Genomic DNA, 576716 nt, shown 5'->3' with positions numbered 1-576716 from the left:
GCATTAACGTATCTTTCAAAATTAATATCTCAATTATGTATGGAAATTGCAGAACACTGTTTCAGTTGATAAAACTCCATCGTACCAAATACGTTGGAAATGGGACAGTCAAAGTTGTCTAGTAAAAGCTTTTAGATGCTTCTTTTTCTGTATCTCAGTTCCAACAAAAAAAGTGGACGATATGTCTGGTACGATTTTTGAAGTTTGGTGAGATAAAAACGGTGGAAACCGCGTTCCAAAATTTCCATATATAATTCAGATATTGATTTTTTAAAACACGTGAAAGTTTCAACAAAATTTAAAAAATATGAGATAATAAACTATTTAAATCATTTCAAACTACCGGGTGGGAAAAATTACACATCGTTTCGGGTGTAATTTTAAGGCCATGGGGTCCTCTTGGACCCCATGGCCTTATTTAGCCAAAATTAAGGAATTAATCAAAAATTTTTGGCGAATCCAAATTATTTATTAATTTTAAACACAACCAAGTTAAAAAAATTACATAACAATATTAAATAAGCATTTTTCGTTACAGTTTTTTGTTCCAGCATTCCTGACATTCAACAGTACGAGTAGAATGTACTCGGCAAACAAATCTTTTGTAGGAAATGCAAAAATTTCTTGATTTCTGTCCCCGTTACTTATATAGACGAAACAGCGTCCGCGGGATTGTACTGATATCGATTTTGATAAGGTGCCATTTATAAAACAAAATTTAATTTTTTTTAGAGATTAAATTGTCACACTGACACCGATACTGACGCTTGCAAGTATGTATCAAAACAGCAACGCCGTCTATAAACTAGTAAAGAATAAAACAATGGTTTTTGAAAGACTAAATTCTCAGAATAAAACCTGCAGGTGAAATAAAATCTCAAAAATATAGACAAAAAAATGGCAACAAAAAGAACCAGGTGGGGTCCATGCGGACCCCAAGAGACTAATTTTTTTTTTTTTGTAACAGACTGTTACACCTATACATACAATTGATATTTTTTGAATGCATAGCAAAAGGCCTTAATTGAAGCTACTAAAAATACCACTATCGTTAAACCAGAAAATAACGGGAAAAAATAGGAAATTGTATCAATGGGGTCCATTTGGACACCACCCGGAAGTTTGAAGGTTAAAAAAATTCTCATATTATGTAACGAAACTTGTGGACAGGTTACATTTAAATTTTCGTAACAGTAAATGTGTTAATAAGGGAGATATTAAATTCTGAATATATATTGACAATATCATAAGAACCAAACGTAGCGATTTCTCATAATTGGAAGTATTTATGTACCTTTAGATTTTTGGAATTCCTAGATATATTTTATTTTCTACATTAATAGTTTTTTTATAATATCTATTGTTCGTACAGTTGAGAAAGTTTTTCAAGCTGTTTGTAAAACTAGGTCATTATATAGTTGCATTTAATATCGAATTAAATGGAAATATTTATTTAGGTACCTTTAGTTTTTTGGAATTAAGTACAAGTATATTTTTTTGTCTTCTACTTTAATTTTTTGTAATAATCTTCAGTTGAGAATATTGTGCAATTGAATTCAGTAGAGATAAATATGTATGTATGTAGTGTTAGTTTTTTTGGAATTTTGTCATTTACCTTAATAATTTTCTTAATATTCTTTAGTTGTAGGTGGTTCACAAAAATTGTAGTTATATAGTAAACACAAAAAAATAAAATGTTACTGACAGTGATTGCTTTTTATTGCAGTATCAAACATTGAAAATTGTAAATTTTCCCGAGTTAAATATTTGATATGGAGCTTATATTATAGTTACAAATTGGCATAGTGTCAAACTGTGTGTATTGTGAGCTGCATAAGTTTGTTCGGTTCTTTTTAAAATTCAGGATAGGGTACATTTATAAAGGCAACTTTTATTATAATATTTAAGTTATTTATTAACAGTCAGGTACTTCTATGAAAACTAATTCTTTCAACGAAGTTAAAAGTTCGTTTAATTTGAAAGACAGTTCAACGCAGCCATGAAACTAGCCGTAAGATGTGTATAATTTAGTTAAAATTGTAACTGAACATTTTTGTGGCAAATGAAATTATTCAATCCAAACTCAAGAGAAATGGGTTTTATTAAGGACAAAAAGTTGTAGTTGTTCAACGTTTGGTAGTAAAATATTAACAACAATTTTAGAACAGTCCTTTCAAAAACATATTAAAGAATTACGATGATAGAGTAAATAAAAATTTTCAGTGTGTACTCTTATTTATCTATTTAATTTGAAATAGAGTTGTTAAATATTGAAAAATACTTAAATCTAAAGGTGACTTTCCTTTAAATTATGTTTAAAAGATATGGCTGTACACATAGTAGTCGCTGTTTTCAACCTTCTTTAAGGTCCTCCGAAAATTTATTCGAATGTTGTCAGTGTTCGCAACTCTATTAATTTCTTTAACTTTAAATACGGTTTGTTAAAAGCTTCACAACTCTTTTTATACATAATTTTAGATACAGTTTGTTAAATATTAAAATTACCCAAATCTGTGAAGTGAATGTCCTTTAACGTGAGTTTGAAAGATACAACTGTGTAAAATTGCCTGCATAAAATATTAGCAGAAGTTCAAACCGTTGATAATACAGAGAGCAAACCAGTATGTCCACCTATCGGCACATAAGAGAAATGCAAACTCTAAAATCTTGCGAGAGCACACACCCGCAAGGGGTGAAGGGGGAATAAGCAGCATGCTCTTGTAAAGTAACCTACATCATTAATATTATTATGACATTCTTTTCTTTGGAAAAATACTAACCACGTGTACATAACAATATTAACAATAAGTAAAATGAAACTGGGTGGTGATTTTGAAACTCATTTCGACTCGAAAAGGGTTTCGATACTACCATTTTTAGTGGAAATACGCCTCGACTCGATCTGCTGGTAAGATCATTAGAACAGGTTTACTCATTCTCGATAAATGATCTTTAATTTAGGCCGAATGATTTTTTTGTCACAAATGCATATTTCATGACTACATATTCCCCAGGATATATGACTATTACTGCTACTGACGTAATTTGGGCCAAACGAAAATTAGGTAAAAAAGAATTGGTCGAAGGTTATTTCGACAGTACTCCCCCCGCTCCTGAAGCACAATAAAACAAATCCAGCTTATCCGAAAAATTATAAAATTTAATTCTTCGAATTTTATTATTTTATGAGAATACTTAGAAGTAAAATAATGATATGTATGTAACATTAAAGTAAATGTAAAGAAGCGTGCTGAGTGTACGTTTCAAATGAGTTTTCCCTTAACAAAATTTTGTGATTGCGTTATTAACATTTTTGCAAAGACAGGCATATTACTTTGGATAGGTGCAGTGTAATACTAATGAGAATATAATTCATGTATCACATGACCTCATTTCTTCCAATAGAATTTGTTCATGCCCTTAGTTACATGTCTATTACAGCGATAATAATTTTATTGCCTTATTGTGGTCTGTTGCTACCTAAATTTAAAAACTGTCAAATTGACAAATTTTAGAATTTCATAAATTTGTTTGTCTTTTATGGCTTGCCAACGTTGAGGGCAAGCTCAAAACGACGAAATCAATTCTATTATCAAAAAATGTGTTCATTTATTATATTCTCATGTTGAATATAACTCGTGATATGATTAATAATCGAAGATATGGCTCGTGAAACCGAAGCAGCACATTCAACTCGTGCTTCGCACTCGTTGAATCTGCAGCTCGGTTTCACTCGAAATATTATCGATAATAATCATATCACTTGTTATATTATAATTGATAACAGTATTGTATATTCCCAAATTTTCGGGAAAATGGAGTAAGCCGTTCCTGATTTAACCAATAAAATAAATTGACTCATTTATTCATTTTATGAGTCACTCTGTATAAGCAATTGAAAAACTCTTAATGCAGTGATAAATCACAAGTATAGACTCATCATGTTTTGCACATTTTGGATGCGATTTATTCGGTAAAATTTTGAGATCAATTTTGGGGGGGGGGGATAAACAGATATTTTTCATTAAAAATTTACCATATTTACAATAAATTTAAAACGTTTACAAGATTTCAAAGCATTCGGATGTGCTGTTCCCAATTTAATCAAAAAAATAAATTGACTCACTCATTAATTTTTTTGGGTCACCATGTATAGGTAATTCTAAAGCTACGAGTGCGTTGATAAACTACAAGTATAGCATTATAATATTTTGCATATTTCAGGGAGGATTTATTCGGCAAAATTTTGAGATGCCGTCATTATTTTTTTTGAAGGGAATAAACAAATAAATTTTGCTTAACGATTTACCATAATTACGATAACCTTGAAATGCTTGCAAGATTTCAGAACATTCGGCTTTCCAGTTTCAAAGTTATTATCGGGCATCCCTCAAATAAACTGCATTGTTTAATACGTGTTAACGAAGGTGGATGCAAACATTACTTAAACTGAAGACATTTTCATAAGCAGTCCACCAGAAATTAATTTAGGCAGCGGAAACAGCAACTGTAAGTACGGCAAACGATTCCTTTTCGGAAGACGTTTTGTTCGCGTATTTTCGAAACGTGGATACCTAATTATTGTTTTCATTTGAAGTTGTAGAAAAAACATAGTAAGTATATCACACGTTTATAAACTTCTCTAGATCCTCGTGTTTTTAAACACTCGCTCCGTTCATGATTAAATATACTCATGTCTAAAAAGGCGTTTATAAAACTTGCTACACGTTTCATAACTTCTCACTCGATTTTTAAATAGTTCGTTAGTAGCACTCTCTAAACATTGATCCATGTTGACAAAAAGGGCTTTGAAAGTTGTCATCAGTTACACTAATATAGTCATGGACTCGAAACTGAGGATGTATTCTATGTTTACTTTGTAGAAGTATCACATTTATGTATCATTTTCTTACAGCCTAATTTTTTCTTACAGATCTAATATTTTTTTATATCCAGAATGTGAACATTATTATTTATTCTCGAAATGTGCCGCTCTAGAACGAAGCGTTTCCAACACCACCTTATTTTGATTTTGATCATATTTAATGTGTGCCTGTTGTGTTTATTTCATATGTGCTTTGTTTTATGTTATGCGGGGATTTGCTCCACGATCCCATCACGAACCCTGATGAACTCATTTTGACTTAATCAATTACTTCACTTAATGAACAATTTAGCATCGTGTAAATTTTGTGTCGTTTCTTACTATAATGTGACGTATTGAAGATTTGCTTCATTTGTTAGATAATCATCAGTGTACTTTGAGAGTACGTACAAATTTCAAATTAATATGGCCAGAAGTATAAAGAAATGTCGGCGCGGATAATTCTCTGCGGCCTTCTCTACTTAACAAATATAGGGACTTCTTTTTATTACCAATAATAATTAAATGAACGATTTGAAGTTCATCTGTTAATAGTATGGAGAATTTTTGCAGAAGTTATCTAGAATTTTTCCAAATTCTGTTCCGAACTGAAATACCCACTCACTGGCACTACTGGTAGTCCTCGAAAAACGTGAATAATGTGATCATACCTTGTCCTGCGCGGATATTGTAGCTCGTGAATCTCGAGACCATGATTGAACTGCGGATGGTCTTTGGTTTTTTGTTCATATTTAAATTTGTCACTACACCATGGCATCGTAATAACTTGACTCCAGTTATTTTAAATAATATTTATCTTTTTTGTGTGTGACATTCAAATATGCGTATCGATTTGTAACATTTGATTTTGGAAAGCTAGGGAGGCTTTTGCAGCTGGGTGAATAAGTGCTTTGCGGCTTATTTCACAGCTTTTCCTTTCCCAGAACGGAGGAATAAACGACTTGCCTTCCACATTTTGCATTTTGATTTCAGGTCACTTTTCCACCCTTGACGTTCACCACTTTGCATATGAACGCATCCCAGCGTTAGAAACACACACACACACAATGTGGGGTCCCATTTTGTTGACCACTACAACGCAAGGCCAAATTCCGAATTTTTCGCAGGTTTTATACTTTTATGCATTTTGGTAGGATGTTTGGGTTATCACAATATCAATTTAACTGATGATCACCTATTTTGTACAATTGACAAAATTGCGTCGTCGCCATTTTGGGAATGCCACGGTTATCATTGTTATCAATTTCAATTTTACCAAACTATCGGGAAAAAAACTGCACTAATTTCATTCGTTGAGGGGAACCGTGGCATCTAAAGTACTTTATTTTTGTTTAAACAATTGTTCTTTGGTAATACAAACAAAATTTAAACATATCCTCATTTTAACGTCAGTCGCACCACAAAACGAGAAGGTCAAGGAACTTTCTGGTTGCCATACGTCCTAAATTCCTCTACTAATCTAATAAGGGTGACATTCCGCTAAAACCCTAAATGTGCTAAAACAGGTGACTGCCTACATTATTGTTGAAACGATTTTTATTTTTCAGATGCGATTTCGCAAAAGTTTACTTTGTTGGCGCGAAATTTAATTTTTAAATCAGGATACCACACTTAAAAAAAATTGTGCTTCCTTGTTATTACAGTACTTGAATCAAATTGTATTAGTTAAAGTGAATTTTGATTTTTATTGTATCTACCTATGGAGCCTTTAATATCTATAATACTTTTTATTTTGCCTTCAACGTTTTTAACAGACTATAAATTGAAACTCGATAAATGTACACTTTAGAAGGAAATTACTCAACAATTTAAAGTTAAATGTATGAACAATCCGCATATTACATGCACATTCTATTGAAATTTAAAGGATAAAAAGCTGACGTATAAATTTTTTAAAGAGGACGCATATAAACAGAAAATGCTTTATTGTAACAATGAAGCTACACTAAATCAAAACAAATTCATTCAAACATAATACCTACAATTAACCTTTCAAAAAGAAATACAGTTTATAATGCATTAAATGTATGGATCACAGTTGTAAGGTACAAATACCTAAAATCGCACAAAAATACCAAGTATTAGGCCACAAATATTAAAATCGTAGATGCCAAGAATGTCCAATAATCAGAATGGAATCTTAAATATATACCTACTTTTCCCAAATGCCTACATATTTGTTACTTCTTTCCTAAAATGTCTGCCACAACCAACATAGCTATTGTTCCAAACACAAATAAACCTCCTGGTAATGAAGTCCTGAGCGTCTCATCTGCACAGAAAAAAATAGATAAATTGTGCTAAAATAAACAGCATGCCTGTCAGGTAGCATGCTATTAAAGGTAATAACATTAACACTATAGTGTACATAAAAATTAAAGCGGATGAACCGTACGCTTCACATTTTTGCACAATGCAATGAAAGCATCATTCCACTTCTGATGTTTAAACAATTGACTATATTGTTAGATTGCGGTAACTAAGAAATAAAAATGTATACAGAGCGACCAGAAACTGTGGAATAAACTGTAAAACGATCAAATAGGTTAACAGATAGTTATTTGGAAGCTTTTATTGATATTTGTGATTAGTAATGATGTCAGCAAGCTTTTGAAATAATAGCAGCCACTTTTTACCACTACTAAGAGATCTTGTAAATGTCTAAATAACTGTTGATTTTTCATTAATGTTCGACATATTTCATCTTCAAAAGTTTATCAAAATATTTAAAAAATGAGAGTTCCTTTTAAAACAATTAATAACAACGTTGTCACTCAAATACATGCATTTACAAAAATTATTCAAGTGGCCAAACATTGTTCCGAAAAATGAGTAGTTTTGATTTAAATCAATATCATTCCATAATTTTTGACCTCTGTGGATAAAAATGAAACATTAAGTTCATATGCGACATTAATGCATGTACAGACATAGACGTCACAATGGAGTTCTCTAATAAATGCACTGACCAGTGAAATGATAGCATTCTCAGTGATACAATTAAATACCTGAAATAGAGGTTTCAGCGTCTGACAATTCTGTTGAAAAAAAAACTCGTTTTGTAAATAAAAATTAAAAATTTAAACAACTTTGTAGACTTACCTGCAAGACCGTCACTATCCACTTCATCTTCTGCCCACCCTAGACTCCTAGAAATTGCCATTTTCCAGCGGGCATACCTGATATCCCTCTCTGCAACTTACTTTTAAGAAACGTTTAAGAAAGAATAATCATGCTCACGATCATCTGTTATGGAAGGTAAAAATGTATCACTAGGTACTGGTTGAATATTATCCAAGTCCCAAACTTCAACACCTTTTGCATTTCCAGCAGCTATTGCAGCTCCCAAACAAGTAGTTTCCGCCATTGTAGGCCTTACTAACAGTAAATAATTACATTTTATTGTCATTCAAACATACTTATTCATTACCCACAGGAATTCCACAATAATCTGCTTGCATTTGCATCAAAAAATCGTTAGCTGTCATACCCCCATCAACCAATAATTTTGACAAAGAGTAACCGCAATCTAATGCCATAGCTTCTAAAATGTCTCTCACTTGGTAACAAACTGCTTCTAAGGCTGCTTTCACCAAATGCTCTGGTTTCGTTTCTTCAGTGAGACCACATATAACACTACAAAATATATTTATTATATGTTTTTGAAATGGCATTCACAACCTTCTAGCATCTTTTCTCCAGTAGGGTGCATAAAGACCTGAAAAAGCTGGTACAAAATAAACTTCACCCACTTCATCTGCTGACGCCGCCATCTCCCCTGAGTGTTTTGAGTCTTTTAAAATCTTTAAGTTATCTTCGAGCCACTTTATAGCAATTCCTAAAAAAAAAAACTGTTTATACAGACTGTTTGAAATTTCCCTGTTATCACACTTGTATTTTTTTGTAAAATACTATAAGTGGCTTATTTCTAACTATGTAAAACACAAACCAAGCCAAAATGGAATTAGGAAGTTGTAAAAAATTGTTTTATTCAATGCAGTCAATGTCTTCCTGTATTGACTGTGCTATTTTAATGTAATTACTACATTACAACTTTTTTCATAAATATAATATTAGTTACTTATTTATTATTAAATTAAATATACCTGCTATAGCAATAGAACCTTCCAAAGCATATACAGGTGGTTTATCTGGCCCTAATTTATAACCTACTGTTGTTAGAAGACCATGATTGGACTGAACCATCTAAAAAAAGCGTATATTAGCAATAAAAACACATTCACTAAAATAAACATATTTACAGTTGTTCCAGTATTATATAAAAGAAAACATCCAGTTCCATATGTATTTTTAGCTTGTCCCTGATGAAAACACATCTGGCCAACTAATGCAGCTTGTTGGTCGCCTAATACCTACATAATATGTATGTGCAGGAATATTTTAATATTCATATCTATATTTAAAATGTAAGTATGTTCAGCATAAGACATTTACCCCTGAAATAGGAATGCCTGCTAATGTTGTAACATCTGTAATGTAACCATATATCTCAGATGAGCTTCTAATTTCTGGCAAAATGTGCATTGGAATGTCAAACACTTTACAAAGGTAAGGATCCCATTTCAATGTTTCTATGTTCATTAACATAGTTCTCGATGCATTTGTAACATCAGTTACATGAAGACCCCCATTAATACCGCCCGTGAGATTCTAATAACAGAAAGTTTAAAATAATTCAGTTAATAAATATACATTATAATACCCAAATTAACCATGAATCCACAGTCCCAAAAAAACATCGCCTCTCATCCATTGCTTCCCGTATGCTTTCTACATTATCCATTAACCATCTTATTTTTAAAGCACTAAAGTAAGTACTGATTGGTAATCCACACATACTTTGCAAAAAATTTTTATCTCGTTTACCATTTAGTAAAATAGCGTCTGCTGTACTTGAGGTTCGCATATCCATCCACACTACGAAATAAATTTATTTGAAATGACACCTTACAGAACAAAACAACTTCCTACCTAAGGCATTATATAACGGTTTTCCCGTTTTACAATCCCAGAGAATTGTGGTTTCTCTCTGATTTGTGATACCAGTGGCCACAATGTCTTCATAATTTATGTTAAGTTTTTTTAAATTATCACATGTCACATTAATAGTTTCAATAACTGAATTCAAAATTAACATGGGATCTTGTTCGAACCATCCTTCCTTGGGAGTGATGTGAGGTATTTTAATCTGGTGGTAAGTTAATACTTCAGCAGTCTTTGATGCAAATACCTAAAAAATAAAACTGATCAGTAAAACGCTAAGTCATTTTGATTTTAAACAAACTAAAAATCTTGTACTCGATGTTCCTTCATCAATGGATCCAATTAATGGCCCATATTTATCTCTAGTGTCTGACATAATTCTGTTATTATGTGCATTCAACACATCTTGATAAAAATTTAAACAAGAGTGTCCCTATCCGACGTTCTAACCTGTTCTAATCCTATTTCTAACCTTCACACAACACCGGGTTCTTGACAGATGACATAATGATTCTGACAGCTGTCATCATTTTCTAGCGCGCCAAAACACCAAGTTCCATACCGCCGAAGGGAAACCGGGACACCCCAGCAATGATCCGACTTGGATTGTCCAACCTCTTCAAATAATGAATTATTAATTTATAATCGAGTCGATTATTTGAACATATACGACACTGAGTTTACTCATAACTTTATTAAGTAACGGAATAACACTATAACCGTTCAAATTATATTTTGCTCAGTCCCGAAAGTACTTTTTTGAAAAAAAAAAATGTGATTTTCACTTTGGAACATCACATTAATTTATTTTGTATCTAACAATATTAAAATAGTATATTATCGAACCAGTTTCCGTCAAAGAACTTAATAATAAGAGTGATGGCATCTGAGAACAGATGGCGAATTTAGATAACCGCTTTATTATTATTAGCTTATGAATCAGATTTTTTTACAAGTGATTACTATAAATAGGTATTTTTGAAATAAATTTTTTATTGTTATGTCGTATGTAATAATAATAAGGAATGAGCTTTTTTATACATCCTCAACGTAAGCTCATGAAGTATTGTAGTAGGTTTTATCCGGCGAATAGACACTTTCATGTTTTTTCGACGTTTCATGAGTGCGAAAAAATATGTATTCAATTTTCGTTTGTCTGTTTGTCGCCATCTGTGTCGAGTTTTATTGCACAGATATTCTGCGAAACTACAGAACTCATTGTTGTCAAAGGTTATACATTTGTTGTAGATGGTAAAACGTTAACAAAACTTTGTCTAATCATCCCCACCAACAATATGATGATGTCGCCTGAAAATTGTGCATAGTACATGTTATTTACATTTTATAAAATAACATACTCCTACACACTGATTTACGAATCTGTCTTGAGTTTTTACCCTAGAAGTTCAGATTTTTGGAAAAAAAATAAAAATTGTGTAACAACATTTTACAGTGTAACTTTGAAACTACAAAATCAAATATTGCAAATCTTTTAAGGTATCGTAAGCATGGTGAATTTTTGATCAAAATATAGCTGTTTATCCCCCTTCCCAATTGATGGCGTCATCTCACAAGAATTATATTTAAAATCTTATGATTATAATATAAGAAAAAGTGACCAAATTTTAGAAATTTTAATAAGATCATCAAAGTTATAAAACTTTATTACAAAATTTTAGCTTGCACATTTAGAAAATCAGAGTCCAAGAATATTCTTAAGGCGTTAAAAAATTAAATAACGCATTTCATTGTGTGGGGAAATTTTTTGAAAATAATTTTAATCATATTGTTTCTTTTAATAATGAAAATATGTAACAAGAATGGTTTGTTTAAATAAAAATTTCAAATTTTGTTAATCCTGGTTTCATTCTTTTTTGCTTTTGATTTTGTTAGAATCTCGTATAATTGACGAGTGTAATAATAATTTTGTATTTATGGCACAAATAAAGATTGTTATTATTATTATTTCTTTAAACAGTAGCACTAACTTTTGGTGTAACGATAAGAAGATTATTAATTTTAATGTGAACAATAATATAACACGAAACAACATTTCGATGTTACACATATTATCTAAGTTAAAGGGGATACCGTAAAAATATCGGTTCATAATTTAAATTTCATTGGACATCTTGTATAAACAAATGTAAATAATGAGTATAGTTATTATGAAATGCAAGTAATAGTAATCCTTTTCAGAGTGTGTTTTTGAATATACAGTTATTTAATTTTTTAACGGCATCATCATTTTTTCTTTAACCATTAGATCCATGTTTACACGTGTGTTAACAAAATTTCCAACAAGTGTTTTAGGTACTTTTTTAGCTACTTTGTAAAACTTGATTTACGGTTTCTTAGGACAACATGTGTGAATGATGTTAAAATATAAATAACAAGTACCTAGAAATGAATGTGATGTTACACTGCTCAATAGTTGAGATTATTATCAAACATAGTTTTAAGATTACACGTGAACTTTTTGGAAAGAGCAAATACACAAATTTTTGTTGTTAATATTTTAACATCTAAATGATAAAAGATACACCTGAAATTACTGAATAATCAGTTTCTTTACTTTTTTTACCTATCTATTCAAAAATTTGTTAGTAACCTATCCATTAAAAAAAAACTTAGTAGTCATTTAATAGAAATTCACTCACCCCTAAAGCACATAGTAAAGATTAATTTATTAATTTTTCCTGAGGCTGCGCATTTTAATTTTAGGACGTTCTTTTGTTCTACGAATTCCAGGAAATTAAATGAAGTGCACTCAGTAAGTTCTTCGATGAACGATAAAATTTGATTCTGGATTTCTTTTAGGGTACCCTATATGTTAAAATATAAAATATGGTCGAATTATTAAATTACAGGTAACGCAGCATGATATACTGTGTGTTTTCTTAACAAAATCTCGTGACGATTTTTAGTACATAGGTAAAAATATGTTAACTTTTATACATACAGAGTTTAACATTAATAATAATAACGATACTGTATTTACTGAATTCCTAGGTTTAATAAAAAAATAAATTGCTTCCTTAATTAACTTTTTAAGAAGAATGTATAAACAGTTCTAGAAAATAAGAGTGGATTAAGAAATTTTCACCCACGTATACTTACATAAAAATGCTCTTTGGTAAATTTCAAATTGTACAATTTTGATCTTTTTCCTAAAAAGCTAAATTTACTCGTAAGATTAAAATTAAAGGTGTATTAATAAAATATATGTAAGTATAGAAGCATATTATTTTGCATATTTTATACCTATCACTATTGAAAAATTCGTTTTTTGCTTTTATTTCTTGAGATACAATACGCAGGATGTTAAAATATACGATAGCTTAAAATTATTTATCTATCGATTCTCTCGAAACAAATCATCTTATTTTGTTAGGGAGAGAATGATTACTATTACATTAATCAACACATTAAAACTGATATACTTATTCTCTTCATAAAAACTAACATATTTATTTCGATAATAAAAATTGACGATGTGATCTCAAAAAAATCATATTTTATTACTTATTACAGACAAAGGAATGGGATATAAATATCAGGAGAGATTTATTTAGCAAACGTTTGAGACACGTCATCAAATTTTTGGTAAGAATAAATAGACAAATTTATGGTTACCATATTAGCATCTCCGAGATAATGGTCATCGGGCGAACAGCATATAGTTAGTTTGTAAACGAGTCATCCTTGGAAAGGATTTAATATGTCGATGATTGAAGCACACTGATCAATGTCAAAAAAGGTAAAGTAAAAATGGCGGACACTTTTTAATAAGATTTTTAATAAAATAAGTGTGAAATTACAAGGAAAATTGGTACAAGATTAATTAATTTTATTGAATAAATGCAATTAAATTACACTAAATGTGGAAAATTTTGCCCATTTTGTTTTAATGTTTATGCCGTTAATTTCTTTTGTTATTCTCAACCTTAATTCCTCCAGATTATGGTCAAGTGTTCTTCAAATAGGGCGACAAAAAAGTCTGCAAGAGTAGAATCACAAAGTCTCGGAGGCCCGAGATTATTTGTATTCCGGTTGTTAAAAAAACTTATGTAAAATTGCTAAATACTGCGGTTCTAAATGAATGCGCTGTAGCCTCGTCTTGTTGAAAATAATCTACTTACATTTCATCGTCGTAAAGTTGGGATATAAAATCTGCCAAAATATCTTCCTGATATTTTGATAGCAGATGTTAAACCTTACCTTATAAATGCCTACGCCAGTTAATCACAAGACTATTATTGACAAGATTACCTTCAAAGAATTATGACTGTGTTAATTGGGACTTGCTACCTATAAACCTATAAGTACTATGGAGTTCGTGGTACTCCACTATCACTAATAAAATCTTATCTTGCGAATAGTGTCCCAGAGAACAGTGTTCTTGGGCATTGACTGATCATTAGGTAGGTAAACGATCTGTTTTTACCTGTTACTCGATAAAATATTAAAGTCTAGAACAGAAAGCTATTCACTTAGACAAAAAGCTCTGGATTAGTTTTTAGCAGACAAACCTAAATCACACAATGATAAATCGCAAAAAATTGTGATTGACATAAATCTGCAATAGGCATGTTGAGATAATATAGTAGATTGGGAACTGATCCATTTTTGTTTAGAAAACCACAGTCACTACTAATCTGTGAAGTTCTTTCACACTTTGGAATGTTCCATGCGCACTTAACGTATGTCGAAGTGTTGTGGTGTAACTCCTGCGCCGCCCACAAAATTTTTTTACTTCAAAAGAAAGTTATCCGAAACGTGCCTGGAGCCAAAGCTATAGGGATTCATGTCGACCATTGTTTATTAAATTAAAAATCTCTTCCACTAACGTAACACGCGCAACAAACATTTAACCAAACACCCAAGTACAAATTACCATGCTCTGTTACTAATTGTAATAATATTCCATTATACGAGTACATATAATATATGTATTACCTCAGTCTGACTAACCAAAATGAATCATGGAATTTTAATCTAGGATAAAAAATGTAGTTATCAGGACTCCTGTTTATTCCGCCGAAGAATTAGTTACTCTGGCTAAGAATGTTTTTTGTTTAGCCGTCCATAGTTACTATCGGACTCCTGATGTCTTAAGCCGGAATTCCACTGAGGCAACATGTAGCATGCGTCAGTGCCGCAGGCTACACACAGTCTTTCCATTGAAGGAACACACAGCTACATTAATTGAAATTTTGTGCCACATTGTCGCACGCCTACGACAGGTAATAACACTAGGCAACAAGTATCAAGCAACATATCGTTCACTGATGCCTCAGTGGAATTCCGGCTTTGACCGTTTGTTGTTTTTTTTTATCGACTGATAACAAACATGAACAAATACTATTAATATTATTGTTATTATTATTTTGAGAATTAATGTAACCACTCAAATGAAAGCAGGTTTCGTCTGTAAAAAAGATTTTCTTCAATAGCCAGCCATCAAATACGTCCGTAAACCAACCACTAACAATAGCCAACATTTGCAGCTTTAATTCTTGCACACCTACTCGATAAGACGATAAGGAAACAGTGCTAAATATTTTCGCAATGTTGCTGGGCAAGTTCCATACGATAGTTCCATTTGCTATTATTTACCGGACTAACATCTTCCATATTTTCGATATAAGTTGCAAAAACGAGCATAGTCGACGATGACGATGTTGAAAAAAAAAAATTCCAAGGATTACTGGATACAAATTATGTTGCTTGCCCAATACAATAAAATTTCTCAATATACATTCTCTCTCAAAAAATCAACAGACAAAAAATAAAAGGCAGACAAATGCGAGAGACAGGTTTGTTATATTTTACAAGCTATGACACGTCCAGAAAACATGGAACGAAGCATTTGTGGAAATAACTTACAATACTTCCTTAGCTTACACTTGGGAAGTAAAATTAATACCACAATTAAGAATTCCCAGTATTTGTTGCACTCAGAAGTAACGGAAGTTTTTGTAAATAACTTTACACATTTTTTTGTCATGATTCTGAAAATTTAGATTCCCCTTTCAGTTTTCAGGTCTTATTTAACTCGGAAAACTGACTAGATCATTGTTAGTATAAAATTTGTAACGTAATAATTAACTCTCAATTGATTTATTTTGGATGCCCGGCACCTCCGCCATTAATTATTTTATTGACTATGTTTTAAATAAATAAGTATCTTACAGGTTTAAATGTTATTCATTGGCACTGCACATTAAAAGTGAAGAATATTCAGAAAGTTGTATTTAATCATTAAATAATTTAATAATATGCTGATATTGGTTGTTAGAAGTAACCTAAATTATTACTTTAATAAATTTTTATATTATGTATATATGTATTTGACAACTATTAGTAAGCCCTTATTTTAACAAACTGTGAAACATTATAAATGATTACAAACATGGTATTATTTTTTTGTCGCTACACAATATCAATTAATTTTAAAAAAGATAACTTTTTCAAGACAAGTATTTCTTTCATTGAGAATTCTTCGAATAAATTAAATTCAGGAACCAGTATTTTATTATTTTGTTGTATCTCCTTATCTCGCTGGTTAGACTAAACAGTAGTTTCAAATATGTTGCAAAATTTTGTCGCAATTTTTCAATTGCAATACAGGTTAAATTCATCATCCAATAATTTGTTTACACGTTTTAAATCCAGTGGAATTAAAAAATAAAATAAACTGAAACAACAATCTATTAACGCGATGCTTAATCTCGTATAATTTAATCTAAATTTCTGATTAAATAACTCCTGCCAGTTGCCTTCGCAGCATCCCGGCAGATGTCCCTAGTTTGTCTCATCTCATTTCTAATGTGACTGCCAAGTTATCACACAACGGAGGGAAAATCGATAAAACATCTCTGTCTCCGTCTTGTAAATTTAAATGTATATACCCATCTCGTAGAAAATTTGGCTAACGCACAGACGTCGAGATGGGTTGTACCAAGATATTTTTACGTATATCAGCCTAATGATTGCAATTTTAAAATTAAAGACACCGCCAACGAGTATACACCGTAACACAAGTGCGTGCATAGTGTTGACAGTGAAAGAGCAACATATTATTTAAGAAAAAACAACATTTTTAAAATGTGGTGTATTCGTATGGCGTAATACTCAGTCAAGGTATCTAACACTTTTTAATTTTCACTTTAAATATTGGTGTTGAAAACATTGTTCGCGCTCTTATTACTACTTGGTAATTGATTTTTTTATGTTTTGTTTTTCACGGCGTTTTTCATTTTCCTCCTTACGCCATAAAGTACAAGTATTAAATATGTCGTGATGCTCTTTAGTAGTGTGACGGAAAAATCTTATTTACTATGTGTGTAATAGTTGCGACTGAAGCAATTATTAAAATTATCCTGTGCAACAACCTTATTTTCCCCCCGACTTTTGGACTAAATCCAAAAAATATGTTTGAAATATTAGTATAACTGAGATTTGTGGGAGTTAAAATTAATTCTCAATATGGCTTTCAGGTCTTTTTTTAAACAAATTAATTAAGGAAATGACTTTCGTAAAACATATACTAAAAAGATATTTATCAATAAGAAGTGTATAAAACAAAAAAATGGCTGTTACTAGTAGAATGCTCTTTGCGTTACTATTTTTACTTCAAAACAAAACAAACGGATGCAAGAGTTTAGTAGACTCGAACTCGAACATCGAATACAAAGAATTATCTCGATTACAGCCAACCCAGACTCCACACAATAGATTAGATGTTAGTTTAACAAAAAATGGTGCTGAAACAATAAGAAAACATGGCACTGATTTAGATATAAAATCAATCAAACGTCCAAATTTTAGCAATATAGAACAACAAATAAAAGACATATTCGAAGATTCTTATTATGAATCCACCCAGCGACACAAAAGAAAAGCTCCAGACAGAAGCCTGTTCAGTCTTTCCAAAAGACTGAATGAAGAGAAGAAGAAAGAAGAACTGATGGCTGCGGATGCCAATCCGAGGCTAGAACCCAATTATACAGGAACACCAAAAAGAATACAAGACGATTCTCATTTTGGTGGTATTAACACCGAACAACTTTATAACAAAAAGAATGACAAAATTCGGCTGTTGCATCTGCAGCATAAGGAGGAGAAGCAAAAGGAGGCTGAACCCTTAGATACTGATTGTGATTTCGAAAGTAACTGTGCCTGGACATGGAGAAAAGACATAGCCAATGGCTTTTTCGTTGCATCGGGAGACAAGTTTGCCGAAAATGACACCGGACCCAGGGTTGATGCAAGTGCTAACAAATTTGGTAAGTTTTTGATGTTGTGTTCTGTACAAAAATGATCACGTGCAATGTGTAGCTTTTTTTAGTTACTATTATATGTTTTACTATTATGGTATTAGGTACAAGCAATTTTATAGATCAAATTATTACATTTATAACAATAATAATAATTAACACATAGTCAATCTGAGGATATAATTTAACTTCAAAATAAAATTTTCAAATTGGCAGCTGTTCTCTCGTACTCATTAACAAGATACAATGTTGATATTGTAGATTCATCTTTCACACATGTAAACAATCGATGAAATAAATCCAATATTTCAAAAAGTAATAACTTTTTACAATGATTATCACGTTTTTTTAACTATATCGGCTACTTCTTTGTGACGTCGTTTATCTTTTTTTTTTTAATAAATAACTTAATTTTACTGAATTTTTGACTTTCGATATTTTCGAACAATTTTCTAATAAAATAATACCATATACCATTATCTTTAGTGCCACTTTAGCTAGTCATATTTTTACATTATATTCATAAAATTATTTATGCCAGTGAAATTTAACAAGCAATTTAAAGACTAAAATGCCAATCATTTTTGTATTGTCATTTTCAATCGTCATTTGAAATATTCAGTTAAATTATATAAACGTGTAAATATTTAGAGAGCTATTGGAGTTATTATAGAAATGTATTAAATGTACTTTTACAAGAACAATTTCGGAGAGTGTTAGGTATATACGTAATATGTATATATACAGAGTGAGTCACTAAACGTACGCTCCTCGATATCTCGTTAATTATTAAAAATAAAAAATATCACAATGTTGTACGCCTCTTTAAGCAGCACAAACTACAAAATTACTTTCAGCTATACAGAGTGTTTTATTTTTGAATTGCAACATATACATAAAACTTGTTTTTTTAAATACAGTCACGGCTGTGTTTTTACCTGAGTTAAATGGCATCTTAGGCGAGATAAACATATTTTATTTTTTTATTTATTTAATTCCCTTGCGACGGTGTCAAATTATTCGAATTTCCTTAAATTTTTTTTATTAAAATAATATTAGGTACATAACTTTACGGTTAGCTACAAAAAGGTGTCCTCAATAAAATTGAGCCTTATTGTACAATTTGTTTATAAAAACAAACTGAAATATTAGGTATAACCTTAAAACATCCTGTATTTTATTCTTGCATTTACTATATGTTATTTAGTACTTTCTAACCTTAAGTTAATACTTTTCACTTTTTTAACACACTCCTCAAAATCTAATCCTGTTTTTCATGCAACCAACTGTATCTTAGATGTTAGTACTTACTGGATTATACTGGATTTCATTCACCTTCACCCAGAACATAAGCCATGTCAATTGAACCTTCCTGACTAAATCTCATTTTGACACTTCAGATGTTTCTAAGCGCCGCAAATACAAATCTTCTCATAATTATAATGACATTTAATATTGTTTATTTGTCGTGGTTTTCAAATCACAGCATCTCCAATAAGCAAAATTCTTGAGATTTGCTGTGTCTGTTAAAAGAGTTGAACTTGAAAAGCGAATTTAACTTTGTTTATCTTTATTAATTAACGACATATTGAGCAGTAGGATTTAGTGACCCACCTTATGTGTAATACATATTTGTAAACATATATTCTTCCAATTAAAAAATAAAAAATGCAGATAATGTTATGCCTGAAACCTCAAAAGTTAAAGACATTTCAAACAAATATAAATTTAAAAAAGGAAATTTAAGACGATTACTGAACTGTTCCAGCATTTTTTATGTTATTAGTTTTTAAATTCTTGTATTTATTTTGTAACGCCACACAACATAACAAGAGCCCTGAATTTTTTCTCTAACTTTTGTTATTGAAGTAATTGGCTGGTAGCACGTGTTTATATATATAATAATGTATCGCAATATAACTAGATACAAGTTCATCTACCTGCGAAGAAACTATGTAACAAAAACATGTGATATGATCGGCAGTTCAGTTGTTTAAAATTTAAAACATGAAATATTCAAATCAGCTGAATTTTGAAAAAAATTGATGAGGTCATACATCAAGAATGAACAAAAATCCTGATTCTTCGTGTGATGTGGCCCAAGTTTTTTTCGGAAAAATGTTTTTTTACAAAATAACAAACTATTAAAAAACATTTTTATATTTTTGTGATCCGATTTTTTTCTTCTTTTAAAATATAAGAACTAAGATATTTTTTATAAATATTTATAACTTATTTGCCGATAAAAAAAAATTAAAAAATTTCAAATTTGATCCTATAGAACGTACTTCGTTTAAGAATTAAATGAATCTGTTCAGAGGTCTTTGTGAAATTTCATTTTTGATTGTCATCAGAAAATTTATCTCATACTGTATGGGTACACTCCATAAGTAACCACTGTCATCATGCAGTGGTGTTTTTCGTTTTCCCGCCGAAAAGTGTGTGGAATAAGGTAAGTGATTTTTCATCTGAAGTAAAAATTTGTAAGTATATTTATTACTGCGTGACAGTAATATTTTCTGGAACTAAATATGACCAGATGAAGAAATTCTACCACCGATTTAAAATGTTTTGAGTTGAACTGAAAATAAAATAAAGTATTAACGTTTATTGGATAATAAAATCACACAAATCGTTCTCATAGTTTGTATGTATAACAATTTGAATTTACTGCGATATGTATTACCTTGATTAACTATTTCATACGAGACATTATCAAAACACTAAAACGAAAAATATTTGTACAAATAATTACATATTAAAAATGCAAACTTAATTAGAAAATTAAATTCAGTGAATAATTTTATTGTAGATATACTTACGATGCATACAAGTGTTTCACGTTTTATTTAATTTAAGACTTCCGTCTTGCTAGACGTTAAAAGTTAGTGTTTATAAAAGCGTTCAATTTATTTAACATTAACACTCTCTAAATAAATTTATCCACTTTGCACAACCGCAAAGATTTGTGTTACATAGTCAAAATACAATATTGTGGAGGGAAAACAGATGTGAGTAGATATAATATAAGTAAAAGAGAAATACTAAAAAACAGCGAGAAAACAGTTAAATAGTATTTAACGGAAACATTCATCACTCCGTGTAAATAAAGCGCTTTTTTTGATACGTATACCGGAGGCATGGGTTATAAGGTTATGAAATCTCTTCTCTGCGTAGTATGTACAATATATCCACAATATTCCACAGAGTCCCCGGATTAAGTTTACAAAAGGTAAAAAAATATTTGTTCTTTTGATACTTAATAGGAGTATAGCTTATTTTGCAAAGTAAGTATAAACACGTATTTAAAGAAACAACAAAAACATTTTTTTTTATTAAAATCTGGACAAAAATTCAATTATTTTAAAAAATCTGCATTGTTTAAAAGTTTTTGTAGGTGAAAGAAATAGATATCAACTTGTTGTTTGTTTTAAGTAAAGCCAAAATTTGTATGGGTTTTACTTTTTTCTGTAAAATCACAAAAAAAAATCCTCTTGTAAACTCAGTCCGGGGGCATACTGTATATATACATCGAGGGAAATTCAGACAATTCGGTAAAAAAATTAATAAGTAGACGGGTTTTTACACTAAGAAATAAATTTGTTTTATAAGTAACACTTATTTTTGTAGCATAGGTATGTTTTAAACGAGATCAAAACTGAATATCATTGTGTAACAGTTTGAGTAACTAAATAGAACCGATGCTAAAAATGAGAAAGTAAAATATTTAGATATATCTACATTAAAAAATTTGTCTAAGATCATTTAGGTAGATTTTCCCTCTCCCCTGAACTACAGTTCAACATATCCAGGTTCTTCGAAATATTATAAAATTTTATTTTACGTAATTTAATTTATTTTGTGATAATAATCAATATAACTTAAAAAAATATAGATAATGCCATCACATTGTAAGAAGAAAAAAAATGACCCATGAGAACATCGAACCACCAATGTGTTTCGCATTATTAGTCGGCACGCTTAGCACTACGTTTGCCATGATGTCATCAAATTATTGGTGAGGATTATTAAATAAATTCTAGTTAGCATTTCCCCTTGTACAAGATATTCCTAAAATTTGACAATTTGATTATCTATTAATAAAAATCGACACCGACGACAGACAGACGGAAAAAGAGATCTATATTTTTGTACTTTCGAGATCATGAAACGTTGAGAAAATATGAAAACGGCCATTCGCTGGATAGATTCTATTATAATATTTCGTTAGCTTAGGATCAGAAAGTAAAAATACTTTGAAATTTTGACAAATCCGGTTTAAGAGTTTTAAAGCTGACATCGATATTTTTAAAAAATTGTGCAAGTAAAAAAAATGAAACGTGTATTTGATATATGCACTTGTTATCATAAAAAAATAATTCCTTAAAAAACTCCGTAATGTTTCAAGTCAAAGTAGTACATGTTTTGTTTTTTAAAAATTTATTTCCATTAATTTTTGGAGATCCATTCTATCCAAGTTTTTATTTAATTTGGGATAGTTGTCCCCCTCTTGAACGTCTGGACTGTATCATTGGGAGACTGAATGGTTATAGTTACGACATATTTCGACTTTGTTTAACGTCATCATCAGGTTATGTTTAACAAACTAGTAACATGGATATTAAAACTTAAGAGAATACAATGATAAAATTCACATGTCCGAGATTAATTGAAAATGGTGTAAATTTTATATATTTTTTCCCTTTTCTCTCTTTTGGAGAGAAAAATATCTTTATTAAATTGCCATGTTACGTTTAAAACACTCAGTTATAAGTTACGTTATATTGTAAGTTAAATGAAGCCTTCCAGATGAGTTTATCGCCTGATACATTGTAGAAATCCTGTCAAAATCAGTAGATTCAGGAGTCCTCTGCATACAACACGGTCCGATTTGACCACATCTGCAAGCCCCACTCTATCATACACAATACATATTTATCTAAATCAATGTCTAAGATAAGTAAAGTTCAACAATCCCCCACTTAACCGCCCACTATTTACATCGTTTTTTTTTAAGATGCAAAAAAATAATTTTAAAAGATATAATGATGAATAACGGGAATTTATTCATAACCCATGACGACTTTTTAAGGTTAGAGTTCACTAAAACAAATAGATTTTCCTCCAAATAATTATATTCGTCTTATGTATTAAAATCTGAACTTTGGTTTTTCTCTCCAATAAAGAACAGTAAGCATGAAAACAACCATCTTACGCTCTTGTGCTGTATTGATTGCAAAGCTATTCTATTTTTCAAAAAAAAAATTTGTTAAGATATAGAAGCTATCAACTTGAGATACAGAAATTACTCAGTAAGAAAGAAAGGGAATAAAAAACAGTAAACTGCAGTTATAAAATACAGGATGTTCTATTTGAAAACACTAAGATGCAAATATTTGAATCATTTCGTTTGTACGACTTGCACATTAAATTTGCTATGTTCTTTAAAATAATGTTCACAACGACAAATTATCCTTAAATCTATGTTAAAAACATACACTATATATAAACCATTTTGAAGTATGTAAAATTTTAAGCATTGGTTTTTGAGATGCTTAAAATTTTGTAAGACTACATCTAGTTTAAAGAGAATTTATTCTTTCTTTTATTATTTTATTCCATGCATAACATAATCAAAGAGTTTTCAGTAAATTTGGAATATTTATGTATTTTACAATACATAATAATTTTATATTTTGCTTTTGTTATGTGAAATGTCTGAAAAACAAAAATATTTAAGAATACAATTTGACAGTGTTTAAGCAGTTTTGACTGAGTTATAGTTTAAACTTTCTTCACCAAAAATTTATGCATTGAAATAGGTAGTGCTTTATTTTTTAACAATATGAGGTTCACTAAACTTTTATTCATTTTCACTTCGATTTATTATATAAAACTGAAATCCACAGATTAAAAAAAATTATGTCAAAAGTTTCAAGTAAAAAGGTTTAAATCTCATCTAAATATAACACAACACAAATTTCTACTAGGTCTGAACATACAAAACAATCGACTTTGTTTTGTTATTTACAGACACTCGTACATTTTTAAAAAAGAAGAAATTCCAAACCTTTTCACATATTACACACATTTATCACTTCCTCATTTTCCTCATTTTGTAATTTTTGTGATACTTAACTTGTGGCTTTAAGACAAATAGTAGTTGTAGTTCTTATACGTGAAAATGTAAAACACTTGTCTACTTATTTTTATAACTTTTGTTGCGGAATTAAAAAAAAATGCCTCCAACTATTTTACATATAAAAAGACTTGGCAATATACATTACACGCTTAGTACCTAAGATGAAAAAATCTGTATTTTACAACTACCTGGGACGAGTAACTCTATGAAATTTAAAAACTTTGCAAACAATGCAGCAAAAAAGTAAAACTTCTTAAAAATTGACTATGAAGAATTGACGTTTTCCCATCTAATATTTTGTATATCATAAAAATATATTTTTTTAGTTTCTAATAGACTGCTGCTCTGTATAAGAATTTTTTTCTCCATTATTTGTAGTTTTAAAATCTGACAAGTAAAAAAATCCTATTTTAATAAGATTTTTCTATTTTGCTTTGTATGATTTTTTTATCAATACTGAGTGGAGTTGCAAAACAAAACAAGGCAGTTTTATACATTCCTCAAGACGATTACGTTTTTCGTCCCGTAAATATAATTATATGGTATTATACTGGATTGGTTTTGTAAAAATTAAAAAAAAAACATTATTAGAAATAAAAGCACACACAGCAAGCTATTGCGGGTTTTCACTAGTGGTGTTTTCACTCTTCCAGTAGCGGTTGCATATCATAGGGTACATTTATTACCGTCATACTAACTTTAGAATCAGCTGTTTAAATGAGATAATTTAGACGTGTATTAAGCATTCTCTTTCAGATTTCTCGTAGTAAATTAACTAAACTAAATGCACCCTTATTATCTCTCTAATTACAAGAAATAACGTATTTATACGTAAAAATAATTACAGAAGAGCAAATAGTTTTATAGACTTTATTTATTTACTTTTAGAACTCGTGATGTCTGCAAAATTGTATACAGGGTGATTTATGTAATGTTCATCCCCGTTTTAACTGAGGAATGGAAGCATCTAGATATTATTTAAAGAAGCAGATTAGAAATGCTGCTATTTTATTGCAGCGTTTATCCGTAAAAAAAAACTTTAACCAAGTTGTTGTTGTATCATTTAGTTTGCTCTGAAAATGCGATATTTTATTTTCTCGCAAACTACAAGGTGGTATAGATACATAGATTCCGGTCTAAGATAAAAAAATTGTCTTTATTTTAAACCAAATTTTTATGTATTCAGCAGCATTACATTTTAATTTTATACACTGAACACTACGCTCGTAAAGTAGTTCTAAGCCTTAAAAAAACTCTTTGTGCCCCACCAAATCATGATGTACAATATTAAATATACGTTCATATAAAATATATAAAAAAAACCTAATAATAAATAAATAATAATAAAAATAATGTCAAAACTAAAATGCTTTCTTTAAAAATTCACAACTTACTATCACCAAAACTAAAGACTAAAGGAACAGTTTGTCAAACAAGTACCAAGTAATCGCTTCCGGTTCTGATTATAAGAAAGCGTCGAGGTCAGTTGTTTATTAGACCCCCTCGTAACTTAAAAATGCATCACCATGAGTTAAAGTAAGGTTTAAATTTTGTATATTCTTATGTTAGATGACAGAGGAAGTTTGAGGACAGACGATATAAGAATTTTTAATGTTAAACATTTTAAAAAGGAGATTCAAATCATTTTAAATATTTTCCAAGAAGCCTAACGGTTGTTCTGCATAATAATTAACGTATCGCATCTTTAGATTAAACTCAAAATACAACCAAATTTCTCAACCAAGACTGGCATAATATTTTCTATCAAATAATACATGGCGATCCTAAATTTCATTTGTGTAACTTAATAGGTAAAACAATATATTTGACAGTTGACTGTAGATTAGATTGTTAAGATAGTTCACAGACGAATCAAGAAATAAACATTGATCTATTTTTATAAGATTAAAAATATGTAGTTCTAACTTTAGCCTGAAATAAAGACAACTTTTGGTTTTTACAAAAAAGTATGGATTTGTAAAAAGTAGGTTTACGTTTTTCGCTTGTTCTGTAAATAAGACGTCATACCTATTTAAAACTACGTTTTTTTTTTGACAATTCACAATTTGCAGTAGCAGCAATTAATTAGACTAAAATTTTGTTTAACAGAAACTAATAAACGATGATTTTGTTTAATTTTAGTAGGTATTTTTATGAAGAAATAACAAGTCTTTTCAAAAAAAAAAACACGACATAATTACAACTAAAAAAGTCGTCTACATTTTTAATTGCATCACAGCGCTACTTTCTCACATATACGTGTATATTTTTTTATTTTTCACTTTCTAATCGATTTTGAATGATTAACGATGATAATGATCTTCTGATTTCTTGGCATTTTACAGTTTGTGAAATATGATAATTTATATTTTCCCTTTCCATTTGTACACTGAAAATGTGTTGGACATATAATTTTCGAAAATACCCTATCGATTTTCCTGAAATTTTACGCGTACTTAGTACCTATCATGAAGATTTGTTTGTCATCCTCTTCACAAAACAGTGATGCCATGGTTTTAAAATTTCCTGATGTAAATTTTAATATGCCCCAATATCGTATAGTTACAGTTAGTCCTTCTTAGCCAGATTTCTCCTACTTTTGTTCCTCTACATATTCTTGGTAAAATTTTCATTTTCCATATCTCTGATTTTTGTTCTTCGGTCTTAAGAGTGACTGGTCTTATAACACATATTTAAATTTTAGTATTTTCTTGAGCCCTCCTTTACTTCTGCTTCCTTTATTTATTCTGTAGTTGGTCTCATTTTTTCTTCTTTTTTACTATTTATATTTACCCCTAAGTAGGTAACGTTGTCTATTTTTACATACTAATAATAATAAATCTTCTGTACAGTCGTTCACTACCAATTTTTCTTTCCTTGTTCCTTCACCAGACCTCATGACCATATATTTGGACTTTTCTTCATTGATTTCTAGTCCCATTCTTTTTACAGCCTTTTCTAATCTTCTAGTTATACTCTCGAACTATTTCTTTGTTCTTGTTAGAAAAACCATGTCGTCTGCGTACGCTAAACATTGGTGCTTCAGGTTAATTCTGGTACCTTGTTTATGGATGTCACTCTATCTCTTATTACATCTATTTCGGATCACTTCAACTCAATCGTAAATATGAAGAAATAGTTAATAACCCTCTTATAGTTAGATACATTTTAAGGGAGTGCTTAACACAAGAATATTCGTTATCAGGATATTTGTTTTAGCAGAGATAAAACTACGCAAGAACTAAAGGAGCTTAAAGATCTTAAAGCTGCTCTTGTGAATCGTATGGAAAATGGAGAGAAAAATTTATCCATTAGAAGCTTTTCCACAATAACAGGAAAACTAATGGTGCCAAACAATCTCCTAGTTACTTTTTATGGACATAGGCTGCTATAAAAATTCATCAGTTTTATACATATATATTTTTCTGATTCTTACTATAACGCTATTATTATTACGGAAACTCGCCTCCGACTGTGAATTTCTTTCACAAGAGTATACTCTGTTTCGCTTTGATAGTTGATATAACAAGGTGGGTCGGTCAGTAGGCGGTGGAGTTCTTTCTGGTTTTAGGAATTATTAGTATTGTACATACCCTTTATTGATGTCATCACTTGTAGGGCAAATATTAAAAGAAATCTGTCTATTGTGGTGTAGCTTATATTCCCCCAGACATTTCCCATACAGATATGTTGTCTTGCTGATGCCTTGGTTAGTCTGTTCTTATTATTGGTTATACTGATGCTTATAAGAATATCATGTCTTAAAACACGATGTTTCATTCTCTACTTGACTTGGTACAATACCATAATGTTACGAACTGTAATAATAATATGCTTGACTTAGTCTTATTTCACTATGGTACCGAATTGAATGGCAAGAGAAGAAATGTCATTTACAACTGAAGATGCTAATCATCCAACACTTTCAATAGAAGCACGAATAGGAAATGCTGTTAACAGACTAGGCTTTCTTAAACAATGTTCTAGGTGTAGATGTCACTTTGAATGAATTCTATTCAAATACTTGATTCCTCAGTACCCAAGATAAGAACTAATAAGACTCCAACGTTTCCTGCCTGGTTTACCCAAGAAATAAAATCTAATATTAAGAGGAAAGAAACTAGTAGAAGAACGTGGAAACTAGCAAAGAGTGATTATAGTCATTGTGAATATAAATTTAAGACAAACAATAAAGAGACAGAGAAATCGGATACCCAGTGTTATGAAGCAGGACAATATTATTTAAAACAGTCCACAAAATATAGTTAATACATTGGCAATGCAATTCTCAAAAGTATTTCTTAATGAAGCTTCGTACCATTTTTGTGACGAATTTACATAAGTATATCTCATCTTTTAATATTACAGCGGTATCTGAAGATCAAGTTGAAATGAGTATGAGTAAACTTTGTAATAAACCAACTGTGGGCGATGACTTATTACCATCATACGTGATTAGAGATTGTAGACATTTGCTTGCAAAACTCGTAGAAAAAATTATAATATGTATAAATCTGTCATTCAAAACATCTACATCTACAAAGATTTGGAAAAAGGTTCGTACAGTTCCCGTATCAGGTGACAGATTAGATGTAAATAGTTACTTACATCTAACCTGATACTTAGTTATTAGTTAGATAGTAGACCGATAGTTATCGGCCAGTAGCAATAATATCTAATTTTACTAAAGTATTTGAACACATTATAATCAACCGTAACCAATTTAACCAACCTAAACTCGATTTATGTCGGACACTATAGAAAAAAGGGGTCAAATCGATGTAGTTTATATAGATTTTAGAAAAGTACTTGACATTGATCATGATATTCTTCTGAAAAAATAAGCAAATTTGGATTGTTAATTACGTCCAGTATAATGGCTTCTCAGCATCATTCGAAGACAACAATACCTCAAAAATCCAACCTGGGGCCACTATTTTTTTCGTTATTTATAAATGATTTGCTTATGAATCTCTCGCGAAACGTGATGGGTTTTGCTGATGACGTGATGACATTAAATTGTATCAATCAAATTCTACTGACTCATTTCTTCTACAGGCATACTGAAATATATTTAAGAATTGAGTAGGGTATCTAAACAAAAATTAAATAAAGACAAATGTTGCGTTGTGCCGTATAGTAGAAAAAATGAACCTACTTATTATAACAAATTATTTTATTGATGGTGTTACACTGCAGAGGAAACATCGTAAGTATTAGGGATCTTGATGTAATTTTTGATGAGCAACTAACTTTTAGATTTCATATAGTTGCGATTGAAGATGTTTGGATTTATTCTACGAATAACAAAATCTTTTTCCGAAACTAATGCAGTAAATTTGTATTTCTCGTTTGTGTGCAACAAGCTTGATTATGCATCGGTAGTGTGGTCACCTCTACATATAACCGACATATTTCAACTGGAAAGAGTTCAAAAGGGGTTTTTAAAATATCTATCGTCTAAGCTAGATATCAACTATCCAGGAAGGAATTACGAAACCCTTGTGAAAATACATAATTTCGTAGACCTGAGTACAAGACGTAAAAAGTAGTAGGTATGCTAAGTTTTTCGAAAAACTTATTTTTCGTGGATTGTCAGGAAATATTATCATATGTATATATTATATTCAAGGATTAATTCCCGATCGACGGTTGCATTCATGCTACCTAGGCTAACACAAATTTACTGAAAAATTCACCAGTGAGTCCAGCGTGCATTCAAGGGAATATCTTTTTTGACGATATTTTTATTCTTTAGACTTTATTTGTATTAAACGAGATTTTATTTTATTTTATATATTAATGCTATTAATACCCAGCAGGGGTGTGGGTTTTAAATGTTTGTCCTTTTTATCAATCTAATCAACTTCAGCGGTATTCTTAGATTCTCCATTCCGTTCTTTATTGAATATGTCATAATATTTATCTGAAATCTATAAACAAAACGTGCACTGATTATTCTTGCAAAGAATTCTTCGATAATACTTTTATGTGTGTTGTAAGTGTTAAAACAACTCAGTATTGGTTATTCTTTAGAAACAGGAAACATAAGATTAACATCTTCCGATATTTTCATAGTAATTTTCATCTGCACAATTTACACAAAACCTCGCCTACACATCCACTACCTATCAACTTCGCTCGTGGTAAACAAAACACAGGATCATCTCCTTAAGAGTAGATCATTGTAAAATCTGTAATCTGTAAGCAAATGTATCACAATATAATAAATAAAATTATCGAGACATATATCACCATATTTTGTAACTGAATGAAATTAACATTGAGAAAACCTGCGATTGATATGATTGTAGATATTTATTACGAAACACGTTTAGGCAGAACAGTGCGTAGTAGTTGCCAGGCGACGGAGACGTACTTTTCTCTAGATTGATCAAAGACGCAACTTTAGACCGTGCGTCATTGCTTATCACATTTACTTTTCAAAACAAATACCGAAATAGAAAAGAGAACACAAAAGAAACCTTTCAACCGTTTAAAACATTGTGCGGTGCATTCACTTTGTAGAATTAAAAAAAATCTGCAAAGTTACTGGGTTCTAACTTTCCCCATCTCTAAACCTGAATCAATGCCAGCGCGTTTTTAAGATTTACTTATTTAACAATTTTTAAAGTAACATCATGTTTTGTAGGGGTAAATATGACTGTTTTAATATAACGCATGCAATGCTACTAAGTTTTAAGAATTTCAGGCTTCAGGAAAATCAGATCCGCTGGTTCTAAGCTAATCAATAAAATAAGTCGTTCGTTTTTTAACGTTTTGGGGACGTAGGTCTAATATTTGCGCATTTGTCACTATTCACATTTTCCAGAATAATAAAATTTTAGCATGAGGTTTCCTTACGAAATTAGAAATAACATATATCTACAACAAAAGTCAGAATCTAACTTTTTTTGAATAAACACATACATATGAACCCGTCGTATCGTCTAGGTAAGCATTAATCAATTTATTCATGTTCAGAATTTTATTTATTTAGACTGTCCAAAAGAATGTTTGAAAGTGTTTGACTGAACAAGCACTCAAAGGATCTATTTATAAAACTATAGGAAATAATATGTCTCGATCTTGTAAACTAATTACCTAGATGAATTCCAGGTACTACGTTTAAACTTTGTACAAGCAAACAAAATTAATGAGGCTAAGAACGATAAAATAATATTATAATGCATTCCAATCGAAGATAGGAATAAAATACACCCTAGAGTAACAAGAACGCTGCGCCTCCGCCTTACATCGTAAGATCACTGATCTTGGATTTTGTTAACCCTCGAATCTGCATTAGAACTTAAACAAAAATGATACATAAATTTATCGCGCATTTACTTTTGTTTTTACCGTGAATATAAAAGACTGCATTTATCCTGTTTAGATTTGGTACATACTTTCCAACAGCAGGAAACATTATAAAAGAAAACGTATACTTGTTATCATGAAACTCAATTCTGTGCATTTTTAGCATTTGACAACTCAGATAACACAGAAATACAGTTGTTTTGTTTAATCAGATAACCTCGGAAACTACTAAATAAGTTATACTTATACAGGCTGTTAACAAAAGTGGCGCTCTTACGTCATATTCTATAGTCTATTGAGCAGAGAAAAAAATAATTTAAAAAATCCGTGGCCTCAAATGTAGCCCTGGCAAGTTGACGTTACTTTTTTGGTAAAAGAAGAAAACATTGCGAAAAACACATGTGTTTTATTAATTCATACTGTTGTAAATAACTGACACTTCCGTGTTGTCAGCTGTCATCGATTAAATTTTAGGTTTATTGTAGACATACTTCACAATGTTATAAAAAATCAACACCAACTTGATGACTTTTTCAAATGAACTTTCATTATTCAAAATAATTTTGGAGGTATCTTGACATTATCCATCATTTTCTTCGTTTTATTATATCACAAAAAAATTAAAATTTATTCATAGTGAATCTGACAACACAGTAATTTTTCAACTATTTTTCTCGAACCTGTGAACTATTTTTTGAGCACTCTGTATATGTTAAATGTACTTCAAAATTGTATTGAAGATTGTAAAAAATTAATGAAGATAAATAAATGTTCATCCACCAATTTCTCTTAAAATATGTGGTATAACATTCTCTGTCACCTTTGATACACAGGCTATTATTCATAATATATTTTGAATACAGTTTGAATAATAAAATTTTTTCACTAGCAGCCATCAAGCACGCAAATCCCGACTCATTTAGAGGTAGCAAATTCAACTTTTGTGACCACCGGTTCAAAAAGAAAAATTGAGGTTATGTACGCAATGTTTGATGTGATTATTTCTTAAAAAATGAACAAATGTGTGCTACAAACATTACTTGAGTTTACGCACGGTAGTTGGTAGACGGTAGAAGATAAAATGATTAACTCAGCGTCAAGTATAAACGGTTTTCTTTGTGTTGAAGATTTAGATCAAGTTTGATTAGAAATCAAAACAAAATCATGTTGCGTCAAAAAATTGAACGTTTATTTTTTCAGTTTATTGTCTCATGGTTTCTACTAGTGAAAAAAATAGTATATTAACCACGGTTGCAAAGCCACTTCTAGACCTCGCGCTTCAGAGCCCTCGACGCTGCGCGTCTCGGGTTCTAATTTGCGCTCGGTCTAGAATGCTTGGCTCTGCAACCTTGGCCAATAATATACTATTTTACGCCTAGGTTTTATAAAAACTTCTTTGGAATTTTGACATGAGTCAACATTAATTTAAATATTCCAGAACATCAATCAAAAGCTATTTATTCATCTCGTCCGGAAAACTAAAGGCCGTTCGCAAAATCGCTATTTGTGTATCAAGGCCATAAAGAACTTTTTTGTCCGATCTGAAATTTGAGGCCGGAGGGTAGCCGAGACCGAAAAAGTTCTGTTTGGCCGAGGTACAAACAACGTTTTTTAGGTGACCGTACAGAAAAGAATTGGTTATGTAAATGGTTTTGATCTTAGAAAAGTTTTTTCGTTGGTGGAGGAAAGCCCTGCAGATTTGCTAAAATCCAAAGTATTACTTTACTCCTCTACTAAAAAAAAATTGCTACGGTCATGTATCATAACATTCATAACGATATTCAGTATAGGTGTAGTTCAAATAACGGCGTTTTTGGCTTTTTTATAAAAAAAAATGGTCGAAAGTTATAACTTCAAAACGTCTGCAAGATTTCTAGGCATTCAGTTTTGCAGTTCTTGATTTAATCAATAAAATATATTTACAGCACATTGTTAACGGAAATAGTGCTATCTGAGCAATATGCGTAGTGTTTAAAATGTTGATGTTTATACATCGGAAGAATGTCGCGTAGACATTTGTTTGATTTGAATGAGTTTATCGCCTCAAAACAGATGACTAAAATTATTAATAAGCCCAACAAAATATTCTGAACGTTATTATTATAATTCCTACTTTATCCTTATTTTGTTGTTATAAAGACGAGCGCATTCTCACATTTTCGAGAAAATGGGGTGGCTCGTTCTTAATTTGATCAATAATAAATGGACTGACCCATTAATTTTTTTGAGTCAACCTGTATATGAAAAAATCCAAAAAATATGAATGGAATGATAAATTACAAGTACAGATTCATCATATTTTGTACAATTTAGGTACGATTTGTCGGCAAAATTTTGAGCTGACGTCATCAATTTTTTGGGGGGATAAGTAAATATATTTTTATTACAAATTTATCATGCTTATCGTAACTTTAAAACATCTGCAAGATTTCAAAGCATTCGGTTTTGCAGATCCAACTTGAAATTACAAAATGTTGTTTTGAATAGTAATACCTACTTCATGTATGACCATCTAGGTTACTAAATAGCACAAAAACTACTACCTCAATTTAAATAAAATTTCTGGATAGGAAGTTTCTTAAGTCATAAATGATTAGTCATCATTTATTCGTAATAAACAACAGTTCTTACGCACGTATATACACTGACTGGCATAAAAACGGCCCACCTTGAAATATTGCACTGTTTCTGTTACTTTCTTAAATTAAATTAAATTCTATATTTATGCATCTCTTGTTTTTAGCTAATTTCTACATCCTGTGTCAAGCAGTGAACAGTTCTCTAATAAAATAGCAATCACTAATTAAATTAATAATTAATTTTTGAAATGGTTTTGCAAAATATTTCAGGGTAGCCGCCTTTTTGCCGGTCCGTGTAACTTATATAGAAACAACATAAAAGGAAAACAGAAACACATAAATGTACTACAGTAATGCGAGAGCAAACAAACAATAATAATTAATCGTGAGCAAAATCATCGTTTTGAAATTCGTCACTATTTATTGTAATAGCCTTTAGTTAAGAACATAATTTATGTATATTTAAAAATTTTACAGAAGGTTGGGCAGTTATTTGTTAGGTAATTTGTTATAGAATTTGACAGTATAAGATTTAGCTATAGCAACACATCTACTTGTATGAAGCCTTAAATATTCTATACTTAACTGATTTTTTATTCCGGTATCGTGACTATGAATTTCTGCGCGAATACAATAATTTTAGTAGACGTAAAGGTAGAAATCTGTTTTTGACAAAATATGGTCTTGCTTTGTTCCTATAGCCTGTTCCGGAAATAACTCGAACAGCTGTGCGCTGTAATGCGAAACATCTTTTTGAATGTGCTGCAGTACCAGAGATAACAGAGATATGACAGCTTTTGAATGCTCCATAAGAAATGCATGGGAGCGAAGTGAACACAGAATTTGACGTAAAGGACGGTTGGGGGCACAACATTTGTGGTGGTAAACCTGATATCTTAATATCTATGTTAAATGTTACTAAATATATTACTAGTAAAAGTGACATAACGAACGAAAAACACGAACTCTGAGATAACCTCAATTAAATATGATGCGATGGTTTCAAATTATAAAAGAAAAGTCATGTTAACTGCATATGTATGTATGTATTTATTACAGTTACATACATTTTAACAAACAATATACTATTGGTAAGTACAGGAATAGTTCTATAAAAATAACATCGATAAGTAAACCGATGATTTTCTGCAGCTATAATTAATTATTAATCGATGAAACTGGCAAATGCTCTATAAATGGGACAAAATGATTAATTTACTCTGTTTTTTAGGTTGCTTCTGTAGTTCCCTATTATGGAATTTCAATGTATAAAATATACGTAATCGCACAAATAATGACAAAAGGTAATCAAGGGGGAGATTACTACATGGATGCTATTAAGGCCAGCTGGTTTTTAAGTTGTCTGGGAACTTGAAGCGAAAGTGTATTATCTACTGAAGGCATTTTCTAATTGTTCAATGTAATATGCAAACTGTTCATACGAAACATTAAGATTGCCATAAGATAAAGTTTCAGAATTGTGGGCTTGGAAACGACAATAATGTAGTTCTAGAATTTCTGCCACATGCATTTGTATATTCACAGCATATCTGAGAAGAGTGTTTTAAGCATGCATCCACTGAGTATCCACATATTTATCGTAAGATATTTTGTTCAGCTAAATCAAACTCTTTGTACTCTATCCTATCTATTTTTAGGGCATTATGAGATGGTTGGGAATTATTAATTATGGTGGGGATGTTGTACCTCTCACTTAAATTGGAGATATCTTCATTAGCAGATAAGAATTGTGGTGTGATCAGATGATTAAAAGAGGACTTGCGTTTGTGGTGTATTTATTTTTAATGTTGTCGGTTCAGTAGATAAGGGAAAAGTGAAGAGTGTTGTCTGTGATTTTGAAAATGAAAAGACAGGTCGGTAGAGAGCGGTGAAACGGTTGTGTCGAAAGGGTTCTTAGAAGGTACTCGAAATCTTCGAAGGATAAGAATTATTGGGAAGGGCGAACAAAAGATAGGTTTTACGACATGCAGGTGTACGAAGAGAAAGTTTCAGGATGATAGTGGTTGGAAGTCAATAAATACAGACTATACAAATATTACATGTTGCACAATTTTGTGGGATTTGTTAGCCCCCACAAAATGTTGCTAAATCAAAAGCACAATTACCAGTTGGGTTGTGCTGCATATATTTTATACAGAACAATAGCTTGTATTTGGTTATATTCTAATAAAGTGTGATGTAAATAACTATTAATAATATGAGGATAAAAATAATTTTATTAACACCCGCACAGAACTAAAAGTGACTAAAGTCATCTTCGCAATGAAAAGGTAACATTCAATATTATAACTGTATTTGTACCCCTTAAAGTGTCGTCCTTGAATTTCAACGTTAGGTTGTAATAACAATCTTTGAATGAGCTAGAGGGTACTTTTATTATTATCCTCGCTATAAAATTGTACAGTTTGTGTTGTGTATGCACATTTTAGAGTTTTAAAGGATAAGAAAAGTTAATACAAGCATTTTGAGTAATTTAATGTTTTTTTTTTATCCATTTACTATTAATCAGGATGTAAACATTACAAAAGCACCAACAAATGTTAGATATAATACAATCATTTTTCGAATAAACTTAATGATTGTAATTTTTTTAATCTTGTCTTTTTCCATTTATGAGCAACCTAGTATTTTTGGAAGAAAGATTAACCACTTTTGGTATATTCTTACGATTGGAAATATCCCTGGTAATCAAATAGCCGCGCTACGAAAGTTTCACTCAAATTTAAATAGCGCGCCCGAAAGTGACGGTTTGGGGCACAGTACATAAGGACTATTGTCGCTTAATTTTGCGAGCTGTCATATCTCTATTATCTCTGGCAGTACCGTGTGTGACATTAAACTCTGAAATAATGAATAATATATTAAGATTAGTATTTTAGCGCTTACTTTTTTTCTTAATATAGAAGAGTTATACCAAAAAACAACATTTTCAATGGGATTTACTGAGTCAATGTCTTCTCTTATTCAGTTGTAATATTTATTGGCGTTAAACCACTCCAAGACTTTCCACCACGTATTGTCCAGTTTTGTATTTCAATATTTTAGCACATTACAAAGATCTACAACTGTAGTATTACCAGTAAACAATTTAATTTTGTATTATGTAAGTAACTGGGAAGATCATTAATATAAAATAGAAAAAAGTAGAGGCATCAGTACGGATCCCTGGAGCATACCAAGTTCTACATGTCTTAAGCCAGAAATTACCATAACCATACTCTCTAATTTATATATTAAAATTGTTGGAGAAACGCAGTCAAAAGCCTTGGTTAAATCACAAAAAGTACTTCCGATATATTCTCCTTCTTCAAATTTATTGACAATGAAATTTATTAAATCTCTTTGTCTCTTGTTCAAGCACCTATGCAATAAGTGTAGCTGAAGATGAGCACACGTTCTTTAGAAATACCATAAATCGTTCTTTGGCTAAAGATGTTCTGGTGTGTATCTAGAAAAGTAAAAACTATTTTTAATCATTTACAGGTTTCTTACACTTGAAAATACATAATTCGAAAAATAGTCCTGATATATTTTCTCCCTAAACCACGTTTACCACGTCGAAATATGTATGTAAGTTTACATTTAATCTTTGATGTTCGATCGCTGTTAATTACCTTGTTTGTTTCAAAAAAATCTAGTGTAATTCATTTTTTTCTGTTCATTTGGAAAATTAATGTGTCGATCATAGAAGACATTCTGGGAATATGAACCACACAAAAATTAAAATACTATAAAAAATAATTGGTAGTATCTCAACGTATACGCTACTACAATATCTGAGTAAAATATATTTGGAGTAGAGTAAAATTGTCGAAACAACCCGTGTCAAACCTTTTTCCATTTCTATCTTTAGCACATTGACGACACAAAAAATTGTAAATTTTCAGGATATCGTAAATCAGTGTGTGAATTTCCCAACAACGTAAGAATTATTATTACTTTTATTATTGGTTTTTTTTTTTTTAGTGTAACAAGTAGAGCTGCGCGCCTACTTGAAAATCTTTACATATGCTTAATCCAATATAAATTTAATGTTATTATATTTAAAAACTAATCGACCAAAAAATAATATGAAGAGCAATTAGTAGACAAAAGTCACCTCCATTTACCGGGGAACCAGGAGTGCTACCTCACCTACTGTTAATTTTATAATGTTTTATTTTTTACAAAAATCCCCGTGTCATCCACGTAACTTAAATGTTATGAAAAACTCCTTATATTATGCTTTGGTGGCCGAATATGCATATATATTCATTCATTCATTGTTCTCTAATGTGTTCAAATGTGTATTTAATATTTACATTAACCTTAAATATCCATCTAAGACAAAATATAATTGGTTACCCCGGGCCTAGCAGTCTAACAAAAATATGTTGCTATCGTAATGTCAAATGTCGATAGTATGTGTAGGGTATGTAATAAATTAGGTAAAGTTTAAAGGGCGTTATATCCATAGAGCGTAGGAAGGTACGCCATGCGTGGGATTCTCGGAACGGTTAATTGAAATCTCCCGTTCCCACACAAACGCATCTTCTGGGACTTCCTCTTCAATACGTTACAATTTCATTCCGTTTAATGTTTTGTTTATAAATATTAATTAATAAAAAACAAAGGTCTGTGAGATAGTTGATAAAATTTACATAAATTCTTAAATGTCAAAGCATATGACGAATTCTTTCATCACATCGGCTTAAGATGAACAGCTGCAAAAACAAATCATTAAGTTTTTTACATATCTGGTCTGTTTTTACATAAAAAGACTAATCATAAAATTATAGACTAGCAATCTGAAATCATAATAAAATATTACTGTACTAGATATTATATTAAAGACCGATTTTATCCTCAGGCACATTAGATATATCTAAAGATTCTTTTCACAAAGCAGCAATTCCTGCTAATACCTAGTGCGTCAAATTTTGTAAAGACAAATTCATCGTCCCGATGCCTTATGTATGTACAATATCTTTTCGATTTTTGCAAATATTAATATCCTGTATATCTACAAAATGCAAAACTGAAGTCATTTAAAACATTTACTGTTAATTGTTGTGAATTCACATCCCCACAACTTCATAATTTCATAACTTGTAACTACGTACACACAACGTTAAATTTTCAAATCACTATAAATTTTATATAACTTTACCTCATTTAAGACACAGTAACACGTGTTTTGTTAGTAATTTTAAAATCAATCTGATTTTAATAATGAAATTAAAATCAAACAAAAATATCTATAACTAACTGCTTACTTTCTGTGAACTACTATTCTAAACTTCTGAATAAATCAATAGGCAGAACAGGGTTACATTCTGCTATGTTTCGCTTTGTTACTGATAAAATGATAAATCAGTACAAAGCATTTTGTTTCAAATTAAACAGATAATACGTGTGTACGGACATTCATAGCCATATCTCTGTTACATCTATGTTGTCAGGACCTACTTTAACTGTTTTTAACAATGCTACTTGAACGAAATATATTGTAGTTTTAATAGTGTAGTAAACTAACCACTTAAGTAGGTACATTTTTCTTAGTTACTTATTAGTTAAAATAAAAAATTAGTTTATAACATAATTTCAAGTAAGTAACTAAATACTTATAATACAATTAAAAGGAACACTTTTTCGGAGCAACAGTCTTATTTAACAGTTCTCAAACATCAGTAAATTCAAATATTAATAAGGTGTATAACAGCACTGAAAACATTTATTTCTTCAACAAGTTTGAAATGTGCACGACAACGGATTTGTGTCTTTGGAATATATTTTGATTATCGCATGAAATGTACTAAGTGCTTAAAATAATAACTTAATAAGATATGTATTTTTACCATCGAACATTAAGCAATATTATTGTACAATTGTTACTTAATAATGTAACTTGTTTATATAATTATTATTTAATCCAAATACAACTTTTTTACGTTTCTGTTAGCAATTTCAATCGTCACTTTGGAACAGAAATAAACATGCGCTTTTCGGTAAATAAAATATAGATACATACATGATACATTATAACGCGTGAGCAAAAAGTTTTCAGATTAGGGTAGACCATGGGAATATGTTTTATTTCTTTGATTTAACCGGTCAATCTTACAAATGTCAGTACCAATAAATTGAAGATTTTAAGATCAAAATGGAAAGCCACGATTTAAATTATTTAATGTTAGAACAGCGAATTTAAAATGAACTTTTTGCCGCCAAAGAATCGTCCTTCACAATTTTCGCGTCTTTATTCTAGGCAACCCATCATACATGAATTGGAAAACAAACATAACCTTATTCGAAGATTAATTTAACGACAATGGTTTCCGTAGTCTACCCTAATCCGAAAACTTTTTGATCACCCGTTTTCTCATCCTTTTATTTTAGGGCATAAATTTTGGTAACTTTTTTGACATGTTGAAGTGTTTTATACCGTAAAGATGATACTTCTGAGTTCTGACCTAACTATTTTGATGTGTCATAAAGTCACACGAAGAATGCAAAATCCGATTCTTTTGCACCTAATTTCATTCCACTCTAGCTACAAATAAAAGATCGGTGCCAACTGCAACAACTTTTAAACAAAAATTTGCATTGGTGGGAGATTTCATAATATTTTATTGGCTACGCAAATCTTTTAATCTTTAATAAAAAGGGTGTTCCTAAATATTTAGAAGGGGACTACAAGATAATGTAAACTTAAAAGTCTGTCTTTAATTGCCGCTTACTTTAAATTTATAAAATCTTAGAGGGTGGACACCCGCATAAAATTTTATTGTCGGATTATGAGCGGTTTAAAAGGCGGTTACCTGTTATAGATTTGAGTGGACCAGAAAAATGGCTAAAGTTTGCTTGACCACAAATTTTAAATATTCTACCCCTGTTTACTCAATTATTTATTGAGATATTTTATTTATGTCAAGCGCAATGGATTTGTTAATACAATTTCTACTAATGTACTTTTTTGAACATTTAAAATTGATCCATAAACAGCGAAAACCAGATAATCACAATTTTAACGCGTTGTAGTTTTTTTTTTGGACAACAAAATTTAAAAAACGGAAAAGCAGTCTGGGTAGGGTTGGGTTTTTTACGCGCATTTCATCAGTGTGAAGTTTATTACAATCGCGCGTATACTTTTGGAAAAAACTTAAGACAGAAGTTTCTATGTATTTTCCTATGCTGGAATATACCTTAGCTCTTAAAATGATGAAGAACTTATGTATATTATGGTTACCTGGTTTCTTAACAAATTCTGTGCTAAACTCGTTTTAGATTTTAACTCTCTACTGGGTAAATTTTCTCTTTGTGAGGACGAACCAGGTATAATAATCCCAGCAGGACAGGGAAACGATTTGTAGAGAAAAACAAAACAATATTTTTGAGTATTTGGGTTAAAAGTAACTGCAAAAAGTAATTGTAAAGTGACTGAATTACTCAAAAAGTAATTCGTTTCATTGCTTGAAAAGGAATTGAATTACAGCAATGACTCACTTCCAAGCACTGGATAGAGCCTTGTACATATAACGGTTAAGCGGTTTACAGACACGGCGGCAATGTAAAAGTAATACACAAAATTCATTAAATTTTTGAAAAACTGTTTGCAGGACAAATTACAACTTCACTTTCCAGGAACTGAACTGTTTAAATACCTACGTATACAAAAAAATCTGTAATAGGAAAATAGGTACTTACCTTTTTTACTTCCCGAGCGTAAGCAAAGGAAGTATTGTAATCGAGTCCGTCGGCCGACTCTCTACTTTTACGTTTTCTCGATCACTCATGACCCCTAGAAGACGAAGAAATAGGTCTCCCATTTCCGTCTGTCTGTCCGTCTGTCCGTCTGTCTGCCGTCCCGGATTTTTATTAGACAAATAATCTCCACTGGACCGATTATTGTGAAATTTTGTACTTATATTAGGAATATCATGTAGATGGTAAAACGCTAACCAAAATTTCTCTAATCATCCCCACCACTAATGCGATGACGTCACTTCAAAATTGTACATAGTAAATGGGTTTTAAATTGTATAAAATAACATAGTCCTACACATGTAGTTTATGACTCCGAATTGGGCTTTTACCCGAAACGTCCAGATTTTTGGAAAAAAAATCAAAATTATAAAACAACATTTTGCAATTTAATTTTGAATCTGCTAATCCGAATGCTTTGAAATGTTGCAGATGTTTTAAGGCTATAAAGAGCATCATAAATTTTTAGTCAAAATATATTTGGTTATCCCCTCCAAAAACTTGATGACGTCAGCTCAAAAGTTTGCCGAATAAATCCGATCTAAAATGTGCAAAATATGATGAGTCTGTACTTGTGATCTATCACTCAATTCATATTTTTTGAATTTGCATATACAGGGTGACTCAAAAAAATTAATGAATGCGTAAATTTATTTTACCGATTTACTCAGGAACTACAAAACCGAATGCTTTGAAATCTTGAAGATGTTTTAAAATTATCATAAGCATGGTAAATTTTTGATCAAAATGTATTTGGTCGTCCCGCCTAAAAAATTTATGACGTCACCACAAAACTTTGCTCAATAAATCCTAACTAAAATGTACAAAATATGGTGAGTCTCTTCTTGTGATTTATCATTCAATTCAAATTTTTTCGATTTGCATATACAGGGTGACTCAAAAAAATTAATGAATGCGTGAATTTATTTTATTGAGTTAATCAGGAACTACAAAACCGAAAGCTTTGAAATCTTGCAGATGTTTTAAGGTTATAAGAAGCATAATAAATGTTTAGTCAAAATATATTTGCTTATCCCCTCCAAAAAATTGATGACGTCAGCTCGAAAATTTGCCGAATAAATCCCATCTAAACTGTACAAAATATGATGAGTCTGTACTTGTGATTTATCACTCCATTCATATTTTTTGGATTTGCATATACAGGGTGACTAAAAAGAATTAATGAATACGTAAATTTATTTTATTGATTTACTCAGGAACTACAAAACCGAATGCTTTGAAATCTTGAAGATGTTTTAAAGTTATCATAAGCATGGTAAGTTTTTGATCAAAATGTATTTGCTCATCCCCTCTAAAAAATGTAAGACGTCACCACAAAATTTTGCTGAATAAATCCTATCTAAAGTGTACAAAATATGGTGAGTCTCTTCTTGTGATTTATCATTCCGTTCATATTTTTTCGATTTGCATATACAGGGTGACCCAAAAAAAAAATAATGAATGCGTAAATGTATTTTATTGATTTAATCAGGAACTACAGAACCGAATGTTTTGAAATCTTGCAGATGTTTTAAGGTTATAAAGAGCATAATAAATTTTTAGTCAAAATATATTTGGTGATCTTCTCCAAAAAACTGATGACGTCAACTCAAAAGTTTGCCGAATAATCCTATCTAGAATGTACAAAATATGATGAGTCTGTGCTTGTAATTTATCATCCCATTTATATTTTTTGAATTTGCATATATCGGGCGACTCAAAAAAAAAATGCATGTGTAAATTTGTTTGATTGATTTACGCAGGAACTACAAAACCGAATGCTTTGAAATCTACTGCGAAAAAAAAAACATAATAGGCATGCAGTCGTCACGTTTGCGACAGCGAGGGAAGTACTGTCTAAACTCTTTAGACCAATTTTTTGTATTTATTACATTCTTGTGGTCTAAAGTTTCGTGAGATAGGTAAGTACCAATTTCGTTCAGATTTGTCTGCGAAAAATTTACCTACAAATTAAAATATATGTTGACTATCGAAATCCCATATTGACGTACAATTGGTCAATTTATAGTTGTTTTTTTTTTAACCTTAGAACACTTAGTATTAAGTTATCGTACCGTCTAAAGCCCAAGATACAAACACCCAGAAACAAGGCGAAAATCGAACCCCCACGACCCAAGGTATACCAGTCAAGCTGGAACCCATCACGTTTACCCGGGCCGCATCAATTTGTAGTTGTAGAGTCAGTTACTGAGGTGTCTCTTTTGATGGTGATAAATTCCAAAAGAATCACTGTAGTATAAAGTTAGTTTTTTGGAATTTATACATGGGTGACGTAACAATCTTTTGAAACAGTAATGCTAAAATGGTATATTATGTAACAAGCTTTATAAACGCCTCTTTAGTCATGAGTTTATTTAAGCACGAGCGAAGCAAGCATTTAAAAACGAGTGTCTAGAGAAGTTTATAAACGTGTTACACACCGTACAGGTAGTGACAAGCATAAATATCACTATTCAAAATTAGCTCCATTTTAGATTCTTTAGCCAAGCCGTGTTTAATGAACACGAAAACTGCCGAACGTACTCAAGACGTGTCTAATGACCGCGAACGCATCTTCGGCCCATATTTAATAAGTCCAAAGCCACGGACTATGAAACTATACCTAATTAAAGCATCGTTAAACAAGGTTTTAGATTTGAGAGTAGAAAAAATAATATTAATTATCGCTTTAGAGGTTCAATTGGTTTTCTAAATTTACTTGTATCATTGTTATTTTTCACATTTAAGGGTGGCGTCTGGTTCGGTTTCGCCCAATACTAAATACATTGAAAACATCGTCGTAGTTTCCGGAATTGCATTTTTAAAATAGCGAAATCTCCAACCAAGTCAGAATCTAAGTAAACCTGCATTCTGCTACCGCATCACAGCTCGTTTAATGCCGATTTCTCGTTTCAATAGATTTTGACTTTTCGCGAGTTATTTACCTCAGTCGTGGATTTTTTAACATTATAAATGGTATCAAAAGAAAGCTGACGCTTTTCCCCAGGGGACCTCCTATCTCAGAATGCAAAAAACTTCAGCACTTCGTCAAAAAATGCATCAATGTGCCGGTTAAAATGTGATGTAAAAGTTGTTCAACTTTATAATTTTTTTTTGGAAAAACTGCATACTAGATATGAATATAAATATGGAGGTCCCCTGGACTGAAGTTTGTTAATTCAAAATATAATTTTTTAAAGCGATATATCTCATATTTTTAAAATGCAACTCCGGAAACCGCGACGATGTTTTCAATGTATTTAGTATAGGGCTAAACCGAACCAGACGCCAGCCTTAACTCTGCGGGTATAAGGCCACTACGAATATATTACCTTTCAAGGTGTGGCAAAATCCCCATATGCACGATTAATAAAGACGAACCTAACTAGTCTACCAGACAAAAAGAATGATGGCAGCAACTTTTGTGTTGTTCGTGTGTCACTACTAACGCATACAACAAGGACGACATGAAATCCCAGTAGTACTAACATAGTGACATAAAACACTATCACCATTTTTTTATATACGAAAATAAAGAACAGAGATATGTGTCTACTATATTTGTCGCACCTCCCACTACCCAGTCTCCTACGCATTTAGGCTTGGGAATGCCAACTTTATGTCAATTCGCACTTTACCCGTGATTTAGTTGTAACAAATTCCGGATTATTTTACTTCGTTTACAGCTTATTGTGAGAGGGTTTAAAATAAAATAAATTTTTAACATTAAAAGAATTGCAGCGAAAATTTATTGGCATAAACTTTTCCAGTTAACAAAATAAGTAGCGTCAGCACAGCCCGGCTAGTGATCTTTGTTTTTCACAAAAAAAAGGTACATAATACAAAAATGCTCCCGTCAATTTAGGTATCCATTTAGTGGCGATCAAATGGACCATAAATTAGATTGGAGGAATTAACAATTTTCAAAACTTGTGCATAATAAAATAGCAAACAGTGGCAGAATTTGACTTTTAGTTGAGGAGAAGCAGCTTTTAATATTTTTAAAAATAGTAGCAAATAGTAATAAGATTTCAAAATAACTACGCAAAAAAAAAAACTCGAAAACTATCTCGCGACCAAGTAGACAAACACAGTAATACTTTAATACCTAACGGTTATAAAGTCGTAATGATAACGCCGCGCCGTCTTGAAGCTGTTCTATATTGTAGTATATTTTTTTATGATCAGAACTTTTTTATAATATATATTAATTACATATGATATTCCATCAAATTGTTAACGTAAAGAAGCAATATCTAGACCTTTTTGTTATTGTTAGACCGAAATACACATTTACAATGAGCTTAAAACACATCTGATTTATTAATACTTAAGTTGCTTTAATGATCTCGTCTATACCTCGCATGCTGCATTAATTCTGATGTTCGGAATGAGACACAAGTAACACTAAACAGTAGTGTCTTTGAGAAATCCACATTTGTGTAAAAGTTAGTACAATTCAAATTTTTCTAGAAATTTTAAACACCATGCTTGGAGGTTATCGTGAACATTATAAATCACTAATCAAAATGTATGTGTTCTTCCCTTCCCAAAACTTGATGACATCATCTCAAAATTATATTATTAGTGATATAGTGTACGTATTAAAATTGGTATAGGCACCTATTTGTTCCAATTAAAAATTAATGACGTCATCACGACATTTTTGTAAGAAAACCTCACATGCGGCATATATAGCATGCTTCTGCACCTTCGCCCACCTCTATTTTCAGTCTAACATATATATCATTTTAAAAAGGTGAATATAATAATTCAAATTATGTAGTTTATTTATAGGATGAATCACTAAGCGCGCGATCCTCGATATCTCAATAATAATTAGACGTAAAAGACTAAAGTTCTTTAGGCATTATAGTTTAAAATTATTTTTAACTATATAAAGTGTTCTGTTTTTAAGGCGTATACATTTTTACATATTTTAATTCACCTGTTCTTAGGCTTTACAACCACAATTTATTTTTCAGATTCCGATGCGACGTTGCCACGTTATTTCAATTTTCTTGAAATTTTTGGCAATGGATTATATTTGTGGCCTAATATAATTACAAGGAATTACTTTGCCTCACAGAATACCAAATTACTGTCACACTATCACTCTGTCATTGGCGTCAAATAAAATTGTCGCTGTGAAAAGTGATGGCAGAGGAGAATTAGGTATGGCAATTGCGATAGTGAATTACTTTTTTAAAATGAACCCAAAGGTTGTAATAACCCAAATATCCCGCCAAAGTTAGACACGTGAACAAAATTTTAAAACCCGCGAAAAATACAAAATTTGTCCTGGAACAGTAAAGGTCAACAAAATTTAACCCTATCTTGTGTGTTTTTTTTATGGTAGAATGCGTTTAAATGCAAAGTGGTGAACCCAAAGGTCGGAAAAGCGTCCTTAAATCAAAATGCAAGATATGGGGGACAAATACTTAATCCTTTTTGGAAGGGGAAAAACTGTGAAATAAGCGGACTTATTTCCCAGCTGCAAAAACACTCTCCAGCTTCCAAAAATAAAATCAAATGTTACCAATCAAAACAATATCACGCATTTAGACAGATAAAAAATAAATCGTCATTAAAATAACTGGATGCAAATACTAAAGTCATTACGGTGGTGTGGCGGCAAATTTAAATATGAACAAAATCCGAAAACTTTCTGATCAAGGCGATCGAGCTCTCCTGTTTTCAGCGTTGTGTTCTAGCTCGAGATCTACGAGCTACAACACATACCCATATTACATAATTGACCGCATCATCTAGTCCAAGGAGGGAGGGGATACTGCAGTGGGAACAAAAAAAGACCCTCCCCCCTTGCTAACATTGTTGCATTTGACTGATGAACTTCAACTCGTTGATTAATAAGATCATCGCTTTTATACCGGTAACCGCATTAACCTAAAATTTGTACTCGCGAAAGTGGTGATGATGATGAATTAATGAGACCGCAAAGCAAACAAATTTTCGTCCCGCCACACTGTAGCTAGATCTTTAAACATCAAAGAATTTCGATGCTGTTAAATTATGCATTAATTCAAGTTAATGATGAAATCAAAATTAGTTCGTCAACATTACATCATTTAGCTTGAGAATTTCCACATCACATAAAATAAAGCATATATGCAATATAGGAAGGCATATTATTTTAAATACGGTCAAAATCAAAATGATAATTTGAGAATGAATGTTCAAATTCAAACTATGAAAAAATAATTCGGATCTAAGAAACTAACATTAAATAAATACAATACAAAATAAACATAGAATGCACTTCATAACTATTTCTAGTATACATCATAGTGTTAATTTAACTGATGTTAATTTTCAAATTCTCTCGAAATGGATCAACGATTAGTTTAAATGCCATAACTGAACTATTTTAAATCTCGACTGAAAAGTTATGAATGAAGTACCAAGTACATCCAGAACTTTTAGATACCCATTACCTAATTAAAAATAAATTGAACCTGAATAAAGTCAATTGCCGCCGTGTATATTTTTGTATGAACATGTTGCATTGTTATTGTTGTTGCAAAAATTTACAAAAAACTCATATTGTACTAATTAACTAACTTAATTATACTCATTGAAAGGAGATTGTGGCGTCGAATACGATTCATTTTTATTTAAACAATTGCCCTGTATATAAAATACAAACTAAATTAGGCGTATTTTAAATTTTAACACATGTTTTCACTACATTCACTAAACAAGAAGTGACACTGACGCCCGAAAACAGGGCATGAGACCATTTTTAAATTCTACCTGCCCTGCCCTTATTACATCCAATCCCCCTGCCTAAAACCAGGGGTTTTAAAAAAACGTGCATGGTTTTCGTTTTTAAACTGTCAAATGAGGTTGCCCGGTCATATTTTTTTCCGCATAACGCAAAATTTAAACTTCAAATTCAGGACTCCACAAGGTCAGGGACATAAGCAATCTTTTCACAGGGTGGTTAACATTTTACTAAATTTACCAGTTCTGACAACTGAAGATGTCAAGACTTCAAGAGTGATGTTTGATTAAGACTGTTTATTTTCTGCATTTTAGGTTCTAAATTTACAAATGCATCATGAAGAAATAAAACGGACATTGTGAATTAGTGACATAACATTAATTAGGATCTTGCAATAAAACTAAATTAAATAAAGCGTATACTTACTGATGTTATATTATTTATAAATAATAATCTATAACGTGTTACATTTGTAACTGTTTTTTAACGCAAACAACATTTTACATGGGTTCTGGTTCCGACCAACTACACGAAATTGAAAGTTGTGATCCTCGAAATATGCTTAGGTACCTATATTTTGAAAAGGCTTGTAGGTAATAAATATGTAGTTAATACGATAGTTAATATCTTTTAATAACTTATCATAGAAATACAACACAAATTGCTTTTAAAGTTAAAGCCACATATACAGAGTGATCAACAAGTACTATTTAAGTTGGCAATTATCATTAACCAATTGTTGAAGAATGTTCTTGTTCTGCTATTGCCAAACCTGATTCAAACGCTTAGCGCGATCTCACTTTTAAGCGTTCAGAAAGCTAGTTTATGACTTATGGCATTTTAATAATTGTAATCAACAACAAATTTTTATGTAAATTGAATATAATTTTAATCAAAATTCATTGATACCAACTGAAACATTACTTGTTGATCACGCTGTATTTTTTTAGTGAATGAACTGCTTTTAATAAAGATTCTTTCTTTAAAATCGTTGGATAAAACTCTAAACAGCTTAAAATTAATTTTTGTAGTAATCTTTGCTCTAAGTGTTTTTTCGATGGTCCATGCGACATGATAATTTCAGGATACACCAAGATATTGGTCAACCAGTATAAGTGACAAAAAAATAGAACATGTCCAGGCTAAACTTGGACCCACGGTCACTTTAGTTATTTCCCTCTCAACTCGTTTAACCTAACCATGGCCGACTAGTATAAAGATTATGGCCTGTCCAAGAGGTACCATACGTGTTGCCATCTATTAATAATTACACTTAATAATTTAGCAAAATTTTAATTTGACTTAACATTATGGGACTTCAAAACGTGTAATGGTGGTTTGTTTCGGTATGAATGCCTTTGTGGACTTTGTGCCTTTCAAAAAGTGTTAATAATTCTTTTGTCGTTTTTGAATTATTAATAGATGGCAGCACGTATGGTACCTTTGGCATTCCTTTGGACAGGCCATAATCTTTATACTAGTCGGCCATGACCTAACCACCCTGGGATTAGATTTTGTTTATTTTTGTGTCATGGATACTTTTCAGACATTTTGACATTCTGCGAATCCATCCCAAAACTTCACAAATGAGTGCTTTTTTAGTCAGAACCTGACTTTTAGATTACACACCTTATAAATTTGAAAACAATAAATTAAATGATCAGAACATTTTAATTTCTTTATTATAAAAATATTTTAAACATTTCGATATAATAAACACAAAACTAAAACTTATTTCAATGTTAAAATCAACTGATTACTTAAATAAATTTACTGAACTTTAACTCTCATGTGATTCCCTCATTAATGCTTTGGCAAATATGGCCTCCTGTTGTCTGTGCTCTGCTCTATCATTATCCAAATTTAACATTTCATTTGCTATTTCTGGATTTTTTGGTTCCATTTTGTGTGCTTTATCTAAGAATGTTTTGGCACTGTCATATTCTCCAAGATATCGTAAACATTTTGCATGATTAAAATATACCTTGGGATGAATTTTTATTAATTCCCCATTTTTTGTAACATCATAAATTTTTTTGGCATTCAAACAAGCTTTACGAAATTCCTTGTTACGAGTATAACAAATTAACAAATTTGTGTAAACTTTTAACAATAATTGTCGATGTTTCTCGATGTCATCTTTGTAATGAAGGGTGACTTTTTCAAGTTTAGCGGCACATGTATTGTAGTCTATCAAAGCTTTCAAATACTGACGATCACTAAATGATTTTTTCCCCCGTTCACACAAAGCTACACAATATTTATAAATTTCGGAGAACTCTTTTTGTTGGTCTTCTGGTAATTTTTCATATGTGAGTACAGCCCCAGAATGCACAATTTCCAATAACTCCACCTCAAACAACACTGTGGCATTTGAAGGCACACGTCCTAGTGAACAATTCCTACCATACGCATAGTCTGGATGAATCAAAAATTGGGATTTCTCATTGGGCTTCATTGATTGTACAGCAAAATCTAATCCGGCAATAACTCTACCATCATTCACGATAAATCCATAAGGTTTATTTCTCATATAGGTTGAATCGAAAGGGTTCTCATCATATTCCACATAAGCATTAAAATGAATTTTGACCATTGAATATTCAGTCGGTTTATCGCCCGCACCTTCTCTGATTACACGTTTCTTTATCTTACCATTTGGTACGAGACTGGTCATTTTTTTTCCGATTATTTCAAAAGGTTCACCTTCTTCATACACATCTTCGTCAAAAATCCCAATACATTCTGTGTTACACTGTTGGATCCCTTGTTCCGAATTACTCACTTCACCCTCTTCGTCTGACTTCACATTATCTCTAACGAAATCTGCATCCACTCGAAACTCTGTTCCTTCTTCAGCAAGTTTGCTAAAAATAATAGTAAACAATCAGTACACGAAAACAGCAAATATAAAAAAAAATACCTTAGGTCTATGGGTTCCAGTAAACGGGCCATTATTTACAAATTCCACTCGAAATGCGGTTTTCTGTTATTATTGCAGCAAGTGGGATTGAATTATTTGTTGCAGAAAATAAACAAACTTCACGTGCGACTAAACGCAGTACACGATTACCAAAATAACTGAATTTAAGATGAAGATATTTTGTAGCGCACCACCACTGCGCATGCGTTAAGAAAATCAATATACTGGTACGATTGCCCGCCACATCCGCCCGCGCCAACTTCCTCAATGTTCATCGGTTGTAATTACTTTTAAAGCAAAATAATTATGATTTCACAAAGATTTCGCACAACTAATAACTAAGGAAAACATATAATACATATGTATTCTCCCAGTCGCTACATTTATTCGACTGATTAAATAGGGTTTACATGTATCGCCACGTGCTAGATATAATATACAAGACAGTGGTGTATTAAATTTTTTTGAAAAAGAGATGTTGTTGACGATCAAGAACGGCTAATACGTTAACAGTACTCGGGCGGTTTTGCTCACACACAGAATACGGACATTCCTATTAGAGTTTAAATAACTGTTTATTTTTAGCCGCCTCTGTATGAGCACGACGCTCTGACTTGTGTTTTTCCGTTTTCTCCCCGTCCCTCAAGATCTTAAAAAACAGAAGCAATGCATGTACAGGGTTATTTACGAGGAGCTGCGTGCCCAAAAAAATTGTAGACGCAATCAGAAATACAATTTCAAAATCGTCCTTGATATTTCATACCATTTCAAAAAAAGCAAAACATAACTGTTTTGTTGTAACAACGTGGACATAATGTCCGATACTACCATGTTACAATCGACAGTCGACACTTCCACAGAATTGATGCAAAATGTATTAAAAAATTTCATACATGGTGGGTGCAAAGAAATGCGACTAAAATACCGCTCGCATTTAGGCTGATGAACATATCGTAATAAAATTGTAGATTTATTTGTTGCTCCCCACCAAAAAATGTGGTGACGTCCTTTCAAAATTGCTAAGTATATCGTTTTTAAAATGTGCAAAATAGCAGAAGCTTCTATACTTGTGATTTATCAATAGATCCTTATTTTTAAACTAACGTACATGAGTAAATTTTTGGAATAAAAAAAATTGTACAATCAAAATTTACAGTATACGTATTTATCTTAGAAATGACAAAAACCATTGTTCTGAAATATTGCACATGTTTTAAGGTTATCGTGTACCTACCTACATAATAAATAGATAATCAAAATATTATTCCTTCTAAAACTTTAACGAAGTAAATTTCATTTCAAATGTGCGAATTAGCATGTATCTGTACATGTTTTAAAAAAATTATACAGGTTATCTAAAAAAAATAAATTTGTTTTTTCTTATTTTTGAAATTCTGGGAACATACTAATGTTGTTTTGAATATTACACTATACGTATCCAAATTGATATTTGACATTATTAAAAAATTTAAAACAGATACCTACTTTATTATACACTATATCAGTGACTATATCATCATAAAAAAATTGGTCTGAAGACAGTACTTCCCTCGCTGGCGGAAATATGACGACTAAATGCCTATTATGTTTTTTTTCTCATTACATTTTTATAGCGGGGCAATTAAAAAAAAATTGCGATGACGTCATCAACATTTTTGCAAGGACACGTACATTAGATTGGATAGATGTAGTGTAATACTAAAAATAAAAGTACTGTATTCCCAAATTTTCGGAAAAATGAATCTGGTCGCCTTGAATATTGATTTATAATCTATAAAATAACGCAACAATTTACTCACGTATGCCGCGTGTATTAGCCGAGGGGACTGAAAATCATTTATGTATAAGCATTCTTATTAGTTTAAGACAACAAGCGACAACACTTGTTGAGATTGTACACGTGAGAGTCAAACAGAGAAATTATAAACAATACCGATGATCCCCCAGACTTTTTTATTGCTTCGACGTCCGCTTATTATATAAAACATTGGATTTTATTTTAATTAAAACAAAACAAATGCACGTCTGAAATGTTTAAGAAAATGTAAATAAGCGTGCTACGCCTATGTTTCAAACGAGTTTTTACTTTACAAAATTTTGTGTTTATCAAATTGGGTTAGTGCAATATAATACTAATAATAACAGTGTTGTATCAGAGATTATCTCTGGTTGTATCTTCAAATTTTCTGGCAAATAGAGTGAACTATTCCTGATTTAATCAATAAAATAAATTATCTCATTATTTTTTTGAGCGACCTGTTAAGCAAATATAAAAAATATGAATGGAATGATAAATCACACGTACAGACTCATCATATTTTGTACATTTTAGATAGGACATATTCAGTAAAATTTTGGGGTGACGTCATCAATTTTTTAGAGGGGATGAGCAAATACATTTTGATTAAAAATTTCCCATGCTAATGATAACTGTAAAACATCTCCAAGATTTCAAAGCATTCGGTTTTGTAGTTTCTGAAAATTAATGAATGGGTGAATTTATTTAATTGATTTAATTCCTAATATACATAAATACAAAATTTCACAACAATCGCTCCCGTACTTCGGAGATTATCTGTCTAATAAAAATCCGGGACAGCAGACAGACGGACAGACACACGGAAACAGGAGACCTATTTCTTCGTCTTCTAGAGGTCATGAAAGGTCGAGAAAATGTAAAACAAGAGTGTCGGCCGACGCACTCGATTACAATACTTCCTTTGCTTACGCTCGGGAAGTAAAAATCACACAATATTTTAAAGAAAATAATATTACTTGAAAGTGGAACATACGTATGCCCCTCTACGTCTAATTAATAGTCTATCTATTTACCATTTAAATTTTAGGGGTTATTAAAAAAAAAGAATTGCAAAATTAGAATTTATAATAAAATATATCGAAGAAACTTAACTGTTTTTGGTTCAGAGCCAAAGAAATTTCGGTCTGAATAAGTTTAGATTAATTTTTCAGTGCTAATTCCACTTTACATAATTATAAATTTATCGAGTTGTTAAATAGAAACGTTCCATAATTTTCTCTCCTTTATATAAACTCTGTAATGATCACCAAAGGTCGATACATTTTATTTTTAAATTAAGCTGTATATATGTATTAGTATTTGTTAAAATTTGCATAATTTTGGCGATCCTGTATCCAGTTTGACAGTTAATAATTACGGTTAAATAACTATCAAATAAAGGGTCAAACAGCTGCAATTTTAGAGGAATTTTTTCGACCATGTATGTACCAAAGTTTCTTTATAGAGGGGTATTAACCTCCTCCGCCTTCTCTCTGCGGGTTGTCATAATTCCCTAAACACTCTGGTAGAATAACATGGACAAGGACTAAAGTTTCCTTGTTTGATTACAAAGTACCTTCTTCAGGTAGAAACTGTGTTGTAATATCACACAATAAAATATGTTCAACTTAAAAAGTACTTTTCGTAAGATAAAAGTGAATTAATGGAGTTTACAAAGTAATCGCCACATGCGTACAAACCATTATTTTTTAACAAAAATTAATATTTACATTTATCTTCGGTAGATTTTTAACGGGAAGTGGTGTTTTTTTTTTATCAACCTGACTTCGTGAGAAATCTAATAAACTGACGAATATTGATAATTCGAAAATAAAACTAGACGAAACCTCGGAATGAAAGATATAAAAATTATCTTCTATATATTTCAATTTTGGGACTTTTAAATACTTCGACTTTTAAATTTTTCGATTTTTTGATATTTTAATTATTCGATTTTTCAAAATATTGCGACATTTTAAATTTTAGATTTTTTTTAGTACGTGTCACAACTGATATATACGTCCCTCTTCCCTCCTAAAAACTTAATGACGTTACAAAGTTATGTTTAAAAAAGTATCACGCGAAGCATGTGGTGATTTAACTATGGTTTATAATATTGTATCCCTATTTCTACTTCAAAATACACTGGTAGACACTTGAATATTTGTAACTTTACGTTAATCTTTTTTTACTCTTTTTTTTGTTTCCCCATGTGTTAGAATAAAGTTATGATTTCTGTTAAGGCCAGTCGCTACATTTTCTGAGTAGAATTTTCGGGCTATTTTCATGGTTCTGAAGTTTTAAATATATGTTGTCCATAACTTTCTTTATATAACGCAAGGGCAATTTTGTTAAAAACAGTTTGTGATCATATTTTTCTTTTAGTTTTAGTGAAATTTTTGCATAATGTATTTTTAAAAATCAATATCTCAATTATTAAAAAAAATTTCAAAACACGGTTTTCAACATTGTTTTCAGCTTACAAAACTCCAAAACTCATACCAGATATAAGTATCTCAATTTTTTTTTGTTAGAAACGGTACACATTCATAGAAATTGCTAACTTTTATTTTTACTATATCTCACTCCCAACAAATGAAGTCAAAAATAGACCTACTACGATTTCTAAAATTTTGCAAGCTGAAAACAGTGGTGACAACCCCGTTCCAAAATTCCCATAAGTACTCGTAACTGAAATATTGATTTTTTAAAATACGTGATGAAAAAATTTCAACAAAATTAAAAAAATATATGATAATAAATTGTTTAAAAAAAAACTGCGCTCACAGTTAAGTAGTGAAAATTGTGTACAAGTTACATTTAAAATTTCATAATCATTGTTTTAGTGATTGCAGGGCATTAACAACATTTTTAGTTTATTCACTGGTAAAGGATAGCCAAAACTTATGAATATATGAAACTGACTCATTTGTTTCAAGATTTCTCAAAAACATTTCATAGAAGAGAAGTAATGCAGTGTTAATGTTTGCATTAGGTACGTGCATTACAATGAAAATGTTTATAATACGATAAATAAATAAATATTTGTCGAACATGACGCTTTAACGTGTAAATAAAATTTAATACACTTCAAAGGTGCGGAAGTTCCGTCCAAACAACTTTAAACCAACTTTTGTAAATGCCGAAAATGCATTTTCATGTAAGAAGGCCTGCTTGAACACAATATACATACAATTAAACACAATATTCCTATTTGTTATTTTTAGATTATAATAAATTGGTTGAATATAGACAAAAAATGTAACAGATTTTCAAAACCAAATTAATGTTGACAATCTGTATGAATACCTCTACAAATGCAAAATGTAGTTACAAATAATAAAAACTATTTATTTATCAATTCGTTAAGGGTATAATATAAAATATATTTGTCAGTATTTCAAAACAGCAAAACTAAAACTAATAAATTTATGAAAGAAGTGCTTTTCCCAAACTTCTTTCATGACTTCTATGTTTTTCTTTTTCTTCTCTTAACGAGGCTAATTCCTTTTTTATTTCTAAATTATCGGGTTCTAACGCTTTTGCTTGAATGAGTTTTCGTTCAGCAAAGCTGTAAGCACCAGTACCACCGATCATCCTCTGACACTTCGCATGATTAAAATAAACTTTTGCACTGATTTCAAAAGTACCATTCTTAGACATTTCATATAATTTCTGTGCAAAGACACAGCCACGTTTAGGAATTTTAGCATGCGTACAGCAGATGAGTAAGTTGGTATACAATCGCACAAGTAATGCTTCACTTTTTATTTGATCATCATAATCATCTAAAACGGCATCCTCTAACTTGTTAACAGCAGTAGAATACACTTTAATGGCACCTTGATAGTCTTGCAATTTAAACATTTTTTTGCCTTTGACGCACAACGCTAAGCAAGTATTGTAAACTACTTGAAAATGCTTCTCATTAACTGCAGGTTCTTCTTGCTGACCCTGTTCTTGTACAACACATAATTCAATTTCAAACAGAACTACTGAATTAGGCGGAATTCTTCCTAATACTCCATTTCTATAAGCAAGTTCTGGGTCAATTAAAAATTGGGCTTTTTCTGTCAACCTCATTGAACGGACTGCTATTTCTAAACCTTCTATGACTTCTTGTTGCCCAATTTTAAATGTGTGAGGCGTCTTTCTAGCATGAGTTGAATCAAATGGGTGTGCTTCAAGCTGTACATATGCATTATAATGTATGATAACAGATGATGATTCTTCGGGTTTTGGTCCATATCCTTCTTTAAGTATTCTCTTTTTTATTTTTCCATTTGGCAAAAGATCTTCCATATTCTTAGCAATATTCAAAAAGGGTTCACAACCATCATATGAGTCTCCACAGTCAAGGCATTCTAACTTTATGTAATTTTCTAACTGTTGGTTGTATTCTTTTTCTTCTTCTTCTCCTCTGTCATCTCCATTGTGTGAAATTGACTGTACCTCAAATTCTGCCCCCCCTTCTGCAATGTCCCTAAAACAAACGAATTAATACATTTCTTGCCGAGCGTTCCTTTTTTAAAGATGTGACTCACTTAATACTTAATCCACCTACAATTTCTACTGTTTCCATATTTTCAAAAGGAAAAGCATTCAGTTTTTCACTGCATCAACACAACGGCATTCAAGATTGAAGTAGCTAATATTATCTGTGATATTATTATATTTCAGGGAAATCTAATATATAAATACATCACCAACTAAACAATACATTTACAAAACAATCCACAATTCCTGGATATTTCACCAACTAAAATCGTATTGTACGAGAATCAAAACACAAACCACCGTTGCTTAAAAGCAGGACGTGATCTGTCATTCAGTGCTTGGCTCCTTGGAGCACTTGTGGTAGGAAATTATATTTTCCCCTCCGCCGTTGTTGGTAACGTAAAAGCGCGAACGATTTAAATTTATGTCAATGATCTTTTAATAAGCATTCACGTTCGGTAGAAGTAACTGACAGAAATTTTTCTGTGGTTAAGTTGCAATCTTAAGATCACTAGAAATTAAAGATTGGCATCAACTGTCCAATTTTCTAATTCAAATGTCAAATCTGAATTGTGTGGAAAAAAAACCGAAGTTTTTCTAATTTCCACACGCTTCGTTTCAAGAAAATCCTTAAATACAGCATGGAAACAATTTCCATAAAAGTAGTCACGAGAAAGTCCATTTTAAAGGAAAAGAAACAAGAAATATTTCGTGGTTATCAAAAAATTGGGTAAAACGGAAACAGTTAAACTGGTGGCAGAAATATTCTCCGTAAAGTTCGCTGGTGTTGTCGAGTGTTTTTCGAATTTTAAAATAATACAGATACAACGGCGCTGGTGCCGTTAATATTATAATCAGAATCAGAAAGACGACTGCGCAGATTTATATACTTTGTTGGTTCCGTTCTACAATTGGTTTTTAAGTTTTATATGATCGTTATTGTTTTGTAAAAGGGAAAACACTCGGCTTTGAGAATAATTGTACGTAATACACGTATAAATTTAGGTTTCCGAAGGCGAAGTTTTTCACATTTTAAACACGTTATAGCTGCCAGAATCAAATTTCTAAGGCGGTACCTATCTCGAATTGCGTGATTGTGGTGAAGATTTACTTTTCATTTTCTTGGATGAGACATGGATATACCAGAACGGATCCATGGTGAAATTGTGGATCCATGATGATGACATCAAAGCTTGTCCTCCTAAAAAAACTAGTGAAGGGAAAAGATTCAAAATTTTACATGCGGGTTGCTCTTTGGGCTTTTAGAGGGATGCGATTTTCTCCTTCGTTCAAAAATAGATTCACCAGATTACCACAAAACCATCACATTTTCGATATTTGACCTTTACTTACTTACATGTCACATTTTTGATACCTACTTTCTGACATTCCAGTAATACATTATACACTAGAACAATTATGTCCGATCTTACACAGCTTAAAAAAAAAAGTTACCAAATCTAGTTACATCTACCGAACGTGAATTCCTTATATATGTATTAAGTGTGACTTGTATCTTCAAAAAAATGTTTATTACAATTTCATATTAATTAAATTTACAATGAAACCGATTTAGATATAAAACATTTAATCAATATTATTATCGTCGCATGGTTTTATGTCGCTGTTAATGTAAGAAGTTTGTACTATCGCATATACAGGAAGACAGATGTTCCAGGTATCGTGCCGTATAGTATTTCCACCGATACACAGCACCGATAGATTAGCTGACAGAAAAGTCACCAAATAGACCGCTATAAAAAGTAGTGCCAAAGGCGCTTTATTTGAAATACGTTTGAAATATAAGGAAATTTGAAAATAATGTTGAACTACGTAAAATTACTTTTAATAATAACACAATTTATTTCCAACAGACAATATTATCTATACTGGAACATACACTTCGAATAACATTATGTACTTTATATTGAAGTAACAACCTCTGTAGGGCATCTTAAATTAAAATTTTCCTTCTTGAAAGATGAATACGCATTGGCAATCATTTTCTGTGCCACGATGTTGTCAACAACAGTCATACTGCACCGGGTTGAAGAGGGCTACAAAATATAATGGTATATAATGATTGCACAGAATAAATCAACAACTCACTCTTGCGTAATTATGAATTTTATTCGTAATCTCCTCCATGGGGTCCATATGAAACGTTTTTTGACACAAACAACTAAACCTAAAATGTCCAAACTTCAGCCACTATACAAAAAACAGCACAAAGGTCTATAATATCATACCTAACAAATCAAAACAAGTAAAAAAACACAAACGCTAAACGCAAAAAACACACTTTTTAACTTTTTGAACCAAAATTTTAAATTAACGTCAATTAGCTGATCGACCAAAACACAGGTTAAACGAAACCGGCCGACTGGCGCAGGCATAGAGGCGTAGGAAATTCGTTGCGCGGGAAAAGGAACGTTGGTTGCCAACTTAAACTACAACTCTTTAACTGCTTTAAGCGTATAATGTTAGTATATTTTGGATTCTCCGGTTGGCGATTGTGAATTCAAAATTTTCCAATCTATCGCTGGAAATAGTATAGTAGTCACATTTTAAGAATTTGTTTCATTTTTGTTTTGCTGACATTCCTTGTGTTTCTTCGTGTTTACTTCCCGAGCGTGAGCTAAAGAAGTCCGCCGGGTTACTTTCATGTTTTCTCGGCTCAGATAAAAAAAATAAAATTATGTAACATTTTACAATTTAATTTTGGAATTGCAAAACTGAACACTCTGAAATCTTGCAAATCTTTTTAACGTCATGGGAAGCATGGTAAATCGTTAGTTAAAATTTATTCGTTTATGGTTCCCAAAAATTAATGACGTCAGCTTACAATTTTGCTAAATAAATGTTATTTAAATTTTATAAAATAACACACTTCTGAATTTCTGGTTTTATGAATCCGTGTTCAGTTTTTACCCTAGAATGGTTAAAGATCTTGCAAACGTTTTAAGATTATCGAAAGCATGATAAATCGTTAATGAAATTTTATTTCTCCCCTCTGCCCAAATTGTTGTCGTTATAGCCAAATTTTACCATATACATCCCATCTAAAATTTGCATAAATTTTTTCAGAGAAGCGAAGTCTGTTGTACTGTACTGTATACTTTAAACACCGTTATTGATTCACACTTATACAAAAAAAAAATGGTTTAAAGTTATTTAGATAGGCCTAAAGAAGATAACACCAGAAACACTTCTAGGCCCTCTGAGCACCCTCATTTTTCAAAACATACGATTGTACGAAACGGTGGATCCCAACTAGCAATCCGTGCTTGCATCTTTGTTTTCTGTTTCTTATTGACATAAGTTCTGTTACATATATTTGTTTCTTTCTATACTTAAATTATATGGTATGGTAAAAAAATGAAAAATATGCCTAAATTGATAAAGGAGACGTATATATTATCAATTTTATTTAGTACGCATTTTAAATAAGATTTACTTCACAAAGTTTTGAGGTGACATCGTCAAAATTTTGAAAGGGTGAATAGAAAAAAAATTAATTAGTGATGTTTCAGGTTAATGATGTGCTAAATTTCAGAGTTATTGTTTAGTATTGTGAATTTTGATTTTTTTCCAAAATGGAGGGGTAAAAATAGGGATGCATTGATAAATCACAAGTGTGGGCGCATATTACTTTCCACATTACTTTTTGTTTTACATAAATCTGAAAATGTTTGTCGTACTTATAAAATATTTACCAGTGGAACTGAGTATATATTTTTGTAGAATTTTTACTTTTTAATACATAGAAAAAGCGCAATAGTTCTGTTAGTATCTACTAACTAACAATAAAGATTAAACATTCAGGGAGGGTGCCATTACAAAAATAAGGGATTCAAAAAGAAAGAAAAAATAAAAAATTCTTAAATATGTAATTAAAATATTAAATTCGTATTTTAAAACATTAATATACGTTGTAATTTGTCTCCTACAGAGCCTTGAAGATGAAAAATTTCTTCGAAATTGGTTGGCTATTAAATAAATCAAAATACTGAAACTTTTTACTGGAGAAAAGAGACCACCCCCCATGTCTCGTTATTCAATAATGAATTTATAAACTTTTAGTCAAAAACAAAATAGAAAAGCATCAAAATTGTCGCAATGACTGTTGTAGAAATAGTGAAAAAATTAATCTTATACAACAGCTGCAATATACCTGACGTCACGTTTTTGCCTTTACAGTGTGAAAATATACCGCTGGTTTATTTTCATTAACTTCTATTTATAATTTTGAAATTCGCAGTAGAAAAATGTGATAAATATTTTACATATGAACACTCTTATTTCGTTCAAGCTTACTAAATGCTTCAATTCAAATGGTACTTAAATTAGGACTTTAAAAGTAAAGCTCATCCTTTTTGAATTAATAAAACCTCATTTTGTAAAAAGAAATGTAAAAGAAAATTTGGAATGGTTTATTTAAGACTTAATTAAAACAGTTATTGTTAAAAATGACTTTTTATCAGTATTAAGTTATGTTTTCAGTCTTCAAAGATTGAGTTTTGCATGTTTTTTATGATTTTATATATTGAATTAGTAGGTACATTTAGCACTTTTGGTAAAGTTTCTATTCTAGCTTGTATGTTGTAGATACTCATGCTTTACTCAAGTGAATGAATTTTCAAACTCGGGATACCTAAAACACCATGCACAATATACGAAAGGTACCGTATTGCCAAGAACATCAACAATGTGAAATGGACTCATTATGTGTTTGTCCTATTACTAAATGTTTAGAGTTTAGATTGACAAATGTGAACATAAATATATTGCAAAAGACGTGTGGCTATTCATTTTTCATTTGTATAAATTGCGTTGAAAGCAAAACTTTATAGCCATGAAAAATGAGTAATATTTAGTAATATTGTATTTTTTTCGCCCTAAATTTTGGCATGAATGGCGAAAACAGTAAACGAGTGAATACATGTGCTTCTCTTTTCTAGAAGTGGTTTCTTAAATCTACATAAACCACTCCAAGATTATTTCTTTATTATTATTTCTTCAGTATATTTTTTTAAACTTGTGATTTTTGTTTTCAATTGCCCTCTTGTAGTAAAAATATTGGTGCGCTATGTAGGTATGTTGTAAAACGATGGCACATTATAGAGTATACCACAAATTTCATATCGTATTGCGTGAAACAATATTGCAATTATTGTTTACAACAACACGACCCGAGTTTTTTGCTTGCACGTTTGTTATAGTCAGGACTTTGAGATAGTTCTTGTTGTTTGTACGCATATTTTAGATTTTCTAAATGGATTTTTTCATTTCAGGAAACTTCTTACTACTGCGGTTAGCATCAGCCGTTACAGAATTTCACGTAACCAGTCCACTCTTTAGTCCAACAAGAAATTCATGCAGACTTCAAGTTTGGATTTATCAAGAAAATATGAACGACGCGGAAATCCGTATTGTGGGTGATAAAACAATTAATCACTCGCAGTTCATAAATAATCACACGCAATGGGTTGTAGAAAAGATATTTGGAGATAACAGCAGAAAGTATGTTTGTTTTGATTAGAACTTTATTATTAGATCATTGTTATTATTACCACCTAAAGATAATAAGCACACGTGAAGAAAAATTAAGGAAGTTGTTTATGTCAAATACTTTAGAAAAGTTATGTGTTGTTATTTGCAGAAAAAGAGTTCTCACGTTTTTGTGTTTATGAAAAAATTTTAGTGGTTTACGTAATTTGTAAATTTATTTAAAACATAAAAAAATGCGGTACAATTTTATTTGTTAAAATTAACGCTCTTAGATTTAACATATTCTTCTATTAAAACCGATTAACAAAACAAGCTCATAAGCATTGTGGTACCGAACGTGTGAGGTTGTCGGTACTAAGATTTCTGTAGAGGTCCAATTTTTTTCAGGTGGACAAAATACGAATCTCCCATCGGCAAGCTATCGGAAAATTTTACCATAATTTTGGAAGTTGTTCCGTCGCTGACAATAACACATGGAGCTACTGTAGCCTTTGACAATATAGCACTGACTCACTGTTACCCTAAGACAGACGATACATGTACTGCACAACAGTACCATTGCAAATCTACAACAAATTGTATCAATAACACCAGTATTTGTGATATAACAAAAGATTGTCTACATGGCGATGACGAAAGTCAAAATTGCGGTAAGTTCTGAGTATTAGGTTCAATTTAGCTACATTGTATAATATTATTATGCAGATCGTATGCCCTTTGGTGCTCGATGCACTTTTGAAGAAGACTGGTGCGGATGGTATAATGTGGATGGGAAAATATTGGAATGGTCTCGTCACAATGGTTCAACCCCCACAAATTTTACTGGACCAAATTATGATCATACTTACAAAAATAGCACTGGAAAATATCTTTACGTGAACATGCTTAAAGAGGACGCAAGCTTTGCAAGTTCTGCGACTCTTAAAAGCGTTATCTTCAATCCACCTCCACGAGTACATGGAAATTCATCTTCGAGATATTATAATTCGTGTGCGGTGAGTTAAATCTCTGGAAGAAATATACAACGAGTTTGTTATTTTCTTTTCACACACAGATCCGATTTTATCTCCATCAGACGGGTAAACATAAGAGTGGCATACTTTTGCAAGTTACTGAATTAAAACGTACTGATAACTACTCAACTGATATTTTATGGAGTTATATTAATCATGGTGATCAGTGGATTCGACAAGTTATTATTTTACCAAATATTACTCATAGGTGAGAAACATCAATCACACAACGAAATTGAGTTAATCAATTTTGTGTTTCAGGTATTTTATAAATTTTGATGCTAAAAAAGGGTATAGATACATCAGTGACATCGCAATTGATGATGTTTCATTGAGCCCTGAGTGTTTCGGTCTAAACATACCTCCGGAAGAGTTAAATGGTTACAACTACTGGAATCCATTCATCGGTGAAAACGTAACGGGAAGAGAACCACATAAAAACTTTGTTAATGAAACCAGTACGTTTGAGTGATGTTCCTTCTACTTTGTTTAAATCATTGAGTAATTGTTTTACAGGTTATCACATTATAACATGTAATGCAAAAGGTCGGTTCGGTCCTACTCAAAACCAGTGTGACAGGGCCTATAACAACACCAAGGTAAAAGTCAAAGTTTTACACGAAACTGGACTAAGTGGTGTCCAGAAGTGGATAACTCCAAGTGATGGATTTTATACGTAAGTTATAGAAATGTTAACTTGTTCTTTTATTACCTACTACGAATTTACAGATTCATCTTACTTGGTGCTAGCGGTGGTAAAGGTAGTGGTGCTATGGGTTCATCAAGAGGTGCTATGGTGAGAGTTGTCGTCGACTTGAGAAAAGGTCAAGAAATCCACGTATTAGTTGGACAAGAAGGAACAAACGCATGCATAAAGGTTTTAACTTGGTATAAATATTTCCGAGATAAATTTATCTGATTTCTTATTAGTCTTTGGGCCATGAGGGTAACAGTTCATCCTGCGTAAACAATAACGACGTAACTATCAATGGAATTCGTGCCATTTTAAAGATGGACATTAAAGATGGAGGAGGAGGAGGGGGTGGTGCTACCTACGTATTTGTGGTAACGCCAAAGAAACAATTTTTTTTAACCATTTTAATGTTTCATTTTAGCGTAACAAAGCTAAAAAATCCATACCAATAGCGATAGCTGCTGGCGGGGGCGGACTAGGTTTAGGACGGTTTTTCGACACCGGAAAACAACATGGTCAAGCAATTAACATGTCAAAACCGCCAATTACAGGAGTCATGTATGGAGAACAGTGAGTGTTATAGCAAACATTCTTCTAATGCCGTTGTAAATATTGTGGCTTTTCACTAGATCTGCAGGCGCAGGTGGTGGTTGGGAAATGTTTAAAGGCCTTGTGGATGCTACTCATAGGCAAATGATGGGACGTGCTTTGAAAGATGGTGGTATTGGTGGTAAAGCATGTTACAATTCTACAGATAATCGTGGTGATGGAGGGTTTGGTGGTGGAGGTGGTGGATGTAGATCTGGTGGAGGTGGTGGTGGATACGCCGGAGGCGACGCATCTTCTGCAAATACTACAAACGGTGAAGGAGGATATTCTTTCTTAGATCCGACTCGCACAATACCCAGCTTGTCCGAGGCACACTCTGGGTACAATGTTGGTCCTGGTTCCGTTTTGATAATCCCTGCGATACCCGGCTGTGACTGCAACTACCGATGTGTAGCATTGGATTCTAGAATGTCGCAAACTGCTTGTATCTGTCCTAAAAATTGGAAGCTAGATGTTGATGGTAAAACTTGCATAAGTAAGTCTGCACTGTTTTAGTTGACAGTAATTTAATGTGAGACTTTGTAGCTGTTCCAGAAAATGCGACAGGTGACTCGTATCCCCCATGGTTTGTGATTATACTAATCGTTTCGGTGATCTTCTTGACAACTTTAGTAGCTATCATTTGCTTCATTTTATGTAAGTAAAAATCATTCGCCATTCGTTCAGTCCATTCATTTGCGTAAATTTGACAGATAACAGATACCAACATCGCGCATCCGGAATTTTAGGGAGAAAGATGCTATCCGGAGCTGATCTTCAACTTGATCGACTTCGAGTGGCTTCTGACAGTATGATGACAGAATATAATCCGAACTACGAATTTGGAGGAGTTGTTTACACACTGAAAGACTTGAAGGACATTCCAAGGGAGCAACTACGACTCGTCAAGTAAGCACGCATTAGTGTTAGAGTGACCTATTATAACTGTTATTTGTAAGATAGCATTGCCTGATTTATATTGATTTTGGTTTGTATTTGTGCAATAATAAATTTTTATTTTAGCGTGAATTTTTGTTTTATTTATTTTTTTGTTGCTTGACTTGAAGTTTGCAGTTCTTAGGTGTTTTCTTGTTACTGACTTTTAACGAAGAATAATTAACCTGCTTTTTTTCAGAGCTTTGGGACAAGGTGCCTTTGGAGAAGTGTATCAAGGTTTTTATCGACAACGGCCTTGCGATACTGTTGAAATGCCAGTAGCTGTCAAAACTCTTCCTGAAATGTCGACGTCTCAGGCTGAAATGGACTTCTTAATGGAAGCTTTAATTATGTCAAAATTTAATCACCCCAATATCGTCCATTTTATAGGAGTTTGTTTCGACAAACATCCAAGATTTATTGTGTTAGAATTACTAGCTGGGGGAGATTTGAAAAACTTTTTAAGAGAATCCAGGCCGAAACCCGTTAGTATTAAAATTATTAGGTGATCCAAAAAATCTCATTCGCGATGGCGTTACGAATGAATTTTTTTGGTCGCACCGAGTTGATACTTTGAACATTATTAACATCTGCGTCAACATTTTGTAGGAACGAAGTAGTCCTCTTAGTATGAAGGATTTAGTGCTGATAGCTGTTGACGTAGCAAAGGGATGTAAATATTTAGAAGATAACAGGTTTATTCATAGAGATATAGCAGCTCGAAATTGTTTACTGACCACAAAAGGACCTGGTCGTGTGGTAAAAATTGCAGATTTTGGTATGTCTAGAGATGTCTATAGGTAAGAATGTATGACATCACAAGTTCTGCATCTTATTTTTAATCAAAAAATAGATCCGACTACTACAGAAAAGGTGGTAAAGCAATGCTTCCTATAAAATGGATGCCCCCAGAAGCTTTCTTGGATGGAATTTTCACTAGCAAAACTGATGTTTGGTCGTTCGGAGTTCTTTTATGGGAAATTATGTCCATGGGTTATATGCCTTACACCGGCTGCGCGAACAGAGAAGTCATGCAACTTGTGACAAGTGGAGGAAGACTAGATCCTCCAGCTAATTGTCCAGGTATTTGCAAACTATCAACTTGAATTGTGACTACAACAGTTCTCTGTTAAAGGACCAGTTTATGGGATTATGACTCAATGTTGGCATCCGGCTCCTGAACAAAGGCCAACGTTTGCTACAATTCTAGAAAGGCTCGGGTACTGTGTGCAAGATCCGCAAGTGATGAACGCCCCTCTGCCTGTGTTCCACAGGCCTCCCTCCAATGAAAGGGACGTCACGGTGATGCGACCTTTAAGTTCTGACGAGAACTGCCTACAAGTGGTACCTCAATCTTCGGATTACTTAATACCAAATCATACGAATGTTTCGAATACGGTGGGATCCACATCGTCAGTTGAAAAATTATTGCCTGAAAATTCGGACAGCTGGGAAACTTCATTCATAATGCCACAGTCTAGATCTACACAACCTCTTTTGTTAGAATGCGAGCAGTCGAAAGAAGACGAAGGAACCAGTTCCGTAAGGGCAATCTCTTGGATGAGATTAAAGTGATCGTTCTACCTAATCCCATTTCAGATGGATAAGTTGGTAGCAATCGATGGGGCGGTGTCAAAAGTCTCGCCAGTTTCTTTGTCCAATAATATGGTTGGTAACCACAACAATAACGTGAAAGTAGACGTGAGCTCTCTGAAGTCTGGAATCTCGTTAGATGCAGGAGCTTTAGCGAAACAGTCCCTGACTCCCACTCAGAACAAATACTCAAATTTTAAAACAGGTGATGCCGTGACTGGCAATGGTGTTTTACAAAATGGACCTGTTTCACAAAGTAGTTACCTTAATGCAAATGCAAGCAAATATTTAAATGAAGCAGAAATAAATTGTTAAATCAAGTTTGGAAACAGTGTGCATTTTATTGGATCTGTTGGGATTTGCATATCTACGATTGGTGATTAATTTCAAGGTATGTACGTACAATACAAAAATGTATATTTTTTAAAGAATTGTACCTATAATTTGAAACATGAAGAATGCAATCATTTTAAGCTCATAAAAATTGGTTGTGCACTAGGAAAAAATCCTTTTTACTAGTTTTTGTTATACATTTTCTAAAACTGCGTGTCACGGAATTATAACGGTGTGAAACATTTAATGTAACTACCGAGTTCTCTGTATTGTGATGTATGAGATTTTGTATAAAATTCGTTTGATAAATTTTGCTCAGTTAAATAAGTATTATTATCAAATGAAAATATTTTACTGTAAACAGAGTATATTGTTAGAATAAGTAGTAATGAGTATGTATTGATGCAGGATATTTGTTGAAATGCCGCCTTTTTCGGAAAATTTCAAAATATCCTGTATTTTAATGTTATCACTATATTAACGTACTTAAGTAATTATTATTTAAGTATGAATGAAAATGTTGGGATGAATGTTTTGTTTAAATATTTTATACATGTGCAATAGTATTGGAAAAACTTTTTTTTAATAAAATGTTATTACATAAACTGGTTGCGATAGACCACTAAAAATAATATTTAGATGCTATTTGTAGAATGTAATTATAGTATTGAAGGCTTATGTTCTGAAAATTTTTTTGTGTATTACTCATTTGACACCAATTTATGTTTCAGTGTAAAAATAGGAGTAGCTCAATTTTTTATGGATTTTTACTTAATCCTTGTCCACTTATATGATATATGTATATTACAAAGGATGTATATTTTGTTAAAATTTTTTATAAATTACTTGGTACTTTCCCCGTTATAATATTTTGTAGAACATAACACAAATGAATAAAAAAATAATGCTTTAAGTAATTTTAAGAGATGTAAATAATGAATGTAATGGTATCCCAAAATGGAATGTTCATACTCTAGAGATTTGGAGCGTTCGTTTCAGAATTAAATAGATGTCCTGTAATTTGTTGAGTTTATTACTAAGCTTAATGTAAATATTAAGCATTTGTTTTAAAAGAAAGAAATATGTTACTATATAAATAAGACTGTTTTTAAAATATTTAATGTGGACGTGAATTTAGTTCCGAAACGAGCATTTCTTTTGATGTAACATTTTAGAATAGAGTGTGTTATCTATATTTTGTTAAATTCCGCAAAATATACTAAACAGACTGTATTTTAATGTCACATAAAATATATAGGTGTTATAACAAATTTTTAATTGTGTTGAACATATCGTATACAACTTGATAAAAATCTAGTTCCCCTGAATATAGCTTTAAAAAGAGTAAACTACGAACGGAAATTCAGTTTAATTCCATTGGTGTTATTATAAAAAGTGTCATGGAATAAATTACAGAAAATTCATTAAACAAAAGTTCTTTCAAAATTTGTTAAAATGTTTTGTAGCCCATACTTTACCATATGCCGATGTTTCAATAATTTTAGTAATTATACAAACTTTAGAATTCTTATCTTACAACTAAGTGAAGAGATTTGGTTTTAATTATTTTTCTGCTGTTGTAACTGCAAAAGTGGTAATAAGATAAACGAAAGCCATTTCTAACTAAAAGTTTCAGTATATGCCAACCGTATTTTATTTTATTGAGGAAGGAAATAATATGGAATATAATATAACGTGGTAGAATTTCCGGAATTACCTAGTCGAAAATAAACACTATATTCAATTGCACTGAAGTAAATAAAAACAAGAGGGAAACAATGTTTCAGAGCAAAACCAAGACAAATTGTTTTTTTTTTTACTAGAACATGATTATACTTAGTTTATGTTGGTAAACACACAACTCCACACTGCAGAATATTGCAGAGATACTGCCATTGTACTCAAAACTACACAGAATTAATACTGAACGAAGTAATGGTAAACCATGGACAATATAAAAAACGTAAAATACCTAGACATCGTTCAAAGTCTGACCTCGTTAAAAACCAAATAGGAAATTAGATTGTATAAAAGGCAAATTAATTCTAATTTATGCATAAATTTAGTTGACTCCATTCAATTTTCTTTCAGCAGCCAAGGTTATTGACAAAAATAGAGATATGTTTATCATCTTTATTGTGTTTTATTAAAATTTAAAATGAAAGTAATTTAGCAGTTAAAAAAATTGATGATGATCATATAGTAACTATGTAGCACTATTGCAATGATCCAATTTTGTCGACAAAACGTCATTACGGAAGTATAGTTTTTTAACTGAAATATACTGGACTATAGTGTATTTGTTTACAACAATTAATGTCAGTAGGGAGCAACACGCGTACCCAACAATAGCGAAAGGGCATGAATAAAAATTATATAGTTGAAGCAAGTATGCCTGGAGCTACAGTGGCCTGGACGTACGACTATTTTGTTGAGGAGTCGTAGAATGTCAGGAAGTGAATATTTTTTATTACCTGATTATTGCGTATAAATATTTAGTACATAACAGTAGTTAATTGGGGTGTTTCATAATCATAACACTCTCGTGACAATATAAAAAGGAGAACCACACACGGTGAAGGCTCAAATGCTCAATTTCAAACTCTCTGGAATCTCCCTTTTACATAATAGATTTTTGTAAAATAAAGGTGTAGTACTTTTTTTATATTCACATTTTTTTTATTGACTATAATGAAATAAACTTGTAAGTGTTTCATATCATTGTAATGTAATCGTAATTTAATGATCTATAAAAATACGTTATAAATTAGAATTATACCTTGCAATTAAAAAAAAAAAATAAGATTACGGCACGACGCCGAAGCCATATATCATATTTGTAATATGTACCTACTAAATTAAGCTTCCCCCTTCAAATTAAAAGCAATGGCGTTTCCAGAATTTCAATATCTCCATCTCTCGTTTTCTAGATATAAGGCCGCGGAGTTTTGTCTGGGACAGCCTGAATATGTATTTATAGAAATTTGATGAAATTAGGTATCGACAGAATATTTCTGATCTCGAAGTTTATTAGTCATCTAAATTCTCCGCTTTCCAGTCATACAAGCTTATTATCCGACAAGGGGACCGGCTGAATCAGTAGGTAAGTAGTCGTAGTCATCTATGATGTAAGAAACGATAATAGTGTAGTGGCAAAAAAGTCTATAGTGACACAAAAGGCATTTTTTTGCTGAGCTTCATGAGTTCAATACGCAACAAAACATTAGTTCTTCGAGTTAATCTGGAGGCGTTTTTTTGGGGCATGGTAAGTACTAAAACTATTTGGTTAAGTGGATACTTATCGACGAGTAGTTTACCTAATTTGAACAGACGACTAATTTGAGCCGGGGAAGGCACAATGAGCCCAAAGGCGAAGCCTAAGTGCCGGTTGACTAAGGTCAGCCTCCGTATTTAGAATCTAGAATCCAGGAACTTAATTTAATTTAATACTTTTGTTACAATTACCAGATATTCAGATTTGAAAAAAAAAAATGGAATGGAGCTGTCCACAGTATGGCCGAATTTTTGTAGAAGATATTATTTTAGTATTTTGGAGCCTTGTAGATCATCATCTTTCATCACACATAGCTAAGTAAGTAAAGCCGCCGTAGTTCGCCAAGTTAATGTTCAATACAACATCAAATAAAATTTAATTTAGAAGATGATATTCCTTGAGACCAACTAACTAAATCCTAAATCTACTATGGTTTACATCATTTAAGTATTTAAGACACCATCACTTTTTGTTGACTTTTCGGTCCAAGACAATCTTATCAATTTATCAATTATCACCAAATAGTGCAGACGAACAGGCACAATGTTTAATCATGTCACTGATGGTAATATAATCTGTATTTAGGTAGGTACATACATGATATACAAGTTTAATACAGTAAAATTATAATTTTACAATCTAATCCCCAGATATTTTGACAACGCTAAAAATATATCTGGAGGTTGATAAGCTGCTTGTAGGCAAAATGCTTTTTTATTGGTATATCAAGTAACCACAAAAAGGATTATTATTAGCTACAATGACATTACGTCGACAAAATGTATCGATGTAGGTATTTATCAGTTTTAGGGAAGAACAAAAAAAAACATAAAAACAAAAACTAAAAGTTTTGGAGCATATTTTACTGTAATATACAACCTTTGTTTGTAGAAAGCTGCTTTTATAGGGTACCAGCAAATCACTGTTAGAAATGATAATAAATATCCAAGAAAAAAAAACTGTTTACGGTAGACGTTGCCAAAAACTTCGTAACAAAGCTTAGAGGTCGTGAAAAAATGTTGTTGGATACACGTTATTTCTAAATGCCATGTGGGTAACAAAATCCCTAAGAAAAGTTTAAATGAGGAACTCATAACAACACATTACATATGATTTCAGACGCAACTACGGAAAGGCTGTAGAAAGAAAATAATTATTTCCCAAAGTACTGGAATTTCATTATTTAAGATACAAAAGTAGTGAGGCATTTTGTTCAAAACGATTTCTTGTGAATACTATTTGGGTTAATTAAAATCAATGGAGGCAATTGTGTATGTTTCAACAACATGTCGAACTAGATAGGTAATAGGTAATTTTTCTGTTAAAATTACCAACGTTAAACGGTCCGTTATATTGTTGTTGACTGTAAATTTTCCTTCAATTGATGAAAAGTTTGAATTATTATAACAGCGAAAAAAAGGACCGTAATTGTCAAGCTTTGTTGGCGAGAGTTGTTGAAAATTTTAAAAAGATTTCCAGACTGACATCTGCCTGACAATAGAATAATAAAAATGCCTATCTTATAAAAGAATACAAAATCGGTATAAATGCACACAAAACTGATTTCAACTCGGAAAGTAATAATAAAAAATTAACCATACTTGTTAGTCATTCACGAATGATCTCCCGCATATGAAGTGTGTCCCAGTCTTCCTCCTTATATGTTTTAACCCCTATTTGTATTTTTTTTCGTTAAGCCATACATCTTTTTCAGGCCGTTGTGGTAGACACCGCCAGCGTGAATCATGTGTCCTTAATTATAATTTATTAATATGAATATTTTCACTTATTGTGACAACAAGACCGAGACAGATAAAAAAGCCAATTGTTACAGTAATTAGTAATTACACACATATTTCCCACCATTAATTTGGTTGTTTGTAGGTATCTTCTCAATTCTTTTCAGTTTTATTTAGCAGTCATTTATGTGTCTCCTGATAGTTCTTTTGCTAATCTGAAATTACTTTTTGAAGGTCTAAAGCAAGTGTTACTGAATAAACCAACCTTATTTGTTGCAAATCAAATAAGGTTGATTTCTTCAATTTAACACACTACAAGAGTAACAATTTAACACATAATTCCCCATCTAGTAAAGATCACTTGTCTTCTATCTTTTGCAACTAATTTTACACAACGTAATTCTATATTCTATATGTACTAAATGCTAACATACTACTGGACTTAATTCTATCAAATTTTGATTGTAATATCTCGGCATCTCATGCAGAATTCACTTTTGTACCTGACTATGCTCATCATCCTGCTTTGACAATCACTGCTGACGTTCTTGTCCCTAAATAAAAGTGGAAAGTTATATCTGTTCTGTTAACTTTTTTCAATAAATCAACAGCTAGAGATGAACTTACACCTAGTGTTTGATATTCAGTTTGTTCTTGGCAAACCTCTTGCACTTATCATTAACTTGGCCATTAAATCAGCAATATTTCCAGATAAATGGATGGTAGCAAGAATTACTCTGAAATGTGAATACCACTTTATAAAAAAATCTTCTGACTTCGACAAAATCTTCGAAATACTCATTTATCGAATTTGTCATTATAACATTAAAAGTCATCTCTCCATTCATCAACATGGATTTCTGCCGGGTCGGTCCACAAAGTTTATTTCCACTTCCGTTGTTCCTCAACGGACTAATTTGGGCCTTTTGTTGTTCGTTGTTTTTATCAATGATTTTTCAAACCTTCTATATTCCTTAACAAGTAACATAAATATTGTCAAAATCTTTCAAACTAATTTTGATAAAACTGTTAATTACATGTTAATAGTATGTATTTCCCCAACGTCATTTAAGATGCTTGAATTTATATTTCAAATTTAAGTATATGGTTCCATCATCTGGAATTCCTATTATGCTCTTTAGGAATATTGTTACGAAATAAACCCATGGGCCGCCTCAGTACGACGCCTATGGGTTTTCTCGAAGGCTTTCTAGTATGTACGGCAATGATGGGTGAGTCATCATCGGTGACGGCGGCCGGGCGGCGTTCGCATAAAGAAGCGCCTAGAAACGATTCTCCGGAAGTCTCGGCGGAGGGTTCTAGAAGGCGCTCGAAGCGACGACGGCGAACTATCCAGAAGGAATGAATGGGTTTAAATAGAGATCACCGTTGGGAGCAGTCAGTGGAGTCCAGACAATGGGAGAAGAAGAATCTAGTCAGATCCATTCCAGTCGAGTCGGAGTACATAATCGCTGTATAGTTAGTCGTGTAGTTTCGTATTACTGCGAAATAAATTGTTGAGTTTTACGCACCCCGACTTTAATTACCGATCATCGTAACAATATAATAATTTGGTAGTTGGAAAAATTCGACGCCGTTTCTTCAAAATTGATGGCAACTATACTGAGGGTGACACAGAGTAGGTATGACTCTCTGTTATCAAGGTTCTTAGCCGGAGTAAACGAAGAGATATCCATAGTGAAAGATTTTTGTGGAAGTTTATACATGGCAAGACTGACTACCTCCATGTCAATTTTTACGTACCAAGATCTCTCTCTCGTCAGGCCCAGTTAGGTGAGGTACCTTCTTACTGCCAACACCAAGAACTAACCAATTTCGAAAAGCGCTACTGACGTATGTATACAGAAATGCTGGAAAATTATACAAAAATTTTTTTATTACTTTTATGTTCTACTTTTTCTTAATATTGTTTTACGAATTATAATATTGCCCTAGAAAAGGACTGTATGTTGGGCAATAAAGGTTATTATTGTTAATGTTAATATTATACTCGCTGCTTTGACTAAAAAAAAATATATTCTACCAATAATTTATTAATTAAATTCAGAACATGCACGTCTGCACGTTTCTTTTCCAATTTCTAATTTCTCAACTTTCAAAAACACGTTGAACAGTAGCAACAAAACTCTTAACGCACAACTTTTCCGAGTCCGCCTAAAGTAGGTTTTCTTTTGGATAGTTCTTGCCTTAAGTATCCAAAAGCGAAAGCAGAGGAAGCATCACGAGATTTGGCAGGAATGTCCTCATTTGCTATAAAGTTGATCATATTGATTAACAACTAATCTGACTTAAGTATGTAATCTGGATAACTGATTATATGATCTATGTGAGTTCGCCTCATCGTGACGAATAAAACCTTCCTGAACGTCCTCATAATACATTTTCCTTAATTCCTTCACACTTAGTTTAAAAATATACTCTACATAAAAGAAAGAATTAAATTTGGTCTTAGTGAAATCTTAATCACTGAACATTCTCGCACTCATTCTTCAGGAATTTTTTGGCCTGGTCTGACGTAGCATATCTTGTGAACACCAATACCTATCATATTCATAACTTAGTGTTCCGTACCTCGTCCAAATTCTGTTGCATTTCCTACCAAATATTTTTCAGTTTTCTTGTATTTGTTGTTGTGTCCTTGAATTTTCTTTGATCACCATATTTTATATCTATTTCTCTTAGGTTCTGGTTTATTTCAAAATTCTCAATTGAGACTTTAACTCAGTGTCTTTTGCCTTTATAATTTAACACATTAGATACAGTTTTATGTGAAACAAATTTACATTTTTCTTCTGGAAAGTTTTAATCTCCCCTTCAACAACAGAGTCGATAGTACGTCCCTTCCTTTTACTGACATATGTAACTGATTTAAATATGTACATACATTATACCGAGATGTACTTTATTCTGGTAACCACCGAGGTCAAAACAAACACAAACAACTTGTAACACACATTCTCATATTGTTGGTGTAAACTTAGAAATGTTGAGTCGAGCACAGGATTTCAGGATCTTATCATGTCTCACTTCTCAAGCAGCGTTTGAAGTGGTCTGCTTTGTTGAACTATCTGGACGCAACGTACGATGATACACCTGGTCCTCGTCAGTTTCAAGTTCACTCAAATAAATAAAAAATGAAAATAATGATTGCAGATGTACGCAAAATTCTTTCGTGTCCTGATACCAAATTTTACTAGGTATAAAAATAAAAATTGCGCCAAGTTTTGACGCGATAAGAGCATTTTAAAGCCCCAGTCTGCAAGGTTATTTTGGTGGTAGTTTTTAAGGATTGTTCGGTACAGGCTGAAACTTGCCATCATCACTCCTCAAATCAGTAAATGCCAAGCTTCAACTCGACTGAAGTATTTTCAATCTCAGTCTGCAAAGTTATTTCAGGAATACCTTTTAAGGATTCTTTGGAAAATGCATAAGTTTTGCGTTAGTTTTTTTCGTATAAAGGAATTGGATTCGATTGGAAGTCCAATCTGCAAAGTTGTTTCGGTTGCTTTAAAAACGGCTGAAATTTTGCATAACATTCCTCGTATTAAAAAATAAGCAAATATCAAGCATTGAGTCGATTGGAATATTTTTAAGCCCCAGTCTGCCAGGTTATTGTAGGGGTAGTTTTTAAGGGTTAGTCCCAACAGGCTGAAATTTTGCATCAACACTGTTCGTGTAGAAAGATAAACCAGTATGAACATTAGAACGCAGTTTGGGCTTTTTAAAGTGTCAGTTTGCAAGGTGAACAGCGGTTTGGAAATTACGCAAACATTTATTTATTCCTTAGATCATATAATGTGGTGGTATCTATTTATTATATGATCTAAGATTTATTCATGTTTCTTAAAGACGAACATTATAGTTTGAAATATTTACTGCAACCGCTAAAATTTATTTATTCCTTAGATCATATAATCTGGTGGTATCTATTTATTATATGATCTAAGATTTATTCATGTTTCTTAAAGACGAACATTATAGTTTGAAATATTTACTGCAACCGCTAACATGGCGTTATGTTGTTTTACAAAATTCTGAGAAATTAAATGAATTGTTGCTGAAATAATAAAAAAAACCCAAGGCGCCGAAGATCGAACCCGGACTTTTCACAATGACGGTTGTATCGCTGGGCCTTCATACTAAACGCTTTTCAAGTCCAGAAGATGTAATTTGTAGGACAGCCTGTTTTTCTAGTGTTTTCAAGTTTTTATTTGACAAAAGTAGTGAAGTCAAGCTGTCGAGAAGTATTCAATAATTTTGTCAAACAAAAAAGAATCATAATAAATTAAAAACTAGGTACCTGAGTAAACCATGAATATTTATTTGTTCGTAGAGGAAGTAGTGAATTTACTTATACTGATATTTATGGAAATAATAAATAGACCGAAAAAAAAGTAAAAATAAACTTCTAAAAATCTTTCATGCAGTACGTCTACCCGCAAAGCTTAGATCGGATTCTTTCGGATTTTATGTAAGGTGAGCGTTTTCCTGTACTTACTCGTAATGTCTTCTTTGAACACATGCGTTGCTACCTTTTGTCCAAAAAACACATGAAATACTGAAAATACAATTATTAATCAATGCAGTGTGTTTGACTTCAAGAATTACTACAAAACTTTCGCCGTTGCCGAAGTTACGATTCATCCATGATTCACTCAAGGTCGGTGCTGGTGTGCTGCTACTTGGGCTCTTCCCCTTCGCCTCTTGCCCCTCCCACCACAATCACACGCTACGCTATAGCCGAGTTTATTTGTGTTTTTATGACGTTGGGTTAATTTGCAGTTTGTACGAATTTATGTAAGGCGAAAAAGAGAAACATATTCAAAAATACTCGAAATGTTGTGATATTAGTGAAAAGAGTGAAGTTTTCGTTTAATTTTATAAGTGACAGTTTAGGTTAGGTAAGTGAAGACAATGGTTGTTATTTCTAGGTGAAGGTTCCAAAAATGTTAATGTTAATAAGCTAACAATTTGATATCTGCAGGCAAAAACCGAACGTTATGTTTGCGCATATTGTAGTGTTACATTTGGGATTTCATGGTTCGTGGCACGGTCAAATTGCACAACATGAATTCTGGATTAATAAAAATGAAAAGTTAATTAATTTCCACTGTTTCACATTACCACAGCCCCACCTAAATTATAACGATTTGCGCTTCTTTTTTCTTCGTCACAAATAGACCAACTTTTCAATGCAGGCATGTTTTTTGATCTTGACAAATTAAAAAAAAAAGTTCATATTGGTGCATATACCTACCGCATAGTTACATAAACTTTTTGTTATACGTTACAAGTATTTAATGGTTGATTTTCATTAAAACTAAAAGTTAAGTCATTTACTAGACTTCACCTGCTGTCATAAATTTATGGTACAACATTTAACGAAAAATCGGCTAGTTCAAAAAAATCTAAGCAACAATAGTGGTTAAACCCAGTTTCACATTTTATTGTTGTTATGGATGGATTTATTTGCAATACCTGCAACTGTAACACTTCTTGATAATTCGCGTTAGCGTTATTTTTATAACTATTACTTATCTTTAATCCCTGTGAGTCAACTTCACTCAGCACTAATTGCGAACTAGCAGATTCCGCTTATTACAAAAGCCTAATAAATGTACCTATTTATTAGCAGAGGATTATAATTATAAAATAAAAATTTGAATTAAACCGGTAAACCGGCAATTGTAAAGAATTATTGAGTTATATTTTTTACGGTATATATCACATAAATTGGTACTAAATTACAAACGCTTATTAAGCTGTTATTAGGAAGTAAAACGGTAAATGTTTCCTTGAAAATTGTCGGTAATTATTTTGGTAGTTCACCAATTCATTTATCAAAAGTTCATCGTTGCAAAGGACGATTTTTTCTGATTTTATTGACGTATGTACTACTGCCAAGAAATAAAGTAACAGCAAGACAAACATCTGTTTTGCAATAAAAAGTAATTTATTAATGAATTTTTTTTTAATTTAAAAGTACGCGTAGACTTTTTAGTTAATAAATTAAGATGTTTTACTATTTTTTTTGTTTATGTTGTTTTAAAAAAATGTAGATAATTAACAAGCAGCAAACTGGTGACAAAGAAAATAGGCGAAGGTTATTTCGACAGAATTTCCCTCACCGTGAACAACAAATCACGTTTGAAAGATTTTTGTTTTGTGATAACCTCTATGAACTAAACATCAGTGGCGTCCATAACACCCCCCTAGCCCCGCCGCCACGGGGCGCAAATTCCAAGGGGCGTGGTCTGCACAAGTGCAGACAATATGAAATACAGTGTCTATAAATGATATGCAGTACACGTTAGAATTTTTTTTTTAATTAAAGAATTTTGGCACTTGTAAGAAAAGATGTTTGTATTTACATAGTTTTATTTTTACAATCAAAATTTACATAAGTCAAAAAATGTTGAAAGTGGCTTACTATAAATGCAACCTAATAGTTTTACAGAGATATTGCGATGTCTGAATCATTTATAGACACTTCGTATATGAAAAAAATGTGTTATCAGTGCCTCTTTAACTTCGATTGTTTATACATTGAAAGAATGGGACGATTATTAAAAGGACATCGCAAGCGGCTAATTTGAATAATCTGTTTGTCTTCTCAGGCGCAACATTACAGTATTCTCTAATTTCCAAGAGTATGTGGTGAATCGGTTTTGATTTCATGAATAAAACAAATTATGACCCATTAGTTAACTGAACCAGCGACCTTCGCGTTAATAATTCAACATTTTTATCGCACAGTTACAGTTTACCAGACGTCAGTGCTCTTATACTGCTATAAAATGTGATGATGCAATTGAATTTTTTTGCGAAAATTTGGATACTTATAGTCAAAAATCAAGGCGGATTCATTAGAGATTATTTGTCTAATAAAAATCGACAGATTTTTTTTAGATAACACCAAGATAGACAACAGAAGAAAGACACGGAAATGTATATTTTTTCGTACCCTTGGGGTCATGAGAAAACATTAGAGTAGCCTGTGCAGCGATGGATCCCATTACAATACATACTTTCGTAGGTCATACTCGGGAAACAATACGGGTAAAATTCAAATAATCTATCTGGTCATGAAACAAAAGGCACAGTATATATCACCGAAATGTTTATTTTGTTATATAACTTCCCTCCTATTAATGCACTTAAGCCATTTTTTCTCCGACTGCTGAATACTCCCAAATATTGTATGTTGTTCTTTTCTTCAGCAACTCATCCGACCAAAATTGCTAACCTCTTGAGTGTTTTTTTAACCATAAATATTCATAGTTGGACGACCCTATGGTGGATGATCTAACTCCTGGATCAGGTTTTTCCTCTAACAAGTACAGATCTTATACATGTATCTTATTGACTCCTTTTGATATGTTTCATAGTATTTTGTAAACCTCCCCAGTAAGTGTAGGTCACTGGCAAATATTCTGTCAACTATTCTCCTTTCATATTGCAAAATTTCGTTTGGCTTGTTCGACCTTCGGAAACCGTGGTAAATTTACGGTGAAAGCGAAGTGCAAGAGGCATGATGATCCTGCTGGTGGCACTCAATGGGTTGATCAAACGAGTACCATGTTTTCTCCCCTTCGCATTGAGCATACGAGTGGGTCCGACCATCCTTTGAATTGGAAAAGCTTGCCTGGAAAGTTCTAAATTAGCCATGTCCGCGTGGGGGACGAAAGGACAATGCAGTTTTTTAAAGACAACTGGACGGGATGATTGATGCAAATATATAGCCCCTTACACGTAATGGGTCAAGTATCTCACTTAAATTTACTAATCCTGGATGTGATCACTCGTCGAACTCAGGACGCGCGGTACCGTATGGTCCTCCCGAAACAGTCCCACGTAAAATCAAGAATAATGTTGAGGGCGAGAACTTTCGACCAGACGAGGGCATTGGTGTCCAAGGAAGTTTGAACTTCTGTGACGCAAGCAGTTGGGATATTATGTCTTGCGGGTACCCACGACGGATCACTTGCTTTTCATATACTACTTCATTGCGACTGATGAGGAATTATATTCGTTTGAGACGTCGTAAGCTTTTAGGGTCCTTATGTGCAGACGAATTCTGGGATCCTCGAGACGTATCTCAGGCTCCACTTAGGCAAAAAGCCTTTTGATCATGTTTTTTTCCTGGAGGGACGCTTTAAAGCCTAAAAACGACAATGTGCAAGCTCGGTCTCGCATGAGTTTCGTGATGAAGGCCAAATTCGAGATTTTTTTGAAGATTCGCTCACGTTAATTTGGTCTCATGTCTATAGTGATACACCAAAATCTCATCACTAGTAGAGAGAAGGTTAGGATGTGCCTCTAAAGCAGTTAAAGATTGTTGATAAGTTTGTCTTCTCAGTTTTTGTTTAGGTGTAACTAATCATGGGATCTGTGCCACTTTATTCATGCGCAGTTCATTGTGGAAAATGTTCTAGATGCTTCCTTGTGATACGTTTTGGTCAGACGAATGAGCTAAATTTTTATTCGATGGTCTTCAAGAACTAGGGTTTCGACTTCCGTATTCATTGTTTCGTTTGTGGCTTCTGTATGTCTTCCAGGTTTTGCGTTATCTAACAGACTCCGTACCTCGTTTAAACTGCTTAGATCAAAATTTAACTTGATAAAGAGACAGTTTCAATTATATTATCTTTTGAATTAGAAATTATAATTATTGATGGATTACACTTGGACTTGTTACCTTCCTTTGTAACACATCGATCATGCTTCAATTTTCCAGTTTAGAATGACTCATTTTATAACAGAAACATTGTTTGCAGAAGAACCAATTGATAAAATTAAACAGAAGTGTTGAAGTACAATCACAAAAGATGAAACTATGTGACAGTAAATTTGGAAGTTTCTGACTTGTTTGTTTCATAGCTAGGTAGATTGAGTTCCCCTCGTAAATGACCGTGAAAAGTTGTTCACTGATGTTGCTGAGGAGAGTTCTCTTCAGTTTTCAGCCTTACGTTGTGTAGTGAAATTTTTGGGCCACAACATATACTCACTCTTACGCAATTTTAAACAACAAAGAATTTACACGATGTAAAATGACGTGTCATTTCATGTTTTTAATTATATCAAATCGCAATCACAAATTACCTTGTAGACCGCAAACGTCACATTACATACAACAACAAAAAAAAACACATTCAATACAGATAAAATCAAAATCATCAACCGGAAACACTGGGCGTACGTCGAGAATGCAGTCTCAGAAAACACTTGAGCCACTTTGAGGTCAAACGTAAAAATTTGAAAATTATTAAACCTGTAAGAAAACATTAAACTCATCCCGTTTTTCAAGTCTATAAGAGTATAAATTTAACCGCACTTTTCAAGGTCTTTTCTGTTAAATTGGACCAATTTTTAGATGAGTTGAAATGCTATAAAAAAACTATTAGCAGTGTCGAATTAGAAATTAAAAATTGTTCTACAATGTAATAATTAAGTAAAAACATTCAGAAACATAATTATACATAACTTGACAAACAAAAAAGTGAAGCCTGAATAAATGAATTTCCTAGCACGTGGTTTATTCGGACAATTTCGTGATTGTTAAATTGTGTTAGAACCAGAAACAGAACAAAATCTTAACACGAATTATGAATATATATACAAACAATAAACAAAATTTACATCACAAGTAGACAATCGGCGAAATTTCAGAATTAGAAAAACTGTTTTTACACTAGCGTCGTTGCATCAGAAGTGACCAAAACGAGTCAACCTTTTATGCCCTATTTATCACTATTAGTATCACCAACCCTTCACCAATTAACAGTATCAACAAATTCCCTAGGCGAGCCACCAAACTCAGATTGGACATGGTTGCCTATGTTTAACGATTTTTTTAATTTATTTTCCAAATGCAAATTATTCAAAGGCGGGTTCGCGCCGTTATTTTTTTTTCTCAGCGCGAAATTTTAATTCAAACTGGGACACCACAACTACCATTACAAAAACATTTTTGTATTGTACCTCTTTTGTATTTCCGAAACTAACAGCGTTAAACATGACTCGTTCGTCACTTATGAAATTTGTGATTAAATTGCGAACTGTTAGAATTCTAGTAAGTTTGTTATATTTTGTCCATACTGAAAAGTTCCACCACCTATTGAATTCTAATTGATAATGCAGTAAAACTTTTTGTTTACTGACAGTTTAGTTCGCATAAAATAACGCAACCGCATCAAAAGGTTTAAATGATAAGAAAAGAAAGGTTCGCTCGTTTCTGATGGATTAAATCATCGCTGTGGTGCAGTGCAAGAGCAAAGAGGAGAAATATTCAAGAGGAGACACTCCTGTCGGAATCTTTGATGTTCACAGCTCAATTTCATTGACCTTGAAACTCCATGTCCCTTTAAATCGGGGTAGAATTTCGGCGCGAAGTTCAAATTAAGCACGTTAGCATTCGCAAAAAACTTAAGATATTTTTTTGATTTATTGAGGGATAAACAATCTTGTAAACACTCTTAATACAGATAAGGGGAAGAAGATTGACTATTACTGTTTCAGAATTTAATAGGTCTTTATTTGGATAACAAGCATTACAAGTTCACAAACAAAGTTTTTTTGGTTAGGTCTTCTCTCCCACTCAGTTGCAGCCACTTCAAGGACCTTGATTATTTCATAGGCACATAATTAGTAAATTGGCAAATGCTGTTGTTCGATACTTACGTTTCATTGTTTGGAAAACGAAAGAATTTTATTGTAGAATCACATGAATAACTTTTATTTTTACACCCTTTGTAGGCGCACACTTTACCCGCTTTTTTCCGCTGACACTCCATTTTTTCCTCGGCTGTACGGCAGTGTGCAATACATCAGTAAATACAATTCATGTAAAAATTTAGGAAAACAAAACACCCGTACCGTAATGCACTTTTCGCTGGTAGTCTATTTCATAGGTCTATTTGCTTCTACTGTCACTGTCAAAATACATTGACCTGATAATTACGCGTGCTTTGGTCACGTTGCTTGTCTTCACCAATAAAAATCACTTCGAACCAGTATGATACGAATAGTGACGGCGGTACACGACAGGACTTTTAACTTGGGGTAGACTTCCTTTCTGCGTCTAGAAATGTGTTTCCTTGTTCGAGTGTCGTCTCTTGAATATTTCTCCTCTTTGGCAAGAGGTTACATTACAAATGTCGAAGTATGAGAGATGCTTGACAGAAAAACTAAGCACTAGTTTTGGCACAATTATCTTCGAGACATACAGTGCTGTTGGTGATAATTTTTAAAATGAGAATTTATCTGTAATCTACGCGAAAACTTGTAAAAACATATATTGTTAAACAAGTCAAGGGATATTTCACAATAAAAAGTTTGTTTGGAGTGAAAATATATTAGGCATATGTATAGGAATGTTTCTAAAATATGATTCATATTTTAGAAACATTCCCTGACATTTTTTTTATCGAATTTGTTTTATTTTTATGAACATAATGCCAGAAAACGCAGACGGTGTTGAGCTGAAGTATACATATGCATAAGTGCATTGTTCCGGTTATTATATTTCAGACGGAATATTTGTTGTTTCTTTTGCTCACATAAATGAATAAATGTTGGTTTCAGATTTTGCTTGCTTTACTACTTCGAAGTAACTTTTTTCAATTCATCCATACACTTTTTTAACGTTTGTTTACTTTCTAAAACGTTTTATGGCGTGTATTTTGCTTATGATATAATATTTTGCATCCGTTTTTTACGAAAATATATATTTACATAAGTTTTCGTGTCGTATACAGTGTTTAGTGTGTGTTTTCCAAACAAGGATTACACCACTAACACACTATGTGGAAAATTCATATAAAGCAGTGATAAACTCTGTATACATTTTCCTGTTGTTAATATGTAATTACGACCCCTACTTGCTGCGAAAAAGATTTGTTTTAAAGGCGTAATGTAGGTGGAGAAAGATCAGATTTGCAAAATCCCCTCCAGGGGTTAATTACACATTTCTGCTGCATCAGATTCGACTTTAAACAACAACGTCATAGTCATAACACGGTTAGTACACCTAAGTAGCAACATGATCTCATACATGCGTCATGCATATTTTATGTGAATGTATGTGTCTACGAGAATGACTTTTTTTTGCTAAAAATTCCCGTTTAAATATCGTTTAGATGAGTCAAAAAAGCGGTAGCGCGAGACAGTAGAATAAAGTGAAATGAATGCCGTTCTGTTATTATCATTTTTTTAATGGGATTTGAGAGTTGTTTCCCCATGAGCCGGTCAGTTAAATCTTTCCTTTTATGTACAAAATTAAGCATAAGTATCTCAACGAAAGTGAAAGTCAGTCGTTATTTCGCTTACCAATAAATGCTTTTATGTTCGGTTGCTGGTATTTAGGGTTCATATTATAATACGTAACGTTTCTGAGGGCTATATGTGCCGTTTAATGTGTGATTTCGCTTCGTCGTCAGTGGAGAATGCAACTCACGGAATAAATTATAGCAATGACTAAACTCTAAATATTTACCTCGTATAGTTAAGCACCGTTTATCTTTGTTTAGTGATTTTCTTTATAGTAGTATATAATGTTTTTCAGATAACAACGCAATTGACTAGAACTTCCAGTCCAAAATTTAGGATTCGTGAAAATCCGTGTTTTAAGGAACGGAATTACAACTAGGTTGTATTCCCTCCTAAGAAGATACCAAAGAAAAAGAGATTATTAAGTTATAGAATTCTATTATGAATTATTATCCGCCTTTAATTCCTTACCAACAATATAATGCTGCGTATCCAACACTTCAATATCATCAACCACCAAGTGCAGCTAATGGTTACGGTTGGCATGGAAATGGTTATGGGTGGCAGCTAGATCCGTCCGCCTGGAGAACTCCACCTTTATATCCAAATTTAGATGAACCCGCTGTTGCTGTCGAAGAGCCTGCGATTGAATCGCAGAAAGTCGATCAAGTTAACGCATGGGTAAGTTTTTCCACTTTACTGTTTTCTTTTTTCTTGGAAGACAAATTTTGACTGTATGTGTCAGATGAAGTGATGTAAACGAATCGATCTCTAATATTTCATAACAAAGCGTATTTATCTAAAAATTTTCTCGCATTCAAATTTTAGAATTAAAATAATTTTTGAAATGTCACGCTAAGAGCTACACGAAAACTTCAGAATCCACTCATCTACGACTGAAGCCGAAAGATAATTTGCTGATGTGTAAACATGTTCTTTTTGAGTACAGTTGGTATATGTGCACTATATTCATTACCTGATAATTATATATTATGCAATTTTTCCGTTAAATAATTAACACAATATAGTCTATGATTTATCACTAATTATTGCTTTTCAAAACTAGAAAATGACGCAGAAATTCTTACTAATTAATACTAATTCCATACAAATTACAGATGATTTTTCCTCTAACATAGGAGAAGCGTGCATGACTTTTTTTTAATTAAATGAAATCATTTATAATTAGACTTTTACGTTATTGACATGAGATCAAATTTGTGTAAAATTTAGTATTTACTATTGATGCTGCGTTTTCAAATGTCGTGCGATCAAAAAAAGAGTAAATTAAGGTTGGCTGAAATTTTTAAAACTTCATTTGGGAACTGTATCATCCTATTTTGAGATACCACATATATCCATCTCGTACTGTTGACATAGTGGATGTGTCATGCAGTTCCAGTCTGTTAAAGATTGCTAAACGCTATAAATTAAAAGTGATCGAATGAAGAAAGCTCTTGTATTGGGGCTTCCATATCGCAACATAAGCATATTTAATTTAAAGAATACGATAAGAATAATAAGATTTTACAGGAAGTAGTTCTCGAAACATGTACAACTCCCTATTTAATTTTGTTAATTAAGTAATTGTTTAAACTTTCAACATTGCTTGGTGTTTATTATTCTTTGGAAATCCTTTCATAGAATGTTAGTGCGGCTGGAAGGAGTAATTAATTGTGCATTTGATAATAATTATGTAAAAATTTATCAATTTTTGAGATGATACGAAACGCTAAAAGTTTGTAGGAAACTAATGTGCATATAAAACATGTTTTATGATAAAAATAGGTGTAATCGTGCTTAGGAACAGTGTTGATAACAACAAAAACCTGGAAGATTAGGTTCATAAATAACTAATGTTGCTTATTTTGTGAGCGCAAACGCACAGCCTAATTGAACAAAGTGGTGGGGTAAAACTTAATGCATCTAATAATTATTGAGTGAATTAATTGCTATTAAAGGCTGAGCAACGAGTAACACGCTAGTCAAACCCGATTGTTCAGGATATTTTCTGAAAGTTGACAGTCTGCATGAAGGAGATTAGCATAGAAATGGTGAAGCAACAAATACACTCTTAATGTTTTGCAGGTGTTTTTCCAACAGTTAAACCGCAAGAGTGCGTCACTTAAAAAGTAGATTTTTCAAACGTTTTTGTTATATCATATGATCTAAAAAAATCGTCTAGTAGGGCACAAAATTCATTTTTAAAATAATGATGTTGGTAACACCAACACGTGTCCTTACTTGGTTTTATAATTACGGACAAGTAACTCTGTCGAATGCCAACATCGTCATTTTAAAATAAATTTCATGGCCTACTAGAGAACTTTTTTCGATCTTACGGTATATGATATATGAAAAATGATTTTCCTATGTAAAGCGTTGTGTAAAAAATGGCATCGAGTTGGACTGCTAGCCCGCCTATATATTTTCAATTTGTGGTAACTAAAATTACCCTAGTAGAGTATCACTTTGATATTTTTACTTTTGAAGGCAAATATGTCTTCCTTGCTGGTACTGTTTTTTTTTACATTGCTTAGTTCATTAATCTTTTGCATCACTCGAAACCCAACATAAATTGAAAGTATTACACAACAAATAGGTACTGCAATTTTTCGATGGGCTGTATTTACCATTGTTGTTTGTAATTTTTGTCCTTAGCAGAAGTTGTCGACCTAACAAATATGACTATTTGTCAAACACAAAATCAATTTTCTATGGTCAAATCAGTTAAATGGAAACAACCAAGCTCGTTGAGAGTATAATACAATAAAATATTATAGTATCAAAGTATTGCCAAATGAAGTTTCATAATCACAACCTACTGAAATTTATCTTTTATCGAGCGCCGGTGTTTTAATATGAGTGATCCTATTCCAAACACAGCAATTTTTGTAGTCAAATAGACAAAAAGAGATAATAAAAAGTTGTATTTTCTAATTGCTGCATTCAGCTTGGACCAATAGTACAGGTAAGTTCATTTTTATAATTATTTTTAGTATCATGACATTTTTTGGAAAATTAACCAGAGTATCAAAGGCATACTTCTTGAAAAGGGACTTAAGAGTAGATTATAGTCTTTTTTTATGTTCTTGATAATGCTGTTCTAGTGCTTCCGTATTCGAATACATTTTTGCTTTCTCATTGATATATCATGGTGTACCATCGGGGACACGGAAAACTGTTTTATTAAATTTGTTTCAATTATATTAACATGCAGCACTGTGTGCTTTCAATGATTCTCGTAGTTGCGAATGCCAGCGGTCCTCAAATGACGGCGAGCCGTTTTGACATTGCTCGGAAAATTGGTAATTATAGTTGCACTGGTAAAAGGGCTCTCTCTGATTATATCAACCAAAGCTTCGTCTTCGCCAAGCTTGGACGACGTTCCACAGTCTGCTTTCGTCCGTCTTTCAGCACGATCAAATTCACCGTGCTTTTTGGAATCCTCAAAGTCACGGAGGCTTGTCGCTGTGACATCCCGCTTTGAATAAGAGCTACTGCTCGAGATTTGTTAACAATTGATACAGCTGGCATGTTGAACAAATTGATATATTTCAAAGTTAATTTGACACTTTTTTCGAAAATATCAATCATGTGGACGCTAAAGGTGCATTTACATTGACATTTTTTGAAATGACGAGAACAGACTGCCCAGTATTCCATGTCCCTCATAGTACCAACAAAACTTGTGGAACGTAAAATACTTTTAATTTTTTGAAAAAACAAATACAGGCTTAAATGACCCAGTTGCCTCTTTGTAACAGGCAAAACTCAACATACCTTATCCACTTATTTCTTGATTCAAAATTTAATTTCAGTCATTTGATTAACAGCAGTTTTTCAAGTTTCAAAAATACCTTCGTAAACTATATTAATCTACGGAGTGTCTCGTAAAAACACTGGACTAGCTGCAAACTTATACGCGAAGCAGTACAGTGAGTGCACTTGGCAAAATAAATGCTTCAAATTTTTTGTGGTGTAAACTTGAAAGCTTGGATCGAAGATATGGCATGCGCTATATATTGCATATGTTTCACAGGGCGAGGGCGGTGAGTTCTAGACCACTTTTTAAAGGATCTGTGAATATAAAAAAATCTTTATCTAATTTTTAAGAATAACATTTACATAATAGTAACCTTCTTTACTCGTAAAATATAATTTTCAATATGAGTGCGAATTAAACAAGTGCTGATTTCACCAATTAGTAGAGGCACGCTGATCTCCCATAAATTTGTCAGTAAAATATTTAAGGCGATAAAATTGTAGACACGACATATTAAATAAGAGGCGAATGATAGTGCTGACTGATATGGTCTACATCACCTATAAATTGTTTTCGGTTGTGTTAATGCCAGAGCAAGGAAGTTTAATACCTATTTTATTGAATGAAACAAGTATTTGAGAGGTATAGTATGTGTATATGTCAAATTACTAAAAATATCTAAAACGCAATTAATAGGTACAGTTTAAGTTCCGGTCATCGTTACGATCAGTTTTTTATTGTTAGTTCGGGCATGGCCGACTAGTCGGCCATGGTTCGGGATTTACGTCAATTAGCAGGCTTTGACTAGACAAATGTTGATGGAAATTTCAATAATATTTCAGAGGGTAGAGTTCAAATTCTTTTACTTGTGTATTAAATTTCAATGAGTTCTCATAAACCGTTCTAGCGATAATCAACTGCTTTCATACATACTGTATAAAATGCAGAGCTATCGGTCGTCTACTGTAAGCAGCCCAAGCTAAGTTTGTGTTGAGTTTTTTTCAGATTATGTATATTTTGCATTAAATTTGATTTAAGGTTTTTATTTATGATAATTTATCGTGTCGTATTGTAGAAAATAAAATGTACAAAATTAACTTGTATTCTATGGCGGCAATGATTCTATAACAAACAGTACCTGAGAATTTGGATGTATTTTGTTTTTCAGCGATAGTATTAAACAAATCCTTACAATGTTTTCGTTGATGACCATAATATTATTGTTTCCATTCCGTTTGCGTTTCTTCATAAACTTCTGTTGCTATAAAATTCAATAACAGAAATGACACTTTGTTCATTACAATAAAAATGTCTCGCCGTTGACATTTAATTTGGCGAAATTTTAAAATTCAAGTGATAAAATGAAGAATGAGTGTATCATGTTGCTCATATTACAAGCCTTCAAGTTGTCGAACCTCCTGTGAGAGTTATTCGCCATGTGACCGTAGTTGTTCAAGAATTTGTTTTAATCCTTGTACTTACGTCTGTGAACCATGTCCTTCAAGACCTAAAACCTCTTATAAAATATCATCATTTGCTGTAACAAGTTCAGGTTCTGCGTCCGATAGAGAAGGAAAAGGATCAAGAGGTGGCAGGGCTGGCTCTGGCTCTGGCTCCGCCAGAGGTAGTTCCGGTAGAAGTTCAGGTAGAGGTTTCAGAGGTGGCAAGAAACATGGCAAATCATCCAAGAGAGGTGGAGGAAGAAGTGGTGGAACCGGCGGAGGTCCCGGCGGCGCCTTTGGCGGTCCCGGCGGCGCCTATGGTGGTCCAGGCGGCGCCTTTGGTGGCCCCGGCGGTGCTCTTGGCGGTCCCGGCGGTGCCCGTGGCGGTCCCGGCGGTGCCCTTGGCGGTCCCGGTGGTGCCTTCGGCGGTCCCGGCGGCTCCTTTGGCGGTCCCGGTGGCGGCCCCGGTGGCGGCCCCGGTGGCGGCTTTGGCGGCGGTTTTGCTGGACCTGGTGGTGGCTTTGGTGGCGGTTTTGCTGGACCTGGCGGCGGCTTTGGCGGCGGTTTTGCTGGACCTGGTGGTGGCTTTGGTGGCGGCTTTGGTGGCGGATTTGGTGGACCTGGTGGCGGCTTTGGCGGTCCTAGCGGTGGTTTCGGTGGAGGTATGGGCGGCATGTTTGGTGGTGCAGGAGGTGGTTACGGTGGCCAAGGAGGAGGGTTTGGAGGTCCTGGTGGAAGACTCCCACCGTGTGCTCCAGGCTATGGAATGGAAAACAGAGGCAGAATGTCACCGCCATGCGCACCAGGATATGCAGCAAGTATTCGAACTAATATGTTTTCGTCATGTACTGCGAGGTACAACAATAATGCTTCCCACATGTCGCAACCTTTAAGTAGTGGATCTGCTTATCCGAACAGTTATGGTACATTACCGTATGCTACGTCACAAAATGTACCTATGATGAGATCTGCAGATGGAATGAATAATTATTTTGCAAATAGGTACAGAAATAATAATGGTAATGGAACTAATGGATATCCTTGCTACAATAATAAAGATGTTTCGAGAGGTGTTTGTGTTTCAGAAAATACATGTGCATTTAGACCGGATAAAAAGTCTCGTTATGTGGACAGTGCAGAGTTTAATGTTTCTAATCAGTATTCAACTTACGGGAATACTAGGAACTCTGACTTTTGTAGAAAGCCTAAAATATCTTTTTGTCAAGTATGTAGTACTTGCGGAACTGTGAAATCGGTTTCTCAAACAAGTGACTACGGAAGAGAATATTTTATGAAGCAAGACTTTTACGGAACTCAAAATGTAAATAAATCCTGTTACCCACCGTCGACTTCTAGAAGACAAGCCCGTTAATATGTGTTTACATAAATACTTTAACAATATAAAGTAAATTTTACATCAAATATATCATGGAGTTCATACGTTGTTTCTAAGTTTTAAGTTTTAACATAGATGTAGATTCACAGGTGTTTCAAGAATGGGAAAAGAATGTAAATGTAAATGCAATTTTTGAAAATTAGTCAATTTATTATTTATTTTTATTTATTTTTTTTAATATCAAATTGAAGTTTACATAGAAAGTGAACTTTTGAGGTTATCCAAAAATTAAAATGAATTGAGTTTTTTTTCTTCTACATAACACTTCCTTGGACAGTGCGTTTTACCGACATTAATAAAAATAAAATTTAAGGTCATAAATTTAAAACATAAAAGTTTAGAGTTCTTTATAGCTACGATTACATACATAAAAATTTGTCAAAAGTTATTTAGAGTTTGTTATATAAATTATAAAATTTTTACTTCCCAAGCTTAAGCTAAGGAACTATAGTAATCGAGTTCATCGCACAAAATGCCACTTTTATGACGTTTCATGAGCCTTACAGTACGAAAAAAGTAGTCTCCCGTTTCTGTCTGTCTGTGTGTCTGTCTGTCTGTCGTATCTGTCTGCCTGCCTGCATCCGTTTTTGTTAGAGACCTAATCTCCGAAACTACTGGACCGATTGTTGTAAAATTTTGTATCTACAGTTGCCTCCAAAAAATTTCAGACGTCAATGTCATTCAGGCGTCAGATAGTGTAAAGCAACCTTTAGATGCTTCTAACCTAAATATTTGACGGTCATTTTTAACTTTTACATTTGACATTTACATGAATGTAGCTTACGCTGGAATTTTGAAAGTTTGACATTCCAGCTGTCCGAAATAATGACAATAAAGCATAGACTACATTAAAATTTTTGACATGACAGAAAAGTGATGTTTGAAATTTTTTGTCGAAAACTGTACAGGGTGTTAGGAAATGCTTGCAACAAACTTTCAGAGCAAAGGCATTACAAAAAAGGGAATCTAAAATCTATGTACAACTTTTTTCAAAAATGTATAGTTTTTCTTTTAAATCGCCTTAAAAATAGGTATCACACCGTTTTGGAACTGCATGGAGGCCAATTTTTCAATAATACGTTCCATTATTAAAATTTCTATTGTTACTTAGCAACGAATTAGGAATGGCAATCTGCTTTCTATCTATCAAGGGAATCGTTAAAAAAAAGCATCGTTGCTTAGTTACCGAGATACACTAACATTGTTCAAATTGTTTCAAATATTATTGTTAGATTTATAACTGTCATTGTCAGTAATACTCATTGAGAAAAAATGCCAGAATACAGCATAGAAGAAATATGTAGACATGCATTTTGTTTATGGGGAGTGTGGAGGCAATGCTAGAGCTGCAGCAAGACGGTATGCTGAACGTTTTCCTGGGCGTCGACAACCGTATCGCGAAACCTTTTCAGCCGTGGATAGAAGGTTGCGGGAGACAGGATCAGTTTTACCTAAAAATCAGGAGATTGGACGAGGTCGAGATCCAGATATGGTCAACATTGAAGAGCACATTATCAATCGTGTTGAAGAAGACCCGTCAGCTAGTACGCGTGAAATTGCTCGAGAAGTAGGTGTTAGTCACTGGACTGTGTGGAGAACGCTACGAGAATCTCTTTTGTACCCGTACCACCTCCAGCGGGTCCAGAGTTTAAGTCCGAACGATTTCATTCCTAGACAAAACTTTTGCCGATGGGTAGTGAACAGCAATAATGAAACTCCCGGATTTCTTTCTTCCATACTGATGACAGATGAATGCTGTTTTACTAGGGATGGAATACTAAATTTTCATAATACTCACCGCTGGGCAGATGCCAATCCTCACGCGATTTACGAGACGCACTTTCAACAACGTTTTTCATTAAACATTTGGGCCGGAATAATAGGAAATCAAATGATAGGACCATATGTTCTACCGGAAAGACTGAACGGAGACAATTACTTTCATTTTTTGGAAACACATTTGCCATTGTTATTGGAAGATGTACCTTTAGACATTCGACGAAGGATGTACATTATGCACGATGGTGCCCCTGTGCATTTTAGTTTACAAGTGCGACAATTCCTGACGAATGTTTATGGTGAGAGATGGATTGGAAGAGGTGGACCCATCGCTTGGCCACCCCGTTCTCCCGATCTTAACAGTTGTGATTACTACTTATGGGGTTATATGAAATCAATTGTTTATCGAACTCCAGTTAATAATTTAGAAGATTTAGAAGCAAGAGTTATGATGGCCGCAGAACGGATTCGAAACGATCCTGAAGAATTAAATAGAGTCAGTAACTCATTACTCAGGAGAGCAGAAGCTTGTATTCGTGCAAATGGTGCTCACTTCCAACATCTGCTTTAATTTGCTTGTTTTGTTTTTGCGTTTTTTGTTTTTTATTTTCGCTTATTCGTTTTGTTTGTTTATTATAATTAAAGGTTATTTTTCTTTGTGTTGAAAATTATATTTAACAAATTGGCTTAAATTTTAAAATCGTTGGAAGATTTTGAACAAAGTTTTTAACTTATACAATACATTTCTTGTATTTGTTTTTCCGCAAAGCAAAAGTAGAATATAAATTTATTAAGAAAAGATAACTGCTGGACAATCGAAAAATAAAAAGATAATGTTGGACGTTGGAGTGCTAAGCTGTGTTTAACACCAATTTTTACCTGATTTTTGAGAATATTTCAACTGCTTAGACTATTTCTAGGATCTTTTTTTATTTCCTAATATTAAAAAAATTCTTAAAAACAAGAACAATTAGTATATGGTTAACCATTAAGAAGTAACAAAGAAAATACCTTAAGCGTTCTATGATTTCGGTACTCTAAGGGTACCTTTTTATTATCAATAATGAAATTACTTCCATTGCAAAGAGGATACTAAACGCAGTTTAAGATGAGGGAATTGGCAGGAAACCCGACAGTTATCGTACAAAGGGCAAATGCGTATAAAATGAGTTTTTCTGTCATTTCAGTAGTAAGTGTTCCTTGCTACGGTTCACTTTCGCGTACACGGCTTGCGCCGGGATTGTTTGCTGATCTTGTTCGTACGCAGGAGCCTCATGTACATTGTGTAAGTTCGGATTTTTACCTACAAGCGGCAAATTATTTTGTTGCAATTTTCATAACGAGTAGTATACGAACGATCAACAAGCGGAGTTAGTTGTCCTACATTCCCAACCGTTCCGCTGCTACATTAATGGACCACATTAGGCGAGTGATCAGACCGGACTCGGAAATATGGACCGACGAACTTAGGTCCTACAGACTCCTCCGAATCTTGGGTGGGGCGTCCTCATTTGTTCATCAAACAGTTAACCATAGTCGCTTTTTTCAAGATCGAACAACAGGGGTCTGTACTAATCAAGTCGAAGGGTAGTGAGGAGGATGAAAAGTTTTATCACGAGGTTGGGTGCCATGAGTTGTCCCTTTTTGCCGTAGTATTAGATCAACTGGGAGCGCTATTGCGCTGAATTGACGAACTATTTCAACATTTCATTTACCACACTGCTGAATAGATAGATTTTCCTAATCTTTCTAGTGTTTTCCTTCGGGATTTTTTTCAGGGGAAAAACGCAAAACCCCTTCTTTCTGGTATCACTGCAAGTTTTCAGAGGCCGTTTGTGGTGTTTTCTGAAATTTCCGTTAACAACCGCGTTGGTACCCTTATTAGCGTGTCGGAACGGCGTCTATTTCGTTAAACGTCCGAATAAAACATTTTAAAACTCAAGGTGTTTATTGTATTGACGTAAATGTGACATTTTTGTCAATTTTTGACAAATTAGATTTAATCGTTTCTAAGGAAATAATCATTTTAGTTCCAGAATTTTCACAACTACCTTAGAAAAAAAAGACAACGTCGGCAGTTCTCAAAATGTGGGGACTGATTTTTCGATACGCTTTTTAGAAAAAACTATTAACCTTTGAAAAAAGTGTTATTAGCATTTTTTGTTGTTCTCTTCTTCAGGAGCCTACCTTCAAATTTTGTTGCAAGCATTCCCTAACACCCTGTATATGTATTAAAAATATCATGTACCACCAACAATTTAATTTAATGACGTCATCTCAATGAATGGTATTCTAAAATGATTTGAATGTTACACAAAATATACTCACATATTTGTAGTATACGAATCCGCTTTCAGTGGCGTTCTCGAGGAACGGCGATGGTTTCGATGCCGAATTTGACCTTTAACTTTTTTTTTCTTGCATTGGTAATGCGCTGTGACTATTATGTCTGTTGATAACATCATCACAAATTTTTCATTGGTCAAATTAAGAACGAGTCACCCCATTTTCTCGAAAATGTGAGAATACTCACGTGTTTATATAATAACGATAAAATAACCATTGTAATATTCAGAGCAATTTGTTTGATTGTTGCTTAATTAATAAATAATTTTAGTACTCTTTTGAGAAGACAAACTCTTTCAAATGAAACGAATTTTTACATGCCATTCTTTCGATGTATAAACATAAACACTCGAGCCTCAGATTGTTATTACCTAGTGCTGAAGGACAAGGGGTGTTACTTATGCCTTTGGTTTTTGCTTTACAGCGGTTATCACAAAACGAAAATCGCAAAATCAAATTTCATAATTTTTTTAAAGAGTTGGCTTTGTCGGATTATACTTTTTGCCTTCGACCAGTTTTTTATTGATCAAATTAAGAACCTTATTCTTTAGCTTTGCTTATACAGGGTCACTTAAAAAAATTAATATGAATTAGTCAATTTATTTTATTGAATAAATCAAGAATTGCAAAACTGAATACTTCGAAATCTTGCAGATGTTTTAAAGTTGTTATAAGCATGGTAAATTGTTAATCAAATTATATCTGTTTATTCCCCCCAAAAAATTGAAGACGTCATCTCAAAATGTTGCGGAATAAATTCTACCTAAAATGTGCAAAATATGATGAGCTTTTACTTATGATTTATCGTTGCATTCATATTTTTTAGATTTTGTTATATAGGTGGCTAAAAAAAAAAAAAATGAATGAGTCAGTTTATTTTATTGATTAAATCAGAAACGGCCCACTCCATTTACAATACTTTTTTTTTTAGTATTACACTGCACCAATCCAAATTGATATATCCTTGATCCTTGCAAAATGTTGATGACGTCATAACAAAATTGTGTATTATTAAAGAAAAAACTCAACTCGAAAATGCTGGATATGGTTCATTGTACTTCAGGAGCGAGGGAAGTTTTGCCGAAACAACTTTCGACCAATTTTTTTCCAAAAATTTTAGAGCCTATACGTATTTTTATGAACTATTTTAATATGGCTAATAATGGCGAATGGGTATTTTTACACACATATGTTTTTTTACCTATAGTTCAACAATTCACATCTTTCTTTGTTTTCACTTATAAGGATTATTATAAAAAAAATCGCAGAAAATTTTATAATATCTCTAAGAAATTGGATTTGCTTAATTGTATTTCCGGGGAAACTGAAGTTCTGTCTATCAATAGCTTTAGATCATTTTTGCTGCGATATCAGCAGAAAAATGTAAATATTTTTTTGTTGATATTATTATTTTCATTTTTCGATTGTATACTAGTCAACAAAGTATTGATGGTTCTGATGAATCTCTATATGTTTTCTCTACATTTCTTATATGTTGAAATGAAGTACTTCCTACATTACTAAAAGACTTTGGATATCATATCCACCAAGAATAAAATATGAAGTTAGAAATAAATTACACGCATTAAAAAGCAATAAGATTGATAGAATTGGATTCTATAATAGAATTTCTTTTTAATTCAAATTCACAAGAAATAGCTCATATCGCCTAGATTTCATCGGAAAAGCACCGCTGAGAATTGGGAATTTGAATTCTCCGGGTTTCATTCCTAAATAAAGGGTGAAAAAGTTTTCAGATTAGAGTTGGCCATAACCTATTTTAAAGTTTAATCAAAGACATTACAAATATTTCCATGGCCAACTCTAATCTGAAAACTTTTTGATCACCCGTTATGACTAAAGTCACTAGATCTATTATTACTTTTAGAAAGTACGGCAAATTGCCTATGGTCGGCGGTCGACAGAGAGGAACCTAACCTATGTGCTAGACAAAGATAGCGCGAGACTAGTAATTTTCGCTATCAAATGTAGGAACTGTCAAAGAAAGTTTAATGTGTTTACGATTTGAGCTTACGACAGACTGTACTAGAATTATCGAGTCAACGGACCAAAAAGAACACTATTCCAGTCGAAAAATAACTCCAGCCCTATACAACGAGAAAGTGTCACCGGCAAACAGTCGTGGAGGACGTGTTACCAGCAAGGCAAATGAGAGTAACAGGATCGCCAAACTGGAAGCAAAAAATACCTGCTGTCAAAAAGACGGAGCATGACAAGGACACAGATATATTTCTATTTCATAAAAGTTACTAATTGCCACACATTTCAATATCGAGTCACATTAGTTAGAACTACATATCTAGTTCGTGGTAATAATGCGTTACAGAAATACTCTAGTAGACTAATGTCACACTCCAATAGCTTTCATTTTTGCTGTCGCTTTGAGACTTCAGAATTGTCACGGCTAAAAATGAAGATACTTCCATAGAACAAGGAACATGGAATTTCTAGGAATAGACACATGATCATACCGAAAATTACTTTGTTTACATCTAAAAAGAAAAATTGTGAAAACTGTGATAAAATCTATATGAAGACTAATAAAAATCAAAGATAAGTAGGTTTTTATTTTATATGGAAAAACTAGAAAACATGCGGAACTAGAAACATATGGTAACAAGCCACAACGAAAAAGTAACAATAATTTATTAAAGGTGATCTAAAAACAGATAAGGAACCTAATATTAACAAATTGTGTTTGTAATATTTACTCTTGTACAAAAACTAGTTATGATCATACATTAAAAGGAACTCTATAATTTCGTGCCACGAAGGAAAATGCTGATATTGAATGTGGATGAAAAATGTCTAATCGTTCAGGGAAGTTACAGGAAAACCCATCCATGAGACAGGTAACAGACAAAGAAGTACATTTTAGAAATGAATCTCCAAATGAATCTACATGCTCAAGTATTTATGCACCAGAAGTATGATTGTTTTGCAGACAGACTTTTTTTTCTTATAATGTAATCCTAGTTTGAAAACGGAAAATCAAAGTTTGTTGAAGTGGATGAAGATTTTATAGAAAATGTGGCAAATATCGTTGAAGCAAGTAGTCCAGCCACGCGTAGAAAAAGGTTTAACAAATTTTTAAAAAAGATACGTTCTTCTGACAAAAAACCTAGTTGCTGGCCAACTTTCGGAGTGAGTTATTTCCTGAGAACAGCACACGTTTCAGTTCTTTTGTTATAGAGAAAAACTAACGCCTTGGTAATTCGTCCTCAAGCACCACAGAGAACAAAACGTGACACTTCAGATCCATTTTTCAATCATTCATTTTATCACTATAAAGCGCAGTCTGGGTTGGAAAGTGCGTTTCACCCACGAAAAATGTACAATGTAAGTACAATTTTTAGTTATATGTAAACCGCCAAAGGTAAAATTTTATAAAGCATCAGCAATTAGTCACGCACAATGTCATTAAGGGAACAGTAAATTATTAATCTTTACAACAAAGTTTTTTATTGACGAGAATAGTACCTTTCCTACATAAGGGAAAACTTTTCTTCGTTATGTATACAATACATATATTATTAAGATATTATATTCGTTGAATTAAGTTGTTTAACTTCAAATACCTAACATAAATCGGCCAAGAGTAAGTTTTAAAAAATGTACTGAGGATAAATTGGTTATGTTATATAAATTCCACCGGTTGCGATTTCAACGTGACGGACACCTGTTACGATCCATCATCAAAATCATCATCTTCGATATGAAAGATTTGAAGCTTCATGATAATTATTATCATTATGCTTACCATTATTATGAATGGGTACATTTGATTAAAAAAAAACATAAATAAATGCACGCAAACTCACAGTAAACCGTCTCTACACACATGTTAATTATTTATTTTTGGTTATGGGTTATTTAACAGTAATAAATTTAATTCTTAACTTAATCAGTTTAAATGTCCTTCCTGCGAAAGTGGGTAATGCGATAATTTGGCAAGGATTCATGGACGGGCGATTTTTCGCCCATGACATTTTAATAAACGGCCAACGAAGACAAAATCAATATTTTATGGCGCCCGAAATCTTTTCGCTTAAGAGATTGTTGTTGTACACGTTTTAGTAGTGTTTTTGGTCAGTAGTGCGGTAGTTGTGTTTAACATTGTATGAACAATAGTGTCGGTATTGTGGTTTTATGAGGTTTTCGTCCAAAACTTTAAACAGACAATTCAGCGTGAGTTCTAATCATTGTAAAATTTAAAATTTTGTATATTTATATTTTCTCATTATTAAGTTTTAAAAATGTCTACTTTTGTGTTAATAAGATTAGAGGTATTTGTTGCAGTGCAGCTTAAAATGCCGTCTGCTGGGCAACCGATAGCAGTCAATAGATTTCAATGACAGAGAATGCGTCGGCATAGATTTCATGATGCATATTATTTGTCAACACATGTTTGGAAACCTTTTAATTAAGTTAAATTTTAAAACAGCTTTAGAAATAATTAAATATAAAAAAAAAAAATGCACGAAAACGTCAGTTTATTAACCGGTTTTTCATTTCAGCATTAGATTGATTGTAGATGCTGCAGTGCAATGTGATTGTTGAATTGTAAAAACTGATTTTAAATAAATCCATTTCCATTTACCATTAGTTCCGGACAAATCTTCTATGAATAATATAGTTATTTGTAAGATTCTCGAAACTCGATAAGGTCTTGCAAGGATCTGCAAATTCAAAACCATAGCAACATGTATTGTTGTTGCATTGTATTTGCAGTCTCGATAGCGATTTGCAAATTATCGGAGTTTCCAGAATCTCCCCCTTATTATATACATATATTTGAGAATGCATGACACATTTAAATTTTGGAAGGGCGTTGCTACATAGAACTGTACATTTAGGGAAGTAAAGAAAAGTAGTCATTCGGAGTTCTATTTGCACACTTCCAGAAGATCTTGAGACAAATCCATCCAGTTATTGCTTAGGTTGCATAATAATTATTTAATAGCATGAGGGCAAAGGGCACATGGAGATCTTATAGTTTTTAAATCGGCTGCTTATGATAGTTACTTAACGATCAAATGCCGTAAAGAAATCTAGGGGCCGGTTGCATAAACGCAAATCAAATTTAATCTCTGATTAACTCCATAGTAACGATTGTTATTATCATAGTTACAATTGTTCTTAATCAGAGATTAAATTTGATTTGCGTTTATGCAACCGGCCCTTCGTAAATCATCCGATTTCCCTATGTCAAGTTCTCTTATATGGTCAGAAAGGCAGCAAAAACGATTAGATACAATGGATTTGCCCGGGAGAAAACCATGCTGCTCTATTGGTACAAGCTGGTGCTCAGAAAAAAAATATATTGACTCATTAATTAATTATTATTATTGATTGATTCCATGATTTCGACAAACCGTGAAGTTGAAACTAATCGGACGATAATTGTTTGGACTAAATTTGTCATCTTTCTTAAAGATAGGCTGCCGTCCAGTCAGTCGGTAGTATCCCCTAAGCAAAGGACTACATTATCAGAAGACTTGGAGTTCAGAAAGAGAGTCGGCACAGTTTAACAAAAACGAGGCATTAATTTCGTCTGGACCAGGCGACTGGATACATTTTAATTTTTTCAACTTTGCGCAAACAACTTCTTCTGGGACTGTTAAGATGGAAATTGTGACTAAAACTAGTTAAGCTAGGAAGCATTTTATTCGGCATATTCGTAAATACACTGGAGAAAGTTTGTGTAAAAGTATGAGTCACATTAGCAGAATCCTCAGTGATACGGCCATTTTCATTTTTCAAGTGCGGCGTAGTAACAAGACCAAAAAATTGTTTGTGAGCAAAGTTCTAAAAACGTTCAGCGTCTTACTGACAGTGCGTCTCTCATAAGCAATACAAAACATCTTTAATTGTTTAGTCTGTAACAGTTCTCAACAGTGAACCCGTTCTCCTTTTGGAACAGCTACAAATCTAAGAACTAAATGATGAGAGTTACCAATTGGATCAAGATACTCTAGATTCGATAATGAATTGTTGTCAGATGTACTGTAGTAATAATTAGGTCTAATGTTGATGGTTGCTGGCCTGGTCGATATCTAGTAGATTAATCTACTAATTGATGTAGGTGACTGGAGAGTAACAAATCAACCAATAATTGTGAGGCTGCGATGTAGTGATGACTGATGAGATATCACTAAATGCCAAGTAACATTAGGCAGGCTGAAATCGCCAAAATAAATACTTCGTTATTATTGCCTTCCAATTCAGATAAGGATTGAAACAGTAATTTGTCGCCATTCAATACGTAAAAAATTAGGTTTGCGTCGCGAAGCCAGTGCCATACCTATATGCGTCATCTCTGCATCGTACTAAATTAAGCTTCCTCTTTCAAGCGAAAAACAATGGCATTTACAAAATTTTAATATCTCTATCCTTTCTCAAGATCTTAGGCCTCGGAGTTTTAGCTGAGATACACCCTGTATTGGCAGAGAGTGAGGATATCTTTAATCAATTCGAAATGTATGCCGACATTCAGATTATGTATTGATATCTCTGGTAATAGTTGGTGACAACTGCATCTATATCTGCGAAGCCAAGATAAATGCAAACTCGATTATTATACATAGAAATAATGTCATGTAGAAATTTGTTTGATTTGAATGAATTGTCACCTCGAAACAGGGGACTAAAATTATTATTAATTAAACCACAATCGAACAAATTGTTCTGATTATTATATTCTTATTTTATCATTCTTACAGAAAGACGTACGTACTCTCACAATTTGACCAATAAAAAATTTGTAATGATGTCATCAACATGCATAATACTAGTCACAGCGCATTACCAATGCAAGAAAAAAAAAGCAAAAGGTCAAATTCGGCATCGAAACCACGAGGTCGCCGTTCCTCGAGAGCGCCCCTGCGTCGCGAAGGCTTATATTCCGTGTTGGTAATTTAAAGTTACTATAACTTGCATATGTTTTTGTGAAAATTTAAACGTCTAGCGAAGAAACTGAAAGCGGATTCGTACACTACAAGTATAGTAGTATATTTTTGTATAACATTCAAATAATTTTAAAATACTATTCACTGAAATGAGATCATCAAATTGTTGGTGGGGATTGTAGGTAAGCTGAGAAAAATGTTGTTACCTCGGTGGGAATTGAACCCACGCCTCTCGCATTCCGGGCAAGCATCCAGACCACTAGACCACGAGGCGAATTATCTTTTCTCCGCTTACCGACGTGTTATTGTGCCGCCGCAGGGATGGTTATCCAAATTTTGATTAGCGTTTAATTAACCATCTACATGATATTTCTAATATACATATAAAATTTGACAGCAATCGGTGCAGCAATTTCGGAGATTACATGTCTGATAAATATCGATAGACACCAGACAGACAGACGGAAACGGGAGACTACTTTTTTCGTACTGGAGGGGTCATGAAACGTCGAGAAAACATAAAAGTGGCCATTCGTCTGATGGACTCGATTACTATACTTCCTTAGCTTACGCTCGCGAAGTAAAAAGAAAAGTTACCTTGTTTACAGATGTCACATCACACAACAAGTAACTTAACCTCACTTTCTTTTCGTTTTCCACTAAAAATTCGTAGCCATGTTTGCCGCTTATGTTATTGAGAGAAATTGCGACGTTGGTGGATTTAAAAAAAAAAAACGTACTTTAGGTTGACAGTAATATAAGCAGCCAACAATGCCTTCTGATGATTTTTTCAAAATGAAAAAAGAAAACATTATCTGTTGGAGTGAAAACACAGATAAGGTACAACTCGCTGGTAAATGGTTCACTTATAGATAATTCCAAATTATTTCCACACAACCAATCGATAATCATGTAAAGCACAGAGACAAGAAACACTACGTGGACTTATTCACTCCACGACACAATTTAATACTAATTGTCGACAACATATTCACCAACGTTGTCTAGAAAAATTTACTTTTTTATGATAACCCGCATACGTTAATATAGAGATAGACATATGTGGTAAAGAAGTTAGTTTTTCATGATAAAATTTTGCAATGACAACTTTCTAGCAAAGACACAAGGGCATCAATTTGGATCGGATAATTCATATTCCCAAATTTTTTCGGCAAAATAAGGTCAGCCGTTCTTGCTTCATTTATTAATTTTTTCACCCTCTATAAGCCATTCTAAAAAATATTAATGCACGAGTGAAATCAAACGTAATGGGACGATACTTGAAGCTCAAATAAAACAAATGAACGCAATGATGACTTGATGACAGTCAATGAAGAAAGTTTCGAAGATGAGAAGAGTAAAAACAAAAGTAACAGTGAAAAAGAATGCATTTCTTAATCAAATTTAAGTATATCAAGTGAAGAAGTTGGTTCTAATAACTCAAAGAGGAAGAAGAGAACAGTACATCATGTGATCAGGAGTCTCTTAGCGGAGACCGCATGACATACGAATAAGTCATTAGTGTAAACTTCATGAAAGGAAATCCTCGAATAAGGAAGTAGGAGGAGCGATTAACAAATATTGAGAGGGTAAAATTTCTCAAAAGAAATATAATACGAACGGGTTTGAGATGTTAGTTGACGAATTGAAAAAGAATCTCGCCGAAGTTTGCTGAATAAAAGTGATTGAAGTGAAGAAAAAAGAATAGGACGTTGCTTGTTCGCTCATTGGAAATGGAAGACCCTAGAAACGCAGTGGTTAGTAGTGTTACCGAAAATTACACAGTTTCAAACAAACAGTCAATCCGTAATTGAACTCGGATATAAACAAAGAAACGAGTGGAAGAGATAGTGTTAACTATTACTAGTCGTGGTTAAGCTTGCATAATCATGGAAAAACCAACACCAAAAATTACATCTATTGTCATAGTACCGACGAAACAACTCACCATCGTTTTTGCAATTGGTATAGTGAATGTATTACCACCATACTAGTAGCATATATTTTAATTAACTTGTATGAAAAAGCAAAACATAAGTAAAACTTAATAATAATAGAAGTAGTTTATTGTATCTATTATTGTGGCTTTTGATATCGTTGTTGACCTAACATGTTTTGATTAATTGTATCAAAACACGAGCAAAATCATAGAAAACGCGCACATTTTGTTAAGAATTGACAGATACACGTAAAATATTTTATTTGGGCGCTTTGTACTGATAAACCCGTAGGAAATCCAAATTGGAAAGAATAGATCATTTTATAATCTCACTGTAGTAAAGGGGATCAGAGTTGTCATTTCAACTAATTTTGAGAGAATAGACTGAAAAATATAATGGACACTACTATTTCGTTCCAACAGACAAGAATTTTGTTTTATAAATGTTGTGTACAGTTAAAGTTTTTTGTTTTCTGTTTTAATTTTGCACCTTCATGGGTGAAAAGTATCATGAGTAAAATAATCGAATAAATTGACGATAAAAACAATTATGTACTATTAAATATCTACAAGCTTCTTTTTAACGTATGTTGAGCCTTAAATTTGGTTATTTAACGTAAATAATATAAATTTCGTTGATGAAAAAAGTCTTGTTTTGTTAATTCCAAATATTACCTTCACAGTGGTCCTAGTAAGCCTTTTTATGCCCCTCTTTTCTGTAATTAGGATCAAATACTCAATTTACAATTTTTTTTATATAAACGTTCTTCATATCGTAATTTTCGTAATGTTTCAAATTTCAAGATTATAAATAGGAAAATTGCACTTTTCATCATCATATTAAACAGAGGTTTGCCTTATGCAACTTCCTATTGATCGAACCGCGATCGCAGATCATACTCCAGTTCAATTTTATAGACTTATATTATTTAACTAATATTACCTGTTGCATCGTTGCTTTTAATTCCAGGAACATATGAAAACAGGGAAATTGTAGATATTTTGATTAAAATCCATCATTAATCCTTGCAAAACTGCGTAATTACTCTAGTTTTTTTGTGAGCCACGATAAGGTTGTAATCTATATATGTTTTCCGTCCTGTGTTGATATGCAGGGGGAAAATGTTTCAGTTTAGTTGAAACGTTCTTTCAGTGCACAACGCGCAATGACTTCCAACAAGACTGTTTATCGTAGTGAAATCAAACTAGAAGTCACTGAACAATGTGTTAAACAAAAAAAAGCGACACAAGCATCTGCGTCTCATTTTAAAATTGTTAAACATAGTGTTGCTCCATCGGAATATACAGCAGCTTACGACAAAAATGTTTTTCCAAGATCCGTTTTTAATAAGGGAAGCGTCGATAAGGGATTGGTGATAATTAAACAACCATTGGCAAAGGCATTTGATCGTGAGCACGCGGAAAAACTTAGCTCGCAGCCATGGCGTTTACAACGTGAAGAAGTTTCTGTAAAAAAGCCTGTATACGTTGAACTACAACAAAGTGGTAATGAAGTTAAGCATCGGAATAATCAGAAGTTTCACTGCATAACTTCGACGAAAAAAACAGAAAGCGACGGTTTTCTTAATTATGTAGGAAAAAATCTGTACAAGGTAGTTGCATGCACTTTATTTCTCTGATACGCCACCATATCTTTCAAAAATAAATGTTCTGCTGCAAGATAGGTGGTAAAAAGGCGCATATACAACTTTAACAAAATACTCAAATTAAACTAAGAAAAGATACATAGATTATAAATTTCGACATGATGACGAACGATCTGAATGACTTGCATCAGGAAAAATTTGCGCTATTTTACAGTTAATATACTGGGTATTCCAGTTTCCCTGTTCCACTGTAATATCTCAGTTATTTGAAAATATGGAAGTTTGGAAATTTAGAAAGATCAGTTAACACAAAAATCTTTAAAATGAATGTACGAGTGGCATTGTATTGCTTTAGGTTTTTTCGGAAATGACTTCAATCTTTTCTTTTCAAATAGAATAAAGTAACCGTTTAAGTGTATTAAATAAATATAGCATTTTCTTAAATTTTAAAAGCTGTAGTACTGGATAAGTAACTTGTTTGATTTAATGCTATAAAATATGCCGTCGTCTAGGTCAGCTTCGACGTTAATATCTCAGTTACCTCAAAAAATGGAAGTCTGAAACTTATAACAAAAAGTTAATACAGAAAACGGTATAAGGTCAGTATAGTTTTAATGTTACATCGCCTTTGCTTTTTCTGGAAAATGGCATCTACTTCTTGTTTTAACTAGAATGGTATATTTTAGTACTTGATATGAATTTTTCCATTTGAAATAAGTATGTTATTTGTAGAAAAAAGAGCTCTGGTTTTGAAATATCTGAGTTATTAGCAGACTACGGCATTGCGGAAGTGATGCACATTGCCGTCCGATCGCCAGCGCTATTGTAGTCGTACAACTTCGGGAATTCTTAATAACAATTACTACTTTTTCTAGGTTTTCCTCAGTTATACGAGTTCTCCTAGATGTTAAAATGCTTTAAAAATTAGAAATGAGTGTTCAACATCACAACTTTCGTGGTGATCTTGATTAGATAAATCCTGATTTGCATAACTCTGGTTATTAGACAGATAGACAAAATACCGGAATTTAATAGACGATATATGTAAATAATATGATATAATAGAATATGTTTTATTTTCTTTTTTTTTTTAAGTAACCATTCTAAATTTCAAACTTCTGTCATTTCAAATCATGAGATATTAAGAAAAAAACGTTATGTGTATAATTATTATATTAGATACGTATAAGTAATTATATTTTGAAGTTTTGAATCTAAATGTCCTCACTGACTGTTTAATTTGTACGTTTGTTATTTAAAAAAGGTATGACACAGTACGTTAGATTAAAATTCGTACACAACTTTGATTTCACCGATATTCCAAGAAATAATATTATAATCATTACTACTTGCTTCTATACCGTGCCATTAAAATATTGTTTATAACTGCACATTAAAATAATTACTGCGATGTGTTTAGAGCAGAGCACTAGAGGTTTTAAATTTTTAAAAACTTAAAAATTAATATTTTAACAAAAACAATCAAGAGAAGTCATGTCTCTTGGTAGAAAGAGCATTTTAAAGACTAATTCTTTCAACATTTTTGATGGATTATTATTGATGAACTAAGATATAGTTTTGGAAATTTCATTCTACCCTATAAAATTTTATTGACGATAACGAGACGGACAGTAGTACAATGCTAAGAAATATTTATTGCTCACACCAGTTCACTCGAATTTGTCTGAGAACATTTAGCAGGTAGTTCTACTCATACAATAATGGTCATTACCGTTCATGAATAATGATGGTCCCTGTCCGGACCTTGATTATTCTGCTTTCTAACATCTGGGGATTACCGGCACGCGACAACTTAAGTTTTAAATATCTCTTGCTATTATACTACTGTCCGTCTCGTTATTGCCAATAAAATTGTATAGGGTAAATACAATGAAATTTCCAAAAATATACATTGTTTTACTCAGAATATTTATCTGCCATGTTTTTAAGTGACGATAGTACAACTCGGAAAAGGTAAATACATCACTTGTAAACGAATTAAAGTTGGCTATGAAACCAATTGAATAGGTACTACTGCACAACTGACATATCACACTATTCAATCACTTGCCAGTGTCAAAAAGTAATTACGAAGGAACACATTTCCACGTCCACTTTTCATCATTCTAGTGGTATGTGTTTTAATAAAAACATGACTAGTAATAGGTTATGTTGACATCGATTCATGTCAAATTGAGGACAGTAGTACCACCTAAAGTTGTACAGACAGTGTCAACTCTTCATTTATGGACATTACTTGAATGCAATGTTTACTTTTGAATTTACACTTCCAACGAAAGTAGATTAACAATAATAATAATATACATCCGTTTCAAATACGCATCAACCAACTTTAAATAATAAATAAATATTTTTTGTGCTGTAAATAGCAGAGAAAAATTATTAAAAGTCGCAAAATTTTTAGCGACCCAACTATTCAACTACATAGACAACGAGATTCACGGATGAAGAAGTGTTGATTTATGTTACTTAAGTTACTTAAAAGGTCTGTATTAGAAAGAGCACTATTTTAAACATTTTAGGTATTGTCTTTGCCATTTCTATTGAATCACCACCTGTTGATTTTGCTTAAAATTTAGCAATTGGTAACAGCTTTCGGTTAATTGACAACGGCTTTTAATTAGAAAATTGTCTGAATATGAACGTTGCCAAGTTTACAATTAACAAGTGGTGTTTCAATAGAAATGGCAAAGACGATAGTTAACTAATTTTTAAATTTTTGTGAGAATCAAATTGAATTTTTTTATGCTCTGAGAACAAAGAAAAAATTTGAGATTTTTGAGAAAACTTCTAAAAAATTCGGGAATCTAGATCTGGACGAGTTGATTCGAAAAACATAAAATATTAATGGTTCCGGACCAAAAAAGTGTTCTTTCGAGTACAAAGTTTTTAAGTAACTTAAATCGTCGTATAATGTACCATATTTTTGGTTAAAGAATATTCCACATTTTTGTCCATATGTGTATTAATCTGAAAGGAACCACTGCAATAAAACTGTCACCACACTTGTTTCTATTACGTGCACGTAGAACCAAAAGGTAACATTTTAACAAGTTTTATCAAGTCTGCATTGTATGTCAAGTTTTGGAACAAATTAAGGATAATCGCTGAAATTACGAACGTTGAAGTTGTAGATGTTCTTTAGAGACAAGGTAATCTTAACGTGCATTTGAATGGAAAGTAAAATTTGTCTACACATCCTTGCCAAACAACTGATAACATCTGAAAATTTTTACAAGTAAATTTCAGTTCCAATATACTGTATATTTGTTTTAGCTGTGTTCTAATGTATATATTTTTTAATTTATGACTACGCATATGGATTATAAAAAAAACATTTGTATCGGTAACATCAACATTTGTAATCGAATCATGCGGATTTAGCATGCCCGGCTGTGTTGCCAGACATAGCGGAATTCCGCAACCGGTAGCAGCATTTACACAAAAAAAATTCGAAATATACCGTCATTTTTCAGACGTTAATAATAATTAAATCATACAATTTAAAAATTCTTTGCTGAAAATCTGTAATTATAAGAAAATTCAGGGGACTTTTTCTTAATTGTATGTATGAAAACGGGTACTTTATCTATTTCTTTATAAATGTTATTTTTAATGGCGGGTATAAAATTTTCCTTAAAAAATATTTCCTGAGATGCAATGTTTGTGCATTGGTTTTATATTTTTACCTTTTAGAAATACTTTATTTCAAAAAAATTAATAAACTGGGCAGTGGCGGCGTAGCGTGGTTTGGCACCCAGGGTGGTTTTCTATTGAGCACCCCCTATATAATAAAACAAAATATTCTATGACGTTATCAAAATTTACTTTCCTCTCTTTGAGTTGATAAAATGGAAAGATTGTTTCGTCACGCTTAGCTCATTGTGGACCTTAAGCACGATTTTATCAATTCCAATTTTGAAAAGCTTCTTTCACATGAAGCCACCAAAACAACTGGTTAAGAAAATCTTAGATAAAGCGCTGGAATCGGAACACACTCAGAATAGCTCCACTTGACGATGAATCTGAAAAGTTCCAATGTAGTCCACTGAACCGCTTCTTGAGAAGAAATGCTGGCGGCTTCCAAGTGGCTCCAAAATTCGTTGTAGATATTTGCCAGATTTAGAACTATTCCATGAACATATTTTTTTGATGACGTTAGTAATAGGATTTATAAACTTACCGCTGCAGTTGCTGTTCCCGTTGACGTTGCTTTTAGAGATGAAAATTGTCATTTATAAACTCTGTTACCAAGTTGCCGTTGATAGTAACTTTGATGTTCAACAATACTTTTACCGCATTTAAAGGGGTTGTAGAAGAAAATATAAGCCGCGCCCACCCGCCCTATATCATTTGCGATGATTTTTTTATAATCGTCGAGAGCCAAAGGAGCGGAATTTAAATGCAAAATTCTTATTATTTGTCTCTCTACAAGAAACTACCATTTAAGACATTTTTTGAGTGTCGTGTTATTCAAAGGATATTAAGAAAAAATTAAAGCCAAAGATTAAGCCCCACCCATAACTGCCCTGATTTAAAAGTAATGAAGTTTTCCTTCGTTGGCAGACCTAGGGGCGGAGCCTAATTACAAAATCCATATTTCCTTACAAAAATTTACCATTTTAAACGCGTTTTAAATTTCTAAAAAAAAAAATCCTCACAATTGAGATGGGGAGGGTGGGCGGGGTTTATATTTTACCCTTCTTTCTTCATATACATAGTATTCTTTGAACAACACGATGCTCAAAAACATGTTTTTAATTTCTTGTAAAGAATGAGTATTTTGCAGTTAAGCTGAGTCCCCTTGGTTCAGGGCGAATGAAAAAAAACACCACAATTGAGATAGGCCGGTTGGCTGGTTTTACATTTTGCCTTTTGTTTAAACATGTGTGTAGACTTCTTTTCACAACATGAAACTTATAACATGTTTAAAATGGAAAATTTGTATAACGAAATATTGATTTTGCAATTAGGCTCCGCCCCATAATTGCAAAACCCATATTTCCATGCATAAACCATTTTAACCGTGTTTTAAGTTTCTTGTTATGAAAAGATGGCTATGTATATTAAGAAAAAAAAAATGTAAAATATTAGAAAGTATTGTAATGAAGTCCGTCGGCCGACTCTCTACTTTTACATTTTCTCGACCTTTCATGACCCTTAGAGTACAAGGGTCTCCCGTTTCCGTCTGTCTGTCTGTCTGCCTGTCTGCGATCCCGATTTTTTTTTGTATGTTCTTGCAGAGTGATTCTTCTGCAAGTATTCTCTGGCTGTGCGAGTGAGTTGTCGTTGTCACCCCTTGGTGCTTGGTACCCGGGGCGGTACCCATTTACGCCGCCACTAAAACTGGTTTATTTTATTGATTGAATCAAAAATGCAATAACTAATTTTTGGGAAATTCTAAAAATGGAACGGTGATTTTAATGTTACACTAAACATACGTATATCCGATCAGGGGTAAAAACTCGGAAAAAAATTCAAATAAAACCGGTAGTTAACATTTAAAATATTCATCGCCGAAAATTAGCGAAAAGTTCAGCTAATACACTGAAATTGTGTTTATTTCCCGTATTTTTAAAACCGTTATTTTATTTGATTATTTTTGATCTGATGTCAATAATGTGTTTTCACAATTACAGCAACATTATGTTGTATTAAAGTATGACAGATTTGGATCTTCATTATTTATTTTTAATAATAAGCGTTACATTTGAAAGTATTATCTACTGACGAGGTTGGAACAATGCAAGAATAATATTTTAATCATGTTATTTTTGTTGCATAGTATGGGGAAAAAGGTTCTGGTTTTTCATCCAAATCGGGAACACAAGATTATTACGAATTGCGGGACGAGTGTCTGGCCAATGGCACCCTGTTTGAAGATCCCGAATTTCCACCAACTAACTCTTCTCTTTTCTATTCTCAACGACCCGATAGGCGATATGTATGGAAAAGACCAGCCGTAAGTACTCTTTAAATTTGCATAAAATATACCCATTATTTATTCAAAATTTTAGGAAATCGTCGACAATCCTCAATTATTTGTAGAAGGTTTTTCAAGATTCGACGTCCAACAAGGAGAACTTGGAGACTGTTGGTTATTAGCAGCTGTTGCAAACTTAACTCTGTACAGACGTCTCTTCTTCCAAATTGTTCCGGATGATCAAAGCTTTGAGGAAAATTATGCAGGAATCTTTCATTTTCGGTAGTTTTAAAACAAAATTTGTTCGGTACGGTATTGAATTGTTTTTCTTTTTTTTTTAGATTTTGGCAATATGGACGGTGGGTAGATGTAGTTATTGATGACCGTTTGCCAACCTACAATGGAGAATTGATATTTTTGCACTCGACCGAGCCTAACGAATTTTGGAGTGCCTTGTTGGAGAAAGCCTACGCAAAGTATTGTTACTGCCTCCTCTTTTGAGTAATTTAATAAATAATTAAATGTTTTATAGATTACATGGTTCTTATGAAGCACTTAAAGGAGGTTCAACTTGTGAAGCTATGGAAGATATGACTGGTGGCGTTACTGAAATGTACGAATTGGATTCCTCTCCCCCAAACTTGTTTAAAATTATTGTGAAGGCTTATGAAAGATGGTCTTTAATGGGCTGTTCTATTGAGGTATGTGTTTGATTTTGATTTCTCTATTGCAGTCATTAAGTAAGTTCAGTGTAGCCTGGTCTTTAAATATGTGTCATTTTTTATACGTTTTTACAAGTTTTTTGAGTTAAGCTAGCTTGGTTAAATGGCAAGTAGCTAATGAGTCTAACAGAAAAAATTAATTTTATTTATCGTGACTTAAAAAAAATTATAATAAATTGCTTCTTCCCATGTTATTCCCTTAAGAGGCTTTGAATTTAAATTTTAGATATTACAGGACACACCTATCAATTTACATGTTTATGCTGATTAAACCTACAGAGGCTTTTATTCTCGTTATGTATAATTTGTAATAATTTAGACTTTCAACAAAATTATTTTGTTTTATAAAAAGTAAGTTTAACCTAATTTGATATTTTTGGGAACAGCCCGATCCAGACGTTTTGGAGGCCCAGACTCCGGAAGGCCTAGTCCGAGGCCACGCTTACAGTATAACAAAGGTTCAGTACGTTGATATATCAACACCAAATGTAAGCGGAAAAATTCCTTTGCTGAGATTGCGAAATCCTTGGGGTAATGAATCAGAATGGAACGGGGCCTGGAGCGATAAGTAATTCAAAAGTCTAAGAAATTAACATTTGTGTTAATTTTGTATTAAAATAATTACAGTTCCCCGGAATGGCAGTTTATTTCCCAAGAGCAAAAAGATGAGCTTGGGTTAAATTTCGATTTTGATGGTGAATTCTGGATATCGTTTAAAGATTTCCAGAAACATTTTCAACGCTTGGAAATTTGTAACTTAAATCCCGATTCACTCGCCGAAGATGAACTCACAGCAGACCGCAATAAAAAGTGGGTGATGTCTGTATTTGAAGGAGAATGGGTCCGTGGTGTCACAGCTGGTGGATGCAGAAACTTTTTAAGTAAATAAATATAAATATATAAAGACAGTTTATTTATCGATACGTTGCAGATACCTTCTCGCACAATCCGCAATATAGGGTTACTTTGGAGGAAGTGGATGAAGGAGATGATGACGATAAGTGCACTTTAATTGTTGCGCTTATGCAAAAAAATCGTAGACAAATGCGCCGCAGTGTTGGCGTGGATTTACTTACCATAGGCTTTGCAATCTATTATGTAAGTTGTGTTTTGTTTTGTTTTTTTGCTATTTTGCTGTACAACAATATTAGTATACAATGCAAAGAGCCGCAAAGTCTCAGAAATCACACCACCAAAATGTACTGAAAAGAGTTCTGAAATTTACGATTTCCTATAAAAATTGGCCAGAAAACGTGGTCGAACTGAGTCAGAACACTACCATACGGAAAACGCAGGGAACTAGACAGGGTCAACTAAGGTCAAAGTGAACCAGAACCCCCTTCATATAACTACTAACAATTAATGACTACGTTTCAGTTTAGTAGGTTTTGGTCATTAATTTTTAGTTACAGGAGTTAATGGGGATATAGTAGCCTGCATAGATATTGTAGCCGTCCATAGAGTCGAAATTTGCGAATAAAAATAAAATAAAACCGGTTCAAGCGGAGCCGACGGTGGCTTGCAAATTCTGACATCACTCTGGCACACGTTGCACAGAGACGTATTTAATATTAAATGTCATCTTTTCCGTTATGATATAATCTGTTTCATTTCTTAGCTCAATCTCGTCAATAAAAACGAAGCTCTGTTCACTGTAAACAAGTTGTGGTATGGTATATTCATCGTTGCGGAGGTAGGTGGAGCGAAAAACCTGATCATCTTAGCAGCAAACGCGGGTATAAACTAGTCCACGTGGACTGTTTGTTTCCTGTCATATTTTAGTTTGCTTGAACCAATTGCGTTGCACCAAACGGTTATTACACTTGATGAAATACATTTTCACACTTCCATCTTTCTCTAGATCGTGGGTTTCGTAGCTGTGTGACAAATCGTTTGTCGTAGATAGAAAATAGTAAGATTACAGTGACCCTTAAGATTTTGTGCAATCGGTCTTAAATACGCCCCTGTGTGATACGACGCGTGCCGTAGTGACAGAACTTGCAAGCCGTCGTCGGCTCCGTTTGAGCCGGTTTTATTTTATTTTTATTCGCAAATTTCGACTCTATGGACGGCTACAATATCTATGCAGGCTACTATAATATTCAAACATGCAATAGCATTGAACGAAAATAATTTTAAAATCATGGAAATTGCTACATTATACGTAACTTTTAGTGTACTGCAATTGTTGTATAGCATACGTACAAGCAAATACGATTTATTTTTAATGTTTTAGCTGCCATACCCTGACAGAGCTCCGAAACCGCTAGACCTCAACTTTTTTAAATATAATGCTTCCGTAGCTAGATCCCCGAGTTTCATAAATTTACGTGAAGTAAGCTGCAGATTCAAATTACCCAAAGGTACCTACTGCATAGTGCCTTCCACGTTTGACCCCAACGAAGAGGGAGAATTTCTTCTACGTGTCTTCTCTGAACATCAGAATAATATGGAGTATGACGGTTCATGTTCTGATAATATGCCTTGTCCTGTTCGGGACAATGAGGTTGACGATGAGGAAGATGACCATGACGATCGTCCATCTCATAACCCGTATCAGAATGTTCCTTCAAGTCCTTACCCTAGTGCACCTTCAAATCCTTACGATACACCGTCCAGTCCTTACCCATCTCAGCCTCCAAACCCATATTCTAACCCCTACCCTTCAAATCCAAATCCTTACCCTTCCAACCCGAACCCTTATCCTCCCCAAAATCCTTATCCTTTCCAAACACCATACGGACAGTATCCGTACCAACAGAATCCTCAGCCCTATAACTCTAATTATCCAGGTTATCCTCAATACCCTTCTAGTCCAAACCCTCCACCACGTACCCCTAGAAGTACCGATCCTATTACGAGTTTTTTCAATAAGTTGTTCCGTTAAGATCTACTCTTTTTTTATGTACAACGTTGCAGAGCAGGTGTCCTAACTGTAATTTTTTTCTTTGAAAATAAGTCATTCTCGAGATACGGTTTTAAAAATCATCATAAACCAGTTTTTAGTCTTTGAATATTAGAAAAACAAACTTGACAAAATGTATTATTTCATAAGAAAAGCTCCTTTTGTGTTAAAGTTGAGTACATATAGGACACCCGTGTACGAGTGAGTAACTTTATCAGGTGATGGAATAATTACGATAAGGTATCTTAGCCAACTAACATGATTAATCGTTAAATATTACTTAATTAGCACATAGTCGTTTAAATTTGATCCTTTCCTAGATCAGATTTGTTAGAGATTAAAAATGGTGCTAAAGAAAACATATATTTTTTAACTCATGATTTAATCATTTGTGTTATATGTTGTTTGATGTTGATTTGTGTTTTTTTTTTCACTTTCGAATTTCAATTTCTGTACAAAGTTCTCAGTGTAGAAGATAAAAGTTTTTAAAATGCCTCTACTGTTATACTAATATTTATTATGAATATATAAAAAGTAATCTCTACTTAGTATAGAATAGACTTTATAAAAGAAAAAGTAATGAATAATGATCTTGAAATAAAGATTTTAAAAAAATTATACATATTCTCATCATTCCTGAGAAGTTTGTTAAATTGATATTTTGTGTACATAGTTTGTTTTCTAGCTTGCGATACCATAATTAATGCTTATTTAACCGTCAAAACTAACCTTAAAATATCAGTTGTATTCTATAGACATGTTTCACATTTTTCCATAGTTGAAATTAATGAATCTCATAATGTTTAACGCAGTAATTAAATTTACGAGGAATAAATGTATCTCTCATGTAAACTATTTAAGCATTTTTTATGGAAGGCATTTAAAGTTTTACCTTTTGTATAGTCGTGTTTTCAGTGTTGACAGTATTTATTTAATTCTATTAAAGTGCAAATAAAACAATCGAGATGTACAGAGGTGTTATTTTAACCTGTTGTCAACAGTTAACAAGACCTTGTTCAAAGTCACTGTATGCTTTTTTATTTTTAGGGAAAATGACCAAGAAATAGGATTAAAAGACCAGAAAACCCCGGTAAGTTGTGACATGTTCTTGAATTTGATTATTTTTTCTGAGTATAGTATCTGCTGGGATCTTACGCCCTTTAAATTAAAAAATATGTATAATATTGTTTCTAGTGCCACGTTCAGAAAATTGCAACATACGAGATCTTTGCTGTTATAGTAAAATTTTCAACCAAAACAAATCATTTAATTGCAAGTAACCGTAATTAAGTCCAGAGCTTTAAAAGGTCTGCAGTTTTTTGGGCGCATTTGCATCTCCACTTTTTGTAAGATCCAAAATTTGGATGTCTTTTCTTGTTGGCACAATATTAAATTAAACGTTCGATTTATGTCTGTTAGAGTATGTTGGTTTATTTTATAAAAATTTATATATTTTGCAACTCTTGACATAAATTCGATATCTACTACGTTCAGGTGAAGTAGAAATTTTAGTACACTATAAATAACAACTCCCACCTTTTATTTCATGTGTTTGTACTGTACTCGACGACAATGCTGTCGCGTTTGAATTGCTTTATTTCGTCAGTTGTATAAGGAGCATGTTAAAGTATTGGTAAATATTTTTCCCACTGAAAACATGTTGAAAACTTACATTTATTGTAGACTGCATCAAAAGTAACGCCAGCTGAAGCAAAAGAAAACGAAATTGTTCTTCAGTTGTTTAAGCACGTTGCAGGAAAAGATGAAGAAGTTGATTGGAAAGAATTAAAAGAGATACTAGATTATTACACTAGAAAGGGTATGCACTTTCCGCTTATAATAATTCCTAAATAGGGCTTCTGTTATAAAGTGCATGCTTTCTGTGGCATACATTCTTCTGTGCTGCTTTTAATTGCATATATCTTTCTTTTAATATTTTTTAGAATTTATTTTTTTTAAACCAAGTGTATTGTGAAAAATTAGCATGATGTAAGTGGACACCTGACACCATTCTTTTACTATGTTCATGAAATTACGAGCCTGTACAATGTTTAATTTGTCTAAGGTATTAAAAGGTCAGTATTAACAGCAACTGTTATAATTCCAAAAACTGCAACGAAATATATATAGTTTTTTTACACTTACTTATGTTCTGAATTGAAACATTTCATTTTTACTAACGTCTTGTCTGTATGTACGTGTATTTACAAATAGTGAAGTTGGCTTTCTGCATTTGTGCTTATCAGTCATTTTTCGCTGTAGAACAGCCAGCTGTAGCAATGAACATGGATGGTGTTGGGGCTGCACCAGAAGCAAATCAACCAAATTCGTCGCAGACCAACTTGCTTACAGCCTTATTAGCTCTTCTTTGCGGAACTTTCTGCAAAGATACGCCACTGGCCGACGTTGTATCAGCCCCAACTCAAGACATCGCAGTAAATGAACAGCAGTCTGGTAGGTGCTTGGCATTTGTAAGTGCTAAAAACGTGCGTACATAGGGCAGCTCCTTCAGATTAAGGCAGTTCCCATAAAAATTTTATTAATGATTTCACAGAGACCAAAGCTAGAGGATTCTCCAAGGATGTATGTCGCAGTATGATAGCCATGTTAGACACTGATAGAACGGGGAAGCTGAATTTTGAAGAGTTCGAGAAACTTTGGACGTCTATTCGAGTTTGGAAAGTGAGGGTTGCGGTCTAATTTATCGATTGCGACAATTAAAATAATGTATTTTAGAATGTGTTTCTAAAATTTGACAGAAACAATTCCGGAACCTTGACTGGTTTTGAGCTAAGGGAAGCATTGTCTTCGGCAGGATATACTATAAATAACAACATTTTAAACATTCTGATGCATAGATACGGTAACAAGGATGGCGAAATAGAATTTGATGATTTTATTATGTGCGCGGTCAAGTTAAAAATAATGATAGGTAAGTAGTTAAATAAACTCATATGCAAACAAATATATTACATACGTGTTCAGTGAGACTGAAGTCACGTTTTTCGGACCATATTTCATATTTAAACTAATTATCAAATTTCAAAGTACTCCATGTAAGTTTGTTTGGATCAATTTTGATGTTTGATGAAAAGATGAATTCTGTAGCAATGTTTTGGTTTATTCAGAGGAATTGATTGTTTAGAAATTATAAGTGCATAAAACTAAACTGAGCGATTAAATATATGTTGTTTCTTGATGGTACATCAACTGAAATTACATTTTTAATTGTCAAGTACGCACATGCGCACGCTTATATCGCTAATACCGTTACCAAGAGGATAGTTTTCTGTAATATTAATAAATTCTGATTACATATTGTGATTCAAAAAGTGAAAATCTTATCAGTCTAATTTATTTACTGAAAATCTTTAGCACTAAATGCTTTTTTAATTGTGCTTCTTACATTACCAGTTGTCGGTAATTAAGCAAAATAAGAACAAAAAGAATTAAACACTTCACAAGTTTTCGTGATTTTCTGGTTCGATATTTTTTTAATACACTGTCTGTGAAGGAGCAAAGATTTTCTGTACAATACGAAATTACTGTGTACTTCAGAAGAAAGTTAAAGAAGTAAAGACTACTTATATTTTTGGTTACAGAACTCTTCAAAGAAATTGCTTCGCCCACGACCAATAATGCAACGTTCTCATTAGATGACTGGATCGAAAATACCCTTTATGCGTAATTTGCATTGAAGAATTTGTATTAATTGTATTTTGAAATTGTTCACAGTATAATAACTTCTGGGATATTTTTATATGCGAATCTTTGTAGTGACAAAAAAATGATACAAATATAGACAGTCGCTTTTTATTGTGAGTTTTAAGTTTAATAATTGTTCAATTATTACACTGTTTTTGGTTCAATACATTGTTATATACAGGGTTAGTCACGAGAGAATTACTTCTGAAAATTATTTTTACGCAACCCAAAATACTAATACCCTGTACCACTTGATATTATCTAAATTTAAAATGAAATGCCTAATCCATGATTGCTTTGACTTTAGCAGTGTCACTTTGACGTTAATTAATTTTTAACATTTTTTTTTCATCGTTGACTCGTCTCTAGAGCCCCATTGGATCGACGACATACAGTCAGATCAATCTGGGCTATACTGAAGCCGTAAGTGCTCTACCAATGTTGTTCGCCGCTAATGTGCATGTGTTAATTCGCCATCTCTGCGTCACCTAGAGCCTCTTCGAAGTGCAAATCTGCAACCTCTGGACTTCTTCGGCCATCCATTTACAAAAAAGCCGTAGCATCCCCCCAAAATGCCCAACATTTTCAACAGATTAGTAGTTAAATTATTTACTTACTTGTTTGAGTTTGTGTTGTAACCTTTGAATAAAATGCCGTAAAAGGAATTTTTAGAAATAATTTTCTCGTGATAAATCGGTTGCAAAAGATCAAGAGGCACACTGACAAATTTATTAGCGGCCCCGGAGGAGATTTCCGACTGGCGCGGTACCACCATGGACACTCGCATAACCTCCTTTTCCACAATTGTCAAAATGAGATTGCCAAACTAAAAGCAATCATGGATTAAGCATTTCATTTGAAATTCAGTTAGTATCAAGTGGTACACGGTATTCGTATTTTGGGTTGCGTAAAAATAATTTTCAGAAGTAATTCTCTCGTGACTAACCCTGTATATGGAATATAATGGTTTCTTGTTTCAAAGTTCAAATCTTGTGATGTTTCTTGAAGGTATGTGTGTTCAAATAGGTGTTCAGAATTCTTAAAACTATAGAAAAGGAAAAATGTTCCCTACTGCCGAAATTTCTTGATCAATTTTTCCAGCTTACGTTGCTGTTGACACTTGAAGACCCGGTTTATAGAACGCCAATTAAAGTTAACTTTTAATTGAGGTCTGTTGATAGGCAACCAATCATAGGCTCATATTCTCCATTTTAATCCTCTGTTAATTTAATTGACGATTATAGCTATTAACATACCTAGGATGTAATAAATGTCATAACAGCCACAAATGCCAGTTCGAAATCTGAGCGATAGCGAGCCAAATTGAGCGAAAAATTCAAAACAGTTAAATCTGGCAATTTGCGCTCGGATTTCAAGCGGACGGCTGCGGCGCTTATGGCACTCTTTACATCCTATGTGGTATGTTAATAGCTATAATTCGCTTTCTGTAAACCGGCCCTTTATGTGTTAAATTTTAATAAATAAGAAATATCCACGCTAAAAAGCATTGCAAGATCTTTTGTATACAGCTATAAGTATATATTTTATCCGTTGTTGTTTGTATTTGAAATAATTATACATTGTTACAAAAATATTCTGGTATTTTTAATAATTATGAAGTGGGAATACTGTATACATACATACAAACGTCCATTACTTTAGATATATCGTGGTTTAAAAAAATTTAGCCTGCATGAATTTGCACCACGTGTTTTGCAGGAACACTTTCCATGATTGTTAATCGTTTTAAAACCATGAACAATTAAAAATCCTAAAACTAACTCTGAACTTTAAACAATAAAAACAAAAATTACACGTTTGTGGAATAGTCAAAGTTTTCCACATTGCAGATTAGAAAATCACCAATAAACGGACATTAAGTTAATTACATTCGTTACGGAGGACTTTGGCGTCGAATTCGATTCATTTTTGTTTGAATAATTATCCTTTTATGAAATTACGAACTAAATTTAACGTACAAATTTTAACATGTGCTTACACTTAACACCAAAACAAGAATTAATCATATGCATTACCTGCATCTCTGCATTCCAATCGCCGTTCCCTAGGTTTTAAAATTTAAAAATGCATGTTACCTGTTATGGAATGAATTTTCCTTATTTTTGATTCTTTAAATGCGATTTAACGGAGGCGTTTCTAATTTGCAGACCACAGTTTATCTTGCAGACTGGGGGTTAAAAATGTTCCAATCAAGTCAAAACTCGATATTTCTTAATTTCTCAATACGAAGATTATTGACACAAAATTTCAACCCGATCGGAGAAACCGTTAAAAACTACCCCCAAAACAACCTTGCAGACTGGCACTTAAAAATACTCTAATCAAGTTAAATTTTGACATTCGCTAGTTTTTCAATACGAGGATTATTGATGCAAAATTTCAGCCCATTCGGAGAAACCCTCAAAAATCACCCCCAAAACAACCTTGCATACTGGGGGTTAAAAATGCTCCAATCAAGTTAAAACTCGATATTTGCTTATTTCTCAATGCGAAGATTGTTAATACAACATTTCAACCCGTTTGGAGAAACCCTTAACAACCACCCTTAAAACAGATTTGCAGACTAGGGGTTAAAAATGCTCCAATCAAGTTAAAACTCGATATTTGCTTATTTCTCAATACGAAGATTGTTAATACAAAATTTCAACCCGTTCGGAGAAACCGTTAAAAACTACCCCTAAAACAACCTTGCAGACTAGGGCTTAAAAATACTCTAATCAATTCAAAATTTGACATTCGCTAGTTTTTCAATACGGGGATTATTGATGCAAAATTTCAGCCCATTCGGAGAAACCCTCAAAAATCATCCCCAAAACAACCTTGCAGACTGGCGGTAAAAAATGCTTCAATCAAATCAAAACTCGATATTTGCTTATTTCTCAATACAAAGATTATTGACACAAAATTTCAACCCGTCCAGAGAAACCGTTAAAAACTACCCCCAAAACAACCTTGCAGACTGGAGCTTAAAAATACTCTGATCAAGTTAAATTTTGACAATCCCTAGTTTTTTAATGCGAGGATTATTGATGCAAAATTTCAGCCCATTCACAGAAACTCTCAAAAATCACCCCTAAAACAACCTTGCAGACTGGGGGTTAAAAATGCTCCAATCTAGTTAAAACTCGATATTTGCTTATTTCTCAATACGAAGATTGTTAATACAAAATTTCAACCTGTTCGGAGAAACCGTTAAAAACTACCCTTAAAACAACCTTGCAGACTAGGGGTTAAAAATACTCTAATCAAGTCAAAATTTGACATTAATTTATTTTTTTATTATTTTATTGTTAATTATTAATTAATTTATTAATATTTAAATTTAAAAAATATATAAATTACGAATATAGGAGTATTTGTTACAGATACGTGAATTGTGATAATTTGAGTTCATGTTTATCGCTGTTAGATAATTGTTGCTACTATGTAAGAATGCATAAGTTCGGCATTTTTTCGTCCAATCTCTCATTTTTTGTGCGTTTTTACACGTCATTTTTGTTGTTAACTTGGTTCATCAAGTACATACTATATGCTGGTTTTGAGTTCTTTGAGATAAAATTAAACTTTCATCATCAGTCAAAAAATACAAAGTTAGTGGTGTCCAGAAGTGAAAATTTAAAATTCAGAGGAAACAAAATCTTAAAGATATTTTAAAGAAAATTAGAGACATTTTTAATTTCCGAGAAACCTAACGTAAAAAAAAACGTTTTGAGAGAAAGTTTAAATTAATAATAGGAAGCTCAAACTTAATTTTATTTGAATTTCAAAAAGAACCCAGAAATGTGCTAATTTCTTAATTAATTATTATTAATGGGAAAACAGATAAAGATTCGTTATATTCAATACGACGCAAAATTGTCTTCATATGTAGGTCTTACAGCCTTTGGATGGTGTCCACGTCCATTTCTCTAACTGTCTGGTAAATTGTTCTTCTAAATTGGCTTCCTAGCCGTTGTTGTAAACCTTTCTACTTAGTATTCCCCAAATTTTGTTTTCGATTGTTAGCACTGGGGGACTATGGGGGGATTACCTTTTCTTAGGTACAAAACTTATATTATTGCTTTCTAACCAATCCCTGGACATTCTAGTGTAATGGCAACTTGCTAAATTTGGCCAAAATATTACATCGTCGTTATTATGGTGTTCCCATATATTGTTATGTATTGACCGCGTCACCTTTAGTACGACCAATGAATTGTGCTGAAACGTCGGCCGGAGATATAGCCCATCAAACCAAAATTTTATCTTCAATCTTTGCCTTCGATTTAAATTTTACTTGTAATTTCTTCTATATTGGTTGTATAAAATCCATCGTTACCTTCCATCTCGGAATGGGCAAACGTAACATATTTTTCATCACCCAGCACAACCACACGACTGTCCAGAAAATGATGAATTCTCAATAGCCGGCAACATCTACGAATTCTCTCTAGCTGCGATGCTGTATGTTTTGAACATTTAGCTCTTTTGCTGTATTTTAAGTTGTTTTTGCCTATTTCTCTAGAAACTGTTATATAGGAAGTATAGGAACTCTAAACAATCGAGCCAATCTTCTTGTTGATGTTCCAGGCTCTTGTCTTTCTTCTTAATCTTTCTAAACTTATTGTGGTATTGGTACCTCGCAGTCTTTAATTGTTCTGTATATAATTGCGCGTGTAATATATTTGGTCCAAAATATATTCACAATTTCACTTTTAGATACTTGGGTAATTAACTGGTATATGGCTCTTTGCAACTCTATTTTGTATGACATTGTTTAAGCGTTAATTGACATAAATCTATGACATAAATTGTATAAAATGGGAAATAAGAAAGGTTGTTTGGTTACGCTGTTGCAAATGTAACTTGATTCGATTGCATTTTAAGTTAAAAAAAAAAAAAAGATAGGAGTATATGTAAATTTTTCTCAAAACTCTTTTACGTAATAGCGGTGAAAGTGACATAGAATTGGAAAATCTTAGTAAAAGTAAAGACGACTACAGTTAAGGCTAATCTAGTTGAGTGCATGTATTTATGGAAATTTTAGTTGTATTGATAAATTAAATTCTTAGATGGAAATAACGATATAGATCTGAAAATTCAAGAAAAAAAAATAGAATTTGAAAATATACATGATTTTAATCTTTCCAATGGCACTACATACCTTATTTATAAACTGTTGACACATGATGTACAAATTAACAAAAAAAAGAAGACAAATAAACGCAAAATTTAATTTAATTTAACAAAATAACAGAAACAGATCAATTAGGATATTTTCTTAATTAAAATAATAAAGGAGGCTGTTGTCGTAAACAGTATTTTTCATCATTTTATTATAAGTTTGGCAGTTAATAAACGTTTTCACGCGAAAATAATGCCGTTAACTCTTACAGACATCTCCCAAATTGTCGCTTTGTTTCTGTTATTTTGTTAAATTAAATTTAATTCTGCGTTTATTTGTCTTCTTTTTTGTTGCTAATTTATACATCATGTGTCAACAGTGAATGATTCTTTAATAAAATAACGATCACTAGTTAAATTAACAATTTCTAAAGTTTGGTTTTGCGAAATTTTACAGCGTGGTAGGTTTTTCGCCGGTCAGTGTATATGCATTAAAATACAGTTATAAAAGGTAACAAAACAATACTTTTCATAATTAACAATGCATATTAAGATCATTAGATGATTAATTATTGTAGGAATTAGCTCGGTTTGCGCAAACGTGGAGATAACACAACGACCGTAGCAACGAATCTTAACCAATACTCAAGTAAATTTACTGCTGCTGCTTTTATATGCTTTCTTATGAAATTATTTTTCTTTTATGCCTAGTATCACGCAAACGCTTTCGAGCACGCCACTGGAACAACCAGTTTCTCGGAGGACCTGGAAGAACCATTTATGACCCTAGTAGAAGGCGCAGTACCAGGCATTTTTTCAAACAATCTTCCCTCCTCTCATTCTACCTCTATGGTGCGCACCTACTTTAGACATAATGTACTGTCTCTTTATATGTGTTTGAAATTTTTCTGCTACTTGTACTTTAAATCAATTTCAACTATCAATCATTTTTATAAGTTGCTTCAAGGTGACTAAAATTTGATATGCTAATTTTTTGTGTAAAGAACTCAGCAAGTGGTAACTTTCGACTCAATTGGAGTATTTTTAAGCTCTCGTATGAAAGATAGCTTTGGGGTACTTGTTAAGAGCAGCTTAAAAAAAGGCTGTTTTTTTGCATTATCACTTCTCGTATAGATAAAAACTAACCACCAAGTTTCGATTTGATAATAATATTTTTAAGGCCCAGTCTTCAAGGTTGTTTTGGGGGTAGCTTTTAACGGTTTCTCAAAACGGGTTGAAATTTTGCATCAACAATCTTCGTATTGAGAAATAAGCAAGTCTCGAGTTTTGACTTGATTGAAGTATTTTTTACCCCCAGTCTGCAAGTCTCTCTGGGGGTAGTTTTAAAGGGTCTTTGCGAACGGGTTAAAATTTTGTGCCAACAATCTTCGTATTGAGAAATAAGCAAATGTCGAGTTTTGACTTGATTGGAGCATTTTTAACCCCCAGTCTGCAAGGTTGTTTTGGGGGTGATTTTTAACGATTTTTCCGAACGGATTGAAATTTTGTATCAACAATCTTCGTATTGAGAAATAAGCAAATCTCGAGTTTTGACTTGATTGGAGCATTTTTAACCCCCAGTCTGCAAGATTGTTTTGGGGGTGATTTTTAAGGGTTTCTCCGAACGGCTTGAAATTTTGTATCAACAATCTTCGTATTAACAAATACGCGACTGTCGAGTTTTGACTTGATTGGAGCATTTTTAATCCCCAGTCTGCAAGGTTGTTTTGGGGTGATTTTTGAGCGTTTTTTCGAATACGCTGAAATTTTGTATCAACAATCTTCGTATTGAGAAATTAAGAAATATCGAGTTTTGACTTGATTGGAGCATTTTTAACCCCCAGTCTTCAAGGTTGTTTTGGGGGTGATTTTTGAGGGTTTTTTAGAATAGGCTGAAATTTTGTATCTATAATCCTCATATTGAGAAACAAGCCAATATCAAATTTTGTCTTGATTGGAGCATTTTTAATGCCCAGTCTGCAAGGTTGTTTTGTGGGTGATTTTTGAGCGTTTTTTCGAATAGGCTGAAATTTTGTATCAACAATCTTCGTTTTGAAAAATTAAGAAATATCGAGTTCTGACTTGATTGGAGCATTTTTAACCCCCAGTCTGCAAGGTTGTTTTGGAGGTGATTTTTAAGGGTTTCTCCGAACGGCTTGAAATTTTGTGTCAACAATCTTTGTATTGAGAAATAAGCGACTGTCGAGTTTTGCTTTGATTGAAGCATTTTTAATCCGCAGTCTGCAAGGTTGTTTTGGGGGTGATTTTTGAGGGTTTCTTCGAATAGGCTGAAATTTTTGTACCGATAATTTTCGCATTGAAAAACTAGCGATTGTCAAATTTTGACTTGATTAGAGTATTTTTAAGCCCCAGTCTGCAAGCTTGTTGTGGGGGTAGTTTTTAACGATTTTTCCGAACGGGTTGAAATTTTGTATCAACAATCTTCGTATTGAGAAATAAGCAAGTCTCGAGTTTTGACTTGATTGAAGTATTTTTTACCCCCAGTCTGCAAGTCTCTCTGGGGGTAGTTTTAAAGGGTCTTTGCGAACGGGTTAAAATTTTGTGCCAACAATCTTCGTATTGAGAAATAAGCAAATGTCGAGTTTTGACTTGATTGGAGCATTTTTAACCCCCAGTCTGCAAGGTTGTTTTGGGGGTGATTTTTAACGATTTTTCCGAACGGATTGAAATTTTGTATCAACAATCTTCGTATTGAGAAATAAGCAAATCTCGAGTTTTGACTTGATTGGAGCATTTTTAACCCCCAGTCTGCAAGATTGTTTTGGGGGTGATTTTTAAGGGTTTCTCCGAACGGCTTGAAATTTTGTATCAACAATCTTCGTATTAACAAATACGCGACTGTCGAGTTTTGACTTGATTGGAGCATTTTTAATCCCCAGTCTGCAAGGTTGTTTTGGGGTGATTTTTGAGCGTTTTTTCGAATACGCTGAAATTTTGTATCAACAATCTTCGTATTGAGAAATTAAGAAATATCGAGTTTTGACTTGATTGGAGCATTTTTAACCCCCAGTCTGCAAGGTTGTTTTGGGGGTGATTTTTGAGGGTTTTTTAGAATAGGCTGAAATTTTGTATCTATAATCCTTATATTGAGAAACAAGCCAATATCAAATTTTGTCTTGATTGGAGCATTTTTAATGCCCAGTCTGCAAGGTTGTTTTGTGGGTGATTTTTGAGCGTTTTTTCGAATAGGCTGAAATTTTGTATCAACAATCTTCGTTTTGAAAAATTAAGAAATATCGAGTTCTGACTTGATTGGAGCATGTTTAACCCCCAGTCTGCAAGGTTGTTTTGGAGGTGATTTTTAAGGGTTTCTCCGAACGGCTTGAAATTTTGTGTCAACAATCTTTGTATTGAGAAATAAGCGACTGTCGAGTTTTGCTTTGATTGAAGCATTTTTAATCCGCAGTCTGCAAGGTTGTTTTGGGGGTGATTTTTGAGGGTTTCTTCGAATAGGCTGAAATTTTTGTACCGATAATTTTCGCATTGAAAAACTAGCGATTGTCAAATTTTGACTTGATTAGAGTATTTTTAAGCCCCCGTCTGCAAGCTTGTTGTGGGGGTAGTTTTTAACGATTTTTCCGAACGGGTTGAAATTTTGTATCAACAATCTTCGTATTGAGAAATAAGCAAATCTCGAGTTTTGACTTGATTGGAGCATTTTTAACCCCCAGTCTGCAAGGTTGTTTTGAGGGTGATTTTTAAGGGTTTTTTCGAACGGCTTGAAATTTTGTGCGAACAATCTTCGTATTGATAAATAAGCACATGTCGAGTTTTGACTTGATTGGAGCATTTTTAATCCCCAGTCTGCAAGGTTATTTTGGGGGTAATTTTTGAGGGTTTCTTCAAATAGGCTGAGATTTCGTATCGATAATCCCCATATTGATAAACTAGCGAATATAAAATTTTGACTTGATTGGAGTATTTTTAAGCCCCAGTCTGCAAGGTTGTTTTGGGGGTGGTTTTTAAGGGTTTCTACGAACGGGTTGAAATTTTGTACCAACAATCTTCGTATTGGGAAATAAGCAAATGTCGAATTTCGACTTGATTGCAGCATTTTTAACCCCCAGTCTGCAAGATAAACTGTGGTCTGCAAATTAGACAGGCCCATTTAACGGCGTTGTTTTTCTCAGTGCGAAATTTGAATTTCAAATTCAGGATGCGACAGTACATTCAAGGATTGATTTTCATAGTTCATCCCTGACCCATTTCTAACCGCACAATGAACGTGATCTTTTAGGTTTTGTTTTAACATCTTTTCGCTTTAAACAGAATAATTCACACTCTAGCGAACAGAAAGCATACTTAAATCAAATACAGAAAAAAGGAATTACTGCCACCAAAATTCATAACGATAAGAAAACAACATTTGGGAACTCCTGGGTATCTTATATGAATCAGTTAGGAGATGATGCCGTGAATTTCAGTGTGTTAGAAAATCATATAATAATAAGCACGTCGAAGATCCACCAATCATAGTAACAACCCATGAAAACGGTAAAATTCTATGACTTGGTCTACCAAAAACGGACGAATGTCTATCAGAAAAATGACCCAGGAACGATAAATATCTCGAATATTCATGTAGGATTATTAAAAATAGTATTGAGTAATGATTGGTGAATAAAACAAATGTTCTTCGAAAATGTGAATGAAACCTGTATTCATCACTAGGCATGTTGAAAATAAGACTAGAGCAAGAGCTTTGTCTTGTTCACCACCACGAAAATTTAAAGTTGTACTGTTATTGGTGGGAAAAATTTTTATATCCGTTTTTGAGACGCAGAGAAAGTAATTTTAATAAATTGTTTGCAGAGGGGAGCCACAATTACAAGGACTTAAACGCTAATTTAATAACATCGTTGCCGTTCCATTATATTGTTACGTTGCGAATAAAATCGACATGGGTAATTTATTTCTTAATAACTCCAATAATTTACATGACGAACTACACATCGATTATGTACAAAATAATCCCGGCGCAACTTCACTGGGTTTTCTCGACACTCGTTGAACTCGACTTGTTAACTGAATTCAGCTCCCATGGTCTGGACTACTTTCGTGGACTCGATTTACTGAATAATCCTCGTTCCCGACTATTTAAACCTATGCGTCCATCTCGATGGTTCGCAAACGCCGCTTCGAGGGCTTTCTGGGTTGTACATCGCGACTTCCGCTTGCAGGCTTTTCGTCAGCGAACGCTGCGCCGCCCAGCCGATGAGTCATTACCGCCTTACATACCAGAATAAACACATATACATACTAGAAGACCCATAGGCGTCGTACCGTAATCTTCAAGACCTTAAAAATCAAGGATGTTCTCTTCAATTTCTCTTCAGACCAAAATAATAAAAACTATAACTTTAGAGTTGTGATAACCCAAACATTCCACAAAAATAGGGCATGTGCACCAAACTGTAACACCCTTGAAAAAAAATCAAAACTTGGCCTTGAAGTGTGATCGTCAACAAAGTGGAGCCCTAGATTGTGTGTGTGTTTTTTTTTTTTTTTTGTTTAGCGGATGGTGGATACTGGTGAATCCCAATTAAATCACAATGCAAACTATGGAGGGCAAATTGTTTATTCCTCCGTTTTGGAGAGAGAAAAGTTGTTGAAATAAGCTAGAAAGGACCTATTTCCCAGTCGCCAAAACCCTCCTCTGATGGAGCAATATTAAGAGTCCTCACGTTTGGCGCTTATGGATTCTTAATAGGTATATTTTCAGAGTATATCTCCGTAATTAACAAAGTTATTGTTATGACATTTTAAATATAACATGCCCACACCTTTCACTATATAACACGAGAACAGTTTTAAAAAAAACAGTTTACTATCATCTCTTTTTTATTTTCGTTAAATTTTTACATGACGCATCTATAAAAATCAAAATCTCAATTTTTAATGAAAATTTTAGAACTCGGTTTTCACCACCGTTTTCAGTTTATAAAACTGTATAAATTTAATGGAAAACATTGTTGACTTTTTTCACGCAAACTCTTTTCACTGTATCTCATTTCCGACAAAAAAAGTCGACAATGTTTCCCATGAAATTTATAGAGTTTTATAAACTGAAACCAATGGTGAAAACCACGTTCCAGAATTTCAATTATTAATTGAGATTTAGATTTTTTAAAATACGTGATACACAAATAAGTTTGTTAATAACGGAGGATCTTATATTCTGAAAATGTATCGACAATCCATAAGCGCCAAACGTGAGGACTCTTCATAACAAGCGAAACCCACATCTGTAAATATTTTCCTACGTCATTATACAGACAGTTAGTAGGCCACGTGCCGTACTAAAACAATTTTTATTTGTTACTTTAACAATAGGAAATGGTCTGGCCAAGCAGACAGAAAATTAATTCATGCAGCCCACTTTAGCAAAGTCATAAAAATTACCCCAAGTTGAGTAGCAATTAAGCCATAATCGCACAGATATTCCGTCATACTTTACCACATGATTGTTTACAGGGTTAGTAGATAACTTTTTCTCAGAAATCTGATGTATGATTGTAACGTAAATTTGTTTTTAATCTGTTTTATTTGTTTAATCAGTCATCGTTTGACAACATAATGGATATAAAGTGAGATAAATTCAAAATTAATATTGTGATTGTCTTTGTTTTGTACAACGTTAAGTGGGGTGTTTGATTTCGCTGGGAAACCACTTTAAAATATACGACAAATTAATATGATTAATAAGGAACTCATTTTTAAATTGTTTTGTTAATACTGTAAACAATTATTCCCAAAATGTTTGCAAAAATTGGAGTTGAAAACAAATATAGTCAGTCTTCGAAAAACGATGACTAATCTCTAAGAAGAGGGTGATGCAAAGTGTGCTAGAAAAGATTCGACATGGAGTTTTTGTATGAATTTTTCTACATCTTGGGCGTAAGTTAGGGAAGTATATTGATTCACAGACTCTAACGTTATATGGCTGGGTCCCATTGTTATACAGTCAAATACCAAATACCTCAACAAAAAAGGTGATAATAGAGATAATCTATAATACGACTATAAGTGTTGAAGCTTACAAAAGACAACCTGGACTTAAGAAACAGTTGGTCCAGTGTAGGTAATTTATGACGGGGTGAACATCCTTTCTCTGAGTCAGAGCAATACAACGTTAGAACATGTGGAAGAGTACACGTTATATTGCAGGATCACATTGTTATCGACTCAAATACCTCAACAAAGAAGACCATAATAGAGGTAAATATGGCAAATCCGACCACAGGGGTGTATCGTATTGTATTTAATCAGCCTATAGATGCAATTCTGCCGTCAAGTTTATATTATGCCTACTATGATCTTCTTTGTTGAGGTATTTGACTCCATACCAATGGAACCCTCCCATATAACTCGAGAGTCTGTAGAAGACTATATATTATAATAAGCTCCATTTGCCGAATGACGTTTTCATAACCAGAATACGAAAAAGTAGATATCCCGTTTCCGTTTGTCTATCGTCTATCGTCTGTTGTTTGTTGATTATATTATTAGACAAGTATTCTCCCAAATTAATGGACGGATTGTTGCGAAATTTTAAATTTTTTCACTTATCTTAGAAGTTACGACACCCGAGCTATTGCACTGAAACTTGATAACGTCATCTCAAAACTTTCCTTAGTACTTAAATCATATTTGAAATTAGGAATATATCGCATTTCTGTAATGAAGCATTGCATTTTATTGATTAAAATAAAAACAGCTGATCTCACGAGTCTTGAAATTTTGGAAATTGTGTACTTTTGTTATTACTAATGCATTGTACCTATCCACACTGATATATCTGCCCTAGTAAAATAAAAGTTGATGACAACATCATCAAATTTTATCTCAATCATAGGCAGGGTTATTTATCTGTAGTTTAATAGTCCACTTCTATTTCTTTTTGAACTTACAAGGGGTATCATATAAAATTTTATAATGTAGGGGAAGTTGGGGAATTGCTGCATCGTAAGGAAAACAGTGTCTGTTTTGGTCTGTAATGAGTTAATGACTAATGAGTCAAAGTTGTCATTAAAAAAGCATATTGTACCTTAGGTATTTCTTTATTATAGAAACTTTTGTCATTAGAAAAACAAATTAATAAACAGGCACATGACAATTAATTAAAAAAACATTGCAAAATCGGTATTACCTTAAACATACGAAAAAGATAAATGCGATAATTAATTTATCAGCAATTATCGCAGATATAACTTTCGACGGTGTCAGAATTAGAGCAAACCGGAATGAGCCCATTGGGAACATAAATTGCAACAAATTCATGCTCCTTTTTCTTCATTTCAACATGTTTTAATTATTTATTGTCTTTGGTTTGTCATCAGCTTTCAACTACTTATTTTCGTAGTCTTTTGCCATCAGGATCTTGTTTACTCTGCCCTTCATTGTTTTGAATAGGTTCAACAAATACAGATGGTTGCGGTTCATTTGCGTTTTGTTCAACAGTAACAGAGAATTCCCCATCACTAAAAATATATTTTTTTAAAGGATAAATACCTGTACTCTGAAAACCTTTCACGGGTTTTTCTATCGTTGCGACACGATTATAAGCTTTTGGAAAGTTTTTGTTTTTAAATAACTAGAGAATTCTTGGCTATAGGCTAATCTCAAAGGGGCTAAAAAAGTAACATCTAACGGCTGGAACTGATATGATAAATGAAGAATTATACCACAACTATGCCATTGTCTGTCACTGCGTAGAATTTTTTAATTCTGAAACTACCGAAAATATTTAAAAAAATTAATTTTATAAGTTAACTCAAACTATAGTTATTTATTGTACAAGACGATAAAGAGAATCTTCATATATGAGTGAAAAGTGTTTCACGATTGACGGCAGTCACGAGTGGGCTATTTTTCACGAGTAAGGATAGATGATAACTTAAGCAGATCCCTTAAAATGAAATCCCGTAAAAAATTCATTTCTACTCTTTTTTACCGAATTTGATATGTGGGTCTATTATGAAATGTCTCATTTTTACAAAAGTTTATTTTTGTTAAGTAAATATATGATCATTTGAATGAGAAATATAAAATCAAAGTTAAAATAATCAATTGTACTAGTAGATGATATACCGAAAATTGTTCTGCACCAGTAAATGATCGGTTTTGTGGTAGTAGATGATAATTCGAATTTCAGTCTATTAACTACCAAAACTTTTAAAAATATTGCAATTAAAACATATCATCTTGATTAAACAAAAACATACTTTTAAAAAATTCAAAAATATAAACAAAAAATTAAAGAAAAAGTTAAAAATAATTGTCAAACTCCTGTATTTCTTCCACATTAAACACTCCTCGATTATTTAGCTTCGATGGTGTTTCAATTTTTTTTAACAATATTTCTTTGTCGCACCATAAAATATTTATGGCATCCGGCCATTTCCATTTTTTGGCCTCTGTGTTGACACCATTTTTATACATAACATTGACTCTGAACTTTTGATCAACTATGTTTAAAATTTGTCCCAGGTAGTACATCTCTTCATATTTGATAATAACAAAATAATTCTTTTGGTAGGGTCATTTAAGTATCAACCTTTTTTCGTTTCTTCAAAGTATTTTCTTTTTTCCGATGATACATCTGCCAGTGGGTAGGGCTAGCCACAGAAGCAATCTCTTTTTTCCTTTCCGTTTTTCTTTTCCAGAGTTTTTGGCCAGAACAGAACCTTTTTGAAAGTCTATGGAACATAAGTTAGCATTTCATCATTCTCTTTTTCAGGAGTTATTGGAAGAATTTGAATATTTTGATTCTCACGTTCTGTTGTCTAACTATCCATAATGTCGCTGTGTAATTTCTTGCACGTGTTCATCAAAATTTTAAGCGTTCTCATTAAAATTACTCTTTTCAGAACTGGAATTTTGGAATCATCATCAACTGGTATAATGCGTTAATCCGCAGTGACCCATTAAATGGTACCTATTATCAACCACTGGTACACTGCAAGAGTACCAGTAGATGAATTGCAGTTTTATGGATTATAACCCAATTTTATTGAGAATTAATATATTTTAAATGATTTTTCAAACATACAATGACATGCTAGGAGGACAAACCTTAATTTGACTAACGCTTGAAGGCAAATAATAAAATTACTTTGGTACACACTTGCTTAGCGATCTACGTAAAAGAAGCTGTGAAATTGAGATGGAAAGTGATTTCAGATTTTTATTTAGACTGCCATCTACCAATACCTCATTCTACAAAATTACAATAAATGCAGATTTCATACAGACATCTTCAAGATAATATTTCTATAAAGATTTTACAGATTTCTGGTGTACAATACTTATTTTGCAATTACTTTTGCACGTTTGATCATCCACTGGGACCTTATCACTGACTGGGACTTTTACCTTATATATTATAAAGATTCTTTATCGTCGTGTATAATACTTTATTTGATTTTGTATGCACCAGATTTTAAATAAAACTTTCAAACTATTCGAATGTGACCATTGTAAATATTTTCAGTACATATACCGGGTGTCCCACGTAACACTTTCGGGCGCAATAACTCAGGTATTTTTGAACTGATTGTTATGAAATTTGAAATGTAGGTATTTTGATAGGTGAGGATTAATATGAACCGGTGAGAATAATCATTATTTTTAAAAAGTAAATTTTCCATGCCTTAATTTAATTTTGAATTAATTAAGTTTTACATCACTTGATTAAACATGAAAAATAAATACTGTATGCAAAAATTCATCTCCGAAATACGTCTGGTTAGACAAAAACCGATAAATTATTGCGCAAATAATTCCAAAAAGTATTAAAGGATAGGTAGCTATGAAACAAAAAACTGTATTCCTCGCATTTTGGACACCCTTGCGGCAATTTGATACCTGTTAAATTTTAAGAAAATACTAATTTTCAGTTGCTCGGCTACAACCTTTTTGAAGGTGCAAAATTGTTTTAGGTTCAGGAATTAATTCTAACTTGAATGGAAATAATTTTGCTAGGTGTATTTAACATCTTGTTTTTTTTCACTCGTTTTAGGTCTTGTACACTTCCCGTATCTTCAAATAAGTTTATTATTAGGTAGGTTAAAATGATTTCTGTTTTAATAATTAAAAAAAAGCGAACCATTTTCACTAACTTGTCAGATTTTGACAAAAATGTCAGGGGTGTACAAAATTGAACTCGACGACGCAGGTAATTGTTTTGCACCGACATCACTACTAAACCTAAAAAATCAAATTAATTAATTTTTGCGTTTTTATTAGCGTGATTCTTTTAAACAAAAACAGTGATTTAATTAATTTTTCGCGCACAGGCGTTATTTTAGTTGCTTAAAGTTATAACGCAATTTTGAATAATTTTTAACAACAGGAAGCTGTGTTAAAATTCATTTTTTGTACGATAAAATAGTTTTTTTTGGTATCAGCCTAACCTTTACCTTGTTTTAAATTTCATAAAAATCCCTTTAAAAATACCTGAGTTATTGCGTGTTACGTAGGACACCCGGTATAACAATTGTGTTGCCTTGGTTTGACTTTCTTTATTTGGTTTTACTTCGCAACCTTAACAAAGTACAAAATAAACAGTAGGTAAAAGACTTCTTTATGTACCGGTAGATAAAAGACTAAAAATAAGCCCAAACAGCCTACTTTTAATAGCTAGCACAAAATAAAATACATAAATTTGTAACTTTTGCCGTTTTGGCGCGTATTTCAACACAACCTCATATTTTTATCTATTTCCTAATGTAACTTTTGTAGTTTATCTTTTTATGTATAGATTCAGTTTCCAAATATTAAGTATTGTTGTCCTAAAAAGTGAAAGTTTGTTTCCGTAAATTTCTCTGAAACAGAAATTCTAATAATTCATAAAAATAATTCTCTTTGTGCACTAACGGATTTTATCGATTATTATCTTATCAAAAATGATTTCTACATAGTTTTATCTGCTCGGGTAAACAGTGTCAGTACGATTTAAATATCCGAACAATTAGTTTTGGCACTGGTTCTGAAAACTGTGCAAAAATGAAGAATATGAAAAGTGAGACCACATCGTATCACGTAGTTCCGGCATGCGATGAAACTTCTTCTGACTTATTTGACACCGACACAGTCGATGGTGGAGTGATCACGAATTATGCCGAGTTTGATAAAGTTTATATGGTGAGAGTTTTAAGTATTTTACAAAATTATACGTCACAACACTTGACAAAAACGATGTATTTGACTTTTACTTACAGTGGGAGTTAAAACTAAAATACGGTTTTTAAATTAAATATTACTTCTATTAAAAAAAAAATCAACCCAAAATGTAGGCCTTTAAGCCTGGAAACGACTATAATATTTCATTGCTTCAAGTCTTGAAATTTCGAAAATGTATTAAACAGCGGTGTTGTTCAGTGTACACTGCCCTTCTGAGGCCTGTCGATCCTGTGTTTTTTGTACGAACTGAAAAAATTGTCTTTTTTATTTTTATTCAGTTTCTCACAAAACACTGTCATTCTTTGAAGCACAATAATGAAATAAGGAAAAAATTAACTATTATTTTTGAGTATGAAAGTTTCAAAATGATAACTTTATAATAACACAACTAAAAACATACGATTGAAGTATAAATTTTAGCTGTTTTTAGGAAGTTTCAAATTCGTAGTTCCACTGTAGTAGTGCATTAAATTTAATTTTTGAGGTTTTTACTATAAACATAAGTATGATCAACATAACATTCGGTATAAATGAAGAACTGGATTTTAAAATATTATATGAGATTGGTAAATTTCTCCGGATTTCAGTTTGGAGAAAAAACTACTGGTTTTAAAATAACGGGACCACCACAAAATTATTTAAAACTACGACGAAGCCATGTACAAAATAAAACACTTTTTAGTGATGAAAACTTTGCTCCCAAAAACATAGCTATGACGAAGATCAAAGGAGAAGTTGTTTGGAAAAGGCCTTTCGTAAGTAAAGTTTTATCTAAAATTTCTTTTTTATTATCATTTGATAGGTTAGTCTCACTTAGTCTATATAAATAAGTTAAGTGTCAGTTTTGAAATCAACGTTTCGTTTTCCTTATTTCAAGCTTGCTTAGGGTTAAATTAACTGCATAGTGGGTTTTCTGTTGCAAAATCGGGTACCGTTATGACCGAATTTCCTGAAGTTTTCATCTATTTTGCTTTAATTAATCTGGTCCTGAAAAAGTTTAAAATAAAGAAAGCGCAACGTTGACTAAAAAATGCACTCATATGAGTCATATGCAGGTCATCATGATAAACTTATCAAGTATAATTTTATACAGTGCGGAAATTTATGAAATAAAGTCACTAATTGCAAAACTGATGGCATTTGCCGAAAACGCCGAAATAGACAACTTTTATTTCTGAATTTCCCATTATGCTGTTCTAAAGTTTGTCCACTTTAGAGCTACGACGTCATATTTTTTTTTTAAGTTTTTGGATAGCAAGTACTTACTCCTAATGATTTTTTTTAACAAAATCCGTCATTATATCTGCATCTTCAATAGTTTTTGAAATACATATTTTATCCAAGAAAATATTGTACATAATTTATATAGTTCACACAAATGTGTAAAAACACCTTAAATAAGAATAAAATCTTTCTTAAACTACAGCAACTTTTCATGCGTTTCCATTTTTTTCTTAATTGTGTAAACCATTTCTTTGAAACTTGAAAATGTAATAATCTTAAGAATTGAAAACATGGGTAACAATTAAAATAATAATTTAAAAAATCAATTGGATTCGTAAACCACAAGTACAGGAGTATGTTATTTTATAAATTTAAACAGGGTTTACCATGCAAAATTTTGAAGTGATGTTATAAAATTTTTGCTGGAGACGGTTAGACAAATTTTGAGTAGCTGTTTATCATCTATACGTTATTCCTAACATAGCTGATATACAATTTTACAAGAATCAGTCCAGTCCAGACAAACATCAGGCAAAAGACCGACTGAAACGGGAGATCTATTTTTTCATAGTCTAGAGATCGTAACTTACGTTCAAGAGCTTGCGTTCAAGCAGTAAAAAGTTCAATAGAACGAAGAAATCACGTGGAAATTTATTTTAGTGTTTAATTTAATGTTCATTAATCATTATTATTATTGCCGAAAACAAAGACGTGACAAAATTACGGTGTATAATAATCTACCTTGAATTTATAGTTTAAAAAATACAGTTGGGTTGACGTGGTAACCATAATTTTCAGGAAATTGTCGAAAATCCTCAATTTATTATAGACGGAGCTACACGTTTTGATATTGATCAAGGACAACTTGGTGACTGTTGGTTTTTAGCTGCTACTGCCAATCTTACAACTAATGAAAAACTTTTCTGCATGGTTGTACCAAATGATCAGAATTTTTCTCAAGATTATGCTGGGATTTTTCACTTCAGGTAATTACAAAAATAAAAAGTGGTGATAACGCCAGTGCTATGCTTATTAGTATTACTATTAAATATAAACAACAAATCAAAGTTTTATTTTTTATTAGCCTTCTAAAAGAAAAAAGCGACTATTATGTGTTGAGTTGCTGGCCATTTTTGAAAAAGTCCGGGTTTTTTCGATTCCGTTGAATTTGTACCTTGAATGAAAATTTTATATATTCTGACATCTTGGTGACAATTATAATTAGCTTGTTATGTAAACGAAGGGACAACTCTTAACTGGTGATCGGAATGACCAAGAGCCAGTTTATAGAATAGTTTAACTAAGATTAAGTTAATCACATATTAACGAGGCGTTTAGTGATTTCAATCAAATATTAAATTGAGCTTCTGTAAATCGGGTCTAAAGGAAGTAATATTATGCAGTTTTCAATTGTCAAAAGTCTTTCCTTCATAAATGAAGACTTAGGTATTAAATCAACCAATAAAACACCACTTGAAAATAAAACTCAAGACTTGGAATAAAGTAACCTGTTTATTAAAAAATCAATTTTAACGTGTCAACCAGTGTCGTAATATGTAAATAAAAATATTTTAAAATTTGTAGCAGATGTTCAAAACTACTCACTTTTTGTTGCAAACACGCTCTGTCCCTTCTCGTTAATGACATCCTTACTGACTGAAATACTAGTATGCCGAATACTAAGAGTTGGATATTCAATAATCATTTCCAAAATTTGTTCATCCCTTTCTGCCTCTAAGATTCCTGCAGTTCTTAAAAGAAGGGTTGTGTAAGAAAAGTGACGAGAGAATATTACTTTTTTTAGTGATCCGGGTCACCACTTAAGAGTTGTTCCTTCATTTACATAACAGTTCCCATTGTTGGTTTCGTATCATTTAATTTTTAATTTGACGGTAATTCCCGAGAACTAGCGCCAAATACACTGAAGAAAACGCTCTGTAATTTACAGTGCTCCAGAAAAAACTTAACCATGTGTTTCGCACTTCTTGGATTCAGAGATAATGCGGATATTTTTGTTTAGTTCAAAGCTTCATATCGCGGTTATCTGCTGAAAAAATATACATATAGACTTCACTCTATTCTATCTGTTACTTATGTTTGATCTTTTTTTCTGACTTTCCCACTGATGATTAACTTACTGAAAACAGATTTTGGCAATATGGACGCTGGGTTGATGTTGTGATTGACGATAGATTACCCACCGTTGACAACGAATTGGTATATTTACGGTCATCTGACAGACGGGAATTTTGGCCATCACTTTTGGAGAAAGCTTATGCTAAGTAAGATTTAACTTCTTATTACAAATACTTAATATATAAACTGTTCTTCAGATTTTATGGTTCTTATAAAAACATTGAGGGTGGACAAATCACAGAAGCTCTAGAAGATTTATGTGGCGGACTTTCTGAATTTTATAGTGCTAGCCATGAACAAATTTATGAAATTATGTACGTGTCGTACCAGAGGTCATCCTTTATGGGTTGTTCCATAGTGGTTAGTAAAATATTTTCTCTTAGGTGTCAACACATTTTTAAAACAAAATTTTTAGTCCCCGGAATTGGAAGGAAGACGGTCTGATGGCTTAATTACAACACATGCTTACAGTGTGACAGGCATGAAACCAATCAGAGTTGGCGATTCCGATATACGCTTAATAAGAGTAAGAAATCCTTGGGGAAATGATGCTGAATGGAATGGAGACTGGAGTGACAAGTACAAATAACCAAAGTAATAAATAACAACTAGTTTTCGAAGTATGCTATCCTTTTAGTTCAGATTCTTGGAATTTATTACCTAAAGAACTTAAAAATCAACTATTAACCAAAAGGGCTGACGGAGAATTTTGGATTGAAGCTGCTGATTTCCAAAGATGCTTCACATTTGTAGATATTTGTCACCTTAATCCAAGTTCGTTCTTATATTCCGATGGCGATGATAAGAACTGGGTTGTTAATATGTTTGAAGGTAGTTGGGTGCCTAATGTAACAGCTGGTGGAGGACGTAAATTCATGGGTATCCTCTGTTGTTCAGTATCGTACACATTATTGTAACAGTTCTTAATTTTTAGATACTTTTTCTAACAATCCACAGTACCATTTGACAATCAGAGGAGATAAAGATAAATCCAGTTCGTCTTATGCAGTAGTGATTGGTTTATTGCAAAAAGATAGACGTGCTCTTTGTGAAAATGAATTACCACTTGAAATTAACATCTATAGGGTAAGTGATATTCTGCATATGTATGTACCACGGTATAAAATACAGAAGTGAGTGGTATTTCAACATGTTTTTGTTTATGTATTAGGTAAAAACGCGTGCTGGTCAACTTCTGGACTCATCATTTTTTGAATCCACCGCACCAGTTGTTCAACGAGCAGAAGTTGGAACACGCCAGTTAACTGTCAGAGTTATGCTGCCTGTTGGAAGATACTGTATAGTACCAAGCACTGGATACCCAAATGTATATGCCAGTTATTTGTTGAGAATATATTCCGAAGTTACTGCAAATATAATGTAAGTTTATAATCTTATGAAATCACTCTCATAGCTTACAACAAGAATATACAATCTCGAAATTCTTTCTCACTGTAGTTAAAGATTAGAAAATATTGCGTCTCGTAAATCAAAACACTTGTGATGTATTAGATAAATGAGTACTGTATTTAATATCTCACTTTATCTTTTCAGCACACTGTTATAATCGACGTGGTGAATCACTGATTTTCAAGTAGATATTACTTATATACTAGTTCATTAAAAAAAAAAACTAGACAAGATGAGAATCAGGTTCTCATAGATCAATGAAAAGCAATGAGAATAAGACGTTCATGTCACTATCATTTGTCCTTTTTTTATAAATTTATACCTACATAAATAAATTAAAAAAAGACAAATTTACTAAAAAAAAAAAATACATTCTAAACCATGCTTATACATATACTCGTACAAGATATTTTTTTGCAGTGAAATTTGAGGTTTAAATGCTTGACTCAAATTTTAATAATACAATAACAGAATCTCTATAAATTTTGTGTAAAAAAAAAACCGACAATACTTATTTAAAATTTGCAAAATTTTTTATTTGGTTTCCTTGCCCTGAAAAAAGTTGGAACATGTTTTAACTTATTTATGCAGGGTAATTACAAAGGGATCCCACAATAAAGTAACATAATATATATTTTCAAGCTTATCTTCAACTAAGCTTTCTTTTGATACCAAATTTTTTAGAGAAAATGACGACGAAGTTGGATACTCTTCTAATGCTATCCTCAATGTAGCCGTAAGTCTTCTTTAAACAGCAAATAAGTAAAAATAACCGACCTATGTATTTAAGCAGAAAGACAATCAGTTCACTAATAAGTCATTATTTCAACAAGTAGCTGGTGACAAATCTGAGATCGGATGGTATGGAGTTAAAAAAGCTCTTAATAAACAGTTTGGAACTAGAAGTAAGCACCGACTTATTGTTAAAAAATATTGCCGCTAATAGTGTAATGCTCGTTTTAGGAATATTTTGTTTTACGAAGCCAAAATTCTCATTTTCAAAAGATACATGTCAAAATATAGTGGCGTTATGGGACGCAGATTATTCTGGCAGGCTTGATGATGAGGAATTTGAAAACTTAATGCAGGATGTTGCGTCGTTAAGGGTAAGAGATTTTATTTTCATTAATATGATGCTTCTCGCACGATAACAGTTGCATGCGGATATTCGTATCATTATTGGTTAACATTTGCATTTATGTTAGTATCGGTTTAAACAAGTGTTATTAATTAGAAACTCCCGACACAAAATCAATAACTTTTAAAAAGTCTGAAATTAGTTAAAATTCGCTGCGACGGCCGATGCACCTTCGTGAGAACCGAGCTGATTTCTAATGCATTGACATCGGTTCATCAATTTGGGTGCACGGTGCCACAGACATCAGACACACAGACAGACAAAGACTTCAAAGTTATTATTATAACATAAAAAACCTCTCTTTGCATCGCGGGTTGAAAAAGTAGAGTGTGAGTTTGGTTTCTCACTTGTGTTGCATTGCATTTTTAAAATAGAATTTAGTGTTTATTCTCTTTTGTAAACACCTACTCGCATTTTTTTTCCAACAACGTGGTAAGGAGTTCACTGTGTTCGTTTCCGTTGTAATTAAAAAAAAATGTGACCTCCGAAACCTGTTTGTTCTAGTTATATGTCTTGTCTCGGATAAGCCTCAAAATTTAAATATGTATAATGTTACTTACTAACTATAACTTCTTTCAAAAAAAGTAGAAAATTTAAAGTATACCTATGTTGTTTTGCATCAAATACAACACGACTGCACTGTCTTTGAGTTATAAGTATTCAAGTATTTATTTGCACATAGGAACAAGAGTTAACAAAAAAAAAAGGGAATAAAACCTGTTACGCCCCTATTTTTTTACATTTATAAATTTATTTTTTTTATCGACTGAGAATAAAATACACCAAATTATTTTATATCGTTGTAATCGTAAATTCATAATCTATGAAATTTCGTTAAAAAATTTATGTTGCAATTTAAAAAAATTGGTCGAAAGTTGTTTCGACAGAACTTCCCTCGCACCTGAAATACAATGATAATTTTTTTGAGTCACCCTGTATACTATAAAAAATATTAATGGAATAATAAATCACAAGTACAGAGTCATCATATTTTGTACATTTTAGATAGGATTTATTCGGCAATCTTTTGAGCTGACGTCATCAATTTTTTGGAGCGGATAAATAAATATATTTTGGCTAAACATTTATTATGCTCTTTATAACCATAAAACATTTGCAAGATTTTAAAGCATTCGGTTGAGCAGATTCAAAATTAAATTGCAAAACGTTGTTCTATAATTTGGATTTTTTTTTCCAAAAATGGACGTTTCGGGTAAAAACTCAATTCGGAGTCATAAAGCACATGTTTAGGAGTATGTTATTTGATACAATTTAAAACACAATTACTATGTACAATTTTGAAGTGACGTCGTCACATTAGTGGTGGGAACGATTAGACAAATTTTGGTTAGCATCTACATGATATACCTAATATCAATACAAAACTTGACAACAATCGGCCCAGTACTTTCGGAGATTATCTGTCTAATAAAAATCCGGGACGGCAGACAGGCGGACAGACGGACAGACGGAAACGGGAGACCTATTTCTTCGTCCTCTAGGGGTCATGATAGATTGAGAAAATGCAAAAGTAGAGAGTCGGCCGACGGACTCGATTACAATACTTCCTTTGCTTACGCTAGGGAAGTAAAAATATAAATTTTATATGCGTCATATTTGCAATGTACCAAATTAAGTTTCCCTCTTGAAATTAAAAACAATGGCTTTTACAAAATTTCAATATCTCTAGAGATCCGTTCTCATATTACAGTACTGTTCTAGAATTTCGATAAAAAGTATATAAAATATCGTTTTTTGTCGAAATTCGTTTTTCAGACATTTGTACAAATAATTCTAAAAAATATGGAAACATAGTTGAACCACAAAGAAATGAGCATGCTCTACTAAAAATTTTAAGCACATTTTTATTTGAAATGATTTCATCAAATTTTTGGAAAAGATGTGTTGTTTTTCAAAAATAAGAGAGTTAACCTTCATGTATTTATGACATTAATTTGGAATTTAAACTTGTTCCAGTATGAATTAATCTACGATCCACATAATACATAACTGTATTGATCATATGATACAAGGTAATATATTTCGTTAACTACGTTTTCTTAAAATAACAGCATCGGAGTTTTAGGGAGGACAAAATATTTTAATCTTATTGATTGCCACCTAATACTAATCTAGTAATTGTGTTACTAAAATTTCATTTGAATCCTATGGTCACTTTTGAGGTAATCAATAAATAAAATGTTTCGAAATATAGTTTTTTTTTATTGTATTAGGACTGAAATACAACTACCTAATATCGTATCTCAAACCGTCTCTGCTTATCGATATAGATTTATTTAATATTATTTTATTTGTGATGAGATCACAGGTTAAATATAATAATTCTAATGTGTACAATGTAACATTGATCCTTGACATTGATCATTTATAGTTACAGCGTTCCTTAATATTTAGAAACACTTCAACAAAAGCACAGTACCTAAATAATGCGGTCATGTACAACTTTTTAGAGAAAATTAAATCTGTATTTAAAAGTTATATCCCGATGAATTGAAAAATAACCGTATTGTTGTATTTTTTGCGATCTGAATGATTGATAACTACCCTACATACATTCATCTATTACTTTGTTATACTATATATTACTATACCAGTGACTATATATAAGTCACTGACTATACTATAGAGTACTATAGACTATACATGTACTTTATATGTACGAGATATTTCTCTGAAATGTTGGTTGCCTAACAGTGTGATCCTGTATAAAAAATACAAGGTACAAAAATGTTTGATGGTTAATAGAAGAGTAATTTCTATATCGAAAATTAGCAAAATAATGGCAACGATTAATCAAATGAGTAATATAATGACTAATGACTAAATAATACTCACTTGTTACATTGCTTCTGAGTTTTTAACACTCTTTATAAACCGTTTGTGACAGGTTATACGAAAACTATTTATAAACTTTTAGGAAATTCGAAATAACTTCATGGGAAAAAAATCAAAATAAAATAAGTTGACACATACCGAGTAACAAAATTCTCAAGTCTCTCTCTTTTGAATTTTGTGCACCAAAATACTTATAACTACTGTCCTGACACTTATCTACCAGATGCAATCGCCCAGGTATTGTGTGGCACTCTCCGCGCGCAGTAATGTCGACCACTCGATGCGGTCAGGTACATCGAGTGCAGTGGCGGGACCTGATACTCGCTTGATTGCAAATTATAAAAAACGTTTCTAGCTAATACGACCTGCCAAATGACCACTCTGCACGTGGATGTAAACACTGAGGGCCTCATGCAAGTAATAAACATCGACCATTGGGGTATCGCTGCTACCCCCGATACCTGACCGTCCGACACGTTTACGCCAAGGCATCCTCTCTCTTGCGCGCGCCCCTGTTACGTACTTGGTAGATAGTTGTCAGGACTTTACTTATAACCGTTGAAGTGTTTTTTTTTTTTATTTAGCACACGTTAGGTTTTCGATGCTTGGAATTGATTTCCGAGTTTATTCGTTAGTATGAATTATTGACTATTGACTCAAAGAAATTAAACACTACAAAAAGTTTATAAAAAACTAGTCAGTTTTTGTCAATACCTGTATATTTAAAAATAAAAAAATAACATCTTCATTTTTACTTTTACCTTTTTTTATTAAAAATTAAAAACATATATGTTTTTACTTCCTGAGCGTAAGGTACTATTGTACCTTAATATCACCCCGAAGGTACTAAAAAGTAGATCTCTCGTTTCCGTCGGTCTATCGTCTCTCTGTCGTCTGTGTGTCTGTCTGTTAAAGGAAAAAGGTAATTTCACAGAAGAAGTTCGTCAGGGCATCTACCAAGTTCTTCTTGAAGTAAGTGTAAACGGAAATATCAAGCGCGGAGCAGTGGCGGCTCCTCGGGGTGTTCAGGGTGGGCAATGCCCACCCTATTTGATTGTTTATGATACGAAGTAAAATATTGATTTTTTTTCTTTTTTAAAATATTTTATATGTATACACAAATAATTATCGTCGTAAACCGCATTTAAGCCAACGGATTTTCTTCATTACATCCCGCAGTTTCCGCAACTGAGAAATTGCAGTTGTAAAAAAGTGCGTCAGATCTCGGCGTTATACGGTTCATGTGAGGATGGGCTAGTCCACCCTGGTCCACCCTCTTGATTGTAAGCAACGACATACGTTCGGTTTTCTATGTACGTAATTGAGAGTAAAGAATTCGAAACGCGCGTCTTTGCATGTCCGTGTTTTCTTGCTTCAAGCGGGGCAGGACGCCCTGGCCTCAACGTGTATCTCAAACGCTGCAGAATCGGATCTCTCGATATTCGATTCAAGGATTCAATAAATTAATTTCGATTTTTTTACTTCTTCTGTATTGTAAAAGTATAGAGGTAATTATTTTTATTACTCTATTGAAATATGGGTAAGGTAGTAAGGAAAATAATGTTATGCGAAAATTCTTGAATACTATTGTTATAGAAAAGACCAACACCGTAATAATTAATAAATACTTTTTCATATCAAATGAAAATTTGTAATAACCATATTCTTGTATTATGACACCGTGTAAACTTTATAATGAATTATAAATTTAAAAATCCGAATAACCAATGATGAGAATAAGTAATACATTTATTACTGCAGTACGTATCTGACATGTGTATTTTTTTTATTATTACATATGCATTTTTGTTTCATTAATATAGCTGTAGCAGAGTCAACAAAAGTTAAATATACGCTTAATTTATTATTTAATTCAGACTGTCCGCACAGGTTTGTTACGCGTTCGCTCTAGCATGGGTGGGCAAATCCACCCTGAAAATCGGAAGCACTCGGCATGGTTCGTCCTCGTCGGAGACACGACTCAATTCAATTCAGTCAGATCAGAAACTGCATTGTGGATAGTGCATTTAATTATAAAATGTAACTTTTTCAAATTACCAAATAGTTGGGCGGGTACCAAAGTAGGTACTTTCTAGCAATTTTTTTTAATGGCAAATCCTACTGTAAGCTGTGCAAATAATATTAGAGAGGTGGTAAAGAAGGCATTAAAGACATTGAGTTTTTGTTTTTAATAAATAAATTCAGTAGTATGGAACTTGATATTTATGAATTATTTGTTTATAAATTAAGGTCATGTCCCGAAATGAAACAATTGGTCATCACAAACTCTCGTGGCAGTAATAAAGGCTTTAATCAAAGTTCGGACAATAAATATTAGGTACCTATTGGTTGATCGGTAGTGAAACAACAAACAAAACTGTTGGAATTATCTGCTATTTAACATAAAATTAAATTACGAATACTTTAGAATTCCACAAGAAGAGCGATATAAAATATATCGCTACTGCTTTACAAAAACATGACCAATCTGAATGAACGAAAATTACTTGGAAAACGAAGTGAAACTATAGAAAATTCTCTTAAATTCGGCGTTTATTCGATATGATAATTTTCTTGGCTACACAAAAACATACATTTCGGGGACAAGATGAATCGCAAATGTCTCTTAAAGTAAATTCGATGATAAATTTAAAAAGTTTTGTGGAGGAGTCTTTGGTAATTAGTGGTCTTCAGAACGATTATTTTGGAATTATTTTTATTTTATTTGTTATTGTTAACTTTGTTAGTATTTTGAAAATTTATGTTTTGTTTGATTTGGCATTTTTAATTTTGCTTTTACAATAATTTTCCAAATTGCTGCTTTTTCTAAGTGTAGCTTATCTGAAAGGTTTAAAATTTAATGTTATTTCAAAATCTTTACATGTTGGGATCATTATTTGAGTTTATAGTTCTATAAACTCCCAACAAATCTATTTATGTGCTGAACTTTTTTTTGCTCCTCTTTCCTCTTCTAGCAAGAGTCTTCGACGTTCTCGTTGGTTCTTGCTGACCGACATTGTAAGTAACATTTATAAAATAATATATATGTAATATACATAAAATATTTGTTATATTATATTGATTGACATGCAGCACCAAAACAAAAACATGTTCTCACAAAAATGATTAATTATATATATGTATATATATATTTTTTTCATACATGTTATAACCTACCTATAATGCTTTGCCCACCCATCAAAAATCACCACGAGCCGCCACTGGCGCGGAGCCTATGCTGGGGCTATAGGATATTCGGTTTCAACGAAAACTGTTAGTCGAATTTGGCATTGAGGACAATTTTAAAATGTCTTTTTTTTTGTGAATGCTGCTTTTATGTGATTCAGAACAGCGGAATAAAAATGTGAAATCTGGGACAATGTATTTTATTAATATGACAAACAAAGAGAACAAATTGAAAATACAATCCAAAATAATTTTAACTACAAGGGAAGTTCAATATTATATCAAAACTTATTATAAGATGTTGTATTTATTGTAACAAAAATAATTATTCTTTAAAAAACACATTTTTCCATTTATTAAAAAAATAGGCTGAGTAACATTTTTTAGAAGTCGGACATTTATTTTGGGACAAAATTGATTTCCAGATCGGTTCGAAAAAGGTGAGGGAAGTTCTGTTGAAATAAACCTCGACCAATTTTTTAGTTTAGTATAAATAACCATGAACAGCTATCAAACAAGTTATTTTATTATCCAGTTTTCTTCAAAATTATTCAGTTCTCGGTTTTCAAAATGAGAGTGAACTTTGCCCAGTTTTAAAATCTAATAGGAGTTTATCTATTTTTATAGATTGACATTATATTATATTAAATTATTTATTAATAATTTTTCTACAACTTACTAAATCACTTTCAAAGTAATGGAATTAAGTCATAATGAAATGCTTAGAAGGTGGAAACATATTTCTGTAACAAGAATAAACGGAAATTTTATAAATTAATTCTTAATTATTGTAAAACTATTCGAAATCTGAATCATGTTATGCTTACCTTAATTAAATATACATTCTCTAAAATGAGGAAACAAGGATAGACAAACTTTTTACATATAACAGTGGTGTTTATTATAAGTCTATCTTATAAACGAATCCCAATCAAATAATTTTGATTTAAAACTCATTTCATGATGATAAATTTTTTTATGTTTTAAGTAGTTAAGTTACTACTACTTTAAGACTAATTATAAGTGAGAAATGTATTGCCAAAGAAAGATTTTTAATGTGTCTCTTTGGCATTACATTTCCACTATAGTACCATTTACTTTATACCGTTGCATATTTTATAATTCATCATCAGATATACTGTAATTACTTTGATGTTATCTCGCAATTTGCATATACTGTATACTACAAGGGGTAATTTCTTGTTGAATAGTGGTAACCTGTGTAAAAAACAGAATAATTTTATTCTGCGTTCGAAGCAATGATTGTTTTTTTAACTGGTCTCTAATTTTAGGCAATATTTAAAAAATTTGACGCTGATAATTCTGGGAAATTAGATGGTTTTGAATTGAGAAACCTCCTCACTGCTTGTGGGTACAAAGTAAATCGACAAATATTGGTGATTATCATGTTGCGTTACGGTTTTAATGGTTCCATGAATTTTGAAAACTTTGTGGTATGTGCTTTTAAACTGAAAACAATGATTGGTGAGCATCAAAGTGTAAATATGTTACTTTGATATATATTTTTTAAATATTTGTTCTAGATGAATTTCACAGACGAAAAACTATTGACACCAGTGACCAAATTAACGTTAACAGAAGGGACTGGCTGCAGACTACGCTATATTCGTAATAAATAATGCAGGCATTCGCATTTAAGTTCCAAGGAAATTAATAATGTTAATACGGTTGTTTTTCAATTGTAAAGATATCTAACTGTGTATTTATTACTGTTTTGCATACGAAATTTTGAATACATTTTTTTTGTTGGCCTTTATTTTGTTTCTACACATCAAGTGCAGAAAGCGTTTTAAATTCATGAATAGTATAAATGAAATCACGTACATTTAGTTTGTCATGTAAAGTATTGCCTGCAGATTGCAATCAAAGAGTTGCGAAATGAGTCATCCAACGTCAGGTTAGGGGCCCCAAATGCCCGAAGACATCTGTCCTGTCTTCCATGATTCATAGAGCAGTAGTTTGTATGTAAAATTTTGATGAGGTAATCGTAAATAAATAGGAGCAGGTAAGTAATTAATGATCACTTTTCGACAAGACGTAAGCTATCCTCGTGTTGCCGTTTAGTCCATTTATGAGGGTACACTACCCCCGTCTCATACACGCGGTGGTCGCGTGTAGATCTGACATTCGCATCAATCTACATTAGGGTTAAAAGCTTTTCTAATGAATTGCATATAGCGTTGCGACTGCCGGCGTCAGGTCGGCAGACAGACGTCCAAAAGTTCGACAGACTTCTAAGAAAACAAAATATGTATTTACTATTACATTAAAATCGTTAGGGAGTGCTTTATAAGAATGTTTAATTGGTTCAGTTTATAACTGGTTGTTATTACCGATTTAATAAACTATAACGCTGTTGTTATTATGAAGTTTTATATTATGTTAACTCATAAATTTGACAAAAATTCGAAACTTTTTGCCGACGTGGTCTATATACTGATTAATATATTTTAATGACAACCATTTATTTCTTATTTTAAATGTGAATACGTGAAACTGCGAATGCTTAAGAAAAACATGTACCTACTTAAACAGGTGAATAAAATTACGGGAAAAAGTGGGGTCATAAACAAATCTAGGCCCAGAATTTGACAAACGCATTCATGAGCTAATTAACGTTAGTAAGCTGAAATTTCTTAAGAAAGACTGACTTTAAATAGACCGATATGATTTTGATATTCGGTGAGTCCTTCACGATTGAGTAGAAAATATTATCCGTACAGGAGATGCCCTGACGAGCTATTGTTTTGAATTTGTTTGTTAATAATAATAATAATAAAATTAATTCTGAAGACATAGGTAAACGGAAAGAATTTAATGAGAGTAATAAATACATATTTTTTGGAATAATTAAATGGTCAAAAACTGATTTGAAAAATTTAAGCATCTCAACAAGAAAATCAATTACACAATATAGAAAACATCATCAGAGTGACAGTGCAGTTAGTTAGCTCCGAATTTTGCTCCTTAATTTCTATGTATTTCCTCAATTTGATAGTGTTATATTGAGTGTGCATTAACCAGGCTATCACGGATTCTCTACTGGATCGTATACTAGTAAGGTATCTCTGTTTGATAATTAGGGATACTAATTAACTCGACATATGTGCGAATGCGAGGTCAATCCTACCAACTCGCTGTAAGTTATCAGGTTATCACTTTTTTGTCATACATACGTAGCGATACATTTATACCTGACACGAAATACTGTGTATTAGATATCCCATTTTCCTGTGTTTACCTCGGCTACTTCCGTGGTCTTTCTGTTTGTTTTTCAGTTAACCACCTTGAAAGACCCCTTGGTGCAGAAGATCTGTATCCCCTGTTAACTTCCTTCCTACCCTTGCTATAATGAATCCTTGCGCAAATTGCGGCTCTGATACTAAGTCATCGAATTCCACATCCATACCGTGTGATGTTTGCCATGGAATGTTACATCTTAATTGTGTAGGGTTGTCTGATACAGATATCAAATTTACTCGTACCAGATCAAAGTCACTTAAAGTGGTTTGCAACTCGTGCAATAATAATATGACGCAATTTAAGGATGTGAAGACTTTAATCTCTGCTCTTCAGGCTGAATTCACGGCCTCTATCAACAGTTTGAAACTAAGCTTTGAAACCCAGCTTAATGATCTTAAGGCATCTTTTATTCCTAAACAGGAATTAGCACCTACCCTGTTTGAAGATCTCGTTGGTGAAGTGATAGATCGCCAAAGTAGAAAACAAAATTTAATCCTCTTTGGACTGCCAGAACAATCAAGTAGTTTTTCTCGAGATCAAGTTCCAGAACTAGATCGGGTTGCGACCATTAAAATCCTCAAAGCCATGGATTCGTCTTATGATAATGATCATCTGCAGGTTCAACGTTTGGGTCGCCCTTCCAGTGAAAAAACTAGACCTCTAAAAGTCACTTTGCGTAGCGAGAAAGAAGTAACCAATTTTATTAAACGTGTGAAGTACCTACGAAGCTTACCTGAGTACAAGAATATTTCTATTTCCTTTGATAGAACACAAAAGCAAAACCAGTACTACAAGCAGGGTTGGGCAAAATACACTTTCCACTGTAATTGAAATACAAAATACAAAATACTTCAATTTAATGTATTTGAAATACAAATTACAAAATACATTTATGTCTTGTAGTTGAAATACAAAATACAAAATAGTATTTCAAATACTTTTAAAAATACAAAATACAGTGGCAAAAATAAAATTTTGATAGAAGCTCGTTCCTAAAAATTTTAAAGTTAACTGTCAGAATTCTTTCACTATCTTTATAAGTTGGCCCTGTATGTTACATTCCATGTCCACCCATGGCCGACTAGTATAAAGATTATGGCCTGTCCAAGAGGTACCATACGTGTTGCCTTCTATTAATAATTACACTTAATAATTTAGCAAAATTTTAATTTGATTTGACATTATGAGACTTCAAAACGTGTAATGGTCGTTTGTTTCGGTATGAATGACTTTGTGCCTTTCAAAAAGTGTTAATAATCCTTTTGTCGTTTTTGAATTATTAATAGATGGCAGCACGTATGGTACCTTTGGACAGGCCATAATCTTTATACTAGTCGGCCATGGTCCATCTAGTGTCAATTTGTCGAAAGTAAAACGCGTCGTTAAAAATATTGTGACATTTTTTCTAGTTAATTTTATTCATAGTTAGAACCAAACACTGCTGCCAACATAAATTGCGAAGTCCTCAACCGTCATTTAATTTAAATTATGGCGCTTCTCTATGTTCTCTGTTACAACCATAGAATATCCTGTTACTTCTCGAAGTACACGAACATACACGAATTAACACGATCGCAAAACTGTTGTAATGAGCGCGCCGTAGTTTGATAAAATGTATTTCAAGTAATTGAAAATACAAAAATACAAGTTAAAATGTATTTGAAATACAAAATACAAAATACATCTGTGTCATGTATTTGAAATACAAATTACAAAATACAATTGTATTTCAAATACTGTATTTCAATTACAAGTAGTTCAAATAGTGCCCAACCCTGACTACAAGCAGATCAAAGAAGAACTGAACAACCGGTTGAGCAGAGGCGAAACAAATTTGAGAATTCGTTATGTCAATGGCGTCCCTAAAATTTTAAACTAGTTCGCTCACCCAATTATTGCTACTCGTTTAAATTACTGTACCAAAACGTTCGAGGTCTCCGATCTAAGGTTTCACATTTTTATAATTCTGTGTTGGAAAATGATTTTGATTTTATTGGTTTATCAGAAACATGGCTTACTCCTGATATAAGTAATACTGAATTATTTTCTAATAATTACGTTGTGTTTCGAAAAGACAGGAGTGCTGAATTAACAGGACTATCCAGAGGTGGTGGTGTTCTGCTAGCTATAAAGCATATTTTTAAGTGTAGCGAATTAGATGTGAGCAGTATTACTAGTAGTTTTCCGTTCATTGATATGATATGCATTAAAGTTAGTGATTGTCGAAATATTAAATTCTTTGTAGTAGTATTATATATACAGCCTAATATTCCCTTTCTAGAGTTTGAACTTTTTATTGATGCTCTTAACTCATTAGAACCTTTGAAACATGAAAATAATGTTCTATTCATAGGCGATTTCAATGTACCTGACTATATTACTAGTATTGAAAATCGATTTTGTACCACCTTAAACCATTTTTGTAATCTTCATAATTTACATCAGTACAACAATATTCTTAATGTTCATGGAAAACTTTTGGACCTAATTTTTTTCAATTCTGAATGCGTGGTCGAGAAAGCAGTCTCGCCATTGGTAGATGAAGATTTACATCACCCCGCTCTTTATTTACGCATAAAAACAATTCTTAAGGGTTCCTCCCTTCCTTTTCGTTTGAATAGTAAAGATCGATGTTACAATTTCAAGAATGCAAATTATCCTCTTCTTTATGACATGCTTGCAAGCTGTGACTGGACTTTTTTAAAAGATATTAAGGATGTTAACATAGCATGCTCAATGTTTTATAACAAATTATATGCTTTATTTGATCTGCCAGTACCTAAATTTGCTCCCAGAAATCAGCGTCACTATCCCCCTTGGTTCACATCCGAAGTAATAACTAACCTGCGTGTTAAATCGTCAATGTATAAACAATTTAAAAGGACTAAAGATCAACACCATTTCAATTTATTTAAAACTCAGCGTGCTTTCTGTAAAAAACTTATTAGTGAAGCATATAAAGCATACTTGTGTTCTGCTGAGAACTCATTATCTAATGATCCTAAAAAATTATGGAGTTTTATAAATAATAAAAAAGGATCGACACGTATTCCAGGTTTACTATATCATGATAACATCGAGATTTCAGATCCTCTTGAAATAGTTAATGCTTTCGGCCGTTACTTTAATAGTGTTTTTATTCCTCCGTCTCCTCTTGCTGCTGACAGCATCTCTGTACATTGCAACCCCGGATCGTCGATAATCTCTGTAGATCATATTTCCATATCTGATGTAGTAACACACTTGCAACAATCCAAAAACTCGTTAACATCGGGAATTGACAATGTTCCTAGTTTTATACTTAGAGACTGCGCTCATGTCCTTGCTGATCCTCTTTATACTATTTTTACTTTAATTTTGCAACGTTCAGAGTTTCCTGGTATTTGGAAAAAAGTCATGATTTGTCCAATTTTCAAAAAAGGTAAAGCTAATCAAATTTCGAATTACAGACCTATATCCTTGCTTTGCAATTTTGTGAAAACTTTTGAATCAATTTTATATAAATACATCTACAGTTCAATTAAACATATAATATGTCCTTACCAGCATGGATTTATGTTAAACCGTTCAACTGTCTCCAACTTAACAGTATTTTCACAGTTCGTCTCAGAAACGCTCGATGCCAAAGGACAAGTTGATTGTATATATACCGACTTTTCCAAGGCATTTGATCAAATCGATCACCATATACTATTACAAAAGCTTCGTATTCTAGGTTTTTCTGATTCTTTACTAAAATTATTTTTGTCTTACCTCTCTAATCGTGAATTTAGGGTCAGATATCGTAACTTCACGTCCTCTGCTTTTTCTCCCACATCTGGGATACCCCAAGGGTCTAACCTGGGGCCGTTGATTTTTCTTTTATTTATTAATGACCTTGCAGATGTGGTATTGTGTGACAAATTAATGTTTGCCGATGATTTTAAACTTTATTCGAAAATTGAGTCTTTATATGATTGTGCATTACTTCAACGAAATATCGAAAATATTGTGCAGTGGTGTCTGGAAAATCGTCTGTCTCTGAATAAAAGCAAATGTAATGTAGTATCTTATTCAAGAAAACACATGAATATTATTTACGAGTATAACATTAATGGTTCCACTATTGAGAGATGTCATACAGTCAAAGATTTAGGTATAATATTTGATAGTAAACTCACCTTCGTGCAACACATTCATGCGTCTATTGCTGCTGCACTTAGAACCTATGGCTTTATATATAGGAACTGCAGCAATTTTTGTAATATTAGAACACTTAAAATATTGTTTTGTTCCTTGATTAGGTCGAAGTTGGAGTATGGTACTTTAATTTGGTATCCGATTTATGAAATACATTGCCGTCATTTAGAATCTGTTCAAAGACGATTCCTCAAATTTTTAGTATATTTGGAGGATGGTGTTTATCCCCCTCAAGGTTATGAACACTCCATGTTACTTTCTCGTTTTAATTGTTTGTCTTTGGCTGTACGACGAAAAGTAATAGCGGTCAGATTTTTATATAATTTATTTCACAATAAAGTAGACTGCATTGATATTCTAAATAGATTTAATATACTTGTACCTAGACTTAATTCTCGTCAACAAGTTCTGTTTTATATTGATTCTAGCCGTACAAACGTCTCAGTTCGCTCTCCAGTGTCGGTTATGTGTAATTTATTCAACAAAATTGCACATTTATGTGATATTAATTTTGATTCTAGTGTTAGTATTTGTAATTGCATCGTTAATTTGGGTTAATGTTTAATTAGCTGTAGATACTTTTGTTTTTTCAATATTTATACCTTTTTAGTTACTGTCATGAATTAGTTTAGTTAGTTTGATATTATTCCTGTAATTGGGTGTTACCTGTAGGAATAAATATTATTATTATTATTATCATCCGAAGTCATCAGTTGAGAGATTTTTCATTACCAAGACAGAACGGAGGAAGGGGATTCCAGAACTTAGAAAATTTATTCAAAAGACAAATCTCGGAATTGAAGAAATAGTTCCTGAGACGCGCAGAAAGAAACGAACTATTTCGTACCATAACAAGGGCAGACTTGAACTACACACCTTTACATCTATCTAATACCGAAGAAATCCCCACACCACAAACTAGACAACATAATAAGTGGGCCCAACCAAAATAACTTGTTGGAAAATTCTTTGAAGAGCTAGGCGAAATTTACATCAACAAGAAAATCAAAGATATAACTATGCCGAAACAGAAGGGTTTTTGTTTGCTATTCAAGACCAAATAGTTAATACCAAGAATTGCAGCAAACATTTAATCAAAGATCCAAGTATAAGAAACGATTGTTGCCGACTTCGTAAAGAAAAATCCTAAACAATTCAGCACATAACTTCATCCTGTAGCGTCCTGGCACAAATTGACAACACAGCCAAAATTATTCACAAAGGCTTAGCAACAAATCTAAAGTTAATCTAAGATACGACACTCTATTACACTTACATTCCATCTCCAATTGGCGATGGCGAGCAAGACTGGCGTGCTGTCCGTGAAGCTGAATGAAAATTCAAAATGCGCCTTAATGTCGTGTAACAAAAAAGTTGCAAAAGGTGTTATTTGTGCGTTGTGCAATGTAGTGTACCACTCCAAATGTGCCACTAGTGCTGGAAATACCAACCCAGACGAAAGGCTTACTTTTTGGTCCTGTGTCAAATGTATTCCTAATCCAGATGCCGCGAGAAAGTTGGCGGATATACTCCATATGACGACATCGCTAAGTAGGGAAAATGCAATATACGTGAAATTGGTAAACCAACTGGAGGAAAAAATAGAGTATTTGCAAGGAAAAGTTAATAAGATAGCCACCAGCGAAGGAAGTAAAAACTCAATCGCAAAAACTACCAACCAGGTAAAAACTGTAAACAATCATATCGATCGTGAGACCAAAGAAGTGACAGTCAGTACAAACATCCGAGATGAACCATTCATCCCGGATCATCAAAAAATCAACGGTAATGATAAAAGGAGATCGGGAGAAAGAAGACTGCGTAATCAAAAAGGCATTTATGGCACGGCAAAAATAGAGGAGAATACGGGAGAAAATGTTGAAGGGAACAAGTCTACTCAAACATCTTTCGCAGCTGTAACGCGACGGGCATGGCTCTACGTAGGTCGTGCAACGAAGAACTCGACCGCTGAAGGGTTGCGAAACTATTTGGTGAGCAAGTGTCCAAATCAAGACTTTAGGGTCGAAAAACTGGATTCCAGGGAGGAGGCCCAAACACTTTCCTTTAAGGTTGGCTTTGACTATGATCTTCTAGATAAGCTGAATGATAGTAACTTCTGGCCGTCAGGTCTATTAGTTAGGCGATTTAATTTTTTCCGGAAGATGCCAAAAACTCAGGAACTGACTTAGAATTTAACAAGCTATTAAAAATTTTGTATGTAAACATACAGTGCGTAAGAAATAAACTATTAGAATTAGAATTGTTAGTAGGGGAAAAAAATGTAAACATAATCTGTCTGACGGAACACTGGTTAAAGACGGAACAACAAGATACTTGTAATCTCAAAAATTTTATATTAGCAGATATATATTGTAGGCAAAACTTTGCACATGGTGGAGCTGCAATTTATGTAAAATCGAATTTAAGATATAAAAAAATTATGGTCAGCCAATTCTGTGTTGAGAAATCGATAGAAATAATAGCTGTGAGTTTGTTAGACCTAAATAATGTTGTTATTACAATTTACCGCTCACCATACGGTGACTTTCAAGTGTTTTTGTATAACCTAGAGTCACTATTAAACTACTTACTAGAGTTGGAACCTAAGAAATCCTTTATACTGGCGGGTGATTTCAATGTAGATTTTTTGAAATCTAGTGTAGACAGAAATAAATTACTAGATTTAATGGCTTCGTATAATCTGAAGTTTTTGGTGAAAGAGCCAACTAGATCAATGTCATGTCTTGATAATGTATTTATAAATTTACCCGATTCGCTAGAGGACTGTACAGTAACAGATCCTACGCTATCCGATCATTCTGCCATAGTCTTAAAAATGAAATGTGAACTCTCAACGAACAGCGTGGTTACAACGGAGCGGATATATCGTCCCATAACTATCACAAAATTAGAAAATTTCTGTGAAAATTTACGTAATACTGACTGGTCCTTTATATATTCATCTCAATCTGCTCAAACTGCTTTCAGTAGTTTTTTCAGTAGCTTTTTAGATCTGTATTATCATTGCTTTCCTATAGTAACTCTTAAACTACATACTCAAAAGCCTCAGTCAAAATGGTATAACGACGAACTAAGAAACATGAGAGAAAGTCTAAAAGCCGTTGACATAATGCGGAAGTCTCCAAGAGCAGCTGAAGGGGCAAATCGGGCGTATCAACAAATACGGGAAATCTACAGAGAACGTCTTGTGTTAGCAAAAAAAGAATACAATAAGAAACAAATTGAAAGCTCAAAAAATAAAAGTAGAGCAGTTTGGGACCTCATTCGTTCGGAATTAGGTCAAAGTAAGTATAAATCGCAAAATAATAACTTGACCGCGGATAATCTTAATGACCACTTTTCAAATGTAGTAAAACAATTAGTTAATAATCTTGTTCCACATAATTCAATCAGGCGCGGATACAGGATTTCGTTCAGGGGGGGGCAATTTTTGTGTGATTTTACCTAACTACCAGAAATTCGTTCTAAACAAAAAAATTTATTAAATTTTAGCTAGTATACTCTTTTTCACATAACATGGGTGACATTTGGTTCTTTTCATTACACGTATAGTGTACAGTAGAACCTCTCTCTATAATCCTAATTCCTAATTGGGAAAAAGGTGTGTTCGGATTAACGATTTGTTCAGATCAGCAATTTTCGCAAAAATCTGAAAGGGAATTGAATAACAACTTCATACACAACTGAAAACAAACTTCAAGAAATAAACCTAAATTTTATTAAACAAAAATTAAAGAATTCTTAAGCAACAATGAATAATAGATACATTCTAAAAAAATATTACTCCGTGACCATAAACACGCTATCTTTTTAGAATAAACACCCCGGGATCTATACCCTGAAATTTTTCAGAATTTTTAGATGAATTTTTCAAAAATGAAATTTTCCATTATGTATTCGTATTACCTCCATTATGCAAATTTCGACCCATTCTCGACGATTTTCGAAATTTAACTAAATATATTTTCTTGTAGATTTTGGACCTCAGAAGTCACTTCTGGCTTCATTTCTTCGATAACTTAAACCATTTTTCCAAAATCGTCCAGTTGAAATATCGCAATTTTTAAAAATTTCGAAAAATTCGAATTTCACAGCGAATTTTCCGAAAATATTGCTCCGTTACCATACACATGGTATATTTTTGGAATCAGCACGTCGGGATATATATCCCTGAATTTTTTTAGAATTTTTAGGGAAATTTTTCAAAAATGAAATTTTTCTCATGCAAATTTCGACCCATTTTCGACGATTTTCGAAATTTAACCAAATACTTTCTCTTGTAGATTTCGGGTCTCCGATAACTTCATCCGTTTCTCCAGAATTAGTTAATTAATTTAGTGCTTTGAAATATCGCAATTTTTAAAAATTTCAAAATATTCCATACAACATATGCAGAAAGATCTTGCGTCATTTTTGGAAGTAGATACATGTTTTCAAGTTCAGTTCGGATTGCAGAGTTTTTGTTCGGATTAAAGAGGCATCGACTTCAAATAGCCTCTGTTCGGATTACTGGATGTTGAGACAATCGTGAGTTCGGATTATAGAGGTTGTACTGTATTTACAAAATGAAATATGATTTCAAAATTTTGAAATTGGTCAAAATAAAGTACCTCGGTCGTGTGTCAGGGGGGGGCAATTGCACCCATTGCCCCCCCCCTGGATCCGCGCCTGAATTCAATATATAATTACCTATGTAAAATGACGTCGCCAGGGAAGTCATTTGGTCTGGAATATACTGATCCTGTGGAGATTTCCAGTATAATTAGCGGCTTAAAGGCGAGTGATGCTAGAGATATTTACGATCTAACTATAAACACGGTGAAATATATAAAGGACTGGCTCAGTCCAATTCTGGCTCACCTATTTAACAAGTGTATAGAAGAAGCAACTTTCCCTGATGAACTAAAAATTGCAAAAATAAGATCTATATATAAAAAGGGTGACATTAATAATTGTCTGAACTATCGTCCAGTTTCTGTATTGCCGGCGCTTTCTAAAATTTTTGAAATACTGCTTTATAGGGGACTTGCATCATTTTTTGACAACCACAACTTACTTGTAGACAGCCAATTTGGCTTCAGAAAAGGGCGTTCAACAACAATGGCATTGTTAAAATTGGAAAGCGAAATTTTAACTGCACTGGACGAAAAGAAACTAGCATGTGCTTCTTTTCTAGATCTTAGCAAGGCTTTTGATAGCATAGATCATCAGTTGGTATTAAAAAAATTGGAGTTCTACGGCATTCGGGGGTTGCCTCATGACTTAATTAAATCCTACTTCACAAGCCGATATCAGTGTGTAGAGGAAAAAAGGGAGAAATCACAGTTGGCTAAAATAGAGTGTGGTGTACCGCAGGGGTCTGTCTTAGGGCCCTTGTTTTTTATAATGTTTATAAACGATTTGCCTATGGGGATTACAGCGCAAAGTCATATATTATTTGCCGATGATACCACTTTGGTAAACTGCGCAAGTGATATGGATAACCTAAAACTTATGCAAAAAAACAGTATGTGCTCAGCAAAACAGTGGTTTGACGACAATAGGCTAGTTATGAATGCAGAAAAGACGACATCATTAACTTTCTCATTGAAAATAGACAATTTAATTGGCGAACTTAACAAAATAAAGTCTCTTGGAGTAGTAATTGATAAACGTCTCCTATGGACCGGACATATAGATTATTTAGCAGGCAGACTATCTTCAGTTGTGTATCAAATACGGAAACTTTTAGACTACTGTGATCTCGAAACCGCTTTAGTTTTCTACAGAGGTAACTTCGAGAGTCTCTTGCGTTACTCCATTCTCGTATGGGGAAACTCTACGAGTGCAGTTAGAATTTTTTTGATTCAAAAGAAAGCTGTTCGAGCCTTGCTAAAGAAATCTAAATTTCAATCATGCCGTGAGTTGTTTAAGAAACTGAAGTTACTACCCCTGGCATGTTTATTTATCTTAGAGTCTGTTGTTTTCGCAAAAATTAATGAGACCAAATTTAAAAGGAATCTTAATTATCATAGTTATGACACTAGAAATAAAGATAATTTCGTAATCCCGTATCACCGTATTAAAAAAGCACAACAGTCAGCGCAATACACTAGTGCTATTCTGTTTAACGCCCTCCCTAAAAAGGTGAAAGAAAAGCCTCTTCCTCTATTCAAGTCAACCGTCCGGGATATATTAGAGGGCAACTGTTTCTACACGGTAGATGAATTTTTAGTAGCTAAGCTGGCAACAATTAATGTCTAAGAAAAATTGTTAATATATACGTTATTAATGTTTGTGAAAAATTGTGTGTGATTTTAAAATGTATGCTCTGTTACGGTTCGGTTTACTATAGTTGGCTCCTCCTTTTTGGTTACATTTTATATTGAATAATTAAGTATGTACATATTGTAATTAATTGACATGTCCTCCTGTTCTGTACAATATGAGGCGAAATATATATTATTATTATATTATTATTATTATTATTATTCCTTGAAAACACCGAATACAAGCTATATTGGGATCCTACAATACCTCCAGACAGAAACTGAAGAAATGAAGGCATTGCTAAATCTTGAGAACATTTCAATTTTATCTTTAGTTATCTTCATTGATGTAGTTGTAGTATTAAATAGTTTAGTTGAGAATTTGAAATATTTACACTTAGATGATTCAATAATTGTCAAAATGCAAAAAGCTGTTTTATTAGGAACATGTCATATTGTTCGTAAGTTTTTCGAACAGTCTGAACATGTTAGTTAGAATAGGTTAGCACCAGTAGGTCAGAGTAGTGTAGATCACTTTTCAAGTGATGTGCGGATAAAGGATCGGTAATTACGGTAGGCTTTTGGGGATGGAGTGAGATTACAGAATAGTAGCAGACGAGTTTGTATGAAAAAAGTTTTTTAATGAGAGTTGCATTTCCCATTCAATAAGTGGAGTGACATGGACTGAGTTTAAGGGTATGATTTACAAAACAGGGTTTCAATATTTAGTTTTAGTTTGTGATGCTTACATGACTCATAAAATTTAGGTATTAATATTTTTTTGAAAGTGTAAAATGTCAGATTCGCTATTTGTGGCTGAAAATAATTTAATGCCATCAGCATAGCCACATACTTCACAACCCGAAAGATATAATAAATCGTTAATGAAAATAATAAAGAGAAGAGGCCCAAGTTTTGACCCTTGTGGTACCCCGGATGTAGCCACATAAGTGTTGGAACTAAAACCATTATCAAAAACATAACTTGCTGTATTTGTCGAGTAAGAAATCATAAGTTGCAAAAATTTTGGAGAAAAACTAAAGCTGCTTAATTTCTCAATTAGTTTCTGGTGATTTATTGTATCGAAAGCACTGGACAAATCATTATATAAGGTACGAGACAAAAAATTATCACGGTGCAGAATTTTTGCCCAAATGTATTAAACGAAAGTAAAGATACCTGGTTGATAGAGCAATCCCATTTTTAATTAATTTAATAAAACATTTTCAGAGAACACACAAAACTGAACGAAATTTATTGGAAATAAGTAATTTTGTTAACAGATTTATTATTGTGACAAATTTTATTATCACGTTTTAAAAGAAAACTAACTAACTAACTAACTAACTAAATGAAAACTAATTTAATACCCAATGTATTTTCCACCTGCTTCTATGAGATTGTAGATGCGTTTCTTTGTATAATTGACCAAATACATAAAGTAATTGACGTCCAAATTCTCCCAAGCCGTCAAGATACCATTTTTCAATTCATTAACTGTTGCGTACTGCTTCCCATCCTTGTAACCAATCGTACAAGAGAACTCCATACATTTTCAATAGGGCTGAGATCCTTTTCGCAGCTTTTCGCAGGCCAGTAGCAAAGCTATATTTTCTCGTTGAAACCACGTTTTTGATGAATTAGACACACGAATCGACGCATTATCTTGCTGAAAAATCACTTTGCTGTCTTGGGATGCACTTCCAACACATCTTGGTAATCCAGAGAGTCCATTCAATTTGAAATAAATGCTAAGTTAGCAAAGCTGTTCATTTGTGAACAAGAAGTCCTAGGGTCGTCTTTATCCTTTGGGACGACATGTTATCCTTTATAGCCAGAGTCACAATGGGTCTTTCTGTACGTGCAGTGAGTTTTTCTTTTCTTCCACAATTTTGTCGTCCATTTTCACTATATTTCTTTCTTACAAACTTGGAACTTGTGGTCCGATCTCTTCCAATCTTTTTTCTTACTTCAGCAAAACTCTAACCTTGGTCATAGTATGTCGCAATCTGTCCTTTTTCACGTTCTGTTAAATAATTTTCTTTGCCCATGACGGAAGACAATTATTATAGCTCAGCCAAATATATTTCGACATTTTGACAGTTCTAACAGGCAATTGCATGTTGTACAAATAAACAACAATTACACATACTACGTTTTTCTAATTAACTTTTATACAGCGTGTTATTGAAAGGTACGTGCAAAATAAAATCGGCAATTGGTCTCGAAGTATGGGTGCTAAAATTAAAAAAAAGTTCAGGTAAAAGTGTTCTCCTTTTAGAGATAAAAATTATTAAAATTTAGGCCCAAATTCGTTGTACGCCTCTGATAAAAAGGTCGTCTTTTTTTATTGTTTAACAACAATGAAATGTTGACAAATTAAAATTGACGTTTGTCAGATAAAAAAATGGCACGTTATAAAAATGCTGAAATAGCTGATATGCATTTAATGTATGGTAGAGCATTTGGGAACGCCCATGAGGTTTACGGTGAGGCATTTCCTCAACGGAGATTACCCGATCATCGTACATTTACTTCGATTGATCAACGTCTGCGGGAGAACGGCACATTTACTCCAAAAACTGCGAATTGGGGTCTCGAGCGAACAGAGCATATTCTAGATGCGGAGACAGAAATTTTGGACATCGTTGAAGAAGAACCAGGCATCAGCGTAAGAAGACTATCTTATCTTTTGTTGTATGGCGAACATTACATGACCAAGAACTGTATCCTTACCACGTGTAACGGGTTCATACTTCGAAACGAGAAGATCTACCGCGCCGAATGAGATTTTGTGAATGGTGGCTTGAGAGGAATAGAGCAGACGTACGTTTTGTAGCGACGATTTTTTTCACAGACGAAGCGACATTTACAAGGGACGGTATATTTAACGCGCGAAACACACATATGATCAGATAAAAAACCTCACGCTATCCAAGAAAGACATTCTCAGGAACGGTTTAGGGTAAATGTATGGGCCCGAATAGTTGACAATAAAGCATATTTGTAATTTCTCAATGAACATTTGCCAAATCTGTTAGATAACATCCCTATAGCTACCTGTCGAGATATGTGGTATCTCCAAGATGGAGCACTTGCTCACAATGCTCGAGAAGTGCGACGATGGTTTGATCAACATTTTCCAAGACATAGGATAGGAAGGAATGGAGCATTGCCACCTCGGTCGCCGGACCTTAATCCATGCGATTTTTTTTGTGGGGACATTTAAAACAATTGGTTTATGAAACTCCCGTAAATACAGTTCAAGAACTAATAAATCGGATTCAGAATGCTGCAGCGGAGATTAGGAGCAATCCTGACATGATAGCCCGATTACAGCCGTCATTAATTCGGCGTGCTGAGGCATGTCTGGCTAATGAAGGCCGTCATTTTGAACAATTGCTTTAATTCGTTAATTTTATTTTTATGCTATTGTCGTGTTGTATGTATGTATTTTTCAATCGATTTTTACCAGTTTTCATATTTTTCGACTTTTTACTTATTCTGTATTGCTCTTAAAAAAAAACCTATTTACTTCAACCAAAATAAGTTTTTCAATTCTTTAGACAAAGCAAAAAGGTCTCATATATTTTTGTTATCGTTACAGTTGCTAGGATTTACTAAAATAAATTAATTTTACCTATTTATCCTTCAGCAGCTTCTAAAAATGTTGGATAAGGGTTAATTTTCCCCTTATAATTTTGATACTTAACACCAAATACGTTTTTCAGACTTCTTAGACTTCGCGAAGAACTATCAATTTTGTTGTACGTATCTTTCAATAACACCCTGTATAAGAATTTGCTACTACATGAGCATCTATATTGAAGTATCACAGTTATAAATATTCTAGCATGTTTCTTCAAAACTGATTTCAACAATAGACAGATAGACAGTTTTCATGCAAACCGACGAAAAAACCTGTTATCTGTTGTTTGGAGACTAAAAATATTCCGTTTCGCAACTGTAAAAATGGTTCCAACTTTAGTTCCCAGCTTTGTTTGTGGTATTTTGGCTCCATTGGTTTTCTTGAGTTCTTTATAATATTTTCCCGCGACTTCAATACATTTTTGTCACCTGCGAATTTTTATAAATTTCTTGTCAGTTCCATTCCTCTGGTGAATACTGCCTGAGCACTTTTGGTAATGAAATGACAAATTCTTAACACACGAGTACAGTGCAAATGCAAAGTCTGGAATTGAATTTTCTACAATCGTATTATAGATTTTTGCCAAAATGCTGGAATAGGTCAACGTTTATTTTTAATGGCACATAATTTAGTAACAACATTACACCTGTCATATTAACAGGCCTGGCAATTAGATATAAAAAACTGGTGTAATTCTGTCGCCACTGAAGTACTGTACAACATAATCAGCTTTATCGAAAAATAAAAAAATTTTAATTGACTATCGATGATTAATTTTAATTTTTTTAGATATAATAAATTTCTTATCGGCGTTTTCTAGTTAACACTATCTATGGTAAATAGTAGTATGTATAGTTTTAGTTTATTGTAGCTGAGACGTTCCATTAAAATCTGAAAAAAAATCACCACCTAACAAAAAAGAATGTTTGTCGACAACGTTACTAACAATAATCGTTTTCAACATATCCGTTTCAAGTGGGCGGCCTGTTGGACACCTGTAATTTAATTAACAACATTAGGTTGACAAACATGTTAATTGAACAACATGGGTTTTTGCTGAAGTATTTTGTTTGGAGCGAACAGCTTAATTTCTAGGCGGAGTGCCATTGAAATTGGAATATGTTTAGTTTAACAGCGCGATGACACCATTGTTCGCTTCGTGTAATAACTACAATCTGTATTACTTGATGGTGTGGGGTCTGCCCCTTGGTGACGCAACGGCAAGCCGGTCCTGTAATTTTCCACCTATGGGTGACAATTAGGCCCATTACATTTACAACGCCATTCAACGTGTGTTTACATTTAACGACGCTCCGACAATCATTTTGTTTGTTATTTTTTTCAACACAATAATTTGATAGATACGGCCGGTATGTGATTTATGACAAACTAAATTATAGTAGATTTTATAAATTTATGAACTATGCGAAGAAATGAAATTTATGATGGCACTTAAAAGTATGTACATATATTATAAAAAAATGGTCTTTTTAATGTCATCACCATCTAACGATGATTCGATTATTACAAAAAGTAAGTAGTCCACTATAACCACTCCCTCCTGTATGAAAAATGATTGTTACCTATGTTTAGTGCTCACAATTTTAAAATGTTAATGAGGACGTTGTCCTAGGAAGTCGCGTAGTTCAAAATGACATTTTCACCGTTTGCTGTGAAGTTCTCAGTTGTGTCAAATAATCAAATTGTTATAAGTAAGTTCCCGAGAACTAGGGCTAAAAAAGCCAATAATAAATAAATGTGAAAAGATTACTCAAGAAAAATTTCAGAAAACTGAATTTTTATACATGATAGTGACATAGGTATTAGAAGCTTAAATTGCTCAATACAGCAGATATAAAAATTATACTGTTGTATTTTTAGGACAGTAGTGACTACTTTAAAATGTTAACATAAATGGAATTTATAATAAAATATTATTTCTTTCGAACATTATTAAATTAATTGTCCCTGAAATTCCAAATACCTATACCAATAAATAAAGTAACAATGAAAATTATTTACCGCAATTAATTTTCTTTCCTTGACGGTATGTAATTATTTATAAATTCGCTTTTAAATATCAGGTATTTATTATTGTGATTTATGGCAAGAACAATATTTTTCATAATAATTCTACGAATTATTAGTCTTGTCTATTTTTTTTTTTATTTGGAACGAAACGACTTTCATGAGTTAGTATTATAAAATTTTTCTTCGGTTATTGAAGATGTTTTTAACACCTTGTGGAAACAGATTGTCATCAAACTATCAAATTAAAAAAATCTAGTCATCGTTTTCCTAGCTTTGACAATATAATATCTCCTGGTTGTGGTGGCGATTCGATACAAATTTTACGAAAATGAAAGCTAATGTACAAAAATTTTGGGCAGAATCTCAGACAGGAGTATTCTGCGTTTTGTCTTTTGATTTTGAAGTGAGAGGTTGATTTTTCGCGTTCAATGATATGCTATCACGATAAACAAAAACGCATGTCTTAAGTATGGAAGCATATGGTCTATAGACATAAAAGATCATCAGCTTAAAAGAGTACTGTTCTTTACGCATTATCGAAGGTTAGATAGCACTGAAAATTATCCTTAAACAAATTTCTTAACATCAGTGAAAAAGGCAATGGAAAAAACATTTATAATTGAAAATATCAATACTTATACAGGGTTTTCATTAATGTTTGATATCTAGTACGCTATGGATTTTTAAAATCAGTTGGTACTTCCTGCACATCACTGTGCACTGCTTAGCCTGAAATTCTATTAGGTCAAAAATACCACAATAACAGCGACGCGCAATTTTAATATCAAACGTCAAATTTCCAACTGTATTTGAAAATCCTCTGTACAATGTCAAAAAATAGTGTATTCTGGTTTACATTTATATTACCTAAATTATCGCACCCCTTTTATGGTTTTTCAAGACTGTCAGGCCTTAACTTGCTTTGGACGGGATCGTAAAGGCAACAACATTTTGTCTTTAGGAAACTATGTCGATAATGTTTGTGCAGCAAAAGATTATATTTATTTGATATGATTATCTTAAAACAAAAAAAAAAAAAAAGAGTTTCGCCTCTGGTTGGTTGACATACTGAGTTACCGTGCTTTTGCCTTATTCTTAACCCTGCTCCTGAAGATGCCACTTACGAAAGTGTGCGAAACGTTGAGCCCAAAAACTCGGTTCCAACCCGGAAAATGATCATGTATCTTAAAAAAACGTTTATTTCTTGTTACTAATTTGTATTTTATGTGATAGCCTGACACATGACTTAATCGTTTTTTTGAATGATAGCATTGATAGCATATAAAGCATTCACAAGCTTTTTTTTTCTTGGGAAGACTGACATTCTTTATTGATTGAAATTACTTTTGGCATTTTGATGTTAGTGCCTTTAAAATTTTACTTATTTAAAAAATTGGTCGACAAAACTTATCTCGCCTTCGTATGTGTGAAAAAATAGATGTAAAAAATTGGTACACAGTTGTTTCGGACAGAACTTCTTTCGCTCCTGAAGTACAATGAAACATATCCAGCACTTTCGAGGTGATGTTTTTCTTTAATACACAATTTTGTGATGACGTTATCAACATTTTTGCAAGGACAACTTGGATTGGTGCAGTGTACTACTAAAAATAACAGTACGAAATTCCGAAATTTTCTGGGAAAATGGAGCCGTTCCTGATTGAATCAATAAAATAAATTGACTCAATCATTAATTTTTTTGGGCCACCAGAGTTTAAGAAAATTTAAAAAATATGAATGTAATGATAAATCACGAGCAAAATTTTGAGATGACGTCACCAATTTTTTGGGGAGAATAAACAGATATTTTGATTAACAATTTACTGTGCTTATAATCACTTTAAATCTGCAAGATTTCAAAGTATTCAGTTTTGCAATTCTTGATTTATTCAATAAAATAAATTGACTGATTCATTAATTTTTTAGAGTCACTCTGAATAAGCAAATCTAAAAAATATGAATACAATGATAAATTACAAGCATAGACTACGCATATTTTGTACATTTTAGATAGGATTTATTCGACAAAATTTTGAGGCGAGGTTATACATTTCTAGGAGGATGATGAATTACCCAGCGCAATAAAGTGAAAAGTAGAAATATCGTGTTCTTTTTTTAAAAAGAACTTTAGAAAGGCAAATGAAAATTTTAAGTATTTGCCACCATATAAAGACAAATATAAAATTCTAACTTTCATGGCTTCTTTTTCTGCTATTGCCAGCGAGTCCCCTCTTCTTCGTATACGAACCCACTGCAATAAACGATAAATTAACTTAAATTTTCTTAACGCCCATTCTTAAAAACGATGAAGGTCAACATTAAAAAATTAGATTTAGACACACAGTATTTACAAATATTAAACAGAAAAAGGTTTTATTAAAAACAGAAAAAATCATCAGGTTATTGACACTTCTGTTTTAAAAAAAGTGGTCTAAGGATATATTTAAATAAAATTTGTTTCATTCCTGAGATTCGACCAGTCTTAAAACACACTTTTAAAAAAATTACTTTGTAATTTTTAGTAAGATTAGTGATTTTAATAAATAATTTAAATACAGATAATGCAAGGTTAGGCATAACGTTACCATCTACTACAAATTTTAAAATACTTAAATTTATAGAACAGGTACAGTTCGAACTTAAAATATTAACCGCAAATTCATTCAAAAATGTTTGCTAAATATTTCTCTTTTTCAAAAATGATTTTAAAATATGATCTAAAACTCTTCTGCTTATAGACTTTAAAATTTTCAGTTACTAAAAAGAAGCCACCATGCTAAAAATTTCAGTACACGTTCAGTGCAGGTAACAAAGAAACACATTTTTTCACTTTAAAGGGCTTGATACAATAAAAATTCGATTGTTAGTTGGAATCAGTAATATTCATTTAGTACTATGTGTAAAATTTAGTCAAAATTAGAAATGGATTCTGAAACGTCACAGAAAATTGTAATTTTAGAATACATAATATGAAAACTCATGTAAAACTACGATTTACAGTTACTACTTATTAATGAATAAAAATTTAAATTTAATGACAAATTTTAAAAAAAAATTTTCAGTTCATCTACCAACTATAAAGTAAAAATTGTAGCTTAAAAACGAACTGTGTCGATAAAGAAAACAAAGTCGAGTTTTTTTTTTTGTGAACGCTGGTGTTTCTGCTACTCGGTCGGACTGATATGAATTATTGAAACTTGGTTTACTTTTTCAATATTTAACATTTACAATTGTTAAATTGTATTTAAAATGATGAACAATGAGCTTAGTTTCAACAAATGTACCTATATTTATTAAAGTTACTCAAATTTGCTTAAAATACCTAATTCTGGTTATACAGAGTTAAATAAAAAATCTGAATAACTCTACAACAAACGGATAAATAAGCGTGATAGCAATATTTACCCTTTAAGTCCGGACTTCCTTCCCTTCTGCGCCGATCCCTGAACATCCCTCACGGGCTCACGGCACATTTTATTTTAACACAGAAATAAATTATTTTTAACAAAATTAAATCATATGAAGAAACCACGTTGCGAACCGGACACACTCTCCAAAGTCAAAAATGTACTGTGCCAAAACTCATTTAATTTCGTTGCGCAACATGAAGTAACAAAATATTTCACCGCACTTCTTATCAGAGATTTTTTGTTAAACTTTTAATTGACTCAGTATAGAGCAAATAAATGTCTATTAAATTATTGAAAACGTTTTCTACAAATAAAGCAAAGTTCTCAGGTTTTATGGGTGAACTGAATACTTAATACGAAAATCTGCTGACAATTCGTCAAAAACAAGTGGCAGTAAACTGTTTACTTACATAACGGTGTTTTTGGGTATAAACTCAATCCTTAGCAAATCCAAGAAAATTGAAAATAATATCATTAATTAAAACTGATGAAAATAATTTTTACTGCAAAAATCAGAATACATTTTATAAATATTAACAAATTAAATTAAATGTAATGAGTTTATTGTCAGGCGGTGCAAAGTAATAACATGTAAGTGAGTTTTTAGAAAATTGGCCTAATGTGATTTAGACAGAACTTCCACTTCCCTCGCCCCTAAAGGTGCAGTCCGACAAGTTCCGTTTCTTTAAAGATCCCTTTTTTTGGTGATAATTTTCTATAAATTAAAAAATATATATATATAAATAATAAGAGTCACGGTTCAAAAAAAAACTTTCTCTAATATATGCGTTTCAAACGCGGGACCTCCGAGTTACAAAGCGGAGACGCCGTCTCATCGGCCATTGATGTAATAAATTAATAATAATTCATGTGCCGCTCAAACTAGTATAAAATTTTATACAATTTGGATTTTTTTTCGAAAATCTGGATGGCAAGGGTAAAAAATCAATGCGGATGCATTAACTACAAGTGTAGGAGAATGTTATTTTATAAAATTGAAATGACGCTTTGACGCTTACTAAAAAAATGTGGAGACATTATCAAATTGTTGGAGGGGACGATTAACGAAATTTTAGTTAGCGTTGTACCATTTACATGATATTCGTAATATAATTACATGCAAAGTTTGACAACAATCGATCCAGTAGTTTCGGTCTAATAAAAATCAAGACAGATAACAGACAAACAGACAGACAGACAGATGGAAATGAGAGACCACATTTTTCCTATTGTAGGGGTCATGAGATGTCGAAAAAATATAAAAGTAGCAAGTCGTACGATGGACTCGATTACAATACTTCGCTCGGAAAGTAAAAATAGAAAAAAAAATCTGGTACCTGAAAGGTGGCAAATTAACATGCATGAAAAATATGTGTCAGATATGACAGAAAAAAAAAACACGTCAATCAGGCATGGTAGCCAATAAAAAAAAAGAAATAAAAATGGCCAACCAAAGAACCAAGGTCTTAATAGATCGTGAATATATATAATATACCGTGCGACTATCGTACTATTAATGGTTGTAACAATTTTTTGTCAATTTTGAATTATTAGTAGCAATGTTAGTATATGTATATCTATGGTCAATTTGACAATCGGGTATGCTATCAAAAATTTTAAAAATGTTGCCAACCTGAAAAAAATCATATCTTATTATAATACCGACAGAACAACAAAAAACACAATTAAAGACAATCATGAATTTTGAAGGTTGCAACTCAAACTTTCAAAATACGCTTAATCCGACAAGATGAAAATTTTGAAAATTCTATTAAAGACAAATCTTAAAAATCCCTAGCTGTTGTTGATCGTGATTCTTATTGCTGTCTCGATGTCATATTTTCTGTTTATTACATTTTCTCTATGAGTGACAATTCAGCTACTTAGTGGGTGTATTAAATGTTGAATAATAAGATACAAACATATTATTGACATTTTAATAAAGAGCTTTAGATTTTATTTTTTTTTATAATGGGTCTGAAAATGCTGGACACGTTGGAGGAGTTTGTTTAAAAGTTGTGCGGTTGCGATGTTTTTGCATCCATTGAATTTTGTTTGCTGTGATTTAATAGAAACATTTTCTCTGCTCGTACGTTCTTTCAGGGTTTTAACTTGCTGTTTTAAAGCTAGTACTTCTTTATACAGAGACATAACCATAATAATTTCTTCTTCCTTACTATTCAGTTCTTTATCTAAAGTTTCCAATTGTTTTAAGACTTCTGGATGTGCATTTCCTCTCTCTGTTTTTTTCGCTAACTCGTCATATGTTCTGTAAAAAATAATATATGAATTAAAGTTATTCACTAAAATAGCAAAAAAGGAAAACTTGGGTCAAGAGGAGATTTCCTTAGCAAGTAGGTAAATATGTATGAAGTAAAGAAAATTGTTCAGAAAATTCCGACCCCCATCTATAAGCTATAGGTGTCAAGTTTTAGAAGAATTTTTCTTCTAAAATATAGATACACATTGGAACTAACGAAATATCCACTTTAATTTTGAAATTTATTCTTACGATGTCATTTTTTCAAATTCTTCGTGGAGTTTTCCTAAAACTTCTTTTAACTTTTTTTCTTTATTTTGCAGTGGAGTAGGCTCTGATTCTTCACCACCACCTCTATTATCTATTTTTTGTTCTTTAATTTCAACGGAAGTTACTGGTGGTACAGTGCAAAATTGCTGCAGACAACGTAATAGAAGAAAATATTAGTTTCGTATTTATTTTACCTTGGAGTTTTTAGAAATAGTGTTATTAAACTTGTTGACGATTTGCTGGAATCCCACACCTTTAGAAACTACACAAGTACATCGTTTTTCATCTGTATTAGCGCTCCAGACAGTCTGTTTACGATTCTTTACTTTAACATCACCAGATGGTCCTGTTATTATTAGAGATTGTGTGTCGGGGGATGGAATGTCTTCAATTTCTTCTGGTTCTTCTATAATTTCTTGTGGAATAGTTTTTGCTATTTCTTGCAACTGTTGATAATTAACGGCACTTCTGTTTAAAGGGCATTGTAAACTGCGAACGAACTAATTGCGTAAGAAACGATTGCTGTAAAGTGTGATTTACCAGAGAGACCTTGTTGCTATACTGGAAACTAGGAAAGGAAACTGATTTTGTTCTCGTTTGCCTGCCGCTAAACCAATGTTGTAAGCAAGTGTAGGAGATAATCTTCCAACTGGTTGATTACTTTTAACCATACTCATTACTTGCTGAATGTTAATGCCAATATTGTGACTGGGCGATGTAGAAGTGACAGGACAGAATGGTATCGTCTTTATATTAAATGAATTCATGTAGTACTTTGCTGCTTGTTTCATTCTAGAAGAAATTGTTGGTTGTGTGTAATTTTTATAACTACTGCTAACGATTTCTTGATTATCATTTTCATTTCGCTCAATTTTGAGTGGTGGGATTAAATTAACATCCGTTTCGGCTTTTTTGGATTTTGATGAATTTCTCTGTTTGGGGATGTCGCTGTCACTAGATTTGGTTTCTTTGACTGCTGTATTGTGATATATTTCAACTAAGTCAGCATGTTGTGGCGTGTACCTACGAATGGAACTGTATGTGTCTTGTGATGGGTCACAATCAAGTACTCGATGTTTTGAATTTAAAACCATTTTTCTGCTACGTGTTGTCATTATTGGAACGCCTGTTTTAGGAGCATTTACTTGAATATCGCTTCCTATCGTATGTCGTTTCTCTATCGAAAGTTTGATGGGTGTTCTTTTTGTTTTCTTTAAATTAGTTGATGAAGTTATTGACACAACTTTAGGTTTGCTTTTTCTGAGATAAAATTTTGCCTTGGATCTAACACGAATTGATTGCTTCGATTTTGTATTAATTTTGACTTCTTCAACTCCATGTAGTGGATCTTCCACATTCTCTAATTGCTCAGAAATTTTTTCATCCAATTTTTTGTGAATTTCTGGTTGGCTAAATTCTTTCAAACCTATAGGTTTTGTAATTCCTGCGAAAATATTGTTTATTGTACCTAATGCAGCGCCGGTGTGATCAGTCCTAATTGCCTGCGAGTTTTGTCGCACCTTTTTCGTCGATTTCATAAAATTATAGTTTTTCATGTCGAGCATCCCTATATAAGGTTCCAAACATATGAAATCAGGACTGAACAAATATATTTATGCGTAAATTACCAACTGGTTTCATTAGGCTAGCGTCAGCAGATCGAGCTGTGGAATTTCTCGCAGCTTCACTTTGATTGTTGTACATTATTCTCATCCTTTCAAGTTGTCCTTTCAGTTGAGAGCACTTGTTTTCCGCAGAGGAGACCATTGTTTCGTACCCTACAAAATAATAATAATTGCAAGAATTATAAATATCAACCACATTACGTAGAAGCTGCTGATTATCTTCACATTGTGATGGAGTATGTTCTAAATTCATATTGTCCACTGTTTTGTTTTCTACAACATCTGTTATGTTTAGTATAAGAATGCCTTGAACTCAGAAAAATAGTAAATTTACTTGACGAAGAATTTTGTTTTTAAAAGTAAAATAATGTAGGTAGTTATTTTACAGTTCCATATAGACTCACCTTTTTTAGACGTATGTTCTGTGGACAAATTCTTAGCAGAATAACACTCTCCACTCATTTTTTGTGTATACAGAACATTAGTGTTTTACAATTTGTACTTTACTACAAACAATTCACAATTCTAAAAAAATGTTTCAAAATAATTGTGACATATAAATGTGTCAAAACTTCAAGGGCATCTTAGTTTGAAAATTTTTTTCCCTGAAATTTACTGCAACAGAGCATATTAAAAAAGAACATGGAAACTTCCGTTTTTTTAATTCCACTGAGTTAGCGAATACTATCTTACTCGCTTATTACTGATTTGTGATTATTCATTAATTATACAGTGACTTTGATTGGTACATACAGTAATAAAACAAAAACAATTCACTAAATTCACATAAATTTTTATTATTTTTGGAACTGGGAAATTTGACATTAAAATAAAAAAAAATCTCAAGAACATACAGTTTTCATGATACAGTCGTATTACAAAAGTTCTCAACGTTTAGAAAATAGAGGGAGGATTTATCCACTTTTATGTTTAAACGAGTTTCGTGAGGATTTTTCCGAAGTGGTAGTAATTGATGATTGAACACACTGGTAGTGTAGTGAAAAAAAGGGAGCTGCTAGAAAACGAGTTGAAAGTGAACATAAGAAAAACATCTTAGTTACGGTACAAACCATTTAACAAAAATTGGTCGAAAGTTGTTTCGACATAACTTCCCTCGCTCCTGGAGTACAGTGAAACATATCTAGCATTTTCGGGTTGAGTTTTTTCTTTACACAATTCTGTGATGAGTCATCAACATGTTTGCAAGGTCATGTACATATCTCAACATTGGTGCAGTGTAATACTAAAAATATATAGTGTTGTATTCCAAAAATGTCCTGGAAAAATTCCTGATTTAATCAATAAAATAAATTCACTCATTCATTAATTTTTTTGGGCCACCTGTATAAATAAACCTAAAAAATACGAATACAATGATAAATCACAAGTAAAAACTCATCATATTTTGCACATTCTGGGTAGAATTTATTTGGCAAAATTTTGACATGATGTCATCAATATTTTGGGGGAATAAACAAATAAATTTTGATTAACAATTTGCCATGCTTACAATAACTTTAAAACGTCTGCAAGATTTCAAAGTATTCAGTTTTGCAATTCTTGATTTATTCAATAAAATAAATAGACTGATTCATTAATTTTTTTGAGTCATCCTGCTTAAGCAAATCTAAAAACTTTCAATGCAGTAATAAATTACTAAATTAGAAGTATATACTGACCATAGTTTGCATATTTTAGACAGGATATATTCGGCAAAATTTTAAACTGACGTCATCAATTTTTTGGAGGGGATAATTAAATATATTTTAATTAAACATTTATTATGCTTACCATAACTGTAAAACATCTGCAAGATTACAAAGCATTCGGTTTTGCACATTCAAAATTAAATTGCAAAATGTTGTTTATAATTTTGATTTTTTTTTTTTTCGAAAATCTGGACGTTTCGGGTAAAAACTCAATACGGAATCATAAACTACATGTTATTTCATGCAATTTAAAACTCATTTACTATGCACAATTTTGAAGTGACGTCATCACATTATTGGCGAGGATGATTAAACAAATTTTGGTTAGCGTTTTGCTATTTACATGACATTCCTAAATACAAAATTTGACAACTATCGGTCTAGTACTTTCGGGGACTATCTGTCTAATAAAAATCGGGACGGCAGGCGGACAGACAAACAGACAAACGGAGAGACAGACGGACAGACAGACGGACAGACGGGTAGACAGATGAAAATGGGGACCTATTCCTTCTTTCTGTAGGTGTCCTGAGAGGTCGAGAAAACGTAAGTAAACAGTCGGCCGACGGACTTGATTACAATACTTCCTTTGTTTAGGCTCAGGAAGCTAAAAGTAGTGTACTTGGTTCCAGGACAATCTTGATGACAAAACTTTAGATATGGTTTTATTTACCCGGATACGTGAACTCATAAGTAATGGAGATTGACATTCCTAATTTTATCAGAGAAGCTCCCTTCCATTGCCCGAAGATAGATCTTTGGGTGGCTCTTTCACAAAGAAGAATAGTTAGCCCCATCTTTTTTAAGGATCTATTCATTTTGAAAGGCAGTAAAACAATATTTTACAACAGCTAGAATAATGCCCGACCACATGTAGCTCGAAACACCTTCCACCAAGTCCGTATGATATTATTCCTCTTGAATACTTTCTGTTTGTGATGTTATAAAACACCATTTTGAAGACACCAGTACATATTCTGCAAGATTTACAACGAAACGTTATCGAAAAATGCATCTCACCTTTTACAAAAAGTTTTGATGGCATGAAGAGTGTTGCACCTTGTATTGAAGAAGAAGGTGGATATTGTCAGCATCTTCTGTCGTTCTGTTGAAGTCAGAATTTAACTGGAAGCGCTTACTGGATCAGCGCGAAAATGTGCAAAATATTATGAGCCTATACTTATGATTTATCATTTCTTTCATATTTTTAGGATTCCACATAAAGGGTGATTAAAAAAAGATAAGGGGTGAAATCAGTAACTGCAAAATGGAATGTTTTTGAAATCTTGCAGATGTTTGAAGATTATCGCAAGCATAGTAAATTTTTAATTAAAATATATCTCACCCCATTGTTTCTTGACAACATTTTGTTCGATTGTGGCTTAACTAATATATTTTAATCCTCTGTTTAGAGGCGACAAACTCATTCAAATCAAACTTGTTTATATCTGACATTCTTCTGATGAATAAACATAAACATTTGTTATTGCCGAGAGGTCATTTTCAGTTAATGAGCGTAAGCTAAGGAAGTATAGCAATCAAGTCCATTAGGCGACTTGGTACTGTCATATTTTCTCGACGTTACATTAAATCCTAGACAGGACCATAGTTAGGGGGAGCCCAAGGGAGGCTAAGCATCCCCAAAGAAAAAGTTTTGCTTTCCCTAGTCCTAGACAAGTTATAATTAACCCATTATTAGTTACAACATAGAAAATCAACGTTTTAACTTTACATACATATCTTTATTTTAACTTATAAGGGTTATCTATCATAAAAAAAATAAAATTCGCAAAATGAAATCTTATAATTTTTCGAAATTGATGTACTGTACTTCATGGGCAAGGAAAGCTCTGTCGAAATAATCTTAGACCAATTTTTTTTAATGGAAATCCCTCCTTTTTTAGTGTACTGGAAAATATTGATTGCTGAACGTCACTTTACAACATCGCGTAACATCGTTCTCCAACAACAGCCTGCTGTTTGTAGTAGCAAATTGAAATTTCGTGTTTCATGACCTCTGTCGTGCACTGAGTCAGTGCTTGTTTGCATTTTTTTTCAAAGTCACCCTTACTCAATATGTCTCAGTAAGGTCGTAGGTCAGGCTAGCACAATTCTCAATTTTCTACTGCAAGTAATTCCAAGAACTTGAAGAAGTATCTAGTTATACGTTAACCTGATATTCAGCGGTTTTGCTAATATACATATTATACAGTACATATCACGTGAGTAATATATTTTTTTTTAATTTGAAAGTCATATACTTTTAATTATAGCAATAGATTTGTGATTGATTAAAATAATTCAGGACGTCAAAAAAATGAACAGTTCTTGAAAAGTGTTATTTGCGTTTATTTAAATCACACAAATTGAAACAAAAATTTTACTGGTTGACGCTTCATTAAAGGAAGAAAAACTTCTTTAATTATTTACACCATATTAAAGAGGATATTAAAAGACGCAATAAGTTGTTTACAAGAACATTCATGGAAGATCAGCTAATCAAGCTATTTCAAGAACGTTAAACAAATACAAAATCGATCACACAAAAATTCGTTGAGTTTCCTTATCCTATCTGAAACTTTTCTTATGTAACATACTCGTAACATGTTACACAAGAAAATTAAATTAAAAAAGTTCTAAAAAAAATGTGCCCAGTAAAGTAGTCGTCAATACAGGGTGTTATTGAAAGGTACGTATAACAAAATTGACAGTTTTTCGCGGACTCTAAGAAATCTGAAAAATTGATTTTGTTATAAAAATTTGAAGGGGAAAATTAACCCTTATCCAACCTTTTTAGACGCTACTGAAGGATAAATAGGTAAAATTAATTTATTTTAGTAAATCCTAGCAACTGTAACAATAATAATCTAATCAATGCATATCATTACTTGGTCTTAGTACCCGTAATGATAGAAGTCTTGCCTGAATGCCGGTCATTTCCGGGTCAGTGGTGAGTCTTAAATAAAAAATAAGAGACCTTTTTGTTGCTATAGAAACGAAAGATGACCTTTTTATCAGAGGCGTACAACGAATTTGGACATACATGTTAATAATTTTTATCTCTGAAAGGCGAACACTTTTACCTGAACTTTTTTTTACTTTTAGCACCTATACTTCTAGAACAATTGCCGATTTTATTTTGTACGTACCCTTCAATAACACGTTGTATATACCGAATGCTGCCTGAGGCGCGGTCGTGCTGTCACTTATTGAAGTGATCAGGACGGTTGTAATTTTTATTACTCTCCACTTATGGGCCCGTCCGGAACAGGGATGTATTCAAAAAAATTTCTAAGCAAGTTAAATGCTCCTACCGCTGATACATCTCGCGTTCAAAACAATGTTTGGGCACAGCATATCTCTTATTTAAGTACTACCCTGTACTAACTGAATGACACGCGGCATCCGGCCCAAATTTATGGCATCTATAAGCTGTGGTTAGGGGTTTATTGAGCGCTTGAGGCGTTCAGCTTATTGTGACGGCTACTTTATATACCTACTATTCTTATTTAGGAAACAAAAGTTTCCGCAGAAACTTAAATTTACTTTCTAACGAGTTGTCAGTTGAAAGAGTCATCAAGTTGACGTTGCTTTTTTGATGAAAGGAAACGTAGCAAAAAACACATGTGTTTTATTAATCCGTACTGTTGTATATAACTGACATTTCCACGTTGTCAGCCGTCATTGATTAAATTTTAGGTTAATTGTAGACATTCTTTACAATTTTTACAAAAAGTCAAGTCAACTTGATGACTTTTTCAACCAAAGACCCGATATGAATTATGTTAGCACAGTAACCACGAAACTTGTTGGATGCCCATAGCCCAGTCTTCAAGTTTTAAGAACAATTAATATGCAAATATGCGTTCACAGATACATGTTTGGTAACCAACATGTTACCAATTTAAATTCTCAGGTATACTTAAGGCTGTTGCGGAAACGTATAGTGCCTAGACTTAGAGTCTTGTTTCCCAGTTACCAAAGTCGGGAGTTACCAGCAGAAACGATTTGGTTTCAACAAGACGGTGCTCCATCCCTGTTTGGACGTCAAATGCAGTAGTACTGAAATGAAACTTTTCCTAGCAGATGGACAGGCTGAAGAACTACTACTGAGTGGCCTGCCAGGTCACCGAATTTGACACCACTTGACTTTTTTTGTGGGGCTATTTGAAATTGCTAAGATTCATCCAGAAATTCTCATTAACTCACTACAAAATTTTATTCAGCGTCTTTTTTACTGCCAGGAAGTAAATGGAAAGCATTTTGAGCATCTTTTGTAAGAAAACAGAAGTTTAATTTTTGTTTCGGTTGTATTGGTTTATTTATTTAATTATTGTTGCATAATTTATTTTGCTATTTCTATCAAAAGAAAGTACGATTGTGCTATATCAATGAATTCAGAAAAGAACCTCTATTCAAATATGCATAACCTGGTAATTGTTGCACTTTCGGATTTCAAATGTTGACATTTGCTAACAGTACTACGTGTTTGTGATATCAGTATTTTTCTGTAAACAAGAGATCAGTAAAAATACGTGCTAAATAAAAATAGAATTTTAGGAAAAATTTAAAAGTACGAGGGGCGTTCAATGTATTCTCGGTATCTGGTATTTCTGATTAAGATTTGGGTAAGCCGAAAAGATCATGTCCACGGTTTTTTGGGACTCAAGGGTAATTTTGCTAATTGAATTGACGAAAAAAGGGGAAATCATAAACGCACAAGCTTACGCAACAACTCTGAGTAATTTAAAGGGAGCAATTCAAGAAAAAATGCGGGAAAATGACCGCAGGAGTTTTGCTGGTTCATGACAACGCGCCAATTCACACGGCGCGCATTTGCAAAGCGATTTTCCGATGATGAAGAGGTGAAGGGAGCAATAAATGCGCATTTTGACGACCAGGAAGAAAATTATTTTTTTACAGGTATTGAAAAGTTAGTTCACAGATCTCACAAGTGTATCGGTGTTATGGGAGATGATATTGAAAAATAAAATTTTATTTAAATTTCTGTGCGATTCCCTTCATAGTGATACCGAGAATACATTGAACTCCCCTCGTAGTGTGGATTTTTAGTGCTGGAGGTGTCTACTTACAGATTTTTAAAACACACATTTACTGAAACGCGAGTTCAGTATTAAAGAGAATTTAAAAATAAAGTTCATTCTCAAAGGCATGGCACATTTTAACATTTCAATTTTTACAAACTTTATTCCTGTCCACATACCAATAAAACCCCAAATTAAATTCTAGATATATAATAAGAAATTAACAATCTCATATTTACTATTAGGCAAACTCCTTTAATTCTATGGAAGTAACTGTTTTTTTTTTTCAACGAATGGAATAAGATTTTAAATGTCATTTCTCGTTTTATGGATATGTACTGAGAGACATCTAGTATTGATGATGCAATATTTACTGCTAATGAATGTGAATGTGTAGGAGGTCAGACTGTCGCAAATGCTTATTGGACTCCAGACTGATGCACGGCCTAATTTGCATAAACATTTGTCACCAACTTCAAAATTCTCGTTTCAATTTCATATGAACAAATTAATACAGTTCCCACGTATCACAAGTGATTGCTGTTCCTGTTTCAACTCCCTCACAGACATCACTACCAAGCATCAAGAAAAACTTTTAAAATAAAAAATTCGTTTAATGTTATTTAGACAGAACTTCCCTCGCACATAAAGTACAATAAAAGCATCTTCTTCAAGAAATTTTGAAATTCAATTTTGCGAATTACATTTTTTTATGATAACCCTTATAACAAAATAAGGACGTGTGTGTATTAAAGTATTGGTAAAGAAGCATACTATGCGTTTGTTTCAAATGGGTTTTTCCACAACAAAATTTTGTAATGGCGTCATCAACATTTTAGCAAAGACGCGTATATAAATTTGAATTATTTTGAATAGGTGCCTCATTTACTATTTTTTTTGAATCAGCAATCTACAGCACATAAATGCCTTGATAAACCACAAGCATAGATTCATACTATTTTGCATATTTTGATACGATTCATTTGGCAAAATTCTGAAATAACATCACCTATTTCGTCTTCATGATTTTGACAGTTGGAGTCCCGCAAGGGTTTCACGTAGGACTTTTACTTGTTTTACTTTTTATTAATGATGTAAATACAGCTTTTTGAAATTGTGTTCCTTACTTTTGTAGATGATCTTAAACTCTTTTAACGTATTCTTAAAGTTCATGAGTGTGCAAAGTAATTAGATTCTCTATGAATAAAGTTCTTCTTATTTTATAAAAGATAAAAAAACTGGGGGATCTACATTCGATAAATGACATAGAAATTATCTTTTCCTCTAAACTTAACTTTAGCATTCATGGCGACAACATTATTAACAAAGACAATAACTGTTTAGGATTTCGTACCCAATAAAATGCATTTAACAATCTCTGAATGTTTATGGTCTTGTATTGTTCATCAATTTGGTTCCTATACCATGCAGGAGAAAATACAAAAGCGTTTATTTAAATTTTGATTATAATACCAATGACTGTTACACAAATCTTCTGAGTTAGGTGTATCGTTTTTAAGGGCTCATCATAATTATTTTCATCTTTGTCTTTTACTTAAAATCTTAAACAATTTGTGTAATTGTCTTAACATTTTGACAACGTTTGCCTTGAATTTAGTCCCGCCGGACTTTAGAGATTCAATTTTATTTAATGTGCCTTAAGTAATAGGAGTATCACCACGATATTGAATTCTTCAGTGTTTCGTGTTATGTATTTAAACATAATGTAAAATCTGTTATTAATAGGTATGTGATTTCAACCTTAATTTGTAAAATGGTTCAACCGTGAATAAAGCATTATTATTAATATAAAAAAAGTTGTCCTTTCTAAATTAAAATTCTGTATTATTATTTTATCGCTCCTAAAAATCCACTCTTATACTTACAGAGCGTAAACTAAAGAAGTATTGCAACATGGTTCATCGGACGACTGGCTACCTCATCTTCTCGAACATTTGAGAATATAGTAATGTTGCGCGCGCTTATACATATTCAATAATAATAAAAAGAGAATTATAAAGCAATATTGAGAACATTTTGATCCATTGTATGTAGCTTATTTAATAACATAGGTCTGCATTTGAACTTTCGTAAAATTATGTTGTATTTAATTGCCAATTCTTATGTAGGTATCGTATTTTTAGGTGCTGAATCCTAATATGTAGTATACATTTTGCTACATCACCTAAAGATTTTTCACAAAAATGCTTCGATTTTTTTTTAACTAATAAATTATTTACAGGCCACCCTGGTGTTAACTTATTTTTTATGAATCATCAGTAAATTCAAATCCAGGCCAGGAATTCGAGTCAAAACGTTTTCGAGCTAAAACACAGGGTTTCTCTTTTGTGATGTGCACGTCAGCATTAACTTTCATAAAGACGACACAAAGATGAACCTACTATAAAATATGTTTATTTATTTTGGATAATTTTTCACTTTCAGTGAATTTTTGCAAAGTCTGAAACTTCGATTTGGTAATGGGTTTACGGTCAGTGTGAGTTTGATTGAAAAAAGTTACCATCAATCTTCACTTGTAGAATTGAAGTTTGTGTTTAAAATAATGAATGATGATTGCCGTCTGGTATAGTTTTTGACGTGGTGTGTACATCAAGAAACAAATGACTAGCTCTCCGAAGCTAACAAAGTTTCTTGGTAATAAGATTTCAAAAAATTTACTTTGTGGTTTTGATCAGAGATACACAAATTTTATATCATCCATTACAGAAAAAAGTGTTCTTGTCAATAATAATCAGTTTGGGCGGTGTTATCATTAAAAACATTAGTCTGACAATATAAATTTTATAATTTCACAAATTGATTCATATTGTTTTATACATACCGTGAGTCTCGAGTTAGAAAAAACGTTTCGTAGTCACATCCAGTGGTGTTTAAGGTAAGCTGTAAAACTGGAGCGGTGGTGGTTTACTTAACTAGTGCCTAGAGACATTTGTATAACGTTAAATTGCAGATAAAACAAATTATACGGCTTTTGTAACAGCCTTTATTTCCACGAAATCATACAAAAATGAGTTTTATTACCAGCAAATAATTAAATTAGGCAGAATATTTTTATGGTAAGTACTTAAAGTTGATAAAGTTGCCATGATTTTATCCTTCCAAGTATTCGAGCAGTACGTATGATATCAAGACCAGTTATTTTTCAGCGGTAAGTAAACGTTCTGAGGCATAAAGAGATGCCATATAAAAGTTATTGGCCACGTTATAAACTCGTACAGTATACATTTTTATTTCACGCTAGACATTTAGTGGTAGTAAAGTGTAATATTTAGTTTATGGTATTTGTTGGGACTGTCTGTGCATCACAGTCAATAATTCAACCCCATAACGTGGAGAATTATTATGAACGGGCGCTCACGCATCTGCATGCTGAGAAGCACCATTTAGGAAATAACATTTATTGCAATATGTGGAACATGAATGCGTGAACATGTCTATTTGTAGCATGTAGATATGTATTTTACAATGCATTAAAAAAAATTGGTCGAAGTTTATTTATTTCGAGAGAATTTCCCTCGCTCCTGAAGTACAAGTCCAACAAATCCCGCTTCTTCAAAAAATTAATTTCAAGTGTTTGTTTATACATCGGAAGAATGTCAGGTAAAAATTTGTTTGATTTGAATGAGTTTCTCGCCTCAAAACAGGAGACTAAAATTATTATTAATTAAGCCACAGTCGAACAGAATGTTCGTCTGTAGTCTCACCTTTTCGAGAAAATGGGGTGACTCCTTCTTAATTTGATCAATAAAAAAAAACGGCGAAGTTTAGCATGGAACTTGCGATTTCTGACGCCTTAACCATGCACTTGACCATTGTCGCTTATATCCTGAGTTAGTGGTAACAGGCTATTAGACTGTGTAAATTTTTTTGTGATGTTTTTGGATGTTTAGGGAACAAACTCAAAGCGGATTCGTACGCCACAAGTATCGGAATTTATTATTGTACCGTGTGATCATTAATTATTTAGATTAGCGGAGGCTGTGGACGTTAAATTGACAGATGCTGTTTGATACATTCAGCCTCGTTGGCGTTTAAAATGTCAAACTTTCGAATTTTTTGAAAACAAAAGTGCAAAATGGTTTTCTCTATGGAATATAAAATATTTATGATTGAGTCCTCCTCCCAAATGGAGTTGCCATCGAAGGCGAATGGCATTACAACAGTGGTGCTGTTTTACAAGAATTACAACAAAAATTTCCACACTTTAGTTTTATAGTTGCTGATTTTTACAACTTTGTTAGAAACACTGTGCTAGTATTTCGTTAAACAGGTAATGTCCACTACAAAAAAGGTGCTGGACGACCAACATTCTGTACCAATGAAGTTATAGATGTTGAAGAACACATGGAAAATAATCCATCAACTTCATTGAGGCATCTGACGCAAGAAGTTGGGCTGTCCGTGGATACATGCCATAAAATTGTAAAAAAAAGCTCCACCTTTTCCCGTACAAACTTCATTTATTATTATTATTATCGTTCATTACTGGACGATGAACTCCAAGACGGATTTTTTCAACATGACATGCCACGGCACATACAACAGTAGACAATTTGAATTTTTTACGTGAAGTTTATATTCAGTTCCTAAGTACCCCCCAAGGTCACCAGATTTAACCCCTCTGGATTACTTCTTGTACGGTCATCTAAAAAACACTATTTTTTAATTCCGATTCACACCATAGAAGAACTGAAAGACAGAATTACCGAAGAGTGTGCCCGTATTACTCCTGCTACACTACAAAATGTGTTTGATAACATGAAAAAACGTGTCAATTTATGTATACAGGAGAATGGATACCATTTCCAACAGTTTCTTTAACTTTGTTTTCGCCTTTTAAGTAACTTATTCACAAATCTGCAAAAGTTATTTTCTTTCACTAGTTTTTCTAGTTTTCACAAGCAAGAGCTAACCTTCCTTTGTAAATTGATTTATGTGAGTATTCAACCAACATTACACAGTGTTTGTTTAATTGCACAATCTAAAATCGCACAGCATTCTTTGATCTAAATAATTAATGAACACACGGTATAACATTTAAATCATTTTAAAATAGAAAAAAATTTTGGTTAGCCTTTAACTATCTACATGATATTCCTATAAAATTTTACAACAATAGATCCACTAGTTTCGGGATTATGTGTCTAATAAAAATGTATACAAACGCCAGACAAACAGACTCTAGGGGTCATGAAACGTCGAAAAAACATAAAAATAGTCATTCGTCCGATGGACTCGATTACTATACCTTCTTAGCTTACGCTGAGGAAGTAAAAATGCATAAAAATAGTTTTTAGTTAATTGGAAATGTTCTTGTTAAGGAATCTGATGTTATCATCAGTGTTTGCACGTCTTTACTTCGCATAGCAAGTTGAACTACAAGCAGAAATAAAAATATAAACCAAAAATTTTATGCGTAAATATTGTAAAGTGAAAGCAATTTCAAAGTTTATTTTTTTGCAAATAAGACTACTTTCATTTTTAATAAAATAATATTGTTTTCTGCTTTTATATCCTGGTTCGTAATATTCGTTTGACTTTTACACAAATGAATGAAAACTTACTTGCAGTCAGTGGCGTATATAACACCTTCGCACCCCCACTGCACGGAGGGAGGTGCAAAGTCCAAGGGAGCGCAGTGCGCACAGGTGCGTTTAGACAATATTGTCAAACGAACTCTACAAAAAAGCCCCCTAGCTTACGTTCGGGAAGTATAAAATTATACCTACCTGTCTTTCCACTTGAAACAAGAGTCGATATTTATTTTTGTTAAAATTTTATGTAAGTATATGGTTATCCTTTGCATCAGTGTACGTTTTAAAACCATTTAATTTAGTATGCTACAAGTGTGTTGGTTTGTGTTAGTTTGTCGTGATTTGCACAACATTAAATTATTTGTTGATTTAAAACATTATTCAAAAAAACTATATTAGTTCTAGAAAAACATCGTTGTACTAATCTACAGTCGTATTTGTTACTTCCCGAGCGTAAGCTAAGTACATCGGGCTCCTTTTATGTTTTCTCGACGTTTTATGGCCCTTGGCATTAGCAAAAATAGATCCCTTGTTTCCGTCTATCTGTCTGTCGTCTGTCGTCTGCCGTCTATCGCTTGCCTTCTATCCTCCTCTGTCTCGATTTTTATCAGACAGATAATCTTTTAAACTACTGTACCGATTGTTGTCAAATTTTGTATGTATATTGGCAATATCGTGCAGATGGTAAAATTTGCCTGATCATCTCCACCAACGTACGATGCCATATCCAATTTTTATAATAGTAAATATTATTTAAACTTTATAAAAGAACATACTATTCCACTTGTAGTTTATGAATTCGAGTTTTTACCTTAGACCTTTTAGACATCTAGATTTTTGTAAAATAATGAAAATTGTAGAACAACATTATTTTGCAATTTAACTTTGAAATTTTAAAAGCAAATGTTCTGAAATCTTGCAAACGTTCTAAGGTTATCGGAAACACGGTAAATCCTTAATCAAAATTTATCCATTTACTTCCGCTCTAAGAACTGATGACGTATCTTGCAATTTTGCTGAATAAATGTTATTTAAATTTTATAAATTAACATCCTCCTGCATGTGTGATTTATGAATCCATCTTGAGTTACTACCCTATACATGCAGATTTTTGGAAAAAAAAATCAAAATCGAATAACAACACATTTTGCAATTTAACTTTGGAACTGCAAAACCGAATGCTCTGAAATCTCTCAAACTGATACGCGTCCTTGTTAAAAAAAATATATCGAAATGCTCATTAGAAACATATGCAGATGATGTCTCAAAGTTAAATTTGATAATAATTTTTCGAAGCTGTATTGTTTCGCTGTACTTTGGAGGCGAGGAATATTCTGTCAAACTAACTCTTGCACCAACTGTTTTTGTTTAGATTAGTTTCATTTCCTGTGTACTAAATTACCGCGAAAACGAAAACAAAATTGAGTTAGTTATTTAGGAAGAAAACCACTTGTCTTGTTTCTGATGTTCATTTATAGTGTCATATGTTTCGGATATCTAGCATCCATCATCAGGCGCAATTGTCAAAATATAACCATGGAAAATTAATTTGTTACACATACGAAAACTTTACATAAAAGCACACGTGCTATTTCTGGTAGAATGAAATATAAAATTTAAAATTAATATTAGCGTTAATTTGTCTCTTTTTCTCCACGTGGATTTTTTTCTCTGGAAAGGAGCACTTGCGTATTGTTTGACGTTTGGCATCATCAATTTTTTGAAGAAAATAAGCAGATATATTTTGATTACAAATTTACCATGCTTACGATAACTTCAAAAAGTCTGCAAGATTTCAACGCATTCGTCTTTGCAGTTCTTGATTTTTATCAATAAAATAAACCGACTCGTTCATTAATTTTTTAAATCATACTGTACAAGCAATCCTAAAAAATATGTAAATACGGAATGATAAATCACAAGTACAGGCATATCATATGTACCTACTTCGCAGATTTTAATTATTTATTTGGCAAAGTTTTAAGATAACGTCAACAGTTTTCAACGGGGTCGAAAACGGATAAACTTTGTTTAGTGATTTACCACACACTAAAAAATAAATGGTTCCACGAATTATAATATCGGCAATTCCTACAATATTTTGTGGTCATATATAGGACAATGATTATTTTAGTTACAAACATCATGAATTTATTGTTAATTTTTATGGTTACAAGAACTTTAAAATATTGTAAATCTGTTAACCACAAAACTGTGGTTATAAAAGCCAAAAATGTTGTACTTGCTGGAACCATATTCTACGGTCTTATTAAACAAAATTTGATAATTGTCGTAACAAAAAATTATGTATTTCAACTGTAATAAATGATATCATGAACGATATTTTATGGTTGTTACTGCCGCACCATTAATTAATTAATTAATTAATTAATTGATTAGCACTTTTGGAAGGAATTAAACAAAAACTCGTATTTTATTGAAAGCATAGGTATATTGAATATAAAATGAAAATATAAACATAAACATATAAAGAAAATTAAACAATACTTCTTAACATTATAGAAACATAGTTATATATTAGCCTATTACATAATATATATATGGTGAATATATGTACTTCAGTTGTTATGTCTGTTTAGACAGAACTATTTATATTAATTAAACTATTTCCATCGTATGACATATGGTATAAACAATTGACGTGTAACTTATCAATCTCCTGAAGTTCCTCTGTTTTAATGTCATTTTGCAACTTAACATAATATGCATGTAAATGCTGATCATAACCTAAAGTTTCAAATAACTGGAACGTTATCTTTATTATATCAACTTCAGTTTCAGCAATAGAACATACGCTGCCAAAAACTGGATGTGATTCTGTGAGATACACTATTAAAATAGTCCCGTGTTTTATTAGTTTGTCATAAACTTTTATCCATTTATAAATAAATCCTTTTTGTTTGTTATATTCTGTAATTGTAGATTTTTCAATAAATCGGGAAAATCCATTCTTAGATATCAATTTGTTACATAGTTTTAGTTGGTGTCGGATTGCAATTGTTAAGCAAATATTTTTTTTTGAGTAAGAAATATTAGATATATTTTTTAGAGTTCTATGCTTTGATTCGAATCTCATTGACCAAAGATTTATTAAGGGACCAGACATTCGCATAATTAAAGGATAGTGAATCATGTTGTGATGCTTTGGTTTTAAACTGTACCCTAATGAACATAAGATTTGGTGATGTTCTGAAATAAGGTTGTTTAATAAAAGTGTAGAGTCCATATCAAATTTTGAAGATAAAACAATATCTAAAATACTCCGAAGAGATAAATATAATCGCCAATAAATATTATTAGAAGAGACCAAATGACCAACCATGATTCCAAAGAGAGTCACGAAATATAAGGTTTCCGAAGCTGATAATCTTATATTGCCATTCTTTAAATGCTCCTCCTTAATAATAGGTAAATTGCAACGAGCTTTATGATTAAATGCCAAAATCATTTGATTTAAGGCTTCAAGAGAAAATAATTTTGCTTCATATATATAATTTTTCAAAATTATCTCTAGGTCATATTTACAAACCCCTTCTAGGAGATCATGCATTATATCTACTGAAAAATTCCTAATTACGTGAAAATTTCGTAACTGATTCCAAACGGATGGACTTTTAATGCCAGATGAGCTACTGTCGCAACTGGATGTATCAGCGGAATAATTTTCAATATTACGAAATAAGCTCGAATCTTCGGTCAGCTGAGATTTCATCTTAGCTCTATCTACTTTACAGATTCGACAACAACGATTAGCTGTAAAACTTTCAACGAAACCTAATATTGAATTTAATCCAAGGTTGTCGCCAATTATTAATCCCAAAGAAAAATATAAATGGTAATTGATACCGTCTACATTAATTGCAATTCCTACGCTTTCTAAATATTTCAATTCATCTATCACAACCTGAAATATGTTATTTCCTATATCTTTACGAGCACTAGATCGAAACAACTGAACAAAAAATATGTTTTCCAAAAGAGACTGAAATTGTTTTGGAAAGCATGGCACCGAGATGTAAACTACACCTAATTTGTTCACACCCGAATGTGATCCTAAAACATTTCCTGATTCAAAATCGTCAAAATATAAAAATAAGGGAATAACTAATTTCCCAGAGAATGATTTACGGATGTCTTGCCATAAATTACACTGAACAAAATTCTCAAAGAGACTCGTAGAATCCAGAGATTTTATATAATCTAAAGTTGCACTTAAAACATTAGGAAGTTCAAACACGCGTTTTAAAACCTTCCGTAAAGGAATGAAAACAGTTGTCTCCTTAATGCTAACATGTTTGGGACACACATTTTCTGAGTAAGTTTGTAGTGATTCAGAAAGAACAATTTCTACAGGTTTAATATATAAGTCGTGTTTTTCTAAATATTTAAATATCATATGTTCTGATCTGAACAACTTAAATTTACTTTGAACATACGAAAAAATTGAAGAAATGTATTCTAATTCATTATTTTTGATATTGCATGGATCAAAAGTTGCTTTTAAAATATGTTCTATCTCTGAAAGTAAATCTCTAACACTAGAGATTATATTTTGCACTTCTGAACGGGGCACTGAGTTACTTTTATATAAGTGAGAAATAAAAAGCGCAATACTACTCTCAATTTGATTTTCCTTATTTGCAATTATGTCATTATATAATCTGTTACTAAAAGGTTCACAATAATCAGAAACTGTTTTTGAAACAACACTATTGGGAGCTGTATGGAATAAAGGTAGTGTAAAATTTGTATCTTGACTATTACACTGACTTGTAACGTTGTTAGACAACCACTGAGTATTCAGAAAGGTTTTTCTGTGAAAATTCGAAAGATGTTTGTAAAAAGAGTTGTATGAACTAAATTCTCTTTGACACGAATACGAAATGCAGCGAATATATTTACCATCATAGGAATGTCTATATTTCATATGCAATAATAAATTTTTTTTTGAACTTGAAAACTTGTGACAACAATTCATTATTTTTAAATATTACTTCTCACTCTCAGATTCATTACACAAATCAGAAATCAGAGCAGAAACAATTGACGACTTTTTGTCCCACTCTGTCTTTAAATCATAGATGTAAATTTGTATTAACTGCCAAACATGAGAACATTCAGGAGGATATTCTGCAACAATTGCATGAATTATTTTAAAACAAGTGTTTACACTTTTCAAGGCCGATTCAAAAGGATATGTACAGTTATCGATGGAAATATAGCCCTTCAGGTTGTTGAAATCTGGTCCAACAATTGTTATTAGAGGTTGGCATAATTGTTTGGTTTCCGCATATTTTCGATGTCTTCGTTCCAACATCAATTGCATCTCTTCACTGGTTTTCACGTAAGTAATGAAACTGTTCGCTACTTCAACTTTAGACGGTTTCCATTTCTTTTTATTTGTCGTAACAATCACTACTGGCATTAGATACGGTAGTGTTAATAAACTTAGAACAGCAGTGGCGTCTAAACAGAAAATTATTATTAACTCAAATTACAAAGAAATAAATCAATTGGTTGTACCTTCATTCAAAATATTAATGTTTTGATCCGGAAAATGTTGAGTCAGTACGCCTCGGTATTGGGCCAATCGTAATATAATATGTTTTTTTTTATGTATTTCGGCAAAAAATATTTCTGATTTTTTGGGATAAAGATAATTGAAATCAATTTCCAGCTAAAAAAATATACCACCTATAAAAATGTGAACTTACATAATATACTGTTATATTACTTACTAATTGATAACCTAAGGACTTTTCTAAAATTTTATATTCTTGAAAATATTCTTGGATGGTTGTGGTTGTATTCTGGTTATAGCGGGGAATTCTTACACATGTAGTGGCCTTCCATTTAGCCAAAACTTCTGGCCAAGGTTCTGTATTATACCTTAACCAACAACAAAAGTCTTCCACGTCATCCTCGTAATCTTGACTACCTATAAAAAAAAAGCGTAGGAATTATATCTTCAAAAATTAATTACATACGTACTCGCTATTTCTACAGTTTCATGAACTTCAAGGCTTGATGATGGACACGCAGTGGTGAGAACGCCAGATTTTTTCAACTTCTTTCTTTGATTATGGTAACGATCAACTAATTTACCCCTCATACATTGGACAGTTTTTTTGTTTTGTCTAACATACGGTATATAGTATGTGGAAATATCTTCGTTCGGGAATTCTTGCTTTATGAGGCGGGCTAATTGTAAAAGTCTTCTGGTCGGAATACTAAAATAGCAATTTTTTACAAAAATGTATGTTCGATTTTCAGTTCTTTCGTTAAAACATACTAGGAATTAATGTCTTGTAGTAAATCGTGATCGATTAATAATGCAACGAGATCATCTCTTAATTGCGGTGTTAAATGGTTTTTCTGGGCCAATATATTACGACCTTTCATAGAATTTTGCAAAAATTTTTTCAAATCCTACAAAGCAATGACATCTTACAAAAAAATATATGTGTTTATTTACAAGCTCGTATGTCACTTCCAGATTTGGAAGTTTTTCCAAAAACGAATCACACCGTTTATACGGTACCGGTACAATATCTAAAAAAACACCATTCAAACATAAAACTTCACTCTTAATAAAATAACAGTAAGTCACTAAGCACCTGGTCCTTGATATTTCATTAAACAACAAAAAATCATCAAAGAATAGAGTAGGTGATTTTACTACGTTGGGCATGCTGATTCTAAATCTGCAATTAGTTTTTTTTTTTTTGTATACGTCACATTATAGAGATGATCGACATAACTGATGAATGACTAATTGAATTTTATGTTTCTGCGAATATGATCAAACGTGTATATTCATCTCCGATGATTATAAAACATTTTTATGTACCATTGCATTGTTAAAAAATATCAAGTAAAGTGGAATTACGGGACAACGTCGCATTGGAATTTACGGTTCTAAACCTGAGGAAGAAGCCACTGAGAATATATAAAAATATAAGTAAGGTGCTCCATTAAAAAAGCTAAGCTATGTAGTATGTCTCAGACACAGAACATTCTGTGTAGTTAAAAATAATTTAATGCTACTCAAAGACCCGGACAACTTTTCTGTTTTCAATAATAATTGAGTTATCGCTTAGTGACTCACCCCTGTATATATATGTCATTACCAAATATCATACAGTACCTAAAGGTAAATTATCATCCACTCTATAAACTGTAGAGCACGTGCCTTTACTAGTGCTGGGAATGGGTTCTTGTGTCTCTTTGTAAACTAAAATTATATACATAAAAACATGTTTTCACTTAAAACCATACATTACCTGAAGTATCACTAGGAGCATCATTTGTCTTAACTACTATTGTTTCTAAGCAGTTATTATCTGTTATTACATTTTCTTCGTCAATTCTATTGTACAACTGTCTAAAACCTTCTTTAAATTTAATTCTGTCCCCATACTTTGCAATCAGTTCTTTGAAATCTTGTGAATCTGTGTTAATTTTTGAGAATGTATCATCATCTATCGCTTCTTCTGAAAAATAATATTACAACATTTAAAAGTGATGTTAATAAAATTTACAGTTATTTATTCGTTGTTACAGTTATGGAAACGAACAATTTATATTGTACATACTTATGTATGCATTTTGGCAAACCACATTTTAAATTACTTTTAAAAGGAAAAGATACTACACGATTTTGCTTTAATTCTCCAAAATTTAAAAGAAAAAGGTTGGTGAAGATCACAAAAAAATACAGTGTTAGTATCAAAAGTGTGTGGCTATGTAAGGTACCTAAGCCAAATATTGCCATCTTAAGGTTTAAAATTTGTTGGCAAATTAAATTTTGAAACCTGAAAGCTATATATAAACGATTGTTACGTGAATACGAGTTGCCCATTATAAAGAAAACTTAAAGCCGTATATGATTCAATTGTTTAGAATTTAGGCGATTTTTAGGCCTGACAATATAAGGAATATGGCAATATATGGCTCAGACACCGTATAATACCGTTAAAAAAACTAAGACCAAATTTGATTTTATAACTTTTTCAGAAATCAGTCCGTTTCTGCCAGGAATGTATCAAATGTATCATAAAACATTATTATGGGTTTTACCTAGTACGAATTGAACTGAATAAAAGATTAATCAGAAATTTTTTGGCCATAGCACACTTCAGTGTATGAGTATTTGGAAAAAGATTCCATTTTAACACCATATTTGAATTTTATTACAATTTAGCAATTTTAATTTGAATGGTACCCTGTACCATCAACGTACTCATCAAATAATTATGTAGAGTGCGTTCGTAGAGGAACGTCCTCAGTTGACACTGTTTTTCTCAACCCCTGACCCCGTTGTGCATAACTAACCCATGACGAGAAAAATATCCCAGCATAGATTTTTATTAATCGCACACACTATGATGTTACTTGCATCACGTTACACAATTTGTTTAATTTACAACGGAACAAAGTATTTAACATTAAGATTGTATTATATTAAATGGCATATTTTTAAAGTAATGTTTAAAATAACATATTTTTATGGAAAAATGAACTAGTTCAAACATACCTTATCCTTGTATGACTTAAAACAAATGAACACGAAACCGATCGTTGCATCAAGTCTTGATTGCTTACATTGCAACTATTATACTAAATGAAGCACGTATATTTAGCTACTTACCTTGAAATTTAGCAATGAGATGGGACAAACTCCATGCTTGTAAATATTTTTTTACATTTTCCATTGTCACAACACCACAAAATCAATTATCAGTATCACAAAACACCAACTAGGTAAACTGTAATTTTTTCATTCTTGGGATAACGAATCAAAACACAAAGACGACTGCGGACGACCACAAATGTGCTGACAATTGTCTGGCACTAAGTGGGAAATTATGCCATTGGTCGAATCGATAGGCGGTTAAATTAAATTTAACTATAATTGTGGTTTGTTCAACAAAAGGTTATAGTATGGCAGATTACTTTCAAACATTATGGTTGTTACAACCATTTAATAAGAGTTATGTCGAAAGAGTACTACACATATAGTTATTGATACTATATGGTTCATAACCAAAATTGTATGATTGTTACAACTATTTACTTTTTTTCACCTATAATGTAGCCAACAATAAATAGGGATATAACAACCAAATTCATTTTAACAATCAGGTATGGTTGCAACATTTTTTAGTGTGCATGCTTCCGATAAACTTCAAACGTTTGCAAGGTTTCAGAGCACTCCGTTTTGCAATTTCAAAGTTAATTTGTATAAAATGTTGTTATAGAATTTTGATTTTTTTTTAACTCTGGATGCCTACTGCCTAGAGTAAAAACTCATACGAGTTCAAAAACTACAAGTGGATGAGTATGTTATTTTAAAAAATTGAATTAACCTTTACTATTCTAAAAGAGATGACATCATGCATTGATGATGGGGATAATCAGACGAATTTTGGTCAGCATTTTGTCATCTACACAATATTCCTAATAACATTTAAAATTTCGCAACAATCGATCCGTTAGTTTAGAATATTATCTGTCTAATAAAAATCAACACAGACGCCAGACGTCAGACGGCGGACACACAGACGGAAACGAGAGACCTATGCTTTCGTACTCTGGATGTCATGAAACGTTGAGAAAACATAAAAGTATCAGTCGCCCGATGGACTCGAATACAATACTTCCTTAGCTTACGCTCGGGAAGTAAAATGCACGATGACGCAAATCAATGCCGCAAAGTGCTGAGTTGCGTTAACGCAAGTGACCAATTTGAAATTGACCCCTTAGCCAACAATTAGATCTACTCGTATCATTATGGAACGATACAATTAATTTTAAAAAAGAACTTGAAAAGATTTTTCTATTATGTTCAGCTTTACCATCAAACTCTACCGAGAGACTTTCAACCTCACAATATTGTAACGAAAACTTGGTGTTTCATCCTGGTACTCCTGGTGGTTATGATAACTTTCAAAAAATAATAGGTGTTGATCTACAACAAACCCCCATGTATTTGTTGAGACGCCCTTCCATACAGTTAAACTTGGTCTTGGGGTGATGGCTATTCGAAGGAGAAACGCATTAAACCTACCCATTCATTTTGTTGAAAACATAAATGCTACTTCTATGTTAATGAAATTCTTATACCGTTTGTGGAAAACTCTGAGGAGGAAAAGCTACAATATGGATTTTGCCAACAGGATAACGCTACTGCTCATACATTAAATCAGACCTAAAACTTTCTAAACTAACTGATGTCTGTGCCTCTGTTGCGTCGGATCATCTCCCAAACGGATGAACCGATTTTAATGCAGTTATTTTTCTTGTTTGAAAACTGGTTTTATCGGAAAGGTTCTTACAAGAAGGGTTTAATGAACAACTTGGTTCGTATAATCTTGGAAAGCGAAAGAAAAGAATAACTGCATATAAAAGAAATTTGAAAATCGCGAACGTTCAATTAACTATTATTCATGTAACCGCTCGACCTTGATGTACGGCGGTACGTCTGTAGATCAAATCCCCGGATCCGATCACTGCTCCAGATTTAAAAACAAGTTCGGACTTTTTTCGTTTTTTCGTACCCCTCTCAAGAAAAAAATACCACAAACCTTATAGCAGTTGGAAATGTTTCTGAAAACATGAAACGACGCGTCCACTTATGACTGGAAAACGTTGGACGGTATTTTCATTTCATCACGTTATAAATAAACGTTTCTTTTATTGTTAATTTTGTGTCATTTCTTTTACGTCTTAAGAATAGTTCACATATTTGATTTTAGACTTTACAACTGTCTACTTGACATTTAATAAATAATAATTATATTAAACTACGACAAGCAGTTCTTCGTACCTGATGGTCAACTTCCATTAATAAATATTTGTTTTCGATCTCGCGATATTACAGATCCTACACTTATGTCCCTGGGTGGGACTGCTGAAACCACCTATAAAATTCGTTTGTTAGTGAGCACGTAATTATTTCTCTGAAAATATGAAACACAAAGGTTCCTATACCCTATCGCGAATCTATGTCGATTTGACCTTCCTGTAAATAGCACACTCTGTCGGTCGATACTACGGACAGACCACACACGCGCTTAGTATCCTAGCAACGATATGCGACCCACTTTGTTATTGGCTACCAGCTCCCGTCCAATCAAACCTCAGCCACTTCATTCATTCATTGATTGTCATTGCTCAGCTGTTTTTAATTTGATGGCATAGTAATATGAGGGGCCTGACTTATCACACACTTGAATTTACAATATGATTGAAACTGTCGGCTCGGTAGGAAAACACTTCGCACGTTATACGCACGAAAATCGCCTTCACCACAACGTAACAGGTTTGTGTAATAACTGAAATATTTTGGGTGAATTTGTGGATTTCATACGTAATCTGTTTGTTTTGTAATTTTTGACATCGATTCAATGTAATATAAATACTGTAATAATCGAAAAAACACAACACTTTGAAATAATCATATAAAAGAAGTTGTCTGTTTTCGTTTAAAAAATAAATCCTGATAAACTTACTGACCCATCTGTTTACCACATACAGTACAACACTCATGCAGAACACAATTCTATATATTCACTATACCTACTGATATATTTTATAACCTTTAAGCATTCTTAATTTATGGGGTACAATGTATTATTATTAATATTACTTATTTGTTTTACATGAAAAGTTTGTTAACACAATATATAATTTTATTTTAGCAAGTTCCTATACGACATCACCAATTAAAATTTCAAAAAGAAACATTCTTGATGCCTCCGATTAAAAACTCACAAAATAAAATATGCGAGGAAAACGGAGGATTTAGGCTCGAAAATGCAAAATAGGCGGTTTGGGCGAGTTTTAAGAAAAATAAATTTTATGCAAAGTCTGGTTTTCTTTGATATCTACTTTTGTTTTATTATATTTTACATAATCAGCGGTTCTAATCTTCGTTAAAATTTGCATAACAAATTGGATTTTTTTCCTTTTGTTTGTTACGAGATTTTTATACCTAGAGAAGAATCTCTCAACATCAGATAGTGTTAAAGCAGAATATTTAAAATTTGAAATTTCAGTGGGATTCTTTTTTAAATCTTTTTCTACATTTTCGTCTTGTAATACTTACTTTGCTGACAAGTTTAAGCTCTTGATAGCGGATATTTTTTGTAAAGTATCTTAATTTTAATCTTATTAATATAATTATCTAATGGCTCATTGATAAAACGTATACCACTGTTAAATTATTGCTTTTTTTTCCAATATTTTCGATGCCAGTACATGTGGTGTAGCCTCTATACAGATAATTTTCCCACTTCAATGTTTGCAAGGTATTGCCCATTAGAATTTGTAGTTGCATCTACTGCTATCCAAATATCGTGCACCCCAGTATTTTCAATCTTTAGTTTCCATTCAATTACACAATACTTATAGGTTGGCTATTGTTGTACAACAAAAAGAATAATCTAATCGATGCTTTGGTAGCTACATATTCTGATCTTGTTGTCACGTCATTTATTTAAGTAAGTATTACGTAAAATTTTACTAAAAAAAATATATGTATAACATAGGGCCCTACATTTATTGTACAGGGTTGCTAGAGTGTATGGAAATGGTAAAATCTTGAGCACCAATAATTGTACAAATCACCTGAAACTAGGTATAGGCCATCTTCTTGTCACATCGGTTGTGACAAGAAGTTGTGCTCTAATTATTCGTCACTAAAAATTTGTTTGCTTCATTTATTTTCAAGTAGCAAAGCCAACTTAATTTTTTTTAAATAGCACTACCATATAATGAATACATTTTTGAATAGAGCTTTTTTTCTGAATTAATTGATATAGCACAATCATACTTTCTTTCTGATTGAAATGGCTAATAAACAACAATAAATAAAAAAGAAAGATGACATAGTTACCCTTGAAAATAATTTTAATTGACATGTAAGGTGTTTCTTTCAAAAATGGTACATCTAAGCGAAACAGAGCGCATAGAATTATTAATGATGATTATCAGTTACAGTGACAAAAGACGAAGTTTTGCTCAAGTAGTAACACTTTTCAATGAAATTCATCCTGACCGAGAACCCATTTCTAACTCGACGATGTTAGTAGAACATCAGTTCAAACAATAATGAAAAAGGAAAAGTTTCACCCATATAAAATCCATTTGGTACAAGAGCTAAACGAAGATGATTTTGATCATAGAGTTGAATTTACCAAAATTATTGTAAACAGAATACAACAAGACGGAAATTTTATCAACAGGATTTTGTTTTCTGACGAGTCTATGTTTTGTTTAAATGGTCATATGAACAAACACAACTGCAGGTACTGGTCTGACACAAATCCATACTGGATGGAGCAAATCCACACACAGCGTCCAGAAAAACTGAATGTTTGGTGCTGTATTATTGGTATACCATGTAATTGGTTCATTTTTTATTAATGGGAATTTAAATTCTGAGGGATACTTAAGGCTGTTGCGGGAACGTATAGTGCCTAGACGTAGAGAATAGTTTCCCAGTTACCAAAATCTGTAGTTACCAGCGGAAACTATTTGGTTTCAACAAAACGATGTTCCTCCCCATTTTGGCCGTCAAGTGCGATAGTTCTTAAATTGCAGATGGATACGCCGAACAGGTACTATTGAGTGGTCTGCCATGTCACCGGATTTATTATTATTATTATTATTATTATTATTTATTATTATTATTATTGAAAACGTTGGGCAGAGGCAGAGCCTATTATGCCCATCCGCCGAAAACAATTTTCCAGCAACTACAATTTATTACTGCTTCTCACATAGGAAGAGTTCCGGTGTCAGATGGGTGTTAGGATGACTGGTACAAATATATACCCAGTTTGTTTTTAAAGGAAGCAGTTGTAGTTGCTTCAACGATTTCTACGGCTAAGCCGTTCCAGATCTGGAAGACTCGGTTGGTCAGAAAATTTTGACGCCATTTAGTTTTATAATTTTCATGGTATAATTTCAACGAGTGTCCCCGGAGACGGGAAATATCCGACAGAACAAAGATGTCAGCAAGGCTGAAACTAAATTTATTGGAGAGGATGTTATAAGTACAAACCAAATCATTGAAGAGACGCCGTTTTTCGAGGGTAGGGAGTTTCAGTGTCGAAAGTCTATCTTCATAAGATTTATTTCTGAGAGATTGGCCGTACTTAGAGAAACGACGCTGGACTTTCTCAATTAATTGCTTATCTTTTACTAGGGCAGGAGACCAGATTACACTCGCGTATTCTACGATAGGACGAATGTACGATACAAAAAGTGTTTTTAACAGAACTTCGTCCGGATTGGTAAACGTCTTTTGCAACAGATAACTTCTGACATTGGCTTTTTTTACAATGTGAACGGTATGCTCCGAAAAAGATAGCTCTTTGTCAAGTATGACACCTAAATCGTTGATCTGCTGAACGGATTCTAAAACATAGTTGTTCAGAGTGTATGCAATGTTGGGGTTGTTTTTACCCAAGCGAAGTACAAAACATTTTTGGAGATTTAGGGGCATTAACCATACGTGCGTCCAAGTATACATAGTATGAAGATCTTGTTGGATGATTCGTGAAGATGAAAAGGAATTACCGTATATCCGACCATCGTCAGCGTAAAAAGCGTGATGTGAGTTGAGAGAAGTTAGCAGGTCAGATATATAAACAAGAAACAATACAGGGCCCAAGACCGACCCTTGCGGCACACCAGACAGTACGTCTTTTTTATTTGAAAAAGCTGAGCCTACTTTTACTTTAAAATTGCGACCACAAAGGAATGCTTTAATCCATTGCAATAGGAGCCCACGAATTCCGCTGTTTTCAAGTTTGTGTATAAGACGACGATGGGGAACTCTAATCGAAAGCTTTTGCGAAATCTAAATAAATTATATCAACTGGAATTTTTTTTTTTTTGTGGGGCTATTTTAAGAATCGCGTTGATATCAATAGACCGATTTACACTGAAGACTTACGGGAACACAACAAACCTCACGGCAAAAACAGGGGGTACCAACTCTCTCAATCAATTTTGATGACTCTGTATATCCTGTCTAAAATGTGCAAACTATGATCAGTCTGTACTTGTAATTTATCATTGCATTGATATTTTTTAGATTTGCTTATGCAGAGCGACTCAAAAAAATTAATGAAGCAGTCAATTTATTTTATTGAATAAATCAAGAATTGCAAAACTGAACATTTTGAAATCTTGCAGACGTTATTGCAAGCATGGTAAATTGTTAATCAAAATATGTCTGTTTATTTCCCCCAAAAAGTCATCATTGCATTCATATTTTTTAGATTTGGTGATACAAGTGGCTCAAAAAAATTAATGAATGAGTCCATTTATTTTATTGATTAAATCAGGAACCACTCACTCCATTTTAAAAAAATGAGAACATTTTTAGAATACAATATGTACTACTATTTTTAGTAAGAATTACACTACACCAATGTAGATACACATGTCCTTGCAAAAATGTTGATGACGTCATCACGAAATTGTATATAGAAAAAACTCAATTCGAAAATGCTGGAGGTGTTTCAGCGAGGGAAGTTCTGTCAAAATAACTTTCGATCAATTTTTTTTTGTTTATTGCGATTATCGTATGTTTATCAAAAATGATGGTCACAAGATGTTCATTTACTTTTACACTGAATGTGGGAGCGTTTCAGGATAGCTGATATCATTTTAATTTGACATTTTAATTTCAAGGAAGAACAGTAATTATTGAAGAGGCAGGATTCTATGGCATGCCTTTTCATTTTGGTTGTAGGCAAATGAATTAAAGTCGTATATAAATGTGCATCTGAGAAAATCCTTTTATTTGAGCCCCACTTGCTTTTGCCTATTTGCCTATTGTTGATCATGAATGACTTTTCTGCAGTTTTCCGTCCTATTTTACTTTTTTTGCCAACTGTTTTGCCTATGAGGGTAAGCAGAAAAATGTTGTGCATCAGTGGGAGTCGAACCCACGTCTCTATGCTTTCCGGGCAAGTATCTTAACCACTGGATCACGAGGCCACTTATGTTTCTCTGCTTACCGAAGTATTATTGTGCCGCCACACCTATTTTACTTTTTTCTGTCTATTTTGTTCTCAAATCTGAATTTTCAATACGCCTAAGCACATGTTTCTTGCGAAGGTCACATTTAATATTACCGGTACTATAAAGAATAATAATCCAAGCAGAGTTTCCGGTAAAAGGGTCGGGGAAATTCTGCTACTAAAACCCCCACAATTCAATAACCCAAATCTATTTTTCTACGTAAACCACCAAAGAACAAATTTCATTACACAGCTAAGTTCTAATTTGGTATGATGTAGTACCCCATTGTGTAAAAGTTAACTTCCTTAACAATAGATTACTACTGTCAGTAATGGGGCAGTCATAAATAAGGATTTAACCAGGCCGATACCATTATACAGTATAATGGTTAAATCCTTACTTATGACTGTCCCATCACCGGCAGTAGTAATCTACTGTTAAGGAAATTAATGTTTACACATCATAAAACCGAATTAGAACTGGGGAAGCTATACGTAGGTAGGTTTTAAAATAATTAAAACACCCATTTACAGACTCCGACACAAATTGTCTTTTGCTTTTCTAGGAAGAGCTTTGATGTGTTAAATACATGCACCAAGCCCTCCTACAACTTTCTTTTCGAGTTCTCTTTCTGTATCAATTAGCTCTTGTTGGGTTTTCGTGAAGTGAAGTTCAAAAGTGTACAAATGTTTTAAAAATTGTTTGTCATCTGGTATTTTGTATCATTTTTAGAAATGCCCAAAGTCAATTCCTCTTTAAAGGACAAGTTAAGGGAATGAACGATGTTTTCCAAAAAGAAAACGGTGAATTGGTCTCTAAAGTCTGTAGGAAAATTGTAAGTATAAACTATTAATGTTATGCGAAAACTAGTAATGAACTTAATTCCAGAAGTTTGCATAATAATATATCAATTTTTGAAATATAAATAAATAAATAAAATGTGTTGTTGTAGATTTCATGCCAAGTGCCAAGTGTCATGTTCTTCAACATGAAAATACTGACATACACAAATAAATCTTACTAAAGATACCAGGCATACCTATTTTAATTTCCTCATTTCAACTAAAAACCGTAGCAAACAAAAATTTTTACGATTAATTACGCAGTGCATTTGTTGCGGCAATATATCGTTGAACAAACTTAACAACAAAACATTGCGCTTATTTTTGGAGAGAAACTGTAAGAATAATATTCCTGAGGAAAAACTTTAAGAAAGAATTAGTTGTCCCAAGTTTACGACCACGTATATACAGGCTGACTGCGAAATATATCCAATAATTTTAACCACGGCATCCCCTTACCCTAGTAGTGTCGAAATATAGAAAAAACAAATTAAAAATCGAATGGGGCAAAACCCCCATGAACCACCCTCGATACTCACTGATCTACCTTGTAAACAGTAGGTGGAAAAATGTTCGAAAAAAAAACGATATAAACACTTTCAGTTTCAGTTAAAAGTAAAACCGACTGTTTGCGGCTTATCATTTGTTCATTCATGAATTCATTCATCGTTAAAGGTTAGTGCCAAAGATTATTCGTTGTAGAAACAAATGGCGGTTCTGAGAAGAACCGCTTTTTGGTAATGGTTCATGACGATTAACTTTTTATTCTGACGGATGTTTGGTCCTTATCATAACGATTCCACATTGTTTATTAGAATAAAAATAAGAACAACTTAGAATGCTAGTAACGGGGACAATCAGCGTGCTCCAAACCTTGCACTTTTTGAACATGATATGGATGTGGCCTTGTTCTTTTCATGTCCGATGCACTACAAACTGTGGAACTCCAACTTCAGCTGCAAGTCGGCGAGTGCTGATGTTGGACTCTTCTTCGTTGCGTTCCAAAATTTGTTCTTCAGCTTCCAGTATTCTTGCTGTCCTATCACGGCCACGATCGTGAGTTTGAGGTTGAAGGTACCATAATATCGGAGATGCTGTACCACTGGTGCAAATGTTCGCGCACACCATAAAGGAGTACCATATCGACACATTATGAATTGGAAAAATTCACCCTAAAACAACTCCCAACCGTGCAATGCAAGCAACGGTTCATCACTGGCCCTTTTCGTGTTTTTTCACGTTGCTTATCGGTCGCTTTTTTGGTTCTTAATCCGAGTCGTTTGTGCCATTGATTAAAAGAAGTAGGTCAAGAAATACTACCAGCGGCGTGAATAACAATTTATATTTAATTTCAAATAATTTTTTCTATACACTGCTACCACTTAGGACCGTGAATTTTACATAGTGACATAATCTCATTGTAAGCTATTACCCCTTTTTTTGCATATATTTCGCAATCACGGTGTATATGTGACTTTCTGGGGATATTGTCAACATGTAATTTTTATACAGTAGAAACTTACTCACATAAATTATTATATAGGTAACCCGCACATTTTATTCTGGCGAAACCGAGGATGCTGTGACGTGGTTAGCTCTAGTAGATATACGTCCTTTAATAGATATTTTACCCATATTATTTATAATGTTGCTTCCTAAACGAGACCAGTTTAAAAGTACTTACCTACTTAATATGTGTTCAAAAATGTAAAATTATAAATATTCTCTTTATATAGTGTTGAAGGCTATTTCTTTGTTTTTCCAAGTTAACGTAACGACAGAGTGAGGGAACGAGTTAATCAAAATTAAGGAGTTAAATTATTATTTCACACAAAAAAAAAACAATGAAAGTCGGTACCTCACTGGACAGGACTGCTTCAGATTTTGGAAGGCGGCGACGCTGAAACAGGGAACAGACGAGGATGATACCGAGGTCGCATTGGCGCGGCTGTCCCGGATTAACTCCTGCCCCTGGTAGCCTTCTCGATTTCCGGTCCGCCAAAGTTTGCATCGCTACACTGGTTTTTGGAGTAGCTTGTCTAGCTGGGCCTCCAGGAATGTTCTTGTAAACAACTATAATTAGATACGTATTTCCAAACCTGTCTAATATGATGTAAACCGTTGAATGAGTTTTTACTTTCCGAGCGTAAGCTAAGAAAGTATTCCAGTAAGATGCACTGGGAAAATGGTTACTTTCATGTTTATTCAACGTTTGATGACCCTTTGAGTACGACAAAATAGAGAATCTCCGAAACTACTGGTCAATTGTTGTCTAATTGTAGGTAGATGGTAACACGCTAACTAACATTTACCTAATCGTCCCCACCAACAATAATATGATTATGTCAACTCAAAATATTACACAGTAAATGTCATGTAAATTTTATAAAATGCTTACACTTGTGGTTTATGAATCCGTTTTGAAATTTTACCCTAGACATCCATACTTTTGTAAAAAGAATCAAAATTATATAACATTTTACAATTTAGCTTTGAAATCGAATGCTCTAAAAATGTTTAAGGTTATCATATGCATGATAAATCGTTTATTAAAATCAAAAAACATTTCCTCTTATAAATTCAATCTGGAGGCATAATGTACATATATGTATTACAGTGAAATTTATAGTCATATATACATCAGTTATACATCAAACTGGATTTATTGTTGGGCGGAAACGAATGCATTATTTTTTATGTGTATAATGTTTAACATTCGCTGTAACTTGGCATGTACCTACATAATTACTATACTCAAAATATCAAGAAACTTGAATGAACTTTGGATGAAATACTAATAAATACATAAATCATTCAAGAAATTTTAAACCTTGCTTACATATTAATGCTTTCCAGACGTATAACTAAATGACAGGACCACGGAAAATAATAAATTTGTGGGTAGCCCCTCTAGCTCATATTCGGACCTTTTCCTCTGCATGATGTGTAACAATTCCGTGAAGTAAACGCATATTGGTGAACCGTAAATACCACATGTAAGGAAGGAATTTTTAACAAAGATTTATTTTTTTAATTACCTCATCAACCTTCTATCTTTAATTGAATAATTAAATTTCAGTTAATAGTCTGTTATTCTTGAAGCAACTGTTATTATTATTTTTATCTGTTGAGTTATTATTTCAGGCAACATTTTTTTTTTTAATTTTTTAGTTAAGTTTATTATTTGCTTTTAAAAAGTCTTAACTGCTTTCCATCTTTGTGAATGCAAACATGACGACACAAAAATGCAAAGGATACACTGCAAACCACTGTGCCCAGTTTTTATATAACTATTTACCACAGATTAAGGCAAGATACATACAAATCGAAGAGGTTGGAAATCCTCTCTCCTCGATACAAATTAACCAATGGCAAAAAAAACGAAATAGCCTAATTTTTAGTCTCTTGATTTATTGTGTTCCACCATCCCCTACAATAAGAATACTCTCGCGTGTATTACATATTAAAATTTTGTATTTGCTTTCACCTTTTTAGCGCAAGAAATGACGTCAATAGTTAGTAAATAAGTAAATAAAGTATATTGACTTAGTTTATCTATTTTAAATTTGAGAATTTTTAGTCATTCTCAATAGAAAATTGCCTTTTAAAAATAGTAGGTACATTAAAAGCAATTAGTATATTTCTAACAACACTCGAAATAAATAATGTACTATTAATATTTCATCACTTCATCATCATATTATTTAAACAGTGTCGTAAGTATTTTATGTTTTATGGAAAATAAACTGCAAATTATTTGTTTGAAAGTTATGTGGTTAAAATTAAAAACGGAGCGTTCAATTTTCATCTGGAACTTTTTTAAAAGATACATATTTTCTGTGTATACACGCATTGTTTATACATTCCGAGGATTACAGTTAAGAGATAGACAAAAAGAAATATGAAAAACCAAATATTATCTTTACCATAACTTGAAACATATCCGTCTATTTCAGTTCAAATATTTATTTAAAAATTATTTGTACGTCCGGTGTTTTATACGTTTCCGGAAAGATGAGTCGGTTGAAGGATTTCATTTTAGTATTAATCACGTTTTATAGTAGTCATTCACGGAAAATGCGATATTTACACAAAATTTCAGCTCGGTTTCCTTTATTCTGGTTTGTTTTGTAACATATAGCGCAAGTGGTTCATGTGATTGCGATAAATGTTTAAAAACAGTGACAAACAAATCTATTAGATAATTTATTACAATAACCTGACTCACGCGTGGGCGGCGATAACAACATGTTTAATTATGTCTTTTCGTAATAGTTTCTCAGCGCCAGTATGGCATTTTTCTAATTAACTTCGTAGAAATTCCAAGAAATTTTTTGGAATTTATTATCTCTACTTAAAAATGAATAAATCGCAGTAAAATAACGCAGCAACTCATCTCCTGAGATATTACTTGTAATTATTTATAGGCAATAAATTAAAGCGAAAACAATTTACAGTTAAATTTATAAAACGTAAATTGTGTTTAACTAGCAGATGAATTCGCTAAAAATATGAATGTGATGAATTGATGATGAACCAAAATTTCATAGTTATTGCTTCACAACTAATAAATCCTGTCTTTTTTTTTTTAAATAAGGGTAACACGAAATAACAACTAGCGGAAGTGACCTAAAAGGAACACAATAGGAGCTATTTTTTAATCAAGTCATCCGTTAAAAGTGCCACTGAACATCATAGGTCATTGCGCACTAGACTTGTGCAAGAGCGGTCATAATCGGCCGCAATTTATCATTGTCGTAATCGCTATCAGATAAATTTAACAGCCGGAAATCACTGTTTTATGGGCTTTTGTTTAAAACTGTTCACTCAAAAAGTATAAAGAAAAGAGTAAATTCGATAAGAACCCTCTCACGAATAATGTGTCCTTTGTGTCCGACACATAAGCAACAAATTGCGAAGTCATTATCTCCATCTGACATCGAGACATTCAGTAGGCTTTGACTCAGTCTTCAACTGTCATATAGAGCTCACTGCGATCAAGATAGCCTCCTGCAGCAGCCACTGACTTCTCAATGACCATACAATGGGGATTTGGGTTCAGGTGCCCTCCACCTGAGGAAGCTGCCTCTCTTTTTCGACAACTCGGACGAAAATATCGTCGAAAAGAGACGAGAGATGTCAATAGAACCTGAAATTTTTAGTTTAGTGTTTATTGTAATCGGATAACTTCGTAAACTTAATGAACCGGGGGTCTTAACAGCCTACGCTTTTTGTGGTGACTTGGCACCAGTGATACCTACCTAAGCGAATGTTTGTTAACTATTGTTTTGGGTACACGAAAAATACACGACGAGGTGATGGCAATTCAATCAGTAAACAATCATAACTTTATACAGTTAATAATATAGGTATTATTCATGTTAAATTATACACAAGAAATAACATTTTTATGCAAAAGGTAATGTAAAAAATTCACTACGTGTAATAATGATTCTATAAATTTACGTGAAAAATCAACATAACCACTGATTACTTATGTTAATTATTAATTATAAACAGGACTTTGAGATGCTGATACAAGTTTCCGGACGGGATGTTTTTTTCTTTAATTTCCATAACAATGAAGTAGTTTTATAAATAAATCAAAATATATAAGGACTTGAACTTGTTTTATTGTTAAAAAAATAAATTTTGAGAAAAAAAAAAACAGGTTGGCTTTTTTGTAACACTCAAACCTTTTTTAAAAAAGCATCAGTCAATTGCATGCAGATTACGAATTTAATAGTGCCTCCTATCAAGCACCAACATTTAACAATAAATCGTTCTCCTTTAATTTTTATAAGAAACAGATACCTACATTTATTTTACATACGATAAAAGCATGTTGAACCTTTCAATTTAATTCTGAAAAATGTATCCTTAATTATCACGTTACAGGATACAAATTTTTTATATATAGAAATATACATATATTTAATACTGAATGACAAAATGTATTTATTTTCACTATACCGGGTATAGAATTGCTTTTGGAACACAGTAATTTTAAATGTAAAAACAGAAAATATCGACCCTCTAGTTATTTTAGATCAACATAAGAATAAAAAACTGTAACTAGATCATTATTTTTTGTTTTTGTAACACTATTGAAATAAGTAAAAAAAACTTGGTCATAGGTTACTTCGCCAGAACTTCCCTCGCCCCTGAAGTACAAAATTTCCAACTTCTTAAAAAAATATAAATTTGATTTTGCGATTTTTTTCTAAGAGAACCCCTATAAGTTACAATAACGGCATGATGTATGTAATATTAAAATAATTGTAAAGAAGTGTGCGTCTGTGTTTTAAATGAGTTTTTCTTTACAAAATTTTGTTATGACGTCTTTAATTAATCAATAAAATAAATTGATTCATTCATTAATCATTTTTAGTCACCTTGTATAAAGCAGTTCTAAAGAGTATGAATGCAACGACAAATTACAAGTATAGACTCATAATATTTTGCACATTTGAAATAGAATTTATTCGACAAAATTTTGAGATAACGTCATCAATTTTTTGCCAGGGATAAACAAAATATATTTTGATTATAAATCAGCCATGATTACGATAACTTTAAAACGTCTGCAATATTTCAAACCATTCGGGTTTTCAGTTCTTGATTTAATTAATAAATAAATTGACTCATTCATCGACTTTTTTGAGTCATCCTTTACAAACAATTCCAAACAATATTAAAGCAATGATAAATCACAAGTAGACATCATATTTTACATATTTTTGATAGAATTTATTCGGCAAAATTTTGAGATTACCCAATTTTTTGGAGGGGGGGGAATAAACAGATATATTTTGATCAAACATTAAACATGATTACGATAACTTTAAAATGTTGTTGTTATAAAATATTGTTTTTTTTTTTACAAAAGTCTGGATATCTCGGGTAAAACTCAACACGAATTCATAAACTATAGGTATAGGACAATGTTGATAAAGTTTGGTTACGGTTTTACCATTCCCATGCCATACATAATACAATTTGACAACAATTGGTCCGGTCGCTTCAGAGATTATCTGTCTAACAAAAATTGACACAGACGGCGGACACATAGACAGACAGACAGACAGATAGACGGAAAGGGGAGACCTATGTTTTTGTCTTCTAGGGGTTATGACACATCGAGAAAACGTGAAAGTAGCCAGTCGCTCGATGAACGCGGAAAAAATACTTCCTTAATGATAAAGTAAAAACTCACCATATTTTCCACATTTTAGGTAGTAGCTATTCAGCAAAATTTTGAGATGAAGTGAAGAAGATAAGCAAATATATTTTGATTAAAAATTCACCATGCTTATGAAAACTTTAAAACATCTGCAAGATTTCAAAACATTCGGTTTTGCAGATTCAAAATTCAATTGGAAAATGTTACACAACAACCACATGTACAACAACACGTGTGAACTATGTTATTTTATACAATTTAAAACCCATTTACTATACACAATTTTGAGGCGACGTCACCACATTGGTGCTGGGTGTTTTTACCATCTGCATGATATATTGAATGATATTGAAAAACGCTTTGCGAATCGTTGCCCTTTTAGATGTTGTACACTGTACTTGTCTAATAAAACCATGTTTATGTTATATTCATAAAATTTGACAATAATCGCTCTGGTGGTTTCGGAAATCGTCTGTCTAACAGAAATTGACACAGACAGCGGACAAACAGACAGACGATTGGAAACGGGAGACCCACTTTTTCGTACTCTTGGGATCATGACGCATCGAGAAAATATGAAAGCAACCAGTGACCCAATGGAATTGGCTATTTATTTTTTATACTGACTTAGATTAATTAAAGTGATGTGGTAAGATATTATAAAATAAAAACCAATCCCCTATGTCCAAACTTGGATGCGGCACTGTATAAGTACAACAATACTAAGCTGTGCAGAGCTGTAGATGTCTTGGACTTGATTTTCATTCGCTGACGTTTAGTTTTTTTAAATCTTCCTCCACTTCCATCAACCACTTTCTTCTGAGTCTTCCTCTTCGTTTCTTTCCGTGTGTTAGTCCTTTTAATATTTTCTTTTTGACTCTAGTTTCTGGTAGTATTCCTTGTGCTTTTATTTGGGACGTTATTGAGGAGTTGTGGCAGAAATCCTTTATTTATTTGTTTGTTGTTGTCCTCATATTTACCACTTTTTCTCCCCATTTATTCCTCGTACGTAAGATTTTCCTTAGCCACATGAGTTCCTTGAACAGAATATTCATAAATTATGTTGGTTAGCTTTCTGGAATAAGGAGCTATGAAACACTTGTCTTTGTTTAAGAATAAGTGTTTTTTCTGGTCAGCGAAGTTAATAGGTTCAAGTTGTACCCAAGATTTCAGTCTTGACGAGTACTAAAATAGACAGAAAAATCATGATATGATTTTGGCAGATAGACAAATGAAGGTGCATGACTTACGCGAAGCTAGAGGCATCTCAATTGAGAGAGTTCATTTTATTAACCCCCTACGTAAAAGGGAGTGTTATAACTTTGAAACCTTTGTCTGTCTGAGACACTGCATTTCTCAAAAGGAGGAACAAATTTCAATGCGGTTTTTTTTGTTCGAAAGCTGGGTTAATCGGGATAATCCCATGGTTTATGATAATATTGATAATCCCTTTAGCCATCAGCTTCTAGCACAGTTGGTGTCGGAATCAGTTCGATGCACGAAGGCGGGTGTAGTGTATCGAGCGTCGCAACGAATCTTAACCAATTTCAAACTTTTTAAGCGTTAATTTTTTGTGTGTCGGGGTTTTGAAGTATTAACACTTGTTTATTAATTACGTTTATCCCTAGATAGAGAAATTTTTTTGTTCCCTCAAATTTATATGATTTTCCCAGCGTGCAGTTCTTTAATGCACTGACCGGCAAAAAAACCGGCCACCCTGAAAAATTTCGCAAAACCATTTAAAAATTATTAATTTACTAGTGATCGTTATTTTATTAAAGAACCATTCACTATTGACACATGATGTACAAATTAGCAAAAACAAGAAGACAAATAAACGCAGAATTAAATTTAATTTAACAAAATAACAGACCAATTGGCACCCATTGCCCCCCCCCCTGGATCCGCGCCTGCTTACAGACGTCTCTCAAATTGTCGCTCTGTTTCTGTTATTTCGTTAAATTAAATTTAATATTTGTGTATAATATTTGTCTTCTTTTTTTTGCAAATTTATACATCATGTGTCAATAGTGAATGGTTCTTTAATAAAATAACGATCATTAGTTAAAATAATAATAATAATTTTTAAAGTTTGATTTTGCGAAATTTTTCAGGGTGGCCGATTTTTTTTGCCTGTCAGTGTATTAGATATATCTCCTTCAGGTATCTCTTTGCCCCTTCTCATCAGTGTTTGCCGCACTTTTCGTTTTTCTAGTTCCATATATGAGTTAGTTACTTCATTGTTCTAATTATTATTATTGTATTCAGCCGCCAGCACACGCTAAACACTGATGCTTTAGGTTGAATAGCGTTCCTTATCTGTGAATGTTACTTTCTTTTAATACACGAATATTTATACGTCAAATGCAAAACTAAATTATGCATTGCGGTTGGAAACTAAAAAGTTACTGCCTCTTAAACCAAAACTAGACATAACTCTATCACACAAGTCGTAAAAGTGAACCTAGAATAGATACATACTTTACTTATCAGTTCTAGGATGAACGTAACTGGTTATGCGGTTACGATAAAAAATGTGTTTTACTGTTTTCCGTCTCGTATTAAAAATAGTGCTAAAGGTGATTCAACTATAGCAATTTCTGATTTAAAGCGTGTTGACGCACAAATTTAAAAAAAACATTCGCACGTGGAAAGTGCGAATTTGGTTTTTTGAGGGCAAATAAACATCCAGAAACAGTTAGACGTTTCATAATGTTGTGGTATTTTCTAACACAGTGAACAGATGACCAAAAATTAATGTATTTGAGTAATGCTACCAATATAGTTATTTTTGTTACAAGTACCTAAAACATAGTTTTTTGAGACGAATTTTGCTGTTTCCGGACGAGCCGAAGGCGAGTCCGGAATAGCAAATGAGTCCCAAAAAACGTTTTAGGTACGTGTTACAAACAATATTTTTTTGTTCAAGCTCCCAAAACACCTTAAAAACCATTTATAAAAACGACTAATTTTGACAAACGAAGCAAATATTTATTGAAAAGTGGGCTAGTGGGCTGCCACCATAGTAAATACAGTGTTTTGTAAACACGAAAAGACCTGACATTTTTTTGCACAAAATGCAGAATCCCGCACATATTACGGAAAAAGCAAAAGAAATCGTACTGGATTTACTTCCAGCGAAGTCTCGGCAAATGTACGAAAAGGAATATCAAATATTCCTACGATGGAAAGAAGAAAAAAAAAATGTAGTAGTAGATGAAGATGTAATGTTAAATTATCTTCATGAAAAGGTAAGTGCCGCCTTTATGTTCAATATTTATAAGCCTTACACATGATTATCGTGATAATTTCCGTATTTTGTTACAGTCACAAGAAGTAAAACCATCTACTCTCTGGTCAAAATATTCAATGATTAAAGCTGTTTTGTCTGTCAATGAAAATATTGAAATAAACAAGTTTTCCAGAGTCATTGCGTTTTTAAAGAGAAATTCAGTAGGATACGAGCCCACGAAGTCAAAAGTTTTGACACGTCAAGAAATTGACACATTTTTGACAAATGCAGACGATATGAAATATTTATTAATAAAGGTAAGTTTAAAAAATATTCTATGTATCAGATAGATTTATTTTTCATTTTGTAGGTTGCCCTTCTTTTTGGTGTGTGTGGTGCATGTAGGCGTGAGGAGCTATATTCACTAAAAATTCAAGATATTGTCCAAAAAGACGAAGAATGTCTAATTAAATATAACAATTCCTGATACTAAGAGCAACATTAAGAGAGTCTTTCCAGTGATAGCTAAAGGCAAAGCTGTCAATGGCCTGGAATTATACCAGAAGTTTTTACGATTACGACCCGAGACAGTTCAACACGATTATTTTTTCATTTGTTATCGTAACGGAAAATGCACTGTCCAACGTGTAGGAATTCATTCTTTTGCGAAAATGCCCTCGATTGTTGCTGAATTTCTTAACTTGTCCAATCCCAAGGAATATACAGGGGATTGCTTCCGACGAAGTTCTGCATCTCTGGCGGCTGATAGTGATGTTGATTTAAATTTTAATCTCCCTGAAACGGCTAGGAGGATGGAAGTAATTTTTTTGCAATATAATTATTGTTTTCTTCTAAATAGTAACAAACTTTAGGTCGTCTTCTGTCGCAGAATCATATATAGAAGAATCTGTTGAAAGGAAGAAGAAGATATGCAGACAGTTATTGGAAGGAAAGCAAAACGAACCATCGACTAACACACTATTAGTTACTACTGAAGCTAATTCCACGACATCAAGAGACATCAGCCTGATACCTTCAAGCTCCTCAGGTATTTCGTTTGGACACAACAGTTTTCAGGGAGCTCAAAACTGTTCATTCCATTTTCATTTTGAGAAATAAATATTGTATTGTTGTATCTACTCCTTTAGAATAAATGTGGTTATTTAATTATTGTTTTTATAGTTTTTACTATTCAGTCCCAAAAAGTTGCCATGGCAACTTTTTCGTACTAGTACGAAAAAGACTCATTTTATGGACACTTTTGAATCCCTAAAATAACCATTTTTGGGAGCGTGTACAAAAAAATACATTATTATGATCCATTTTAATTGTTAACCCTTCCCTAACCTATCCGTTCGGAAACTCCTACACTATCACAATGACATTATGTTGGAAAGGGAAATCCCCTGATAGTATATTATGTAACAAGTGTCGAAACTTGCACGTATTGCATGCTATGCTTTTTTTTTTCTGGGCTTATATTCTTTGAGTTAAACAAAAATATTGAAAATATTTAATACCGATTTAATTACAGTTTTTATTTTTGCATTAAATATCCCTTTGACATTTCGATTGTCCATGGCAAATCCGAAGACGCCATCGTCGAACTGGGGCGGAACGTTTCGCGACAAATCGGGCCGAGCGCGAATTTCAAAATAGGATTTCTAAAGCCTTTTTACAGTGAATGAGCGCGATGCAACGACATTCATTACGATACAATTACTTACATTTGTTGAATTAATCTTATATTTTTGATGTATTTAGTAATCCACTTTAAACTAAAATTTAATTTGATAGAGCAATGTATTTATTATTTTCTAGGGATGGAATTGTTTGCAATTTGGGGTATACCTGCTGACAATAAACTATATTGTTTCACTATTATTATTTTTTTATCCCACTACTAACTTGGAAATAATCAGCATTTAAACAATTATTAATATTATTATTAAGACCCACCACTGACCCGGAAATGACCGGCATTCAGGCAAGACTTCTATCATTACGGGTACTAAGACCAAGTAATGATATGCATTGATTAGATTAACAGAACAACTTTCGAGATTCTAGAATTACAGCATACAAATTAGTCTGCTATTATTCTCAATTTTTATATCAGGAATTACAGTCTAAATAGACAATCAACTATTGGAACGGCCAATATTTTATTGGTAAAACAGAATGTGTAGGTTGTTGAATTACACTGTTAACCAGTAAAATTTGAATTTTGTGCGATTTTGATCTTGCCATTTCTTTTTGTATATAATGTTGTAAATTCGCGTTTTTCATTTTGTATCATTTATTTATAAAATTATTTGAAAAATAAAGAATAATTTAATAATTGAGTGTTACTCCCAAGTGGTAAGTTTTAAGTAAAACTGTAATACAAGATTATAAAATTTGATTTTGCGAAATTTTGGTTTTTCGTGATAACCTCTATGGAGTAAAAACAAAATAGAAAGGACTAGTCACAGTGTAATAGAAAAAAAGTTTCACCGTCTTAAAAAAAAACACAGTTGGGACCCCCGAGAAGGTTTCACATTAAAACGAGACATTTGGCGCCCCCAAGAATGTTTTACATTTTTAAAAAAGACAGTTGAGACTCCCGAGAAGGTTTCATATTCTAAAAAAATATTTGGCGCCCCCGAGAAGGTTTGACATTAAAAAAAAGACATTTGGCGCCTCTGAGAAGGTTTTACATTTTTAAATAAAGAGGGGCGTATTGTCAACTTTTCCGGGAAGTGGCGTAATTTCATCAATAAAAAACTTGTTTTGACATCTTAAACATAGATTACAATGCGAGAAAAAAAAAGAAAAAACCCGAAACGCCAAGTTTGGAATCGAACGCATTTAACCATGTAGGTACATGATATTTCTAATATACATACAAAATTTGACAACAATCGTTCCGGCAGTTCCGGAGATTCCGTGTATAATAAAAAAGGATACAGACACCAGATAGATAGACAGACATACAGACGGAAAAGGGAGACTACTTTTTCGTACTCTAGGGGCCATGAAGCGTCGAGAAAATATAAAAGTGCTCATTCGTCCGATGGACTCGATTACCATACTTCCTTAGCTTACGCTCGGGAAAAATAATAGAAATAATAGTTATTTATGTATTATGGGCATAATTAGGAGATTATGGCACGAGGGAATCTTTATAACCTGACGAAGGAGAGCTTTTAATTTCCCGAGGGTCATAATCAACAATTATGCCTGGGGTACATACAACGTTTTATTCTATTCTAGTCTCTAAAATATTTTTAACGAAATATTGAGTATTTCCGGTAAAATTGTGTGAATTGTGCCGATTGGAACTTTAATACACATCTGGCTATTTTGATGTTGTTATGTATACCACATTGTTTATTTGTTAAATAGTCCAAATGCAAATTAAAGAAACGGAAAACGTTTATTCAAAAGAAATTTTAGAATAATTTGAAGTCACCCAGGAAATGATTTGATGAAATATAATTTTCCTCAACTCTAATAAAAATGTTGAATATCGAAGCTTGTTTAAATAATTAATTAACGTAAATGATTAATCAATCGTTGCTTAAGAATTTTTGATCGATCTGTGCCATAAAGGCCAATTTATGTCCGCATTTGGGTACTTATAGGAAACAAGATTATGATTGTAAAATAGTATAAAGTTTACTTATTTTACGTGTGATAATACCTACAAGTATAAAGTGATCTGGGATCAATGTATAGGTTGCTACTGGTAACGATTTTAATGGCTTAATTGCTTTATAAAATGTGATCACTGATCAGATTATTTCGGATCGACGTTATGGTAACATGTACTTATTCGCATTGAATCACATAAATAAAAAATATATGTTAACAAAAATGTTTATATGAGTTATATCTTGTCTTGTTACAAAGTTTGCATTCCCACACTAATTCAAGATACACCTATAAAAATTGTAATCGAAACTTTTGCTGTATGTAATACGTTGAATAAAAGACAACTTATTAGAATCAAAACGATGTAATGTACCTTTTTTATTTATTAATATATTTTTTTAAACTAATACGAAAACTAATTGTGTTCTCCCTTTTTAGAAATTTAATATTTACATCATTTTATTACATCATTATTATACATTTTGTGTGTACGATGGTTGCATATGGGGCGTACGTATTTGCCTAATTCTACATTATCCTAATGAAATAGATTTAAACAGAATTTGTAACTGCGAGATCGTTAACTTTGTAACAACTGCAACTTTATCTTTTTTACATTCATCCAGTGTTTTTATCGAGCTATTGCATGGACGTTACATAATGTTCTCTGTTAATCTGTTCCGTAAATGTTAAATATAACCGAAACGTCGACAGAAATTTTTATTAAGCATATTTTCATTTGTCCAATAAATCTGACAACATCTGCTACAGTTAAGTAAAGTTTTCACGTACATCCGAAATTTTGAAAAAATTAATGTTACTAATTAATTTTGTTACTGATATTTAAAATTACCTTCGTAATGATTTGGTAATATCGATACCGATGTTGCAAACAGTCAGAATGGTTGACAAACATTTCGCAGGTTAGTTAGTCTAGATAATAAATCCGTTTGTTTTCTTTTTGCTTCGTGCGAAGTTAAGGAGATAGTTGGAACGCTGAAATGGCGAATAAATAGTATAATTGAGAAATGTTGGTATGCGATATAGTGACCGCGAGACCAACTGACCATTTCAGCGTAGGTGTAGTGAACCAGTCTTGTTACCTGCCTTGAAATCCACTAGAACCCTGTTCGAGAGACTCTTCAGATGTACTAGACGTTTTATTCCTCTACTCACTAATGGATAACAAAACTTTTATGGAAATAAGTTATCCTGAAAAACGCCTCTTAAATAAACATGTCTATTGTGAGATGCACTGTTCATTTTCGTTGTCTACTCTATTGGAGGCTAGATTCTAATTCCGTTGAAACAATAACAACTTCAGATATTAAAAATTGATACATCTGCATCAATTTTGTTTATACAAAATGTTATACGTACGTTTGTTGCTTTTTTAGATAATCAATTATCTGTTAGTTTAATTCCCGATTTTGTTCTACAACAAGACTTTAACTAATTTAGTTTAATTGTGGTATATAATAATGCGGAATATCTGCTCTCAAAGTGTATAAAAAATCATTTTAAATAAAATTTCTTGTAAAGGTTAAATTATAATCAATAACAATTGTTGAAATTTTGTTACTAACAATCTATAATTATTAGTAGTTAGTGCAAATGGTTACCGAAGAAGTAATTTTTACTACCACAGAACACTGAAAAACAAAAAAATGTAGAGGCGTTTCGCCAACCAAGAGAGAGTTTAATTTAGTTTGGTGTATTAGATAACGGCAACGTGGTTAACGAAACGCGTTTAGACTTTTTTGTGCGTTTCGATGTTTGTGGAGTAACGTGCTGAAGAAATTCTCGTAATCATATTTCACATTCTGTTAAAAAAAATGGTAAAAATGCAGTCGTCAATTCCTCGAAAGTGTAACCGTTCGATATATATATACTTAACTTCACAAATAAAATAGATTCTATTGTACGAAAAAGATCAACGCGAAGATGAGAATAATAGGAGGATATAACATGATGTAATAAAATGTATAGGTACATTTAAACAGGTACCATCTGACCCCTTTCGATCGAAACTGCTTGTCCACAACAACAAATACACTTACAAAATTTAGGTTAAAAAAATTTAAAACTGCTCCGACCGCTAAATGTTGGACGATAAAATCTCACATAACCACTTTTTTTCAAGCAATTTTTAGATTACTTATTAAAAAAAATTCAAAGCCCGTGCGCAAGCAGTTGTAATAAAAGTCATCTTTTGAGTATTTAACTTGTTTGTAATGAATAAATCATACCTCCTAAAATATCATAGGTTGGTATTCAGAAGGTAACATTTCATTAATATGCAAGGTAATAAATAATTGTATATAAACTTTACCTTCAACTGCTCTCATTTAAGTCTTAATCATTTTATGAAAACGTCACTTCATGAAAATAAATCAGCTACACTTGTTAAAATGTTACTGCAAAACCATTGATTGCTTCTATAAGCAACAAAGACGATAATCTACTACATTATTAAAAAAAAAGAATAATAACGCATGTTCATTGATCATTGTCTATGATAGTAGATATTCAAAATTTCAAAATTATAAAATTATGTTAAATACAGTAATGGTCATTTGGTCGTGGGACATCTTGTTTAAAAGGTTTTGTGAAACAAGCCTGATAAGTATAAACAATAAGAATTTTTTGTTGCATTTTTTGAGATAGATAATAAGTAACTAGGTATATGAAAATCTGAAACAAAAGATCGCCTTTACACGTTTTGATACACACAAAACCAGCGACCTGGTTTATTAAAATTTCTAATTTTGCCCATGTTGCAAGCCCTTTTCTTGTGAAATTAAATTCATGTTAACTTCAAAACTAAATCAGTTTATTTACAAAATTATTGTTTAAACGCTACGTTATTGCGACAGATGCACAAAATACAACAAATTTTGATTCTGTTATTTTTCAGTGAACTAAAATTTCCAAAGAATAAAGTTCTCTAAAATTTTGAATAATTTCCAAAAAGGTAAACATAACAGCTCTACGATGTTCTATATACCGAAATTTTAAAGTTAAAAAAACGTTTAAAATTTAAACCAAAACCTTGACTCACCTCTGAAGTCTACCCTCAATTTTTGCGCGACATGCATTTTAGAGCGCATTTTTCTGTAGCACTAATTTTGATAAGAATAAAAAAAATTAGAAGTAATAAGGGGTGTAAATTAAAGAAACTTATCAAGTTTACTTTGACATTTTGGTAGAAGAAAACGTAGCGAAAAACCTATGTGCATGATTAATTCCATAACTGACATTTGACAGTGGTTTGACATTTTTGACAAGCAGAGTTGTTTACACTAATACGCTTTATCCGATTTTCCGTTTGTGTCTGGTTGTTCAGTTTTATTTTTACGTGTTTCATGTTTTCCAAATTTAAAAAAATCAGTGTTTTCACAACTAACCAACGACCAAACGTTCTATTCTTGATGGCTTACAGTTTAGAACACAGACTTTCTGGTTCAGAGTTATTGTCGAAATGGGGTTAACATTGATGGTGGTTCCCAAATATTGCTATCGACTACATTAAATTTAAAAAAACCTAGGACCGAACGATAAAATTCTTCGCAGAAACTGGTAGCCTTTTGCGAAAAGTAGGGAGTGGGGCGTCCAAAAAACGAACACCTGAGGCTATTGGTCATGCTGCAGAAATAATGGAAGAAACAGAAAAAACGTCAATTCGTCAATTACATCAGCAAATTAATCTTTTCGTTGGAACTATCCACAAACTTTTACGCAAAGATCTGGATGACTATTGTCTTTATCGTACCACAGAAGTGCAAGAACTCTTACCAGTGGACTTCCCACGAAGATTAGAATTTTGCAGTTGGTTTGTAAATATGAACAACAAGAGTTGGCGCAAAAATCATTTTTAGTGATGAAGCATGGTCTCATCTCAATGGATGCACAAACTCACAAAATATGAGAATTTGGAGTCATGAAAATCCGCATGAATTTAGTGAAGAAATTATTGCAACCTCAAAAAATTGGCGTGTGGGCAGCAATTACTCAAAGACCAATCTTTGGACCAAAATTCTTTCAAGAAAAACTATAAAAAACTTATCTACAACGATTTTAACTCTCATTTTTTTTATTAGGTACACTAAATGCTGCTTTGATGACCGCATATAGAAATTTTTTGGCCACCTCGTTTCTGTGGTTTGACAACTTGTGAGCTTTTCATTTTACAAATTTTAATTTGTTTTCATTAAAAATTTAAGTACGAAATAAAAAACCTCAGAACCTAAAAAAAAGAACCTGTCATTATATAAATTTCCGGTGAGATTTACATTGCAAATTTTTTAGGTAGCGTTTTACCAGCGAAACGATATTCCTAAAATATATCTACAATGTTGTAATATAATAAAACCAGTAATTTTAAAAATTACTTGTTTAAAAATCATCCACAGACAGACGGACTAACGGAAACGGAAGACAAGCCATGAAAAGTCGAGAAAATAAAAAATTAAATATTCGTCCAAATTCCACTGTTATAATAAATACTTTCTTAGCTTACGCTCAGGAAGTAACAGAACACAGAACAAAGACAGTTTTCAGTTAAAATAACCATTTGAATTTTTATACTTTTCTAAAGAAGGTGCAACGTAAAATATGATTTAACCAAAAACGGAATTCTGTCTGTAAAAATGTATGAATTACGTTGACAGAAATGCAAGTTAATTTAGGCTAGCAGTCCATAGATCTATATTATTTTCCTTTTTTTTTTAAGTAGCCAGCAATATATGACATTAGATGGATCGAACTAGAAGTAGTCCTGGTAAGATCCTCTGTTACTGTATAAGTTGATTTAATAAAATTATGGTTTCTAGAACATCACTAAACAAAGATATGATCAATTTTGTAAAATTGCTTCATCCTATTATATATCTCTTCTGGCTGATGGAGATCGTGGAATGAGGATTAACAGCATCCATAACCTACCACCGGAACGTATGGTTAAATCAGTTAATGATGAGTTATAGGTGCGACATTTAATCCGTGAATTGTGGTTATGGGTTAACAAACAAGCCGCAACTTACCTGCACTATAATAACACACGACAGAAAATGTTGCGAAACTTAATATCACTCATCGTGGTTTCTTACAATTAAGCGTTTGTAACTAAGTATTTATTTATTATTTGTAGTAAGTGTGAAAAATATAAATATTTTATAAAAGAATCAGAAGGAAAACACTCTTTACGATCAACTGATTTGTAGGCACAACTTTTGAAACAAAAATTTTAAAAAAATATGCATAAGTAAACTTTGTATATTTCAAATGGCATTTATTTAAATATTTTAAGACGTCATGTAGATAAACAAAATGGTCTAAAGTTTTATTTAAACAGATCTGTCCTCATCTCTGAAGCACAATCAATTGCGCATGTATATTTTTCGTAAAAATAAACATTTTAATTTTAATAATGCAAATACCAGCATGAGGTTGGTTTGTTTTACGAATTTCGAGAAAAGAGTGGATCATTTTGAATTAATAAAAAAAAATCGGAGGTGTGAGGCATTTAAAAATATTCATATATGTATTAATGTATTATAGAGATGAAAGATTAGGTTAGAACCAATGTTGCAAGAAATTTACATAGTAAAGTTTAAAAAGTGACGTTATGAAATATTGGTGGGATAAACAGATAAATTTTGATGAGTGTTTTACTACCTTCACGATAATCTTAAAATACACATACATTTTCACAGCAATCAGTTCGGCAATTTTCAGTTCTCTAATAAAATATCCAACTGACAGACTTCACAAGACATCATGTTGTATAAGCTGTGGAGTGTCAACGGAAACATGAAATAAACATTTGTCAAAATTAGTCTGTTACGAGGAGGTATTGATAAATTTTTAGTATACCATAGAACGAGAAGCCATATCACGAAACTAAATTTTATTTATTTAGTGTAATTACTAATTACTTTTGAAATTTATATCTACACTTAATACAACCGTTCTTAAGTAATTCCAGCTTCCAACGCTCTTAAAATTAATTCTTTGTCTTGGTCTGCAAACCATTGCTCCACGGTATCGGTCACATCTTCATTTGATCAGTATCTCTTACCTTTCAACTGTTTTTTTCAGTTTCCGAAACAGGTGATAATCAGAAGGAACTAAATCGGGCGAATACGGGGGATGATCGACCAACTCAAAGGCGAGTTCGTCAAATTTCTATAAGGCGATCAGGACTGGGTCAGTGCATTGTGTTGCAGAAAGAGATTTTCCCGAGACGTTTTTAGATAATTTTTGCTTGCAGTTTAGTCAATCATCGTCACAGTTTCGCGAGTTTCTAAGTAATCTGCTAAAATTATAGCATTCTTGTCTCAAAAAATCATGCGAGCACATTTCCTTCAGATTTCTTATGGACGAGAAGACTTTTTGTGTTTCAACTTCTCCTTTGTTTTAGGATCATAATAATGAGTCCATGTTTCATCCATTTTTATAATTCAGTGCAAAAAGTTCCATGAATTGTCTTCAAAATGTTTGCAAATCATTTGGGATGTTGCCCCTTGTTGCCGCTTTTGATCCTCATTCAGGAGCGTATTTATTTGTCTATATGTATTAAATTAAGTATATAGTTGTGTTCAAGTTGTAACAATTCTGTTAGTATAATAAAACTAAGTTTCTACACTTATTACACGAACATAACTGTTATTCTCTGCAAAACGGCATAGCCAAAAGAATTCTATTTCATTTTGCTCTACATTGTTGAAAAGGAGAAGCATAAAATTTTGCATTACATAACGCCATGAACACCAAACACTATAATTAGGAAGTTAAGTACCAAATAATCTTGTGTTTTTTATGTTATTCAGTGATTCCTGCAAAATTTAGGTACTTTGACTTATGTAATTTTTTAAATGACCGATTGAAATATTAAAAAAAAAATATTTTGCAGTAGAAAAATCAATTACTATTTTTAATTTGCTTGAAAATACATGACATGCCGAAATGTAGAGATAGAATCATAGAACTATGGTTCAGGATACATTTCAATAGGTCGCCAGATGTGCAGGGTCGTATTTACGAATTTGCCGCCTATAGACAACTCTCTTTGTGTTACCTCTTCACTCTCCAGTGGAGATCTTAATACAGAATATAAATGCATGTAGTTTTCGCAACAAATTTCTGACTTGATTATCATTATGTAGGTAAACAAAATTTTATGTAAAATTATAAAATCTACTACTTACCAGTAAATGTTAACATGGCCCCGATTGTTGCTCTTTGGCAAAAGTGTTGCATTAAATAATTGTTATTAACCAACAACATAGCGAAATAATTCAGACGATGTTGACCCATTGTTGAGCTCAAATAGTTCTTTAGACGTGTCAACACGGTAAATGGGAAAATCAACGCTCAGAGGAACAGTTAGTTACAGCGAAAAAATGGCAATGCTATTACTATATTTGGATATATGAAACAATGAATGTCTTATGTATCAACTCCAAATATATCTGATTTATTGTTTTCTTTCCTAACACACTTAATTTTTAGATAGTTTTTTAAGTGAATCAGCTGATCTAAAAAACATTTTTCTAAATCCCCTTCATAAAACTTTTGAGATCTTGGGCACTTTTACGGAAATCAGGTACATCAATTGTGTAAAAAACAACCGAATTTTTTTAAAAAGTCTACGTAAGCGGTCTTTCCTTCTGTGATTTTCACTAATAATTTGTCATCAGTTCTTATGAAAGTATTAGTTTTAAAATAGTCTTTTCTGGTGAATGTGACTCCATTATCTCTATTTGCATAGGCAAATAAATTTATGTTTTCGTTCACGAGGTATTAAAGTTTCAAATTGCAAATCAACTTGACCAAGTTTCTTCCTAACGTTCCCTTAGTAATCTTCATACATACCTATTTCATTGATCAATAAATCATATGATTCCATGAATATAACTACTTACGTATCTAAAAAATTTCAGGACTTTGGAGTTTCTTGTAAATGTAGACGGTTTTTCTGTTATGTTATCTTTTGTTAAACTTAAAGGACAGTCGCTACGTTTACCGGATTTTCAATAAATTCTCAGAATGTAATATCTGCATTATTAACAGACTTAGTTATTGCTGTGAAATTTTAAACATAACCTTCCCACAACGTTCTCTATTATAACGCAAGGGCAGTTTTCTGAAAAGCTGTTTAGCGTAGTCTTTTTTTTAATTTAAGTGAAATTTTTCCGTCAGGTACACTTATGTAAAAATCAAAGTCTCAATTATTTTTAAAAATTTCGGAACGTGGAGATTCAGTAAAAAGAAACTTGTGTCGTAGAATAAGCTACTAGAAGATTTTGTTGAATGTATGTCATTTTCAATAAAAAAAAGTCGACAGTCTATTCGGTACGATTTCTAGAGTTTTATAAACTGAACACAGTGGTGCAAAACGTGTTCCAAAATTTTTAAAAATAATTGAGATATTGGTTTTTCAAAATAAAATTAAAAAAATAGATATGGATATTAATTGTTTTTTAAAAAACTGCCCCCGAATTATATAATGAAAGTTGTGGACGGGTTATAAGTATCGTGTGATCAAAAATGGCTAAGGGGGTAATTACAAGTTGGATTTGCAAAATCGCAAGTGCCGTTGCTATGGGAATTGCGATGACATGCGATTAGCGACTTGATTCGTTATCGCGGGTGCTGTCATCGCATCTTCCATGGCAACGGGGACTTGCGAAATAGTAAATCCAACTGGAAATTGGCCCATGAGTCTGTTGGCAGTACTTTTTAAACAAAAATATGAACTTTTCTTACGTTTATGTTGGCACAACGGAAGTAATTGTCTGACAGGTATATCAATCGTTTCATGTGATAAATTTAAGTTATGTTTTGGATACATTTTGCAAAATGTATTGATATGTATTCCCAATTTTTGCATTAGACATTTACGGGTCTGAGACAAATTTTTGAGGGCGGGAGATGAAGATATCTGATTATTTAAAACTTCCTATCTATATGTTGACTAAGGAAAAAAGACGTGTGATACAAATTTTGAAACGATTGGCAATAAGAACAAACTTCTGAAGAACATTCTTTCTGTAGCCGCTACTCCTACCAAATTTAAGGAATGTACCGCATAAGTCCATATACAGCTAGGTTATTTAATTTTCTAATTCTAGCTGGTAATCCGGCGTGTATACGAGACATATTACTGACATTATCCTAAGATTGTTCTCTGTAAAATTTTACATCCAAGTTATGTAGTGGCAATAAAAACATAATTGCTTGTTTTAAATCTTCAGCTTTGTGGCCAATATTACCAACAAATTCTAGAAGTCTTTCAACCGGAGAAACACAAACATATCTTTTAACAAAAAGTAAAATTGGTCCACATGTGATATATTAGGTGTAGAATCTATTATTATAGAATAGTATTTTACTGCTTTTACTTCTTCAGTGATAGTGTGAATAACTTTTTTGACAATTATTTGAAGAAATTATTTCTAAATTAAAAAATAAGTCTAGCCAAAATCTAGAAAAAATGTCAAATTCTGCTATTAGTTCTAGACACAATAAGTAAGTTTCGTTGTGGACTGAGCCCAGTGTTTCGTCGGTTATACGGAGAGGTAATTCTCTACTATAGTTAGAGCTTTATAACAACTTCCACAACTCTCTGCACAATATTTTTGTAGTTCATTTGTTTTTGGTTTTTGTTATCACTTTCATTTTTTAACGCTAAAATACAATTTTTGTGCTAAAAAAAAATCATGATCATCTAAACGAGCAACAATATTTTCCAATCGTTAACACCGTCTGTGACTAACCATATTACGGGTACTACTACTGAGATATTTTTTACAGTCACCGTATTTATAACAGAGCAATATAACTTCAAGTATAAAATCATCAATAATATTCCATTCGAGACGATCATCACTAATTATTACTTCTTGCATTTTTGTAGCAGCAGTACTAACACTGGTCTTATCAATAGGAACGCTTATTTGAACGACACCAGAATCGGCACTGGTCACTTGAACCACTTTCGACTTATACGTATTGTCTTGTTCTTTTGCATCTTTAACTGGACTCTCTGCGTCATCTTCATATTTTCTTTCGATGAAAAAATTTTCACTAGCTGATTTTTTGAAAAACTTTTCTGTTTTACTGGTGTGACCAATAAGTTTCGCTACTCTTTTTGATTTCACTTAGGAGCGTTTTTTGTGTTCCGTCTTCTATCGTCACTCATTATTAAAGTTACGAAGGCAAGGAATACCGTGTTTCAGACGAATTAAAAAAAAAAGTCCATTGCAAACTGAAACCGAAAGATGTTTATAGGTATGTTTTGATTTTTAATTAATTTTGTCTAAGTCTGCCCTTCTTGTCTTCTGTCTTTCTTGGATACAATAGATGAATAGATTTTATTTCCACGTTTATACTTAATTTTATGGCACGGTTTCAGTTGCAAATTCCATGAAAATGTTCCCACGGGTTCAAGAATTGCTTACTATTACCGTAAAACAGACAACCAGCCGGAAAAAATATATTATCATTACATGCTTAATTGCTTGTTTATTTTTACAAATCGAAAAAATGCGATGATTAAGCACGTAGCAAGCTGTTTGTTTTGAATAATTTTATCTCCTCAAAACAGAACAGGAGACTAAAATAAATATTAATTAAGCTAAAAGAGGCAAAATTTTCTGAACATTTTTTTGGATAAGTAGATAGCTGTATGTTATTATTTTCTGATTTGATCAACTAAAAAAGTAGAGATCATGACTCAATCGAACCAGCGACTTTCGCATTAGTAATTCAACATTTTTACTACCACCGGATTTACCACACATATGTGCTCTTATACTAGTATAAAATGTGATAAATGATAATGCAATTTGGATTTTTTTTGCGAAATTGAGGGGACGGTATCAAATTTGTGGTGGGAATGACTAACTAAATTTTGGATAGCGTTTTACCATTTACATGATATTCCTAAAATACATATAAAATTTGACTTCGGACAGTGGACAGACGGCAACCGGCAGATCTATTTTCCGTGCTCTAAAGGTCATGAAATGTTGGGAAACTCATGAAAATAGCCATTCGCCCGATGGGTCCTATTGTAATAGAATATTATTATACAATATTTCCTTATCCTAATAATAATAAATAAATAATGTGACTAGCTTCCATTCGTCAGAAGAAAACCAAACTAAATATAAAATATGAACAATATAGAAAATACATACACATATGGGTAAATAATGTAAATGTATAGAATCTACTCAAACGATACATTATACTTAGGTAAATTAAAAGAAAATACATTTGCACAACAAAACACAAAGGTAAAGAAAACAGATGTTAACCCAGTTATTCCACATCACATCACTATTGAGATACTCCTCAATAATGTAGAAAACACGCTTGCACAAAACGATCCTTCTTTTCTTAACATTTTATCGGTCAAGCTAAGCCTGAGTAAAAGATGAGTCCAAAATTAATTGAAACCTAGTCTAGTGACATTGAGTCGTAACAACTTGAGTCTAATTTTCTTAGGATATTTATTTATAACAAAAAAAAATGTTTTGAGTGTTTACATTAATGTTAATAACAAATTTGGTATTATCACTGCACCTGTGATTGCATTTTGGGTAAACGCATTCATATTTGAAAAAATTAAAACAATAGTAAAAAAATATCTATTAAGCATACAATGTGAATAGCTAACATATAAAATATTAACTGATTACCCAAATATTAACTTGTTACTGAAATATTTTTGAGGTACTAATTTACAAAGTAAAATGTAAATGTGACAGAGGACAGGTAGGTATAATAATTGTGCAATGTGCATATTTCCCCTCCATAATAAAACTATTTATGTTAACGTTTGAGTAATACCGAACGGGAAGTTTAGCCGCGGAATACCCCAAAATCCAGTGATTTCTCGCCACAGACAAGCGTTTCCAGCATGATAAGCAAATAACGTCACGGGATGGTAATAGGTACCGCGTTAAGCTCTAATTACACAATAAAAAGTGGAAGTAAAGAGCGAAGTAAAAACGCAAGCAAAAAAAATCAATAGGAACTGTATCATCGAAATGATTTGATTAGTTTTGAGTAAGTCGCGTGTCGTGGGTGTCAAACGCTTGCGCGTTGAAGTACCCAACAAATCGCCTATCTCTTCGGCGCTCTTGTGTTTGTACGCCTGGCAGTCTCAGTCGGCGTGTGACCGTTGTCAAGACGACTACGCAACAAGTGAATCACGGTACACCCACCACATGGTGCTTTTATACGCCTTCAGCAGCAAACCACAAGCGATAAACATCAAACCTTGCCCTAAGTGCCTTCGAATCAAGGAAAAATCACCAACTTTTCCCAAAAACAACGCAACCAGTAAACATTCTTCGGACAATATAAGTGACATTTGACTGTTACATGTAAATATTTAGTGTCTAAGTCAACTCACGTGTTTTTGTTTACTTTGCCAGTAAACTGGGGATGCTCATCATCTCGGTTAGTGATATTATCAAAGCAGAAGTGTTTCCCGCCTTTTTCGAACGAGCGTACACTTGCCGCAACGAAGACATTTGTGAAACGCATTGTAAATAATGTTATGACATTTTGAGAATTTGAAATTAAATCGTGTATATTGTTACGCACGAATGGTCAAGACAAACATACTTCAACGCAAATTGAATGTGATTAGTTGATTTGTATTCAAGTGCATCTGTGTGTATTCATCACTATCACCGGTGATTTCGACTTTTGTGATTTGTGTCTTTAAGCTCTTCGTGCTTGCCACCACCCGTGCCTTGATCTTCAAAGCGCCGATTTTCTGGTATTTTCCGAAAATAAATATGTTCGTGCATTGAATTAATTCAAGGCAGCTCACTTTAAAGAGCAAGGTTGAAATCGGAATTTGTGACTGATTATCCTATGGAACTCTCGGATCGCCGAGGGTGTGTGTTTTTCTAGTGCGCCCTTCGGGGCTATGGATACGGGGGCTTGTTGTGTAGCCCCCTCGGCGACGCCTCGTTCAGACGACCAAATCGTCCCAGCTCATCCAGGAGACTGCTGGAATCCGCACCAGAACAACCATTCACAACCCTTCGTCGACGCTTGGCTTCTACAAATGCAGGTAGGAAACATGGGAAGCCCCTGATACACGAAACGCGCTAACCATTAGGGTACTGTTAAAGAAAATTGTAGGTATATTTTATATGTCTACATGGACGTAATGGCCAAAAACGACCTTAATCATAAGCATGAGAGTGTATATGAGTCAGTTATGCCATGCTGAAATTTGATATGGTGTATTGTGTAACAAGATTTAATGTGATATGATATATTAATGTTGTGGTTTATATTTAACCAACAGTAATGATAAAGAATGCAAATTTTTGATTACTGCTCATTGCATTCATTACCCTTATCCACCATGAAACATTTTTATTTTTAACGCAAGCAAAACATGTAATCGATCTGTATGACTACAGTACTGCATAATATGGAATAAATTCGCTATAAAACGGAAGTTAAACGGTCTTGGCAGCACTGAAAAACTGATAGGTATATCCTTTTTTTAAATAACAATTTTTATTTTGTGTGTCTATATTTATAATTACTGAATGTATTAGTAGTGCAAAATTTGTAATGCTGTTCCTTGAGGAACAAATGAGCAATTGCAGCTCATAGGATTTTAAAATTAATTATTAAATTAAAACATAACAATGTTAGTGTAAAGTTATTTTTAATCCACTATGGAAGCTCCGTTGCCAGAATGATCAATAAAACTATTAGTTTAAAAGATTTCCATCCTGGGTGAGGAGACTCGATCATCAGACATTGTGTCTATTCAGACTCTTTCGTGGCTAAATTGAGCAAAATTCAACTGTTGTTTCGGTTATTTATGAGAATCTGAAGGAATTTCTGTGGAGCTCATGGTCGAATTAAATTTATTGATCCAGTCTATAAGAAATCCATAATTCTTTTCAAGTTTAAAATGATTAATTACAAGAAGAATGTTTGAATTTATGCATGTGATATTAAAAATGGTTTTCTGTTTTTTTTTTTCAGAGAATTGTTAAAACATTATTCTAACATAATCGTGTTTGGAAAAAAAATCTAAAATGCCTCGGAACCTAGTATTTAGTTTGTCTATCTTTAATTTTGTTTTAGAAAATATGCTTTTTAAATCGGCTATTTAGAAAATTTCATTCCTGAATTTTCGTCGAATTTGTGTTATATTTTACGGTCAAACTGTATATTTATTCTGTGCATGGTATATTTTTAAATAAGATACCATCATTGTTTTTTTTTTATGAAGACCACTATACAAATAATTATTCATATATATAGCAAAAGTAAAGTATAATAACCAGCATTCATAAAAAAACTTATAATTTCAAAATCAGAACTTAAGCTTATTTTCTTTGTGCCAGGGAATTTAATTTAATATTACAAATTCTAAAAATTTAAAATTAAAATGTGAAAATAGCTGTATCTTTGGTGATTACTTGAATACAAAATTATATAATAGTACTGTTAATAATGTCTGCTTCTTTGGATCACTTGAATACTTCGGTCCAAATTATCTGGGTAATTGCAGATGAACGCAGGTGAATAATTTTACAAATACAATTTTTATAATTTTTGTCTTTAACCGGTATAGAAACCTTTCACTGTTTCACAACAGTCTAAGGAACAAGTTCGGTGAAAACGAACCCTCAGCCGTCATATACTCATAAAACCAATTATTATCAATTTTGTAGTCAATTACAAGAAAATAATGTAAACCATAATTTTTACCTGGGGCTACACTTTCCAAAACTGTGTAAGATGTTGGTGCAGAAAAGTTGTACCGCTTATGACAAACTTAAACTATTGGGGTCCAATATTTAAATTGTGGAAGTAACAGTAACTTTAATTCAATTAAACTACAACAATTCCACGAGTAATCAAGTATACCTCTCTTATTAATTATTACATTTCAGCTTCATTATAACCTTAATCATTGTCTTGTAAAACAGTCGGTACATTTCTGTTTGTTAATGTTCTGTTTAAAGGACCTTTGTTAATTATTAAATCTGTGGAGACGTAATTACAAAAAATGTTTTTAGTTCAATGAAACTTCGGCGGTGTAAGTGGAGACGAGGCTGATTAAATTAATTTTATAGATAAGACGGGTCAAATTTAGTAATAATCACATACACAGAGTACCTTATCGTTTTAAAAACACCACAACCCATCAAAATTCTCTCGTTGAAGTTAGTTATAAAAAAATGATTATTGCAAATCAAATACTAAACATTCAGACATTTAGTTAGCACTATAATACCAACGAAAATAAAAAAAAATAGCAAAATAAACTTATAAATGACAATATAAAATACATATATGTAAAATCTTGATGAACAGGTTTCAAAATATTCAACGGGTTTTACTTACTTCTAATGCCACGATCACTCTTTCACTGGCAATATACATATGCAAATATATTTAAAAAAATATGAAAAGCTGTATAACTACGCTTCCGAAAATAATTGAAAACCTACTTTTATTTTCAACTGTGAAAATGAAATGGCAAAGTGGTAGCACTTCTTAAGTTTTCATGACGTTTTACAACTCGAAGAGTAGGAAATGTACATATATTTCCCATTTCAGTTATTCAGTCGTTTATTGATGACTTTATTAGACGTAAGTATAATTTTCGAAACTATTGTACCGATTACTTTAACATTTTAGGTGTTCTCTAATTTTACTGTGAAGATCCCTTTCGGTTGCTTAAAAAATGCAGCAAAACATATTTTGTACTCTCCTTTAACATTTTTTTTTTAATTTTATGTCTACAGTTTGTTCTAAAAAAGATGAAAGTTTTGCTATTAAATTTTATTGGAATAAAAAACATAAACTAAAACTACAAAAAAATTGGACGCTGTATTCCACAATAATTATAAAAACACATTATAAGATACGGTGTTGTTTATTTTTCTGTGATGTATTTTTATTGAATATCTGAAAACGGTGTACTTCCATTTTCAATATTTTTTAAAAGTGGTAATACAGTGCATTAAAAAATGTATTATTTATTTTGTTAATAAATTTAAATGATGCATTTATCTTCACTAAGAAAGGTCGAATATCGTCTTAAAAAATTACTGAAGAAATATTTTTCGAACAAAAACAATTCTGGGTAAATAACTTCACGGAGAATGAAATTGTAGCCATAATGTGGCTATAATTCTGCTCAGTAGTCCACAACTGCTATAAACAATTCTACTCAGTATTTTTGCTAAATTAGCTTCAATGTCCAGGTCAAGTTTCTTTCGCGAACTATTACAAAACTGGTATTCTTGGTTCAAGTACAAGCTTGAAAATTTAGAAAAAAAAGGCATGTTTTCATTAAAAAATATGTGCAGTTATGTTCTACATAATGTGGTACTTATTTGTCTCAGGCATGTACTAGTTTCATTTCTTTTTCGTCATTATCTTTACCAATAAAAATGTAGGTACCCGGTAGAAGGTTTGTTGCGTTGTTGACTCAAAGCGAAACGCAACAATACACATTTTACAAAATATGTAATAAGTATAAAATTGCTAGCCAAAATAATTTCACAAATTAAAGATTTGACAATTTGGAGCAAACTAAAAAAAAAACGTAAAAATTATCCTCAGTAGTAATATTTTCAAGACTAAAGATCTCAACTCTGACGCGATATTTTTTTAAGCGTGTACGTTTTATGCAATGGCATGATGATCGAAAAGTAACAAAAGCGTCTTAGGCCGAAGTAATAGTTCGAAATTGAAACCTGAAATCCCTCTGAATATAAACAGATTTTATAAATGGCGTCAAGCTGAGTCCTTTGGCCGCACTTATTCATGTTCACTCCTGGATACTTTTTAAAGTGACCGCATTTTTGATGCTGTCCTTGTCTAGCGTTGATGGTTCCTAGGGGCTATTTTAGATTGTGTGGGACAATGACAAGGAAAAATTAACATTTTACTTTAATTTCAATTTGTTCCGAGCATAAGGAATGAGATTTTCTTGCCAAATCATCGAGATCAATGTCGACAATAGCACCGACCTGTGATTAGAATTTTTAATAGTTACAAGCTCATTTGTTTCTGCATTTGTTTGCTACAATTGAGTAATTCGGCTTATCTGTCAAATTTATTTCTTTCCTAGAAAGTCCGTAACAATGCAGTTTGTAAGCGGACGCTTCACGTTGCGGTTTTCAGTGAATATAAAAAAACCCATGTCGGACGAATAATTTCATTGTGGGATTTTTTACATTTTGCATCATTGTCGAACAGTTATTTGAACGCAAATTATAGAATTAAAATAGTTTCGTTTTGATTTTATTTGGATAAAAGTTGCAGCACAAATATGGAGTCGTCCGAATACATGACGTATTAAAAAAGAAACGTACATGTTTGAACATACATACGAATAGTGTTGGCATGCAGAACGCTTGCTACATCTTATGCATTAAATTAATTTTCAGCAAACAATAAAGGGACAACGGTACAAACACGTTTTTTCCGTCTCATATATATGCACTGTGTATACGTATATTTTTTATCGTTAATATTTATCGAATACATTTTTGAGTCGTCATCATATTCATTGCATTTTAAAACTTGGCTATCGAAAATTTTAAACTCGCTTTTGCTTGTTACATAAATATTCAGCTTGAACAGACGGAAGCGTTAGACAACTTGGTAATCTAATCTGATGTCTTTCAAGGCGTGTTTAATAAATTTGTGTAAATTATTTATTAGCAACGATGCCAAAATTATTTGCTTCGTTTTTGGAATTATCTTAAGAATAACTTGCGGTTAAAAGCCACAGTTTCGAGGTTTTTTACCAATAAAAGAAAAAAAATCTAGATTTTATAATATCGTAGTCAAAATCTATAAGGACACAAAATTGAAATAAATGAAGATATATTTTGAAATCGTACCAAAGATTCAAACTAAAAACCAATAAAGACTCTTGATATATTCTGAAATCCAGTTTAAAAAAACATTCTGTTTGATATTCCACTTTCGAGGTCTAAATAAAAAGTGGTATTCATATAAATTGACAGTTATAATCGAGCGAACAGATAGTTCAGGACACATTAAACGTCGTTAGAAAGATTTAAAAATTTAAAATTGTAAACTTCGATGTGTGTGTTACATCAACGAGTTCTTCTTCGGCTTTAATAGCGATTTTTGGCAATATATTCCGTAAGTGGAATAATTTTTCATTCTTTTTTGGCTTTTGAGTAGTTAGTAATGACATTGAAAATATCACTTCACCCGATACATCAAACAAAGGATTAAATTTATGTTTTAAACAGTGTCTTTCCAGTTTTTCAAGTTTCTATGAAATATTAGTTCTTTAGGTAAAAAAAGGTTCATGCCTTATTCCTAAAGCACAATCAAACAAGTCGAATTTTATTACTGATTTGGACAGGGGATGAAGTTCCTATAAAGATTTTACCAAGGCAAGAATTATTTATTTAACTTCTTAGAATGCCTAAATTGACGAAATTTTTTCTTTAAACACCCAGTCCCAATATACAGATCAGCTTGGCACATAAGTTTTTTTCATTAACTTTCAATTTCAGGATATTAAAGATTTATTTTTGAAGGGAGAAGTCATTTCAGAATTTTTCATTAACCTGTCCCTAAGCGTGTTCTAAACAGAAGTGCAACTGCAAAAAGAATACCTCTAAATGAAATTCGTAGGACACAATAAAAAGAAATATTTGGAAATTGTGAAACATTTGGTCAGTTAAGACGAGACTGTTATGTTGGATATGATTTTGAATGCTTCTTACTTTTCAAAAAGAATTACGATATGTAGTTCGTCATGAATTTTTAACTTCAATCAAAAAATGTCAACCTAATAAAACTGATTTTTTCAATGAATGAATTTCCATAGCATAGCATGAAACCGACTCTGAATCGGTTAGTATAATTCCAAAAATTATGTTTTCAAATTGATGTCTTGACTATACAGTACTGTCTGTTAACGTTGACCGTAGACATTTATAGGTACTAAAAATTTTGGATAGTGTTAAGAAGTTTTCTTGCATGAACTTTCAAATGAAATTTGGCAAAATATTGTATTTTATAACTCAATTTCAGTTTATTTTATCACAATACCAAAATAATGGTGGAATTATTGATAAAAAAAGTACATTAAATTATTTACATATTGCCTTCCCAGGAGGCAATGACCAAGTGTCAAAACAATTATTATTTGCAGGAATGTATATAGGGCGAGTCATTAACCGCGCTCTTCTCGATATCTCATTAATAATAATTAGAAATAACAAAAAAAATCTAGGACTGAATTTGTACAGTTCGTTGAGGATCATATGTTAAAATTATTTTCAGTTAAACAGAGTGTTATGTTTTTAAGGCGCAACACACAATTTAGTGCTTTCAAATGCAATATCCTATATATTTGTAAATATTCCGATTAATCTCTTATTGGGCTTTATAACTATAATTTGTTCTCGAAATTCCAATGCAATGTTGCCAGGTTATTAAAATTCTCTTAAAATTTTTTAGCAAAGAATTAGAGGTATTTTTAAAATTTTGCAGTATTTTGTGAAGAGATAAATAAAGATACGCGGTTATTGTGATATATAAATTGACACGGGTTTTCATAATCAAGGGGGTTAGAAAAAATAAATTTTAACAATTTTCAAATATCGATGTTTCAGTTTTTTCAAATAGAACAGGCTGTATCTATTTTTCTTGTGAAATATTTTCCATATTTAAAGTTGATAGTAATTGTGATTTATTACTTTTTTAAGGGACTTTGAAAGAGTGAGAACAAAGTAAACATGAGTAAGATGCAGTAATAAAACTGTGTTCTACTTATTTGAAAAATCTGAAATATCGAGGTCCACAACTTTGACATAACTGCCAGGGCAATTTTTTTTTATAATTTATTGTCATATATTTTTTAAATTTTGTTGAAATTTTTGCATCACGTATTTTAAAAAATCAATATTTCAGTTATTTATGGAAATTTGGAACGGAGTTGTCACCATTGTTTTCAGCTTGCAAAACTTTACAAATCGTACTAGGTGTATTTTTGACTTTATTTGTTGGGACTGAGACATAGTAAAAATAAAAGTTAGCAACTATGACACAAGCTTTTTTTTACTGTGTATCGCTTCTAACAAAGTTTTGTAAGTTGAAAACAGTGTTGAAAACCGTGTTCTGAAATTTCCTTTAATAATAATTAAGATACTGATTTTTAAAAATGAGTTATGCAGAAATTTTACTAAAATTAAAAGAAAAATATGATCACAAACTGTTTTTAACAAAGTTGCCCTTGCGTTATATAAAGAAAGTTATGGACAACATATATTTAAAATTTCAAAACCATAGGTCTGTTAATAACGGAGATATTACATTCTGAAAATAGACCGAAAATTCCACAGAATTTTAGAAATAAATTATGCTAATAAAGCCTAGGAAGAGGCTAATAAGAACATTAAAAAAATTGGATGCAAGAATATTCTTAAATTCCAACAATTCTCGTAAAATGATTTGCACATAAAGTGTAGAGTTGTGCCAATTTCCTAAGGTTATGTGACGTTCTGGAATTAGAGTGTATAGCCGGCCATATTTATTTAATATTATCTACAGTTATAAATAACTTAAGTTGTATAGAAGTATATATATAGAAGTGGCAGATCTAACTTTTGAAGCCGTCATAGGATTATCTTAAAAGTATGAGCTCCTCTTTGTCAAAAAAATTTCTTTATGGTGGTTTCCAGAACACTCTATAATAAAATCTATTCTGAATTATAATTTCCCCAGTTCTAATTCGGTTTTATGATGTGTAAAAGTTAACTTCTTCAACAATAGATTAAATTAACATTAACAGTACAATGGTAACCGCATGGTTTGAATCCTTATTTATGACTGTCCCATCACCGGCAGTAGTACCTAATGTATTGTTAAGGGAGTTAACTTTTACACAATGGGGTACTATCATAAAACCGAATTAGAACTGGGGAAACTATACTATAGCAGTCGCAAACAATTTGTACCCTTGTAAAATTTTAGATGTCAATTGTTACAATTTAAACAACAATAGTCCAAAAATGTGGGAGAAACCGTGTGAAGGGTAGCGCGTGCTAGCTTTGTCGAGACGTAAATTCCTATTCATCTGCAGGTAGCATGCCCATCCATGGTTTGATGGATTTACAATGCCGTAACTAGGATTTACTTAACGTTTGGATTGTAAAAGTTTACGAGTATACAAATTTTTTACGATTATTATAATTACAATCTACTCTACCTTCTACCCGCATATTTACAATTTGCTTCTAAGAAGCAAAACAACCTTTGGATTTTGTCCATACGTTCTCAGACAAGTTAAATAAAGTGAATTTTAACATATGTATTAGAAAATTATTACTGCTGAAATTTTTAATATAAATAAAACACAACTATGGGTTTGCTATAATTTTGTGTACTTTATTTCCAACGGTTTCGATAGCCATAAAACTTATCTGTGGAATGTAGGATACATATTTTTTAAGAACCTAAACTTGTAGAAAATACTGCTACTTCAAAGAAACACAAAAGTACATATATGCTGAAAAAATAAGTTTAAAAAAATCTTGTGTTAAAAATGCACATTTATTTGTTTTGGTGATTTTTTACTTCATTTAGACTTTTGATATCTTAGAGTAAATATTTGATGATTATGGATAGCTCTTGTGTTTGAACATGAAAATATATTTCCTCAAAACTTATCAAAACGTTTGTCATTTAAAAATTTTAATGATATGACTTAAAAGAAAGTAAATGTTTACAAAGGATTTTAAGACATACATGTGTATTATAGAAACAAAGTTGACCTGTTGCTAAATTTTTCTGAAAAAGCTATTGAACATATTTTTTTGTGTTTCTATTTTCAGACGCTCAGTGTACGCAAATATGTATTGAAATTTCTGCAAAACAATTTAGAGTATAACACATAACTTTTTTTAATTAGGTTTTAGAATAAAATATGTTCGGCCACAACTGATTTATTAATTAAAAAAAATCTGGAACAGAAATGTATGTACAATTACCTGAAGATAAAATTTGCAAAGTTATTTCTGCAGATTCTAATTCATAGGTGTACACCCCGCTTTGGAAAACATTAATAGCAGTTAAATTTCTACAGCCGAACAAATATATACCAAAAAATTTGATATCTAGCTATACTCTAAAAACTGAAAAAACTACAATATCTGGTTCTTCTTCGGAACAAAATGTGAATGTGGATGAGGCAATACACGTTTTACGGAGATTTTTTTAGGATAGTCCATTTTTCATAAAAATGTGGTGTATTAAAATGGGAACGCATCTTTTAGCCATACCACAAAATTAAAAGCTTTATAATTGTGGAAGTGTTACAAATTGACAAAATTTAGGTTATGAAATGATCCAAGCATAAATTTTTACGTGCAAATTTTGAACAGAATGAGCTAAATCTTCCCACGGAAGATTAAGAATTCATGGAATACTCCAGCCGGTTTCGTAATTCACCACCAATTCAATAATTTGTCTACATATTGGCGTATCAAATGTGTGATCTTGTGTGTAGTAAACTCCTTAACGAGGTGACCCGAAATACAAGCCGCACACATGCCCGGAGGTGTAATGTAAATAATGCTTATACGTCTAGTCGAATTAGAACTTCATCTTAAAACACCTGGACGGAAGAGAAAGACTAACAGTACTTAATATTACATATATCTATTGTCAAAATATTCTAGTGTTGAGTTACGGAATAAATTACAATTTTATATTGTTGTCGGTGAATTTATTTAAAATGAATTTGTGGCCGCCCACTTTGATTACACTCCCGTTGAACTTTCATCAAATTAGAATTTATAGTTCCCACCGAATCTGAATATAATTAAACATTAAGTAAAGAATCATTAAGGTGCGCGTGCAAAATAAATCCTGTAAAACGGTGCAAATGAGCATGAAAGCGGGCATTATAACGCCTGTTTATCACAGAGAGCCGTGTGGATGTCGGAAATGTGAGTTTAGTGAGTGTAGTCAGCAGCCCGTGAAGAGTATCATGCTATTTACACTATTACTCGCTTTTTATGTTATTTAATTACGGCGTTCTTCGTGATCCTTTGTTTCCATACTCGTTATTTAACTTCGATAAGGCTATGCTCACCGACTTCTTTCAAATATTTCAGGAATTTCAATGAGTTAGGTAAATATGTAAATTAGTGATTCATGTGGGCACCAATTTGTTAGACCAAAGGAAAAAGACCAAAATGATTCATCAAGGTATGTGCTAATAGAAAAAAAGCAATAATTTAAGGGTTGTTAATTTTTAATCTTCTATTTCATGATATAATGGATGGAGGTTTCAAAAATGCTGAAAGGTGTTCCAAATAAAATTAATACAAAATTGTGCTTTATTGTCATAGTACCTAATAGCAGCAAATTTAGACCGATTATGGGAAAGCATCTGCTTTGTGTTTGTTTACGAGTTTTGTTTGAGTTTAAAGCACTGTAATGGATTGTTTCTTGTTAAACTTTTTGTAGTATAGAAATTGTAATTTTGATCCTTCTATATTAGAACCTACTGCTGAAAGATGTCAAGGAACAAGTTTAATTTAATCAATAGGTAATTGCAAATAAATGGCTCTACTTTCTCGCCATCACGTTGATTATAAGCCTCTAATCTCTACTAAGTATATTTTTAAATTCTTTTTGTTTGGTAAGATTAATATTAAAGTTGTAAAACAGCTGTAATACTTATAATTTTATGCTTGTTCTTGGCAATTTCGAGATGGTTCAACTGATATTTAACATTTAATTAACTTGAACTTCTTTAAAAAATAATTTTCTGCCTCCCACGTTTCCTTTAAATCTTCTTTGATGAAAGAATATCCGAATACATTATTTTAAACTAAAATGAACAGAAAAGCTTATATTTCGAAACAAAATTTTATTTTGTTGGTTTGGTATTACGATCATGTACTGTAATCTGTGTAAAAAATAAACTGTACAAAACCTAATTGACAACATAACGGAAAATTATAATTTGATGGCATAAATATAAATACCTTTAAATTCTTTCGAAATTACTTCTACGATTATTAAAATATCAAATAAATAAACAAAATTAAAAAGTTTTTTAATAAAGTTTAGAATTTAAAAAAGTAAGTTTAAAAAATAGGTAATCATAATCGTAATAAACCTCATTGGCTACCTAATACGCGATAATAAGACGCTTTCAATCATTTCAATTAAATGGTTACGACTTTTTTCTTGGTTGCATTTATTTACCAATAAAGAGCCATATAAATAAATTACTCTGCCGGTTGTATCTAACCTATCAGTAATCAATCAGCTCGACTATTTTCCCGTGGGTTGATAAATGCTTTTTAAATTCAAATAAGCTATCACAAAAATGCCATCAAATGGCCGGTAGTAATAGATATCCATTGTGCAAATTCAATTTTAGTCATAAATCGTTAACAAGTTACCAGGTGTTTCTTTTATAGTGCTTGATAAGTTTTTGCTCTATTCAATTCAAGGAAAATGTAAAATTTTCGAATCTATAATCAATCTTCCAAGGTGACCTCATTGATGTTTTTAAACCAGTTTGAAATCTCTACCATCGCATTTTTCTAATTTCAAGTTTCTCTTGTAGTAATTGCCTTAGATCTGGCTTTGAGCGCTTTTCAGAATAATTTAGCATTTCTCCACGCTGCAGTTTTTTTTTCCCGAATTCCGACACATAATTTGGATATATATTTATTTAAATAAAGTTTGTTATACTTTAGATGTGGTCTAAGTTTTACAAAAATTTTCAGTTTTTGTTTGCCACCTGTGCCCCTATATTACGAAAAAATGTTGCTAGAATTTTTTTGAATAATTAACCGACAAGGTTACACAGTGGAACACACTTAATATCAACAAGTAGTAATTTGATAAAATATTTCTACGTTACCTTATAAATTAATTTCCGGTGTCAAATTAACGTGAGGCAATAAATTCGATTACCGGAAATTTCTGTTTAATTCCCCAAACGGTTCGGATATCCGATTAAATACAACGTCAACGTATTCCCATACGAAAGTGGCACGCTTCGTTAAGTTTTTGTACAAAGGGAACAGTAATTTCCATATTTATAAACCCAATCGGGAGAAATATTTTCGATAAGGTTCGTTATTTCTGTAAAGGCTTGTATAATCGGAAAATGATTTGTAGCTTTGCTGTTTAAGATACTATACCTACTCTTACTATAAACCAATTGCCAATTCAAGTATCAAATTACAAGAATATATAATTGTCGATAAGTATGAAATACGAGTTATGTAGAGATGCTAGGAAGGTATAATAAATTATGTTAGCTACGACATGACATAACTTTTATTGAGCTACGTGAAATTTTAATCAAACTATAAGTGCACAGTCCCTAGCAACACAAAAACCTTGTTCGCACGTAAGACGAGACTAACAAGGTTTAAATCAAGTTCATCTCGTCTCAGTTACTTTCTTTAATACAAACATTTTTTTTGAGAAGCGTTTAATTAACTGTGTATTAAATAATGAGACATTTATTTAGATCGACTTAAGGGAGATGTTTGCTACGCTGTCGCCTTGAGAATTGTGCTCCCTTACAAGTTTCAGGAAACTGCAACGTGATGACTAAGACACTAAATTATATTGTAAAAACTTTTCAATGCTATTCTTATTAACTTAACCTTTCTCATTCAGCGAAAAATTCGTCTGTGTGGTTTGTTTATCAGTTTTTGTTTACTGTAAGTGGCAATCTTGAAAATATATACTGTTATTACACGATAGAAGAAATCAATTTATTTTAACTTAAAATGTTTATCCAATACGGAAAAATTTGTCTATGTAAATGTTTAGCTGTAAGAGCTATAAACGGTTTGTTTCATCGATGGTGGTTGATGAAATTCGGAGAACTCTATATGTTACTGCTGCATCTGTTTTCGTTGCAATAAGTGTTCAAGCACGGCATTCAGTATAAGAGGTAAACGTACCCTCTTACATTACTATTTAAAGATATAACAGGTATATAAAAAAAGAGATAATACATAATTTTATCACAACTGTACGCATCGGTATGTGGCGAATATTATAACCTAGTTTTTGCTCAATAAAGGCATTACGTTTCGACCACATTCCTTTTGTATAACTGACGTAACTCAGTATGACCTTTATCTTTAACCCAAAGCCAAAATCGAGTTTATAATGTTAATACATATTTGGATTCTGTAAAGATTTTAGAGACGATATTTTGCAACCTATCTAAAAACGAATTTCACCATGTATTTAACAAGTAGGCATTATCTACACTGACATGCTGTAGTCACAGTATGTTATAATAATTCAATTGTTATGTTCCCCGTCTACAACTTTTATTAAATGACCCTCGTATAAATATAAATAAGTAAAAAATAGCAACAATATCGAACTGGTTCCTCGGCAGTTGGACAGCAGCTTCAATATTCTTACATTCACATTAATTTTGGTGTTAATATTAACACCGCCGTAGAAAGTTATTTGAAAAATAATATATCTGTTAGACTTTTTTGAAAAAATGTATTTTTTACAAAAAATATTCCGTTACGGAAATTTCAGTTATACAGGATCGCTAGAATCATGGGCGCCGGCAGGATTATTTGCAAGGGGGTGCACCCATACAGTATATGATATAGTATATTTGCTCCATTTTCGAATTGAATCTGGGGATGAAATTTAAAAAAATCATTTAAAGTCAGGAGCAAGAAACTCTTTGTATGTATAGCATCAAATTCAAAATGAATTGATTGAAATTTGTTCTGATGTTCTGAAGGGCAAAATAATTGAGGAGGTGAATCAAGCATCCGTTTTTTAGGTGTTGGCTGATGAGACTGCTAATATTAGTGGCACAGAACAATTATCGATTGGAGTTCGGTATTTGCGTTGTGATCAAGACAATAAAAATCCAATAATTTTCGAAGAATTTTTAGGATATGTGCCGCTGCAAGAACTGAATGCGGAAGCCATTTCAGAAACTATTATCCACTTCCTAGAAGATTGCAATTTGGATTTAAATTAAAATGTGTATTTTATACTAAGCCAGGGGGGTGCACTTGCACCCCCTTGTACCCCCCTGCCGGCGCCCATGGCTAGAATGTATGGAAACGGTAAAATGTCTTGAAAACCAATTGTACAAATCAATGGAAATTAGACATAGGGGTACAAGAGGTTGTGCTCTAATTATTCGTCAAAAAAAAAATTGGTTTTGCCTCGTTTGTTTCCGAGGTGCAAGGCTAACGTGATGTTTGTTAAATGGCACTGCCATATAATAATATTTTTTCTGAATTCATTGATGTTGCACAATCATACTTTCTGACTGAAATGGCAAAAATAAATTATTTTAAATAAAAATAAATAATAAAAGAAAGATGATGTAGTGGCCGTTGAAAATAATCTTTATTTGACATGTAAGGTGTTCCTTGCAAAAATGGTGCATCTAAACTGGGCGCTTAGAATTAGGTAATGATTTTAGCGGTTCCGTTGACAAAAGACGAAGTTAAAGTTAAAATTAATAATTAATTTATTTAATTATTGTTTAATAATTTATTTTGCCATTTCAATCAGAAAGAAAGTATGATGGTGCATATCAGTGAATTCAGAAAAAAAGCTCTATTCAAAAATGCATTAATTATATGGTAGTTATATCTAGACCACAACTTCTTGTACCCCTATACCTAATTTTATTTGATTTGTACAATTGGTTCTCAACATATTTAACCGTTTCCATAGATCCTAGCGACCGTGTATTAATACCACTTACTACCAACAACCTGATGACGTCATATTAAGAAACCAGATGTGATTATGAAATATATTAAAAATGTGTTTTTTTTTTTCTCTTTAAGACAACTTACAACTTAGTGTGTTAAAATACTATTTGTAGATTTATAGAAATTGAATAGTATCTATTTTGTTTGTTTGCAACATAACAGTATTTTGTTTCAATAAGGTGAGATAAAACAAGTGTCAGGATATTTCCAGCAAAATTTTTATAGTTTCGAAATTTCCTTGCTATTGATTTGTCAGATACAGTGTGAGTTATTAAGCGCACAGTCTTCGATATTTCACTATTCAATATTATCAGAGACAGAAAAAAGTTAAAGATTAAAGTCATACAATTATTTGAGTAGTATACATTAAAACTACTTACAGGGTGTTTTATTTTGCCACGTTATTATTTTTAAGACCTGTGTAGCATTATTTTATGGTGAGATCAACAGGAGTACGCACATTATTGTGGTATCAATTAATTTTCTCTTTCTTTCAATATATCGGTCTGTCTCTGAAAAAAGTAAAAAATCGCAGCAGCTATCAACTTTAAATATACAGGGTGTTCCATTTGAAAAAGCTGAAACATCGTTTTTGAAAATTATAACAATTTAATTTTTTATAAACACTATATATTAGGAGTTAGTGAGATATAATGTGGCGACCTATGTGTTTACCCCCACTGTGCTGAAAGATCGTACTTTCGCGCTATTTGGGAGAACCAACCAGTGGACGGACACAGCTAGTTCCCGGACAAAAGCCCTGTTGGACGCAGAATTACACCTGTCTGCACTAGCGTCACCACTTTCGTGGATAGCGGCTGCGTTCCTTCAAATTGCAAAGTGTTTAATAACTTAAGCACATAAGCGAAACACAATGAATGCTAGACAACTCGATGGAATGTGCTGTACTGATGAGATGAAACAAGATCGAAACTGCAGTCCACAGTGTTCCAACGGGTTGTTTAGCCTTAAGTGTGACTAAACACTTTGCACTATATTAGGACTTGATGACTTGATGCTATGTATAACACAACATAACGCGTTCCGATTTATCTTTCCACAAAATACTGTAACACAGATTTTAGAAATAAGCCTATTGAGATTTTTTTTGTCAAACAAAGGTCAATCACAAAATGTAAAACTATATAAGGTATTATGCTACGCAGAACATGAACACAAATAATTTTAGTTAATAGTTCTGAAAGAACCGTACAACTATTGTTTTGCTATTTCCGAGGAGGGAGAAATATAGCACTATCCTCGGCTATTTCTAATAATAATGTAATGACTTAATGAGATATCGAGAACCTCGCGCTCAGTGATTCATCCGGTCTATGCAATTTTTAAGTTTATTTATGAGGTGGTGTTCTATTGAATGCCACAAACGTTCTTAATACCACCAGAGAACGATTACTAGGCAGTATTATAGGCCATCCACGAAAATAGTGGTCTTATGACTTTGATTCTTCAACTCTTATCAACTGTCTTATCAGATGTAAATTTATGACACCACCCCAAACATATGTAGCGACCGTTTGTTGTGTTTGGCGGGCAGCTTCTCCTGAGCAGAAGCGACCTACCTGATGTTTAGAGATATTAGGTATATTAGTAAAGGCCCTTACTTTTTCTGTTGTGGCGTGCATTTTCAATATATTTTCAGAATGCAACATATAGACTTATTGTTACGAAATTTTAAATGTAACTTGGCTACTAATTTCTTTAAATAACACAATGACGGTTTTTTAAACACTTTGCCATAATTTTTTTTTTTTTTTTTTTTCTGTTACTTATGGAAATTTCGGAACGCGGTTTTGCCACTGTTCAGCTTACAAAACTTTAGACAGTACCAGATAAACATGACCGACTTTTTTCGGTGGAAATAAGATACAGTTAAAGCAGATTTTTCGACATAAACAAGCGTCACTGCTTTTTATGGTTGTCCCAAGATGGTGAGATCACTTTGGTGCCATTTAGCCATTGTTTTTCCTAAACATTGAAATTTGTTATTACGTAAGTGTACCCATTTTTAAGAAATATGTCACTTATTAAATTAGATAAGTACTAGGTTTATGCTTCCATTTCTATGGCACTATCTGTTATCTGTCTCAAGAAGGTGGAGGAAGTACAAACACCAAAATGTAATTTTCGTATCTACAACACGGGGGACGAGCTGACTGTTATCGTCTCTCGATACTTTGGTTTATATATTTATGTTCGAGCATCAGTTAATTAACAAAGGTAAATTTGGGCTAATTGTGATGCATAGAAATTTATGTACTCTCGTTAAGATATCTTAAGTAAAAATAAGCTTGTGTAAGAACCGAACACTGCATTGTTCTTTCGGATGTTCCCGTGCCGGTAAACATAAAACAGGACAGTGTGGGCCGTGCAAGATACCAACATAAACATATTATTACACTAATTGTTCGGCGTCGTAACTTAACACCTATAGCGTGAAGTCGGCAAAGTGAACTCGTATACATTGGCAATGCATTGTCCAGTTTGACAGATATACTATCTGGTCCATGACAAATGCTTGCCAGTTATAAAAATAAGTAGCGCAGGAGCTCCGGCCCACACGGTTAGTTCTTTCCATACACTCCATAATAATGTTCATATCGACAGCGGTAACAAGCGGCCGTATTTATTATTATTCAGCGCTACCGAGAACCAATATGTCAGAAATTTACATATTCAATTTCTCAGCATACGTACATAATAATAGCGAGATAATAATGAGATAGGATAGACTCAATGATATCTGGGTGAGGAATCCAACCGGAGCATGATGAGGTCGAGCTTACGTTGACCATGTTCATATTGTCCTTGACTAGTGGTGTGGAAGCTCCGCAAGAGCTTACACCGCAGTGTACTGCGAAAATCAGAAGCAGAGCGTTAAATGGATAAAAAAAGAGTATCCTAGTTGCCTTCTAAATCGACTTTTCTCGGACTCGTTATATCTAGAGAGATTGTGTTTTAAATTAACGGTCAGACGGAGAGCATAAATCGGAAGAATAATGTTGATGTTTTCAGTGCCTGATCACATGCAGAGTTTTAAGGAGTGATTTACTGAGAACTAGGAAGTTAGCCGTAAGTCTTACAGCTTACAGTACTAAAGGCTTATAAACATGCCGTCATACTATCTCTATTTTGCATATACGTTATGCCTGGAGACAAGATAATTAAGGAAGATTGAACTTATGTCGGCTAAATTATGGGCTTTTACTAGACGCAATCCAAATAGGATGCAGTCTGTATCTTCAGAAAGACAAGGAAATATATGAAGATTTAGTGCGCTCTTACTGGATTAAGGTTAAATTAAAAGAATTTATTAAACCGTAATTAATTATTATTATTTTCGAATATCGAAAATAATTAATTAACTTCTACTTAGAAAATAGTATGTCCAGTGAATACAGGGCAAATCAATTACATATAACTAGACCTACAGGTAAATTTTTAAAATTTCCTTTACTCAACAAGGGATCTGACTACTGTCAAATGAAAAAAAAAGTTGTCATTGGTCATACTAAATTTTCCCTGCCAAAAAGTTCCCAAAATTATGTCTGAAGATGGAAGATAAAGATATATCTCTATTATATCGTTTACTGTTCCGTCTATTATCCAGTCCCCTATGACGACTGCTAGGGTACACGACAACACATGGTGAGGCTTTTGAAATATGTTGTGTCAGTTTATCTCAATAAATGTCACAGTGAAATTAACAATCGCAGAACTATAAAATAACACCTCTTACCAGTTGTTCATTTAGATATGCCCTGAGACTGAGAAGGTGACGCGTATCATTTTTTGATAATCTAATAATTGAAACTACCGTTACATTTCAGATTTTTTTACCCCATTTACTTTCAGTTCCAGTTTTTAGAAATACTACAGAAGTACAAGTAATTCTCGCAGTCCGTTTTAGTAATTAAAATACGTTAATTTAAATATAAAATACTTTGAGCATTAAACCAATAACACTGTATTTTTAATGAGAAATATTACTTCAATTTTGATACAAAAAATTTATTAACGTCTAACTTCTAGAACACTGTGGTTGGAGGTAACACGTCCGTAGTGGAATTAGCATAGCACAATTAGCATAATCAGCAGTTTATTAATATAGTCAGAATAGAAAAAATATTTTACTATATTTTTATAGTTTCCGCCATAATCAAAAAGTTGACTTGCAAATAAGTAACACCGTATTAATGACTGCCCATTTTATTTGTTTTTGTGTTTTTAATTTTAGTTCTATTATAAATTAGTAAATTACTGACAAGGTACTAAGCTTTGTGGTGTTATAGAAACATTAAAGATGATCCTTTTCAACTACTTGTAACTGTTAATTATAGAGTACATTCTGTAAACAAATTAAAATAATTTGTGATATTTATTCTTCAATTTCAAGTCCTTAGATATTGTTGTTTTCTCTGGGGGCGGTAAGAAAAATAGTGTAATAAGATCATTCTGATCAAGAACAACAATTTCTAAGGAATATTCTTCATCACTCGGTGCGCTATAATAATATAATGTTTATGACCACAACACCGAAAGCACACAAAATATTTGTCGACGCGTTTCGCCAACCACATTGGCATTATCGGGATAAAGCTCATCTAAGAACGCTAGCGTCAAGTTATATTAACAATTTCTAAATTCATATTTTCACAATTCGTAAAATACGGTTTCTCTCTATCGTATTGTTGTGTCGTTTGTGCGTAATTTGACTACACACAAGATAAATGTCGAAGCGATCAAACCGTTTACTTTTTTAAATCTCCGTGTGCTTTACGATTATCGTGAATATGATTATCTAAAATTTATCTCTTCATCGCATCAACAAAATTAGTGAATCAGTCGTAAAGTATTGTTACGTAAATCTCACAGTAAATGTAGGTACATTATTTATTTTTTGCCTTTTTTGGTTTAATAATGTTCTGCTTTAAAAATATATAGTAACCGCAAAAAGCAGACCCTCAAATTTTCCGTAATTTATTTTCACATTTTTTTCGATTCGCCATATAGGTGATGATGAGATGGGATTGCTTATGCTTTGTTAATATGCTTTTACTTTTTTAAAATTGCTTACATAAAACTTAAACAAAATGAATTAAGTTATATAAAACATTTTATCGGTTATCTCTGAAATAGGTTATCTAATTTTCCTGTAATTCCAAGAATACAATAATGCTGTATATACATATTTATCTCCACCAAAAACTGTACTGGGTAGTAAGGTAAATTTGAAGCAATCACAGTAAGTCTTTTTAGCACTTAGCCTGCCATAGTTGAATGTGTCCGTTATAAATTCAGCATGTACTTACCTACTTGTTCAGGATAGAAAATTGCGATATTCATTTCATTAACTACAGGTTTAATCGGAGAGGATTTATGTCGTTCCTATTGCAGCTGTTTAAATGATATATTATTATTATTATTATTATTGTAATGCTAATTTCACGCACCGGTCCTTATTTAAACAGTTAATCTTTTTAAATAATAAAAGACCATAGTTTGTGATTTATAATTGTATGTAGTTTTGGTAGATTTAATTCACCTCTTATAAATTATCCTTGTGTAAGCTAATTTTTTATTTATTCATCACGTATACATGCACATTATAGATGTATGTACAGGTGAGTCACTATGCGTGCACTAAAATTATTTTTGACTGTATAGAATGTTTTATTTTTAAGGAGTGACATACAACTAACCACAGTTTATTTTTGAAATTTAGGTGCGGCGTTGCCACGTCTTCTAATTTTCTTGATTTTTTTAGCAGTGGAAGGGTTCACAAAAAATCGCAATCGGGTTATTTTTAAAATCTAGGGTCCAATATGTATTTGTGCTTTATAATAAATGCCAAACACGTTTAAGTTCATCTGACGGAATGAATGAATTAAGTATCAACTGGAACTTTTTATACGTAACGTTTTACTATAAAGAAATGGAGCCAAACGCGCATTTGTGAGTATAAGTTTCATATCCCGTAGTTGTCATAAATTTTACAGACAGAGGTGAGATAATAAATAACTGTAATTTGTGCTTATTTTAATTTCCAACACTGGAAAGCGGACTGATAAGTATCGACTAATTTTAAGCTATTTATTTTTAATCATTTTGAAAATAGAGGTTAGATATACCTAGCTAAAGTGCAGAAGTTATTTAAGATTTAATAACAGTAAGAAGTTTACTGGGACAACTTTATAGCCTAGAAGATGTTTTCAATATTTATTGATAGCCAACAAGTAATTTATTAATTTTCTTATTTGTTGTTACGGGTTGTAACCATTTGATTGCCTCCTACGCCGGTATCAACGATTATGATTTATAACCAATACGTCATCGTCAAATTACCATAAACAATTGAAATATTATGGACCTTTTAATGTAAGCATCAATAAAATAAAAATGTGATTGCATCATGATGGTCTGCGTAGTGTTTATGGTGTAAGCGAGTTAGTGGGGTCACGACAAGAAGTTACTACAGAGATGCCGGCGCTGGTCTGGGATAGTTTAGCCACCACCCGCTGGTGCTTAATGGAGTTCATACGTTAGGTGGACCATACAACTACCATATTCAAACTTCAGCGCGTGGTGAGCCAAAAAATTAAAAACAACACTTTTATTTTGCTTTTTAAATAAATGATGCGTATTCTTAAGGTATATTTTTCTATGGGCATAATTTATAAAAAAAGTATCTATACCTATGTATGAATTAAGATTGAATTAAATGTTTAGTCAATTTAATTTATCTATTTCCATCTAGCAAAAAAACTGAGAGGGGAATTTTTGTATAAGTAACTTCACATATTTTTGTTGTGTATATGTTACATTCTTGTTTGTTTAATATTATTCATAAAATATTCCGATCACGTGCAAACAATCCATTATACTTCGTTTCTTCTATAATATATCAAGAAGAAAAGAGCTATCAAGAAGTTCGCATCGTCGAAAAATGCACTCGAGTAAGCACATGCAGACCGATGCAGAGAATTGATGTTCTTGGAAGATAAATATTATCACATAATAAATTTTCTTGTCTCCGAAGCTGTGTATGAATTGGTATGGAGCGACCAGTTTATCATTTATTCCATTAATATTAATAAGAATTTGTAATGCAAACATAATTGCGCGTGTAGTGGGTAATGCGCATTTATGCGCTGATATTGGACAGATACCGGAAATGAGATATTAGCAGGAACAATGTGGAAAAACGGAGGTGCCCTCTGCTCTCTGCCCCGGAACGTGTACGCACGCAGCTCACTGAGCCGCCGTAGCGTGACTGATTACATAAATCAGCCTTTATTTCGCCCACTGTTACATGGGCGCACATTAACGTTTGTCGTCTTTTGACGCATTCTTAATTACTCCCAAATGGATAGGTAGTGGAAAAGGGGTAAAACGTGAAATTAGCTTCTCTTGACTATGGTAGAAAAAAGAATAGGGGTGATGGAATTATACAACAAAGTAATTTTTCGGACTGAAGTGAAATTTTTTAACCATTTCGAAATCGACAGTGGAAAGAGTCAAGCAATTAAGAGTTTTAACTCGATAAATCTAACGTGCTGTTGTTTTGAAACTACTAGTCTTAATTAAAGTATTTAGGTACTTCATTCATAGCCGTTTCTAAGTCAAAATATTTTCGATCGCACATCAAGAGTAGAAACAACGATAAATGTTACTTTGTGTTTTGTCAAGAATAATATACCTCGTAATCAGAACAACAAATGCACTCATGAGTTCAACCTTTTTGGTTAAATCTGTGGGAATTTTGTATATTTCCAAGTTTTTTATTTTCTGGATGTTCTTTCACTACATCTGTTTTTTTTTGTGATAATTTTAAATAATATTTTTGTACTTTTCTGTACACTTGTTATTCATGTCTTTATAGATACCTTCCTCCATCTGTTGTTGCATTGTGTGTCCTAAAAACACAGAGTTTGCAGCATCATTCAATGGTTATTGAGTACTTCTATTCAGCTCACATTTAATTAACGCCTTAATGTGTTTATATTACTTTATGGTGTTTTAGTTTTTGAGTTTTTATAGGTCTGTAGTTTCTTATTCTATTTTGCTTAATTTATTTTATCCTTTGTTCATTTCTTCTGACGCAGACAATGGCGTATTAATTTTTTTATTCATCATATATACATTGCCCTTTTTAAACTCTGTTTACTCAATTATCAACTTTATAACCACTTTTCTCGTTTTGATTGTTTTAATATACTTATACAGGGTTGCTAAAAAGTATAGAGGCAGTTGAATATCTCAGGAACAGTTAGCTGAATCTTCTTGAAATTTGGACTATACTTAAAAATACTCAAGTTCTATTTTCTGTATTTTTTTTTAAACTTTAAACTTCATTTGTTTTCAAGATGCAAGGCTAACTTAATTTTTTTTTTTAAATAAAGGGGAGGAGTTGAGTGGCCAACTAGGTCACCCGATTTAACCCCACTTGACTTTTTTCTGTGGGGTTAAAAAAAAATGAGTTTATGTGAATTAATAGACCACAAAGCATTGAAGAATTCCAAGAAAGTATATTAAATGTGATTGCTGATATTCCTCTTAATATTCTAACAGATTAATTTGGAAATTTTGAGCAACGCATTTACTATTGCCAGGAAATAAATGTGGAGAACATTTCAAACATTTCTTGTAAAATTAGTGTTTTTTAAATGTTAATTTGTTGTTTTTTCAATAATGTAATTTTCTGTTTAAATTTTTCAAAATGCTTTCATAACAATGTATTCACTATTTACAATAACTAAATCGGCGTATTGTTATTACTAGAATATTTTGTAAATTATTTTGACAATTCACCATGTTGAGAAAAAATAAAATAATGCATGTGTTACATTTCTGAATCAGAAAAAAATGCACTATTTAAAAACGGAACATTTGATTACTAGTGATATTTAAGAAAAATCAAGTTAGATCTGTATTTCAAAAACAAATGAAGTATACAATTTGAAAAAATTGCAGAAAATAGAACTTGAGTATTCCTAGGTACAGCCCAAATTTCAAAAAACCGTTCTCGCGATATCAAACTGCTTACATACTTTTCAGCGACCTGTATAATATTACGATCAGAGACAAATCAAGAACAAAAAATATTTATCTGATTAGTGATTCATATTTAATTTTAAAAATAAGCACTCTATCTAGATTACAAAGGATGTTGCTAGTTAAATGAGTGCAGAAGCAGCTCATTCACTAATTAAGGTTTGTCAAAATGTTTTGATCGATCAGAATGAAATTATGAAGTGGGTGCCTTATTGATCAATCTGTCCTTGTAATTCTGTAAATACTTTTTTCTAACTTCTATCTGTGAATAACACCATTATTTACGAGTATTTTAAGGATAACTATTATTAGATAATTCGATTAATTATTCACTGTCGTGAGAAATACTACCTAATTCATTATACACAGACTATGGCTCGTTGTAAAACTATAATCGTTCATTTTTGATGATAGGCAAAATAAATATTAGTGTAATTATTTTATAACTAAGTAGTCTTAGAACTAATATAGTAATGAACTCGTTTATATTGTCATTATTCGTCTGATACCACATTACCGACTTAGTATAACTTTACTCTTCGAGACCCTTTTCTTTCTGTTATTTTTGTTTTTACTTATGTGATACACTTAAATAGAATTTGCCCTGGAAGCATCGGTGCCAATTTACTGGATGACGTCAGGTTGAATTTTTGCCGCAAAATGAGTCGTAAAAATAATAATAAAGTTTATGTTAATAATAAAAGTGGTATTTGATGTTTATTGCTCAAAAGACGAAAGGTGTAAAGTAAGAAGCAGAGGCATAAAAACCCGTGATTTATTAGTGAAATTTGCAAGATAGCAATTGTTGCGATGATGTCGGAATTCTTAGAATTGTTGCGGTTTATTGGGAAGAAAATTGTATGTGAAAGAGTTACGAAAATGGCACTTTTAATTAGATTAATTCCCGCTATTTGCATAACAACAAGCAAAATGTTCTTTCATTACACAAATTAAAATGTTTGTCATTCTTGCATAAAACATCATATATCAGCGTTAAAAATAGAGAAACGAAGCCGCATTACACATTCGCGTGTATTATAGTTATTACACTAATGCATAATTCTATTTGACGCTACGAGTTAATTTAATTAATTTCAGTGACATTCAACAAAGATCTGATTTCTAGTATGTGCACATGACCCAATTGTAAAAGTTAATATATTCGTTCTTTTTATCGTATTTTGCATAATAACAATCAATCGCCTAAAGAGAAATTGAATGAATAACTTGCGTCATTCCGGGAAAATCAGCTTGACATTTCGACGCGATGTATTTTATACCCTTTGACGCACGTTTTCCTATGGCAGTAACTTTAACGCTGGGTTATACGGGCAACCCACGCATCCTCCTATCATTAGTTGATGTGTCGAATGAAACGTTATTTCCATTCTCCGGATGCTAATAAGTCTCTGCTTGCTCAAGCGAGTGTATGTACAGTTTATGGGGAGCCGGGGGATGATTTGTGGGCGGATGTCCTAGCTTGACCTAACTAAATACTTTCATAAGTATACAATTTTACCATCGGACACGTTCACAGGAATTTAGGAATTTTCACATACTGCTGTACGACAAAAAAGTATCAGATTTTATTACTGAATTTTAATTTAATGAACATTTTACGCTTTAGTGTGGCAAATAACTCAAAAATATTCGACAATACTTAACATTTTGTTTGTCTTAGAAAAATAATAACAAATAATAATGATCTGAATTTTCTGCGCATCTTCGACCTTCCTAAATAGGATGATCTTAGTAATAACATTTAAATGCTTCAGGTAAATGTAGGTATAATTTGCAAAAACTGAAGCGAATTATAGTTTAAATAGTACGAAAGGGATTGCGTAGCTTTTATATGATTAAGAAATACATATGTTATGCTATAGGTAGTTATTTCAGCTTTTTGCACGATTAATTAAAAATTGGTCTAAAACAGTAGTTGTTTGGCAGGTACCTATAAATTAAATTTACAAATTTATGATGTTCATTAGCCTGGTAAATAATTTCCGGGTATCCGATGTTTTTTTAGAGAATAGATAATTAGGTACTTTTAAAAACCCTTCTAAATTAAAATAGTTGTAAGTAATTTACATTGATAAAGCTTTATAATTTAGTTGACGCAGTATTTCATCGTTGGTTTGGGTTGTTTTAAAAAAATAATTAGCATCTATAAAAATACATGTAAAAGTGCATTATTTTTGTTTTCTTTATCCATTTAGCTGATAATTCATAATGTTTGTGTGAAACTGAGGTAATATTTAGTGTGACACTTACACGAAAAATCGATGATTAAAGGTTAATTAATATTGTTTCTGCATTTTCTGGAAAAAAATATTTCACCAATTTAATTACATTTATATTATTAACAGCACTTTAGTTGACAACTAATTATTTTTTTTTGTTATTTTGTTGTAAACATTTTTCTTCTGGACGTATGTTCGTTGTATAATTTACATTCATCAACCAAAATCGCCTTCGTTGAAATCAACGGCGGCATTTATTCAACGAATTCATTTCAAAACCTATCACACTTGCACTTAATTATGTTCTTATTGATTTGCTATTTTGTCTTTCTATATTTGACATTACGTTTCTGTAAATATACAAAAAGTTTTTCACGTAATAAACGCAAAACATTTGAAAGATGTAGGTTCAAAATTTAAACAAATTCGTCGAGTAGGTATATGATGCTGGTCTGAACACTAATAAGAAACAAATCCAATTATTCCTCCTCTAGGAGGCGGTAATTTATTGGACAGTTTGAGCGATTCCTTCAGAACAGATAATTGCAGAGTATTTAACATTTGACGGTTAAATCATAGACGATTCTGATTAGACGCGCAGAGGTTGCTTCACTGGCATTAATTGTTACTTATAACTTAAGTTGGAGAAACATGACAAAGCTTTCACACCACTCTACCTCCGTCTCTTTATTTGGTCTGGAGGCATAAATATTTATGGTATACGCTCTAGGAGTGAAAATTCCTTCCGATGACAATCTACCCGTGTTTTCGCACCTCGACATTAAATGCGTTTGGTCGTGATAACATCGGAACTGATGAGTGTTTAAGAGGGACGCGAAAATGTCTTCACTTGGAAGCGCATTATCAATTATGTCAACGAGCCGAAAGCAATTAAAACAAAATGACTGCCAACGATTATTGACGCATGACCCTAATTACTAAAGTTTCCTTGCATTGTCCCGCCAAATTACATATTGTGCGGTCGCCATTGTCCAGATGAATTAATGACTTGCTGTGATTGGTGTGTTTGGTAGCGCAAATAATGAAGTTATTATAGCAGAGCATCCTACGGAACGGAGGTTATGATGGTTACTAACGAACAATATCACATACAGAGTTCAACGAGTACAGAAACGAATTTGCTGATTTGTTCAGATAAAGCAAAAAAGATCACGTAATAAAGTGCTAAAAAAACCAGCGGAAAGCAAAAGTGACATTTATATACACGTTCTGGACATGGCATCTTATACAATATTTATAGATACAGATTGTTTATAAACTTTTGCACAAAATTCGTAATTCCAGAACAGACTTTTGAAGCCATGATATCAAGAATGTTATTATGTTATGTATGCTGTTAAACATGTTAAATTTAACAAAATGAGCAAGTTGTACTTTATTTAATTAACAAGATCCTTATGGACCAATCGTCAGATGATCTACAGTAAGTGGAATAGTAGCATAATTTTCGAAACATGGTGCTCTATGAAATTTACCTAGACGAGGTCGACGTCCTGTATCTCAAGACACTAAATTAAATATTTTGCTAAAAACCTGCTTTAAAGTCAAGTACCAATTACACATTTGTTAGCAAATTGTTTAAAAAAGAATTTATGACTTAAATGAATACGGTCACGACCGGTAGTTAGGGTTTTGCAAAGAGTTCATGTTGTGTTATGATGTAACACTCAATTTTCTAAATAATATTCTCCTTTCCAATGAAGTTCCTTTATTTTAAACAGTATATCGCCATAACTATCGATAACGGTCGCCAAATAACTCTCATTGGACACAAGCATCTCAAAAAAATAACCCCAGGAATGCTAGGCAATTGTCTGATAGAGAATTTGATTCTAACAAGGTGGAGCACCTCCGCATTTTGGAGTGGAATTGATAGAGTTTCTTGACAACATTTTCTAAAGAAGAGGGACTACGTGGACCGTTTGAATATTTTTTTTTGTGGGAGTATTTAAAATCCAAGGTGTACATTAACAGATCAAACATTTTTGACGATCTCAAAAACCGAATTGGAATAGAAATTAGCAATATCATCCCAGATACCGATAAACGAACAATGTGGAATGTTAACATATGTGCCAAATGGTTGGTGGATGGCAGTTTGAATATTTACGGTAGTTTCGTTGTTGTTTTACTGTAGAATTTCGGCACAAATTGTATTAATAAATCGAATTTTTGTTTTCCATCTGTAATAGGATTGACTTTTCCCAAAAAATGTTTATGTAAGGTGCTAACTTTTTTCTACGACCATTTTACTAATAAAAATATCTATCGGAATCTAAATACACCAGTTGGGAGTTGCTCCTTAAAAAATAGTGGATGACATAATTGTGCAAAGCCCGCTGGTTATAAAAAATTAATGTTTACGTCAAAAAGTGCTTTTTAAAAAAATTAAACCTAGCAAACCTAACAAACCAGTTATGCTTAAGCTCAGTAAAATATAGTAAAACGATAATAAAATACAGGTATCCAAAAAAACACTTTTCGAAGGTTCTCTCTTCTCTGAAAAGTTATACAATTTGATTTCGCGCTATTGTATTTGTGATAACTGATAACCTCTAGACATAAAAAAAATATAGATAATAACAGTAACAGTGGAAGAAAAAATCAGCGGCGTAAATAACACGTCCACAAATTCTAAGGAGGCGCAGTCCGCATAATTGCGGACTAAGTTTGATAAAAAGAACTGCCGCCCGCCACGTTCAATCTCCGTACCGTGGATCTGCAAGGGAAAAGCGCTACTAATCAGCCAACTTAGCTATTATAATCTGTTTCGTGCTGTGTGTTTAAAGAACAAAACGGATTAAACAATACAGACGACGGACAAACGACGTAAAAATTGTGCGATGAATTTTTCAATGGCTCAGTTTTTCAAATGATGAATGATTAATTACGTTATGCAGGGTTATTCACGAGAAGCTCCACGCCTAAAAAATTCAAGACGCAGCCAGAAATCTCAAAACCATTTTTGACATTTCATACCATTTGAAACAAAAAGTAAAACATGGTTATCTGTTTTGTATCACACTAGTGATGCAGTATCAGATGTCATCATTTAACATTTCGTCAGAATTGATACCGAGTGTGTTCAAATGACGAAAAGACTGATACGATTTTGATACATGGTGAGTCCTTCATGGTGTTGTGCTAAACATTATCTGTACAGAGGATTCCTTGACGAGTTTTTGTTTTGAATTTGTTTATATTTTTATTTTAACCTAACAATTAATGTTCATTTCAAAACTATCAAAACCAAACATCCATGTTTTGCTTTAAAAAAATATGACAGTAAATGGCAAACTGCTATGTAATTGTATTATTGGTTGCGTTTTGAATGTTGTTGGCGAGGAGCGTGACTAACCCTGTACATACAAAATTAATATTTATCTCTATTAAAAAGTTTACGGCCCCAAAATGTTAAGAAATTTTTTAGTAAATCATACTACCATCGTATAGAATTAAATGTCATTTTACTGGTGATGTAGTAAGTCAAAAGTATATAAATTTTGAAATATGGCACACGCTTAAATTTCAAGTAACGGTTTTATTACATTTTTAGATAAACCCATTAGTTCGATCGAGTGACTAGTTTTGGTTAGTATTTTGCCATCTACACGATAATGTTCAACTATTTTTAAAATTTACTAGCAATTAAATCCATAATTTCGAAAATTATCTAATAATAAAATCAGATGAGAACTAGAGATCAACATTTTCACATGCTGCCAGTGTGAAATGTTGGGGCAATACTAAATTAGATATTTACCAAACGGCCGCCTTTCAATACATCCTTTCATTTACGCTAAAGAAATAAAAACCAAAATAAGTCACTTTTACGTGTGCAGCAGGTACATCGTTCTGTCATCACCAGGGTTAGGCAAAGCCGAAGTGATGGAGAATCAATCAGACAAATATTTAATGCGACGGCGCGACGATAAATTTGGTGGCTTTTGATTCAGTTTAGGCTTAATCTAATCAAGATCATCACGAAAATTGTGATGTTAAACAGTCACTTCCGTGATGCCGAATCCTGGTCATCACGCACTCCAATCTGTGAATTGGAAGGATTATTTCTACTAGCTTCCATATTTTGTTAGACAACTCCAAACTATCAGTCTAAACGCCGAAGAGGTACAGTGTTTTTGGTTGACGTGATCATATCTTTATGGTGAAGACTTTTTTTTATATAATAAATAGTACGTATGTTTTAAACACTTCTTTGTGGTCTTGTAAACGAACGAGTTACTAGAATTTCTTTAAGGTACTCGTTTTAACATTGTGTAGTATTTTATGTACATATTTTTCTCTCTGTTAGATATTTATTAACACTATGCAAAGTACAAGAGAAATTAATAGCCTAAAGCACCTCAATCGAATCGATGGGTAATTATTATCGACCATCGTTTACCTGCAGTTAACATGTTTACCTAACGACAGATAGCCTGAACTGATGACTTGAGGCTTATTTACGAGGTGCAAAATTATACCATAGTTCTATTTAGTAGATAGTCAACGGAATATCTTAACATGTCAAATAACTTGTTTAATAAAGATTTTTATAAAATTAATCAACTAAAGAAGTAGTAATGAATAATAAGATTGTACCTATGCTTTATTTTAAGCAAAAATCATTTGATTTTTAATAAGAACTAAAATATCAGTGTAATCGGATTTAGGCAGAAAACGTTTTTGTTTTAAACTGATAATAATTATGAAATTTAAACAAATTGATTTATGGATTTATCAATTAAAATATTAAGAGTAATTACCTAAGTTGAGTGAGAAATTTATTAGATTCATTGGTTTAAAACTTATAAAGTAAAACCATGTTTTAGGTGCACAGTATATATTTTTTATGTTTGCAGAAAATTGCAAACTAGGAACATGTAACACATGCTGATTCAGAAATGGCCAATTAATAATTTAATAAAACATGCGCGAGGTACTTAAAAAGGACGCAATAAATAACAAGACTAACGCAGGTATGGGGCAACAATAGTAATATGTGGCCGAAGATATCTGCAGGCACAATATATCATCAGGAGGTTAAACCTTTTAACCCGTGGATTCCTAGATAATGATGATGTAGCGGTACACCATATCAAATTATCACACAGAAAGTAGCCATCAATACTCGTTACCAGTCTTAGAATCGATATCTTAACGCTCGAGGCTGTTCTATCGCTTACAGAGCCGAGAAAAATCGATACACCTTGTATAGTCCCGAGTTCAATCAAAAGTCAATTATATTGAGATGTTGGACGACGTGATAGTCATTCCACTTCTGCTCACAAATTAACAATTTTATTCTTACTATTAAACTTAATCCTCTAATAAAAGTATCTAATTACAAAACTCATTACGTTAAAGTCCGACTTAAATTTAAGAGAACAATAAAGTTGCGTAATAAAGTTGACCACCCTGAACAAATTTCCTCCTAGACAAGATATAAATTGTTGGTAGTTTATTTCGGTTGACAGTCGTAAATGGAGACACTATACCAGAAGGCTACCAGTGTGACAGAATCATTGATTTCAGATGGGTTCTTTGCTTGGAAACAGTTGGAAGTCTCTACTGAAACAAAAACAAATACTGTTCGCCAAAATTCACGGTGGTCCGGAACCCACGAGAGTGTTAAAACTGCTCCACTACTCAAATATGGAGGCGGTCTGCAAATATTGAACTACTCTGAGGAAAACACATTTTGATTAACACTTTCTGAATGTTTTGGTCCGACTGTAGACATTAAATTTGCATAATTATTTGCAATAAAAAACTATAAATTTAATTAAAACCTTTACGTCTGATTTACAGACCCGTAGTCGGATTTTTGTAATTATTTATAAATGCACATTTCATATCCAACAACTGCGTACCTTTTATGGCTAATAACTAACAACATTATGGGATCATTCCGTTTTAAGGTAACGATATTTTAGTGGTTTAATTACAATTATTAATTTGATTAATCAAAATTTTCATGGTACTTAAAGCGTTTTAGTAATGCAATATATTTACATTAATTTGTAAACTCAACAGAAAACCATTTTCTATATGGACTTTACTTTAATGTAAGTACCCGTATGTAATCAATTTTAAGTGTTTAACACGGTATAATGACTATTAAATTGCGAAGAAGAATTTAATTTTAAACTTCTTACGTACCGCATTTTATAAAATCCACTTTCCTGTACCTTTTTCTATTTACCGTTGGTCAAAAAATCGCATAAATTATCCAGTATTTGTTTATTATGAATAGGAAAATAAATGTTCTTGAGAAAACACTAGAAAAGAAACAGTATGAAAAGAGTGTGCAAGTCACTATTCTCATAAAAGAGCCCCTGCTTTGATTTTATTGTGTGGGTAGAATTCTTCAAAACTACGGGTATCTCTGGGCATCGTATGTGGTCCACATAAATTTCAAATTTATACATTTTATTTTTTACCTCAGTATTGCGTAATAAAACTATGCCTTCTTTGGAGCTTAAGCTTTCGGTTTTAAATCAGTTCCTATCGAAATACTGTAAAATGTGTTTAACGGCTATAAAGATAAGTATAATTTTACTACACTCAAGACACTTTTGTACTTTTATACATCACCACTCATATATTATTACACTCTACCTACAAATTATATCAATTTGTTAAAATATACACACAGAATTAATGGAAACATAATCGAAAATATTATATTTATCAAAGTAAGTAATGCTCGGTGCAATCATTTTTGATTTTGGTTTGGTAGAAATGTTTACATTATTTAAATCTGATAAGACGAATAATTGCTGCTTGTGATGGAAATAAATTCACAGGAGGCAACGAAAATGAGTTTTATTTTTTTAAGCGGAACTATTTTTTTAACCGTTCTGAAAAACTATAATTCTCTGAATTCAGGAATTCAGAATATACATAATATCTAACAAAATTTTATAATTTCTGTATTACTGGACTTAAAAAAAAAGTGAAAAAAGAGGTCATTCCAGAAAAAACAAAAATCTCATGCAGTGAGACTAAAAAACACTGTGATCAAATTTAGCTTCATCTATGATACAACTTGTTTTTGGTAGATAGTAACTTGTTTTCAGGTAATGTCATTAACTTCAGATGTAAGAATTTAAAACAAAATAACTCAAAAGAATCTTGTAATGAATATACCAAGAATAGCGAATTTCCATAGCGCGTTAAAATTACTAATAGAAATCTCGTCATATAAAATATTTAAAATTCTATAAATTCACATTTCACAAATTGTAAATTTCGTATTCAACGGAATATTAATCATCACAAATCGGTTACTTTTTAAATGAGTTAAGTATATCTTTTTTCATTTAGCTAACTATAAAAAATGTAATTTCTAAATACTTCCACACAAATTACTTAATAAATAGGAGTAATAAGTAAAAATGACGAAACAAATTTTCTCAAGTTGCGAATAAATAAAAACTATAAAAAACGTGTAAATGTAGATGGATTACAGTTCTGTCTGGCTAAAATTTCAGCGTTTACTCTGAACCCAAGTATTTAAAAGTACACGTTTCATGTACAAAAACAAGAGTAGTGTCATTTGGAGTGAGTTTCGTTTCAATTGGTTAAAGAAGATTAAAGAAAAACGTAATGGCTTAGGAGACATCAGGTATAGTTGGACTAAATTTATAGTGTGATTATGACCCAAAGTGCTTATTAATTGACAAATTTTTACTACTTCTTGACCGCAAGGGGCTGTAAAAGCATTTACCCAACAGACCCTTCTGATGATGATTACAGGACTGTCCTTGATTTTTTTTACTTTCTCTGAAGTACCGAAATATTAATTGTTTTATTATTAAATACATAACCACTAAAGTAGATAACAAGTTTTCTTTTTCTTTAAAATCTAGTGGTTACTGGGTTTTACTGTAGGGCTACTATAAACTATTTAAAGAATCAAAGCAATAATCACCTTCCAAATTTAGTCTACACCTGCTCATGCATTCGTTAAACACTACTAAGACAACTTAAATTAAAACAACGATTAATGAAGGTGATAAATATTTTTTTGCATCTACAAACATTGTCTTACAGGTGAAAATTTTAACACCACTTTCTGTAGAATTATTTACTTAACAAAGATCAACAAGTTTAATTAACACAAATAACTCGTGTTTTATGACAAGCGGTGCTTATCAAAAACGCTATATTTACTGTCAGATAAAAACTAAACATGTCAATAAAATGATGAAAACTACAATGTTGCGTACAACAATCGTATTTGAAAAATCCGCTGTTCCGAAATAATTCCAAGATTACTATAGGTAATGAACTGTAAGTACATTACTATGAATTATGTCAGTAGAAGTGATAACTAACAATGAATGAACAAGTACCCATTATACGAATCAAGTTGACGTTAAAATTATTAACTAGTTTACCCGAGCATGTGATTAAGGAAATTACTATCGGATATGCGGTCATTAGATTTAATTTGATGAAACCTAAACATTTATTCGGATAATAAGCTCACAAATTTGACTTTGCACCGGAATCAGTGGTTGAAAAGTTCAAACGTGTATCGGTAGACTTGCTATAAGAGGAAAGGGAACAATTTAGTTGGGTAAAGATATGGGAAAAGACCACGGGAGTTCTGGTAATAATACGATCCAATAAATAACAGAAATTAGTTGTCGACTTTTGCTTATTGCATATGCATATAGCACGCCTACATGCTGTTAACACTTTTTTCTCACTGACTTTTGCTCATCCTATCACTCAGTCGATTTCCGCAAAACTTCTTTCCGCGTCTGACAGAAATAAATATTTAACTACCTAGATAAAGACGCCGCCGCTGTCGTTAAGTTATAAAATAATAAAACATCAAACATAAATTCGTGTTATTGATTTATGGGAAAGCCGTTTTTAAGACATTAACTAGAATGTAAAATCTCTAGGTCCACGGATTTCCTTAAAAGAGACATAAACTGATACGGAAATACGTGTCACAAGTGGAAACGTACCATTTTCGGAGGTAGCCACATCAGACACCAAAAATTCTTCTTTTTTGTATGTCTGTATTTATAATTCGTGAGTATTCGGACGTATTGTCCCATTTTTTTTTATGTATCTACAAGTAGTACTAACTTATTGAAATCGGATCCACTATAAATAAGACAGTAACTTACTTATACTATTTTGATATTTGATAAGGATATTCGTATCAAAAGGGGTGCATTCACGATGCTATAAATTAGGATAAAATAGTGCACGCACATTTTCGACTTGATATCATATGTTAATCGATCCGGAATGACCATTTACATGCAAAGTCGACCTAAATACCTAGGGGATTTTGTAATGTCGGGTTGGCAATAGACAATACATCATGTCTGCATGCCGCATTAAGATAAATCACCAATGCAATCATGTGGAAATGGTATATCTGTGTATTGTCCGTGTTTGCTCCGTATATGCTGTTCTGATACCCACACTTCAGCTTCAGCACGTCTTATTTTAAACCAATTTTGTTTATCTACTACATCATACTATCCGACTTATGGTCAATTGATAAATAGGCAGTGCTTTTTCCGCTTGAACAAAGGTATGATGGCTTTGATGAGACTAAACAAAAACAACTTTGTTACCAAGTGTAGTATCGGTATACAATATGTCAGTGCGGTACTTCAAATTGTCGTAAAGTGCCCATTACCCTTAATTAAATAATTGATAATGACGTTTTATATTACTTTGTAATTGGCTAGAAATTTTATAATTACACGTTGTTAAATTTAATGTCGACTCATCGTGTTGGATATCAAGAATTAATTTAATTGTTAAACGGCAGTAATTATTGCGGAACGTAAAAAAGGAATTCATTAATGAAACATTTAGGTACATATGTATTTGTACTTATTTACACTTTTCTTACATAAAACTTGCTTAAGTTCAGTGCAATTAGTCATTTTCTGTCACAATACATTTTAACGTAAAACATCTATGTATGAATGTATGTATATGTTTTGCCAGCATTGCTGCATCAGTATTATTTTGCATTAAATGACTATTACAGTGACGGGAAAAGTAATGGAACAACAAGAAGAGTACTTATTATCAAGATAGCAAAAGTTAATTATGGATAGTAATATTTTTATGACATGCAAATACAGACAACAAACACGTAAGACAGTAAAGATTTGTAACGACTCCCACCAGAATTTATTTTCTGGAATTTTATTAGTACAAACTTCAAAAATAAGTCAAAACATTTTTCTATTTAGCTCTGACGCGTAACTTTTTCGAATGATTCTTTTTTAAGTCTGGATTATAACTTTTCAACTCCATACTAAATGTACTAAAGACTTCGTAAGGCAATTCACTAGTAACTTAGCCACTTTTTTCATACTGCTTGGTTAATTCCAAAAATCCAAAATGAAACTGTTTACTAAGAAATAAGAAAATACGGCTTTCCAGAGTAAAATAACGTAATAAAACTGATTTGATTGATTTGTATGGAAAAAAAAATTGAGATGACAGACAGACGGACAGACAGATAGACAGACACACGCAAACGGGAGACCTATTTCTTTGTACTCCATGAAAGGTCGAGAAAACGTAAAATTAGAGAGTCAGCCGACGGACTCGATTGCAATACTTCCTTCGCTTACGCTCGGGAAGTTAAAATATGGGCATCAGTAAATCCACTATCCTGACTCATTGTTAAAAATCTAAAATTATTTTTACGAGCAATACTGATAAATTTTTGAAAGAAGCAGCAACGAAGTAGAATTGACGCTGAACGATTAAATGGAATATAACTGTTTTACTTATACGTAGGTTGCATCTGTTCTGTGATTACATGGTCAGATACAACCTACTAGGTTTTGGTATGTAATGAAGTACTCAATCGTTAGTATAAATACTTTCGGCGGTGCGCCTAGAAACATAGAAGAATATGTTGGTCACCGTTTTCACCGGAGTTGCTGATGTTAAACCGCTATGATGGTTTTGGGTGAATAAAGGACTATAAACATTTTATTTTTAAACATACTAAAAAACATGTTTGCTAAGAAAGTTACTATTGACATAATTTACAAATATATTCAGCCATACAAAAGTATATAACTTTCGAAAAATAACTGCTTTTTTAATAACAAACGAAATAAAAAAAATATGTGTGTGTCGGTAATAACAAGATATTTGTAGTGTATAATTTCCACAGCAATACTTAACGGTGAAAGTAAAGAAATAAACATTATCTGAATACATCCTGTACTTTGTAAGTTTGTAACATTGGTTTATGTGTATTTACTCGCAATAATGAAACTGGCTGTTGACATAAGCTGTGCGGTATCGGTTTGTATTGTAAATTATGGTATTTAGTTCCGTTTTACAAGGCCAAAAAAAGCTTAATCGACGACAATAAATATGTATAAATGCTATCGACAGTCGTTTGTCTGCGCCTGCGCAAGCAGTAGGCGCCGATCTCCAGATTAGAAAAGCTTTCCGCGAAGCATTTACCTGAAGGAAATGTCTCATAAATTTGCGCCAGCAAACCACTGATGTTGGGACAGTTCACTAGAGCTTTTTATTCAAAAGCCAACACAAAACGTATGTGAATTTATAACTTATGCAAACTTTCATAACTGCGTACGTCTTTCACATATAAAACAGAAAGGTTTTATTTAATGTGCTATATATGGAAAGATCACTTCAGTGCAAAAAGAGACATTTAGATATGCTCATTAAGGTTACTTGTTTTTAATTTTGTGTTGTCTTAATCAAAAGTGATGTCAGCATATTTCAATCAGTTTAAACACATTCTTCTTACTCTTCCGACGTGTACTTATATGTAGTTAAAGCGAATATCACTAGTAAAAAGTAATGAAAGCAATGTTAATTGTATACCTACTTTTCAAATAAAAATAAAAACCTACAGCAGATATGTGTACCTGAAATTCATTAATTTTCATTCTACATTATCTTCACACAAGTTGACGTAGGTCCGAGGGATGCTCTTCATGGGAGGACCATTCTTCATTTTGGCTGTTGCGGAATTTCGTGGCAGATGTTTCTGTGGATATTGGCGATTATGTAAATACGTCTGGATTGCAGAGGAGATCGTCGTTTAGCGCGTTTTTATCGCTGCCGGAATGCATAGAAGTCTTGCAGTAATATGCAGAACGCAGTCCACTGGTCTCATCATGTAGTACGAACGGGAATGAGGGAGCCGACCAATCAAGAGGTCATCCGCATTAGGTTCCAACTCATCGCGGCGGTCACTCCGTCAATATTCCAACACGTACTAGTGGTTTCTTCCTACTAGATTGGTAGTTTACAAGAAATGCTAATTCCCAGCGCTTAATAACCTGTAATTAAAATTCAGCCAAAGAAATAAAACCGCAAAATCTTCACCAACCATCCATGTCTTCGGTATGTTTATGTTTAATGGACCATGGAGCTATGTGGTACTGACGTGGTCGATATGCTTCGAGTGAAGTTTATAAAAAATCTGTTTCTTATATTATTTTAATTTTGGCACGAATGATAAATTGTGCTTCGGGAAGATCTCTAATTTTGAAATTCTGTTTTAATTTGATGCATAATTATGTGGACTGAATTATCAATTTTACCTTACAGAAATTTAATAATCCTTAAAAATTGTTATGAATGTTCCAGTGCATACAATATGGTGATGATTTCGATAAAACGAGGAACCATGTTACCCATTTCCTGTTTCATTAAAAACTAACCTTTTGAACAAAAATGTGTCTTGTACACTTAAATTTTCGTGGGAGTTGTCCGTTGTTTCATGCTTAAAACTGCAATGAAGATTATGTTAACCAAAATCATGCCAAAAGATTGTCAATATTAACCGATGTGGGCATGGCTTAGACGGAATCAATTCTAAAGTATAAAATTAATCGTCATTATTGAACTGAAAATGTCACTTTATAAAGTAATTATACAAAGTGGCATTACTAACGACAAAAAAAAAACGTCATAAAGTTTAATTATACATGCTGTTGAATTCTATAGTAAGAAATTCAATGGTTTGTTATTAAGAAAAAACTTCCGCTGTGATTAAACATTTCTACTGTTTTACAGATCGTTTGACTAATAATGAAATTTGGTACCGGTTTTGGAGATCTCACAACTTCGTAAAAACTTTATTACTTTATAAAAGCATACATAAAATAACTAATGACAGTTTCAGAGGCTCATATGATCAATCGAATTATCAATATCTACATCTAGTCTGTCCGTAAAATCGTGACAAATTTTACAACAATAAGGCAACAAAAATTGACAAGTGTATAATATTTAGGGTCATTTTACTTTTGACGCACATAATACGAAAATCGAAATTTCCGGTTTCGTCTCCCTGTTGACAATGTTTCAGATTCTCCTGATGCTAGTCTAACGCTAACAAAGTTTGACTACGCATTCTCTTGCAAAGTTGGATGACATTTATTTTAAAGTAAATCTGCCCTCAAAAATGCAACGTGATTGTTTTGAGAATTTACATCGTTTTTGAACTTAAAGTATCTGAGTTATCCGTTCAAAAATAAAAAAATATCCAAAACAACTGCATAACGGACTTTTTATTCATTTACTGTTTTTTAGTTCAAAAAAGCCCTAATTTTGTAAGGTTAACAAATTTCTCTCAAAAGCTAGACCCACTTGCTTCTGATTTAGCTGCAGCTGACTCTAATACCCCAAATGTCAGCTGTATCTAAATTTAATATCTGTTCTTTTGGTGAAGCGAGGGTTAAGCAAGCCCCCAAGTAATTTAACACCTATGAAAAAATTATTCGAGATAGAGTAGAGGTAAGGTAGTTGCAACTAGTAGCTAGTACTACTGTAAAAACGTATTAAAAGTGACTAAAATATTTAATTTTTTATTTTTAAGATTGAACATTTTTAAATAAAATTGTCCCGGTGTATATACGTACATAAAAATATACTTCTATTTACTTTAAATGAAACTCTTATACCATCTTTCTCATCCATTGACTTTTTATCTCTTGGTTTAAAAATCATTCCAGTCTCTGGAGGCCTATTTTCCATTTCTCTTGGGTATCGAAAACCTCTCAGACCGTTTCAGATTTGCATATTTTCTTATAGGTGCTTGGTCCACACTCATTGTCAAAGTAACACAGTTTAATTTATTTAACATAACTATAATAATACGTTGCTGCCTTAAATTTGGTAATATTTATAAAAAATCTTTTTAATATATCATGTTTATATACATCGTAAAATTAACATTTATTATACGTTGGAAATTTTTTACACAGGTTCTATTTTACATAATTTGTTCCTTCCATATACAGGTAGAATTTGATCGATCAGTATATGAGATATACTTATTTATGTATAAATGAGTCTATAAGTGAGTCATGAGTAAATATCAAATTTATTTAGTTTTGACATTAAAGATTCAAAACATGGACGTTGTCAATTTTATCGAATTAGGGTAGTAAAAAAATTTCCAAAACAATTTGTTAGAATTAAGATCGTTTCTACAATTGGACAATTTTCCGATTACCTAAATGTAGCGACTGTCAATTTGGTAATGCTTATTTTTATTTAAAAAGTTTATTATAATTACTTTACTTTTTCTTTTACATGATTCTTAATCTAAACTATAAAGATATTTTTATGAACTTTTTACGTGTTACAAAAGAAATTAATTACACCGAGTGTACTGACCTGTAATTAATTATTACTAAATTATCTAATAAAGATAAGGGTGAATGATGGCAAAAAGTTTAGATCCATTAGTCTAATTGAACGTGTAATTGTGCTTTTACAACAGTTGCATGAAAAAACAGTTTTATGACAACAAATAGACACCGTGTTTATTTATGTAAACATACACACATGCAGCGACAGTGCTACTAAACATAATCACTTAAGAGCAACAAAAATTCATTAATTGGTTAGATTTATACTCTTTATGACATAATGTAAGTATTCCAACGGTTTAATAATCGTTGTTATGCAAGAAGATAAACTCTTATTCCTTTCCTTGATATCATGTTTTCAAGTACAATTTTTAACAGATTTAATTGGATTAGCGTCTACCTAATTTAAATCGCCGTACTTCAACGACTCGGAAATAGTTCTTTGGATATGTTACGGGATTGGTTTGATTGTGCATATCAGATTAATTAACCGGCAAATCCTTTAGCTGTTGATGATGATAACATCTAGCGGTAATTTGTTGACTTTATGGGTCAGAGTACGTAAATAATAAACGGGTTACAAATAAAACTAATCTATAGTTAAATGGTCATCCACTCTAATAAGGCGGGCAATCAATTTACTGTCATTCCGTTGCGGAATCGGTGATGCCTTCAGCTATTAAATGTCGCTTTAGTGACGTTGAAATAATTTAAATGCCTTACTTTATAGTTACAGTTACAGTTTTCATTGAAACCGAAGCTCGAAGATTATTAATTAAACCACAAAGAATTTTAATTAGTGAAATGTCAACGATTGCTCAAGAAATTTTTATCGAACGTTTACAAAATAATGATAAGTCGAAATAGAATAAATGGTTAAAATGGTTAAAATGTCGGAAGGAAGGAGAGATATCAATTTTTCTGGCTTGAACAATAGCAAACATTGATCTCAGAATGATTTTTTTTGCTTTTTGAATAATTATGTGCAATCGATAACCACCACAGTTAAAAAACGTTTCCTCATGTTAATTCCACCACTGTTAAAAAAACGAGTTTAGTTTACTTTAAAAACTGATAGATGTAAAAACACGGTATCAAATTTTACTACTATTCAACTAATCCTTTTCTATTTACTATTTTACAGCCAGGGCATCTAATCAACCTTCTTCTAGTTTTGCTTAGTTTAGGCGCAGTGACACGTTAGTATAGAATTATAAAAAAATTGTAAAAAAAATTATAAATTTCATTTTGACAAAGGCTTTAGATAATATAAATTTAGAACAAGTTGGCACAAAGTAGTTATGATGTTTAACAATAATTCTAGTTAATAATACAATCTTGAACAGTTCGTATTGCAAAATTAATTTGGGCGTTTTTTTTCGATACTAAATTAAGAAATAGATGTATAGTACAATAATTATGAAGTTTGAAATATATTTGATAGCTGGGACAAGCAATCTTCGGAAGTTAGGTCTCTGAGAATAAAAATATCTAGACCAATTTTTTTGGCATATAATTGAGTTTGCTTTTTGTATTGGTTATAGGTTATAGTATATACAGTACCTTCATTGTTTGTGCTAGTACTTAAATCTTGTGCAATACTGATATTTATAATGCTATTACTCCCCCTTTAGATTTGCATAAGATTAACACTTGTAATTATAGCGAACCATAAAACAGCATGTACATTTAATAAATTCACTTTAATAATTACAAGAAGTCGATAATTAAATTTTATTTATTATAATTATTAACTGTATTTTTTAATCTATTATCTTTTAACCTTCTATCTTAGTATAGTTATTTTTATTAGATAATTAGAAGGAATGTGGTTCTTGAGACGTGAAATAAAAGAGAAATGGGAATCATTTCCGTCTATCCAAAAAAAAAGGAATTCATTGGTAAATGATTTTATTCTAAGGCAAAAATAATAAAAATTTCGTTAACCTCTTCATAGCTAGTAACTAAACTAGAAAATTGTAAAATCAAAATACATAGGTACATATGTTTATTTTTATTTTTCGTTATCTCAAAAATCTACATCAGGACGAAGTGAATAGATGAAGATACTTAGTAAAGGAATAATGTTGCAAGACTGATAATATTACAAATTGTTAAAAAAAAATTATGTTAAGTTTTATCTTTTTTTTAACAATTTTTCCACAAATTACTTAGTAATAAGTTTAGTGTCTTAATAACACGCAATTGCACTAGAGGCGTATACACTGAAATATTACTATATATCAGAAAACATTTCACGTCCTGTTGTGAATGTATTACGTATTTAACAATGATTTATGTGCAGTCCAAGACCCCTTCAAAAGATACGACTCGGAAGTATTAATAAATATTTTTTTAAATCAAAGATCCATGTGTTCAAAACTATCAGATTACAAAGTTAGTTCTCTAATTGTACTTGCAATAATAATTGTATCTGGCGAAACAATATGTTCCCTACGTTTTTGCAAAAGTGCACAAAAATCAAGACGATAGGATAATCTCTAACCTTATTTAGAGATTTATTAAAAAAAAACTTAGAATCCGGACTTACCTCTTCTAAACATTTGTCTCTAATATAAACGCAATAAAAATAACTGTTCTTTTAGAAAATAGGATGTACGAAGGAACTTTAACTTATAAGAGTCAATGCAAGCAACTGCTTTTATTTTGCTAAATTTTCTCAGTCAAATGGTAGATATTTTTCGAGATTTCACGACATCTTTGGAAAAAATTAGAACGGTCATTTGCTTTAGGATGTTACGTTCTTAAATCTAAATGAAATTAACGCGTGGGCACCTTTTAAAAAATCAGTGACATACACAGAGAATTCTTCCATTCCCCCCTGAGGCACAAAAACTGCCGCGCACACGTCAGTATGTATTTTTCATTAAGGGTGGCGTCTGGTTGGGTTTCGCCCAATACTAAATACATTGAAAACATCGTCGTAGTTTCCGGAATTGCATTTTTAAAATACTGAAATCTCCAACCAAGTCAGAATCTAAGTAAACCTGCATTCTGCTACCGCATCATAGCTCGTTTAATGCCGATTTCTCGTTTCAATAGATTTTGACTTTTCGCGAGTTATTTACCTCAGTCGTGGATTTTTTAATATTATAAATGGTATCAAAAGAAAGCTGACACTTTTCCCCAGGGGACCTCCTATGAATGCAAAAAACTTCAGCACTTCGTCAAAAAATGCATCAATGTGCCGGTTAAAATGTGATGTAAAAGTTGTTCAACTTTATAATTTTTTTTTGTAAAAACTGCATACTAGATATGAATATAAATATGGAGGTCCCCCGGACTGAAGTTTGTTAATTCGAAATATAATTTTTTTAAAGCGATATATCTCTATTTTTAAAATGCAACTCCGGAAACCGCGACGATGTTTTCAATGTATTTAGTATAGGGCTAAACCGAACCAGACGCCAGCCTTAAAGATCAATTTTTTTTAAATGACTATCAACTTTTTGTGCGGATAAACGCATCAGTTTTAATTTACCCATGTAACGTTAACCGTGTCACCAGGCTTTCAGGAAATTAAATGAGACGTGTGTCGTAATTGACGTTCAAGCATTTCTTTTTTAAGACATCCTGTGTAAGCAGTATATTTTTGAAATTTTCTGTTACAGCAATTCAAAGTATAAAAATGTTACTGAAGCATACATCAGCAAATGTTTCTTTTGAATACAATCAGAATAAATAAACCAATTTTAACACGTCCGTCATACACTTTGTTACTGCTGTCTATAAACACGACAAACTAACAAAGAAAAAATAAAGCTATTTTTGACATTATTTAAATTTAATAACATAACTGTTATAACATTTCCTTCTTATTTTTCCTTTTTGTTTTCTACAAAAATTTCCACACTTTACAACAGATTCGATTTTTGATCGCTATGACGATTGATAATGGTTACTGCAGAACGCCACAAGCAGTAACCCGTACATTCGTTGGAATCCAGCAGTTTTGAATACACTAAGTCGTTTTTAATAATTTCCACACAAGTAAAAACATTGTTGTTTATTTGGTGATTTGAGAGACATGGGGGAAGTTAAGACAAAGCAGGCTATTACATGATTAAAAAATATGTATCATAAATTTTTTACTTACTGTGTCTTTAAGCAATGGTGCGGTGCTAGATCAAGTAGTCGGTTTGCACAAAAACAAGAAAAGACATTTTTCTGATATGTATTAATTTTGTTGTATTGTTTATAATACACGTCATTATGACAATTCAACATCATAAATTATATTAAATTTTTTTAATAAACCCACACACAATGATGTGATAAAATGGGATTCATTCTATATGAAAAATATTTCAATTTGACTTTGCTGACAGTAACTAGGGATTTTACTGCCCCAAAATAAGTATCCGCTTTCTAAAAAAAATAATATTTTTTTATATAATAAAGGGAAAAATGTATTTTTTATTGAACAGTTGTTACTATTACAATAAATATAACATCTTATAATAATAGGCTTTGATATAATACTTGAACTTTTCTAACTTTAAATTAAATAATTTAAATACATACTTTGTAAAAATTTTGAATTATCTTTTCAGTTTGTTCTTATTTATTGCGTTGTTTTGAATCATATAAAAGCAACATCAAAAACATCAGAATCGATTTTTCCAATTTTTCTTGACCTCGCATCTGCATTTATTAAGCGTTGTAAGAAAAACTGTTACCCTCGATGCCAAATTCGACTTAGTTTTTCTATAGTTCCGGATTGCTTGACTTCATATATTTCAGTTTACACATATTTCAAGACGGAACTGAATGCCCTGACGATTTTCTTCTGTTAAATTCGAGTTTTTTCTTTTAATTGGGCAACAGGGGCATATTGTCCTCACATCGATATTTTATATAAAGTCGCTTTAAACTTGTTTAGAAACAGAATTATTGTTACCAAAACTCGTTAAAAGCTTTTCTGATATTAAAATGTTGAATTTTACTTCACCAGCTACGTTTTAAACAAAACCTCTTCATCTTTAAAAATGAAGGTACTAAATGTTTAGCAAAATACACAAATCGGGCACTTATTTTAAGACAAAGGGAGTATTACTTAAATTTATTGTTATTATTAATTTATTTAAATCGACGTTTAAAATATAAAATAAATATGTAGGTACATTAGGCAGAGTATAAAGAACGCTATTTTGTGATGCACATTTCACTATTTATAAATAAATTGGCCTAAGGTTTAGACAAAACTTTCCTGGCCCCTGAAATACAGTCGAACAAATACAAATTATAAGATTTAATTTTTCAATTTTTTTTGTGATTAATAAAATAAATTGTCTCATTCATGAAGTTTTTTTAATACCCCGTATTAGTAGTTCTTAAAAATATGAATGCATTCATAAACCACAAGTATAGATTCATAATATTTTATATATTTTAGATAGGATTTATTCGGCTTTTTTTATTTTGTAATGACATCATTAATTTTCTGGGTGGGGACAAACGGATATATTTTTTAATGATTTACAATGCTAACATTACAACTAACGCCACCTTCCCCATAGTGTAGCTAAAAATTATTATGTTATAACGTGATTACATACACCCCATTTTGAATCACTTTCCCTGTTTCCCCCTTAAACAGCAACGGGCAGCTTTCGTGGTGGGCCTTAAAGCTCCTCCTTACAGTCATTACAATTCTAATAACAGTAATAATACCAATAATAATGATGATGATGACGAAGTTAATCAGAGTTATTTTAAACACGAAACATAAGAAAAAATTTCTTTTGTCATGGGGTTGATTGACGCATCCGAGTAGGTAGGTAATGACAAAAATCGAATACAGTTGAGTTAAATCGACGGACGACGAAATTACTATGGACTGAGAAGTGGTGAATTTCTGTTATTCCCATGTGAGAGTAGATTGTGACCGTTTAGCATCTCCAAAATTTTGCTTCTGGATAGTTGGATAACAGACAATAAACTCCAAGCAGATCCTGCTTGACTTCATAATAAAAATACAAAATAAATTTACAACTCAAACAAGCTGCAGCTAGCCGCATGACATAAACTGCGAAAAATAAAAGCCAAACAAAACGGTTTAATGAAGTAGTAAAAGCAACCACGCAATGATAAAACCACAGGTATTCAACAGCATTGTGTACACGTAAAAATTATTACGAGAGAATGAAGGAAGAGCAGCAGAATGCGCGATTAATGACGTTTTCACTTATTCGGACACATCGGCCCACTTACGGCCGCTTTTTATTCACTTTTCACCGGATAATTGGTCTTCTTTATAGGACGAAGGTAAATTGCATCAATGTGGGTCATACATAACGTTGAAAATCTCCTGATTGAACATTCAATAGCTTTTAATTTACAATGTACCTTTGTTATCTAGACACAAAAATGATTAACCTTGCGCTGATGTAATTAAGACCTTTGAAGTTGCTATGTGTAATCAAACGTCTGCACGAGCAGACGTGGTAATCAAAAGAAACTTAGTTACAACTTTTTTGCATCAACATCATTAGCGCATATATTTGTTTTTCTGGGTAATACGAATACTACGAGGTTTTAATATGGTCTTAATTTCGGACCATTACTAAAGAAGACATTATACGCTTAAAGTACGTAGAAATTATGGTGATTATCTAGAAGACATGCTCGTTATAATTTGTGAACGATCATAAAGTAACAAAGCATTGTACCCTTTAACCAGATTAAGTCTGCGAACGCTTCCAATTACGACAAAGTAATAAAATGAAAGTAGAGAGTTATAAAGTATTTAAAAAATATGTTTCATTTCTGTTTAAAAATTAAGTCTTCTGCTTCAAGTATACACACGTTTAATACCAAACACAGCGGAACTCTATCATCAGGTTTTATAAGCCGCAGTGGTATTTTATGCGCGTTGGGCTACATCGTCTCTTGGAAGAACGCAAATTGCCTCTTTATCTGCTGAATGAATATGTTAGGGGCTATGATGTAAGGCAGGTAGTAAACGTAGGAGTATAGGTCAAATGTGAGTTGTTAGTCAAGAATTTTTAAGAAAGTAGATATTTATGAACGCATTATTTAACTTGTTTTTAAACAATTTTGTTTAAATACAATGGTTGCGTCTGAAACTAAAGAATTTAAACTATTTTTGCATTTATCCTTGAAAGTGTGTTCTTGATTGCCTAAAATAAAATGTTGTTAACTCCAGCGGGCGTTTGTTTTATGAATTAATTCTAACTGTAAAACGACTCGACTCTATAATTATAGCCCAATTTCTATTATCTTTAATTTACATATTTTTCTATATTCATCATCACACTTTGCTTCTGGTTATAATTTAATAACAATAAATGTCAATGTATATTCCCATTGTTGGTAAATTACGAAAATAATTTCAACGGAAAAGCAGACCTCGCGATGTCTAACAGATTTTTAGAAGGAGATTTAGTAACAGCCTCCATTAGAAATAAGTTTTGCACTCACGTTTGATTTTGTTAATTACATTACTGCTGTATAATTAAACCTGTACAGTGGTCTCTCATTTAAAAAATAATAGATAGTGCTTTTTACACCGAATGTTGTACACTGACTGTAAAATACATTATATACACTTTTTCATTCATGGAATATGTAAAATATGGGCTGCATAACTTTTTTTAAATAAACCTTTCAAAAACATGAATTTTAAAGGCAAGAAACTGCAATTTTAATATAACGATAATATTAAGGCTGTTATGCATTCCATTTTTGTACAATTGAATGAAGCCAAACATTTAAGTTAACAAAAATAAAAATAATACACAGCTTGCGTGTTTTACACTTCGTTTTAGAACCTATTTGACGATTTTTTGAAATTTTAGTAGTATACTTACATTGATTTAAGGATTAGAGAACCTAGATTAAATTTTATCTTTGTACTATGGTTATTATTTCCATTGTTCTAGGGCCAGAGCTGACCTGTAAATGTGATCTCATCAATTTCTTTATAATATACGAAATGTAGCGCAGTAGTAGAGTGTCCGCTTCAATCGCCTCCATTTTTTTCTATTATTTTTTTTCTGTTAGTTTAGATAAAAGAGAAATTTTACCTAGAAATCGCTACAATTTTTTTAAGTTCTGAGTCGTTGTTAGGAATAAGCTTAAAATTATTTATCCCTGAAATAGAAATCTTACTTATGGAAAAACATAAATAGAAATATTTTTAAATGAATATTTAATTTTCGGAATTAATTTTTTAAAATGTAATACCTACATCTTCATTAGACGGTCAACTACAAAAAAATATTTTTATTAAAACAAAAATCTGTACAGTAACATGTTTTGTCGATTTGTTGGCTAAAATACTTACTATCATCGAAAAAATGTTCTTCGACAGAGTAGCTAAAGTTTCTACACCTAGATCTAAATATAGAATGTGCAGATGCATCCAATGTTATTAATAATATATACTGGATGTGTCATAGGTGACATAAACTCAGTTTTATTTCTGTTTAATAAGATGAAGGAAGAGATTATTTTTACTTCACGGTACTATAACATGGCCAGTTTAACATGTTTTCTTGCCATATCACAGCTTGTCTTCCCTGTCTGTCCGTCGCGTGTCAATTTATGAGTGATTTTGGTAGAAAGAGAAATCTGGAAATTACTGAACTGATTATTTTAAGTTTTTAGTGTATAAATTTCGTACCATAACTTATGCATTCGGGTCCTCTAAAGTAACAGGTAGAGTAATTTCAAACACACTAAAATTATTTTCAACTATTTATACAGGTCTCAGTTAAAACTTCGGCCTAATAACTTGAAAACGGATCAAGATATTGAAATTCTGTAAACGCCATTGTTTTCAGGTTGAAGGGGGAAGCTTAGTTTAGTACACTGCAGATATGATTCATACATGGCGTCGACGTCGCGACGCACACCTATATTTTTTTAATTTGCAACATATCTTTTTTAACGGATTTTGGGAGAGTTAAATTACGATTATATCGATATCCACCACTTATTAGACATTTATTTCATTTTCACTTTATAAAAAATAAAATTTATAAATATATAAAAAAAATTAAGTGAAATAAAGAACTATCATTGTTTTATGGCAGTTCGAACATATGCTAAAATAAGGAGTTTTGAAACACGACTTGTTGATTATATAAAACAAAGTGCAAGACATCTGTAGAGAATGTTCTGTTTTTGAAGTGAAACATAATAGCAAAATTTTTTAAATAGCACATCCTGTACATTTTTTTAAATATAATGACTGGCGTTTTCAGAATCTTGCAAATATTTATACATACATATTTACTTTTAGAGTTACAATATGGCCTTGCCAGGTTATTCCAATTTTATTATTTTTTTTAAACAAAATATGCAAAAATTCACAAAAAAATCACAGGTCATTTTTAATATCCAGATATTCATATATTTTTTTTTTGTTTGAAATAGAACACCCAGTATTTTATTAATACATTTTAGGCTGTTTTTTTTCTCTTTTTTACTTCCCAATTGTAAGCTAAGGAAGTTTTGTAATGGAGTCCATCCGGCGACTGGCTACATTCATGTTTTCTCGACGTTTCACGACCCCAAAAGTACAAAAAATAAGTCTCTCATTTCAGTCTGTCTGTCGGCCGTCTGTCATCTCCCGTCTCTTCGCATCTGTCTTGATTTTTATTAGGCAGATAATCTCCTAAACTATCGGACCGATTGTTGTCAATTTTGTATGCTTATTAGGAATATCGTGTAGATGGTAAAACGTTGATCAAACTTTGTCTGATCATCCCCACCAACAACTTGATGACGTCATCTCCAACATTAACAACAGTAAATGATATTTAAATTTTATAAAATAACATACTTCTCCACATTTTGTGCCAACATTTTTCAATTTAACTTTGAAACTGCAAAACGGAATGCTGTGAAATCTTGCAAACCTTTTACGGTTATCGTAAGCACGGTAAAATCGTTAATCAAAATTTTACGAAATTAATCTAAAATATGCACAGTAATATGAGTGTGGTTTATCACTGCTTCATACTTTTTAGAATTGCTTATACAAGGTGACTGAAAAAAATAATGAATGCAGCGACATGTTATTGCCCATCCCATTTTCCCGAAAATTTGAGGATACAATTACTGTTATTAAGTATTACACTGTTATTAATTTCATATTGAAAAACTTATTAGAAGCAAATGCATCTTTACTTGTAGTTTAACAATCCACACAATTATTAATTTTAGTTCATAGGAGTCATCATAAAAAAATAAATAAAATTTTCGAAGTTCAATTTTATAATTTTTCAAAGCTGTCTGCGAAATAACCTTCTGTGATATTTTTTTTTTTTAAAGACGCACTAAAATATGTGAAGAAAGAAATTAAAAGCCCAGAATAAGATGCAGTAATAAAATATATATTTGATGTTTCGTTTTATAAATATTCTATATAATAAAGTTAATAATGCCCAATGTTATTGACATTTACCCAAAGCGCATACATTATTTTGTTTATTATGTAAAAAGAATTAGTCAGTTCTATCTAAAACAACGCAATGTGTACATTTGCGCCTCAAAAATAGAACATTTCGTATAGTTGAAATATATATGCAGTGGACACTGCTTAAAGAGCCCTACAATATTGGTCTTCAATTTTTTTTTTTGTTCATCTTTAATAAGAAAATATATAGAAACACACTCTTATTGACTCACCATGTATCCGTATATATGATTGTGTTTATGGGTTATTTTAAAAAATATAATCGTTACCCCGTTGGTATCACATGTTTTAATGTGAATATCTTATTCACTTTACAATATAGACGTTTCTGTCAACGATTCAAAGGAAACATTGAAATGCTATATTTCAAGAAAAGTCGACTCTGATTAGTATAATGTTTTACAGCACTTACATGGTTACAGTATTTTTTTTTATATCTACTATTGTTATAAATGTGAGAGTAACGTCACCAATGTAACACAACCTCGCAGTGTGCACAATGACATTCATAAAACGATCTCTGCATTCACTTGAACCAACTGATGGTAGACGTAAGTGTAGCTTTTAGTTGCTTCATACGTTCTTGCGATCACAAATTTATTTAAGACTGCAGGATCGTACACAATAGCTTTCAAAATTTCAAGAAAATTGGTGCTGTTCCGGTTTCTTTTATGATTCCGAAATTTCTTCATTATTTTTTATAATTAATGACTACTCTGTCTCATTCAAGAGAAAACGCATTTAAATACATTTTTGGCCGCAATAAACCGGTTTTCATTTTCTGCTAAATCTTGTCTCACGTATTATTGCTTCATATATACTTAACTGGAAAAGAATTTTGAAGGTCCATCGACTTCGGCGTCTGCTACAAGGCGAAACAAATCGCATTAACGGTTCGATACAAAATCAAGATTATCCGAGTTGTCGCAGATAAATCAGCGTTCAGGCATAGTGGTGTGTAATAAAATGCATCATATAGATGTAACATGAGATAACCTATACCCGAGTATTATGCGAAATTGCTTAATAATTTACACGGCGATTTATGTTGTCGATTTAAAATATCACAAAAATGAGGGAAACATCTGAACCGGCATTTATACCGACTGAAGCTGGTGAAATTGTTTTTGAAACGTTACATCACTGGAGCGGCAAGGTACTGGAAATGTCACGCTCGTGATAGCGCGCGATTCGGCCCCAGGGCTCTCCGAGGATATAACGGGCACGAGGGGCCCCACGTTAAACGCGACCCACTGCTTGCTCCACATACCTACAGGTGCTCCTCGGAGAAAGTGATCCGATTGCTCTTGCTTACATCGACTTTGAATTTTTACTCGCACTATCACAACGACCTTTTGTCCTGATTTTTTGCACTTGCGTACTGCAAATTTACTTTTCCCAAAAGTACCAGCAAACATACAACACCAACATTAAAAGTTACCTCTTGAGAGACTAGTGTTAACTTGCAGTATCGAAATCTTCTCCTAGTTGCTGCACCACGTCAGAATTTTTGTATTGTGGATGTTATTAAAGACAAATTAAGTACGCTTTTGCAAATACCATGTTAACGAAATAAGAGCATAACTATTAATTTTTGTATCTATCACTCTAGATCTGGATCGACGTGCTTTTTCAATATTCAGCAGTAATCGTCTAATATACCTTTGCCTCATATTCTCTAGTATTCGTATTCCTTCTGATGAAATATTTTACCTTGATCTTCACTCAGATTCTCCAAATATTTCAGAAAATAACTGAAATAAGCGTGCAGAGAATAAAATTTTATGTTCATATTAGAGCCTAAAGTTTTGGTTTTCTTCATATTTATTCACCATAGCTGCATAAATCTGATCCTTAATGTTACCAGCTGCTTTAGGCTGCTCTGTTAGTTGTAATCATTATTATTTCAAATTATATATCCACAATATACTTACTATAAACGTTAGTTTTCCACTCAGCCAACAAAAACTGACTTTTGCTTTTTCTCTTTGTAAGGATAAAAAATTCCTCTCTTGATTTAATGTTAAGATAAATAGTTTCACTATGCCAAATTTAATGTGAAAGGGGGCCTAAAATAATTTTTGAAATTACGAAAAAGCTATCTTTGATATTAAGCAAGAAAAGAATGTAAAAGCTGCAATTTGCTGTAAATAATAATTAGTAATGTATTATCCAACCGGCAGAAGCCCATCTAGTAAATACAATAAATATTTATTATAATTTAATAGGGTTCATCCGACAAATGGATAAAATCATGTTTTCTCAGGGTTTCATGAGTTGATGACCCCTCAAGTATGAAAAGATAGATCTCTCGTTTCCATGAGTCTGTGTTTTGTTGTCTGTAGTCTGTTGGCCATTTTATTAGACAGATAATCTCCGAAACTAATAGACAGATGGTTGTAAATTTTATATATATAGTTTAGAAATATCGTGCAGATTCTAAAACGCTAACCAAAATTTTCTCATCATCCTCACCAACGATTTGATGACGTCCACTCAGAATTTTTTTTGAATTATGAATAGTAAATGTAAGTAAATAAATAACATACTTCTAGTGCTTAGAAATTTTGCAAATGTGTTGAGGTTGTCGTAACCACGGTAAATTGTTGATCAAAATTTATCTGTCTTTGCCCTCCAAAAACTTGATAACGTCATCTCACAATGTTGCTAGATAAATCTTATCTAAAATGTGCAAAATATTATGTCCATGTTTGTGGTTCATCAGCACACTCATTTTTTTTAGAACTGTCGATACAGGGTTATTTAAAAAAAATTAATGAGGCAATTTATTTTATTGATCGAATCAAGAATGGCTCCATTTTCTACAAAGCTTGAAAATAATAAAAAAAAAATATTAGTACTACACTGCATCTGGTGTAGGAGTGGCTCTTTATTACTACTGTTTATTTTTCCTCTGTGATTTCAGAGATAATACAGGCTATTTATAATATATTATTCTAATTATGATCTATTTTTAAATGTAATATATTATTTTAATAATTTTCTTATAAATGCATTGAATGTACAAAGAAGTGGGAGCACATTTGTTTACATTATGAAATAACTTTCCTTTAAAATTTGCTTTACAGAATTTATTTCCACAGTGCTTTATAAGATGTTATAACTAATATAACTTTATAATCGCAAAAACACTGTGGAAATATTTTAGCAAACCCCTCGAAGAAACTTAAAAAACAAAATTGCCTTCACGATACAAATACTATAGTTTCCAGTAAATCCAGTAATAAGAAATGTTTAAATCTTCTTTCGACATTTAACAATTCGGAAACTTCTTTTGTTGGTTTTAAACATCGTACGAAATTATTGAGTTCAACTTGAAAAATAATTGTGGTTTAAAATAATACAGGGTACTGCCTCTTATAAGATATTTTCACCAATATTTATGATTTGATGAAGAGAGACGCTTCAGGATATTTTGGTAATAGATGCAGGTACTAGTGTGGGACATAATAATAATTGTAAGGGAGTCTTTCAATAAAAAAAAAATTGGTCGAAGGTTATTTAGACACAACTTCTCGCTGTTGAAGTACAATAAAACAAACTCAGCTTTTTAGACAAATTATAAAATTTGATTTATGTGACTTTAATTTTTAGGAGAATCTTTGTAAGTTAAAATAAAAATATGTTTGCAGTGTTAAAATAAATGTAAAGAAGCGTGTTGCGCGTACGTTTCAAATGAATTTTCGCTTCACGAAATTTTGTGATGACGTCATCAACATTTTTGCAAAAACACGTAAATTACTTTGGATAGGTGCAGTGTAATACTAATGATAACAGTATTGCATTCCCAAATTTTCGGGAAAATGTAGTGAGCCGTTCCCCATTTCAATAAAATAAATTGACCCATTCATTAATTTTTATGAGTCACCCTGTATAAAATATTTAAAAACTTCGAATGCACTAATAAACCACAAGTATAGACAAGTATAGACATCATATACATATTTTGCACGTTTTGGATGGGATTTATTCGGCAAAATTTTGAGAGGATGTCATCAATTTTTTAAGGGGGATAAACAGATATATTTTGATTAAAAGTTTACCATGCCTATGATAAGTTTAAAACGTTTGTAAGAATTCAAAGCATTCGGTTGTGCAGTTCTTTATTTAATCAATAAAATGAACTGACTCGGTTTTGCAGTGTCAAAGTCAAATTGCAAAATATTTTTATCCAGTTTCAAATATTTTTCCAAAAATCTTAAAGTCTAGGCTGAAAATTCGACAGGGATTGACACACCACAAGTGCAGGAACTTTATGAAATTAAAAAAAATACTGTTATAAATTTTTGAGATGACGTCATCCCTTTGGTTGTGGGGATAATTAGCCAATTTTAGTTACCATTTAACCATCTACATGATATTCCTAGTATATAAATAAAATTTGACAACAATCGGTTCTGTAGTTTAGGAAATCACTTGTATATTAAATATGGATACAGACAGAGATAGACAGACAGGCAGGCAGACAGACGGACGGGCGGAAACGGGAGACCACTTTGTTCGTAATCTACAGGTCATGACACGTCGAGAAAATATGAAAGTGGCAATTCGGCCGATGGACTCGATATACTTTTTTAGCGTACGCTCGGGAAGTAATATGTACCGATTGTCTAACACTCTAGTAATTTAATTGGTTTGGGATATTATAAATTTTACATTTTACATTAACATAATATTTTACGCAAATCATCGAAATTACAAAAGACATTACTCATTTCACTCCATGTTTCCATACTTTTCAACTTTCCAGACAAACATCTGTTCTGATTTTTGATTTTGAAATCATATAAATATTCATTTTTGTACTACTGATGTAAAAAAAAATATACGAATTATTTATGCAACCACACGGCGTCCTTTTTCATACCTTTTTAGACCTGATGTTGAAGGTGAAATCATTAGGCCAATCTTATCATTAATTAGAGCAAGTTGTCTGTGTTTAAATAATAATTAATTATGAAATATCAAGTGTACTACTGAACTAAGCGCGATGCTCAACTCAGTTATATTGAATTTTGTAAATATACGCACATTTCAGACTATACAAACGTCAAATGGAGGCCAGATAATTGATTCGATTTATTCAGTGTACGTTACAACGTCCGTCTTAGATAAAAGTTTGACACAATGCTTGTATATACACCACACTCACCTGCAGCGTTAATGCTGTTCCAGTATGTCTATGTCTAAAATATGAATTACATTGTTACCAGAATTCCAGAGAAATTGATTAACCGCTTTAAAATATGCATAAAAATAAAAAACTTCACTATTTTATTAACGTCTTGTGTATACGGAAGCCCAGAATGGTCAAGCGGAAATTTTATTCCAAGTCAACATGTCGTGAAGAAACTCGATATGTTGACAAAAAACAAATTAAATTTCCCCCTGTCCATTCTGCGCTTCTACATAGAGCTTATTTTTCAATAAAGAATTATTTCATTTTGTTTTAAGGTGGAAGTGATCAATAAAATTTTGAAAACTAGTAAAATAATTGAGAGGATAAATAAGCAATTATTTTTACTGAAAATGAACAAGTGAGGGTTTTCTGACATAATATCCAATCTCAATGTGTATCACATATTAGTTAATGTCAAAAGTTATATAATTAAGGTCCCACAGGGAAATTTGACTGGACATAAGAAGGAAGACAACCAATACTTTTAGATTACAAAATAAAGGAGACAAATATTGAAAAAATAAAAACAATAACAAGTTAAGAACGTAAGTAGTATTTGTGAAAGCCGAACATATTTCGCGGAAGCATACTCAGTTCAATACATTAGGATATTTGTAAACCTTATTTATTTTTTTAATTAAAATTAGAAGATGCATGACGTTTGATTTGAACGTATTGACGGTGATCAGTTTTCTAAAAATAATGTTTTTAATAACCTATACCTCTTCATCACAACTAATTAGACTATTTTTGATTAATCGTTTTTACTTAATCGCATCAAGTATAACACTAGACATTCATCTAAGTATTTCAGGTATTTAGGTATTTACTTTATTAATATATTATTAATGTCCTTGTAAGCATCCCATTAATAAATGCATCTGTGTTAATGAATTTCTTGTAAAAAGATCACTATTTTTTTTCGAAGCCTATTTTCAGATGCGCAAAGATAATTGCGTATAATGTTATTTATGAACCGTGACCGTCGTTGGTCAATCGCTTCCAACAAATACCAATCGCTCAAATTCTTAATGGCAACAATTATTTACAAGTTTAATATCACTTAAAGCAATTTGCATATAATAAACGATTCCAAAGCATAACATAAGAATGGAAATAATTAAAACAAGACGCGGTATATTTCATTATACATTTGTAATTTACAGCCGTAATCTTGATTACAATTACAAAATATGGGCAACATTTACTACGTCCTCCTACACACCGTTTTCAGGAAATAATAACAACAATACTGCCAACTTAAGACAATATAAATTACAACGTTGGCTGAGTAATGTACAGCAAATGTCCAATTTATCTCGACCAATTATCGAATTTGGCGAAGCCAATTCTTTAAAGCAACGTGTATACACGAGAAAGGGCACTCAACAATATAAAGCAATTATCAAATTTTGCTGACGTTTATTTTTTATCTAAACAGAGATCTACTGTTCGCATTAACTAGTGCTTCCAAAGCGGTGCTCATTTTTGAAATGAATGTCTTTGTCCTGTCATAAATTTCTTTTAGAATACATTTACTTACGGTTTAATCAAGATTCCGGAATATTAATTTGGAACATTTAACTTAACATAAATCATTAATTCATAATTAATGTGTAAACAGATCTATTAACTATAAAAATATATAACCGTTGGCGTTGGTGTACATAAACTAAATATGCACATACTTAAATTGAAAAAACAAAAAATACAAAAAGATCAGAGTACCTCCTGATAAGGAGACAACGTTTAAAAGATAAATTTGGTTTTTAATTTTCAAATTTATTTTGTTAGGTTTTATGATCCTAATACACCCATAAAAATAATTTAAAAAATTATGTATAAAAAAAATAGAGTTTTTGGAAAAAAATGTTCGTGTCCATGTGGTTTTTCACACGGGCTATATCTTCTAATTTTTGTAGTGTTTATATAATCTTCAGTTTCGATTAGCTAACTTTTTATTTTTGATTTTATTGTGCAAAACTCGAATGTTTTTTTATTAGTAACATACCACAGTTCACAGGAGTGAGTAATTCGATACTAATTTTGCATTATATCTGTTTTACTATAAGGTTACTGAAATTTTGTTCGATATGAAAATTCAGAGAGTTTCAATTTTTAAGTGTACATATGTAAGGTTATGCTTTTTTGGAAGGTTTTTTAGTTTAATCAAAGACATGACAAATATTTCCATGGCCAACTCTAATCTGAAAACTTTTTGATCACCCGTTACAAAAAACGCGGGCCAGTAGAGACGATAAGTTTCTCAATTTTACGTATGTTAATTTCAGACTTTTTAAAATGGATGATTAAAAGTGGTGCAATTATAGAATAAACAAAGGTTATTTTAGTCGTTTGTCGAAGTTGAATTGCTGAGCTTTAATGTATTCACACTGGAGTACTTAATTAACAGTTTCTGTTTGGTTAATTCGACGTTATGAGATGATCAAGGCGATGATGGTTCGGAATGGGTATACGACTTGTTTCAGTTATCGTCTTTAGCTGATATTTATGAATGAACGCTTTCATTAGGTTCGTTTTACGACTAGAAGTTATAGAGGGCGTCCGCACGTCGGCTCGGCTTTTTGTCGGACGATTAGCGTTTTCAATTGCGTGTATAATAAACGCAAAGTATTATAGAAAATACGAACGTAAGTTTATTAATACGGATCGTGTATGGGCAATTTCCACACCGCTGTTTACCAATAACAATAACTAACATCCATCTCGGTCGACTGTAGATAAGGTACAATGGCGCGCCAACAATGGACGTTAAACCGTCTAAAAGTCGATAATAACCATCATAATCTAGCAAATCATTGTTATCACGGTGCAGAATATTCCCATAAACGTAATTATAATGTGAGATGTTGCCATGATGAATGGCTGGGCATCCGCGTGGGCGGCTGTGGCCAAAGCCGCGTGTTGACTCCGCGGGCTCTAATGAGTTTCTACTATAAATCACTGCATAACCCCCGGCTTCTATTAATTGTTCCTGTCACTGCTAAAAACTAGCTCCACCAATATAAGTGTTTGAAATATGTCCGACTACGATGCCCAAATGAGTTATCTTATGACTGCTTTAATCTGATTTGTATGCTTCGTTACAACGGTGTTAAATTAATTATCCAGCTTTTGGGAGCCGAACGAACAGACCTTCCCGACTCGCTGATTTATCATCTCACCGACCTGTCTGCCAACTTCACCACATCTATTCCACTAATGGAAGAAGTAGAAGATAAAGCGTCACAGTCACGACAATACAGAAAGCGCAGATATCTGTTTCTTCTACCTTGTGCTTTTATACCCCCCAGACCCCCGCTTACCGGTTGTTCGCGTCGATGATTTTACAAGGGCAGTAATATCTAAGAAGTGCTAGCAAACTGCCATTTCATTTATGGTGCTGATTATTATTTTGACGAATAGTCCGAAATTATTAACAATCAAAATATTGTTTGGAAGATCTGGTTGCAAAATTTTATAAAGTTATTTTGCAATAAATATATGTACATACTAAAACGATTTTATTAAACTTAACTTGTAAAAAATTATATTTGCTTCAATTTCAAACTTTCTGGTAAAGTTTGTAACATAACGTTACGTTCGCTGATTAAACGAAAATGCGATAATTAACAAATACTTTTCAAATTTTGTGCAGTAAAATGTAAATCTTAGAAAATATCCCAAAAATTCCAGTCTGTTCCTTTTTCTAAAGTTCTAATAAATAACTCTAGGCATTTTACTTCACTTGTGATTTTTGATCCAATATTTTTATAAAACATTAACAAACGTATTATTATTATTCTACAACAATACATATCCTACAAACATTTTCACCTTCTATAACGTTTCGTCTATAGGCGCAAGCAGACATAGAATTAGCGACATGCATATATTTAATTGCGGAAATCCCATCAGTGGAGTCATATATGTAGGTACACAATGAGATTGTACGTAAGCATTAGACAACCAATGCTACAATCGTGCCGCGTGTGTTATTTTAACAGAGCTTGAAGTACAATAAAACCAGCTTTTTCGAAAAATTATAAAATTTGATCCTGCGGAATTTATTTTTTTTAAGAGTACCCTTATAAGTTAAAATAAAGATATGTATGTAATGTTAAATGTAAATGTAAAGAGGCGTGGGACGGGTATGGTTCAAATGAGTTTTTCCTTTCCAAAATTTTCTGATGACGTCATTACTATTTTTACAAAGACATAGCATAGATCAACTTGGATAAGTGCAGTGTAATTCCCACATTTTAGAGAAAATGGAGTGAGCCGTTCCTGATTTAATCAATAAAATAACTTGTCTCATTCATTAATTTTTTTAAGTGTATAAGCAAGTCTAAAAAATATGAAATACAGTGATAGATCATGAATTTATGAGTATAAATCCATCATATTTTGCACATTTTCGATACGATTTATTCTGCAAAATTTTAAGATGACATCATCATTTTTTGGGGCGATAAATAAATGTATTTTGATTAAAATTTTACCGTGCTTACGATAACTTTAAAACGTCTGCAAGATTTCAAAACATTCGGTTTTGCAAATTCAAAATTAAATGATCTTCATAGTACACATATAAAATTTGGCAACAATCGGTCCGGTAGTTTCGGAGATTATCTGCCTAACAAAAATTGAGACAAACGGCGGACAGACATATAGACATATAGACAGATAGACAGACGGAAACGAGATACCTATGTTTTTGTACTTTAGGAGTCATGACACATCGAGAAAATGTGGACTCGATCATAAGACTTCCTTAGCGTACGCTCGGGAAGTAAAAATTGAACAAAAATTTCGTTAGTTCCAAATAAATGTCTCAATGCCGTTTTTCACTTGTTGTACACAATATTCTTTCCACAAAAAAATCAGCATTTTCGTATCTCAGCAGGTCAACAACTTTTCACGCTTAATGGGAGGTTGTCCTGTCGGATCAAAATATGACATCACGCCTGCCATGATATTTGTCGATGAAGGGTAACAAGCGCTTTTTATAATTCAAAAAAATAAATATCTTGCTTACTTGACCCTTTTATTATGAACGTTACCATCGGCGTCAGTGGCTTACCAAACAAGATATTTTTTGCAAAACTTTGCTTTCGCATTAAATTTTTGGTGATAATGGACATCAAGACGTGAAAATACCGAGTGACTATTAATATTTGTGTTTTTTGTCAGGTTGCCATTTAAAATTCTATGATGGCATACCTACCTCATTGTAAAAGTGACATTTATGACAGCTTTTATTTTCCAAACCTATCTTCGGCCCGGCCAAGAGATTGATGGAGAATGACAAAAAAAGCTGAATTTTTTGAAAGCGCCAAATTTTTGTCAAATTGTGTTCACTGCCTTCTAGATTTAAATCATTTATTAACATCTTGTATAATCGTCAGTAAATAGACAAAGGAAAATGGGCAACCCACATTTTCGTATTGTACAATTTGGAAACACCAGACACACGAAAATAGACATGCGTCGAATTTAGTTTGTTTTCAAACATTCAAACAAATGTTGAAGACAAGAAGACAGAAGTCAGATCTATAAATAAAACATGAATTTTGATCTATTTTTTACTTCTAGCGTAAGCTAAGGAAGTATTGTAATCGAGTAAAACGGCCGACTCCCTACTCTTATGTTTTCTCGACCTTTTATGACCCCTAGAGTAGGAAGAAATAGGTCTTCCGTTTGTCTGTCTGTCTGTCTGTCTGTTTGTCTGTCTGTTTGTCTCTCTGTTTGTCTCTCTGTTTGTATGTCTGTCTGTCTGTCTACCGATTGTTGTCAAATTTTGTATGTACAGGGACTATCATGTCTAATTATCCTCACCAACAATTTGATGACATCATCTCCAAAATTTACAATAGTAAATTTATTTTTATAAAATGAGATACTCCCCCACTCATATATATGAAGCCGTGTTGAGTTTTTACCCTATACACGATTAAAATTAGACAGTCTTTTCTACATTTTACCATATTTACCATTGGTTATTTCCGTCAATTTTAAGAAATACGTTATATGTCTTTTGAACAAATCGTAGAAATTGTAGTGATGTATTGCTAAACACCTCATGAATTATAAAAATATATATACATAAGATTTATTATTTAATGAACAGAAGGAACAACAAACTTCAAAATGTTCAAATCTAAAATTAAAATGCCTACAAAAGTGAGTGTAGTTTTGTAGCAGAGGTTAAATCTTTTTTTTTTTTGGTTTATAATACGCATTAGATTTGGAGTCAAAAAATTTTTATAAACACACGAGTATAATCTAATGATATACTCGTGTGTTTGTAAAATTTTTAAACAAATCAGTAATTCATTCTACGGATGGTACGAGTAAGTAGTGGCAAAAGCTAAAAATTTCAGTGGCTGCAAATATTCTTATACAAAAAGCAAAAATTAGTCGCAAGTAAATCTCAGTGTATTATCCTAATGTGTATTTTGTTTAACATTATTTGGGCCATACTTACCAATAGGGTAATAAATTTACTACAGTTTGTTAACTTGTTGACAATTTACATGGCTATTTGTATAATGTATCAATATTAAATTTGTTTGCCAAAAGAAGATTAATTTAGTAAAATTAAGTATTTTCAACGAATTACTAATAACAATTGTGCGTCATCTTTCTGTCTTATTGTATTTAGTATACTATAAACATTTCACTTAACTTAATTGACGTCATTCATAATAGCTTCCTTCGTCTATTATATAGTTTTTAGCTACTGAATATCTAAAGTTTTGAATAATTCATTGCATTAAAACCCTAAAATTTTGATGCACCGTCATAAACTTTGTTATTTATGGGCTATATCATGTCATCAAGGAAATGTATCATCCTGCAAATAATGTATTTGCATTAAAATAGCAGCTGCTTAATGTATTATACAAAAAAATTGTATTTATCTTTACAACAAAAGTGACGTTTTTATAATTTGCAAAATTAACAATGAAAACATTTGATTTAACCCCATTTGGGGTTAACGTTTTCTTTTTTGTATTTGAGAGGAAAATGTTCACCATAACAATACCTATTTATTTATCTTATATAAGGTTAGCGTAACTAATGAAATGTAATTTTGATAAAAATACTATCGTGAACATAGTGGAATATAGTGGAAATTATTTTGTTTAAAGAAATGTGTTTGTTAAAACAATGCCATAGTTGTTATATTTAGCACATATTTTACAAAAAAGGAAGACAATCATCTTAACAACACTGGGCAAACCGAATAAATTTTTTATTGTTTTTTTTATTATTCAGATGTAATAAATTACTTAATCACATATTTTTTAGTATGTGGTTAATAGTAAGTATTACCATAAAAAAATAGTAAAGATGACACTACGATTATGCAATTTATTACAAATTTCATTTGCAGTTTATAAGCAATTCAGATTTTATTTGACAACATTATCTTCGATATTTGTTTTTTCTTTTTTTACGGTCTTTGTTTTTTATTCCTATATTTTTGTGTGAAACTATTCTTCGCTAAATACAAAAAGTGATGGTCTGAACCAAATTCATTTCCTCACCAATAATACTACTCGATTCCCAGCGCTAATTATCATCAGATAAACAAATTCGATTAGCACTTTCGGTTCCTGAACTTTTAGTTTATCTTCCAAAACGTGTGAATTGGCTAACCTTCCCGAAGAAAGCGCGAGCAATAAGTATAACGAAGCCGTGAATTGTGACGAATTGACCCACGCGGCAGAGGTGTGAAACTGCTAATGTTAGATACCGTCTGCTCTATTGCAGAAATCTCGTGGGTGTTGAAAAACACCGAAGAAAGTTGCAACAATGCAAGAATTATGAAATTACGAAACTCGATGGGATTTATCATTTTTATTGGCATATACTTCGTCCCACTCTTCGCCTGTGGGCTGATCGGTTTACGCATTTTTATAATTCAGTGCTCGTAATCACATTTGATTAATTATCGTGCGGACGTCTCAAAAAGCTCTCCCGTTGCTCTCTTAACGCATCGTTCAAGTCTCCGCGGTTACAAGCTCCTTATACAACAGATTTCAACCCGCTGTTTAAACAGCAATCGTATGCATAAATAAAGAGTCAAGGCAATTGTAAATAGCAATTAAAGCACTTTATTGATCGTTCTGGAATGTTTTTATTAATTTCTTCTCGGTTTGTGATTGACACTATGAGCAATACTTGCTTCATAAGCATGTTATTATTAAATTAATACTTGTATCGATAATTAAGGAATGTATATAACACTGTCTGTCTAATAATTTTAATACTGATTAGCATAGAATGCGATACCAAATGCCATGAAATTCCTGTAATTTAGGTCTAGAGTATTCGTGTAATAATAATTATATTTACCGTGCGGGCGGCGAGTACCTATACTTTTATGGCAGCGAATAATTTGAAATTTTAAAGAGGTGATATAATTGTCGTATTAATTAAAGAAATCATTCTTTGTACCTAATAGTAACATATTTTAAAATGTCTTCCTTGTCGTTATTCAAAATTAATGAGAGTGTAACCAGTGCTAATGCTATACAGTCTTAATACCTTTCACCCACTACGGACATTATCCAAACAATGGTGATGTCCGAAATGTGTCGGAGCAATAAAAGACTAAACTAAGTGCTAAATTAAGTGTATAATGGCAAGACGATGGTAATACAAAAATGATAAATTCTAAAGTCTTCGTAAATTCTTTGTTTACTACAATAGATAATCCTACTTAACTCACATTAAAAAAAAAAACAATGTAAGTCAGAGTGGACGATTATACAAAAGCAAGTGAAGGAGTCTCGCTATTTTATCGAAGTTACCATAAATTATTGAAAAGAGACCTGTTGAACGAAGGTTAGAGAAATCAGAGCAATTTCATTGGAGATACCAATATATCGATAAGTTTTTGCGTAACCAATGATTGTTCATTGTTACGAAGAATTTTCCTATTAAAATGGTATATTATTATTTGTAATTAATCAGGCATGTGGATGGGAGATCTTATAACCTAGTAATTCAAGTTTTTATCGTCTCTTACATTAACTGTTCTTTTCCACGCTCACGTGTTGAAAAAAAATCAATAACGTGCTTAGATTCCCATGAATGATTAAATAATTATAAATTTCAACTTGAATTTTTATCCTTCAAGATAATAGTAATTTAACTTCCGAGGGTCAAAAGTAAAATTTACATCACATAAAGTAGAAAAGATTGTGAACGTTTCGGCCACAGCGTTAAACAAATGTTTAACTTTTGTATTTTTAAAATGATTGATTTTTCTTCGAGAGCGCACTATTTATAGCTATAAACGGTAATGAATTTTCATTAAATGCTGCCGTAAAGTACGTGACCAGTTTTTCATTGGGTAAACACCAAGCAGAACTGGTGTGTGCCCGTTTATATTTAATAAAAGAACCGTTTGCTTTCGCAAGATGCGCGAATAAAAATTGAAATAAATTGCCATTACATATTATGTTAACTTTATATTGCAATTTTGAAATATTCTTCTGCAAAACTTCAGACCACAACTTTGTCTCTAATACTCTTTAATGTCATACGGTACAAAATATTTTGATTCAAAGCTGACTTTGACTTCTGACCTACAGATGGAATGTGAATATCTGGACTTGGATGCGCGTTATCATCGCTGCTATTATTTTACCTGTGACATCACTGACTTAACAAGATAAAATCCAAGTACTTGCGTCAGTGATAAACCAATTATAAATTGAAACTCTTTTATTTATTCGGCCATAAGAATTTGCACTTGTCATTTCATCCAAAGCGGAAAAACAATCCTCGTGAGACAATTACACAAAAAACGAGGAACTATTATGTCATCGTTTGTAGTAAAATTTCATTAAGGTAATTGATGTCTGTAGGGGATCGGATTACTTCCACACACGACCTGCAGTTGCTTGGATATTGACATGGTGTTATATTACGTCTGTCTGTGAACATGTCTGTTGGACACGACATGCCAACGTTGACTTATTCCATTAATAATTGCGCCCCGCTATGATGGTTTTTGCAATCACGGAGAAAGCTGATCTCCACCAGGTTTAATAAAATTTAAGAAATACTATACCGCGGCTGTACATAGGCGTAATTAAGATTGGAAGTTTATGGAACGACCATGTTGCAAAATTGCCATCCATCATCAATAATATTGTTGCAGAGTTATTGATAGTAAATAACGTTATTGACAGCAGCGGTGCATTAACATAAATTATGGTTTGCATCAGGGTTAAGTAATTAATATCGTAAACATGTGATATACTGAAAAAGGGATTTGTATTTTTTGTTGCATTGCTTTAATTTGTGTTTTCCCAACACAAAAATTACAAATTAGTTGTTCAATTCAAAGGATTTGCCAAACACAGTTTTAAGGAGCCAGGTTCACAGTTGTTTGTTAACTACAACAGTGCTCAATGAATTCAACGATTTTTTGTACAATTATTGATTTTTGTAACAATTTTATCATGCTGTAACAGTGGTTTAAACGGAGGTTTAAATTACCAACTCGTTTTCTGTTTCCAATAAATACTATGCTTCTGTTTGAACAGTGAGGACTACCACGTCGGTTTTAGGGACATTTTCAGTTGATTGCATCCTTCCTGATTTTTTTTTTAAGTTTTCGCAAATAAAATTTGTATCTTGTTAACAATAATTAAATTAATTCTTTCTTGTTCCGGAAGGAAGATTTAATTACTATTTTGTGTGACGAACTTGTTTTATATATAGCCCGTTTTAAGTGTGATCCTGCAACAGACACTATAAATTGTAGCGATCAGTATAATTATATAGCGGAACAGTATAACGCAATTAAGTTTAAAAGACTTTCAGCGAAAAAATGTAGAAGAAAAAAACCTGAAAATGTGGCTTATATTTTTGAAATTTTCCAGAATGATTTATTTCGCATTAAAAATTGTTTACACAAAAAAAATATTGCGATAACAATAATACGTGTTCAAATTAAGTATATAGTGTGGAAACCGATTACGGAATAAATTTTGTAATTGAATAACTAATGGTATTTGTCGAAAATTTCCAAACAGGTCAATATTTAGGTATTTTTAAATAGGATTTTTAAGCCTTCTTCACTTGTTCATGACGTCATCCCCTTTTCAACTATGACGCCACACTCATTTTTATGGAATGCTAAATTTTTTGTTTTGAATGGTACCCGTAAAGACATCTTTAACAACCCCTATTTGAAAGCTGTATATACAAGTGCTCAAAAAGTGGCACACTAACACAACGACACCTTAATCAGTTCACAAGTCAAAATAACAGAAAAAATTGCTAACTCAATTTGACGTTCACTTCTAAAAATAAGATGTGGATGTAGATGGGTAGGTTAAACAATGTGCAAAATTAGCTATTGTTGTCAAATTCATTCGGAACGATTTTTAAGTTTCGTGATATTATAAAATAAAGAAAACGAGGAGCAGATACCTCCAAAATTATTGAATAGTCAAATTCTGACGCATTTTAACACCACCAGTGAATTAAAATACGATGAAATATCGATAATAAAAATTAAATTTTGAAGGGCTATGTCTTCTATATTTGGGCTCAAGGATTTTTTAAATTATTTTTTCTCTGCTCAATAAACAGTCCTTAACAATATTCATATACCTATATTACCTATACAGGGTGAGTTAACAAGCGCTCGTGTCTCGTTATCTCAATTTTCTTGATATTTTTCTATTTTTCTATATTTAAAGGTGATAGTTATTGCGATTTTTTTACTTTTTTACGAGACACATCGATATATCGAAAGAAAGAGAACAAAAAATAGCATATGGTGCAGTAATAAAATACAGGGTATTCTAAATGAAACAACCGAAATTTCGATACATATTTAAACATTGTAACGGTTTAGATTATTTTAGAAACACTATATTAAAATTTTATCGAATGGATACCACAATAAAGTGCGTACTTCTGTTTATCTCTCCACAAAATATTCCAACGCAGATTTTACTAATAATAATTGCATTTTTTTGTCAACTCTTACACTGCCAAAAAAAACTAAAAAAAAAATAGATTAACGTTGCAGTGTCGCATCGGAATTTCAAAAATAAACTATGGTTATAAATGCCTAGGAAGAGGCTATTGAGAATATATAAAAATATAGAGGGTGTTTTTTTCCATCTCTATTAATAATTAATGCGTTACCGAGGACAATTTCATTATTTTCTAATATACAGGTGTTCCATATAGAATTCCGCGGTCTTATATCTTTAAAACGGATAGAGATATTTAAATTCTGTAAACGCGATTGTTTTTAGTTAAGAGGAAGCTTCATTTTGTCTTCTTGTCGCAGTTAATAGTGTATCACGTGTTAAAGTGAAACAAAATTTCCTTATTCAGTTTTTTAATTTTCTACTCCACTCAAGGGTCGCATCAGAAATCTTTTATATATCCCCACAAAGATAAACATCAGGGAATTAAATATGAACTGCGAACTGACAATCGAGTGGGCCTTCTACTGTCTACGCAATTTTCATAATAATTGTTTTTTATAATTAAAAATTTGGACCATTTTAGACAGGCACCAAAGAAATATTGCAGTACGTAGTTCAAGAGTTCTGCACAGAAAAAAGTCGTGTAAATTTACAATTATTTTACTGTTGCTTTTTATGTATTTTTTTACTTAAATTTAGTAAATTTACGTAAGTTAGCAGCATTGTGCATAAAATAAGTAAACTTGTGTCACTATTTGTATTTTCACAAGTCAAATTGAAAAAACACAATACAGAATCGCAATTGTAAATGTATATTCACTTTATAAATGAATTATACTTTATAATACCGTAAATATACTAACATTTTTTACAATTACTTCCAACTTTGTAAAATAATCCAGTCTACCGGTGAAATCACATGCATACTGTGAATTGTTGATGCGCACGCAATCATTACTATAACGCTTGCAGGTTATAACAAGTTGGAGTGCATTAGTTGTGGTAATATATTTTGTACAAAATAGTGTATTTTGTTGTTAAAGGTAAGTACTTTACTATTCTGGTTTACTATTTTCCTCCAGTTACAAAAGTACACTTTCCAGGCGGATAATTACTTACTATAATTTGCCCATGTCATCTTTAATTGTTATGTTAATGCAATTTTTATCACAGGGTGATGATATGAATAATTTAAATGAAATTATCAAGGTGGCTGCGCCATGTGTAATTGAAATAGGCAAGTATTTAAAACGTCTTTGTACCTGTAACATTTTAATGTATTTTTGTATTTTTCTAGAGAGCGATCCACAAACAATTTATCACGTAGTTTTAAAACGACAAGTAGTGATTCCAAGTGTTGTCACTTTAAAAGATGCAGTATCTTGGGCGTTTGGATTATATTTTATAATGAATTTAGAATATCCAGACAAAGTATCAGCAGTTTTGGAAATGATGCAAAGATTTTTTTTGAAAATACATCCAGATCAAGGATCCAAATCAAAAAGAGTAACACCAACAAAACGCAAAGTAATTGGCTTTATGAACAAATTAAATTAATGTAAAGTATATACAACATCAATGACTTTGTTTTGTGTTTATGATTTTATTACATGTTTATTATGTTTTTCACCATAAAATAAAAGGTTCACTTTGTCCGACATAGTTTCTTTGATTAAAACTAGTACTAAAAATAACAATAATTTGTGTAAATTTACATATCAATTCACGGAAATTTACATACCAATTCACGGAAATTTACATACCCATTCACGGAAATTTACATATTTTATTGTAAATTTACAATCGTCAAAATTACATTTTACTTGTAATTTTACATGTTCTTTTGTAATTTCGATTTACATTCAAAAAGTAAATATCACATTCAAACTTAAAAATACATTTCGTTGGAATATTACCCTTATTATCTCGGGTTACAAATTACCTGTGATTTTCACAGTAAATTTACAAGTAAACTTTTTTCTGTGTGACGTTAAGTTTTAACAGTAGTAGTGAAATTGCATTTACACATTTGATTTTATGACAATATATGGAGTATACAGCTCTTCGTTTAAATCATTTATATTAATTACAGTTAAAAAGTAATATAACACATACATATAAATGTTTTATATCATTGTAATTGTAATATTATAAAAAAAATATAAGATTGCGGTTCTACACCGAGGCCATACATACGTCATAATTACAAAGTAAGCACTAAGTTAAGTTTCAAGCTAAAAACAATGACGTTTACAGAATTTCAATATTTCATTCCGTTCTCAAGATATAAAGTTACAAAGTTTTATCTGGGACACTTGTCGTAAATGGTCCTAAAGTTAATAAGATGTAAACATTTTTATTCGAAAATAGCAGTTTTATTTCTGTTAATGCAATTATGTATCCAAGTTACTACTTACGATTAACAAATTTACGGTATGCATGATTACTATCCTGCATACCGTAAATTTTTCGAAAAGTTGAAGATAAACGACGAAAGGCCGACCTCCGAAGCACTTTAATGCGCTACTCCTACATGGGTAACGTTACTGTTTAAGAAGTCAACGTTTTTATTTCATACTTGTTTGCAATTTATGAACTAGTATTGCTGGCAGACAACTATTGTTAGAGCTGCACAAACGTCACAAAACAAACGCCATGATGTATATGATTTTGTAATTTTCATACATTTTGCAAAAAAGAACTAACTGTATTCGTTGTACTGATAAAATAATGATAAGGGTTTCAACAAGTACTTTTTAAAAATTAGTTGTAAAATGAATGTTATCATGGTAGTGCATATTTTGCAATAAAGAACAAATTCCATCGTACTGGTCATATTATTGCAAAATTTCTACAACTCATCCGGTATTAAGGAAGTTGACCCAGTAATGTAAACACCACGTAAAAGTAAACTGAAATATGTGGACTTAAAAAGATAGATGATTTAAGTGTAGTTGTAACGACATTAAAATTGTGCAAGTATGTAATTCGTCTATAGTATTATAATTCTTATGTATTATTATAATATTATAATTAACGATATTTTATTTATTTATTTATTTATTTATTTATTTTTTGTTATAGGTATGAGGACCTACCAATCTTCTTTGGATTACAACGATTAATGTGGCAGTGAGTAAAAAAGTTAAGGAATAAAAGCGTTTATTTGAGTACAAAGAAAATAAATATGAAATAACGGAATTCAATCGAAAACAAGGTTGAATTCTCACACGTTTATTAATATCGCATGATTGAGTGCGATTTATACACAACGCTTTGGGCTCTTGTCGTAAGGTCGCTAAAACTTACAGCAAACCAAGAACATGACTTACCACTAAACAAGGTTATAAAACGCACTAAAAGGTTACCAGAGAAATTGCGATTTTTGAATCACTAACAGTTATTTCATTTAACTTTTTCTCTCGATAAATATAATGATTAACTATTAAATTAAACGGCTACCTCAAGTTGTTTATAATGCAAGGATTAATGATAATGAATGATCTGGTGCTTGTAATTTGGGTGCCGCGAACATTCGTCCACGTGTATCTATACGAATTCAGCTCTGGCTGTTGTTCGCTGAAATATTTTTTTTACTTACGCAATATAACACAATATAGGTACATGTTTTAATTGATCTCAAGCGACCCATAACAGTCTGAACTTGTGTCGCAACATAATTATAAGTGTTACAGTTTTGACATTTAAAATAGCTGCATCAGATGTTGTGTCTTACACACTTTCATTTTCAATCATAATGTCTGATTTTGTAACGTGAACAACTCTGCTGTACAAGCCTTCGAACTTCAAACATCATCATTCTGTTTCTATTGTTACCGTTACGAGTGTGATAGATGATAAGGTTATTCTCGTAAAAGTGACAGATTTTACGAAAATGCAGTTGAAAGTTCAGTCCGGGAACCTTGAATTTTTTAAGTGACTCAAAAGTTGCACTGAAACGTTATTCTTGAAGGTGTGTTTACATTCCAAAATTGCGGTTAATTTTTAATTATTAATAACCGAGGGATAATGATAACGGTGTTATAAAAACGGTTTTATGGAACAAAAAGTCAACATTTTTAAAGTCTTTATACTGATATGTTCTGGTTCATGTATGTACAATGAGTCCATAAACACCCACATCGACTTCAGTCAGAATATAATTTATTTTAAAACAATAGAACACGATTTTAATGCAACCATTGACAAAGTAACAACTAAATACATGACATGGCATGTGTATAATTAGCATACAAAGTTATACCAAACCATTTTGTGGACTGAATGAAATGTTCTTCCAATCTGACGTTTTTATCAAATCGCAAGTAGAATGCTGCGAAATTTTAAAGCGTTTACACGATACGTGTGGATATAGGAAAATAAACCGTTAATTAGGTGAATTATTATGTTTACGGTTACAGTTGCTGTCGTTGGAAGTTGGAAGATGTCTAAAATTTATGCTGGCTTCCAAAAACAGTAATTTCATTAAAATATTTGTAATCTGATACTTCAGGTTTGCAAAAACGTTAATAAACACTACATACAATAACTACTGATCTACTCTGGCATTTGAAAATTTGGGATCTGATTAGGTAAATTTAAGAAAAATGGAACAGTTCATTCAATGTAGAATGAAATTAATATAAAAGTAACATGAAATTGTGACTGCACTTATTAAGAAGAGATTTACTTTCGATATGGCTCTTTTCTTCAGAACTTTCGCCCACTTTCTACTCCCCCTCCCTATACGAAAGAGGGCGAAACGTCGAAACTTTTTTCAAAATTGATGAGGTCCAAATCCGGGAAACTTATTTTTGTGAAACTGAAACCTACTCCCTTTTCAGGAATTGTTCGAGGAATAATACTTCAACTGATTATAATTTATTTCCTTGTAGTGTTTGCTTGTCATACGTATAGTGTGTATACTGTTCCTTTTTCGGAGGAAAAAGTAAAAAGGAACTAACTAGATAAAATATTACATGTTCAACATTCTTTAGTTTGTGAGGCGGTTCGTTTTTTGACTGCGAGCAATATTCGACCAACTAGAAAACAACATTTAATAAAATAAACATGCAATATGCCTTATATTTTGCAATTGTTTGAGCTAGATGAAAATATTTACAACATTTCAGGTTCTTCTTTTTACAGTTTCCCAGATGTTCGGAAATTATTTTACATGAAGTAATTAATTCATCAAATTAATAATTCTTACCACTACCAACTATTAAGGAGCAGTAAAATGAATTAGTAAATAGTAGTTTAAAAGTAATTTTAAAAATAAACGCTAACCCAAGTCAGCCTCATGCCTCATTGAGTTTTTATTTTTTTATCATATAACTAATGTCTTTAATAAATAATGCACAATTTTACAGATGTGAGAAAAATCGTCGAAGAAAATATTTATACCACTTTCAAAATGCACAAGCGAAGAGTTTAAAAAAAGTATTCCTCGGGAAAAATATTTTCTCGTTGTTTCTAGCTTTTAAAAGTGTTTTGAAAAGCAGTACTTTTTATTTACCTATTTTTTTTTATCGTTTGTGAAAATGTCGTAAGTAGTAGCAGTTTCTGTAACTGTTTAAATGACACCTTATAAAAAATACACTATGAGTTTTCTGTAGTACTAAAATAAGTTTAATAGCTATAATAACTACTGAGAAATGTTAAATACAACCGTCAAGGATGTTAACTGGAATTTTGGACACGCGTGTGCAAAAATCGATTATACATTTTATTTGTGTTTGTAAATCTGGTCTAAAGTAGGTCGGTCGCCGTAGGACCCGGAAGTCGGACAGATTTCACGTTACTGCTACTGAACTTATCTGAATCAATCTAGTTTCATAATTCTGTGTATTTATTATAGTCGTGAACAACATTAGCACACCGATTATGCGCAACCGATATCGCTTATTACAAAGCCGCAACGAATAAAGATTTCATTAAGATCCGATGAAATTTGATATCTAAACTTCAGGCTGAAAAGTTCAAAAACGTAATTTGCTAAAACAATGAATTTACTTCAAGACGTTTCGTAATCTTCGTCTTGTCATGAGAACATGACGACCAAATTGGGATAATCAATAAATTTCTCATTAATCTTGTTGCCACTATCTACTATGGTCAGGGGTTTCATCTTATATGGATAAATTAAAGCCGTTCAAGGTTAAAAAATCATTTTTAGGAAATACAGTTAAAGTAAAAAGAAGGATATTTATTTTCTCGTTCTGAGTGTTTTTATAGGCGCTTTATTAAACAAATTCTTCCTTTACTATCTGAACCTTGAGGCTAAATACTTTCTGGCCATGAAGGTTTAATAGTTTTTGTTACATAATTTTAATTAAGTGGACATGGAATTATTGTAGTCTTGTTTCATGTACAATTTTGAAAGTTGTGTGGGAGGTTTTTTTGTTATGATTTCTCGTGCACATTTAAGCAACTGGAAATGTGTGATGTGTTACTCGTTGTTTTGCTTCATTTAATTTTTATAACGGCACATAACTTATTATTACAATGCTATTTGCATTACTGTATTTACAAAAAGAGTAATTACATAAGATTAAAATGCTGTCTTTTTCCCAACTGATGTTCAAAGTTTAAAAAGCCACATCACTCGAAGCAGTTTTAATATTTCAATCCTGAATGTGTATATACACACAATGGAATCAAACGCCTACAAAAATTATTGTGCGAACGAGCTTTACATGAACTCGGCTGTCTACACCCACATCGAACGCAGTATTTTTTCTTGTAGTGGAAGGTGGAAGCTGCCCTCTCTGTTCATTGCAGGTCAGAAATAAGGAAAAGGCTATCTCGATCGTTGTGCATTTTCGTCCTTATAAAGAACACCTTTTTCAGCTTGTACTTTTCCGACCTGTCACGTGTTAATATTAGATCCAGCAATGATTTATGAATTGATTGTTCACAGTTCCGTGCTTTATGTTTTCCGTTTCGTCGGGTTGTTGCTTTACGTGATGAAGCTTCATCGACGTTTCAGACCGTTCCGGTAAATTGGATTTACGATGACTGATAACAAAATAAATTCGAGTAATGGACATTCTGAAAGGCATATCGGCTGATACGAACCGTATTGTCAACCGCAACTTAGATTTACTTAAGTGTATTATACATTGTAAATTTAAATTTATTCATAGGGACATTTTTTATGAATATTTCTTACACTAATCACTCAACCACGTGGGTTTTATTATTACTCTGCTTAATTTATAGGATCAAGTTCAATTATCCTTGAATCAGGATATGAAATTTGAATATTTCTTAATGGACATTCTGTGTAGCACAATGAATACGTGACTGATACGCCATGTACATTTTTTTTAACTTTTCCAACTATTTGCTTTCTATCTTGTCCAAACTGTTCTAGACGGCTCAAGCGTATTTATTTGTTTATTTTAGATATACCTTTATCACAAGTCAGCAAAATTCTTTAAGGTATATAGTTTATGCAAATAATTACATTAGACAACTAAAAATACACAAAGCAAATAATCGGATGTGAAAGAGAATTCTGACACCTTTTTAAAGTTAAAAAAATGAATAACTTTACCGGTTGAAACAGAATATGTTTTACCTTGAACTATCAATTTATCTTGTATCAAATAAATATCTAATTCTTTCAAGGCCCTGTTTTTGCAATAACAAATGAAACTGAACAAGTTTCATATATCAAAACAAGCGGTGGCAAAGAAATCCATGAAAAATGTTTAGATTTAAACGCGTTCGGCAGCTTATGTTAAGAAATATCTGTTATGTATAAGTATATACATAATGGTAATATTTTATTCATCTTTTCTGATGTTACACCACACTTTTACTCTGGTAACCGGCTAATTTCAGTCACCTGTGTTTTACAGCTAAGTATAATATTCTGTATTTCTCCTTATCTGTCTTTTAAACTCGGTAAATATAACAGGTTTTAAGAAATTTAAAGTTTATTTTACTTATCATCTTTACAGATATTGAAAGTAGTCACTTTTAGAAGAAAACAGTTTAACCACACCTTTGGTATAATGTGGGTGACAAGTGCGAATCGACCAACCCTTAATTCGCTATCAGGTTAGATTATTTTCTTATCTTTGCGTTTTAATTGCCTTGCGGGAGACACTAAAATTTAGATCTGCCATCTAATTCTACTTTCCACTCTTAAATAGTATTGCAAATTTAACACGGCTGAGTTGGCGCCTTGAATAACCTCTCTGAAATTCCATTGACATTTAGATGTATGTTATACTGCTGATAATAATGTAACAAACACTAATTAATTGCGGACTGTTAATTGTTTCAAGGTACTAAATTCTGCTCTTTGGAATGCTAAAATTTATCATTTTTCCATCCTCGTGGATGACGCAACTAATTAATTTTGTTTATTAATTAGTTAGAAACGGAACTCGTTTATAGTGAAAAATATCCCAAGATATTTTGCCCAAAACCTACGTTTATATCAGAATCAATTATCCTGGCCACTTAAACTTAATTTGTCAGCATTTTTCAATTATAGGATCTCGAGCGAAAAATTCTTCAGATTCCAAAAATTCCAACAGGATTCTTTCTTTTTTACTTAGTCGGTTAAAGGCTTATCTTTATAGACGAACTGTAACATATCCAATTTCACATGGAATTAATATAGTAATTTGGCACGTATCTACATATAAAAAAGCGATTCTTTTGTTAATTTGGCACGTACCGAGGTGATGGTAGTCCAGACCTGTATAATTTCAGGATATGGCATAAAATTAATCCAAGAAGAATTTCGTAACTCTGCATTGAACAATCACGATTCCTTTGCACAACTGTTAGACTTAATTGATAATACTATGACATATAAAAAACTCCACTGTTCGTGACCTGCCGTACGCGCCAATATCCGTGACGTTCACGAAGCAAAAAAATATTTAAAAAATTGATATCGGCATTAATTTAGCGGTGGATGGATGTAGAAGTACGCTTTTTTGTCGAACAGTGGCAGTAAAAGCACTTAATAATAATTACGCTCTCGACTTGCTGCTTATCAAAATAAGCACGTACTTAATTAATATAATTATCACGACACGTTGTAAAACTATATCATCTGGTTTATTTTATAGACTGTTTATGTATAACTGCTGAACAAATTGGTTTCGGTTTGATTGATGGACGAAAATTCACATCCTTCAAAGAATAATAATGTTGCGAAATTAATCTGCTGCGACGCTCCCAACTAATAGTTTGAATTCTTCAATCTTCCTCTGCGTTTTCAAAACAGTTATTTAAAATTTGATTCAAGGAGATATACGTGCTTTCTAAAGTAAGATCATGTCATATTGACCTGTTTCGTATATCTAACAATGACTATAAAGAATACGGATTAAACTTATCTGTTTGCTCTTTATCGCAGTCCTTCTAGCAGAATTTACAATACGATTGACGGAACCGTCAGATATTTTGTTGGTAAGTATGCATACATTTTTTTGTAATGAAGAAGATTTAGGAACTTCAGGACTGTGTTTTCAGGAAAGCGGGTACATTAGATATTGATAGTATATTAGTGATGCTGATCTATTTTGTATAGTAAGGGAGAACTGGAACAGAAAACAAAAGTGCTTACTAAATCCCAGTCTTGCTTCGTATGTTTAAAGAGTAACTGAAACTATATCTGATCTCCACATTTAAATACTTTACGACTAACCTTTTCAACGCTGAAAGATTAACTCTAAAACAACACACTTATAATGTCAGTACTTTTCATCAACAAAGTCAGCATTATCGGGACAACGAACGTTGTTATTTTAATTAATCAATGTTAATAGACTCATACTTCGACAGTTTTTGTCACATTTAATGTTTTCCAGGTATTGGTACTGCAGTATAAAACTAATTAGAAAGATATAAAAACCAAACATTCTATCAAATTTTACAAAGGGCTTCTAAAGCAAACAACAAGAAATAAATAGAAATCATGTCAGCTTAATTTAATAATTCCTAATAAGCTATAAATGACCAATACATAAAGACGCAAATAGAAAAAAAAAAACAGGGTTTTAAAGGATTTAAAAAACAATAATGGTACCCACATTATGGATTTTTTTAAATGATTTGAAACATTATTTTTTCATTAATGCTATCAACCGTGATCAAAACTCACGTCATCAAAATTTCTCTGTTATTACTAAAAAAATATTTCGAAATCATTGTTCATATACCTATCTATAATAATTTCTCAGATATTCACATTACTCAGCTATGTAAACAAAAATATATCATTCCATTTAACAGTGCATGTGGCGCCAAGCGCAGTATTTAATGGCTTTGTAAACAAAATTAAAAAAAAACTATAGACGAATTTTTTAAATAATAAATTAATCTTATAATTTCTACCTGCGACAAACAATTATCATATGTTTATGTTATTAAATTACTTTTTAATTAAATTACTTCGTACAATTTAAATTTAGACCTTTGTAATGCTTTTCCCGAAATTTGTTTTTGCGCTCGAAAAGAATATTTTGTCAGTACATTTTCAGAAATGACCAAAAAAATTTAGTTTGTCGAATGACATTGCATTTTTGACTGTTATTTATTTAGGAGTATTCCATCAAATTATCAAACGTTTTAGAGAGAACCATGGGTATCGTGTCAACTTGACCCCTATTATTTAGCAGTTTAGACACATTGTACAAAACAACACAAGTTCGTTACAACGGATCTCTTATCCATAAATCACTGCTGCTTAGAGCTGAGATGTAAGTTTTAACCAACATAAATATTCTGATAAAAGACGGATTCAAAAATTTTTGCAAAATTTGATAATCTTGCTACATTTAAAGTGTGACTCCTTTGGACCGGGCACGGAATTTGCGCCCACACGTCTGAAAATGTTGATGTCCTTAGTAAAAATCTTGTGTAAAACGAGTAGTGGAATTAATAGGACGTTGATACAGTTTGTTTTGAGAAGCCACAAACTTAACTTGGTCACGCTTGTGACATAGAACAACAATATACAATTTGTTTAGACGGCCTACAATTTAGAAAAAAAAACGAGACATTTGTGTTGAAAGACAACAAAAACTTAGATAGATAAATATAGATTTAATCTAATTTTGTTTTTGGTTGATTTCTTTCTAAATTGATCTACTTGACAGAGTATCTGAAAATTTGCAGGATGTCAACGATTCTTATTTTTTGTACCTAGAAATCGTTTTCATGTATATTGTCATCGTTAAAACCACAAAAAAGGTGTATTTAATTGATATAAACCGGATAGACTCTCCGAATGTTTTAACGAACTTTGCATAAATGACAAATTTTGAGATACTTTGCTTTGAATTTATAAACAAACTATGTATTTAACATGTTCACGTTAATTCCTTTGATCCAGATCGAGACAAGTATATAATTTCTTGGGTGTTGTATTACGATTATGTCTGGACTCTTACAACAAACCGATAATTAAGACTTTAGAAGTAGAAAATGACTTTATAATGTATCTATCTATTCAATAGAAAGTTGTTATAAAAAAATACCGTTTCGGGCATGATGTGAGTGACCATGTAATAAAAATATTGAATCAAACTGGTTTATTTCTACGAAAGTGAAACTTAATTACAAAAGAAAATAACGTACCTACAAATTTGGAGCCTATCAGTCCGTTAAAAAAAGCTGTTTTAAATAAATTAAATTATGCAAAACGACAAATACAAGTCGGGTCGAGGTTTTGGCCAAGTAATCAATACTATATAATTAGTTGTATGACTTGCAAAACTGATAAAAACCGTTCTCTAAATCCCTAAACAAAACGTTCGAAAAACTTGGACGAAAACGCAATGACCATCTAGACCTAGTTCTTATAAATATTCATGAATCGTTCATTCAATGGCAAATCGACAATCCCAGCATGTTCACATCGCTGATAACTGTTGACTTACATTATTGCTTCCATTTTATAAACGGTACAAGTATCAGTTTTCAGTATATTGATTTCCTTGGAGTATCAAATGCGACCGTGTGTCGTGTAGGCTGCGATCTTTCAGACGATCTGTGGGAAAATGTCGCACACGACGATTTTGAAATCCTGCTCTAATCGGTCAAAAGTGGAGAAAGTCGTACGTGGCCAAAACTGTATCTGGTAGATGAGGAAGTGATTTCTATTAGTCGAAGATTACGACCGGAGTAATGCGTAGCCGTTGCTCTGGGCACTGGGAGATTTACACGCAGACAGAACCGTTAATTCTTACCTTCAACGAACTAATCTCGATTCTATTGACGCTCGATGACCACGTGGTCCGCACGGCGCGAGCTTATTCGACAGACAGTGACATTTACACTTCCTAGTTCTCAACACGTGAGCAGTCGTCGAATAGTGGAAGAAAAGTCAAGATAAATTGTCACAAAAAGCGATCATATTTTATTTGATCTAAAAAGGACTTTCGTCAACGCTTCTTAAAGTACTGTAATTGTCTATACTTTATTGTAAAAAAAATCGTCTAAAGTTATTCCGACAGAACTTCCCTCGCAACTGAAGCATCATCAGACAAGTCCAATTTCTTAGATACATTATAAAATATTTTGTTTTTTTTTTACGATGACATCCATACATTAAAATAAAACATATATGGCTCAATTAATAAATCAGATATTTAGACGCATGTTATTTTACATATTTTAAATGGTATAACTTCAAAGCGGGTGCTAAATTTTCACAGAAATTGGTGCAGTATTTTCTAAGACGAACTGTATAATTTTGTTGTGTGATTTAATTATGTATATGGAGGCTTGAAAATATTGGTACAGTCATACCTTATAGATGTATAATATTTTACATATTTTATCTAGCTTGGCAAAATTTTAGTCAATATATTTAAAAAAAAATAAGAGCCGATTAATAAAGCACAAGTACTGGAACATGATTTTATACATTTAAAGAGATTTTACCTAGCAAATTTTGAGATGACGTCGTCGAATTGTTGGTGGTATGAACAAATAAATTTTGTTCATTGAATTTCAGTTTTTGTGCAGAATATGACGTCATATTTAATTTATTTTGATTAGCTGCACCAACGAATCTAAAAGTATTTTGAAATGCCATCTTCCATTAAAGAAATCTGTGATAAAACATCTTTAGTTCGAAAGCAAAAAAGACTGAAGTCTTGACCGACAGTGATAATCACTAATGAACAGTAAAAACGGCAGAGAACCTAAAGTAGATCCTTGGGGAACTTCTGATAAAGCAACAAACGGTTAGGAAAATAGATATCTCGTACGGTCTTGATTGTCGCTTCAATAAAAACAAAATATCAGAAAGAGTGGAATGAAATATTATTTCTTGAAGAGCCTAAAGAGGCAAGGTAAACGCGTGGAAATCTAATGATCTCTATATCTAGCCCTTTTTTATCTAAACAGTTTGGGATGACACGTTACAATGGTAAAGTGTTTTTCCATAAATTTATATTGCTTAAGTGAAAAAATAATACGACACTCATTGAAAACGACCAAAGACAAATGGATAAGTTCAGAATTTCTCTACCAAAATATTGCTTCCAGTCATATTTTTGTTTGCATAATTAAACGCTTAACTGTTGAAAATAACGAAATCTTAAATAAGAATTTATCGATTGGTAAATTTTATTCAATAGTGTAGATTTGTCTTATATCTCATAAGCCTTAAGTAACTATTTGCATGTGATTAGATTAGAATATGTCGAAAATCGCTAAATAAGGATTGAAAACATAAAAATATCAGTAAGTGTATCTATTAAGAATACCATCTAAAATGTCAACAAGGTGAAAAATTTTTCAAGGTTAATTTATTTACCTCGGAGATACGAGACAAGCTATACAGCGATAGCACTTTCTATGTCCATGGATAATTCACGTTATAACTGACAAACAAATGAGAAAAAAACATGCAGATATGCACAAGGAATGTGCTCTTTCGCGGCGTGACGTAAGCGCCCTTTCCTCTGGCAACTTTCCACGATAAAATACAAATGTTTTTTGTAACATTAACCTAATAGTTATTTTGATGATGTGTTCTTTTTTTTGTATAAGATTTATTTCCATTATTAAATTAATGAATTTATCAGGCGATGTAAAATTATTATTCACCGGTAAAATGTATGCACAAATAAAACAAAACTATAACTATTAACAGTGATAGTTACTGTCATGCACGATTTATATGCACTGCATCTTTTAAATAAATGCAGTACAATTGGAATTTTGTATTCATGTGTACAGTCAATTATAACAGTTCATTGATTTGAGACAATTTTATTTGTGTAACGTTACCCTACGTTTGTGTATGTTATTTTCACATTGTTTGTACATTACAAGTTGCTCTAAAAATTTTAACCATTTAACATTATGTGTGTGGTAAAACAAGTAAGTGCACGACCTTAAACTTTTAACTTTATAGGAACAAAAAAAGTACTGTTATATCATTGTTGAATTTAAAAACTAGTCTTCTTAGTAACAACTAACAAGACATATTAGCAAATCAACCACTGGTATTTTTAATTAATAATTAAGACTGATTTGTTGTCAAGTAATCAGGATTTAATAACTAAAAAAAATCTGAACAAAATTTTTAAGCGTTACATTTCAACATATGCATAACAAATCTAACTTTTTGCATGTAATAATTAAACTATCACGTCACTGACATTGACATTCTTTTTTTGTATGTCCATATGTTTGTTGGTAGCCTAATACATAATTCTAGATTTGAATAATCGATCGAGTATACATTACTACGCAAACGGTTTATAGCCCATTTAGGAATTAATTTGTTTCTTCGTTAAAATTGACGGTTTCAAATACTAACAGTCTTCGTTTTTGATTAAACTCACACAATAAACCTCTTATATGTTATTGCCAACAAGATTTTTCTTATTATATAAAATAATAATAATTTAGACAGTCATCACTAGCTTAACAGAATTTTTATCCGTGAAATAATTTTTGGTGACTCGAAGGTGTAAAATATCCATGTCAAAAATACTTAGTTCGATATAAAAATGTAGAACTTACTGTTATTTAATATTTAAATGATTCCCACAAGAATTAGTGACAGACAAAATACCAGAGAACATAGCAGAGTAATATTTTTCACATGCATGTTAATTATTTGTGTCTCTTGTGAAATAACTCATTTGAACATTCAACACGAAACTATAAATATAAATCTGAAATTAAATTTAGGACGAATACGACTTTTACACACAAAAATACAACAAAAAAATCTAAAAAGCTACAAAGCTCTATGCAGGTCATTTTTCTTATACAGGTTTTTTTAACGAGAAATTTTTATAAAGAAAAGACATACAGCATGCATTAATTATGAATTTTTGATAACATTTTTGGACCATTTTATTCGCTTTTCAGCGGAGATATATATACATACCGTTTGAAACTAATAAAATAAGTAATAAAATTAAAACTGTTTTCCCGGAATTTTGGTAAAATAAAAAAGATCCCTTTTAATTAATTGAAGTAATTAATAATAAAGTCAACTTTTTAGGGGTAGTAATACTCTAAATTAGAAAATCATACGGATAGACTGAAAAAAATATTGTCGTGCTTCAAAAATTAAGTAGGTAATGCTTGTAAATAAATATAACAGCATCTTATAGTTCGTCTAGGGTCAATTTTGGAACTATAGCAAGAGAACACTAAAAAACACGATCAAAGGCAGCCATAAATTTTTGAACATTTGTCTTTGATACAATTTTGTCTCGTCAGATTATCGTCAATTTGAAAGTTTGAGCTTAAAATGCTTTCGGTTGAACACATTTTTACTACAATTATACTTCAAAGGTGGAAAAATCTTCAAACATATATGGCTGTTTTTAATCGTGTTGTTATTGCTCTATCGGTACTTTAGGGATAATTTTTCATGCGAAACGGATTTTGCTGCAGTTAACTAATTTGGTTGCAGAAAATCTTTTAAAAAACATACCCTACTAACAATAATACCTATGTATATTGATGTATTTATAATGATACTGAGTAATAAAGGTTTATTTGAACAAGGTAGTAGAAACAATGATCATAACGCCAGGTAAGATAGATATTCTTACAATTAAAAAAGATAGACAAATTTTAACTAAAAATACATTATAACTATATTGCAATATTTTGATGGCAAATATTTTTATGAAGTTTAATTATTATTGTTATAAATTGTGATAATTTTTGGTTTTAAAACTAATTCTATTTTTTATGATACACCCTATATGGATACGAAAATATGGATTCAATATTAAACCATAAATAAAACGTCATACGAGAAATTTAAATCAAGATTTAGTTAACAAAATTTTGGGATGACTTGATTGTTGAAAATTAGGACGCTGACAAGGTCCGTTTGACGAATGACTTATTTCGTATTGTTTTCACGTTTTACGACTTGTCCAATACAAAAATGTCGGCTGTCTGTCTGCTGATGGGTGGCGATTTTATTAAACATGTAATTTCTTTTTTTAGGTTGTGGAATTTTAGATGAATTTTTAAGAATATCATGTGCTTAGATAAGTAAACGTTAACCAAAATGTATTTACTGATCCCTGCCAACAATTTTGCTAGGTAAATTCCATTCAAATTTTTAAAATAATATGCTTCTGTACATACCTGTGGTTTGTTAATCCACAATCCACCCTTATTTTTCACCTTAAACAAATTTCTTATTAAAACATTTTTACAAAAAAAAATTGAAACTATGATGTCTTAGACGTTACAAAACCAGCTGTTCTAAAATCTTGCAAATACTTTAAGGTTGTCGTAGACATGGTAAATCGTTCATCAAAGTTATCCTATATCTACATTGTTCAAATTGTATATATCTACACTTATGACTTATTGATACACCCATATTTTTAAACTTGTATTTGCAAATTTTGTAAAAAAGTCACAACTGTCCAACAAAATTTGACACTTTATCTTGGAAACTATTAAATAAAGTAAACATTTTCAAATTTGCACTGTAAAGTTGTTTCTTTTATTCAAACTCATATAACTCATAATATTTTATTGTCACAAAAACATTACCATATTTTATGTTAAGGGCGATTTACAGTACTACCTCTTCCTCAAGTAACGAAAGTGAAGCTTATTATTACTATTAGTCTGTTGTTAAACGTAACGTTTGAACAGTATTCTAAAACTGTTTTATTGTTGGCACAGAAAGCGATAAACGGTTAAATGAGTCATTGCTATATTACTTGCTTTTTGTACCATTGTATATAACACATAATATGATATAAACAAATACATCTTATTTTGACGTATCGCCATTACTACTACTAAGAGTCATTTATTTGCCTTCTTGTGAGTGCTGCTGTATAGTGTAATGATGTATGTAAATAAGTTGCGTTTCACACATTATCAAAAATAAAGACTAGGAGAAGACCGTACCACATTAACAAACGTAGATTCCGAGAGTCTTTTAGTGTTTTGTATAAAAGGCCAAGATCGACAAATGAACTCTCGTTTTAACCAGCCGACGAACACCCAAAGTCTGTAACACATACTAAACCAATTTTCAGTAATTTTAAAAGGCATGTAACCAGGTAAAAATTAAGTTGCAGTTTAGAACATTTTTTGAAATGAAAATCGGCTGGGTTCCTTTAAAATAGATAAATACGCACCATTCAATTTTACCACCCACTTTACAGAGACTGCACCAAACACTACTTCAAAATATTCTCAATATACTCTACAAAGTACTTTTAATTGCATGTTAATGACAAGGAAAGTTCTGAAAAAATATACATATTTCTTTGTTGCTAGAAAGACCTCGACTGTGTAACTTCTAGAAGAGAAGTATGGCTTTAAATAGAGGCTACCTTCGGGAACGATTATTCATTTCGCCATTTCAGTCAAGACAGAGTCCAGCCAAGTTGTTCCGGAATTATTACATGATTATATTATTATTATTACTACATGGTAGATGTGCAATTAGTCGTATAAATCTGAGTTAGTATGAAATAAATTGTTGAGTTTACCCACATCGATTTTAAATTACCGAGAATTGTAACAATAGATTCCCAAATTTACATAATTTTCACAGAAAATTTCTTCGCGAGTATCGCATGTACGTCAGATGATTTATTTCAGGAAAGGCTTGTGCTCACTGATCACTTTTCTGCAGCGGAAGAATGACTAAATTATACATTTTTATTGAGGTTATGCAATTTGTAAACCAGTGTTCGTTTCGTTTCAAAATTTCGAAGAAGTTTGTTATGTAACTAATTTAAAAAAGAACTAGTAAAATTTGATGTCATAGACTTTTTTGTTTTTGGACAGTCTGAATAAGCAAAGCAGAAATTAGGGATAGGCTGTAACCCACACATTGTGCAAATACTGTGACAGTCCTTTAAAATGAGTTATCACTTTTTACTTCCCGAATATAAGCTAGAAGTATTGTAATAAGTAACTACTAACTACCTAAGTAAGTAAGGAAAGTATTGTAATAAAATTCATCCAAATTTTTAAAAAAAGTCTCCCAGTCTCATGTGTCTCTCGTCTCTCGTCTGTGTCGTTTTTACTAGACAAATAATTTCCAAATAAATCCTATCTAAAATGTGCAAAATATGAGCCTTGCACTTGTGGTTTATGAATGCATTTTTATTTTTTGGAACAGATTATACAAGTTGACTAAAAAAAATAATAAATGAACTAGTTTATTTTATCGATCAAATCAGGGAGACCTCACCCCATTTCCCGAAAATTTGGTAATACATACTGTACTGTTATTATCAATATTGCATTGCATCTATCCAAATTGATATACGGGTTTTTGCTAAATGTTGATGAGGTGATTTCAGAATTTTGTAATTGAAAAATCCCTAGCATAGCATACTTCTTTACCTCTACTTTAACACTCTACACTCTTAAATTATTATAGAAGGCTAGAGATCATCATAAAAAACAAATTCGCAAAATCAAATTTTATAATTTTTTGAGAAAGTTGGATATGTTGTACTGTACTTCAGGGACAAGCGAGATTCTGTCTAAATAACATTAGAACATTTTTTATTATTATTATATTTTAATTATAGAGATTATCATCAACAAATTAAATTATCAAAACCAAATTTTATGATTTTTGGACTGCACTTCAAGGGCGAAGGAAGTCTGTCTAATCAACTTGACACCATTTTTTTTTTGAGAGAGAATATTAGATATATTTTCGTTGGCGTTTTACCATCTTCACAATTATATCCATTTATGCAATAAATCGACTAAATAATCAATTTCTTTACGTCTACTTTGCTATATGGGTAAATTATGCAATTCAAAGATTTATTAAGTGACTTTACAAGACTGTTTAATTGACTGTGCGTGCCACTTTAGACATTTGTGGATGCCGATTTCTCGAAATCGAATCGTGTCTCTGAATGCGATTGATTTCACTTTTCATTCGTAAGCTAGGGAAGTAGTATTGCAATGGGGTGTATGACAAAATAGGGTTCCTGTTTCCGTCTGTCTGTCGTTTGTAATCTGTTGACGATTTTCTTAGACGAATAGTCTCCAAAACTATTGAACTGATTGTTCTAAAATACTAGATGTATTTTAGGAATATTGTGTACATAGTAATCAAGTGTTGAAGTTACCTCTAAATTTTGCGTGGTAAATGCTAAATAACATAATTACTATCTATATAGTTTATGAATTCACCTTAATTGTGTACCCTAGGATCCAACTTTCCGCAAATGATCCAGATTTCATAACATATGTACATTATATAACAATATAAAAGGAATGTGTAGCAACATCCGGAATACTTCAGTAGAATTATGTATCTATGTTTTTTTAATTTACAGAAGAAGCTAGATTTCTTGGTCTAAATAACCTTAGATCAATTTTTTAACACCCTTATATTATAAATCCTGGAGTGTCAGTAGGTAGAGGACCATTTTGAAGTAAATTTTATATTTTATACATACATATAGTCTGGTTTTATAACGGAATATAATGCGAAAATATTGCGATTATTTATAGCCTTGTTCTAAAACTTATAAATTCTTCGGACAAGACGTCGCAGAGGAAACAGCGGCCATCGAAATGTTGAAATTAATGGCGAGCAGGTCATGTTAAGTTAATCCCTTAAAAGGCTCGGTGCAGCTCGTTGGATTTCTTTCAAAAAATGATTGCATAAATGACCGTCTCCGCCATCCGTGAACGGCGCACTTTATACTTGCCAAGTGGTTAGCAAAGACCGAGAGAAGAAGACGACCCGCTGGTCGAGTAGCGGCAATTAGTCGAGATTTTTCAGAAGCAGGTTTCTATTTGGAGTGGTCGTGCGAGCACGAGCGAGACGATGATGGTACTTGAGAACCATGGATGCAAAATGCATCATACCGTTCTGCGGAATGCGGAAAGCGCAACTTTGCTACTTTGCCGCGCTCGCACGAGGAAGACTGCGTGACGCGCTCGTGTGTGATCTACTATATTTATATGTGATGTTCTGCAACCGTTATTTTGCTCGCCTGTCAGTCTTCCAACCATAAATTTGTATTACCTACACCTGATTTTCCATTCTGACGTGCATGACCACGAAGAAATTAAGTATTTATGGATTGCCCATAACCACCACCTCAGGATTAACGGGGTCACTACATGGTGTCCATCAAGAGACAACAACTCCTGATTATACGTAATTCTTCGGAAATGTTTTTACTTGGGTCGTTTATTTTAAAACCTTGAGACGTTAAACAAGGTTATGACAGTGATGTATCTTTATATTTTTGACATACTAAACTTTTTTTGGATGTTAATTCATGCATTAATTTTATTATTCTTTTATAGGCATGTGTGTCCTAACAACTACAGATGTAGAAATTTCGAAACGCACACCTAATACCCAAAAACACGCGCATCTTAATAGGTATTCACTTAAATGTTTAATAGTCGTACCAAAGACCCGCGCAGTTTTTCTATTTGCTTCTCTTTTTAAATTTAAATTTGAACTTAAAGGTTATTCAGAACGAGTTTTTTCGTACTCATTTGGGTTAAAAATAGTCTATTATAAATGATTGATTATACATTTAATACAACATCGAAAACAAAACGATCGGTTCACACTGATTTGCATGTAACAGCTAGTTTCTTTTGTGTTATGTTCTATAATGTTGTTCGATTACATGTTAAAGATCTGAGACATTATTTACGCTGAAACAGATTTTTTTACGAAACTGAAAATGTTATGCATATAGCGTGGTTTAGTTATTCTAAACATGGTCTAGAAACCGGTTTCTTGTTGTGTATTAAATAATGATGTAGTGTACCAGTAAACTTTAATAAATTAAGATCTGTCATCAAATTTTTAGCCAACACACTACACAGACATTAAATGAAATAAGGAAGTGTATCCATTTCTCAGCGTAAAGTTAACTAACACTATTCCAGTTTAACAAAATCGGAGAACCGGTTATTTTTCAACAAATAACTTGATAATTCTCGAACTGACCTAATACTGAATATTTGTCGAATAGAGGAGATGGATCTTTTTTGTGGGCTTTTTAGTCAGATACTATCTATCTTAAACTTTAGTTTCATAAATAGTCATCAATTAAGATCAACCGTCAAGTTAACATTTCACATTTTTTTCTATAAAACTGTATATTTAAGTACGTACAACATGACATACAATGTGTAAGCATAAAAGTATGATATAATTAAAAGGGCGTTACAAGTCAAGGGGTGTGTTTAATATTGATTCGTGACACGAAATTTAAATTAAAAGAAAAAACTGATTTAATAATGCACGAAACTGCTACTAACTGTATTTAAACAATAAAATAATGTAATAGATTTATAGCGATTTAAACAACAATAATTATTGTGCTTGCTCATTGTATCTTGGAATTTTCGTTTTTTTTTCAATTGTTACTTCCCGAGCGTGAGCTAAGAAAATATAGTAATCGAGTCCATCGGTCTCCCGTTTCCGTTTGTCTGTCTGTGTGTCTGTCTGTCGTCTGTATCCATTTTTATTAGATATCCTTCCGCCCCTCAAAGTTTTATGCAGTTTTTTATAGTATATTATTTTAGTCTGTCTGATGTATTTCCATACTAGTCCAAACCTTGATGTTTGTTTATTATGAAGAACTGTTGTTCTGACATTGAACAAACACAGTGAAACTTGAACTTTTTTTATATTTCAAAAATTTGAGAATTATTATTATTCGCTAACCATTTTCTACTGTTCGCTGACAAGAAATTCATTCATTTTTTACAGCGTTCATCTGTTTGCTTCAGATTAGTGAAGTTCTTTTGATAATGAAGATTGATCTCCGGCGGTCCCAGTTTTTGCATGGAAATTTTCGGAGCCTTGTTTACGGCGTATTTTAAGCGCACGTAAATTTCTCGATGCCTTGATCAGCATTACTTATAAGCACAATAAAAGGTGATTTAAATTCAAGCAGTGTTTAAGGTGAAGGAACCGTAAATGGTTTTGATATGTTGAACAGTAAAGTGCATGTTCAATGCCGTGCTTAAATTTAATGACGCCGATGCCCGAGGGGTCCGTTTAGCGGGTCCACTACTATTATATACTGTATCACATTAAGTTTTCCAGTTGTCATTTAGTTTCCATGTTTTATTTTTTTGAGACCGTTAAAACACTGCAAAAGTGATAACCTTTTCCGCAGTTTTTAAATACAATGATACGAATTTTACAAGGTTGCATGAAAAGATTCGTGTTAAGTTCGAACTAAAAATAATAATAGTTGCTGCATAAACGTAGTTACCATTCTCAGTTTTTTCATCCAACGGTATTAATTTACTTAGCAACAAAGTTGTAATATCCTTGGAAAGATTTTTCATTCCGTATTATTATCCATTTAACTGTATCTGGTTTAAGAAATAATTGTAAAGCTCAATTTCTGAATTTAATCAAACAGATGGTCGCTCAATGACTACATGCCGAGGTGTCGTATTTCGTGTTTTAATTAAAATTATTTCTTCGTAATCATTGAACGAAAATAAATATTTCTCTTGCTAATATAATGGTACTGTTACAAAATGTGTGAAGAACGCAATAAAAGACAAAAAATATACTTAGACATATTTTTAGAATTTTGGTGTTTTTATATGAAAAATAGGGAGGATCAGACACATTTTGGTTAGCATTTTACCATCCACACAAAACGTCAATTCTCAAATTTTAACCAACAGAGTTGTCAATAAATTTTTTGATATTCTAAGAGCTAGAAGACTTCATGACCCGGGAGTAAAGCTTAAAATAATGAGTCAAAAATTGTTGCATTTTGGTATACCAGTTTTTAAAAAATTACCTCTTAAACCAATAGATACAATCACTTTCTGTATAAAGATGGACTAAGAACATCTTTTGAAATTGATGTCAGATATTAAAAGTAAAGATAGCAACTTAAGAAAAGTGATATTATTTTGTAAATAAATAAAGGAATATTGAATAAAAATTATTTTTGACATGATAATTTCCTCACAGACAAGAAGGTACTGACGATTTTGTTATGTAATTTAAAATAAATTTGTGGGGCTATGCAAAAAACCCGAATTCAGCGGCACGTAGTATAGTAACATGAAAGGTCAACTTGTCATTTAGGTCGACCTCTGGTATTGTTCAGCCAATAGCCGGCACGTGCCGTATAGGGAACCACGTACCGTCGAAATGTAATTTTACAGCAGTACCAAAAAAATTCGAACCAATCGAATAGCAATCCTGGAACGGTTAGAAAATACTGATTTGACGGTATCCAGATCCAGCCCAAAATTTGCGTGTTCACAGACAAAAAAATCCTCTTTTGAAGTAGGTATAAGCTAAAAGAGTCTGGAAGATACAAAGTCAAATGAAGTCAAGAATTTACTTTCATAATTTTGTTGTGCGATCAATTTCATCCGTCTTTGTCTGATTACTATACTTGGTGAAAATGTAATTTACCTATTCTGTTAACAATTTAAAAAAATCTGTATGTGCAACACTTTAAACAAGATTAATTTGACACCGATAATTCAAATTTACATCGACAATAGATGCAAAAATAGGTCCCACGGTATCAACAATACAGTTATTATTAATCTCTTTAACGGCAATCTAAATAAAAATATTTGCCAATCCGCCCCTCTTTGTGTACAATGCCCTTGTTTGTCTATTCGGCGAAACATTAATCGACAACGTCACAGGATCGTGCAATTTAGCTATAGAATGGTTTAATTGACGTGAATAGATCTTGCTGTCCTGAGGCGTATCACACACACAACAATGCGCGATAACATCTATATTGCCGCATAAAGCCTCTTGCACAACCGAATCGAACTTAAGCAAGGAATAAACGAAGTGTAAAAGTTCATGGGTATTCCACTAGGTCGCGCTAAATTACATCCCGTTATTATAAAATGTAATAATTTTCAATCATGTTTCGAAATGCCTTTTGTAAGATTGCACAAACAGTCCACATTCTTACAGCCGTTAATTTTAAAAAAGTAAGTAGAGTATTGTTAAAACGCACATGTCTATATAGTTACCCAACACTAATCTATCTCACAATGTATACAGTTTGTTGTTAGAAAGTTTATCCAAGTGGTTGTTAGACGTGAATAAATAATTAAATCTATGGGTAATACTAAAAAGCTTTTAAACTTGCTGTAATTTCTTCAACGACTTTGACAATGACTTTGGAAATTGAAAGGTACGCAATCGGTAATTGTATACTCGAATCTAATTCTATAGGTAGCATACAATAGAAAATACTGTTATTATAGGAAACTAATAATCGATCTCATATATTAATTCGGTGTACCAACAATTATGTCGGACCTTGAGGTCAATAGAAAGCTGCAGAAAAAATGTTGTAATTAATTGCTTTGTAATGTTTTCGGTGATTATTTTCTCCTCAGTTCATTGGTATTCGATTTTAATTTACTCAACAACCACTTCACTTCTTTACGCTGTGTTCGCTTTAACAAAAAGACAAAACTCAAACCTAATTTGGGAAGAGTTTGTGGAACAAGCTGGGTCAGAGAAAACAATAAATAAACGACTGCGCAATAATGCATTTTTGACATTAACATATTTTGATGACATGGTGTATTATTTTGGTGGAGTAATGGTCGCTTCCTACCGTCGCCTGCGTTGACAGTTGCGCTGATAAAGCCTGCCGAATAGCCACCTTTGACAGATAATCCAGTAGTTACTTTCGACGCCATTTTCCTTCTGAGGGCGCTAGTTATCCTTGAATGACAGTTCAAATTTGAATTTGACGCATTTGTTTGTAATGTAATTTTCGTAATTTTGAACTAATAAAATACGATTAAAAATGCATTGTTGTATACCATCCTGTTCAAACAGTGATTCAAATGTTACCTACCACGAGTTTCCAACGCAGAAGCAGAGGTTTTGTGCGTGGATAAAAAGTATCACTCTTGGGGAAAATTTGAAAGGTTTGCATTCTTTAACTATTAAAAATAAATAAAATTCTTGATATAACGTAATAATGAACGTTAATTTCATTTAAGAAAACTTTGAACCTCCTTCGGAGAGGCCAAAAATCTGTATTCTTCATTTTAATAAAAATTATTTTTTCTACGATTCTGTGGGTAGATGGTAAGAGAGAGGTGTAAGAAGGTGTGTAACTGATTAACCGAAACCATTTTCATCAATCAATAATAATCAATGAAAAACTTCACCAACAATCCTAAAGCTACACGGAACATCATAAACCAACAATTTCTTCTGTACATTCAAATTGGTCAACTGTCAACGAAGGATAACTAGCGCCCTCAGCAAAATGTGTCCAAATTTTGCATATCGTCCAATTTCGCTATTCGGCAGGCTTTATCAACGCAACTGTCAACGCAGGCGACGCTTCCTACTTATTAATTAAAGCTGAGTCCTTGGACTTCATTACTTGAAAGAATTAATCTAGTTGTTGACAATATAGCTCAACATTCCAACATCCAGCACAGCTTCTGTTCTAAAATGATTTTGGCATCTCTGGTCCTCACTTTAACTCAAGCAAAACCCAGTTTCGTCAGGGTTAATAAAAAAGACCCATTCCTCATCAGCAGTTATAATTTGACGTCTAAAAGTATCGTCATCAGAATGTTCAAGCAATTGCCTACAAATATCAATTATTTCTTGTGCTTGTAGCTCGGTTAATTCATAAGGGTTTTCTATGGAAAGTTTATCGGCTAAATTTGGACGAAAAAGATCCCTATTGATAGTGCGTTGTCAACAGTACTGAAGTACTGCCATGAGGTTAGTTGAATTTTTTGAAAATCAACAAATTGTTTTTTTCATCTATACTCAGTGAGTCACATTATTTTATGACTTAAAATTTTTCATCATCTGGTTTATTATGTAATGTAAGGTTACCTTTTTTTTGTACTTATTATGTTAATCGAATTTTTCCGCTCCTCTAAAAAATGAATTAGATTTTTTAATTCTCTGCTCTAGTTGACCTACGTCAGCCCTTTCAACTGCAATGCTGACGTACGCGTCATGACTAACTAGAACAGAATTTTTAAAAATCACACGGTATAATGTTCTTCAAATTTTTCAACAACATAATCAACAAAAACAACCAGTGAATTATATAATACCAGAATTGTATTGTGAAATTTTCGGGAAAATGGGGTGAGTTATTCTTGCTTTAATTAATAAAATAAATTGCCTCATTTATTCATTTTTTGAAGTCACCCTGTATAAGTAATTCGAAAAACTGTGAGTCCATTGATAAACCACAAGTATAGAGTCATAAATATTTTGCATATTTCAGATAGGATTTATTAGGCAAAATTTTGAAATGATATCATTAATGTTTTGGGAGAGGATACACGAATAAATTTTGATTAACGATTTACCATAATTGCGATAACCTTAAAACCTTTGCAAAATTTCAGAGCATTCGGTTTTTCAGTTTCAAAGTTAAATTGCAAAATGTTCTTATTTATTTTTGATTTTTCTTCAAGAAAGCTGGGTGTCTAGTAGAAAGCTCAACGGATTCATACATCATAAGCGAACGAGTATCTTATTTTATAAAATTAAAAAAAGTATATATTGTACATTTTTGAGATGACGTCATTTCATTGGTGGTAAGGATAGTTAGCCAAATTTTGGTTAGCGTTTTACCATCTGCAGGATATTCCTAAGATACATGCAAAATTTGACAACAATCGGTTCAGTAGTTTCGGAGATTGCACGTCTAATAAAAATCTACATAAACCCAGACAGACAGACAGACGGAGACGGGGGACCACTTTTTTAGTACTCTAAGGGTCATGAAATGTCGAGAAAATATGGAAATGGCAAGTCGTCCGATGGACTCGATTACTATACGTCTTTGTCTTACGCTCAGGAAGTAAAAAGTGGCAATGATTTGAAGCAAATTTATTTTTCTTCATGAATTAAAAACGTCAAGACTAAAAGAATTATTGCAGTATATATAAACAATAAACATATATAGATCACCAGATGAATTAACAACTGACAAATCCGTTCCAGTATTTAAAATTTTGGTAGTAATTTGATTCGATATTTCACGTGTACGTATATATTTATTATTTTTTTTAGTAACATGTTTCTTCCCCATAACCCTCTTCAAGCCTAGTATAACAATTCAAGCTTACATATCTAATAAATTAACAGTTAAAAGAAAACAACTACAAATTATTATCATTAACTATACATGCACACCGTACAATCAAATTGCTCACTTCAAGTGATTCAAATACAAATATTTAAAATGTTGTCACTTCAGCACTATATTTTTGAAGGACATGTTATAGTGTGCTTTATAGTTTGAAAGTTTTACTGATTTCACAAATGGATAGATTTGAGATTCTGATTAATAAACTATTTCCGAACGAGCCTGTCATTAGTTAAAAATATAGTATAATACTTATATAAGAGTGCATACATGCATATTATCATAATGGACTTCCCACAATAATGAGTAATCGACTAGATAAGAAGATAACATTTACAAACAAATGATGTGTAATGTGTGTGTTCAGCCGTAAAAACTCTTATGTTTTTATTTTGCAATCAGATCGCTTCCTCATCCATAAACCAGAATTACAAACTTATTTAAATTTTCATAAACTGAAGTTTATCATAAGTACTTTTTTTCGGGGTATAAAAACTCCGTAACTTAAGTTGCAATTATTTTTAGGGGTCCGGCATACAGTCTACTATATTTACATCTGAAATAATAATGAAGCAATAAAAAATTAATTAAATTAAGTAAATGAGTGTATTATATTCCCTTATTAAATAATCATCATGAGGAAGGAATTATCTGTCTAGTGTTTTTATAATTATTGAATAAATCAACGTCATTTTTAAGATTGAATTTAAATGAAAATTGACTACCGTAATAAATGATCAGTGCATTTTAACTAACTACATAAAATATTAAAAACTAATTATACATAATTATGTTTAACGCAGTATATCTCCAAATTAGGAGTGCAAAACTAATAAATAAACGTCAACGCATTAGTAAATAGAAAAAAAGTCTGTAAAGTTTTTTACACAGGTCTTTTCTCGCCCCTGATTCAGAATCGCCGACGTCTTCGTTATAAATTCTTTGACTAGTTCACTATCATTTTTTTTGCAGATAATTACAATAATTTTCGTCTGTATAATATAAAAAAATACTCTGCCTCCAGAATTTCAAAAAAATTATTTTCGGTGAGGAAGTTGATTGATTTAGGGCATTTTCGAAAACAGGAAATAGGGGTAGTTTTTATGTTCTTTAATACTAAATAAAGTTAAATTTTCAATTGAAGTTCATAATTTTTTTGGATTAAAGTTAACGTGGGTGTACAGTTAAATCAAACGTAAGCATACCCATGTTAGTTACACTAAACATTTGTAGTGGAATTTATACATATAATTGTATTTTGAAGGAACGTCATCAGTTTTTTTAGACTGGTCAATATACACAAATTGTTGATTGTGTTCCTGGAATGTTCTTAAGGCACGCTTAAAATTGCAAAGTAATAAATTCGACCATTCCAAATTATATATTATGTTCATTAATATTGCAGCAAATAGACAGACAGACCAGACTCACACGGAAACAGGGAACCTAAATCTTCTGTGTTCCCGCGCGAAAAACGTAAAAAATTAGCAGTAAAAGAAAGTCCAGGGATGCACGTGCATATTTAAACCGTTTTATACAACATCAATCTCTCTTATATCTCATAATGACATTTAAAAAATATCAGATGCCTCCAGGGGTAGTGCAGTAAATCACACTTGAAAACACTGACAAATTTCTAATGTAAAATGCGACGTGAAGTTGAAATATGTAAATCGTTTGTATATTGCCGTAATTCGTTCGCCGGAGTGAATTGGTGATCTGTTATTAGCGAGACTTTCCATTCTCGATTGGAATCTGTGTATGTGTGTGTAGTCGGTTTCCGATGGATCAAGTGGATGGAATCACACAGACAAGCCGATCGCTTTCACTACGTCGGTATTTGTAACGGTAACCGTCTAGCTTGTTGCCGCTCCGGGCTGACTTCTGCCAGGTCCGGGCACCATCTAGCTGTAGGCGATTGCAAACGGTACCGACGGAGATGATGGTGATGATGGCGATCATTATCGTAATAAGGATAGCGATATTTACAAATAGTGTTCTCGCGAAAAGTGTTAAATGAAAAGGTTTCATGAGAAAAGAAAAATAAGGTAATAAAAACTGTATCGACCCCTCCAAGTACCAAAATTATTCAGTCCTAGTTATTATGCATTAGTCACGTGTTTAGGGTAAGTCAACAGTGCGACTTTCTTTGACAGTTCCTACGTTTGGGAAGATATCTACAAATCTTGCTGTGGTGACTTACTTTACATAACAGAATAAATTAATTTGCTGTAAATGCAGATGTTTATGCATTAATAAAATTGTATGAGTTAAATTGATATCACTAAAGTAACAACAGTTAAAGAAAGATTACGGTAAAGACTTGTGTCAATTTCACGTGTAGCTTTTAGATAGTAAATATAATTAACTGTATAGAATACACCGGATGCAATCAATAACTTAGGCTGCGTTTCGTTGATAATAATACCTTTCAAGTTGTAAAATTTCATTAGTATACAAAAGTAATGTATTTAACCTAATGCTGCTCTCACCTGACCTGTCCATTTTGAAGCCATCACTTTAGGTACAATAAAAATTGAAATTATAGCAACGTTATCAACTAATAGAGGTCTTGACATTTTGACAATCTGAAAACTTCAATTAGCGAAAATATTACTTTGCAATTGAAGTATAATAATGAAAAATGACTGACAGAATGATCTGACGTCATCTATAGGAAGCCTACTTGAAGTTTACATATACAGTTACTGCTGCGGTTATTCATTAAACCACCCTCGTAGAAACCTTCCCAACTGAGCCGGAAATCGGTTCATCTGTTTGGGAGCTACGGTGCAACAGAGAGACGCAGCTGATGATCTTAAGAAGTGATCATCGTCAAACATAGCTAAGATTTCGAACAAAAAAAGCCGCATTGAACCACCGATTAAATCAACTTTCATCCAAAAAACATGGCATCGAAATCGGTTTGTCCGTTTAGGAGCTACGGTACCACATGTAAATCTACAGACAGACAAATGCCTCAAAGCTAAAAGTATAGCTTAAGAGGAATCGGTTACATTTGGCTCTTATATCAATATATTTTCAGAATGTAATGTCTCAATTATTAACACACTTATTGTTATGAAATTTTAAAAATAACTTGTCCATAACTTTCACTACATAACTGCGAGGGCAGTTTTTTTTAACAATTTATTATCATATGTTTTTTAAATTTTGTTGAAATTTACGTATTTTCAAAAATCACTATTTTAGTTATTTATGGAAATTTTGGAATGGGGTTGCCACCTTTAGAAATCGTACTAGGTCTATGTTTAACTTTATTTGTTGGACTGAGATACAGTAAAAATAAAAGTTAGCAACTTCTACGACACAAGCTTTTTTTACTATGTATCGTTTCTACCAAAAATAAATTAACGATATATCTGGTATGATTTCTGGAGTTTTGTAAGCTGAAAACAGTGTTGAAAACTGTGTTCTTATATTTCCTTTAATACTAATTGAGGTATTGATTTTTAAAAATACGTTATATAAAAATTTCACTAAAATTAAAAGAAAAGTATGATCACAAACTGTTTTTAACGATAGTGCTCGTGTGTTTTATAAAGAAGGTTATGGACAACATATACTTAAAATTTCAAAACCATAAGTCTGTTAATAGTGGAGATATTGCATTTTGAAAATAGACCGAAAATTCCACTCAGAAAACGGAGCGACTGGCCTCAAGTGATTACCATCAAACATAGCTAAGAACCATCCGATCGAACCAGATTTCGAACAAAAAAAGCCGCATTGAATTCGGTTCATCCACTTAGGAACTACGGTATCACACACACGCACACACATCGACAAAGGGGCCAAAATTATAACACCTGTCTTTTTCAGTCGGGGGTTAATAAAATAAAATTAATCAAGTGTTGGTCATGCATTTGTTACTATGGTATTGGGTAACCTACAGTCATAGTTCTTCGTTTATAATTCTTATCACATTTCTTACTTTGTGAGTGTAAGACAGGGAAGTATTGTAATAGAGTCCATCTGGCGATCGGCTAATTTTATATTTTCTAGACGTTTCATAACTTCTAGTATATAGAAAAGTAGGGCTCTCATTTCCGTTTGTTTGTCGTCTGTCATATGTTGGAAGTTTTATAGAAAAAAGTGTTTTAGGAATATTTGATGATGTATTTCTCAAAATTTAACAAAGAAAGTCTTCAATAGCTTCAATGCTAGAGGTTTATGAATGTGCATGAAGTAATTTCTACCTCAAACAACCAAATTTTTGAAAAAAATCAAAATTGTATAAGAACATTTTACAATTTAATGAAATCTTGTAAGAGTTTTAATGTTATCATAAAAAAAATCGCTGATAAAAATGTTTCTGTTATTCCCTCCAAAAACTTGATAACGTCACCTCCAAGTTTTGCTGGATAACTCTTATCAATTTTGAGTAACATGTTATATTATTGCATTCACATTTTTTTAGTATTGCTTATACAGGATGACTCAAAAAAATGAATCAATGAAGCAGTTGATTTTAATGAATAAATTAAAAACGGTGTACCTCATTTTCCTGAAAATTTGGGTATACAGTAGTGTAGTTATTGGCTTTCCAAATTGATATGTATTGCCGAAATTTTATTTTAACTTTTAGGGGTTTTATAAAAAATAAAACCCACAAAATCAAATTTTATGATTTATCTAAAAAACTGAGTTTGTTTGATTGTACTTCGAGGACGAGGGAAATCCTATCTAAACATCTTTAGACCAGTTTTTTCTTAGTTTCACAAAAAATAATTCAACGCAACTCCTTTGGCATAGCGTTTTTTCAGTTTCAAGTAGTTAATCTGTTTTTAACGTAGAAGAATTTAAACTTTCGCGAAAATAAAAACAGGACAACATCGAGGACGTATTGTCTTCGCTTCGCCAACGATAATGAAAATAATTTTTTGTCACAGACTGGACAAACTGTTATTTTTTTGTTTCAACTGTGAACACAGGACTTGTAGTTCAAAACACTTTACTTTAACAGAAAAACAAACAGAGCTTTAAAACATTTCATATTTCCTGCCACATACCGTATAATCGTATAAATAATGAACTTTTGATGAATCTATTACCTTCGGATGAAAAATAGACATATATGATTATTTCAGTCATCTTAAAACATCTGTTAAACAATATAATTGCGTAAATTGCAGTTTTATTCATAAAAGATCGCTGAAACACCAGATAGCCTCAAGGTGTAAAGAATTTTCATTCGGAAAAAAAAAATTAAACTCGTTTGCGACTTAAATTACGGGTTGAGCTTCTTGTCGTAAAAAATCAAATTATAATTTAATTCTGCGGTGATTACAAAGTGACCTTCCACATGTTGTTTGTATAAATATCAACTCATCATGTGTCCAGCTACCTTAGAACGTCGATTTTATTTTATACATGAGGCATGCCACTGACTTCCGATTCTGGTGAATAAGTCATTGTCGTGCGCCCGGAGATTTTTTACCTTTTTTTAGGAGCCGGACCACTTTTTCAGATTGATTAAAATTTCATAGGAACTAGCATTTAGTGACCCACCACTCGGGGGTCACTGTGCATAGCTGAAACGGTGCTGTTATTTTAATTTATGACCATGATTTAGACATCAAAAAATCGTTTGAGGAATTTACACAAACCGTATTCTCATATTTCTTTTTCTTTGATTGTTCCACAGAGATGTTATTAACTGTTTATAAAGTGTATAATTACGAAAATGCGATATGTAATAACAAGATAAGATGAAGAATGAAAGCACCGACAAGCGGTAATAATAGGTAATAAATCTATTTAATAAAATCAAAGTACGCACTTTGACAATAACGTCTAGCTTTCACAAATAGAGCTATAAATCTTGATCACCTCAAATGCTCGAGCGACGGTGTATGGAATTTCAACGCTACCAACTAAAGAAATAAATTGCAATTAATAGCAACTTAAAAATGACACGATAATCAATTTTAAAGTGTCGCCCACTCACGCGCAGTACTTGTTTTTCGGGAAGAACATTAAAACAATCTGGTTACAACAGTATTAAATTCATAACAATAATATACAAATTAGAATACCCGCATCACTGTAAAGTATAACTCACTTCAAGGAAAAAATGTTCTTTTCCCTAATTTTCCTGAAAAAATACCTGGGAGGTCTGAATTTGACTGAAATGATAAACGGATGTAATCTAATAAGTAGTAAGAGGTCTGAATGTCTCGGTTGCGGTATGTAGGAGTAAACCTTGGCCTTTGTCCAGAACTGACCATTATAGAATGTCAAGCGGTTTAGACAAACAGTGGCAACAACAAGAAATCTTTCTCATAATTAATATCTAATTAAGTTTCTTTTCAGTGATAACGCAATCGTGACAGATATCCACGTGAGACTAACGCCGTATCACCTCGAGGCTTATCATGAACGACTTATATTCTTATTTTGATAAATCGGATATCGTTATGTACACTCGTCTTCTAATTAGACCAATATTTTAAGCTCAGTTTACTTAATCATGGGAAGTCTATATTCAGACATTTAGATATAGTTAGACAGAACCGAGATGTTGTAACACCATTCAGTCAGATTATCTCCAGCTAACATAGTGTGTCCACATAATACTATCAAAGTTACCTAATCTAGTCTGAAGAAACTAACACAAAAAATAAACCCAATAACTGATTTTACAACACGTATACACAACCTAAAAATTCACAATAAATTATCTCATAAATTAATGTCGAATAATATTATAGACTTCAATAGGTATTAATTAAACAAAACTTGTTACATATTTTTTTAAGCAAAAATCGCTGAAGATGATCTCAGCTAACCTCCTAACATCGATTACACTTTCTTTGCAGGTTTTGTTTTTGCTTTTATTTTATTGATATTTTATGAGTGGCTAATGTCCCCCTTTCTGCGGAATTACTAAAATGCAACATTTTGAATCTAAATTACAGAATAATAACCTTGACATTTGTTATTATAGCTGTAGATTTTATGCAAGCCACTTTTGAAACTATCTGCTTAAAAACAATAAAAAAACGTAAAGTTTAATTTCGAAAACAAGTGTTGTTCAGCTTTCATCACTGAACTTGACTGAAAATCTTAGATCACTATACTCTCGTCTGAGAATTCGGATGCATAGTTTTATTATTTTCAAACAATTCACTTTATAAACACTCAAATCTTATTTTAAAATCCTGACTTATAGAAAGAGCTTCATCGATAGTGTTGCAGTTAATTTTTACTTATGGTTGAATAACCGTTTAATAGAGTGGTAGACGGTCGCTTCATCATTTCAAGAAGAATAACTTAAGTGACTTAGATGATGCCATATATTATTATAAATCAAATAACCGTGCAGGAAATTGCCCACAGCCTTTCTGTTTATCGGTAGTACTGTTATCTGGGTACTCGGAACATATTTATGCGGCATTTAAAGATGTACTCCAACAACATTGTTGTTTATACCACATTGTTCTTTTGAGATGTTTATTCGTATAGTTAAGTGGCCGTAATTATGTTATTGGTAATAATAAGGTTTTTAGCACCTTGGAATATTGTGCTTCTAAGAAACTCTAATGAAATTGTAATGGTTAAATATTTTAATTGTTACTTTACACATCTTGAAAGCATGTGGGTCAATTGTTAACAGATAATTATTTAAAGATTACCGTGTACGACAACAAATCTATAAATCAAAAATAGCTTGGCAAATACACAGGTTCTTCCACTACCTCTTGTTTCGCTAGTTATTAAATTTCTGATTTATTTATAAAGCAGCTGTATTATATCATGTATATCTTTTGTGTTGGCACTACGTAGGGATTTTTTATTTAGTTATTCAACTCAAGTATTTTGGCAAATGAAAAACGTTACATAGCTGTTTTTTATACCACAGGAACTATTGTTTTTAAAATTTACCTAGGCATGTTGACGCTTGACACACTGTCGCGATAATAAAAATGAAGACGTAACAAAATACACACAGAGAGAATTTTAATTAGAGTTGTGTATTTATAAGCATAGGTAAACATGCAAAAATTTTCTCCAGGGTATTACGTGTGTTTATTTATAATGTGTTTATTCAAAAATTGTCGTTTAAAGATAAAAAAGTTCATTTGTATGCTAAAACAGTTTTTTATGTGCAGTAGCAATAAATTAAAAAAATAATAATTTACTTTACCCTATAGTTTATTTTAACTTCTGATCGTTTTGTGTGTGATAGATATACATTGTTTAAATTCCGCATTCCAGGATGTATCAAGATTTAGTTAATTTTTTAAAGTGAAGTTTTAAATATTTAACGTGGAATAAGTGTATTATTTTCGGTACATATTGCCAAGGTTACTTCGACGGCACTTCCCTCGCCCCTAAAGTGCAGTCCAGCAATCACGCTTCTCTGCAAAATTATAATACATATTTGATTTTGCAAAATTTTATTTGTGACAACCTCTATACATTAAAAACTTACGCTTGGACAGTAAAAATATGATTCTTGTAGTATTTTAGAGACCTTATTTTTCTGAATTCATTAATGTATCATATTTTAGTCGCCTATATTCCGCCACTGCCTTTGACTCGAACGCACCGTGTTACGTAAACACACGCTGCTCTCTTGTTTATATTTGATCTGGATGGGAAGCGCAAGCTTTGTTTCTAGTGAGTTTTTCCATTGGAAAGTGTTCGTATCAACACGTACAATACTAATAATAAGGAATCTAGGTAGTATTAATCACAATGTAGTGTAAAAAAGTGACCCATGGATTAATCGAACTAGTGACCTTCGTTTTAGTAATACAACATTTGTACGGCACAACCACAGAATTCACTGGTATAAAATACGACGGATTTATAAACCACAAATATAGGAGTATGTTATTTTATAAAGTTTATTTGGCGTGCACTAAAAGCGATTTTAGGGGAAATATAAAACACTCATAAAATTTGACCAAAATACAATACTGTTACAATATTTCCGTAGCTCGAGAAATAAAACACAATTGTCTCAAATAAAGAGGGAAAATCTCGTTTCCATTTTAGGTTAAATCGGAATGCAACGAACAATTTGTGACGTTTTTTGCAGTGTCTACATTATATCATTTATTTCCTACGTCAATATTTAAATAATTTGATCTTCCCGTTGGCGTTGGAGCAGCCTATATTTAATGGTAATCTAGTGGCATTCTTTTGTATTTTTTACCTAATTTACCTATGTTGTGTAATTTATACATCATTTTATTTCTTTATGAGATGACAAATACCGTAATTTACATTAAATAAATTAGTTAGTGTTTGTATGTACTAATAGGCAGTAATGACAGACACACCATGTTGGATGTTTTTTTGTATTATCAGTTACTTTCACATTCATACGTTGACTCAAAAATACTATACGTTTTAAATGAGCAATGAATGCAATTTTTCCATTACAGTTCAAAAATGTAATTTTTTCTCCCAATTGAAACAGTTTTACGACGAATTGTAGCAGCAGTGGTGCGATTACAGGTCCATAAAAGTCCATAAAATCAGCCGTAATTAAACAGGTGTTACTTGCGCTTGGAAAGAAGCAGGTTTTTGCAATCAACATTTTGCATTGAAATTTATAGCGTCGCAACTCTGACGAAGTCAAGCCGATATGCGACAAATAAATTTACGGTTTAGGAAGAGGAAGTATAAAACTGTTTTAGTTTCATTTTATTGTACGAGGCGAACATTTTTAGCGAATCCTGTTCTGCTACATTGCTCCGGTTTTCCAGTTTCACTCTGTGTGGATCGAATATTTACATCGCCGAAATCAAACTTTCACACTTATTGTGCGTTCTGTTTCTCGTACCTGAAAATGTCAGTTTCAGAAGTCAATTATGAAGACAAGGAGGAAACGCAGGAGGAATATGGTCACGTAACTCGTGTTCCACGAATATTTTTGGCTGAATTTATTCGGAAAAAAAGCTATAAATTTCGTAGCTATCTGATGTTTAAATTACCTTGGTATTGCTGGCAGAGCAAGCGTGTGACTAGAAATCACATTAGCTTCCTATTACGCAACTGCATATACTTCTACTACACAAAGGATCTGTTAAAAAAAACAGCAAATCGAAATAAGTCCAATTTGCAGAAAACACACAGATCGTGTAGGTCGAGTAATAATTCAACATTTGCGGTTTAGGAATATTGCACTACTGAACGCAGTGTTTGTGTAATGTTTGAGAGTTTTTTTTAATGCAATACGATAAGGTACGGCCAAATAACGGACTTACTTTGTTTATTATATGCTGCTCCGTATAATTTTAAAATATAGCATGATCGCCGTGTGTTGTTCTGCGAAATAAAAGGAAAATTTTGTGAAAGTACAATGAGGATTTATGTATCTATTGTTAGAGATCAACCACTGAACTATAACCGTTAACTAAACTCAAATGTCAAAGCTGCTAAATTGCAAAGTTCTTCTTCGTGATTAAACTAAATGGAGGGATCAGAAAAATGTTAAAATGAATCCTTCAGGCAATCAGGAAACACACCAATAGATTTTCCGTCTAGAACATACTTCGATGGATTTACAGCGTTGCGAAAAATGTAAGCGTAGTGGTTAATAGATACATAACCTGCAGAATAGGCTATCGAAATATATGATTAGAATATTTCGCATTTTCAGGTGGTACTGAGTGGTAGTCTTGGGAAGAAAAAATCTCTAGTATGATTATTCAGTTAAAATTAAATATAAAAAGTTCCACTCCGAAAATCTTGTGAATCATTTTTTGTGGATTGATACAAAACTCATTTATGGAAAAAAGCTCAAACTGGTATCAGCCAATAAATAAGGTATAGTTTGAAAGTTGAAGTAAAACAAAGTAAAACAAATATTTCGGTTTGAAACAAGCTTTTTTAAAACGTGTGTAATTTAATCTGAGCTAATTTAATACCGGCGAGGAAAAAGGTGGGCATTTGGAATTTTTGTCTTAAATTACGATTTATAATGCGTCGTCCAGCAGATCTAAGAAATAATATTATAACACCAACACTCATTGCAAGGGACAGATACAGGTCCAAAATTTCAATGGACACTCGACCTACACTCTTTCCCATGTCTAGCACGTTAAACTTTACAAAAATCCTTATCTCAAAAAGTATGGAAGTTGAATATCTCGGGAGTGGTTAGCTGGATTTTCTTGAAATTTGGGCTATACTTAAAAATGTTCAAGCTCGACTTTCTAACATTTTTTTAAACTTTAAACTTCATTTGTTTTCAAGATGCAAGACTAATTTGATTTTATCAAAGTAGCACCACTAGTCAAATCGTCAATCAAACTTTGTGCAACGTATTTACTATTTTCAGGAAGTAAATGGAGAACATTTCGAACATTTGTTGTACAATTATTGTCTTATAAATGTCAATTTGATTTTTTTTCAGTAACGTAATTTTTTTATTTAAATTTTTCAAAAAGCTTTCATAACAATGTATTCATTATTTACGATCATTAATTTGGAGTATTGTTATTTCTAGAATATTTTGTAAATTATTTGGAATAAGTCAATCTGTTATGGTGGCACCTCTGTTCTAAAGTCGTGGAATAACCCCAAATCCAACTTTTTCTCTTTCTATCTTATGCACTTTGTGTCAGACAAAAAATCACCATATTTTGAGTAGGTCGTAGAGTCTTATGTAAAATTTTGAAATTTCTCATTTGTTCCAGTAAAAATGAAACGATTTAACAACCAAGCAAAACAAATAATTTAAAATGTGTTAGGTTAGACTATCTTAATAGAAACCAAGATGTTTTGGAATTTAAGAAAAAAAGGAAGACAGAACAACTGGCCGCAGAAATGTTGAAAATTTCTGAAAGATCTGTCTGCAGGTTACAAAAAAGTCCAGGTTTAAGTGACTTTGAATACAAGAAAAGTATGTCTCCTAGAATTAGTCACATAAAGACAAAAGTGAATCCTGAATGTCAATTCGGGAGATTATCAAATGGTTGTTTCTAAAAAATACATTACTATTAAGTTGCTGCACGATCCAGTAATGAAAGAGATTCCCGATTTTAAAGTTGGTCCAAGATCGTTAACCAACTGGATAAGGAAAATTGGTTTCAAATTTAAGAAAAATAGTAACAGATTATTTTTGATGGAACGGCTTTCAGTTAAATTAAAAAGAACAAAATTTTAACGTGAATACCACCAACACAAAGTAAAAAATTTATATGAACCACTTTTTCTTGATGAAACGTGGGTATTTATTTACTGAAGGAGCCTCTTGAATTTTTAAAACTAATAGCAAATCTGGAGACTATCATGATTATAACATGAACCAGGAAAATTTTGAAAAATGGTTCAAAGAACAGTTGATACCAAGTTTGCGGGAACCTTCTTACTGTAATAGATAACGCAAGTTATCATAATAGACTTGAGGTGTCAATTTAATCTTCATAGGTATTCATATATTGTAATAAAACTTTACTTTATTTGTAGGAAGAAATTCCTCGAAAAAGTTGGACAAAGACAAAAATGATATATTTAAATAAAAATGGGATTGATTATATCCACCCAAAGCCATGGAAGACCAAATTTAGATTTACACGCCATCATGGGCATTGGGTACTGAGGCTGCCAGCTTACCACTCTCATTTCAACGCTCTTGAAATGGTATGATTGGAAGTTAAAAGAAATTATGATAAGATCATTCCAACAAGCAGCTCTGCCCCTAATGATGTTAGTGCAATTTGGCAAAATGTGAGTGATCAAGTTCTGGCTGTGCATTGGAACAATCACAACATTTCGAAACAGAATGAGATTATTATTAATGTTAATAATTCAGATGATAGTGATGAGAGTGGAAGTGAGGATGATAACGGTAGCCTTGAAGATTTAGATGTCGATATGTTATAACTTGAAACTTTTTCCGTTTTTTCGTTTTTTAATGAAGTTCAATTAATTAAATAATTATATGGTCCAGTTTATAAAAAAGAAAAACCAAAATTTACCAAGTTTTAGTTGATGTACTGTATTCATTCAAAATAAATTTGTTGTATGAAATATAACAATTCTGAAAGTATTAATATTTTTATTGTATTGTGTTTGTCATGGTGGCGTCCCAAAAATTTCTAAATTGTAAAAAAAAGTGCAAATGAAAACTTGCCTCTTTTTACTTTCAATACTTTTTATTTTTCGAAGTGATGGGTACTACATTTTACTCGTAATTTTTTTCAGCGAAAGATGCTCCTAGAGAACAAAAAAGTCAAAGGGGAGTTGTAGGCATGTGAGCATCGTCGTTCTTGGCCCACGCAATAATTTAAAATTCCAATCAATACAGTAAATTAAAGTTGTGTCACCGGATTAAGTAACCTATTATTAATAAGTTGATGGATTGTCAGTTCGTGACAAAGGCGTTTCGCATTACACACAGCCTGTCTCAAACAAATCGTGTCTTGTCTGACCGGGTTGCTCGATTCTTGGCTCCTTCCGTAACAAACAGAGGTCACCCATGCTCGAACCAATGCCTGTGCATGATTAATTTGACATAAGTTGGTAGCACGTTTTCTAATTTCTATTGTTTCGCCATACGGTAATACCTTTTGGATCGCAATTATTCGATATATGATTTATCGGTCCAAATTGGAGGTTCGAGATTCAGTTCAAGATTAAAGAACTAATGAGCTCGGAAAAAGCAACCTTGACGTCATGCACGGCTTTAATTAATGCCATTTCGAGCGATTTCGGTTCGAGAAATGCTTACTCACTACCAAATTTAAATCTTCTGTTACGATATAGCTGTGCCGGCCTGTATGAAGTGAGATGACATCTTGATACGACCAAGATGAGTAGATATCACTTTACTAACTAGCCGAACAGGCAAGATTTGAATACTTAATGAAACGACCTAAAGAAGAAAAAAAGAACTGTCTCATGTTCCACAAATGTGCTGAAAATTTTACCTACAAGAACCTTCAAGACCACAAAGTGTCAATGTAAAATTTAAGACTATTTAACAGATCTTTTTAAGATATCACAGAGTTGTCGGGGATATTTAAAGCGGCCGGAAACAAGGTATCTTTTGTCTCTAATTGACACATCCAACGACCCAACACTTCGCTCACAATCTAGCCCGTTTAATGTATTTTAGAATTTTAACACCATAATTCTTTTTTAAGAAATACATAAAAAACAAGTACACGCGTTCAAAATACGTAATACAGACGTCATAAATTCAATCTAGACCGTCTTACTATTTACAGTTGCTGCAGATTTGGTAGTCATTTAGTACCTACGCGTATACACAGTCAATTAGAACGTTTCCTAATCTTCCGCGTAAAACTGTGCCAGAATTACTTCACCAAACTACAATTTCAGGAATGTAATAATTAGATATTTACACGAAGGTTACAATTACGTGACCAACAAAGATAACATTTTTGTCATGAAGACTGTGTTGACTGCAAATTAAGTATATTAAGTTTTTGCATGAAATGCATTACACATTTCAAATCTAGTTCTAAAAAAAATAAGTGTAGGCTGTTATTTACGTTGTAGTATTGCGTGTGGAAACTGTTGATTTGTGGCTAATGTCAGTGTGGTTTCAGAAACTTGCGTGATTGTATATACAGTATAGAATTCAGGCCTACCCAAAAATTTCACACACAGTGGTCTAACAGTATTTATAGAAATAAATACTGAAATGTAAATGGTCTTACTTGCACTCCGCAATTAATTAGAAGTGTGAATGAGACGTGTATATCATTACTGTACAAGATGTTCTTACATGCAATAATGACTACATTTACGTCTTATTTTAGACGTCAAGAATATACATGACTAAGACATCATAATGTGTTCTAGCATGTAATTATTAACTTTTAACGCAAAAATAAACAAAAGCTGCTTGAAAATATTTTCATGATTACTTAATTTCGAATAATATATTACCATAGATATTTTTTAATATTCAGGATTTTTATTTAACAGTGTATCTGAAAAGTCAATTCTTAATTTTGAACTTCAATTTCAACCTTTACAGAAACACCTGTAACAGTTAATAAAACAAACTCCAAGCTCAAATTGTAAGTATGTTTTGTGTTTTTCGATTTAATACATTTTTACCAGTAATTTCCATTTAAATTTTGTAGAATTTAATCGGAAGACGAACAATTTTTGTTTCTCTTATTAACGTGATATTACTAATATTTAGAAGTGTCATATCACATACATATAAGGTACTACAGATAATAATCTAATTAATAGAACTCATATATAGCTTCTAAAGTGGAATAATATTAACGTACCATCAAGAGTTAGGGTAGAATTAAATAAGTATTTACTGAGACAATGAGTCAAACATTCTGAACTTCCAGTCATTATACAAACGTAGTCTAATGTATTATTATCTGTATAGATCATTTTCTCAAAATAATAATAACAATATTTAAAAAATATATTCATCACCTAAATTTTGATGTTCTTTTAACGTTGTTTAATTGCATATAAAGTTGCAATTATGTAACAAGTCGGTACTTCACTTACCATTTAGTAGGACATTCCATAATTCGACAAAAATCATCTTAAATGCATTTCATAATTACGTCCGTACTGATTTCATCTGTAATTGACTTTAGTTGCTGCTACTTAATTACCATACTTACGCAACTTACGTTATTTGTCCGGCCCAGCAGATAGCCACCATCAATCCTCAGTGTTTCGACGCAAATTTTCCAATTCGAATAAATAAACGAACTCAACGACTATTCAACGTGTAAGCAGTAAAGTCTGTATTGACGAAATTTATTATTATGTTTTATTTGACTAATGCTAGAGTGATTTTAATTAAACAGACGAACGCGTTCTAGAGCAGGATTCATGTCTGCCTTACATTTATGGCAGTCGATAGTACAACGATGCAAGAATAAATTTACAACAGACATATGCATGTTGTAGCTCCCAGGTACTTGAAAATTACGCAAATTATTATTTATTGTTTAATAAAACGTTACACTCCTTTATTTTCCGAGCTTATTAAAATTCTAAGAAAATAAAACAAAGATCTGACAACGTTTTTAGCACGATGTAATTGTATTTTAATGTTTCAATCTGTGTTAACTGTCGTGTTGAGCATCTATTATAAGAAAGTATACATTAAATAATTTTCTGCTTAGCAAACGATATAATTTATATCAGTAGTTTTGACAGTTTAATAAACAAGCAGTGATAGATGGCTAAAATAAACACAGTTAACGATTTTTATAAAAATTACAGATAGCCCATGATGGAGATGAAATTGCTTCAGTCGGTAGTCCACATTCTGATCGTTAGACGCTAATGTAAAATTGATCATTTCTAAACATGTCTTCTCGTTTTTGTCCATATAAATACCATGCGATCCAAAAAAAAAGTCCTCTGGTAAGCCATGAAATTTATTTTTAAAGTAACGATGTTCGCAATACTAACGCGTTCCTTGTTCAGTTTGATAGTTAAAGTCAAATAACTGTCAAATAAAGTGTCAGATAGCTGCATCGTTATTTTAAAAATAAATTTCTACGGTATATTGTTAATACTTTAGTAAATGTACAAATGTGATAACGATTTTACAAATAGTAGGTAATATTTTGCCCGTTAAATCATAACGTTTTAAGTGATTTTGATATGAAACAATATTCCAGGTAATTTCTACCTTATTTACTGTCATGTGTCTTATACTCAACACCAAAACCTTGTCTCGTTTCGTAAGATTTACCCATGTTGTGCTGTAAAGTTAAATTATCAAGGATCCATTAGTTGAAGTGGTGTGGTAAGAAGATACGGTCCCAGATCGTAAATATTGAGTGTTTTACCTGGCTTTCCGCTGTGTCTTCTTTACACATTTTTTTTTTGTTTGAAGATGTTGTAAATGTCAAGTATTCAACACATTCGACGCTTCTTCTATTTATTTGCTAACTTTTGTCTTTTCTGTGGCACGTAAGTGATGCTCAAATTTAGTTACTCGAAATAGTTTTGCTCTAGAAAATCTGCGACCTAGCCACTACGAAGAATACTTCGGCATTCCGAAGGTAAATTTGTGTTTGAGTGACTCAACAGTTTTAAAGGATCATCAGCCGCATTCTAATATGGCACTTCTTGTTTATCCGCACTAAAATGAAAATGTTACTAATTAAACAGACATTGACGAAGATTGATGAAGTGTTCCGTGTTAACATGGCCTATGTATGTAGAAGTTTTATAAAACTCAGTCCATCTGATTGTATTTGTCAAAAGGCATTGTGTCAAACTGTTAAAAGCCAGTTAAGTAAATACATTTTTTGCTTGTCATAGGATACTTGGATGATACTGTAATGTAAACTGGCGACGGTGATTTGTCGGAAGTTCGTCATGTGAAAGAGTAACAAAAGTTTGAAAAGAACGCGATTCATCGCGGATAATATGCCGTGTTACAATACCTTTTATTTTTGGTCTTAATATGTCACGGTAACTGCGAAAATAAACTATTGCAAAACAAATATCTAGGCAACGTTTGATGTGTGATCTTTCAAGCACGAAATTCTTTGCGAAAGAACATTCGTAACAATGCGTAAATGAGGGTCAGCGAAAGATAAAGTGATTGATTACATTAAATATAATGTAACATAATGACAACCTCCCTGAGGAGTAGATACAATGGTGCTATCGGCATTGGACCAAAATTATTAGAACAAGGACGACATATTATGCTTGCAAATGATCCATTGTTGATGAATAACCGTAAACTTTAATTTGTATATATTGTTTAATTCATACATTTCTTCTTATTGGAGTATTCGACGTGGCTCCAAAATTGGATATTGTTTTCAAAATGAACACAACGCTGAGTAATGTTGATGAAAATTTGATTGACACTCAAATCTACTGTTTGAATTGTTATTTAAAACGGTACATGATATTTTATTATTTATACATGTCACAGCCACAATAGTACGTTGAATAATTAGGTGGAATAATATTTCATTGAATCACGAAGTTATTTAGGACCTCGGAATTCACTGCTAATTGCGGGAACATTCGACCGATCTAAACGCGAATCGACTGGATTGGAACACCCACCACAGGTTCAAAGGCTATGTAGGACGGATGTGATGCAAAAATAAATCACTGATCCCAGGAAATGCGAAAATGGTCACGTGTCATGCCCAAAGGCAAATCCTACGCTTTTCGCTAGTAACTCACCAACGTCCTTATCTTCCGTTGGTCAGTGCGGGCGTTAGAGAATGGCAGAGAAAATGTTCACGTGGCTGGAGAAGCGTCTTTACCTGTCTATTTATACAATACCATCATTATTTAAGGATATTCTAATATATCATGGTGCACGTGCTGAACAAAATCAATTGTGCTCGCATGAAACTTATTATTACAGCTTTACACAATGGTGGTGGGTGTCTCAATGAACTCCAACACATCCAGAATGCCTCGATGCAAATTACTGCAGGTTCCGTACGTCGTAAACAATGGACAAAAACGCATGCTATTAGCTTTTTTGCCCGGAACAACGCCTATACAAAAAGCTGCGACAATTCTAAAATCAGTTTTTCATGTTATAAATGTTTTTGTTCAGTTACCGGACATGACCCATGGTATGATTTAAAAATTCGACTCAATGGTGTCAAAGAAACCAAAAATTTCGAAAGTGTATAGGCTTGCTTCTTAGTCATCAGGTTATTACGTCAGAGAATTCTTATCCTAAAAATCAAAGATAAATGTATTATGGTAGACACAAACAATGGACAAATCTATTCATTTCGCCTGTGGTTTGAAGAGTTGTTAACAAATACAGCGCTTTCTTTTAATAAGGTACGAGACAAAAAATTATCACGGTGCAATTTTTTAAGAATTTTTTATTATCTAGACCTTTGACTAAATAATACACCCAGTAGAAGTTAATCTAGTATACAAAAATGCTTTTTTCAGTGATATTTTTGCATCAAATAATTTCTGATCTGTGAAAACTCAATTGTGTCAAGAAATTTTGAGACAAAAAATTATCACGCATCACTTTTTGTATAAAAATCAATTAGAAAAACGTAGTATGCGTAATTGTTCTTTATTTGTATGATATGCACGATATGCAATTGTTTGTTAGAACTGATAAAGTGTCGAAATATAATTGGCTGAGCTACAATAATTGTCTTTCGCCATGGGCAAAGAAAACGATTTAACAGAACGTGAAAAAGGACAGATTGAGGCATACTATGACCAAAGTTTGACTTTTGCGGAAATAGGATGAAAGATTGGAAGAGATCGGACCACAATCTCCACGTTTGTAAGAAAGAAATACAGTGAAAATGGACGACAAAATTGTGGAAGAAAAGAAAAACTCACTGCACGTGCCAAAAGATCCATTGTGACTCCGGGTATAAAGGATAAACATGTCGTCTCAAATGATAAAAACGACCCTAGGACTTCCTGTTCACAAAAGAACAGTTTTGCGAACTGGCTAATGACAAAAATGTTAAAAATATGCCAAATATAAGAAACAACAAATGTTCACAAAAGAACATATTCAAAAACGTCGTGAATGGGCCAGAGAAATGCAGACGAAAAATGAAGAATGGTTCCAGATAGTTTTTTCAGATGAAAAGAAAGTTAATCTTGATGGCCCTGATGGTTTTAGATATTATTGGCACGATTTACGGAAAGAACCAAAGTATTTGTCAAAACGAGTTCAAGGAGGTGACAATGTTATGGTCTGGGGTGCCTTTAGTAGCTTAGGAAATAATAACTTAGCATTAATCAAATCGAATGGACTCTCTGAATTACCAAGATGTGTTGGAAATGCACCTCACACCACCTTTGAACCTATTTCAAGACAGCAAAGTGATTTTTCAGCAAAATAATGCGTCGATTAATGTGTCTAATTCATCGAAAACGTGGTTTCAACGACAAAATATAGCTTTGCTATAATAGCCTGCGAAAAGCCTACATCTCAACCCTATTGAGAATGTATGGAGTTCTCTTGTACGAGAGGTTTATAAAGATGGGAAGCAGTACGCAACAGATAATGAATCGAAATATGGTATTTTGGGGGCTTGGGAGAATTTGGACGTCAATTACTTCATCCATTTGGTCAATTCTATGAAGCAACGCGTCTACAATCTCATAGAAGCAGGTGGAAAATACATTGGGTATTAAATTAGTTTTCATTTAGTTAGTTAGTTATTTCCCTTTTAAGCGTGATAATAATTTGTCACAATAAGTCTGTTAACAAAATTACATATTTTCAATAAATTTCGTTCAGTTTAGTGTTTTCTGTGAAAATGTTTTATTAAATTAATTAAAAATGGAATTGCTCAATCAACCAGGTGTCTTCACTTTCTTTTAATACATTTAGGCAAAAATTCTGCACCGTGATAATTTTTTGTCTCGTACCTTACATACCTCACTCTTTAGGAATTTCAAATACCTCAGTCCCAAATATATCGCACAATTTATGAATGATTTCTAATGTTGTTGCTTTTCAGCTTCTAATGCTTCAGCGAAATGTCTAAATTTTTCAAGTGATTATTTTACTTCAGAAACGATACCCAAGGGTGGGAGCATTGCAATTTTTTGGGAACGATGATGAATGTCCAATTTCATTTTTTTCTTGTGTTGCAGTTCGTACAGCCTGCTGTCTGTTTACCTGTGATTTGTCTGCCCACAGTTCTTTGAACTAATAATCTCCGAAATTACTACACTCTGAAATTTTAAAATGTTTATTAAGGTGTCACATGTAGATTGTAAGACATTACGTTTGTTCACTCATTCCCCTTGAAAAATTTCGGACGTCATTTTAAAATATTTAAGTATTTAGTTATGAAATGTCCAAAGTAACATACACAGATTAACAATTCATTTTTATTGTCAGCCTTATATATGAGTTGCCCCAAATTTTTCAGAAACTACACGTTTGACTTCTTCGACATTAACACTAATTTATGAGTTGTAAAGCATTAAGTAAAAATTATTATCTATTAGTTACCTCTAGAAAGTTGATGACCTTACCTCAAAAAATGATTGAATAAATTTATAAAAAAAAATGTTTTGTTTATTAAAATTGTGTTCATACGATGGTTTAAAAATGAATAGATAAACCGATTTATTTTACCGACTGGAAACAGTTCAACCAATAATGTTCTTAAAATTTTGGTAACGTAGTAACCAAAAAAAGTGTTATATCATACATATTATAGAGTGTGGAAACTTAGAGGAGATGGTGAAAATTAAATGGCTTGAGGTTTTTTTAGAATGTAGAAAGAGTCAGATCAAAAACTGGCATTATTGAAAATGGCATTTAACAGCAAAATAATATTCGGTCAGAAACCATCGTGTGTTACAGATGTTTTGTGATGACAAGTTACTTTGAAATAAAAAAATCATAAGTAGAAGTAATCCAAATCGTAATAATTGAAATGATCACTTCATTAAAACCGTTCCCTCAGGCAGATTTTTGTTTCTTTTGAAATTAAAAGAAAACAAGAATACGTCACCCTATTAAAATTTTCTTTACCTAACAACAATAAGAAAATATTCTACATAGTTCAGTCGAACGTTCTCTAGGACCTGATATCTGTTATATTTTGAATCTATAGGGTGGAAGCAGAACGGTTTGTTGAATCTTTATGAAATTTGAGCTGTCCCTAGAAATACTCAAGTTTTATTTTCTGCAATTTTTTAAGATTTTATACTTCATTTGTTCTTGAGATGCAGGGCTAACTTGATTTTTTTTAAATAACACTAGTAGTCAAATGTTTTGTTTTTGAATAATGCTTTTTTCTGAATTCAGTTTTGTAACGCATTTATTATTTTAAGCATTTTTCCCAATATGGTAAAATAAATTGTCAAAATAAAAATACCTACTCAAAATCAGAAAATCGTCGCAAGAAATAATTATAAACTAATACATGCATCGTTTTATAAATTTTGCAATATCATCTTTAAAGAAGGTTTTTGATAGCACGTCAAGCCCGTTGTGCACAAAATTTTGTATGTCGCTATCGGAGTTAAATTTGATGCGTCCTAAAGCTTCTTTAAACAGGCCAAAAAGAGGAAAAAACAAAGTGAAAAAATGGCACTGTAAGCAAAACGTAGAAAACTAATTCAATGGATGTTTGCAAGTGTATCTTGGGTCATACGAGCATTATGCGGACGTGCACTATCATCAAATAGAAATACAGTTCTTATCGACTTTTTACATTTTTTTGATCAAAATGCCGACTTAATTCTTTCGCGCAATAATTCACTGTAATAAGCAGTATTAATTATGCATATGACGATTTACCAAAAAATCCATGTACAAAGTTTGTCTACTTGCTAAAAATTAATTTCCGTAAGTGACGGTTGTGGATGTTTGGAATGTAGTAAGTTTTCAAAGTGTGCTCAGACGTGTTTAAATTTGTGCGCCAATCAAATTTTGTTCCATTGTGGTTTAATTAATAATTTTAGTCCTCTGTTCTGAGAAGACAAACTCATTCAAATCAAACTAATTTCTACGTATAAACAGAAATAAAGACTTGAGCTTCAGATTGCTACTACCTAGTGCAGAAGGACGTTTTATCCTGTTAGTTGTGTGCTTTAAATATATTTTACATTGTCCGTACGACGCGGGGGCTGCGGGGGTGTTATTTATGCCGCTGGTTTTTACTTTACAATGGTTATCACAAAATGAAAATCATAAAATCAAATTTTATAATTTTTTTAAAAAGCTGGATTTGTCGGATTATACTTCAAGGGCGGGGGAAGTTCTGTAGAAATAGCCTTCGACCATTTTTTTCGGTATATTTTCACTTACATACCACATTTCGAAATACGTTAATCTTGCTCTCACAGTGCGAATTATTGTAGCTCCAGTTGTATGAGCAATAGCACATTCCTACTTAAAGTAACCATAAACTAATTCATCATCATCCAGCCGATTTAAAAATGGAGTTAAAATTTTGTCTCGGAATCTCGCAAGATTTATGTTTCTTGAAAACATCATTTATCTTATTGTTAAAACACTAATAAGAAACTAATTTTTATCATAAAAAAAAACTGGATCTATAATTCTGTGTTGGCTAATCGCCGCCCAAACGCCGACTTTTTCGTTATTTTCATTGTCGTGCGCATGTTTGAGTAGCATTTCTAGTATTCACCTCGGAAGTTAAGATCACTTTCTGAGGATATTGGGGCGACTCACTGAAAAAATGTGGGTTATCTGAAGTCCACTTTCTTGTGTTTTGTGAGTTTACATAGCCACTAAGATGAAATTATGCTTCATCACTGAAAAACGTTTTTTCGAGATGGTCATCCGGAGTATTTAGAAACCATTGACAGTATTAAACTCGTTGGGGAAAATCAGCTGGACATAATTCATCTACATATGTGAGACGATAAGGAAACAAATGAAGATATTTTCTTTGAATCGTGTTACATGGACCAACAGACAAACCAAGTTGTGATAAATTACGGATAGAAGTACCCGGGCTTTCTCCCATTACTTCCCCCGCTTCTTCAATAAGTTCTGGATTTCGCTTCTTGATACGGCCTCTTCCAGGTTTTCGTACCATAGATCCATTTTCTTGGAAATTTTTGAACAACCGTTTAAAGTATGTCGAAACTGCCTATACTCTACGGCAAAGTCAGGGAATTCTCGCAATTCTACCTATATAATCCAGTTGAATATTCTCAAGTTCCACTGCCGTTTCAATAGTCTGACATTACCATGAATACTTTGGGTTGTTCAAAAAAAACTGATTTTTATCAAGCAAACAAAGTACAAGACAAAATCACAATAAAATACGAAAAACTGATGTGTAGTAAGTTTAGGAAATGCTGCCAAGTCATCTGTCAATAGTGAATGATGAAAATGTAAAAATATGATTATGTTCTACAGCAGAAGCCACAAAAATGGCCATATTTATTGATTTGAAATTTGGAAGGTTCTACAGTATAAGTACCCGTCGGACGTCTGAGCTAAAAATGTTTTCCAAACGGCAGACAACATTTGAAATTTTTTGGAATTTATTTGTATTAATTCTCTAAAAAAATTGTATTTTTCATGGTTATTGTCGTTTTAACAAATTGTTTGGAGTAGTAATTAATATAGAAAGACGCCCTGAACCGTGCGCCACAATGTCAATACAAAGGTTGTGTTTTAACAAACAAAATATTAAAAAATTATGTTTTTAAAACTACACAAAAATGTATGTAATACTTTCTGTTTGGGCTATTATATTATAAAACCAGGTCTTTTTTTTTGAAATTCTAATCTAGTCAAGACTACAGGTGTAACCGATTAGTAGATTTGTGAAAATGAAAATAGAGCACGGTTTAGGTTTATGTTAAAATGCGATATTGTCACAAAACAATTAGTATGTTGTAAAATATGATCTACGTAATTTGGTAACACCTAACGCGATGTAAATCAGTTTTATCAAATTATTTTATTGCTGATGCCAATGTTCAAATGTACAAAAAATTGTAACTGTAACCCATTCATTCTTATCCGTTGAAGTATCAATGCGTCCATTCGTTAGACAAATAACTACACATATGATGTATCTACATATTTAATTTACTATTCATTGTACTTGGGCTTTATATAATCACCCATAAAAAAATCGGTTATATAAAATAAATGCAATTATGTGGAAGATTTTTGAATTTGATAGTGCCTAGATGCAAATAATATTTCTCATTTACAAGTTGATACATAATTACTCGAGACGATGGAGTATTACATATGTGGTTTTTGTTCTTAAACCATTGTGAATAAACTGTCGAATTCTTGGCGAAACTGTGATCGGCCGAGCTGTTTCAGCCTCCTCCGATAGGCGTAACCTGAAAAGCTTGATGCCACGACGCGCTGAAAAATGCACACTTGCTTAAAGCTTAATAATTCACGTAGCATTTCTGGTTTGCTCGTTCGTTACCCATTAAACTCCTCTGGTAGTGAAAAAGGACATTATTTTGCATTGTGCAGGAAGTTTATTTGGCCATAAAAGACGTTTGGTTATGGAAATAGGAGTTGATTGCAGGAATTGTTGTTCCTAGATTTGTTATTATGGGGACAACGACGTTACCATCGCTGATTTATGTGTGTTACGTGGGCGCTTGTTCGCCTATTCAAGCCGCCATTATAAGTGGATTGGTACAAAGTAATCTTACGTTCGTCCCATGATTGACCGATCTCCGGCCACATGGTTTACTTCATGAAGGGATTTCAGGCTTTAATGGCGAAATAATCCGGCAACTTGAAGGCAATTGCGGTATTAATAGTCGTGAATATGGTTATAATTCAGAGCTTCTGCGCGAGAACTCTGGGTCGATACGACGTAAAAATTCAAAAGGCCATATTTCAGGTTACAGCAAAATCCAACTAACAGTAAATTGCAATTATTCCATCTTGCAGCTAGTTACCGGAACTTTATGACATGGCAGTTAACATAAACAACATTATAGAAAGTGTTGCAGAGGAGTGAATATGCAAGACCATTATTGGTGTTGTTTTAGATTAACATACATAATTGTAACTAACCCATGCTGGCTTGGTTAAACTCAAGTAATTAGCATAGAATAGTCATAATGTTCGTTCTCGATGCTCTTATCTTGTGATCGACACGAGACGCTCTGCGCTTCTTTTTCACAAAGAGTCGCAAGAAAATGACGACCGTTACTAGTAAATCACAGATTTTGTTTTAGAAAGAGAGACATGGAATTACTCTCAGCGGCTTTTTTCTTTTTCGTTAATTGTGAAAATAAAGCTAGGATTTATCTAGAGTTGTAAATTGAGAACCTTAATTAAAACCTTACCTGTCGCCTAGTGATTCTTAACCTTTTTATTATTCGTGATAGATTTTTAATGTTGTAACCGCTCTCCTGCAAGCAATTTTACTCTCGAATTTTCTGATGACATAAAAACCAGAATAACACATATTTATACTACCGTTTTCTCCTACAGCGGTCTAATCAATCGTGGGTGTTTTACTTTGTTTTAGAAAGTCCTTTCTTTATTACAGCCATATATGTCGTATAGATCCAATCTAGATCACGTTACTTATCAGTGACATACACAACACGTACAGCTAATAACCTGCCTTTCTTTGCGACAATTTCATCCTATCTTCGATAGCATGATCTCGTCTAACCACCCCGATCTCGTCGTAGACAAACACCTGGTGGTTTATTAAAATTATCAACGATGCCCAGCAATCTAAGCTGATCAGATAAACGACCTTCCTCAATGGATGCTTCTGAAAAACCATCTTAAGTAGCATTAAGTCTAATCTGATTGTTAAGAGATGAAGCACCATCTTCGACTCTAGAGGAGAATTATAATTGGGTAATACATCTGCGCGAAATTATTCATAAGTTGCCGAGATGTATTAAGATCTTCATTTCGTTGGCGTTATCTACGATTGGTCACAATGGGAGAGGTAAATTAAGTTATAACTTAATAAAGGTCAATAATTTGTCTTCGGCGACGCTTGCCGAGATTTTGTTATTATAACGAGCATAAATCAATTGCATGTCGTTAAGTTGCAAAGTGGTTATTACTAGTTAGATATCGTGAAAAATATTTCGATTACTATTATTTCAATTAACTACATACTTTTACTCGAGATTGCATCTCACGGTACTTACTATTTTTTAACTAGTCCATTCATACAAATAATAATTATAAATCAATAACATTTAATATTTATTGATTCTCTGCAGCGGCAATGCGTACAATAAATTAAGAACTTGTATGGGCGTACTTGTCTTCTCGCCTTTAATGATCTACGACTGGGTTAAATAGATTTTTTAATTAATTATCTTGTAATAACCGCGATTTCTAATACCAGTTATTAGTTGTACTATTTTATTATTAGTAGTAATAACTTATTTTTATTTCAAACAGTTCAAATATTCAAAAATGCAGTTCTTTGCCGTAAAAATGTTGGTATTAATTATTGATCAGTAATTAAAGTCCACATCTGAATAGTCTTAATAAATAAACAACAACAGAAAATTAAATTACTTGCATAGATTCATCTCATTTCAGTTATAATCATACGTAGTCAAAAAGTCCATAAAAGTATACCGATAACCTTGTTCCTAGTTATTCAGTTATTTATATATTTTTATACAGACATGGTATTATTCCATAAGCTGGAATTTCACTAATTTAAAATATCATAATTAATTCTGCTAAAATTTTGCAAGTCTAAACTACTAATACAATTTAAGCTTTTAGTTTCCTTAGTTGCAATAACGTATTAAGTCTTGTGCAATACAATAAAATTTTTATTAAATAACTGAGATAAATATATGTTGTTATCTGAAATGATTTAATAAATAAGTAGCAATTAAAAAATAAAAGAGAAAGGTTGGCCAAAATTGTGTTACGAATAAAAAGTAAACACAAACTCTGATCCGTAGCCTAGTAACTTGCCATATGTAGTATTTTAAACAATATAAATATTTATTAAATTAGATGCTTCGTATCTTATTATTATTACCGCAACGTACAAACAAAGTATTAATTTATTTTATTTCTAGAATCTATACGAATCGAATAGATACCTATACAGTTAAATATTTACTTATTCTTCTTTACCCCCTCTTTATTTTTACCCTTTAGGAGTTAACCGCAGTAGTAGACCACGAAAATATGCGTTTCTGATTTCCGTCTGCCTATTGAAAATTTTTTTTTAGAAGTAATCACCATACTGAGACAGCTAAAACTTTAAGTGTACTGTAATATTATCTTTAAGATAATAAAACGGTAGCTAATATTCATTTGTTGCAAGCCGGCCGAAAAATGGGCAACGTGGCTTTTAATCTGTGATTCAACAGTCCACTCTATTTTTAACTTCGAACGTAAAATACATTAAAACAGAACTAAATGCTTACAAATTTTGTTAAGGGACTATTATAAATTATTATTAACCAATTGTTAACTGATCTTAAATAGTATATTAGGTATTAAAGGAACAAAAATGAAATAGAAAATTTATTATCGGTCCATAACATTACTATGCAACTTTTCTAAAGTATTTGAAACGTTATTGCATAATGCTATTGTCAATCATGTTAGACCATACAGGATGTCTCAGAAATAAGTACATTAATTTTAAACGGTTATAGAGCTCATCCAAAATCCACAACTTTTTTTAATAGGTTTTAATCCGAATTTTATATTAATCAGAATTTAGAGGTATTTTAAATTTGCCTAATACGATGTATTTTGGCAATAAGCATTATTATTATTATTACTATTAATATTATTATTATTGCTAAAAATTAAAAAAAAAAATAAAAAACGTAAGAACGTCGCATCGGAAGTTCAGAAATAAACTGTAGTTGTAAAACTAAAAAAAAGGTTAATCAAAATATGTAAAAATGTATAGGGCGTTTCATTAAAAAACTGAGTTGTGTGTTACGCCTTAAAAACAACACTGTGTATAGTTAAAATAATTTTGGAGTATACTCCCCAAAGAACAATACAACTTTGGTGTTTGATATTGTTTTTCTATTTCTAAAAAGTAATTAATGAGATATCAAGGAACGCGCGTTTAGTGACTCACCCTATATTCATCCTCATAAAAATTTGAAGCATAATCTTACGAAATATTTCTCGTTGGAAATGATCTAACAATGTGCCCCTATATTATATTAATTTCATCATTATTATATTAAATTCTGCGCTGGTCAAATAACCTACGATACACATAAAAATATAAGTAAACTTCAATAATACTCAGTTGTAACGTTTTTATTTAATTTGCTATCATAAAAATACTTGCTTTGGTTTTTATTAGTTAGATAAACATAATTTACCACAATGTATTTAAATTATAGTACTAATAGAGACAGTATGCAAACAAATTTGACATAATAACTTTCTCGACAGTATGAAACTTCCAAGATTTGGAAGATATATAATGTGAAAACGACATTTTATGTGTAATTTAAAGATTCATTTTATAGTGGAGGTTATCGTAATATGAAATTATCAATATTTTGTTTTTAATTGTATGTAATTTTTTACTTGCCGAGCATAAGCTAAAGAAGTAATGTAATAGGGTTCATCGTGAGACTGACTATTTACATGTTTTCTCGACATTTTATGGTTCCTAGAGTACGAAAAAATAAGTCTCCTGGTTTTATCTGTCTGTCGCCTATGTCGATTTTTGTTAAACCAATAATCTCCAAAACTACCAGATTGAATTAGTAACGCGAAGATCGATGGTTCGATTGACCCATGGGTCACAATTTTTTTTATTTATCAAATCAAGTCGTTCATCCCATTTTCTCGAAAATTTGAGAATACAGTAATGTTGAGCCCTCCTATATTTAATAATAATAATAAAATAAGAATTGTAGTAACAGGTAAACAGCTTCTTATTCAAAATAAGTCAGAACCTTTTGCCCTATTGCATTTTAATTAATTGGTAATTCTAGTGGCCTCCGGAGACAAATTCATTTAAATCAGACAGCTTACTACTACATAATCGTCGCATTCTTTCGATGTATAAACAATCGAAGTTAAACATGCACTGATAATACATTTTTTCCATTGGTTATCGGCTTTAAATATATTGCACATTATGCGTCCCCTTGGGATTTGCGTCCCCGCGGTGCAGAGGCTTCAGGGATGTTACTTACGCTACTGTTTTTTATTTTATAGAGGTTTCACAAAACAAAAATCGCCAAACTCTGTACTTCAGGGACGAGGGAAGTTCTGTCGAAATAACCTTCGTTAAATTCTTGAACATTTTAAAAAGCAATTAAAACAAACAATTTTTGCATAAGCTACATTGTAAAGAATAGTTGAATGTTTTTGATTAAATTTTAGAAAATTTAAAAATAGTTAATATACGGCAAATCTTATTATTCAAACTGCTTTGTTGTAATTTATTCCGGACTTTTTTTATTTAATTGCTCTACTTAATTGTTAAATGATAAAAAAATATTAATGACATAATAATTATTCTTAGAGTGTTAATTATTAAAATTCAATTAGCTCTCAAAATGTCGGCAGTATAAAAACTTCAAATTTCATGAATAATTTTTTTACTGATGATTTGATTGTAAACTTTGTAGGCACACTATGTTTGCCAATAAGCAAATTATATTGTGTGGGTTCATGGCAAATAAAAAATTAGAATACTATCCAATTCTTGCTATGTAATTCTTACATAGTTCTTTTCATATTGGCACCATCGCTGAATATAACGTAACAACAATACTCATTATTGTATCACTAGATAATTCCTCATTAGCGGAAGTACATTTTGCATCATTATAATATGTAAGCGCAAAAAAGTACGATAAGTACTGTTAATTGTGGTTTCATAATGAAACAAAATATTTGGTTTAATATAAATGGTAAACAGCAAGGTGGAATATGACGAATGATGTAGAAGAGTTTAAAAAATGCATGCATCATTCATAAGATTAGAATTCAATACACAATAAATATCAAATGTCAGCTCTTTAAATCTCTATAAATAATAAAAATGAAGGTAAACAAGCAAGCAGTCTGAATAAGCGTTCGACGTTATTAATAATAACAATAATAATAATAATAATAATAAATGGATAAATGGTCGGTAGTTACGCTGGACTTTTGGGGATGGGGTGAGATTAGAGAATAATAGCAGACTAATTTGTATGCTGTAATTCTAGAATCTCGAAAGTTGTTCTGTTAATCTAATCAATGCATATCATTACTTGGTCTTAGTACCCGTAATGATAGAAGTCTTGCCTGAATGCCGGTCATTTCCGGGTCAGTGGTGGGTCTTAATAATAATGAAAGAAATTATATTGATTCAATATTAGAGTTTTTACATATATCATGTACGTACAATAATTGAATAGACACACAAATAAACAAATCGTTGATCAAACGACTTGTTTATAAATTTGCATAGTTAATAGTCACAAAAAGAGACAAACAATTTATTTTTTCTTTGACAGAGTACCGAAATAACAGTATTCAAAAAGACGCCTCGTGAGTATCTCGCCGTGAGTTTGTATTAAAAACAGATAAATATCTATATCCGACAATTACATTGAAGAAATAACCGTACCCAATGTCATTCAACTGCGACAAACAAATAATTAATCCGTGAAATCTCGGTTCCCGATGCAATATCATCGCGCCATCGAATAAATTAATCCGAACTTGTGTACTTACGAAATAACACTTGGTGCTACATCTGACCCATAACTTGAGGCAACGCGAATCGTGCTCTGAACCAGAACCAGCGCTTTGGAGAGACAAAGAGGGCCGAAAAGTAGAAAGAAATGTTTAAATTCCAAGCCGTCTTGTATATTCCAAGATTTATGAATGATTACAGTCAAATTATGCCACATTTTTGTACCTGTAATTTGTCGTCTGGCCTGGGAAAGTGCTGTTTTATCGGTAACGAAAAAGTAAAAAACTCGATTAAGCGACGCGTAAGCTGCGGGTCAAGCTCATTCTGAGAATTTAACAAATGTATATTTTAACACCTACGCGATGTTGACGCCTGGAGATATTTAACCTATTGTTGTAATCACATGCGATTGTGTAACACCCTTTATACTTAAACCTTTCATTATAATACCGAAAGCAACAATCAGAAACAATACTCTCGAATCGATTAACGGATGAGTATATCTATAGAAAGGTTATATTAACTCTGATAAAGCCATTGGTCGTTCACATCAAACCGTGGTAATTGTTCGATTACCCAATCCGGCTTTACCATTGGTTCTCACCCGTTTCTTTTGTGATAATAAATGGAAATCCGATAAAAGCTTGCGCAAGTGCGAAAAGCTCCATAGGGAACTGTTGGAGCTTTTCACCTGCGCGGAAAGATCAGAACGCCATGTTTCTTACTTCTGCGCTTTACGTAAAGTTGGGTATTGATTTAAACAATCATCATTTATCTCTTGGATTTTTATAAATTATGGATTATCTACAGCTGACCTGAAATGCGTAAGCATTAGTCATTGGCTTACTAATACTCAGATTTAAATAACAAGTTATTAATGTAAAATGAGGAAAGCATGCATGAATGGGATGGCAAGTGGACGGGTTTATGTTCAATGAATCACTTATCCTCAGGCAAATTGTATAAAATTGAATAGATGCAATGTAAGATGTCACTCCGTTTGATATACAAGTAGGTTACACTGCAGGAACTACACGACGACATAGTTTCCAACAGAAAATTTCCCCATCATACAAATTACTAAAATTTTTCAACACTTACTAAACATTGTATTATAAACTTTTTATATTATTTTTTGACCATATTGCATGTTATATAGGGTAGAGAAGAAGGACGTACCTACTGAGATCATAAGCAAAGAAACAATATATAATAAATTAAAACTTAAAGTATGTACTTTAGAATGACAACGATATGAAGACATCGCGTTTGTTGGAACCGTAACACCTTGTTTTCAATTTTAAGAACCGTACTTTAATTCTAGAGACGTAGCACAATATTGTAACAAAATCTTAAAAAATAGAATTTTGCTCTATTTTTAGATGCGGTAATTCCGACAACTGATCGTCTGTGGTTGTTCCAGTAAACATTTCTTAAATAGGAATAAACATATCAGAGAATTAGTTAATGTTATTTTATTAACACATTTTTCGAACATTCCTTTTATGTTAGCATAAAATATGTATTATACAAGTTTGATTTTTTTTTGCGAAAATTTAGATGCCTAAGGTAAATACTCAAAGCGGATTCATAAAGCATAAGTACATGTACATGGGTATGTCATTTTATAAAATTTAAATAACATTTACATATATTGCAAAATTTTGAGGTAATATCATAAAATTGTTGGTGGAGCTGACTAAATAAATTTTGGTTAGGGTTTTACCACTGGCACAATATTCCTACCATACAGGAAAAATTTGAGAATAATCGTTCTGGTAGTTTAGGAGATTATATTATTATCTGTCTATTAAAAATAGATACGACAAATAACAAACAAACGGAAACGAGAGATCTATTTTTTCACACTCTAGGGGTCACGAAATGTCGAGAAAACAGGAAAGTAGCAATTCGATAAATGGTAATCGTAAAAAACAACAAATTGTAAAATCATGTTCTACGAATTTAAATTTTTTTACGATAATAATCCATCTATCACAGAAATATGGGTTGTTCATTATTAAATTACCAATACAAATGAAACCGTTACAAAATAAACTTGACGCGAAATTTACTTAACTAAATTTTGAGGAGACAAACAATGAACCTAAAATTCGTCAAAATGACTGCAATACTTCCGGAGCATACGCTCGGAAAGTTGAAAGATACTCGTCATCTAAAACTAGTTTATTCAGATTTGCAGTAAATACTTACAACAGCAGGTAACATTCCTAACTTCAATGTAAATCCTTGAATGAGCATATATAGTATATATTTACTAATGTATATTAACAATTCATCAAAGTCAGTTTTACAAGAATCTGCTAATTGAATTTTAATAAGTAATCTAAATTTAATAATAACTTTCTTCTCTGACTTCTTGTCGTAATGAGTTACCTTGTCGTTCACAACTCTAAAATGATTTCACTTTTCCGTTTTAAAAACTTCGCCGGAGCAATTACCACACGTCAGGAAGAAAACGTCGAAGGACGATAAATGTATTAACAATTTATTTTTGTTAAACACGAAATATTTTGACCTTCCTTTAATTTATCGTTGATATAAAAAGCTGAAGCTTTCTCGCGCCTCTCTCTATAAAGGAAACGCGTGATTTATGGACATCGAATTTTTATCGAAGCAATAATTGGTCGCGGACCGATTGAAAAACAATGCGGCCTACGCAAAGCCTGAGAGAAATTATTGTTAGTATTAATTAAAATATGTTTTTCTTGTACAATTTACACCTCGGCGGGGCATAGATGGGACAATAGGAATGATTCATCGTTATTTCATTTGATTTTAATAGTGCTCGCCATGCTTTAAGCATCATGTCCCACACGTGTTGGTATAGTTTGATTACTTGCACTGTGTATACCGCCAATTAGCACAATGCTGATCGAGTGGGTCGACTTTATTTATATTTGCATCTGCTTAACCTCTCCTTTTGCATTTAAATACTTATTATGCGATAAAACAGTTGTGTGTATGTACGTGCAAGAAAATATTTGTTGCTTTTTGTAGCCAATATACCGACAAATTATAAAAGCATTAATTTAGATGGTACCTAATTATTTGTCGTGTTTTGTTTATCGAGCAATAACTACTAACAGAGAAACGTATGCTAGAAGTAATATCCTCTTTTACTTTTTTCCATTTATAACTTGTAATAGTAGACGAGTTATCCAAAAACAAATTAAATTTTGGGTTATTCAATTTTACAATTTATTTCAGAGAATACACAACGGACTTTTCTAAGATTTCCAAATTTCGCGAATTTCGCTAACGCTGTTTTAACGGTTTATAAAACGTAAACTAAAATTTATTTATTCATCCCATCCGAAAATTTGATTATGTTACCTTAAAAAATTACTGAGTAAATCTTTATTGAAATACTTTCCGCTTTTTTCTTTCCTGAGTACAAGCTAAGAAAATATAGTAATAGGGTTATTAGTATCATTTATTACAATGTATGTCTAATTTAGTATACTAAACTCACTTGACATACACCTATTAAAACTTTTATGACATAAGCGGCTTAAGCCAAACCACCCTTATAAGTCAAACTGGCTATTGTATAACTTAACTCAGTTGATATATGTATCTATACCTTGCAAAAATTTACAGCTCCATTGTGGCAACAATGGACAGTAATAATCCCTGAGGATCTAATCCATAAAGCTAGCCAATTTGACTTAAGAAAGATGATTTGGCTTAAGCCGTTTAAATCAAAAGTTTTACTAGGTGTATGTCAAGTGAGTTTAGTATAGGTATTATAGTCTACATTTTACCGTACTCTGGACTATGAAATTGTATTTGTACGTTCTGATTATTATTTTCTAGAAGGTAAGCCGTTAACCCAATTTACCTGTTCATTTTCACCAAAAAATTTGATGGAATTTTACTGAGTACATTTCGTTTAAAGTGTATTTTTTTTTAAACATGTTCCTTTGTAATTATCGAATAAAAATAAATTTCGAAATTACAAATAATACAACGATTATCGACTAAATTTACATTTCTATTCTGGTTTCATTATTTAACTGTTCTACAGAGTTGCTCTGCAAATCATTGTAGAGTGTACAGTATATAGGCAAGTGACAAGTCAGATTTTTATTGTCAGCATCTTCATTTTTGTTATTATGTCAAAAACGACTCATTTAATTTTCCTGAAATTCGTGTGAAGTAGTGTGATCATGTTAGTTTTTACGTTTCGTATTGTTACGAAATAAATCCGTACGACGCCTATGAGTTTTCTAGTATATACGGCGATGACTCACCATCGGTGTCGGCGGCGTTCGAATAGAGAAAAAGCTGGACGTGGTGCCGGAAGTCTGAATGATGGATTCCAGAACAGCCTCGAAGGCGGTGTTGGCGAAGTCTCTGGAAGAACGAATCTCGAGTAGTCAAATCCACTCCAGTCGAATCGGAATTATTCTGTACATAATCGCTGTATAGTTCATCGTGTAGTTTTGTATTACACGACGAGTTTGATTACCGATCGACATAACAGTATATTAAATTAACATTACGTCAAATTACTTATCTATATTTTGTAACACGCATGCAGATTTATTGTGCTTCAGGGGCGAGGGAGTTCTCTATGAATAACTATGAAGTCCCTATACTGAATAAAAAAAATGTTTTGTTTGAATGTCCTAAAACACAATTTTATACGAAGTATTTCAACAATCGACGAATTATCTGAAATTTTAACACGTCATTATTACTGTTGTTGTTGCATTGTACATATCAAAATTAAAAATTAATGTATGATCCCCATTATTTTAAGTTGATGACATTTCAGAGAGCTATTAAACAAAATTTTAATACAAAAGATACACTGAAATGCATTTAGTATTGGTTACGTTCGCCCACTGTTATTTAAAAAACTGTATACGAGGATTGTTTAAAAAATATGTAGCATAACTTAAAATTCGTGCCAGTCGGTAGATTTCTATACTATGAATCTTAGCTACAGAGTGTTGACAAAGTTCAGCACAAAATTCATAATTCCGTTAATTGCAGTTCTCTTAAAAGATCCGCGGAATCAGACACCAGACAGATCAATGTTTGACGTAAAAATCTATTTTTCGTAACCAGCCGTTTGTGGATAGTAACGTCATCAACGATTTAGCACAAACTAGTCCGTGTGTAAACACTTTGTAATGCTTGTCGAATGGTATTTAAGGTGATATTGTCGATTCCTATTCGAATTCGACTCTTGATTTTGTCCAAATTGGTTTGTTAATGTAGGTCTTCGATTTTAAACACCCCCACAAAAAAAATGAAGGGGTGTTAAATCTGGCGAACGAGCTGGCCATTTGAACGGTTCACATCGCCTTACCTTCTTTCCTCGATAACATTGTCAAAAGAAGTGGTAATTCGTCTGATGGACTCGATTACTATACTTCCTTACTTCTTTAGCTTACGCTCGGAAAATAAAAATCTCCTGCCCACATTTTTTATTTTGCCACGAAGCTGAGTACAAGATTCTTGTCTCCAATGAGGCTTATTTCGCGACCAGTATCGACAATTTTGGAGATTACTGTTCCGTTTATTAAAGTAAAGGTGGCTTCATCGAAAAAGAGAACATTATTGAGAAAATTGAATGTTCTGTCACAACGTAACATCTTTTCACAAAACTCTAGGTGCCGATTGGGATCGTCTTCATTTAACAGACATGCAGATTTTCTTCGGCTTCCAAAAAATTAATTAATTTAGTGTCCCGAAGCGCAGGAAGTTGTCTAAATAAGTCTCGTGCAGTACTTTTTGTTTGACACATAAACACCATATTTTTGAAACCATAATTTATTTTAATTATGTATTTGGAACCTTTCATCTGCTTCTAATGAAAATAAAATTTTTATTCACAATCGGTCAGTAATGTGAAACTTTCAAACTTTTTAAAAGTTTGGAAGTGAGCTATTACATACTTCACTTCAATCTCAAGGGTGGAAAGTGACATATGTCACTTATCTGTCACTTTCCACCCAAGAGCTGAAAGTAACTGTCACTTTCCACCCAAGAGATGGAAATGAATGTCACTTTCGACCTTAAAACGTTACGTATGTGTAATTAATGATAGATGGAAATCAGCGATTATAAATAACTATAAGGAGAGCTTATGGTGAAGACTGTCAAGGTATGTCAATTTTTACTTCCCGAGCGTAAGCAAAGGAAGTATTGTAATCGAGTCCGTCGGTCGACTCTCTACTTTTACGTTTTCTCGATCTTTCATGACCCCTAGAAGACGAAGAAATAGGTCTCCCATTTCCGTCCGTCTGTCCGTCTGTCCGTCTGTCCGTCCGTCTGTCCGTCCGTCTGCCGTCCCGGATTTTTATTAGACAGATAATCTCCGAAAGTACTCGACCGATTGTTGTGAAATTTTGTACTTATATTAAGAATATCATGTAGATGGTAAAACGCTAACCAAAATTTGTCTAATCATCCCCACCACTAATGCGATGACGTCACTTCAAAATTGTACATAGTAAATGGGTTTTCAATTGTATAAAATAACATAGTCCTACACATGTAGTTTACAACTCTGAATCGACTTTTCACCCGAAACGTCCAGATTTTTGGAAAAAAAATCAAAATTATAAAACAACATTTTGAAATTTAATTTTTAATCTGCTAACCAGAATGCTTTGAAATGTTGCAGATGTTTTAAGGCTATAAAGAGCATCATAAATCTTTAGTCAAAAAATATTTGCTTATCCCCTCCAAAAACTTGATGACGTCAGCTCAAAAGTTTGTGGAATAAATCATATCTAAAATGTACAAAATATGATGAGTCTGTACTTGTGATCTATCACTCCATTCATATTTTTTGGATTTGCATATACAGGGTGACTCAAAAAAATTAATGAATGCGTAAATTTATTTTACTGATTTACTCAGAAACTACAAAACCGAATGCTTTGAAATCTTGCAGATGTTTTAAGGTTATAAAGAGCATAAAGAGAAGGCGTGAATTTATTTTAATCGATTTAATCAGGAATTACAAAACCGAATGCTTTGAAATCTTGGGAATATTTTAAAGTGTAGCGGAGCTTTCAAAGCGCTCCGCTAGTACCCTCTCGAGGGCGCTGTCCTCGGCAGCGCCGATATCAACCCCACCAAGCTCACCCCCACTGGAACGCACCCCACCTGAAGTTACTTCATTGTGCAGGTACTCCCACGCATCTCAACCCTGCCTATAAAAGGGCAACTCGGACGCTTTCCAGGCAGATGGAACTCCACCATCTCCACCTTAAGGGCTGCACTGTCTCGGTCCCCTTCTGGTGATTACCAGGGCTGCACTGTGTTACGGTCCCCTGCGCCGCTTCGATATTATTACCAGGGCTGCACTGTTTTACGGTCCCCTGCGCTGCTTCGAGATCATCACCAGGGCTGCACTGTTTTACGATCCCCCTGCGCCGTTTCAACGACGTCATCTCCAGGGTCGCACTCTCTAGGTCCCCTGTGCCGCATCGCCGACGTCGTCATCTCCAGGGTCGCACTCTCTAGGTCCCCTGTGCCGCATCGCCGACGTCGTCATCTCCAGGGTCGCACTGTCTAGGTCCCCTGTGCCGCATCGCCGACGTCGTCATCTCCAGGGTCGCACTCTCTAGGTCCCCTGTGCCGTATCACCGACGTCGTCATCTCCAGGGTCGCACTGTCCAGTTCCCCTGTGCCGCATCGCCGACGTCGTCATGTCCAGGGTCGCACTCTCCAGGTCCCCTGTGCCGCATCGCCGACGTCGTCATCTCCAGGGTCGCTCTGTCCAGGTGCCCTGTGCTACATACATCGCTGCCGTCATCCCCTACGACGCTCTGAGTCCCAGGAGCCGCCACCATCCCCGACGAGAATTGCCACCACTTCGATAACCCATACCCATATTTTGCTTTGTATTGTTTGCTTATTATCAATAAACCGCTGAGCTACCACAAACTGGCGCCCAACTTAGTGGCTCGAAGGAGGCAACATTCTACAAATCTATCGCCCAACTTAGCCGCTCGAGGTAGGCAAAATACCACAAAACTGTCGACCAACGTCGCGGCTCGAAGAAGGCAAGATTCCACGACAGAAAAGAACGGCATCACTCCCAGTCCGAAGAAGTCCCCGTAACTCTACAATGGCGGCTATACAGATGACACCGGAGCAGTTCCAGCAGCTCTTGGATAGGGTACAAGTTGTCCCACAACCGCAAGTGGTCAGGAACCGCCACTTTACCCACTGCCAGGCCCGTTTTGACAGAAAGCGCGCCCACGCTGCTGTAACGGAATTTATTACGGCTGCGAGTTTATACAAGGATATGGAAAATATCACGGACGAGGACGCCATAGCCGGCTTACCCCTACTATTGACTGGAGAAGCCAATCAATGGTGGAATGGCGTGAAAAATCAGATTCACACATGGAGAGAAGCGACGGAACTTCTACGAGAAGCTTTTGCCCCCAGACGACCTAACCATCGCCTTTTTTTGGACATTTTTAATAATCCCCAAGACGAAAAGACGCCAACCGATAAGTTCATAACCGTCCAACGAGAACGACTGGCACAAATGACGAGAGACTTGGACGAGGAATGGCAGTTAGACATAATCTACGGTCTGCTGAGATACTATATTCGGGATAAAATCGCCAGGTCCGACTGCAGGTCCTTCGCCGAACTTCTCGATAAGTCCCGAATCGTTGAGGAGAACGAGCGAGAAACGAGAGTTAGAAACCACGCACCAGAAACCCCAGAAAATGGCCAAACATTCCGACGGCGAGAATTCCCAAGAATCGACCGAAGACCACGGCCCAGGTGCGATTTCTGTAAGAACTTTGGCCACGAGACACAAGAATGCAGGAGAAAAACACAGGATCAGCGACGACCGGCCAATGACCAAGAGATCATTAGATGTTACGGATGCCAACGTCCCGGCGTTTTCCGCCGGAACTGTCCAAACTGCAATTCAGAGACACGACGGACAAACCTCTGTGCAGCGAGGATAAATTCTAGAGCGCAACCCACCATAGATCGCTCACAAGAAATCCTCCGAGATATGCAGGTACCGCCACTCACCGTACCGATGCAAATCGATGACATCCGGACCTTCTCCGCACCATCACCAGCCCGAGATTTTTCCGCGATGGAATACATGGGGGCTGACGCCCACTCCGCCATTGGGAATGAGAAATTCCCCGAAATTCCGCGCATCACGTTCTCCTCTTTGCAACTTCCAGCAGAGAAAGGACGGACCTTCCGCAAAGAAAAGAAGTCCCGGCGTAAAGGGCGGAGGAAGATGAGGAAACCCTTTGTGCTAACGACAGATAGCAGCTACGTACGAGGAGTAGCTCCACTCCAGGGGGAGGCCACCAACGAACTCCCTGTAAAATACGGTAGCCGCTTGTTCACGAGCACCGAAAGAAAGTACACCGTCCAGTCGCGAAGACCCGCACACGAGTACCAACCCCGAGATCAAGTACTGGTAGTAACCCATCCACGAATCAACGCTCGAAAAGGAGTCAGCGCCCAAATTGCTCCTAAATACGAGGGCCCTTATTTCATTAGGCGCCCACAAGGACCCACGAGTCATAAGGTATACGACGCACAGCATCCCCAAGCATTACTAGGTTTCTACCATACTCCGTTTCACGGGAGCACTACACCTACGCCAGCGCCAGTGGCCCCGCTACGAAAACGAGGCCGCCTCAGAAAGCAAGTTCAGGACCATAGTCGGGACGCCTTAATGGTCCTGAGGGGGAGATTGTAGCGGAGCTTTCAAAGCGCTCCGCTAGTACCCTCTCGAGGGCGCTGTCCTCGGCAGCGCCGATATCAACCCCACCAAGCTCACCCCCACTGGAACGCACCCCACCTGAAGTTACTTCATTGTGCAGGTACTCCCACGCATCTCAACCCTGCCTATAAAAGGGCAACTCGGACGCTTTCCAGGCAGATGGAACTCCACCATCTCCACCTTAAGGGCTGCACTGTCTCGGTCCCCTTCTGGTGATTACCAGGGCTGCACTGTGTTACGGTCCCCTGCGCCGCTTCGATATTATTACCAGGGCTGCACTGTTTTACGGTCCCCTGCGCTGCTTCGAGATCTTCACCAGGGCTGCACTGTTTTACGGTCCCCTGCGCTGCTTCGAGATCATCACCAGGGCTGCACTGTTTTACGGTCCCCCTGCGCCGTTTCAACGACGTCATCTCCAGGGTCGCACTCTCTAGGTCCCCTGTGCCGCATCGCCGACGTCGTCATCTCCAGGGTCGCACTCTCTAGGTCCCCTGTGCCGCATCGCCGACGTCGTCATCTCCAGGGTCGCACTGTCTAGGTCCCCTGTGCCGCATCGCCGACGTCGTCATCTCCAGGGTCGCACTCTCTAGGTCCCCTGTGCCGTATCACCGACGTCGTCATCTCCAGGGTCGCACTGTCCAGGTCCCCTGTGCCGCATCGCCGACGTCGTCATGTCCAGGGTCGCACTCTCCAGGTCCCCTGTGCCGCATCGCCGACGTCGTCATCTCCAGGGTCGCTCTGTCCAGGTGCCCTGTGCTACATACATCGCTGCCGTCATCCCCTACGACGCTCTGAGTCCCAGGAGCCGCCACCATCCCCGACGAGAATTGCCACCACTTCGATAACCCATACCCATATTTTGCTTTGTATTGTTTGCTTATTATCAATAAACCGCTGAGCTACCACAAAAGTTATTATAAGCATGGTAAACTTTTGTTCAAAATGTATTTGTTCATCCCTCCTAAAAAAATTGATGACGTCACCCTTAAATTTTGCTGAATAAATCCTATCTAAAATGCAAAAAATATGATGAGTTTGTACTTGTGATTTATCATTCCATTCATATTTTTTAGATTTTCTTAAGAGGTGGTTCAAAAAAATTAATGAAGTCAATTTATTTTATTGATTAAATTAAAGGCAACACTTATTATTAGTATTACACCCCAACCAACCCAATTTGGTAGACACAAAATTTGTTAAAGGAAAAACTCGGTTGAAACATAAGGGTAGCACGCTTATTTACATCGACTTTAACATTACAGACCTGCATTTGTTTTATTCGTTCACTTGGTTCCGCGAATGTGAAATAGACATGTTTATAATCAACCAATTGTGAATTTCACCGTCAAGAATTAAAATAAAACCCAATGTTTTATATAATAAGCGGAAGTCGAAGCAATAAAACCGATGGTCGTTTTGTTTACAGTTTCTCTGTTTGACTCTCATGCACGTATGCTGTTACGCTTGTCATCTTAAATTAAGAATGTTTATACATAAACGATTTTCAGTTGCCGTATACGTGAGTAAATTGTTTCGTTATTTTATTGATTATAAAAAATCAATATTCAAAACGACCCAATTCATTTTCCCGAAAATTTGGGAATACAATAATTTTATTCTTAGTATTACACTACATCTATCCCAACTGATATACGTGTCCTTGCAAAAATGTTGATGACGTCATCGCAATTTTTTTTAAATTCCCACTACAAAAATGTAATGAGAAAAAAACACAATAGGCATGCAGTCGTCAAGTTTCCGACAGCGAGGGAAGTACTGTCTAAACTCTTTAGACCAATTTTTGTAGTTTCCAACGCCTGCTGAGTGACTCATATTAAACAGAAATCAAAGTTTTAAATTAGGACATTTTTATTTTATTTTAAAACTACAATTAAAACGATTGTGAATAAAATAGCATACAAACCTCGGCAAAAGTACCATTCCTATGTCTCGAGAACTAGTTCACCTCGAGGCTGCGCCTCTCGGTAAACTATAGTTCTCTCGACAGTAATGGAATACTTTCCGCCTCGGTATGTAATATACTATTGTTTTTTCAATTTTAATATGATTTTCCCAAAAAAAATACTCATGGCCAATTTTTTTCTGAGACTATTTAACTAATAAAAAAATCCATCCGAAAAAAGTTGGGGTTGTCATTTCAAAAAAATCGTGGATGACGTCACTGTGCAAAAAAGGATTAAAAATAATTTTTACGTGTCATTTAAAAAAATTGCTTGTCTCAGGATTTTTCAAGAAAAAGTCGGCACTCTGTACAATTACCATCATTGTATGTTTTTCAAAAATCTTGTAAAAATAATTCTTTAAAATCCCTCTGTCACGTACACAAATTGCATATGTTTCGGTGAAAATAGTTGCAAGATAAGTCGTCTCCGCCAGAAATTAAAACAAACGTGAATGTTAGATTAAAAAATTGGTCTAAAGAGTTTAGACAGTACTTCCCTCGCTGTCGGAAACGTGACGACTGCATGCCTATTATGTTTTTTTTTCGCAGTGGATTTCAAAGAATTCGGTTTAGTAGTTCCTGAGTGAATCAGTAAAATAAATTTACGCATTCATGAATTTTTTTGAGTCACCCTGTACATGCAAATCCAAAAAATATGAATGGAATGCTAGATCACAAGTACAGACTCATCATATTTTGTACATTTTAGATATGATTTATTCGGTAAACTTTTGAGCTGACGTCATCAAGTTTTTGGAGGGGATAAGCAAATATATTTTGTCTAAACATTTATTATGCTCTTTATAACCTCAAAACATCTGCAAGATTTCAAAGCATTCGGTTTTGTAGTTCCTGATTAAATCAATAAAATATATTTACGCATTCATTAATTTTTTTGAGTCACCCTGTATATGCAAATCCAAAAAATATGAATGGAGTGATAAATCACAAGTACAGACTCATCATATTTTTACAGTTTAGATAGGATTTATTCGGCAAACTTTCGAGGTGACGTCATCAATTTTTTGGAGGGGATAAGCAAGTATATTTTGACTAAACATTTATTATGCTCTTTATAACCTTAAAATATCTGCAAGATTTCAAAGCATTCGGTTTTGTAGTTCCTGAGTAAATCAGTAAAATAAATTTACGCATTCATTAATTTTTTTGAGTCACCCTGTATATGCAAATCCAAAAAATATGAATGGAGTGATAGATCACAAGTACAGACTCATCATATTTTGTACATTCTAGATATGATTTATTCGGCAAACTTTTGAGCTGACGTCATCAAGTTTTTGGAGGGGATAAGCAAATATTTTTTGACTAAAGATTTATGATGCTCTTTATAGCCTTAAAACATCTGCAACATTTCAAAGCATTGGCTTTTGCAGATTCAAAATTAGATTGCAAAATGTTGTTTTATAATTTTGATTTTTTTTCCAAAAATCTGAACGTTTCGAGTGAAAACTCAATTCGGAGTTGTAAACTACATGTGTAGGACTATGTTATTTTATACAATTTAAAACCCATTTACTATGTACAATTTTGAAGTGACGTCATCGCATTAGTGGTGGGGATGATTAGACAAATTTTGGTTAGCGTTTTACCTTCTACATGATATTCCTAATATAAGTACAGAATTTTACAACAATCGGTCCAGTATTTTCGGAGATTATCTGTCTAATAAAAATCCGGGACGGCAGACAGACGGACAGACGGACAGACAGACGGAAATGGCAGACCTATTTCTTCGTCATCTAGGGGTCATGAGAGATCGAGAAAACGTAAAAGTAGAGAATCGGCCGATGGACTCGATTACAATACTTCCTTTGCTGACGCTCGGGAAGTAAAAAGTGTTCCTTCATAAATCGGAATATGCTTTTACCATTCTAATCCACGTCTGTTACCAACACGAATTGGTTTTGGCTACATCAGAATGTTTTTACATACTCCAACAGTAGATTCGCTCTTAGCCAGTCTTGCCATTTCAGTTTTGGAAATAGAAGGGTATTCATTTGTTATAATAAGAGGAAGCGAAAAGTTTGTGCTAGTACAATCGTGACGGACGTGGAAATAAGAAACCAGTCATTATCTAAATGGTCAGTTTCTTTGTTTGAGTGAGTTGTTTTTAGGGCACAGTATGTGGTCTGAAGCTAATAACAGTGTCCAAGTCAAGCGCTCTTATACGTTTCAATACAAGTGAAATAATTGTGTCTACACACTTAATCCTTTTAGAACGACAAAAACGAATACGATTTAATGTCCGAGATGTAATAAAAAAATTATGTTTAATTGCAATTTATTGATACTTTGGATAAACACGTAGGCAATCTAATAAAATCAACACAGCCGTGGAGAATGCATGTAGTCGTACATACAAGTTTGATTATTTTTAAAGTGCAGTTAACCGTTAAAACACCATAATATTATTACAAATACGGATATACCGAGGTGTCAGACACTCCGGAATGTAACAGTGTCGGACATACATGCGCATGTAACTAAAGTTAAGCTCTTGTAATGACCATAATCACATATTCTTTATAGCTGCTTCTCAATACATATTTCTTAGTTAGTTGTTTCGTAACAGGCGGAGTCAGGTTAAAAGAAAACGAAAATCAGAAAGTAGATATATATTTATTTATTACATTTTCAATAATAATCAGAGGAAAGGGAAGGGACGCTGAAGATCGTACAGTCGCAGCTACTTATTAGCTTATTACTCAAGCCAGTATAGAAAGTGACTTTTTTTAATTGCCCCTTTTATTTATATCAAATTTTCACGAAACCTAAAATCTTCGATTCTTTTTTTGACAAAAAAATCTTTCAAAACCAAAACAATTCCTTGGATGAGACATAACGAATTTGTTTGTGCGTTAAGAGTTTTGAATAGTTTTAAAATTTTTACAGAACAACAGTTAAAACTGAATCAATGGAAAGACCTTTAAATTCTTGTAGTAATTCCAATACGGACTTGGAATGTGCAACATTAATAGTCAGGTAGTACAACCTTCCAAATAAATACGTTGCTTTTAAACCCAAATAAGTATCTTTGCTTGAGCAACTATTTTTTAATTATAAAAAAACCGCCCGCGATGAGATTTGAATATATTTTTTTTAAGTCTTACATTCAATGAGTTACCAACTTGGTTTTTGCTTACAAACGTCTAAATAATATAAAAATGTCTTCAAAGTTATTTTCAATTGTCTTTGATTCTCTCGAAGGAGGGTGAACTTTTTCAAAAATTTTAATTTTCAGAAAGTTTGCCTTAAAAGTAGACGAATCCACGATTGGTACGCATTAGTTGTTATTTTAATTTAGTACTCAATGTGGAGAAATGATTTACAAATTATAAACAATAAAATACACATACAATTATTAAAACAAAGAAAAGCTCTAGGCGAAACGCATTGAAAAACTTTAAATGCGTTTAATATGTTTCAATTTGTCAAAATCTTGTAGTATCCGTCTCAATATTTATCTTCCATTGATCAACTTTCCTTTAAAAATTGCAACAAGCGTTATGGCAGGTAATACATTTTTATGCTATCCTAATAAATTAAAGAATGATTATATCAAACAAGGTTGTTTTGTAAGGAGTTGCTATATTTCTCCAATACGTTTTCAATTAATAATAATAATAGATATCTATTATGTGAAAAGAAAGTGTTTTGATTGAAATTTATATCTGGTGTATCCACTGAAGTTAACAACACTACTTCAAATTTCTGTCACTATGATATTGTACAAAGATAAATATCATGCAATTAATATCGCATTTCTAAAATTTAATTCGTTAATATTCATAACTGATTGCTATGTTGTTAGTTCACTTTATTATATATCCCACAAGCAATAAATTACTCACATGTTTCGAGAGCTTAACCTGTTTCCCATACTCTGCGATATTTTTGAGATCAGATATCACATTGATCATAACTAACGACTCGTAATGGTTTTAAGGCAACGAAGGAAATGAAGATTGAACAGGAATGAAACTCCGACATTCTCAATTACTCGCACATATTTTAAATAAAAAAATATCTGCCTTATTGTAGATATATAATTGTAGAGAAGTAACCGAAATCGTAATACTTACTTACACTGCATTTTATCTTAGTTCCAAGTTCTTTTCTGTGACGATAACGATCTCGACTATTCCAGTAACAGTAGTAATGCTACTACAATGTTTAGATAATTAATCACATACCTAGTCTTATGGTAGCCCTATCCCTAAAATTATTTCGACAAGTAAACGGTGTCACAAACATGTTCTGCCTACTACCAACAGCATTTATTACACGAGCTTACGTTTGATGATATTCAACAGAACGCATGAATTTTAATTGAAACATGTTTCATGTTTTACATTGATTCCGTTGTAAATCGATACAATTTACCGGAGACATCGTTAAAATATTTGCGACTTTCTCGCAACAAGCACATTTTACAATTTTCCGTGTACAGTAGATCTTACACATGTTTTTCTTGTTTCAGGTAAGGAATGTGTCCAGTTGCTGATGAAAAATGCGAAGAAGGGAAATTTTAGTTTGTATGGATTTGGTTTTTCCTTGATCCCATTGTGACAACCCTAAATTAAATTAGTTGCAACATCAATCAGCGTACAGGTCCAGTAGATGACGGCAACTCTTAATAAATATGGTAATTCTAGTCACGCACGCACGCGACGAGATATGCGTCCACGCACTTTCAGTGCCTCTTCTATCCGTGTTATAATATTTTAGTTTCCGGCTGTGGCGTGATCAAAGCACGTGTTACAAATTATGTTTCTAAATGTACCAAAACCAGCCTAGAAAGTGATGAAACCAAAAAAATTGAATTAAATTATACCATTATCTACACTTGCTTGCAGGATTTCGTGAAAGAAGTGTAATTTGTTAGTCGTTAACTCATCTCTTAACACGACACATGTGTTGATTTTTGTTTTAAAATTATCAATTTGAACATTATAATCCCTTTCTGCAATAAGTGTCTGACTGTAGTTAAAATCTATACCTAATTAAAACTTATGTTTGAAAGTTCCTAGTTTACCTATTTTCCATTAAGAAAGACCCGAAACATTTCTGACTATATAAAATGTCTTAAAGAGTACACTGCTTTTTATAAACATACTTTATTAAGGTAATCGCAAGAAGCTTTTATTGTTAATGTAGTTTTTAATTACTATCTCTCTATTTACAAGCATATTTTTATTAATTCTCTTCATACGTACATTACTAATTAAGTAAAAAATATTCATGTTACGAATACTGAAATTTCTGATACTCATTAAACATTAGAATTTAGTTTTGATCCAGTTTTTTTCTTATATCGTGTTGACATGAATAAAAAAGAAACAAAAACGCTGAAAGGTTAAGTATTTATAAAGGAATGATGGCTGATAAAACTTAAATGCCATGAAATGAATATTGCACTATTCTTAACCTACTTCCACTGCTTTTGTCTTATATTACTAAACTTGTGAAATTACCTTAAAGCTTCTTTTATTTCCGTCATCTTACATAAACAATAATAATCCATATATTAATATGACCATTTTGACGAATGCAAATTTTTTTTTAGCTTCGAGAACATTTGTCGTCTGTTTGTTGACCATTATATTAAGTACTATAAATTTATCGAACACCTTACTTTTGGATTTACAGAAAATTGTTAACCAAAATTTGTCAACTCATGTTCTCCAAAAAATTGATAATATCGTTTAACAATGTTATTATGAATAATAATAATAATCTCACTTACAATTTAAACCTGACATATTTCTTTACATTATTTTAATAATAATTTTAAATTTGGTTTGATAATACATGGTTATTTCTAGCTTACAATGCACAGGTTATCCAAATAAATAAAAGTTGTAAAACAAAATTCTGCAAATGATTTATTTAAAATTTTTATAAGGCATTCATCTACATATAGTAATTACAAAACATTATTTTATCTATCTATCTATCTATCTCTTCCAAACAGTTATTGACGTAATTTAAAAAATTATATGTACATAAACATTTATAAAAATATCTACAGGTAATAAGTGTGCTTTTCTTACAGAAAGTATCTCAAAAATTGGCTATACATATTGAGACATTTATTTTATCAGTAAAAAGCAGACTGTGTTGGAGAAGCTGCTTTTTATCTCATTTTCTACAAAAAAAGTAGGCAATGTTTTTGGTACGGTTTATAAAGTTTTGCAAGCAGAAAACAGTGGTGGAAACCGCCTTCCGAAATTTCCTTAAATAATTGAGGTTTGATTTTAAAAATACGTGATGAACAGTTTCACTAAAATTTTGAGAAGAGGATAATAATGATCTGTTAAAAAAAACTATCCGTGCGTCATATAGAGAAAGCTGTGGACAATTTGTATTTAAAATTAAAAGAAATTATGAATTTTTAATATATAAAGAATATATATGTATTTAGTGGCTTGTAATTTCTTTCTTCATCGTCAACACAGCTTTTTCCTAGGCCCTTAACTTGTGCGGATTAAATTTTAAAATGAGTACCCCCTCATCCCACTTGTTATTTAATAACTTTCCTCAAAACGTTTTATAATTGAAACCATCCACCGCCGTGTAAATGTAACTACTAGTTAACACATCTGCAATTTCCTACAAAGGAATTAAAATAGATTATTATTAGTGTACAAAAGATATAGGTTTTGCCAAATTTTATAAGTTCTAGTTGAATTGTTTTGTGTACACAATCTAAAATTATTTTTCATCTTACAAAAAATTGATCGAAGGTTGTTTCGACATAACTCCTCTCGCCCCTGAAGTACAATGAAACATATCCAACATTTTCGAGATATTTTTAATAATTGTGATTTTTTTTCCAAAAATGTGGATGTCTAGGGTGAAAATTCAAAACGGATTCATACACCACAAGTGCATGAGTATCTTATTTTATACAAGTAAAAATAAATTTATTACTGTGAATTTTGGACGTGACGTGGTGGGGATGATTATTCAAATTTTGTTTAGCATTTTACCATCTACACGATATTCCTAATGTACTTACATACAAAATTTGACAACAATCGGTCCAGTAGTTTCGGAGATTATCTGTCTAATAAAAATTGATACAGACGGCAGACAACAGACGACGGACGGCAAGCAGACGGAAACGAAGGACCTACTTTTCGTACTCTACATTACAATACTTAGCTTACGCTCGGGAAGTAAAAATTTACTTTTTATAAGTAATACAAACGCACTATTTTTATAAAACGCACACTTCGCCTTTGACAACAAATTATATCAGCAACCTTTGTTAAATTATTTTATTGTCTGACAGGAAAATTTATAAAGAAGGTAAATTTAAAAATGCAGTTATTTCGCTAAGTGGTTAACGGATTGTAGAAATTCTTTCGTCTGTGGAAAAACCTCTGTTTCACCTAAATATGAATCAAATGTGCTGAAAATGAACTCTTCTATTAATTTTACTACTAACTACGGAAACGAGTAGTTGTCAAAAACGTGAAGTATGTATATGAATTTATGAATAACTGTACTTCTTGGTGGTTATGTTTTAGCTATTAACATACCTCGGGTGTAATAAATGTCATAACAGCCGCAAATGTCAGTTCGAAATCCGAGCGATAGCGAGCGATTTAAGGCTGTTCTGATAGTGTTACATCCATGGTATGTTGAAAGTTTTATCGGTTTCGGTCTATTGAGCCAAAAATTGAAAACAGTTAAATCAGGCAATTTGCTTTGAAAAAGATTGAGCTGATCGCGTTTGCATGAGATGTTTCCCTGTCATGGTTACATTTTGATGTTTATTTAAAAAAAAAGTGTGAACAAAATTAGAAAAATGATGCGACGTATTGACTGAAAATGTTAAAAATGAAGCCAGTCAAGCATTAAACAGTTTAAATAAAGTTACTTACGTTTATTGGTTTTCACATTCATTGCTTTTCAATTCCTTGACAAAATAATCAATTAATAATAAGGTAACATTACCTTACCGATTTTCATAAAGGATACAGTTATGGCTTTCCTACCAGCCAACTTTTATAAATGTAAAAAGGCATTTAATAAACAGAAACCGGTAAATTATATTACATATAATTGAACGTAATTTATTTTTTGTACGTGACATGTGTAAAAAAAAAATAATTCTCATAATAATACATTAAATATGTATATTACTGAGTTTCCAAATATAGGTATAGACCGCATTTTTTGTCCGAAAATATCAGAAGAAAATACGTTTTGTTGGTGACGAATATATAATCACTTGTCCTTTTTTAACAGGTTCCAAAAATTGTATCTCCATATATAAATCCGTAAAAGTGAAGATCGATCTTTATCTCTTACCGTCTGAAACCATGCTCTTCCAGTTAATTTACCAACAAACATTTCTAGAATTAACACACCTAGAAATATTGTTATGATGTTGACAAATTAAAAAAATTTGATTCCAAACATAACTTGAATTGGCGACAGTTTTTTTTATAAAATTTGTTGCATTTATCTGCAGTTTCCAACAGATATCAGAAAATATGAATGCCATATTTCGCTAAAAAGCATTATAAAATAAAAAATGTAAGAATTATTGAGAAAGGTAACTAATGACGACTTTGATACCTCAGTGTTACAGATTTTCACATTTATGAGTAACGGAACTGTAAATTATGAAATATCACATCTTTATTAATCAAATTCCAAAAATCACAGGAACCATTTATCCATGCCTCCTCTGAGAGTCATTTACGGCAAAAGGAAGAATACGTGAGTAATTATTTGCAGAACTGTATTACTCTTTTGATTTCTTCATTTTATTTCGCAGTAAAATTCAATGATTACGCTAATAACTATAGATAAATTTTAAAATTAAAATACTCATAAATATCAACATCCAAAATGTAGATGGTTGAAAGCTGTTGATATTTTTCTCATTCTCTTTAAACTCTTAACCTATTTCTTTCTGTCAAAAATTTTGAAGTAAACATCGAGACAATTCAATGACTTTTTACGTAATTGTATTGTATCGATCAAGAATATACTCAAAATTTTGTTTCCAGAACCTCCTGCGATCACGAATTAATCATCCGACATATTTGTTGTGCACTTTGCAACCATTAGTGGGCAATACGGTTTTAAGATCACAGATAAGGAATTATTAATAAAAAAAAGTATGCTTAACAGTGCCATAAAATTATACATTGGCAGATTTAAGAAAGAACTGACCCCCTGTTATAAAAAGTCGAGCCAGAACAGCAACAGCACAGACAACGAAATTAGGGTGCTAGAAATTGTCGGTACAAATCCGCAGGTTAGGCAAAGACAAATTTTTTGCATTGATGTCGTTAACATGGTTGTGTGGTTTTTGAATAATAAACTTTTTTAATTCACATATTTTGTTGTTCAAATTATTATTATTAATATTGACCATGTTTTATGCGCAATATGTTTTTTTGTCAAAATTAGTGATGCCTTTGAAAATATATTGTGTGTTGTATTTTCAGTTTTGTAAGGCTCGGTATTACTCGTGAAACACCCTGTATATTTGTATGTGTTCAATAATTTTCACCATTTCCTAATTTTACAACTTGCCTTCTTGAAAAAAGTACCATATACTTACCATTATTTTAAATTTGGATGAATAAATAATACAAGTATGTATGTACATTAAAAAGTCGTCTGTATTTAACACTCAACATTAGTAACGAGCAGAGTAATTTGTATTGCAGACTGTTGTATTATCGATGACTACTTCATTTAAAAGAGTAATTAACAAGTAAATCAAAAAACTGAATAGAAAAAATTACTAATTATAATTTATTCATTTAACAAAGTTATTTTTAAAACAATTTAGTTGTAACAAAGAAATGCTATTTCGTAGCGTAGTATACGACGAAGTATGTACTTGCAAAGGACAAAAAACCAACTTTAACCCGCAAGCACCTTGATTGTCCTCTTGAAAGTGTGCGCGATGGTTTCAATTAATTAGCTAATGCATCCTTCTAAGAATTTCGTTCTCCAGACAGATAATGTTCCGGAATAAATGAATTTTAATTTCATTAAAGTGGCATTCATTTGCGCTTCAGACAGATTCAGATTGCAGGTTTGCGTGTGGCTTCGCACAACCGTTCTGAATTTCATTCCAAGCATGTTTCTGGAATCATCTCTAAATACCACGAATCATTTGCACAGGAAATGCGTCATTTTAGTTTGGCACGAAAGTTCATACTTGTCGGAAAGACAATCTCGACACATATTAGTCGGATGGTAATTAACTTGCGAAGTTGCACTCGTTCAATAGAGCTGCTATTTTAATTAATGGACGATTCAGTTTATCTACGGTCGAGATCGGTCTTCGGCCCTAAGGACACCATTAATTTGCATTTTTCCAGAGATGACGTTTACATTAGAGAATCTTTCGCAAGCATTTATGTAATGGCCGGCGAGAAATGCGGTTCCGTATACTTGTTACCTTTTACGGAAGGAATAAATCACACGTAAGTGTTAAAACTGAACCGAAATCTAAAGATTCTAGAGTGGTGTTTAAACAATCCGACCACGATTCCCACGAAACAGGTGTTAATTTGGACTGTAAGCCGACCGGCATGGTGAAGGCGCTAAACTGTTTAAATTATATTTACAAATTATTATGTGAAAATTTCTTGTATTAAGACTTCAAAAGACGCTCCAATTGCTTCGTTACACAAACGGATGGGCCAGGACCAAGGACGCAATATTAAACAGATGGTGATTTCCTATACTTATAATATAAACCAAATCCCATGTATCATAAATCAAACCTTTACCAATGCAAATCTGACAGCTTTCCATCGTAATCGAGATAGCGGACAGAAGCTTATAGTTCTTATCGACCGACACTGCACCTGACAGATCAAAGAACAATGGTGACACAGCGCAATTATCCAATCCAAAAATGGTCCTCACAATTTACATAATAATTCTGAATAAATGTCATAACGGATAATTTAACGTGTCACGTAGACGTGTTAATTAATTGCTTAATTAAGTATCGATTGAGCAAACTTTACTCATTGTTTCCGGCAATTACCAAAGTAAACAGTTTTAACCCTCTGGCGTTTTTTGAACTTAACAACTGTTTTTCTTCAGAACACAAAATGGAAATTTACTACCAAACAGTTTATGACCAACCGAAAAATTTAACTGTAGGCCACCATGTCCGTTATTTAAAGAAGAAACTATAATGGATACTTCAACGAAGTCCTTAAAAAGTCGATGCTATTGTTTAAGTTAAATAAATAATTTTCCTAACAGTCTAGGTATTTTCCGCTTTATACTTTTGCTGAAGAATAACAGATAACTAGGCGTTCATGACAGAGAGAAACTGACGATATAACAAAATCTCTGCTATAATAAATTATCCTGCCACTGGGTACGTCTCTCATTTTCACTAGTACAAATAAGTAGAATCCCTCAAGTGTAACAAAGACGTCTTTTGTCGTGAATTAGGACGTAAATTTCCATGAAATGTGTAATGTATGGATTCATCACGACTTTTTTTCCTACTTTTACTTTTTGATCTAATGTTAATAGATAACAACTATCTGGAAATAATTTAAGAAAATTTATGAAACCCTAATAGATCTCTATTTACGGTACAACATACCCAAATGCCAGACAAAATTTATTGGAACTCTCGTATAACAGAAAGTAAATTTTAAAGCATTGAGTTCTTATCCTTTTATTTTCTTTTCAGTCGTATAATATGAGGGATAGAAATGTTTAAAAATTCAATGTCTACAAGTAAATAAAATGTTGTGTATGAACAACTCTTTATACTGCAAATTTAAGAACCGTATTTTTTCGACTGAAGTAGCGCAATAAAATTCCATGCATTTTTCTTGTGTTCAGTTAGATTCTCCGTAGCGTACTGAAATCCTTTGAAATGAACCACATTTACATATGAGTTATTAATATTGCTGTATTTAACTGCCATAGAAGAAGCATACCGATACTTAACCAGCAGTTTACGTGACAGTTCTCATTACGAGCCAAGGGCGCATCAATCTCTCGAAATGTCGAAGCCGTTGCCAATGAAGTTGCAAATAAATATTTTGCAATTAATTATTATCATAAATTAATATCTCATCGAAGAAAATATTTTTATGACCGTTACGGATTGTTCACGGCGAACAAACGTGTTATTTCTTTATTGCATATATATACATTTATTTGTTTACGCAACAACTAGACTTGGAGGAACGCAAACGGAATGCCTTCTGGTTAGTGATAAATCAGCTTCAGGCGATGCGTGCCAAAGATATCCAAAGTACCAACCACCCGGAAGAACTTACGGCCCTTGACAAATGGCATATCACTAATGTTAAAAATAACATGTCCGTTAAAGCGACAGTATTTAACGAGTTGTATATTAGGTTTCAAATAACATTAGTAAACGGCTATCTACCGGTCATAAATCACATTTCTCGTACCTCAGACCAAAAATTTTGTAAATGATTATGTTGTCATCCTTTTCTTGAACTCAAATTAATGCACTTCGTACAACTCTTCTGCAGACGACGGAAAACGAAGATTTGTAAAATAAATTACGTTAGTTTCGTAACGGTTTTAAATGGCTTCAGTGTATTAACGTGCTGCTGACAAAGATTTTACAAAATAAAAATCTTAAACTACGTTCATGAGTTATTACTGTCTGATAATGTGAATCCTGTATTAGGTTGTACAGAACTAGAATTTTGAAGAACATTCCAAATATACAATGACAATTTGACTCTTTTTTCAATGCAGCACACATCTTGTAAACTCTGAAATAAACTGTAAAATTAAACATCTATTATACATATTCTATCATCTTCAAAATAATTACTTGAATTCATAGAATACACTTTAAATTGAGAAGGAATCGTTTCTGTATAGTTTTCCTAACCAACAAGACACGAATGAAACCAAAGATACCACTACGGATACTGTCCTTAATTGTTTCTTAAAAAATAAACAAATGTTACTTATTTTTTGGAATTCTTTATGATATTATACTCTTAACTGATTATTGATTAACGTCTTGTTCCAGGAAAGTTTCTGAAAATTCTGAATACAGCGCTCTGTAGACATTAATGAAATCGTAATTGAAATGGAAGAACCCTTTAATTCATAGTAAACGTCATTATAAAATCAACAGCGGTGCTAAAATATCAATTCGCAATAACAGCAGTGTGACAGCCAACACGCGGAGTTTCCCCCTGAGGCGACCACAAGCAATTACTGTAATGAGGTCATAACTCTTCCCCTAAAAGCTGGTGGTGGTTCACCGACAACCCCATTACCAAATTACAGCACGCGTGTATCGCATTAGCCTTGTCTATGTGTTTAAACACCTCGCGTGGTTGTAACCCCCTAACTTGATAATTTCATAATAGCCCAGGGGCGATAAGAAGCTAAAAGGTAGTTGTGTTTTTTATGTAACTTTATAAACAGCGCTGGGTGGATAAATCAAGGTCTCTTGGGTGTCATCGTTTTATTTTGACCTTTATTTTGACGACTTTGACACTGAGTATGGAAAAAGACGGTTCCGTAGAAACCGTTGCAGAACCATTAACACAATCCAAATACGTCTTAGCAAAATACGGAATTCAAGTTGTCGATGCTCAATTTGACGCCCTGCAAGAAACCATTACTCCAGAAGCAGACAAAGTTCATTACCACCCAGGACCCAGAGCTATTGGTTCGTAAATGTAATGTTCTTGAGGTACGCCTTTGAAATATCCAACTTTTAAGAATAATGATAGGAGTCACAATCTTTGTAGTCAACTTGTAAATGGGAGTCTGAATGTCTATTGGACATTAACTAAAATCCCTGTTAAATAGTGAAGTTTTATTTTTAATTTTATTAAAAAAAATAATTCATTCGACCAAATACTATTTAAGAAATTCTACTACTAAATTTAGAAATGTTTTTCATTATTTTTTGATATACGCTGTACAGTCCAACGCTGAAATTAGTAGATACTATTTATTTTGAATAAACCAAAATGTTTAATGAAAAAATTCGACTCTTCATTTCAGTATCAAAACTCGATTTTATAAGGGAATCAAGTGCTTGTGTGGTGGTTGTAACATTTTCTGTGTCTTCAATTGGTATTCCAAAATCTTTCTTTTTGGTACAAATTATTATAAAATACTGTAAACTGTTTTATAAAACTCTAGTTTCTCTAACTAAATTAATTTTCTCCTCTACTTCCACTAAGTTTATATCTTCAGCCACGTTGTATAATTTAATATAACAGCAGGCTTGTTCTGAAAAACGATAGGATTCTATATAAATATTTATGCACGTGAAACGTTTCACCAAAATTTTCTAAATTACAATTTTCGTTTTGACATAGGTAAACGTGTCTGCTTCATCTATTTCAGACCCACCATTGGTATTCTCAGGCGTACCTCTTGAATACAGAATTCATGAAGATTTTGTTTTAACTTTCCGACTATTTTAGAGTGTAAAACTACTGGTGGAAAATTTAGGTGTGATCGCGATAGCTGGATGCGTATTGTATGGTGTAACCTTATCCCTTGTATGTTCATGGAAAGAGGTTGTACCATCATGTGCAATTGGTTCTGCAATTGCCTCAGTCGATGCCTAAGATACATGGAAGAAAACTATACCTTCGAATTTTGTGAAAAGATGGAATGTTGTAAAATTGAAGAGAATTAAAGAGTTAAAGTAGCATAGTTAAATCATAAATTTACATTTCTTCGAGAAATGCGACAGATAATACGTATGGATATATTAATCCTATTCTCTTAGGACTTTGGTGAAGTTCTATTTATGGTTTTAAATTCCTAATCTTTTAGTTACTTAAGAAATAAGTTGTAGGTACATTTTAATTAGAAAATAGGCAACGTTGACCAAATAACTTCTAACGAATTTGGCATGAGTAATTTACAGCTCTAATCGTCTCCTGGGTAATTTGTTTGAAAGAATTAAAATTGCTGGGAATCGAATTTCGAAAATGAAATTAATGAGTCTTATAAATTGTTTATTTTTGTAATCTACAGTAAATCCGTCAGAAGTTAATTGGTCAATGTTCACTATTTTAAAACTGGGAGTATAAACGGTCTTCCTTTAGGTAAGTATGTATATGAACGGATGAATATGGAAAAAAATAGCCGTTCGACGGATGCAGCCTATTACCACCTAGGAATTAAAACACATTTTTGTTTCTCTTAAGTTTTCAAATAATTTCTGCACAATGTATCTGTGAATGCTTTGCATTAAAAAAATAATACCTTACAAAATATCTGTGTGGATCCGATTTTAAGTTGTTTAAACTTTATTTCAATTTTTGTACTAGACTGACTACAGTGCCAAGCATGGCAGCGTGGATGTTCTCTTTATAAAATAAATATGTATGAATTATTATTTACCCAATTAGCAGCAAATATCTATACGATTCCAATTCACCGGTCCGCGTTTACTCTCTCTTTAACAACTTTTTAGAAAATTCTTTAAAAATCTTCCGTATGAAACCACACTGACAAAAAAACTTCATAAATATTATACAAAAAAATATTTCATTTATTATACTGACAGGCGACTGGTGGTGTATAGATTATAGTATATTAATTATTATTCTCTTTACAAATTTTGCATTCTAACCATATTTACGGTTCGTGGAGTGGAAGAAAACGGAGGACATAAATGTTTACTAGAAGACTTATCCAAGAAAATCCAACAAATGCTATGCAATGCGCAGAATAGATAGATTTGCGGTAAAAATGCAAAATTAATTTTCAGTTTCAATGCAGATGTGTAAAAAAACACATATGTTGCACTGCCTTCCAAACCCTTAAGTTCGCAATCCAAAAGATCAATGATTTCTTTGTGACAAGAATAAAGCATAATTATAACTCAAGTTAATTTTGAAGACTGTTTAAAAATAATAAAAGCGTAATCACAATTGACAAAAGATTTCCTAATCACTGTGGATTCAATAGTTGAAAATTTTTGTGAGTAATTTTGCCTTTGTCATTTACTATTTCGGACATTTTGCTTTGTATTTTGTAAGAACAAATTTTTTGCTTATACGTATACGTATGTTCGAGATTTATTGATGAGATCCGTGATGTTTTATCAACAGCTGGCAAAGTATGCAAGAGAGTAAGATGGGTGATCCCCAGGGGTCGCCCGAAGTCCGCGTGACTTCAGGTACCGTCGATGGTGCGTGGCGACTCTAATGCCCTCTGACACAACGCTTCCTCAATCCATAACCACGCTACCAGCTCTATTCGAGAGAAATATTTAATTATACATAAGCAAGTACATGTGAATTACTGTACTTTTAATGTTGCTCTTCCTGCTAGCAACTTATAACAAGCTAAAACTATTCTGCGGCCACTCAGAAACACCGGCGTCGATATCTAATACAAGCGCTTCATATTTTAATCCATTAAGGTAATTAAAAAGATTACTATGATAGATAAGATCGCTTTGATTTATACCTGGCAGTGGGTATAACCAAGTAATGCACTAAGTTTCAGTAATAAAAGATGGAAGCCGTATCATGCCAGGACGTTTTTCCACATATGGATATCCACGGAGCGAATGATGGAGTGTCTTAATTATAATTTATATTTACTCGTTATTTATTTGTGTGTTGGAGGTAGCTGAATATACAACGGAAGCTTGTGTGTCGGAGGGAATAAACTGGATGGTTCAATCAATCAATGAGCTTATGATATAAATACTCTTTAAAAATTACACAGCTAGACCGATGCCAGCTGGCGGGCCCACACAATGGATGCACACCCACGTCCATTTTATTCTTCTAATGAAACAGATAGTTTAAACATTTAAATAAATTTTAAGTTGTGATAATGCATTAAAACTGCTTGTCATAATTAATAAACAATAAACAATGGCGCTTTAACTGTAAATTTAAAGTTGTTTTGCCTATAAGCAATCGTTATACTCAAACGAGCATAAATTATCAAGTGCCTTCTGAATACAACGTTGATTTTTATGGATCTTTAGAAGAATATGCAACATTCCGATGTAAAATTGATGGAAAACCGTGTAACACAATAGGCTTTACCATGTCTTCACATTTTTCTTCAAATATCCGCTGAATCCGTTGTACTTGAGCAACCTTAGCAAAGTAATAACTAATAGAGATATGTCGAGGAGATCGGACGTGGGTCAACAATTTTGAATGATTTTACAGATTTTTTCTGTTCAACACATTTCACTTTAAAAACTTATTTGTGAAGAACATCAGTATAAATTCTTAATCATATTCAAAGGAGGTATACACCTTCCACTATAAACATTTCAATTTAACAAATCCGGCTATCCAAATTTGTTCCACATGAGGGATAAGTTTTTTAAGTCTAAACTAATGAAAATATGAAATAATATCGGTAACAAATAGACGTACATACAAAACACAAATACCTTATGTTTGCAACTCTTATGTAAAAAAAAATGACCTACTCCTTTTATTTAGTTAGTGATGATATCCCCAGATAAATATAATGTTAAAGTTTACCTCTGTTAAATATTATTCAATAAACAGGAATTACTTTTTATTACTCCTATATTTTATTATGTATACGACAATTTTTGTCGTGTTTGCAACTTTGCACTATACCCAGAGAGCAATAAAAACACGATCAAAGAGGGCCATGAATTTTTGGAAGTTTGTCTTTGATTCTTAACGGTAATCTAACAAGATGAAAATCTATCAAAGACAAATCTTCAAAAATTCATGGCTGCCTTGATCGTGTTTTTATTGCTCCCTCGGTGGTTTAGCTCTTCTTTCAGTTTCAGTTAACGTGTAAGATTTGAGAGGTAGCGCTGCAAGACATTAATCAAATAGCATCTTTATCACTATTATTATGTATTACATTATATCGTATATTTATTTGAAGCATAGATGCAGTAATAATACATAAATACATAATACCGACTCAAAAAGAAAAGAAAGGAAAACAAATATACTACAACTAATCTATTTACATTGGTCAGCTATGTTATTAATGCATTTGAAAATGGCTTAGATGTTCACGCGATTTACACCGATTTTAATAAAGCGTTTGTTACGGTTAACCACTCCGCACTCTTGCATAAGTTGTATGTGTATGGAGTTCGTGATCCACTGTTCTTATGGCTACGTAGTTACATTCTTGACAGAACACAATGTGTATTTTTAAATGGTTCCAAATCTGCTCACTATGATGTTACGTCGGGTGTTCCACAAGGCTCAGTAATTGGTCCATTTCTTTTTAACGTTTTTATTAATGACATTTGTTTTACTATGAAATGTCATAAACTCCTTTATGCTGATGACCTTAAGATTTTTAAAAGTATTCGGTCACAGAATGATATCGTTAGGTTACAATCTGATATTACCCTAGTTGAGAATTGTTCCAGTAATAATGGTATGGCACTTAATAAAAATAAGTGTAGGGTGATTCGTTTCAGCCGTAAAAAAGTGGCTTTGCCTTGTACACATAATCTTGGTGTGATTAAAGATCTGGTTGTGTATTTGGATTCCAAGTTAACTTTTCTATGCCATTATGATACTAAAGGTAGAAGGATGTTGGATTGTGTGAAAAGGTGGCCAGATGATTTTTCTGATGTTCGTGTTCTTATTGTGCCCTTTAATTCACTTATTAGATCGTTGCTTGAATATAATACTGTTATCTGGTCCCCGCTTTGTCACACATGTTAAACGTTTTGAGGCTATTCAAAATAATTTTTTGAAATATTTAAAATACAGATTATCTTTAAATAATATTATTTTTGAGAATATTAGTTTAGTTGCTAGTTATGTATCTTTGAGCAATCTTGAAAATCGCAGAAATTATCATAAACTGTGCTTTCTCTTTAAGTTAGTCAATGGGTTAATTGATGCTTCTGAATTGTTGTCGGAGATTAATTTTAATGTTCCTGTTCGAACTGTTCGTTCGCCATTTATATTTTTTGTTCTTCTACATAAAAGTAGCTAATTATGCACTGCATTCTCCTTTGAGTAGTATTATTTTACTTAGAAATAATTATTGTCACACTTTTGATTTTTTTGGAGCTTCTTTCAATTCATTCAAAAGAGAATGTCGTAAAGTTGTATTGGGTAATTAATTTTTGTGTTATTGCATTTGGTAACTGCTATTTTTGTATTGCCCTTTTTTTGGCGTAATAAACACTATACTACACTATACTATACTATACAAATTTCCAAGTGAATATTGAGTTTCATTATCATTCTAAAAATTCCTGCACACTGTTGTATTCTCTTACCTTAAACTTGAGAGGTTTGACAGACATTTCAAGTCCAGAAAACGGAAGTCGTAGTTCGTAGTTGAATTACTGCTAGCGGTCACTGTTTCAAATGTGACCCGATTCCAGCCAAATACAGCGACTAGAGGCACGGTTCCCATGGCAACGGTGTAAACAAAAAGTCTAAATGAGTTATGATTGTGTCCGTTTTTATCGAGACCGTACCAACGATATATCCAAGACACAATATCTTTAGATGTAAGTTTTGATAGATTTGATACAAATGGAGCGAGATAAAAAATTAGTTTTGATAATGATGATATTTTTTTTTAATATTGAAAATTATTATTTAGCTATGTCCAGTGTGTTTGCAGACGCTTTAATTTTGGCATCAGCAGCCCCTACCAAATGACAACAAAACTAACATCTACATTGACATACAATTTTTTTAATGAAATGCAGTGCATATATTGACGTCAGGTCATGCAATAATAATTAATGATAGTTGTAACCCAATAGCAGCAGTTTAGGGGTATGTAACCCTAGTAATGTGTGGAACCTCCACGTGTTGCTACACATTCTGGTAGATGTCGTGGCAGCGAGTTGACTAGGTGGACGATATCTTCTCGAGGCACACTAACTTTGCCCACTGAACGGCTTGTCTAGGGTCTGCGAAGGGTTGGACAAATGTATATGATTCTCCGAACCGGCATATCACACACATGTTCTAGTGGAGATAAATCAGGAGCGCGTGGTGGCTACCTCTGTGTTTACTGGGCACCGAGGCTTGGGCGATGTCTGGGCGAGCGTTATCTTACTGGAATAAGACGTGTTTATTCTTCTGTTTGTATGCATTGTCTATCGGTTCTATAACGTAACGCTGGCCATGACAGTCCCTTCCGTAACAATTAAAGAAGGTGTTCGGTGTTTTTTTTTGTCTCTAAACTCTAAAAAGTTTGGTTTCTTATATATAATTTAACAGTAAACAATTTTCTTCGTCTGATTCGATGTTAGAACTTTAAATTAAACTACGAATGTTCTATTTGACACCGTGTCGTCCGCTTAAGACAATCTGTCCCCGTTTACCGTGATGTAAGGAGCCATCATTGATAAAAATAATAAGCAATACGCAGTCCTAACAAAGATCCTTGAGTAACACCCACTGAAATATTTCTCTCAGAAGAAATTAGTCACCAGTCGAAATTTCTTGCGTCCGATTCTGCAAATAAGACCTCACCTATTTATTCCCTACTATTCTTTATATTACCTACAATTAAACCTAGTTTTAACTGCGTATCCACACATCCACTAAAAACGAGCTATCATTACTTGCCCTATAAAATTTCGGACATTTGTTGTACCATATGGTTCAAAAATTGTGTGATCAAGGGAGATAGTGATCAAAGCACTTACAGCATGATAGATATAGAGCTAATGTTATTCAGAAAAAAATGAGTAAACTTAAGCGTCTACATTAGAGCCTTCTACCGGATGATTTTTTAGATTTCTATCTAGTTTACACTGCCCATTAGAGTAAGGTATATCACCAAAGTTCGTAGGTCGTCTCTTAGAACATACAACTTGCGTTATGGTGGGTTATCTACAATCTCCCGTTTTAACATAACCTAAACGTGCTTCGTTGTCATTTTTGCAAGTTTAAGTTACGACCTACTTTTCAACCGAATTTGTTTTGTCAAGAAATTCTTGGGCGACTAGATCAGATTTTAAAAAAATCACCCGATATTACTCGAAATTTTTTTAATCATGTGCAATATATTTACACGTGACAGAATTTTTTTATTATGTGCTTCAAGACAATGCATAAAACCATTTATTAGCATAAAAAAAACGTAAACAAACGACGTCCGTGTCCTGAAATGAATGAACAATTTTAATTAAAATAGTGGGTTTTTCTTGAGCGCTTCATAAACAACTGAATGAACCACTTTTTTAAAAAAGTGGTTTTGTTAAGTATTTTCAAGCACCTGACTGAACAAGCGGAATAATTATGCTGAGTTTTTTGTCTGCTTAATCTTCGCCACATGCTATTGTAACTTTTTTTGTTCTGATTTTGTTACTAATGAATCACTTTCAACTAAATTACCGGTGGAGTGCATAATTTTTAAAGATAAATTTAAAATTTATTTTTTTTATATTTTTGTCATATATAAAAAATAAAATAATTGTTCCCATTTTAAAAAGTATCATGTTATTTTTGGACATAAGTCTTTTTTCACTCATTACAAATTATTATACTTTATATAGTTAGATATTTATGTAATAAATAAATAGGCACTTCTAACTGCCTGCACACATTTTATTCACTGCAAAAATATTATTATATCTTAAAAATGGGAAAATACCAAACTTACTTAAATCATATGCTTTATATTTCACCAAGATCTTTAAAATCCAATAAAAAATATTGAGTTTCATTATCATTCTAAAAATTCCTGCACACTATACAATTCTAAATAAAAAATACGTTTTTTAAGTTATCTTCTTAAAATTGTAAGTTTTTTGATATTTTCATTTTTTAACTTGACATTATAAAAAAAATCAAAACACTGCGAATGAAATTGGATATCTTAAGTTTATAGCTCTGATAACATGGATAGAACATGAATGAACTTAATGGGAGCTACTGTTTACAAAATAACCGTGAATGTTTTACAAGGTGCTTGAACAAAACTGTATAAAACGTAAAAGAAAAAAAAATCAAGACTAATAGAAGACTGTAGACCGTGAAAACACAAACAAGGTTTTTATTATCGTTATTTGTTTTAGAATGAGTGTAAAAGTGAAACGCATATTTTATTTCAAATTTTATATTCTTAATGATACAATTATATTACATGGACAAAAAACTTGCTTTTAGGCAAGCTGCCACACCCGGTGAAGTTATATTTTGTTTAGTTTTTAAAAATGTTCGTTAAAGGTTTGCTCTCTTACCAGTTAACAATCTTCTTAACATCGTCACGTCCACTGTGGAGGCAAATTGCAGCGTTGATGGAACTTTAAAATTTGTAAAAGTAAGTGAGGCTGTGATCACGCCTCTTTCTGCCAAATCTTTATGCTACCTAAAACATCCACATAATTTATAAGAAGCCTGTTAAACACCTTATCGAAACAGTTATAACCACATCTCGGCAGGACATCTTCTTTTAAGGAGAATACTATTTGTTTGACAGTGAGGTCAAGCCTGCTTCATACTAAGAGAAAAACGAAATTCTGTGATTAATTATCATTATTTTTGAACGATTTCATTATTCATAACTCAAGATTCATTTGAATTATGGTGATTCGTTCTCTCCTGATTTGTTCTGAATCTGACCGTAGAGATCAAACCCAGCTAGCAATGAGCCAACCAAGCATTAGTTATAAATGATAGCCGTTAATAGATACAGTTGTGGACGTTCAGCACCCCAGTAATTAATATCTTTCAACAACGGCCTTACCTGGATGCCCCTTGGCTTGCTTCTGTATGTGTGTGTCTGTGTGGACAGCGTCCCGGTGGGCCGTGCGTTAATTGCTCTTATACCCAGAGGTCAACATACTGATTTCTTAGGTCGATACTAATCTCGGATGGTAGTCACATACCTTGGTAATGACAGAAGCTACCAAATTACTATTAATAATATTAATTGGAAATTAAAGACGCACTTCTGTGCGCAGCAGTGCCGACTCAAAAAAATTTTCAACAATCTTTATGAAAGAGTCGGTTAAGTGAACACTAAGCTAATGGATGGTGTATCGAAGTGTAGAATGTTAAGAAAAACTTTGTAAATTTATCGCCTATAAGCACTTCTAGTTTATTATACTGTTTTAGCGTAAATACTTTAAACGTTATTACCTTAAATTACCAGAAAACATTTAATGTAATGGAAGCTGATGAGTTTGCATACATCTGTCTGAAAACTTAAACATTAGAAGACATCAAATAACAAATAGGTAGACGAAGTCAACTTGAAAAAACATACCCTAATGCGATGAACTCGTAAAAACTGGAACAAATTAAGTAAAATATATATTCGTCGACAAGAATTGATTGAACAATCTTTTTTTTCCCCAAATTACACGTCCAATTTATGCTGTCAAAGTCACGGTAATATATGTTCGTAAATATCAACCCTATTTTTTCTAATTAATAAAATTACATATTAAAATCAGCTGCCCATGATAGGCATAGAAGCTGCTCCTCCTCTGAAGCTCAACAAACCCGTCTGTTTAAAAAAAGCCCAGACCCGCAGTTGTTTTTTCGAGTACAACATTGTGACATTACAACATGAACAAATTTCATTAATATTTCTTTTTCAAGAAAACAACATCAGCAATATTTAATAATTGGTAAACACTTAATATTCCACGTACATTTAATTACATGCCAAGCAAGTTGTTAAAATTTGCATAAATAATTGTCTAAATGACAAAAATATTATGCCGCCCAAGATGGTAGACTGTAATTTATTGCTTAATTAAACAAAATTCAGCCAAAGTAGATGCTATGATGTATGTAATTGAAACCTGAGGCTTTCACGCACACTCCGTTCGAAATCAGTCTGCAGCTATGTAATAAATTGTGTAATAAATTGTTTCTCCCAATAACTTCTCAACTGATCTGTATTATGTTCGTACAATTTTTTTCAAAACTGTTAGGACTATCACCAAACAAAAGGTTATGTACTTCTAGAATCGACGTTACCAGAAACAAGAATGACATTTTTATACAGTCACATTTTCATGATATAGTCGTGGAAATACCCCTAGTCAAAAACACTTAGAATGTGACATTTTTTAGTAACTTTTCGTAGGTGATTTCTTATATATTACGAATATGTTGCTATGGATATATATCTTAATTTCAAATTCGCAATTATTGAAAGGTAAAAGTACTAAAAAAGGAAAGTCAATAAAAGACATTTTTTGTAAAATGAATTTTTAAGTTGTGAGACTCATTAATTAGGGGAAGAGCTGATTCTTGGAATGATGTTATTATAATTTCTTTTAACTTCCGACCATGCCATTTCAACAGCGTTGAAATGACAGTCGTAAGGTGGTAACCTCATTTTTGTCTTTGTCCAACTTTTTCGAGGAATTTCTTCCTACAAATAAAATAAAGTTTTATTACAATATATGAATACCCATGAAGACTAAATTGACACCTCAAGTCTACTATGATAACTTGTGTTATCTGTCACAATAAGAGAAACTTCCCGCAAACTTGGTATCAACTGTTCTTTGGACCATTTTTCAAAATTTTCCTGGTTCATGTTATCATGATAGTCTCCAGATCTGTTATTAGCTTTATAGATTAAAGAGGCTGCTTCAATAAAACCGTTTTTATTTCCAACGTGAACCACAATGTATCTGCACCCTTCTCCAGTTTTTGCAATAGCAGTGTTCACTGAAACGTCTTGCCATATCTTTTTGCATATACTACCCTTACTAAATGCACAGGTTTCATCAAGAAAAAGGGGTTCATATAAATTTTTTCCTTTGTGTTAGTGGTATTCACGTAGAAATTTTGTTTTTTTTTTAATTTAACTGAAGTCCGTTGTCCGTTCCATCAAAAATAATCTGTTACTATTTTTCTTAAATTTGAAACCAATTTTCCATATCCAGTTGGTTAACGATCTAGGACCAACGTTAAAATAGGGAATCTCTTCCACCACTCGATCGTGCAGCAACTTAATAGTGATGTATTCTTTAGAAACAACCATTTTATAGATAATCTCCCAAATTGACATTAAATCTACAGGATTCACTTTTGACTTTATGTTACTAATTCCAGAAGACACATTTTTCTTGTAATCAAAGTCACTTAAACCTGGAGTTTTTTGTAGCCTGTAGACAGGTCTTTCCAACATTTTCAAAATTTCTGCGGCCAGTTCAGTCTTCCTTTTTTTCTTAAATTCCAAAACATCTTGGTTTGTATCAAGATAGTCTAACACATTTAAAATTATTTGTCTTGCTTAGTCGTTAAATCGCTTCGTTTTTGACTGGAACAAATGACAAATTTCAAAATTTGGTGATTTTTTGTCTCACACAAAGTGGATAAGATAGAAAGAGGAACAGTTTGACTTCGGGTAATTCCACGACTTTAAAATTGGTGGCATAGGTATGTGTAAAAATATGTTTAGTATCACATTTAATACCTGAATTTCTACTGCTTCAAACCTTACCTACTTATTTTGCACAGTACATCGCTGACGTCTTTGATGATCGGAGATAAGTGTTATCTACATGGATTTTTCGAAGGCGTTCGACAAAACTGATCACACTATTATTTTAAACAAACTTGCCCTGTTCGGATTCAACAGTGTCTTGGTGATTTTTTTAAGTCTTACTTGAGCAGCAGATGTCAATATGTGACCTATAATGGATTCAAATCTCATTTGTATGTATCGACATCAGGTGTTCCCCAAGGATCCAACCTGGATCCGTTGTTATTTGTGCTTTTATCAAAATATTGTTAACAAAATTGTGAGAAGCTTTTATTTACTGACGACTTAAAAACATTTACTAGAATCTGTACAGAGAAGCATAAAATACAGAATAATCTCATATTTAAAGAAAAAGGATCCCATATTATTTACAGCTGTGACATACACCCGCTTAGTCGGGTTTCAGTTATAAAAGATCTTGGCGTAACTTTTGATGAACAATTTAATTTTAACGATCTTATAAGTACGATCGTAAATGTGTCAATGAAGTGTTTGGGTTTTATAATCAGAAACACCAGGAGTTGTAAAAATTCATTAGTGCTAAAAACCCTCGAAACGTTATAAAGAAAGTGAAATGAATGATACACAACAAAAATTAAGGCAAATCTACCGAAATTTTTGATATTATAATTATTCAAGTACAAATTAAATTTTCTGGTATAGAAAAATTACACATTTTTGACTTGCTTATTAATGTTTCTAAAAGTCCATTTTTTGCGTCAATCGAAAACAAAGAGTTTTTAAAAGACTTAAAGCTACATTATGAGCATTATAATAAATATATACAGATAAAAAATAGTTATATATGTACGCACATAGCATGAAAGCTGAGATTTACAAAAAATATATCACCAACTATACAACATACAACATTATTCGATAAAAATTACCTTCATTATATTACAGGTGTCAAATATCGTTGTAAAAAGTATAGATTGAAAGCGATAAGACATCTCCAGTAGTTTTCCATGTGGCACAGATAAATTTACAATGACAGCCACACACGATGGTCAAATAATTAATATGCTCAGCTAGCTTTTGCCTATTCATTCCAATGTCTCATCCTACACTATATTTAGTGTATACTAAATTATTATATAGCTTGAAAATCGGGACAAAAAAAATAATATCATTCAGCATAAATTTTCTGTTAACATCTATGGTCATATACTTGCATTTTTGCTAAAGCCGCCACCAAATGTCGAAAAATAAACCTACTTGAGCAGTCAGGTATGACACTGTTTATCTAACTAATTTCGGATGTCAACAAGATACGTTTTAAGCAACATTCAATTATAAATATAAAGAAACCGTTAAATTTAGCGGCTAAAGTAGCACTAAAAACAAATGAAACAACTTAGAACACATTAAAATTACACATATCACAGAGTTTACATAAAACTGTTCCATCTCATTTCATTACCGGAGCGACTAAACTAATTATTTTATCCTTTCGACATCACAAAGTATGACTAATAGATTCTCTTCGTTTTGTTCACGGAGAAAGATAATTAATTTACCTTTGTGTCCGATTCAATAGAATTTCATTCGTTTACACAGTCATCCAACAGCGATAGCATGTCCACAATTTTTCAATATCCGGTCTAAAAGCTCTACACAACAAAAGCTTGACATGCAGACTTCATTTAATCAAAGTGGCGCAACGTGCTTTCACATGATTCAGAAACAGCCTACAACAACCACTAATAAACAACTAATGTTTACATTATTAGCAGTTACTAAAAAATCGGTTCATCTGGTGTTAAGTATTTTTCAAATCATACGGAAATATTTCCACTGTAACCGATTATTTTAATTCCGCAGGAATGTCAACTTGTCCGTGTGCCATCTATCGTCAAGCACACATTTTGAATTAAACATGTCTCGTATAAGTCGTGAACTTCTTAACTCAATCTGATGCTTTGAGCTTAGTATATTACCCGATGATGTCATTGAACGATTGCAAATTTATTATTCAGAGACTATACGTACTTTATCTTATTATTTTTTCGAATTCTTTCACGTTTCATTTCAACCAATAATGTTCAATTATGTGTTGTTATAAGAAGTTATACATTCACCGTAATAATGAAAATTGCAAAATAAATTAATTTGGGGAACACGAAGTGTACACACTATTGTTAGAATTCTAGGCCACGTGTGGTATGTACATGATTATTTTAACCAACTGCATGTTGACAAGGACACCGCATACTTAAAAGCAGAAAAAAAGATTACCAAGTAGTGTTTTTACTGAACTGAATCGCACTACGTGAATTGATGTCTAGTATTTAAGTGATGCTCTTTTTCCTGGATTTATTCTAGATATCGAACACATCATGGTCATAGATCGTTGCACATTTTAACTTTAAAAAAAACATGAGAAATTCACTCACATGAACATAACAATCTTGATAGTATGCAAGATGTACTGATACGCGAGAATTACCCCAAACAACAAGTCCCTATCAGTGTATTGTCTGAGTAAGGAAATTCTTGCCATCCATGAATGGCTGTTATGAATGAAACGTGTTTGGCTGGAGATGAGATAACTGGAGATGAACAGGAAATACACTAAACATCGAATGGAATCTTACCCGACAGGTCAAGATATGAAACTATCCGTACTTGGGTTTTCAGCTGAAATTGTGGTACCAAGATTTACGGTGGATATAAACACATGGCTTTTTGCATGCTGATGTTTGGTGAGTCCGCCTTCTAACGTGGCATTGAAGTCTCTATCACATAGTCTTGTTCCTTGTTTCTTAATGGTATGTGACCTGTGACGGCAGAGTTGACCTCTCGTATTTTTGTTGCATTTCTGTGTTGCTGATTAATGGGTAAATTTATAATATTTTTGTTTCTTTTTTTATACAGAATGTTATTTGTTAAATCGCACATATAATCTCACACTTGACAAATCGAAAAATATACTTGTGTCACGACAAATTCAAAAATCTTGGTAGTGCTTTCTGTGTAAGATATACATCACACTACATACAGTATTTTTTTACCGTTTGGTATCGTATGACACCTCTACTACAAGCAAACCTCCAGTCGTTCTTACGCAACATTCACCAACAGCAAGCGACAAATGATTCAAAACGACAAAAAAGTAATTGATCGATAATGACACTTAACAATCCTCATCAAGAACGATTTCTCTCGAACGGATATATATATCGATTCAATAAAATAGAGCATAAAGTGTCGATTGATCTAGACACACGGAGTCGCATTTAGGTCAAGAACTGGCGGGTTAATAAAAATTTATATCATGCGAACATGGGTAGTACACTTTGATATCGAGAATTATGTTGGGTATATTGACCGTTGCTGGTCTTATATTGTCATTATTTTTAGCGGTCAAATCAGACATAATTCGCAATTACGTATACGCGAACACGTTTGCTGTTAACAGGAGTTGTTCCTACGTGACTGAATGTTTTTGTTTGTAATGTGAGCGACGTCTAATGCCATTGGTTATACAACCCGTTTAGATTAAAATTGTGCAGTTTCCTCCTAATCAAAATGGTACATCGGGCCGCAATAGCCATTAACTTGTTAGAAATGCGGTCCTAATTTTACTCCGAGATAAAAAATTTCTTCTTTACTACAGTACCTAATTGCCACATATATGCAACTAATGTAACGTTGTCTTGGAAAAATCTTGTGAAGGGTTTTTCAGAACATCTCATTAACAGAAAAGAGAAGGAAAGTAGCGCGTGTTGAGTTTAAGGTAATAGCTGTAAGCCACTGATGTGAACTTTGCGAGATACCAAGCAGTAAATAATCTGTGACGTTAATGGGTAATAAATAATTAGAATTAGTTCCATTTCCATGTGAGGCTTTATAACGCAGATGTCTTACATAGATTAACTGGCTATCGATATTAAACGAAGGTTAAGGTTTTTCCTCTGTAAATATGGTGCTCGTAAATTTATACGATTATTCCGACCATAAATAAAAGGGGGTAATAGGAATATAGGCCGACTGATTGAATAGCTGCACTTATTATTATTTTATACGTCTATCATCTGCATACAAATCAACACATACTTTTTATCTATTAACTACACGAACTACAGCAACCAGTAAGCGACTGATTGATTATGAAAACCAATTTTGCTATAATGGGAATGGTAATGGATTTTTTGTTCGAAGATAATAATTTACGCCCCACAGTATCAGAAGCACTTCTGGTGCTAATTAAATATCTTTGAGAGCCTAAATTGAAATCATAACAAGAGTATACACCAAACTTTAAGTAAATAAAACAAAAAATAGAACGGAAAACAAGACTAAAAACTTTGTTTAGAATATTTGGGAATACATGCAATTGCCTACAGCTTCCTATTTACTTTCGATACTTTAAATACAATAAAAATAATATTTTATTAACAACGATCCGAAATTTATTGCCATTCAAATTGATCATCATTGTTAATTTTCATTATCCTTGTTAAAAAACAATTTCAAGTTCGCGTAACAAGGGCAGTACCTAATTCCATTAAAACAGCGACGATGATCTATTTTATGATGCGCATGTGAATATTAATTTAGAGAACTATTTTTGTTGTTTTAAGTAGGTACATATTAAGAAATTAACAGTGAAAAAATATAAAACAAGTACAAAGACGAATTCAGGAATGCAGTGAACTTGTTACTTTAAATACCTGAACTGCCATTTAACAAATTCTAAATTTTTTGTTGATGATTTGTTCGGTATATTAAAAAAATATATTAAAATTTTAGTAGTCGATAGAAAGAAAAAATCAACAATATTATCACGAATCATCTGACGTTTTGCACCGTTTTTTGCAAATTTTGGTGCAATTTTTTGTGTTGATTTCTTAATCCGAAGGAAGAGCTATCGTGGGTGACTGCCTCTAAACCCACTCAGATGGGATTTCTGCAAATTCCATTTTCAAGGAAATCAAAAAAACAAAATGTATTTTTTTCAAAACCCTCGAAACATGAAATTTAGGAAGTTTAGGGGTGACTTCCTCTGACGTTGTAGACACCCTAAGACACGCCTAAGACGAGATTTCCCCAAATTCGATACTTCAGGGATCACCAAGGTGAAAAGAATTTTTATCAATTCTCTGACAACTCTTCCATTTAATTGTTATTAACTTAATTTATATGTAGTTGTGGAAATACCCCAAGGAAAACTTTTTCTCTTAGAAATTTTATGTCCAATTTTGAAATTTGTCATCAGAATTATTTCTCAATTAGAATCTTTGGTTTATTTAACATTTTACTACTCTGCTTAATTCTGAAGAATGAAACGATTTAGTGATCAAACAAAACAAGTTATATTAAATGTGTTGGGTTATTTAGAAAGAAATGATGTTGTGCAATTTAAGAAAAAAAGAAAAACAGAACTGGCGGTTGAAATGTAAAAAATTTCTGAAAAATTTTTATATAATTTACAAAAAAGTATACAAAAAGAATATGTCGACTTATACAATTAGAAATATACAAACTGAAGTAAATCCTGCAGATTTAATATCAGTCAGGGAAATTAGGTATAAAATGATTGCATCTAACGAAACGAACACGTAACTATAAAGTCGCGTCAAACTAAAGTTATGGCAAAGATACCGGACTTTAAAGTTGGACCCAGGACACTAAATACTTACATGGATTAGAAAAGTTGGTTTTAAATTTTATAAGAATAATATTCGATTTTTTCGGAAGGAGAGACCATCCATATTAAGCTAAGAAGAATAAAATTTTTGCACCACAAAAAACAAAATTATACAAACCCCTTTTTCTTGATAAAACATGGATATTCAGTAAAGGCAGTACATATAACACGGATTTACTAAAGGAGCGTCTCTAATTCTTAAGGCAAAAACGAAATCTGGCGATTATCATGATAACATGAAGTACGACAAAAGTATCCCAAAAATTTATACTGTGAAAATTAGTAAGTAGGACAAAGAAAAAATCATAGATTCCGCATGGTAAACAGAAAAAATTCTCAATGTTAATTCCGTTTCAGATGATAGTGATAGTGAAGATGATGACAGTAGCGTTGATGATTTAGAGTTGTTTTAAAAATTAATCTCGAATTAAAGAATAAAGCTTATAATTATTCAATTAATTTTGAAATTCTGCAATTTACATTGATATATTACCCTAGCAAGTTATCTGTAACATACAAGAAAACACATACTTTTGGTCACCAAAAAAACGTCGCAGCCCAAGTGGTGAACAGGGATATTTCCAAGATTTTATGTTTAAAGCACAAAAAGTGGAAGAATTTTAGATTACTTTAAGTGCAAAGTCACTAACTATACTTAGCATCAAGTAGAAATTAGCACCAAATGTACATCCTTTCTGTATTTATCATCGAAGTATCGTTTCCCCATGGGGGGATCATTTTCACCATAGGTGTGTAGGTATCTACTACTTCATTAAACGCATTAAAACTTGCATTATCAGAAGCAAAATAATATCAGTAGCAATAGAAGATTTTATATTGGCTTTTAAAAAGCAGTTCGTAATAATGAAAAATTAGGTTGGCCGGCATACAGAATCTGACGATTAGAGAGCGTGGTGTGCAAGCATCGGTGGTTCAGTGGTAGAATGCTCGCCTGCCACGCGGGCGGCCCGGGTTCGATTCCCGGCCGATGCACACTTTTTTTTTTAAGTGTAGATTAAATAAAAATAAACAAATTGGAAACCGGAAACTAAAATTATGATTTTTATTATAACTGAATATCCTACATCCAAGTTTTAGAATATTTTTAAAGAACGGGCAACAGACGTTGCAATCTTCTGACGGACGACAAAACTTACAAGTATCACTATCAGCGGATTAATCAAGGGTTTATAATTGGCATTTTCCATAAGTAGTATTTACTCGTACTTTAGGAAAAGTGTAATAAAAGTTTTACAGACCACCTCATTTTGACTGCTGTTTAATATATTTATTTTATTTATGTATTATTAATATTATATTTAATTTATATTGGAGAATTAACCTTTCAAAAAATACATAGAGGTATAAAGACGTTCATCCTTTATCGTTAAAAGAGTCGTTTAAATAAAAGCTGGAATAAATTGTTCGAGACGTTTGAAATTATTTATACGAATAAATGTAAAAAGATGGCTGAACAACTCTCCCTAAGTAACTGCGAAATCTTGATAAATAAAAAAATAATTAGCATATTGCAACACTCTTAGAAGTGTACAATAGTGTACGATATTATACAATTACAATACTTTTTACAATATTATATTACTTTAGTAAGGAACGACTGCTACAATGTGTCTTATTAAACAAGTGTAATATACCTACAATTTTTTCTACATTGCTCATAAAGTTTAAAAAAAAAGATTGTGAAGAATTCACTACTCAACGAAGAGTTTGGTAATTTAATTTTTTTAGTAGAAAATTTATTAGATTCATATTTATTATTATATATGTATTTATTGTTTATTTACACAGCTGTTTGTCGAGTGTTTGAGTAAACCTATTGATACTTGATAAATGAATATTAGGTTCAAAATTAGACAAATTACGAGTACAAATTGAATGGAATTTTGTCTTGGGAAACCTCGAGACTAAAATACTAAATACATTTTTTCGTTGACCTTATGATGAACTAGTTTTGACGTTTGGCAAATAAGATCGAAATATTATTAATTCACTTTCCACTTGACCGATGTTTTCCCAATGTGCCTCTGATAGAGCAAGTTAAAAAAAAATCGAACGTACAAAAATGTATGGGCTTTTCCATTCAAAAAATAAAGTTGGATATTTTTCCTTTGAAGTTGGGAGTTCCATGCAGTTAAACATTATTCGTTTTGTCCAAAGACTGCTTGCTTCCACTGAATTTAACTATAATGTTAGAAACTAATTATGGAATCTTAAAAGAATAATAATAATTTTACAACTATGTAGTTACAACTAGGATTGTCAGTATTTTTCGTTAAATGATTTGCTAATATCACTTGACCATGTTGTTGTCTTATGCACCCAAAATTGTGGGCCACTTGTATATTCATTTATGGAAGATTCTTGCCGCCTCTAATAGCGTTAACTTTTTTTGAAGTTTTACATTGACAGTCGTCGAACATTAAAACATCGGCACGTATTTTCGAGTATAAACACCTTGTATAACTGCCAGACTCTAAACAATACATTATATTGATGGATGATTAATTTGACATTCGTCACAATATACAAAAATCAATTATATGTAATAATGTGTTCTGATGTATTCATATGTATCAAAAACACAAGACTTCTCAACGGGAGAGCAGCACCTCCTGGCATATTGTATGATAATTATAACAAGGGGAAAGTCGAGCCTGTTACTTCCCGCTGAGTTTAGTGTAGATTTTATTTTGGGCATACATGCTCAACATTTGCCAGTGTTCTCACCTCAGATGACGAATGACAAAACAATGCAAGAAATCACAAATATATTATTAATTTTGAGTTTTATGTTGCCGTAATACTTTTCGAAAATAATAACAGTTTTCGATTAAACACTTAGTGATTAGTAATATCACGGTCGATAAAAAAATAAGGTCAACCACAGGGGAAAGTATAGTTCTTTAATTGACTCTGCTGCAAGCAATTTTCTAACTTGGGGTTCAGCTCCCTTATAATATTTCAATAGCAGCTACAATTAATTGGACTTCATACCTTCACAGATAAATATTTTTATACCACAATTGTACCATATCATCGAGAAAAAAGTCGTCTGGCAACTACTGAAATTTAATGTTAAAAAAATATGTTGGCAGTAGCAACGCGTTTCTTGCTCGGTTTGACCATTATGTCAAATATCTGTCAATTAAACTGACAAATAGCTATAATGCAAACATCATATTTTAAAAATAAATTCCATGGCTTACCAGACGACTCGAGATATTTATAAGAAAGTAAAACACATCGAGTCTTAAAGTTTACTTTTGCTTTTACAAAGGCTCTGAATTTCTTTGACTAGAATAACTAATACCTAACATATATTATTACAAATATAAATAATTCATAGAGATATATAAAATAACTTGGTCACATTCTGCAACCCGCGAAGAGTACTTTCAACGATCAACATCCCAACAGCGTAACGCATTATTTAGTTATTTGTTTAGTGTAGTCAAATTTGTGCATAAAATTAAAAGTGTTTACCTCTAATAAAACACATTAAAAATTAATGTAAAGTTATTTAGATACAATTTCCCTCACCCCTGTAGCACGACCAATTCTGCATGCATTTTACAACGTATTATTCAATGATAAGTATCTAATTTACATAATGACAAAAATTTTAAGTTTAAAGTATGTAGAGTGCTATGTGGTAAGTGGTTATAATATTGCATTATTCTAACAATTTCAGAGAAATAATGGATCGTTTTTCAAATACTAGAAAAAATTAGACTACACAGTTGTCTTTGGAAACCAGTTGATAAATTACACAATGAAAATTGCTTTGAAAAAAGTAGTCTTGTCTTTTTTATAAAGATTTTCCTCTTTGAAAAAAATACGACCGGACATACACATGTTGTTTAAATTATTCAGATCAATTTCTAAGTGCACATTTATTTGACAAGTTTTTGAAATTATGTTATCAATTTTTTGGAGAAAATAAATGAATAAAATTTTATTAACGTTCTATAATCCTTAGCCTTAAACGAAGCTAGTTAGTGTCATTACTTTTTACTTTCATTTAAAAATGTGCAGATGACGTCATCAAATTTGGTGTCGATGAACAAGTAAATGATGGTTAGTATTTTACCATCAACAAGATAATCTTGAAGGTTAACAGTAATTAGTATGATAGTTGATGGCTTCCTAATAGTTTGGAGATTATCTAATAAAATCTCCAACAGACAGGTAACAGACAAACGACCGACAGACTGAGATCAATTTGTTGTGTTGCCAACATAATTTCATTAAATTCCAATGGTTGCTAGATATTTTTTTCCGTAGATCATATTTTTAAATTAATCTGCAGCAAGGTGTAAGCAGACTTGACTTCTAATTAAGAAAAATTAAACCAGATTGTAATTAAGGCTTTTTTTTTTCAGACCAGTGACTTGGACACATTCCTGTGTAAACAGGAGTGGGAACGCCGTCTAGAAGAAGAATTAGACAAACCTAGGCGAGATTCAGCATCTCAGATAGATGATTTTTTTGAACCTACCCACAATCGTCATCAGCCCACCATGAGCTACGTGTCCATGCGAAGTCTCCCAGGTACCGACGATGATGTATTTCTTCGGCCACCTCTTTGGGAAGACATAGCTAGTAGTATACAAAACATAGATCCTGAAAACGCAAATATGTTAGGAGTAAGTCCTGGTCACGTAAAATTAGAAGCCGTCGACGAATTAACTGCCAATTGCCCCCCAACGCCATCTCCTCTACTCTCACCCTTAGAAATAAAAACAGAAAAGGTAAGAAAACCGTACCATATTAAGCGTGCAAATCATAAATCACTATTCCGAATAGGTGCTGCAGCAATCTACCCCCACCCTCCATTTAATGGGTACGCCCACGAGCCCTTACAACCAGCAGCAACCCACGAGTCCGCAGCAAACTCCCCACTACCACCAGCCGCAGCAGCAGCTCCACCACCCGCATAATAACAACAACAATAACAATAACAACAACAACAACACACACTCACAATACAAATATAACAATGCAGTGGCGCCGAGTCCTGCGCCAGGCAACGCTCTCTACCCGCCCATCTCTAGGTTAATGTACGGTTCGCCATTAACGCCCCCCAGTTCAGAGCCGGGGTCTCCTGGAGGAACGCTTCCGAGACGCACTCCCCCGCCCCCGTACCCTGCCCCCGGATGCCAGCAGCAAACCCCCCAACCGACGATTAATCGAATCACGTCATCCGCGGCAAAATATAATAGGCGAAATAACCCAGAGTTGGAAAAAAGAAGGATACATCACTGCGATTTCATGGGTACGTATATGCATATGAGGTTGGCTTAATGCTAGGTTTTAGAGATCATATTTACTCTGAATACCACGTCATGCAAATGAGGAGTATGCAGTTATTTGTTTGCGCAAATTATACGTTCAATTGTTGAACAACGTGTGTGGGAGGCACGGTGCCTATTGAATTTATTTACTTATGAAAATTGAATGCAGACTCCAGGGTAAACATTTGAATATGGAATTTTTTCGAAAACTTCATATTTCTGATACATCAACAACAAGGTCGTAAATTATTAGGAAGAAACTGTTTTCGCTAAGTATACACTGTCATAATATAATACGTCCTTCAAAAATATAAAATGTATTTCTAGAAACGATGTGAGCGTGATTTTAAGGCCTGTTCTACACAATTTTAATCAAATTTAAAAAGATAGTTAAAAGATTTAAACAAGTAGTGCTCACTAAGTAACATTTAACCCATTTGTAACAAATATAGTTTAAGAGAAAATTAAAAATTAACACTGCAGATATGGTTAATGAAATATAAATGTTATAGAGTTAAAAGCACACGAGTAGGTTATCGATACTTAACTTTTCCCCGGAACAACTCTACCGGTGTAAATTTTTCTAACTTTTTATGTATACTATGAATAATTATGAAGAAAGGGAAAAAGTATTTTTTGGAATAAAAAATATATGAAAATATCAATTTAACAACCGGGAATAAATTGAAATTAAAATTTCAAAATTTTCAGAAATTAAATTTTAAAAACATTATAATATAACCATGGAGATAGAAGAGGCCATCCTATCTCCAAGCCTGAATGTAACGCTTATTATATCTAGGATATGTTCATTAAGTGATACTCCTATTATTTTTAAAATTTAAGTTTTACACGGCGGAACTTTTGAAAATAAAATTGTACTTTTGACTTTTTAGCAATATTTGTGGTTTTGTTATTTTATTCTGTGCTAGCGCATTGTGTTCTTTGCAATTGATAATGCATTTGTTGAACAATTTTTTTTTGCCAAAAATTCAGAGTTGAAACACCATATAACATTTCATTTTCGTCAAAATAGAATAACAAATTAGATTTTTAATCCCTTCTTACTGCCTTATGTTTAAATTTGCATAAAATTATTATTGGAACAATAAGGGACCACGTTAACCAAAAAGGTACTAAGCGACAAATACCAAAAATTGATCAGGATAGCAGTGTGCAAAATTTATTATTAAAAATTAATTCATAAAAATATTTCTCTTCCTCAAAATATTTTACATGTTAAAATTTATGGTAGAAGTAAGCGCCCTTAGTAAATGTGACATTATTATCTTTTTATCAGAAAAGTATTAAGCGACACAACCCAATTTTACAAGAGGGTTGTGCATTCATATCTTTATTATGCAATTATTTTTATCATTGTTACGTTTGTGATAAACGCTATACTAAGCTTTATCGATTTTTGTTCGTTAGGAATTTCTTGTTTCTAAGTGAATTAACAATCACAACCCTAGAAAATGGAATTGAAAGCTGATATACAACAGGGCTTTCATTAATGTTTGATATCTAATAGGCCATATATTTTATGCGTAAGTTGGCACTACTGACAGATTGTCAAGTTCAGTTTGAAATTTGAAATTTGATGGCGAAGTCGCGCGTTGCTAAAATTGCTATTGAAGTATTTGGTGTATCAGAATTTTAAGTTAAGCAGTGCCAGTCATGCTCAGGAAGTACCAACTGATTTCAAAAATCCATGGCCTACTCCTACTGCAAATATCAAACATTAGTGTAAGTGCCAAAAACTGCTTCTTTTATAATTGTATACGGTCGCGGCCATAGAAAACTGGACCACTTTGACTTTTTTTTAATATCATAATAACAATTTGAATGTATGCTCTTGATTTGAAAAACGGGACAGTAACTTTATCAAAATTATTTGATTGGTCAAACAAAACATTAATTAAATCCTATTTTTTTTTTAATTTGGAAGTGTGTGTCAAACCTAGAGGTCCAGCTTTTTTTAATAAAATACAGCTGTAAACACTGATACGAAAGATAAAAGAGGTTTCGTGGTTAAGGGAAAAATAAACTTCCAGAAGAAACGCTACAAAAAGTAGTTGAACACATTAATAAATTCCCAAAATATACTTCGCATTATGCAAAAATATTTTTACATCCGGATTTGACATAATCAAAAATGTATGAACTACATATATCAGAAAGAACTTCGACTGATTTTGACGCTTTTGACATTTTCGACCATATCCAAAAGTTAGTTGAAGTTAGGTCAGATGAAATAAGAAATCAATTTTGTAGTAAATAGTAAACAAAAAAAAGTTAATATTAGAACTGTTTTTTACTTTTTCACTTCCTAGATTCTATTATTAGTTTCCACTCCCACTCTACAGAAGAACATAGTTAGCCCCGCCCACCACCCGGTCTCTTTTTCAGTGATTGTTTATCTGACCTGAATGAAATAATTTTATACTGAACAGAAATAAAATTTGTCATTAAAATGAGAAGAGGGTGGGTGGGCGGGGCTAGTACTTATTAAGATAAGATTGATTTTGGCAGATGACATACCTTCCAAGAAAATAGAGGGCGGGTGGGCGGGGCTAATACTTAGTAAGATAAGACTAACTGTGGCAAATGACATACCCCCTAAGAAAATAGAGGGTGGGCGGGTGTTGCTAGTATTTGATAGGATAAGACTGATTTTGGCGCTTTTGACATTTTCGATCATTTTTCAACTATATCCGAAAATTAGTTGAAGTTAGGTCAGATGCATGAAATAAGAAATCAATTTTGTAGCAAATAGTATAACAAAAAAAGTTATGATGAGCACTGTTTTTTTACTTTTTCACATCCTAGATTTTATTATTAGTTTTCACTACCACTCGCCAGAAGAACATGATTAGCAGCGTACCTACAAAAATATTTTTATATCGACTAATTTTAACCTTAGGCAAATAGGTTTCAGTAAAAATACTTATAATATATATGGCCGTTATAATTAACACTGAGCAAAAACACTGCAGAAAATGAAATTACAAAAGCTCGCCAAGAAGGACATGATTGAACTGATTCTTTGGTCTGACTCTTGTGGGGGTCAAAATAAAAACATAAAAGCAATATTAATGTGAAAGTCAATTTTGTCGGAATAGTCAACTTTCCAAACAATTTATTTTAAATTTCTTGTTTTGGGACATAGCTTTTTACCGAATGATAAAAATTTTGGAAATACTGAATCAGCTCTTAAATTTCAATAAGGAAGAAAATATACCCCAGAAGATGTGCAAATATTGTAAGTTGTAGGAAGCAAAATTCACTCAGTGTTTATTCTATGCTGAAAGAAGATTTTTGAACTGAAAGTAAACAATCACGAATAGAAAAGTAGACAGAATAAGGTTGGTTGGCTGAAAACAAGGGTAATTACAAAAGATTAGCCGCTTTCCACCTTTATGAAGAATAATCACAAAAATTGGATACCAAGAAGTCTCAATACTTAAAAAACAGATTTATCAGACGTCTAGAAATTCTAAAAAACTTCCAATTTTATGGCCTATTAGAAAAGAAATATCAAATAAGAAATTGGCAGATCTGAAAACGTTATTGCTTTTTATTCCTAGAGATGCAAAAATATTTTACAAAAATGTGTGAGGATGAACTTTGAAAATTCCGTTGAAGGTTTTTCAAGATGTGTATTGATGTTGAATTCTATAGTTAGGTCAGATTAATAAGGCCATATAGTATTAAGACAATTATTTTTTTCTGGCATGAATGAGCATTTTCCATTTTTAATGGGAGTTTGATTCAGTTTTACACAAATTTGAGTTGTGTCGCTTAGTACCATTTTGGTTAACATAGTCCAATTATAAAAAATTATGCTGTTTTTATTAATTCTATTTTTTTGTTTTTCAGGTTGCACGAAGGTGTATACAAAAAGCTCACATCTAAAAGCACATCAAAGAATTCACACAGGTAAGGACACAGTTTTCTAATATCAAGGTTTAAGGAACATAGAAGATAATTTATTATATATTTAATAAAAAAACGAGTTATGATACTGAACCACCACAAAAAACTATAATGTAATTAAATATTAAATTTAAGTGTCAGATGATGGCTGCAACTAACTGAACTTGTTCTCGTTAAATCTGTTAAACAACCACAAATCTCTGATATACTCATTTTATTAACACTGAGAGAACTTAGATCCTTTATGATATAATTAAACGTGACTTTGCAAGTCGAGTAATTGTGCATAACGTAGAACGTGATTGTTTTTAGCGACAAGAACTTAAATAAATGCATGGCCGGATAATGTTATATTATTTTTTACAATGCCGTTTACTAGTAAACGTAGTCTACTGTACAAAACAATAAAAATAATGATTATTTAATACAATATAAAATGTAGATTTATTTATTAAAGATTCACCACCTTTCGAAATTATGTTGAGTAACTTCTTAACAACTATTAGAATTCCTCACAAATGACATGGATGAAACGATAGTTTTCTCATCAATAAGTTAATTGTTGTAAGAAGATATTATATTTCAACGTTTTAATTTTTATAACAGCAGTATTACCATAAGCCATATTTTTTCTACCGCATTTGAGTACGAGTCCGGTCTGTAGGTTAAAAGTTTAGAAAATCTTCGTATCTTCAGTACAACATTACCTATATATACAGTTTTCCGACGCTTCTACTAGTTTGTTTTTTATACTGGTTGTTAGTACATACACTATATTCAGCAACACTATTCCTCTGTAGTTTTTACACCTTGTCTTCGATCCTTTTTTTAATGGACAAATTATTGCTTCGGACCACCATTCTTTCAACATTTCTTCTTCTCCTCCATATTTAGTGACTTTAATAGGTGCCTATTCTTCGGATTTTCTTCCCCTTCTTCTTGTTTCACTTCCTCTTTATAGCACTTCTTTGATTGTTTATTGTATCTATCCCCAAAAATTTGTATTAGTATTAGTTTTCTTTCGATGGTGACGTAAAATATAATTATAGCTAGATAACTTGGAACTCAGATTATTGTCAATGTGCTGCGACCAAGATAGATTGTCATCAGGGCGATATATACCTGATAATTTGACAGTGTTTCCACACGTGGTGTTTCTATTGCTTGATATATGCATAATATTTAATAACATTCTCTTTTTTCTTCAAAATTCATTAGTCAGGTATTTATAGTCAGCTTCTTGAAACAAACTTAAATAATTTCATAAATCACCAAAAATTAAATCTTTTGTACTATACTTCAGTCAGATGTAAACTGAATGATCTATTTTTAATACAAATCCAAAAACAATAATGTCCTCACTAACTGTTTTATTGTTTCAGGCGAAAAACCTTACCAGTGTCAGTGGCCCGAATGTGAATGGCGATTCGCGAGATCCGACGAACTCACACGACATTACAGAAAACACACGGGAGCAAAGCCATTCAAATGTGCCGTTTGTGAGAGATCTTTCGCCCGATCAGATCATCTTGCCCTACACATGAAGCGACACCTTCCGAAGACATCTAAATAAAATTCTTCAGAGTTGAATTTTCAGATGAACTTAATTTATCATCACATTCCTCTCTATTTTCTCTTGAAGAGCGATCTCAAATAATATCTATGAAGACGTACGTACATTTCGTTCGAATTATGTTTTGTTGTATCCGCGTTATACCTCATTCCACCGCCAATGCCTTTTGTGAATTTAGAGGCCTTTTCCAGTGTACTTAGAAACATAATATTGTAATAATTGTGTAATGCAAATTGTGATTTTTACTTAAATACACTTTCCATCCACGCTTGACGTACTATGATAGACTATATTGTAAAAAAAATCAGTTTTATTTGTTTTTTTAAAACTTTGGTTGTGAAATAATTATTGTTATTTATAATATTGTTTATAAGTGAGGCACTACTGATAATTGTTAGGAGAAATTTCTTTAACATTGCCATCTGTTTTACCCAGTGTTGTGATTTTTTTTGATGTTCTATTTTTGTTCGAATATGTCGTATACATTATTCAGTATATGAAGTTACCAAATATGTACGTTAAATTATGTACATAAAAATAAGATTAAAACTGACTAGAAACTAGTCAAGTAATTTCAATATTTGTAAGTAGATTGTAATTATTCGCTATATTACATATTTAGCGTATTTATATCGTTATTATAAGTATTATAGATGAAACACAAATTTTATTAACATTACTTTGTACTTCATGTTATTTATATGAATAGAGAGAGAGAGAGAGCAAACTAGAGTACACAATATTTTAGGTAGAAATTGTTTTCTTTTTTAATTTTGTATAATTTACTTTTAATACAAGTTTATTTTTACCATGTCGTAGTTTTTTTACCCAGCAGTCAACTTTCAATTTGAAAATACCGCAAACCGAACTACCAACCTAAAAATACTAACAAAACCCAAGCGCTAGTTAAGAAACATGGCACCCGCCTGTATTTATTATTTTGCAGTGTAGTGCAAACAATTCCTTCATTATGTAGAAAAGTGTAGCCTAAATTCAAATTCAGTTTTAGAATTTGTGAGTACTTTTTTATTTCACAGAACAATGGTAAAACGAATGAAACCCTCAAACTTAGAATTAATTCAGAATGTAGAAATAAAAAAGTGTGTCTTATTTAATAAACTAACTATATTTCAGGCTTTTTAATTTATGAAAATAAATTACTTTCTCAACAAATACCTGAGAAAATGCATAAGGAATCTTATCAAGAAACGTCTGAAATCTCAACAGAGCAAGAAAACGATGCCTTAAACACGACACACAAAAATTCACCCTCAAAGTTACAAAAATGCAAATTTTGCTATCTAGAATTCCATGCAATTAATGACTATTTATCGCATATTGAAACTACACACCAAAATATTCAAAGCAACAAATTTATGTGCAGCGAATGTGGTAAACAATACAAAACAAAAAATGAACTCACAAATCACATAAATTCAAAATGCGGAACAATAAAACGGTTTAAGTGCAAAGTAAATCATGCGATACTTACAAACCTGCATAATATTTTTAATGATCGTAGATTTGTGACCAAAATCTGATGTCAGCTGGTTCTCTGTATAATCACATGTTACGGCATAAGGATGTAAAGAGTTTTATGTGTCGATATTGTGCCAAATTATTTTACACTGCAGGACAACTGCAAGTGCACGAACGAATACATACTCAAGATAGAGCTTATGTTTGCGAGGTAATAGTTATTTTGCAGAAAATAAAAAACTGAAAAATCAGTATATTAAATTTTTATAGGTATGCAACAAAGGGTTTTGTCATAGACAAAGCCTCATCACACACAGTTCTATCCATACAGGAATTAAACCCTATCAGTGCGAAAATTGTGGCAGTTCATTCAGTTGCGTTGGAAATCTAATAAAGCACAGGAAAACTCATGCAGACACATGTGGTTTAATTCCATTAACAACTCACAGGGTTAAACATCCTTCCACTAAAATTAAAGTCAGGATTAACACGCCTTCAACCTCAAGACTAAAGAATTATGAAAAAGGCAAAGAAATTCAAAAAGAACTGGAAAATTTAAAGACTGAATTGAGAAAAGACAGTGACGTTAAACTGGAGCTTTCTTCACAGGTACATCAGTTTATGTCCATTAAATCAGAAAATAATTTTGAAATAAAGTACTTACACACTTTTACTTAAAAATAAAATTAATTACGTTTTAGTACGTGCAACGTTTTGCGCAAGATATGAAGATAGAACGAGATTCAACAATCGTGAAAGATGTAGAAAACAAAATTAAAGTAGAGAAAGTAGAAAAAGACTGTGATAATCAAAATGAAGATGATTGTCTGGATTCTAGTGGCAGTGATAATGACGACGATGATGTCGATAATAGTAACGACTGTGTAAATACTGTAGAAGACAATAACACTGACGAAGAAGCAATTTTTGGTATAGATCCAGAGAAAAATGAATGGCAAATTGCACAAACTGACAGTAAGAATGAACGCACAACAGTAAAAGATCCACAAAAGAAAATTATAAAAGAAGACTTATTAAAATTTATACAAGAAACTAGTTTTGGTATATATAAAAAAATGTTATGAATCCACAGTTTAACTGTCTTGTTTTAGACAGCGATGGTTATGGCGACTGTAAATATTGTGGCAAAAGGTACATGAATGCCACCTGGTTATATAAACATGTTAAAAATCACGAAAAAAGCATTCCAGTGGGAAATGACAATAACTTTGGTGTTCCTCTCCACAAATGCAGTTGCTGTAAGATGACTTTTTATACCAAGGAAGATAGTTTGATTCATCAACAGACCAACCATGCAGATATCTTAAGTAAAGTAAAACTCTTTAACAAATTCACTAGCTTTAATTTTACTCCTTTTTAGCATGTCAAGACTGTGAAAAGTTATTTGCTAATCGCGACTCATTACGTTCACATCAAAAAGTATTTCATCAGGGTATGTGTAGGAAAGCCTATATATATGTGTGTGAAAAATGTGGCCAACATTTCAAACAAAAATCAAAACTTAAAGTTCATGAGGAAAGAAACTGTAACAAAGGCCCGTATTATGAATGCTCAATTTGTAAAAAACAGTTCTCAAGTATATACAGCAGAAACAACCACATGAGAGTTCATGATCCTGAGAAGAAACTTCTGTGTAAATTCTGCGCTAAAAGTTTTCACTGGAAGGGGCAACTTAAGATTCATGAACGTAGCCACACTGGAGAAAAACCTTTTGCATGTTTATACTGTCCAAAAGCATTTGCTTACAGAGAAAGTCTGATTACTCACAGCAGTATGCATACTGGAATCAAACCACATTTATGTGATGGATGTGGTGCTAGGTTTTCCTGCATTGGAAACTTGATTAAACATAGAAGTAGTCATGCCAGCGAATGTGGAGCATGGACTTACAAGACACAGCTTCAAGAGTTTGGCAGCTAACTCAATTCCTAAAATTGATTTAATTTATATTTTTATTGTCAAAAATAAACAATGATATTTCATAATACTTTGAGGTAAATAATAAAGCTAAAAAGTATAAATTAAAAAGTAACAAGAAATTTTGACAATTTGGGAATTTCAATAAGAACATCTTCATCATCACTGTCTGATTCTGTATCAGAATAATTCAGATCTGAACTAGATAAACTATTTTCCCAGTCTGAACTTGAATCTGAATCTGCCGATGTATCCTCTTCCAACTGTTTGTGTGTTGTTATAACATTAGGAAACATCTGTAAATAAAAAATGAATGCAATTTATAAAAACGAAAAGATGTTTACCGTGTCGATATCTGTAGTAGATGCAAGAGGATTGTGTAACAAGTTGATTTTAACACACATCATGGTACTTAAAACACTTTCAGGTATAGAGAGGAACTCGTTAAACCGTAGGTGTAGATATCGTAATTGCTTTAACTTTGAAATATTCGAAGGTATGTAATTAAATTTGTTTTCTGTAAAATTGAGATGAACTAATGATTGTAGTTTATCAAAATCCTTAGGAACTGTGTATAACTGATTATCTTCCAAAGTCAACCATCTAAAATAAATTCACATACAGTTGCTTTCATCTTAGCACAGAGGTTGCATTTACTTCAGGTGCGTTAAATTACATATTCCCTCTGGTAACTTGCTCAACTGATTATGCCTAGCTCCCAAAGTTTCGAGTTTCAATAAGTTACCTATTTCTTCCGGAAGAGTTGTTAAACAGCACCGATTGCACCACAGAGTTTCGAGTGAAGTCAAAGTTCCAATATCACTAGTCAAATCTTGTACAGGATTATGACTTATATTTAATGTTACTAATTGAGGCAAATCTCTGAGTGCTTCCGGGAAACTATCGAATTTGTTATGTTCTAAAGATAAATTCTGTAAATTTGTTAATTGTCCTAAGCATTTTGGTAATTCTGTAAGCTTATTATGACCAATATTCAACGAAGTAAGTTGGACACAACTAAGTAACAATGGGGGAAATTTAACCAAGTCGTAATCATCTAACGCTAAATTCGTCGCTTTGGCGCCATGAGCTTTTTCTATTTTCGCCAAGACACGGTTTCTTTGGATGTAATCATAGATTGGGTTCATATTTATGGAAGCACGTGAAGGTTATGTCACAAACACTATCCACGAAATTACATTTTTCAAAAGATTAAATCTTCACGAAGTAAACAATAATCCGTTTACTTTTAATTAACCATCTGTACAAAAAACTTATTCTATATATAAATTTACTTGTATTTATTGCCAAAATGATTACTGTTGACAGAAAAAAACTTAAGACATTTAGACCGCCATTACTATGCAGATGGTAGTTTCAATAAACAATTGCAATAAATGAAAAATTTCGTTATAACAAAGCAATATTTACAGAATGATACACCATTAACTGATGGCGTAACTGTGAAAATATGTTAACCATGAATTTCAAGGTTTGTGGTATTTTCATTGTTCACTTCAATCATGGGGCCATGCCCATGGTTATTTAACCTACTAATGACGTTTTACTTTTTGAACTACGCGCCACAGATTGCAAGATTTTAGAACTAAACAAAAATTAAGTAGACCATGTGTACCATTTGTAACTGCCAACTTTGACAGCACAAATTGCTGTTGTGGTTAGGTGGTTCAAGTCGTTGACTTTTTCGTTCTGTTCACCGGTTTTGTTTCCGTGTAAAGAATTTTTCTAAAAATTCAACTAAAAGTTCTTTTCCGAAACGTTATTTTTTTATAAAAACTAATGGCTGGAAACTTTTGGCAAAGTTCTCATCAGTAAGTATTTACAGCTCTTTCAATTAGTGGCTCAAAAAATCTCTACAAATTGAATTCGTTTTTAGTCAGCAGTGGCTTTTAGATAAGCAAGATTTAGTAAGGGAACGCCAGCATGATCTATCCATACTACAGGAGGATGAATATCAGAAAATATTTATATTTTTTGCAAGCGGTAAATAATTTCATGCAAAAATAATTCCATGTAAAATTGTCTGTTTTAGTAATACAAACTCTAGGCGAACAGTTAAAATTACGACAACAAGTGATAGCAACTGCAACGGTATATTTTAAAAGATTTTATGCAAAAAATTCATTGAAATGCATTGATCCGTTACTATTAGCCCCCACATGTATTTTCTTAGCTTCTAAGGTAGAAGAATTTGGAGTAATTTCAAATTCTAGGTTGATAACCACATGCCAGACAGTCAGTAAGTTGTCAAATTTTATCCCTTTAATAAAATGAGTACTTAATTACTTTTTTCAGTTAAAAATAAATTTAGTTATGCATACACTCAAGAATTCCCATATCGGACAAACCACATTTTAGAATGTGAATTTTACTTACTGGAGAATTTGGATTGCTGTTTAATTGTGTATCAACCTTACAGGCCACTATTGCAGCTAGTTCAAGATATAGGTCAAGAAGATCAGCTTTTGACATTAGCATGGAGAATAGTGAATGATTCATTAAGAACTGATGTATCATTATTGTATCCTCCATATCAAATTGCAATAGGTTGTCTTCAAATAGCATGTGTAATTCTGCAAAAGGACCATAAAGCATGGTTTGCAGAACTGAATGTGGATATTGAACGAATCCAAGAAATAGCTAGATACATAATAAATTTATTTGAACTGTGGAAAACTTATGACGAAAAGAAAGAAATTCAGGGGTTGTTGAATAAGATGCCTAAGCCTAAACCAGCTCCTCAAAGATAAATAGATAAGTTTTTCCAAATAACATTACGCTTATCTCTGTATCATTCAACATATTTATTGTTTATGAAACCACATGATTTGTGAAAAAAAAAAATTCAAAATAAAGTTCCTAGATTTATGAATTTGGATGTTTACTTAATATCAATGATTACTTGGTTGTGGTAGGAGATTGTGTCGTCTCATATTATTAATAACTCCGTCTAATGATGTTGTTTTCTTTTTTGCACTTCCCTTTAATGCCTCTTCTCCTTTGTTGCGAATTTTGAGCCTAGGAGACGTAGTCTCATCCAGGAAGTCAAAATCAGATTTGTCTTCTGTTCTACAAAAATTTACTGGATTTAAATATTTACAATGTCAAAAAACATACTGTTTGGTTTCAATTTCTGGCGGTGGTGGTTCCTGCACTTCTGGAGACGGTGACCTGTAACCAGGGCACTTCCAATTTAATTCTGGAATTTCTCCATTATTAAGTTGATCATAAAGTTTTTCTATTATTTCTGGGGCTGGTTCCCACGGTCCTTTTACGTCTTTATATTCGTCATCGGAACAATCAATATTCCACGAATTTTCCATAATTACATGCTTACAGACCTGATAATTACAAAATTTTAATAGTTTTATTTTTATTTATTCAACATTGTTGACACTCAAATCATAACCTCAAAACCGTGCAATCCGTGCATTGATCCAACGATAGAATGATTTTTGGCGCGAAATTTAAACAACGATCAAACCAAATGTTTATTTGAGGAACACACTTTTATCTTCTTTTGTGTATCAAATTTCAAACTTTAACAGTGCAAAATGAAAACAATAAATTAAGAATGTTGTACTAACCACATTTTCAATATTTGTTCCAACATTTAGACATCATAAATATGAAACCCACTGCGTTTACATGTTCTCATTCAACTTTACTCACTACAAACTACTTTTACATATTAATTTTGTATTGACTTCAAAGTTATAATTTGTAAAAACAAAAGTTCAAACGTTTTCCCAGTGTTTTTTCTCGATGGTCCAACAACACCGTGAGATGTTGCTTACAGACGCACTACATAAGTAAAACTCACTTTCATTAATTTGTTATTCTATAAATCTTTACTTATATTTTCTATAATATTTAGTATTTACAAAATACACACAGTCCTGTTATGACATCACACACTTATCCATTTAATTAGTAAATGTACTGGCGTCCCAACATAAACATAGAGAGTGTAAACAGTGTTGCTCCACTCTGCACAGAAACACTTACTGTTACGCTTAGACAATTAAAAAGCAAGGAATTACAAAAATATAGAACGTATTCTTGGATATAATTACAATTAGAACTTTAATAAAATTTAAAATGCTAAACAATTAACATAGGGGTTCTCAAGCATATATGTACATCATATTGAGCCTCCCAGTATCCTTAAATACCATTATGTAAAATTTTTTAATACACTGGAAAGCAGTTGTTTTCTACACTAAGTAAAAAACTGTACACTAACCAATGTATAAAATAACAATTCTGATAATGACCTAAAACTAAAAGTTTATACTTTGAACCAAGTTGTGCACATTAGTACTTAACTGCGTTAAGAACTGATCTCACAACTTTGCAGTTTTGGTTTTTGCAATAACTCTCCCTTTACCACTTGTACGTTGAATTTGAAATTACTGCAAACTAACAAAGCATTAAAACAGTTTATCATTAGATGGAACACTTTGTTAGTTCTAACATGAATGCAGAGATCAAATTTTTAAAACCACACATACTAACCTCGACTTTTTTTGATAAATTAATTGTACATTTGAAATCAAGAAATGTTAAAACTCGGAACTGCTACCACTGTTCCTAACAATATAAATGCAAAGGTTTTAATAAACTTTCACAGTAATAATAATTACTATAATATTCTATATCTATTTTTAAAATGAAAACAATAATTAATCACATTTATCCGTAATATTAATATAGGTTTCACTTTTCATTGGCCTTATTAAAACAAATGGTTTTTTTTTGCAAAATCAAAACATAAACAGCAGTCAAACAATTTACTTTAAAAAATGAACTTAACCATTATCCATTCAAGTTAAAACGACTCTGGCAATAATTGAAATTTGTCTAAGCATAGACATCTGAAGTTAAATGTTTTACAGTAACACACATTTACGTTTAGGCTTAACTTGCATTACTGGGCATAGAACGGCTCTAATAGCCTCATCGAATACTGTTTTCAGTCCTTTTTGTGTAAGTGCTGAACATTCTAAATATTTTACGGCGCTAATTTCTTTTGCCATTGCTAAACCCTGAAAATAACTTGTATGTATCGATTCACAAAAACATTCCAATGTAATATTACCTGTGGATATGTAATGGGGGTCAGCTTTTTGTCTTTAAGTTTTTCAATTGTACCTCTATCATCTCGCAGATCTAGTTTTGTCCCCACTAAAATAATTGGTGTGTTCGGGCAATGGTGTCTCACTTCAGGATACCACTACAAGTATAACTATTAATTAGCATCATTTAGGTTATTCCTTGAAAAACTCACTTTCGCTCGAACATTTTCGAATGATGCTGGGTTTACCAAAGAGAAGCAAATTAGGAACACATCAGTTTGTGGATAAGACAAAGGTCTTAATCTGTCATAATCTTCTTGACCTGCAGTATCCCAAAGACCCAAGTTAATGGGTTTTCCATCAACCATTACATTGGCGGAATAATTATCAAATACAGTTGGAATATATTCGCCAGGAAAAGCATTTGTAGTGTAACTGATGAGGAGGCATGTTTTACCAACAGCACTGTAAACAAAGAATGTTTTAAAAAAATAAAGGAAACTGTTTACTACGGGCACGGTACAGATAAATTGAAAATAGCAATAAACTATCATTAAACAAACAAAGGGCTAGGAATATCTGCTCACAAAATTAAGCGATTTTACAAAGTAAACAAATCGTATTTGATAAATTCGGAACCCACGCCCAGATTTGTTAGAACGGAAAATCTGTAAAACATGAATCACAGCTTATGTTAAAATAATAAAAGAGTATTTCTAACTATTTAACATTAATTGCTGCTTCAGCCACAAGTGATAAAAAGGTTACGACTAGGCTTAATCACCGACGGACGTCTTGCATCCTGTCCCTGTCCAATACATTTGGGGCAACAGTGACGTATATTCCGATTCCATTAGAACACGAAACCCGTTTGATGTTGAAATACACAAATTTGAGATACTTACCCATCACCAACGACGACACACTTGATCGCCTGCATTCTGAGAAGGATTTTACCAAATCTGCAGCCCTTTTAAGTCGATTAAGCAGTTATGGGTGTGTGTCAAATTGATAGGACTGCACAAGGCCACGAAAGCACTATGTACCGCGCTGAACACATGCAATTACACTTTCAACCAAGTTCATTTAGATTACAATACCCATGAAGAGTATGTTTATGGCGTACCGAACTTCGAAGGTATCTCCACTTATCAGGTTAATTTTAAAAATTACCACACACTACGACAGCAGCAGGAGTGCAGAATTTCTCATAAAACATGACAGCGGACAGCCAGACAGGCTTCTTGTCAAATATCCCTAACCATCCGCAACTGTCATTGACAGCTGACATTTCTAAAAAAAAATATGTCACTAAATGGCAAAAGGTGTGGAAAACTGTAATTATTGCTGAAATCAAAAAACAATTTTTTAGAATTAACATCGTCGAGCTTGAATATATTTTGCATTAATTCTGCCGAAATGTCAATTTTAACATGCCAGTTTGTATTTTACAATACTTCAATGTTGTTATTACAACAAAACAGATACCAAATTATGTTTTACTTTTTTATAAATCGTAGAAAATATCAAAGATGCTTTTGAAATTGTATTTCTGGTTGCGTCTTGCATTTTTTAGGCGCGAAACTTCCCGTGAATAACCCTGTGTACATATCTTGATATTCCGAATACCGATATTTAATTTACGTGAAATTAATATACATACGTAATGAAGTACTTTATTACACGGTGGTCAAATTTTTTAATATTTATACCTAATTTGGTAGTAGGTACTAGCGATTGGTAGTCATTCAAAAACACATTCAAAATCTGTAGGCGAATACCAACCAGCTGCGAGTAAATAACCCTATTATTTTTATTTTGACATTTTACAATAACAAAATTGACAGAATTTACTGAAATAACCTAAAATCAGCACGTGTTGAAAATTTATACATCAAACGCTGCCAAAGTGATTTAAATTAGCAAATAAATTCGAAAGCGATTTGATTTAGTGATTTGTACGTGCTTTATTAGCGTGTGTTTTCCACCTTTTTTTTATGTCACTGGTTAGTTATTTCAGGCGACGGTTATTTCATAAGTAATAGATAATAATAAAAAAATGAAGAACAAGCACAAATCAAAATATGTCCACTCTGATGTTGGAGATGAAAACTCCAATGAGGTTCAGAAGAAATGGTTTGAAGAGGTAAAATATCTCATGTTTTAATAAACATGTTTTAAAAGGTCTTTTTAGAACGTTAGCGACCCAAAAGGCTTTCAACCGGTAACAGAACAAGTTTTAATAGAATTGAAAGATGAAGCAAAGAAATGTCTTGATTCAGATGTAGCGAACTACAATATCAGTAACATACTTTTCTCATTAAATGTATTATTGATTAATACAGTAATGTTGTAGAAAATGCGAAGAAAAACCCTAATTATAAATGGATGAAAACAGTCATGTCAAAGGGAACAGTTGCTGATAAGATAGCTGCATGTACTGTTTCTATTCAGGATAATCCTATATGCAGTTTGGATATTTTACAAAACTTAGTTAATATGATTAAAGTGGGTAAAAAAAAAGAATGCACAATGGTAATGGGTAAGTTTTTTAATTATGTAAAGAAAATTACATTAGTTAGAATATTTTTAGAAACTCTTACCGAATTATTTTTGTCAGACCTGTTACGACCTGATCAAAAGCTAAAGCCTTTTTCTCAAAGACCTCTTTCACTCCTGAATGATTTATCATCTGGAAATGCAGTGACTAGGAGAAAATTACTTGCTGTTTGGTATTTTGAAGACCAACTAAAAGAATTGTATACAAATTTTGTGTTGGCTTTAAATAATGTTGCCCATGATGTGCTTGACACCAATAAGGAAAAAGCTATCTCGGCAATGTTTAAATTGTTAGCTGGAAATCCAGAACAAGAAAAGGTAAGTTTGATTTATTTACTGCTTTTCATTTGAAAGTAAATGTGAACTATAAATAAGAACTAATTCTCATTAGAATGATGAATAACATCATATGTAGATTGTTCAAGTTGGTTTGTGAAGAATTATCATCAAAAGCTAACCCTGAGTTACAGTTGCGTGTGTCACACAAATAGCATGAAATCTCTTCTTTATATGATAAAAGTTTTTGTAGGTGGTCACAAACATAATAGTCTTTATACTCTGCTACACATCCTCTACGACTTTGTACTTCTGGTTTTGAAACATCTACATAAAACAGTTTTATTATTCACTCTTATGTGAACATATTGTGTTACCTTTATAATACAGTAGCAAGCATTTAAAAGTAACTTGACTGTCAAGTTGTGTGTGAACGTCTTTCCAATTTATTAGGTCTTTGGTGAACACACACGTTTGGAACATCGGTCTATTCTGGTCACATGTTTGTTTTACTTCTGCAAATTCAAGTTCCATACATATGAAACATGACAATAGGGTGTCATTATGCTCTTTTGAATACGATAAACTCGAACTGTAATATAATGCAAGACATACAATAAGCAAAAGTGACATCAATTTTTAGCAGATTTGAAGTCTTTAATGGTAAAATTAATGAGTTATCACCATGGTGAGTCGACCACCTATCACCATGGGGAGTTCACGGCCATGTTGTTACTGATTTTATATTATTTCTTTAACTAATGATTACTGAGACTTATGATAATTTAACAAATTTAACTGTCAAAATTCCGCTTCTTTGAAAAATTATAGAAAATTTGTGTTTTCTGATAACCTTTAAACATTAAAAACTAATGGTGTAAGTGACACCTTGAACCCTCTGCGCCGCGTGGGTGCAAGTTTCAAGGAGGTGGCGTCCGCAGATATACAGACAATATGAAATGTATTCAAGTGTATTATTATCAGTGTACATGCTTAACTTCGATTGTTTATGTTTATACATCGAAATAACGCCACGTAGAAATTTGTTTAATTTGTTGAGTTATATCCTCAAGACAAGACTAAAATTGTAAAGTGAGCCACAATGGAACAAAATATTTTGAATATGATTATTATTATTCTTATTTGATCATAATTAAATAAAAACGCGGGTATTCTCAGATTTTCTAGAAAATGAGGTTCTTAATTTGATCAATAAAAAATTGGTCGAAGGCTATAAGTATAATCCGACAGATCCAGCTCTTTAAAAATATATATATAAAATTTGATTTTACGATTTTCGTTTTGTAATAACCGCTATAAAGTAAAAACCAGAGGCATAAATAACAACCCTTGTCCTTCAGCACTAGGTAATAGCAATCTGAAGCCCAAGTATTCATTTATGTTTATACATCGAAAGAATGTCACGTAGAAATGAGTTTGATTTGAATGAGTTTGTCTTCTCAAAACAGGACTAAAATTATGAATTAAACTACACTCGAACAAAACGGTCTGAGTATTATAATTCATATGATACAGGATGCTGAAAAAATGGCGCACAACGCGCAACGGTACATTATTAAGTCCACAAGTCTAAGTTCGGGAAATACATTAAAAAATTCCTTACGTCAATTTGACATTCACTTACAGACATGAACAAAATATTGATTTAGACCGATAAATCTAGAAACTCTAAAATTTAGCCACACTTGTCCAATTCATTCTAAACAATTTTAAAGTTTTTTGTTATATTATAAAATGAAAACTGTGGATGAAAACAAGATACTTCCAAAATTATTTTGAATAATGGAAATCTAATTGATTTCATGTATGCAACTAAGGGCCAAGTTCGGCATTGAACTCACAGGACCGCAAGGTCGCCGTTCTTTCCGATACATCCACTGCGCTACGGAGACCTACAACAGTGTTGGGAATAAAACGTTATTATACCTTACAAATGTTTTTATGACAATTTGAACGTTTAACGAAAAAATTGAAAGCGGATTCGGACGCTACAAATATATAAGTATATTTTTGTGTAACATTAAAATCATTTTAAAGTACCATTCATTGAAATGACGTTATCAAATTCTTGGTGGGGATGATTAGCCAAATTTGGGTTAGCATTTAATTATCTACATGATATTTCTAATATATGCGTATACAAAATTTTACAAGAATGGGTCCAGCAGTTTCGGAGATTAATAAAAATGGGTACAGACACCAGACAGACAGACGGAAACGGGAGACTGCTTTTTTCGTACTGTAGGGATCATGAAACGTCGAAAAAACATAAAAGTGGCCATTCGTCCGATGGACTCGATTACAATACTTCTTTCGCTTACGCTTGAGAAGTAAAAGCAAGAAATTACATTATGTTAAATTAAGTATTAATTCAAGTTAATGATTAAATCAGAATGAGTTCATCACTATTACATTCCACGTGTTGATAGGATAGTTGAAAGTTTTACACATTTAAGATTAGAAAAACATTAATAAACTGATATTGCACTAATTACACTTGAGGATTGTGGTGTCGAATGCGATTCACTTTTATTTACACAGTTGCCCTTTTAATGAAGTTGCTACACAGAAGTCGCAAAGAGAAAATTGATGTATTTGTCCTCATCAAAAATTTGATGAGATCAATTTATCTTCGGACCTATATAATAGTTGCCTTTGACGTCTTAATAAAACATTGCGCTTGACCTAGTAATTACAGAATATTGACCAAAATTTATGACTTGTCCCCTTCAGGAATTGAATAAATATATTTTAAAACATACGGTCTGAGGTGCAGTGCTAACACACAAAATATTTGCCGATGCGTTTCACCAACCACATTGGCATTATCTAGACAAAGCTAAATTCTTTAGTAATTCTCCTAGTTTTTACGGTACGCATATGGGTTATTGTAAAAAAAAAATTGTATAATAAAATTTTCCAGTTTATTACGACTTTCATAACGAAATCTTGAATAACTCAGTACGTGCTTTACCAATGTTATTTTGTAAAATCTTCAAATGTGGGTATTGTTTTTATGTTGTGAATGATTTTACCCATTGTCTTGCAGAATTTACTTATGTATTTAGTGAATAAACTTGGAGATCCTTCTCAAAAAGTAGCTTCAAAAGCAATTTATAGTTTGGGACAGTTACTGTTCAAACATCCAAATATGCAAGGAGTGGTACTAAGCGAAGTAGAAAAATTACTATTTCGTTCAAACATTTCTTCAAAGGCACAGTACTATGGACTGTGTTTTTTATCCCAATTTTATCTAAGCCACGAAACTAGTGAAGTAGCCAGAAGACTCATGGAAGTATATTTCTCGTTTTTTAAAGCCTGCGTTAAAAAGGTAGGGGTAATTTCTATCAAACCAAATATACTTATTCCTAATTTTTATTAGGGCGAAGTGGACAGCAGAATGATGTCCGCTTTGTTAATGGGTGTTAATAGAGCATATCCCTATGCAAAACTGGAAATGAAGAAAATTTCAGAACATATAGATACAATTTATCGAGTTGTACATATTGCAAATTTCAACATCAGTTTACATGCCCTTACCTTACTGTACCAAGTTTCCGATCAGGAAGAAAATGTTTCAGACAGGTAAGGTGGTTGTTATTGTTATATAAATATTTAATTTAATTGAAATATAGGTTTTATTCAGCTCTGTATAAGAAACTCATTGATCCAAAACTGTTGACAACAACACACCAAGCTATGTTACTGAGTCTAATTTATAAGGCAGTCTTGAAAGACAAGGACCTTGCACGTGTGAAGGTTTTTATTAAAAGATTGTTACAAGTAAGAACGTCCATTACATACGTATTTCTTTAAAAAATAAATATATTTTAGCTTGTTTTGTTCATGCAGCCATCATTTGCATGTGGTGTTCTTTATCTTGTTTCCCAATTAATGGGTAAGAAAACCGGAATTCAATCTCTTATTTTGAAACAAACGACAGTTAATGGTCTAGAAGAAGATGACGAGGAGAAATATCATGATGTAAAGACTGACGAAGAAATAGAAATTAAACATGAAGTGAGAATTTGTCTAACATAAATGCATTTTCCTTTATTGAAATTATTATTATTTTTTTTAGAATGAAATTGATGAAGAAGATGAAGATATTAAACCTGACGTATCCATCCTCAACCAATCTGTATCACAACTGAGCTGGGATCACTGTGCTAATTTACGGAAAAAAGAAAATAAGCAACCAATTCAGTACAATCCTTTAAGTCGGAATCCTTTATATGCTGGTGGTGATTTTTGTGCATATACTGAATTAATTCGCTTAAAAAATAGTTACCACCCAACTGTAGCTTTGTATGCTACTAATATACTAGAAGGTGAACAACTAGATAGAATTTCACTGTTCTAAACCAACATTATATATTTTTCAGGAAACATAATAAAATATTCAGGAGATCCTTTAAAAGACTATACTTTAATACGATTTTTAGATAGATTTGTTTTTAAGAATCCAAAAAAATTTGAAGAAGGAGCTGTACAAGGTGCTCATCCTACTTTCGGAAAAAGAAAAATGTATCTTCCAAAAGGTATCCGGTCTTTGCCGGTCAATTCGACAAATTATTTAAATGAAAATTCCAAAAATATTCCCGTGGATGAATTATTTATGCACAGGTATAACGTCAGTATTTAAGAGGTGTATAATTTATGAGTACTTTTGACTTTTCAGCTACTTGAAGAACAAACAAAAAGAAAAAATTAAATCTGAAAGCAACGAAGACGACGAAAGCGACATAGAATCTGTTCAAAGTGAGGAATTTGAAGATATGTTAGATAAAATGGCGGGAATTTCACGAGAAGAAGATATAGATTTCTTAAACGAGATTGGAGATAATCTAAAGAAAAAAGAGAAGAAAACTAAGAATAAAAGTAAGTCTGAATAGTATATGATGTTTTACTATTAATAATAAAACTCACTATAATCAGAACAACAAAGCGAAGATGATGCTTCTGAAGAAGAAAGTGGCGCATCTGAAGATGAATTTTTGGAAGATGATGACGATTTTGATGAAGATAATGATATGGATGAAGACGATCTTGAAATGACTGAAAACGACAAAGGTATATCGAAATAATTATGTGTATTACATAACTCGAGTATGTGTTTTAGAACTCTTTGAAGATTTAGATGATGAAGATGAAGAATTTGTTTTTGAGGAGGAAAGCACCTCCAAGAAAAATAAATCAAAAAAGAAAGGCAATAAAGACGATAGTTCTATTTTTGCGTCTGCTGAAGAATTTGCGTCTTTATTAGAAGATGAAGGTAGTTCAAAATTGGCGCCTGGTAGTTCTAGCGCATTTGCTAATAAAGATAATGCAAGTAAGTAGGCTTATATTTGTTAAAACAGGTACCGAAACATTCATTTTTGCAGATGTTAAACAAATTGAATGGGAAGACCACAGAAATAGATGGTTGCGCGGTTTTGATAAAGCAGTAGGACAAAATAAAAGCAAACATTTTGGAAAGAAAAGGAAGAATCAAAGTAAATTTGAGAACAAAAAAAAGAGGGAAAGAAACAAGTGAATAACTGTTTAAATGTTAATATTTTTACTTTAAATCCCTACATTTTTATTGGTATTTATAAAGAATACTTTTAATTTAGTTATTAAAATCCTACTTCGCATTTTCTATCTTAGATCCCCTAAAAATTTTACCATTTTCCCCATAAATTTCCAACTGTATTTAGCAGCTCAGTTTAACAACAATTTCTGAGCGGTCTTGGAACCGTTCTATTACAGTTCAAACTTTGAGACTGTGGTGTTCTCTTCAAAATAGTAAAGGCAAACCAATTCCCTTCAAGCACGCAAATGTGTGCGCGAATTAAATTTTGGTAGAACCATTTCTCCACAGTCACCACGATTCATTCGCTTTCAATAGCCTGTTGATCTGCAGAACAAAGCACTAAGAAAAAATTAGAAGGAAAATAAGGCTTGTGGAGGAAATACATATATATTCATTTGTTCATGGTATGAGCAGTAGATTCAACTAGGCAGTTTTGCGTCTAACTAGTGCCTAGGCATATTTGCATATTCTTCTCAAAGTATTTCTGTTGCTATATTCTGACCTGTATTTACTTTAGGCAGTTTTAGATGTAAAGCTATATTGATTTTCTTGTTATATTTTTAATTAATTTTGGTTTTCTATTCAGCCTTATTTTCTTGCGTAAAAGACGTTTGAATTAATTAACTGAATTGTGAACTATATTGCCTACCAAAGACTAGAAGTATTATTCTATTATTCAAGAAGAGAATAATTCTTGTTTGCTTTTGAGGCGTGAATTTTATTTTTCCGCCAAAATTAAACTGGTTGTCCAGGGTACCAACGGAACCGTTTATATGTCACTAACATCAATGACATAAAGGCACGAGCACGACTACTTGTCAGTTGTCAGTGGATGTCAACAATTCATAACAAAAAGTGAATGTGTTTTTTCCGTAGTTTTTTCAAATTACAGAATTCGCATTTAAAATGGTTTGTGAAAAATGCCAGAAGAAACTCGGTAAAGTAATAACACCAGATCCATGGAAAAGTGGAGCTAGAAATACCACTGAATCTGGTGGCCGAAAAGTTAATGAAAACAAAGCCCTAACAGCCAATAAAAACCGATTTAGTCCATATACGTCAAAATTTGAAACTTGCAGGTAAGAAAATTATTCCATAAACTATTATTGCATTCTACATAACACTGTACTTGGCTCAGAATATGTAGACAAAAAGTTCATCAAGTTGGATCGCACTATTGCCAATCCTGTGCTTACAAGAAAGGAATATGTGCCATGTGTGGGAAAAAACTGTTAAGTACAAAGAACTATAAACAGTCTTCTACTTAAATGTGAATAGAGTGTTAGTGTTACTTAAAGATAGATTCTGACAATTTTATTAAACTTCTGTTTTTTACATAATGTAGTATTTTTGTGCACATTAATCTAAAATTGTAGAAGTACAAAATAAAATGTAATTAATTAAGCTCTAATGTATTATTATTTAAGTTTTATTGGATAACTTGTTAATACTTTCATGCCAAGGTACTAGCAGATGTATTTCTGTTCATTTTTAAAATAATAAGATTTAAAATTATAACTACTACAATTTCTGAATAAAATGTTTATTAATATAACTTACTACAGTATATATTATAATACAATTACTACAAGTACAAGAAATATGAATAGCCGATCACATTATTAGGTCCGATACGGACATATACTACAACAATTATCTACAAAATAAAAAATAAATTTTAGAACCACAACATATTAAAGAGGGAAGGGAAATCTATGAGTTAACATTAAATGTTATTTTGATTAATTCAGTAATTAACACATTTTACGAGATAACGAAAGACTGATTTATATAAATACTGTGTCTATACAAAAACTACAACACCACCTTAGACAAACATGGACGCCAAATTTCTGATTTGTACATCAAATTATTTATCCATTTCTACCATTCCATTACACAAAAAGTTTCGTAACACTTAGATATATGAAAGAAAAGATGGAAAACATATTCATTTAGGTAACACAAAATATACAAGACAAGAAAACATTTTTAACAAATAAATATCACATAAAAGTATAGTAACTGTAGTATTAAAGGCAAAAACGTAGATGAGTGAAAATTTTAAAATCTTTCTACATTCCAAGATATGAAAAATTCTAAACCTGTATTTAAAGCTGGTTTTCTCTTTTAGTCTATAACTAATCTAAAATTTTACTCTCAAATATATGCACTTTTCTTTCAAGCATCATAATTCCTGCCTTTTTCGTATAAGGCAACAAAGACCTGAACATTTGTTATAAAAAAATAACAAAAATTTAAACCGTATTACTTAATTTTCTTTCAAGTGTACTAGACTCGATTCCACTATCCTCATCGGCACTATCCAATAGACTAGCTTCTCCTCTAACACTTTCTACTTTACCTTTACTTTTACTAAAGTCATAGTCTTCTTTTATAATATGTTTTTGGAGTGGTTTATATGGTAATGCTTCAAAAGAAACATTTTTCCCCGTGTTGATTTCATCATCGGGTGGTGTATCGACGTGTTGTACTAAAAATCGACTTTTACCGAATGTTGTAAAAGTTGGCTTCTCCCTGTTTATCACAGGATCAATAATAGGTTCAATACTGAACATCTTATTAGAAGTAAAAGCACTTGGACTAGGTGGCAGATCAAGTTTCAACTTATTTCTAGTGTGTCTCAAACCGCCCAAGACATCGCTATGTTTTAGCTCTTCGGCTTTTCTACTTTTCTTTACAGCTTCAGATGCTAACTGCTTCAAAGTGGGCACATTTTTATAGTGTAATCTGAAATCATCTTCACTGATTCCAGCTGGTGTTATATCTTCCACTCCACTATCTGGTGTTGCGTTGTCACTTGTTTTATTTAAGTCAGTCCAGTTTCCTGGGAAGAACTGAGAACTTAAACCACTTATCATGTCAAAGGGCTTGGCTGAACTGCTGATGAAAAATTCATCGTCAATTCCAGGTTCACCTAAAACAGTAGCAATGTATTCATTCGCTGTTGAGAAAAGCAATTCTTACTTGTAAAGTCTGTTACACTACTCAGCTGGTACATATTTATATTTCTACTAGGTTTCGGCTGGTAGTAATTTTGGGAAAAGTCGCAATCGTCGGAGTTTTCAGCAGGAACGTAAGGATCTGTGCCATCTAGTTCCCAGTCTAAAATTCGTTGAAAATTATTATGTATATTAATGGTTATAGAAATGAAACGCAGTGAACGCTAGATGGCATTCAAATTGAAAAAGGATGATGGCAGAATCATGCAACAGGGTAATCGTGCAAGCTAATAATGTACAATGTTTATGATGCGCAAAACTACTGAAAACCGTTAATTTCAATTAACGTCTCTCACCATCGAAACAGCTATAATCTGGTTGTGGTTTCCACAAATCGTAACTGTGCAGCACTGGACTTTCTGGTTCTCTTGGATACTCATATACACAATGATATTTTTGTTTCTTAAACCACACACCTTTCGATTTTTTCTAAATAATGAACATGTAAGATTTTGACTTTCTTCAATTAAAATGACTTACTTTTTCAGTCTTTTCAACAGTTCTTTCAGGCGATCTTAACGCTGATTTCGTCGGTGTTGCATACTTATCCCACGCAGAAGGAACAAATTCTGGACTCTCTGCGTCGTCATCACTACCGCTACTCTCGCTTGACGTTTCTTCCTGTATACCTTCCATTGGTTGAATATCATCCAACTGTAGAAATAAAGTTTGCGCGTATCAGATAAAATTCATCAAGTTTAAGTTAGATTTGTTATAAACGACAGCGTAAAACTAATGCGTTTAAGGACGAAATTGCAAAAACAACATTTACTATGAGAAAGCATACTTACCACATCTTGTGGGGCGGCGCGTAAGGCCTTGAGAGACTCTTCGTGCTCACCCTCCTATATCAAACATACATACAGACACTTCTATATACAATGAAGGCACAATAATTACAAGTTTAGTGTATGAAACAAACAAGACGTGTTAAAAACAAACAAATAAATTAATAATTAAATGATAACTAATAAATTAAACGTTATGATAGATAACAGGAAAAGCAAACCAAAAACTGAACGCACAAAATTATAGCAGAAAGCGTGATATCGTTGTATATTGTAACACGTGACTGACACTTGCGTTAAATATTACTTTTCATGATCAAAATAATATGAACAATAGATGGATGAACCACAATAGTGATTACTAAATATTGCTCAGATGGTTCCAAATAAACTTCACTCAGAAATTTGGATACATTATTACATTGTGTGTAGCAGTGAATTGTATAAAAAGTTATTAAATTGAGTGTCACGCCGATTTTAATTTTTATATACATTTTTTTGTTCTCTAAAATATTTTGATAATTTTGGTATTTGGGATATTACAGTTAATTCCCATCTCTATTCTGAAGTAGTGTGCAAGGATCTTACATTTTTAAATCTCTCTCTCTTTTCTTTATTCACTACTATCAATATAACAATACATACGAACTAGTGACTTATAATAAGTGCAACAGCAATTAATTGGAGATTGCGTACAAGCTGCCAACCTCCAAAGCTAATCCAAAAACCCGTAATAAAAAAATATCAAACAGCAAAGAAACATAACTAAGTGTCAATGAAATGAAATATTAATAGCGCGGTTAGTCATAAAAAAATTATGACATAACACTTATTTGTAGCAATGTATGGTTATAATTTACAATAGCCCCTCACTGTAGAAATACCTACCTTCCATATAAATTCTCCACTGGAACTGGATCTGGTGTCCGACCCGCTATCCCAATCTTGCTCATCATTAATGTCATTACTTTCGCTGAAAGAAGTGGTCATCAGCTGACTGTCGCTAGGTCCACTAAACCTTATGTCAGTTAGAACACCAAATATGTCACGTTCATCATCTTCATTATTAATAATTAAATCATTATTCTGGGCAAAATTGTTTCCATAATCTGGACTGCTACAGTCGGTTATGTCCTCAATAATGTCCGTAATTTGTTTATTGTTAAATTCGGCCAAGTTCTTTGAATTTTCCAAATTCACAATGTTCACATAATCGGCTTCGTTGTAAAAGTCGTCCAGATTTGTAACATTTTCGTAACATTCAGTGCTTTCAGCTTTATCAACATTCGCATAATCGTGTTGTTCAAGTTTATTCAGGTCACAGTTACTTTCTTCAGGAACATTAACATATAATATTTCTACTTTGTCTTGCATGGGTTCCTGAGGTTCAGGTACAAGTTCATTTGATTCTGGAGCAGGCAACAACATATTTTGAGAAATGACTTTGTCGTAACTTAATAAAGAAGCAGGCAGTTGTTTCCACGGTTTATCTTCTGGCGATGGCAAGGGGGCAACTTGTTTATTCGTAAAAGGTAATAAATGGTCCGTTGATTCAGAATTTGATTCTTCTAATGTTTCATTAACTTTAACACAATCATGCTCTCGTTCACTCTTTAAAAATTCTAACACTAGATGTTTATCAACAACTTCCTTCACTGTATCACTAATATCAATCGTTTTGCATCCACTGCATGAGTTGTCACTATCACATTTCGTACCTTCCTCCCCCAACGTTTCTGCAACGACAATTTTTTCATCCACATTTCCAATTTCATTGGTCATGCTATGAATCATCATATCACTTGGTGCTTGCATCATATGAGAGTTTTCCTCCATATACTGTGATTCATTTTCGTAAGTTTTAAGGGTGGGTGAATTATTGTCTCTCTCTGAATCATTAACGGCATATGTAAGTTCTTCTAAATTAAATAAAGTATCGTTTGAACAACATGAGTCTTGACTAGGAGTATGTCTGTGGAGGGGTTCTGGATGAATCGAACTCTCAAGCGTCTGACCTGAATGGCAGTCCATTTCAGGTTCTAAACATTCACGACCATACTGGTCATCTGACCAATCACTATCTTCATTTTCATCTTCACTGTTATGTTGCCTAAGATTTAAGTAGTTGTATTTAAGCGTTGACTTTGAAAGTTGAATCGAAATTGACTCACCTTGGTGTATTGAAGTAGGAATCATCAATTAAACTTTCTTCTGGTATTGGTGACAATGGTGTATTGTAGACGTTATATCTAAGAAACACTTCGTTCCTTTCAGCAGAATCCCATTCTTCTTCATCATGGACTGCGCCGCTAGAACCTCCCTTAAAAACGTATGAAAAGAAGGTTGAAATTCGTCTAAACTGCGATATTTTTTAAAATCGCGAATTGTCATCTGATACAATTTCAACCCTTATACCATTACAAACTTTACAGAACAGAACTTTTAAAACGTTATTTATTCGAGCTTCATAAAACTTTATAAACGAGAGTTCCGTTATCGACATTTACCCCTGTTTCATTCTACGACACATTGATATGTTGTAAGATATCATTAATGAGATTTCGTTATGACGCTGTGCTCATGTGACAAACACGTAACGTCAAAAATTTTTATCGATGAAACTTAACTTATATTAGCTGTTTTATATATATATTTTTTTAAATATACATATATATTTTTTATATTCTCTAATGTAATGCATATGCTATATTCCAAATAACTTCACTGTGTTACTTACTGGTCGGTTTATTAATAAATAATGACAATTAGTTTTTCATCACTGACCTACAGAACACTCATAATTCTAGAGAACTTACTAGACTATCGTTGAGATCATAATACAGTTGGAAACGTATAAATTAAAAAAAAAAAGCGAGGTTTTGGGTCAGTGTTGTCAAAATGGCTTAACGCAAATAAGTTTGGTGTTAAAGAATCGCCATATGGAAGAATGTCAACTGTCATTAGTAGCTGCTAATTTTTTATGAAAAATTTCTAAACATATGACTCAAATTTTATATTGCTCCGTATGAACAAATAAATACCAATGTCATCATTCCATAAAGATAACAAACCTTACTTAAATAAAAGTGACTCAAAACTTTATAAGGACCGTAGTTTCAATTGTATTTAAAAAAAAGTTTGTGTAATATGTGAAAGCATTTGTTTTTATTTGAATTAGATATCACATTTGCATTTTGACATTAAAGTTATTATGTCATGATGTGCAAAATAACTAACTAAAGTTTTGAAGGTTTATTTAATTCTAAATAAATAACTAAATAATTGACTGAAAAAAAAATTATCACTTATTGATAGTACACTTGCGTCTTTATGTTACTTTAATTATACTGCTACGTAGAGTACCATATTAGGTCTGGCTATTAATTACATTTTAAAACTGTAAATGAAAAAAAAAAAAGACAAAAGACGGACACGAAATTTTCAATTCCCGTTTCAGATACACTAAAAAATCCTAGGTATCACTGAAAACTGGCATCCGGCCCAATATGAAGATTGCTTTGATATAATACTTGTCATTCAGTACATCGTATTTCTGAACTTTTGTTTTAATTTTTAAAATATTAATCATACACATAATGCGTTTTAAAATTTATAGTAAACAAGATTTTGTTTTTATGAATCTTAAGTGGACCAAAGGAAAAAATATAAAAAAGTTTCCACTGACAATAAAAATTTTGAATTGATTACCTCTTTGTATGACACAAATTATTTTTGACTGCATTAAATATCTCCATTAGAAAGTGTGATTTTAACTGTAAAATGACAAGTAATATCGTTTTAACTACTTACTTGTGCTTGTGGTAATTTGTTCAGAAGTTCGGTTCGAATAGCGGCCATAATTTCATCATCCACATTAAAACCTACATAACTATCTGTATTGGCGTTTGAGGGCACGGTCATTTCCCCGGAAATATCATGATTTGACTGCGGATGTAAAAACCAGCCACCCCCATTATTATCCCAACAATTATTATCTTAAAAATTGAATTAAAAAAATTATTTCCTTTTTTTATAAAAAATTAAAATTACCTTCTATTTTGGTGTTAGATTCAATCTCAATGTTGACATCACTGAGGTCAACAATATTTGGTTCCTTCGTGAAAGTGGAGTCCCTATTCTCACAGCATAAATAAGTTTGATTTTGGAGTTCCGTATCTTCTTTTTTCATATCACAAACCAACGTATCATTTTGAGTGAACAATAAACTATGCGGTTCTGACGAAAAACTATCGAATAATTCATGTTCTTGTGATTCGTTTTGATTATCTAGTGCTTTTCCCAAAAAGTTGTCCCACGTTTCGAGGGAATATAAATTAGAGTTTCCATTTTCAATAATTTTGTCTTCAGCGGCATCGTTGAATAAATTTAAGCTGCAGAAACCATCTTGATGAGGAAGTTCTTGGAGACTTTTCTTGCCAAACGGTGTGCTGGTGTATACACTGGAATGTGTTAGACTGTTCGGCATTGCTTCATCTTGACCTTCACTTAAATCAAATGCCACTTTCGGTGGTTCTACATGATGATAATTTTTGATTTCTTCTTCCAAAAATTCTTTGGCCGCTTGTATGTCGTCCTGTTTAAGTACTGTTATTTCATCGTTAGACGACATTTCCAGACTATCTAGATCGTTTCCTTTTCCTAGACTCTCAGCTTCATATTTAGCTATAATATAATCCATCAATTCGTCGTTATCTTGAATTAGGTCCATCAGTTTCGGCACCTGGAAAGTTTTTCGTGCAATTGCTTCTTTTTCTTCTACATCTGAGCTAGTGATATGCGTGGTTTCATGAACAAAAGTATTATTAAACGAATCCTCATCATTCATGTTTTGTGTCAAATTTACACTTTCTTCTATTTCAAACAGTTCCGTTTGGTGCTCTGCTTCGTCTGCACATTTTGGAGATTCCGCTCTATCATCCGTCGATAATTCATTGTGTAACTTTCCTTCCACTGCATTTTTCAGAGATTCTGTGGACTCTACTCTGTCACCTTCCACACCTGAATCGTACATAATTTCAGAGTTGTCGTCTTCACTCAAAGCTTTTTCTACACAATTGAAAGGTAAGGTGTTACGATTAAGATAATTTACGAGTTCAGAATTACACTGTATAATATCTGAGAGTTTTGGAACTTCAAATCCTTCAGTTTCTTTAACGACGCATTCATCTTCTTTGAAGTTGATAAGTTCTTCTAGTTTTGAAGGCTTTAATCGTACGGGACTGTAGTTATCTATGGTAACATTGAACACATTGAACACTTGGTTAGCAGGTTTTATTTCACTAGCGCTATTTAATTCTTGTAGAATTCTCTTACTAGGCGAGTTTTCTAAATAATCCTTGTTAGAAAATGAACTAGACACAACACTACGTGAAACATCGGCATTAACAGTGTCATCACGCGCACTATCACTTAACAAGTTTTCACTACTGTTGTTTTGACTACTGTTTTCAGGTACAAAAAGCAGACTATCTCTCCGTTCCTCCTGTAATTTTCTCAGTTCATCTTGAAAAGTATCTTGTACGTTCAAGAGATTACCCTCGCTTCCGAACATGAGACCAACATTTTCCAAATTCTGCTTAGGCGCATATCTTACATTTTTATAATTCGTTCTATAATCTAAACTAGGCAAGGGAGTTTCAGATTCCGATTCCGAAGGATCGATGTGAGTTAGAATCATCAAATCGGCTACAGATCTAGATTTCTGACGCACTTTTTCTGTATAAGCTCCGCGTTCGATCTTCTTCTTCCAGTTTTCTTCCTCGGTTTCACTACCACTGCTTGTTCTTTGCGCAAAAAGAAAACTGTCCATTAAACTGTCGTTCTGATTAGGTGATTCTGGAATTTGTAGTTTGGTTGTAAGAGGACCAAGTTGAAATTCCAGTTTGGGGTTGCTTTTAGGTTTTGGACTTTGGTGGTGGCTAGAATCGGAACTTGTACTGTTTTCTAATGCTATAGCGTTATCTAGATCTTTTATGGCATCTGATAGTCCTTTAACGTAAGACATGTCGCCAGTTTTTGTGGCGACATTTTCTAACCACGATTCCATCTGTGATTCTGAACTATCTACTAAGAGATTGTCCAATGAACCATGTAAATTATTTAAACTAGGAGATAAAGGTTTCGACGTTCTTATCTGCGAGTCCTCCAAATCCATCTCAGTATTATCAATGTGGTTGTCAGTCTTGACAATACTATTAGGTTTAAAAGACTCCCATCGCTTATCAAAATCTTTTATGGAAACGTGCGATTCCAACTGCGTAGATGTTGTGTTTTTGTAAACTTGTAGCAACTCTCCTAACATCAGATCGATTTGTGCCACCGCAGGTCGAGATTCACTACTAGTCCAACAAAGTTGCATTAAACGAAAACTAAAAACAAAAACAATAAATACTCTAAACATTACTAACTAAGCATAAACTCACATGTAGTCGGTATATAATACTTGATACTTAGGCCTATCTAATCTAACTTTCTGTGAACCCACAACCTGGGAGACAACTTCATCGTCACTCAACGACGAGTACGGTTGTTCTCCACATTCGTAAATTTCCCACATAGTTACACCTAACGACCATATGTTAGCTTCTAAAGTTATTTTCTTCGGTTCTATTGTTGTGGAAGTATACGAAAGTGATTCTGGTGCACACCATCTTACGGAAACGCCAGGAGATCCCAAATAATAATCTTCTGGATACTGAAAAACTGCTAGGCCGTAGTCACCCAACTTTAAAGTTAGGTTGGAGGTAAGTTGGCAATTTCTTGCGGCTAAATCACTGAAAAAAGCATAGGTAAAAAAAGTTTAACGTCAAACACTGTTTATTTACGGATGAGTCAATCTATTTTCATGCAGGTGTTTCAAAGCTGAACTGAGTTGGCAACACCAAAGCAAAGGATGTTCAGTGGACAATAACGTTTCGGCTGTTGATTTATTTTTGCGCAAATAATTTTTGAGATCACCCTAAAACAACAATAGTTACATTCATTGTACAGAGTATTTCTTGATTCGTTACATAGGGACAATATTCTTGAAGTAACAAAAGTGGAATTGTATCTAAACATCTACCAAACAATGTCAGTATATTTGGATGGGCACCATGTCGATATATAGTGGCGTCGTGTAGAAATACAACTCTTTCCCTGCTTGATGCTGTCGCCTCTAAAATTCGAACCACCACAGGTGTCCATTTTTTATCACCCTCAATATCTTGTGCTGCACCTTCCACCACCTAAAGATTATATTAGAACAAATCTATAAGAATTCGATTCCACATACCCTCCCGAACCACCCTTTGCCGATTTCTTTGATATATTTAAGTTTAATTCGTGGAAAATCGGTTTCGGTACCATCTACAAATAACGATGTGATTCTGGTGATATAATCGCATACAAAGCTACTTACTGAACCATGAACTCACGTCGACATCACCAAAAACATAGTCTTCTTGAGTTCGCGTCTAAAAAATATGTATCAATTTAAATTGAAAGAAAAAATATTTAACATACAATTATCTGTTGATTGGCAAGAAACACGTTATTGTTTTGAAGGGGCGGGGATAATGGCGTGAATATCGTAAATTCGCCGTTGGCAACAGGGTTAATGTGGCCATGGTCCAAATTCGAAGCTGTTGATGCTACTACAGGGCTATCCCTGAACTCCTATAAGGAAATCGTAAGGTAACAGTTAGATGAAAAAAGAAAGTTTGCGTTTTTACGTAAAAATTAACAATCAAATCATTTCACCCGAAGAATGTCAATAATTTCGCCTTGAATCTAATGAAATTAAACAGAGTGTGGCAAGGTACAACTCTGAAAGAATAGTGATTACTTATAGCAACAATTATTTAATACTAATTATACGCCTTTCTCTAAAAATCAACGCATGTAAATGATGTTTTATTACGCAAACAAAAATAAACGATTCATGATTAACAATACATTAAATTGACCGTACAACAATCAGTGTTAAGTACTTTATGCGCATGAACTGATTACTTTAATAAATACAGATGACTAAAAAACCTCACACACGAATCAAAATCAAACTATATAAACAGCGTTGTATCTTTTTATACGTCGGATATTTTACTCGCAAATAATCTGAAAATCCACAAACCATAATTTATCTACCAAAACGATAATAAGTATAAACATGCACCACAAACTGTTACCTTTTCCTCATCCTATATTGCGGGCAGAAAAAGAAAGTAAATGTTAAAGTGAAGAAAGCATGAAGACTTCTTAATGAGAATAAATCCATAAAATTAATTAAAACAAATACAGCAGAAATATGAACATGGTATAACTGTTGTTAACTCGGTGTTGCAACTTAAATGCTAAATAACACAACTTCACCACTTTGACGTTTCTGTACATTAATGGAAAAGTTTGAAAACAACACCATTTATGACGACGAGAAATAAATTACTTATTCTGAGCTTACCCTTCAGTTTCTATTCGATAACCGTATTACTCCTTTTTGTCACTCCATTTTCGACATACATAATTCTATTCATCTTTATGAAAACGAAATATAAGGACAAATGATGAAACTCAACAACATTATAGTGGAAGGTGATCGATTCAAAAACTACTATAAAAATACCATACATACTTGTATCAACAGTAAATAAACTGGAATACCAAACGAATGTTTCATTAATCAACGACGGTGAAATTAATTCTTTAGTACCTAGTAACAAAAATGAATAATGATTCAAGGTTTGAACAGGTACACTTACCAAAACAAAATGTAAAAAATTATATTTTGTAGTAGAAAAGAAAAATCCATATAAAAATTAGCAAACAGTTATAAAGATACTCTCAACATCAACAATTAATTAATTACAGTAACATAAAAAAGCGTAATTTTAAGAATCCGTCACGACAACGGAGATTAAGTCATACGTAGGGTGTTTCATCCCAAATATTTTGCCAAAATTAATTCAAAATTGCTATACACACAGGAAAGAGATATACAAAAATTTGATCTAAGATCATTTAGACAGAACTTTCCTTGCGCCTGAAGCACCAAAGAAATCCTATTTTTGAATCAACTATGAAACTGATTTTGCGAAATTTATTTTTTTATTATATTTCAGTAAAATGAAAATGTGTACGTATTACTGAAGTACAGGCAAACAAGCATGATACGCGCATATTTCAAATTCATTTTTCTTAACAGAATTTTACGATCACCTCATCGACTTCTTAGTAGGTTTAAATATATCAGCTTAGATCGGTACAGATCAATAACAACAATACTCGATTCTCAAAATTTCACGAAAATAAGATAATTCGTTTTTTATTTAATCAATAATTAAACTCAATGCTTTAGTTTTTTCAGATATTCTACACACGTGTAGACGCATAATAAATCGCATGATTTAGATAACATTTTTCTAGTAAAATTTACCGTGCTTATATTCACCGTTTAAAGTGCAGATGTTCTCAGACTAATCGGATGTTAATTGGTAAAACCTTATATTCTTCCGATTTTTTTTTTTCAAAAATCTAGATGTCCAAGGTAAAACGTAAATGCATATTAATCACACGTAAAGAAAGATTATTTTATAAAATTTACGTAGGATTTACCTTGCGAAAGCTTGAAATGACGTCGTCAAATTGTTGATGGGGATAAGACAAATTATGTTTAGCACTTTACCATTTAAACGGTATTCCCAAAACATGACAATCGGTTCAGACGACACACAAACGAAAGCGGGAGATCTATTTTTTCAATTGTAGGAGTAGTGAAATTTCCCTAGCTTACGCGGGAAGTAAAACAAAAAATCTACGTTCGCAATAAAAACAAGAAAGTGAAGACAAAATCGATGGTAGTCGCATTTAAAAAATGTTAGTTGCTTGTGTGCATTTCTTTAATAATGTTATACTATTTTGTGTTTATAAATAGCTTTTGTTTAGTAGATTCCTTGTCTACTACCACATTATCTACTATACAAGTATGTAGTAGTTTTGAAAACCTTTTGACAGATCGAGAAGAAAACGAATAAGCATATTCATACATATATGTAGATATGTATGTTTACCGTACTCTTAATATTTCGCTGACTGTACAATAAGTACCTCATTTTTTTGAGGATCGACATAAAGTGATTAAACTTTTTTTTAATTTATACCCTATGTCTACGTTTTTAGTTTAAAAAATCACAGTGATAAGAAAAAATTGCGATTAATATATCATCTTGTATACATATTGTTACTTTAACCGGTACTTTTTCTGTCATGTGAAACAATGGCACTTTTTTTTAATAAAACATTGCCAGGTTTGTGTTACTTGAAAAAAAGCAAATGTGTAAAATACAGAGTATTTTATCAAAAAAAACAGAGCCAAGCGACCTTCTATATTCCATACAAAGTAATTAATAAATTATAATGAATTATTTTTTAAATACTTGACGGCGATTTCTTTTTACATAAAAATTCCAAAGAATGGACTTCAAAAGTACTGATTTAATGATTATTTTTGCCACCTATTCCTGTTTGTAATGTTATTTAAGATAAACAAGCCTTTACTTCTGTTGTTGATGTAAATACAAGTGTAATAACAAAAATCGGAATGTGTAGTAATTATCATAACTATGTCATCAGTTCGTTAAAACTCAATAATGCAATATGAATATCCTCTAAAAATTAAATACTTAAAAACTTTAATCACCCGCGTGACATTAAGAATATGGAAAAAAATGCCAAGGAAAACTGTTTTCCGCCTATAATAACCACTGACTTTTAAAAGTGTTAATGGTTGTAACTTGACATTTGTGTAGAATTATTTTCTGTTGCAAGTGTATTTAAAATATTTCATTAACAGAATTCAAAACAATATTTAAACGTTAATTAACAGTGGACAGATCCAAAAGCAAATTGAAAAATGGCATTCATCTTTCTGAATTATTGGCACGGAACTTCTAAAACGGGAAAAAATTCAAAGCACTGTGTATCTGCTGAGGTGATCAATGTAAATCACAATACATATAAATTACAATGACTGGAAATTGTGCCGTAAAAACCCAAACCAATACAAATTTAATTGGTCATAAACTTTCCTAATCTGTAAAAAATAAAATACTGCAATATAGATAGCCATGTTAGCTACACAATGCACAAAAATGCGACACAAATAACCAAACTAAAATGTAACAATAAATTAGCCAACGAAAATAAATATTTCGTTCTGCCTTATTTTCTCATTATATTATTGCCCAACATTTTAACTTATCTGAACTCGGACGTCCTTTTATCTTTTCTGCGCTACTATTTAATAATGAATTCGCCATCACGCACGTTGTTACAAATTGAAGGAAAGAACACGCCCGTCGCATCAATTTTACTTAAAGTTTGACAACATTGAAAGAAATAACAACTGACAAGGATGGCATTTACTCAATAAGATAGGAACTTTGGATTACGAAGCTTGTAAATTATGCAATACGAACCTGATAAAAACCGTTTTCTCTGCGTTTTTATTTACATTAAATTGTAACTTCCGTGTTACCTATTACAGCATTATTTAAACAGTTACGATAAGAAATTACGCCGTTTCATACAAAAATTATAAGATGCTATTCACAGATAAAAAACGATGCGTAACACGAATTGAGGTTTCACACACAACACACGCAGACAATAACATTGTTATTTATTACTTTGCTTTTACCACTAAACATCTTGAAATTTTCGCCAGGACGATTTTAAATTTATAAGGTCAAAAATGATCAAACGTTACATTTCGAGAGTATTTATTATTGATGGAGAGTATTTATTTTATCACATTCTTTTGCAAATGACGCGTAATACACAACTCTGAAATTTCCTCATGGAATCATGGTGGTGTCTAATTATAATTAATTTAATAATTATTCATCGATATGAAATTTTTGATAGAATTTTACGTTACCACTAAACTAATAATAACCATAGTTAAAATATAAAATCAATTAAAAGGAGTTTTAAATTTAACCCACCATAAAAATAATCAAACGGACGGACCTTAACAAGATGATGTGGGACATTGAATACAGATTTTAAACTAATCAGGTGTGGAACATTACACAGCTTATTAACTTACTGAAATTTTTATACCTAGATGCAAAAAATTAACGTTTTTTGTTATGACTAACTGAAAACTAAACAATATATTCAGATTTATTAAATTGTAAGGGTTACTTTAATTTTATAATTATAATTTTTCAAAGAAGCTGAATTTGTTCGACTGTATTTCAGGTGTATGGACCAATTTTTGTGTTATGAAATTCTCATTATTGAGTTAAAAAGAATCGACAAGTCATTAAACAAGCAGAAACAATCGCAAATTGCAAATTCTGTTCTGAGTTTATGGTTTCTTAGAATAATGCATTTAAATTAATGCAAAATCGAGTCTTCGATAGCTAGCAAGGGAGCCGTTAACGATCCACTGTTTTCTTTGATATTTCGATGTATATGGTTATTATGATGACACCTTATTTAGAATTGCTTACACAGAATGACTCAAAAAACTAATGAAAGAGGTAATTTATTTTACTGATTAAATCAACAATGGCTCACCCAATTTTCCAGAAAATTAGGGAATAAAGCACTGTTATTCTTAGTATTACACTGCACCTATCCAAATTGATATACGTGTCCTTGCTAGAATGCTGATGACGTCATCACAAAATTTTGTAATTGGAAAATTTGAAGCATGTGAATACTTTACCTACCTTTATTTTACTATACACGTATACATATATTTATTTTAACTTATAGGGATTATTATTGTATCTTATAAATGTTCCAAAAAGTTGGATAAGTTGTTCTGTACTTCAGGAGTCACCTAAGAGTTTTTTTTGGGAGAATTTTTTTGAAGACATCAATTTAATTTCTCCAAAATTTTTAGGACAGAATAACAATGTTAAATTATACTAATCTAGTGCTCCCGTGATCCCTTTTATTTTTTTTTGTATTTAATTAGTTACTATTTTTTATTTGCCTAGTATTAATTTCATGTTTTCTCGACGTTTCATAGGACCTTAAATATGAGACAATAGTTCCCGGTTTTCATGTGTTTTTTGAGATTTTACAGTTATTTAAAACAGTGAATTTGTTTAATTGTGCTTCAGGGGGCGGAAGTTCTGTCTAAATAACTTATTTAATAATGTACATACAACTTATAGAGGTTAACAAAAACAGATGTATTTATCCAAGTTATTTGTTAGTAATAATGAAAAATAAATTACAATTAATGTAGAAAACATAATTAAGATAAAATAGTGTTTCACCTAAGATCCAAAAAATTTTATATTATTATATACTAAACACTCACGAATATTGTAGTATTATTAAAATAATGGATAATAATAATTAATAATGATAATAATTGTTTTGGGATTAAATTTTTGTAAAAACTTCAATTTAAAAATGTGGGTTGCAAAATCATACAATTAATTTTTTTGAAGTTCGCGCAATAATGAAGTTAACTGATTTTTGGAAAATTTGTGAATATATTTATGCATTAAATTAATGTCAGTGTTTATCAAAGGAAATATTCCAAAGATGTACCGGCCTTGAAAATGTGGACACCCAACCGTATCACATTATAAAATCCCATGTTTTTGTTGATGACGTATTTTAAGCGTACTTTTATTTGTCATATTTTAAAATTAAATTTATTTTGATTATTGTAATTTCCAAAATCCTGTTTCGATTGTTGCTCCAATCCTAAATATTTCAACAATTTCCTCACAAAAAATTTCAAGATTGTTTGGTATTTATTTTTCAAAATCAGCGTTTACATATACAATATTTCATTAATTATATTTAGGTCATCCTAAATCATAAATATATATAGAATCTAGTGAGAAAAAGACGACTATTCTAAAAAGATTTTTCCTAATAAATACGGTAGGTACGGTATTATTTCCTTAAATAAAGAGGTGTTTCAAATTTGGGCAGTTTTTAAACACGAAATTAGACAAGTAAGTAAGAACCGTAACTACTTTTGCTTTTTATTCTGCTATTTCAACTTTACAACGGATTTAGTAAAAGTTTGAGTGATATGCAGGATTATAAAATTGCTTTTCATTTTTATGATTTATTATTCATAAAAATATCCGAATACCACTCTTTTCAAGTGCAATATTTTCCAAGTATATTTGGTTTTTCACTGTAGGTTAGCTGATGAATGAATTTAAATATTTAAATACGTCAAAGACTACACAATGTCTAGAATACGCGCGAGTTCATTGCAGAATAAACAAATGTCTCTCGAACCTTTCCACTGAAGAATTGTAGAACAATCTCAATTCATTTATTTAAACTACTGTATCAGAAACTAACTAAAACTGCACCTGGAGTGAATATCTACTATAAACTTTTTTTATTCACCTTGAAGCCACATGAACTCCTAACACGATTCAGAAGTTCAAGACATCGATCTCAATAATCCGAGACCTTTCCTTTAATGATAAATTGTAGCAACTTGATTTTGTAATTTTTTTATACAATTACTAGTGCATTACCCTTCGAAAAAGTGCCGCCGTCTTCATTTAATACAATGTCTGACATGTAATAGTGGTATCTTGTAGTGAATCGTCCAACCGGATGAAGACTTCCCGTTTTAAACTCGACCAACAAACACGACATCAATGATAAAGAATCCGACGAGGAACACGTATTTTGTTTAAACTGGTCAGGATTTCCACACGAGATACCATACGAAGAAATCGTTAACTTGCAATATACCATAAATCTACGGTTTTTCTAGTTACTGGAAGTAACTGTACGTATGTACATATGTCTATTACTCTTTTAGAAGAAGTAAGCTCAGTATTTTTTTTTTTTTTTGGAAATGGTCAGCAATCAGAAGTATCGTTTATTTAAATGTTAGATTTGTTGGGCGTATTGATTGTATAATCATTTAGACGTTTTTTTTGTATCTTTTAGCTACTTAGCTGCCTCCAAGAACTTAGAACATTCGATAATAACGTGCCCTCATTCATTCCGTCAAAGTGGTGCTGTTGTATTTTTTTCTTTTTAATAAGCGAGTAAACTAGATACAACTTGAAACGTAAGACACGCTAGTGAGAGCGATTCGGTTAGCATTTTATATGATACGTGGATATTGCTCAAACCGCAACAAAAGTTTTGATCGACTTACAAAGGTTAACATAATTATTTGTCTTCGAAGGTATATACATTTAAAAGAATATTTCATTACAAAATTAATTTTTTACAATACGAAACATGCAGAACCAATACCGCCAAAAGTTATTTTACCATCCATTTAGCCTTGTGTTGCGCGCGCATTTACGTCAGTTATTTGCACTTTTACATCACTAAAATTTACCTACCAGCAATCTTTTAACATAACAGTTCAAATTTAATTTGAATCACCCTCTGTTGATTTCCGTTCTCATATCTAATTTCTTGCTATTTTTGTCGCGAACGTTTCAAATGAAACAATCATCCAAGTCAAATAACTGTGAATTTTTGAAACAGTGCTTTGCCAAACAAAACAATATTGCCAAAATGTTGACAATATGCGAGCGTAAACGATAAGGCTAAATGAAATTAGGTGATTTCCAGTTAACCTCTAAAATAGTTCTGGGTAACTTCAATGTTCCATTTATTTAAAAAAAATAATTTGAGCCGGAGCTAATTATAATAGCTCCGGCTCAAATTATGACTTCATTTTTTTTTTTTGTAGACCTGTGTTATTAAAAAAAAGTAGTAACACTTCAACGCCATCAATTTAGTGTCACTTGAGAAAAGTGATGCCCAGTCATTAGTGATGGTAGCTGTTGAATTGCATTGTCAGTGATAATTTCAATTTTGTTTTTGTTAAGAAACTTATATTTTCAAATGTGCTGTGACATACTGTCCTGCTAATGATAATTTAATAATGCACAAGTTTAGTGAATTTTTAGTTCTACAGAAATCCCACAGCTGTAATGAATATCTGACAAAACATGATCAGTGTTCGTATTTTACTTCACTAATTAAATCAGGAGAAATATGAATATTCAAACCTATGGTCACTTCTAAAATACAGTATGATGCAACACCTTTAGTAGGGGAATTATTATTCATTGTCCCGCTACTCGCCTGACCTGTCTGAGAATGAGAAAATTTTGAGTGTTGTTAATTTATGATCGTCAAATTAACGATGCAGGTGGAATTAACAATTACGGTTTTAATACGATACAAAATAGCTTTGGCATCCGCTCGTTCTCATAAAAAGCTCTTACATGAACAATACAAAAACCTGTGTATTTCCGATTCTGCCTTATCAAATTTAAGAGGGTGACAAAATAATGTAATTAACCACCCGTGATTTCTTCTTTGAGTTCAATGATGCAATTCATTTCAATTGATACTGTTGCCCTTCAGATTTTTAATTGTCACACTAGTATCATTTTAAAGGCAAAAACGAAAACGAGACATTTTCTTTGTATTTAGATCTTTGTAATTTTTCAGTTTCTTTCATAAAATTATTTTTGTGTTATTCAGAAAAATGTCTTGTTAAATTCTGATAGTTTGATATACAATACAACCTAAACAAGGAAGTGAAAAAAATGTGTCTTTCTTTAAAAGTAAATTGGGTTCTTTGCAATAAATAAATCAGTATTTTCGAGAAAAGATTTCTTTACCAAAATCATTTTTCGGCGATATATAATTGTTTGAAGAGACTAATGACCATGTTTACCTTATTGGAATTCAGTCTGACCTGAGATTTGTTTTTTAAGCTTTAGTATCATACAGTAGAATGAAATAAGCTCTCAAAAGAAGGGTCACTCAATTATCCATATCACTTGAAAATTATTACCTGTCAGTTTTGACATTTCAAGGTCCCAACGCGTCACTATGATGTCAATCAGCATCATCTGATTACTCATCCATACGTTTTAAATTTCAAAGCTATCATAGAAGGTCCTAGTTTTATTTCAAAATTCGAAAATAGCGTATCGCAAATTATAATCATTTTATATTGTACATCTAAAATAGTTTTCTGAAGCATAACAAAACAATTTCTTAATAACCAACGGGAAAAAATAATTTCCACAATCGAACCACTGGGCGTATTACACAGATGGAAATAACAGACACAAATGCACAAATTTAAGCAATGAGTAGGTGTATTTAAAAGTATTCATTTATTGTTACTAAACTAGGTATCACTGCCAAACAGGTTCAATTTCCATAGACTGCGTCTTCCTTTATAAGTGTTAACGTATGAATCACTTATGAAGTCGACCTTTAACAAATATGGTTTGAAAGTAATGGTCTGAACCGCATGACAATTTTGGACGTAATACATATTATGTATCGAAGAAAACATTATAATGAATATGACAAACGTATAAATACCTTGAATCCGTTTCGTCGTTGACAACATAAACACCCGGCTAAGAAAACCACGCTGCAAACTGTTAACAGTAGTGCGACTAACCCCGTCAACAATTGAGTGTGAGAATCTGAAACAGAAAGAAGTTTTTAAAAAAATTATACATCGACAATTACAACCACTCTTATATTACGTGATTTTTGTAATTTCTGGTCTAGTTTTTGCTGCCCATTACGTCACCGAATGACGTAGGTCGTATCTTAGACCATGCAACTTCTGTTATGACAACCTCGCGTGTTAACTTAACCTAAATTGTGCTTTGTTTTCATTTTTGTAAGTCAAGTTACGACCTACTTTTCGACCGAATTTGTTTTGTCTAGGGTGACTAGATCAGAAATTTAAAAAATCCCCCGGTATAAATATTAAAATTCCAAAGTCGAAACTTTCATTTAAAAATATTGCATTATTTGACCAATGTAAAACCGCGCAGTATTAGCTAGATGGTTAAAAATAAATATTAAATATTATAGACTTCCTATTTTTGTTGAAAATTTCAAATTAGGGGCAGAACAGAAAAAAATACTTATAAAATCAACAATAAAATAAAACAGAGGCACTTTTGCAAAATAAACTGCATCAAAAAGTAACTACACAAAATCATAGATTTGATTCGATGGCTCGCTAATATGCAAACAAGGTGTTTCATCTCAACTAACTGCTTACAATTCGTTTAAGATTTATATAAGAATTATACGGCAAGAACTAGAAACAAAATGTGAATGATCTCTTTCCAAGATTTTGTTTCTTAATTGGCAGTAAAAAAAAATCAAAAATTTATAAATAGCTTTTTTTTTATTTCTTTTATTTAAAAAGATCCTCATTTTTGCAGCTTTAAAAAACACGATAAAAGACAGTCATGCATTTTTGAAAGTTTGTCTTTGGTGCTGCATTTTAAAGCCAAATTTTCAAAGTTACCGTAGTGAGACAAGACGAAAATTCTATCAAAGATAAATCTTCTTTTAATGCATTTTATCCATAACGGTCTTGATCCTGTTTTTTATTGCTCACTCGATACCATATGATCGAAAAAAACTGCCGATATCTCCAAGATCTGGTGAAGGCAGATTACGCATTTTCTGTGATTCGACAAATTTTTTTTCTGACGTAATCTCATTTAGTAATACATTTAAATTATTTTCAAATAAACAGGGCGTTCCGTTTGAAAGTTACACACCCTAGTTGCATGTTTTTAACACCCCATATATTTTTAAAAGATTTATATTCCTTATTAAAAAAATTGGTCGAAGGCTATTTCGACAGAACTTTCCTCGCCCTTGAAGTATAATCCGACAAATCCAGCTCTTTAAAAAATTATAAAATTTGATTTTACGATTTTCGTTTTGTGAGTACTCTGTAAAGTAAAAACCAGCGGCATAAATAACACCCCCGCAGCCCCTGCGCCGTACGGACAATGTAAAATTTATTTAAAGCATATAACTGACGGGATAAAATATCCTTCAGCACTAGGTAATAGGAATCTGAGGCTCAGGTGTTTATTTATGTTTATACATCGAAAGAATGACAGGGAAAAATTAGTTCGATTTGAATGATTTTGCATGTACTATAAATAAGTCGTTTTGGCCCTTTCCTGCGTGTAAAATCGGCGACACTTTTCTAAGTAATTCTAATCAACAGAGACGAAGTAGCCTGTATATTTTTTCACATCAAATGAAGGTGTCAAATAGTCTAAATGTATCTAAGTTGCAATAAAAATAATGGGTTTATTAAAGAAATCAACTTGTTTATTCGTTCACTTAGTTTATTGTTGCTATCAGTATTTTTTTTAATCTGAACGGTTTCAATCCTATTGAAATAGAATATTTTACTTGATTCTGATATTTTTAGGATATCCCTATAACCCACGTTCACATTTGGAACTCATTACATATTTGTAAAGTATAATGCATCTGATAACAAACAATTACCAACGCAAACTGTACTTTATCTGACCGTTTTGCAGAAAAAAGGAAATGTGTATGCGGGTATCACGGAAAGACAGATAGTAAACACGTGCTGTAATAAGCTGCTTCTTTTGCTTTAATGTGTCTCATAATTTTACTTTCCGAATAAAAGACCTAAAGTACTACGGTCATTTTGACAAATGTGGAATTTTGTGTTTTCTCAACTTTTTACAACTTTTAAAGCACTAAAATGTTAGTTTTCAATTTCTGCATGTATTGTCTGTCTGTCACTCTATTAATGATTTTATTAGATTTCAGAAACTACTTACTACAATGATTTTTGCCAAATGCTAAACTGAATTTGTCTGCTCATTTATATCAAAAATTCTAATAAACTAACAAATGTATTAATAATACATTCCATTCTGTACATTTGCAGTGAAATATTACTTTGCAAAATTTTAAGTTTTTCGAGAAGATAAACAGATTACCATACTCACGTAACCTTAAAGGGTGCACAAAATTTCAAAGCAATAATTTTTGTAGTATCTCAGAAACTCGTAAAATTCTGTTGTACAACTTTGATTTTTTTTTTCCAAAAACCTACATACGCAAGGTTAAAAATACGGGAAGATTAATTAATTAATTAATTACAGGTATAAAAGTAGATGTATTATTTTGCACATTTTACATGGAATTTACTTGGCATAGCTTTGAGATGACATCAAATTTTTGCTGAAGATGAGCTTTCATTAGCAATTTACTACCTAAGCGGTAATCTCAAAGTACAATCTGTCGTAGTTCCGAAAATCACTAATCTACTAAAATTGCCAACAAACGGTGGGCAGAGAACGGAAACGCATTCTTTCATATTCTTGGAGCTATGAAATATCAAGGAAAACATAAAATTAGCCATTTGCCAAAGTCCTCTCACACCAGTTTACTAGCTTACGCTCGGAAAATCACAGCACCAATTTCTACTCCAAAAATACAATAATGCACGCGGTCAAAAGTTAAATTTATAAACAAATATTAATATATACATATATTTGAAATGTGAAATGATAAAATACAATTTTCTACAAGTTAAAGTAAATTACCACCGAGACGAAAGTACGTATTCTATTCCCTTACTAGCCTGCAGTTTTTAAAACAGTCGGGGATTTCGGTATATCTGAAAAACACAATCCAAATTTCATATTCTGGCCATATTAAGAGATACCAGATTAAAAAAATAATAATAATAACTTTAAAGTGCACAAACTTCCCTCTTGAAAACACGTACCTATTCAATTGATCTTGTATTCTGTTTTAACAGTTATCAAAATTAAAAAAAAAAACACACAATTCTGTTCTGAATGAATAAATACAACTTTAGATTTCAGTTTTGGGGAAAAATAGAGTTGCAGCAAAATTGAAAAAAAAGTCTAATAAGATTATTTAGATAGACCTTCCCTTTTTCTTCAAAAAGTGATAAAATTTAATTTTGCGATTTTTTTTGATAACTCCTATAGCTAAAATAAAGATATGTGTGGAATGTTAAAGTCGAGTTAAAGTACAGGTCAAGAAGCACGATATGAAGTGAGTTTTTAATTAACAAAATTTTGTGATAACAACATGAACATTTCAAGATCGACACGTATATCAATGTGAACAGGTGCAGTGTACTGTATTCACAAATTTTCCAAAAAATGGGGTGAACCGTTGTTACATTTCCGGAAGCGGCCACTGACCCTTTTGAGTATCTTTACCTGGTTTTGTAAATAGCACTGTAATTTTAGTATAGTGAACCAAGAGCTATAACTGCCCATTCACAATGGACATAAGGCATAACAAGTACATAAAGCTTACATAAATACATAAAGTTGAAACGATGGAAAACGTATACCCCTGTTCACAGTGGACCAACGTAATTCTTATGCTTATGAACGTTTTATGTAATCCTTGTGTGCGTACACAAAGTTGAAATAAGTTCAACTTTGTGCACGAATTATGTCAAAATTATGTTAAAATCTAGGGACTTTTGAATGCTGCTATTGAATTCCCTTTGACAGTTGGCACTTGGCACTTTACACCTTTAATTATATTATATATATTATAATCAAAGTTTCTAAATGCGAGTCTGTTCTGTACTGCTAGTTGTCAAGTTCGAATATCGTACGAAATTGTAGGTTAGATATTTTGATTGACTCAGTTTGAGGTTAGCCGTTTCTATGTTTAGCCGGGAGTCATTCCGTTCTGCGTTTGCGCAGTTTAACAATTCTTACAGAGTTCACTCTGTCCACTGTGAACGTAGATAAGCATAAGCCAGACACAAACCAAAAACATAAATTATGTTATGCGCTCGTTCTTATGTCTTATGTCCATTGTGAATGGGCAGTAAGGTTATATGGCCATCATAAAAGTAGTTGACCGCAAATAAATACCCCCTTTGTGTGGTTCGCACTAAGTTTACCGGTTGTCAATAAATCATCTTCTAAACATTTCTTGCTCATATTTAACAGGGCCGGCTTTCAAAGCGAGTAGTTATTTCGAAACCCTCAGCGGCTGCAGGTAGTAAAGAAATAGTGGAGTGGTGGATTTTCATATTTAGTGAAAGCCGCCCCTGAACGAAACCACAAGAGCCGGTCGAGCTGCAGTGGACACGTTATTTACGACCCTAAACCTTTTCTATTGTAAACAACTTAACTTCGACACAATGGGATGATTTTATAATGGCCATATAACCTTATAACTCTTGGTTCACTATACTTCTGTAACCGTCCTACATTAAACATCAAAACCGAACGCTGTCCATTATTTCAATTATAACAAACAAAGGTCCTTCGAGCAATATCAAGGTACAATTCGGAAGACCATACATGGTCGTATCAACTGGATTACAAAAAAACGTTGGTACTACGATTCGGATTGTACGAAACATTGGCACTTCAAGCCGGAACATTGGTCCTTCGAACCGGAACATTGGTCCTTCGAGCCGGATCAACCGTAGCTTCATATCACGTTTCTAAAGAAGAACCTTACTATTAAACGAATTAAGCTAATAATAAAAATCAAGGTGGATTCATAAACCACAAGGGTAGGAGTATATTATTTTATCAAATTGAAATAATATTTACTATGCAAAATTTTGAGGTGACGCCATCAAATCGTTGGTGGGGATAATTAAACAGACAACAAACAAAGTGAACTCTAGGGGTCATGAAACGTCGAGAAAACATGAAACTGACAAGTCGCCTGATGGACTTGATTACGATACTTCCTTAGCTTCCTTATATTCGAGAAGTAAAAACACTGAATTTTGTAATTTGGGATTAGATTCTTATTGAATCAATGCATCTGTATATAACATAAAAAAAAATCAGTTAAAAGAACGCACTGCATCCAGTTTCGAAATACATTGAAATTAGTAGATTCCGCTGGGAGTTGTTTTTGTTCAAACATTTAAAAATTGATTTTTTTTTGTAGAAAGATGGTGGACATTTGTACGATCGTAAACGCATATGTACTCAAATGTAGTTAAAAACAGTATTGATCATATTAATTCTTCAACACATTTAACCTATTTACTAGGTGCTACAAGTAAATATTATACAAACGTACAGAAAGAGACGGTGAAATATGCTTTTTAGTTAAATGATTTTCTTCACCGACCACTTTCAAATTTTTGTTTAAAATATCATTAAACTGGTGACATTAAAAAAGTTAAAATATTACGTTTTTGTGTACACAATTACATTGAAAATGAATAAACAAAAAACATTTTAAAAATAACAATAAAGAATAGTTGAGTACTTCACTTTAAAAGGTTAGTTAGTCATTTAGTGACACTTATCGTGAGTCATTTAGAGGATGTACGGCTTTCCCCCATTTGACAAGACACAAGACACTAAATTTAGAGCGAATACAATTTGTACCGTTAGGGAAAAAATTTCCACCCATAATTTGGTATCTGGTATAACAAACTTAGTGCCATGTCCAACAAACATTATGTTTTTCTTCTTAAAAAAAATCTGATTCATAGTTGACTGTGAGTAAGCAGTACACAACACCATCTCCTTTAAGATTTGGTGACCCTATAAAACTTTGGAAACAAACTGCTAACCTATTTTGTGTAAAAGACTAGCCACGGCACATTGGCGGGAAACGGGACTACATTTCTTTTTAACTTATTCCATAATAAGAAATGCCTGCACAATTTTACATGGAAAATTAAGGTCTATTTAAATAAAACTTAGAAAAAATAAACCAGCAATTAAGTGCAATAAGGTAACGCACCCATGCATTGAAACGTAAGTTTTTGAGCCTATTTTTATTGTTTTGCATTCTATGCGTACAATGAATAAACGTGGGGACACACTATGGGGTATACCTTATTCTATAAATAACACAAAATAAGCCGAAACGTAAGTTGACAGGTTGTTGCTGACAAATTCTACCAGTACTGGCGTGAGCAAAAGCAGCAGGGAAACATAATCGTATTAACATTAATTTCTTAAACAGGAACAGGAAATGGATATCCAACACAAAGCGACATCAAATTAAGACACAGATTAAAATCAACACTGAATAAAATGTTTTCGGATATGGTATTACCAGCGGAAAAACCGCAAACTCTAAACCTAAACAGTATTTACAATTTTTTGCATCCTACATTTTTAGATAATACACACTATACACAGTGGTACTCTGAATTTCAATTTATCTTTTATCTTTTTTGATAAAAGTGAAGTGGATGTTTATCGTTATATTGTTATAGAATTATAGGTAAGATTTTCATGAAACGAAAAATAATAATTTTGTTGCCATAAAATGATCAAAAGGGTACATGTTGTGTCTTATCTTATAATATATACCTAACTGTACATTTATCTATGGAGTGTTATACTTTAATTTCTACATACGCTATGCATAAGGATGTATTTTTTCTACGGTTCTATGGTAGCAATATAGTTTTTAACCAGTAGCCACTAGTAATGAGACGGGTGGTTTATCTAAACTCACTATTTTTGAGTCCTAATAAAATCTTATCATCACTATGGGCTCTATTATTAATTATTATAGACGAACAATGCCTTAATAACCCAGGCGGTCTGAATCCTCGTCAAAGTGATGACAGCATACGCGTGCCGCTTTGAAATTTACCTGATTACAGGGTTAACTAAAGGATATAATTTATGGCTTTAAATGGTGAAAGGTTGAGAATCTTTAACTTGAAAGTTATATGTACAATTTTACAAGAACTCAAAAATTGTGGATTTAGTGTACTGAGGAATCTGTTACCCCAATAAATCAAGTCAGGTCAACAAATCCGGCCTCAGATTACAAATGCGACAATAATAAACTGTTACTCTTAATACAACACTTTTGTTGTCCAATGCTGTTTTCATCACAATTTCAAGGTGCGTTTCTTCATCCCTTGACAGGTAAGGTGCGACAAATCTACTGTTATTTACAACTAATCTGCTTTCTCTTCACAGTGGGCACTGGCTCTTATACAATAGAACCGATTTTGCTGTTAGAAGAAATTCATAACTACAAATTATTGAAAATAAGATAAACGTTATTATTATTACTTCTCACTGATTTTGATGGTATTTATCTCAAGAAACTTGTAATTTAGAAGAAATAAATGTATAGCATGGATTTGTTAGCATAATATTTAATTTTTTTTCTTTTCAAATAGAATAACTTACGTTTTTTAAGCGGGCTAAATAGAGTATTTTATATACAGTTGCCGCCAAAAAATTTCAGACGTCGATGTCATTCAGTCGTCAAATAGTGTAAAGCAACCTTTACTTGTTTCTAACCTTAATATTTGACAGTCATTTTGAATGTAGCTGTAGCGTAAGCTGGAATTTTGAAAGTTTGACATTCCAGCTGTCCGAAATAATGACAATAAAGCATAGACTACATTAAAATTTTTGTCATGACAGAAAAGTGATGTCTGAAATTTTTTGTCGGAAACTGTATATTCAGTGATAATGCAACGCATTTAGTTTGGCGTTTCCAAATATTTTAAATGCATCTCTGCCTATCTGTTCCACTGTAAAATTTCAGATACATACTTGAAAAAAAGTGCTGCTTTTTCTGCAAATGACATCAACTTTTGATTTCAAATGGAATAAGGTAGTTATGTTTTGTCAATTTTGCATATTTTATCAGTGACTTAACATCTTTATGAAATAGGTATCATTGAAAAAGAACAAATATACCTACACTTTGAAACACTTTGATACACAATGTATAGCATTTCGAAAATTCCGCTCTCAATGTAATACTGACTTTTGTGTCAATTCACAGTACCAAGTGTGAAATATGCCTTATATGTATTGAAAAGAAAAAGTTGAAGTCACTTCCAAAAATCTAGACGAAACGTCTGGTGCATGATTTTCTATACACTGTGTACAAAAATTATTTTCTTCTCTTTTTAATGTTGTTAATAATGATTTAAAATAAATAAACACTTACTTAGTATTTACTCGTGAAAAAATGATTACAATCGTTAAGAGAACTATTTACATCATTTCGATAAAAAATATAAAGGGATTCTATTATTTTCTCGTGTCTACAAGTGACTCATATCGTCTGCTAGTTAAAATGAGTTGTATATTGTTGCAAGTTATATGTGAAAATACGGTATAATCGTAAATCATAATTTACCTACTTTCAAAGTTTTCTCACGAAAAAAAAACAATGTACTCATGTTTTGCTAATCTCTTTTTAACATTGCAGTTTGACAGTAATACATTTTTTTTCTATATAAGTACTTGTATGATTTTTTTTTTTAGAAAATAGTGCAAACATATTAAATAAAAGGATATTATAAATAATTAACAATCTTACAGAGCAGAACGAAAAAATTGTTGCTTACAACACAATAACCGTTACAACGTGCAGTTCATAGCGACCCGATGAACAAAGTAACTGGAAAATCCTATTTGATCAAATGAACAACAACATATTCGCTCGAATAATTGCAGTGAACGGTAACGATTGATTTAGCAAAACGTATTGACTGTCCATGAAAGTGATAGTGGGTTGGCTATGAAATGATCATAACTGGTGACTCACCTGCTACCGTGTTCTCTAAATTAATGGGCAATCCATTGCATAATTCACAGAATAGAAGCCCAACGCACAAAAATAATATTTTCCATGTTTTTTCCATAATTTGCAAATCCGTTTCACACAAACAAAAACATCATTCACTGCAAAAGTCAACGGATTCTATATTTTCACAACGCAATCGAACTGATCAATGCATTTTTTTTATTAAGCCACATGTCACATTTTAAAACACACTCCCGCACTTCTTTGTTTCTGATTTTTCACCGCACCAGTTTTTTTCCAAAATATCTCTGGCTAGCAACGTCAGTCTACCATTTTTCCGCAGAAATGACATTTCCTCTTGCGAGCTCTATCGAAACAGTTTTTGCGTGATCTAAAGATCGTAGCACCACCTGTCGTTGCAATTAAGAATCATACTTTGATTACATTTTTGACAATTGATAGATGTCATCGATGTCATTATAAAGTTTTATAACCTCAAACATGGCGACAATAACCGTAACCGATAAATCAAAAGTTAAAAATAAAGAAAAAGATCTTAAAGAAGCCACCACCTCGAAGGACTTGGATGAGGTGTTACATAACGTAAAGAAAATTGACAACACTTGTTCATTCGTCAAATGTAAAAAACGTACCAATGACTTTGCCATCGAATGCAAATATTGCAAAGGCAGATTTTGTCCAACACATGGATTGCCCGAAATACATGGTTGTGGAGATGCTGTCCGAAAAGACGAAAAACAAAGGTACCTGCATCCTAATACTAAACTGACTGAGGAAAAACATTCACAAGCACAGACTAAACTTAATATGAAACTGAAACAAATGCAGCAAGAGAGAAAATCAAAACAGGGTTTTACAAATAAAAAAGGGAAACAATAATATTGGGACGAAAATGTACATTAATAAACTATCATAAGTAAGAAGGTATTTATTCTTTCTTTTTAATATTTTTAATCCAAAAATATATCAATGTACTTGACAACTTTATTTATCAAAGCTTTATAAAAATACACTTCCAAAATGGGCTCAATCACGTCATGTACATTAAAATAAGTCTACACTACATGGATAGTGTGGAAAGGAATATAGTATTTTTGCGATTCTGACTTTTCCAAGCCCCTAGTTTGTGAACAATGTTAAAATACATCCAAAACTAATACTGTTATAAATGAGTCAGTCCTGTGTTATAAATTTTTATCTAATAGACTGCATTATTCGCTGACGAGGGTGGTAAAGAAGTCAAAGTTGCAAAACCACTATATTCCTTGGCACACTAACATTTCACTTTGAACGTATCTCTAGCATAATAAAATTGACGGTGACAAATATAACACACAAGATTGACCATCCTATGACGAACACCAACCAGAAGACATGTTTAAATGGACTAGCATATTTATTGTCATAGCTTCCAATGTTTCGTGCACAATGTTGTCTAGCAAAATATACCAAACAAGCAGGTATAAGATACTGAATTAGTACACCGGCATATGATCCTGTAAAAGCCACCAAATTTCTTAAATTATGTGTAAGAAATGCTACCACAATTGGGGGTACTACAGCCAATGTAGGAAAAATTAACCTGCGAACAATAAAGTTGTATCTTTCCATCATATTAACGTCCAGGAATAGCGATTTTAAATTATTTTGCAATGTAATTGCTATAATCGGAAAACTTGTTGATAACGTAAATAATGGAAACGCTCCCAAAAAATATTTAATTATTTCCATAAATATACCTGACTTGTCTGATCCAGTTGGAATAAAATTGAGCGTGTATAAATCTTCCAAAGAGTCAAAGGCAAATGAACCTGTCATAGCCAATAACAAATAAAAAGAACATATTGACAAATAATCTAAGCCTATTTGGCGAATCACATGTTGCTTATTGGCAAAAGGTGCTATTAAACCTGGAACTGAATGGTGGCACATAAAACTGTAAATACTTGAACCTATTAAACTTGGAACACCAGGTAAGTAGAATAATTGTGGATGGCCTTCCTGGCCATTTTTTGACAATCTTATACATGCCAAAGTTATCATTATAATAAACGCTGACCACCTCAGTGCTGTAGTGAACACTTGCAAATATTTAGTTTTCTGCACTTTAAAATATGTAAATGGACCCACCGACAATGCAAATATTGCTACAAATATACGATACATATCAATTTTTAATACATTTAATGAATCTGAACATTTAGTACTGTAATCTTCTGTGTTATTATTATACGTGTTACACGTAAGATCCACTACAGTTTTCGAGACAGCTGTTGCATATATCGCTAAATCACCATATAAATATATACACAGTGAGAGATAAAATAGTAGTTGACCAATTTTATTAAAATATAATTTGGCCATCTCTCCTAATTCTACCTTTGCGTTGAGGTTGTAGTAACGTTTTCTTCTTCTGTTTATACTCATTATAGCCGTTTCTTCAGTTGTATTTTCTGCATCTGTATCAGAGTCAGCTGGTGCCTCACTTTCCTTGAAAGAGAAATTAATAAGTCGATTACTATAATTATGCTTATTAGTCTTACATCAACTTTATGAGACTGAACACGCCTCCAATGAACTGTAGCATTTGCACAGGCCATTGTTTCAATAACAAAAGTCACTGTTATGAAACTCACGAGTGCTAATAAAGTGACTAATATGGTACTCAAAAGCCACCCTGCTCCAGCAAATACTGCTGGCAATGTAAGGGCTCCAGTACCTACTATTAAATTGAAAACATAAATCAAGCCCACCTACAAAACATTAAAAGTCTGTTTCAACCCGATATCTATTACAACACATACCCATGACGAGTATTCATCAGCCATTGCAAACACCGATATGGTTTATTATGCAGTAATAATAATAAATGCAACAGGTTAATGATCAGTGCATTGTTGTTATCATTAATATCACTACTACACATCTAAGTGATTAATGATAGCAGTTGACATTTGGGTTACGTTTTTAGAAAATAAACATTACATCAGTCTTAATATTTGGTACACTAATATTAAAATATTACTTTCATAGTTTTTAAACCACGTCGTAATTATTCTTGGCTTGTTATTAATTAATTTGTTGTTTTTTTGTACACTACATTTTCGCAACATAACCTAATAAATAAACAACAAGTTTAAAATCCCTAGATTTCCCTAGATCCTGGATTTGACAATCTATTAATTCTCTAGTGTCAAATGATAGTGTACCTCTGATTTTTTATTGAAGAAATTAACCTATCAGAGCAGTAAAATAATACACAAATTTAGATAAGCAAATATTTTTGTTTGTTAAAAATGGGAGATCCAGACCTGGAAGAGTTGAGGCGACAACGTTTAGCCCAACTACAGTCTCAATATGGGGTATAATTCTTACAAGCGACGCGAAAAATAAGTTATCATTTTTTTGTTGTAGGGAGACTCAAAAAACGAAGATTCTCAAAAACTAAAAGAAGAACAAGCTAGAGCGCAAGAGGATGCTAAAAATTCAATTTTAACTCAAATATTAGATCAGTCCGCACGAGCACGCTGTACGTAAAAAAATAGGTTATGTAAATTTAAGTGTTTAAAAACATTTTTTAACTATTGTTCGCCTCACAAAAACTCATTTTATGCAGAAAAATTGCCACCTGATTATTTTAATTTTTCAGTGAATACATTAATGCTTGGTAAACCAGAAAAAGGCAAATTGGTAGAAAATATGTTAATTAGGATGGCCCAAACAGGACAAATATGTACCAAGATTGGAGAAACTGAACTTATTAATTTACTTGAAAATGTAAGTGCCCAAACCCAGAAGAAATCTTCTGTGAAATTTGATAGGAGGCGTGCTGCTTTAGATTCTGACGATGAAGATTTCTAGCCTTACATTTAAGTCGGTGTTGTTACTCAAAAATTTATTTCTCACATTACATTTATAATTTTAATATATACATCAACAACAAAAAGGATTATTTTATATTAAAAAATAACTATAACTAGCACATTTAACATTTCAACGACTAGATTATTTTAACACCTTATATTTATTCTTTCTTCTCATGTAATAGCTCTGGAATTTTAACTGAATTATTACACAAGCAGTAAATTTTATTATCATTCTTACCTTCTTCTTCATCTTCGTCTGCATCTAAAATATCTGAACAACATATTGAATACAAGATTAAACTTAAGAAACCAAGTGGTAGACCAAAGAGTACTGTTGTTAAAACAGGATTTCCTCTCCACATTTCTGCAAGCGATGTTCTTGCCTCAAAGTAAGTGCGATACAATCGAACAGCTAGGGTATTTCCACCATACGCCTGAAATAATAATAGACAACAAAAGCGGTGTAAGTTATTCAGTTATGAAACTTACTGGCACACTTTGATTATATATTCTTTCAAGAAATATGTCAATAGCATCGGATGTCAGCTGAGAAGGATCATCTTCTGGAATGTGATGATGATTTGTGGTTGAATTAAGTACCAGTAAATGCGGTAATGGTAATGTTTGCATTGCTATACTATTAGCTAATTCTGGACTTCCAACCCACCCAAATTGGAAGTACTTATGATATTTATCTCTTTTCTTTCTTATAACTGATTCCACCATATCTCTAAACTCTAGCATTTCTTGATTGATCTGTTGCAATTTATTTTCTTCGACCACTACCAGTACAATATATTTTTTAGTCTGGAGAATCTCATTAATATTGCCCCTTGTAATTTTTGGAAAAGTCTCAAATCTTTCTTCATTGATCCATTTGTACATTGAAGCATTTAAATGTTCAGCTTCTTGAGACTCATTTAATGTTGGTGGACCAGATTCAACTGAAAAATGTAGACCAATTAAACATGAGATAGGTAACTTATAACACTACATACTGGTGTAGAAATAATGCAAACTCTCTTTGTAAACAAACACAGCAGGTAACTCATCAATATCAACATGTTGCTTAGCTACCTCTTTGTTGGCAGCATAAAAGAAACCATGAGGTTGCATTTTACTAGCAACACTGTAGTATGCATCCCACAGTGAACCTTCCTGATCTCCAACATACATAAAAAATAGTTGATTCATTTGTTTTAAATTCATCAAACTCTCTGACCGTGTAACCTCTTGGACAGGCGGTCCAGCCATTCTTATGGCAAAGTTGACTATGTCATCCTTTGTTCTGTCTCCATGAAATGTGAAGTCCTCATCAGATTTAATGAATTTTATCGTTGGAAAACCGTTAACAGAAAACTCAGTGGCTAATGAAGGAAATCGTGTGCAATCAATTCTTCCCACTCTTATATTAGTTTTATATAAAGCTTGTGCTACTTGTGCCCATATGGGTTCTAAACGCTTACAATGTCCACACCATGGTGCATAAAATTTAACCAGCCAATAACCGCCTTCCTTATAAATTTCAGAAAACTTATCACTAAGTTCTAAGACCCTAGATGCTGAACAACAACCAATTACCACTGCAAAATCCAGTTTTACGTATTTGTTTTTACAAATCAATTACCTCCATACCACAAAGTGTAATAAAAAATCTACAAAATGCCATAATATGTTCAAATATGAAACTTTTCCATTTATTACACTACTATAATCCTGTTCAGTGAAACAGAAGACCACATAACTTGTATTCAACGCATTTAACCTAATCAGCTCGTTATCGATTTTCTTTTTGCATTACTGTAATTTAATTTGTCGGATATACGTATTTACCACATATTTTGTCTACAACTAACTACATATTTACAAACAAAACACCAAACACCCTATAATATGTCATTTTGTGTTATTTGACAATTAATTATCTTTCTGTCAAATTTGTAGACATCGCCCACTGCATTCGGGAACACCAAAACTGCCGCAAAATATACAGAATGTCCCACACCGATTTCCTTATAAAAAAATAATTGACGGGAAATTATGTACAGAAGGAACAATACGTTGTTTTTGTTCAATATATCCAATTCATCACCATCCAGACAGCGCTAGTTACGAAATAGTCTTATGATTATGTCTGTGAATTATTTGCATCGCTGTTTTACTTGTTATATTGTAGATTTCTACCATTCTACCATACATTTCGTTATGTCGTCACTAGGTCACTACTCTAACACATCTTTTCTGGAATTCATTATTGTTATTGGCAAGGTGAAAATAATTTCCACCACAATAAGCCCCTCTTCATGTTTTTTCAAAATTTTACCTTAACGCGTTCCCATACAAATATAGTTTATAGCTACACCCAGTTTGCGAATCAAAAATTCACACTCCTATTCAAATGATGGATACATACTAGGACACATAGCGATAATAACAGAAAGCAGAAAGACTGGATTTGGGACATATTAGAGCCGTTTTATAAACACCAAAACACCAGCATTATCAACATTAAAAATGGACTGCGGGAAAATGTACTAGGTTGGATAATAGGATACTGTACTTACTGTATAATATTAAATAGAAAATATATAGTCACAAAAACTTCTAAATTTGCTTCGCTATCTTAAATTCAAATTTATATTTATGACTATATGTGAAATCTCTTCTACGCTTAGAGAAATTACATATAAAATTTCATCCTAAAAATGTTATTTTTTATGATATACTCTGTATATTAAGATAAAAATATAGCTGGATTAATGAAGTCCAGCCTAAGGAGCACGTTGTTTCAGATGAGATTTTCTTAATAACATTTTCTGATGACGTCATAAATTTTTAAAAGGGATATCACGTACATAATTGTCCATCTGCGTAGGTATAAAACCTGGCCCCGATCATTGGGATTAAATTTGTGATGTTTTTCCTGTGCTGTGCTCAGATACCTAAAATGACAGTCGTGCTGTATCTTTTCCGTCCAATAATAACTCTCTAATAGTGGCAAAAGAGTAGGCAAAATAGAAAAAGTGACATTATCTCTCTACTCTTATCAAACCATTATCCAGATGGGCTCGTTTCCTACTAACATAGTCAGGTTTCGAGGGTTGTTTTAAATAAATACAATACCAATCTTTATACTTAGTATAGTCAGAAACAAAAATAAGGCTTTCTTTCTTGAGAGATGCAATCGTATTTTAGGAAATAAACTGAAACCAATATTATAGACAGTTTTGATTGGATTTCGACATTTCCAGAAATTATAAAATCTTATATAACAATTCTTATCATACTACTATTAAAATGAAACCAAAGAATGTAAGTAAAGAAAATTATTAGAAACTGTATATGTATATGATTAATTGATTATATTAATAAATAAAAAAACAAAATTTGAAGTTGGCAACAGAGTTATACAGGGTAATTTTTTTTAACCTGAAACTTTCAAATATCTGAAAAAATAAGCACTCTACGGAAAAATGTCCAGAATCAAAATTTAATCATGCCGCGAGGGAAATACACTTGCGAGCATTGAAATCGGGCCACAAATCGGGCCATTATTCATATCTGACTTTGAATCAAATTTTCTACTATATTACACTTAAAGAAACTAAAAAAACCATTAGAAAGACCAAATGTTTGTCTTTAAAACAGAGTTACGAAAAACTTCATGAAATTGTTTTGAAATATTTTTTTTGGGCAAAAAAGAAAATTGTTCAATACGAAATTTTTTATGTTAACAAAATCAACAATTTAAAGAAGAAAATGATGTTAATATTCGGTGTTGCCACCCCTAGCTCTAATAACCGCTCGCATTCGTCTATTCATGGACTCACATGGACTCAATTCAGGTGACGACAGCTTCTTGCGGTATATTAGCCCATTCTTCTTCAATAGCTATTCTGATAATCTGGAGGATTTACCTGTCATTTAACGAAGAAAAAAAAAACGAGCTTTCAGATGATATATTTCTTGCAAAACAGCCAAATATAGATTTTGAATAATTTTGATTGAAAATCAGATTTGAATACTGGCCCGATTTTAATGCTCGCAAGTTTACATTAGTGCTAAAATTAGCCCCTCTCCCTCTCTCCTTGTAGGTGGGCAGGGGTTAACTTCGAAACCTTGAACTGCTATTTTTTATTGCAGATTCGGAGTCTATGGCTAAAAGTCTAACAAGTCAACAATACAAGGTTATATGGCTGTTGTAAAATTAGGGTATTGTGAAGACGACAATAAAGCAAATCCACAGTTGTAAATTGTGCTGGTTTAATGTACCAAAAATGTTTAAGCGGATTACCCAGCGGTATAGATATTGAGGTGGCAAAATATTCAGACAAATCCCTGATTTATGACGATAGAATTGAGCTGGTAACCAGCCGCACAAAAGGAATAATTATACATAACATCCCATTATTAAGTTTAGTTGTAAGTTTAATGATACCTTGTAGTATCTGATTCACTAAACGTAGGATTTGTCTGAACTATTTTTTTCAATTCGTGATAGATGGCCCTGAATAGACGAAATTCAAAAGGCGTTTACAAAATTTTAATATCTCTACCAGTTCTCAAGATATAATAAGCTGAGATTTAACTGGGACAGGGTACATGAGTTTATCTGCTCTCTACACCATCGTTCATTCACAGCAATTTAGACAGGGCTCACAGAAGATTTTATCACTTTTGTAGGACTATTAACCAGACATCCCTGATTCACCGACCGATATCAGGCGTAAGATTGAATTTAACTTCGTCGTCATCTCGTGTTCTGGGCGTCGATAAAAAAGTAACTATTTATTTCGATTGTTTCAAAGACATTCCAACGCTTTCAGTTCTTATGTGAGAAATTAGAAAAAAAATCGTTTCAAATTTGTTTTCAAAATATTGGCTAGTCTAGTCTAAAGCAACCGTGTAAATTTGTTTTAGTATTACTGAGGAATAAATTGTTGAGTTTTACCCACGCCGATTTCGATTTTAATATTGGTAAATCGTAACAATACAAAATGAAAGTATAAAAAACAACCTCAAACTTTTTATTAATTTTTTTGCGACATAATAAGCGAGTCCATTTTTGCTAAAACACCTTTAAAATCAATATTTTTTTCATTTGTAATATATTTCTTTTTAAGCGATAAAGGAGTCGAGTCTAATTTAAAGTCTTTGGATTGACTATCCACGTCAGGTTTTTCTTTGACCGTGAGTTCGACTGTAGGCTTTTCCATATGTTGATCGAATTTATACATCAAAATGGGAAAATTTCTTCCGTAATGTGTAATAACTAGTATGTTATCATGCGGATGAAAATCCACGCAGTGAATGGTCAAAAATTGTTGGCTAGATGGGTATGGCACATAACTAGCTACTTCGTGTCCACTTTTGGAATTCCAGACGTGTATAAATCCATTCTCACTTCCAGCATAGACAAAATTACCACACGAAGAAATGCTAGGAATAATTCTAAACCTAAAATCAACAATATAAAACAATGTTGTACGATAAGTTTGTACTTTATTTTAACTTTAGCTAGTTTAGCTTTGGAAACCGTCGTTAGTGTGTACTGACTTTAAATCATTAATTTTACGACATAGGTTCTAGTTTCCAAAGTTACAAGCAACTTAAAAGTCAATGTTTACCCAACCTCTTGTTTAAACTTCCGCGTAACCATTGTAATACACATCCACTTTTAATATCAATTATACGAACTACATTGTCTCGAGAATGAACTAATAGTTTTCTTCCTTTTGGAAATAATAATATTTGGTTGATAATTGTTTCTTTCAAATCTAACAAATTAATTTGTCTGAAAATTTTACTCTATGAAAAATCCAGTAGATATCATCTCCATACCTTTTTAATATCCAGTCAAGATTTTCCTGGTACCATTCAATAATGACTCCGGTTGAATCAGCTGAAAACATACTACACTTTGTAGAAAAACAAACAGATGTCACATATCCCGTATGGGCGTCTAGTTCTTGAAACATCTGAAATTCAAATTTTGTATCATTTTGAGCCAGACGCCATATTCTTAACAATCCATCGTAACAACCGGATGCAATTATTTTTGTGTCATTGATGTCACAAGTGTACACAAAGCATGGGTGTGGTAGAATCTGAAGTCACATAGGTACAACGTTTTACGAAAAAAATTTAAAGCTGAAATATAATAATTACCTGAATAAACGAACAAGACGTTACAGTACTAAAAACAGAAACTGTATTGTCAGCACTAGCTGACAAAAGAAGTGAGTCGTCTCTGGACCATTTTATGTCATATATTAATGCCTGATGTGCACAAATTTTATTAACTTCTTGCAGCGTTAGGACCTGAAATTGATCTTCATTTAGTTAAAAGTTATAAAAAAACGGCATGCATATTTAACGTACAGAGTAAATTACTATGTAAAACAAATTTTCGAGTTGAACTGCACATGCCAAATAGATTCCATTGTGACTGAACTTTGCCACAAAACATCCTTGATCATAGCTGTTAAATTCAACGAAACACTTATTCGGAAGCTTGCAAGATTCGTTCGGTCGTTTAGTCCAACACACTGCGTCTGACTTTGATTCTGTATCATTTATTTTGTCATTTAAAACAGTAGATGCTCCTTCTGGAACTGGTATGTGCACGTCGTCGTATAATTTTGTTTTTGAACTTGTTTCTTTTTGGACTGGTGTTTTAGATCGAAAACTTTCAACAACAACCGTAGGCGAGACTACTGACTTAATGGTAACGTAAAGGCTGGAAGAATATTTTTTTAATTTTTTCTTTTTCCACCATATCCAGGGGTTACATATTTGAGGGTTGTATTTTTTAGACTGACAAGAATGATATAACTGAAGCCTTAGTTTTTTTCCAATGTTCAGCGAACCGTCTTTTCCAGCGGCTTTTAGAAAGGCAAATGCAATAGAATGCCAACCGCTTGTACACACTAAAAACATAAATGTATAGACAATTTTTCGCGGAAAAACTAAAAAGGTATGTACCTTTATCATTTAACTGCGGCAGCATTGCAAAAGAAACAAAATCTAGAATTTCAAAAAACACAATTATGCGATGGCTTTCGTCCTTAAAATATCCATAATCGTCATTCAACAAGATACTTTCTTCCCAAGATGGATACAGTATTCTGAAAGCAACACGTTTAATTACACCTACATTTTAAACAACAACAAATAATAATCTTTTATAAGACAATTACCTCATGAATATTTCAAAAAATGAATAAATAATAGAGTTTCAAACATTGAGGAATAGTAAATTTAGTGAGGTATACGTGTCAGTCCCCTGCTTTCTGCGCAAAGTAATATTTTTATCTTTTTTTAATAAGATGAACTGAGTAAAAGATTTAAAATTCATTTTTATTTAAAAAGCAAAGTATACATTTCTTACTAACCGTTTTTATTTTGCTAGAGATATTTATAGTTGCAACTATCAACTTTGAATTTTTTCTGAGTTATTTATGGTATGTTTTTATATGTTTATGTATATGAATCCAGAAAAAAAAGAACGTCCCTTGATTTTGAAACACAATCACTTAAACAACTCCAACTAAATCGGTGTTGCGAGCTGGTCATCGAGTAGGACTTCTATTATCTATTTGTCATAATAAATTCAACCGCTTTCGACAGGCACAAAGAAATATTGTAGTAATCCAATATTTCTGACGTTAACATTTAACAGTAGTAGTGTTTATAAATGTGTTTGCATGTCTGCTTTTATGACAATGTAATAGGAACTAGGTATAGCTCTTCATTTCAGTGACGGTGACTCCAATTTTAGGAAATTGTTGCTCTAAATGATCTCCGCACTCGTCGCGTGAACGCTAAAATTCAAGATAAGACTCAGATTATTATTCGATTATTCTGAAAGGAGGTTTCGGGGCAAAGCTAGCTTTGCAGAGTAACCAATACAATTTCAGAACGCTGACGGAGGCGTACGAATCATCACGATAATAGTCGACAACGTCGACAGTAACACACGTGATTCGGTGAACTACACGAAGACTGTGTTCTGCTGTTTTTCCGCTCATATTTTACATTAGTGACAATTTATTCAAAATGAACTCAGTGCAAACGTTGAAAAAGTTGAGAAACAGTGTGTTCAATTTTGAAGAGTGTGTGCACAATGGATTGGGTCCACTACGCCCTAATATGAAATTTTTTGTTGAAACTATGGTAAAAGGCAAAACGGTTTGTAGTAGATTTAATGAAGGTCTGTACAAAAATTTAGAACGGTTCTGTGGTTGCGACAGACCTTATTGTTTCGTGTGTTTATTAATGACATTAGCTAGCCGATTGTGACAAAGTTTGGGTGGAAAATGTAATAATTTTAAACATTTAAGAGTAAAAATTAAAAAACACAGTATAAATAAAAAAAAGTGTTTCTTTCACTTGAATTTGCAACATTAGAACCCTGTTTACAGAAACTCAGTTAAATATTTGATTCCGATTAAATTTTTAACACGGCCTTAAAGTGCCACGTGCTCGATTCTACGCCAATCAGACGTCGGTAAACGCCTCGTTAAATGCGTGATTAACTTAAGGGGTAGCTGAAGTACATTTTGGCATAGGGAAAATAATGTACGAGGCACGTGTTTTACGTAAAACTATTGCTCCAATCATAACAATTTTTCGTATATTGAATCTATGGAAAAAACTCAATAGATCTGCGTTTTCGTTTTTTGAAAAAACTATATTTAAACATACTTTTTAAGCTTTACAATTCCTTAAATTTTGAGTGTTTTTATTATTTATGACTTATAATGAAAATTACAAATTTTACTTCCGCACATCGGTAGTAAATTTATTCGGAAATAGATTTGTTTTTGAAAAATCAAAATCGGATAATAAATAAGCTTTAAATCACATGCCGAAAAAACAGATTCGAAAATATTTTACAAGTTGAGTAACTTTCTGGCTTGTTAAGGATGAGAACAGGTATACGCCGAAAGAACCACCCCTCTTAAATAAACGGATTATAGTTAAAAGGCCAATTATGTTGTTGTGATTAAGAGTAATCTTTTGCTAGAAATCATTTATACAAAACTCATTTGACATACACCTTGTAAAACTTTTATGACTTAAGCGGCTTAAGCCAAACTATCCTTATAATGGATCCGAACCACAAGGATTGTAACTGTCCATTGTTGCCAAAATGGAGCTGTAAAGTTTTACTAGGTATGTGTAAACTGAGTTAAGTTATACAATAGTCAGTTTGACTTATAAGGGTGCTTTGGCTCAAGCCGCTTACGTCTGCTCGTTTGAAAAATATATAAATTTATCGAATGAATATCAACACAGACGCGGATAGACGGCAGACAGACGGAATTGGAACACCTAAATTTTCGGATTCTAGGGGTCATGAAACGTCCAGAAAACATAAAAGTAGCGAGTCGCCCGATAGATTCCATTACAAAACTTCCTTAGTTTACCCCCAGGAAATAAAAAATACTAAAAATTAAAAAAACCACTATAATTTTAAATTTAATAATACTAATGGTTATTTTTTTAATGTATTAATTCGTCGTTATTAATTTTATAAATTTGACACCTTTGAAATCATCATTCTTTGTTTTTCATGTCCTTTTTGTTTTTCCTATTTTGTATTATTTTAATTTAACATAAACTATTTTTCTGTCTATTTATAAGCCCGTCCGTCCAATTTTAACCGCACACCTCCCCTTCCGTTCTTCCGTGCTTCTCTTTTATTTTGTTACTAGGTTATTGCTATAAATTTATTACTTTGAAAATATTTACTATAATAACTAATATGTTAACTCTAAATTAGTGGTTTCATTGTCTGTTGTTTCAGTCACAGCCAATGGACGAGTTAATTTATTCAGGTAAGGGATTAGTACAGTCGCCTATCCAAGTAGAGACCTTCGTGCTACTAACCCGCACCGGCAAAATAATCTACTTCAGCTCCCCCTTAAATATTCTTAAACTGGCCCTAGGTGGGATAGATATAAAAAATCAGATAAACAGCTCATATCGACATTGAAAAACATAATGAAAAGGTAAAACAAAACATATAGGTATATTGTTTTGTCGGACATTCGAACTAGCCTTGCGGGTTCATGACGAATCAATAAATAATTCAAACTCAGTCATTTTAGAGTGTTGGTTAATTTAATATCAGAAATTGATGTCGCTTTAAAAACCCACATAGAAAATTCTAAAAATACAGTGTTTAGTGGATTATCATCAAAAACAATTCAAAATGAGTTATTAACTTTTTAGACGCGATATTGGTAGTAGGTCAAAATTTAATTCAATAAGAAATTGATATTTGCCGTTATATTGCAATTCAAGCCCACGAAACAACTGATAATGCTAACATTACTCAGCTGATTTTCATTATGCGTTATCTAAAAAAATCAAAGTACATTTACGTTTCTTGGATTTTATAGTGCCGTCTGGTTATAACTCAAACGACGTTCAATAATTTTTGCCGAGTTGGAAAAATTTGGTATTCACAGGATACCAGTGAGTTCAAGCGAAAATTAAAAATATCTGTCCCAACGCGAATTATATTCATTACTATGCCCACCAGCTAAATGTAATCAGAATCAGAAAGAGCCGCACATCAAAATAAACCGTATCGAATTTTAGTTCAATACAAATACAATACTTCTCTAGCTCGCGCTCAGAAATGGTAAAATTGAGTCCTTACCTTTTTTCTTGCAAATTACACGAGTGAGTCATAACAGGAGAGATATAATCATTGTCATTGTTTTCATAAAAAAACACAACAGATCGAGATTTATCGCTTTTTGGAAAATATTTTCCCGTGGTTGTGTCAACGATATGAATTTTCACTAGTGGGTGAATTACAAGTGAATTTAATTGAAGTCTATCTGTTTTATGCACAATAATTTCAAAAATTCTTTCATAATTGTATTTTGTCTGAGATTTCATATCTTCATTACTGTCATTTTGATCTATCTTCATCTGTTCGATATTTTCGATTTCGTAGTTAACACTCGTTGCACGCGATTCTTTTAGTGTCTCATCTTTCTCCTTGACTTTATTTTTGCCTGTCGTTTCTTCTTTTACCTCGCTTTGCGAAGTTTTAGATTCATTGTCACTAGTTTTCGTTGAGTCATCTTTACTTAAATTTTTTGAACTTATTTTTCGTTTTATAATTTTTGGCTTCAGTGGACTTTGGTGGACCACAACGTCGCCAATTTCTTCCACATTGTATGTTTTATTGCTCGAGGAATTTTCGTCATTTTTACTGCACTTGGTAGCGGCTTTTACGATTTTTGGAGAAGTGACCTCGAAAGTGCCTTGACTCATTGATGGAGATATGATTTTCTTTTTTCTAGGTTTTGGAACAGGTGGTTTAACGCCAGGCAAGTCATTGTCATTTTGTGTCTCTACTGATTTGATCTTACTTGTTCCATGTTTGTCGGACTGCTGACCAAGAAATTTATTCAAAATATAATTTTCGCCAACATTTTCATTCATTTCATTAAACTGAGTGTTATCTAACGGACCTCTCTCTAAAAGGTTTTCAGTACTTGTAGTGGCAGAATCCAGATCATTTAAAAGTTTTTCTTTAGATACATTTATTGCACTGTGTTTACGATTTTTCTTTTTTTGAATTACGGTTTTTAATAAAGCGTCGAACTTCTCTTTAGTTTGATTTTTAACACTAAAACTATGGACTGAAGAGCAACTTTCAGTGTAGGAAGGCATTTTAAGCTGAGTTTTGTGGAAATAACTAAACGATAGTGTTCAATGACGTTTAGCGAATACGTATTTGAAAATGTGTATTTACGTTACCATAGCGACGCAAAGACATTCATAGGACAGATTACCAACGTAATAATATTAGCTATTGATTGCAAAGCTAAACAAAATTCTGAAACATTCACCGTACATACATTGAACGTACTAAACAATGTATTTTACTTATCTACTATTTCAGAACTGTGTTTGTTTTAAATTTACTTATATCAACTGTGTATCATCTTTTATCAGGCGTAACAAGTTGATTGCGTCCTCTTATTAGGTCAAATTGACAGCGACACTCCCTGTCGTTAAATTCCCCAACTTTTAGCAGAAAAATTTTATGGTGCCGGAGAACTGTCAAAGTTCGTTTTTATTTTGTCAATTGTGCCATTGTTCAGAAAATGAACGAAAATAGTGGCATGTATGAAGGACAAGACGGTGAAAAGCAGCCTCTGCTCGCTACTGAGCCAACAACTTACAATGGGGAAGCAGGAGGTAAGGGTTTATTTTCATCGGTATTTATCTGTCAAGATGAGTCATATATTTATTGTTGTTTTAAATCTTTGTTATGGACTTAATTAAAATGTCTCTCTGTTTGCTACAGTGGGACAACAAGCTACTGTGTCTCCAATTGGACCAGATGAGTTACCTCCCCCTTTTTATCAAGCATCGGAAAGTGGAGGAGTCCCAATGGTAACATGCCGAGTATGTCAGGCAATGGTTGATATTTCTGGTAAACGAGACCAGCATGTGGTCAAATGTGGACAATGCAATGAAGCTACGGTATGTGATTTATGTTAGCGTTATTGACAGTGTTGATTTTTGTTTAGACGAAATCAAAAATTTATAAACAATTAAGGTCACACTTTTGAATGAACTGATAGGATTAGCTTGTAATTATTCATAATCAGTTAACTTTGACCCTTCCACTGATTTAAACAAATGAAAACAAAATTCTTTTTCCTTGGTTGAATACAGTAGTAAGCATCATCTTCACCATGATTATAGACGGCGAGGTAAACAAAGCAACAGATTACATTGTGTATAAGTAGAATTTATTTTCAAGATTTATTTTTGTTATACAGCCAATTAGAAATGCGCCCCCTGGCAAAAAATATGTGCGATGCCCATGTAATTGCCTCTTAATATGTAAGAGCTCATCCCAAAGGATTGCTTGTCCGCGACCAAATTGTAAAAGGATTATTAACTTGGCCCCCAGTCCTGTTACACCACCTGTACCTTCGATGCCCGGCATGTGCCGAGTAACCTGTGGACATTGTCATGACACTTTTCTAGTAAGTAAATTAGTAAGTAGTTATCTTATTATATTTGTTTAACTCCTAATTTACAGTTTAATACGCTAAACAATGCTTTAGCACGTTGCCCCCATTGTCGAAAAGTGTCATCTGTTGGACCTGATTATGCAAGGGGCAGAGGTAACATATTTTTCATTTTAGCGGTGATTTTTTTATGCATCGGAATAGGAACAACTGTGGGTACTTATGTATATGCAAGGTCTCATAACGGAATTTATGTTTTATATGTTGGAGCTTTTATATTAGCAATAGTTATGCTCCTTCGTAGTATGTATTATTGCTTTATGAAAGTCAGTATCATAGAAGGTCCAATGTAAAAAGATGTAAATGTGTTACTGAGAGGTATGCATGTTGGTTATTATATCCTTAACAAGTAAATTGCTTTATCTTTTGCATAGAAGCAATAGGACTGGATTTTCTGCACAATTCACAGCAAACTACATTATTTGGGAGTGCTGTGTGTGATTTTTAAATAAAGTGATTTGTGATTGTTACATGTAACATGCATATTTCATCAGTTAATTAATGTAGGAAAATAGCTCCTCTAGTGATAAAACCTCTTTTTTTTACTTTCCTTTAGAAGTAGGACAAACCTGAAAATACAATAAAATATCTATTATAATCGTCAAATATCGATATCAGCAGCTTGTTTCTGTAATTTCAAAAGTCTTATAAAATATTTGAAAATATTTATTCATTTGTTGTTTGTTACTATTAATTACTACATTCCCGATGGACTAACTTTTTTTGATAATCATGATTGTGTATATAATACTATAAGTTGGTTGTATTATAATTATTTTAAATCTGTATGTAAAATTCTTTATCGTAAATATTATACAGACTGTATGAGTAAAGGCGAGTGATATGAAATAAAATATTTTTAAACTTTCTTCAATGAGTTTTATCATAGGTGTTCTGTCCTTTATATCCTCCGACGTAGCCTGAATTATCGGCGACATCGGCACGTCCAGAAATTCCTTTACCTTTCCCTTCAGCGTCAAACCTTTCTTTGTGAGCGCCGGTATATTTGGAAGTGTCCGTCAATCGGTCAACTGCTCCGACACTAACAGATTGCTAAAATGAATTGATTAAATTAGCATACAAGCAAATGAAGTAACCGCTTAACGTGTGGTAACGTTATACTAACAAAATCTATTTACTTTCAGAACTAAATGACATCTTCGAACGATGCCTGCAAGTTCCGTGTGTATAATTGAATTCAGTAAAACAACCTACATTTATAATTACATTTCTAACAAATACAGTGTACAAATGTAATCATCATTAACTGGACCTACTTGAGCCTTTAAAATTTATTTTTTCGTACTCTAATATGTATAGATACTTAAGTATGACAAGTAATTTATACGAGTGGGCTTATTTAGCGCTGCGTATGTGTTACTGTTATAAAAAACTATACATACGGTCGCCTTTGTTGTTCCGGGCAAGCCGCACGAAGCAAGTTTGTCTTTTATTTCTGGAGGCGGAATACTTTTCTGCTGAGCTAGATCTTCAATAAATTTTATAAAAGTGGGACAATCGATCGTTTTTGACCTTAAAAGAAACATTCGGTTTATGATAACATCTTCCCTTTTGAGCTCAACGATATACTTAAATTTGTTGAAACATATCCCGGTATCCGTAGTTGTAATTTTTTTTCCTATCACCTGTGCCTGTTTTAACCATTTGTCGATTTGTGTTAATGTTATGGTCCTACCGTCAGATTTCGTATCCCCAAATTTTGAAAAATTTACGAACTGTTGTTCTAAAGACATGCCACCTTCAGCCATTTTTATGTAATGATTGTATGAGAACACTGAATATTTTGAAATGACACAAAAATAATGTTTGACTTTTAATATTTTCATTGTGATATGTCTATGTCTTCATCTTAGTTTTTAGCTCAACAAGTAATTGATAGCGATTTTAGGTACCTACCTAAATTCGAAATTCATAGCTTATTAGTATGCTACATAATTTGTTATAAAAGTTTTACTCATTTTTGTATAGTAAGGTATGTACAGTTGCTTTCAAAACTTTCACGTCAGTTAATTTTCGTGACATTCAATCAGCAGTTCTGTTGAAAATGTCAAAAACTTCAAATTGCTGCGATTGACGGAGACTGAAAAAGTGTTGATCCTTTCTAAAGTCGAAGAGAAATGGTCCATCAGACAAGTTGCAACTCATTCTGGGTCGAATAAAAGTACCGTGTTACTAAACTGAACAACTCATCGAGTGCTAGAAGAAAAATACGTTAACAGAGGAAAATCTAATCCTGTTTTGTGTAAATTATATTTCTTGACGTTCAGATTTTTCAAATAGAGTACGAAAAAGTTTTTAAATTCTTGTAATAATGGTTGTATGTGTGTCTACCAGCAAATACAAGGTACCTACTTACACTATGATGGCACCACGTAACAGGTTTGGACGATTTGCAGTACATGTTTGATAAGATTAAATTCTGAAATTAAATTACGCGCTGAGAAATTAAAAACGACGCGGCGAAAAAACATTTGAAAATTAAAAAAAATAAGAATGTCAGTCAGAAACCATGGTAATCAGAAGCACACACAATCACGAATTTTCAGTTGGAATAGCGTTTTGTAATGTAGAGAGGCAGGTAGATTTTTGGAAGGTCAGGCACTGCCCTTTTGGACGCGTCGGCATTATGTCCTATTTGTTGTTGTGAGTGTAAAATTTGGTAGTTAAATTTAGTTTGTAATTTCATAAAAAGACAATTATTTAAACAAAAATGAATCAGATTCGATGCCATAATCCGTCACAACGAGTGTAATTTATTGTAATACAATTAATAATAATAATAATAATAGTTTATTTACGGGAACCTCCATTATATTACAGAAAAACAAAAATGTATCTAACAATAATACAAAATAACTAAACTAATTTAACTTAACTTACACAACGTGTGATTTAATTTATCAGAAAAATAATGAAAATAATGGGAAAATTCAATACTGTGTATCTCGCAATGAAAATTTGGATTTTCTAAAACATACCCCAAACAGTTCCACTTCGTGAGAATTTATTTCACGCGTTAGGCGAGCAACAGTCGATGAGAATCCATTATTTGTTCGATATAATGGAGTAAAGAAAAGTGTATTACTTCTAAGACAATTTAAACCAAAAACATAAAACAAGTCACTGGCAGATAAATAACCGTTAAATAATTTGAAAAGGAATATTAAATCAGATTTTAGTCTCCTAGTCTCAAGCGAATCTAAAGAGAGTAGATTTTTCATCTGGTAGTAAGTATAACTATTTTTACTGTAACTCATTTTCCATGCACATGTTCGAAGAAAGGAATTTTGCGACCTAATATGCATCAAATACGTAGGTGAGCAAATCACACTGGCGTATTCTAGAATAGATCTTACCAAGGCACAATAGACAAGCTTATGAGCATCGACAGAAAGACGAAATAACGATCTATTAATTAAACCTAACATTTTTGAAGATTTACTCAGAACATAGTGAACATGTGGAACAAAGGTCAGTTTTTGATCAAAAATTTCCCCTAAATCGCGTATCTCTAACACTGCCCTTATCATTTCATTAATTTGATAACAGAAATCAGTGTAAGCTGTTATTCGATAAAAAGATATTTTAAAGCATTTCTCTGTGTTAACTTTCATATCGTTTCTTACACACCAATTATGTATTCGATTTAAATCACTTTGAAGAAGGGCACAATCCAAAGCTGACGATATCTCTCGAAATAATTTTAAGCCGGCTGCAAATAAGAGTATCTTTGAAAAATATGCCGGTAAATGTCACTAATGAAGAGATTAAATAATAAAGGCCCACAATGGGTTCCTTGAGGGACACCTGATTTCACAGAAATGATGTTTGAAGACGAGCTTCCAATTCTAACAACCTGGGACCTATTTGATATGGAACTTTCAATCAACTGGATAAACATCTTATTAAAATTCATAGCTCTTAGTTTGCGTACTAAAATTTTGTGGTTAAGCCTGTCAAAGGCCTTTGTCAAGTCCCCATAAATTATTATTATTATTATTATTATTATTATTGTAGGACCCACCACTGACCCGGAAATGACCGGCATTCAGGCAAGACTTCTATCATTACGGGTACTAAGACCAAGTAATGATATGCATTGATTAGATTAACAGAACAACTTTCGAGATTCTAGAATTACAGCATACAAATTAGTCTGCTATTATTCTCTAATCTATTAATATTATTATTATTATTATTATTATTATTAAGACCCACCACTGACCCGGAAATGACCGGCATTCAGGCAAGACTTCTATCATTACGGGTACTAAGACCAAGTAATGATATGCTTTGATTAGATTAACAGAACAACTTTCGAGATTCTAGAATTACAGCATACAAATTAGTCTGCTATTATTCTCTAATCTCACCCCATCCCCAAAAGTCAAGCGTAACTACCGATCATTTATCCGCGCATCACATGAAAAGTGACCTACACTACTCTGACCTACTGGTGCTAATCTAATCTGACTGACATGATCAGACTGTTCAAGAAACTTACGAACAATATGACATGTTCCTAACAAAACAGCTTTTTGAATTTTGACAATTATTGAATCATTCAAGTGCAAAGACTTTAAATTCTCAACTAAGCTATTTGGAACTACACCTACATTAGAGATAACTAGGGGTAGAATTGAAATTTTTTTAAGATTTAACATGGATTTCATTTCTATCGATAATTGTAGATATTTGGAAATCTTGGTGTCGTATGTTTGAATAATGTTGTTTGTGTTGGGAATAGCAATGTCAATGAGAATGGCTTCGTTCGTGTGTTTTTTGATAAGTATGATGTCTGGTCTGTTAGCTGTAATGTTTAAGTCTGTAAGTATTGTGCGATCCCAGTATAATTTGTATTTGTTATTTTCAAGGAATGGAGACGGAATGTAAGTGTAATAGGGTGTCGTATCTTCGATTAAGTTCATAAGTGTTGCTAATTCTTTGTGAATGATTTTGGCTGCGTTGTCGTGTCTAGCTTTGTAATCAGTTTGTGCTAGGATGCTGCAAGAAGAGATTATGTGCTGGATCGTTTCAGGTTTTGCTTTGCATAGGCGACAGCAGTCGTTTTTTATGTTCGGATCTTTGATGATGTATTTTCTATAATTCTTGGTATTGATTACTTGGTCTTGAATAGCAAACACAAATCCTTCTGTTTCGGCATACAAACTTGATTTTTTTAACCAAATCAATGACATCTTCTTATTGACATGATTTTCTTCTAAGTCTTTGTAGAATTTTCCATGTAGTTGTTTTTGTTTTAGCACACTTATTATTATTGTTGACCACCCCTACAGATAAACCAATTATTAGGGTGGTATATTAGGGCTAACTTAGATTGTTGGAAATGCATAATTAAATAGTTAAAAATTAGGAGACTGTTATAGATGTGCATTTTTGATCTGGCGTAAACTACAATTGAAGATATCAAATTTATTCCGATAACACAGGCCTGCGATGGTTTTCCCCTAACAAAATCAAGTAGTAATTTTGGTAGGTCTTAGACACTCATGTATAAAAAAAAATTGCAAAAATTTCTATCACGTACAGTTTCTGCAAAAAATATTTTTTTCAGTTTTGTTCTTAGTACTATAAAAATTAACTTCTAGATTTTGTGGTAATAATAAGTATGGATAATGGTGTTGATATTTCATTTCGTGTTCAGCTTAGTAAGAGTTATTTGTGTCGACTATGCGCTTACTACCCTGAATTTAAACAAAAATTACTAATATCTTCTCGGAAATGGGTTAATCCTTCAGATAAGTTTGCTGACACCAATGATTTGGATGGAGCCACAAAATCATACAGACGATTGTTACTTTTGCTGTTCAAATATAAAATGATATAATACGAAAAATGTAACAGCAATAACATATCCTATCGTGAATACAAGAGAAAACGCTTAAATCAGAGCTTTGAAGAAAGAAAAAAAGAAGCTTCTTGATTTATTTGTTTTTTTAAGTCTTGTTTATGACTAATTTAGTTCATTTAATAAATAAACATTCAATTTTATATTCTTTATATTTTATTTTTTCATTAAAATTGTTTGAAAACCTATGAATATTTAGGCCTACATAAAAATAAATCTCGATGTGCTACAAAAAAACTAGAGTTATATTTTAATTCGGCATACATAAATACCTAAAAAAAAAACAATATTATTTAAAAGGGAATTTAAAAGTTATATTTCGCAGGCCTGTGTAATTATTATAAATTCTGCACATAGTTGTAATGGGCGAGAACACATATACATTAGTTCTAGAAATTTCAGTATAAAAACATAAAGGGTTTCTAATGTTTGACCGGGGAACTAGAAAGCATAATTTTTCAACTAAAGCACTTGAATTTACAACACCATTCACCAATTTAAAAAGAAAACAGAGAGACAAAGTTTCTCTCCTCTTTTCCAAGCTTTGAATGGAAAAGAGTACCAAAAGCTCATTTTGAGGAAAACCTCTACAAGGGTAATAGCCAAATGATTTGAAATGGAGGAATTTTAAAAATTTCCTTTGTAACTTTTCTAATTTGAGACAATGAACATCGTACCCTGGGGACCAAATAACACAACCATACTCTAGTTTTGATCTAACAAACGAAGTATACAAACTAAGGAGAGTACTATTAAGTTGAAAGCTTTTGCAATTACGAATGATAAATCCTAACGCCCTAATTGATAAGGAAAATATCTCATCATAATGATTAATGAAGGATAATTTTTGATCAAATATAATGCCTAAATCTCTCACAGTGGAAACACGTTTCAAAATGAAGCCGCCAATTTTATAGTCATATATACTATTGATATGCTTTAGAGAATATGTCATTACACTACATTTAAGAAGATTCAGCGACAACCCTTTTACATTGCATGCTTGTTCTAATTTATAAAGATCAGCTTGAAGGAGAAGGTGGTCAGAAAATGTTGTTATTTTTCTAAAGATTTTTAGGTCGTCAGCATATAGAAGACACTCAGAGCTAAAGCCGATACTAATGTCATTAATAAACAAAATAAAGAACAGAGGTCCAAGAATGGACCCTTGCGGTACACCAGAAGTAACATGTACCTCAGTTGACTGAAAACCGCCAATGGTAACAACCTGCGTCCTGCCAATTAAATAAGAACTAAAAAGTCTAATTAGGAAATCTGACATACCAAAACTATCCAACTTGGCAATCAGTTATGACAACTTGTTTACCCTTTTCTGAGTTTCTTTTAAAAAATATTGGTTCAAAAGCAAATTTGTGATGGTGGAACGACCTTGACAAAATCCATGTTGAACATCACTTATTTATATGCGTAGTTGCCATTTTTAACTGTATGGAAATTAAATTATCATAAAGCTTATAGTCTTTGCCATTTCTATTGAAACACCACCTGTTGATTTTGCCTAAAATTTAGCAATTGCTAGCAGTTTTCGGTTGACTGACAACGGCTTATAGTTAGAAAATTGTGTGAATATGAACGTTGCCAAATTTACGATCAACAAGTGGTGTTTCAATAGAAATGGCAAAGATTTTAGGTAAAACCGATTGTATACAAATACCTCTGTAATTCCAAATCAATTCTTTACCCCCAGATTTGTGTATATATATAGGAACAAGGTAACTGTTTTTTCATAGATTGGAAAATTTTCCAGAATGCAGAGATAAGTAGAATAAATAAGTAATCGGTTTGGTTATGCTAAAAACACATGGAATTAGAAACTGCGATGGAATTTGGTCAGGACCACTACTGGCTGAATTTTTTTAACTTAAAATGCCGTCAAATATTTCTTCTTCGGTAAACATATGACCGCTGATCTAACATGACCTGACCCAAAGGCTTCTTCACCATCAAATTTCATTCGACTTGGATATCCCAGAACTGCCAAAAGGATTTAGAAAGGTCGGAGTTTATTTCATACTCAATTTCTGTGATATATACTTATTTCTGATAACATTCATTCGATTTGTTTTTACATAAAGCTCTAATTTTAGAAAACTCCAGGTAATCCCCGATTTTACCATTTATTTTATATTGCAAATGGAGCGGATTAATTTTTTCAGTTCACCAAACCATTTTGGAAACAGATGTTCGAAAATTTTTTTAAGCTACTAAAGTAAGTTATAATCACTTCAGATAATGAAGAATGATTCACTCGGGTTATCTAGAATATTTTTAGTAATTTCGCAGTATCTCTCGTAAACTGAAAAATCGCTATTCTGCGGTATGTATGTTGCTCCCAAAATGATGTCTTTCTGCTTCAAAAGCTTCATTCACGCTTAATATTTTACTTACCTGAAGTCTTCGAAGAACTGCTATAAGCACCCCACCCCGTCTAGATTTACAAATTCATTGTTCCGATCAACTCTTAAAATAGAATAATTCCATAATACTAATTCATTTAATTAATTAATTAGAAGAAATGTTGTGAAGTTTCGATGATGCCGTCAACATACAAATTTTTCTTTTCTTGTTTATAAAGTCACAGTTCATGTTAAGATTTTTCACTCTTCACGGTTCTTGTAAGACAGTGTAACAACAATCCTATAAATTCATATAAAAACAAGTGACGCAATAGTATATTATTATACTAGTTTAATAAGACGTCTTATTGTGGCACGCATAGGTTTGGGGCACGACGAGCGCAGCGAGGAGTGCTCCAAAGGAATAAGTGCCACAATGCGTCTTATTAAACGAGTATAATATACTATTTTTTCTACTTTGCATCTGATCGGAAACAAAAAATTAATAAAAATTCAAGGTTATAAGGGCCTTTTAATTCGAAACGTTAGTTGTAGCGTTGTGGCTGACTTCACAATGTCAAAGTTTGACATCTAACCACCGAACACTAACAATCTAACCTAAGTTTGCCTCAAAAAATGGAAGATGGGGGCTTGCACGCCACCTGAAATACAGTTTAACAATTGATCCCATTATTAAACTGTTTTCGGTTTAATAATGAGGCCATTGTTAACGCAAAGTAGAAAAAAATCACTTATTGAGCCTTCACTGTTTTGTTTATCACAATATCTAAAGTTTCTTGATGTTTTTATTTAAGTTATTACATTATAGTACACTTCATTGATTTCTCACTCAAGATTGATAATAGTTTATTTATGGCATTTAAACTGATCGAAAACGTTTCATTTTGAGACAAAGAACCTTGAAATTTCCATCCGTTAAATTCATATCCTCATGAACTTGCAAAACAAGAGGATTTTAATATTTTCTTAGAGATCCAATTTATTATCACCATGCAAGTTTAGTAATTTCTTGTGACTTGAATTTGAATATTTATTCTGGAACCGTCGCTCTAGAGCGATATGTGTATTGTTTGTGATAGAGGGTTTCGGAGCATGAGATAATTTCTGGATGCATTTTGATTTATTAGTTCTTAACTTGAATTCCTGCATAATTTAAAATCATGAAAATGCTTATTGCTTTGCAGTTTTACGATCAGAACATCGGGAGTAAAATTTCAGATTAATGCGGTCACCTTGGGGACAAGGGATGTCGACGCGGACGTTTTCTGATTTGTAAGAACACCTTTTTAACCAATAATAACAAATGAATGAGTTGAAGTTCATCGGTCAATTGCAACGATGTTAGCAGAGGAAAATTTACCTTGTTATTTTATTTTGCCTGGGGTACCTACTTTTTGTGGAACGAGTAGGCCTTGCAGTTCGCGAGTAAGTGGATGATACGATCAAGTACGTAACAACTTCACACCGCGAGGATGAATATGTGTTGTATGTTGTAGCTTGTTGCTCGTGAATCTTACAATACAACGTAATAGTGCAAGCTGAGGAGGGTTTGATCGCGTTGATCAGAGCAATCGATCCCGTGATCTATGATTTGGACTCCCGACACAGACTTTCGTTTTGTTTATATTCAAATATTCTGCCACATCATCGTGTGTGACCACATAGTTACTTTATCTAAAATTTCTTTTTTTTTTGTATGTTTAAATTTGTGATATTTGATTCGTAGCATTTGATTTCATTGTTGAAGGCTGGAGAGCGCTTTTTGGTTGAGGAATAAGTTCTTTTACACAAGTTGGGTTACTGCAACATGTTACCGCTTATACAGGGTTAGTATAAAGTCCCGGAACGATTGAATAATTTTGTTATTTGAAAAGCTTTTTTTTGGAAATTTTGGGTGGATATATAGTTAAACATGGCGACTTGATTACAATATTTTTCCCTTTTTTATCGCTTTCGGTTTGACACACAAGGCCGCCTACTTTTTTTTAAGGGACCGGTAGATTTTTTTGACATTTTTTGATACAGAATAAAAAACTAATTCAGAAATTATCAACATGCTTATTTCTACTGATACAAAAGTAGACAAAAAAATCACAAAAACACCCAATATTGTAAAATCACGTCATCTTTGAAAATATTAATGAATAATAAACTATGTAATAAATTTGAAGGACTTCTTCACTCAGCTGCAAAAAACCTCCCTGTTTTCAAAAATTAAATGTCACTGATCGAATTTAAACACACAAAGAAGAAAATTTTAAACAAAACTGGATGGGAATACTCAAGTTATTACAATGGGGTGGCGGCATATTTCAATTATGGTAGTCCAAAAATCAACAAATGTGCAACAGAAGACGTTGTAACGACAGCGGAATTTAAGTTCCTTGTCGTCACCGTCTGTCACTCTTCCTCGATGATTTTACTCTATTGACAGGTATAACACACCTACCACTATATGCCTAAAAAAACCTGCCGCATATTATACGCGATACCCCGTCTTTGTAAAGCAGTCAGCTATTTCCAAATTGCGCGATTCACGCGGACATGGGTTTCCCCATAAATAGATAACATTTGTTACACCTTTAACTATTTAGAAACCGTGTGTTCGGCTTTCGCCATGCGATCTTGTGCTTTTATTTCAATAAAAATTCAAATCCTACATTTCTCGAACTTAGAACGATAACTGAAGGAGTACTAGAATTATAAGAAATGAAGCAAGCAACATTTAATTTTGTCACACTCTATCAAGAATTTCAAATCAAAAAAGAATTTCCATGATTTTAAATTATGCATTAATTAAAGTTACTGATTAAATCAAAATAAATAAAGAGAATAAAATGTTCAGATTTTGACTATAACAAAAGTGATGAGACTGTAAGAATATTAAGACATAAATATAAGAAAAAATAAACATAAAGTACCCCTCCTATTTCGAGTCCATGGTCATATTAATTTGTAGGTTTTTGATAATTTACTTTCTCTCTAAATGGATCAATGTTTAAGATGAGTTTAACTGCCATAATAAAGGAGCTATTTTAAATCTCGAGTAAGAAGTTATGAAGTATGAATAATATTCCACCTATTAATAACTCAGGTAGAACTTTATGTCGTTATTAAAATAAGTTGAGCCTGAATATGTGAATTTCTGCTACGTCTAAAACATGTACATTATTGTCGTAAAATTATGTTGGAACCATGGACGATTAAAAAAACCTAACGTGCACTACGAATTTGTAAGCAGTGAAATAAAAATTATGCACGTATTGACGAAATCGTCAAAATATCACAACATTTAAGATTCGAAAATCATTAATAAACTAATCTTTCACTCAATATACTAATTAATAATTACACAAACAACAAATCAGCTTAGCTGTAAGTGTTTTTAGTGTTCTTAAATTTGTTCTACCAATAGGTTCATATTGTTAAAAATAAAACAGTTTGTTCAGAAATGACTTTATATTCTTACATGTACATATGAAACACTTTTTACAGAAGTAAATCTGCTGATCTTGTTTCATGCATATTAACTAAATTACTAATATCAAGAGACTATTAAAGGCGACCATGGATTTTTGAAGATTTTTCAATGACAAAATTTTCGTCTTGTAAATAATATTATAAACTGAATACTAGGATAGTTTTCGACTGGGTAAAAGTCTGTGCCGATTTCTACTTATCCGCTAGTTAATAATAATCCTTATAATCCTTTATTTGCGTGCAAATGTCCTATGACGTTTTTGGGAATTAGACCAACCACAAGGGTTAAACTGACCGCCGCGCGCAAGTGACCAACACTCAATATTTTATCGTAATTTCTCGTTTTTTTTTTGCCAGGTTTCTGCCTATGTTTTCTCTAGATTTCCGTACTGTTTCCTATTTTTATAGTTATAAAGCGACTAACTTCGCCATCACTAAGTGGTCAAAGTCTGTATCTGCTCCATGGAATCTTCTCATGTTTTATTTTGATTGATGTCCTATCAATTTATAGTTTATTTGATTAATTTTGTTGGCGTCCAGTATTATTGTTTCTTGCGGAAATCAAACTCACGTTTATGTTTAAAGGATTTTATTAATTTCACACAAAAATTATCCTCAAAAAAAAGGGGGAGGCTTTACCGCTCGGGGTCAGTTCAGGTAAACTAAAGAACTATATTCGATATTCATTTATTCAAATACTCAATAAAATTTGAGGAAAAAATATATCTCAAAAACTGCAATTTATATTTGGTATCGTTGCCAGATTTTTTCTTAATAACTTTATTGCTTTTGAGTAATTTTCATTTTTATTGTGCCTGGTACCTTGGTTCTTTTCTCTCATGACAGAATGCACACACACATACGCATGTATAAGTTTCCCCAGTTCTAATTCGGTTTTATGATGTGTAAAACTTAACTTTCTTAACAATAGATTACTACTGCCGGTGATGGGACAGTCATAAATAACGATTTCACCATTATACTATATAATGGTAACGGCATGGTTAAATCCTTATTTGATTGTCCCATCACCAGGAGTAGTAATCTATTGTTAAGGAAGTTAATTTTTACACAATGGGGTACTATCATAAAACCGAATTAGAACTGGGGAAATTATAACGTATCTATTAGTGGACTTACTTAGCTCTATAAGTTTTTACATTTTACTAAATTAAGGGCCGATCTATTGTAGGTGAATTAAATATTTAATCGTCATTAACTAGTTAATGAAGCTATTATTTAATTTTTTGATTTGATTAAATACAACATTTAAATTTGATTGAAATTAACTTAATCTGATCATCTGTGGACTGTTAATACGATGATGATTGAGGAAGCTTACAAGCTTCACAAAGACATCTAAAAATTAGTCGATAGATGCAGTAATCTCTTAAAAAGATGTAATGAATGAGCTATTATTTTTAATAACTGAATTTTCGCAAATGTTTTATTATCAATTTTTATGTTAAATTGATCTGCTTTATATACGGTTACCGATTTGCATGATTTCACTCACTGACTATTCTAGTTCGTGTAATATTAAACAGCTTTAAGGACGCCAACAAAACTTCTTGAATTAGTAATATCAGCAAATATGAAACAAGTTAGCTGAAAATCGTTTTTTAAGTTCATTATGGTGTCCTGAAACTATTTCCAAAACTAACACGAATATACAAAAATTTAATTGCAGCGACTTAAGTAAATTGTCAATTAAATCATTTACTGATTTTCGAAATCGATACAGCAAAAAATTTTTGTACAGTCATCGGTACAAAAAATAACGATTAAACGTTTTTCTTTGTCTCCTTTAAGCGATCAATAAAGAAACCTTATTATTTACTTTAAAAGCGATTCATGTAAGTAAACTTTTGATAACAGAAAAGCACGATTTTGAAATCGCAATAACGCACACAATTATGTAAAAATGGCAAGAGATACAGTTTCACCAGCATCATCGACGCAAATCCTGAAATACATATGCGCAAAAATAATTTGATTTATTTAAACCAAAAAAAAGAAGGTTTTACGAATCAATAATTCTTCTCTGCAGTGGCTGAATGAAAACGGTTTAAAAATTCAGCAGATAAAGCAGTAGTAACAGCACTGAAATCGTTTGAGTGATATCACACTTTACTGCGAGCAGTGCAAATCAAGACGCCATAGAGTTGGTATCGGTGCTCTGTAAATAAGTTGTCGTAGAATATATTTCAACAACAGGTGATTTACGTGACGATTTTTTTTGCAGAGAAGGTAAGTTGTGAGACCATCCTTTTCTGGTGATAAGATAATTTCAATCACATCTGTCATAAATATTTAATAAAGGAAAATTGATTCGATCACGCAACCTTTTATTGCCATTTACAACATAATTCTCTAAATGGAATGAGTTTCTTACGAAACTTTGTAAGTTAGCGTTATTTGAAAATCAAAGCAAAAAGTAAACGTTTGCTAATGTTTGCTTATTTTTTTATTTTTAGAGATTACACAAAAACAGTAAGTACGTAAGTTTAACAGGTAGATTAGCGCACTTGAATTAAAATTTTATTCTCAGATGAAATTAGGATTCCGGGTTATTAAAATAATCGATTTGTTGTATTGCGCATGAAACCCTTATTAGCACACCCTACAACTAGGGCAGCGTGCGTTATAAGGGATAAAATTAGGAATGACATCATCTTACAGTGAGAAAGCGATGCATGATGCACCAAATTTTTAACTTTATGTACGTATTTAACAAAAAATTACATTGATTTTTATTCCGTGGTAGTACATTGTATGCTGTACGTTGTTGATAGTACCTACTTATAATAAACAAAGAAAGACAATAAAGAAAATGTTTCCACAAAAAAACATCAAGGCAAAATGTGGATGTATATTTGTTTTTCTATTTAGACTTGATAAAGCTAACACATTACGTAATAGTGTAGTAACATTTGTGGTTACATGCGTTTATGAAATCATAAAAAAACAGGTACTTTAACTTTTGTTTGCTTTACGATGCAATGTATACTAATTACCTTGAACAGTGCACACTCTGCCTGAAAAAGAAAAAAAAAATGTTTTCCGAAATGCACTAGTTCCTTTTGATTTATGTTTTAGGAAAATTCGTAACTCTTTGTTAATCATTTATTTGTAATAATGAAGCAATGGTTATGTATGGTGTATTTACACTGTTGATTTGAATATCTATCTAAAATTAACTAATTTGTATTGATATACACAAGTTTTCATTTTTAATATTCTGCTCCTCAGATTGTTACGACACATGATTTGATTACTATATTACCATACTTTTCACCTACTACTTGTGCAATTTTTTATATTTGTATACACAGTCAGTAGCAGTAAAAAGTTATCTATCCCTTACTTCCGCCGTAGTAAATGAATAAATACTTATTTTTAGACGCTATGCATTCAAATATTTTTAGATCACGAAAAGTTTTTGTAGATATGAATTTATTCATTCAACATAAATTGTGTTGTTTTCTAGTCGTAAAAGTTTAGGTTGAAAAATTTATGGTACTGTAAATAAAATTTAATACTTATGACAATTATTCAATTAAGTACTGCACTCAAGGTGTCTTTTTAAATTGATCGTAATTTAATACAATTACAATCTTTTTAATTTCCTCAATTCTTACCATTAACCAGTTATTGTTTAAACGTATTTTTTAATTAAAATTATCGAACTTAACAAGAAGCAATGAAGATATGCAGCAAAATATTTATTTTAAAATCCACCAACTTTCTCTATCGTCGCACCTGTTTATCAACCATAGACTGTACGCTTAACAGACTTATCTACGGTAATAGAAGTGACCTCATCGTGGGAATGTGTTCATTTTTATTTATATGTGTTTGTATAATCCTAATATAGTATTAAATTAAACGGTGATCGATGATCAAAACTTTACGGTAGGTGATTTAACACCTAACACTCACAAAATTACGGAAAAACTGTCGTTTAGTTGCTTTAAAATGGCAAATAAAATCCACCTCATGCTTGTTTGTTCGTAGATAATTAGTGTTATCTTGAGTATAATCAAATAGGAAAAACTGGATTGAGTCTTTGTTTTTAGAGTTGATGATTTCATTCTTCATACTTTCTGCTTTGGGTACCCCGACTGAAGCACTGTGTCAAGGGGATACATATAATTTTGAATTCCTCAATAGACCTTATTCGAAAGGAATCATTCTTATATCATTATATCATGTAAGAGAAACTGGTTACTATGGAAAATCAAATCGTGTTTTATTGCAGTGACTTCATACTAAATACATATCAAACTCTACACGAAAATTTTAGATTTGTTTGGATTTTCTGAATTTTTGAATAAAGAAAATCTATGTCAGACTTCTTCGGATTTTAGGCAATTGATTCGAATGGAGTCTATAGTGGAAGATAACGAGCGATTAAAAAAACTCTCTAGTCATTTGTTTTTTAACACTCAAACATATGTCTGCATTTACACGATGTTTCAAACAAAGTGAGCTTATAACGAAGCGACGTGATGTAAACTTGGAAGGTCAAACAATTGGACGAAACATGAAAATTCAGACAACATACACATGTGACAGATGATAATGAATCTACCCACATTTGGTGGTTCTCGTTGGGGAAAAAAAGACAATTAACTAGTAATTAATTTTTCATGAACCCTGCATAGTGTAACAGGCGCTAACAAGTACACCGTAGCGTAAAAACCGTATAATCAGAGATATTTAATGTTTTACTTTCCTAGTCAAAGCTGAAAAATACTGTAATGGGATCCATCACACGAATGGCTGTTTTCATGACCCCTAGAGTACGTTTGTCTGTGTTTGACTGCCTGTTTGTCTGCCTCTGTGTCGATTTTATTAGAGAGATAATTTCCGAACTACTCGGCCGATTGTTGTCAACTTTTATATGTATGAAGAATATCGTGTAATGGCAAAGCGCTAAGAAAATTGTCTCTAATCATCCCTACCAGCAATGGGATGACGTAGTCTCCAAAGTTTACATAGTATACTCCTGCATGTATAATTTATGAATTCGTATTGAGTTTGTGGTAAAGAAATGAAAATTGTTGGACAACATTTTACAATTTAACTTTGAAACTACAAAACCAAATTTCCATAATAAGTACTCGTAACAACTACTCACCCAAAATAACTTGTAGCTTAATTATTTATTAGTCCTTTCCCCTGTTTTCAAGAGACAAAATAAATCAAATTTCATTTTCTTTCAACACAAATGCCGCCGTTGATGTTTGTTATCTGAACGTGGCAATGGTAGAATTTTTTGAAGAACATATAAACAGTTGAACTTAAGTGTGTACTGAGAATACATTTTTCCCGTTGGTTATCTGCCTTAAATATATTTCATGTTGTCCGCAAAATCAAATTTTTTCAAAGATTCTGGACTTGTTGGACTGTACTTCAGAGGGCGAGAAAAATTGTGTCGAAATAACCTTCGACCAATTTTTTAGGACTTGAATTCTGTGGGAATAATAAACAAAAGTAATGACATACTTACTATATTAAATTTTTGTTTCAATAAATAATACATCAATTGTAACCGTTAGTTGACGAGTTTTTAGTGACAAATTGTGACGGATAACAGTCGCTTTTACTCAACCCATATAGACAACTATGTGGGAGAAAGAAATATCCCAATACCATCAGCATTTTTCATCCAAATACGGAACAGAAGATCGATTCTAAAATAATAATAAAATTCTACTTGAAATTTAATATTTTTCTACTAATTGTTAATATTTATGAAACAAAATGAGCATTGGACAGCATAAACGCATATAAGGCGTTAGTATTAACGATACTAGATGTCACTTCCATTTTAATGAAATGAGGTCGTCACTCTAGAAGTAGTTTTTAATGGATTCGTGAAACATAATCCAAATTTAGGGTGTTGCTAATCCACAAGGTGGTTGCACTTTGTTTCTAAATATATTTTAATCAATGATGTACTAAATTTAATATGATCAATATACGGAAGACCCGTTTAGGTATTATTTAAAATTGCCTGAAAACTGGAAAGTTGTTATTTAAGAAATGTATGTTTAATATTACACTAATAAAATTAGTATTTAGTAAAATGAAAAAACGACAGAAATTTACTAGTACCATATAAACTGGCCAGTTAAACATTATACCTACAATCAATTACCATATTATAGAAATACGTAATACTAATCGATGTATCGCCAATAATTCGTAATGACAACCTCCTTACACCAGTCGAATCACACTTTGTGTGAAGCTAATTTATAACTGAGGTAATAAAGTCATAAGTTATTTGAATTCTTAATAGCGCTATTTTTTTCATTTGTTATTATAGAATTTGATCGTCACTAGAGGAAATGATCAAAAGTCGCTACACACTAAATGCAATAGTTCGTAACTGATTATGATCTGAGTCATAGATAAGTTGATGCGTACCTACATATCCATTTGTAGATAATATACCACTTGACTGAAAACATATTTCTTACGACAAACAAGAGTTATAACAAAGATAAGAAAACGTCAAACGCAAAAATATAAAAAATAATTACAGTAACATAAACAAATAAACGCTAGATTACCCTATATGGTGGTATAGAGTTCGTCCAGATTGTATGGTTCAAGATTTAACAGTAACATAAACAACTTTCTTTTGAAAATATTGATGTTGTCTGTCTGTTGCAAATCATTCAGAAGATTGTTTTCTGATCGCCGCATAACAATCATCCTTTTGATTTACAGTCAGTCTATGCTTAGGAATATATCGTATCTGTAACATTTATTCCATTTACGAACACTTCGTTATGCTTACGAGTAAATAAGTTTACATTATTACCTACTGCTCGCAGGATCACTATTTTATTTGACTTGAAAATACCTCTATGTAACTACATACTGTAATCTTAAACTGCACAAAATTATATAGAAAAGAAATTTCATGAAAACGAGTAGTCTTGACTAATTCGCAGTTTTCTGAATCTAGTATAACGTTATGTGGACAGTTTTGGGTATCCTGTTTTATTCTGAAAATTATTATATTGACTTTGCCATTTCTATTGAAACACCACCTGTTGATTTTGCTTAAAATTTAGCAATTGATAACAGCTTTCACTTGATTGACAACGGCTTTTAGTTAGAAAATTGTCTGAATATGAACGTTGCCAAATTTACGATAAATAAGTAGTGTTTCAATAGAAATGGCAAAGACTATACCTGTCTTTTTTTATTTACGATGAGTTTATTATTGCAAAAACCAGTTTTCTTATTTTTCTTTTAGCTTTTATTTTTATTTTGGTTTGTTTTGAAGCGATGAACAGCAAGTTTGTATTGGACGCGTAATTAGTTATCGAGCACTGGCTCTTTTGATCAGTGATATAACTAACAGTAAATTTAGAGAGGTATATCAATAGTTGTCCGTGTTAACGTCTACATATTATTAAACATATTATCCTACAAATTTTAGATATAATTTACTTAGCAAACTTTTGAGGTGAGGTCATCAAAAAAATAGTGGAAATGAATACAAAAATTTTGGTTATCGATCTATCAGGCTGATGATAACGTCAAAGCTAGCGCTAAATTTTAGAGCAATTGATTTCGTAAAATTTTGTAGTACAACTTTTTTTTAATCTATATAATATATTTGAGATAGAATCAAGTCATTGTTAGTCAGTTTTTAGGGGGATAAACGGATAAGTTTTGATCAAGAATTCACCATGTTTACGATAATTTTAAAACGGTTGTGTATTTTCTGAGACAAAAATTTGTATACAATGTTATTTTTTTTCTCAGTAATCTAGATGTGTAAAAAGGGCGATTAATAATAAATAATAAATTTAAATAGGATTTACCTAGCAAAATTTTAAAATGGCAACAAATTGGTCAACTTTTATTATTATTATTATTTATTATTTAATTAATTTGCCCAACGGAGAAAATTCCATCAATTTAAACATCTACACGTAGTTTTAAAGTACAACTAAAAGTCACCAACAGACAGACAGACGGAAACGTCGAGAAAATATGAAATTAGTCATTCGTCGATGCATTTTAATATGTTTTTTACATCATATTCCAAATGTATTTATATAAAGCTTGTTAAAAATTAATGGAGAACACTAACACTCATTTAACCGTTATACATAAAATATTAATTAAAATGTATTTGTTTCACTTGTAATTTTCTTGGTCATTGAAAAAAAAATACTGTATAGTTTACTTGTATTCAATAAGTAAATGAAATTAAGTATTCTTGTCATTAAAATTTTGTATTGATTTTGCATTCACTTTATATCACATATCCACTAACAATTGTTTGACGAGTGTTTACTTAAACTGAGTGATTAAAATGTTAATTTTGAATTTTGTTGATATTTTCCATAACTAATTTATTTGTCAAATTTAGTTTCACCTAGAAAAAATAAATTCAAGTCAGATTCATCATTTTATTTATTTACAATAATATATATAAAATGTCCCAAGAATCTTGAAAAATATTTCTTTTTCATACAGATGGTTACATGTGGCACCTAAATTTAGAAGAGTGATCACATCTTTGTTACTTGAACTGACGTGTCTATGAACCGTATTCCTGTTGCAATTGTTTTCATGATCGATAGTACCAATTAAAAATTAATTGGCTATAAAGCTGATATTTAATTATAGAAAAACGTAGATGTTTTTGTAAATTACGTGTTTTTACAACAGAATGTACAAAATAAAGTTAAAAAAAAAGATTTTCAATGATGTAGGTAATAATAACAATAATAATGTAACACTGGTCGTTTGTAAGTCCTTACGTGATCCTAAAAATAAAAAAGTCATCAAAAAATTAATAAACAAAAATGTTAGCAAATTTTACGTTGTTCTTTAATGCCTGATTTATACAATAGTAGAGGGACTGGAACTTTTTTTAAGTAGAGGGTTATTCACAATGAAATGTAGACATTGATATGTATATAGCAGAAAATTAAAAATATATCCTGCATTTGGTGCATACATATTATATATTTAGAATTTTTATTTCAGCAACTGAACAGAAAAAATGTCAGTTTTTAATGCATTATTATATACTTATTTTTTTAAATTACGATTTTGTTAATTGTCTCCCGAAGTAGTTTTTTGCTGTTTTTGTTTTATGTTTATTATTGTGTGTGCTCTTTGACTATTTTATTTAATTTGGGGATAATATTTATAAATATAAAAAGCACCATTTTTTTTCTAGCTGCAACATGTCCGAATCTGAAACTAACGCTGAACAACCACCTACCGGTGATCAGCCGCCTACAAAAGAGGTTGAAAACTTGAAACTTGAAAATGGAGCCGGCGATTCACCAAAATCTCCAGTACCCCCAAGTAGTGGAAATGTCACTTTTGAAGAAAATTTTAAGACTTTTGCTAAATTCGGCGATCCAAAGTCGGACGGCAAACTTATAACTCTCTCAAATAGTGATAAATGGATGAAACAAGCCAAAGTTATAGATGGCAAAAAAATTACTACCACAGATACGGGCATATATTTCAAAAAACTTAAATCACAAAAAATAAATATTACTAACTATAAATCTTTTCTGGAAGATCTTGCCAAGAATAAGAAAATTGAAGTAGAGGAAATTAAAAACAAGATGGCGAATTGTGGACAACCCGGACATCATGGAGTTGGGGTAAGTAAAAAATGTAATATCCTTAAATTTACTCCTAACTATTATGTACATTTTTTTCAAGTCACCTTCCTGTAATATATTTACCTTGTGCAACAAAGATCTTTGAATAAAAATTAATCTTTTATTTATAGGCAGTCAAAACTCCAAGCACTGTAGATCGACTTACAGACACATCAAAGTATACAGGTACTCACAAACAACGTTTTGATGACAGTGGAAAAGGTAAAGGTATATCTGGAAGAAAAGATGTCGTCGATGCTTCAGGATACGTTAGCGGATATCAAAATAAAGACACCTTTGCAAAAAAAGATTAAAAGTGTACTAAAATATTATAATTTTTGTAACAACTTCATACAGAATTACGCTAAAAAGATCAATATTTCAGATATATACATTATATAGATACCTATTTATTCGATGTAGCGGGGTGGGTCATCCCAGAAATGTTTGTAATTTTTTACAAAACAAATAAAGTCAAAAAAAGTTACACTGACGCCACCTTAAATTTTACAAGAATCGCACTAAAATTTGTAAGTCATTTTTCACTTAAAGTGTTTTAAAAAATCTATATTCTATATATGTTTTGGATAACTTTTTTTTATAAGTAGGTACACATCACTACATGTTAATTTGCTAGAAAAAATCCTGACAGTTTCTCAGTGAATTTTTTTCTTGATTAACAACAACACAATTGACACAAATGGCTCTAAATTTGTCAGTTAATCATAAAAGGTGCTGACAGAGAGTACAAACCATTGCAAATAAACGTCTTCCTTAAGTCGTCTATGTTTTCATAATTTTATTCTCAAGATTTTTTTTTTGTATCAATTCCGTCGAAATTTCGTGAAAAATCTTCAAAGGAAAATAAATATATTTCACAAATCTGATGTTAAAATTTTTGTTACATTATTATTCATTACTATTGTATTAAAATGCAACTACAAAACGTGGAATAATTTTGAAAGGTGGTTAAGTAAGCAATAACTACCTGGGTAAAAAGGAGTTTATATATTTTTAAGAACACTAACCCCAAGAAAACAGTAACTGCTTTATGTAAACCGAATTGCAAGCACGATGAGTTTTGTTATGATATCTTGCAGTGGTGATGGAAAGGGTTTTATTAGGACAACTCTTTGTGTTCAATCCCAGGTCGACCAATTTCATTTAGAAAATATCTTATGAGATACGTAAATGTAGCCTTAAGTGGTATTTGGCCATAAAGTTATTCTTCTTTTACAATTTTTTTAAGTTCATTTGATAAGGGCAGCTCGTATTTTTACTTTCTGCAACTATTCTTTGCATTAAACGATTCTCTAAATTCAATTTAATTACAAAAAATGTCATGGAGATAAGAATTACATAGCAAAATTGTGATATAAATATATATTAATATATATAATATAGATTTGTGTTTTTTCAGTAAGCTGTTATACCTTAATCTTAATTTGAAACGTTACATCTTAATGAAAACATGATGGTAAAGGTATTCATTTGTATACAAAATATATGTAAGAATGCAAGCTACCCAAGTAAGTGTAAAGTGTTATGATTACATAGCAAGTAGTACATACCTACATATTTTTTTGAAGTTTTTAAAATGTATAGCACTAGAACGTATTTATTAAACACGTTGTATTTCAAAAATGCATCTTGTCCAATGTTTTTACTACTAAATATTTATTGTAAAAGTGTTGCTTTATGTTATAGGAACAGTAATTATTTTGTTACAATGGTATTTTGTTGAGTATTAAAAGTCTAAAATATGTCATAGTTTTTTTATTAATTATACCCAAATATCGTTGGAAAGTCCACTGAACCGGGGTTTATACGTATCTAAATTGAGAAAATTATATTAACGTTTGTTATTATTTTATAAACAACAGATCACATCAATTAATTTGTCTAACGAGTTGTAGGAACAACCGTTCCTCTAAAAATAAGTGATCTACCTGAACGCATTTATAATTTATGTAAATCTTGTACAAATGTAAATACGTCCTATCTTTCGTCTACCTGCCCTATGCTCATACTGACCTGACATGACCTCCCCAAAACCGAACCTACCTGTCGACAATTTCAAACACCCTTCTAACTTCTCTCTCGAGCTCTCAAACCGTAAGCAACTAATAAAAATCACAAAACCGTAACCGTTGCTATTTCTAAAAATCACCAACGATACCCATAGAGCATTCTTTTATAAAGAACAAGTGCTTACTCAGACCTCGCTGGTGAAGACATAAAAATAGTAATAAATGAGGGGTACTAGTTTTTTGCCGAAAGTAAAAAAAAATCAGTAACAAGTAGTGACTAATCACTAGAACAATTATTTAAAAAAATTTAGTTCGTTAGAGTAGAAATTAAGGCAGATTCATAAACCACAAGTATAGAAGCATGTTATTTTATAAAATTTAAGTAACAATTATGCTCAATAAATGCGATCATAAAATGCTTTACATAAAATATTAATTGAAACAAAAAATCCCAGTTGGTGTGTAAAAACTCATTATATAAACTTGGAAAGTTGGTTTTACTTAAGTTAAAATGGAGAACTCCCCGAGAGGTCAACATTTTTGAGGAGGTGAATGCAAGAAAATTAGGTGTCCACGTCAGGGATGGTTGATGTAAGCTTTATTAAGTCTTCTGTCACTAAAACATCCATTGCTCTAGAGACATCAATTTGTTTATTGCCAATAACAAGATTAATAAGGGTTCGGTTTAAATGATTGCACACATTATTGCATTGAAAGGACAGAAAATTAAAAAAATCTAAAAATGATTTAACGGTGGGATGTCCAGTGCAGTTCTTTGTTGTTTAGAATTAGAAATAGAAAGTTTTCTCCCACAATCATTGATCAAGTCAGTATTTATCTGGAATACCGGATTTCGCCGACATGAATCAGACAGAGGCATTCATTTCGTAGTTTGCTATCATGTTTTTTTTGCTCGAGTCCATAATCTAAATTTGCCACCACACCATCGTAAAACCTTGGGTTTTACCATCCAGCTACTGCAATGAAGATCTCTTTTTTTGTGTGTGCAAATTTGTGATATTCCAATATTTGTAGGTATCTATTTGCAACACTAATTAGTTTTTGAAAGCTGGAGAAATATGCCTCCTCAGACCTATTTAAACAATGTGCTCTCCATATTTTGCATTTTGATTTAGCGATTTGTTGAATTTTCGCGGGTTTTAGAATGATGTACTCAAAAACATAAGACAGTCACAGGTGTAGGTTTTTTTCCAAACGCATGGTGTAAACTCGGTTTAATTACTGTTTGCTCATATTTACAAATTAGCTTTAAAAAATAAAGTAAATTAAAGGGGCCATTAGTTTTCTATATAGCGAACACATCATTTTACCATTATTTCTTAGAGTGCACGCAGCGGAACTTCTTGTGGGTTTTACCGTTATTCTGTTACATTGTGCACTTGTCATTCGGTACTATGAAACAGCGTAAGTTAGTTTGTATTCATGTCGTGAAATGATAACACCGTTAAAACACAAGGTACGCATTTAGCAATAAAAGATGTCACCAGGTCTATTCAACATTTAATGGATTTAATGATGTATGTGGCAAAAAATCAATGACGATGAAACGAACATATCACAGTTGTTGGAATAATGCAAATCATTTAATTAAGTAAATCATGTAACTCATTTGTTCTTTGCAGATGATGTGGTCCCTCAATGTTGGTTTCATGAAAGTCAACAAAAAGCCTTAGTTTTAAGGTACTAAATATATTCAGATAACTAATTACACCTAAAGCTGATGTTGCCTTCATTAAAATCAAATTTAAATGTATAGTCAATTTTAGATGTAGATCGGTCTGCAAATAAACAAACTCCTTGCCTAGTATGAACGTCCCAGTCTATGGAGTGTCCTATTTGAGGGCTTAAGATAGGCCCTGAAGAAATTACATTCTTAAGATCTTCATCATTAATCCATTCAACCCACAGTGCAATACCATTACATGGACCTTGTCTATAAATCACAAAATTAAAGAGTTATTAAATTAAATTTTTGTTTTTCACCTTTCTTCTATATCAAATTGTCCAGACCGCTCAATGACTTTTTCTGGTATACTAGTTAAGTCAATAGTAATGATTTCTAGAGTTTTGCTCAAAGCGATCCCTGGATACTCCCAAAGTGGTTGCGCTTCAACATTATCATCACTTATATTACTAGACGTCTAAAAGAAGTAATATTATTAGTAAAAACATTTAAGAGTGGATTTTGCATGAGATGACCCAAAGAGGTTTAAATTTTAATTGAACTAAAGTCGAATGTAAAACGAAAGAGGCTAGGGGCGGGGCTTCTAGACGACAGTGGCGCAATGTCTGTAGCATAAGAAAGTCACGTAGTTATAGTAAATATTATGTCCCTTCAAAAAATGAATTTAAAATATATCACATTACTAAAACCATTACTATTATTTATTAAATATGGCAAAAATAATATATTCTGGGCTGGGTGCATGCCATTGCAAATACGTTCTCCCTTTCGGAGGAACAATGGACTCGGCCGAAATAAATTGACACTATGCGCAGCCCACGTGATGGCTCCTTTCGTTTTGCACCAAACTCTAAGAATGTATGACTAATAAATACATGTTTGAAATTCGCTTAAAGAGTATAATCACAATACCTGTATAAGTTCATCAAAGTCCTTCATTAAAAATCCTTCACATTCACCCAGTGGTAGTCGAATTTTATTTAAGTCACTAAATTTGACAGCTAAAGCTTTAATAACAACGGTTTTAGGAAATATTTTTGCGTCACCTGTTAATAAAGTCTTTACTCCTTTCAAAAGATACGAAAATAATAAATTATCCCAAGGCAATATATTATTCAAAAAATATGGTTCTCCAAAAACCATATTAATTTTGTCAAGATGTTCATGACTTTGTAAAGCTTCAATATTTTCGAATATTTCTACGTTCGAAATTTCATTATGCTGAATAAAGTCAAGCAAAATTTTTCTAGATAAATGGTTGGTTTCTATGTAATATATTTTCTTTGCTCCCAATTTTGCTGCACATAAACTTAAATAAAAACCATCACTTAACACTAATATGACACTATTTCTATTTACATTTTTTTCCAAGAGACTAATATATTTCTTATTCCTAAGGGAGTCATTTATTTGACCCACTCGTGTACGTGAAACAGTCATATGCAACCCGCATTCACATATTGGTTTCAAGTAATCAGTATTTGTAAGCTTAAGATCAGACCTTACATTAAACCAAAGTGAATATTCATCATGTGAACTGATTAAATTAATTTCCATATCTCTGTTAATAATAACTTCTTGTGGTAAATAATAAATTGCTTGCATCCAGTGATCTCTCCACTGAATACAATCTTTTGCCACAGAGTGTACCCAGTGTGGCGCACAGCTTAAAATAACTTTACCCTCTGTGTCCATTTGTAAATCCCACCACATAAAAACCGCCTGAGCTACTCCAGCACGATTCGCTCTGATAGAATGAATTGTAGACTGTTCAAAAATTAAAGGGGTACGACCGGACCAATCAAATCGGAAGACTGGTACTGGTGCAGTTAGAAACTTAACTAGATCTAAGTTAATTTGACTCAACTGCAAATCATGAACTGCAGCAGACCCAGCACAGTTTCTTATCATCGGTGGAATTTTAATCAACAATTTGCCTTCATCATCATATACATCTTTTAATTTGTTCCAATTTTGTATAAACGGGCTCTCTACAACTTGTGCATAGATCGTTGCTGACTGTGGTACAACTATACAATCTTTCTCCAACAAAACTTTATGTGCATGAGTAAATGTAGCCATGGCACCCTCACCAATCAACTCAGTGTCAAAAACTTCCGTCACTAAAATATTGCAGCGTGTTGATAAATCGCCATTGGGTCCCACTGTTAATTCTGTTGATCGCTTCGGTATAATTTTGATTTTTTCGTTAAAACCATTGCGTTTTATTACTTTCTGAGCACATTCACTCATCGGCACAAAGGCTTCACATGCCACAACACTATCGGCTCCGTGTTTCACAGCCATCATTGATAGCAGTCCAGTACCTGTTCCTATATCTAACACGTTTGCCTTTTTCCCATTTGCATGCATCATTTTTATCGCTGATTTAAGTGCAGATTCGTATTTTTGATTTCTTTCAGTATCATGAAGCATATCTGCGAAAGATGATCTTGCCACTTCTTGATGATAATCATAATCCTCTTGTTGCACTGTCCAATCGTTGAGACCCGTGATAGGATTCAGTTTTTGCACAAAAATACTCATTTTGCTACTGTAATTTTTAAAAACTCTGGCGTAAACACGAGGTAACATTAAAGTTAACCTATAATAAGATAGGTTATGTTTATCTGTCACAACAGAAAATTGTTTACGTTCATCGCGTAATTTTACTGGTACTCGTATTGCTGGTTGTCTATATCTAGCTAATTAACTATAAAAAAAGAAAAGCAAAGAAAACAGGTTGCCTTGTAACTTTCAACCAATTAGAGCTACGCGGGAACTGATGTCGTCGGGCGTGCCCTTTTAAATTTTACAAATTGTCTCAAACCACTCAAAATGGATGATAATTTGTGTAAATTGACGAGCTATTTTGCAACATGCAATTTCCAGTTACATGAGGTGTGAGCGTTAAAGTTGTATTTTTTATGAAAACAGAATTTTGGGTCTTGAACGTTGATCAGAAAATTGAATTACGTAAAAACAAAATTTGACTTTATCCCACTAAGAAAAAATATAGAGTACCGAGTAATAGTAATTTTATTAATTGAAAACAATACTAAAGTCACACCACAGTTAGAGACAGCTCGCCGTTTTTCGTGACCCGTTTTCGTGGGTGGTCGTTCGCATTATGACCGAATGAGGGCCCCCAACTGACGTCTAAAATATTTGAAATTTGGCAGTTTTGTTACAATATTTTTGCCGGTTTTGCTTGTTTAAGACTGCTTTTCCGGTAGAATTGTACAAATGGTATAAAAATGTAATTTTCACAATAAAAGGTAAAATCTTTGTCCGATGAATTTTCATACAGGATCCCTGTTGTGCGCCCTATTCTCTCCATCGTGTTTGGAATTCTTGGAAAAGATAGTAAACATAACACACTTTTTGTTTAAAAAGTCGTCGCAAACGGACAACAACGGTGGTTATGAAATAAAAAATAAAAATTTATTATATATGATTCCGTTGTTGTGGTGAAATTAAATATAAAAATAATAAGAAACAAACTACACGTAACAAAAAATTATATAAGCAGACCTTCTCTCAATAAACAATTTTTTTATTCATCATGTATATATATATATTTTTTGACCTACACAATTGTGAGTTTTATTTTGAGATGTTGCTTAACCCATAAGCAGTCGCGCGTGGGTAAAAATGACCCAAGCCGTACAGTTTGTCAAATATCCTTTTTCGCTGAATCCCTATGGACTTCCGGTTTCATGAATTCCTTAATTATTCTTACCTGCGTCGACCCATACCAATTACCTGCACTTTATGTGAGCCGACACATATTAATTTTTTTTGTAATAATTTTTTTTTAATAAAAATTTTACTTTATATGATATTACGCTTACGGGTTAAGTTGTTAGGTAAAATGGGTTTGACTATATATTAACAAGACGCCTTTGCCAAGACGCACTAGAAAACTGTTTTGGATGGATTAGGAAACAAAATGGAAATTCTATTAACCCCACATCTAATCAATTTCAAATGGTTTTTAGAAAATTAATCATACAAGATTATTTTGATGAAACGAACACAGGTAATCAAAACTGCGAGCCTGATATGGAAAAAATTTTAAAGTTAAATGTAGGTCGTCGTTTTGATGAAGAAGAATCAGTCACCACGATGCAGAAGACCACCTTAAAAGATTGTGATTAACACTTTCACACAGCTAAACAAAACGCAGTTAGATATATCTGTGGCTACCTAATTCGGAAATGTTTATTAGTACATACCAAACGAAGAATTGCCAGTTATTTGGTAAATTATACATGCCAAACGATAATTTCTTTTTTTTAAATTTGTAATTAGAGCAAATTTTTAGTGAAAATTTTGAAAATATAATTTTACAAAGAACTACTTTGTTGAAATTTTTAAATTTATATAAGCAAGTTACATTTGTTTATCCATGCCAAATCTTTCCATACGATTATTTGCTTGCTTTGTATGCAAGGATGAGATTATTTTATACACTAAAATTTGTAAATGCTAGCTTAAAATTTACAAATGCCAAAGGTGAAAAAATTAATAGAAAGAAAATAATTTGGCAGCATCAACTTTTTTCCTTTTTGTAATTTATTTTTTATTTTATTTATTTTTTCTTAAATAAACCTCTTTCTTTTTAGATGTATTTATTACATTATTTTTACAATGATAATTAAACCTCAAGTATTCGGGGAAAAAATGTGCGAATTGTCAAATTGTATAAGTAATAAAATAAAAACTGTAACAAATCATCGTGTTTATAAATTAAATGTCGATTTTTCTTTTTTCTTATTGCGATTCACGATTATACGATTTGAGCAAACTACACAGTTTGCAATAAATTGCGTACACGAATCAATTTTTGAAATTGTAAATGAAGTGATACTTTTTAAATTGGGTGGCGACATCTAGGAATAGTTTAGGCAACGACCACCCATGACGGCTTAAAATTCGGGTCAGAAAGAACAAAGGCGCCGACACGAGCTGTCTCTACTGATTGATATCTATATTGTGGTCACACTATGAAAGCTCGAAGTATGCAACATTATTTTGATATTTTGAGAAAATTATTTTTTTTTTATCAAGTTCTAGGCTTATTACAAAATAGAGGATTTTTCAAATTGTGTTTTGCTTAATTTTGAGCTAGTCACGCATTTACGTTTATTAATACCAAATAAATTATTATTAAAAGGAGTGTTTCTTCGTATAAAAGAATGCATCTAGAAAGATGTAAGAGTTTGACCTCCGTATTTGACGTGTTTTTCCTTTAACGCCTTTTGCTTCTTCCCTTTCTATTTATTTCTATTTTTTTTAATGATCCTCATTTTCATACATACTGCGATCTTATTTTTCAGACGAGTGTTTTCTTTTTTCAAATTTCTATTTTTTTAAACATTCTGATCTGGTGTTGTTACTTTCGATGCCTCAGGTTCCCCAATCAAAGGTTCTACAAGAAGCTCCCTTTCTCCTCTTCCTTTTTCTTTTGGCACTTCAGTTTCATTGTTGTATGTCACATCGAATATATTTTCTAATAAGCATAAGGATGGAAGTGTATAAAAATTTATGATGTACAGAAAAATTATATACAATATAAGTTGTTAACTCCAATTTAAAATCGCAAAATTGAAATGTCTGTACACTAAAAACTAACTTAAACTAACGAGTCAGAAACAAATGTCCACCAGCAAAACACAATTAACACAATCAAACACAACTTTTTGCATTAAAACACATAATAAAAATATTGCAAATCAACGAACTAACCATAGAACCATCCAAACACCGGCAAAAGCTGACTGCACAAAACGTGGTATCCCCACTACTAGTTACCAGGCAACCTTGTCTTCTTTACTAACCTTGATTTAAAGCCACTTAATAACCATTTATAACTAACTATAATAGTAGTGTTGATGGTAAATTTGGAAACGTTCATATTCAGACAATTTTCTAACTGAAAGTCGTTCTCAATCAAGCGAAAGTTGTTACTAATTGCTAAATTTTAAGCAAAATCAACAGATGACGTTTCAATAAAAATGGCAAATTTTAACCCACAGTTAAAATTCTAGAGTCGTAAAAAATTGTAAATAAAAAAAATAATATATGTAAATAATTAAATATCCTTCTTAAATAAATAGTTATTAATGTTATTATGAAAAAAAGGTCATTATTCCGTGTAAACTGTTTAATCCATACGTACGTCAGTGTCAATGGTTTCTATAACAATGTTTACTAACGTCGCTACGTTAGCCATTTATTATTGTTTTGTCAATATTTTCAAAGTGTTACAGCACTTTGTGCAAAGTAAAACTCTTGTGAATTTTCTAACAAATATTTAATAAACTAATTATGTCGGTAGTAACATTTGAAAAACCGATTCAACACATTAGTCTGTCTGACTGGCATGCTAAACAGTGGCAAAATCAACAGACTAACGACACCCGAAGAGCAGACGCTTTCAACCTAAGACATGAATCACGACAACTACGAAATGAAACCAAAATTCGTACAGAATGGGACACTTATCACAATAACGTACGTTTGGCAGATCGTATAACAGAATTAGATAGATGGAGGGATGCATTAAGATCATGCTTGGAGAGAGTGGATAAAGAAATAGCGGCTTTGAAAGACGAAAAGTTTTCCACCGAACGCGAACTAGATGCTTTGGGAATTCCGTTAAATGTAGTAGCAGAATGTATTTCAATGAGGGACAATAGGCAAGGGGCAGAACTGACCTACGATGATGGAGATACTGAGTTAAAAAGGGTATAGAATTTTGAAAAGTGACGTTAAAATCTTAAATCTCTCATTTTTTGGTAGGAACTTTGCGTGGTTGAAAGTGTAAAGAAGCTTTTAGTAGAACGTTGTCAAGCAGCTTGGGAAAAACTTAACAAACTGGAAGAAGTTCGCTTCAGGTTAAACTTAGAAGTGAACGACAAGACTGAAGCTATTGAGATCGATAAGGATCAGTTAACATTGGACAAAAATTGTGCAAATATAAGCTATAAAACTGATCCACTAAGAATTGTCAAAAAGTACCTAAAAGATAACTGTATTTCTGCTTTACTGATTATTTTTTCTTTTTAGTTCAATTCCGTATGAAGCGTGGTTAGAACATTCAAAACATGTTAAAGAATTAGCTGACAACGAATTGGCGGACACGCATAAATTGCGTGAAGCTTTGTTTGTGGTTAGGGAAAGAGCTCGCAATGATTTGAGGGCTCAGAGGGACCGAGCAGACTTCACTTTGAGAAAAAGAATCTATGAGACCCAGAAAGCTCGTAATGAATTAGATTGGCAACAGTTTAAAATGAGGGAAGAAATGGAAAAGCTTCTTAAAGAAATTAAAACTTTGGAAGATGCTTTGTTAGCAAAAACTGATGGGTTGAAATTATGCGAAACTCGTCTAGAGAACAGAGCGTACAGACCTGGTTTTGAATTAGCGAGAGATGAAGCTGAATCGGGATTAAAGAATGAAGTAACACAGTTAAGACAAACTAGAAATGATTTGATAAATAAAATAAATTGCGCTAAAGCGACGTATAACGCTTTAGAGAATCAACAGGTTATAATTGATACAGATCTCGCAAACAAGAGTCATTCTCTAATGACGGACATAAGATGCCTAGACATGAGAATTCGATTAAGAACTGGCGAATTCGCTGGTCCTGCTACAGACACCGACAGAAACATTCAGTTAACAAGAATGGAACAAGAAATCCCCCCAACATAAATAACGAGTACTTTATGTGTAGTTCAAAATTCTAGTCTGATCAAGTAGTGAGTCGTTGTGTTCATATGTTTTAACTATACACAATAAATTGATAGACTGGTTTCACCATTATTTGGCACTATGCGAACTTTATCAACACCTAAACTGAACTCATTTTTCTTAACAACTATTTTAAATATTTATTAGTTATAGTTAGAAAAAATAATTTTTGTCACTCATGATTTACTTTTAATTAACGACTGCGTACCTACTTTCTGCCAAACCTGACATTCTATTATAAGATTTTAATCACAACAGATAACAATGTTAATTACAAATTAAATAATTTTTCTTTTCTGAGAAGTTATTTTTAAGTAGAGTGGCAGTCCTGCATTAAACATTTTCTTAATTCTTTAGTACAAAATCATTTTATATATTGTACCAGATTTATTTATATTTACAATCATTTCAAGACAGCGAAAGTTGAAAGCAACTTCTTCTGATTTCTTTCTTTTTGACTTTAAAGACAAAGGTCTTTAACGAATTTGACTTTGGTAATTTGAAGTTAAAGTCTGGATTTTTTATAGTGGTTTGTAAAAATGAGCTATTCTTTTGTAGATCTGTCGAATAGCACGGTTGAAGCAAAATTTCAGTAACAAATTGAGATCATAGTACATTATGAAACGAGCATAGAGATTTTGCTGTGGACTGCCTAGATAACCCTCTGGAGCAATATCTTTTTGGCGTTGAAGTTCTGGGACAGTGTGGTGAGATAACTTTAATAAACACAAACATTACAAACCCCGCTGAAGAATGATTTCTGACATATCTTAACACCCAATCTCGGACCATGAAGACACGTATCTAAGATGGAGGACATAACTATGTGGTGCTAAGATAAGAAAGGCGGGACGGGGGTGCAGGCGGAGGTTGCCAGCCCGTCAAAATCCCGTGATTTTCCACATAATAGAAAACTCCAAAACATAGGGCAGAAAAAGACGACAAGAGAATGAGGACGAATGCAGACAAGGTCAGGCGAACACAGCTGCGAGAACGTGGCGCCTGTAACTAAAGTGCCTTGGTATGAATTGTTATAAGTTATAAAAAGTGAGGACATATTTGTCAGATGTAACTGGACGTGATATTCATAGAAAAAAGGGCAAATATTGCATAATTTATTTTTTAACACTGCCAGAGGGAAGAAACCTATTGTCCAATTTTCTCTTTTAGCTGCCAAGGTTAGCCAGTCCATAAAACCAACGGTAAAAACAAAAAAAAAGAAATATTCAATCATTCTTTTATAACATCAATAATATGAAAATTAATTCATAATTAGTAACTGCTATTAACTAATCTATAAGATTAATAACATTATTTCGCATACCCAAGCCTCTACTTTTCTTAGAATATTCTTTTTTTTAGGACTTTCTTTTTAATTACCTTTTTTTATCTTTTTAAAAATATTCGAACTCGAAATAATGAAAACTCTTTCAAAATCTTGTTTTCCATTTCGTGGCATACTTATGGGTAGTTTAAAATTAGAATCTTTTCGTTTTAATAATATGATAATGTACACTGTAGTTATAATAGTCAAACATACCTACTCCTTGAGTTCTGAGTAATCGATTTGGATTTTCTTCGCTAGTTTCTTTTCTAAAGGACATGACAGGCAAGAAATAAATTTTGGCTTTTTATTTATCACTTTCGATTATTTCTTTAGGGCAGTTGCTAGAAATCTATTAATAATGCACCCTTTGCACCTAATTAATATCGGGTGTCTAATTAAATGTTTAGACACTCGATATTTATCACTGGCACAAGATACATAAATGTGGACGGGAAATATTTTTTTGTGAGATTTATACAATGAAAAAAGTTTTATATGGCTTTCCGAGATGGCCGGATTTACCAGATTTTTTTGCATATCCTTTAAAAACACCTGTATATCCTGAAATAAATAAATAATTGCTTCAAAAAAAATGCAGTGTCTTTACATTTCACTATGTTTAATATTGAGATGGCCAAGTTGTTACTTCTGGAAGACTTCAATTTGAACCATTTGTAACAGTTTTCAAAAACAGTAGGTACAGTAAAATTCATGAAATTACGAGTATATGGCAAAGACACGCTTATTTTATTAAAATAGTTTAAATTATATAAATTGCTGGTTATAGGATCCAGTTTCAAATCATGTTTCTTTTCAAAGTTTACAAAATTTTCAATATAGATTCTTATTTTATTTCAACTATAGGTATTAGAAGGGAGTTCATATTTTTGGAAAATCTCATCAAGTAGTACTATAGTTTTGTTACTTACTAAAGCCGAGCGAAGATTTTCTACCATAAAAAATATTTTTTTACTGCTGTGAACCGGATTCAATATAAAGTTTTCTATCACAAATTTTCTACATCGTATGCTAAATCTTTTCCAAACTGATCAATTAGAAGAACCCATATCAGATGTTATATTAATCAAATTAAGCTCAATTTTGGTGCAAAGATGGTTATAGATCTTTCTCTCTCGAATATGGCATGATTAAAGATTTTACGTCTGCCTACAAATGAATTTCCAATAAAATGATTGTAAATAACTTATTTCCATCGACTGTTGATTCCACCTAACATATAATGAATTAGTAACCATCGTATGTGTGTGTAGTGACATATAAAACATCTTCCGATTTTCTTAAAGTATGCACTCCAAACGTGGTAGATAAAGCAATATAATATTGTTTTCCTGTGGTTATAGTTGTTTAATCCAAATAAAAAGAGCAGTCGTTTTCAAAGTCATTTAAAGTTCTTAATTTAATAGTTAAATAACAAAATATTTCATGGAGGACTCCTGGCATAAACTTAATATGTTCAATTTTCCTAATTAATATTGCCAAGAACGGTAATGTATAGTTAAATTTTAAAAGAGTTTGATAATGAGAGTATCCACAACAAAATTAAATTTTTAATGCTTTGTCAAAATATACCTACCTACATGTTTTGATTATTCCATCTTTTCAAATTTTTCGATATAGATAAATTTAGAACATGTTTAAAAAACAATTTTCAAATATTCAGTGAGAAAGACGTACAATTCAACACTTTTACCAAAAAAAAAAATTAATTCATATTATTCATAAACCAATAAAGACATTTCCACTTCAATAATTAAGTTGGTTTACAATAAAAAAAAAACAAAAAAGGCCGACAGTTTGGAGGGGGTTAATTTAGAACCAAATCACCCCAAAGTTGTATTCCTAAAAATCCAAAAAAGTGCTTAATTCACGCTGAAAATTTAATAGCGTGTTCATTATACATATTCAAAAATATGTGCAAAAAGGCCGACAGTTTGGAGGGGGTTAACCTAGAAGCAAACCACCCCAAAATTGTATTCCTAAAAATAAAAAAAAAAATGTTTGATTCACAATGAAAATTAAATTGCGTGTTAATTATACGTATTAAAAAATCTTATTTGCAAAAAGGCGGACAGTTTTTCTGTGGTTTAATAATTGGCAGATATGAAAATAAAAGTAGCCCGGAGTAGACAGAGACACAATTTACGTTTTTTTTTTCTGGACTATACAGGTGTCTCAGAAATAAGTACATTAATTTTAACCAGTAACAGAACTCGTGAAACGGAACAACTTTTTTATCTACCATTTTTTCGAAAACTCAAGTCGAATTTCGAATTTTCCCACCCATATATTCACGAGCCGTCTATGTTCACCTTAAATCATAACTTAAATAATAACAACACTACAACAATGAAGAAGGTACCCTAGCAACCGTTTTGACACTGACAATCATTTTTATGTCAATGTTTTTACTAAACGTTGTCTCTTTAAAGTTTGTTTGGCACAGATTTCTAATTTATAGACGAAATGTGTTGAAATGGCTTTGTTTTCAAATCTGGAATGCACCGATATCGTTTTAACGTACGGTGAAGCTCGAGGAAACGGCACTCGCGCCCAACGAATTTTTTCAGAAAACCTCCCAAATCGTCGTCTGCCAAATGTGCGCAGTTTTAAGAACGTTGCAGCACTTTCGAGAGTACGGAACTTTTAAACCTGCACCTCAGGATCGGGGTAAGTTACGTAGTAATAGATTTGCTAATATTGAAGAGGCTGTTTTGAAGAGTGTCGAAGCTCGACCGGGCACTAGCACGTATCACTACTACTGTCTAGTGTGATGTATCGGAGAGTAGTATTTGGAGGATACTCAGAGAACAAATGTACCCCTTTCAGGACCAGAAAGTTCAGTTATTGAAACTAACAGACTTACCACGTAGGCAAAACTTTTGTGAGTGGGTTAATGGAAAAATAAACGAACAAGCAAATTTTGTATCTCTTATACCATCAACTGATGAGGTCGGTTACACGAGGGAAGGTGTTCAACACCCACATTTGGGCCGATGAAATTCCGTACGCCATTAGGGAGCAGGATTTTCAATTTCTCTCTAAATGTTTGTCACATTGACAAGATTAGGAAAATACGTATCCCAGTAACTGTTTTTGACCATAAATTATTAATTATAATAATTATTAGTATCCATGGGTGACTGAGGATCCATGGGCGGGTAACCTTAATTGGGATATAACTTTAACAATTTTTAACTTGATAATTAAAAAGTTCTTGACAAAACTTTACTAAAAAAAGTTGTTGAGTTCAATGAGCTCTATAACCAACGGGCGGAATTGTGTTTCATACGCTAGATCCAGTGCTGTCACGGCGATAGTTTGATTACAAATATATTTTTCTTTTGGATTATATCAACATAATATAACATTTCAAGTTCACAAATCTGTGGTCCTGTGTTTGAAAAATTAAAAAGGACATCGAGTATTATTTTTTGAAGTAATATAGTAATATAGAAGTAGTTTTTTAACAAGCTGTAAACACTCCTAAGCGACGCACTGGCTACGACCTTGTGGACCAGATCAAAGCGTCCCCGCTACTCGCCGTAAAACACACCTTGCTTCAACTGGGGAATTGTATCCGTAAGATAAATTCCCGCCTACTGTCTATAACTGATTAAAATTAATGTACTTATTTCTGAGACACCCTGTATTTATATTGAGTAATTTACAGAGTTCAGTTTTAAGTTAACTTTGAGTCAATGCAGTCTGATCATATCAGACAGCAACATCAATCAGTCAGAATGTGTAAATTTTACACTTATTAGATTCATGATTGCTTTGTTAATAAGTAGATTTTGCTTTCCAAAGCTTTGGCTGATGAATGGAATTTTATTCCACTATCAAACTGTAATGTATACAGTCGCAAAACAGCATTGAAAAGTATGAAGAGTTTTGAAAATATTGTAGATGATATACGAGGTAAACGCCAAATATTCTCGGCCTGATATATTTGCGATTGCTCGTCGGGAAATTTGTACAACTCATAAAAGACTAGAAGGTCCCCGCAGTATGTGTGTAAAATTTCAAGCCCCACTGCCCATTAGTTTTGCTACATTTGAGGAGTAACATTTGAAAAATTATGGACTCATCATGCCTGTTTAAAATTGAAAATCGAACGGCAATAAAATTCTTATCAAAAGATGGAATTGCTCTAAAGGGTATTAAGGACAGGATGGTTTTTGTGTTTGCTGAAGCTTGTCCTTCACATTTTACTAAAAAAAATGATCACAGTTATTTCGCATGGGGTAAGAAACCCTTGAAGACGAACCAATCTTCCAAAAAAATCATGGCCACAATTTTTTGGGACTGTAAAGGCATGTTGTTGATTAATTTTAAAGGATGAAATACCACTGTCAACGCTACATATTATGCTTACTTACTGCATAAATTAGGAGACCGTGTTTGGGAAAAAAGGCCGAGAAAATTAACAAGAGGCGTTCGATTGCTTCATGAAAATGCGCTCGTTCATACCGCATGTCTTTCTCAAGCTGCTATAGGGGCCTGTGACTTCGAGTAACTTGATCATCCACCCTACAGTACTGACTTAGCTTCGAACGATTATTAACTGTTCTCTAAGATAAAAAACGACTTGCAGGGAATACGTTTTGGACGGATAAAGAGGTGCAAACGGCAGTACTACATCATTTTAGTGATAAAGATTCAAATAATTTTTTTAAACGCATAGAGCTGTTAGTTGAACGTAGTTTTGAATGTATTGAAGTTAACAGAGATTATGTTGAAATATAAATATTTAATTTTTTTCCATCAGGTCTCTTTCTTTGTTAGGCCGAGAATATTTGGCGCTTACCTCGTAATCTTGATTAAAAATTGCAATCATTTTCATCGACACAAAAGATGAAATGTGCGAAAAAAGTATACAATTCAGAGATTGTATGTCGTCTGTCTGTCTATCTGTCCGTCGTCTGTCCGTCGTCTGTTCGTCGTCTGTCCGGCGTCTCTCTGTTGTCTGTCTGTCTGTCATCTTTCTGTGAAAAATATAGTCTATACTTGTGGTTTGTGGTGCATTTTTTATTAAATCAAGAACGGCTAGCACTATTTTCCTGAAAATTTGAGAATATAGTACTATCCAAACTGACTACAGGGTTGCTAAATAGTATGAATACAATTAAATATTTCCAGAACGGGTTATCAGGACTCCTTGAAATTTGGTGCATAAGTAAAAGTATTTAAACTCTATCACCTGAAATATTATTCAAATCTCCATCGACATTTGTTTTGGAGATAAAAGGCCAACTTGATTTTTTTTAAATACCACTAGGGGTCAAATTTAATATTTTTGAAAAAAGCGTTTTTTCAAAAATTTAGTAATGTAACACATCGCACTGTGAGAGCAATACTCATGTAACTCAAAACCAGCGTGTTTTGAGTAATGGTGATTTAAAATTCCCAAGTTTCTATATATTATTTGTATCTTAAATACCAAAGGCCTCGAAATACATTAGAGTCGTATTGTCAATCTATTATTAATCGTGTTTTTATTCCTTTAGAGTAGACCTTTCTACTCGTTATAGAAAACAAGAAATTTTGACTTACGTGACTCTTGCACTGCTACACCGTATCAAATATTTTGGCTTGCGTGTTAATAAATTTAAGACAAGAGCAAACTAGCAACACATTGTAATGAAAAAATAGAACAAAACACAAAACGATCACAGTATTAATTCATTCAACATCTATACTGACCGGCAAAAAAAACCGGTCACCCTGAAAAATTTCGCAAAACCACTTTAAAATAACGGAAACAGACCAAGTACGATATTTTCTTAAAAAAAAAAAAAAATAATAATAAAGGAGGCTGTTGTTGTAAATAGTGTTTTTCATCATTTGATTATAAGTTTGGCAATTAATAAACGCTTTCACGCGAAAATAATTCCGTTAACTCTTACAGACGTCTTTCAAAGTGTCACTCGGTTTCTGTTATTTTGTTAAATTAAATTTAATTCTGCGTTTAATTGGCTTCTTTTTTTTGCTAATTTATATCTTATATGTTAATAGTGAATGGTTCTTTAATAAAATAACGATTACTAGTTAAATTAATAATTTTTAAAGCTTCGTTTTGCGAAATTTTCAGGGTAGCCGGTTTTTTTTTTGCCGGTCAGTGTACCATGGCTAAATTGTTATAAAATGTGTTATAATTTTATTTAATTCGTTTTTTTATACATAATTGATTCAGTCCAGCGTATTTTTTTACGTATTGCTAAAGGACCTTCATAAATATTGTTTAATCATTTTCATTTAAGTCTGATGCCGCCGTTGTCGTGATGTTCGGGAATTGATTGACCATTATTTCCTGATATATTTCCTTTCTATACGAAGTTATAAAATTCCATCGGAATTTTTGACAAATTTTAAATTTTTTAGTTCGCTATAATTAACTTTCCTACCTTTCCTATTCAAAGAAAAATTGATTTCCATGTTTTCGGTCAATTCTTAACTATATCAGAACACATTGTGCACTTGTTGTGTTCAATTTGTACCTAAATTAGTAGGAGTATCAGATTATCAACATCGACTGAAATCTCATAGCTTCATAGCTTACTTGCATTTCACTTAGTTTTGAGATACGGCAGTCTTGCATTAGGGTAAATGTGTACAAGAGTACGCACTTAGTGGAAAACTGTCAACAACTTTTTAATTTTTTTGGATAGACAAATTTTATGATATAGGTTCGTTATATACATGTTTAGAGATCAGATATATTTAATTGTACGTCCCAACACCACTATATTTTAAGAGTAATTTCAATTTTTGTCAAGATGTGTAAATGCGCGCTCTTAGACAGTTCATTGCACAAGAGTGCGCATTTCAACGCTTATGAGTACGCATTACATTTTATGAAAAAATATTTGTTTCTAAGGTGAAAATAAATAGGAATAAGTGACTACAGACTACACATAAAACGGGGGACCTATTTCTTCGTACTCTAGGGGTCTTGAAAAGACGAGAAAACGTAAAAATAAAGAGTCGGTCGACGGACTCGATTACAACACGCTCAGGAAGTAAAAATAAAAAAAAAATCACCATAACCACCACCACACAACTTGAGAAGCAGTACAAAGTAGTAGAGTTAAATAATGCAGTATCGTATGATATGTATCTCCAAGACTATTAGACTACGTATTGCAAGCAATGCGCACTCTTATACAATACCTCGCTGCGCACTCTTGTACATTTGTACATAACCTAATGTTTTCAAAGTTAAAAGCTTTTGATGGACAGAAAGTGTAAAACTGTTAGTGTATAACGACACCTTAAAAGTTACAACTAATGACAATTATTACTGTAAAATAAAAGAACTGGTACGTACCTTACAAAAAACTAAAACTATGAACGGTAAAAATTACATCCACACAACGTGTGAACATAAAATCGTCAGTACGACCAAACTATAAACTATATTCAGGTCACTTTTGCACCTTTATCTCAGGTTTAGCATTAAATTCTGAATGGTATAACTTCCTCTTACCCAGATGGCACTAATAAGCAGAAATCATCAGTGCGTACTCTTATACATATTCGCACTCTTGTACACATTTACCCTAAGTGCACACGTAATGTTCGGAAATGCAATACAGACATTTTGATGAATTTGAGCATTATGCAACCATTAAAAACCGTTTATACTTACATATACTAAAACTACATTAACTTTTTTATGCATTAATGATAAATTTAAGAATTCGGTAAATTTTGACTTACGTGAGTATTGCTCTCACAGTGCGACATGTCTTTATTCATTTGCACTAAACGGTACTATTGTACTAAAATAATACAATTTAGAAATAGCTATTTGTGCAATAAGATAGGAAAAGTTACTTTTTTCCATAAGATTTTTGATCGAGACAAAGTTGAGATCAAAAACATGTCGTAAATGTGGAAAAACGACTTCGTCTCGATCAAAAATCTCATGTCTAGAATGTGGAAAAATGTCACTTTTCCTATCTTATTGCACAAACAGCTATTGTAAAATCAGGTAAAAAAATCTTCATTATAAATTTAATTGAATAATAAAGTATCAAGTCCCTTTTAATGCAATAAATTTGTTGTCATGGAAAATACAAACAAACAACGCAACATTTTGCAATTTTTCAACGTTTAAAGTGTTTTGGGTGTTTCTTGAGGTAAAAATGTTGGAAGATGATGTTGCATCAGTATCTTTTGATGTTGAAGAGTCAGCCACACTGGCACGCAATTTACTATTGCCCGAGAAATCAAAGAAAAATTATAAAAAGGCGTACAAGGAGTTTGAGAACTCGTGTTTGATATTATTTTGTTTTATTTTTCCGCTCTAGTTAGGAAAAATTTCACTTTTCCAAACCCAAATGAATGTGTGGAAAACTAGAACAATTAACAACCGATTTTTACAAAATATTTTTTTTTGTTTTATTTCAGTTAAGTGTGTTAATTTTACAATTATTATCAACTTTTATTTAATTTTTCTATCAACGCACAGATGGTAAAAAAGTAATGATAAATAAAGACAACATTTCCTAGGCCAAATAAATTTCGCATTTTCCAATTTATATTATTTTAATGTTATCTTTAATGTTATGTTTATAACATACCAAGAGATGCTAGCAATAATTATCATAATTAAGGCCGTAGGAATCAATTTAAGGCTTATTATTAAAATATCAACATGGATTTCCTTACTACAAATACACTTTGTTGGTTGTGTTTACATTATTCCTGAATCTATAAGTAGGTATAGAAGCTGAAATAATTTTATTTACTATGTGAAATGTATCTATTCATTATAAAGTTGTCATTTAAAGGTATCAAACTGGCTACTATAGAGAGACAATGAACATTATTTTTGCCACAAACACTACAACTGCAACACAATGATACTTTTTTGTAACAAAAAACTCCAAGTATTGCAAATTCACGAAAAGTAAATTTTCTTTGAATTTTTGAAGGCATGTGTATAGTTTCAGATTTTGCAGATTTCATAGCCCTTTGAGATGCTCAGCTGATGCTAAATGAATTTCGCGTTGGCAAATTAAATAAACTTAATTAAACGTAAGGTAAAAATTCGAAGGTAAACATATTAATAAATGGAAAACATTTTTTGTGCGTTTTTATTGCGCTCTTTAAATTTCCCCCAATTTCACACATATTATACACAAATTATCCTCTGATTTCGTTGCGGTGTCGTTGGTTTCCTGCAGATAATGACATAAAACTTCGAGATATGGTGTAATTTCCACGTCAGTTCGTCAGTATGCCTAATTTTTTCTTGATGGGCCCTTAAATGTACATATATCAGCTATCCTTTGCAGCTTATTACTCCTCGGATTGGTACAAATGTTAGTTTGTTCACCATAGATGACGCTATAGCCCCTAGAAATACCTACATTAGAAGTTCTCCGATTCGGAAAAGCCAAAACCACTGATTTAAACTACAACCAAGGTGAAACATATGTATTTATAACTAGTATAGATTTATTTCATAACCGCAAGTTGCTTGCAAGTCTCAAAATAAAGTATGAATTATGTTATTATATCATTGACCATCTAAGAATTATTTCAGTAGTGTAATGTAAATAGTTCTCACAAAAGTTTGACATGTAACTAGTTATCAGCACACATTGCTAATCAGTTTTTTGACATTTGCTTCAAATATTTTTAAAGATAAAACAACTTTACTCTAAACCAAAGTTCTTCACAGGATGGGATTCCCACAAATTTCTGACAGCTGTATACTATTAACAATTGACATTTTAATACCATCGATCCAACAATTTTATTATTCTTAATCGGGTTTTTTTTTATTGTCCAAGTAGGTACTATTAAACCATGCTATTGTTATGCACTAAGTAAAAAGTGGTACTGTAGTCTCATAGCTTATTTTTTGCAATTGTTGTAGCCTTATGATTTTATATTTGGTTCTACATTATAATGGAGCCATAATTAATTAAATATTAATCAGACGAAACCAGTATTACATAAGATAGGTCGAACATTTTTAAAGTCACAACCTTGTGGGAATAACAAGAGAAAAAAGAAATTGTATGTTATTCGACAGAAAAATGTAACAAATTACATCTAGATTTGGTAGTGTTAAATGATGTTTGGTAATAGTTAATTTTCATTCTATGTGACTAAACGAGGCAGCTATACGTATTTACTCACCTCAACGCATCTAGTACATCAATATTAACTGACTGTTTCAAGATACAAAACGCTATTAAAATACTCCATTATCAATAAAAATGATCTGAAAGTTATTAATATATTTATTATGCTATAAAAAACACAAGGTAATACTTTGCAATATTAACTTAAAGATTTGCTAAATAAATTGGTACAACTGGAATGTCTTTAAAATTAATTTGCTATAACTGCACATGTATGAGTATATTTAGTATCATTTACAGTTCTCATTAGATGTCTGTTGAAACAAGCACTTGTTAATTAGCAGTAAAATTTTTACTCTAATTAATTTGGAACACAGAGTCAGTTATATCCACATATTTCTGACGTATATGATCGGTGATCACGTATTTTCAAAAATCAGACAATATTCATGATCAAAATGCTATCAGTACGATGACTTTCATCATTGTCAAACTTCCTACATTTTCATGTTTGGAAGGCAACGCAAAACTGTTTAAAGACTGTCTAAAAATAATTTACTGTAAAACAAAAAAAAAGTTGTATTAGTTCTGTTTGTAAGTAGTACATATTATGTATATTATGTTTTCCAATGATAACTAGCATTGTTGTGAGAATAATGTAGTTTATTTTTACGTTTATGTGAATAAACACATTATTAGAATATTGTGTTTTCAATAGTTCTTTATTGTTAAAATCTAAAATAACGAAAATAAGAGGCCACATTTGATAATAATAGTGATAACACAAATATAATATAATGTAAGTAATAAATTGAAACTTAGCTTTCCCACGAAGTATGCACTTTAGTTAGAATCCAACATTGGGAAGTCCACAACTGCTTGAACTGCTGCTGTTCGAACACTTGCTGTGTTTCCCACTTGTATTAACCTGAATTTTACAAGAAAGTTCAAGAACAGTTTGATGTAAATTTCATTACTTGTATTCAAAAGGACTGCAGAAGATACTTTTCTTTTGCAAAGCACAGTAATTACGATATATTTTAATTAAATAATTAATAATTACAAGCAAATGATAAATTAACTTTTGTGTTTCGTTCGGGCACCAAAGTGTAAAAAAAGATCTGGTATCTCAGACTTTATATAACTTAAGATCAATTAAAAATTCATTAAACAGACATATTTTGTTTCTTTTGCGTAACTGCCATAGGTTGTGGCAAGTATTTTACATATAGATTTATGAGAACCTGAAAACAAATTCATGTCTTTTGTTGTTGGCCTTCGTAACTTAATAGATGGGTGCTGAAATTATCATTAATAAAAAAAACATCAATTGACGTAATATTTTCTATTTTTGGTAAAAAAATAAATAAAATGCATAATTACATAATGTAACGTTGTAATTTCTGTTTAATATTTATTTGATGGTAACGTGTTTAAAAAATAATCGTTACCCATCTATGAAACAGAAATTAAACATTGCACGTTCGGTACAATATCACAGACTTTGGCTTTGATAAAAGAATAAATAATTCAAAATAATAAATAAACTAAAAAATTTCTAATTGTTATTTTGGCTTATTCGCATGGTGGTGACACGCACAGCTGATATGATTTTGGGCACTAACTTCTATATATTCGTGTTTCTTTTTTGAACCTTCCCTAACAAGGAAAACAAGTTTCACTTCTTCAGTCTGAACAGGTGCACACGTTTTATTCGCTGGACAGCAGCCAGAAGACCCACAACGATGCAGGACAGTAGATGCAGGCAAAATACTCTAAAATTAATATTTCATTAATTAGACAGAAAATGAAAATTTTAGCGGCTATAACTTACCCTCACTGAATTGATTAAATCTTTTCCGAAAAATTCTGTAATATCAATACTTCTTGGCTGAGGAAATTTACATGTAAAATTTGACACTTTCGCATTGTGTTCTATCCATCTCTCGTGACGTTGGTGGTTTTGGCACATAACTGCACTGGTAATAAAAATAACAACAAAAACTATTGTTTTAGACACTTCCATAACGTTAACTTTTTGAACTAAGAAAATTAATTTGAATGCTGGAGGATCAGCTGTGGACGTATGTAGTGTATTATTGACTGTGTTGAGTGTTAAGTGAAGTTGAGAATTTATAGTGTGTGAGCGAGGTGACTAATCTGCTTCGGGAAACACCACGCTGAAATTGAATTGTCCCACACGACATCAGAATTTCTCTATCGCGTAAGAGATTAATTTCTGGTAGGTTAGTGTTTCTTAAATTATTGTCACAGTTTAAGCAAACGCTACTGGTGTCGATTAATTAAGTTTATTTTATCGCATTCAAGTTACCTACATTGTTGATACAATGTGATGTAACTTTGTTACTACTGATATAAATAAAAACACGTTGTGTTACATTCCAAGAATGCAATAAAAATAGAAACTTTACATTTTGCAAACAACTAAAGATGTACGAAAAAAAAAAATTGGTAATCAAAAAAGACGTTAGTCAGAGAAAATCTCTGGTGGTGGAAACAGAATCTAGTGTATTTTTTTTTTCTATTTAAAAAATATTTTTAATACGAAGAAAAATTCATAAATATTTCTGTAAAAAATGTAATTACACAAAAATTGAAATTAAAGTATAATAGAAGGTGTACGTACTCAAATACGAGCCAAGAGATAAACTTGTATGTATTTAACTCTCAGTTGCGTAGTTTATAAAATAATTACTTAGTTAATGATACTCTTCTTGTAATTATAGGAAACAATATTTATGTTAATGTACGGATCCACAGTTATTCCTAGAACACACTAATATTCAGCCTACGATCTACTAATGATTAGTGTTATATAATTTTGTTTGTCTATATTTTTCAATTATTTAGAATACGCCACACCATCTTATCGTATTTATGAAGTTAATTTTATGCAGACTTATTGTACAAATATAGTCATCGGTGTTTTTATTTTTTTACAAATAATTGTAAAATATTTCACAAACTGGGACATATTGTGTGTTAATTTTTGAATCAACATTAACAAAATATGTTACTGATGGTCGAAATGTATGCATGGATTTTATAAAATAGTAAGTAATATGTTGCAATCTTTCAATCGGAATCTCGCTCAAACTCAAAAAAGCAATAACAATAATTGTAAGGGACCAAACTACTTTAAAAAAACGCGAATCCCAATCAACAAATTTTGCTTGATCTTATTTCCTGTTGTCAAAATCGATATAGTTGACAGTGATACTTAATTTAATTAAAAATTTGTTACTGATTATTAATAAATTGTCATAACCTAATTTTCTTAAGAGTTGAAAAGTGACCTAGCGCCCAGCATATGGCTCAGGTGAGGCAATAGGATTAGTAACCCTGCTGTAATTTTTTGTGACCTTCACATTGTTCAAAATTTAAAAAAAAACTGGAAAATCTAGACAGCCTAATGAAGATATGTAAAAATAAACATGAATAATTTTTGTACATTTCACTCAAACTGCTATATTACTTTGGTTTTTGACGCGTGCGTATTTATGCACATTATGACTGAAAAATTTGAAAAAAAAATCAAAAAGCTAAAAAAAGTGACAAACACAGTGAAAAAAGTCAAATTATTTATTTACATATTTCGTATAATTCTTGCGATAAATTGTAACAAAATTATAATAACAGTAAATAGTGTTTTTTTATTTATATTTAAGTATTGTAATCGAGTTCGTCGACTTTCTACTTTTACATTTTCTGAGCCTTTCATGACCCCTAGTGTACGAAGACCTGGTGAACGAAGAAATAGGTCTCCCGTTTCCATCTGTCTCTGTCCGTCTGTGTCTGTCCGTCTGTCCGTCTGTCCGTCTGTCCGTCTGTCCGTCAGTCCGTCAGTCCGTCAGTCCATCTGTCTGCCGTCCGTATTTTTATTAGACAGATAATCTCCGAAAGTACTGGGCTGATTGTTGTCAAATTTTGTATTTATATTAGGAATATGTAGATTGTAAAACGCTAACCAAAACTTGTCTAATCGTCCCCACCAATAATGTGATGACGTCACTTCAAAACTGTGTAGAGTAAATGGGTTTTAATGTATAAAATAAAATAGTCCTACACATGTAGTTTACGACTCCAAATTGAAAATATTTTTGGAAACAAAATCAAAATTATAAAACAACGTTTTACAATTTAATTTTGAATCTGCTAACCCCAATGCTTTGAAATGTTGGAGATGTTTTAAGGCTATAAAGAGCATCAGAAATCTTTAGTCAAAATATATTTGGTTATCCCCTCCAAAAACTTGATGACGTCAGCGGCTGGCAATAGTTTTCTTTTTTTTTCAAAATCTTAATATCGTAATGTCATTTTGACAAAAGCAAATTGAATTATTTTAATTGCCCTCTTGCTCCACTCTCCATGCTGCGAGCCAAAAACGTTTCTATTACACCATTGATGCATAAATTAGTATTAACGTAAAATGATTTACTTTTATCTGTTTTTACGGAATAACTCCTTGATTTTATTATATATGGAATAACCTCAAACAAATGCAGACAAAATATGGATCAACCCGTTATGTCATTATTGTAGCAGTTAAGTAAGTGTGATAAGAACGAAATTGTTGTTATTTATTATCAAATTAGTGAATTTATTCTATAAAATTAATTTCATTGTGAAATATCTGAAGTCGCTTTTAATGCAGTCATTCTTTTTTCTTGTTCCATTCTTCGGAATTTCTCAGTTTAAAATTACAGTTCATTTAGAGAAATGATCTTTTACTTTTCAAACAATAGAACTATTTAGGTTAATGCCCGTTTTCTTGTGTATTGTTTTCTTGATGCTATGATGCTTCATAAAATCATAACTCATAGAATCAAAAAATGTATGTACTGATTTACTCTGTCTATCAAAAACCTGTTAAGAAATGTACATCTAAAAAAATAAAACAAAATTTGAAACTTAATATTTTTACTTCGTCTCTGTAACACAGTTATATAAAATTCAGTGCAAATTGCATCTTTTAACGTTTGAAATTTTTTACGAATTTTGTGTGCCTATATTAAAACTGAAAAATTTACCTAAATTTAAAGAAAATGGAGTTGTCAAAAATCCTGGTAATGGTACTAAAACTGTAATACATTTTTATTGTCCTCGGTTATTTTAAACCATGAAAAAAAAATGTAATTTGATTTTGATTGCTGAAAGTGTGTTTGATTTAAACCAGACTACTTTTAAGTCAAGTTCAAGTGATTTGTACGTCAAAATGTAGGCATACGAAAATGGGTGCAACAATGCTGTTAACGTAATTTACAATTAAACATTACCAATGCGCGTCAAGTTAAATTTAAACGTATCCTTGAAAGTATAGAACTTGAAAGTAAATTTTAGATTTGTATTATCTCTCTCAGAACCCTCAAAACTCGATATTTAACGAACAATTTTTTTCCACGTTTATTTATTACATGAACTTTATGTAGAATTGCAGGTTATTTAGAAAATTGAAGTGTAAGAGAATAACGTACAAAAGTGCCAACAATAGAGTTTAAAAATTAAAAAATAAAACAAAAAATAAAAAGATTCAACTTAATTGGTAATTTTAAACCTAATAGTCCTAAATGTACCTCAATGACATATACTCTTTAAAAATATGTAAGTAATCATTGTAGAAGTACTTATATATATTTTTCCGCTCCAAAAGAATTAAAAAAATTTGAAATGAAAGAAATCATTTGATTCTTATATACATATAGGTATATTTTTAAGTTATCGTAGTTAATTTTTTATTACGTATTACATAAAAAGTCTCAAGATTAATAAACAGGTGAAGATGTATGTCTTCTCGTATACATTTGCACCCAAGAATTTTTTTTACTATTTTTTTTCTTTGCTCAATAAACTGTTAACATATAACAACAATAATATAACAGCCGGTGTACGTACACGTACATGTATTGTAGTGTCATCTACAAAATAATCTTCCAAGTTTGAAAAATATATATATATATACAATATACATATGTGTAATTACATATTTGATATCAAAAAATCAAAAACTTTGCATTTAAGTAGGTACTTACGGCTCTGACTTTTGAACTAAAACGGGTTAAACCATTTCTTTTCCTGAACCTGTCAGTTCTTTTAGCAAACATTTAAACGTCTTAAAAAATGAATAATAATATTTTCAGCGTAAAAAAATAAAATAAAACATTTCAATTATGTTATGTATGTAATTTACTTAATTCGAGATTACTTTAAAAAAGTTGAGATAAAAATGTGTTATATCTGTCTTATATCATTACCATCTTAGTCCAAAACTGAAATTTATTGTATGGAGAATAATATTTAAAAATTTTTAAAATATTCAATTTCAACGTTTTCTTTTTGAAATAGTCGCACCCAGCTTGCAGCAGGGCTCCAAACTGCAGTATTAACTAATAACGTACTGTTATGCAATTATAAAATAATTTATTAACATACTTACAAAAAATAACAAACAGAGATAACAGGTATTATAAATATCACAGATAAATTAAAAAAATAGTTCATACACAAACTAGTCACTGAATTTCTTATTTAGGTCTATCACGGGTATGTTCACATCCACAAATGGTATGATTCACAGCTTCAACAGTAGGATATGATAGATTTTGCTCATTGCCAGTGGTAATTAAAAACACTAAATTAACCATTTCAATGGCTATTGGTGAACAGTGTTTTCCACCCTGGCAGCACCCGGCTCGATCACATCGATGTAGGACTGTAGATGATGGAAATATTGTCTGTAATTAAAATATATATATTAAAATATTTATTAAAAACTTATTATTATTGTTATGTTAACGCTATAAAAAAATTATTTCACACTGTTAGATTGTTTTAATAATATTTAATAAAACATAATAACATACCCTTGCTGAATTAACTATATGTTTTTCCAATATTTCATCACTTTTAAAACTTCTTGCTTGAGGAACCCTGCAGTTGAATTGACTCACTTTTGACGTGTGCTCGAACCACTTTTCGTGCATTTTGTGATTTTTACAATAAATGTAATTGAATAAAAAAGTTGTTGCTATTAATACAAATCGAAAAATTTTTTTAAATTCCATTTTGTTATACCACGTTACAACTTGAACATAAGCTATATAATGTAAGGCAATGAATGAATGCGTAAGGAATGGAAGCTGTCAATTTATATTCATGCTATTGGGATGACTAACTCTGATTGGGGAACACCGCGCCTGACAACACTTTTGTACCGCATTTCGCTCATAGACCTGTATTCTTCATACCTGATAATATATCAAAATTAGTGACGTTCGACATTATACTAAATTTTACATTTAAGTTTTTTGGTATTAATTTATAATATGAGTTGAAAGATATGTTCTGTGAGATATCCATTATTCATTTACGTTATTTATAACATACATATCACCGCACGTTGATTTTAGGGTATTAAACTGTCGATAGTTTAATTGAAATTTAATGGTTAAAAACTTATAAGACACACAAAACACTGTATACTGTATTGTGATATAAAGATTCAATTAAAACGATGCGCAAAATAATAGCTGGAACTTAATTTATATAACTAAATTTTATCATTAGGCCAATAGCAGGAAGGTGTAACTTCGTCCTCATTTTCATATCTGATAATTTAATAATAAACTTGCTAAATTTATTTTTTAACGGTCTATGCAAAGAAACTTTTAGACTCCTAGAAAACGATAATAATTTGACGAAATGGCCTTTTTAATTGTTAGCTTCAAAAAGATAATGTCCATTTTATCGAAAATATTAATAAAGTAACACACCGGAAATAGTAAGACTCGTGATTAGGATGTTTATATCTATTGCTGCTGATGTATATAATATGGCGTCATCTGCTATCGACATTCAGTTTAACTAAAATTCGACTTTATCAATAAAATTATTTCGGTAAAAACTGTTGATTTAGTCAGAAATGTCACAGTGTGTGAAACATAAAAAGTTTCAGATACATTTTTATAACCAAATAATAATAAATAATATTTAAACGCTGAACTGCACGACGAAGGGGACGGTTTTATTCAAAATAAATTAGTTGAAAGTTGGTTTGACAGAATTTCCCTCGCCTCTGAAGTATAACAAAATAAAATAGAAAAATTATAAAATTTGATTATGGGAATTTTATTTGTTTTTATGAGAATCCTTATTCGTTAAAATAAAGCTATGTATGTAACGTTAAAATAAACGTGAAGAAGCGTGCTGTGTGTGCCTTTCAAATGAGTTTTCCCTTAACAAAATCTTATAATAAATAAATTCATCATAAATTTGCAAACACGTATATAACTTTGGATCAGTGCAGGGTAATACTAATGATAGCAGTACTGTAATGCCAAATTTTCGGGAAAATGGAGCGAGCCTTTTCCGATTTCAGTAAAATATACTTATCATATTTTGCACATTTTGAATAGGATTTATTCGGCAAAATTTTAAGATGGCGTTATAAATTTTTTGAGGGGAATAAACAAATATATTTTGATTAAAAATTTACCATTCTTGCAATAAGTTTAAAACGTCTGCAAGATTTTAAAGAATTCGGTTGTGCAGTTCCTGATTTAATCAATAAAATAAATTGACTATTTCATTAATTTTTTGAATCAGCCTGCATAAGTAATTCTAAAAACTGTAAGTGCGTAAATAAACCACAAGTATGTTAGTCATACTATTTTGCATATTTCAGAGAGGATTTATTCGGCAACATTTTGAGATGGCGTCATCAATTTTTTGAGGAGGATAAACAGATATCTTTTGATTAAAAATATATCATGCTTACAATAAGTTTAAAATGTCTGCAAGATTTTAAAGCAGTCGATTCCTGATTTAATCAATAAAATAAATTGACTATTTCATTAATTTTTTTAATCACCCTGCATAAGTAATTCTAAAAACTATGAGTGCGTTGATAAACCACAAGTATGCAGTCATAATATTTTGCATATTTCAGTGCATGAGTATGTTATTTTATAAAATTAAAAAATTAAAAATTTTGAAGATGACCCATTGGTGGTCACTAACACGCAGTCCTAAATAATTTTGGAAATTTTCTTAATACAAAAAGGACAGAACACAAATTCCTTGTATAATACGTACAGTTTGATGAAGCTGATCTGACAACTCTCAAATTGTTGAATCATTCAAACTTTTCTTCTCAGGTGTTTTCCGCATATGATCCTACTCCTACTAATTGGTCTTACTTAACTCCCACTCTATTATTTAAGATAAACAAGTTAATTTAGCTATAAAAACAAATGAAACATAATATCAGTGCTGAGTTGGAGAGTGTTCATACATTTGTCATTTAAGAATCTATGTACCTGCTACTTGCACCGCTAATTCTTATTTTCAACAAGTGTTTTGTACATACGTATGGAAGAAAGGAACAATTTGTCCAATTCTTAAAATGGGTGATCCATCTGCGAAAATTTTTGGGAAGTTCTATCCTAGCGTAAAAACTTATTGATACGATGATCGATGAATAAAATTAGCGTGGGTTAAACTCAACAATTTATTTTTTAGTAACTCAAATTTACACGACTAATTACACAGCGATTATGTACAAAATAATTCAGGCGCAACTTGACTGAACTCTGTCTTGACTCAACTGAATAATCCCCGTTCCCGACGGCGGCCTCTATTTAAACCTATACGTTTCTCTCGATGGATCGAGAACGCCGCTCGGTCATCCTGATCGCTTCTAGACTTGTCTGGAGCACCCATTCGCCACTTCCGCTTTCAGCCTTTTCTCCGGCCGGCGTCACCGACAATGTCATCATTGCCGTACATACTAGAACCCATAGGCGTCGTACCGGGGCGGTGTATGGGTTTATTTCACAACAATATTGTCGATCAAATAGCATACGTGGTCATTCAACAGTCAGTAGCTTTACTTGTATGACACAGTATTTATGGAACTGTGTGGATAGTAATATACAGACATATCCAAAGAATTCCCTCTCTTATCTTTATTTACTTCGTACTTACATGAGAAAAAATTGTCTGTGGCTCAGGGCTCGAATCTGTGTCCACTTCTCTTCTTTCTTTACGTTGATGATGTTAACACTAGTAACATTTTTTCTTATTGTCTTTTATATGCCGGAGATTTATTAAAGGTCTACAGGGTTAGTAGTTGGGGTAACAACAATGATCTTACCTTAAATGACGATAAATGCCATAGTTTCGTGTTCTCGCAGAATTAATGTATATATTTAATTTTGCTTACTTGATATAAAAAAATAAATATGTGAGACACAGTATAAGTAAGTATATTACAAAAAAGTTCTGAACGCTATCAAAACTGTACTTGTCTTAATAATTTTGTACTTCAAATTAACTGTTTTTAATCAATGGTTCGTAAAGTGCGTAAAAAGGCAAGCTTTTCTTTAAAAATCAGCAATGTCACCAATGTATTTTTATCGAATTAGTTCCTTAGTTTATGTTATGAATAATAAACCATGCCAAGCATTTTGTATAAGATCGCAAAGACGAAAATTGTTGCCAGTCTCTTCGTTTCAACAATTTTGATTTTAATTTGCGACTTTACAGTTGGTCGCATTTATTCATCTTCGATTGTAGAATACTTATTTGTTGACATTCTTAGTATATGTTTTCCACACGTAGATAAATGTTACAGTAATACCATTACAAATAATAATTAAAAATTATAAATAATTTTATTTTACTTCTCCGACATCGAAATCGAATGGAAGAACTTGTTTCTTTTTTAATATTTATTAATACTAAGGGTGTGGGGACAAAAAATCTGCACAAATTTCAAACTAGAATAACTGTATTATAAAAGCAGGTATTAATAACGTGATCAACAACATTTATAAAAACAACTTTAAAGAACACAATCTGCACCATATCTACTTGCTTTACGAATTTTTGTTTTAACACGGCGCATTAAATTTGTAAAAGCCGATATTTTTGTTTGCCGTATTTTCAGCAGTATACGCTTCTTTAATTCTGCATGTGTCGAGGCTTCCCATCCATTTTCGTACCCATTTCTCTTTAGGTTTCTCCAAAAACGTTCAATTGGGCGTAGTTGAAGTACGTTGGGAACATTTTTGTCCTTAGGGATAAAAGGAATGCTTAACTCATTATATGCAGCAAAAACGTTAGCTGCGTAATAAGCTGTTGCCATGTCTGGCCAAAATACAAAATTGCCATCCGAATGCTTTTCTCTTATAAAGCGGACAAGTCGAGACCTAATGCACTGTTTTTCATAAATATCTGCATTAACAGAATTTCCAGATGGGCAAATAAACGCAGTAGAATGTCCACGTGACGAAATGGCCAACCAAACCAACAACTTGGACTGAAATTTTTTATAACGTTTGAATTTCACTTTATCATCTACTTCTTCTCCTTCCTTGCAATAGAAATGTTTATTGTTAGTAGTATCGCTACCATCAAAAGTGAAGTAGGATTCGTCATCGATGATTATTTCAGTTCCATTTGAGGGGGAAAAAGCGGATTCAGAAAGATGCCTTAATTTTCGTTTTTGTTCCAACTTTTGTTTTTCTGAATATTTAGGGGCGAATTTTCGCGTTGCAAGTTTGACATTATTCTCCTTTAATATGTTGCTAACATACTTTTTGTCAATTTTAAATTTCGGTCCAATCTTTCTTAGTGAAACACCAAGTTTACCGTGACTTTGATTGACTAAGGCTTCTCTCTTCTTCTGGGACATTTTTCTTGCTGGTCTTCCGCTTCCTACTTGTCTTTCTACCGAATTCCCATTCTCTACTCTTCTGCAAATGCTATAAGTTGTCCTTTTTGATATCCCCATTTGGAAGAAGTGATTAACGGTGAATGACTTTTTTAAATGCATATGCCTTCTATAAAATTCGGCAATCACAGATCGGCGATCATTTTCGTTTAAGTGTTCCATTATTACAAAAAATATTGAAACTTTCAAGAGGAACTAGGCATAACAATTTTTAACAACTGTAAAAAAATGTTATAACGTCAACCGTCATTTTTCTCAAAGCTAACTCGATTTTCGGTGAATTAAAATTTGTGCAGATTTTTTGTCCCCACACCCTTATATATAAATTCAAACATTAATTAACTTTCGTATAGGCGCTTCATGTAATGCATCTACCTTCTACCTGTTATTTTAATGCGATTAGTGATCACATCAATAATAATTAATCACTTTAAAAATTGTAGCAAATTACCTGACCCGGAAATGGAAAGAGACAAGGATAGTACGAGGATAGTAATTTCTAATTTCTTTATGTATGCCGGGTACCAATGTCGAAATTGTTAAAAAAAAATGCAGTCGAATGATATGTATACAGGGTCACCATAATGGCATAAAAAAAAAACGAAAAATGGGAAGGACAGATATATATTTTTGTATCAAATCCACATATTAGATCCCATTACGTTATTTAAATGCAGAGCCAGTATCTTATTTAATTTTTAAGAAAATATAGACATTTTTTTTACTGGTGTATGTTTAAAAACTGGTACATAAAAAAAAATATTGCGCTTACATTGAATTTGATGATTTTTCTTAATTTTGGAGGCTTTCACGGTCGGAATCAATACATGATCGTTTTCCGGGTTGGAACCGTGTTAATCGAGTTTTTGGGCTGAAGAGTTTCGCCTCTGGTATGGTTGACATACTAAGTTACCGTGCTCTTTTGCCTTATTCTTAAGCCTGCTCCTGAAGATGCCACTTACGAAAGTGTGCGAAACGTTGAGCCCAAAAACTCAATTAACACGGTTCCGACCCGGAAAACGATAATGTATGATTTTTCTTTGTAACGAAAATAATAATCATAATGCATCTACATATATTATTAGACTCTACGAATTTTTTTTTCGCGTTGTTGGCTTCGGATAATAATAATGCAACTTAATTTTATTTAAAAATTTTAAACATAAAAATGCCACAACCAAGTTTCTACGTTCAGTTTTTTTTGTACATTTAATTTTTTACCCTTGTGGCAGTTTTCAAATAAATTTTCTTGTAAACAAATACGTTATATTTTTATCAATAAAGTAGTTGTTGTTTAGTTAGTGTTCTTCTGTTTCAAATATTATACTTTTGCTTGTTTATTGTAGACTGTAATAAAACTGTGTTACAACTGTAATGTAATAATTTTAAAACTTGAAATTCGATTAAATATTTTCTGTTGTGGACTTGCGAATTCAAACACACGACACTTCAAAAAATGTAGTTGTTGATAAGGTGAATCGACGTCAGAGCCAGAAGGTAAAGTACCGAATGAAATAAGCTCTAAAAAAATATTTTGAAATATTTTTAATCTCAACCTCTCTGGTGAGTTATTTTATCAATTTCTATATTTTATTATATCATATTTATCTTACTTAAATCATACAGTTCGTGTATGACGTAAAAGTGAATATATCGAGTCGTGACATAATAGGTAGCAAAAAACGAATCCAAATCAAAAAGATAATGCTTTGTTGACACTGGATGTCTCAGAATTCGTATGTTTGTTCTCACGAAATCGTTGATGAATAACTCAAACCGTTATGTAGTAAATCTTATCTCAAATGCACATCATCAATTTAATTGTGATTTAATATCGTTTCGTTTTTACTTCCCGAGCGCAAGTCAAGGAAGTATTGTAATCGAGTCCGTCGGCTGACTCTCTACTTTTACGTTTTCTCGACCTTTCATGACCCCTAGAGTACAAAGAAACAGGTCTCCCGTTTCTGTCTGTCTGTTTGTCTGTCTGTCTGCCGTCTGTCTGGATTTTTCTTACACATATAATCTCCGAAAGTACTGGGCCGATTGTTGTCAAATTTTGTATTTATATTAGAAATATCATGTAGGTACATGGTAAAACGCTAACCAAAATTTATCTAATCATCCCTACCAACAACGTGTTGACATCCCCGCAAAATTTGTTTAATTAATATATCTTAAATTTCATAAAATATTATAACGGATTCACAAAACACTTGTGTTTTGTAAATCCGTCCTGCTTTTGTTTATTATTATTATTATTATTTAAGACCCACCACTGACCCGGAAATGACCGGCATTCAGGCAAGACTTCTATCATTACGGGTACTAAGACCAAGTAATGATATGCATTGATTAGATTAACAGAACAACTTTCGAGATTATTATTATTATTACTATTATTGCTCAAAATCACTATTATTTTACTACACGTCGCCTAATAAACATGGAAAGTGGCTTAGTTGTACGGGTGTCTGCTTTCCAAATGGGAGGCGTTTTCAACTTTTTTTTCCCTTAAAATCAGAAAGAGCACGTCCCCTTTTCACAATTTTTCCATTATTGTTGATACAATACATCAATCAATGCACTGGATGTACCTAATAAACAAAACTAAAGTATAATTCATTAATGAATGTATAAAAAAGTCTCTTTGGGAAACTCTATAACAAAAACATAGACTGCGTCATTTGCTTATCGGCGGAGTGACCGTCGCGTCCAGACATATAACCAATTCGTCCAAATAGAAACAAGCATCGGTGGTGGAACGTGGGTTAAGGTAACATTTTAAACGAAACTTGCATATCGTTGACTAAAACAAAAGTGGATGTTGTAGCCTAAGTCAAGGTGATACATTACTGAATGTTGAACAAAAATGTAGTCCAAGGTTACTTACACAAATTTTCCCTCGCCCTACAGTCGAACAAATACAGAGTTTAGCTTTGTCTAGATAGTGCCAACGTGAATTTTATTTTTACCTCCTGAGTGTAAGAAAAGAAAGTATTGTAATCAAGTCGGGGGCGACTGACTACTTATATGTTTTCTTGATATTTCGTGACCCATAGTGTCTGAAAAATTAGGTCTCCTGGTCAGTCTGCCTGCCGTCTGTCCAGATTTTTATTAGGCAGATAATCTCCAAAACAATTGGACTAATTGTTGTCAAATTTTATATGTATGTTAGGAATATCGTGTAGATGGTAAAATGCTAACCAAAATTCGCCCAATCTCCCTATCATATCGAAGCAAAATAATTTTTTGCGCATCTGTTCATCTAAGTTAGGGATTGGGCATCAGGGTTATCAATATAATTATCAAGAACTTAGGAAAGTATTGAAGTTGGATTCATTGGAACTGAGAAGAACGAGAAATGATCTACTATTTTTACATAATTTGATTTCAGGTGAAATAGATTGTTCCTCACTTTTGCAAAAGTTCAAGTTACGTTGTCCTTCAAAATCTACTCGTAACCATCCCGTATTTAAGGTGGATTGTCATAAAACAAATTATGGTTCTTTTTTTCTCCTATTGCTAGATTGTCAAGATTGGCAAATACATATAATGATGAAGTGGAATTGTTTGGGACATCAAGAAATCGTTTTAAAAGCCAACTGAAGACTTCTAAGCTGTTTTAATATTATATTAGTATTTATATTTTTATTTATTTTTTTTAATAATCTCTTTTTATATTATTATTAAGACTCACCACTGACATTCAGGCAAGACTGGCAGAGAGAGGCCTTAAGCAGACTTGACTTAACAATTTTGGATTTTTACTTGTGGAGACGTTTGAAACAAATTATTTATAAACAAAATTTACCAAATGTTGTGGAAATATTAACAAATCGCATGAGAAATGCGGTGAGGTTGCTATCAATTGAGGAAATTCGAACTAGCTACAAAAAACTACGCCGCAGATTGGAACTTTGCGTTCGAAACGGTGGTGGTTTAATAGAATAATCAAATTCATGTTTAATTTTTTTTGTTGTTGGAATAAAAAAAAATGTTTTTCTTGTTTATTTAAACACCTGTTTATATTTTTGCAGTGTTAACACTGCAGTTTTAGTTATGTTAAATGGAGCAAAACAATTTATTTCTGTGACATTTTTTCATAAAATGACAAATAAAAAAGTGTTTCCTCTTGTTAACCCAATCCGGGGACATACTGTATATAAAAAAAAGTTTTAGAGATTATTGTTATGGAAATTTCTTCACATTTGAATGAACCAACGTTGCATTGAAAAAAGGATGGAAAAGTGTGCATAACCAATATAGTATTAGTTATGTTTCCGAGACTAAGAAAGTTCGGCGAATTTTGTGAAACTTACAGAAGTACTTAATAAAAGTTTTGTCTCTGTATTTGGATAAATGTAAATGTATCTCCAAAGTGTCTATATTCAAAATTCCGAATCTCACAGCTTATGTTTATTACTTCTTTTCAAAACTTGTGCGCAAACTGTTGCAAATAAATCATCAGTAAATCGATTAAAAAAATCTAGTGATACCTCATTTGTACTTATGAGGACAGACGTTTGTTATTAATTACTTTAATTGTTTAATAATGGTATATGATTGCATGTCTGATACCTATGTAAATTACATACATTACTTTGCCATCATATTAAGTTTTTTAATAAAAAAAATTATATGCACTCCAAAACAGATTATTTCTATTTTTATCTTTATGCACTGATCAAAATAGAAACAAATATGACTAATTAGTATTTTTCAGATTTTACACAAAACACGCGAATTGAGCATAATCGTAAAACCGCTACAGAGGAAGTATGAAAAACCACCTTGCCACACGTGGTGCTTGTGCATGATAGTTAAAAATATTTATATATGTAATTCAGAAATTTCCGATCTGTAGGTGGTTTACAATAATACGAAAAAGCAATGATTAATTACAATAAAAAACAGAGAAGACTGACGCAAAAGGAAATTGGTTACGAATTTAAAATCGACCCATGTAAGGAGCGTTTCTAAAAATACTATTGTGTTATCAACCGCAATAGTATTATGATCTAAATTTACAACTACGCACGGTCATTCACAATTCTCCTCCGGCTTCCTCTTTTAAGTGGCTAAGTGATGAACATCTACCCATTTTCAAAATATACAGTCTCGCTTTGGAAAACTTATAAAAACAATTTTTTTTTATCATTACGGTTTAGATAATTTTCAGTTTTACGTAGAGAAAATAGTTAAAGTCCGATGATACAGAGGAAGTTTCTAAATAATGTACGTCACAACTATTACATGCGGATTAATAAATATATTGGCTGACACATGTTAGACAGCACCGCTTCCTATGAACTATGAACCGCTTAAAATTTCTAAAGACCTAAATAATGAATCATTGTTAAAAATAATATCAAAAAAATATATTCAATTGCCTATGAAACATCACTACCGGACAGCAAAAGAAATGTAATACCGCCTTTCCAGTGATCATTTTTTATTACTTCCTGGGTGACATTTCTGAAGAATTCGTGATATGAGTAAGTGGAGTAGGTGTACTATGGGAAAAATCCATCGTGTTTTTCTTAAATTCGGGACAGATTCATACGAACACCCGCGCAGGATAACTTGCATCTTCCCAATTGTTATTTACCACCAAGCGGTCAAAAATGGTCAACAATAAGAAGTTCAGTTATTTGCTTATTTTTTATTATATAGTCGTTTATGTAGACGATTTATGCCAATTTTCTGTATTATAAATGTAAATTTTTAATTATTATTTTTACATATGTAGTTGCTATAAGTTTGCCACAAAACTAAATGTGTATGTGAGTAAGTATGTAAAATAGAACGAAGTAAGTGAAATAATAATTTGAAATATAATTTTTTGTAAGTACGTTCAGTAACTACATGGATCAGACATATATTGCGGGTCTGTCTTTAAAGCAGCACTGTATATTTGCCTGACTATATTAAATATCACATTTTCCAAGTGTTTTTACAAACAAACAAAATGAGTCACTAACAACTAAAAAAAATAAATATTGATTTTAGGAGTGCACATCAAACGAAATAATTACGCAGGACAACGTTTCCGTTATTGAATTTCGAAAGTTGACAATAAATCACAATTATTAAATTCAATAATGCAGACCTCATTTAGCAAAAAAAGATCTTTAGCAAAAACGCATAAAAAATTATTGATAATTTTAACAAAGTAGCTGTTTAGGTAATTCGTTAAAATTTGGAATTTGTTAAGATTATTTTATTCTTCATCTCTATTACTGCTGTATTTGTTTGTTCTTTGTTTTCTATAAGAACACAAATTAATTAACAAATAAACAAATAGTACCTATTATTCTAATATTGCAGATATTTTTACAATATGAATGACTGTGAATGAAATTGCAACGGCCTTGTGCTTGAAACTGGCAGTTTGGTCAAATTTGGAAAATCAGTAATTCGATGAACAAAATTTTAGGAGCAAATAATTGGCTCATAGCTTTATAAACAGATAATGTTACAAACAACGGAACCGATTACTTTAATTTTACGTAAGATTATCGTTAAGATAATAAAATGTTAAGTAAAGCTAGTCTAGTCAATAGTCTATTTTTAACTTCGTTTTTTATATCAGAGATACGTTATTATGTACTCAAGTGATTTCCTTTGATAAGAGATCGTCACTGATGTAAGGATTCTAAGGCATTTTAACTAAAGATAATACTAAGACACATCTAATAGCTGCCGTGATCAGTGTTACACCGTTAAATTAAAATTAAATCGGAATCCTTAAGATATGTGCAGTAATAACTGCTGTACTATAAATGCAAATAACTTTCAAGTTTTTTTTTATATTAACGCACAAGTGAGCTGTGCAAGTGACAGTCAGTGTCAAAACAAGTTTTCTTTTCATTAATCTTCAATTTGATCGCCAGAACCTTGCGTTAAAAACATAACAAAAGACGCTAAATATTTGAAAAAATTACGTAGAGTGTTGAGTTGTATAGAATGGGCAGACTACTAAACAAAATCTATGAGTCACTGTTTTTTGCTAATAAATAAGCGCATAAAAATTACTGCCAAATCATTCCGAATGAATTAAATTGTTAGAATCTATTTTAAACACTTGTTTTTCTACTACACATTTGTTAGTATAATAAAATATAACAGCAATAAATTCAGCTAATGAAAATTAGAGTCCAAAATACGAAATATTTAGCGTTTTTCAGACCTAAAAGTTAAACGCATATGTTTAACTAAACTTTCTAGTGCAACAACACATTTTTATGTAATATACAGGGTGGAAACTACTTAATGAATAAATTTAGCAGTGTCAAAATTAATGGTTTTTGTTGTAAACGTTGAATCAGGCCAATTTGTGTGTCACTTACACTCTTTTGAAGTTTCTGTACCTATAATATTTGTGATGTCATTTAAACAAAAGAACACCGTCAAAAGTTGCTTATGATTTTAAAGTAATTAATTAAGAAATTTTACACATTTGCGAGGTATTTATGAACATTTTTTAACCCCTTGTAGCCTTTTCGAATTTATTTCATAAGTAGGTAGGTACCATATTGTTAATATTAGTTCTAGCCAATTCAGTAATAATGATCCAACAATATGTTGAAAATTACATTCGAAGAAAACAACACAGGTAACGTGTTTCGAATCGTAATTATCTGCAAATGCACATAATGACAATATGGCTCTGGTCGAATGTTGCGTTTTGTTGACCTCATTCTTAAACCGGAATAGTTGGTTTATTGTACTAGTCTTTATCTTGTTTCCAACCACTGTTTGGGGAAATTATTCTGACGGAAAGGATATTTGCGTGCATGTAATTGTGCTCCCCAAAACAACCATTATAAAAATTTCAAAACCGCAAAATGCAGAGTGGCAACAAGCGACAAAAATAAAACTGAAGTCGTCGATAGCTGATGGTTAATAGAAACAAAAGTTGCAATTGTCAATGAAAACGATACCTACTTAATGTTTTAATTATTATGAATGATCAAAATTTAAAGCTGGAAAAAATACACACAGTTTCAAGAACAGAAATAATCAAAAATGGACCCACATGATTCATGAAATCATGAGGCCAGCAAGGACAATCTTAACCACAGGTACATTTTCGCGAAACTATAACTGTTAAAGTTTTTCATCATAACAAATCCTAATTTGTTAAAACAAGTATTATTTTATATAAAACTGAGAAATCAATAGAAAACACTATTAAAGACAGCCATGTATATTTGATAGAATTTTCGTCTTGTCACATTACCGTCAGTTTGAAAGTTTGAGTTGAAAATTCAGGCAAAAGTACTTTCAATAATCCATAGCTGGCTTTGATCGTGTATTTATTGCTCTCTCGGTACAACAAGTAGTTAAATTCTTTTAGGCAAGTCGTCATTTGTACCGAAAATCGCACGACATGGTCACGCCAAATTTTGCAGAAAACAATTTCACCAAGAGTTATTTTTAGCATGCAAATAAAATATCAAATGTCAACAATAAATGAATGAATCTAATATTTGTTCATATAATTTTTTGCAAAAGCAACAAGACGTTTTGAAAATTTAAAACCAAAAATTGAAGGTTTATAGCTCCCGCAAATTTACTTCGACCCTAGAATGTTTTAAGAAGTAAGACTGAATTTGATAACACCACTGTTTCAAATTTACTGTGTTTTGATTCCGTTGCAGTTGTATTGTCACTTATCGAAAATCCATTTGCATTAGTGTTGGATCAAAAATTTGTAGATTTATTATTTCTCCTGACATATTACCGATAGAATTTGTTATGGAAACGTTTGAAATGCTAAATGCGTAAAAATAGACCACACCATTTACAAGAATTACATGAACCAATAACTAAAGCAATGATCAAATTTTTATTAAGAGATTTATTTAAATGAACGATTATATCATTGAACATTTGTTATGATCTAAATTAACATGATAAGGCAATTGCATAAACTTTACTTTTTAAAAAATTTTGCAAAATTTCATACTCAACATTTTCACTTACGACGTTGGGCTCTAACATGCTATTTACTTGTCATTTTATTTTTTCCAAACGTTGATTTCGGGGGCTTTTCTTGACAGAAAATATAAACTTAATCAAGTTCTGTATCCTAATAAATGTAGGATGATCGTTAGCTCCTCCTGCTTGGCGAATTGTTAAAAAAAAAAACACTGAAATGAAAATGTTTGTTAATTCAAAAATAAAAAAAAATAATAATAAAAAAACGAACTCTGAAAACACATTTTGTGTACAGGCCTACTTAATTTTTGAAAAAAAATTCAAAAACATGTTTACAGATCTTACAACAAAACGAATTTTATGTCATGCAATGGACATAGTGAGCCAGCAACACCTCAATTTCAAGCTGATTTGCGACTGTCGAAAACAAATCAAACTGCTTGCATCTTAAAACATTTTATTTACTTTGCGACCGAGTTGGCGACACTCGTAGTTCAACTTGAAATTATCCCCTAATTCAGTAATGCCACTATACAGTAAGCATAAGTTAATTTGACACGGATTCTAACGATTCAAGGTAGAACAGTAAAGTTAACAACTATCAAATAATATAGATAATTATCAACAAGCTGGATGCTACAAGCAAGCATACACATTTCCTTTTCCTTAGAAAATCACCTCCAGAATATCTTGATTCATTTTAGCCGTTAAAACATAACGAAAACCTTTAGATAATAACTGTGTGGCTAAATCTATTGTGGACTGAATAGTGACACGAAAGCTCTCTGCTGTACTAGAAGATATAAAACTATCGCTTGTAATCTTCCCATCTACACCCATTTGCTCCCAATTGTCAAGAAATTGAAGATTTGCTGATAAAACCTGAATAAATTTAGAAAATAATTTTAATTAACTGACAAAAATATATATTTATACATGTTTTTCATTTTCAGTCACACTTCTTTCAGCTCTTTTAAAATAACTTGTTCAGTGGCGTAACTACCGGTGTTCCACGTGTTCGGCGGAACACGGGCCCGCTGCTTCAAGGGGCCCGGTCCGGTCACACGAACATTTTTTTATTAGATTTTTTTTATATTATTGCCCAAATTACATCCTGAAATAAAAAATTCGAAAATGTGCGGTAATCCCAGGATCGATGGTCGATTGCTATTTACGAATTTTTTGCTGCAAAGGGCGGCATCTCAATATCATAAACTCAATAAACTTGGCTTTTAGCGACCGGCACCGGCGGTCAAAAATGCAGCAGCATCTCTTTGTAATAAACCTGTCGCAGTGTCGCAATCCCATTGTAGCAAATTTAACACCCCATGTAGTAAATTACCAATCTTTATCCGACAAAAGTATGACTAATTTATGATGCAAGACAACAAAATACTTAAATTTTGTCCTCAGTTCTACAGTGAAACTTCATGCTGTAATAAAACGTGAAAAAAAATCAGTTTCAGTTGTGTTTTATGAAAATTTTCGTATTTTCAAAACTATTTTAATTTTGTACTTGTGGTGCTTTTTTGGAATAATAAAATATATCTGACGTATGTTACAACTAATTTTTTAAGTAGAAAAAAAACTGGATTGGGAAATTATTACAGAATGACCTACCTGTACTAGTGTCACTGAAATTATCACAGCATGTTTCACTTTTCTTACAATACCTCTTTCGGTGGTTTCAGCGGAAAGATCTTTTTCGAAATTAAAAATGACTAAAAATTTTTTAAGAAACAATGACCCAATGCAGATTACCTTCATTGAATCTCTCAAATGGAAATCAAATTGCTAGAAGCTTAGATGTGTCAAATTTTGTATCAACTTGTGCCCATTGAAAAGCAAGAAGGAAACAATTTTGAGATTAAAAAAAAAATGGGCATTTTATCTATACTTCTATACTTCTATACTTACTTATATTATAAAGTTGAAGAGTTTGTTTGGTTGAACGCGCCAATCTCAGAAACTACTGGTTTGAATTCAAAAAATCTTTTTGTGTTGGAAAGTCCGTTTATCGAGGAAGGTTATAGACTATATAACATCACCCTATGATTAATAGAAGCGGAGCAGCAATGAAAAATATCGGAAAACCGGGAAAATTATTCGTCCTTTGACAGCTTCCGTTGCTTACGCTGCTTATTAAACGGTTAAAGTTACATAAAAATCATGTATGATGGAATTGTTCCCTTCTAAAAGTTCTAAAAAAAAGTCCGCGACAGCATACGTCAATCTTTTAAGGTCGACTCAGTATAACCTTTTTTATGGTAATGAATTTTTTTCTAAAATAATCTAATATAAAATTCTGGTGTCTCCTCCGAAATGCCTTGACCGATTTTCATGAAATTTTTTGTGTATATTCGGTAAGTCTAGTAAACTATTTTTTAAACCCCTAAGTGATAAGGGTGACCCACCAAACTTTTTTTATTTTTTAGACATTTTTTATTTTTATTTTTTTAAGATTTGGCATAAAAAATACATATAACCCTAAATTTTGACCCTTCTACCACCAACCCCCATTTTTTAATAACGATATGAGTATCTTTGCTTTCATCCACAGATGCGTAATAGGGTTGCAAGATGGCCATTGAATATAATCATTGTCGTACGATGAATTTTTATGTATTTATTTTAATTTAATTTTTTATTTAACTATGTACCAAAATATTTACTAGAAATGCCAAAACAACGTTTGCCGGGACGGCTAGTTTCTAATATTGTATATATTTTAATTATATGTCTTCAGGTAATTATTGTATTTTATTTTTTTAATTCAATGTTTCAGGTAGAATGATTTTAATAAAACGTTAGCGCTAATTGCAATCTACTCATTCTTTACTCATTATACTCGTATTTTTAAATATTTTTATTTCGCTGTTCATTAGGGGCCCCACAGTGTTGTAGAACACAGGCCCGCAGTTTGATTGTTACGCCACTGAACTTGTTGCTTTGCTCTAAGTCTTTGTCACGTTTCCGGGTATTTTTGTAACGTTTGTCGGCAATACACTGTTTAGGGACTTTTTCTATTTTTTTTTGTATATAAAACTTTGCTCGTTTGATTTTTTTGCAAAATACGGCATTCTTGATTTTCGGGTGTTCTCGATGATTTATCAAATAATAAAGGCACTTGGTATGTCTCCAAACATTCAAACTATGATCTTGAACGTGATTTTTACGTTTAATAGGCCAATATATTTCGCAAATTTGGAGTCCACCATAACAATATTGCAAGTTTTTCAATCAGTTGTTCAAGTTCTTTAATACTTGATAACTCACTTTTAATAAAAATATTTTCATCATTTACAAAAGAACGTCCGAAAATATAAATCTGAACACCAGCTTCAGTTATAATTATTTTTTTCACGGTGACAATATTTTTATTAATTTCTTTCATTTCTGAGAGAAAAATAAAATTGTTGCAATTTTTAAGAAATTCGCATGCTACAATTTTTTTTTTCAAAAATTAATTTATGAGGGTTAGGTATCAATTTCAATTCTATATGATCAAGTTCTACAATAATATATAGGTACATAATTCCATGTTATTGTCATCAATTAGTACAATACCGTACCGTCATTTTATAGTTTACGTTTTTTACAAAGAATTTTTTCCTTTCTTTCTAGTACTGGCCGTTTAGTAATTTTTAATTATAAGATTTTGAACAACCTGGAAATATAGCGGGTACGACAGCTTTAGTTAATCGTGGTTTAACCAACTAAAAATTATTGACATTCTTAGTTTATTTAAACAATAGTATAAATAATTTGATATTAGTCAATTAAATTAATCACTATTTAATAGTAATGTACATTTACACTTACCTTATAACTCCAACCTTACCCAGTTCCACAACCCTCATAATATCATAATAAATTTTGGTTGGTGATGCTTTTCACAAAAATAGTCATTGATTGTATATTGTCTGTATTCCCCGGGATTTTTTTTTTTGCCATTCGGCGAGATTGGTGGTCTTAGGTACGCGAAACAAAGAGACTTTTTCAGGGCAACTTTTATACCCACTTTTCCGGTTTGGTTCCATACACTTCCTACCCTTAATAATTAATAATACAAGTAACTACATATAACTATAAAAATAAAATGTATACCCAATAATAAAGTTCATTAAATATAAACTCAAAGACCGATTCGACTAATTCAGAGAGATAAACAAAGACTTCCCGCCATTTTTTTTTTCGAAGAAAAGTGTTCCGATTGCATTTATTTCCACCCGGTCCGAGGCCCGATGTATCTGTCTCTCTTACCTTATAGTATTATGCATCATGATCGGAGCACAATAAAAATGTAACTTCTGCCAAGAAAGTTACGAAAATTTTGGCAATGTATAAAAAACAGAGGTACAATGGTACATATATTTTATTTGCCACAACCAAAAGGCTTTCGCCAATCTACTGTCATAGTCCAAAAGCCCTCACATGAATATTCAGTGGCCAGGTCTAGACCTTGAAATCTGTTGGAGATTTTACATTTTACGATTCTACATTCTTATTTATGAGATTTGAGATACACGGATGCACTGAAAAACGTTCAGGATCAGATTTGAATCTGATGTGCTCAAATTTAGCCTCATATTTGCAAACCCGCGTTAAGATGGCTTCTGAAGACGTGGAGTCTAACAAATATCCCAAACTGTGCCTTCAACGTTTTTGGAACTTTCTAATACTAACGTAAAGTTCAATTTGTTAATGCAAGTGAATAGCACCTTAGCCCTACGGATACGGAACACTTCAGTGTTTAATGACAAAAATAATATGCATAATTATAAAGATATCGATGAACGAAGTTCTCCGGCTGTATGAAAATAATTACAGTGAATATGTACTAAAAAACGAGACTTTATTAGAACATACATATCATTTTTGATGCCTCTTTAAGAACTTCCATAGTTAATGATCGCAATAATTTTGTCCACAATTTGTCATCAGCAAATCCTGCAATCTCTAAAAAAAACTACAATTTTATAGTAAACATGTTAAGGCTAAGAGCGTTTCTAAGAAATGAATAGAACTTTTTGTTTAATTTAGGTAAGTTTATTATTTAGGCAAGTAGGTACATACTTTGTTGGTACGTTTGTATTCAAATACTAATTATTTTAACTGATCTGTTTTTCAGGCACTACAAATTACTGTTAAGTTACTGAATTCATTGAGATGAAATGTGATCTTGGATACAATAAAATTATTATTATCATTATTAGAGCCACCACTGACTAGGAAATGACCGGAATTCAGACAAGACTTACTACTTACGGGTACTAAGACTAAGTAATGATATGCATTGATTAGATTAATAATGTAACTTTCGAGATACTAGATTTACTTCATATAAATTCGTCTGCTATTACTCTCTAATTTCATCCCATCGCCAAGAGCTAGCAAAACTATATATCATTTACTCGCGCATCACTTGAAAAATAATCTACACTACTCTGACCTACTGGTGCTAACTTATTCTGACTGACATCATCAGATTATTCAAGAATTACGAACAATATTTTAATTTAAAGGCAATGCTAGCAAACTTTTGAAAATAATGGAAATACAGACTAAGGTTTCACCATTCTTTTTTACCTGTTGCTTCATTGTAACGCCTATTTGAGTTTCATTTTTTCACGACAAAAACACTATGTCAACATCTTGGAAAAAGCATAAAGAAACTCACCAGCTTTCCTTTAATATAAGGATTTCAGTGTACCCATATCTAATCCTTAGATGAAAATTGTACAAGGATCTACTATAATTTAAGAATGTGTAAGACGAATCAAAAAATATTCATTATCAATGACGGTCAAACGGCCAGTGCATAGTATCTGCCGGAAATTTTACGCGTCAACTTGCCACCTTCTCTTATCAACACCCAACTATTTGCCGTTATGCTTTACTCAACCCGAGTATGGCCCTGTCAGACCATCACCACACAGCTGGGTCTTCACGCCCATCGGCTACTTTACACTGACTCTGACTAACTGCCCTCAAAATACGCCCTCGGCATCTGAGATATGTGGCTTAAGTGGGGGTTAATAATTAAAACTGATTGGTTTTGTCGCTTTTAAGACCTGCACTAAAAATTCCGCTTACAAATGTAAAAAAAAAACTAGACAATATCAAATGAAGTTCACAAATATGGAGACTTAAGGGAAAACTGAAAAAGAAAAGCCAACCGCAAAACAGAAACAACAAACTTATAGTCTGATTATCCACTGGCAAACGTGATAAAAATAATAAGAGCACCACCGAACAACCATAACAGCAACAATTCAAGTTCCTAAATCATGTTGATGCTAGTACGAGACACCTAAATTTGAAGAGTTTTAAAAACGTTTTTTAAATAGACATAGAGCAGCAAATTAAAATGGACCTCGGTAAACAAGTCTGTGTTTGACGAAACGAGACGAAGAGGTCAGCGTTCTGGCCACACAAGGTTGTAGTTGTGAGGCTTTTGTAAGTGCAGAGATCGCTTTATTAATCCTTCACCAAAAGTGTGCATTCTGTACATAACTAGCTGCGCCATTTATAAAAGAACCTGATGGAAAAGGCGATCAAGAGCTACTAAGATTTTACAGGAATGATCTCAGAATTGTAGTGTGTCCAGCACTTGGCGCAGTCAGAAAAGAACATACCTAATCTGAATTCAAAGTTTTGGAAATCACAGGACTTTGAGATCAGTCTGTAAGTTATATCTGACTCAATTGAAGTATTGAAGCAAAAACGGTTGTTTTAGTAATGAAAACGTGTATTCCAGACCCCAATTACTACATTGGGCTACACACCCCTAGATGTGTAGTATAAATGGGTGAACAGAGCGAAGCCATAGTATGTACCTACTTACGAGCATGTTGAATATATTAACGGACAAATTGCGCTGATTAAGAATATTGAAGCATTGAACAACTACATATAACAAAAAAAACTAGTTTTTCTTTTTTGGTCAGCAGTATATATCAAAGTGAACTTTTTTAACTAGACTGTTATAATCCTCAATTTGCCAAAGTTTAGTATAAATTGTAAGACGTTAAACAAGAAAAGTGTTACTGGATTTTTTCCACAAATTCACCATCAGTTGAAAGTTCCGAGGTTAGGTAAGTATAAAAGAAAATATGTACTTTGTATTAGCAAGTTAGATTTAAATAGTGCTTAACGTTTAGTATCATTATTGAGCCTCGATTGGAGCAGTGAAATGAAAAAAACGCTCAAAAATACGTTTATCCATTTATCTAACAAAAATTACCATACCTACGTTAACCACATCGTGAATGTTAGTATTTTGAAAGATAGTGTGTACCACCCTTATCTTTTACTTATAATGGAATTTTGGTGACTTTAGTAATTCAGTTATTACAAAGTGTTCACAGTTAGAACACATTCGTATGTAATGAAAATTTTATAAAATTTTGGACATCATAGTCTTCCCTTCTCATCCTCCAGTTTTCTGTAGACATTTTAAATGAGGGAATTCGCGGCAGGGGCTGCGTTATCATTTATGAAAACCCTACTGATTTCTGATGAAGTTGATATATAAATCTTATACAATTTATCATAAAGTTTTTGTCATTCTACATCCAATCCAAGAAATTGTGCAATTTACTATGAAATTTTAATATATAACAATTGAACTTTAACACGAATGTATGCGGAATGATTAAAACTTTATGATAAATTTTGTGATAGTCATGTATCAGTTTCTTCAGAAATCGCTAGGTTTTTGATAAGTGACCGTCGCGAATTCTCCCTGTCAACCCAAAATGGAACGGTCAATTGACGAAAATGTGGAAAGAACCATTAGGGTGTGTGGACCATGTCACCACGCGGAGGCGTGTGGCACCAGAATTTTCTTCGAAATTGCATTGTTTTTATGTCACGGTCATGGCAGTCGCATAAAATTACGTTTGTAGTTGCTGCGATTATTTCCCACCAAGGAAATTCCAACCATCTGCCGTCCACATGCATTTGTGCTTGCTTGATCTTTGGTAGTGGACTTGCCCCTCCTGAATTATGAATGAATTGTACGCATTCCGCCCACCAGCACTTGTCATCGAACTTTCAGCACGTTGCGACGCAACTTGCCGATACAATTTAAAAGACCGGATGAATGATGCACACCTTCGGGAAATTTCAATTGGAATAAATTTGTTGTATATTTTTTATATTTTACCTGTAGTAATCGAACAGATATTAATTGACTGATATTCACAGATCATTAGAGATGTTAAAGTTGTAGAGTGTTTGCAGGTACTGGCATGCATGGGCAAGGACGCATGGGATCATCAGCCATGGTACCCGTATGCAAATTTTACATTAGTTTTAAATGAAGTGAAATTTTTTAGGGGCACCGGTCTAAATTTTTCCCGCGCTGCCCCTGCAGGCTCCATTCGCCCTTGTGTATGGGTAATGCGGCTTAGGATACCATACGTTATACACGAAGTTATGACGCAACGAACATTTAATTTTATTTTGTTAATAAAATGAAGAACATTTTTTAAAATTAAACTTGTTCAGTGTTTATTTTTATCGCCTGTGCCAAGAGCCCGTATTTTGTTTTGCGTGTATAACTTTTTGGTAATTGATAAATCGCATTTAAATATTTTGTTTTTTACTTCCCCAAGCATAAATTAAGGAAGTATTGTAGCAGGATCCATCCGACGAATAGCTGCTTTCATGTTTTCTAGACGTTTTGTGACCTCTAGAGTACGAAAAAATAGATCTCCCTTTTTTGTCTGTCTACCGTCTGTCGTCGGTGCTGATTTTTATTAGACAGATAATCTCCGAAGCTACAGCACTGACTGTTATTATTAAATTTTAAATGTATGTTAGAAATATTCTGCAGATGGTAAAACGTCAACCAAAATTAGTATGATCATCCTTACCAACAATGGAATGCCGTCATCTCCAAATTTACAATGGTAAATTTTATTAAAATTTTATAAAATAACATACTCATGCACTTGTGGTTTATGAATGGCGTTGACTTTTCACCCTAAACATCCAGATTTTTGTAAACAATTTTTGAAGAAGCTGTATTTGTTCACCTGTACTTCAGAGGCGGAGGAAGTTTTCCCTAAATACATATTTTTGGAATTTTCTTTGCTATATATCTAAAAATTAAAATTTGTATAAATGTGTGAAATTATTCTGAACACAAGATGAAAGAATAGAGAACAAAATAAATGAAATAATTATGATAAACTATAAAGGAGTTCTTGAATACTGAATAGCTAGAGACGAGTAATTTTAAAACCTTTTAACGCCCGGTGCCAAAAAAATGCAAAAATAGTGTAAATTTCGATTTTTATGCCCTATATTTAAGACACTGGACAACTGTAGGTATATAGAGAATGAAGAAAAGCAAATACGTATGTTATACAAACTTTATTATTTTGAATGAAATGTTTCAAAATATTCCACGCAGTGATACATCAAATTTTGAACAATATGTTAGCTGTTTTTTGAATAAAATATCTACTGGCATCTACGCTGGTTCTATCGACGTCGAATCCATTGTTCATTTCCATCCACGCTTGTCTCTTGTTTTTCGTTTTATCGCTTTGTGAACAAGTTTTAAATAGTTTGTAGTCACATACATACATACCTTTACGGATTTATTCGGCAAAATTTTGAGATGATGTCATCAATTTTTTGGGGCATTGACAAATACACTTTGATTAAAAATTTACCATGCTTATAATAACTTTAAAACGTCTGCAAGATTTCAGAGCATTCGATTTTGCAGTTGCTAATTAATCAGTAAAATAAATTGACTCGTTCATTAATTTTTTTGAGTCGTCCTGTATAAGCAAATCTAAAAAATCTGAATGCATTGATAAATCACAATTACTTATCACTAGAGAGCGGATTTCTGTCGGGCTAGACAAGGCCAAACTCGGTACGGCTCGTACGGGATGGGAATTCATTGCAATTACCGGCTGCACTTCATTTATTTGAGATTAGAATAACGCTGCTTCGTTGCACTCTGCTGTTAATTCCAGTTCTCATTTAGTTAGCCGTTTGATTAATAAATCGTTAATTGTATTTATGGAATCAAGTGACAATTAAATTCAGTGATTACCTATCACCCGCTACTGAGTCCCGGCGCTGCAGCGCGTCCCCACTAAAATCGTGACGTAGCCCGACAGAAATCCGCTGTCTACTTATCACACTTTGCACATTTTATATTTATTTTTATTCGGCAAAATTTTGAGGTGAAATGATCAAGTTTTTCGGGAGGATAAACAGATACATTTTGATTAAAAGTTTACCATTCTTATAACATCTGTAAGATTTCAAAGCATTCGCTTTTGCAGATTCAAAATTAAATTGCAAAATATTGTTATATAATTTTGATTTTTTACACATACAAGTGTAAGATTGTGTTCTTTTATACAATTTAGAAAAATTGACTATGTACAATTTTGAAAGGACGTCATCACATTATTAGTGGGGATAATTAGACAAAGTTTGATTATTCATAATGTACATACAGACAGACGGACGGAAACGGGAGATTCAGTTTTTCGTACTCTAGGGGTCATGACCCATTGAGAAAATGTGAAAGCAATCACTAGCCCGGTAGACTCGATTACAATACTTCCTTACTTTACGCTCTGGAAGTCGGGAAGTACCTTACAATAGAATGGGCTGAGCTTCAACGTTAGATACAGTATTAGCAACAATAAATTCTTATCACTAACAAGACATCTTCATAAAAAAATTGAACACCTGACGATAACAAATACAATGAGAATAGGTTGTGATTTGGCTGTCCAATACAACTAGTTACAGAAAAAAGTACCACGAACAAAACATTTTTCTATTTGGAATTTTTTCAAAAACGAATTTTTTGTCACAGTTTTACCTCCCCATTATTTAACGAGCCGGCCATGCATTTCTTCAATTGTTGACCGTGAATTTTACTTTCGATACATCAGGTGGAAAGTGTTTTTTCAGCTTCCAAACAGTTAGTTAAGTTTATTGGTTTAATAAACTTGTTTTTAAAAAGAACTTTTCTTTTATTCACAAATTATTATTATTACACTTGATTATTGATTATTGGATTATTTTTATATTGATTGATTGTTCACAATTATTTGATTATTCACTTATTTCTACTTCACAATTATTCACTTAAATAATTACAACTTATTGGGAGAGCGCGATTATGACGGGCTTATATAACTACGCGGCGGCGGCTTCTGATCTGAACTGAAAAATGAATTATTCCGATGCCTTTTATAAGGAGGAAAACTGCAGAATTGAAGTTCTCATGTTGATATTGATGCAAGTGTGGAAGCGCATCTTGCACGTGGCAGGATATGGATCTGCAGAATGATTGTCCATTGTGGACTTATGCTGATATCATAACAAGTTAGTTGTTTTTACTCTTCGTTGTGTGAAATTGTGCCCCGCTATTCGTACAGTGAATACACGGACATGGTGCTAGTGTATGGAGAAGCCCAGGGAAATGCAGTGCAAGCACAAAGCATTTTGATACTCTTGAAATTTTGCGGGAACGAGTGATACGTGCTGCTGAAATAATTTGAAATAATGAAATTATGTTACAAAGAGTCAAAGACTCATTTCGTCGCCGTCTCCAGTGTTGTATAGAGTCTAGACAATAATGGTGGCCACATTAAACATTTATTTTGAAGTTTTTCGAGATTTTAAGGTAGGTCTCCATTACCAATTGCAGCCCTGCATTCAAATGTTTACATTTTTTGTTTCGTCTTGTGTTCATTTCTTATCCCTCTCTGCAAAAAAATGCTTTGTTAGCCATAGGCGGGTAGGTGAATTTGTATTAAATCTTTGACTAATTTTAACTCAATCACGAAAGGGTTTACGACAAATAGTTATTTAAACATTAAGGGAGGTAGGTAATATTTACCAGACGAGAACGTGATTGCGCCCCAGGGGTTACCCCGAGGGCAAACAATGTAGTTCGAGGCTGGTTAATATTCTACCTCCCGAATTGTTTATAACATTTTTCCTACTCCCCAGACGATAAAATTTTCATGAAGAAAAGTAATTAATTAATTTATTGTGATAGTACAAATACAACTGAAACGTTACTAGGCAGCACCTACATGCAGTTGTTTATAAACACAAATAAAAGGAAATTTGTCAATTTCAATTAAATTGCTGGATAAAGAAGGTGATAATAACATTGAATTATCAAAAAATGTACTAAATAAATGTCCCAATTTTGTTAACAATGTTAGTAATTGTACAAACTGTAACATTACCATAAATATAAATTAACAGAGCACGTGTCCTGATGCACTTTTTTTCCTAAGGGACGTAAGTAAATCACTTACGTCCCGTCGTCATTAACAACCGTAATCATTTCGTAAAACGAACTTACGTCCATGAAAACAATGTGTTAATGGTATGATTACGATAAGGGGAGTAGGAAAATGTTATTCACAAATTTAATTGCTTTGGATGAGTTCTATAACCAGTTAAAATTAATGTACTTTTTTCTGTAACACGCTGTATATAGGACAATGGGCGCCGTAGAATTCCTCCACTGTTCGTAAAGATACCAACAGAATATCAATATGATAGTACATTTGCAAAGAAAAACATAGCTTCATAGATTTTTTGTCCACACTTAAATAAGAAACAGTAAAGTGAATTTAAATCTAGCCGGAAACAACAAAGATCCATATATCATCTAGCGAAAAAGAATAAATTAATTTGTAATTTTTGTACCCAAAACATGCCATATGCTTCTTTATTTCTGGTTTAATATTGTGCCCATATTTTAAAAGGCGATATTTCTAAGTAATAGGAGTATTAATTCTATGGTTTCAGAGTCCTACCATTATTTATTATTAGTCTCCTGGGAGAAGTTATGGTCATGGCAAAACTTGATTAAATATGTGTTTTTCCGAGCGTAAGGAAGGAAGTGTCATAATCGAATTCATCGGTCAACTTGCTACTTTCATGTTTTCTCTACGTTTCATGATCCCTACAGTACGAAGAAAGTGGTCACTCGTTTCCGTCTGTCTGTCGCCTATCCGCTCTCTGTTGTCTGTATCGATTTTTATTAGACAGAAAATCTCCGAAACCACTGGGCTGATTGTTGTTAAATTTTGATGTTTATTAGGAATATCATGGTAAAACGCTGACCAAAATTATGCTAATCATCCCCACCAACAATTTGATAACATCCGCTCATTATATTGCGTAAATAACATTATCTAAATTGTATGAAATAAAATACTCCTGTACTTGTAGTTTACGAATCTACCTTGATATTTACGATTATTATATTTGTTTATTGTTTAATCCGTCTTGTCCTTTAGAACCAAAATACGAAACAGGGAAACAGCTAGCGTGACTTATTGGTAGCGCACTCGCCTCGCAGATTTAAGCTCCAGGGATTGAATCAATCAAGAACGGTTTCCTCCATTCATTATCTCGAAACTGTAAGAATACAATAATGTCGCCTATATTTTAAAATTATTAAATTCATTGTAGCTTAATTAATTAAATTAGTCCTCTCCCGTGTTTTGGGCAGACAAAATCAATTTTCTTTTAACGCAGATGCTTGCTATCGGAACGTGCTATTAGTCGAATTCTTTCGAAGTATATAAACACAAACAGTCGAAGTTGCGGATGTACTGAGACATTGTCAAAACATGCTCACCCCTTGGTTATCTGTTTCAAACCCATAATTTTCATATTGTCCAGACTATACTTCGGCGACGAAGGAAATTCTATCAAAGTAATCTTCCACCATTTTTTTTAATGTGGTTAAAAATGCTAGGTTGTTTCCACCTTAGTTATATATTTTCATTTTTTAAAAATCTTATACAGGATGTAAAAATACAAATAATAAATCAATAATTTTTACTGACTAAATCAAAAATACTTTACCAATTTTTCGTAAATTCGGAATATACCACCATTTTTATATAATAATATACTTATTACTTATGTATCAAAAATTTATTTATTTATAGTCCCTAAACAAAAAATTTTATTAAATATATGCGTAGTATTATAAGACCTTCCTTTTTATACAAAAATTTCTCTTTAAAGAAATCGATATGAGAAAAAAGTAACCCTAACATGTGTTGCCTCACACGTTTGATAGAAACACTTTGAACTATGGAGATGAGAAAAAATGTTCAAGCAGCAGTTGGGATTTGAACACTCATCCCCTCGATTACCGCACGAGTGCTCTTCCAACTGAGCTACCAGATTGTATTTGTCTTTGCCTAGATTTTTTGATAATCCGTTTTCTCACTACTCTTAAATTTAAAGTGGATTTCGAGCTTTGATTTTGTTTCAGTTCATTTAGTTTTTTCTTTTGTCTTGTAAAATTATTGACAATTAAATAATGTCGTATAATCAGACAAACTTCAGATGTCTTTTGCAATAGAGATGGCCACAGTTGCTTACTCGATTTACCAAAAGATAATAATTTAGTTGATTGAATGGTCGTTCGAACCCAATTGCTAAGTAGAATATTTTTGGAGCAGTTGTTTCATAACTTTTGTGGTTACGAATACAGCACTCGTGCTTTGTATACTTACGCTGTTTATACACAAACGCGATAGACTATTACTATTATATATTAAAATGACTTGTTTGACAAAAAAAATCGAGATTAAATTGCTGTAAGTACAGTTTTAGTTTTTCTACGAAGGGAAATCCAATTACTAAGCATTTTAAGTTTCTGGCCCGGTAATATTTAAAGGGAAGTCCAGGCAGAAGTGTAATACCCAACTAAGTAAGTCATTGACTTGATCTGCACTTATGGTCTCTACACAAGGACGAATATAATATGAAACATGTAGGTACAGTTGTGAATCACTATATGCTCCTTCTATCTGTGATTTGTCCAGTCACCCCTATTTTAAAATAGGAATTTTTAAAACAGTAATTATGTTTAAAATTGTAATTATTTTTTCACATTTAATGTCTCGAAATCTATCCATGGATTTTTTAAGAACTAACCCTGATTTAGAAATTTAGATTGTTAATTAAGATTGAAAAATGTGACCTGAGGTGCGAATGGCATTTGTTTCAGACGTTCTCAGGTTTAAGGATCAAAGTAAATGACTCATTGTCGAGATGATTCACAAAATATACAAGTTAACATTTTTTTGCAATATCCGGTGCACTCAGTTTTAAAAAATAAAAGGATATTTGTGGGTCATAATATAACAATGCCACAGCTTGTGCAGAATATATTTTCCATTAAAGATGAATAAAATGTTGTTGTTAAAGTTCTCGGTTTACATTCTAAAGTAAAATTTACTTAACAACGAAGATTTTTACACTTTTCTAACTCTCTTCCCGATAATCTTATAGTTAAAGTTCCTTAGTAGTATATTCTGCAGTTTCCGAGGTTAACTCTTAATTGTATATTTCTGATGGATCAGACAAGTAAAAGCGACAAACTTCCATTTTTGTTTTTGTATTGCATAGAAATTAACAAAACAGAGTTAAAAAAGGCAGTGGAAGTGTTTTTCTCTATTGTATAAACGGTGACACTTGAGATCAAAATTCTAGACATATATGTATGTATGGTAATTATGGTATAGTTTATAGTATAAACGTCACACATTTGCTATAGGTACATATACGGGTCGCTAGTATGTATGGAAATGATTAAATATCTTGAAAACCAGTTGTATAAATCAACTGAAATTAGGTACAGAGGTACAAGAAGTTGAGCTCTAATTATTCGTCAAAACAATTTTTTTCGCTTTATTTGTTTTTGAGATGCAAGGTTAACTTGATTTTTTTTAATGGCACTACTATATAATTAATGTATTTTTGAATAGACCTTTCTTTCTGAATTCATTGATCTAGCACAATTATACTTCCTTTCTGATTGAAATGGCAAAATAAATTATTTTAAGTAAGAATAAATAAAAAAAGGAAGATGACGTAGTTACCTTTGAAAATAATTTTAATTTGACATGTAAAATCTAAAAATAAATATTGCTTTATAATTATATGGCAGTGCCATTAAAAAAAGACAAGTTGGTCTTGCATCTCGAAAACAATTGAAGCAAAAAAAAAATTTTTTTACAAATAATTAGAGCACAACTTCTTGTACCCTAATTTCAGGTGATTTGTATAATTGGTTGTTTAAACTAATAATATAAACAATGGCTAATAAGACTAATGGTGCTAACTAATTAATAGAAGATATAGTGTTAACGAAACTATATTATGTGTTAAAACAGGTGTTCTATCTTTATTACTTGTCACACAATTGATCCGTCCACAGACGAAAGTACCTACGTAGGTATAACTGAAATTTTACAGTTACTTTTACAATCTGTCACATAGTTCATACGTAAATGTTATAGCCAATTGACTAGTAAAAGGTCAAGCTATTTCTATCAACTAACATAGTATATTACATACTAATAAGTTTTTTGCAAGTGAGTCATAACCACAAGAAAAATCATTTTAGCGACTGTAAGTAATCGAATTTTTCATATAAGAATACAACGTGTTGTCGTAGAGTTTGGTTTTATTAATCATACATGAGTGTTAGCATGTTATGTAATACTAACAAAATAATATTACTAATATTATAAACGCAAATATTAGATTGGATATTATGTGAAGTAGTTTGTCGTGTGTCGCCTGTTTGTCTGTTGGCGAATATACCTATCTTAGAGATGTTTTTCCAAACTATTAAACTGATTGTTTTGTACTTTTACAAGGTCGTTTAGATGGTAAAATTTATGGTAGGCTTCTTTATTCACATTCATGATTTAATAATATATCCTTATTTTTAAACTTGCTCACACGATTTATTTTCGTAAAAAATTAAAAAGACTTATTTTCAAATTTAGACAATATAGTAAGATTGATTAAGGATTATAGAGTAGACATTAATATTTATTGATTCACACCTTTTAGAAATTGATAACGTCACCTTAGAGTGTTTGTTAAAAAAATGTACTTCTAGAAGTAATATTATTTGCGCTTTGGTAATATGTGTTATTATTTATTTTTTTTTTAGAAATGTTTGTACAAAATATTAAAAAAAAAAATAATGGTCAATGAAACAATGTATTTTACCGATTAAATTAACATTGAAATTTTCTTGAAATTCTAAGAATACAGTATTGCTGTTAATTACAATCAGATCAAAATCTATCTGTTTGTCTCAACTAAAAATTTGATGACGTGTGCACAAAATTTTATTAAGAACATCTCATTTGAAGCTGAAGTACAGAATGCTTCTTTACCTATGGTTTGATAATCCACCCCTATTTTTACGTAATAAAATGCATATTTATAGATTAAAACAAATAGGTGACGTAAATGGAGAAAATAAAATTGCAGGTTCAAAATTTTCATGTAAAATTTTGAACCTGCAATTTTGCTCTAATTATAATTTTGAACGAGTAAAAAATATTAAAGTATTCCACGGTGAGATCTTCTAAGTAATCTGATTGAATATATTATTGAATATAATATTTTGTTAGCGCCCTCCTAAAACGGATGACAATGGGTGAAAATGACCTTAGATTTATTTACCCTCATCAAAATTTCAAAAGATGTGACTGTGACTGTTACTTTCGTTGATACTTCCAGTTTATGATATAGTATTAAAATAGCCCATCACATATAAATAGCTAATACATACAGAACTATAACTGTTTTTAATATTTTAATAACTATAACGTCAAAACATTAAAGACAACTTATTAACTCGAGCTGATTTTCGAGTACGAAAAATAGTGAATGAATTTCGTAGAATAAATGACAGGCAATCATTATTTTAAGTTGAATATTCCAAGTAATCTGTAAATCCTTTTTATCAATGGTTAACTGAATATATTACGAATTGTACGCGATGAATAAAACATTTTAAAATTATTAGCTACGCACATGGCATGAGTAAATTTGTCCTTGTTTTGGTAAGCTAGTTGTGGGTTGCAATGGGACTAAATTAGATACATATCCGAGCATTAAGCGCCGTCGTGGGAGAAGCACAGTGGGGAAGCTACAACCCTTGTCGAAACTCCGGTTATTATTATTACTACTATTATTATTAGTATTGTACTGTATATTTTAATTGTTGAAAATTTTAGTTAAACTGTTTTTGATTTCATTAATAAAAGTAATTGATTCATTTGTTACTTCTATTTTTGTTTTAAACATCCCATATAGACCATTGTAAAAATTAAAAATATATTAATAAAGGGCATGCGATGACGTCATCAACTTTTTAGAGGATTTTAACTGTTGTGTAATTATTATCAAACCATTGTTAGTATGTTGCCAAAATTTCAATGAAATTTATTTTGCAGATTATAAGACAAACTCAAAATTTTATTGTTTACTGTAATCCATATGGATGTTATTAACCATATAAATATTACAAATAATTATACTTACTCAGCAAAATTTTAATTTGAACGTCTTCAAATTTTTAGTGAGGACGACTAGACAAATTTTGGTAAACGTTTACTATCGTCACGCTGTTTAAAAATACACCTAAAAACAAACCCACCCAGATGGAAACGAAAGACCTAGTTACTAATATTAAGAACTATAAAATGTCGAGAAAACATTAGATTATCCGTTCATTAATGAATACTCAATACTTCCCTTGTCTACACTTAGGAGTAATAAAGGATTGCAAAGGAGTTTAATAAACAATCGTAGTTTTCATTATCATTTTGACATTTAACTAAATTAATAGTAGTTCAACATTTTTAAAATTAAAACAGTCACTAGTTTTACAGAATATTAGTTTACAAAAGAGGTCAATAGGAATGAATTTCACAGTGAGTTGTTTGGATCGATGATCTGACATTCCAAAAAGCAGGAAAAAATAAAAATTATAAACTAATAAATAAATTAAAAAATAACTCACATTAAATACCTACCTATCTATCTGTGATTTGGTTTATTCAAAGTAAGTAAAACTATTATCGTTTGTATTATTATTTTTAAATATTTATTCTGGTGTCTGCCCCCTCTTACAATATCATTTGGCGACGCCCTTGAATTCATGACGTAAAACAATTCATTCATATATTCACAGGCTGGCGCCTCGTAGTCTGCAGATCGGTACATTCCACATTTCTCTGGCGGTTGACACAAGTGTGCACTGAGTCAGCTTGCAGACTTCACACATTACGGAATGGATCTTACACTACTTAATGCCAAAAGAAAAATTTACGCCACAAACCAAAACCGCAACAGTGGTGGGTCCACGCGGCTGATTCATAACAGCAAATATTTGAGGATCTCCTTCATTACGTTAGCCAGCTTAATGGCATTCGATTATTGGGATGAGTAATACTTGAACCGAAAGTTAACATTCTTGCTTCTGTAGAAACTGGCCTACGCTTTTTGCATAGCTTGTAAAATTATATGAAATATTAAAATGTGTGTTCTTTAGTTTATGTGCGGCTTTCTGCTCGGAATTAATGACACCCATGAAACAATACATTAACAACACACTTAAAGAGTAGGAAGTTAGCGTCTACTTGAAATTAATATTAATGTGAGGTTTCAGAAACTTACTCTAAACCAGAACGATTTTATAACTAGTTCTCACAACTTTTGAATGTTACATCAATACATAGATGTTATGTATTAAATATACATGTATTATTTAAAAGGTAAAAGAACTATAATTTGTAGATAGATAAAATTCTACTTTTGATTTTAATTGAACTTTAGGGGCTGATTATTTCCAAAATCGTAATAATCCTGAAAGTTCTAGCAGTAATTTTCTGAAAAAACATAACGAAATTAAAAATATTGTTAATCGATGAGAGTTAATAAAAATAGATACTTCCAATTAATATTTTTATTCACAGTCGGTTAGTAAAGTGATATTTTCAAACTTTTTAAGTGTAATAAAGTTCTTCCATCTAATTTCTCGCTTTGCCAATATCGGACTTCATTTAAGTAATTTCTGGCATTTTAAATAATATTTAGCTGCACACTGTGTGCTCAACGCTTTTTTAAATACTGAAAACTTCATAATTTCTAAAAAATATATTTAGGGAAACGCAAAAATTAATGTCAAGAAGAAGATGGTTTGTGCAGTAAGAATTACGGAGGAATTGTACTTACTTGCCAATTCTAAATTAAATATTTCTACTTTACCAGTGATGCCTTTTACAGATATCTTTACAGAATTAAGTTTCTCTATGTCTCTCTATGTTTTCAGATAAGTCTTCTGAGATTAATTTTCTCTTTTACTGTATATAGTTGAATTTTATAATACTGACCGAGTAAAATTTTTTTAAGTACCGAGATTGGAGATTTTGCTATTTAGTCCAGGAAACTCTGTAATATTTATTATCAATATTGCCCATTTTGAAGATAATATGTGCTTTTGAAATATTCCTTTCAATAATATGTCCTATATTAACTACAACATCATATTGTTCTATGAACACTTCACTGACAATATCATGAAAACTTGTACTTAAAGAGAAATTACTTACTCTGATTTTTACTTCTGTAAACTAACGAAGTATTGTAATCGAGTTCATCTACTTTCATGTTTTCTCAAAATTTCACATTTAACATTAAAATTGCAAAACCAAATGATTTGATCTTGCAAACTTATAAGGTTATCGTAACCATCCGTTTATCCCCTCCCAAAAAAGTTGATGACAACATCTCAAAATTTTTACCGAATAAATACAATGTTAAGAGTCTATACTTGTGGTTTATCAATATATTCCCATTTTTTTTAATTGCTTATACAAGGTGACTCAAAAATGTAATGAATGTGGCGACATGTTTTATTAGCCATCCTATTTTCCCGAAAATTTGGGGATACAGTATTACATATTTTTATAAGGAAAAATTCACTAGAAATATATCCATGCGATGCTTCTTTACCTGTATTTGAACAATCCTCACAAATAGTTACTTCAAATTTTTATTTTCAAAATTAAATTTCAGAATTTTTCGAAACCTACGACCATTTTTTACTTCCCGAGCGTAAGCAAAGGAAGTATTGCAATCGAGTCCGTCGGCCGACTCTCTACTTTTACATTTTCTCGACCTTTCATGACCCCTAGAATACGAAGAAAAATTGTCTCCCATTTCCGTCTATCTGTCCGTCTGTCTGTCTGTCTGTCTGTCCGTCTGTCTGTCTGTCCGTCTGTCCATCTGTCCGTCTGTCCGAGTATCCGCCTGTCCGTCTGTCTGGTACTGGACCGATTATTGTGAAATTTTGTATTTATATTAGGAATATCATGTAGATGATAAAACGCTAACCAAAATTTGCCTAATCATCCCCACCAATAACGTGATGACGTCACTTCAAAATTATACATAGTACATGAGTCTTAAATTGTATAAATAACATAGTCCTACACATGTAGTTTATTACCCCGAATTGAGTTTTTACCCGAAACGACCAGATTTTTTGAAAAAAAAAAATCAAAATTATGAAACAACATTTTGCAATTTAACTTGAAATCTGCAAAACCGAATGCTTTGAAATCTTGAAGATGATTTACAGTTATGATAAGCATGATAAATTTTTATTCAAAATTATTTACTTGTCCCCTACAAAAAATTGATGACGTCACCTCAAAAGTTTGCCGAATAAATCCTATCTAAAATGTACAAAATATGATGAGTCTGTACTTGTGATCTATCATTCGATTAATATTCTTTGGATTTCCATATACAGGGTGACTCAAAAAAATTAATGAATGGGTGAATTTATTTAATTGATTTAATCAGGAACTACAAAACCGAATACTTTGAACTCTTGGAGATGTTTTACAGTTATGATAAGCATGATAAATTTTTATTCAAAATATATTTACTTGTCCCCTCCAAAAAATTGATGAGGTCACCTCAAAAGTTTGCCGAATAAATCCTATCTAAAATGTTCAAAATATGATGAGTCTGTACTTGTGATTTATCATTCCATTCATATTTTTTGGATTTGCATATACAGAGTAACTCAAAATAAATTAATGAATGGGTGAATTTATTTTATTTATTTAATCAGGAGCTACAAAACCGAATGCTTTGAAATCTTGGAGATGTTTTACAGTTATCATAAGCATGGTAAATTTTTAATCAAAATGTATTTGCTCATCCCCCTAAAAAATTCATGACGTCACCCCAAAATTTTGCCGAATATGTCCTATCTAAAATGTATAAAATATGATGAGTCTATACTTGTGATTTATCATTCCATTCATATTTTTACTTCCCGAGCGTAAGCAAAGGAAGTATTGTAATCGAGTCCGTCGGCCGACTCTCTACTTTTACGTTTTCTCGATCTTTCATGACCCCTAGAAGACGAAGAAATAGGTCTCCCATTTCCGTCTGTCTGTCCGTCTGTCCGTCTGCCGTCCCGGATTTTTATTAGACAGATAATCTCCGAAAGTACTCGACCGATTGTTGTGAAATTTTGTACTTATATTAAGAATATCATGTAGATGGTAAAACGCTAACCAAAATTTGTCTAATCATCCCCACCACTAATGCGATGACGTCACTTCAAAATTGTACATAGTAAATGGGTTTTCAATTGTATAAAATAACATAGTCCTACACATGTAGTTTACAACTCCGAATCGACTTTTCACCCGAAACGTCCAGATTTTTGGAAAAAAAATCAAAATTATAAAACAACATTTTGAAATTTAATTTTTAATCTGCTAACCAGAATGCTTTGAAATGTTGCAGATGTTTTAAGGCTATAAAGAGCATCATAAATCTTTAGTCAAAAAATATTTGCTTATCCCCTCCAAAAACTTGATGACGTCAGCTCAAAAGTTTGTGGAATAAATCATATCTAAAATGTACAAAATATGATGAGTCTGTACTTGTGATCTATCACTCCATTCATATTTTTTGGATTTGCATATACAGGGTGACTCAAAAAAATTAATGAATGCGTAAATTTAATTTACTGATTTACTCAGAAACTACAAAACCGAATGCTTTGAAATCTTGCAGATGTTTTAAGGTTATATAGAGCATAATAAATGTTTAGTCAAAATATATTTGCTTATCCCCTCCAAAAAATTGATGACGTCAGCTCGAAAGTTTGCCGAATAAATCCTATCTAAACTGTAAAAATATGATGAGTCTGTAGTTGTAATTTATCACTCCATTCATATTTTTTGGATTTGCATATACAGGGTGACTCAAAAAAAATAATGAATGCGTAAATATATTTTATTGATTTAATCAGGAACTACAAAACCGAATGCTCTGAAATCTTGCAGATGTTTTAAGGTCATAAAGAGCATAATAAATGTTTAGTCAAAATATATTTGCTTATCCCCTCCAAAAACTTGATGACATCAGCTCGAAAGTTTGCCGAATAAATCATATCTAAAATGTACAAAATATGATCAGTCTGTACTTGTGATCTATCACGCCATTCATATTTTTTGGATTTGCATATACAGGGTGATTCAAAAAAATTAATGAATGCGTAAATTTATTTTATTGATTTACTCAGGAACTACAAAACCGAATTCTTTGAAATCCACTGCGAAAAAAAAACATAATAGGCATGCAGTCGTCACGTTTCCGACAGCGAGGGAAGTACTGTCTAAACTCTTTAGACCAATTTTTTAGATTTGCTTAACAGGTCGCTCAAAAAAATTAATGAGTAAGACAATTTATTTTATTGATTAAATCAGGAATAGTTCACTCCATTTTCCCGAAAATTTGGAGATACAACACTGTTATTATTAGTATTACAACCCAATTTGATAGACACAAAATTTTGTAAAGTAAAAACTCGTTTCAAACATAGGCGTAGCACGCTTAATTACATTTACTTTAACATTACAGACGTGCATTTGTTTTGTTGCGCTGACTATGTTCCGTGAATGTGGTATAGACAAGTTATAATCAACCAATTGTGAATTACACCATCAAAAATTAAAATAAAATTCCAATGTTTTATATAATATGCGGAAGTCGAAGCAGTAAAAAAAGTCTGGGTGACTATCGGTATTGTTTGCAGTTTCTCTGTTTGACTCTCACGTGTACAATCTCAACAAGTGTTACCGCTTGTTGTTTTAAATTAAGACTGCTTATACATAAATGATTTTGAGTCGCCTCTGCTAATACACGCGGCATACATGAGTAAACTGTTTCGTTATTTTATTGATTATAAATTAATATTCAAGACGACCCAATTGATTTTCCCGAAAATTTGGGAATACAGTACTTTTACTTTTAGTATTACACTATACAGGCTGACTGCGAAATACATGCAAAAAAAATGGGGAATAGGTCACAATATGATTATGTCACTGGCAAAAATTCACGGTCCTAAGTGGTAGCAGTGTCTAGAAAAAATTATTTGAAATTAAATGTAAATTGTTGTACGCGCCGCTGGATTGTTTTGTGACCTACATAATTACTACAATGAATGGAACAGAGCGACTCGGTTTAAGAACCAAAAAAGTATCTTTATCAGGCACTTTTTTAATCGCAACGTGAAAAACACGAAAAGGGCCAGTGATTATCGAGCGGTCGTTGAAATCGGTGTATGGTAGAGTTTTCCACTGCAGAGCGTGTCGATATGGTAATTTGTGTGGGCGAACATTTACGTCAGTGGTACAGCATCTCCGAGATCATGGTACCTTCAACCTCAAACTCACGATCGTGGTCGTGATGGGACAGAAAGAAGAAATTGGATTTTCGCAGCTTGTAGTGCATCCTACATTAAAAGAACACGGTCACACCCATACCATGTTGACAAAGTGCACGGTTTGGAGCCCGCTGATTGTCCACGTTGTGTAACTCACTTTTTGTCCGATGGAACTCCACATACTCGTCAACAAGTACGATTTCAAGAGACGGTTTTCGAGAAACGTGTATTGGTTGGATGAAACAATTCGTTTGTGGAAATCAACAGTGTTCAGAAATTATCGAAGAGCTTCAACAAGTGAAAGTGGCAGCCGCTACTCCTGTGTTTTTTTACCTATCAACAAAACTCTTGCGACGCTCTGACGCCCGTATTACTAGTCAAGGACAACATTTTCAATATTTCTTGTAAAAAGGTAGTAGCATTCTAAGTTGCTCTTATTTCTGTTCCAATAAACAATGTAAAATCGTTGTGACAAGGAGCAAACATCCGTCAGAATCAAAATTACCAAAAAACTTTCACACTGACCTTTAACGATGAATGAGTAAATGAATGAACGAATGATAAGCAGCAAAAAGTCGGTTTTACTTTTAATTGAAACGTTTTTATTCGAACGTTTTTCCAACTCTGTTTACAAGGTGGCTCAGTGCCTTCGTATCGAGGGTGGTTTATGGGGGTTTTGCCCCATTCGATTTTTAATTTGTTTTTTCTATATTTCGGCTCTACTAGGGTGGGGGATGCCGTGGTTAAAATATTTGCACATATTTCGCAGTCACCCTGTATCTATCCAAACTCATATACGTGTCCTTGCAAAAATGTTGATGACGTCATCGCATTTTTTTTAATTGCCTAGCTACAAAAATGTAATGAAAAAAAAAACATAATAGGCATGCAGTCGTCATGTTCCCGACAGCGAGGGAAGAACTGTCTAAACTCTTTACACCAATTTTTTAAGTGATAGTACTGCTGTACGGTCTGTACTATATCCTCTCCAGGGATGTGAAATGTACAACTGTTTTATAGTTTTTTGATAAAAGATCAATCACAAAGATAGTGAAATACTTAGCCACAGAATTTTACAAACCGACACCATTAAAAACCACCTCAGGTTATCAACAGTTTAAACTAAACCACAGGCACATCACCTTTATTTTGAAAGTTTTGAACACGTTGTAATCTTGAAACCGGCAACCACAATTTTGTGTTGTCGGTTTCAATTCTTGTTAAAACAACTCATGTTACAAACTCTTCAAGACGTTTGACTGATTTTGTGACATATCAGGCGCTTTTTTCTGTGGTTGTGTTTTGTTTCCTTCATTCGTTTTACTTCGTGGCTCAATTTTTAGACGTAAATACTTTGTGTTTATTCTATTTTCCAGAGTGTACTAAAAACAGACTTATGATTTAAAAACAACTGGTGATTTTGTTAAATTTATCCTGTAAATTAGAATATTGTAGGTATATAACAATGTTATTTATGACTGTTATAAGCTAAAAACAACCCCGATTCATCCGTTTGGAAGCTACGGTGCCACAGACAATTACGCAGACAAACAAAGACGTTAAGGTTAAAAATGGTTAAAGTGGTTATCATCAAACATAACTAAGAAACATCCCGTTTAAAGCAGCTTTGAAACAAAAACAAAAAATTAATACACCCGTGAACATATTTAAGCTTGTTGGCAAAGTGGAAAAACCGTCGAGATCAAGAATGTATAACCTCGTATGCATTAAATTAATTGTTAATTACTTCTATAGCAAAAGAGGAAAGTGTGTGCGTTAACTGCATAAATATGCATATATTCAATTAATGCATGGGATTTACCTATGCACTGAAGTTCGGGTAGCTCTTATTTTCAGGAAAACTTTAGTACGAGTGTTTTTCTTTTCCAGCTGAAAAAACCCGAATGATTTTAATATTGTAAATCTTCTATCTTTAAATTCTTGAAAAATAAGTGATAGTGAAAATCGCAAAGATGTAGAAGTAAAAAAGTAACTCCTCTCACATTTCTAATAATTCCAATACTGAAATGTTTAGATGCAGAACGTAACTATGTAACTATAAATAGATTCGTATTTTCCCACCGTGTAAACTACTCACTATTGTACTTTATTAAAAGCTTCTGATAGATAGATTGATAAATTACACGCTAAGGTTGATCTGGCTTAAATGAAACAATTGATATATTTAACTATATACTTTTGTCTGTTTTACTGCAAACAAAATAAAATAAAGTGATGTACTATAGGTGGAGGTACCCTGATTTTTCTCATACCAGTTTGTTTAATTCTCAGGACGTCTGGATTAATTTTGTTTTATTAACAACACTATTATTGTAGGTCAGATTTATTAAGCGTAAAATATTGCGCTGATTGACAAAGATACAAATAGGTGTATGGTGGTTCAGTGACGTTTAAGATCGGATTTGAAGAAAACGCAAAGGTTTTATTACGCTGCCATATCTCAGGAGGAAGTGGTCATAACATATTATGAGAATAATATATACCTAATTATAAATTCATTTATCATGTTATAGTAAAATTTCTGCTCTTGCGGTAATTCTTGGATACATTCATATTTGAAGTGATAAACTTGTAGAATCCATTCCGTACTAGTTTGTCACACTTTTGTTTTTATCTTAATACATGCTAAAATGAAGAAAGTAATGCAAGTTACCCTTTCCTTCGCTTTGCTGCGTGAGTCTTCGTTCAAATTGATCTGTGGAAACGGGGGAAGTAACGGAAGTGAAGTAAGTGGTGTGTATAATATAGAACCTTCCAAACTTCAAGTCAAAAAATATAATTTAGAACTGGAGGCAGAAATAGTTGCTTCGGATACAAGGTCGGAAATACATGTTTGCGAGTATGAATGATATTGTACTGTAGAGTCGAAACGCTAGTCGAAAAGAAGCAACACGAATATTCGCAAAAACATTTTATGGAGTGTCCCACAAGAAAGAATATATATAATATAAATTTTAACATAAAAAGTTGAAAAACCATCATACAATGGGTTATAGCTGTGTAGCCCATTTTAAATAATAATGGTACATGCCGAAATAGATTTTTTTAACATTTCAGGGATAAATAAAAACATATACCTACAGTTACGACTAAGACTAAGGTCCAAAGCGGGTTAGTCGCCGCGATTATCGCACATTGCTCCATGCCTTAAAATGCACCGTATATGCTTGCAGGGAAAGTAGTCGAACTCGACGAGATCCTTGCCTAGCCCCCGGCATATACCTAACTAATATTGCGGTAATACGCTAGGCAACTGATGTTGCGCGTGACTTATTTTGATTCATATTATTCAATCATTTGCATTCTGTAATATTTTGCGGCAAAAAATAATTGCTATTCATTTATTACTGAGATTTCGGTAGATGTCTAAATTATAATAATTAATGTCAAATATTATTAATATTTACGCGCCGCTCCTTGGATTCCCCCAAACTGACACGAAATATTCACGACCAAAGCGTTTATGGTAACGACACGTGACAAACACGCCGGAACCATCACAGTAATTAAAGACGCATCGTGTAAAATCCGACGTGTAACTTGCTCGTGGGATAAATCAATTGTTAATTTGTGGTTTGTGATTTTCAGCCTGGCAGCGTTGAAACAATTATACTGTTACCTAACTGTGATACCAGTCCTGTGTTTTCCATTAATTTGAATTAATTTGATGTCCCATTTAGATGAGATATCATACTTCACGCTATGAATTTTTCAATTACCACAATTACAGTCTCGCTGATGATGTTATTTGTACATCTTCTGCTCTCAATGCTCTCATCAAACATTCATTACAATAAAGCAATGAATTATATTGTGAATCATCATACGATGGGGTTAACCACATAACTCCATAGTCTTGTGGCTAAAACTAGAGAATACCTTGGCGTTTTATGGGCATTTTAATGAACAACCACGACACGAATTAGTGTCATCATGATTCTATTAATAAACCAGATCAGCATTATACGTTAGTTATTTCATATGAAATGAAACAATTATTACAGTGTCTTCAATTACCCACGGAATAAATTCAATGCTTTAGCTTATGGGCAATTCCACCGTTACTTAGGCTAAAGTCGTACAGGACTACAAAGATTTTTTATTTTAAACTTTCCTCATAAGTGCTTTTACACTTTCATTTTTTAACCTAATCGTAGAACTTTGTTTTCTCTTTTTTCTTAATAATTTGATATTACTAAAGTCATATTTAATTTGGTCAAAATTGAATTAAAAGTTTGCGTTATTTACGCGAAACCTTTGAACCTGCGTTTTCTGGAATTGATAAATTTTCTCCATTTTCTATGGAATTGTGAATTATCATACAAAAACAATTATATTGATAAAAAAAATAATTTTCGGGTTTTCAAAAACCGAGAAGAAGTTTAATTTTGATTATGTCTGAAAAGAGAGAAAATTGCGTTAGTTACACGATGTCATCGTTTCTTACGCGAACTTGTGAATATTAGCTGTCACGGAAGTAAGAAAAATTGCAAATTCGTGTTTTAAACAAAAGAAAAAGTTGGTCGAAGATTGTTTAGACAGAACTTGCCTCGCCCATGAAGTACAATGAAACATTTCCAGCATTTTCGAAAATTATAAAATTTGATTTTGCAAATTTTATTTTTTTTTTATGAAAACCTCTATAAGTTGAAATAAACAAATGTATGTAATGTTAATGCTAAAAGAAAAAAACTTACCGAATTTACAATTCATTTACTTGATGACATTACTATCATTTGAAATTTCCATTTGTTTGTTTTCATTTTGGCTTTTCTCGCTTTTCTTCTTTTTATTTTCATGGTAACTTTTATTTAGGACAATGTCTTTTTTCTTTGTGCAGCTTATGTTTGCCCTATATTCCTGTTGATATTTTCGGTTGGTTGATTTTAGGTATTCTGAATGTCTTTAATTTTTGTCGGTGTTTTCTTATTCTTTCAGTAGATGTTAAAGACATTTTGATTAACACAGTAAAATCAAATTATTGGTAGATTGACGGCTGTCAAGACTAATTATTTAATTTCAATGCTAAGCCACCGAAAGAAAATTATCCCGTTTCGCGTAAGTAACGATGCGATTTTTAATAATAATCACAAGGCAATTTCAATAGAAGTACATTGAAAATATAGAGCGAGAACGAGAAAAAGAGATAATGCAACCTGATTTGCAATTATTTTTAATATTTCCGAATAACATGAAAATTAGTCCCTTATCGTTACTTACACCAGTTATCACATATATCAGAAGAAACAAGTGTAATATTTTTTAAAGATGATGTTGGGATATGTATTGATTGTACATTATTGTCAATAAAGGTGCACGCTTTACGATCGTGCTTTATATCGTAAGTAAATCAAGATATTTACTTTACTTCTAGTAGTGTTAAAGAAGATATAATACGTATCAGTTCTTTGAAAAATTTTATTATTCCTCAATAACAAGAAATTTTTACTGCAGTATTGTAAAAGCAAATATATGCCAGTAAAATTTAAAGTTTTTAGAAGTACTAATTGTAAGATTTTGATTATTTTAACAATTTTCAAAAAAATGTGTTGAAGTTGACATTTTCGTGGAATTGCCTTTATACAAGTGCTGCTTTAACCAGCCCCTCTGAAACCGGTGGTAACACAGCTTTGAAATTTAAAACGTGGGGATGACTACATACATGGTACTAATATCGCGCTCATAGTGACGCATTGTGAATCTGAAATATACATACTTACATAAATAGTTTTAAATAGCATAGAATACCTAATTTAAACAAAGAATTTCAGTAAATTACTATCCTACTGAATAAAGTACCCGTTAAAATTCTTTTACCGGAGGTAAAGTCGTATATGTCTATTAAATTAATGTCGAGTTATGATTTTCTTTACCAGACTATACCTAGACATGAAGAAGAAGAAGAAGAAGAGACTTAACTAAAAACCGAAGGACCATGCAATTAAACATAAATAACACATACCAGATATAGAATCGTATATAGGAAGCCTACTTGAAGTCTACATATGCAGTTACTACTTTTTCGTTTTTCACCCTCGTGAGAACCTTCCCCATTCAACCGTCTTTGAAACAAAAAAAACCGCATTGAAATCGGTTCATCCGTTTGGAAGCTACGGTGCCACAAACAGGCAGACATAGAAACAAAGGGGTGAAAGCTATAACACCCCCCATTTTCAGTCGGGGGTTAAAAAATGCTTTATATACAGTTTTTCTCGGAAAGTTTTGTATCTACTGTGTTGCTCTAAAATAATTAAGGAAGCTAACATTTTGAGTATCAGTTTGCAATAAGTTTTGTAATGACAGGTGGTTATAGTAAATATTTTACACAACTCCTCTTTAATGACAAAAATTATAAATTTACATTACTGACATGACTGACATCTGTAATCATTACAGGTAAGTTTCTTAAGATTAAAATATAAGGGTGGATTAATAAACTATATATGTAGACAGAGAATCATGTTATTTTATAAAGTTTAGGTAGGATTTACTTTGGAAAATTTTGATGTGACGTCATTAAACACGATTTTCCTAAAATACTCGTATATTTCAAATTTCACCACTGTGAAAATTATTTAACATTTGGTGAAACTTCTTGCTGCCACTGTGTTTTAGTTCTACCCAAAACACCAAGGGGCAGTACGACTTTATTATCAAATAATTATGGTCGTAGTTGAAATTCCAAACTCTATACATGTGTGTCTGTTAATTTTCACCCATTGCCCCACTTTGGACGCTTGTAAATTAATTAAAGGAATGGAATGAATGTAGACAGCAATAGGAATACCACAAAATCCATGCTCCATGTAATGTGTATTTCACACGTTATTCATCGTTGAACTACTTGTTGCATAATGTACCTCCTATAGATCCCAAGTAGCGCACAAGTACCGTGGAAGTACTAACGTCAAAATTTGTATGATCAAGTAATTAGCGTTCTGCATAGACTACAATCGTACAATTAGTGTAAACTAAAAATAACTAAAAAGGAATTTCAAGTGAAAATTTACCACTAAATTTCCTTGGTTCTCATGCAAGATAAAAACCAGCATCATATACGTTTTTTGCAAAGACTTTTTCTCAAATGTTTTATTCAAATAACATCAAACTTTTTGCAGCTAAAAATGTATTAATTTTCACGTGTAATACCAATTATAAAATTAGAGTTTTCTCGGAATTTCAGAGACATGAAGTAATCATAGTGACGAATTTATTTTCATTTGTGTAGCCACAAGTACACTTTAGTTCACGTTAATTTTATTTTACGTTATTATAAATATATACAAAAATGTGAAGAGCAAAAAAAGTAATAATCAATAAAGTTACAAGTTCATCGGTAGATGAACTGGTGTAACAATTTGAATAAAGAAAAAATAATACGGAAATTTTTCAAGACACATGGCGGTGTTTCAGAAAAGTCCTCTAACCACCTTCCCCACCTAGTTAAAATTGGTTCTGGTGGTAAAGTTACGTTTGAAAATTTTCCCTTAGAATGTTCGTTACCAAAAATTGTTTATCCTTTGTTATCAGTTTATTGACGATCTGAAATTATGATCTTGTAGTACCAGCAATTCTGTACATGAATCGAATTTTAATGCAATACTTTTAAATTACTGTTGCCAAGAACATCCAAAACCATCAATAATTTTTTTACAGGTACAGCATTGGGCATAAAAATGAACTCAAACTTCCGTTAGCAAGTTTTGTAACTATATTACAATTTGTTTTGGGAAGTCTTTTATGCTTACAACATATCCCTGAGTGGGTATATCCACCCTGAAAACCCCAACAATTCAATTAGCAACGTATCTTCCGCAACTGTCAGTAGTTTCATCAAATGCAAACCATATATAGCTGCTTCCAATACGTTGTTTTGTTTCTTCATAGGTTTCCTGAAACGAGTTTACATGATTTTTGCGAATTATGCTTTCCTCTGGAATTGGCGTGTTGCAACCTGTTTGCAAAAACTGCCGAAAAAGACCGTTCTCCAATTTTTCTAATGGAATGTTCGACTGATTCATCAGCACCACTTTACACGGATCAACGTTAAACTGAAATTGTTCGTTGTTGGATTCACCTATAGTCTATAGTGATGCTTGAAAAAATTCTTTTAGTTACACAGCCGTAGCTACTTTTATCCAAGAAACTGGCACAATCATTGCTGTTATTACCCCGGTGTGTTGGAATAATACTAACTTCCAGATTTTATGAGCATTACTCACTAATATAATTGTTTTTTTTTATTACCATTACATGTTTCCTCGAGTGCTCCTTTTTGTCTGGTAGAATTTGACTTAGAAACAGTTTTTAAAGATCTGAGCAAAAGCTTACTATGTATTATAATCATGATCCTGCAGTTGTGCTGGAACAAAATCTTCTAATGTAAATAAGTGTCGATTAAGTGGAAATATACCAGTACGTCTGGAACCGTTTACATCTTTATCCAAAGCAGCTACCTTGCTATACGCAGCACTAAATAACTCTGATATATCAAATAGTAATAAATAACTGAATTTGTATCTCTAATTCTCTAACTCCTGGGCAAGAATGGAGCAACTTAAACAATAGTTGATACAGCTCCAACAGCGCAACAAATGGCAAGATTCACCAACAATGATTCAGTTGAACAAGCCTATCCTACTAATAAAGGACAATATATCAGTCACTCTTGATCTGGAAGGTGGGACGAGTTATCCAGATTCATCTTGGCACGGATAACAAATAGGCCAGTGCCGATAATTTTTGAGAACAAAAAAATGTAGAACAGGATGATACCCATTGCAAAAGAAAGAAAATATTACAAAAATAAAAGGAAAAATAATTTACGGGCGATCTGAGGTCGGGAAGTGGAAGAGGGCGAGCTTTTAAGGGTAGAAAACGGTTTATCACGATTTCCGGCAAAACTACAAGTCCTATCGAAAAAAGTTAAATAGCAAAGTTCTAGGTAATAAAAGGATCTACAACTTTTGTATTTAGACTTTTTTGCATAACCTCAAAATTTATGCGAAAAATGCAAATAACCGAGTTTTTGGTTTTTTATTTTTATCTCCCACAAAAAATTTTTTTTTCACGAAATCTGGTGAAAATTTACCTATTTATGTCCCCAACTCACTGTACTTTTTTTGATTCAAAATATTTATTTTTCCCCCTTATTTTGATTTAATATCGAAAAACCACCCTAATTTT

The 576716-nt window shown here is 32.3% G+C and overlaps 26 protein-coding genes, 7 long non-coding RNA genes and 2 other non-coding genes across 57 annotated transcripts in view; 17 read left to right on the top strand and 18 right to left on the bottom strand.

Annotated features, from left to right (window-relative positions):
- Positions 1-1452, top strand: part of LOC135135351 (uncharacterized) — a 6480-nt gene extending 5028 nt beyond the window's left edge. Inside the window, exon 4 of the long non-coding RNA XR_010281510.1 lies at positions 1-1452. This exon is cut by the window's left edge and continues 753 nt beyond it. This is a non-coding gene — a long non-coding RNA (uncharacterized LOC135135351).
- Positions 1453-6793: 5341 nt separating this feature from the next.
- LOC135135396 (glycerol kinase-like) lies at positions 6794-10487 on the bottom strand. Of its 4 annotated transcripts, XM_064064431.1 has the most exons (13): positions 10191-10485; positions 9878-10136; positions 9609-9823; positions 9341-9556; positions 9148-9258; positions 8992-9091; positions 8567-8723; positions 8316-8521; positions 8126-8263; positions 7988-8077; positions 7894-7923; positions 7042-7157; positions 6794-6940 (listed from the first exon to the last, which is right to left on the bottom strand). In XM_064064431.1, the coding sequence occupies exons 1-12, from the start codon at positions 10263-10265 to the stop codon at positions 7066-7068; spliced, it is 1689 nt and encodes a 562-aa protein (XP_063920501.1). In that variant the 5' UTR covers positions 10266-10485; the 3' UTR covers positions 6794-6940; positions 7042-7065. The 4 variants fall into 4 exon arrangements, with proteins under 4 accessions (XP_063920501.1, XP_063920502.1, XP_063920503.1 ...); XM_064064433.1 differs by lacking the exon at positions 6794-6940 and having other exon boundaries at positions 7115-7157; positions 7855-7923; XM_064064432.1 differs by lacking the exon at positions 7894-7923 and having other exon boundaries at positions 6794-7157; positions 10191-10484.
- A 6318-nt stretch (positions 10488-16805) lies between these two features.
- Positions 16806-69671, top strand: LOC135135390 (tyrosine-protein kinase receptor). Its single transcript, XM_064064418.1, has 19 exons — positions 16806-17035; positions 17392-18180; positions 63231-63459; positions 63835-64097; positions 64153-64442; positions 64502-64668; positions 64722-64918; positions 64977-65136; positions 65190-65337; positions 65391-65525; positions 65576-65724; positions 65784-66238; positions 66289-66399; positions 66456-66651; positions 66878-67163; positions 67288-67478; positions 67532-67761; positions 67814-68220; positions 68278-69671. Exons 2-19 carry the CDS (start codon positions 17484-17486, stop codon positions 68584-68586), a joined length of 4620 nt encoding a protein of 1539 aa, XP_063920488.1. The 5' UTR covers positions 16806-17035; positions 17392-17483; the 3' UTR covers positions 68587-69671.
- On the top strand, positions 34980-36426 carry LOC135135404 (uncharacterized). 2 transcript variants are annotated; one of them, XR_010281528.1, is made up of 4 exons: positions 34980-35091; positions 35144-35300; positions 35441-35809; positions 35868-36426. It is a non-coding gene; the product is annotated as an uncharacterized LOC135135404 (long non-coding RNA). The 2 variants fall into 2 exon arrangements; XR_010281527.1 differs by having other exon boundaries at positions 34981-35300.
- On the bottom strand, positions 50371-51844 carry LOC135135398 (inactive peptidyl-prolyl cis-trans isomerase FKBP6-like). Its single transcript, XM_064064438.1, has 2 exons — positions 51642-51844; positions 50371-51585 (listed from the first exon to the last, which is right to left on the bottom strand). Exons 1-2 carry the CDS (start codon positions 51671-51673, stop codon positions 50499-50501), a joined length of 1119 nt encoding a protein of 372 aa, XP_063920508.1. The 5' UTR covers positions 51674-51844; the 3' UTR covers positions 50371-50498.
- LOC135135399 (inactive peptidyl-prolyl cis-trans isomerase shutdown-like) lies at positions 56770-58267 on the bottom strand. The gene is made up of 2 exons (XM_064064439.1): positions 57984-58267; positions 56770-57922 (listed from the first exon to the last, which is right to left on the bottom strand). The coding sequence occupies exons 1-2, from the start codon at positions 58019-58021 to the stop codon at positions 56869-56871; spliced, it is 1092 nt and encodes a 363-aa protein (XP_063920509.1). The 5' UTR covers positions 58022-58267; the 3' UTR covers positions 56770-56868.
- LOC135135407 (uncharacterized) lies at positions 64372-78343 on the bottom strand. The gene is made up of 3 exons (XR_010281531.1): positions 78250-78343; positions 78137-78196; positions 64372-64455 (listed from the first exon to the last, which is right to left on the bottom strand). It is a non-coding gene; the product is annotated as an uncharacterized LOC135135407 (long non-coding RNA).
- A 26-nt stretch (positions 78344-78369) lies between these two features.
- LOC135135391 (calpain-B-like) lies at positions 78370-120496 on the top strand. Of its 9 annotated transcripts, none has more exons than XM_064064423.1 (18): positions 78370-78539; positions 86201-86586; positions 88859-88876; positions 112916-113092; positions 113148-113335; positions 113395-113529; positions 113586-113754; positions 114162-114343; positions 114403-114656; positions 114707-114873; positions 116012-116229; positions 117728-117770; positions 118287-118313; positions 118364-118499; positions 118943-119134; positions 119235-119362; positions 119417-119612; positions 120283-120496. In XM_064064423.1, exons 2-18 carry the CDS (start codon positions 86347-86349, stop codon positions 120366-120368), a joined length of 2556 nt encoding a protein of 851 aa, XP_063920493.1. In that variant the 5' UTR covers positions 78370-78539; positions 86201-86346; the 3' UTR covers positions 120369-120496. The 9 variants fall into 9 exon arrangements, 8 of the variants coding, with proteins under 8 accessions (XP_063920493.1, XP_063920495.1, XP_063920490.1 ...); XM_064064420.1 differs by lacking the exons at positions 78370-78539; positions 86201-86586; positions 88859-88876 and adding exons at positions 99320-99582; positions 99632-99799; positions 99848-99994; XM_064064425.1 differs by lacking the exon at positions 88859-88876 and having other exon boundaries at positions 78371-78539.
- Positions 103766-103837, bottom strand: Trnas-gga (transfer RNA serine (anticodon GGA)). Its single transcript has one exon. It is a non-coding gene; the product is annotated as a tRNA-Ser (tRNA).
- A 16963-nt stretch (positions 120497-137459) lies between the features above and the next one.
- Positions 137460-151440, top strand: LOC135134930 (calpain-A-like). The gene is made up of 14 exons (XM_064063829.1): positions 137460-137674; positions 138301-138468; positions 139736-139923; positions 141085-141219; positions 141271-141433; positions 141489-141652; positions 141711-141952; positions 142008-142159; positions 142245-142453; positions 143168-143219; positions 143277-143388; positions 143447-143589; positions 150956-151148; positions 151208-151440. Exons 1-14 carry the CDS (start codon positions 137537-137539, stop codon positions 151294-151296), a joined length of 2148 nt encoding a protein of 715 aa, XP_063919899.1. The 5' UTR covers positions 137460-137536; the 3' UTR covers positions 151297-151440.
- A 22948-nt stretch (positions 151441-174388) lies between these two features.
- On the bottom strand, positions 174389-177176 carry LOC135135193 (uncharacterized). 4 transcript variants are annotated; one of them, XM_064064200.1, is made up of 8 exons: positions 177025-177176; positions 176822-176902; positions 176624-176773; positions 176464-176562; positions 175536-176412; positions 175190-175484; positions 174978-175141; positions 174389-174734 (listed from the first exon to the last, which is right to left on the bottom strand). In XM_064064200.1, exons 1-8 carry the CDS (start codon positions 177080-177082, stop codon positions 174422-174424), a joined length of 2037 nt encoding a protein of 678 aa, XP_063920270.1. In that variant the 5' UTR covers positions 177083-177176; the 3' UTR covers positions 174389-174421. The 4 variants fall into 4 exon arrangements, with proteins under 4 accessions (XP_063920270.1, XP_063920267.1, XP_063920269.1 ...); XM_064064197.1 differs by having other exon boundaries at positions 175536-176562; XM_064064199.1 differs by having other exon boundaries at positions 175545-176562.
- Positions 177177-193940: 16764 nt separating this feature from the next.
- Positions 193941-195328, bottom strand: LOC135135583 (uncharacterized). Its single transcript, XM_064064679.1, has 6 exons — positions 195243-195328; positions 194942-195180; positions 194689-194888; positions 194474-194627; positions 194123-194416; positions 193941-194080 (listed from the first exon to the last, which is right to left on the bottom strand). Exons 2-6 carry the CDS (start codon positions 195060-195062, stop codon positions 193941-193943), a joined length of 909 nt encoding a protein of 302 aa, XP_063920749.1. The 5' UTR covers positions 195063-195180; positions 195243-195328.
- Positions 195329-195427: 99 nt separating this feature from the next.
- Positions 195428-196483, bottom strand: LOC135135023 (uncharacterized). Its single transcript, XR_010281425.1, has 3 exons — positions 196234-196483; positions 196098-196184; positions 195428-195502 (listed from the first exon to the last, which is right to left on the bottom strand). It is a non-coding gene; the product is annotated as an uncharacterized LOC135135023 (long non-coding RNA).
- Positions 196484-232064: 35581 nt separating this feature from the next.
- On the top strand, positions 232065-414563 carry LOC135135397 (dendritic arbor reduction protein 1-like). 2 transcript variants are annotated; one of them, XM_064064437.1, is made up of 7 exons: positions 304163-304320; positions 304426-304473; positions 376292-376456; positions 407332-407700; positions 407756-408224; positions 412123-412182; positions 413562-414563. In XM_064064437.1, exons 3-7 carry the CDS (start codon positions 376454-376456, stop codon positions 413750-413752), a joined length of 1092 nt encoding a protein of 363 aa, XP_063920507.1. In that variant the 5' UTR covers positions 304163-304320; positions 304426-304473; positions 376292-376453; the 3' UTR covers positions 413753-414563. The 2 variants fall into 2 exon arrangements, with proteins under 2 accessions (XP_063920506.1, XP_063920507.1); XM_064064436.1 differs by lacking the exons at positions 304163-304320; positions 304426-304473; positions 376292-376456 and adding an exon at positions 232065-232983.
- On the top strand, positions 301978-302996 carry LOC135135405 (uncharacterized). The gene is made up of 2 exons (XR_010281529.1): positions 301978-302578; positions 302639-302996. It is a non-coding gene; the product is annotated as an uncharacterized LOC135135405 (long non-coding RNA).
- Trnag-gcc (transfer RNA glycine (anticodon GCC)) lies at positions 403851-403921 on the top strand. The gene has a single exon. It is a non-coding gene; the product is annotated as a tRNA-Gly (tRNA).
- Positions 414564-414639: 76 nt separating the features above from the next.
- Positions 414640-417237, top strand: LOC135135393 (zinc finger protein ZFP2-like). The gene is made up of 7 exons (XM_064064428.1): positions 414640-414766; positions 414887-415224; positions 415275-415442; positions 415502-415840; positions 415933-416293; positions 416344-416559; positions 416613-417237. Exons 2-7 carry the CDS (start codon positions 414937-414939, stop codon positions 417170-417172), a joined length of 1932 nt encoding a protein of 643 aa, XP_063920498.1. The 5' UTR covers positions 414640-414766; positions 414887-414936; the 3' UTR covers positions 417173-417237.
- LOC135135400 (leucine-rich repeat protein SHOC-2) lies at positions 417187-418710 on the bottom strand. Its single transcript, XM_064064440.1, has 3 exons — positions 417827-418710; positions 417514-417772; positions 417187-417465 (listed from the first exon to the last, which is right to left on the bottom strand). The coding sequence occupies exons 1-3, from the start codon at positions 418315-418317 to the stop codon at positions 417274-417276; spliced, it is 942 nt and encodes a 313-aa protein (XP_063920510.1). The 5' UTR covers positions 418318-418710; the 3' UTR covers positions 417187-417273.
- A 132-nt stretch (positions 418711-418842) lies between these two features.
- LOC135135401 (cyclin-C) lies at positions 418843-420147 on the top strand. Its single transcript, XM_064064441.1, has 4 exons — positions 418843-419001; positions 419067-419173; positions 419223-419429; positions 419486-420147. The coding sequence occupies exons 1-4, from the start codon at positions 418970-418972 to the stop codon at positions 419938-419940; spliced, it is 801 nt and encodes a 266-aa protein (XP_063920511.1). The 5' UTR covers positions 418843-418969; the 3' UTR covers positions 419941-420147.
- Pa1 (PTIP associated 1) lies at positions 420082-420513 on the bottom strand. The gene is made up of 2 exons (XM_064064678.1): positions 420308-420513; positions 420082-420259 (listed from the first exon to the last, which is right to left on the bottom strand). Exons 1-2 carry the CDS (start codon positions 420511-420513, stop codon positions 420082-420084), a joined length of 384 nt encoding a protein of 127 aa, XP_063920748.1.
- A 500-nt stretch (positions 420514-421013) lies between these two features.
- LOC135135402 (ras-related protein Rac1) lies at positions 421014-423522 on the bottom strand. Its single transcript, XM_064064442.1, has 4 exons — positions 423174-423522; positions 422481-422733; positions 422292-422426; positions 421014-422238 (listed from the first exon to the last, which is right to left on the bottom strand). Exons 1-4 carry the CDS (start codon positions 423206-423208, stop codon positions 422083-422085), a joined length of 579 nt encoding a protein of 192 aa, XP_063920512.1. The 5' UTR covers positions 423209-423522; the 3' UTR covers positions 421014-422082.
- A 587-nt stretch (positions 423523-424109) lies between these two features.
- On the top strand, positions 424110-430760 carry LOC135135059 (CCAAT/enhancer-binding protein zeta-like). Of its 2 annotated transcripts, none has more exons than XM_064064004.1 (15): positions 424110-424226; positions 424289-424414; positions 424463-424571; positions 424625-424810; positions 424862-425145; positions 428174-428455; positions 428507-428709; positions 428760-428907; positions 428959-429144; positions 429206-429455; positions 429510-429750; positions 429806-430005; positions 430063-430197; positions 430247-430456; positions 430509-430760. In XM_064064004.1, the coding sequence occupies exons 2-15, from the start codon at positions 424328-424330 to the stop codon at positions 430658-430660; spliced, it is 2673 nt and encodes an 890-aa protein (XP_063920074.1). In that variant the 5' UTR covers positions 424110-424226; positions 424289-424327; the 3' UTR covers positions 430661-430760. The 2 variants fall into 2 exon arrangements, with proteins under 2 accessions (XP_063920074.1, XP_063920073.1); XM_064064003.1 differs by having other exon boundaries at positions 424280-424414.
- A 743-nt stretch (positions 430761-431503) lies between these two features.
- LOC135134915 (cysteine-rich PDZ-binding protein) lies at positions 431504-432103 on the top strand. Its single transcript, XM_064063801.1, has 2 exons — positions 431504-431778; positions 431838-432103. Exons 1-2 carry the CDS (start codon positions 431606-431608, stop codon positions 431965-431967), a joined length of 303 nt encoding a protein of 100 aa, XP_063919871.1. The 5' UTR covers positions 431504-431605; the 3' UTR covers positions 431968-432103.
- A 123-nt stretch (positions 432104-432226) lies between these two features.
- LOC135134908 (uncharacterized) lies at positions 432227-461280 on the bottom strand. Of its 3 annotated transcripts, XM_064063790.1 has the most exons (17): positions 460905-461277; positions 451893-451999; positions 442035-442187; positions 441931-441985; positions 441805-441878; positions 441542-441757; positions 441356-441489; positions 440954-441304; positions 438561-440899; positions 438321-438505; positions 436682-436830; positions 435399-436620; positions 434514-434567; positions 434203-434376; positions 434019-434151; positions 433688-433825; positions 432227-433637 (listed from the first exon to the last, which is right to left on the bottom strand). In XM_064063790.1, the coding sequence occupies exons 1-17, from the start codon at positions 460999-461001 to the stop codon at positions 432958-432960; spliced, it is 6261 nt and encodes a 2086-aa protein (XP_063919860.1). In that variant the 5' UTR covers positions 461002-461277; the 3' UTR covers positions 432227-432957. The 3 variants fall into 3 exon arrangements, with proteins under 3 accessions (XP_063919860.1, XP_063919862.1, XP_063919861.1); XM_064063792.1 differs by lacking the exon at positions 433688-433825 and having other exon boundaries at positions 460905-461280; XM_064063791.1 differs by lacking the exon at positions 434514-434567.
- Positions 461281-461874: 594 nt separating this feature from the next.
- LOC135134910 (uncharacterized protein) lies at positions 461875-464020 on the bottom strand. The gene is made up of 4 exons (XM_064063795.1): positions 463930-464020; positions 463709-463830; positions 463448-463657; positions 461875-463394 (listed from the first exon to the last, which is right to left on the bottom strand). The coding sequence occupies exons 2-4, from the start codon at positions 463730-463732 to the stop codon at positions 462186-462188; spliced, it is 1443 nt and encodes a 480-aa protein (XP_063919865.1). The 5' UTR covers positions 463733-463830; positions 463930-464020; the 3' UTR covers positions 461875-462185.
- An 81-nt stretch (positions 464021-464101) lies between these two features.
- Positions 464102-464850, top strand: LOC135134914 (programmed cell death protein 5). The gene is made up of 3 exons (XM_064063800.1): positions 464102-464266; positions 464319-464433; positions 464554-464850. Exons 1-3 carry the CDS (start codon positions 464201-464203, stop codon positions 464763-464765), a joined length of 393 nt encoding a protein of 130 aa, XP_063919870.1. The 5' UTR covers positions 464102-464200; the 3' UTR covers positions 464766-464850.
- LOC135134911 (protein disulfide-isomerase TMX3) lies at positions 464785-466717 on the bottom strand. The gene is made up of 5 exons (XM_064063796.1): positions 466406-466717; positions 465769-466353; positions 465260-465714; positions 465009-465204; positions 464785-464954 (listed from the first exon to the last, which is right to left on the bottom strand). Exons 1-5 carry the CDS (start codon positions 466437-466439, stop codon positions 464929-464931), a joined length of 1296 nt encoding a protein of 431 aa, XP_063919866.1. The 5' UTR covers positions 466440-466717; the 3' UTR covers positions 464785-464928.
- A 3064-nt stretch (positions 466718-469781) lies between these two features.
- LOC135134909 (jouberin-like) lies at positions 469782-476512 on the bottom strand. 2 transcript variants are annotated; one of them, XM_064063793.1, is made up of 7 exons: positions 475443-476512; positions 471755-471897; positions 471152-471699; positions 470939-471091; positions 470612-470877; positions 470403-470564; positions 469782-470227 (listed from the first exon to the last, which is right to left on the bottom strand). In XM_064063793.1, the coding sequence occupies exons 1-7, from the start codon at positions 476468-476470 to the stop codon at positions 469801-469803; spliced, it is 2727 nt and encodes a 908-aa protein (XP_063919863.1). In that variant the 5' UTR covers positions 476471-476512; the 3' UTR covers positions 469782-469800. The 2 variants fall into 2 exon arrangements, 1 of the variants encoding a protein (XP_063919863.1); XR_010281408.1 differs by having other exon boundaries at positions 470139-470227; positions 470403-470547.
- Positions 476513-476799: 287 nt separating this feature from the next.
- On the top strand, positions 476800-478714 carry LOC135134912 (type 1 phosphatidylinositol 4,5-bisphosphate 4-phosphatase). The gene is made up of 4 exons (XM_064063797.1): positions 476800-477001; positions 477111-477289; positions 477592-477801; positions 477858-478714. Exons 1-4 carry the CDS (start codon positions 476908-476910, stop codon positions 478137-478139), a joined length of 765 nt encoding a protein of 254 aa, XP_063919867.1. The 5' UTR covers positions 476800-476907; the 3' UTR covers positions 478140-478714.
- Positions 478669-480323, bottom strand: LOC135134913 (tubulin polymerization-promoting protein homolog). Of its 2 annotated transcripts, XM_064063798.1 has the most exons (5): positions 480224-480323; positions 479822-480063; positions 479437-479763; positions 479250-479379; positions 478669-478899 (listed from the first exon to the last, which is right to left on the bottom strand). In XM_064063798.1, the coding sequence occupies exons 3-5, from the start codon at positions 479691-479693 to the stop codon at positions 478717-478719; spliced, it is 570 nt and encodes a 189-aa protein (XP_063919868.1). In that variant the 5' UTR covers positions 479694-479763; positions 479822-480063; positions 480224-480323; the 3' UTR covers positions 478669-478716. The 2 variants fall into 2 exon arrangements, with proteins under 2 accessions (XP_063919868.1, XP_063919869.1); XM_064063799.1 differs by having other exon boundaries at positions 479437-480063; positions 480220-480323.
- Positions 480324-491680: 11357 nt separating this feature from the next.
- On the top strand, positions 491681-501024 carry Ringer (ringmaker). Its single transcript, XM_064064162.1, has 3 exons — positions 491681-491844; positions 498821-499259; positions 499391-501024. The coding sequence occupies exons 2-3, from the start codon at positions 498828-498830 to the stop codon at positions 499571-499573; spliced, it is 615 nt and encodes a 204-aa protein (XP_063920232.1). The 5' UTR covers positions 491681-491844; positions 498821-498827; the 3' UTR covers positions 499574-501024.
- Positions 501025-502678: 1654 nt separating this feature from the next.
- On the top strand, positions 502679-503165 carry LOC135135269 (uncharacterized). 2 transcript variants are annotated; one of them, XR_010281482.1, is made up of 3 exons: positions 502679-502766; positions 502933-502990; positions 503077-503165. It is a non-coding gene; the product is annotated as an uncharacterized LOC135135269 (long non-coding RNA). The 2 variants fall into 2 exon arrangements; XR_010281481.1 differs by having other exon boundaries at positions 503067-503149.
- LOC135135268 (protein arginine N-methyltransferase 7) lies at positions 502794-505622 on the bottom strand. The gene is made up of 3 exons (XM_064064298.1): positions 503907-505622; positions 503294-503451; positions 502794-503243 (listed from the first exon to the last, which is right to left on the bottom strand). The coding sequence occupies exons 1-3, from the start codon at positions 505587-505589 to the stop codon at positions 503012-503014; spliced, it is 2073 nt and encodes a 690-aa protein (XP_063920368.1). The 5' UTR covers positions 505590-505622; the 3' UTR covers positions 502794-503011.
- Positions 505623-509246: 3624 nt separating this feature from the next.
- On the top strand, positions 509247-510819 carry LOC135135208 (tektin-2). The gene is made up of 3 exons (XM_064064226.1): positions 509247-509747; positions 509802-510016; positions 510069-510819. Exons 1-3 carry the CDS (start codon positions 509328-509330, stop codon positions 510712-510714), a joined length of 1281 nt encoding a protein of 426 aa, XP_063920296.1. The 5' UTR covers positions 509247-509327; the 3' UTR covers positions 510715-510819.
- A 17800-nt stretch (positions 510820-528619) lies between these two features.
- LOC135135510 (uncharacterized) lies at positions 528620-529323 on the bottom strand. Its single transcript, XR_010281579.1, has 2 exons — positions 529083-529323; positions 528620-528953 (listed from the first exon to the last, which is right to left on the bottom strand). It is a non-coding gene; the product is annotated as an uncharacterized LOC135135510 (long non-coding RNA).
- Positions 529324-576716: the final 47393 nt, after the last annotated feature.

This window comes from Zophobas morio, unplaced genomic scaffold (genome assembly GCF_036711695.1).
Source record: "Zophobas morio isolate AGI-343-1 ecotype UQ-CSIRO unplaced genomic scaffold, CSIRO_AGI_Zmor_V1 ptg000024l, whole genome shotgun sequence".
Lineage (NCBI taxonomy): Eukaryota > Metazoa > Arthropoda > Insecta > Coleoptera > Tenebrionidae > Zophobas > Zophobas morio.
The sequence above is the reverse complement of the archived record's forward strand: the minus strand, read 5'-3'. Positions and strand labels throughout refer to the sequence as shown.

Coding starts and splice junctions, on each gene's coding strand:
- LOC135135396 (XM_064064431.1), bottom strand. CDS start 10,265: ATGTCAGACACTAGAGATAAATATGGGCCATTAATTGGATCCATTGAT. Junction 8,264..8,315: donor TTATTGTGGAATTCCTGTGG/GTAATGAATAAG, acceptor ATTTACTGTTAG/TAAGGCCTACAATGGCGGAA. Junction 8,078..8,125: donor ACCTTCCATAACAGATGATC/GTGAGCATGATT, acceptor AGTAAGTTGCAG/AGAGGGATATCAGGTATGCC.
- LOC135135390 (XM_064064418.1), top strand. CDS start 17,484: ATGGCTGTTACTAGTAGAATGCTCTTTGCGTTACTATTTTTACTTCAA. Junction 65,137..65,189: donor CCAAGTGATGGATTTTATAC/GTAAGTTATAGA, acceptor ACGAATTTACAG/ATTCATCTTACTTGGTGCTA. Junction 66,400..66,455: donor TATCATTTGCTTCATTTTAT/GTAAGTAAAAAT, acceptor TAAATTTGACAG/ATAACAGATACCAACATCGC.
- LOC135135398 (XM_064064438.1), bottom strand. CDS start 51,673: ATGGCCCGTTTACTGGAACCCATAGACCTAAG. Junction 51,586..51,641: donor CTGGAACCCATAGACCTAAG/GTATTTTTTTTT, acceptor TATTATTTTTAG/CAAACTTGCTGAAGAAGGAA.
- LOC135135399 (XM_064064439.1), bottom strand. CDS start 58,021: ATGGAAACAGTAGAAATTGTAGGTGGATTAAGTATTAA. Junction 57,923..57,983: donor GTAGGTGGATTAAGTATTAA/GTGAGTCACATC, acceptor CGTTTGTTTTAG/GGACATTGCAGAAGGGGGGG.
- LOC135135391 (XM_064064419.1), top strand. CDS start 106,669: ATGACTTCCAACAAGACTGTTTATCGTAGTGAAATCAAACTAGAAGTC. Junction 114,344..114,402: donor AACGGGGCCTGGAGCGATAA/GTAATTCAAAAG, acceptor AAATAATTACAG/TTCCCCGGAATGGCAGTTTA. Junction 119,135..119,234: donor AGTAAATGAACAGCAGTCTG/GTAGGTGCTTGG, acceptor ATGATTTCACAG/AGACCAAAGCTAGAGGATTC.
- LOC135134930 (XM_064063829.1), top strand. CDS start 137,537: ATGAAGAATATGAAAAGTGAGACCACATCGTATCACGTAGTTCCGGCA. Junction 142,454..143,167: donor GAAGTTACTGCAAATATAAT/GTAAGTTTATAA, acceptor CAAATTTTTTAG/AGAAAATGACGACGAAGTTG. Junction 143,389..143,446: donor TAAACAGTTTGGAACTAGAA/GTAAGCACCGAC, acceptor TGCTCGTTTTAG/GAATATTTTGTTTTACGAAG.
- LOC135135193 (XM_064064197.1), bottom strand. CDS start 177,082: ATGAGTGGAGAGTGTTATTCTGCTAAGAATTTGTCCACAGAACATACG. Junction 175,142..175,189: donor CTATTTCTAAAAACTCCAAG/GTAAAATAAATA, acceptor CGTTGTCTGCAG/CAATTTTGCACTGTACCACC. Junction 174,735..174,977: donor GAATTTGAAAAAATGACATC/GTAAGAATAAAT, acceptor TATTTTTTACAG/AACATATGACGAGTTAGCGA.
- LOC135135583 (XM_064064679.1), bottom strand. CDS start 195,062: ATGAGGGGTAAATTAGTTGATCGTTACCATAATCAAAGAAAGAAGTTG. Junction 194,628..194,688: donor AGTCCTTAGGTTATCAATTA/GTAAGTAATATA, acceptor ATATTTTTTTAG/CTGGAAATTGATTTCAATTA. Junction 194,081..194,122: donor TTTTGAATCGGCCTTGAAAA/GTGTAAACACTT, acceptor CAATTGTTGCAG/AATATCCTCCTGAATGTTCT.
- LOC135135397 (XM_064064436.1), top strand. CDS start 232,837: ATGGATACGGGGGCTTGTTGTGTAGCCCCCTCGGCGACGCCTCGTTCA. Junction 408,225..412,122: donor ACATCACTGCGATTTCATGG/GTACGTATATGC, acceptor TTTGTTTTTCAG/GTTGCACGAAGGTGTATACA. Junction 412,183..413,561: donor ACATCAAAGAATTCACACAG/GTAAGGACACAG, acceptor TTATTGTTTCAG/GCGAAAAACCTTACCAGTGT.
- LOC135135393 (XM_064064428.1), top strand. CDS start 414,937: ATGCATAAGGAATCTTATCAAGAAACGTCTGAAATCTCAACAGAGCAA. Junction 416,294..416,343: donor TATACAAGAAACTAGTTTTG/GTATATATAAAA, acceptor GTCTTGTTTTAG/ACAGCGATGGTTATGGCGAC. Junction 416,560..416,612: donor CAACCATGCAGATATCTTAA/GTAAAGTAAAAC, acceptor ACTCCTTTTTAG/CATGTCAAGACTGTGAAAAG.
- LOC135135400 (XM_064064440.1), bottom strand. CDS start 418,317: ATGAACCCAATCTATGATTACATCCAAAGAAACCGTGTCTTGGCGAAA. Junction 417,773..417,826: donor TGTAATTTAACGCACCTGAA/GTAAATGCAACC, acceptor AATTTATTTTAG/ATGGTTGACTTTGGAAGATA. Junction 417,466..417,513: donor CTACTACAGATATCGACACG/GTAAACATCTTT, acceptor TTTTATTTACAG/ATGTTTCCTAATGTTATAAC.
- LOC135135401 (XM_064064441.1), top strand. CDS start 418,970: ATGGCTGGAAACTTTTGGCAAAGTTCTCATCA. Junction 419,174..419,222: donor ATTTATATTTTTTGCAAGCG/GTAAATAATTTC, acceptor TGTCTGTTTTAG/TAATACAAACTCTAGGCGAA. Junction 419,430..419,485: donor AACCACATGCCAGACAGTCA/GTAAGTTGTCAA, acceptor TACTTTTTTCAG/TTAAAAATAAATTTAGTTAT.
- Pa1 (XM_064064678.1), bottom strand. CDS start 420,513: ATGGAAAATTCGTGGAATATTGATTGTTCCGATGACGAATATAAAGAC. Junction 420,260..420,307: donor CCAGAAATTGAAACCAAACA/GTATGTTTTTTG, acceptor AAATTTTTGTAG/AACAGAAGACAAATCTGATT.
- LOC135135402 (XM_064064442.1), bottom strand. CDS start 423,208: ATGCAGGCGATCAAGTGTGTCGTCGTTGGTGATGG. Junction 422,427..422,480: donor TCGAAAATGTTCGAGCGAAA/GTGAGTTTTTCA, acceptor TTATACTTGTAG/TGGTATCCTGAAGTGAGACA. Junction 422,239..422,291: donor CCCCCATTACATATCCACAG/GTAATATTACAT, acceptor AGTTATTTTCAG/GGTTTAGCAATGGCAAAAGA.
- LOC135135059 (XM_064064004.1), top strand. CDS start 424,328: ATGAAGAACAAGCACAAATCAAAATATGTCCACTCTGATGTTGGAGAT. Junction 429,145..429,205: donor AAATAGAAATTAAACATGAA/GTGAGAATTTGT, acceptor TATTTTTTTTAG/AATGAAATTGATGAAGAAGA. Junction 429,751..429,805: donor GATGAATTATTTATGCACAG/GTATAACGTCAG, acceptor TTGACTTTTCAG/CTACTTGAAGAACAAACAAA.
- LOC135134915 (XM_064063801.1), top strand. CDS start 431,606: ATGGTTTGTGAAAAATGCCAGAAGAAACTCGGTAAAGTAATAACACCA. Junction 431,779..431,837: donor TCAAAATTTGAAACTTGCAG/GTAAGAAAATTA, acceptor TACTTGGCTCAG/AATATGTAGACAAAAAGTTC.
- LOC135134908 (XM_064063790.1), bottom strand. CDS start 461,001: ATGGAAAAAACATGGAAAATATTATTTTTGTGCGTTGGGCTTCTATTC. Junction 441,758..441,804: donor GCAAAGGGTGGTTCGGGAGG/GTATGTGGAATC, acceptor TATAATCTTTAG/GTGGTGGAAGGTGCAGCACA. Junction 433,638..433,687: donor TAGTGTAACAGACTTTACAA/GTAAGAATTGCT, acceptor CTACTGTTTTAG/GTGAACCTGGAATTGACGAT.
- LOC135134910 (XM_064063795.1), bottom strand. CDS start 463,732: ATGGCTGATGAATACTCGTCATGG. Junction 463,658..463,708: donor CTGATGAATACTCGTCATGG/GTATGTGTTGTA, acceptor AATGTTTTGTAG/GTGGGCTTGATTTATGTTTT. Junction 463,395..463,447: donor TTCAGTCTCATAAAGTTGAT/GTAAGACTAATA, acceptor TTCTCTTTCAAG/GAAAGTGAGGCACCAGCTGA.
- LOC135134914 (XM_064063800.1), top strand. CDS start 464,201: ATGGGAGATCCAGACCTGGAAGAGTTGAGGCGACAACGTTTAGCCCAA. Junction 464,267..464,318: donor AACTACAGTCTCAATATGGG/GTATAATTCTTA, acceptor TTTTTGTTGTAG/GGAGACTCAAAAAACGAAGA. Junction 464,434..464,553: donor TCAGTCCGCACGAGCACGCT/GTACGTAAAAAA, acceptor TTAATTTTTCAG/TGAATACATTAATGCTTGGT.
- LOC135134911 (XM_064063796.1), bottom strand. CDS start 466,439: ATGGCATTTTGTAGATTTTTTATTACACTTTGTG. Junction 466,354..466,405: donor ATTTTTTATTACACTTTGTG/GTATGGAGGTAA, acceptor TGGATTTTGCAG/TGGTAATTGGTTGTTGTTCA. Junction 465,715..465,768: donor TTTGCATTATTTCTACACCA/GTATGTAGTGTT, acceptor TACATTTTTCAG/TTGAATCTGGTCCACCAACA.
- LOC135134909 (XM_064063793.1), bottom strand. CDS start 476,470: ATGCCTTCCTACACTGAAAGTTGCTCTTCAGTCCATAGTTTTAGTGTT. Junction 471,898..475,442: donor TGTAATTTGCAAGAAAAAAG/GTAAGGACTCAA, acceptor TGTTGCTTTCAG/AATACTGTATCCATCTTGGG. Junction 470,565..470,611: donor CTTGACTGGATATTAAAAAG/GTATGGAGATGA, acceptor TAAAATTTTCAG/ACAAATTAATTTGTTAGATT.
- LOC135134912 (XM_064063797.1), top strand. CDS start 476,908: ATGAACGAAAATAGTGGCATGTATGAAGGACAAGACGGTGAAAAGCAG. Junction 477,002..477,110: donor TTACAATGGGGAAGCAGGAG/GTAAGGGTTTAT, acceptor TGTTTGCTACAG/TGGGACAACAAGCTACTGTG. Junction 477,290..477,591: donor GACAATGCAATGAAGCTACG/GTATGTGATTTA, acceptor TTTGTTATACAG/CCAATTAGAAATGCGCCCCC.
- LOC135134913 (XM_064063799.1), bottom strand. CDS start 479,693: ATGAAAATATTAAAAGTCAAACATTATTTTTGTGTCATTTCAAAATAT. Junction 479,380..479,436: donor ATATGTTTCAACAAATTTAA/GTATATCGTTGA, acceptor GTTTCTTTTAAG/GTCAAAAACGATCGATTGTC. Junction 478,900..479,249: donor CCGGAACAACAAAGGCGACC/GTATGTATAGTT, acceptor AATTCATTTTAG/CAATCTGTTAGTGTCGGAGC.
- Ringer (XM_064064162.1), top strand. CDS start 498,828: ATGTCCGAATCTGAAACTAACGCTGAACAACCACCTACCGGTGATCAG. Junction 499,260..499,390: donor CCGGACATCATGGAGTTGGG/GTAAGTAAAAAA, acceptor TTTTATTTATAG/GCAGTCAAAACTCCAAGCAC.
- LOC135135268 (XM_064064298.1), bottom strand. CDS start 505,589: ATGTTACCTCGTGTTTACGCCAGAGTTTTTAAAAATTACAGTAGCAAA. Junction 503,452..503,906: donor ACTTTGATGAACTTATACAG/GTATTGTGATTA, acceptor TACTTCTTTTAG/ACGTCTAGTAATATAAGTGA. Junction 503,244..503,293: donor CAATTTGATATAGAAGAAAG/GTGAAAAACAAA, acceptor TGTGATTTATAG/ACAAGGTCCATGTAATGGTA.
- LOC135135208 (XM_064064226.1), top strand. CDS start 509,328: ATGTCGGTAGTAACATTTGAAAAACCGATTCAACACATTAGTCTGTCT. Junction 509,748..509,801: donor GAGATACTGAGTTAAAAAGG/GTATAGAATTTT, acceptor ATTTTTTGGTAG/GAACTTTGCGTGGTTGAAAG. Junction 510,017..510,068: donor CCACTAAGAATTGTCAAAAA/GTACCTAAAAGA, acceptor TTTTCTTTTTAG/TTCAATTCCGTATGAAGCGT.